This window comes from Triturus cristatus, chromosome 1_1 (assembly GCF_964204655.1).
Source record: "Triturus cristatus chromosome 1_1, aTriCri1.1, whole genome shotgun sequence".
Taxonomy (NCBI): Eukaryota; Metazoa; Chordata; class Amphibia; order Caudata; family Salamandridae; genus Triturus; species Triturus cristatus.
This window is the reverse complement of record NC_140579.1, coordinates 140,776,426-141,349,719: the sequence shown is the minus strand read 5'-3', so window position 1 is coordinate 141,349,719 and position 573,294 is coordinate 140,776,426. Positions and strand designations below refer to the sequence as shown.

Sequence of the window (573,294 nt, the reverse complement as noted above, 5' to 3'; positions counted from 1 at the left end):
CAGGGGGATGCAGAGGACACAAGAGGATGCAGAGGACACGGCGATGCAGAGGACACGGCGATGCAGAGGACACAGCCGCATGCAGAGGACACGGGGATGCAGAGGGTACAGGGGAATGCAGAGGACACGGGGGGGATGCAGAGGGAACAGGGGGATGCAGAGGACATGGAGGGATGCAGAGGACATGGGATGCAGAGGACACGGGGATGCAAAGAACACGGGTGATGCAGAGGACACGGGTATGCAGAGGACACAGGGGTATGCAGAGGACACAGGGGGATGTAGAGGATATAGGGTGATGCAGAGGGTACAGGGGGATGCAGAGGACATGGGAGATGCAGAAGGTACGGGGAATGCAGAAGACACGGGGGATGCAGAGGATACGGGGGATGCAGAGGATACAGGTGGATGCAGAGGATACAGGGGATGCAGAGGACACAGGGGGGAATGCAGAGGACACAGGGGGATGTAGAGGACACAGGGATGCAGAGGATATAGGGTGCTGCAGAGGGTACAGGGGGATGCCGGGGACACAGGAGATGCAGAGGGTATGGGGGGATGCAGAGGACACGGGGGATGCAGAGGATACGGGGGATGCAGAGGGCACAGGGGGATGCAGAGGATACAGGGGGATGCAGAGGACAGGGATGCAGAGGACACGAGGATGCAGAAGATACAGGCGGATGCAGCGGCTACAGGGGGATGCAGAGAACGCTGGAGGATGCAGAGAACACGGGGGATGCAGAGGATACAGGGTGATGCTGAGGACACGGGGATACAGAGGGTAGAGGAGGATGCAGAGGACACGGGGATGCAGAGGACACAAAAAGATGCAGAAGATACAGGCGGATGTAGAGGACACAAGGGGATGCAGAGGACACGGGGATGCAGAGGACACAATAGGATGCAGAAGATACAGGAAGATGCAGAGGACACACAGGATGCAGAAGATACGGGCGGATGCAGAGGACACAGGGATGCAGAGGACACGGGATGCAGAGGATATAGGGTGATGCAGAGGACACAGGGGGATGCAGAGGGTACAGGAGGATGCAGAGGACACATGAGGATGCAGAGGACACGGGGATGCAGAGGACACAAGAGGATGTAGAAGATACAGGCAGATGCAGAGAACACAGGGGGATGCAGAGGACATGGGGATGCAGAAGATACAGGCGGATGCAGAGGACACAGGAGGATGCAGAGGATATAGGGTGATGCAGAGGACACAGGGATGCAGAGGGTACAGGAGGATGCAGAGGACACAGAAGTATGCAGAGGACACAGGGGGATGCAGAGGACACAGGCGGGTGCAGGGGGTACAGGGGGATGCAGAGAACAAAGGGGGATGCAGAGGATAGTGGGTGATGCAGAGGACACGGGGGATGCAGAGGATATAGGGTGATGCAGAGGACACAGGGATGCAGAAGACACGGGGGGATGCAGAGGATATAGGGTGATGCAGAGGACACAGAGATGCAGAGGACACAGGGGGATGCAGAGTGTACAGGGGAATGCAGAGGACACGGGGATGCAGTGGACATGGGGATGCAGAGGACACAAGAGGATGCAGAATATACAGGCTGATGCAGAGGGCACAGGGGGATACCGAGGACACAGGGGGATGCAGAGGACACAGGGGATGTAGAGGCTACAGGGGGATGCAGAGGACACAGGGAGATGCAGAGGATATAGGGTGATGCAGAGGACACGGGGCTGCAGAGGGTACAGGGGGATGCAGAGGACACAGGAGATGCAGAGGGTACAGGGGGATGCAGAGGACATGGGGGATGCAGAGGACACGGGGGGATGCAGAGGACACAGGGGGATGCAGAGGATATAGGGTGATGCAGAGGACATGGGGGATGCAGAGGATATAGGGTGATGCAGAGGACACAGGGGGGATGCAGAGGGTACAGGGGGATGCAGAGGACACAGAGGATGCAGAAGATACAGGCAGATGCAGAGGACACAGGCGGATGCAGAGGACACAGGGGGATGCAGAGGACACAGGGGAATGCAGAGGATATAGGGTAATGCAGAGGACACGGGGATGCAGAGGGTACAGGGGATGCAGAGGACACTGGGGATGCAGAGGATATCGGGTGATGCAGAGGATATGGGGATACAGAGGCTACAGGGGAATGCAGAGGGCACGGGGATGAAGAGGGTTCAGGAGGATGCAGAGGACACAGGGGGATGCAGAGGGTACAGGAGGTTGCAGAGGACACAGGCGGATGCAGAGGCTACAGTGGGATGCAGAGGACACAGGGATGCAGAGGACAGGGGGATGCAGAGGGTACAGGGGGATGCAGAGGGTACAGGGGGAGGCAGAGGACACAGGGGATGCAGAGGACACAGGGGGACGCAGAGGATACAGGTAGATGCAGAGGATACAGGGGATGCTGAGGACACAGGGGGATGCAGAGGACACGGGGGATGCAGAGGACACGGGGATGCAGAGGACACAGGGGGACGCAGACGATACAGGTGGATGCAGAGGATACAGGGGATGCAGAGGGTATGGGGAGATGCAGAGGACACGGGGGATGCAGAGGACACGGGGGATGCAGAGGACACGGGGATGCAGATGACACGGGGGATGCAGAGGACACAGGGGGGATGCAGAGGATACAGGGGGATGCAGAGGACAAAGGGGGATGCAGACAATATAGGGTGATGCAGAGGACACGGGGGGATGCAGAGGTTATAGGGTGATGCAGAGGACATGGGGATGCCGGGGGTACAGGGGGATGCAGAGGACACAGGGGATGCAGAGGATATAGGGTGCTGCAGAGGACACGGGGATGCAGAGGACACAGGGGGATGCAGAGGGTACAGGGGGATGCAGAGGACACAGGGGGATGCAGAGGACACAAGAGGATGCAGAAGATACAGGCGGATGCAGAGGGCACAGGGGGTTGCAGAGGACACAGGGGATGCAGATGCTACAGGGGGATGCAGAGGACACAGGGGGATGCAGAGGATATAGGGTGATGCAGAGGACACAGGGGGATGCAGAGGGTACAGGGGGATGCAGAGGACACGGGATGCAGAGGGTACAGGGGGATGCAGGGGACACGGGGATGCAGAGGACACAGGGGGATGGAGAGGATACAGGTGAATGCAGAGGATACAGGGGGATGCAGAGGACAAAGGGGGATGCAGAGGACACGGGGGAATGCAGAGGACACGGGGGGATGCAGAGGACACGGGGATGCAGAGGACACAGGTGTATGCAGAGGGTACAGGGGGATTCAGAGGACACGGGGGATGCAGAGGACAAAGGCGGATGCAGAGGCTACAGGGGGATGCAGAAGACACAGGGGGATGCAGAGGATATAGGGTGATGCAGAGGACACAGGGGGATGCAGAAGGTACAGGGGGTTGCAGAGTACAGGGGGGATGCAGAGGATATAGGGTGATACAGAGGAGACAGGGATGCAGAGAACACGGAGATGCAGAGGACACAGGGGATGCAGAGGACACTGGGATGCATAGAACACGGGATGCAGAGGACACAGGTGTATGTAGAGGACACAGGTGTATACAGAGGACACAGGGGGATGCAAAGGACACAGGGGGATGCAAAGGACACAGCGGGATGCAGAGGACACAGCGGGATGCAGAGGACACAAGGATGCAGAGGGTACAGTGGGATGCAGAGGACACAGTGGGATGCAGAGGACACAGGGATGCAGAGGATGCAGAGGGTACAGGAAGATGCAGAGGACACGGGGATGCAGTGGACACAGGGGCATGCAGAGGACACAGGGGGATGCAGAGGACATGGGGATGCAGGGGACACAGGGGCATGCAGAGGACACGGAATGCAGAGAACACGGGGATGCAGAGGGTACAGGAGGATGCAGAGGATACGGGCGGATGCAGAGGACGCAGGTAGATGCAGAGGACGCAGGCGGATGCCGAGGATAGATTAGATTAGAATAGATTAGATTGAAGTTTATAGAGCGCTTGGTTACTCCAATGGAGTGTCCTCGCGCTAAGACATCTCGGCCTAACCACAAAGCCCTATCCCCCCCAGAAAGCCCCAGATCCTTAACATAGACAACCTATCCGCAGTTGAGCGCTTAACACCAATCCCTCGGTGATGACTGAAAGGACCAAGTTTTAGGTTTTCTGCGAAATATCGCTTCGAACGGATGCATTCTCAATTCCAAAGGCAATTTGTTCCAAGCTTTGGCTGCTAAGAAGCTAAATGATCTGCCTCCCAGATGTACTTTTTGTACTTTTGGCACCACCAATTTAGCAGTTCCCATAGCCCTGAGATTCCGGGTGGGACGGTAGGAGGTAAGTAAAGGGCGCAGAAACCTAGGCCCTTTCTCATTCTAAATCCTGTGGCCAAAACATAGGGCCTTAAAAGTGACTCTTGCCTGTACAAGTAGCCAGTGTAGCTCCCTTAAAGCAGCCACCACCAAGGCATGCCTCGGAATATTCAATCTCATGCAGGCCGCTGCATTTTGGTCCTTCTGCAGTATATTCAGGTTGCCTTTTGTAGCCCTTAAATAGAGGTTGTTACAGTAGTCTAGACGCGATGTAACCAGGGCCTTCACAATAGTCCTTTTGGCATCTGATGGGAGGATATCTAGGATTTTACGTAGCGTTCTTAGAATGCCAAAGCATGTACCTGCCAGAGCTGATATGTGACCTGTAAACGATAAGGTGTCCTCGAACCTGACTCCCAAGTTTTTAATCTTCGGTTTGGGAGTCGGGGTTGGCCCTAATTCTTCCGGCCACCACATGTACAGGAGGATGCAGAGGACACAGGCGGATGCAGAGGATGCAGGGGGATGCACAGGACGCAGGGGGATGCAGAGGATGCAGGGGGATGCAGAGGGTATAGGAGGATGCATAGGACGCAGGGGGATGCAGAGGGTACAGGAGGATGCAGAGGACACATGAGGATGCAGAGGATGCAGAGGATACAGGAGGATGCAGAGGACTCAGGGGGATGCAGAGGATGCAGGGGGATGCAGAGGGTAGGAGGATGCAGAGGACGCAGGGGGATGCAGAGGGTACAGGAGGATGCAGAGGACACATGAGGACGCAGGGGGATGCAGAGGATACAGGAGAATGCAGAGGACACAGAAGGATGCAGAGGACACAGGCTGATGCACACAGATGAATCAGCAGAATAAGGGGGTAAGGACTTGAAGCCCCAGAAGTTGTTTTCAAGAGAACACAGAGGCAGAGGACTCATGAAGGAGATCAAAGGCTGACACCAGACAGCAACTAACTATGACTCTAGTAACCATTGGTCGGGCAGAAGGGGTCTGGCAACCCTACAGCTGTTATGCACCAAGTGGAGGGTCACACATTTCATTCCCCATTGCTTAACGTTTCTTGACCAGATGACATCCATGTGCACCTTGAGGCAGAGGGCAGTTCAACGCCAAGGGCCAAAGATGGCATCCAGAAGTCTTGAGGCACGAAGGTGAGTCTCTCGGCCACCAGTCCCCTCCTCCTGATGAAGACTTGGTAAACCTGCGCCCTGGTTGAAACCTGTTTGGTCACATTAGACAGGGGCTAGGATGGCTACATGGAAGCTGTACGACACACCACTACAAGCTTGCTGTGTGTGCACCGCAACTCCCTGAGCACAGTCCGGGGTGATATGGTATTGTGATTGCACTGATACAGTGCTGCACACTCCGTTGTGGGGCACAGACTTACATTATTGCTGCTTAAGACTCTATACCAAATTTTTAAAAACATTTTTTACCCCCTTGCCTTTCAATCCGCGCAGCTATTGGCCTGGCAGGCATGTCTGGCCGATTTAGAAACATGCAAAAACAAGCCAATTTCTGTTTTTATCCACATTTAAAAATGAACACAAACAGGATTTCTGTCTGTATTTATCTGTAAAAAATCTGTAAAAACGGAAAACTGGGAGCCCGAATTATAAGTCAGGAGGGTGTGGGGAGAAGAGGGTTATGTCAGTGACAGGACAGAGGTCTGCCTGGGTGGTCTGCGCGGCACTCATCCCTTCATCCCTTATGTGAGTGGTTCTTAACTGTGTCTGACTGTAAAGGCGGCGAGGGCCATAGGTGCGACCTCAGGACTGGTTTATATTAAACCCTGCAGGGTGGCATCCTAATGATGCAGACCTCTCCAGGCAATGTATGCTTGTGTGTTTTGGTCATGGCTGACTTGCTTTGATGTGGCCTGACGGTAGGTCTCTGGCGGTGATTGCTTGCTCCATCTTCATTCCAGACTCTCCTGGTATTACCATGTTGGGCTAGAATAGTTTTATAAGGTTTGTTGGGAGCACAGCAGTCACCCAACCCACCCTGCTTACGGTTACCCATGGTACAGTCTTATTGTGGAAATCCCTGTGGCCTGTGGGTACCATCAACATATAATCAGCCCCAGCGGTTGAAGTGCATTAAAAATGTATGGGAACAGTGATGCTTCATGCAATGGGGGTGGGGTCAGTGAGCACAGGGTCAAAAACATGGAGAAAAAAGATATTCTGTAAGTTGTTTTGGTCTGTAACCCTTAGGTAGTTACACAAAAAATAATGTGCAGCTTAAATGAAAAATTAAATCTTTTTAAGTTGCGAATCAGTGGAAAATGCAATATAGTACAACATGAAACCTCAATTCGTTAATGCACTGCAGAGATCTGTGTCTGTAAACAGAGAGCCACAAAATGAAATCTTGGTTGTTGCAGTGGAGAATAGTGACTTGTGTATGTTTAGTACTACGAGGTCACAGCCTGTGACAGAAAGCACTGTGAATATCAACAGGCATGTGATCAATTAAAGCCAGTACCACTCCCAGGCACCCTAAGCATTTGCAGATTAACCAGTAGTGTACATTTATATTTATTTCAGGCAAGCACAGGAGACTCCCTGCCTTACACTGCAGCTGAAACATTTAAACTATCAGAATTAACCGTCCGGGGACGGTTGTCCTTTCACAAAAAGTAGGGTAACAGATTTTCATAAATTAATAAGGTATGGGCACATTGTGCCCCTCCAATCCCGCCCACTTTGACTTCTGGGCAGCCCTGATTAAAGTAATCAAAGGTAGAATCCAATTGTAATGTAACTGGTGCTCATCTAAAGCACTCCAATACCTTTGGGTCGAGTTGGCGCTATATAAAACTGCCCAAAATAAAATAACATATAAAAGCAAATGAAAAGCCAGGACTGGATGAACTATTCATCAGGGTAACTCGAGGACACTGCAAGAACTCAGTGGTCGGTCGAGAGATATGTGGTAATGGAAAAGGCTAGGACTTGCGGAGGTCGTGCTAATTCTGGTGGAGAATCTACCAGTCGATTTGCTTTCTCCTAGGCATAATATGTTATAAACAAGCATTGGCATAGCCAATAGGTCTCGCCTTTGGGACCTTATAAGTGTTTAGTTATGCAGCACAATATCCTTGGTGCAACAACATCAAGTGTTGCATGGCTAAACACTTACAAGGTCCCAAAGGCGAGACCTATTGGCTATGCCAAAACTTCACCGAAGCAGTGTTTTGCGGAAAGGCAATATGCAAATATGGGCCACTTTCTCTGGTTGAAATATACAGCATGCTCAATCTCAAAAGTACAACCAAGGGTCTAGGGAACGGGAAACATAATAAAAGATTATGGATTAAAATCAATCATAAATAAGGCACAAGTAGCTGGAGCCAAACACGTCAAAATGGAGTGTTGATATATCACCCATTTCGTGTATGATTGGAGAGAGAAAGAATGAAGTGTGCAGGTGATCATGCTATACCATAAAGGATAGGTATATAAAAAGAACATAAAGATGTGCACCATGGACAAGGAGATATAAGCTCAGTACTACAACACCAATACAGGAAAAAGAGAGAGACCCAAGTGCAATGAAATGACTGTGAAAAAATCACAAATAATGTTTAGGAAAGACAAAGATGTATATAGGTCACTAACTTGATAGAAATATGCTCCAAAAAGAATGGAAACAAAAACGTGGTGGTGGTTTTTCTTGCTGGGATGGGCCCAAAGCTGTAAAAGAGTCCCTAGTCCAGTATAGATTCTAAGGATAGAAGGAATAACATAAGACTGGTGCATGGGAGGACCCTGACCCGCATTAAAGCAATCTCAGATATGGTTATATGTTTAAAGTAAATAAAGTATAAGTGGCCCAGAACTTACGGTCCAAAGGACACAAGAAATGATAAATATATAAAATGGGCCCGCACCTAATTAAATAGCCTAAAAAGAGCAAAATATGGAGGTAAAATTGAGTAGTGAAAGAATGCCGGTCGAACACATAAGCATATCTCGACTGGAAAAGGCGCTTACCTTTAGGGAAAAGAAAGGTAGAGTACACTACAAGAGGATACATAGGGTCCCCAGGGAGCACCAAAATAGGTTCGGATTAGCGAGTCTGGAAGAACAGAAAATTAAATTAGACTGCAAATGTTACAGGGGAATAGCTGAAATGAAAAAGAAAAACACGTGGCGTGGTCTTACCCGAGCGTCTCAAAGAGACACAGTCTCTAGGAACTAACGTTAGGGAATACTGCGATTTTAACGTGCACTCTCGGGATCAAAAGGGTACTGCCCAATGAGAAATTAGTCTGGAAAAAATATAAACATAGGGAATCAGAAGAGGAGGGAAATAGCCTCAAAACTAATGATGGGAGTGACTACACGGTTTAAAAAGTACTTACTTATAAGTCTTGACAAAGTCACGAAGTCGGAGTCCAAGGAAACGGCCGAACGTCCAGCAAGTAGTCGGGAAACGAAACAAACCGAGGATACGCTATAAGTAAGCAAAAACGTGCAAACGATATACTGGAGATTAATCTCACCTGAGAACCGATAGAAGCTGAAACGTACAACTAGATGGAACCGACACACTATGGCCGCCATCTTAGAATTCCGTAGATTGAAAAGCGGCCGCCATATGTAAAAAGCAGACCTGTATGGGTAGACTAATCGGCGATGTAGTGGCTGGATAAATAAAGTCATCATACTGAAAGTGGTAATGACGCCCGTAAGTGGAATAAATCCCATACTAGGAAAAATAATCGGCTAGATACAACCGGAGTGAAACCACAGAAAGAAAGGGATGTTCACTACCGGAGTTGAAGCAGGCCCACTGTAGTACACCTTGTGGGGAGATTAAATGAAAAGTACAGGGATACAAATTGAGATAACTCTTCCCATGGCCAGGAATAAGTGGAAGGGTAAGAAAGCAGAAATAGATGAAGAAGGGACAGAAAATAGAAACAAGTGGTCTGCACTTCGCATCCACTTTGTGGGAGCAAGCAGCAGCGTGCCACTGCTTGCTCCCGCAAGGTGGATGCCGCCACAAGCACGAGTGCTTGAAAAGTGAAGACCCATTGCTAAAGGCCGTCTCCTTGAGCAACGCATGTGCGCTGCCTAGGCGAGACCTAAAAATTATAGGCGTATTTAGCTGTTCCCCAAGTTATCAAAGCTTTTTCTGTTACCACCCAGGCTCTAGGTCTATCGAATGTCAAAATACCTGGCCTCACATTACATTTTTTATGGCCAGGAGATGCTTAAGTATCGTTGTAACTGTGAAAAACTGCGTAATGCAACATGAATCTCCATTTTTAGGCATGTGAAAAAGTTGCTAGCCAAGATCACACAATTTGGCGTCTGAAAACCAAGGATTAGAACTGCGTACATCTTGCTCTCAAGTCAATCAATTAGCTACTAAACATCAGTTTAAGGTTCCTACATGTTGTATGAGTGACTAATGACGATCATTTTGAGTTGCTGATTTTAATGTTAAATGTGATGCCAGATGCACACAAGAGATCAGATAGGACATAGCGCCTTCAGGCTGCAGATTGTGGAGGCGTGCTTTGCTGTATTATGGAAGTAGTGTACACGCTCTGTCATAGCACATGCTATATGCTTGTGGTTGAACAGTGTAGGTGCATGCCATGGCTCTGTACTGGCAGTCCAAGCGGAGACAGTTCCAACAGCATTTACAGGGTCCTTTTACGGCCTCAATTGTGAAATAGCATTTGGCTGTGAGGAAAGCTAAACAAGCCATCAATAAAAAATAAAAACATTGCTTCTTCCTTCACTGTTTAATGGTTATTCCCCAAAAGGTTGTACCTTGCCGCGGCAGCAGAGAGCGAGGCCGAGCAGAAGGGATGGTACCAGGTTAGCACCAAGTGCAGCATCCATATTGGTCGTTCGGTCGTGTAAAGAAATTATTTTAAAAGTATCAAGCGCAGCGGCTCGCCGTGAAACATCATAGGCGGGAGTGCTGCGCTGTGCAAAAGGAAAGAAAGGCGCATGGTTGCTTAAAGAGAAGGCAACTAATGTAAAAGCCTCACCAAATATAAAGCGCTGCGGTGGGCAGTGAACGGGGCGGGGAGGGAGCAGCTTTCAAAGATAAAGTGTAGTGTCCATGATCGGGCGCCGCGCTGTGAGGGAAACAAGGTGGGTTGGGGAGAGCCTGTCGTGCCTGCAACAGCAGCTAGAAGAAAGAAATTTAAGTAAATTGTGCTCAAAAACCATAAATAAATCATACTGAGTAACAAAACATGTAACGGGGCGATCCTTATGGGAGGTTATAACGGGAGAAAAGGAAGTACTAAGTAGGGACTAGTAATCCTACTGATCAATGAAAACCCACCATTTCAAAGGACAGTAACAGGAGCCAATTAAAAAGATGGGAGGAAAGTGGGCGGAGCATCATGCCCATATCCTGAATACAGCATGTCTTGAAGAGACAGCACAAGCGCTGCCTAGGCGAGGCCTAAAAACCAGGGTACCAAATACACAGTGGGGCACTCATTGCGGGGGAAAACAGCCGTACACCATGTAGGGGACATTCCCGCCCCAGCATTGACCCAAGCAGTTCCCACTGCTTCGTAAGCAGTTTCGACAGCATTCGCAATACCAGGACGGCCGTCGAATAAAGCCTTCGATCAAGCTAAGAAAGCAGGAGGCGCTTCTCTTTTGTGTTGTTTACAATTATTCATTTTCGTCCGGTCAGGTTTGGTGAAGCAGACTTCAAGAATGGAATTCAGCAAAGCTTTTCTTGTAGCAATGAAAGTAACATCGCCCAAGGAGTTTGCTGGGCCAGTTGGCTTTGGCCACACCCGGCCTCGGTCTCTCCAGGCAGAAGAGGCAAATCTGGGCAAATCACTTCATCTCCCCTCGCCTACCAAAAATGAATGTGTCCTTGTGTCATGTAACTGGTGCTCTTGTAAAGCGCTCCTTCGGGTCAAGTTGGCGTTGTGTAAGCATCAATGGTGTGGGTCTGGAACAGGTGGAGGTTATGACTTATTTAGTAGTAACTCTAGACTCTCGGCTACGTTGGAAGCCCCAGGTTGATGTTCTTCGCTTAAAATTTGCACGCCTCACGGGCTGTTTGATCCAGGAGCAAAAAATGTCTCTTACCAAAAGGGTAATACCGGCACTTAAGATCTATGACGCAAAAATTAGTTCAGCTATACTGTATGGGGCTGACCTGTGGGTTTTTTTGGACCTATCCCCTTTGGTAACAGTCCAAAACAAATTTTTGTGTAATTTGGTAGGACTACCCCAATCCACCCCAATCAAACCTCTCTTGTTGGACATGGGTTGTAAGTCTATCAAAGAGATGGCACGATATCGGTTGGTTGCGTTGTGGAGACGGATTTGGATATCGCCGGATCTAAGTCTCTTTGCTACTGAACTTGCGGAAGTAAGATCTATCCTGGGTTCTAGCAACATCCCTTGGTTCCGTGAAGTGAAAAAAATCCTGGATGAAATGGGTCTTATCCAACTGTGGGATTCCCCGGGGAGTTCTGTTTTTCCTTCCAAGCAAGCCTTCAAGTCACTGTACTGGGCATCAGTTAGACGTCAATCCGTTGTGCGTTCTGATGGCGCTTCCCTTTCTGGCAGATTTCTGGTGCATAAATTAGATCCCTCTCTGGAGAATTACTGGGATGTTATCACCAAGAGTCTGGACAAAAAATTATACCACCAGTTTAGAGTAGGTTGTTTGCCAAGAAGGTCCTTTTCCAAAAAATGGGCTGGTAGTTCGAATGAGTACTGCCCCTGGTGTAACGATCAAAAGGAGAGTGTGGGCCACTTCTTCTTTGCTTGTCCCGCTTATCATGCCCCAAGGTACAAATGGATTAGGCCCATCTTCCAACGGATGAACATCAGTAGATGCATAGAGGCATTGCGGGCCCTAAGAACTAACACCTCAGAATTGGTTGTAATTGGGGTAGCAATGTACCTAGGGTGGGCTTGGGTTATTAGAGCCAGACACTCTTAATTATCCTGGTTTTTCAATTTTAACATTGGGTTTTACTCCACTTTATACTGCGTCTTTAAATACTGTTTAATTCTTTCTTAAATCATGCATTGCTATGCACTAATATGGTGTTTTAAATAATTTGCATGTATGATTGATTGATCTTAATATTTTTTTATGCAATTGTCTTTTATGATATAACAATCGAAATAAAGACGTATGAAACCTGAATCACATCAGACCAAGGAGGACTGTAGCATTCAAAAATAGTTTGCTGTTCTTCCCTGAACTTCTTGGGGTTCTCTAAGTCTGGAGAGCTGTTCCAGAGATCAGATAAGGGCCATGGGACATATGTGATGGCTCCAGCCTCGTCTCCGGAGCTGGATGCTGATGTAGGGGCACGTGGGCGTCAGCCTGACCCTGAGAAAGGACTGTCACCCAGGGACAGCACTGGACGACTAGGCTGGCTGAACATTCAGGGCCTCCACCCTGGGGCTCAGCGGTCGGTCGTAGATTGTGGTGTGTGACAGTAGGAGCTTGCACCTGTAGCAGGAGATTCCACCAGTAGCACCCTCTTGCACCAGCAGTAGGAGCATGCACCAATAGCAGGAGTTTGCACCAATAGTAGGGACATGCTCCAATAGTGGAGGAGTGCAACAATAGTAGTAACTTGCACCATTAGCAGGAGCGTGTACCAATAGTAGGTACTTGTACCACAAGCAGGTGCTTGCATCAATAGTAGGGGCTTGCATCAATAGTAGGGGCTTGCACCAATAGTAGGGAGTTGCAGTAATCGTTGGAGCTTGTACAAACAGTAGGAGCTTGCACCAATAGCAGCAGCTTGCACCAATAGTAGGGACTTGCACCAATAGTAGGAGCTTGTACCAATAGTAGGAGTTTGCACCACTAGTAGGAGCTTGCACCAAAAGTAGGGTCTTGCACCAATAGTAGGAGCTTGCACCAATAGTAGGAGCTTGTTTCAATAGTAGGAGTTTGCACCATTAGTAGGAACTTGCACCAATAGTAGGGACTTGCACCAATAGTAGGAGCGTGTTCCAATAATAGGATCTTGATGCATTAGTAGGAGCTTGCACTAGTAGTAGGCCTTTGCACTAGTAGGAGCTTGCACTAATAGGAGGAGCTTCCACCATTAGTGGGGGCTTGCACTAATAGTAGGAGCTGGCACCAGTGATAGGAGCGTGGTCCAATAGTAGGCCTTGCAGCAATAGTAGGATCTTGCAGCAATAGTAGGAGCTTGTTCCAATAGTAGTAACGTGCACCAACAGTAAGAGCTTGTTCCAATAGTAGGAGCTTGCACCAGTAGTAGGAGCTTGCACTAGTAGTAGGCCCTTGCACTAATAGGAGTTTGCAGTAATAAGAGGAGCTTGCAGCAATAGTAGGGGCTTGCAGCAATAGTAGGAGCTTGCACCAATAGTAGGGTTTGCACCAATAGTAGGTGCTTGCACCAATAGAAGGGGATTGCACCAATAGCAGGGGATTGCACCAATAGTAGGAGTTTGCACCAATAGTAGGGGCTTGCGCCAATAGTAGGAGCTTGCACCAATAGTAGGAGCTTGTTCCAATAGTAGGAGTTTGTACCATTAGTAGGAGCTTGCACCAATAGTAGGGACTTGCACCAATAGTAGTGGATTGCACCAATAATAGGAGCTTGCACCAATAGTAGGAGCTTGCATCAATAGTAGGGATTGCACCAATAGTAGTGGATTGCACCAATAGTAGGAGCTTGCACCAATAGTAGGAGCTTGCATCAATAGTAGGGGATTGCACCAATAGTAGGGGATTGCACCAATAGTAGGAGATTGCACCAATAGTAGGCGCTTGCACCAATAGTAGGCGCTTGCACCAACAGTAGGTGCTTGATCCAGGCTGCTCTGGGTTTGCAATTCAGAACAGCGTTCTCATCGTCACTGCGTCAGAGGTGGTGAGTGAGGTGTCGTCATGGCAGCCGCTCTTCTCGTCCTTGCACCTGTCAAGCTACTGTCACTCATACATCTGCTCTGACGCGCCTCATTCGACATCTCTGTTTCTCTTGGGTGTCCTTAAATGAGCCCCCCTCCCCCGCCCCCAGATTTCTGCTACCGTTTCATGGCTTCCTCATGTCAATTCATAAATGCCAACCATTGTTCTGGGGTGGATTTATTTTTAGGGTCCTTTAGCCTTCTCTTAAAGTTATATGGGGTCTCTATATGAAAGGTGCCTTTTTCACAAGCTTTTTGTTTTTATCCGTAGTGCCTAGCGTAGGACAGAGGGTTAACGTGCTTGCTGCTGAGCACACACAACGTGTACCATGCAGATCACAGATTTGTAATTTGTGGAGATAGCGCTGTGGGTTTCTGCTTTTTGTCACAGAAAACTTTTTTGTACTTCTAGTTCATAAGTTACAATCTTTATAATATATATCAGTGAACTATGATCCAGGATCAAAGCGCTGCATTCAAACAGCAAACTGACATATATTTAGAACCTTTCTGTTTTGAAGTTCTCAATCTTTAGTTATCCCACAATGCAACAGGTCTTGCACTTGCAAGATTTTGAGCTATTTGCATTGTAAATGGCAATGCCTTTTATAATATTAAAAGGCATTGTCATTTACAATAATAATAGGTCAAACTTCGGATAAATGAGACTTATTGTATTGCAGAGCGCTGTGTCCATGAAGCGGGCGCCGCACTCACCATTAAAGTTTAAAAAAGTAAACAGAGCACGGTGTCCCTGAAGCAGATGCCGTGTCCTTCTTAAAAGTAAATTTTTTTTAAAGCATTGCTATTGTACTCTGAGTGCTGTGGGGGTAGAGGACAGCTACTTTTAAAGTTAGAGCGCCTTAGCGCTCCGTGCGAGAAGCGGCCGCCTTTATCCTGTGTGGGTATGCTGAAAATACAAAAAGCAGCCGCCATTGTCCCTATTAGTCAATAAACAAAATAGTGTTCACCGACTTATAACGCAGACCGTGTAACAAGCCATGTAAAAGATCCAGTCGTTATGGGAGGTAAGAAATGCAGACAAGGTGGTGCCAAGGAGGGACTAACAAGGCTTTTTACGAATCAGAAGCCAGCATTTACGAAGAACAATGACACAAGCCAATTATAAATATGGGCGGAGAGTGGGCGGGGCTTCAAAGCCATATACCACTACCGCATGCCTCGCAGCAGTGCATGCACTGCCCAGGCTCGACCTAAAAAGGTTCCTGTGGTTATTCATAAATGCTTATTAGTATGGACATCACCAACCACTGAGTTACATTTTTAATCCTGAGATTGTGTTTCTCCAATCCATGCACTCCTAACATATAGTGCCTACCCGTATGGATGACAAGTGACTGCTACATCTTGCTACTCTAATTGTCCTATATAACATTTCCAATATATTAATTTACACTCTTTCCTTGTGTCTGCATAATGTGTGTGTGATATAAAGCGCACTGACATCCTACACCGTGATGAGTAGCACTACAAAACAAATGAAATAAATACGAGGGAGGGTCTATGCAGAGATGATCGCCAACATTGTAGGGTAGTAGCGAGGGAAACCATGGAGAAGGAGGTCAAAGAGGTAGGGGTCGCCAACAAAGATTGCTGCACCGGGCACTACTAACACCTGCCCAGGCCACTTATATGTAAATACAGTAATGAAAAGTACTTAGACCACATGTATCAACCCCTTGCGTTGCGCAAGGCGTCACGAGGCAATGCAACGGCCTAAGTCAGATTTACCAAGCGACACATGAACCTTCCTGAATAGTTTTTAGGAATTTGCATGGTGTATGTTCAGCGCTGTGTTGACCTGCATAAAGCAGGAATTAATGTATGCAAGGTAGGGGTTTCCAAGCAAAATCCAAAGCACAGCTAACGCAGTGGAATTTACTAACATATGACTGCGTGACGCAGCTCTCTGCCCTGCGTCATTCATTGTGCGCCGTTTAGTGAATACGGTGCATCAATGATGCAGGAGTATTTTCACACAGCGCTATGCAATGCAGCACTATGCAACGCGGTTCACTGACAAAATATCGATGTCAAACAAATAGAGGTAAAAGATATAGATGAAAAAATATAGAATGCAAAAACATTGACTCCCTATACTTAAACAGGTAAGTACAAAAATATCGATAGCAAAATCAATGTTAAAAATATAGTTGTACCAAATATCAATTTTGATATATATATAAAATAAAATAATAAATATTAAATATATTAAATAATAAAATGTATTAAAAAAAGGTAGATTTCATATGCAATTTAGCAAATGTATTAATTTTAATTTATTTTATAATTTTAAAATTATATAAAGATGTACAAATATATATGTATATATATATATATATATATATATGTAACTTTTTGGGATAAAGTGATCACTCAGAGTCTGTTCAACTGCCAGATGCTGGTTTATTCAGTAACGCGTTTCGCTTGTCAACGCAGCACTACGCAGCTTTCCACAGCACAGCGCTGTGTGAAACGTTTTATTTAACGTGTTTATTTTCAAGGTTTCAATGACGGGTGACATACAATACAACACAGTCAATAAAAGCACTGTGTCAATAAACGATGACTATGTGGGATAAAGTGCCAAACAAGCAAGCACTGCGGACACTGTTCCGTTCCCCGTCCTGTGTTCGAATGGCTTTCTCGCTGTTGAAAGCGGTCCACCATGCACACTTTGAGCCACATAACTCTCATTATAACAAAACACCACTCCGTTCCACCCTCACTCACCTCAGCCCCAGCTTCCGATCATATACAGAAATGGCGCGTTGGGATAAGCACTCAGTAAAAGACGTGTTGTACCACAAAGTCAAGCAATTGCCAGTAACCATGGCTAGTCGAGAAAGAGAGTCCTGGAGTATGCGAGTCCCTCACCCCTCCCCCTCCGTCTCAATAATCTTCAAGATGTCCGACTCATCTGAGGGTTTTAGCAGAGTTTGCGTCATAGCGCCCAAGGCCAACAAGGCTTCAGCAGCCTTCTCGTCTCTATGGGGTGTTGTCATGTGTGCCTCTTCGGCATGGGCCCATTCAATAAGGCCCATTTCCAAGCATCTATTTTGGGGGGCTGGGGGCTAATCCAATGCTTCGCTATTTTCCGCTTTGCTACAGTGAGCCCCAGCTGCGCATACTTCGTACTCAGAGTTTTGTTTAGGGCCACCGGGAAGGCGTCCTAGCAGGCAACTAAGAATCCATCTGGGGATATCCCAGCCAGTAACATGTTTAATGCAGGACAGAACCTACATCCAAAAGGGTGAGAGAGGCTTAAAATGCCATATTATGTGGAAAACATATGCTACCGTTGCAGCACAACAGGGACAACAGTGCCCTCTATCCGGGTAGATGGAGTGTACTCTCTTAGGGGACAGATACACCATATGTACTATAGTATTCTGGATTTGCTTGAATCTGGCACAGATTGATACCCTAAGTAGCCCCACATGAATCTTTGACCAGTCCTTATGGGTTATTGGATCGTCACTGACCGCCTGCTGGACCACCTCCACATGAAGCCACGGTAACCTCTGGTTGACATGTAGTTCCCTGTATATATGTGTGATGAGTCAACAGCCTCCTGCCATTGACAGCAACGCCACCAATGTGGCACAGTGGCTGCTATTTTAGCATATTGCAAAACTTGCCCCCCTCCTATGCTAAAAGATTCTGCCACCTCCTGCATAGTGATGAAGCGGCCTTCCGGATGAAGGTCGGACAGCATTGTGCAGCCACCTGCCTGCCATTGATCACCCGCCATGACATCAGCTATTTGGGAAAAAGGGTGCATTATCCAAACATCTAGCACGGGACCATGCGGCGTGGACTGGATTATTCATTTGACAGGTCTATCCCAAAGCCTACCCATCAGCTGAATCAAGTGAGGAAAAGAGTCCTAGATATCCCGGCCATGGAGTAGGAGCGCCCCGAGTTGAGGCCCATCGTGCGTGCCCTTTAGCAAGGATCTCTCTCAGTTCAGGTCGCCATCTAACCAATGCACAGCGTGCTATATCTGGGCCGCCAGGTAGTAAAGTTCTAGATCCAGAACCTCTACCCCTATCCCATTCCCTGCAGAGTGTGTTGAGGGTACCCTGCACCGCTTACCAGCGCAAAGGAGCTCCACCATCAGAGAGTCAAATTTCCGAAACTCATCTCTGGAGATCGTGGACATATCCCCCTGCAAGACACATAAACACCTATGTAGGAAGCTGATTTTGTATATACTATACCAAAGTAAGGTAAAGTGTGAGTGCAGGGAGGCCCCAGAGGTATAGCATGGGCTAAATTAGGTACGTACTAACCAGATCTTAATTTGAGCCAATGGTTTCCGGTGCTCGGCACCGGCACTTAATTGTCAACACCTGCACTTATGAAGCTGTCACATTTTGGTGCCGTCTATCTAATTTAGAGATTAGCAGATCAACAGTTTATTATTAATATAAATATATTTAAAAAATGACTAATAGCTGCCTCACAAGCCATTCTCATAGCTTTGGGGGCCTGAAATAATCTGAATTGTCATTGGCAGCACTGGCAGGGGCAATGGGTGGGGCCAGCTGAAGTGGCGTCCTGGTGAGGCTTGGCAGTTCGGGCTGGAGTGTTCCCATGAGGCACAGGGTCAGACTGATTTGCATATGGCCATGTCTGAACTGGGGTGGCAGAGTGGGCTAAAGAACGGTGATGGATTAAACCCAGATCAGTTGACTGGGGGTGAGTGCTTGCAATGTTCAACACTCCGTCCATCATTTCCTTTGGTTTTTGCTTTGTTCGCCATAAGTTGGCAGGGTATGCTCAGACGTGAGTCCCTTGCTCACTTTGCCACTGGATTCAAGCAAGCCTGGCTGAAGACGGCTGAAATGCCAGAAACCGGTCCTAGGATGCTTGATTCCGGTCCAGGGAAGACATGGCTTGGCAGTTCGGGCTGGACTGTTCCCATGAGGCACAGGGTCAGACTGATTTGCATATGGCCATGTCTGAACTGGGGTGGCAGAGTGGGCTAAAGAACGGTGATGGATTAAACCCAGATCAGTTGACTGGGGGTGAGTGCTTGCAATGTTCAACACTCCGTCCATCATTTCCTTTGGTTTTTGCTTTGTTCGCCATAAGTTGGCAGGGTATGCTCAGACGTGAGTCCCTTGCTCACTTTGCCACTGGATTCAAGCAAGCCTGGCTGAAGATGGCTGAAATGCCAGAAACCGGTCCTAGGATGCTTGATTCCGGTCCAGGGAAGACATGGCTTGGCAGTTCTGGCTGGACTGTTCCCATGAGGCACAGGGTCAGACTGATTTGCATATGGCCATGTCTGAACTGGGGTGGCAGAGTGGGCTAAAGAACGGTGATGGATTAAACCCAGATCAGTTGACTGGGGGTGAGTGCTTGCAATGTTCAACACTCCGTCCATCATTTCCTTTGGTTTTTGCTTTGTTCGCCATAAGTTGGCAGGGTATGCTCAGACGTGAGTCCCTTGCTCACTTTGCCACTGGATTCAAGCAAGCCTGGCTGAAGACGGCTGAAATGCCAGAAACCGGTCCTAGGATGCTTGATTCCGGTCCAGGGAAGACATGGCTTGGCAGTTCGGGCTGGACTGTTCCCATGAGGCACAGGGTCAGACTGATTTGCATATGGCCATGTCTGAACTGGGGTGGCAGAGTGGGCTAAAGAACGGTGATGGATTAAACCCAGATCAGTTGACTGGGGGTGAGTGCTTGCAATGTTCAACACTCCGTCCATCATTTCCTTTGGTTTTTGCTTTGTTCGCCATAAGTTGGCAGGGTATGCTCAGACGTGAGTCCCTTGCTCACTTTGCCACTGGATTCAAGCAAGCCTGGCTGAAGACGGCTGAAATGCCAGAAACCGGTCCTAGGATGCTTGATTCCGGTCCAGGGAAGACATGGCTTGGCAGTTCGGGCTGGACTGTTCCCATGAGGCACAGGGTCAGACTGATTTGCATATGGCCATGTCTGAACTGCGGTGGCGGAGTGAGCTAAAGAATGATGATGGATTAAACCCAGATCAGTTGACTGGGGGTGAGTGCTTGCAATGTTCAACACTCCGTCCATCATTTCCTTTGGTTTTTGCTTTGTTCGCCATAAGTTGGCAGGGTATGCTCAGACGTGAGTCCCTTGCTCACTTTGCCACTGGATTTAAGCAAGCCTGGCTGAAGACGGCTGATAGCCAGAAACCGGTCCTAGGAAGCTTGTTTCCGGTCCAGGGAAGACATGGCTTGGCAGTTCGGGCTGGACTGTTCCCATGAGGCACAGGGTCAGACTGATTTGCATATGGCCATGTCTGAACTGGGGTGGCAGAGTGGGCTAAAGAACAGTGATGGATTAAACCCAGATCAGTTGACTGGGGGTGAGTGCTTGCAATGTTCAACACTCCGTCCATCATTTCCTTTGGTTTTTGCTTTGTTCGCCATAAGTTGGCAGGGTATGCTCAGACGTGAGTCCCTTGCTCACTTTGCCACTGGATTCAAGCAAGCCTGGCTGAAGACGGCTGAAATGCCAGAAACCGGTCCTAGGAAGCTTGTTTCCGGTCCAGGGAAGTCATGGCTTGGCAGTTCTGGCTGGACTGTTCCCATGAGGCACAGGGTCAGACTGATATGCATATGGCCATGTCTGAACTGGGGTGGCAGAGTGGGCTAAAGAACGGTGATGGATTAAACCCAGATCAGTTGACTGGGGGTGAGTGCTTGCAATGTTCAACACTCCGTCCATCATTTCCTTTGGTTTTTGCTTTGTTCGCCATAAGTTGGCAGGGTATGCTCAGACGTGAGTCCCTTGCTCACTTTGCCACTGGATTTAAGCAAGCCTGGCTGAAGACGGCTGAAATGCCAGAAACCGGTCCTAGGAAGCTTGTTTCCGGTCCAGGGAAGACATGGCTTGGCAGTTCGGGCTGGACTGTTCCCATGAGGCACAGGGTCAGACTGATTTGCATATGGCCATGTCTGAACTGGGGTGGCAGAGTGGGCTAAAGAACGGTGATGGATTAAACCCAGATCAGTTGACTGGGGGTGAGTGCTTGCAATGTTCAACACTCCGTCCATCATTTCCTTTGGTTTTTGCTTTGTTCGCCATAAGTTGGCAGGGTATGCTCAGATGTGAGTCCCTTGCTCACTTTGCCACTGGATTCAAGCAAGCCTGGCTGAAGACGGCTGAAATGCCAGAAACCGGTCCTAGGAAGCTTGTTTCCGGTCCAGGGAAGACATGGCTTGGCAGTTCGGGCTGGACTGTTCCCATGAGGCACAGGGTCAGACTGATTTGCATATGGCCATGTCTGAACTGGGGTGGCAGAGTGGGCTAAAGAACGGTGATGGATTAAACCCAGATCAGTTGACTGGGGGTGAGTGCTTGCAATGTTCAACACTCCGTCCATCATTTCCTTTGGTTTTTGCTTTGTTCGCCATAAGTTGGCAGGGTATGCTCAGACGTGAGTCCCTTGCTCACTTTGCCACTGGATTCAAGCAAGCCTGCCTGAAGACGGCTGAAATGCCAGAAACCGGTCCTAGGAAGCTTGTTTCCGGTCCAGGGAAGACATGGCTTGGCAGTTCGGGCTGGACTGTTCCCATGAGGCACAGGGTCAGACTGATTTGCATATGGCCATGTCTGAACTGGGGTGGCAGAGTGGGCTAAAGAATGATAATGGATTAAACCCAGATCAGTTGACTGGGGGTGAGTGCTTGCAATGTTCAACACTCCGTCCATCATTTCCTTTGGTTTTTGCCCTGGTGAGGACCCTGGCACTTATATTTTTACATTGTCAGCCCTGGTACTTACAGCTCTCTTTGTGATAGTGTGGACGAGACGGTGGGCTTATCCAGAGGGTGTGTTAAGGGTGTGTTAAACATTTATTGTATTCACTCAATCAAGGACTGATACACACACTCAGATACTGAATCCAGACCAATCAGGTAAGTATAAAAAAGGTATACTTATGTTTTTTTTAGACCCTAGCAGAACTTGGCACAGGTAACTAACATTACTCTCAAAATGCAAGACTGTTCAAGGTAATGCAGTTGTGCTTGAAATTGCAATTTTTACAGGCTGGTAAATGCTTCGAAGACAGTCTCAAGTACACAGTAGTTACTTTTTTTTTTTTAACTTTTGGATTACTTTGAATTACTGTGAGTACTGGGGTTGATATGCCTGGACACCACACCTTAGGATGTCTACATACAAGGTAAGTATGACTTTTTATACTTTGCAATTGAGTTACCTTTTCCCCATACATTAACAGTTCTACACTTAGAACAATTTTATGCCCAAAATCTTATAACATGGGTTCCTATGGGAGAAAAATGGTTATCGGCTTTGAAGGCAAGTACTCGACTTACGAGGGTGAGTTTTGGGGTTTAGGACCAAGGTTTCCCAAGACATAGATGGGCACTCAAGTTGCACCACCAGCGCCATTGGGGTGGCCAGGTGCTGAGTGCAGGGGCCCAATGTTAGCCAATCGGGCTAAGGAGGCCTTCGCCTAGGGACTGCTGACAAGCAGGCTACTTGGGTATGGGAGCAAAGCTCTGAGGGTTAAGGTCAGCACTGCAGGGTCCAATGACCAGTACAAGAGCTGAACCATCAGCGGCACTGGGGCAGTTTCACAAAGTTGCTGCAGGCTTGGGCAGGGAGACTTCCTGAAGGCGGCCACCAGCTTGAGAGGTAAGTTGGGATCTTAAGGGATGCCCGGACACCGTCGGTTGGGCCACCCAAGGCCATGTGGCGTCAGGTGCAGGGGTGTCTTCTGATGTCTGGTTTTTTTTTACCAGTTCCGGTCGCGGGGACTCTTTGGGTTGAGTCTGCAGGCGTCGTCTTGAGGCTTGAAGGTGGTTGGTAGCAGCAGATTCCAGGTCAGGATTGCTGGGGAGACCTCCTTTGGGTGATGGGCCACTCAAACTCTGGCCATGGGTGTCGGGTGCAGAGTGGTGCAGAATCGCGGAGCTGCTAGGATCTGGATTCTGTGGGTGAGTCGTTGGTTGAGCAAATCCGGTAATAAAGGGAGGCAGAGTCTGAGGGAAAGTCGCAGGGCAGGACTCTGGGCTCTGGGGGTTGCAGGCTGCTGTACTCGCCGGGGTTCTTGCTTTAGGCAGGGCGCAGACGGGACAGGCCAGAAGGGCTGGTGCCAAGGCAGTTGGTGTTCTCTTCTCCTTCCTGGGTCAGCACAGCTCTTTGGTCCTTCTTCTTTCTTCCTCGAATCTGAGGAAGCAAGGTTCAGGTCGCCCCTAAATGCTAAATTTAGTGGAGTTAAAGGGGTGTGCAGGTCGGGAGCAATGGGTCCCTTCATGGGGTGGGTACACCCCCTAATATGCCACCCTCCAGGGGAGGGGACTGAGATATGTGCTTCACCTCGCTTCCCCCACCTGAGGGGTGGGGTTGGCAAAGGTTGGCACATCTCTCTTCCTAGCTTGGATTTCTAGCTGATTCTCACATCCAAAGTGGGGGCCAGGACCGGTGGCAGCCAGTTGCTGGGGGCAGCAAAAGGCAGGGACAGCGTCCAAAGGAGGCGAGCCTTTGAAGCTTCCCCTTTCATGTACCCAGCCCATCCTGGGGGAGGAGGCATGACACCTCTGCCCATGATGGCCTTTGTTTCTGGACCCAGAGAGAAGGGGCTCTCTACCCAGGAGTCCAGAAACCTGTCTGGTGGTGGCAAATGGCGGGTAGCCATTCAGGAACCCCACCAGGGCTGGTCCATTTTCAAGGGGCATCTCTAAGATGCTCTCTGCGTGCATTTTACATCAAATCCCAAACTGGCATGATTGTGAGTATAATGTGCTGAGATGGTTGCTACTAAACTTCCCAGTTTTTAGTAGAGCCAGTATGGAGTTGTGGAGTTTGTAATTACCAACTCCCAGACCATATACTCATTATGGCTTTACTACACTTACAATGTCTAAGAATGGACTTAGGCACTGTAGGGGTATAGTGCTCACACCTCTGTACCCTCACCTTAGGGCTAGTGCACCCTGCTAGAGGGGTGACTTATTTAGGCTGCAGGAAGTGGATTGCAGGCATGGCACACAGGGATGTGTGTCATGTCGACTCTTCACTTTTCTCTGCACCAGAACACTCAGCCCGAAGTGGTAGTGTGTGTGTGTTAAGGTGCAGGGCCTCTAAGGGTGACACAATAGGTGCTGCAGCCCTTAGAGGCCTTCCATGGTCACAGTCCCCTTGGTACCCATGCACCTTTTACAAGGGGCTTACCTGTGGCCAGGGATGTGCCAATTGTGGATACAAAGGTACAGTCTTGGGAAAGAACACAGGCCATGGGAACCTGAATGGCAGGGGCCCAGGGCACTTCAAGACAGGTTGCATCAGATGGCAGGCAACACGTGGGGGGGGGGGGGGTTAACCATGCATAAAAGGGGCACTTTCCTACAACCTAAGTAAGACCTCCATCTGATTCAGTGCACTTTTGTCCTATCTGGGGCAGTAAATGTCCTTTGCAGAGGGTTATAAAAATAACAGATTTCTATAATTATCACTCTTCTTTTTGTTATTGGTTCAAAGAGATAGGGAAACTGTTCCTTCCCCTTAGATCTCAACACAACATACACAAAGAACAGCGGCGGGGTATTTTTCAATCCTCGCTGTTGTTCCTTGCGGGGGTCTCTCTCCTTCGGAGTAAAATTTGTATATTTCCAGCTGCAGAAAACAAATAGGCCTGATGCAATGGCCTAATGTCTGCAGCTCAGTGAGGAGCTGGTCAGGACAGCCAACTGGCCCCAAAATGCAGGGCTGACTTCCTTTAGTTGTGCTTTTTAACAAACACCTTTTTGGTATTCTGGAATTTGCAGACTTACTTTTTGCGAGTTGCATATTGAAAAGTTTTGTTGGCTCTTAGGTGGTCTGGCTCAAGATGTCAATGGTGAAAGTTGACAGGTATTTGTGAGTAAGTGTGAAATAGATAGGCTATATTATTCCAGTGAGACAACTTCAATCCATGTGACAAACTGATCTCACAGAGTCCTCAGGTTTTACTTTTGAATTGTGCACTCTTGGTGTTATGTGTGAGTGGTCTTAGGTACCCCACCTACGTTCGAGAAAGTCAGAATGTTTAAAGGCATCCATTTGTTGCGATTGTGCTTCTACAATACTTTAAGTTTAAAATGTTTCCTCCTCTGCTTTGTGTTGTTTTCCACCCATGTGTATAGCATTATGTTCAAGTTAATGGGTTGTGTTCATACTCTGTAGCCCCTTGCTTCCTCCCTGCCTTATGCTGACTACCTCCACCTTAAGGGCTGCTCTCTTACTATCTCTATTGACCTTCAGGGGCAGTAGTTGAGCCTGCTGCAGACCAGCCCTTCCTTCCGCCCCCTGGTAAATATTGCTCAGCTCACTTATTTTATCTCTCCCTTCAACGTGTCCATCTCGGCATCCAACTAAAAGAAAGAAGGATAAAATTATCTGTCTGTGGTGTGTTCCCTGTTTGTGCCTGATAGGTGCGAGGGCTTCATCCAGGGCTTGGTTCCCTTCCATCTCTGTTCTCTTATTCCATTGACCTGCAGGTGAAGTAGTTGAGCCTGCTGCAAACCAGCCCTTCCTTCCGAATATAGCACGTTACAATGTGTGCTTTTACTACGTGGTATTTAACAACGCGGTCGTTACAACGACCTCTTTGTTATAACGCGATGCCATTACTACGCAAGTCATTACATCGACTTACAGTAGATGGCGCTGTAACATTAGGAATGTATAATTTACTATTCCAACTCCATCCTACACAACAGTAGGGAAGGTGTTGGAATAGTAAATTATACTATTCCTTATGTCAGAGCGCCATCTACTGCAAGTCGATGTTATGACTTGCGTAGTAATGGCATCGCATTGTAACAACGAGGTCATTGTAACAACCGCGTTGTAAAGGCATTGCAGTCTAATGGCCGCATTGTAAAGGTTGTTGCTCAGCTCACTTATTTGATCTCTCTCATAAACGTGTCCATCTCAGCATTCAACTAAAAGGAAGAAGGATAAAATTGGTCTGTGGTGTGTTCCCTGTTTGTGCCTGATAGATGCGAGGGTTTCAGCCAGGGTTTGGTGCCCTTCCATCTCTGTTCTCTTATTCTCCGAGTCCCTCCCCACTCCACCCTGGGTGAACTCCATACACTGCTGTTTTGGTGGTTGATTCCACGTCACACATGGATAGACTCCTTTGTAGTTTAACAATCCCGCCAATGGATTACTCCTTTATTCGCGCGAACATTACACATCAATATTTTGATCTTTTAGCAGCACCTCCAATTAATTGCTCTTCTGTTTCTCCCTGATGCTTCTAGACAGACTTCACATAATGCACTGAAACCTCCAATCCCTGTATAAATGCCCATGCCACATTTCTTTATAACCATTGAGTTGGGACACATCTAGTCATCTTTAATAAAGAAACAACATAGCTGCTCAACTATATGCATTACTACAGTTGAGCTCAGACCTCAGAATAAAAGGCAGTTTAACCAATAATAATGGAAGCTGGCTATTCCTTTTAGTATATTTTTCTAAAAAGAAAAGGTGAACAGCAATGAAGAGATATTCATGCAAAGGTGTTTATTTTTTTCCACACTGTAGGTCATTGCAAGAAAGTTAGAATCTCTACAAGTTTCTAGACATTCTGATCCACAGCCTTTTTAACTTGACTTGCATTAAACTGATTCTATTATATTTTTGAAAAAAAATAGTATGTGCATTTGGTGTGCTTAATTTTGCACTACAGATTCTGCTTTCATACATCTTATCTGTAATGAACATGAAAGAGCAAGACACCAAGGCACAGATAACCAAACATTTTGTGCTGCTTTTGTGTCACAAAATGTTTGGTTATCCTGTGCAATTAGTTTTTTTTTATTTACTTTCCAGCGCCAAACTTTAGTTCCCTCAAAGAAACGCATAGAGGCCCTTAGTTTTGCATTACTCTGCAAAGGGGGGGGGGGGGGGGTGGGGGGTGGGTGGTGTTGCATGGGTTGCATGGGTTGCAGGTATTAAAAATTAGCAATTCTTTTATTTCCCCTAACTGTTCCCACTTGGCGTGTGTTGCATGGGTTGTATATGTGCGTTCTCATGCAACCACCCATGTGTTTTTTATGGAAAACCCCTATTTACTTAAAATAGTAGGCAGGGTTTTGTGCCAAGAATAATGCCATTTTGAAACAGGCATTAAAAGGAGAAAGGCTTTTATTTCTCCTAACGTTTCCAACGTTTCCCACTTTGTACAGCATACATCCGAAGCGGGACAGGTTTAAAGTTAGTCTATGTATAGTATTTTGTACTAAAAAGGTGCTCTTCCTGTACAAAACATATGCAAGACTCATGCAAAACATATGCAAGACTCATGCAAAACATATGCAAGACTCATGCAAAACATATGCAAGACTCATGCAAAACATATGCAAGACTCATGCAAAACATATGCAAGACTCATGCAAAACATATGCAAGACTCATGCAAAACATATGCAAGACTCATGCAAAACATATGCAAGACTCATGCAAAACATATGCAAGACTCATGCAAAACATATGCAAGACTCATGCAAAACATATGCAAGACTCATGCAAAACATATGCAAGACTCATGCAGATGCCCTTGCAATATGATGCAAATGAGTGTGCATGGCACTCAGCAGCCTGACTGTGCGCTGCCACTAGGAAGAGAGGAGGGGAGTCCCGTAGCTCTGTAGATATGGTGCTTTTCTCCTCTCTGCTTGTCACGTGACACAGTGCAGCAAATGTGGTTGCTTTGCTGCATTTTGTAACATCTTTGATTCTCTAGGTCCAAGGTTTTAAGATGTTTGCAGGAAGGGGATGGTATACTTGTCCTTCGGCTTGGCTCCTCTATACAGTCCGGGAACTCCTTGGTGACTTGCAATATCTTTATAATGTACGGCAGGGGAAACTTTATCCTATTATTAATACTACTTGTGATTTAACAATGCCGCCAATGTACCTATGGTCTCCGGTTGGTAGTTTGTCAGCACTGTATCCATAGCCATTCTGATGGACATGAACAGTGGGCTCCACCTGGAGAGCATGCAGGTGCGGCTGAGTGTTTCTTACACCTTCTGCAACACTTATGTGCAGCTAAACTCCATGTGATGTGCCCACTATGTCATCATATTTGAATAAGGAAATGTATAGTCTTGAATTTTTACAGTTTTATATCTCACAAACTCAACCCGAAGTTATTGGAGTGCTTTACAAGAGCACCAGTTGCTTTAAACAATGTCACATTTACTTATTTATTTTAGGCACAGAGAGATTAAGTGATTTGCCCGGAATCACAGGATGGTGATGCGATGCCGAGACTTGCGTCTACAGCACATCCTCTACTATTATACCCCACACTCTTCGCCTAACATGTCCAATAAAGGTAAAACCACAAAACCACCCTTTCAACCACGCACCAAGCAGCTGATACAAATTGCGTGCTTCAATATCCTTGTCACTGGTATGGAGCAGTATATAAATAATGAAACCAGACTATCCAGAAAAGTGATTTAAACCATGCGAGGGACAGGCTCCTTGCTACGTAAAAAAAAATACAATTCAATACAATCGTTTTCCAAAGTCTAAATTACATTTTATGAATTCTAACATTGAGTCCCCAACTACGATTGTTTTCATGGTTTCATTTATCTTGTTTCTAGGTTCATTTACATTTAATGTAGCACTGCCTTGCGTTTTTAATTCTAATCTGCAGTGTATTCATTGCTGAAAGTGATTCCCAGCAACACACCTGCATTTTAATTTCCAGATGCAATACCAATATGAACTTCTTACTTTTACTCTAGTCCAGGTTGCATGTGTTATACTTGTGAATTGCACAGTTCCCAGCCACTTATTGGAACACAAATCATCACGTTCTGAAATTGGAGTGTTTAAATGGAAGAGGAAGTTGGATTCATCATTGTCATAACAAGAATGCTAAGTATTTTTCTTATGAAATATTTATTCTTAACCAGAGCACACTTTAGCTTACATTCTGTGTTTCATCCAAGACAAAAAATGCAGGGACGTTTGAGTGGCCCAAGCAACTAGATGGGGTGCCGGGCCCTACTGCCCCCCCCCCCCGTGGCTACGGCCCTGCCTCCAACGGGACCTTGTCATCGTCACTAATAGGCCATCGGGGACCGAACGGATCCTCTTTGCATGCGATGCCCTCTGAGAACAATTTAGGGGTCCAGAGACCGCAATGGCACTGGACAAGGCAGGATATTAACTGTCTAAAGTTGCGTCTAGGTGTCTATGCGCTATGTGAGTCCTGATGCGCAAAGTAACACAACGCAGCGCATTACACAGCTTTGCAGCTCCTTGGGTCACAGTGCAACACAAATTGTCATTTGCATTGGCTTGTAAATCCCAACACCGCACTTTGCGCTAAGTGTCCATTAAAAAAGTAATGCACCCCGAAGCTAAGGGTTTGAAAGTCTGGGCCTTTTGTTTCGTCTGTGTGGTGGTATTTTCTTGTATTTTTCTGTGGTTCATGCTTGCAGTCTCTCTTGGGTTCTTGTATTGGTTTGTGTTGTGAAAGTTATCTCTGTTGATACATTTGTGTCAGAAAAAAGAGGTATGTAGGGGTTTATTTACAAGCAACTGACGCATCTCTATAGATGTGTCAATTTCCCTACGCCTGCGTGAGAAACCCTTGCGCCACCATGGAGGTGCCGTATTCGCAATACGGCACACCATGGCGCAAGGCTTGACAGATGCGTCTGAAAATCAGACGCATCTGTCGGCACAAAAGTCATGCATTGCTGAAGTTGCGTCGCAAGCACAACGCAACTCCAGCAGTGCTGTGGTGAGGCCTATACTGAATACACTGCGTCACTCCTTATGCCTGCTTCAAGCAGGCATAGGGTTTTGATGCACTGGCGTCCTAGAAGTGGCGCAGTGATATCTTGTAGATTTCAATCTGTCACTTCTGCCAGGCTTCCCGCAAGGGAATGCCCACCCTGCATACATTATACCTGACGCAAAAAAGTGACGCAACATCGGCAACAAAGTGTTGCAAGGAGCAAGGATCCACTTGCCCCGCAGTGGGTTTTTTTGTGGGTCTTTTTCTTATTAGAAGTGATGATTCTTGTGTTCTAGATTCAAATGCAATATTATTTGTTTTTTCAAAGATCTCTTTACCCTTTGCTTTTTGCTGTTTTTATTATTCTGTACTTTACATGTATCAGGTCTGTGGTAAAATGTTTCATCTTCCTTTTATTTATTTTACTCAATGAGTCACCTTTAGTTTTCTTGCATTGTTTAGTTTTATTAACCAATCTCAGATCTAAAATCATATTCTTGACATCATTTGATGTTTTTTCTTGTCTTTCGCCGTGACACACTTTGAACTCTGCAGACAAAGATACAACGTATGTCTCTTCTCTGTGGATACAAAGTATCTCTCTACACTCAGAGGCCAGGCTGCTGTGGAAACAAAGTATCTCTCTTCACTAGAGGCCAGGCTGCTGTGGATACAAAGTATCTCTCTACACTCAGAGGCCAGGCTGCTGTGGATACAAAGTATCTCTCTTCATTAAGAGGCCAGGCTGCTGTGGATACAAAGTATCTCTCTTCATTAAGAGGCCAGTCTGCAAGCAGATACAAAGGGCCAGATTTACGAACATTTTGCATCATGGCTGCACCACTTTTGGGCTAGTAGATATTAACAAAGCCATGCAAGGGGCGATGCGCTCCGCCTTGCATGGCTCTGTAAAAACAAATGTAAAGCACTGCAGCGGCGTGCGCTGCATTGCATTTTATTCTGGGAGGCGCTATATAGGTGGAACATGCGCGTTCCATGCATCCACCCATGGACATCACACAGTCCCAGATGTACCAAGGTTTGTGTGACGCGGTGGAGAAGCAAGGAGTAGGAGAGCAATAGGGTCTCAGATAAGTCTTTTTATTGACGGCTCAAAAAGAAAGTGGAACAGATGTTTCTAAGAACAAAACCACAAAAAAAAGAACTGGGGCGACTCTCCGTCTAATTCCTCTTCAGGATAGGGTCCATGTCAGGCTTCCGTCTTCTGCCTTGCCACCCGGGAAAGGGGAAGAGAAGCGTCTCTTTGTTTTGGCGATCCGTCGGTGATTCCCCAAAAGAAAAAAAAAAGAAAACTCTGTGTAAAGGCCGTCGTTAGGAAGAAGACGTTTTATCAGGAAGGGGGAGTGAGGGAACACCAGTTTTCCTGTCCGGCACCGTGTGTGTGAGGGGCGTGGGGTAGGAGTGTCGGCGTGCTCGGGGTTCCCTTAATACTGGGTACTAGGACTCTCCCTTTTGGTTCCCCATCTCACCCCCTGGCTCCCCCCCGGGTAGGGGTGTTCCAGATAGCCCCTAGAGTTCCCCGTACCTTGTCAAGCCATGCCCCTCCAGGGACATGGCTCGTGTGCTGGCGATACCGGATGAGGTCCGGCTCCCTTCTTTCAGTTGGTCCCTCTGTCCTCAGCGGGATCGTCTGGTCGTCGTCATGGTCACTCTTAGCCTCGGGGTCAGTCTCCTCGTCCCAAGGGTGTGGCGGTATCCACGAGGTCTGGAGGTTCTCGTCCGAAGTCCCTCTCTCCGTCGCTGCCGGCGTCTTCCATCCTGCTCTGTCCTCTTCCGTGTTTTTAAGCTCCGCCTCCGGGTCAGGTGACCCGATCAGCTGGTGTGCGTCTTCCTGGCGCCGCGTCTCCGGGTTAAAGGGGAAGAGCCCCGGTGATTCCGGTCCCGGCTGTAAGAGGAGACAAGGAGAGAGGTAAGCGGGAAACGGGTCTTCCGGCGGTCCGCCTGGGGACGGCCCGTCATACATCCCAACCCCAGAATGTTCTCGGTCGGGGAACATAGGGACGCGGGAAAGAAAGTCAGTATTCCCGTTGTCCACCCCTTTCCGATGCCTGACCTCGAAGGAGAAGGGTTGCAGGGAAAGGAACCAGCGAAGGATGCGAGGGTTGTTTCCATTGTTGCGGCTCATCCACAGTAAGGGGGCATGGTCCGTAAACAGTAGGAAGTGGGAGCCTTCCAGATAATAGCACAGTTTATCAATAGCCCACTTCAGGGCCAAGCATTCTTTCTCCATGATAGGGTATTGTTGCTCTCTCTGGAATAGCTTGCGACTGATAAATACAATAGGATGTTCTACGTTATCTGCGGACATTTGGGACAAGACAGCTCCCAACCCATGCTCAGAAGCATCAGTGTGGAGAATGAAGGGTTTGTTGAAGTCCGGTGAATGGAGCACAGGACTTGAGGTTATGGCTTGTTTCAGGAGGTAAAAGGCGTTTAGGACAGCTGGGGAGGGGTGGGTGAGTGCTGCGGGGGATGTCCCTTTCTGGAGGAGGTTTGTGAGGGGTGATGCAATTTCCGAATACTGGGGTATAAACCTCCTATAATAACCAAGAAGGCCCAAAAATGCCCTCACTTCTTTTCGTGTCTGGGGAAAAGGAGTCGCTGCTATGGCCCTGACCTTCTCCTCCTGTGGTTCTATGAGGCCCTCCCCCAACCGATATCCCAAGTATCTGACCTTTTGGAAGCCTACAGTCAACTTCTTAGCGTTGACATGCAACCCTGCCAGTTCTAAGGCTTGTAGGACTTTTTCCAGGTGTAGGAGGTGTTCCTCCCAGGAGATACTGAAGACGACGATGTTGTCTAGGTATGCTGAGGAGTACTGTTGATGTCCTGCTAGGACCCTATTCATAAGACGCTGGAAGGTGGCAGGTGCCCCATGCAGACCGAAGGGCAAGACAGTGAATTCGTAGAGGCCCATGGGTGTAGAAAAGGCCGTTTTTTCACGATCCTCAGGTCTGAGGGGAACCTGCCAATATCCTTTGGTTAGGTCGATGGTGGTGATGTACTGTGTGGTCCCGAGCCTCTCTATCAGTTCGTCTATGCATGGGAGGGGGTAAGCGTCGCACTTAGAGATTGCATTGACCGCACGGAAGTCCATGCAAAACCTGACCGAGCCGTCTGGTTTCGGGACCAACACGATCGGGGATGACCAGTCGCTTTGTGAGGGCTGGATGATGTTTAGCTCTAGCATGTTCTCTACCTCTTTTCTTATAGCTTCCCGTCTGGCTGCAGGTATGCGATATGGCTTGAGTCTTACTCGTTTCCCGGGAACAGTGTCTATACTGTGCTCAGCCATGCTGGTTTTCCCAGGACGGTCAGAAAAGAGGTGTGAAAATTTTTGTAGGGTCCTCTGCAGGGAGACCCTCTGTTCTGCCGAGAGGTCAGGATTTACCACTAGGTGACATAGGGTGGAGGTATCGCCCGTAAGGGGTTCGATAGAGTGTATCTCTTTGGGGAGAGGACCCAGGCATTTCTTCAGTCAGGAGATTGACGTGGTATCGTTGGGTACGATGGGGTGTGAGTTGTATATGATGGGTGGTAAGCCCGACTTTCTCCAGTACTTTAAAGGGGCCTTGCCACTCGGACCGTACCTTAGCTAGGGAAGAAGGTAATATGACCAGGACCCAGTCCCCTATTTCTAGGACCCTCCACTTTTTCCCTTTATCATAGATGGTTTGTTGTTTTCGCTGAGCTCTTTCGAGGTTGGAGTCAGCAAACTCCCTGAGCTTTCCTAGTTTAGAGCGCAGACTCCGGGTATAGTCAAGGAAGGTCCGGGTCTCCTCTTCAGTTTCGTGTTCCCAACTCTCCTTGGTTATCTCCAGAAGACTGCGGAGTTCTCTCCCATATAGGAGTTGGAATGGGGAGCACCCTAGGCTGTCTTGTGGTTGGCTCCTGATCGCATACAGGGCCAGGGGAAGTAGAAGATCCCATTCTCTGCCCTCCACAGTCAAGAGTTTTTTTAAGGTCAATTTTAACGTGGCATTGTAGCGCTCACACAACCCGTCTGTCTGGGGGTGATAGACAGAAGTCTTCAAATGGGTGATGTCTAGGGTCTTGCAGATTTGTCTCATCAACCGAGACACAAAAGGCGTTCCTTGGTCCGTTAATATCTCCCTGGGGATCCCTACCCGAGAAAACAACTCTATCAGCTTCGTGCTGATGTTCTGGGTAGTAGGGGTCCTTAGAGGAAAAGCCTCGGGATACCTTGTAGCGTAGTCAACCACTACTAGGGCGTACAAACAACCGCTCTTGGTGCGTGGTAAGGGTCCTATGAGATCCATTGCTACCCTCTCAAAGGGTCTGCCTATGATTGGTAGGGGTTGTAAGGGAACACCCGGGGGCCTGTAAGGGTTTTTCCTTTGACATACCTCACACTCCCGACATAATGTAGTAATCTGAGAAAAAACGCCTGGCCAGTAGAAGTGTTGTAAAATCATCTGCGTGGTTTTCTGTGCTCCCCTATGTCCGGCTAATAAATGGGTGTGAGCGTAAAACAGTACTTGCTCTCGGAAGCTTTGGGGAACCAGTAGCTGAGGGGTTCCTCCTTCTTCTCCCTGCCTGTATAAGAGGTCTTTTTCTATGATGAACCTTGGGTACGTGACAGGGGGGGTGGTTTTTGTGTCTTTGGCCTGAGTCCATGCATTCTGTAGGGTAGGATCATTCAGCTGACAAAACCCGAAAACTACCGTCTTGAAGCCACGGACTCTGCGTTAGCAACGAGGAGGGTACCGGTCTCTGAGGACTAGGGGCTTGCACATGGCACCGTAAGAGAGAAAGAAACTCTGGGTTGTCCCGCCCAACTATCAGATCCTCAGGTAGAGAAGGAACTATTCCCAATTTAGTGTTCAGCACCCTCCCACTGGGTAGACCGATGGGGACTATTGCCATGGGATAGACTTTGACATTCCCGTGTACACACCTAATGGGCACAGTTTCTATAGGAGAGTGTTCTAATGTAGGTAGGATGGAACTGCGAACGACTGACTGGCGGCAACCGGAATCTAACAGGGCTTTTATAGGGATGCCGTTCACGGTCACACTTACATAAAAGGCAGGGCCCATTTCATCTGTATACAGGATGGGACGGGGAAGATAGCTCACATCCATCGGTTCGTCTGTTACTTTCCTCCGTGGGCACAGCCGCGCGATGTTACCCCACTCCCCACAATCAAAGCACTGGGGACCCCTTGATGAAACAGGCTTGGGCGGTAATGTCGAGGTTTGGGGGGGGCTCTGACCCGAGACGCGGTGTTTTTTTCTCGGCTTTAGCGAGAGGGGTAGGGGTCCGAGAGGGTTTCTCTACTTCCCAGGGGTAGGAGCGGGGCTGCGCCCGGTAATACGAGGTGGCCATATTGACTGCTTCTTCTGGAGACTACCCCGAATGTTGTTTTAGCCACCTTTGTATAGGATAGGGAAGGGCTTCAAAGAACTGTTCCAAATAGATCTGTTCCATTATCTCTTCTTTATTGTGTAAGTCCGGTCTAAGCCATTTGTCGGCAGTGGCTTTTAGTTTAAAGTAGAGCGTCTTGGGGTTATCGACAGCCGACCCGCGTTCCTTCCTAAACCAGACCCGATATGCCTCAGAGTCTAGGCCCAAGTGGTCTAACACGACCCGCTTTATTTCCATGTAAGGAGCGTTACCGTGGGGATTGGCCACTTGATAGGTGGCTTGGGCCTCTCCGGTGAGTAACGGGGCCAAAAAGAAGGGCCACTTGACTTCGGGCCATCCTGACGCCCGTGCGGCCCTCTCAAAATTCAACAAAAAGGAGTCAGGGTCTTCTCCAGACTGGTACTTCTGTAAGGACACGTGCGGCCCGGTGCTTGTTTTGTTTTGTAATTGCACGAACAATTCCTGACGGTCGTCAGCCACCTTCTGAAGGTGCTCTACTTGACCCGCTATACTGTCCTTGAACATGGCCCTGTCGGCCTGGGCGGAAGTCATCTGTTTTTCAACGGCCCCTCCAGCTTCTCCTGGCCACGGATCAGTTGTTGTATCAAGTTATCCCTTGTGGAGGCGTTATAGAGATCCCACTTCTGACACCACGTGTGACGCGGTGGAGAAGCAAGGAGTAGGAGAGCAATAGGGTCTCAGATAAGTCTTTTTATTGACGGCTCAAAAAGAAAGTGGAACAGATGTTTCTGAGAACAAAACCACAAAAAAGAGACCTGGGGCGACTCTCCGTCTAATTCCTCTTCAGGATAGGGTCCATGTCAGGCTTCCGTCTTCTGCCTTGCCACCCGGGAAAGGGGAAGAGAAGCGTCTCTTTGTCTTGGCGATCCGTCGGTGATTCCCCAAAAGAAAAAAAAAAGAAAACTCTGTGTAAAGGCCGTCGTTAGGAAGAAGACGTTTTATCAGGAAGGGGGAGTGAGGGAACACCAGGTTTCCTGTCCAGCACCGTGTGTGTGAGGGGCGTGGGGTAGGAGTGTCGGCGTGCTCGGGGTTCCCTTAATACTGGGTACTAGGACTCTCCCTTTTGGTTCCCCATCTCACCCCCTGGCTCCCGCCCCGGGTAGTGGTGTTCCAGATAGCCCCTAGAGTTCCCCGTATCTTGTCAAGCCATGCCCCTCCATGGACATGGCTCGTGTGATGGCGATACCGGATGAGGTCCAGCTCCCTTCTTTCAGTTGGTCCCTCTGTCCTCAGCGGGATCGTCTGGTCGTCGTTGTGGTCCCTCTTAGCCTCGGGGTCAGTCTCCTCGTCCCAAGAGTGTGGCGGTATCCACAAGGTCTGGAGGTTCTCGTCCGCAGTCCCTCTCGCCGTCGCTGCCGGCGTCTTCCATCCTGCTCTGTCCTCTTCCGTGTTTTTAAGCTCCGCCTCCGGGTCAGGTGACCCGATCAGCTGGTGTGCGTCTTCCTGACGCCGCGTCTCCGGGTTAAAGGGGAAGAGCCCCGGTGATTCCGGTCCCGGCTGTAAGAGGAGACAAGGAGAGAGGTAAGCGGGAAACGGGTCTTCCGGCGGTCCGCCTGGGGACGGCCCGTCACAGTTTGCAAACCAGGTGGTGGCATAACTAGAGACGTTTTAAGGCATGGGCAAAGAGAGCTCTGGCCCAGGGCCCCTGCCTTTCAGGGGCCCCTTATAGGGCCAGATCTGTTCTGCAGAGAGCCTTGCCCCGATGACATTTGATAATTCTTAAATAGGTTGTTTTAGATATCGTTTACCTTTCATTTATTTTGAATGTGGATGCTGTTCGAGAGTTTATAACAGGTATTTTACATAGTTTCATACAACATCAATACCAAGCATTTGTAATGCAATAGGTCTCTCATTTACGCTAGTTTAAGCTTTTGGCATTGTAAATGACAATGCCTTTTATTCATGTTTTAAAAACAAAAACAAAAATAAAAGGCATTGTTATTTGCAATGTCAATAGCTCAAACACGTGTAAATGCGAGACCTATTACATTGCAAATGCTTGCTAGATTAGTGAGTAGGAACGCTTCCTTTCGGCCACGCGTCAAATTAATTAAATAAACAAGCCCGGTCGCTAAAGTGACAGCGGACCGCGCTGCAAATAAAAAATAAAATAGTGCTTACTGACTTATGCAGGAGACCGTGTAAGGCCGCAAGTAAAAGATCCAGTCCTCATGGGAGGTAACAAATGGCGATAGGGCGGTAACAAGGAGGGACTAACAAGCCTAATTATCAATTGGAAGCCAGCATTAACCAAGGACAATGACAGCAGCCTATCAAAAATATGGGCGAAGAGAAGGCGAGGCTTCCACAGCATACTCGACTACTGCATGCCTCGCAGGGCGAGTAGCGAAAGCGCTGCCGCTAGGCTCGACCTCAAAAGGTTTCTTTTAGATCAAAACAGGATCTCAGATATGAGGAATGGGAGGGTGCCACAGAGATTACTAGCAATAATATTAGTGAGCAGCTGCTGTGCTAAAATGTTGAGAAAACACATCACTATCCCTGAAAATTTAATGTAAATACACTTAGAATTTGGAGGAGTGCGCCTGTGCACAGCCAGTGACATGACCGTCACCTAAAGAGGGCACAAAAGAGCTTAAAATGGATCATAAATTCAAAGCTGTTCTGAATAGGGACCCCCAAAATACGTTTGGCCCAGGGCCCCCAAAATTCATAAGATGTCCCTGGGTCTAACAATGATAACAATCTTTTTTTCACTTCCTTATTTCCTCTTTCTATGTGTGCTGCAATTTGTAAAAGAGGAAAACGCCTCGAGGGGTTGTTTTTGTGCAGGAAGGTGTCCCTTCTGCACAAAAACAATTCTCCCTGTTCTGCCGGCAGGGTGCCTGCGTTGGGGCTAGGCTGCCTAAAGTGTGCCAGTGCTACGAGAGAGCAGAAGAGTGCCATGTCATAGTAGATATGCCGCATTTCTCCTCTTTCCCTTTTACGCAACGCAGCACATCAAGTTGTCTTGCTACACTGCGTTGCGTGAAAGACTAGGAAATCTTGCCCAAGTTATACTTCTACACTAAGAGGTCAGGCTGCTGTGGATCCTCAGGGCCTGGTTCACAGAGGAACTCTGCAGTCGTGAAGGAGTCATTGCACTCGGGACGGGATCTCCGCAATGACTTCTCATTGAGGAGATTCCGCCCAAGTGCGAAGACACCACCATGACTGCGGGGTCTCTGCCATGAGTGCGGAGGCCCTTTGAAGATCAGGTCCAAAGTATCTTTCTCCACTAAGAGGCCATACTGCAGTAGATTCAAAGGGCCTCATTTACTACAAAATGACGCAGCGTGGCGCCGCAAGCCATTTTGCTGCACCTAGCTGCATCATTTTATTTTGTGTTGAAATTTTTTATTGAGTTTTATAAGACGAATACATCAGAGCATGAACATGAATAAATAAGTGGAAGATACATCCATATTGAAATAAACAGTGCAAAAAGGTACTGATGAATAAATATGATATAAATATGCATTTAAATAAATAAATAATAGTTGGAGCAACAATTAGATCAGAACACAGAATAATACATAATAAAAAGTAACCTATAAGAAAAAGAAAAGGGGGAAGACCTAAAAAATAAAAAGTGCAGAAAATATAAATGAATAGAACGAAGAGAAAGTAGTTAGATAGAGACAGAAGAACGCATCAATGGATGAAGCAAAGGATGAAAAAGGCAAAGAAGAGAGATAATCAAAGAACAAAAGAGGGTAAAAGCTGATTAATGTGCTTGGGTAAAAGTGGAAGCAGGGAGTTCAGCAGCATTTGATTTAAGAAATGGAGACCAAGTTTGAAGAAAAATATCAGCTTGGTCCTGAAGGTTATAAATTGTGCGTTCATGTGAGGCTGTTTGCATCATCGCCACCAACCAATCTTCCTGAGAGGGAGGTAAAGATGATTTCCAATGACGCAGTATACATATTTTGGCAGTAGCGAGTGAGGTATGAAAAAGGCGGAGTTGTGGTTTCGAGAGCTTTGGGGAGTGACGTAAATCATGCAAGAGAATGTTAGTTGGTGTGAGTGGTAATTTTAGGGGCATAGTGGAGTTCAAAGTAGCACCAATGTAAGTCCAATAAGATTGGATACTAGGACATTCACAAATGATATGAGTAATATCACAACCTGGGTTGGAACATCTCCAGCAGTTAGTATGGGAGAGAAGACCAGCTTTGTGTAATTTGACTGGAGACCAATGCCAATCATGCAGTATTTTAAAAAGACAAAATTTGAGCCTTGATTCCCTTATGTAAATTCTCTAGGAGTAAGTCCCATTCGGTATCTGAAAAGGAAATTGAGAGACGAGATTGCCATTTACGCTGAAGATCATGTGAAAGAGATTTAGAAAAAAGATGAGACGAAAAAGTTTTGTATAGACCAGAAGTAACACCTTTAAATTTCCCCCAAGTGTGCAAATAGGATAATATAGGGGAATCTTGCAGTAGCCACGGTGATGACCCCAGATGGGTCTTCAAACATTGCTGAAGCTGAAGGTATTTAGAAGAATGATGCAGGGGAAGATCAAATTCTACACTAAGCTGAGAAAATGGTTTAAATTCACCATCATGAAGAAGTTGATCCGGACAAAGGATACCTGCAGCTCACCATTCAGGCCAGGATAACATACGACCATTGATACGGATACCCGAATTATTCCATAGGAGAGCCTTGGTATGGATTCTTGGATTTGAACCTAGCAATCTATGACTTTTCTGCCAGGATTTATGCATGGCAGATAACATCGGGTTTTTCGGGTCAAGGCGACTAGTACCACTACCATACAAAGGGGTAAGATTCGATTCTAAGGATAGAAGATGTCGTTCTATTTGAACCCATTGTGGTAAGTCTTTGATACCAGGTAAAAAATATGAGAGTTGGGAAATATGTAACGCCAAAGAATAGTGTTCAATGGATTGAAGGCCAATTCCGCCAAATAACTGATGAGCCTTTAACTTTGTTATAGCAAGGCGAGGCTTAGCGGCACCCCAAATGAAAGTTTTAATCTGGGCATCTACTGATCGAAGTAAGGATAAGGGAATCTGTAGGGGAAGCATACCTAAAATGTAGATAAATCTCGGAAGAGTAACCATTTTAATAGCCTGGGTTCTACCCCAAAGAGAAAGACCCAAAGCCTTCCATTTATCAAAATCCCGTTGCATTTGGGAGATAAGAGGAGATAAATTATCTGCAACCATGTCTTGTAACCCTTTATTAACTAGGACACCCAAGTATTTGAGGCGTGAAGGCTGCCAGTGAAAAGGAAATCCATAAATAGCTGCTTTTGTGGTTCCGTTAGAAATGGGTAAAGCCTCACTCTTGTCCCAATAAATCTTGTAACCTGAGAAAGAAGAGAAATCATTAATAATTTGAAGAAGAGAAGGGAGCGACCGAGGAAGACGAGTAAGGGTGAGTAAAATGTCATCAGCATATAAGTATATTTTGGAATGTCCAATTGGGAGGGGGACACCTGAGACCTCATCAGATTGACGAATGGTAGCAGCCAAAGGCTCCATAGCCAGAAGAAACAGAAGGGGGGATAATGGGCAACCTTGGCGTGTCCCTCTCTTAATCGTAAAGGTGTCAGACAGAAACCCACCACAGTTCACCTGGGCAGAGGGGTGATTGTACAGTAAGCGTACCTTATCAATAAATTTCGTACCTAACCCAAATCTATCCATGACCGTGAAGAGATAATCCCATTCGATGCGATCGAACGCTTTTTCTGCGTCAAGTGAAAGGGCTAACGCGTCGTCTGTAAGATGTTGAGCTGACCATAGTGCATGGGCCAGAGAGCGCAGATGATTCCGGGAAGAACGTCCCGGTACAAAGCCTACTTGAGAATGGTGTATCAAAGAAGGCAAGACTTTACACAAACGAGATGCAAGAATACTAGCCAAGATTTTAATATCAGAGTTCAACAGAGAAATGGGACGATAACTGCTGCAAAGCTGGGGATCTTTACCTGGCTTCGGAAGCACAACAATAATAGCTTTGTTAGAAAGGGGGCCTAATGAAGATACACTATCCGCCTCCTGGAATGCGGCATGTAGAGTGTCAATAAAATTGTGACCTGCCCATCGATAAAATTCAGCAGGAAATCCATCCTCACCAGGGGCCTTGTGGTAGGGCACGGCAGCGACCGCACGAGAAACCTCATCCCTGGTTATTTCACCCTCGAGAATGGCTCTGCCATCCGCTGAGAGAGAAGGGAGATGCACCTTTGCAAGAAATGCTGACATCTTATCCGAATCCATACGATTATCAGAAGTATAAAGGGATTTGTAAAAGGAGGCGAACTCATTAACAATGTCTTGAGGCTTTGTGCACAAGTCTCCTTGCGCAGATTTGATGGCCGGAATGGCCATAGCCTCCTCTCTCTGACGCAACTGCGCAGCTAGTAACCTTCCCGCCTTTTCCCCTTGCTCGTAGTGTCGACCTTTCATTTTCTGTAAAGCGTATTCTGCTTTAGACGTAAAAAGACTGTTTAAAGCCATTCGGGCTCGTTCAAGTGATTTACGATTTTGTAAGGACGGAGAGGTGATATACAAGCGAGAGTAGGTTTGTATGTCATGTTCGAGCTCAACTTGTCTCCTTGCATTTTGCTTATTAGCGATTGCTGCATCACGCATTAATTGTCCCCTTAAAGTAGCCTTAGCTGCAGCCCAAAGAGTCCTGCTGGAGGCCACAGACCCCTGATTAGTGGAAAGATAAGTTTGAAGGTGTGATTGCAGTTGGGATTTACCAGTAGGAGTCCTGTGGCGTTGAATATTCATACGCCAGGGCTTACGTCCAGGCCTAGAAAGTCCCAGTTCAAGGGAAAGGAAAACCGGAGAGTGGTCAGACAAGGCCGCTTCTAGAATGCAGGAATCTGTGACCAATTGAACTGCGTTATGTGAGATGAGGAAATAATCAAGGCGAGAAAATGTACCATGGGCCGATGAAAAGAAAGTATATTCCTTATCCGTTGGATGGCTGAAACGCCAATGATCAACCAACCCAATATCTGATATGATGTCACCTAACAAAGCTCTATCTGACGCATTGCCCCTATCTAATGGGCCAGTTTTATCTAGAATGGAGTCTTGCGTCACATTCCAGTCTCCGCCAATCAAATATTGCGATGCATTAATTTCGAGCAGCAGGCGGGACAATTGAAGAAAGAATGTTTTTTTGGTACCTGTAGGGGCATAAACAGACCCTACACAAATGTGAGAATCTCCAATTTTAAGTTTAGCAAATACATAGCGGTCATTTACATCTGACCATGTTTTAGAGACAGTGACCGGAAGGGATTTGCGAAGGAGGATTGCAACTCCACATTTGCGGGAGGGACCTGCGTCAGTGGATTCATCTTGTTGGATGCTACTATGTATAACCTTGCCCACCCAATCTCTACAAAGTTCATCTGATTCTAGAGCATCCAAATGGGTCTCTTGAAGCAAGGCCACATCTACATGCTTAGTCTGAAGGTAAGAGAGTACTTTCTTCCGTTTTATGTAATGGGTGAGACCATGTACATTCCAAGTAATTGCATTTAGAGAATGTGTTTTTGCCATATTAGAATAATTCAAATATCAATAACAGGAGAATAAAGCACAAAACAACGTGTTGAACCAAACAAAGGAAAAAAGGAAAAGGAATGACAAAAAGAAGGGGAGACGGAAATAAAATAAATAAAAATGGAAACGATACTCTGATTTAAGTGAGAAACATGAAGGAAACAATAAAAAGAGTAATGAAGAAAAGAAGATGAGATTCAAATAAGTGATACAATAGTAAACAAAACTATAAAATATGAAATAGTAGCAAGTAGAGAACAAGAAACCGTAAACTGTTACCCGCGGGTCTGGGCGCACTAGAGCGCCGCCGCGGGAAAAAACCCCACAGAAAAAGAGAAAGGGTTAGGAAAGGTAATAATAATATAGAAGGAAAGCCCAGAAGAACATTGTGAAAAAGAACATAAGTACGATGGAGGGAAATAGAAGAGTAAGAAAGAGCAAAATAGAAAATGAGAAGCTGTGGAGCATTACTTAAAAAGAGAGATCTAGTAATAATTAGATATCATAAAATAACCTAAAAGCATAAAACATACAATGCGCATATAAATAAGCATAAACTAACATGCAAGCGGGCAAATAGAGTAGGAAAACTATAATCAAACAATTAGGTGCCAAGGCACCCAAGTAAATGCAGAACCAGTAAAAATATGCAGTAAATTGTAACATGGAGAGCAATGAATACATGAAGAAGAAAGAGTAACATTATAATGCAGAGAAATAGTAGAAAGCAGAGTGAAAGAAATAGAAAATAAGGCATAGAGCAAGTGAGAAAGAGATGAAAAAAGGCAAACAGACATTATAAGAACAGCAAAACATGCCAAAATGCGGTAGTTAATTAACAATAGAAACAAGACTCACAAGGAAATGGAGTCTACAATTAACTTCCAATAGGCCTGAAGATAACAACTTTCAGGGGCAAGAGAATTATTCAGTCCGCATCTGAAGGAGTTTTAAGAGGAGACCGGGACTTGTCTCTTTGCAAATCTTGCGGGAATGTAGCAGACGAAACCGATTGTAGTGCAGATTTCCTATCTTCTTGTGAACGATGAAGTCGTTCAAAATCCCTACCACGAGGTCGAGGGTTACTGGGAGGGCGCCTGCTGCGATCTGGCAATGGAGTAGAAGACTTAGAGGGTGATTGGGACTGATCTTGCTGTGAAGATGGAGTGAGAACCTCCATATCTTGAGGGTGAAGACAGTCCAAAAATTGCTGAAGATGCTCTGGGTCAAAAAAGTCCTTAGAGTCTCCATCCTTGGTAATGCGAAAACGTGCAGGTTCAAATAGGCCATACTTGATGCCTAATTGACGTAGTTGAGGTCGCATGGAGAGAAAGGCTTTCCGCCGCTCATTTGTTTCCTTAGAGAAATCAGCTGCCATATGAATACGATGGCCTTCAAAGGAGAAGGAGCCTTGAAACCGAGCAGCAGACAGTAATTGTCTTGTTTGTTCATGGCGAAGAAAACAGGCAATGATCGGCCGTGGGCGTGCAGCAGGATCACCACGTGGAGGGCCAATTCTATGAGCCCGCTGTATCTCCAGAGGTGGAGTGAAAGAAATGCCAGTCAGCTTTGGAAGTATACGACACAGAAATGCACTGGAACTCTGCCCTTCAATGCGCTCTGGAAAGCCAAAAAAACGGATGTTGTCCCTCCTACTTCGGTCTTCCAAATCAATGAGTTTGCTATGGAAGAATAAAAGGTCCCGGTCTTAATTTGGAAGGGAGTCCAATCGATTCTCCACTGCCAGAACTCTAGAGTCAAGGGATTCAATCTTCGCATGAAAGCTGGTGATTTCTGTTCTAATTGATTTAGTCTCCTCAGCTAATGATGTGATTGTAAGGTTCATGTCATCTAGTCGGCGACTAACCTCAGATATTTCATGCAGAATACGTTGCAAAGTTGCCGCCGACGCCTGCCCACCATTAGAGGGCGAAGCTTGAGGTGAAGCGGAAGGGGAAGAGGCATTGCCTTTTGTTGGCATATTGGTGGACTGTTTAAGAGCTTCTGCAAAAAGAAGTGGTTTAGAAGTCTTATTTCCTTGCTTAGGAGCAGACATTTGGGGAGTATGCTTGATAGAAACTTTGAAAATACGTGAGGACGTCTTGCCGTTAAGAGATGCTTATATGTAATCACAAAAATACAGTAGAGTACCGGGACATGCAAAAGCAATACAATTAATAACTGTATATGTATGATAATAATATACTAATCTCCCCAAAAAGAGCTTATGTCTCACTTCCAAACACTGAAATGCAAAAGTATATTGTATAGAGGAGAAATCACTGCTTAGTAACCCCCAAAAACCATGAGCACAGTATAATTACATTTATGGACAAAGTATCAGCTGCCGCTATGCTCAAAGGCGCGTAAATAGAACTGTGATAAAATGAAAACAGCATATGCGCGCTTATGGTGATGGTAAACACAATTGCAATTGCAGCGAAATTTAAATAAGCAAGACTTCAGAATGCAGAGTAGTCATGGCCCATGTCGGAGCAGAGAATACACAGCCTTACTGAAAAGGTTGACGGGGGCGCTATGATGACATTGGAAGAAGGCACACTCTTATGTGAGTCACACAGACTGCGCTAAAGAAAGCCATTTCCATGAAGCACCGGCTGTTATCATAGTCAAAGGGCGCGAAACTGCAGCTGTAACGAAGGTGAGGAGAAACAACTCATGGAAGAGCGAACGGTTCAGCTTGGAAGTTCAGTTTAGCGTGACGAATCATGAATTTCACTTGCCAGAGGGTCACTAACCTTGCAGAGGATGGGACGCACAACGACTGAGTGAAGTGGGTGACAAAGGCGCCACAACAAAATTGTAGGAGGAATTAACCCTACCAGTAACAGGTCAGCAGCGCGTCGAGAACCATGATTCCTGTCAGGTGATACTCCTGGAGGAGATATTGCAGCAGGCAAATTGAAGGAGGCGCGGCTTCATGAAGAGGCAGGTACTCAACAGCAGCAACGAAGGCGCGACTTCATGAGGAGGCAGGCGCTCGTCAACAGCAACGAAGGCGCGGCCTCATGAAGAGGCAGGCGCTCGTCAACAGCAACGAAGGCGCGGCCTTATGAGGAAGTAGGCGCTCTTCAGCAGCAACAAAGGCGCGGCCTCATGAGGAGGCAGGCGCTCGTCGTCAGCAGCAGAGGCGCGGCTTCAGGAGGAAGATGAGGCGGCCTGAGGGAGTACGTCAGGCAGAGTGCGCCGGAGATGCAGCGCCACACATCCCCGTCGAGACGGTCAGCAACAGGGAGACTCCGCCGTCATGTCGCCGAAACCCGCCCAAATCTTGCCCACCACCTTCCGGCTGCCGCAGGGCATGAGAAGAGGACTCCAAAGCTGATGGGAGGTGAGAAATTTCCGTTAGGAGCCCATCCCGCGGCGGAGCTCACTCGTCAGGCGGCCATCTTCCTGCGTGGCCAGACCACGCCCCCTAGCTGCATCATTTTAAAAGCACAGGAATGTGTTGTATTAGCAACAAAATGGCGCAACCATGTGCTTTCCCCTGCGCTGGCGCACAATCAGCTGCCATGCACCAGCGCCGGCACCCTTGCGTCATGTTGCAAGAGTGTCTGCATTGTGGGAATGATTGCTTTTGTGCAGAAAGGGTAATTGATATTCCTCTTTCTATGTGTGCTGCAGAATGCGACACGCGTAGAAAGTGGAAACAAATCGTATTTCTTCTTGTTGCGCCACGCCTCCCCTGGGGAGGTGTAGGATTCTGACGCATTTTCAGCTTTATAAAACATTGTAAATTTGGGAATGTGTCAGGTTCCATGGATTTTGCATGGAAACACCCCCAGCAGATCCCGTGGAATGCTACATTCACTTGGAGTTATGCTTGAAAGGAGCCCATATTTACAAGGCCATGAAAAGTCACACCTTCCTGCACAAAAACAATCAATGGAGGAGATTTCCTCTTTCTATGTATGCTGCAGTTTGCAGCACACATAGTAAGTGGAAAAACAGGGAGAAATAAAGTTTTTGTCCATCCTCATCACCACTCCGGGGCAGGCGTAGGCTTTTGACACATTCCCAGGTTCACGAAATCTCAGAAATATGGGAATGTGTCAAATGCCATGGGTGTTACGTTGGAACACCTACCGTAACGCCCATGGCACGCCGCCTCATCGCAGGGTGAGCCAATGCAGCGGCTTACGCTGCGTTGCCTCAGTCCATATCTACATGGCCATGAAAAGCTGCGCAGGAAGGATTTATGTGGCCTTGTAGATATGGCCCTGGAGTGTGCTGCACCAGAACGTCATGAAAAGTGACATTCTAGCAGCTCAGGGGCCGTGTAAATGAGTCCCAAAGTATCTTTCTTCACTGAGAGGCCAGGCTGCTGTGGATAAAAAGCATATCATTCACTGAGAGGCTGCTGTGGATACAAAGTATCTTTCCTCACTGAGAGGCCAGGCTGCTGTAAATAGAAAGTATCTTTCTTCACTGCCAGGCTGCTGTGGATACAAAGTAGCTTTCTTCACTGAGAGACCAGGCTGCTGTGGATACAAAGTATCTTTCGGCACTGAGAGGCCAGGCTGCTGTGGATACAAAGTATCTTACTTCGCTAAGAGGACAGACTGCTGTAGATACAGAGTATCTTTCTTCACTGGGGAGCCAGGCTGCTGTGGATACTGTAGGAGAGTAGGATCTGCTTCTTATGGTTACCCCCACTTTTTGCTGATGTTTCACTGTTTTCAGCTTAGATTGACTGGGAACCTGCTATCCAGGACCCCAGTTTAGCTGCTTTCTCCTCTAAATTGATTGCATGTACTTTAGGTACACTCCAGAATGGATTCTGGGGTACCCTTATCAATCCCTAGTATATGGTATACTATGTACCCAGGGCATAGGTACCCCTGAGGCCTCTCAGGGGCTGCAGCATGTATTATGCCACCCCTGGGAGACCATCCAAAATGACACCACAGGTCTGCTACAGCAGCCTGTGTAAGGTGGTGCATGCACCCCTTACTTAGATATAGGTTCACTATATCTATCCTTATCACTGCACATACAAACCTATCAGTCCCCCCTATGGCAGGCCTTATCAATCCTGAAGGCAGGGTGCTGGGTTATATGTGAGAGGGTGCACCCGCATGAGCAGAGAGCCTCGGCATCCTTCGGCACCTATTTTCCGGGGTTGTTTGTGATGCAGCCAACCATATATATTTAAGTGCATTATAAACCTCGCGGTAAATGCTAACTTTAAAACGGCTGCATGGAAACATGTCGTGTTTGGTGTCAAACACCTTGGAATCATACCTCCCCGCTAGTAACTGACGGGGAGGTATGATTCCACCCTCCTAGAGGGAGAAATAAGACAACACACCCGGTCCCAGCTTTACAGAACCTGGGCATCACAAAATGGATGCTGCCAGCCACAGACACAAGTCTGCCCTCCTGCTGCTGACCCAAGGTCGAGCAGGGGAAGGCTTGACAATAGGCATCCTGTCACAGGGAGGTGTGACCACTTCCCAGACAGGCTATAGTGTATTGGGGCTGGGTGGGTGCTTTGATGTCTGCACTTGGGGCACATTTGGTGTCCCTGTGCATAGTCCAGCTCAAACCGGTTGCAGGAGCCATTTGCTCCTGCTCTGGCGTGAAACTGGACAAAGGGCATGGGTGTAGCCACCCCTCTGTCCTGACCCTCCCATAGGTGGGTCCCCAGAGTTTGTCCCACCCCTTCCTTGGGTATAAAGTAGAAACCCTTGACTACAGTTGGCGATGACCATGACCGGATGTTCCCTGTGCCTGCGACGACGATGATCCGACGCTCCTCGAGGCCATCTTGCCAGCGCCAGCGCAGTGACGATCGGACCGCGGACCTTCCTGCATCGGTGGAATTGGTGGATCGGATCTCCGGTGATTTCTGCATCAGCGACGCTCCCAGCAGCAGAGAAGGCCTGAGGACTGACCCCCGTGATTCCTGCTTAGCAGCCAGCCAGCAAGTCGACCTGGTAAGCGCCATTTTCTACCCTTAGTGATAGATTGGCCCTGCTTTCTTGATTTACTTATCCTGTATGTCGTTTTTTGCTTAATTGCTTGCTTAAACTGCTGCAGCTTGATTTTCTTTTTTATAATCTGATTACAATGCATTATTGATGCTCTCTGTTTGACTTAGATTTATTCAGATTTTTTTTTCAGATTGCAAGTTCTCATTTATGCGCTCACATTGCAATTTACGTGCTCTGCCTGATTGATTTTTATTCAGATTGCAAGTTCTCATTTATGTGCTCTGCTTGACTGATTTTACTTTCAGACTGCAATTTATGTGCTCTGCCTGATTGATTTTTATTCAGATTGTATTTATCACCTACGCGCTCTGCTTGATTGATTTTTACCCTGATTGCATTTTATCATTTATGCGCTCTGCTGGACTGATTTTACATTCACATTGCAATTTACGTGCTCTGTTTAATTGATTCATATTCAGATTGCAATTTATCATCTATGTGCCCTGCTTGATTGATTTTTACTCAGATTGCATTTCACCAGCTATGCGCTCTGCTTGATTAATTAATTTTGTACTGAGACTCATCATTTATGTACCCTGCGTGATTGCTTGAAACTCTTTCGCGCCCCGATTCTCGGCGGGAGACTCGCGGTCTGACCCGCTCCGCCCTCTCTCCCAGGACTGAGAGCCCATACCCTGTGTGGCTGAACCCCAAAAGCTCGGCCCTTGCCCTCTACCTCCCCCCACCAAGCAGCACCAACCATGGAGTCCGACGTCACGGCTCAACCTGACAACACCGAAGACGACATGGAATGGAAGATCAAGGCAAAGAGAGGACGTGAATCGTGCCCTAACTCGCCAGAAAAAGCATCAAAGCTTGCCCGCGCACCCCCCACACACAACACGATTCCAACCTCAAACCGCTACCTGGTCCTCCAGAGCGCCCAGGACAATGACGCCCAGGACAACACGGCATCTGAACCCGGGACCTCTTCAGGCCCCACAAAGCGACAACGGATCCCTCCCATCATCCTGAAGAACTTGGCCACCCACAAGTACCTCGTGGAGCTACTGGACGAACACTGCATCTCGCCCTTCACAATCAAGCCCCGGCAGGACCACGCCAAGATCATGCTCACCACACCGGACGACTACGGGAGCGTGACCAGCATGCTTACAGACCAGAAAATGGAGTACCACACCTTCTCACTGACCACTGCAAAAGCTCAGCGCTTTGTAATACGCGGGCTCCCGGCAAACGCATCCCCTGGGCACATCACTGAGGACTTAGCGGAACTTGGACTCCCAGTCAAAAATATAACGCAGATCGTCTCTCCAGCGGACGAGAACAAGAAGTTCCCCCTCTTTGTGGTAACCCTGTCGGCAAGCAAGGATGGGAAGCCAGCAGACCTCTCATCAGTCACACGGCTCTGCAGTTGCACTGTCACCACAGAAGCACCTAGAGGGAAACGAGGACCGGTCATGTGCTACAACTGCCAGCGCTTGGGGCATACCTCTGCTTTCTGCCACCAGAAGCCAAAGTGCGTACGCTGTGGAGGCGAGCACACCTCTAACCAATGCACTAGGAACCGTGAAACCGAACCAGCAATATGTGCTAACTGCACAGGACCCCATCCAGCAAGCTACCGCGGCTGTCCCTACCTGCAGAAGGCAAAGAAGGATGGACCGCGCAAACCACCCCAACCACAAAAGACTTCCCCACACTCAACTGCGACAGACCAGGGACAAAGGAAGAGTTCCAAACCTGCATTGGCTCACAGGACCCCAACTGGCAATCCAACCAACAGCCATAGCGACGCGCGTGTGGATGGAAGAACATACGCAGAAGTAACAGGACCCAAAAAGAACAGCCCACCACCACCACCACCACCACCAACGCCACCACCACCACCTGCCCTAGCACCATCCTGTGAAATAGGCTCAGCCATCAACTGGCAGGAACTCATCACGAAGATTGCGAAAACAGTCGCAGACATGAACATCCACCCTTTGGTGACAATGGTGGCAAATCTCATCGCCGGACTTTTCCACGGTGAAGAAAACACACACAATGGCAGCAAAATCTAAAGGAAACTCCCTCTTCTTGATGTGGAATGCTAACAGCATTCACAAGAAAACTGCAGAACTCCTGCACCTGATGGAAACCATGGATGTGAGCATAGCGCTTATCTCCGAGACCCATCTCCAAGGAAGCCAGAAGCTCAACCTAGCAAACCACAGGGTGTACCGCACAGATCGCACCACCGGAGCCAAGGGCGGAGGAACAGCGGTGATTGTCAGCACAAAAGTGAAGCACCACGAGATCTCACTACCACCAGTTGGGAGTATTGAAGCAACTGGCATACAGATCCAGACATCTGCAGGCCCCCTACGGCTGATTGCCGCCTACTCACCCCCAGGCAAGCTAAGCCCGACGGACTTGGATGCTTTATTGGACCCCCGCATCCCAACATTAATTGGCGGAGACCTAAATGCCAAGCACCAGTGCTGGAACTCTCGCGTGGTAAACAGCAAAGGACACGCTCTACTTGCCCACTCAAAGAAGGAGGACTTTGTAGTGGCTGGCCCAACTCAACCAACACACTACCCAGGCTCTGCACTGCATAAACCGGACGTTCTGGACATCGTCGTCATGAAGAATCTCTCCCAGTCTATGGAGCTGGAAACCTTAACTGCACTGACGTCCGACCACAACCCAGTGTTGATCACAGTTGGCGATGTGCTTGAAGACCAACAACAGGGCACCAGACACAACTACAAGAAGGCAGACTGGAGCTTATACAAGAGAAGCCTGGAGGAGACACTGGCCCCTGGCCCTCTACGCTGCATTGAAGACATTGACCAGGCGGTCCACCACTTCACAGCTGCAGTCCACACTGCCATCGAGCGCAGCGTTCCTGAGCAGAAACTCCAACGCTGTTCTATCTACGACCTCCCGAAGGGCATCAAGCAGTCGATTGCTGACAAGAACAGAGCCCGGAGAGAGTGGCAAAGGAATCGCACCCCCGACCTGCTGAAGAAATACAACGAGCTGACAAGACAGCTGAAGATGCAAATAAGCCAGCACAGAGGTGAAAAGTGGGAAGCAGCTATGGCTAACTTAAAGGACTCGGACAACTCTCTCTGGAGAATGACCCGACGCTTGACTGGGAAGAAGGAACCAAACCCACCGATACAAGGGAAGACTCACTTGGCATGCAGCAACAGGGACAAGGCTGAGGTCTTTGCTGACACGTTGGAGGCATCCTTCAGGCCTAACCAGGCTAGCAAACTGGCAGCAGAAGTAGAGCAAGAGGTCGCTAAGCACCACCGGGAGCACCCACCAGAAACCGAAGCTACAAACATTGAGGAATGCTCCACAGGCGAGTTATCGGCCCTGGTAAAGACACTAAAAAACGGCAAGGCACCTGGAAAGGACAGAATAGTCAACCAAGCCATCAAGATGCTCCCAGACGCTGCAGTGGATCACCTTGCTGAGATATTCAACGCCTGTATGCAGCACCAGTATTTCCCTAATGCCTGGAAAGAAGCAAGAGTCATCGTATTCCCCAAGGCTGGGAAACCACTACGAGATCCTGCAAATTACCGCCCTATAAGTCTGCTATCTGGCCTATCAAAGCTCTTCGAAAAAGTTATCCTTGCCCGCCTTGTGGACTTTGCGACAAGTAAAAACCTACTCGCCAAAGAACAGTTTGGGTTCCGGAAAGACCACTCGACAAATCACCAACTCCTCAGAGTTGTGGACATCATCAGCCATGGATTCAACATCAACAAGTCCACTGGAATAGTCTTTCTGGATGTAGCCAAAGCATTCGACCGAGTATGGCATGAGGGACTGCTTTGCAAACTTATCAAGCTCAAGTTTCCAAGCTATCTGATTAAACTGCTGTCTAGCTACCTGTCAAAACGGACCTTTCACGTGGCGGTACGAGACGAATGCTCAACGCCACGCCCAATCCTTGCTGGAGTGCCCCAGGGATCAATCCTAGGACCATTCCTCTTCAACATATTCACAAACGACATCCCCACGGACCTAAAGAAGACTGACCTGGCTCTTTACGCCGATGATGCAGCAGTCATCTCCCAATCCTTCAGCGAACAGGAAGTGGCCAAGAACCTTGAGGCATCACTCAGCAGACTCTCCGAATGGTACAGCGACTGGCAGATCACCCTGAACACTAGCAAAACCACAGCAACACTATTCACCAGGAAGCTGAACAGAAAACACCCAGCGATCCTCCTCAACGGGGACGAGATCAAATGGGAAAACAGCAGCTCCTACCTGGGGGTGACTCTGGACTCTAAACTCACATGGACAAACCACATAGAGAAGACCTGCCAGAAAGCAGCAACAAAACTGACTGCATTATACCCACTCCTGAAGACCAAGTCGATGCCCTTGCAGAGCAAGGTGCGAGTAATCACCGCAATAATTCGACCAACCATGACGTACGCTGCACCAGTTTGGAGTGGCTGCCGCCCGCAACATCGGCAAGACCTGCAGAGACTACAGAGCAAGGCCTTACGGATTGCAGCAGGTGCTCCACTCTTCACAAGAACAGCAGACCTCCACAGAGACCTAGGCGTTGAGATGTTGGACGACCATCTCCGTAAACTCAACAGGACATTCTACAAAGGACTGGATCAAAAAGATAACCCACTGATCAGGAAACTTGCAGACATTTCTACGAACCCATTTGACCGCTACCCGAGGCCCATCGAAGCGCTAAACTTGTGAAACTGAAACAACAACACAGCATCCAAAAAACCCATCACTGCCTGAGGGCAAATCGCCCCGGCAGGTACCCAAAACTCATCACTGTCAGAAGGCAACCGCCGCGGCAGCCATCAAAAGCTCATCACCGCCAGAAGACATTTGGCAGACTAATACAAGACTCTGCGATAAAACTTGCTGACACTTCCGCAAACCATATTGACCGCAACCTGTGGCCTTTCACAGCGCTGACCTTGTGATCCAACCTCAACTGTGACAAAGCGTCACATCAATAAGACAACCGAAACAGCGACTAAAAAACTCAAAAATGAATGTGGAGTAATGAGGCTATCGCCTCGGTATCCAAAAACTCACTGCTGTCAGATGGAATCTGACAGGCGAAAACAAGACACACTGACAGGACTTTAGATTTTACCTGGACTAAACTCTGCTACAGAAACCAAGTACTTCAACGATCTGCATGATGCTGGATGACTGAAGAATCTCCCTTGGAGTAAAGGAGTTACTTCCCTGCAAGGCAGGCACCTGAAATGCATATCACCTGTTGGCATCTCCCGAGTTCCTGAGGACTCCGAAGATTTCTGCAACACAGGAGGTGGGTTCCCGAGGTCTCTGAGGTTGATCTGTGCTCTCAGCAATTCTGAGGCCCGTATCCCTCGTGGGTACCGTGCAACCCGAACCCCTGTGCACCACGTACATTTGCAGCAGCATATGCTTTTTGGCAATCCCTGAGGCTGTGCTTTGGGCTACTTGTAGTCGTGACCCCGAGCAGTGTTTAAATTGAAGATCTCTGGCCTACAATCCACGAGTGTTCCGTGGGCTGGTACTTTGTGATTCAGCTTGAGGTCCCTTCGCGGTCCCTGGTCCATCGATTTGTGGGTCCCTGTGAAGGTAACTTTGACTTTCAGTGGGCTTTCCTGGTTACTCCAGACGTGCCCTGACTCTCCATAGCTTTGAGAGTCCCCATGACCCAGCTGGTCCTCACCGAAGCATCTTTCCTCTGCCTGCGTGGGTTGCAGTTGCCAAGGCTTGTTGTTGTTCAATCCAGACAATGACCCCCCCAGCACTCGACATCCTTCGTGGGACAGCTCACCTCTGGATTTTGGTCATTGTCGATGTTTCCTGGTTCCCATGGCTGCAGAGTCAAGCTTCACCTCTTCGCACCTGAAGCACCCGACATCGGTGGCCGAATGTCTATCGTGCCCCTGGTCACTGTGAAGTGACCCAGACTCTGTCCCCTCTGCTTTCAGGTTCTTCTCACCTCTGATCCAGGCTTGGATCATACTGGACACTTTTCATCTGCCCGGCAGCAGCACTTCTTCGCATCACACCATTGAATTCAACGAGCGTTTCCGACACCACTTGACCCCTATGCACCCGGCTCCTCTGGGATAGGCAACACGGGTACCTCGGTATTCACAAGGGTGCTGGCCTTAGAACCTTTTATGTTCCAAAGGGTTTGCTTGAAGTCCTCTCCTAAGTGTCCTTAATCTTCCAATTGCGACTTTCCCATAGAGATGTACGGAGCTCGCGGCTGTGTTCTCACACTGCACCCGTCCTCCGTGGGTCCCCTCTGTCACTACCTTGGGTGGTTCCTCGGGGTCCCAGCGATTCTACGTGCTCTAGGCACTGTGTCTAGTCAAGTTGGGGTTGTTATACCACTTTCTTAGTATATGGTTTAGTCTCCCCTGGAGTCCACTGTGTATTGTGCTATTTACTGTTGTTCTAGTGATTTAATATTGTGTGCTTTGTTTTCTAATTTCAAGAGAGGTTAGTAGAGAGTGTTTAGTAATAAATACATATATTTTATATATTCCTTGTGTGGTTCTCCTTTCATTTGGTCATTCAGGAGGTTCTAATCTGGTAAAACTGCCTCCATAGCTACCACTTGGATAGCTTTCAATAAAGGTTGTCTTTAACTTAATCATCAATGAGGGTTGTTTTGACTGGTACAAGGTGCCCACTTGAATTAGTGGACAGCACATACCAGGCCAACTTCTCACAGATACAATGTATCTTTCTTCACTGCCAGGCTGCTGTGGATGCAAAGTATCTTTCTTCACTGAGAGGCCAGGCTCCTGTGGATAAGAAAGTATCCTTCTTCACTGCCAGGCTGCTGTGGATACAAAGTATCTTTTTGCACTGAGAGGCCAGGCTGCCGTGGATACAAAGTATCTTTCTTCACTGCCAGGCTGCTGTGGATACAAAGTATCTTTCTGCACTGAGAGGACAGACTGCTGTGGATACAAAGTATCTTTCTTCACTGCCAGGCTGCTGTGGATACAAAGTATCTTTATTCACTAAGAGGCCAGGCTGCTGTGGATGCAAAGTATCTTTCTTCACTGAGAGGACAGACTGCTGTGGATACAAAGTATCTTTCTTCACTGCCAGGCTGCTGTGGATACAAAGTATCTTTCTTCACTGCCAGGCTGCTGTGGATACAAAGTATCTTTCTGCACTGAGAGGACAGACTGCTGTGGATACAAAGTATCTTTCTTCACTGCCAGGCTGCTGTGGATACAAAGTATCTTTATTCACTAAGAGGCCAGGCTGCTGTGGATGCAAAGTATCTTTCTTCACTGAGAGGTTTGGCTGCGAGAAGACACAAAGGTGCCACTTGCTGCTGGAAACAGATGAGCTTGGCTGTTACCAGGTAACCTGACCAGTCCGACACCCTCACCCAGTCCAGATTATGCAGTGGAGAATGCAAGTGTTAGGGTTTAAACAGGCCAGGGGTAGGCGATGTAGTATGATATAGATTAAACAGTGACCTTACAGCCCACATCTGGGGATATTATAAATAAAACAGAGCTCTTTGTGCTGAAACATAAAAATCAGATGCCAGGTGCTGGTCCTGCTGCAGTGTTGTCAATGCAAATTGTCACATATATACAGATACCGCATCCACAGGAGCCAGCCCACGGACTAACCATGAGCATCATGGTGCCAGAGAACACAGCCATCAATGCCAGTGTAAACATTGCCAGTGCCACACAATACTGTTATCAATGCCAGTGTAAACATGGCTAGTGCCACACAATGCCGCCTTCAATGCCAATGTAAACATGGACAGTGCCACACAATACAATACTGCCATCGATGCCAGTGTGAACACGGCCAGTGCCGCACAATACTGCCATCGTTGCCAGTGTGAACACAGCCAGTGCCGCACAATACTGCCATCGATGCCAGTGTGAACACGGCCAGTGCGGCACAATACTGCCATCGATGCCAGTGTGAACACGGCCAGTGCCACACAATGCAGCCATCGATGCCAGTGTGAACACGGCCAGTGCCACACAATGCAGCCATCAAGGCCAGTGTAAACATGGCCAGTGCAACACAATACTGTTATCAATGCCAGTGTAGACATGGCCACTGGCACACAATACAACCATGAATGCCAGTGTAAACATGCCCAGTTCCACACAATGCAGCCATCAATGCCCGTGTAGACATACCAGTGCCACACAATACAACCATGAATGTCAGTGTAAATATGGACAGTGCCACACAATACTGCCATCGATGCCAGAGTAAACACGGCCAGTGCGGCACAATACTGCCATCGATGCCAGAGTAAACACGGCCAGTGCCGCACAATACTGCCATCGTTGCCAGTGTGAACACGGCCAGTGCGGCACAATACTGCCATCGATGCCAGAGTAAACACGGCCAGTGCCACACAATGCAGCCATCGTTGCCAGTGTGAACACAGCCAGTGCGGCACAATACTGCCATCGTTGCCAGTGTGAACACAGCCAGTGCGGCACAATACTGCCATCGATGCCAGAGTAAACACGGCCAGTGCCGCACAATACTGCCATCGATGCCAGAGTAAACACGGCCAGTGCCGCACAATACTGCCATCGATGCCAGTGTGAACACGGCCAGTGCCACACAATGCAGCCATCAAGGCCAGTGTAAACATGGCCAGTGCAACACAATACTGTTATCAATGCCAGTGTAGACATGGCCACTGGCACACAATACAACCATGAATGCCAGTGTAAACATGCCCAGTTCCACACAATGCAGCCATCAATGCCGTGTAGACATACCAGTGCCACACAATACAACCATGAATGTCAGTGTAAATATGGACAGTGCCACACAATACTGCCATCGATGCCAGAGTAAACACGGCCAGTGCCGCACAATACTGCCATCGATGCCAGTGTGAACACGGCCAGTGCCGCACAATACTGCCATCGTTGCCAGTGTGAACACGGCCAGTGCCGCACAATACTGCCATCGTTGCCAGTGTAAACACGGCCAGTGCCGCACAATACTGCCATCGATGCCAGTGTAAACACGGCCAGTGCGGCACAATACTGCCATCGATGCCAGTGTGAACACAGCCAGTGCCGCACAATACTGCCATCGTTGCCAGTGTGAACACAGCCAGTGCGGCACAATACTGCCATCGATGCCAGAGTAAACACGGCCAGTGCCGCACAATACTGCCATCGATGCCAGAGTAAACACGGCCAGTGCCGCACAATACTGCCATCGATGCCAGTGTGAACACGGCCAGTGCCACACAATGCAGCCATCAAGGCCAGTGTAAACATGGCCAGTGCAACACAATACTGTTATCAATGCCAGTGTAGACATGGCCACTGGCACACAATACAACCATGAATGCCAGTGTAAACATGCCCAGTTCCACACAATGCAGCCATCAATGCCGTGTAGACATACCAGTGCCACACAATACAACCATGAATGTCAGTGTAAATATGGACAGTGCCACACAATACTGCCATCGATGCCAGAGTAAACACGGCCAGTGCCGCACAATACTGCCATCGATGCCAGTGTGAACGCGGCCAGTGCCGCACAATACTGCCATCGTTGCCAGTGTGAACACGGCCAGTGCCGCACAATACTGCCATCGTTGCCAGTGTAAACACGGCCAGTGCCGCACAATACTGCCATCGATGCCAGTGTAAACACGGCCAGTGCGGCACAATACTGCCATCGATGCCAGTGTGAACACAGCCAGTGCCGCACAATACTGCCATCGTTGCCAGTGTGAACACAGCCAGTGCGGCACAATACTGCCATCGATGCCAGAGTAAACACGGCCAGTGCCGCACAATACTGCCATCGATGCCAGTGTGAACACGGCCAGTGCCGCACAATACTGCCATCGATGCCAGAGTAAACACGGCCAGTGCCGCACAATACTGCCATCGATGCCAGTGTGAACACGGCCAGTGCCACACAATGCAGCCATCAAGGCCAGTGTAAACATGGCCAGTGCAACACAATACTGTTATCAATGCCAGTGTAGACATGGCCACTGGCACACAATACAACCATGAATGCCAGTGTAAACATGCCCAGTTCCACACAATGCAGCCATCAATGCCCGTGTAGACATACCAGTGCCACACAATACAACCATGAATGTCAGTGTAAATATGGACAGTGCGGCACAATACTGCCATCGATGCCAGAGTAAACATGGCCAGTGCTGCACAATACTGCCATCGATGCCAGAGTAAACATGGCCAGTGCCGCACAATACTGCCATCGATGCCAGTGTGAACACGGCCAGTGCCACACAATGCAGCCATCAAGGCCAGTGTAAACATGGCCAGTGCAACACAATACTGTTATCAATGCCAGTGTAAACACGGCCAGTGCCGCACAATACTGCCATCGATGCCAGTGTGAACACGGCCAGTGCCGCACAATACTGCCATCGTTGCCAGTGTGAACACGGCCAGTGCCGCACAATACTGCCATCGTTGCCAGTGTGAACACAGCCAGTGCGGCACAATACTGCCATCGTTGCCAGTGTGAACACAGCCAGTGCGGCACAATACTGCCATCGATGCCAGAGTAAACACGGCCAGTGCCGCACAATACTGCCATCGATGCCAGTGTGAACACGGCCAGTGCCACACAATGCAGCCATCAAGGCCAGTGTAAACATGGCCAGTGCCACACAATGCAGCCATCAAGGCCAGTGTAAACATGGCCAGTGCAACACAATACTGTTATCAATGCCAGTGTAGACATGGCCACTGGCACACAATACAACCATGAATGCCAGTGTAAACATGCCCAGTTCCACACAATGCAGCCATCAATGCCCGTGTAGACATACCAGTGCCACACAATACAACCATGAATGTCAGTGTAAATATGGACAGTGCCACACAATACTGCCATCAAGGCCAGTGTAAACATACCAGTGCCACACAATACTGCCATTAAGGCCAGTGTAAACATGGCCAGTGCCACACAATGCAGCCATCAAGGCCAGTGTAGACATACCAGTGCCACACAATACAACCATGAATGTCAGTGTAAATATGGACAGTGCCACACAATACTGCCATCAAGGCCAGTGTAAACATGGCCAGTGCCACACAATACTGTCATCAAGGCCAGTGCCACACAATGCAGCCATCAGTGCCAGTGTGAACGTGGTCAAAGTGTACAACACTGTGCAACGCTGGGAAGAGATGGTCGCCTGCGTGAGTTGTGAGTGTGCACCCCTGCCCTGAGGCACCCCTTGACGGAACTCTGGTCTATTTTACTTTTTGGCCTCGGAGCACACAACAATCATGCCCACAGGGCACCGCTTGTTAGTGACATTGGGATCTAAAGCCCGGCTCTGTGGTCTGAAGGGCGCACAAAGCGTGTGCTCCTCGTCAAGCGTGCCTGCTCTCAGCTCGCCAGGTTACTGGGGATTGGCGGGCAGCAACGTGTAGCTGGGCATTCAATGCAGGGGTTTTTACCCCACCCGGACTTGGAACGCAGGCTTGTGTCCTGGCCAATCCCATCTGCCGCTGCCCACCGCTCATGGAGTTAAAGTCTTACGCTGGAGGGCTGGGGGGAGTGACATCACGACGTGTGACATCACCGCACGTGACATCGAATGTGGCATCTGAGAAAGTGACATCTGTGACATATTTTAAAAGAGGGGGATTTCATTGGCTGTTGGTGTAACTACTCACAGTCCATTGCGGCGGACAGTCTCTTACAATGGGTCTCTTTTATGTAAAGATTGAACAAAGTGAAAAGCTTGCTTCCAGCTCGGAGTTTCTCTTAAATGCTTTCCAAGTAATAACAAGCCGTGTGCCTTTGTTTCCCCTCCACTGCTCTAGCGCCTAGATGTGAGCTGCAGATAGCTCCCAGACAGGAGTGTGCTTCCACACAAGAGGAGCTGATGGCTTTAAATCGGCACTTCGTCTTAGGCCCAGCAGGAGGGGAAATAAAAGCCCCCCCCCCCCCCCACACCGCCCCCTGCACGTGCTGCTCTGCTGACAGCAGACAAGAGTGCAGGCGCTGCTGAGTCTGACCCGGGGACAAGCTGAGCTTACGTCACTCGGCCCGTCATCTGAGCAGGGGGGCGGCGTCCACCCTGGGAAAAGAGTGGGGAGGACGCCGCCTACCTGCGTGTACCCTCGAATGGTACCCTGGATATTTCACTATCGTTCTGTCAGGGGTGCTCGTGCAGGTGAACGCTAGAGGGCCTTTATCAGCGCTTAATTTGTCAAATATAAGTGCCAGGGCCCAAGGTATGGGTTAGGGGCCACTGCAGCTCGCACCACCCACTGTCCGCTTGCACCACCCACAGCCCGCTTGCACCACCCACTGCCCGCAAGCACCACCCACTGCCCGCTTGCACCACCCACTGACCCTCCCAGTGCTGACAAATGCCAGTACCAGTGGCCTGGGCGTGCTACTGTGAGAAGTTGGCCTGGTATATGCTGTCCACTAGTTATAGTGGGCACCTTGTACCAGTCCAAACAACCCCTTAGAGGTGATAGGTTAAAGACAACCTTTATAGAAAGCTATCCTAGTGGTAGCTATGGAGAGCAGCATTCAGGCTAAGTCTCAAAGGAACGTAAAGCTGCTTGGTTTACCAGATTATAACCTCGCTCCCCAGTGTCCCTGGCGCCATTTGGTATCGTTGTGCTTCGCTTGTATTCAAAACTGCCTCATTATTTTGCCTGCAGTCTGCCTAGGTTGCCGCTTTGCTTTGTATGCACTTTTAAATTGCCATTGTAACTTTCCCTCTGATTGCGCGTTTTCCCCAAGCGCTCTGCTGTGCTCACCCCTCCGCTGCCATTTTGTTTGTTGTTGTCGTCCTCTGTTGCCCGCCCCGCCTCCCAGCTGAGCCGCCCTCCCACAAACTACAAACAGCGCTCCCTTACCTAGAAGCGCTGTGACTCGCTCTTCGCTCTTGGGCTGAGTGGTCGCTCCCCAGTGTCCCTGGCGACATTTGGTATCGTTGTGCTTCGCTTGTATTCTAAACTGCCTCATTATTTTGCCTGCAGTCTGCCTAGGTTGCCGCTTTGCTTTGTATGCACTTTTAAATTGCCATTGTAACTTTCCCTCTGATTGCGCGTTTTCCACAAGCGCTCTGCTGTGCTCACCCCTCCGCTGCCATTTTGTTTGTTGTTGTCGTCCTCTGTTGCCCGCCCCGCCTCCCAGCTGAGCCGCCCTCCCACAAACTACAAACAGCGCTCCCTTACCTAGAAGCGCTGTGACTCGCTCTTCGCTCTTGGGCTGAGTGGTCGCTCCCCAGTGTCCCTGGCGACATTTGGTATCGTTGTGCTTCGCTTGTATTCTAAACTGCCTCATTATTTTGCCTGCAGTCTGCCTAGGTTGCCGCTTTGCTTTGTATGCACTTTTAAATTGCCATTGTAACTTTCCCTCTGATTGCGCGTTTTCCTCAAGCGCTCTGCTGTGCTCACCCCTCCGCTGCCATTTTGTTTGTTGTTGTCGTCCTCTGTTGCCCGCCCCGCCTCCCAGCTGAGCCGCCCTCGCCCCTCCCCCTCCACTATCCATATATGACAGTTGCTCCCGCGCGCAGCGTTCACGCGCAGCGACCGCGCCCAATCCGCGCCGAAGGTGCGCCAAAGGTAAGCCCGTCTACGCCCGTCCGCGCCTGGACCGCGCCCAGCGCCAGACCCCCTGGTCCCCGTATTGCCCACCCCTCCCGCATTACTTACGATGCCACCACCCTCCTAGCCCTCAACCCTGGCCGCTCCCCCAACTGCGTCCAAGCCGCACCTGGACACACCCATGGACCCTTTTCCTGCTACTCCTGCAAGTTCGACGGCACCAAGAACAACTCCGCATCCACGAACACACAACAGATATCCGATCCCAACCACCTACAATGCTTCCTGCTCAACACCCGCTCGGTCCACAGACACGCCACTGACCTCTGGAATCTACTCGACACCATCTCTCCGGACGTCGCCTTCCTAACAGAAACATGGATGAATGCCTCCTCAGCCCCAGACATCACCATCGCCATCCCGGAAGGCTATAAGATCATTCGCAAGGACCGTACCGGCCACACAGGAGGAGGCATCGCTATCGTCCATAAGAAATCCATCCGTATCTCAACCAACTCAGACGTCAACCTCGCCAACTCTGAACACCTTCACTTCCAGATCCACATCGACCCCAAGACCACACTCAGAGGCACCCTCCTTTACAGGCCACCAGGACCCCGCGCACAATTCAGTGAGGACATCACGGACTTCATCACTCCACACGCGCTCCCCTCCGAGAACTACATCCTTTTGGGAGACCTCAACTTTCACCTTGAAAAGAACAACGACCGCAACACCACCACCCTTTTGGACAACCTCGCAAACCTTGGACTTAAACAACTTGTCACTACCCCCACCCACATCGCAGGTCACACACTCGACCCTATCTTCACCTCCAGCAAGCATGTTTCCTTCAGCCACTCCACTGCTCTCCTTTGGACTGACCACAGCTGCGTTCACTTCACCTACAACAAGCCCACATCCAACAACCACCCCCAACCCACTCTGCAAAGAAACTGGAACAAAATCACCATCAACCAGATCTCCTCATCGCTTCTTCAAAAGCCCCCCGCCCACTCCTCAAACCCAGACCAAGCAGCCACCAACCTCACCCAATGGTTATCCAACAGCGCCGACATCCTAGCACCACTGAAAAAACGACAAATCAAACTAGGCAGCAAGAAGGCCTCCTGGTTCAACGATGATCTTAAGAAATCCAAGAAACTCTGTCGCTTCCTCGAGAAGGCCTGGAAAAAAGACCCAACCACCAGCACCAAGGACGCCTTCAAAAACAATCCCTCGACTCCTCACAGTCCGGCTTCCGAGCCAAGCACAGCACCGAAACCGCCCTCATCGCAGCAACAGACGACATTCGAACTCTACTGGACAATGGAGACACAGTCGCCCTCATCCTCCTCGACCTCTCCGCAGCCTTCGACACAGTCTGCCATAGCACCCTTCTACAGTGCCTCAAAAACATCGGAATCCAAGGAAAAGCACTGGAATGGATCACCTTGTTCCTCTCCGGAAGAACCCAGAGAGTCCGCCTCCCACCATTCAAGTCAGAGGCCACTGAAGTCATCTGCGGCGTACCTCAAGGGTCCTCACTCAGTCCCACCCTCTTCAACGTTTACATGAGCCCCCTCGCGGCCATTGTACGTCAACACAACCTCAACATCATCTCCTACGCCGACGACACTCAACTGATCCTATCACTCACCAGAGACCCTAACACGGCCAAAACCAACCTACACGAAGGAATGAAAGAAGTAGCCGAATGGATGAAGCACAGCCGTCTGAAACTGAACTCAGACAAAACAGAAGTCCTCATCTTAGGTACCTCCCCCTCCGCCTGGGACGACTCTTGGTGGCCAGAGGCCCTTGGAATAGCACCCATCCCGACGGACCACGCACGGAATCTGGGCGTCATCCTGGACTCCTCACTCTCGATGAACAGACAAGTCAACGCCGTTTCTTCATCTTGCTTCAACATTCTTCGCATGCTCAAAAAAACATTTCGCTGGATCCCTACCGAAACTAGAAAAACAGTCATCCACGCTCTGGTCACGAGCCGACTGGACTACGGAAACACCCTCTACGCCGGCACCACCGCAAAACTCCAGAAAAAACTACAACGCATCCAGAACGCCTCAGCCAGGCTCATACTAGACATCCAGCGTAAAGAACACATCTCTGATCACCTGAAAAACCTCCACTGGCTCCCCGTCAATAAGAGGATCACTTTCCGGCTCCTAACCCACGCACACAAAGCACTCTACGAAATCGGACCCGAATGCCTCAACACACGACTATCCTTCTACACCCCCTCCCGCCAGCTACGATCCTCCAACCAAGCCCTTGCTAATGTACCTCGCATCAACAAAACCACCATGGGAGGTAGATCCTTCTCCTACCTAGCAGCTAAAACTTGGAACTCACTTCCCACTCACCTTCGCCTTACTCAGAACCACCTAGCATTCAGAAAGCAACTCAAAACGTGGATATTCGACAAGTAACTCCCCACCCTTCTACAAGCGCCTTGAGACCCTCTGGGTATGTAGCGCGCTATACAAATCTTTTGACTTTGACTAAATGACCAAATGAAAGGAGAACCACACAAGGTATATATATAAAATATATGTATTTATTTCTAAACACTCTCTACTAACCTCTTTATGAGATTAGAGAGCAAGGCACACAATAATACAGTTATTAAATGACAGTAAATAGCACAATATACAATGGGCCCCAGGGGGAGACCAAACCATATATTAAGAAAGTGGTATAAGAACCACTACTTGACTAGACACGGTGCCTAGAGCATGTAGAATCACTGGGACCCCAAGGAACCACCCAAGGCAGTGACACAGGGGACCCATGGGGGACGTGTGCAGTGTGAAAACACAGCCGCAAGCTCCGTACAACTCTATGGGAAAGTCGCGGTTGGAATTTTAAAGAATAAGGACACTTAGGAGAGGACTTTGAGCAAACCCTTTCAGACTTAGAGGGTTCTAGGGCAGGCACCCACGGGAGCACCGTAGTACTCGTGTTACCTCACCCAGGGAAGCCGGGTGCATAGGTGTCAAATGATGTCGGGAATCGTCGTCGTTTTCAATGGTGATGTGCTGCAAAGTGCTGCTGCCGTGGAAAGGAGAAGTGTCCGGTGTGATCCAAGCCTGGATCGAAGATGTGAAGAACCTGAAAGCAGAGGGGACAGAGTCTGGGTCACTTGCCAGTGACCAGGGGCATGATAGATGAATGCCCACTGATGTCGGGTGTTTCAGGTACGAAGAGGTGAAGCTTGACTCCACTGCCACGGGGACCAGGAGGCGTCGACAATGACCATAGTCTGCAGGCGAGCTGTACCACAAAGGATGTCGAGTGTTGGGGGGTCGGTTTCCAGATTGGAGACCAACAAGCCTTGGCAACAGCAACCCACGCAGTGAGAGAAAAATGGCTTCGGTGTGGATCAGCAAGGTCCTGTGGACTCCCCAAGCAATGGAGAGTCAGGGCATGTCTGGAGCAACCAGGAAAGCCCACTGAAAGTTAAAGTACCCTTCTCAAGCACCCACAAGTCGACGGACAAGTGATCGCGAAGGGACCTCGAGAGGAATCACTCAATACCAGCCCACGGGTCACTCGAGGAGTGTAGGCCAGTAATCTTCAGTGGAATCACTGCTCGGGGTCTGGACTACAAGTAGCCCCAAAGCACAGCCTCAGGGGTCACCAAAAAAGTATATGCTGCTGCAAATGATCGTGGTGTCCAGGGGTTCGGGTTGCACGGTCCCCACAAGGGCTTTGGATCTCAGGTTTGCTGAGAGCATGGATCGGCCTCAGGGAAGCTTTCAAAACCCACCTCTTGTGTTGCAAAAACTTCAGAGTCCTTCAGGAGCTGCGTAGTTGCCAATCGGACAGTTGCGTCTTTGGTGCCTGCCTTGCAGGGGAGTAACTCCTTTACTCCAAGGGAGATTCTTCGGTCATCCAAAGTTGTGTAGACAGTAGAAGTTCTGGGATTCTGTTGCAGAGTTTCGTCCAGGTAAATCTAAAGTCCTGTAGTTAAGGGTTCCTACTTTATACCCAAGGAATGGGTGGGACAAACTCTGGGGACCCACCTATGGGAGGGTCTGGACAGAGGGAATTGAGGGCGAATGGCCTCAAGGGCGGGTAGGGCACGTTCCAATTACCGTTGACTAAGGATAAGCGGGTGCTGGGGCGAGCGGTTATCGTCCCATGCAAAGAGCCACAACCGTGTGCTCACTACTTGGAACGTGCCCTACCCGCCCTCAAGGCCATTCGTCCTCAATTCCTGGAACAGGCCATCGCCGTCCACACTTACGGGCAGCAACCGGTCTCGAACCATGTCATATTGACTGCAGACATTGTGATCACCCAACTGCCGGACGTAATCCCCCACTCCTCCGCGGTGGTTTACCCTGCAAGAACCCGCTACGACCTTTATCCAAGCACGTATTAACAGGCATGCATATCTAATGTCCTGAAGATGATGCTTGCATTGTTCTCTCGGATCCAAACGTCGTCAACACCCAAAACTTCTCATGCATACACTTTGATGTCACTATTTGTTTATGTAGAGTCGCTCCTTGCGATTTGTTTGTTTAATTGATGATTAGTCTTGAAAACAAACCGCAAGCTTAACCCCTTGAATGCTCATGACGAGCCCAGCTCGGCATGAGGGACAGTGGAGCTGTGCTCAGGACGAGCTGGGCTCGTCATAACCGTTGCGCCACTCCCACGCGTAATTGATTCCCCGCCGGTGCGGGAGAATCAATTAGTGAGCGGAGTCGTGACGAGCCCAGCTCATCATGAGCACAGTTCCACTGTGCCTCATGATGAGCTGGGCTCGTCACAAGCACAGCGCCACCGCCCCCGCACCGCGGGTTATTACCTCCACGGAGAAGGGGTTAAATGCTTCCCCAATTGTATGTCCTAATGTCTTTGTAGTAGGACACAGGCTTGTGTCCCACTTTCAGTATCCTTGTGTGCTGGATTCTTAATATTTTTTTCCTAATTACACATTGAACCTATGTCCGGCTGGATAAGTTTAACTAATACAGCACTGATTGGGTCTGTATTTATTGCTTCTTGATCATCTCTATTCTCCACTAGGGACCCCTGTTGTGTTAAATAATTGATTCTCCTACATCGCAGCCAAGTCCTGGAACGAGCTCCCAGTGAACATCAGACGCTCCCCTACCCTGCACATTTTCAAGAACCTCAAGACCTGGCTTTTCGACTGAACCAGAGCTGCACCCCTCCCCCTAGCGACTTGAAAGCCTCATGGGTGAGTAGCGTGCTTCAAAAACCCCTGATTGATTGATTGATACAGAGGTTTAGAGCCCGCCCACTGCTCACCGTTGGATAGCCAGATTGTCACTCTCATTTACCTGCTTCTTATTCAATGGCTTGCCTTGTCCATCTGGTGTTTGTAGCTCCCTGGAGCATTTCCTCTTTACCTGTGTGCTTTCACAGCTCAATTTAGGGAACTACTTTTTCCTTTTCATTTAGGCACTGTATTAGAGAGCATGTGTTTTCCAACTCTCTTCACCTTGTTTTTTTACCCACCCCTTTGCTTTCTCTCTTGAAGGCTGCCTGCTCCTTCTCGCGGCTTCTCTCCCCTCCACCCCATCCGCCCAGTGTTGTTCTCTCCACTGTGTGCTCCCCCTCCACCCCCATTCTGCTCTCTCCCTCAATATGGTGCTTCCCCTTTCCTCCCACACCCCCTGTTTTTTGAAGCCCCCGGTGGTTTCTCTTCAGTGATGCTGCTTGAACATTACTTTTCTTCCCTCACTTCACGTTATCCACATCATGGTTTGTTCCCTCGGCCCCCCCCACACCCTGCTTTATTGTCTCTTACTACCTCAGAGCCACAGTGTCCACCCCCCCCCCCCCTGAAGCTGCTGCCTTGGTATCTGTTGCCACGCCTCCGACAAGGGGTGCCCGTGGCACTACACAGGCATGTTTGAAAGATGTTGAAGGGGACTCTGGGTGAAGCCAGCCCTCTGCTAGCACGAAAGCCCTGTTTGGAACGGGGTGGGCTCCCCCCTCAATATCTAGGACCTCAACATCTGGGACAGCACCTCTCCAGAGAACATGGACCGCTCAGTGAAATGCTTCCCATGGCACTTGTCCCAGGACGTCACCTGCAAGGCTGTAAAACGCACTTTAGGTGAATGGTTGTCGTACACTATGGAAGATTGTTTACTCGGTCTTCCACTGCCCTCCTCAGCCCTGGACTAAATCTCAGACATCCTTTGGATTTGTATGTTTTATGTACACACATGCTTTCATCCCGTTGGTGCCATGTCATGTGATGCTATGGTATGTCATGTAATCTTATGTGATGATATGTTATCTAATGTCATGTGATGTAATGTTATCAGTGGCGTAAGGAAAGTTGAGGGGGCCCCCCTGCAAGGTACCTGGAGGACCCCCCGCTCCAGATTTAATCTGGAGCTCTCAGGCCTTAGTACTGTGCTGAGGGGGCCCCTTCAGTTGTGGCTCCCCCCGCACCGCGGGGGCTGCGGGGGCCTGTGTTACATCACTGAATGTTATGTGATGATATGTTATGTGATGGTATTTCATGTCATGTTATGTGATGCTATGTCATGACATGTTATGTGATGCTATGTTATGTGACGGTATTTGATGTCATGTCATTTTATTTACACCACAACAATTAGAATAAGCATTGGCATAGTCAATAGGTCTCACCTATGTACCTTATAAGTGTTTAGTTATCCAGCACAATATCCTTGGTGCAACTACATCAAGTGTTGCATGGCTAAACACTTATAAGATCCCAAAGGCGAGACCTATTGGCTATGCCAATGCTTGTTTTGAGTGAGTGGCTAGTGCAGGTATGCCACTGTGAGGTAGAGATGCTGCGAGTACTTTTACAGGAGCCCCTGTGACATTGCGCCTCTTCAAAATGTATCTTGGGTCTGGTGTAATACTTCTAGCCCCTATTCCCGTCTTCTCGTACCCAATGCATCCTTAAATGTCCCATGTACAGCTGGGGTTGACACTCCTATTACCCCTGCCCTCCAGTGACACTTTACCTGTCACGGGTGGTGGTGGTGGTGGTTGAAGTGGAGGATGTGGTGGTGGATGTGGTGGTGGTGGTTGTGGTGGTGGTGGATGTGGTGGTGGTTGACATGGTGGTGGACGACATGATGGTGGTGGTGTACATGGTGGTGGTGGATGTGGTGGACCTGGTGGTGGTGGACCTGGTGGTGGTGGACGTGGTGGTGGTGGTGGTGGACATCGTGGTGGTGGTGGACCTGGTGGTGGTGAACATGGTGGTGGTGGTGGTGGCAGACGTGGTGGTGGTGAACGTGGTGGTGGTAGACGTGGTGGTGGTGGTGGATGTGGTGGTGGTGGACGTGGACGTGGTGGTGGTGGATACGGTGGTGGTGGTGGACGTGGTGGTGTTGGCAGTGGTGGACGTGGTGGTGGTGGATGTGGTGGTGGTGGTGGAGTTGTTGGTGGTGGACGTGGTGGTGGTGGTGGACATGGTGGCGGTGGACGTGATGGTGGTGGTGGACGTGGTGATGGTGGTGGATGTGGTGGTGGTGGACGTGGTGGTGGTGCATGTGGTGGAGGATATGGTGGTTAACATGGTGGTGGTGGACGTGGTGGTGGTGGTGGTGGACGTGGTGTTGGTGGACATGGTGGTGGTGGACCTGGTGGTGGTGGTGGTGGATGTGGTGGTGGTGGACATGGTGGTGGTGGTGGACGTGGTGGTGGTGGAGGTGGTGGTTGTTGACATGGTGGTGGACGACGTCCATCTCTAAACAGGTCCCCCCAGATGTTTAATTTGGCTTCTCTGATTGATAGTGCCAATTTATCATTAAGACACTCAGGGGTCCCTGGGGAATCCCAGATCGGGGCAAAATAAGAATAATAATCCATTTTCAACGAGCGTCGTATATGATACCACATTGATGCCATTGAGTGCAGTACCTTCAATTTAACTTTTTTGAAGAATTTAGGATCTCCAAATTTAAAAAGAAAGCCATCAGGTTTAATTTTTTGCTCTTTTAGCATAGCTGTAAACATTGAACCTATTACAGATCTATCGGGGTCTTCAACAGCACTCTGGAGTTTTTTAATTGGAAGGCCCACGCATATAGTTGAATGTCGGGTAAAGTTAAACCCCCCTTCTCCCTTCTTCTACGTAGCTTCTTCCAAGAAATCCTAATCCCTTTATTAGCCCAAATAAAGGAGTTAATTGCTTGCTGGATACTGTGTATAGTAGCATTGTTAAAATGTAACGGTAATGAATTAAGTATGAAAGTAATTTTTGGCAGGATACACATTTTTACCAGGCTGACTCTCCCTAAAATAGTTAATGGGAGATATATCCAGTTTTTCATTAATTGTGCGATCTCTTTGGACACTCTTCTTAAATTTGTTTCAGCAATTTGATTAATATCCTGGACTATTCTAAGACCAAGATACCGTATCTCCTTTTTAACTAATGGATTAGAGCTAACCTGGTTCCATATCATAGCTTCGGTCTTAAGTTCGTTTACAGAGTACCCCGATATTGTTCCAAAGTCTGTCGCTATACGCATAATAATAGGCAGGGCGACATCGAAATTAGATGAGTATATCATGAGGTCATCAGCATAAAGAGCGACTTTTTTAACCCAGTTACCCTGACAAAATGGTGGAATGTCGGCTGAATGTCTAATTCTAAAGGCCAAGGGTTCCATATATAAATTAAATAGCAGAGGAGAGAGGGGGCATCCCTGTCTTGTGCCTCTGAAGATCTTGAAGGCAGAAGATAATCTGCCGTTAACTAATACTCTTGCCATCGGATCTTTGTATATGTGTTTTATAGCCCGACAGAAATTATCACCCAGATTATAACTTTTTAATACAGAAAACAGGTAAGACCATCGAACCTTATCGAATGCCTTAGAGGCATCCAAAGTTGTTATAGCTAACGGTGTATTAAGGCAAGTTGCAAAATCGATAGCCGCAACAAGCTCATAAGAAAGCTCATGTAGATATCTTCCTTTCACAAAACCTCTCTGGTCTTCATGGATGATATATCCTGCAATTTTGGCTAGTCTGTCAGCTAACATTTTAGTAAAAAGTTTATAATCTGAATTTAAGAGTGATATCGGCCTATAAGACTCACAAAATACAGGGTTTTTACCCGGTTTCAAGATAAGGGTAATCGTCGCCTCATTCCATGATTTTGGTAATTGAATTCCTTGATCTAGTATCTCATTTATCACTAATGTTAGGAGTGGGGATATCTCGTCGACTAAGATCTTATACATCTCTGTTGGAATGCCATCTGGCCCTGCCGCCTTGCCTCCTTTACTGGAATGAATTACTTTAATTACTTCTTCCTTATTAACTACTTGATTTAAAATATTCTGTTGACTAATATCTATAGGACTAGTAGATTCCTTGAGCCAATCCTCTACCTCAGTTCCTACAATATCCTCTTTTTCTTCTATGTATAGATCACTAAAGAAGTCTTTAAAAGTCTCTCTTATCTCCGTTTCCCTGTTAAGTATGGCTCCAGACCGTTCTTCTTTGATCTCCTTAATCCTATTCCTGCTCCGATCTGACTTGACTTTCCAAGCTAAAAGTTTTCCCGCCCCCTCACCATACTCAAAGTGTGCCAACTTACTGGTCTCCCACCTTTTTTTAACTCTTAACTGGAGAATCTCTAATAATTGATTTTTCTTAGATAGTAGCTGCTTCCCAAGCTCCTCTTGTTCTTCTGATTCAGATCCACTAATGTGTAGCTCTATGTTTTTCATCTCTTCCTCTAGTTGCGATATTTCACTTCTGTATTTTTTATTTGTATGGATCATTATACAAGAGATTTTACCCCTTAAAAAGGCCTTTAGACTGTCCCACACTATTCCATTTGATGCCGAGCCTATATTAATCTCTATGAATTCTCTTACGTCAGCTTTAAGCTTTTCCATTACTTCGGTATCCATTAATATAGTTCTATCCAATGTCCACCTAATCTCTTCACGCTCACTACTATTTTTTAGAGTTAAAAATACTGCCGAGTGGTCTGATAAATGAGCCGCCTTATAATTGATGTCTAGGATATCTTCTCTAACACCCCAGTCCACAAGAAAGTAGTCGATCCTTGACCTACTGCCATATTTTTTATTATGGAATGATATTCCCTGTTGAAACCCTGCTCTTTCTCTCCAAAGATCACATATTGTGTGTTGAGTCATCAAGTTTTTTAATAATGTGCGTGAATTTGGGGTTGGAATGGTTCTAGTTTTACTTGATTTATCCAGTTTTAAATCTAGCACCACATTGAAATCCCCTCCCATAATTATCGGACCACTGAAATCTAAGAGATTAGAGAATGGGTTCGTCAAAGGTTCACAATCATCATAATTTGGTCCATAATAGCCTACTAGCGTCAATGATCTGTCATCGATTTTGGCTTCTGCAATAATCCATCTACCCCCTTTATCTGTTTTTGTGCGTGCTACCCAGACTTTTGTCTGTTTTTTTACTATTATGGCCACCCCCCTGGCATTCCCGCTTTGATCCGTGCAAAACACTTGTTGTACCCATCTTAATTTTCCAAAGATGTCTAAACACTCCTTTTTCAATAGATGCGTTTCTTGTAGGATCAATATTTGTGCGGGGGAGTCTTTTAGATATTGGAGTAACTTAGCCCTTCGACCCTTCACCCGTAACCCATTTATATTCCAGGATAATATCTGTATGGACATATCTTTGATAATTTAATGCTAAATATAAGCACTAATACAGAGGTGTCTGAGGATTTTATTTTTATATTTTTACCCATATGCTCCCCACCCTGTGACCCCGTTCCCTCCCCCACCCTCCCCTGGAGAACCCACCCCTGCTTCTTCCTCTTGGACATGATGTTGGTCCAAGTTAGATTTTGCTCCATTGGCCCCCCAGTCTCGCCAAGTCTCATTAAGTCTCATTAAGTGTATAAAAATGCCTAAATTTTAGCAAAGGGAGAGGAAGAAAGAAAAAGAAAAAAAGAGGAAATCGCCTCCTATATGTGTACCTATAGTGTATATTCAATATAAATGCCTAAAAAAACCCAACTCTTTTTTCCTTCTCACTTCTCAGTTTCCTCCCTTACTCCCTCCGTCTCCATTCCCCCCCTTAATACTTCCTAGCAAGTCCTCAGCCTCTCTTATGCTCCTAACCATATACATTTTATTATTAAACATAACTCGTAGAGAGGCTGGGAATTTGAGCTGTACAGTTGCCCCCACTTTTCTAAAGTCATCCATGCGCCTCCCAAGTTCCCACTGTCTATCTAATGTGGCTCGTGCTAAATCCGATCGTATTTCAAAAGAAAAATCGGGACCCCTTAAGGTTTTGAGTTTTAGCGCGGCTATCAATATTTTTTATTTAAGAGCATACGTATGGAAGTTTATCAAGATCTTCCTCGCCTTTGTTCTCCCCGGGGTTCTTTTAAAAGGGTCCCTATGTATTCTTTGAATGTCTTTGGCAATCTCCATCTCGCTCTCCTCCACCTCAACTGCTGCTTTTATAAGAGCGACTACATACGTTTTTAGGTCCTCCCTCTCTTTTCCTTCTGGAACGTTAAGTAACCTCAGATTGTTTTTTCTTGAGTTATTCTCCAACTGTTCAACCTTCTCCAAAAGCCCCTGTTCCTCTTTGCGCAATGCTTGGAGTTCCATTTTATTGTTGACGAGGTCCTTTTTTAACTCTTCTACTGTGCTCTCCAGGATCTCGGTCCTGTCTGCTAATGTATCTAGTTTTTTCTCCAGAGATTCACAAAACCCGCGAATCTCACGCTGGTTTGCCTCTGACTTTGCAAATCCACTCCTTATTTCCACCGATAAGCTCCCCATCATTGTCTCTAGCGGGTTAACTAGAGGCATGCATGGCTGAGTATCCAGATCTCTACTGCTAGGAGCTATATTGATCGCTGAGTCTATGTCTGAGCTTGTAATGTGCACAATGTTGGTATCTTGCCCGTTTTCAACATTAACATTAACATGACCCCCATAGCTTATACTCGGGCTGTCAATAGCGTTAATCACCTCATGAGGAGGTTCGGGTATATCAGCATTTTTGAGATCCTTATTTACAACATCCTCCTTGGGGCTCCCCTGTCCTGAATTAATACCGTTCTCCACACCACTCTTCATAACACTCTTCATAGCAACGGGAGTAGAATTAGTAGCCATGCTAACTCTAGTCGCTGCAGTTGTACTAGACCTTAATTTTAAATCTACTGATGTAGGTTGTGAAGGTCTTTTTAGGGCAAGTACTGAAGGCTGGACTTTAAAAAAAGAGCGTAAAGATGGTGTGATCTTAATTTTAGGCTCTATATAATCCCCTCTCTTCTTTTGTTTTTTGCCCTTCTTTTTAGTGTCTTGCTTTGTACTACCCTTGGGTAGCCCCTTCTGAGGGTATTCAGAAGTCGCAGTAGTGAGGCTCGAGGAGGCTGAATCACACTCTAAGGTCTGCCCGCCTTTTTTCTCCGTACACTCACTTTGACTACTTTGATACTCCTCTCCTCCCTCTGCTAAGGGGCCCTTTCTAGCATTTTTGCAAAACACTCTCTCCTCATTATGTCGCCTACCTTCCGCATTCTGTAATTTTTCCACCTTGGTGCAGGAGATGGCCGATAATTGCCTCGAGGAAGCTCCGAATCCCAAGCAATTCAGATGTGTGACCGCCGGGTAAGTGCTGACGCTGCCACTGCTGGTCCCGGGATAGCCTCGCGCTGCTGCCCTGCAGCTCTTCCTGAGCTCCAGGGCGGCTGAAAAACAACGCGGACCGCTGTCCGTATTCCGGAGGATACCGGGCGAATCAGGGCTCAAGGGACTCAGGTAAAACCCCCGTTCAAGGCGCATAGGAGCGGAAGGGTATACAAATATACGATGATTAAATACGTTTTTTTTTTTTAGGCACAATGCATCGCTCGGCTCGACCGGGAGCTTCTGGAGCTACGACCTACGTGCTTACGTGGCCGCCATGTTCTCCCCTCTCCCCTCTGGGGGGACCTGTTTAGAGATGGACAATTGTTATCTTGGTATGACTTAAATGGATTGATGATGGGCTCCCTCTCAAAATTTAAGTATCTACAATTAAAAAGTTGGGCGCAAAGCAAGACATCGACATTGGGTACTAATAACACCCTGGAAGATCAACTAATAAGTAAGCCACCGGGAAGCAAAGAAATATCTCTTTGGTACTGGTACCTTCAAGACAGCATGGATGGAGAATTCACTTTGGCGGAGAAGCTGTGGGGAAAATACTTGCCTGGCGACCAGTTACAGAATATTTGGCAAGTATCTATGCGTACTCTTTATAACACAGTTAAACCCGCCTTTTTAAGAAGAAACCACCTCTTTTCACTTCATAGGGCTTATATATCACCAGAGAAACTTTCCAAGATGGGGAAAGGAACCCAATCCAGTTGTGCGAAATGTGGGTTGGAAAAGGCTGCCGATGTCCATATGTTCCTCTTATGTCCAGAAATCAGAGAGTTCTGGAGTAAAGTAGAAACAACCATGACAGGCATTTTGGGTCGGCTAATAAAGGTAAGCCTCTCTCTGGTTATTTTTGGAGTGGATGATGAGATAACAGGTACTTCTAGAGATCTGCTGTTTTATGCTGTATTATTGGCCAGAAGGGAAATCTGTCGTAAATGGGTAAGCAACATAAACCCACAGCATTCGGATTGGTTGGAATCCCTAACATATATGTCTCGAATGGATCTCTCTGGGAAAATGTCAAAAAAGAAGGCCTTCTGGAATCTATTAAATGTTTGGCTGGAAGGTGAATGAAGTAATGGTTGGGGCTATATTTTATGATATTAGTATGATTTCACGTCCAATGATTACACTGGCTAACACTCCTGCACTACTTCAGGGCCGGTAACGTTTGTTTTCTTGCAGTACCGGTATAATACCGGGTATGAGACACAGCCGCAGAAAGGTCGGTGTTTATTGGAGTATGCCCGTTAAGAGGCCGGTAACCCAAACAAACGATAAGGGCAGAAAAAATGGACATCTTTCTCTTTTACTGAGGTGAATGAGGACAAAAAAAAAAAAAATGGTGGTGGACGACGTGATGGTGGTGTACATGGTGGTGGTGGACGTGGTGGTGGTGGACATGGTGGTGGTGGTGGACCTAGTGGTGGTGGACCTGGTGGTGGTGGATGTGGTGGTGGTGGTGGACATGGTGGTGGATGTGGTGGTGGTGGACGTGGTGGTGGTGGTGGTGGTGGTGGACGTGGCGGTGGTGGTGGATGTGGTGGTGAACATGGTGGTGGTGGCAGACGTGGTGGTGGTGGACGTGGTGGTGGTGGTAGACATGGTGGTGGATGTGGTGGTGGTGGATACGGTGGTGGTGGTGGACGTGGTGGTGTTGGCAGTGGTGGATGTGGTGGTGGACGTGGTGGTGGTGGATGTGGTGGTGGTGGACTTGTTGATGGTGGATGTGGTGGTGGTGGTGGACATGGTGGTGGTGGACGTGATGGTGGTGGTGGACGTGGTGATGGTGGTGGATGTGGTGGTGATGGACGTGGTGGTGGTGGATGTGGTGGTTAACATGGTGGTGGTGGACGTGGTGGTGGTGGTGGTGGACGTGGTGTTGGTGGACATGGTGGTGGTGGACCTGGTGGTGGTGGTGGATGTGGTGGTGGTGGACATGGTGGTGGTGGATGTGGTGGTGGTGGATGTGGTGGTGGTGGATGTGGTGGTGGATGTGGTGGTGGATGTGGTGGTGGTGGTGGTGGATGTGGTGGACGTTGTGGACGTAGTGGTGGTGGTGGATGTGGTGGATATGGTGGTGATGTGGTGGACGTGGTGGTGGTGGACGTGGTGGTGGTGGAGGATGTAGTGGTGGTGGACATGGTGGTGGTGGATGTGGTGGTGGTGGACGTGTTGGATGTGGTAGTGGTGGATGTGGTGGTGGACGTGATAGTGGATGTGGTGGTGGACGTGGTGGTGGACGTGGTGGTGGTGGACGTGGTGGTGGTGGACATGGTGGTGGTGGATGTGGTGGTGGACGTGGTGGTGGGCGCGGGGGTGGATGTGGTTGTGGTGCTGGGGGTGGACGTGGTGGTGGATATGGTAGTGGTGGACGTGGTGATAGTGCTGGTTGTGGACTAGGCCTGGGCTAAATTTCCGTTCCCCTCGCGGAAATTGCGATAATTTGACATTTTCGCGGTCCGCGGACAGCGCGAAAATGTCAAATTTTCCACATTCCGCAGCTTAGCGATAATTTGTTTCTTGCTCGCTCTGTAAAATAATACATTCTCTCTCGCGCGCGATCGCCTTACTTGAATCCCCGCGTTCGCCGACAAGTTTTCCCGATCCGGTCGCATTCTCCACGAGATGTTGGATTGTTGGTAGCCATTTGCGCTGTCTCGCGACAGTTCGCGCCCGCAGTAATGTCATTGGTCGCACGATCACGTCTTTCTTCTCGCGATCATGCACCGCGAGAAGAGTGAAAACAAGATGGCCGCGCCCGCGAGCAACCGCATGGATAAGTTGGCGAGCCGCGACCACGCAGAAAATACCGCGAATGGGCGGGAAAAAAACTTCCGCATCTTCACGATATTTCCCCGTGTTTGCGGAGATTTTTTAACATTTTCGCGATAATTTGTGAAAGTCACTTTCGCAAATTCCACCCACCCCTATTGTGGACGTGGTGGTGGACGAAGTGGTGGTGGTGATGGATGTGGTGGTGGTGGACATGGTGGTGGATGTGGTGGTGGTGGACATGGTGGTGGTGGACATGGTGGTGGAGGTGGGGGTGGTGGACGCGGTGGTGGTGGTGGACATGGTGGTGGTAGACATGGTGGTGGACATGGTGGTGGACATGGCAGTGGACGTGGTGGTGGTGGATGTGGTGGTGGTGGATGTGGTGGTGAGCATGGTGGTGGTGGTGGACGTGGTGGTGGTGGTGGATATGGTGGTGATGGTGGACATGGTGTTCGATGCGGTGGTGGACTTGGTGGTGGTGGTGGACGTGGTGGTGGACGTGGTGGTGGTGGACATGGTGGTGGATGTGTTGGTGGACGTGGTGGACGTGATGGTGGTGGTAGATTGTTTACTCGGTCTTCCACTGCCCTCCTCAGCCCTGGACTAAATCTCAGACATCCTTTGGATTTGTATGTTTTATGTACAGACATGCTTTCATCCCGTCGGTGCCATGTCATGTGATGCTATGGTATGTCATGTAATCTTATGTGATGATATGTTATCTAATGTCATGTGATGTAATGTTATCAGTGGCGTAAGGAAAGTTGAGGGGGCCACCCTGCAAGGTACCTGGAGGACCCCCGCTCCAGATTTAATCCGGAGCTCTCAGGCCTTAGTACTGTGCTGAGGGGGCCCCTTCAGTTCTGGCTCCCCCCCGCACTGCGGGGCCTGAATGTTATGTGATGATATGTTATGTGATGGTATTTCATGTCATGTTATGTGATGCTATGTCATGACATGTTATGTGATGCTATGTTATGTGACGGTATTTGATGTCATGTCATTTTATTTACACCACAAAAATTAGAATAAGCATTGGCATAGTCAATAGGTCTCACCTATGGACCTTATAAGTGTTTAGTTATCCAGCACAATATCCTTGGTGCAACTACATCAAGTGTTGCATGGCTAAACACTTATAAGGTCCCAAAGGCGAGACCTATTGGCTATGCCAATGCTTGTTTTGAGTGAGTGGCTAGTGCAGGTATGCCACTGTGAGGTAGCTCAAGCTGCGAGTACTTTTACAGGAGCCCCTGTGACATAGTGCCACTTCAAAATGTATCTTGGGTCTGGTGTAATACTTCTAGCCCCTATTCCCGTCTACTCGTACCCAATGCATCCTTAAATGTCCCATGTACAGCTGGGGTTGACACTCCTATTACCCCTGCCCTCCAGTGACACTTTACCTGTCACGGGTGGTGGTGGTGGTGGTGGTGGTTGACGTGGAGGATGTGGTGGTGGATGCGGTGGTGGTGGTTGTGGTGGTTGTGGTGGTGGTGGATGTGGTGGTGGTTGACATGGTGGTGGACGACGTGATGGTGGTGGTGGACATGGTGGTGGTGGACGTGGTGGTGGACATGGTGGTGGTGGTGCATGTGGTGGTGGACATGGTGGTGGATGGGGTGGTGGTGGTGGTGGACGTGGTGGTAGTGGTGGTGGACGTGGCGGTGGTGGTGGATGTGGTGGTGAACATGGTGGTGGTGGCGGATGTGGTGGTGGTGGACGTGGTGGTGGTGGTAGACGTGGTGGTGGTGGTGGATGTGGTGGTGTTGGCAGTGGTGGTGGTGGTGGATGTGGTGGTGGTGGTGGACTTGTTGGTGGTGGACGTGGTGGTGGTGGTGGACATGGTGGTGGTGGATGTGATGGTGGTGTGGACGTGGTGATGGTGGTGGATGTGGTGGTGGTGGTGGATGTGGTGGTGGATGTGGTGGTTAACATGGTGGTGGTGGACGTGGTGGTGGTGGTGGTGGACGTGGTGTTGGTGGACATGGTGGTGGTGGACCTGGTGGTGATGGTGGTGGTGGTGGACGTGGTGGTGGTGGATGTGGTGGTGGTGGACATGGTGGTGGTGGACGTAGTGGTGGTGGACGTGTTGGATGTGGTGGATGTGGTGGTGGACGTGATAGTGGATGTGGTGGTGGACGTGGTGGTGGATGTGGTGGTGGTGGACGTGGTGGTGGTGGATGTGGTGGTGGTGGACATGGTGGTGGTGGATGTGGTGGTGGACGTGGTGGTGGACGCGGTGGTGGATGTGGTGGTGGTACTGGTGGTGGACGTGGTGGTGGATGTGGTGGTGGTGGTGGATATGGTGGTGGTGGATGTGGTGATAGTGCTGGTTGTGGACGTGGTGGTGGACGTAGTGGTGGTGGTGATGGATGTGGTGGTGGTGGATATGGTGGTGGATGTGGTGGTGGTGGACATGGTGGTGGACGTGGTGGTGGAGGTGAGGGTGGTGGACGCGGTGGTGGTGGTGGACATGGTGGTGGTGGACATGGTGGTGGTGGACATGGTGGTGGACATGGCGGTGGATGTGGTGGATGTGGTGGTGGTGGATGTGGTGGTGGACATGGTGGTGGTGGTGGATGTGGTGGTGGTGGTGGATGTGGTGGTGGTGGACATGGTGTTGGATGTGGTGATGGTGGTGGACTTGGTGGTGGATGTGGTGGTGGACGTGGTGGTGGTGGACATGGTGGTGGATGTGGTGGTGGACGTGGTGGACGTGATGGTGGTGGATGTGGTGGTGGTGGATGTGGTGGTGGACGTGGTGGTGGTGGACGTGGTGGTGGACGTGGTGGTGGTGGATGTAGTGGTGGTGGTGGTTGACTTGGTGTTGGTGGACGTGGTCGTGGTGGACCTGGTGGTGGTGGATGTGGTGGACGTGGTGGTGGTGGACATGGTGGTGGTGGTGGATGTGGTGGTGGACGTGGTGGTGGTGGTGGATGTGGTGGTGGTGGACATGGTGGTGGTGGTGGACGTGGTGGTGGACGTGTTGGATGTGGTGGTGGTGGATGTGGTGGTGGACGTGATAGTGGATGTGGTGGTGGACGTGGTGGTGGACGTGGTGGTGGTGGATGTGGTGGTGGTGGACGTGGTGGTGGTGGATGTGGTGGTGGTGGACATGGTGGTGGTGGACGTGGTGGTGGACGTGGTGGTGGACGTGGTGGTGGACGCGGTGGTGGATGTGGTGGTGGTACTGGTGGTGGACGTGGTGGTGGACGTGGTGGTGGTGGTGGATATGGTGGTGGTGGACGTGGTGATAGTGCTGGTTGTGGACGTGGTGGTGGACGTAGTGGTGGTGGTGATGAATGTGGTGGTGGTGGATATGGTGGTGGATGTGGTGGTGGTGGACATGGTGGTTGTGGACATGGTGGTGGAGGTGGGGGTGGTGGACGCAGTGGTGGTGGTGGACATGGTGGTGGTGGACATGGTGGTTGTGGACATGGTGGTGGACATGGCGGTGGACGTGGTGGATGTGGTGGATGTGGTGGTGGACATGGTGGTGGTGGTGGACTTGGTGGTGGTGGTGGACGTGGTGGTGGACGTGGTGGACGTGGTGGTCGTGGTGGTGGTGGACATGGTGGTGGATGTGGTGGTGGACGTGGTGGCTGTGATGGTGGTGGATGTGGTGGTGGTGGTGGATGTGGTGGTGGACGTGGTGGTGGTGGACGTGGTGGTGGATGTAGTGGTGGTGTTGGTGGACTTGGTGTTGGTGGAAGTGGTCGTGGTGGACCTGGTGGTGGTGGATGTGGTGGACGTGGTGGTGGTGGACATGGTGGTGGTGGTGGACGTGGTGGTGGTGGACATGGTGGTGGTGGTGGACGTGGTGGTGGATGTGGTGGTGGTGGATGTGGTGGTGGTGGACATGGTGGTGGTGGTGGATGTGGTGGTGGTGGACATGGTGGTGGTGGACATGGTGGTGGATGTGGTGGATGTGGTGGTGGATGCCAGCACAAGCACGAGTGTGCTTGAAAAGGAGCAGACCGATGGCTAAAGGCCAGACCTAAAAAGGAGTGCCCATTATATTGTTTTGTTTCCCGCCCAAATTCAGACAATCCAATGTTAACAACTATAACAATGACGAACAATAAATGAGATTCAGTTGGTAGGAGTCTTAAAAATGCATCCAGTATCCAACATTTTTGATTTTTCAATACATTAAATTTCCAGCCAACACATTTGGTCCATATGGACTTCATCAGGGCTGTAAATCAAAATAAAAGATACATATATCACTCGTATGTGATGCCTATTTGACATTATTACAAAAAACATTTATACATATCTATAAAATCACCCATAGTGCCTTCCACACCCAAACACTCCACACATATTAATGACATCTATCTTTTTAACAGAAAAACACATTTTCAATTTCCACTGTTTTCATCATTAATGCAATATGTACATAGACCTACACACCACGGTTCCCTGCATATTTACAAAACGTTTTTTTCCAAAAATTGTATTAATCCTTCCAATGACTTTGTTTTGCCTTTTTTCACATTTTAATTTAAATTACAAAAATACCCCACCTAAATTTGTCAAATTTCAATGTCAGTCAGTTATCAGAAGTTTCCCATTAAAAATCTTTTCTCAATAAAAAAATATTACACATAACCATTATTGAATTTCAACTCAGTTGTGCTTCCCAAACTTGTGTGACTTTCAAATAGCAAGAAGTTTAGCCTCCTGTTTCAGTGTCTTCATGGGTAATAAATCTCCTTTTGAGTGGTGTAGTACCCCCTAAATCATCTATAATTAAAACATGGCAATAATCAGCATTATATAAAATATATTCCTCCCAAAATCATATTTAATGTTCTGTCATGTTATGTTCTGTGTTACTATGTCATGTCATGTAATGTTATGTTATACTATGTTATGTGATGTTATGTTTTGTGATCGTATGTGATACTATGTTATGTCATGTCATGCAATGCTATGTGATGTGATGTCATGTTATGTGATGCTATTTTATTTGAAGCTATGTTATGTTATGTCATGTCACACTATGTCACGTTATGTGATGTTATGTTATGCTATGTTATGTCATGTCATGTGATGCCATGTGGTCATGTCATGTCATGTAATGCTATGTTATGTCATGTCATGTTAAGTGATGCTATGTTATGTCATGTAATGGAGTGTTGCGTGATGCTATGTTATGTTATGTCATGTAACATTATGCCACGTTATGTGATGTTATGTCACGTGATGTCATGTCATATTATGTGATGCTATGTTATGTCACGTTATGTGATGCTATGTTATGTGATGTTATGCTATGTCATGTCATGCGATGCCATGTGGTCATGTCATGTAATGCTATGTTATGTCATGTTATGTGATGCTATGTTATGTCATGTCATGCAATGCTATGAGATGCTATGTTATAATAATAATAATAATACAGAAATTTGTAAAGCGCGAACAGCTACCTCCAGAGAGGTGTCCCGGCGCTAGCGAGTCCTACAGCCAAAAAGCGAGTAGTCAGGGAGAAAAGGATTATTGCATAAAGAGCCAAGTTTTTAGGAGCTTCCTAAAGCTAGCTTCTGTAGTGGCAGATTGGATGGCAGGGGGCAAGGTATTCCATAATTTAGCCGTGCCGGCAGAGAAGGACCTGCCACCAAGTCTAGCTTTCCTCACACGCGGAGTAGTTAGCTTGAGCAAGGAATTTGAGCGCAGCTCTCGTCTTTGGTGGTAGCGAGGCAGTCGAAGTTTTAGATAATTGGGACACGTGCCTTTTAGTGCTCTAAAAGCCAAGGTAAGCACCTTGAACTTAATTCTGCTTGCCACTGGCAGCCAGTGCAGCTCGTGCAGATGCGGAGAGATGTGCTGCCTGAAAGGGACACGTTTTATCAATCTCGCAGCCGCATTCTGCACGATCTGTAAGCGTTGCACCGCATATTTGGGCAGACCAAGAAAAAGGCCATTAGAATAGTCAAGTCGAGATGTGATTGTTGCGTGAACAACCGTTTTACGACACTCGACTGGTAGCAGGGGCAGAAATTTTCGCAAACTTCTGAGTTTATGCAGACAGCCAGCGGTAAGCTGTTGTATATGCGGCAAGAAAGACAAATTCTCATCCCATCTTACTCCTAGATTTTTTGCATGGGTTCCGGGAGATGGAGCCGGGCCCATTTCTGTTGGCCACCACAGGTCCGAAGAGGGGTGTTTGAGATTGCCGAAGAATAATACCTCTGTTTTGCTCGCATTCATTTTGAGTTTATTGGTGTTCATCCATTTGGCCACGTCTCGAAGACAGCCCCTGATTTTACTAAAAGCTGCCTCAGACGTGTCTGTATAGGGGAAGACCAATTGAGTGTCATCCGCGTATGATATTGCCTTGACCCCCCATTTAGCAATCAAGGTGAAAAGCGGGGCAAGATAGACATTGAACAGCAAAGGGCTGAGTGCCGACCCTTGAGGGACACCACACCAGAGGCCTTTAGGTTCAGAAGAGAAGGGGCCTAGAGCCACTTTCTGGGACCGATCTGTAAGGTAGGAGTGTAGCCAGTCAAGAGCTTTGTCACCAAGGCCGATGTCCTTAAGTCGGATCAACAGTCTGCTGTGATCTACCGTGTCAAAAGCAGCGGATAGATCCAGGAGCACCAGCATAGCTGATGCCCCTGAATCCAAGGACCACCTGATTGACTCGGCAACCTCAATGAGGGCCGTCTCGGTGCTAAAGCCGGCCCTAAATCCAGACTGAGTTTCATGTAGGGCACCGCTTGCTTCAACAAAGCTGTTAAGCTGCCGTTGGATCAGTTTTTCGAGCATTTTGCCAGGGGCTGCTAGAAGGGAGATGGGTCGGAGATTGCTCAGATCATCCGGCGCGCCTTGGGGGTTTTTTTTTAGCGGGAGAAGAGTGGCCTGTTTCCAGCAATCCGGGAACATGCCTGTTGTAATAGACGTGTTCCATATGTGTAAGAGGGGAACTGTGATTGCGTCAGACATTAGTTTCCACAGTTTAGGTGGACATGGATCATCAGGTGCCCCAGATTTACATTTATTTATTTCTTTCAGTGCCTCGGAGAGGGTGATGGGCTGAAATTGGTTTAAGGAGAAAGCGGGTGGCTCGGAAGCTCCCAGCTCATCCATAGATGTTGGCTCGGGGTGCGTGAAAGTATCATACACTTTTAATATTTTAGTGTCGAAGAAATCTGAGATGGTTTCACAGAGACTTGCGGATGGGATAATATCCGTCTCGATGGCTCTGGGCTTGAAGAAAGATTTAACAATCTTAAAAACTTCCTTACTTGATTGTTCCGCCTGCTGGATGGAGGTTGCAAAGAAGATTTTTTTGGCTTTTTTTATGGATAAATGTAGGGCATGGAGGGCTTTTTTATAGCTGGTTTTGGCTAGTTCGCAGTAATTAGCTCGCCAAAGGCGCTCCAGCTTTTTGCATTTACTTTTTTCGGCCATCAGCTCAGGGGAGAACCATGGAGCAGAGGGAGATTCTCTGCATGACGTAGCGATTCTGGCCGGAGCGATAGAGTCCACTACATTGCTAATCCAAGAATTTAGAGATGCAGCATCGGAGTTTACATCCGAGGTAAGGGGTAGTGGGATTGCTCGAAGTGCCGGGCATAGGGTGTCCGTTGTTAAATTATCCCATTTTCTCCGCATATAAGAGCGTTTCCCCGTGATCTGAGACTGGGAGGAGATTGAGAAGGACAAGGTAATTAAGTAGTGGTCCGTCCAAAGCAGAGGTATCGGAGAATTAGCTTTAATGTTCGGTATGTTGGAAAAGAAAAGGTCCAGCATATGCCCCACCCGATGCGTGGGGCCTGCAACAGCTTGAGTTAGATTGGCCAATTGCAGGGTTGAGATGAGGTGAGTAGCCTGTGGACAGTCAGGATTATCGGCGTGAAGATTGAAATCGCCGGCTACGATATAATGCGGGTGGGCTAGAGAGTTCAGGACTATAAAGTCCATAAGCTCACTCAAAGATGATGCCGGGCAGTCCGGGGGTCTGTAAATAATTAAGCCTGTAAGAGACAGTTGGGGGGAAGTTTGGAGGCAGAAGTGTAAGCCCTCTGTGCCTGGGAATGTAGTAGGAGTGGAGGACAACAATGTGTATTTCTCGTTGTAGATGAAAGCCACTCCACCACCTCTCCGGCCTTCCTTTCTATTAGAGAAGCTCAGTTTAAAGCCTGGCGGGATTGCTATCGCAATGGATGACATGTTGTCCTCATTGAGCCATGTCTCCGTAAGGCACAAGGCGTCCCAATTTGAGTCCGCTATTAGTAAGCATAAGTCATCAGCATGTTTAGGAAGGGATCTGCAGTTCAGTAGACCGATCCTGAGTTGGGTAGCGGAGGAATTGCGAGGTGGTTTGCTTGCTTTATTGGGAGGTGATACTGTTTGGGGAGAGACGATGCCCAGAGACTTTTGGCAGCGTGGGCAGTGGGGCGGGAGATCCTGAGTCATCAGATTGAACTCAGGCGGCTGACAGGGAGTGGCGGCGTTCAGTGACCGTAACTCCGCACTGGACCAGACAATCCTTTGATTGTGTGAATGGACACAGGCAGCGTGGCTGGCGCTGGACGCGATCTGGTCGCGGACGGGCGCAGACGGGCTTGTCTTAAGCGGCGCCTTTGACGCGCAAACGGCGCGCCCGCTGCGCCCGTCCGCTGCGCTTCCGGGGGAAGCACATGTTTTTATGTTGGGGGGGGTGTGGCCTGAAGGGGGGTGGGCGTGGCCGCAGTCTTCCCCTCACCCAGCGCAGGTGTGTCAGGATCCCCCGTGAGCGTTCAGTCGGCTCGTTGGGAAAGTGCACGTGGTAGCAGCAAGGTGTTTGTTAAAAGCACAAGTTAATACACAACAAAGCTTAAAATGCAGTTTTTTAAAAAAACCTCCCGGCTATTCACCTCAGGAGCTTGCAGGACAGTGACCGCGCTTGTGAATCAGCGCGCTCTTTATAGCTACGTGAAAAGGGGGCGTGGCCTGAAGGGGGTGGGCGTGGCCGCAGTCTTCCCCTCACCCAGCGCAGGTGTGTCAGGATCCCTCGTGGGCGTTCAGTCGGCTCGTTGGGAAAGTGCACGTGGTAGCAGCAAGGTGTTTGTTAAAAGCACAAGTTAATACACAACAAAGCTTAAAATGCAGTTTTTTAAAAAAACCTCCCGGCTATTAGCCTCAGGAGCTTGCAGGACAGTGACCGCACTTGTGAATCAGCGCGCTCTTTATAGCTACGGGAAAAGGGGGTGTGGCCTGAAGGGGGTGGGCGTGGCCGCAGTCTTCCCCTCACCCAGCGCAGGTGTGTCAGGATCCCTCGTGAGCGTTCAGTCGGCTCGTTGGGAAAGTGCACGTGGTAGCAGCAAGGTGTTTGTTATGTCATGTCACATTATGCCACGTTATGTGATGTTATGTTATGTTGCTTGATGTCATGTCATGTTATGTGATGCTATGTTATGTCATGTTATGTGCTGGTTTGTCATGTCATGTGGTGCTATGTTATTTCATGCCGTGTCATGTGATGCTCTGTTATGTCATGTGCTGCTAAGTTATGTTATGCCATGTTATGTGATGCTATGTTATTTTATGTCATGTCGTGCCATGTTATGTGATGCTCTGTTAGCTCATGTCATGTGATGTCATGTTTTATGTGAGGCTATGTCATGTAATGTCATGTTGTGTGATGCTATGTCATGTTCATGTAATGTTATGTGATACTATGTAATGTGATGTTATGTGATATGTTATGTAATTTTATGCTATGTTACGTCATGTTATGTAATGTAATGTTATACTCTGTCGTGCCATTTTATGCTATGCTATGTCATTTTATGTGATGCTATGTCATGTAATGTTATGTGAAGCTATGCTATGTTATGTCATGTCATGTTATGTGATGCAATGTTATGCCATGTCATGTTATGTCATGTCATGTCATGTTATGTCATGTGATGTCATGTTATGTTATGTGATGCTATGTCATGTTATGTAATGTGATGCTATGGCATGTGATGCGATGTTATGTGATGTCATGTTATATTATGTGAGTCTATGTCATGTTATGTGACACTATATCATGTCATGCAATGTGATGCTGTGTTATGTCATGTGATGTAATGTTATGTTAAGTGATGCTATGTCATGTTATGTGATGCTATGTTATGTCATGTGATGTCATTTGATATCATGTGATGCTATGCTATGTCATGTTATGCAATCTTATGTCATGTTATGACATGTTATGTGATGCTATGTTATGTCATGGTATGTTATTTTATGCTATGTCATATCATGTTATATTATGTGATGCTATGGCATGTCATGTAATGTTATGTGATGCTATGTCATGTTATGTGCTGCTTTGTTATGTCATGTCATGCTATGTCATACGATGTTATGTGATGCTATGTTATGTCATGTCATGTTATGTCATGTCATGTCCATGTTATGTGATGCTATGTCGTGTCATGTTATGTGTATGCTATGTTATGTCATGTGATGCTATGTTATGTCAACTCCTGTTATGTGATGCTATCTTATGTCATGCAATGTCATGTTTTGTTATCTGATGCTATGTCATGTCATGTTATGTGATGCTATGTTATGTAATGTCTTGTTATGTGATGCTATCTTATGTCATGTCATGTTTTCTTATGGGACGCTATGTCATGTCATGTTATGTGATGCTATGTTATGTAATGTCATGTTATGTGATGTCACATTATGCTATGTCAAGCTATGTTATGTGATGCTATGTTATGTAATGTCATGTTCTGTGATGCAGATTTGTAGAGCGCATTATCACCCAGGAGGTTATCCTGGCGCTCAACAGGTGTGAGTCTAGCCACACCTAGGCCCCAGTGTGTCTTCTCGACAATCCAGGTCTTCAGTGTCTTGCAGAATTCAAGAAGTGAATTGTGTGTAGCAGTCGCCCATGCTGCAGTGAAAAACGACTGTCACGTGTGAAGTCACACATGCACGTATGTGTGTCTGTGTGACTGCACGTGCTGAATAAGTTGCTTCTGTTCGAATTATTGCCATGGTTCTCTGAAGCACATATCCTGAATCTCCTGAAATCCTGTGTCTCAAACGGCTGAACATGTTGTGAAGTGTGTATTTCTGGTGCTGTGGCATTTATACACAACACCGCCTGAGTGTCGCTTGTAGATGGGCTTCACATCTGTTGTTGAAGTGGGATAGATTGTGACATTGTAATGGACAGTATTTGCTTTGTGTTATGGGATACATGCAGGCTGCTATCCGTGTTTCCATTACACGTGTATCCATATAGGAACACTATATGCAGGCAAACCTGAGAGTATACGTAACTAGGCTTGACAACGTCACCAGGTCATCATCACCTCGCGACACGGGGCTGGCAGAGTAGAAGTAAATAAATACTCAAGTTGTTGTTATTTAGGTGATATACACAATAATGGACTGTGGTCATATGTGCAATGTCACATGCTCCTTTCACTGGCTAGGCTACATGTCTGCATAAACCAACTGGTCTTATTAGCCCACACAAAGGCTCACACAAGCTCTCTCACACATAATCTCTCACACAATCTCTATCAAGCATTTACTCTCACACACATACTCTCTCCCACACAATCTCTATCACACACATACTCTCACACAATCTCTCTCACGCATTCTCTCTCACAAACACAATCTGTCTCTCGCACACACTCTCTCACACACAGTCTCTCTTCCACATAATCTCTTTTACAAAATCTCTCTCACACACATACTTTCACACACAATCTATCTCACATACACTCTTTCACATAGACAATCTGTGTCTCACACACACTTACTCACACTCACACTCTCTATCACACACACAGTGTCTCACACACATACAATCTCTCACACATGCAGCCTCTCCCACAGTTTCTCTCTTACTCATAGTATCTCTCTCGCACACAATCTCTCTCACACACATACTCTCTCAATATGGTCAATCAATCATTCAATCAATCAGGGGTCTATAAAGCGTGCTACTCGCCCGTGATTGTCTCAAGTCGCGGGGGGAGGTAGGCAGCTCCGGCTCAGTTGAAGAGCAAGGTCTTGAGGTCCTTCCTGAAGATGTGCAGGTTAGGGGAGCGTCTGATGCTGACCAGGAGCTCATTCCAGGTTTTGGCTGAGATGTAGGAGAAATCCCTTCCTCCTGCTCTGCTTCTGCAGATGCGGGGGGTCTCTGCTAGGGAGAGGTCGGCGGATCCGAGAGATCTTTTGGGTGTGTGGAAACAGACTCTATCGTTGAGGTATTTGGGTCCGATGTTGTGGAGGCATTTGTAGGTGTGGGTGAGAAGTTTGTAGGTTATTCTCTTCTTGACCGGGAGCCAGTGTAGGTCTCGAAGGTGTTGCGTCATGCGTTCGTGCCGTAGGGTCCCGAGGACGAGTCTGGCCGCGGCATTCTGGATGGTTTGGAGCTTGTGTAGAAGGGTCCTGTTGATGCCGGCTTAGAGGGCGTTTCCGTAGTCCAGTCTGCTGGTTATGAGTGCGTGGGTGATGGTTTTTCTGTATTGGAGGGGGATCCATTTGAAGGTCTTTTGGGGGATGCAGAGGCAGTTGAAGCTGGTGGAGGTGACGGCGTTGACCTGGCGGTTCATGGAGAGGTAAGCGTCGAGGATGATGCCGAGGATGGTCTGCAGGGGTGGGAGGACTCCCGAGGGCTGAGGGCCACCATGTGTTGTCCCAGGCAGACGTCGAGGGTCCCAGGATGAGGACCTCTGTTTTCTCTGTGTTGAGCTTCAAGCAGCTGTCCTTCATCGAGGTTGCAACGTCCTGCATTCCTTCCTGGAAGCTGAGCCTGGTGTCTTCGGGATCCTTCGTGAAGGAGAGGATGAGTTGGGTGTCATCAGCGTAAGATACTATGCTGAGCCCATGCTCTCTGACGATGGCGGCGAAGGGGGCCCTGTAGATGTTGAAGATTGTGGGTCTGAGAGATGAGCCCTGTGGTACTCCGCAGTTGATCTCTGTGGGTTCGTAGATGAAAGGGGGGAGTCTGATCCTCTGGGTTCTACTGAGTAGAGAGAGGATCAGATCCAGTTGAGGGCGGTTCCTTGTATCCCGGCGTTGTGCAGTCTGGCTGCGAGGGTGTGGTGCGAGATGGTGTCGAAGGCCGCGGAGAGGTCTAGTAGGATGCAGGCTGCGGTATCTCCTTGGTCGAGTAGCATGTGGATGTCGTCAGTGGCGGCGAGGAGGGCGGTCTTGGTGCTGTAATATGGTCTCAGAATCTTGCTCTCTCTCCCTCATAGAGATACTCTTAGTGTCTGTCTCAAACACTGCCACACACACAGAAACTCTTGCTCACTCTCTCTCTCGCACAGACATCCACACACATTTTTAGAACCTGTATAGAGATTTAAGATACATTGGTAATAAAATGGTGTGGTGGGGCAGGTCTCTGCTCGTAAGGCTCCCCTCACATATATATGATCATCTTTCACTGTAAAGTGACAGAGCTCGGTTAAGTTGGAGATGGGGGTGATCCTAAAATCCAGCACCACTGAGATCTGAAAGCCCATCTGTATCAATATCCTGACATTAGCATAAAACTATCCTGTAGTTGGATGTTTTTCAATGGCATGTGTTTAACTGCAGTGTGGACTCAGCAGCTCTCAGGAGAGGGGTCAGGTGGGTGATTATCCCCCAGGTCAATTCATCAAAATGCCTGGGGTAGAGGAGGTGACATCACGCCCCTTTCTGGCCTTAATGACATTCCAGGAAGTGACATCCTATGACCTTTGACCCCAAACATTCCTAGGAGGTGATAGCAAATGACCATAACCCCTACAACACAATAACTGACATCACTAAAGTTCCTTAATAACTGCATGATAAATATAAAAACACAGCGAAGACAGGTGTCTGTTCTCGATGCCACCTCTATTTGCCGCTAATGCCCTCTATATGGAAGGGGTCACCTGTATGTTGGACATTGTAGCATTTCAGGGCCATCATGTGGCCTCAGTCGCACCCCTCCCATATGCCACAGTTGGCCTGCCTTATGCCTGGCATTATCTCCAGTGTGCCAGCACCCACATGTTTCCACGGGTGCCCCTTATGCCAGTAATAATCTCTCATATGCCAGAACCAGTATTATGCCACGGGCCTCACTATGCCAAGACTCGCCTCCAGTATTCCAGTCCAGTTAACAGCCCACAGCACCAGTAAACCCGCGATAACAGCCGCAAAAAACATCGCCACAGAGGCCCCCAGCAACTATCGCTAATGAGATGCAGAGTGGCCGTTCCCGTGCCAAAAGCCGCTCAACATTCACAACGACCAAACAGAACTGCGATAAAAACAGAAAACAGGTGATAAGGTGCGTTAGCACCAGGAAATCTACACCTGCTCTGACCTGGTGTAAAGTCGCACGGCAACCTGCACCACAAAAGGGAGCACAATCCAGGGCCACATCGGAAGAGCATCAGATGCCATGGAGCCACCCATCATGCGGCCCGGACACCCAAGAGGGCCACAACACCCACCGACACCACCCACAGGACCACCCCTCCCTGGCACCCCCCGACCAAAGACATGCCACATCAGCTACACCTAAACATGCACAAAATAATTCGCCTGACGTCGCACAATCACAACTTGTGACATGCATGTGTCGACACAAAAACAGCAGCACACATTCACTTTCGAATCAACAAATGAAACTTTATTAAAATGTACACTGAAATGAAATGAAGACACATGGCCGCTCCCCTCGGGACAATCCGTAGGTCCCAGCCTGCAAGACAAAAAACATGATGAGAAGGTGTGTCCTCCGCACATCAAAGGACAGAGAGAGAGCGAAGGGGAGAGAGAGGAAGAGAGGGGGAGAGAGAGAGAGAGAAGAAGAGAGGGGGAGAGAGAGAGAGAGAGAGAGAGAGAGAGAGAGAGAAGAAGAGAGGGGGAGAGAGAGAGAGTGCCGCCCCTGCGCACCCGGGCCACACTGCTCACCTGCTGCCAACGGTGTGTCTTCAACCACGTGTCGGTATGTATCGCAGTTCACCAGGTCACACATCTGAGTCAGAGCCGTCAGCTGAAACAGAGTCCAGATGCATGACTGGCACAGTACACAAACCTGCACAAGACAATATCGCCTGCCCGCCCATGCACACCCAGGCAGAGGCACCCCAACCCCTCCTGCCACCCATCTGAGCATGCCCGCCCATGCACACCCAGGCCTCAATGCACACCTTCCACCACCGGCGCGTAGACGGGAGGTCCCACCACATGCCGCTGCAAGCCACAAGCCCGGGGCCCATGGAAATGGCACCCTCAACACCATGCAGCCACGCTCCGCAGGCCAACATGTCTCACGTTTGGTGCTGGGTCTTGATTACTCCATGGCAAAGGACATACCAGTGTACCCGGCACCATCGCAGGCTGCACACCCTCTCAGCCCAATGGGTGCCACTAACTCTGGGATCCCGGAAGCGACGCCACGTGGCGGTAGGCCCGCGCTGCCCACTGGCTCTGGCCTACACTGCGGTCCAGCAGGGAACACTAAACCTGAGCTGTCCAGACCGCCAAGACGGGGCATCATCGCAGGCTGCACACCCGCTCAGCAGCTTAAGGTGCCACAGACTCAGTGCACCCAAGCCACCGTCCCGTGGTGGGGTGCCTGTGCCGGCCGCAATGCTCCGAGTGCCACTTACCCTGTGCAACCCCAGTCAGCGCCACGTGGTGGTAGGCTCGTGCCGGCCGCAAGGCCTCGGGTGCCACTAACCCTGTGCAAGCACAGTCAGCGGCACGTGGCGGTAGGTTCGTGTCGTGCGACAGGCCTCGGATGCCACCAACCCTGTGCGCAACAACTCATGGGCCCTTTATGAATGAGAAATGTGGAGCGGCCGTCATCCAGTCACCACCGGAAGAGGGGAATGTGACGCCGTCGGCCCCTTATGTTGGCGGAGTCACATGGCCAGTGATGCCTGTGCCGGATGGGTGTGGTGTGCGTGCAAACCTGCCCTCAGGGAGTGGCTGTGACATGCTGTCGACTAGACCAGGGACCTGCACGCCACCAGCGAGTACGCCTGCGATGGGTAGCAATGATCGCCCCCCCTCGGTGCATCATTGGAGTGGTCTGGCCTGCCGTACGCCAGACCAGCGCAGGGCTTGCCACAATGACTCGTGGGCTCGGGGCGTGCTCCAGTCCATGTCCGGACAAGGAAGTGAGTGATGCGTGTGTCCCTGTTGTAGTGTTCACGGGACCCGGTACACAATATGCAATGTGGCAACCTCTGACTGGCATCCCACAGGATGAGCATCATTGACGCAAGGGAAATCACTGTCCCTACATTCATCCACACATTCATACATGAATGATGAAAGACATGACACAAAGCTGCCTCACTGGATGTTTATGTGCACATCCAGTGCAGTTATGCAGCTGGAGCGGTACAGGGCAATGTCGAGCACACTACACAATGTGGGCCCGTGGAGGGCCAGCCAGAGTCCATCCGGGGATGACATGTACTGTGGAAGTGGAAGGGTACAGTCCACAGTCTGTCCGCCGTGTCATTGGGCGTCGAACAGGATGTGGCAGTCCATGTCGTTATCCAAGGTGAGTGCATCAGAGTGTATCGGGGGTCAGTGGAAGGTCATGAGGCCATGTGCGGCACCAAGCAGAAAAAGGCCAGGTAGTGGAAATGAATGCTAGTGCCTCCTGATCACAAACCCACCCACGTCCTCGTCCCCGGATTTGTGCCCTGCCCCCCCTGTGGGTGTTGCAGTACCGACTGTGGCAATGTGTGCCACTGACACATCTGGTGTCGGAGTGGATATGCCTGCCGTACTGTGAGGCACTGACACAACAGGGGCCGGGGATTTGGATGGTGTGGAGGCATTCATCAGCGCCACGCCTTGTGGTGGCAATGCCATGATGGAGGTCTGCAGGGCATGATAGATCCCAACTACATTTCAATGATGTGCAGCGGTGGCTGCCATCCTTTCCGCCTCCATACGCACCATGTCCTCCATGAGCCTCCGCATGTGTGCCAGCTCACGGCTGGTATCGCTGGAGCCACTCTGATCAGACAGCTGTTTACTCTCCATGTCATGACTCCAGCGATATCAGTCAGGGCTCATTGGGGACCATGGGTCGGACATAGACACCCAAGGATGGCGTCCAGTTTGGCAGCCATGAGTTCGAACTCCACCCGCACCTGCTCAGCCGTCTACCTCTGGCCCTCCAGCACACGGCATTGGAAGGCCATTTGTTGTTCCTAGGGGGACTTGGGAGGGTGCCAGGGCTGTGGGTGCCTCCTGCTGGGTGGTTTGGGTGGTGGGTGGGGTCTCCTCGATGTAGCTGGGCTGCCCTGATCCTGGAGGTGAGTCGCAGATGAGGTCAATGATGTCTTGGAGGGCTTGTGCATCGATGCTGGTGTTGTCATCCTGGTCATCAGTGAAGAGTGGCTGGGACTGCTCTGCAGGAGGTGTTGATGGTGCCCCTGCAATGTGAAGGGGAGATGGTGTATTACAATGTGCCCACATGTATGTAGCCGCGTGGTACAGGTTGACATTCTCACAGCTTGGCATTGTACATTGTGACAGTCTGTGGGTCTGTGCTAGGAGCCAGGGTCATTGTGAGTGTGTACTGTGCCCTGCTTGATTGTGCATGTGTGCCATTGTGCCCATCTCAACCCGTCTCCCCAGTACCTGGTGGTCACTCACCCTGTTGCGGATGTGTTGTGTCCTGTCGAGCAGTGTCCGGTCCCCCGACTCCGGCCACAGTATCCACACTGATCCGAAACAAGTCCTGCGCACACGTTTCTCAGGATGTAAGTTAATGGTGTAAAACCATCGTTTGAATAAGTTGTTTGTACAAATGTTTAAGGTCAACACCAGGAAATGTCTTTCAATTGAAATTTTATAGTGCGTTTCTTCAATAGATATAGAGGAAAAAACCAGCCAACACGTGTTTCGTCATGCGGGAAACATCCCGTGACTCGTCAGGGCTTTAGAAGAATAATCATGGCTGTAATATGGTGATCAAGGACTGGAAATGGCTGAGTTCAGTCGATGAGACAGGTAAAATAGACGGTGCGCGGTAATGCCACGCTCGTCCTCTGCGCCTGCTCCGGCTGCCTCCATGGTGCTTGGGTGTAGGTCAGTTTGTGTGTGGGTGTTTTTTCTACATTTATGATGATTTTTTCGGCCTGCCAGGTGTGTGTTGCAGGCCTGGCGCTGCTTATCGTTGATTTCCTCATCGCGCTTTGGCCCATCGTGTGTTTTTTGGTGTTGTGGTTTGTGGTTTTATCTCCGTCGTGGTGGTTGTTTCGCAGACTTTGTCTAAGGTGTCAGCGGATTATCGCATGGTACTGCCTTGTTGTGAATTCCACGTTGACACGGGGTTATTTTCCTGCGATGGGCTGCAATGTTGGAAGTTGCGTTACGCTTCTCTTGTGGTAGTTATCACACGTTCTTGTGAATATACCCCACAGTCTTATTATGGGTAAAATTTTTGTAACATGATTTTAATCATACACAATAAAATGTACTGACTGACCTGTACCACACTTGATATATCAGTCCTAACGCATTAAGGGGGCGCTCGTGAGGCACCCCAGCAGTGATCTGCGTTATGCCCTGGTACCCCAACAATGAAAACACGCCATACAGAAAACTGTGCAAACTCGGGTTTAACCCCAAAAGATTTGCATAGCGCCAAGAAGCCAGAGGCTCCAGTACAAACAAGGCAGTTTAGGAGGGGGGTGGGGGGGCTGAGACGGGGAAGGAAGTAAAGAGGGAATATGAGAAAACGAGCAGTGCCTCTCTGTCTCCTGCGAGTTATAGGCGCTAGTCCTGGTGGGGTGACATGTCAGGCTAATCCCGTTTTTTACCCCAAGGTCACACCTTTCAAAGCCAATAAATCAAGCACTGAGGTTAAATGCCCCCGCCCTTGAAACTCTCCCAGAAGAGCTGCACCCGTAAATCACCTGAAGCACGCGATGAGGGACATATACATTATATGTCATGCATGCTGACGCTGGACCGCCGGAATGGATGGAGAAAATAAACCAACCGGGCGGGCAGGTTCATGACTGAAGCGAGTAGACACAAGCAATGTGCGTGACCCGTACGCGGCTCGTTTACTTTCATTTTCGCTGCCGCCAGAATGACTTTCACTTTCGCTCCCGCCAGACGGACTTCAGGCACATTCCATAATTTATTTAACCCTGGCCTCGCAATTCCAGGCCTTGCTTTTATGTGTGCTAGGGTGACCAACTGGCATAGGTGCAAATTCAGGACAGTGAGAGCAAAAATTCAGGACAGGAATTCCAAAGGCCTGTGCCAGGGGTCGCCCCTGCCAGCCCTTCTACTTTTACGAGCCCTGTGTTTGCGCTGCCAGGGTTATTTATAGATGTCACAGCCGCGCCGCCCTGTAGTGTGTACTCATGGTGAGGCGCTCACACTCCTGAAGCCTGCAGACAGCGCCGTGTGCTGCACCTGCCACGGGTTCTTTCCCCTACAGGAAGTCTCCATAAAACTCTCAAGATGTCCGCGTCCGTAGAAGGGCCTCGCTTTAGATTGTTAACTCAGGTCCTGGAAATCAGACGGGCAGAGGGAAGGGGTGGAACCAACGGGGACCTGTGTCTAGAGCTCTTTGGGGCATATCTATGAAATAGGGGCGTAGTGCAGCGCAGCGCAGCGCAGCAAGACACCCCGCTGGGCTGCGCCACTAGGAACAGGCAAGAGTGCACCGTATTTAAGGCATACAGCGCATTCCTGATTTATCCCCCAGCACTGGTGCACAATGGGCAGCCTTACACCAACGCAGCCCCCTTGCCCCACGGCGCCTGCCTAGCATACGGGATTGTTCTTGTGCAGGAAGGCACACCATCCTGCACAAAACCAATCCCGAGCAGCATCTTCCTTATGTTTGTGCACTGCAGAAGGCAGCACGCATAGAGAGAGGAAGTAACCAGGAGAAATAAAGATGTTTGTAATCGTTATGCTTCCCTTGGGAAGGTGTTCGTTTTTGGCACATTCCCAAGTTTACACGGTCTTGTAAATCTGGGAATGCATTAAAAACCATGGGAGTTGCGTGGGAGCACCCACACAACGCCTTCCCAGGGCAGAGCAATGCAACACAGCAACATGTGCTGTGTTGCATCGCAGGGATTTGTGCTGCGTTGCGTTACTCAAGATTCTTGGAGCCCCGCAAAGTGGCTTTGCATGGCGTCAAAATTCTGACTTAAGGTTTACGTTGCACTTGCATGTATGTGGTGTATGACTGGACATGTATGTAGTGAGCATCTCTGTGGTGCTATCTGCATGCTGCTGTGCGTGAACAGTGTCACTCGTTGCAGAAAGGACCGGACAAACCGGGTCATAAATGTGTCCCTTACTGTTTAAACCTTTCAAAGACACCTCAGCTGGTTTCGTTGAGAACACCACGCCCAGATCTCAAGCAGGCCGGCAGAGTTCCGTTTCATGAGCAGAACTTACTCTTGGCCCATGCCTAGAGGAAGGGACACCAGCCCGTACAGATGATGAAACCCACTTCAGATGTACCCCACTGACCGAGAAAGGAACAACCCCAAAGTTTCAACCATCCTGCACAAGGCTTTTTGGGACCCAAACCTGGCCTTCTGGTGGCAAAGTCCATGGGTCTAGCTTGTAACCGAAAGAGCCTTTTCACTGGTCGGCGAGGTGGTTTCCTAACTCTGGTGCAAAAGTCCTGCTTTCATGCTTCTCTGCTCATCGCCGATTCACGCCATACTTTTTTATGTATTATCTTTTTTTCAATGTCACAACGGCTTTAAAACGCCTCTAGGCCACCCCCTTTTGATTTGCGCACTCCTGTGCTCTTTTTTATTTTTACTGCACCATTCTTAAATGGTTGTCAGCCATGTTGGAAGAGTAAAGTTGAAAAAAGACAAAATTGCTGGTGGTGTGCCACAATACATGTACACACATGCATCGTAATACATGCGCACCATTGGCAGCCATCATGGACTGTGTTTTTTACCATACCAAAATGGCCACAGAGTGCACGCATTTCTGTGCGTGCATTGAAAGGCATGCACGCTATGCTGAGAGGCACCAATGGGAAAATCAATAGATCAGTATTTGCAGTTTACATTTGACACCTGTTGGCTTTGCCAATGCTTGTTTGTGAGAAATGTGATCAGGCTCGATGGGGTGGAGGGATCTCCATGTTTCTTCTTCTGTGCTCATGCTACAGACAGGCGTGTTGTCTCCGACCCTCAAGGTACTGTCGCGATTACTCGACGAGGGCCTAGGAACTACAACACCCAGAACACTCAGGGGCAAGGAGGAGGAACCCGCGTTCTACCAGGAAGTAGAAAAGGCCGCCTCCCCCACTAGGAGGCGCTTGACAATCTTTTCCTTGTTGTTCAGAGCCTCGACCAGGAAGCTCGTTTCCCGGACGCCGCAGTATTCCCGTGCAGAATTACCAGGAGAACTCTTCAGGAAGACGTCCTTCCTCCTGGATTCTTTCCCCACTACAAGACGCAGGCGGAGGCAACGGACCAGTCGTCGGACTTCTCCTTCCCCCTGACTCCAAGTCTCACCCTGCGCAGAGGCGCATAACCTCGGAGCAGAGCCTTGCTCCTTTCACCGCTCCCGTTGTGAGGAAACAGCGGGCGAGCGATACGCATCAGTCGAGATGCGGAACGCGCCTCCCGTGTGAGGCGTGATGCTACCTTTTGGTTTACCGAAGTTCACCCTTTTGCACCCACGGTAGAGCTGTGACAGAACAGCTTGCTTAACTGTGGTTCATTCCGCTCGTCTGGACTCACTTATTTTACTCCTCAGAGGTGCGAGACAAGACGCTGGATTGTAGGGGGTTAAAGAACCCTCCCTTGTTCTCGCTCCTCGTCTACACCGCAGAGCCATACCCAATCAAAGGATACAGGAGCAGCGCAACTTCCTCGCCCTTGTGAACCCGTGTTTGGCAGAAGCGGAAGTCGCTAAATCCTAGCGGAATCACAGTGAGTCCATGGGCAGAGGGTTGGGGCTTGAGGAGGTTAGGCTGAGACTCTCCCCCCTTAACACCTTTCCCTTTCTCCTCCCTAGGGCCCTTCCTGGGACACCCGTGTAGGACCTGTTGAGTGCCCCCTGTCAATCCTCCCTCCGTCTCAACTTCCTTTTCCCCCTGTTTTCCCCCGTTGGTTCCCGTGCACTGCGTGGGCCTACTCGTCGCAGTGGGCGAGAGCTGAAGAGGGAAGGAAGGGATCAGCAACGATATATTCTCGTTCCTGCTGGCTGGCTCAGGTTAGTGGGTTGTGTAAATACTCCCTCTGACACTCGGACCTGTCGTGAAAGGTACCCCCTGCAACAAGTTGAAACAAGGGTGAAATGTTCGCCATGACAGGTTGGGACGCGTCATAAGTCTGTTAAAGTGGGCTGCGGCCTTCTATCCCACCGGGACCAGTGGTGAGCAAGTGCCAGCGTGCTGCTCTGACGCACGACGTGGATGCCAGCTGTTTGCTCATGTTTTGTTTTTCCTTTAGAAGTATTTTACCCGTGGAAACACCTGGCTGAACTCAGAGTCTGCTGAAATGTTTGCAGTCTTGTTAAAGACGATGTGCATTAAACCGAGCACTCTTGTGGTGCAAGCTGCACGCTGCTGTGCACAAACACTGTCACTCCCGGCCAAAAGGACCGGACATGTATGTGGAGAGCATCTCTGTGGTGCTATCTGCACACTGCTGTGCACGAAGAGTGTCACTCTTGGCAGAAAGGACCGGACATGTATGTAGTGAGCATCTCTGTGGTGCTATCTGCACGCAGCTGTGCACGAACACTGTTACTTGTGGCAGAAAGGACGGGACATGTATGTGGAGAGCATCTCTGTTGTGCGATCTGCACGCTGCTGCACACGAATAGTGTCACTCGTGGCAGAAACAACGGGACATGTATGTGGTGAGCATCTCTGTGGTGCTATCTGCATGCTAATGCACACGAACACTGTCACTCGTGGCAAAAAGGACCGGACATGTATGTGGTGAGCATCTCTGTGGTGCTATCTGCACGCTGCTGCACACAAACACTGTCACTCGTGGCAGAAAGGACCGGACATGTATGTGGAGAGCATCTCTGTGGTGCTATCGGCACGCTGCTGTGCACGAACACTGTCACGCGTGGCAGAAAGGACGGGACATGTATGTGGAGAGCATCTCTTTGGTGCTATCGGCACGCTGCTGTGCACAAACACTGTCACTCGTGGCAGAAAGGACGGGACATGTATGTGGAGAGCATCTCTTTGGTGCTATCTGCACACTGCTGTGCACAAACACTGTCACTCGTGGCAGAAAGGACCGGACATGTATGTGGAGAGCATCTCTGTGGTGCTATCTGCACGCTGCTGTGCACGAACACTGTCACTTGTGGCAGAAAGGACGGGACATGTATGTGGTGAGCATCTCTGTGGTGATATCTGCATGCTGCTGTGCATGAACACTGTCACTCGTGGCGGAAAAAACGGGACATGTATGTGGAGAGCATCTCTGTGATGCTATCTTTACACTGCTCTGCACCAACAGTGTGACTCGTGGCAGAAAGGACCGGACATATATGTGTGAGTGTCCCTTGTGGTGCAAACTGCATGCTGCTGTGCAGTAACAGTGTCACTCGTGGCAGAAAAGACTGGACATGTATGTGGTGAGCATCTCTGTGGTGCTATCTGCATGCGGCTGTGCGTGAACAGTGTCACTCGTGGCAGAAAGGACCGGACATGTATGTAGTGAGCATCTCTGTGGTGCTATCTGCACGCAGCTGTGCACGAACACTGTTACTTGTGGCAGAAAGGACGGGACATGTATGTGGAGAGCATCTCTGTTGTGCGATCTGCACGCTGCTGCACACGAATAGTGTCACTCGTGGCAGAAACAACGGGACATGTATGTGGTGAGCATCTCTGTGGTGCTATCTGCATGCTAATGCACACGAACACTGTCACTCGTGGCAAAAAGGACCGGACATGTATGTGGTGAGCATCTCTGTGGTGCTATCTGCACGCTGCTGCACACAAACACTGTCACTCGTGGCAGAAAGGACCGGACATGTATGTGGAGAGCATCTCTGTGGTGCTATCGGCACGCTGCTGTGCACGAACACTGTCACGCGTGGCAGAAAGGACGGGACATGTATGTGGAGAGCATCTCTTTGGTGCTATCGGCACGCTGCTGTGCACAAACACTGTCACTCGTGGCAGAAAGGACGGGACATGTATGTGGAGAGCATCTCTTTGGTGCTATCTGCACACTGCTGTGCACAAACACTGTCACTCGTGGCAGAAAGGACCGGACATGTATGTGGAGAGCATCTCTGTGGTGCTATCTGCACGCTGCTGTGCACGAACACTGTCACTTGTGGCAGAAAGGACGGGACATGTATGTGGTGAGCATCTCTGTGGTGATATCTGCATGCTGCTGTGCATGAACACTGTCACTCGTGGCGGAAAAAACGGGACATGTATGTGGAGAGCATCTCTGTGATGCTATCTTTACACTGCTCTGCACCAACAGTGTGACTCGTGGCAGAAAGGACCGGACATATATGTGTGAGTGTCCCTTGTGGTGCAAACTGCATGCTGCTGTGCAGTAACAGTGTCACTCGTGGCAGAAAAGACTGGACATGTATGTGGTGAGCATCTCTGTGGTGCTATCTGCATGCGGCTGTGCGTGAACAGTGTCACTCGTGGCAGAAAGGACCGGACATGTATGTGGTGAGCATCTCTGTTGTGCTTTCTACACTCTGCTGTGCGCGAACAGTGTCACTCGTGGCAGAAAGGACGGGACAAGTATGTGTGAGTGTCTCTTGTGCTGCAAAGTGCACGCTGCTGTGTGCAAACACTGTCCCTCGTGGCAGGAAGGATCGACCAAGTATGTGTGAGTGTCTCTTGTGGTGCAAAGTGCACGCTGCTGTGCGCAAACACTGTCACTCTTGGCAAAAAGGACCGGACATCTATGTGGTGAGCATCTCTGTGGTGCTATATGCACTCTGCTGTGCACGAACACTGTCACTCGTGGCAGAAAGGACGGGGCATGTATTTGGTGGGCATCTCTATGGTGCTATCTGCACGCTGCTGTGCACGAACACTGTCACTCGTGGCAGAAAGGACGGGACATGTATGTGGTGAGCCTCTTTGTGGTGCTATCTGCACGCTGCTGTGCACAAACACTGTCACTCGTGGCAGAAAGGACCGGACATGTATGTGGTGAGCATCTCTGTGGTGCTATCTGCACGCTGCCGTACACTAACTCTGTCACTCGTGACAGAAAGGATCGGACATGAATGTGGTGAGCATCTCTGTGGTGCTATCTGCAAGCTGCTGTGCACGAACATCTGTCACTGGTGGCAGAAAGGATGGGACATGTATGTGGTGAGCAGCTCTGTGGTGCTATCTGCACGCTGCTGCACACAAACACTGTCACTCGTGGCAGAAAGGACTGGACATGTATGTGGTGAGCATCTCTGTGGTGCTATCTGCACGCTGCTGCGCACCAACAGTGTCACTCTTGGCAGAAAGGACCAGACATGTATGTGGAGAGCATCTCTGTGGTGCTATCTGCATGCTGCTGTGCGTGAACAGTGTCACTCGTGGCAGAAAGGACCGGACATGTATGCGCAAGTGTCCCTTGTGGTGCAAACTGCACACTGCTGTGCACTAACACTGTCACTCGTGGCAGAAAGGACTGGACTTGTATGTGGAGAGCATCTCTGTGGTGCTATCTGCATGCTGCTGTGCACAAACACTGTGACTGGTGGCAGAAAGGACCGGACAGGTATGTGGTGAGCATCTCTGTGGTGCTGTCTGCACGCTGCTGTGCACAAACACTGTCACTTGTGGTAGAAAGATCCGGACAGGTATGTGGTGAGCATCTCTGTGGTGCTATCTGAACGCTGCTGAGCACGAACAGTCACTCGTGGCAGAAAGGACCGAACATGTATGAGGTGAGCATCTCTGTGGTGCTATCTGCACGCTGCTGTGCACGAAGACTGTCACTCGTGGCAGAAAGGATGGGACATGTATGTGGTGAGCATCTCTGTGGTGCTATCTGCAAGCTGCTGTGCAGGAACACTGTCACTCGTGGCAGAAAGGACGGGACATGTATGTGGTGAGCATCTCTGTGGTGCTATCTGCACGCTACTGTGCACTAACAGGGTCACTGGTGGCAGAAAGGACCGGACATGTATGTGGTGAGCATCTCTGTGGTGCTATCTGCATGCTGCTGTGCACGAACACTGTCACTGGTGGCAGAAAGGATGGGACATGTATGTGGTGAGCATCTCTGTGGTGCTTTCTGCACTCTGCTGTGCGCGAACAGTGTCACTTGTGTCAGAAAGGAACGGACATGTATGTGTGAGTGTCCCTTGTGGTGCAAACTGCACGCTGCTGTGCACGAACACTGTCACTCGTGGCAGAAAGGACTGGACATGTATGTGGTGAGCATCGCTGTGGTGCTATCTGCACGCTGCTGTGCACTAACACTGTCACTCGTGGCAGAAAGGACCGGACACGTATGTGGTGAGCATCTCTGTGGTGCTATCTGCACGCTGCTGTGCACGAACACTGTCACTGGTGGCAGAAAGGATGGGACATGTATGTGGTGAGCATCTCTGTGGTGCTATCTGCACGCTGCTGTGCACGAACACTGTCACTGGTGGCAGAAAGGATGGGACATGTATGTGGTGAGCATCTCTGTGGTGCTATCTGCACGCTGCTCTGCACTAACACTGTCACTCGTGGCAGAAAGGACCGGACATGTATGTGGTGAGCATCTCTGTGGTGCTATCTGCACGCTGCTGCACACAAACACTGTCACTCGTGGCAGAAAGGACCAGACATGTATGTGGTGAGCATCTCTGTGGTGCTATCTGCACGTTGCTGTGCATGAACAGTGTCATTCGTGGTAGAAAGGACCGGACATGTATGTGTGAGTGTCCCTTGTGGTGAAACTGCACACTGCTGTGCACTAACAGTGTCACTCGTGGCAGATAGGACCGACCATGTATGTGTGAGTGTCTATTGAGGTGCAAAGTGCACGCTGCTATGCATGACCAGTGTCACTCATGGTAGAAAGGACCAGACATGTATGTGCAGAGCGTCTCTTGTGGTGCAAAGTGCACGCTGCTGTGCACGAAGAGTGTCAGTCATGGCAGAACGGACCGGACATGTATGTAGGGAGCGTCTTGTGGTGCAAAGTGCACGCTGCTGTGCACGAAGAGTGTCACTCGAGGCAGAAAGGACTCACCATGTATGTGTGAGTGTCTATTGAGGTGCAAATTGCACGCTGCTGTGCACGAACAGTGTCACTCGTGGCAGGAAGGACCAGAAATGTATGTGGTGAGTGTATCTTGTGGTGCAAACTGTACGTTGCTGTGCACGAACAGTGTCACTCGTTGCAGAAAGGAGCATCTCTGTGGTGCTATCTGCACGCTGCTGTGCACCAACAGTGTCACTCGTGGCAGAAAGGACCGGACATGTATGTGGAGAGCATCTCTGTGGTATTATCTGCACTCTGCTGAGCGTGAACAGTGTCACTTGTGGTAGAAAGGACCGGACTTGTATGTGTGAGTGTCTCTTGTGGTGCAAAGTGCATGCTGCTATGCATGACCAGTGTCACTCATGGTAGAAAGGACCAGACATGTATGTGGGGAGCGTCTCTTGTGGTGCAAAGTGCACGCTGCTGTGCACGAAGATTGTCAGTTAAGGCAGAACGGACCGGACATGTATGTGGGGAGCATCTCTTGTGGTGCAAAGTGCATGCTGCTGTGCACGAAGAGTGTCACTCGAGGCAGAGAAGACTGACCATGTATGTGTGAGTGTCTGTTGAGGTGCAAACTGCACACTGCTGTGCATGAAGAATGTCACTCGTGGCAGGAAGGACCAGAAATATATGTGATGAGCATCTCTGTGGTGCAAACTGCATGTTGCTGTGCACGAACAGTGTCACTTGTGGAAGGAAGGACTGGACATGTATGTGGGGAGCATCGCGTGTGGTACGAACTGCACACTTCGAGACACGAAGACTGTCACTTGTGGCAGAAAGGACCGGCCATGCATGTGGTGAGCATCTCTGGTGCTGACTGCACACGTCTGTGCACGAAGAGTGTCACTCCTGGCAGAAAGGACCGGCTATGAATGGGGTGAGTGTCTCTTGTGGTGCTCACTGCACGCTGCTGTGCATGAACAGTGTCACTCGTGGCAGAAAGGACTGGCCGTGTATTTTGTAATTTCGTGGCCAGTTTGAAGTATTTAGCCAGAAATTGTGAATTTGGAGAGCCACAGACCCTCTCATTAGAGACCAGTTGGTAAAGAGAAAACACTGAGTTTGGACATACAAAGACAATCTTCGACTAAATTTAAATGTTATCGTTGTGCAGTGGTAACCATAAGGTTCAACAACTTGAGTTGTTATTATGCTAGTCAATCTATGAGAATCATTCAATTTCTCAATTAAGATTTCAGATCATTGAGAAAGTACAAACAAGGCCTGGAACAGACAATCATAAAAAATTGCTTCAACGTGAAGTATACTGGATAAAAACCCTAGAATTGATGATTCCCAAAGGACTAAATGACAGATTAGATATGTCATGTTACCTATAGGTTTAGAAGATGGCCATCATAGGTTTTACACAGAGCATATCACCAGTAACATGAGATTACATGACACGTTTTGACAATAGCTTGAAAGCAGTGGAAGTACATTTCGGGAGCTTAGGCTCACAAATATTGCATTTATAGATTTACTGACGGGTCTTAGAGTGAAAATAGCTTTGTCGTATGTATACTATGTGCTCACGTTGTTTTTTTCAACAACACACTAGGAAGAATTGGAACAGTGGGTAGTGAGATTAAAGCTTTTACTGTTTTTTTATTCAGCCATATTTTAGTAAGCCTTTCCAGCATGGAGATCGTAAACAATGATTAGCAAACCGGTTATATAACGGAAGTTTGTTTCGTAGGATTATGATTGCAATTCCAACTAGTAACAATGAGTATCACAGAAGAATGTGTACTTCGTATTTGATCATTAGAGATTTAATATTACGGTAGTAAGGCATAGCGCTACTTTAGTTTCGTTCTACACGTTTTATTTTGGTTATGTTGCGGGATATATTTCTAACATGGCGGCCGCAATTAGTCAGTAGGACATCGGTATTATCACAGGAGTTAGTTTTTTATGTCTGTGATCGATACGCTAGACGCTATCTTAAAACACGCGATAGTAACTGTGAGATCAGGTGAAAATACGGAAGTCGGTACATCATCATGGTTCTAAGGTAGGACTCATGCTCAGTAACTTGTTTGTACTTAGCGGCGTATATTAGTTTGGTTTGGCATTGAAGAGATCTCATTAGCACGCAAGTCTAAACAGCTATCCACCGGTTATTGTCTCGTTTCAATTATCACGCATCAGGGGTAAAAAAATGAGGTAAGATTATGTAATGGTCTTACTACGATATAAGCGGCAGATCGAAGCATGGACAGAGAGGTTCAGTCAGATCATGTTGGCATTAAAGCATGTTTATGGTGATTTTCTTCACAGATTTGGGTCTATGATTGTTGCGTTCGAGGTAAGAGTCTTGTGACTTAGTAGCAATGCAGTTAACAATGCATGGTTTTCATTGGATGAGTAGCAGTACTGATGTTTGGTTGTCTACAGTTTTTACTACAGGCCAACAAGTTTATGAATCATATGACAAGTGGAGGAAGGTAGGGCACTACAACATACCACATGAACACATTGGGTATTAAAATTTCACATTGGTTCATAATTGGAATAAATAGCACATTAGTTGTAAGTAAATCTTTATTCGGTTATAAAAATTAATAACCATAAAAGTACATAAAAGACATGAAAAAAGAGACAAATACATAAGAATTTTTCCAGAGCGCAAACTGAATCAGGTATGTTTCATTACATTTCATTGGATTACGTACAGTACTGCACTAAGCTGGATAAAAAAGAATTAAATTCATCCAAGATTTACTCTATGCTTAAAAATACACTTTAAAAGGGTGCTAACAGTTTTTGTAATTAAAACATTATTCAGAAATTGTAAGTGGAGCATGGCAGGGCGGCATCTTTTAATGCCAAGGGCTCTCAGCAAAGGTATTAACCATAACTTACGATGTGCAGTGTAATACTTGCAGAACAGAACTGTATGCATTGTTGATTGCTGTGATACTTCGTCACAAGGGCACATCGTTAGGGAGTCATCCCAATTGTTTCTTCTGGGGAAGGCTACGAGCCTATGAAAAGAGTTCAATCTGAAGCGTATCAGAAGAAAACACTCAAATTGAGGCTCAACATAGGTCAGATATGGTTCCATATCCAGGGTAGTCATTACTGCCAGGGAATGTTGGACAGAAGATTTATTTATCTCACTGCTTAACCGCAATTCTTCCATGTGGGACAAGGCCTTTTTTTTTAGATCTTTCTTTGAGATCTCGATAATTAATTCAGGGTTTGAATAATATTTGTCTAGTCCCAGGTCTGCCAGGAGATTTTTCACATACGTTAACCACTCAATTTTTTTCGCATGGTCCAGAGACATACAATCTGCTACTATCTCTTTCGTGAGTGAGTTTTTTGTTGCTGTCCAAATACGGCGCCACAGCAAAAGGGGTTGGATTTTTGCCAGGTCCTCAATGTGGGGCATTCCAAGCTCGGCATGACAGGCAAAAGTAGACATACCCTTGGGTGCCATCAGAAGGAATCTCAGAAACATATTTTTTGCTGTCTGTAATGGAGTTATATTTTTGTGGCCCCATAGCCCCGCCCCATAAAGTGCAGTGGAATGGCATTTAGCTCTATAAATACGGAGTAGCTCTACTGGTGGTCTCTTTCCCAGCTTTTGAGAGAATTTTATAAGAGCAATTATTGCTCGCAAAAGTTGGTGTTTGCGAGCATCAATCGCCGCTCCCCAGTTAAGTTTATCGTCTATCATTATCCCAAGATCGGAATATTGGGTGGTCAATTCTAGCTTCCCATTATCAAGGGATATGGATCCTCCCTTTTTCTGTCCCTTACCTGCCACCATTACATATGTTTTTTTTATGTTTATTTTGAGATCCAAGCTACCCATAAAGCTAGCATATCTTTTCAATGCTTTTTGTAACTCTCGCGGGGTATGTGCCAAAATCACTGAGTCATCCGCATAAAGGAGTGCGGGGATTTGGCGTTTTTTTACTCGAGGGAGGTCCTGGCACCCCCTCAGCATCTCTACCTCAAGACCATTGGTGTAGAGAGAAAACAAAAAGGGGGCCAGGACACAACCCTGCCTGACACCCCGCTCCACCTTAAAGGATTCTGAGAGTTCCCCCTCTGTTCCAAAGCGAACCCTGGAAGTAGCATCAGAGTATAACGCACGAAGGAGGTTTACAAGATTTAGGTCTATGCCTATGTCCATAAGGACTGTCCAGAGCTTTGAATGAGAAACACAATCGAATGCTGCAGACAAGTCGACATAGACCATGTAGAGCTTTCCTTGCTTTGCGGATACGTTTTTTCCCATTATTAATGCTAGGTTCAGTGCCTGCTCAGTGGTTCCAAAGCCCTCTCGGAAACCAAACTGGATGTCGGATAGTATCCTGTGATCATCCGCCCATTCCTGTAAACGCTGGAGGACCACTCTGCCCAGTACTTTTCCAAGCGAGTCCAGTAATGAAATTGGGCGGTAACAGGACACCTCCTCCCTGTTTCCCTTCTTAAAAATAGGGACCATAATCGATTGGGTCCAGGTTTCCACTAGTCTGCACTTCATTGCGGCGTCAAACACCCTCTTTAAAATCGGTGCCCACAAGTCTAAATTGAATTTAAAAAAATCGACTGGGACGCCATCGGGGCCTGGGGCTTTTCCACATTTACTCATTTTTAATGCGATTATAATTTCGGTAATTCCGAAGTTTATGGGTATAGGGAATGGGTTACCTTGTAAACTTCGATTGTTCCCCTCTGATATATCAGCATCTGATTGTTTACCAAAGACTTTGGAAAAATGATTTACCCATACTGGACCCTCAATTGCTACTTCTATTATGGGCTGATCACTAGCATCTACCAGAAAGGGGGTCTTTACCACCTTCCAGAACTGCTCGCAGTTTTTGTTCCGGGAACTTTCCAATAATTGGTCCCAGAGTGCCTTTTTTAATTCCTGTTTTCTTGTTTTACAGGCTAATCTATAGGACCTTCTTAGGTAACGAATCTCCTCTTTATTTCTTATGGGATTAGTCAGGGATTTTTTTAAGGCTTTATGAGCCGAGGTGCAATCCCGGTTAAACCATCCTTTTTTCCCTTCCTTGCTCCGTTTCTTGTTGCTTTTTAAAGAATCATTTACTTTCTCCAGAATTATGTTGAAGTTTTTCAAGACTTCCTCCTCATCTAACTCATCATCTAAGCAGTTCATTATTGCAAGGAGCACCGCCCGTACAACTTTATTTGTCAAATCTGCTGGGTCTATCTTAGCCCATCCTAAGGCATAGCCGTTCATTTTTGTTAAGGATAAATTGTTCTGAGCAAGTGCGGTCATCAGCAGATGAGGGGTTAGTTGGCCCAGATCCATCGCTAGATCGAAAGTCAGGGCAACATGATCACTTAAAGTATTAGGGATTAATCTGAATCTCTGCGCCTTATCAGCGAGGATCGATGAGACCAAAAAATAGTCAATCGTTGACTCCCAACCCCTGGCTACGTACGTTGGCTGTAATTGGCCGCAAGAACTATCAATTTTATTTAATATCAACAAACCCAATTGTGAAAGGAGTTCATTTAAGAAATCACCTACCCTAGTTGTGATTTTGAGCTAAACATGGTCACTGATTGTAATTATGATATGTTTTATTTACAGACTAGCCCTTGAAGAAGGAACTTTTTAAGTTCCGAAATGCATTGGGTGCCAACAATGAACAGAACATGATTTTGTAAAAGAAATTTTGTGTTATTGTACATGTATATGAAGGAAATACAATGATTTAATGATCTATTCATTTACACAAGTGCAATTTTATGTACATTGGTAATGATTTTTTTGAGTTAAAATTTTTTCAAAAACTGGAATAAAACTATTATAATTTGATAAAGTTGTATGTTTATATTGTGGTGAATTCACCAAGTGAATTGTGCGCAGCAAAGTCAAGTCCTAGTACTTGTTATAACCAAAATTGACATTATAGTGTGCAAGAACCAAGAGGAAAAAGGTCTGATCCTGTTCAACAAGTGCAGGACTTGCCGAATGGTCTTTGCACAGTGATACCTAAAATACCTGAAGAGAAGGTCAATATAGATGGGAAGGATATTGATGTACTAGCAGGTTCTGAGTCTCCATACACCTTGATAGGTGCCAAGAATTGGGATACCATGTTTGGTGCTGAGAAACTTGAATTGTTGCAGCCTGATATGAACCCTGTGGGTTATGGGGGAATTTAAGTGGATTCGATTGTGTATCTCCCCAAGAAGATCATTTTTAATGGCTGAGAAACTGTGGGAAAATATATGTTGCTAAGAGGGGTGACAACCTTTAAGTCTTGCGACATCAGTGTTATCGCAGAATCACTTTGAATCCAAACGCACCCAACCAGGTCATGTTGATTAATCGCATCAGTGATGACAATGATATTGTGGAACGCTATCCAGACTTTTTTCAGATAGACTGGGACTGTTGCGAGGGTTTGATAATAAGATCATATTGAAGAATGGAGCGAAAGCTGCTGTTCATAAAGTCTGTAGAATATCACCTATGCTGCTTGAACCACTTAAATTAGAACTAGAGGGATTGAAAGACCGGGGTGTCATTGAGGAGATTGAGTCTTCTGAAGTGGTTGGCACTTGTAGTGTTGGAACCCAAGGATGCGCGGAAGAAGATTTGGATGTGTGTTGATCTCTGTGATCTTAACAGGAATATCTAGGTGGATAGACAACCCTTACCTAACATTGCGGAGGAGTCAACCATGTTGGAGAGGGCACAGGTTTTTAGAGTTTTGCATAGGTCGTCAACTTATCACTACGTAATGCTAACTAAAGAGTCTAGGCATTTAACATCTATTGTCATGCCATCAGGTACTTTTCAGTTTATAAGGATGCCATTTGCGTTGCATCAGTGGCGGCCTGTTTCCAATGAGCGATGAAGAAGGTGTTTGAAGATGTAAGACAGATCATGTTTTTCCAAGATGATATTTTAGTTTATGGCAAAAGTAGGGGAAATCATGATGTAGTTCTCGAAGACAGATTGTTGGGACTGCAAAATGGAGGCTTAACAGAGAGGAGAAAAAAGTGCCAGGTTATAGTTGGTACAGTGACTTATCTGGGCCATATCATTTCTGGTGAGGGAATTAGCCGTAAGATGTATTTGGTATAATCAGTGTTCAAGACACCAGTAACAAAGGACAGAGAGCAGCTGAGGGAATTACTCCAAATACATTAAGAATTTTGCATCTCTAGTTCATCCATTGAGGCAACTTCTCAAGGGAGGTGACAAATTTGAGTGGTCGGATGATTGTGCAAGACCTTTTGTATTGGTTAAAGAACTCAATAAGTTGCCTACTTTAGGGCATTTTGATGTCCATAAGAAGACTCTTTTAACAACAAATGCAAGCTTTTATGGTTTAGGGATGATACTGGCACAAATTGTTTGATGGAGTAGAGAAAGTGGTGGCTTCTGCCTCTAGGACGTTAAACAGATTATTCGGTAATAGAAAAGGAAGCGCTTGCTTGTACATGGGCAATCCACCATTTGAAATTCAATTTGTGGGGATTTCCATCTGAGCTGCATGTCCCAAGGTACAATGTATGGCAGCTGCCTCGTTAATGTATGGAGAAACCTACATGCTTCTGCTGCCATTTCTAACATTCAGTGCAGGGCTGGTTGTGCTTCAAAACGAACGTCAGCATTGGGATCAATTCATTTCAATGCAGATGCATTAGTAATGTTCAATTTAACATTTTGGAAATCCTCTTCACATTGTGCAGACCAAACAAACTTATTTTTACCCTTGAGAAGCTGCCTCACGTGGAATGTTTTCTCCACGAACTTGCAAATGTACTTAGTACAATATTCTGCCATCCCAAGGATTGACCACACATCTTATTTACGTGTGGGTGCCAGTGCGTCGCTTATCGCACTCACAAGTGAGGCTTTAGGGTGTACACCTTCTACACTAATCATGTGCCCGCAATATGCCCCTACAGTGTCTAAGTCCATTCTTAGACATTGCAAGTGCAGTGAAGCCATACTGAGTACATGGGCTGAGAGTTTGTCATTATGAACTCCAGAGCTCCATGAAGGCTTTACTGAATGCTGAGAAATTTGGTATCAAACTTCTCAGCATAATAAAACCACACTGATGCCAGTGCTGACGTTATTACCAAATGCACTTAGAGGGCATCTTAGAGATGCCCCCTGAAAAACATCAAACTCCCTCGTGTCATCTGACTGGTCTGCACCAACCTGCCACACACTGACATGTTTCTGACCACCCTGAGGTGGGAGCCCTTGTGCTCTCGTAGGTCAGGGACAAAGGATGCTTGAGGTGGATTTGCTTCACACCTACCCCCAAGCAGGGACAGCATTCAGGGCGGTGAGCCTCAAAGGCTTCCTGTCCTTTGGTATGCTAGCCAAGGCCTCTAGATAGTGGAGGTGCCCGCCCCCTGACCAAGCCCAACTTTTGGCGGCAAGGTCGGTGGGAAAATTAGTCGGGAGAGGTGCGTCCCCTCCTGCCAGGACCACCCTTAAGGTGCCGTTGACCGAGGAGACAGCCTTCTTAGGAAATCCTCCATCTTGAATGGAAGGATTCTAGCCAATCAGGTTAGGGGAGGCCTCCTACCCAAAGGGGGGGACATACAAAGGGTGTGGTCTTTCTAAAGGCATGTAGCCCATTGACTACCTTCTGCCAGTACCTGTAACGTCCCTAAATTCACTATTTAGAGGCACCCCTGAACCTAGATTCTCAGATTTCTGCAATTTAAGAAGAAATGGATGAAGAAGGCGACGTGCAGACGAGCCTGGAAAAAGACTACTTATTTGGTCCAAGTCCTACCGGCCTCTCTCCTGCTCAAAGATCCTGCAAAAGAAGATAACGCCTGTCCTGTGGCCAGAGACTTTCAGAACCCAATGAAGACTGCCCAATCTTCAACAAAGACCAGATCTCCTGAGGACAGCGGCCCTGTCCAGAAACATCCAAATTCAAGGAATCCGGATGCAGACGGATCCGTGACCCCTGCCAACTATGCACCCGATGCCCACGGCCCGAGTCTGAGTGTCTCACCTGTCCAATAATGTCTCCGCAGCAATCCTGACCTCGAATCCAGCATTGGCTGACCTTTCCTGGATTCCACAAAGACATCTTCAGTCTCATTTTGGAGGGTCCACCTGACCGCGACCAGCTCCAGTAAAAGAAATCCAACACCAAAGGACACCCCTGCATCCTCAGCTCCCTGACCTTGGAGAGCCCAGCTAACAGTGCCTTGCCCTCCTTTGACATCTCAACTTACCTGCCTTGCCAGTGGTCACCTTCATTCAGCCTCCTGAACGGAGCCTGCAGCCTCTTTGAGCAACGGAGATCCCCATTGGACAGCATTGGGTGCCCAACTCTGATTTGCACCCAGCACTCTGCCGCCCCTGTGCTGGAGAATGTTTGCATTGTCAGCATTCCGTTCATCATTTGTTTGCTGTAGCCCCTGTGCTGCTGTCAGTGTAAGGATGGTGCTGCTTCATGCCCCTCCCCTATGCTTATTTCAACCCCAGGGGCCTGAGCCCAGAAACCACGGGCACCTACCTGCAAACCACAACTCTTGTGGGTGCCCCAGTCCCCATTGAGTAACATTGGGCTCAGTGACCTCTGCACCTGACTGCCCCAGTGTTGCTGGTGATGCAGTACCTACCTTAAACTGAACCTTGCCCAGTGTTGGTCCAAACCCCTGAAGACTGGAAGAGTAAGTCGTGTACATATCTGTTAATGCCAATCACTGTTTTCCACCCATAGGGTTGCATTGCATTTCTCCTATTGCATTTAACTGTCTATCTTTTAACTGCTAAGTTTGCTACTATTTTTCAGTGACAACACACAAGTATTTCTCATACTGTAAAGTATTCCCCCTGCATTCTGAAAAGTATTACTACTCTTGAAACTGTTACTTACCTGCAACTGAGTTCCTGTTGGTTCTCAAATAAAATAACAAAGTAATAACTTTTTATATAGAAGAATTGGTCTTGGATTCAGTCTGCTGAGTGTGTGACATCATTTATTGCCTGAGTGTGTACAACAAATGCTTAACACAGCCCTCTGATAAGCCTAACTGTTCACCACACTACCACAATCAGAGCGTTTAGTATTATCTATTGAAGCCTCTGGGGATCCACTGGACTCTATGCACACTATACCTTACTTTGGTATAGTATATAGACTCACACCAGACATTGACATTCTGCAAGGACCACCAGACTTCCATTCTGTGAAATGGACTCAGTGTGAGCGGTCATAGAAGATCGCTCCCTGTGCACACCGACTTCTGAGCAGTTGGCCTTACCTCCTAACATGCTTCCTGACAAGACAGCACAGTGTGTGATGTGTCTCTTATTACCAGGTACTTGGAAAGGATGGGCTGGGCCAGGGTGCTTCGTCATTAGCTCATTAGGGGAAACTGACCATTAATTATAGCAGGCTAATGCTAGATCAGCAGTCCCCTGCTAGCTTGGGGCAGCATCACTGCAGGGGCTCACATTCTTACATATTAGCATTTAAGGATGTGATGTGCAGAACATTCTCTCTTTTGCAACGCCTCCCACCCAGTCACAGATGTAAACAAATGCAGCCACTCACAGGCACTTCTGTGCATCTCTTGTTTGTTCACAGTGTGCAGGGTGCACAAGGGGTATCCTGCTCGGTACACACATGAGCTTGGTGCAAGGGTTTATACTTGAGCACCAACTCACAAGTGCATGTACTGTGCCAGCTACTGCTGCCGGGGGACCCAGGGGGTACATCTCAGAATGAAAGACGTTGACCCCTTGGAGGGCAGGAAGATGGACCCACAGCAGCAGTATCATACAACCTGCTCACACCGTTCTGCACATCTTGGGTAAATGCCACCTTAAACTCCTTCTTGTGTGTGAGGGAAGCTTGCATTGCTGACTGTACTGTCCCAATATTGTGTCCGAGGAAAGTGTGCCTTTGCCTTTTTAAGTCTCACCTGAGCCAGCGCATGCGCTGCACTGGCAAGACTTTTAGTAAGTGGGCTTCAAAAATCCGACCACACGTTTTTTTGTGTGACCTAAAGCGTGCGGTTACACGCACAGGCGCCATCTGGCTTTCCTCTCTCGTCATGGCTCATTAAGTGCATCGCTCGCGGGCACCCTTACACTCGCGGGACGCTGCAGCTGCTTTCACTTTTGCCGCCACGCATGCGCGCGCACACACATCTCCCGGGCTTGTCTTCCATGCCATCACTTGTCAGTCAGGCCCCGCACGCACAGGCCCGCCATTTCCGAAGGGCTTTGTGTGCCAAGTCCACTTGAGTTATCTTTAAATAGAATGACAATTATTCTTTGGTGGAATACATGAATGCTGATGAGGCGCAAGCCCCTTGCCCGGGGCGCTCTTGTGAATGAAGACTTATTGCCTGGCCCAGGGTGTTCTCCCCTCATTGTGTGCATTAAGCATAGCATATTATCTCGGGCGCGCTTTTATTTAGAGTTAAATTTGCACCTTTTAGCTTGGATGGGCAGCAGCTTGTGTTTATTCTAGCAGAAGGACCTCGAACGGGGCGCTGTAGAGAGCAGTAAGGTTGTTGTGGTATCCGAAACAAGGTGCGAAGCAGGGATTACAAAAACTCTGTCGTCTGGTTCCTATAGTCTGGCAGACATTTTCTCTATCACTCTCTCACTTTTAACCACTTCTTTTTTTCTCACTTCTCTCCCTCACACACACATCTCTCTTTCAGCCGGCTGGTTGTTTCTCGCTCACTCACTCCTTTCCATCTCTCGCACTTCTTTTTCTCACTTCTTTCTCTCACATGCACATCTCTCTTTCAGCAGGCTGGTTGTTTCTCGCTCACTCACTGCTTTCCATCTCTCTCACTTCTTTTTCTCACTTCTCTCTCTCACACACACATCTCTCTTTCAGCCGGCTGGTCGTTTCTTGCTCACTCTCTCCTTTCCATCTCTCTCAATTCTTTTTCTCACTTCTCTCTCTCTTCTCCCCTCAACCTCCTTTATCCCCTCTTTCTGTCTTTCTCCTTTCTTCCTTCCCCCTGATACTTATCCTTTCTTTCCTTAGTCTGTATCTCTCGAACTTAGGTCCATGTGTCTCTACCGCACTCCTATTTTTTCCCTTTCTTTTTCTACCCACTTCTCCCTCCTCTCTCTCCTCCCCTCTCACTGTCTTCTCTCCATCTCCGTCTATCGCTCATTCTCCTCATCCGCCTCTCTACTTGATTTGCTACTCTTTTTCTCTATCTCATTGGATTCTTACCCCCTTGATTCTTTCTCCCATTCTCTTTCTCTAGACTCTCTCTCATTCTTACGTTTCCTCTTTCTGTCTCTCCCGCACTCTTTCGTTGTCACCCCTCAATCTCTCAATGTCTGTGTGTTCCGCTTGCTCTCTTCCCGCATCTTTCGCTCTCAACTCTCTCGCACACACACCATAATTATCTTTCTTTTTCCTGTGACCCTTGCTTCCTCTCCTGGGTCCTTTCTGTGCCTCTCTGTCTATTACTCTTTCTCCCTTTCGTTGTCACTCACACTGTCTCTTCACCTCTCTCTGTCTCTCCCGCACCGCTCTCATTGACCTACTCACTCTCGTCTCTATTGCTCTCCCACCCTAAACAGTCCCCTTCCACTCACTCCCTCGCTTTCCTGCCCTCACCCCCTCCTTACCTCTCGATGTCGCGTGTTCGAGATAGACCAGAGGAACATTAAAATAATTCTATAATAATCTGTAAAAATAAAAAATAACTAGAAAAGTGAAACACGAACGAACTCAAAAGTAAAAGTAAAAAATCAATACGCGTGGTTTACTAGTTTTTGTCTTCGAAGTTTTAGCCTTTAATTGTATTCTATATTTGGGGGTCCACCGTTTCACTCGCAGTAAGAAATTGTCCACCCAAACCTCAATACTGCCCTTTTCCCACATATTAAAGCCAGGTTGCGATATTACTTATTACAGCTGTGATAGCTTTGAGGACAGCCTAAGACATACGGAGCGGTTCTGACACGGGCTATGGAGCCGCCCTCACCTGATCAAAGCGGGCAGCGTGTAGGGCTGCCCACATCCGGTTTTCTATCAGCACCGACGGTAGTTTAACGCCTTGAAAGGTACAAAAATAAGCAAAATAACCGAAAGCCGGTATTTTCCCCAATGCCTGTACAACAAACATGAGTAGAAAGCACTTTTTTTTTATGTGTTCGAGGGAGCCGCTAACGGTCCCGGGCTAATAATTAAAGAAAACAGAGACAGTAAAGTGATGCTATTAATGAATATATACGATTTTGTTTAAAGTCACATTTAGTATCATGCCCGGGCCTTTCACAGACTCTTAACACGACAACACCTGACCGGTATGTTTCCCTTGGGAAGGTGGCAACCTGGCAGTGTGGTACGTTTCAGATGCAGGAGAGAGGTCTGAGTTTTCTGAAGTTAACAATGGAACTCATTTAAATGACTTCAAGAGGTGTGGCCTTGAGGTTAAGTGCGGATTTCTGCAGCAGGTGCCATAGCCCACTGAGCTACAACCATTTGCAATGCAATAGGTCTCGCACTTACGCAAGTTTCAACTATTGACATTGCAAATAACAATGCCTTTTATTTTTGTTTTCGTTTTTAAAACATAAATAAAAGGCATTGTCATTAACAATACCAACAGCTTAAACTCACGTAAATGTGAGACCTATTGCATTGCAAATGTTTGTTTTCTATAGATATTCTGTATGTGCGAAGGGGGCAGCGATATGCACTTCAAAGGCGCAAAGAGGACACTGCATGGTATTTTATTGCAGAAAAACAACAAAAGCAATGTGTGGAATGCTTGAATTGATCTCAGCCACTGGTAGTCACTCATGGTGCATTCCAGACCATCCTTTTGCACCCACTTTGCCACTCCGGACAGAGACCAGCCATATGCCAATCTGCCTTGGTCCTGCTGTAATAGGAGCTATCCAACCTGAGTTGCCAGGCCAGGTCCCCCCTAGACGAGAACACAAGCAACACCAGACTTGTTCTGGGCTACTTGGGCATCACAAGGGAGGTGCGGTTTGGTTGGATAGTTTATATACCCCCCCTGGGGTGCATGTTTAACAGATGCAAGAGGAGTCCACCTTTGCCTCTGTCTCTCCCCTTTCATGTGGGTCCCAGGGACATTGTTTACAGTCACAGGCTGTGTCTTCAGCACACCTTGCCAGGGTGCACCATTTACAAAGTAGCTTTATTGTGATCTAAAAGGACTTGCTGGAACCAGACCACTCCCAATGATTGTGGAACTCTTAGATAACTCACTGGAATTTAAAGAGTATGGAAACTGGCATGGCAATGTGTGCTTTACATTGTAGAGAGAGATGTGGGTGTTGTTGGCGTATTGGTTTATTTTGGTGATGGTATCAGTGGCTGGAGCATGAGGGGTTCCATGTATAGACTGAAGATGCCTTAAGGGGGGGTAGAATCCTGGAACACTGGGCAGGAAAAGGGGAGCTTCTAGTATCTTGAGGTACCTATCTTTGGAACAAGCCAGTGCGGTTTGGAGAGGAAGGAGTACCAGTATTGAACACTGTTGGGGGGTCCTCTCCGTGATCACAGGGTGTAGATGATGGAGGTGAGTCGCCCATATCAGAGCCGGGGGAGAGGTCTAGTAGTACCAGGAGGCATCTGCCATTCTTCATGGTGATGAGGGTGTCGTCTATCACTTGCATGGTGACGGTCTCAGTTATGTTATGTTAAGTGGATTTATAAAGCGCAGCTACCCCCCTTGAGGGGAGCCAGGTGCTGTAGCAGGCATGTAGGTGTGTGTGGGACTAAGGTGTGCTTGTCCAGCCCGTGAGTTAGTCAAAGAGCCAGGTCTTCAGCTTTTTGCGTAATTCAAAAAGTGAGGAGGAGGCTCTGATGTTCTGTGGGAGGTTGTTCCAGGTCTTGGGTGCGATGTAGGAGAAAGCTCAACCTCCCGTTCTGCTTTTGTAGATTTGTGGGGTGTGTACGAGTGAGAGTGTGGCCGAGCTCAGGTGTCTGGTGGGTTGGTGGTAGTGCACGCGGTTGTTGAGGTAAGCGGGTCCAATGTTCTGCTGTGCTTTGTATGCATGCATGAGGAGTTTGAATTAGCAGAGTGTGTAAATTGGCAGTCAGTTGAATTCTCTGAGGTGTAGTAAGATGTGGGTGAGACGAGGGAGGTTGGGGATGAGTCTAGCTGCAGCGTTCTGGATGGTCTGTAGATGGGGTAGGAGATGGTTGGAGATACTGCCAAATCACACGTTGCCATAGTCCAGCCTGCCCGTGATGAGGGCTTGTGTGACGGTGCATCTTGTGTTCTGGGTAGCCATTTGAAAATCTTGTGGAGTATGCGAAGGATGAGGAAGCGGGATCATCTGACTGCATTGACCTGTACTGTCATGTTGAGCTTGTTGTCTAAGATTTTTTTCAGGTTTCTAATGAGGCTAGTTGGAGTGGGTATAAATCCAAGCTCAGAAGGCCGCCAAGCTGAGTCCCGTGGGGAGTTCTTCTTCCCAAAGATCAGCACTTCTTTCTTGTACAAGTTATGTTTTAGCCAGGTAACTCTCATCCAGTCAGTTACGTTGACCATGCATTTGGAGAAGTTGACTCTGGTGTTGGAGTATTTGTCGGTCAGGGAGAGGAGGAGTTGGGTATCGTCTGCGTAGGATATGATGGTGATGCCTTGGGATCTGATGATGTTGGCGAGTGGGTCGTGAAGATGTTGAAAAGGGTTGGGTTGAGCGATGAACACTGGGGGACTCCGCAGATCAGATCTCTGGGTTCCGATGTGTACGGCGGTATTCTCACTCGCTATGTTCTTCCTGTGAGGAAGGATCCTATCCAGTTGAGGGCTGGTCCTTGGATTCTTATGCCTTACAGTCTCCTGATGAGGGTGTGGTGGGAGACTGTATCGAAGGCTGCTGAGAGGTCAAGTAGGATGAGGGTCTACCCATGGTCTAAATAGGTGCAGATGTTGTCTGTGGCTGCGATGAGTGCTGTTTTGGTGCTGTGGTTGATTCAGAAACCAGACTCGGTGTACTCCAGTGTGTTGTGGTATTCGAGGTAGCTGGTCTTCTCCACCATCAATGGTTCAACATGATCAAAAACAAGATTGACTGTCATGGAAGAGATGGTTGGTGTTGATTGTTGTTGATGATGGATGTAAACTGCTTGTTCAATGGCTTTGCCTATGAAGGGAAAATAATAGAATACAGAAAGTCCCTTCTTTATTTTTATTGTAAACTCACTTTTTTTTAATACTGTGATGCAAGTGATACGAAATCACACTGATAGTCTCAACAAGGTTCGTAATGACACACATGGTGGTCAAACGATTTTAGACAAGATTTTTAACCCATAATAGGCACGTTCATCTATAAAAAAATCTATTTTTTTTATGTTTATTCGTGCCAATAAAATGTTGTTTCTATGGCACATGTTTATAGTTAACTATTTTATATAATGAAGAGTGCGCAAGTATAGATATAAGTTTGTAACATTGAATTACAATCATGTTACGACATAAACCTTAGTCCGCTTTCGATGTCCACTTATCCAAAAAATGAAGGATTCAAAAAGACGGCGCCTGCGTGTCAGAAGCGAGCTGCTGCCGTTTACGAGGAGCTGGGATTACCGAGACGAAGGTATTCATTTTCAGCCGGCAAATTTAGACAGTTAGGGCAAATACTTTAAGTAAATGCATAAGTTTACATAGTCATTACATGCCCAGGAGGCTAGAGGGTTAACATTTATTCCGATTTTTGTTTTGGCATGTGTATTACAGAGAGGACGTATCAAGGTCCCGAGTCTAGAATAGAGCAACAACGTCAAGCATATCTCTGAGAGGAGATGCATATATTTTAAAGAGAAGTCGTTACAACTGCTAGTCGGATTGATATTGCACCAAACAAATTCCTTTTGTTAAGGAACACTGTTGGTTATTTAAAAGAGCTCCAACTGAGGGCTTCATGCGAATACCATTTCTGTTCTTAAAGGAATGGCAAGAAGTGGATTAAGGGATAATTTACTCCTATTCTCCTCACTTGGTCATTTATTCTACTTTACTTCTTATCTCATCTAGGAAGGATTATGATTGAGGATATTTATTTACTATTATGCAATAGAAAATACGGAAATGAACTCAGTTTTCAAATCTGAGATGATATGCATCTTGTTTCGTATAAAAAACGGGCAATTCATTCAGAACTTTTATCTCAATGGATAAATTGTGAGTTTATAAAATATAATTTAAGGATTATGCAGGATGGAGATCATATACCTACTTTTAATAAAATGGGTAGTACCTCAATCATCAATTATACAATAATTTCAGAGAAACTTTTTAATTTAGTCCAAAGTTGTGAGATATTTCCCAGGATTGAGAGTGATCACAATCCCTAAATTGTCACTTTTAATTTTCTATTAGATTATCTGCCTGAATCCAGAATATTTAAAACTGTTTCTACCCCTTTTAATCTTAAAAGGATTATATGGAATGATAAAACTGAGAAGGAAATTTTAGAAGTTCTTTCTCGTTTAATTCTGGATGTTAAGGTTGCTAATGTTGAGGGAAAATCTATGGTTGCTCTTTGGCCTGGTTTATGTGATGCGCTTTTGGTTAAATTTTCTAACCAGAAACCTTCTGGAGGTTTAATTCTAAATCCTAATAATCCAGGGTGGTTTTCTGATCGCTTATTACATCTTAAAAGAAGCCTTAATAAAACACTAAGATTACTATATAGGAAAGCAAAAGGGTCATCATATTCTTTGATATCCTTACAAATTAGAGATCTGAAAAAGGGTTATAAGAACGAAATATGGAAGGCTAAACAGGCATATTATGAAGAAACTTGGTCTAAATTACATTGTGCATGCAAATCTAATGATGCGCGGCTATTTTGGGGTATTATTAATAACCTTGAAAATGGTAATTATAGACGTAATAGTGTCAATATTGATGAATTACGTTGGGTAAACTTTTTTAACTATTTGAAAACTGTTTCTCAATGCCCACAGTGTGATGAAGGTAAATGTAATCTACATCATTGCCAATCTGAGATAGTAGCTGGGGGGTCACATCCTAGTGCTTATGATTCATTAGGTTTTATTGATATTGAGCCATGGTCTGTTGATAAAGCAAAGAAAATAATAAATAACATTAGATCTAATGGAGCGCCTGGACCGAATGGTATTTCAAATGCCATTTTTAAGGCTAAGATAAAGAACTGGCCAGAGTTATTAACGCTCCTGTTTAATGAGGTGCTTAAAACAGGCCTTATTCCGGAATCATGGCAGGGAAGTATTATCCAACCAATTTATAAAAGTGGCCCCCGGTATAATCTCGCAAACTATCGCTTAATAACATTAACAGATTGTTGGACCTGTCAGCCCTAGGGTGGTCTCCCCTTCTATTTTTGTATCGTGCCTCATTTTTTCCACCCTCATTTTTATGTTGGACTAGGTCTCCGGGCGCCTTTTCATTGCCAATCAGTGTTAAGGTGCAGGTGCTCCCTTCTCCCAAGATGGCTGCCACCGACCCCTGCTACTGCAGGGTGGTCGTTTTTCATAGTAGCACCCTAGCTGCCAGGAGCTGGCTGGGACCCACAACAATGTTGCGACACCAGCCCGCCTTTTTGTCCCATAGGTAGAGTGGGGAAGCTCCTGGAATATGCTGGAACCTTCTAGAAGGGAGGTGGGGTTTTACTTTTGCCGCCTTGGCTAGAGGTCACCTGACCTAGGGCTACTTAAGAGTGGGAGGGAAACTTTTGTGGTGAGTTGGCCATTGGGGTGAAGCAGAGCTGGAAGAATCCACCAGGAGTGTAGGCGGTAGGGCCTAGCCAGGGACTTATGCCTCTGAGAGTGACAGGATTTAGGTACTGCCTCTTAAGTGAGTGAGGTGCCCTGTGAATCCCACTGATCTTGCCCAGTAGTAGGAGGACCCAGAGACTCTCTGCCAGCCTGACTAGGAAGGACCTAGTCGCCCTCTCCATCCCTACCCCTGTAACAGAACCCCTTAAGGGCGCCAGATACATCTGCGCCAAAAGACTTCATCTGTCAACTGAGAACTGAAACCTAACTTTAAGAACTGAGACTGCATGACAAGAGCGAGCTGTAAGCCTTGAATGCCAGAGCTGAGACTGCGTGTCCAAGCTACCCTATTGAACAAAATACTAAGCCGATTGCCAAGTCACCGGGGATCGACCAGGTACTAGCGCTGTGACCCCCGCGCTCCCTGCCCTGGTCTGGGACCCCCGGCAGCGTGCTCCGCTGAGCACTTTACCCCCATCCTTAATTTGAGCCCCCCCTGCGACGACGAAGCCAGCGCGCTCACCGCCGCGGCCTGGAGGCCTGGAGGAGTGCCCTGCTGTGTCGCAAGGCCCAGGTGAAGTCCGGGGCCCCGTCGCTGCCGTCGCAGCCGTGTGAGGAGGTGCGCAAGGTCGGGGCCGAGTTCCCCCAACGTCGTGAGGACGGACGCCTGCTGACGCTGAGACGGAGGTAAGCCCGGAGGCCGAGATCCCCCCTGGTGCGCCCCCTGCTGGTCTGGAAACCACACCGCACTTGGCCCGGGTTGTCCCCTCCGTGGGAGTCCCCTCCCCTGCCTGCGCGACGGAGAGACCCCGCCGAGGGATCCTGTCCGTGTCCCCCCTTCTGTAATACTGAGCGCGGTGCTCTGTGAACTGCACCGGAGCATAGGGACCCGCTCCTCAAGTCCGGTCACCCTCCCCGCTGGAAGCCGCCCAAAGAACTGACTGACATTACCCTCGTGTGGCGCTTCACGCCACCGACCCTGCTTCCCCAGCCGGAGAGACCGGGACTGCGAGTAGCGCACTGTGTTATATGCTCTGCTCGAAAGTAAATTACATGCCAGGAATGCGAGTAGCGCACTGTTATATGCCCTGCTCGAAAGTAATTACATGCCCAGGAACGCGAGTAGCGCACTGTGTTATATGCTCTGCTCGAAAGTAATTACATGCCCAGGAACGCGAGTAGCGCACTGTGTTATATGCTCTGCTCGAAGGTAATGATATGCAACTGATTACGAGTAACGTGTTGTGATAACTGTTCTACGCAAACGTTTCCACATGCAACTGATTGCGCGTAGCGCTGTGTTTTATATGCCTTGCTTCACAGTACTAGGGGCCAGTGGTCACGAGGAGCGCTCAGTTCGACAGGCGCCATGTTGATGAACCCAATGTTCCCCCTTACAAGTATTACGCTGTGTTAGACGGCCTGTTCAGGGACAGACTTTACATAAGCGCGCACCGCGCTAGAGTCTCCCGCATTTAACCAGCGGGCGTGGGTACATGAACGAGGTTAGGCACTGCATAGATATCACCAAGAGTGTCGCATGTACTGAACGATGGTATTATGATTCATGTATTACCTTGTTATTTCCTGAACTGCAACTGACCAGCTATACTTGGATAAACTTGAAGTATTTGCATAATTTAAACGGTGTGGCGTCCCTTATTGTGTGTGACTCTAGTCCATGAGAAGCGTGTGGTGTATGGTTGCTTAACACATAGCCCTCTGGTTGCCCGACCGGCTCGCGCCACGTTACCGCCCTTAGGGCCTGGTGAACCCAGGTTCCTACATTGTTGGCCAGCGGTGGGATCCTTGGGACTTGTGACCATACAGCACCCTTCCGTGAGGCGAAGGGCGCCACAATTAAACGCCTATCCTAAATTTTTTGTTCCACAGCTCAGAAACCATTGTTGCTGGATCATTAGTTCCACTGTCCAGGTAGAGAGTGCAAGAAACCTGGTTAGCCACTAACTGTTGCCTACACCCTAGGAATTTTCTCCTTAGAGTCTAGGTCCCCACCTGCCAGAATGGAATCCCGGTTAGCTGACCTCGAGGGGTACACAGTGAAGCAACTAAGGGAGTTCGCGCAGGAGTTGGGGGTGCCTGGGATGCGGAGGGCCAAAGCGCCGGAACTCCGTACCGCCATTAGGGCATGGGTAGAAGCCCACCCAGAAGGGAGAGGGGATGAGGGACAGGGGGCTCCAGATGCACCTCAGGAGGAGAGCGCCCAAGAAGTCCTAGACATCGTAAACATAGAGGAGTCTGAAAATGTGCCCCCAGGGAGACGTTCTGGGGCCAGTAGTAGGACAGGGTCTAGTAGGAGCGCGTCTCCAAAGGAGTATGAGGACAGAAGGGAAGAGAGGCAATTAAGATGGGAACTAGCCAGATTGGAACATGGAAGGGAGTAGGAACCCCACCCCCGTCCAATTCCACAAGACCCACTTACCCTGACAGGAGTCAGCAGCCAAGGATTGTGCGGTGCTACGAGTGTGGGGAGATTGGACACTACAGAGGAGATCCCAAGTGTCGCAAGCGACCACCAGCCCCATCGGGCGTGAAGAGTCCCGGGGTGAGTAGTATAGCGCTTGGGGTGGAGCTGCCCTTAGATAGGGAAGGGGAGTGGACAGGCCTGACACTGGTTTCACTCGGGGATAGAGAGGTGGTCCCCGTAGTGTCCCTGCCCCCGAACACTGCTAAATATCAGCAGAGGGTGAGAATTAATGGGGAGGAGGTGGAAGCTCTGAGGGACACAGGGGCCAGCATGACCACTGTCGTGCGGCGGCTGGTGTCCCCAGACCAAGTAGTCCCCGAGGAGTTCCATCCGGCCGTATTGGCTGACGGCAGTTTGAGTCACTATCCAGTGGCTCGTGTTCCATTCGAGTGGGGAGGAGTCAAAGGCCTACTGCGAGTTGCTGTGAGCCCTGCCTTGCCTGTGGGGTGTTTGCTAGGGAACGACCTGGAGCACACCAAATGGAAGGACGTCGAGTTTCACGCTCACACTGAGATACTGGGATTACCAGGGTGGACTTGCGTGAGCACGCGGTCCATGGCTGCCCGGCATGGAACTCACCCGAAGTTGGAGCCTGGAATCATGGCCCAACCCAAACCCAAACGTGGGAAGAAGAAGGTGGTAGAGGACATGCCCCGTGAGTCGGATGGGGAGGCCGCAGAGGTGCCCTCGGAGTCCGCGGAGGTAGATGTCGTTCCTGTGGAGGACTTGCCGACCCTTGCTGACTGGCAAGTGGAAGGAGGGCCTACCCGGGAGGAATTTTGTCAAGCACAAAGGACGTGCCCCACTCTTGAGGGTATGCGGCGGCAGGCCGAAGCTCAAGTGGCTAGTCAGGAACTGGGAGGTTATCATGTGTATTGGGAGGATGGTCTCCTATACAGTGAGCCCAGGGTGCCGGTACATGGATCTTCGAGGGCCATAGTGGTCCCCCAGTGTTACCGGGCCTTCCTGCTGGAGTTAGCGCACGAGATCCCCTTAGCTGGACACCTGGGCCAGGACAAAACCTTTGCACGGTTAGTCCCCCATTTTTATTGGCCCAGGATGAGGATTGCCTCAGACGCCTTTTGCAAGACCTGCAAGTCTTGTCAGGCTAGTGGCAAGACTGGGACAAAGTTGAAAGTCCCGTTGGAACCGCTCCCCGTGGTCGGGACCCCTTTTGAGAGGGTCGGTATCGATATTGTTGGGCCATTGGACCCTCCGACCGCAGCGGGACACCGGTTTATCTTGGTTTTGGGGGACCACGCCACAAGGTACCCAGAGGCTATTCCTCTGAGGACCATCACTGCACCGGTGGTGGCGCGGGCACTGTTGGGAATTTTTACCCGAGTGGGATTCCCGAAGGTCATGGTGTCGGACAGAGGCACCAATTTCATGTCGGCCTACATGCAGGCCATGTGGAAGGAGTGTGGAGTGACCTACCGGTTCTCCACCCCTTACTACCCCCAGACTAACGGACTTGTAGAGCGCTTCAATAAGACATTGAAGGGGATGATCCGAAGCCTTCCCGAAGGCTTGAGGCATAAGTGGGACGTCCTCCTCCCCTGCTTGTTATTCTCCTATCGGGAGGTACCGCAGAAGGGAGTCGGGTTCAGCCCGTTTGAATTGCTCTATGGCCATCCCGTTAGGGGTCCCCTCAGTTTAGTGAAAGAGGGGTGGGAGAAGACTTCGCAGAAGCTTCCCCGTGACATTGTCAGCTACATGCTGGCGTTCCGCAGCCAGATGGCCAAGCTGTGGAAGGCAGCCACAGAGAACCTGGAGGCTAGCCAGACCGTGATGAAGGAGTGGTATGACCGCAACGCTCGGACGGTCGAGTTGGACGTTGGACAGAAGGTGTGGGTTATGGAACCTGGGGAGCTGTGTGCCCTCCAGGACCGGTGGACTGGCCCGTTCGACATTGTGGAGCGGCGAGGCCAGACCACATACGTTGTGGATGTAAAAACCCCCGTCAGCCCCTCAGGGTGCTCCACGTCAACCGTCTGAAGCCGCACCATGAGCGATCGGAGCTTGCTCTCCTTATGGTGACGGATGGGAGCGAAGAGGAAGAGAGTGAAGCTCTTCCTGACCTTCTTGCGGTACAAGAGAAGGATGGTTCGGTGGAAGGTGTAGTCCTCTCCCCATCCTTGACCCCAGAGCAACAGAGGGACTGTCGCCATGTCCTGGGACAGTTCGCCTCGTTGTTCTCCCTCACGCCTGGAATCACTCATTGGTGTACCCATGATGTGGACACAGGGGATAGCCCCCCGGTAAAGAACAAGTCTTACCGGATTTCTGACCGAGTGAAGGATAGCATCCAGCGTGAGGTGGCAAAGATGCTGGAGCTGGGGGTGATAGAACCTTCCAGCAGCCCGTGGACTAGTCCAGTGGTGTTGGTGCCGAAAGCGGCCCCACCGGGTACGACGCCAGAACTTCGGTTCTGTGTGGACTACCGGGGGTTGAACTCTGTCACGAAGACAGATGCTCACCCCATCCCACGTGCAGATGAGCTGGTGGACCGGCTGGGAGCAGCCCGGTACCTCAGCACCATTGACCTGACATCCGGATATTGGCAGATTGCCATGGCCGACGGAGCACGGGAGAAGACAGCGTTCTCCACCCCAGAGGGCCACTACCAATTTCGAGTGTTGCCCTTTGGGCTCAAAAATGCTCCGGCCACATTCCAGCGGTTAGTGAATCAGGTACTATCTGGCCTGGAGTCCTTCTCAGCAGCCTACTTGGATGACATAGCTGTCTTCAGTAGCAGCTGGGAGGACCATCTGCAACACCTCCAGGAGGTATTGCAGGCGCTGCAACGCGCTGGCTTAACCATTAAAGCCAGCAAGTGCCAGATTGGACAGGGATCTGTCGTGTACCTGGGACACCTGGTGGGCGGAGGTAAGGTGCAACCCCTCCAGGCCAAAATTGAAACCATCTTGGCTTGGGAGCCCCCCAAGACCCAAACAGAGGTCCGAGCTTTCCTCGGCCTCACTGGGTATTACCGCCGGTTCGTCAAGGGATATGGTACCATCGTGACCCCCTTGACGGAGTTGACCTCAAAGAAACAACCTCGCAAGGTCATATGGACAGCTGCATGCCAAGAAGCCTTTGATACGCTGAAAAATGCGATGTGTACAGCTCCAGTACTAGCAACACCCGATTTCAGCAAGGAATTTATGGTACAGACCGACGCCTCAGAGCACGGCATAGGTGCGGTGCTCTCGCAACTCAACACCGAGGGCCAGGACCAACCTGTGGCCTTCATATCTCGAAGATTCCTCCCTCGGGAACGGCGATGGAGCACCATTGAGAGAGAAGCCTTCGCGGTGGTATGGGCTCTGAAGAAGTTGAGGCCATACCTCTTTGGCACTCACTTCCTTATCCAGACCGACCCCCGCCCCCTTCGCTGGCTCATGCAGATGAGAGGCGAAAACCCCAAGTTGTTGAGGTGGTCCATTTCCCTACAGGGGATGGACTTTCGGGTGGAACATCGGCCCGGAGTTGACCACGCCAATGCTGACGGTCTCTCCAGGTTTTTCCGCCTTAGTGAAGAGAACTCCCTAGAGGTTGGGTAGCTCTCCCCTCTTTCGGCTGGGGGGGACGCATGTTGGACCTGTCAGCCCTAGGGTGGTCTCCCCTTCTATTTTTGTATCGTGCCTCATTTTTTCCACCCTCATTTTTATGTTGGACTAGGTCTCCGGGCGCCTTTTCATTGCCAATCAGTGTTAAGGTGCAGGTGCTCCCTTCTCCCAAGATGGCTGCCACCGACCCCTGCTACTGCAGAGTGGTCGTTTTTCATAGTAGCACCCTAGCTGCCAGGAGCTGGCTGGGACCCACAACAATGTTGCGACACCAGCCCGCCTTTTTGTCCCATAGGTAGAGTGGGGAAGCTCCTGGAATATGCTGGAACCTTCTAGAAGGGAGGTGGGGTTTTACTTTTGCCTATGTATACAAAGGCTGTTGAGAAAAGTGACTTCTCGTGCCCAAAGGGTAGAGAGGATATAGGTCAGAGTAACACCTCCCAGTATAAATAGTTTCACAAATAATTTTACTCCAACTAACCATACAATGGTCATTAATGTTACGTCTAGATGGAATGTTATGATGAACAGGGGAACTTATAACTTCACCACTAGGTGAGCAAGGAAGCAATTCCTTTTAATTAAGGTACCCTCACACACCCTAGTGGTGTCATGCTTCATCATCGGGTCACCCCGACGCCTAAAAGTCGGGGTGGGCTCGACCACAGTGTTGGGAGCGCTTTGAAGAAGTTGCAGACCAGGGAGGCTATAAGATAAAAAACCTCAGGCAGATCCCCAGTTTCCCTTTATTTTTGGGTCTGTCTGGGTTGATTAAAAATAATAAGAGTAGGGGTATATATAGGAGTATTATGGTCCTATGACCCTAGTGCCAACATGTTTCAGTCCACAGTGGCCATAAAGGTCCAGGACTTTCTTCAGGGCCAATGAGGCCACCCTGGGACTCAGAAGGGGGAATACCCTATTCTGTTTTTTTAGACAAGGGTAGAGTAGCTACTCCTTGTGTAGAAGACTGATTAATTAATCTGTCCTGCGTTGTACATCCATCTGTAAAAGAAAACACAAAGAAACACATATCCAACTTATACAAATCGGTTTGCATCAAGGAGTTTCCAAAATGGCGTGTTTCAAAATCGTGTTTGGAATTCAGAGCCACACCTATATGTGCCAGGTGGTCATAGAGGCATAATAGTGTGCAGCTATATCCACATGTGTGTCACTCAGAAAATTGTATCTGTGTACAGTTAATCGGCGTGTCAGATATATTGTGCGGTGGCGATTATGCTCGCATTCTATCTGGAACCAGTCGCCAAAAAAGTGGATGCTATCAATGAAAGGAAACTATCGTAAAATCTTCCCACACATACATCATTCATACCGTATCTGTGATTCAACACAGCATTAAAAACATGCGTGACTGTTAACACCTATGGGTAATTGTGAAGGTGTCTCTCATTCCTGCATACTCGCTTACCCGGACTTCGAATGGTAGTTGTTTCTCAGGGGATGGAAGGGCTAATGGAGTAGCTCTGTAGTCAAACCCTGACGTGAAACCCAGGGGAAATATGGAGGGGTTGAGAATGATCAGGTTTAGGGCATTCAAGACCAAACATATTCACAGGTGATTACTTCTCAGGAGGGGGACCAAATGCTACGCTGATAGTTCTAATGTGACAGACTTACTTCGTCAAGAGTCCTGCTCCGCTTCACCACCTACTTGGACCCGATCCCCGGCGTTTCGCGCCGTGTTACGGTGATCGGGAAGTTTATACTTCCGTATTGTTTAAAGGGGACGTGTGGATAGGTCAGTGCAAGCATGTGCTTTGTGACGTCTCCCGAACGGGATAGGTCAGCCGCAACCTGTGACCCATGGTGTTGGCCAATAGGAAAGAGCGTAACCCGTGGCAACGCCGAAGTAAACGGATATAGATTTTGATCCGTATATACATATTAGCGTCCTTATTTCAATAGCCCACAGTAATGTAGTATTCATAGTTGGGGGCTCATATTCTCGATTGATGTACAATTACTAATGGACCCAGGATTACATAGTGTGTGTACTTGGTCCGTGGAGTATCGAGGGTGAACTTCGTACCCAATATAGATGGCTGATGGGGGATGTAGTTCATCTATCCACTGATTGTAATAAAACTAATACCTTATAAAATGCGTAGACAGCGCTATTCCTTAGTCTTGATTCATCAAGTGTTCAGTGTTCCTAAGTGTTTTAAAGGATATTTTTACACTGGGTGACAGAAATGTCACAAGAGACATCACATGGGTATAGTATATAGATATGGGCATTGCACCATGGGATGATGGTGGACGTTAAACGAAGTGTAGTAATTTTAAATACACGAAACTAAAGGTTTTCATGGAGACCAAACTCCACAAGGGGGGGGATAATGACAAATAGAGAAATCTCATAAGTTAATTGGTCACCCATATCAGAGGGAATGAGGGATGTGCTGTATCTATTTGTTCAGTTGGTTCCAGGGTATACAATCATTGAGCCCTTTCTCATGGGTCTTCAAACGGTAGACCCATCGTTGTTCATGCTCTAAGAGTTTTTGCTGCAGGTTGTTCCCCATAGTAGTGACCTTTTCTAGTACTGTCCACTTCAACTCTGTGTATTTATGTTGTTTCTCCTGGTAATGGGCAGTGAGCCTAGTTGCTGTGACTGATCTACGTATCGTGCTTCTATGTTCGCTAATGCGAACTTTGATCTTACGACTAGTCATGCCAATATATATCAATCCACAGGGGCATTTTATCATATAGATCACAGATTCCGAGTTACAATTTGTATGTGACCTCTGTTCCCATGGAGAATTTAAGCCCAAGTCCAATGTTTTGGTGTGCTCTGTAAAGGGGCAGGCCACACATGACCCACACGGGTAGTGTCCAACAACAGGTGTTAGACCCCACAAAGTCTGTTGATCAGTTTTTTTAGGAGTAAAGGAGTTAGTATGTACCAGGGCATTCCTCAAGTTAGAATTTTTTCTAAATGAGAACATGGGTTTCTCAAATGATAACGTGTTAGATGTCAAAATTGACCATTTTTTGTTAATTATTTTTTTCAGGTCATTGGATGAGGAATTATATGTGGTCACACATATGAGTTGGTCTGGTTGCTCTTTTGTGTATGTTTCTAACAGAGCCTCCCTTGGTGTATTGCGCGCTCTTTTATTTGCTCTTTGTATGATCTTATTAGGGTACATCTTCTGTTGAAGTTTGTTACTAAGAATAGCAGCCTCTTTTTTGTAGGTTTGTATGTTGGAACAGTTTCTTCGAATCCTCAAGAATTGGCCTACTGGCAAATTCTCTCTTAAGGATCGCGGGTGGGCACTATCAAATCTTAATAAACTGTTCCTGTCCGTAGGTTTTGTATATAACGAGCTTTCAAGAGTGCCATCTTTAGCTGTGAGAGTGACATCCAAAAATGAAATGCTTTCTTTATTCACATTCATGGTGAAGTGAAGGTGTGGGTTCAGTGAATTGATCCATGTTTTAAAACTCTCAAGACTAGTCAGATCACCTCTCCAGATCATCAGGACATCATCGATATACCTGTACCACTTGCAGATATTCATGCTAAAAGGATTTTGAGTCCATATATGTAGGTCTTCAAAGTAACTGACATACAGGCATGCCAGACTTGGGGCGAATGTACTCCCCATTGAAGTACCATGTACTTGTAGGTATAATTGGTCTTCAAAGGTAAAAAAGTTTTCTGTTGATGTCAAGTGTATAAGGGTGATCACCCACTCAATAGGAGCTGCCCATACCCAATCCTCTTGTCTAAGGATCTCATGGATTACTCTGATACTTTCCGCCTGAGGTATGTTGGTATATAAAGCTTCTACATCCAAACATACCAGAAAATTATCTACAGGATTGTATTCTACTTGTGTCAGGAGATTAAAGAGATGTTTAGTATCTTGAACATAGGATTTGATCTTCTTTACCAGGGGGCGTAAGAACCAGTCAGTATATTTTGACAGTGGTTCCAGAATAGAACCAATCCCTGAGACAATTGGTCTCCCAGGGGGAGGAATCTTGCCTTTGTGTATTTTAGGGATGGTGTAGAACAGAGGAATTCTGGGGTTCTCCTGATTCAGAAATTCATATTCTTTCTTCGTAATCCATTCTTTGGTCAGGGCATCTGTTGTTAATGTCATGATAGTTGTTTTTATCCGTTGTGTAGGATCCCTGTTAATCTTTTTATAGTATTTTGTGTCTGCCAATAGATTTAGACATGCTGTTCTGTAGGCGTTGGTACTTTGTATCACGGTCGCTCCCCCTTTATCCGCTGGTTTGATAATTATATCCGTTCTGGATTGTAGGGTGGTTAGAGCCGCACGCTCTTTCTTGCTTAAATTATTGAACCCGTTTCTCTTGGGTTGGAGAAGTTCAACTTCCTTGCTGACAGCTTCTTCGAAGGATAATACTTCTGGAGGCATCATGTTGGTTGGGGGGAGAAAAGAAGATTTTAGTCTCAACCCCGTGTAGGTATTATCTTCAGTGGGTCTCTCTTTGTCCTGAAAAAAAGTTTTCAATCGTATTTTTCTGAAAAATTCGCCTAATTCACATCGAAGGCGGAATTTGTCCAGGTAGGTTGTAGGGACGAATCCCAAACCTTTATCCAGAATTGTTTGTTCGTCTGTGGTAAGGATGACATCTGTAAGATTTACAATTAATCCCTCGTGTTGCTTGTGCTCGGCTGTTGTTCCCTGGTGTTGCTCCTGGTGTTCACTGAGCTCCGCTCTTCTTCCCACTGTATTCGTTTCCCCCTTCTTCCTCGTCTCCCTCTTCTTCCGCCCTGACCTAAAAAATGTTGGTTGAAGTCCGGCTGGTAGTAGGGTCCTGTTGGGAATTGAGGGGGGCCATGGTATTGGACTGGTCCAAAGGGGGCTGGCCAAGGGAACATCTGTTGGTGTCCGTATCTTTGATTGTAGTTCCCCCTACGTGGTCTCCTTGCCCTTTTTCATAGTAGCACCCTAGCTGCCAGGAGCTGGCTGGGACCCACAACAATGTTGCGACACCAGCCCGCCTTTTTGTCCCATAGGTAGAGTGGGGAAGCTCCTGGAATATGCTGGAACCTTCTAGAAGGGAGGTGGGGTTTTACTTTTGCCGCCTTGGCTAGAGGTCACCTGACCTAGGGCTACTTAAGAGTGGGAGGGAAACTTTTGTGGTGAGTTGGCCATTGGGGTGAAGCAGAGCTGGAAGAATCCACCAGGAGTGTAGGCGGTAGGGCCTAGCCAGGGACTTATGCCTCTGAGAGTGACAGGATTTAGGTACTGCCTCTTAAGTGAGTGAGGTGCCCTGTGAATCCCACTGATCTTGCCCAGTAGTAGGAGGACCCAGAGACTCTCTGCCAGCCTGACTAGGAAGGACCTAGTCGCCCTCTCCATCCCTACCCCTGTAACAGAACCCCTTAAGGGCACCAGATACATCTGCGCCAAAAGACTTCATCTGTCAACTGAGAACTGAAACCTAACTTTAAGAACTGAGACTGCATGACAAGAGCGAGCTGTAAGCCTTGAATGCCAGAGCTGAGACTGCGTGTCCAAGCTACCCTATTGAACAAAATACTAAGCCGATTGCCAAGTCACCGGGGATCGACCAGGTACTAGCGCTGTGACCCCCGCGCTCCCTGCCCTGGTCTGGGACCCCCGGCAGCGTGCTCCGCTGAGCACTTTACCCCATCCTTAATTTGAGCCCCCCCTGCGACGACGAAGCCAGCGCGCTCACCGCCGCGGCCTGGAGGCCTGGAGGAGTGCCCTGCTGTGTCGCGAGGCCCAGGTGAAGTCCGGGGCCCCGTCGCTGCCGTCGCAGCCGTGTGAGGAGGTGCGCAAGGTCGAGGCCGAGTTCCCCCAACGTCGTGAAGACGGACGCCTGCTGACGCCGAGACGGAGGTAAGCCCGGAGGCCGAGATCCCCCCTGGTGCGCCCCCTGCTGGTCTGGAAACCACACCGCATTTGGCCCGGGTTGTCCCCTCCGTGGGAGTCCCCTCCCCTGCCTGCGCAACGGAGAGACCCCGCCGAGGGATCCTGTCCGTGTCCCCCCTTCTGTAATACTGAGCGCGGTGCTCTGTGAACTGCACCGGAGCATAGGGACCCGCTCCTCAAGTCCGGTCACCCTCCCCGCTGGAAGCCGCCCAAAGAACTGACTGACATTACCCTCGTGTGGCGCTTCACGCCACCGACCCTGCTGCCCCAGCCGGAGAGACCGGGACTGCGAGTAGCGCACTGTGTTATATGCTCTGCTCGAAAGTAAATTACATGCCAGGAATGCGAGTAGCGCACTGTGTTATATGCCCTGCTCGGAAGTAATTACATGCCCAGGAACGCGAGTAGCGCACTGTGTTATATGCCCTGCTCGAAAGTAATTACATGCCCAGGAACGCGAGTAGCGCACTGTGTTATATGCTCTGCTCGAAGGTAATGATATGCAACTGATTACGAGTAACGTGTTGTGATAACTGTTCTACGCAAACGTTTCCACATGCAACTGATTGCGCGTAGCGCTGTGTTTTATATGCCTTGCTTCACAGTACTAGGGGCCAGTGGTCACGAGGAGCGCTCAGTTCGACAGGCGCCATGTTGATGAACCCAATGTTCCCCCTTACAAGTATTACGCTGTGTTAGACGGCCTGTTCAGGGACAGACTTTACATAAGCGCGCACCGCGCTAGAGTCTCCCGCATTTAACCAGCGGGCGTGGGTACATGAACGAAGTTAGGCACTGCATAGATATCACCAAGAGTGTCGCATGTACTGAACGATGGTATTATGATTCATGTATTACCTTGTTATTTCCTGAACTGCAACTGACCAGCTATACTTGGATAAACTTGAAGTATTTGCATAATTTAAACGGTGTGGCGTCCCTTATTGTGTGTGACTCTAGTCCATGAGAAGCGTGTGGTGTATGGTTGCTTAACACATAGCCCTCTGGTTGCCCGACCGGCTCGCGCCATGTTACCGCCCTTAGGGCCTGGTGAACCCAGGTTCCTACACAGATGTAGATGCGAAAATATTTGCTAGTTGTCTGCTGGAGGAATTGGAATCATGGGCTATAACAGAGGATTTGATTCCAAATCTACAAACTGGTTTCAGAAAGGGAGAATCAATTTATACTAATTTGATTTTATTGACATTATTAGGCAAAAAGATTTAAAAGCAGCCCCAAAATGTTCTTTGGTCGAAGTTAATTAATTGGGGTACATCTGAAACACTTTTAAAAATGATTAAATTATTATACTCCGATACTTGGGTACAGATCAAAGTTGGCGACGGAAGATATACGACCCGTCGCCTAGAAGCTAATGTAGGCTCAAAACAAGGATGTGGCTCCTTGCCTTTTTAATCTTTTTAGGTCTGATCTCCCAGCCCATTTTAATAATGTTAACTCTCATTCCCCTTTTGTGTCGGATAAAGAAATAAAAAAATATTTACAATATGCAGATGACACCATTTTATTAAGCCAAACAGATATAGGGTTGAAAAGATTAATCGATTCTTTTAATATATATGTTACACAAAACGGATTGTCAATAAATACAAAAAAAACTAAAATAATGACAGTGGGAAAAGGCAAATTGGGAGTAAAAGAATGGAATATTAATGGTTTGGTTATTGAAAGTGTAAAGTCATACAAATATTTGGGAATCACATTTTATGATGGTTTATCATTTAGGCAGCATTTTAATAATCTTGAAGCAAAGGGTACTTCGCTCGCATTTGCCTTTAGAAAACTGAAGGATAAGTTAGTATGCCCGAATTACGATCACTTGCTGAAGGTCATGAGAGCAAAGTTACTTCCATCTTTGGACTACGGTTCGACTATCTTTCGGGGCAAGGATGCGAAACTGCTCGATGACATACAAGTAAGGACGTATAAATCTTTTTCGGGTTCCCAGATATATTAGTCGTGCTAATTTAAGACTCCAATTTGGTATAAAAATAGTTATTGGCCCGACAATCTAAATATTTAAAGTCTTTACTGTCACTATCTCGAGCTGAAGAGGGCTCGCTAGCTAATTTGTGCTGGCTTGAGATTTCGAAAGGCGAATATTCGAGTAGCTGGCAAGTTCATTTAAATTAGTGTTTATGCAATTTTGAATGCCCAAACTTAGTAAATGAATTGAGGAACAAAATGGTTTATAAAAAATCAATTAACCAAACAGCAGCCTTACTGTCTTCTATAACAGACAAAGATGAATTAAGGCGAAAAAATTATTTATGGTCAATAGTTAATTCCTTTGGCAAATTGTCGCCACAACCGTATTTGCTCTTTCATTTAAAACCTTTGATTAAAAATGAATTCATGTTATTAAGATTTGGGATATATCCAACTAAAGATGGAACCCCAAAATGGGAGAATAAGTGGCAGTCGAGTATTTGTAGACTATGTGGGCTGTGTGACGAAACCTTACTGCACATAGTAACTCTATGTCCAAATTTGTTGGAAGAGCGGAAGATCGTTTTGAAGCCTATTTTTAAGGAATTGGGGGTTAGATCATGTAGGACTGTAATTCTTTTATGTCTAAGTGGTGTTAACATTCATATTACTTACCAATTTGTTAAGTTTGTTTTTATGGCTGAAAAGAAACTTTGTAAAGCAGACATTTTAAGTAAAAGAAATACTTGTTATGAAAGTTAATAGAAAAAGGGTAACGATATAATGCTCTTAAGTGTCGTTTAGGGAGTATGTGGGCTATTTTAATGTATTTTAGATTTATTTTGATTATGTGTAATTTTTGTTGTTTGTACATGTTATTTTAATGTTGTAGTTTACCCCTTGAAATGCTGCAACTTTTTGTTGTTAGCTTAAGGCACTTTAGTTTTGGAGTTGAAATTGTAATGCACGTTTTTTCTGTTGCTAATTGTTATTGGCATATTGTTAAAATTGTTTATATTTGCTGCTATTATAAGGCACTTTAGTTTTGGTGCTGTAAGTAAATCTCATTGTATTTGTATAGGCATATGTTTAGTTAAATGTTGCTGTGGATATTCACTATTTTTTATTTTATTTTTTCCCTTGTAATGATTTTAATTAATCAACAAATAAATAAATAAACCAGTTTTCAAATCTGAGATGAGGCTTCTATTATATGGTCGGATTCACAATCGAATTAGATGGCATAGCCCATGAGGATGTATATTTTCTCCTTTACAATCTTATGGCTGGCTATTTTATCACACTGATGGTGCTTGCACAGATAATACTAGACCTGTCTTTCCAAATCTTTCTAACTTTTCACATGCGTGAGTAAACAACATTAGACACGGTTTCAATGTTAATAGTTTTTATACCTGCGTCGCTTTTTAAATTCACGTTTGATCTCAATTCAACACGGGGTGTGTGTTGTTTTCTTGTTTCACTCTCTTTTCACATAAAGGCTGGAACTTGCCTTTGGAACCACTCTATGATTGAGAGGATTGGGGACATCATTAGGTATGTACTCGCACTTACACTCTGTGTTTTGGACAGAGACTAATGAATGCTCCTGTTGTTAGATGTGTCCACCTTACTAGACAAGGTGAATAACACAATAAAAGGGCATTTGTATGTATTTTATTTGTAATTATGCAATGTCATACTATATACAAATAGTTTATAGATATGTTTCTGCAGCCTTGAGAAAGCCCAGGGGTGCGAAACGTACATCGGCTGCTGCTGTCTTCCATGTATAAGGAGATGAAATAAAACAAGTGTAAGTACCCGATTCAAGATTCTTTGTGGATTTCTACAAAAAGACATTTGTTTACGACAGGTTGAACCACACGTGGAAATTTTTGGATAATAGTTACAACTACTTAGTGTGCTTTGGTATATTTTGGTTAAATATTGTTCTAGTCTGTCTTCAGTCCTAGTTGAAGCATACCCTGGTGGGTGGGTATTGTGACACCATGAGAGCACCCTAAAATATTGTTATTTTCAAGGATATGGCTGAAAGCAATTTAATATCATTGTTAATAGATCTGCAGGTCATAGAGCATACCCACAATCTTTGGAAATAGTCTAGGAGAACCAAGGTTCCTGGAGCTGGCCGAAGTCGGGCGCTGATGGGCTTGCCTTAGGCGTGCCCGCTGCGTGCACAGCGGTCGCCATATGAAGGGGAGGGGGGCGGCCGCAGCGGAAGGGTGGCGGGAACGGGGCTGAATTTGGGGGCGGGGCCGCATGGGCAGCAGCGGCGGGAAAGTCTGGAAAGGTGAGCAGGTGACACTGGTACCGCGAACACAGAATTTAAATGAAATTTAATTAAAACTAAATCAGCAATCAGCCCAAAAAACTAAACAGGAGAATAAAAACAGCAGGGGCAAGTTCCAGAATGCAAGGAGAACCTGCGGCACGGGGACGGGCTGCTGGCTCGAACCCTGCCCGGATGGGTCTCAAGTGCTGGGGCGGTCAGCTGAAACTGGTGGAGCTGCTGGGGAGAGTGCTGTCCTTGTGCCCAGAGGTCAAGGAATCCTCCAGTCCCTGTTTTCCTTTTTTCATGTTTGCATTCTACGACTTGTAGTTCTGACTGTATACTGTGACTAACGGCACTGCATATTACAGAATGCAAAGGAAAAACTTGAAAATTACGATCTACCCATAAACAGACCCTGGGAACTCGAGAGCTCTGAGAATATATTTTTTTAAACTATACCTAAACCAGAGCATATTCAAATAAGCCAGGGCAGAGAGCCAGAACAGGAAATTATCATGTGATGGCTCTTTTCTTTCAGTTATTTTGGGTCCCATATTTTGCAGGTTCCAATTGCTCAAATTGCAGACCACTTAAGTCCATGTTTCATTATAGTGAGCATTGAGGCTCTCCAAAAGACTGAGTACACTGCAAGGCCAAAACAAGTCAGGTCTGAGCAACATTTCATCAGGGTGCCTCAGTGAAGACCAGATGGGCCGCGTACCTATCATACTGCCAGAGTATCACATAAAATCAATTTACGTACAGTGTATTTTGATGGACATCATTAACAAGCCAGAAAATATGACACGCACGCACTCCCCTTGGCCCGAGGTTGGCATCAGACTGGTTTTATGGCCAGAACTATTTGGTGTCTCAGTTCATCAGTCAATAACTAAAAAAAATGTTTCATATGTTTAATACCTGTTTTATATGACTTGTACATGAAAGTCAAGGATCAAACACTTTATAACAGAATCAGAGTGGCAAAAAAACCTATGTCCCTCCGCAATCAACAATCAATGAGGCTTCAGTACACACAAAAATGCTACGTAAGGACCACACAGTCTGTGTATTTCCTGACTCTTTTGGTCATAACTTCCCCTTGTTTGGTCTTCAGTTTTACCCCAGTGTTTCTCAGCTCAGTTTGGGAAAAATAGATCAGACTAGGTTATATAGGGCTCGTCATGGCTGGGTGCCATGGGAGATTCTTGACATGGTTTGTTTTTAGCAAACAGTTACTCATTTTATTATGGGACCTGTAGTTTCTTGTTTTAACGTTGCAAATAAGTACTCCAAATCCTCGGCCCGCAAAGTACTGTTGGTTAAAAAGGGGCAACTTAAGAAAGCACATGCGACATTGGGTTACTCAGAAGCTATGGAGTTTTAATGATAAGCCTATGACTAATTTTCATGGTCGAATAAAGCTTAATTGATTGATTGATTGATTGATTGATTGATAAGCCAATGACCTTTGCAGTGCACGAAGAGACGCCGGCCGCTTCGCCACACCAGGAAAGTGGACGCTGGTGGCTACAGTGGCCGGCATTACTTCAGACCAGCATCCTGTGTGTTTGGATAGAACATGGTCATATAATCAGCCGCCTGCAGGGTGAGCACTGGATGCAAACAGCACATGATGCAAACAGATTCCTTCCTCTTGCATACTTGCTGCAGTATCTGATGTACTGTCAAATTACCCTTATTTATTGTCAGAAGACGGGTTTCCACATTACTGCCTTTGTCAAATCTAAGCACCCATCCACCTTAGAGACTTTTAAAAAACCTATTACGGAAAAAGAAATCAGACTCCATTACGCTCCCCCGTAAAGTTTTTTTCCCCAATCAGCGTAAGCAGTGCGTTTTAAATAAAGGGCAAACTGTAAGCATACTTTGTCATTCATTTTTACGTTGTTTTTCTTAATCTTATGCACAACAAATTGCTCATTGTAAGTAATTTATTTTTGCTGATTAATTAAAATCATTACAAATTCAAGACGGCACGTGAAGATAAAACAAGAACAAATTGCTAAAAACATTGTAAGCTAAAAAGGAGATCATCGTTAATAGCTTTGAGCTGCGCAAAAAAGGATGAGCGCGTTAATTACGACCGGCAGGCCATTAAAACGCTGCGAGCCCGGAAGCTATCAGAAATTGCAAGTGGGTATATGCCAAATTCAAATTGGGAGGTCTTAGCAAAACATTTTGCGGACCGACAAAGGTGGATTTGGGTTGGAAACGGCTGCAGCCCCTAGGTGGAGGGGGCTGTATATTTGATAGTAATAGACAATGCCACCTAAATCGGCTGGCATGTTCCTGTTACTTTGTCTGTAATATCCCTGCTTGTGGGAAGGAGTGGCGGGAGGGCAAATTCTTGTCTAGCGTGGCAGAGTGTACTGATAATAACTTGTAATAGAAACTTGGCGGACCTGCAGGAAAGCAGGATTGTTTTGCTATTCAAAAGTGTCATCACCGCACCGCGGCAGGGTCTTATCTTGCGTGCCCCAAGGGCGGGGCAAAGTAATTTCTGTCTAGGTTGATTAACAGTACACCAGGGCAAATGCACAGAACATGTAATAAGCTTTTGTTGAATTGGCCACATAAACAGCAAAGAGAGTTCGGCCATCTTTGTTTCCAGGGTGGAACCTGGTCTTTTGAAGTAAAAGGCTCCCCTTCGGATTATTAGAAAGAGATGCTGGATAGTTTGAGAGATGTGACAAGTAAGGTATGGTTGGGCACGCCAGTTGCTATAAGTTTGTACGACTGTCCAGCCGTGCTTTTTTCTAGCCATGTTCGCTTTGTCAAGTGACCAGGATTCTAGCTTGGCTGCTTTGTTGGCGATTTTTTTTTTAACGCAATAAAGCTGATGTTTGACTCCCAGGTCTCAGAGAGATTAAGGAAACCCAAGGCTTGGTGAAGCACTGACAGCCAGTCATTTTTGTTGGTATGCTGGCTTTCCATTTCGGACCAGCACAGAGCAGCCAATGAGCGGCTCTCATCTTCCAGCACAATTTGGTAATTGTAGCCATCCTCACCGGGAGCTGATGGAAGGGCCCAAATTTCAGACGCACTTGTGCTAGAGAGATGTGTTGTGGTAGATGAAAGAGGTGTTTGAATAAAGCAGACTTTAACTGATTAAGAGTAGGTGCGTCTTTGACCTTAAGGAGTTCTCAACCGTAGGTCAGTGAGGGTAGGAATGTTGCTTCAATGATTTACAGTAGATATGATTTAGAAGGGCTCCCCACCTTTTTTTTTTTATTAGATTGAAGGCAAAAATAGTTTATTAGCTAGGGCCCTTCATTGCGCGAGGTGATTTTTTTAATTTGATCTGGAGTCCATTTCCACCACTAAGTATTTATAGGTTCTGAGCAGGTCGATCCTGTTCCCAGCACATTGGTAGGCAACAATATCAACAAACCCACAATTCACCCATGCTGATTGCCTCATCTGTGTGTTCATTCAAATATTAATTTTACTAATTGGATAGTTATTACAGCTCCCCTCGTTGTATCGTCCTAATAGTCAGTCAACGCTCTTCAAATTACACAACCGAGATAATAATAGTATAAGCAAAGGAGAACTAGACGAATCGGCAGTATTCACCTAAATTATGGCTATGTGTCATTGCCAGTGTTGTTTTCTGGCAGTCACAGGTGCCTGCCCCTCAGTCTGGGAGGGAAGAGGCGGGAGGGGATTGGTCCCAGAACTCACACACAGTGTGAGGTCAGGGGTGTTGGGCAGAATCCTGTATGCGCTAAACAAGCATGGCCGGTCACACCAGACCGGGACTCGATCTGTGCAATGTTCAACACATAAGAGCACCACCTGGTCGCCCACAGCCAGACCTGATGACACCCTAGCTTTCTTCCTGGTAGTGAGTTACTGAGGCAGCACTTCAGCTGAGTTGTGCTGTGAATTGGATAAGAAGTGGCGAGGGATAGGCCAGTGCGACCACCACCTTTCCTAGTGATTAATACACCACTTTCTTCATGTTTGAAGACGCTGCAAGAGCCAAGACTTGATAAAAAGGACCTTATACAAATAGTCCGTATTCATTTTGAACACTTATTTTTTGCCTTTTACTACTTTACTTTATCAGTCACGGACCATCAAAGCAGCTCCGCAACACATTTTAAAGTGTTTTACTTGTATGTTTCCTGTCTTAAATGTAAACTGATAAGAGAAGAAAATGCCAGCTTTTGGTGATTTTTGTGCTGGGACCAGGGCCGGACTGGGAACCAAAACCGGCCCTGGCAAAGTGCTCGGCCGGGCTTGGGGGCGCTGCCGAGCTCTTTGCGGGGGCCAGTTTTCGGCCGACTTTGTTACAGGGCCGATTTTGCAGCTATGCTGCAAAAACAGGCTGCAACAAAACCGGCCCCCAGGTGCCCAAAACCGGCCCCCACCTGTGCGGCGCACCGGGGGATTGCCCGGTACCCGCTACGACCAGTCCAGTCCGGCCCTGGCTGGGACGTTGAAATACTAGTCAGGCAAACAAAAACAAAAAAGCTAGGTAGCAACGCTAGTAGCTGGTTCTTGTTGCTGTATTTGGGGCTGAAATCACTTGAACTGGCTAGGTTGCATGGATATGGTGTTTGCATGCACCGGGCACGGCTGACTAGATCATACCAGGAAGGGGCCCCTAGATGGGACTGGTCAGGGCCAGACTGGTTCTGTTGAGGGTTAAATGGCCTAGAATGGACTGGGCAGGGCCACACTGGTTCTGGTGTATACGAATGGATCTAGAATGGAAATCAGTTGGCTAGGCTAAAGGTAAGGGGGTTAGAGTGCATTGAGCAGGGGTAGATCTGCTAGAAGTGTGCAGGGTTCCAACACACTGGGTGGCCCTGGTTGTGTCTGATCCTGTCAATGGACTTAGAATGCACTAGGTGGGTCAACCTACTTCTTATGGTGTTAAAATTGACAATATTGTCAGGTTAGTGCTACTCATTGCCCAAAAGGAGGTAGTTTGTGAAATTTAGCTAGCAATATGGACTTCATTGCTTATTTCTACTGGTGAGAAAGTGTCACTCATTTTGACACACATTGGGCAGTAGAATGTCACTCATAAGTACATGAAACCATGGAAATCTCCCACATAAGCAGTCTGAAAACTTGGCAGCTATGTACATACCGCTTACAGGCTACCAGATTTCCTATATGGATAAAAGTTAAACTTTCCCGGACTTGTTCGCCTTGGATTGTGACTTGATTTTGCTTCTGAGAAAGTGTCGTTCATAGTCGTTGAAATGTCACTCATAATTACACTACAATTATGAAAATGTCACACTTAGCAATTTGAAACCTTGGCAGCTATGGTTATGTATTTGCAACGCCAATGGAACAATGGCAAAAAAACAGCACTTGGAGATGGGGTGCTGGAGGCTGCAGGTCCCCGGTACAGAAGGCGGAAGCGGTGGTTGCAGCCCCTGTGGGCATGATCACAGGAAACAATAAAAGCAAGAGAGGCATTGGGAACCTCCTGCAGTCTCCTATGTGAGGTATGAGTGCTCTCTGCTGCCCAGGTAGGAGTGAGCTCTAGAGTCAAACAAAAAACAAAATAGTGCCACAAAGGAACATACATTTTTTTTAAAAGCAAGAAAACATGTAACAGGGGAGTCTGCTGGGAGGGTCAGAAACCGCAAAAGGCGGGACGAAGTAACCATATTTACCAATCAGAAGCAGCCATTTAGAAAGGGTATTTACAGGAGCCAATAACAAACATGGGAGGTACTTCATGCTCATGCCCTAGCGACTGGCCTTTATTCAACTAAAACACAGTTATCAACATGCACACGAATACAGCACCGACGGGTTGAAGCACGAGGATCGGAGGAGGCATGCCAGTACCTGCAGTGGGTAAGCACATTTTTAGGCTACATTATGCATATTTCTTTTAATGCAGTCCCAAGTAGCCGCACACATCATAAAGGAAAAAGGTTCCAGAATAGAACGTTAACAGTATATAAAAGGCATGAGACCATAACAAACTGCCTCTTTTAAATGCTGCTCCAAGCAGAAAAGTTCATTTACTTTGTCTTCTTTCCAACCTTGTAATATTGACTAAGTGATCCCTTCTTACTAACTTTTCACAAATTTGTATAATCGCAGGGCTAGCCCCCCCCCCCCCTCTTTTCCCTCGTTGTCAAACTGATCTCCAATTTATGGAGGTTAGCCCCTGACCCACTTTCCTCTACCCGCTTCCCTTTCCTTATCACCGTATTTTACATTAGCTCATGTCTTTTACTGTTCGTTTCTGTGTTAGCTTTATTGTACTCACCCAATTCTAAATGGAGCCTCTCCTTCTGGCTCGACGGGGGAGAGATCTGCAACATATTGGCACCTCTCCCCCATACCTTTTCTAATTAATTTCACTCCCAAAACGCTTGCATGAGCCCACCCGCCTCGAGCGCTTCTCCTCCGTTTTTCGGAGCACTCAACCAAAATTAAAGGAAAATACCTTGGCAACAGGCACAACGCGCCGTCACGTTGCCAAGGTGCTTTCTTCCATTCCCAACAAATGAGATCTTGTATATTGGAAACACTATCTCAAGTCATGGCCTCAAAGAGATCACCACCCTCTGAGGAGGACCTTACTGAGAACCAACATACCTTAGCCACTGACGATCTCATTGAAGTAAGGGGAAAAAGACTAAAAAAGAATAAATATATCGAACAACCAACCCCCAAGAGCACTATGGGAGGTCCTAGCACTTCATCTTTCATGGGAGGTCTCGGCACCTCAAATACATCGGGTGTCCTTAGGGGCACAACTCATAATGGTGTCCTCAGCGGCACAAAATATCTGGGTGTCCCTAGCGGCACAAAATATCGAAGTGCTCAACTTAATGATCTCCAATTGGGAGACGATGATTTTCAAGATGATGATGCCTCTGATGTTCCTGATTAATATATCGTGGACTTAGATGAGGATGATCAGGAGTTTAATTCTCAACCTTTTGAGGAAGATCTCCCTTCCTCATCTAAAGACAGTACTGTAGATCCCTTAGGCAAAGAAATGTTTTCTCCCCTTAATATAAAACATCCTAGGAGTTCAGAATGGGTACCCCAAGAACACGTGAGCAAATTCATTAAAAAATGGTTGAGGAACCCCCTGAAGAGAGATGCACGCAATTTACTAAGAGCTGAATGCTCCAGACCCTCCATTGAGGATAAAGCTTGCCAGACCTCAAATCTTGATCCCGAACTTATCAAATTTCTCTTTAAGCTCGGTAGGGATCCCAGGAAAGGAATGGAGAGATCCCTTAAAGGTTGTCAAGATCGGGTTCTTGATATCCTGGGTCCTTTAGCCAGGATCATCGATACAGCTGAAGATAGCCACATCAACGGCACACCCCTGAACACTGAATTTATTAGAGGAGGCCTAAGCCAGAGGGCCTTAGTTTTATTAGGCATCGCCAATGCCAGCCTCAACTCAGAGAGGAGAAGAGTGGTTCTCCCCAAAATCAGCCCTAAATTGAGTGATCTGGCTGACAAGAAGCCCTCCCTCAACCTTAAGTGTTTACTTTTTGGTGAAGATCTGATTAAGACTCTAGGTAAATACGTATCTACCTTTACAGCTTTAGACAAGGCCCATCAAAATGTGAAAAGAGTCTTTAACACTAATAAACTTTTTGGCAGGGCCGGAAGAAGGGGCCTCTCTTCTGGCCGCTTCAACCGCAGGCCCTACTCTAGATCTAGAGGTTACGGCAGAAGGGGTTACCAACCCTCAAATACCCCTCAATTTTTTCCACAAAGAGGAAGAGGATTTCGCTCCAGAAGCTTCAGATCACGAGGAGCATCCAACGACAACAACCCTCAAAGTGAGTACAATATCTCCTTCTCCTCCCCCTTCTTCTTCCCCAAAAGTAGGAGGCAGACTCAAATTCTTTTATCACAACTGGAAATTAATCACTCAAGACCCGTGGGTTCTGAACATGGTGAAAGGATTTAAGATAGACTTTACAGAAACTCCCTCTCAATCTTCTTTCCCCAGAGACATCCCTCTCACCTTAGATCAAGAAAAAATAATAGAGGAAAAGATATCCTCCATGCTTCAGAAGGGTGCAATTATAGAAGTCCCCATGGAGACGTTAAGGTTTATAAGCACACTCTTTCTCGTAGAGAAAAAAGACAAGGGTTGGAGTCCCGTCATAAACTTAAGGGAACTCAACAAATATCTTTTTGACAGGCACTTCAAGATGGAGGGCATTTAACTTCTGAGAGATTTATTATTAGAAGGAGACTGGCTAGTCAAACTAGACCTAAAAGACGCTTATTTTACCATTCCTATGGCCAAGACTCATCAACCCTTTCTTCAATTCATGTGGAAAAATCATCTCTGCCAATTCCAAGCTCTCCCTTTTGGCCTCTCCTCGGCACCATGGTGTTTCACCAAAGTGATGAGATCAATCGCCTCTTCCCTAAGAGAAAAGGGTATTTGTATGATTATATATCTAGACAACATCCTTATTCTATCCCAAGACCATTCTCAGATCATTCAAGACCTGCAGACTGTAATAAACCTCTTAGAAAAACTGGGATTCATCATAAAGAGAGAAAAGTCGATACTATCCCCCTCCAGAACTCTGGAATTCTTGGGATTTACGGTAGATACCATGAAATGTTTTCTCCTACTCCCGTCAAAGAAAATATCCAAAATCAGGAAAGAGATAAGACATGTTCTGAAACAAGAGAATTTATCCTTGAGAGAACTAGCCAAGTTACTTGGTCTCATTTCATCTGCTATCCAAGCTATCTTTCCGGGTCCCTTAAACTATCGTGCTCTTCAGAGAGTAAAAGCGAGGGCACTTCGGTCGGGCCTTTGGTACGGGGAGCACATTTCCCTTGACCAAGAAGCAAGACTAGAACTGATCTGGTGGTTAGAGAATTTGGATGCTTGGAACGTAAAAGCAATTTTCGGCTCAATACCAGAATTTGTCTTAGAATCCGATGCGAGCCTTCATGGCTGGGGAGCCTGTTTCCTAGTATGTTATGTCTTGTGGTTAGGTTTAGAGTGTTAGCCTGCGTGGCAGGGTTTCATTAGGAATGTTCATGGGGTTGCTGGGTGATGGTGTCAGAGGATTCCAGGCTTTTCAAATGTATGCGGAGACGTTTATTGCTGAAGGTGGATGTCTTTTGTTGCCTCTGCTGTGTTGACCAGTAATAAACCTACTTAAAGGACCTGACTCCTGAGGTTATTACTACAATTTGACTGGCGACGATTTCCGGTCTTCACAGCTGTTCCTTTGAGCCTACGCGAGTATTTCAGCCTCGTCAAGACAAGCTAAAGAAAGACAACCCATTACAAATTGAGGTGGGTGCTAGCGGCTTCTACGCCTCGAGACAACCAGGATTCTCCGTTTCTCGAAAAAACACCCTTACGCAGCTGCAAGGTAAGGGTGTCTAATTTCGTTTTAAAAGCAGACTGGCAACCGTTTTTCGTGTAAACACGAACTTACCCGACCAGAGGAAGATCGATCTACTTTCCGCTGTTGTTGTACCGCGGTGTATCTTCGTTTGGCTTAATATCTGTTTCGGACGTTGTTGAGAATATTTCTCGTTTTTCCAGTTTTGCCGCGCATGCGCGAAGGTAGTTCTGATTTTATTCTCACTACGCAAGCGCGAACCGGCAACACGTCCAAGCCATCTGCTCACGTCAGTCCTACTGTTCTGGTTGCCAAGCAACAATCACCACACGAGTGATTAACCTTCTACACGCTGCAGTCGAGCGTACAGTGGTACAACTAATGAATACCTTTTCTTCAGTGGATTGCTTCTGTGATCCACACACACATACATATATTCATTGATTCATTGATTTTGCTTACGAAGACAGCAGATTCTTCCTGTGATCTGCACACAGTCATTTTTTTTAGTTTCAAAGAAAAAGAAGCAGATTCTTCCTGTGATCTGCACACAGACATTCTTTTTAGAAATTGTTTTTTTTTCTCCCAGATTCTCTCTTTCTTTTTCGTCATACACATTGTGCTTTTCCTCGAAGCAGATTTTTCCTGTTATCTTCATACAAACCCAGATTTGACGTTATTGTGAATAATTTCTTATGTTGGTTGTTACTTTTCTGTTTCTGCTCTTTTCATTTTTTTTATCAAAAGCGTTTGATCACCATTCTGTGCATATCGTTTGTTATTCACTACCAATATGCAATCGGTCAGTCCGCCTCCTGCCTTTCTGGAATCAGCGGGGGATCCACCAGTTAGGTGGGAACTGTGGTTTGATGCTTTCCAAACCTATTTGGGTGCTATTGGAGCATCCAGATTCGGCGATGAACGTAAAGGATTTTTACTTCTTCATTCTCTTGGTTTTGAAGGGAGGTCCATTTTCAAACATCTTCCTGAGATCGTTCATGCTCCAGGAGAAGACATAGATGTATTTCAAGATGCAGTGACGAAACTTAGGACAAGGTTTCACAAACAACCTAGCCTGATGGTTCTGCGACATAAATTTTTCAAGAGGCAACAAAAAGATGGAGAAGATGTTGACATGTATGTTTCTGCGCTAAGGAAACTTGCTTCTGAATGTCAGTTTGAGACATTTTTAGAGCAACTGATCAGAGATCAATTTGTCTGTCACTGCAGTGACAAACAAATAAGACAAAAACTTCTTTCTCTCTCGAATCCTGATTTAGATGAAACTATAAAGATAGCTAAAAGTATTGAAACTTCTCAAATATCTTTAAAAGAATTGGAAGACAAGCTTCCAGACCCGGTGAATGTGATCTTGTCAAGTTCAAAATTCAAGCGTATTGACTCCAAACCAGAGGTCAAAGATAATGAGTCTAAGAGATCCACTTCAAAGAAAAATATGTATCTCTCACATGATCCCAAAAATATGTGCAACAGATGTGGTAACAAACAACATCAGAAGGGGACTAGATGCCCAGGGATGAATGTTATATGCAGTTATTGCAAAAAAACAGGACATTTTGCCAAAGTTTGTTTTAAGAAGAAATTCAATGAGCAAAAAAGGTCTGTTGCATGTGTGCTAGAGTCAGACTGTGAGTCAGATTCAGAAACAATTGGTGTTGTTCTAGATAGTCCTGATCATGTTTTAAAGATTTCTGATGAGACAGACTGTATCGATCCAATCGTTGAGATTCTGGTGGGGGACAAAGTACTAAATTTACTTGTAGACTCTGGAGCTAGGATAACAATGATAACCAAGGAACTGTTTGAGGAAACTTGGGGAAATAGGAGTTTGCTACCCCCCGATCGCTCGCCAGTATCTTATGAGGGTCGTAGGATAGAACTGTTGGGGTATTTCGAGGATGAACTTCGATTTGATGGTAGGGTGATCAAGGGCAAGATTTATGTTGCTGTCAAAGGACTAAATATTTTAGGATGGTTTCACCAGGGGTTATTTGGAATGATCCTAAAACCAGGTTGTAGGGTGCAAGTTTTAACAGTTTCTGATGGTGGTTTTGATGGCAATGTCAAATGGGAACAACTTTTTCCTACTGTTTTTTCAAAGGAGTTAGGAACTATCCGGGGGTTCAAGCACCGAATTATTGTCAAAGAAGGGTCTCTACCGGTTAAACACAAATTAAGGGGTGTCCCGTTCAGTGTTAGGGAGGACCTTGAAGTAGAGATAAAGCGCTTGTGCCAGGAGGACATCATAGAAGCAACAGAGTCTTCTCTATGGCTTTCTCCTCTTGTCGTAGCACGTAAGAGGTGTGGTAAGTTGCGTGTCTGTGTGGACCTTAGGTCCCTGAATAAGGAGATCTGGGTGGATTCTCATCCTCTGCCAAAAATTGACGATCTGTTTGCATGCGTCAGGGGTTCGAGATATTTTTCTAAATTAGACTTGGCAAATGCTTACCACCAGATCGAATTGGAGGAGGAGTCTCGTCATTTTACATCATTTATTTCACCTCTGGGAACTTTCCGCTATAAACGCATGCCATTTGGTTTGGCTTCTGCCGCGTCGGTTTTCCAACGTGTGATGCAGAGTATGTTGGGTGAAATCAAAGGGGTGCTGGTATTCCAAGATGATGTGCTGGTTCATTTCCAAGATATTAGTTCGCACAATGTCTTGTTGAGGAAGGTTTTTGAAACGTTCAGAGAATATGGCGTAGTAGTAAAGCCTGAAAAATGTAAATTTTTATGTGATGAAGTTGAGTATTTGGGACATCACATTTCTGGCGAAGGTATTCGACCGAGGCAAGGTTTGTTGGATGCCATTATCAATGCGCCTATTCCCAAGGATAAAACAGGGGTTAAGTCTCTGTTGGGTTTATTGGAATATTATTCTAAATTTATTCCAAACTATGCCTCTGTGGTTAGGCCAATCAGCTATTTATTGAGGAAGGGTGTTATGTTCGGTTGGTCAAGCGAGTGCACTGCAGCTTTGGAGACTGTGAAAGTTCTACTTAAGAATAGTGAGGCACTTAAGCCTTATGATCCTTCCCTTTCTACTTGCATCACGGTGGATGCAAGTCAAGTGGGTTTGGGATGTGTGGTTACGCAAGATACTCGAGGTGGTGAAAATACTATTGCGTTTGCATCCAGAGTTTTAAGGGATGCGGAAACGCAATATTCAGTAATTGAGAAAGAGTTGTTGTCTTGTCTCTGGGCTGTGAGTAAGTTTCGTGCATATGTCTGGGGAAGACGGTTCACTTTGAGGACCGATCATAAACCTTTGGTGAATATTCTTAGTGCTGGTACTAGCAAGTGTTGTTCACCGAGGATTGTGAGAATGGTTTCAAGACTTATGCAGTATCAATTCGATGTGGTCCATGTTTCTGGTGGTAAGAATACAAGAGCGGATTTCTTGACTAGATTTCCTGTAGGTTTAAACCAAGGGGTCTGTTCAGATGAATACCGAGAGGACGAAGACGATTCGGATGATTGTTTCATAGCTGCAGTTGATATTGCTGTTGGAGACGAAGGAAGTTGGTTAGAAGCTATTGCTCAAGACGAGGTTCTTCAGCAAGTGAACCATTATGTGATGAATGGTTGGCCTAGAGAGAGTACTTTGGTGCATTATTTACAACCTTACTGGAAAGTACAGTCTGAGATTTCCATTGAAGGGGGGGTGTTGGTTCGAGGAGAACGACTTATCCCTCCTCTTGGTGTAAGAAAAGATATTATTCTCAGAGCTCATGAGGGTCATCTAGGTTCGACTCTCACCAAACGTAGAGTTCGAGATGGTTTCTGGTGGCCATCAATGGATGCGGATGTTACAGAAGTTGTTGACAGGTGTGTCATATGCAGCAAAGCGGACAAAGGGTTGAAAGTAAAGACTCCACCACTCTTGCCTGTTGACTGTCCACCAGCTCCCTGGAGTAAGTTGGGGTTGGACATCATGGGGCCGATAGAAGGTTTGCAGAATGGTGGACGTTTTGTTCTGGTTTTAATCGATTATGTTTCTAAATGGCCAGAGGTTAAGGTTGTTAAGGATATTTCTTCCTCTACGGTGATTATGTTTTTGAGAGAGGTGTTTATTCGAGAGGGGTTTCCTGAGACATTGGTGACAGACAATGGCACTCAATTTGTTAGTGTAGAATTTGAGTCATTTCTAAAGTCTTCCAACATTAAACATACAAAAAGTTCTCTGTATCACCCACAGTCTAATGGTCAAGTGGAGCGCATGAACAGAGTGGTGGGTGACTGTATCAGATGGGCTAAGAGTGAGAGAGTTAATATACAGGGTTCCTTAGATAGCATGCTTTGGTTCTATAGGACTACTCCTCATTCTACCACTAGAATTTCTCCTTTTGAGCTATTGAGAGGACGTAAAGCCAATACATGTTTCCGACCAGGTTGGATGAATAAGTGGATCAAATCGTTACATGATGTGAACAGTCTAATGGAGATTGTGAAAAGGAATGTTGGAAGTGCTCAAGCTAAGCAAAAGCGGTGGTTTGATAAGAAAAATTCCGCAAAGCTTGTTGAAGTGCATGTGGGGGATCTTGTTAGGATTAAATCCTCCATACACGTCAAGAAAGGGGAGAGTAAGTTTGGACTACCCATCCGTGTCATAGAAATAGGTAGGAATGCTGTAAAGGTTGAAGGGGGAAGTTGGTGGAATGTAGGTAAGATTGTTAAAGCTAGGGAAACGAGTGGGACAGGACAGGAGGTTAGCTATGGAGAGCCTTACTCTTCTGATGCTTTAGATGCTGGTCGTAGAACTTGTGATGTTCGTTCTACGGTGAGGAGGAGTAGTAGGACATGCAGAATTCCCATGCGTTTTCGTGAGTGAATCTATGTCATAGTGTTGATGTGAAAGTTGGGGTTGTTTTATATTTGTGTGTAATGTTTATTTTTGTTTTCTTTTTTTTTTTAAAAATGAGAAAGGGGGATATGTTATGCCTTGTGGTTAGGTTTAGAGTGTTAGCCTGCGTGGCAGGGTTTCATTAGGAATGTTCATGGGGTTGCTGGGTGATGGTGTCAGAGGATTCCAGGCTTTTCAAATGTATGCGGAGACGTTTATTGCTGAAGGTGGATGTCTTTTGTTGCCTCTGCTGTGTTGACCAGTAATAAACCTACTTAAAGGACCTGACTCCTGAGGTTATTACTACAATCTGGTGGTTAGAGAATTTGGATGCTTGGAACGTAAAAGCAATTTTCGGCTCAATACCAGAATTTGTCTTAGAATCCGATGCGAGCCTTCATGGCTGGGGAGCCTGTTTCCTAGATCAGAACACGGGCGGTGTTTGGTCTCAAGAAGAATCCTCTCACCACATAAACTACTTAGAACTGACCGCCGGTCTCTATGCTCTGATGAATTTCAAACACTCCCTTCAGGGCAGATCTGTCATTCTAAAAATGGACAATATGTCCGCGTTTGCATATATAAATCGCCCAGGTGGAACAAAGTCTGCAGACCTCTCGAACCTAGCCAGAAAACTTTGGATGTTCTGTCTGGAACACAAGATTTCCCTAAGAGCGGAATATTTTCCAGGGAAAACAAACATATCAGCGGTTTGGAACTCGAGGTTCCTCTTGGACCACAGCCATTGGAAGCTCAACATCTCTGTCTTCAATTCCCTCAACAATATTTGGGGTCCTCTGGAAATAGATCTCTTTGCCAGCAGACTGACCTTCCAATTGGAGAACTATTACAGCTGGATGCCAGACCCAGGTGCTCTAGCAGTAAACGCCTTTCTTCAGTGCTAGAAAGGGACCAACGCTTATGCCTCCCCCCCCTTTTGCAATGATCCAGAGAGTTCTTCAGAAAGTGAGACATCAACGTTGTTCAATTGTCCTAGTCACTCCCTTCTGGCCATCTCAGGCTTGGTTCCCCTTCACCCTAGAACTAGCTTACGACCTTTCCTTCCCTAGTGGATCTTCTTACAGACGTAGACGGACGAATTCACCCATTATTTGTAGATTCCTCAAAAGTATTAGATTCAGGAAACGTCCTAAACCTAAATATCAGTCTCTATGGGATGTTAATTTGATTTGTGACCTTTTTTCCAGCTGGCCTGATAATATTCATTTGAATAGGAATAATCTATCCATCAAACTTGCTACTTTACTTTGCCTTGTTTCTTGCCGTAGGGTCTCTGATGTTAAAGCTATCGAAATCTCGAGTCAAATTTGACCTGTTTACTATGTCTGAGTCTATATTTTATCCATATTTTGATCTTTGCAAGAAACTTTGTGTTGTAGATTGCATGAAAGAATATGATTGCAGAATGAATGCTCTTCGTCCTTTAGGTGTGAATCAATTACTTATTTCCTTTGTCAAACCTCACAAAGCTATTACGTCTGCTTCTATTGCTAGGTGGGTTAAAATTGTTATGAATTTAGCAGGTATTGATTTAAAAATCTTCAAAGCTCATTCTATCAGAGGTGCTATGGCCAGTAAGTCCTTCTGGTCTGGAGGTAAGTTGGATGGTATTCTTAAGGCTGCTGATTGGTCTAATACTAGGACCTTCGCCCAGCATTATTTTAAACCAATTTCTCATATGTCTGATGTAGTCTTACAATGCTACCAACATGCATAATGTAGCCTCCGGTCTTGTAATGAAATTGCGATTCTCCTATTACCATGACTAGAGAATCTGGATTTCATTAAAGACTCTGAGGCTAACATTATCCCTCCCTTCCTTTCCTTTGGATTTTTTAAAGCCTACAGTATATATATTTACTCTTACATAACTAATGAAACTGTGATTCTTCTTGTTTTACTTGAAATCTTTTCAATTTATAAATGCTTGATTATTTTTCTTTATACTTTGTTTAATTACATTGTTTGCCTCCTCTTTTTGCATTTTTTTATTCTGGAGTTACTTGTTTCTTTCTCTTCTTTTTCAGATAATCTCTCATAACTTCTGGATTTTTACTTTTGGTTCATCCATCGTTCTTCCTTTCCTTCGTTTGGTTTAAAGAAATCATTTGATGTCTAGACTAAATTCTTTGGGACTTATCCTGTTCTACACTGCATTTAAAAGAGGCAGATTGTTATGGTCTCATGCCTTTTATCTACTGTTAACGTTCTATTCTGGAACCTTTTACCTTTATGATGTATACGGCTGCTTGGGACTGCATTAAAAGAAATATGCATCATGCTAGCCTCCGAGTCTTTAATGAAATCCATATTCTCTAGTCATGGTAATAGGAGAATCGCAATTTCCTACTTTGTAACATGCATGTAATATGCAAGTGTACGCTAGTCCTTTATTTATCATATTGTGTGGGAATTTCATGCGTAATACAGATTTATTCTCAGATATACAGCCAGAGCTGCCAACTTTGGTGCCGAGGAACAGGGCCGGACTGGGCGTAGCGGGCACCAGGCATTTCTCCAGTAGGCCGGAGGGTGGAGGCCAGTTTTGTACTCGCCGGGCCGGTTTTGTTACGGGGGGCTGGTTTTGCAGCAGTGCTGCAATATCAGCCCCCTGTAACATAAGCAGGAGCGGTGCTTCTCAATAGCACCCTGCCCCCCGCTCCCGGGGCTGGTCCGAGCGGCAATCTGCCAGGGTTGGTTGCTGCTCCTAGTCCAGCCCAGCTGGGGAACCAGGTTCGAGCCTTGGCATCAGCTTAGCATCCTGTGATTATGGGCAAATCACTTAATCTCCCTGTGCCTACCAAAAATGATTGTATCCTTGTGTAACGTAACTATTGCTCACGTAAAGTGTGCTGATACCTTCAGGTCGAGTTCGCTCTATAGAAATCTGCCACAAAAAAAAAGTGGGAGAGAGAGCACTTCATTTTGCAGTCTTTCCGTTTCCAAGCAGTTTAATTAACAGGTCGTTGGCGAAAAGAACGGATGCGTACTTCTACTGTTTCAAACACCATGCCCCCACCTCAGCTCACTCTGGGTAATACAGGTCAGTAGTTGCAGCACCAAATATTTAGGGTACCAGCCGCCACTGTACTAACCTAGAAATGTTACACAAATGAACAGCGCGAGCCTCGGTGAGCGTGCCCTTAGGGCCCGGACCCCCAGGCCCCAAGCCACACCCCCCCTTTGTCCGCGCAAGTAGCCCGATGGGCTACTGGCTGGAGGAAGTACTTCCGGGTCAGGCCGTGATGTATGTCCGGCGGGTGGCTGGCCCAGAAGGGGTGGAGCCGGGGTGGGGGCTATTTAGGCCCCGGGCTCCCCTTAGAGCCCTTTCTTGCACCTGCAACCTTTGGGACCACGGACGCCTTTTTATCTCGTCAGCAGCGACGTCGTCTTTGATCTGTTCAGCAGCGACGTCAGACATATTTTCTGCGGCCTGAACTCGTGGGCGGTCGGCGGTCGTGGAGCTGTGGGCGCGAGAGCAGCGTTTCCATCGATAGAGTATCGGAGTATCGTGGTCGGTCGGGTGTCGGGTATCCGGATCCGGAGGTGAGGTGTCGGGGGCGTTGGGGAGTGCTTGGTGGCTGACGGTAGCTGGCGGGGGAGAGACGTTGTGAATTGTAATTGCCTTTCTCACCGCTGGATGCCGGTGGCTGCCTACAGTCTCCCCGTAATCTTTGTTGGACGCCTCCCTCGGGGGATCCGGGCCCGCAAGCGGGGTGGTAGCGTGTACGCGAAGTTTAGCCGGGCTTCGGGCGAGGGCTGGGGGCCAGAGCGTAACAGCGCTTTAAGTGAGGGCGCTTCCTGGGCTCGGTTCGAGTAGCGAGTGATCAAGTGTTGAGTGAGTGGTGGCGGGTAATTCAAAACGCTCGCTTATGCAGGAGTCCCGGCCTTCGAACACGGCAATATTTACATACGCGCATTAATCGGGCATCGGACAGCGAGTGCACAATTTGAAAGCATTTTTTGGCGCGCATTTGCGGGTGCGTTATTCTCCTGTTACAGAGCGGTTGGGGGCGCGTCGGTAGGACACACAGGTGGGCCGATTTTCAAGGGTGCGCATGCTCGTTTTTAAGCGACGCTTCCGGCATTGTGAGCAGTACTGTTTGGTTTGCTGTGTGCAGGGCATACGGTGGGGGGTAGCTGTGATTGTTTGCATTGAATCTTCCCTCACAGTCGAGCATTGATTGTTCTCCCCCTCCCACAGGATAGTGAGCCATACCCTCTTTCTAACTGGGGATCGGTGTCCAGCTAAGAGAGCATCACTGTAGTTGGGTTAACATGCAGGACCCCCCTCCCCCTTTTTCAGTAATTTCTGCAGATTGATTGGTTTTATTAAAGGATAAAGATGCCTCCTAAGCGCAATCAAAAGAGGAAAGGGGGCGAGTCCGAAATAGCACAGCTTTTGAAGCTGGTGTTGGAAAAGTTGGGCCGAAATGAAGAGGATAGTGAGGAAGAGCAAGGGGGTGAGGCTCCGGTGTCCGACAGTGAGGAGATCACAGAGCCTGCAGAAAGGGTCCGCCCCCGGAGAGCCATAGTCCCACCCAAGGCGGCATTTCCGCCTTTGGTGAAGAAGCCTAAGGTGAGCAAGAAAGGGAGGGGGGGCAGGGGACAAGAGGAGCAACCTCTTATACCAGCTTCTCCTGTAATGCCTCAGCAGCTGGTACTCCCGCTGTCTAGTGGGCTCCCAACGCCAGTTCCCAACCCTCCTGAACCTGCTCTTCCTATGCCGGTGGAGCCACGCGCGCCGAGGCTTACTATCCCCGGGCCCACCACCCCGGTACCCGGTGTACCCGCATTACCATTTCCCAGCGTGGCCCAGCCAATTACGCAGGAGGTACCCCCACAGGCAGGAAGTGTTCCACCAGTAGAGGGGCGGGATGATGTAAGCACAATCTTAGCGGAGATTAGAGGGGCTTTGAAGGCCTTGGTACCAACACCTGCTCCCCCAATCATCGCAGTGCCAGAGGTAGCGTCAGTGGTAGCCCCAAGCCAGCAAGGAGTGACTAGTGGGATAGTGCCCCCTGCCTCAGGGCAAACGGGGACAGTAGCAGAGGGGGGGCAAACGAATACAGCGGCTATATTGGCAATGGTGGCAACACTTTTAGCGCAATTAGGCGCACCCGCAGTAGGGAGCCCAAGTTGCAACAGCGCGACTGTAGCGCCGTGGGCGCCAACAATGGGCACACCGAATGTGCTTGGCGAGTTGAACAAACAGGTGGCCCTTTTGGGCAAAGCGCAGGAGAAGGATGCCAGCACGCCCCCTCAGGCGGTGGGTCAAGCGGCCCCCGCTCTATGCATGACAACAGGGGTTGCTGCAGGTAAGGCGGGGGAGTGTTCAACCAAGTGGTAGTCATGATTTAGTGTTGTCTAAACGGGGGAAATTGGCAGCACACATTACTCAGGACACGAGAGAGAAGATCTGGAAGGGGGATTTTATTGATATATTCTCCTTAATTAGACCAAAGAGGAGGGAAGCAGAGCCTAGAGAGAAGGATGGGAAAGACGGTTCCTTCAGAGAGAGGAAACCGAGAGTAGAGGAGTCAATCACTAACTGGTTGTTCGGTTTTAATGTTTTTTCCATAGTAGTGCTGAAAAAGAAGCCAGAGTTGGCAATACCCTTGATTTGCTATTCGAATAAGATTTTAAAGGCACAAGCAATGTATGGGGGTGTAGCTTGGCTAGATTATGATAGGGACTTCAGATGGGCCAAGGTAGATGACCCTGACATGGGCTGGGATCAAACAGAGGTAAATGTGTGGTTAGAGAGCGTCAATAACAAAGCGCCCATGAAGCAGCCCTTTCGGACTTCCCAGGGGGGCACGGGGAAGAAAAAGGGAACATCTTGGGCTTTTAATCGGAAGACGTGTACCTGGCCCCCCGGGGCATGTAAGTTCAAACACGCTTGTGCCTACTGCGGCCACCCTTCCCATCCCGAGTTTAAATGTATTAAGAAGTCCAAAGAAAAGGGAAGAGAGTCTAAACCTCCACAACAGTGACCTGCCAATGCCAGTTGATCTAGGGAAGCTGATTTTCTGGCTGAATCAGTACCCGAACAGGAAGGCAGCCAAGACATTGTATGAGGGTGCCCCCAGTGGGATATTGCAATAATCAATTGTCTGCGCGCATGCACCCTGCAGTGGTTAGTCAGAAGGTTGATAAGGTAAGGGTGCTCTGGCGGGTGGCTGGCCCGTTCTCGGCTCCTCCATTGCCAGGGTATGTGTGTTCACCGCTGGGCGTGATTCCCAAGAAGGAGCCAGGCCAGTTCACGATGATTCACAACTTATCAGTGCCAAGGGGGGCATCGGTGAACAGTGTCATAGATCCGTCCCTTTGCTCTGTGACATATTCTTCCTTTGACGCGGCACTGCAGAGGCTGCGCGATCTAGGGCCCAGCGCCTTCATGGCAAAAACAGACATTGAGTCCCCTTTCTGGCTATTACCCGTTCACCCCGAGGATTATCATTTGCTGGGCTTCCAGCTGAATTACCAATTTTACTATGACAGATGTATGCCAATGGGTTGCGCAGTGTCATGCAAGTACTTTGAGATGTTCAGTTCTATGCTTGAGTGGTTGTTTGTCTTCTGCACAGGGCATAGGGACGTAGTACACTACTTAGATGACTTTATGATCATGGGCCCCCCAGCATCAGGAGTGTGTGGTCAGGCCTTGAACAAGCTAGTGGACATGATGGTGGAGCTGGGTGTGCCATTGGCTCCCGGGAAGATGGTGGGCCCTGCCACTTGCATGTCTTTTTGGGGGATTGAGATAGACACTGTGGTGGGGGAATGCAGGTTGCCTTGGGACAAAGTACAAGCCTTTTTGCAAGCAATAGATTCTGCGCTGGTTGGGCCCAAAGTCACGCTGCATCAGCTTCAAGTGTTAGTGGGCCAATTGAATTTTGCCCTAATGATCATCCCGATGGGACGCCCTTTCTCAAGGTCGATTGCCCGGGCAATGGTGGGCTGACGCAGAGACATCCCCCCGCCCCGCCCTAGGCCCCGCACCCAAACCGACGGACCACGCACGCAACCTGGGTTTCATCCTGGACTCCTCCCTCTCCATGACCAGGCAAGTCAACGCCGTCTCCTCGTCGTGCTTCAACATCCTGCGCATGCTTCGGAAGATCTTCTGGTGGATCCCCGCAGAGACCAGGAAGACCGTCACCCAGGCCCTCGTCACCAGCCGACTGGACTACGGCAGCGCACTCTACGCCGGAACCACCGCCAAGATCCAGAAGAGACTCCAGCGCATCCAGAACGCCTCAGCCAGACTCATCCTCGACATCCCACGACACAGCCACATCTCCGGACACCTAAGAGACCTGCACTGGCTCCCGGTCAACAAGAGAATCACCTTCCGCCTCCTTACCCACGCACACAAAGCTCTCCACGATCAAGGGCCGAGCTACCTCAACAACCGCATCAACTTCTACGCTCCCAAACGCCACCTCCGTTCTGCCAGCCACGCCCTCGCCGCCGTCCCACGCATCCGCAGAGCCACTACAGGAGGAAGGTCCTTCTCCTACCTGGCCGCCAAGACCTGGAACTCCCTCCCGGCCGACCTGCGCCTGACCCAAGACCACCCCTCCTTCAGGAAGAAGCTTAAGACCTGGCTGTTCGAGCAGTAGCGGCACCCCCCCCCCAGCGCCTTGAGACCCTACGGGTAGGTAGTGCGCTCTATAAATGTCTTGATTGATTGATTGATTGATCACGTGCGATTGCAGGCAGATGTGAGGGAGGACCTGAGGGTATGGCGTAGTTTCCTGGGTGACTTCAATGGTAAGGTAATATGGCCAGAACCCCCGGTATCCAGCGCAGACATGGGTTTGCTCACTGACTCAGCTGGTAACATTGGTTTTGGAGCAGTCTTGGGGCCTCATTGGTGCAGGGGCGATCAGCCGGCTTCCTGGCATGAGAGCGGCTGGACCAGGAACATAGCCTTTTTGGAACTTTTTCTCATCATAGTGGCGGTGGACATCTGGGCAGGGTTCATTAGGAACAAATCTGTAATTTTTTGGTCAGACAACATGGCAGTGGTCGAGGCAATCAATAGGCAGGGAGCTACTTGGAAACACGTTTTGAGGCTGTTGAAACATTTAGTGTTGGCTTGCTTAAAGCTCAATCTGCTTTTGAAAGCAGCTCATATCCCTGATGTGGAGAATCAGGCTGCTGACGCTTTGTCTCGCTCCAAGTTGCAGGATTTCCGGAGGCATCACCCTCAGGCAGAAGAGCAGATGACTGGGTTCCCAACATCTCTGTGGAGGATTGGAGCCCCGCCCTAGCCCCGCCCGGTGAGGCGCCTCAAAGGGGAATTGGCCAAGTTGTGTCCAGGATCGGGCCGCTTGTGTCACATTCCACATAGACTGATCACAGGGAACATAATGTTTCATCAAGACGGCATACGTTTGTCGGACTTTGGCACGGATGCATGGATCAAAGTGATTTGGTCTTTTGTCGAGAGCTTGTTTGCAGGTGGTGAGGGTGAAGGACCTGTGGGCCCTGGTCACACTAGTGGTGGAAAAGAGACCACACAACATTGATTTCCAGGGTTAACAGGAGGACTGCTTACGTACTCCGGAGGCCAGCACTGAGGGGAGAGACGGTAAGCTCCTCACAGAGAGAATGGGGACACCGGATGGGAAGGCAAGGGCGCCAGGTCACAAGAGCCTCCTTGGCAGCCTGGTGGTAGAGGGGTGGGCCCCGGAAAGGATGGACAAGGACCGAGGGCTGGGGGCTCACTGCTCAAGGACACAGGTGGGTTGCGCCTTGCATGGTTCTCAGATAGGAGGGGCAAGCCAGAGGGCCCCTTGGTGCTGGAGTAAGTAGATAGTTCATAACCGGTGGTTATGATCAACGATAACACTTGTAAATATTAAAATGTAAAGATTGAACTTATAAATGTGAATTTAAAATGTTTTGTCATGTTTATGAATGTGTTAGTTATTAAACATGGCCAATTTTTCTACCCAAACTCATGGACTGGCAATTTTGATAGTGGGAGTACAGGGGTTGGGGCGGGGGACTACTTGGGGGGTCCGGGCTCTATGAACAGCACGAGCCTCGGTGAGCGCGCCCTTAGTGCCCTGCCCCAAGCCACCCTCCCCCCCCTTGTCCGCGCCAGTAGCCCAATGGGCTACTGGCCGGATGAAGTATTTCCGGGTCAGGCCGTGACATATGTCCGGCGGGTGGCTGGCCCAGAAGGGGTGGTGCCGGGGTGGGGGCTATTTAGACCCGGGCTCACCTTAGAGCCCTCTCTTGCACCTGCAACCTTTGGGACCACGGACGTCTTTTTATCTCCCACCCACTCGTTCCTAAGATTAGTGGTTTAGGGGCAGGATAGGGGTACGGCTTGGCGGAAAGAGACCACATAACATTGATTTCCAGGGTTAACAGGAGGCCTGCTTACATACTCCCGAGGCCAGCACTGAGGGGAGAGACGGTAAGCTCCTCACAGTGAGAATGGGGACACCGGCTGGGGAGGCAAGGGCGGCAAGTCACAAGCGCCTCCTTGGCAGCCTGGTGGTAGAGGGGTGGGCCCCGTAAAGGACGGAATAGGACCGAGGGCTCACTGCTCAAGGACGCAGGTGGGTTGCGCCTTGCGTGGTTCTCAGATAGGAGGGGCAAGCCAGAGGGCCCCTTGGTGCTGGAGTAAGTAGATAGTTCATAACCGGTGGTTATGATCAACGATAACACTTGTAAATATTAAAATGTAAAGATTGAACTTATAAATGTGAATCTAAAATGTTTTGTCATGTTTATGAATATGTGTTAGTTATTACACATGGCCAATTTTTCTACCCACACTCATGGACTGGCAATTTTGATTGTGGGAGTACAGGGGTTGGGGAGGGGGACTACTTGGGGGGGGGGGGGGATCCGGGCTCTATAGGTGAAAACGTGCCAGCTATGCTGAACCTGAAGAACTTGGCAGGGCCGACGGGCCTCCACATTACACTAATTCTGCATTAAAACACATGAAACCTTGCCTTCTTCTACATTCAGTCGACCCTCTACATTTACTGAAATTTGCCTGGTCTGATTGTGAAAAATACTGTCTGTCCGGGATATACATTACTGACGCCTGCTCACAACAGAGGAGTGAAGTTGTGTGTGTAATCGCTGCTCTCTTGCCGGGTACAATTTCTAAACCGACCTGAGGTGGCGCTCTAGCTGCTTGCGCCCGCTCTCTGGTTGTTATGCTGTGACACTCAAGGTCCTGCATCGGATCTCTATGGTCTAGAGATGCGTAACCGGGTCAGGGTTCACGGACATTCGGAAAGATGGAGCAGAAGCCGGCTGGAGGGGAGAAGACAGCCAAGTTCGCGCAGAGGATAGATCCCAATCGGGCCGATCTTGAGCCGGAGCAGAGAGCATCGATGAGGAGAGCGGAGCTGGCGCACTGGCAGAGGAATGTGCATAAGCTTCGGGGGAGAAACATGGCTACCGGGCTGGGCATTGGGGCCATAGTTCTGGGCATCTGTATCCTTCACTGAACCTATGCGTGAGAAACCTGAGACAGCGGGAGCAACAGTGTAACTGTAGTGCAAGTGCTTCCGTGTGCGAGGCGCGAGGGGAAACAATGGTGGTGGCGCACCAGGGGTGCTAACTAGCGATCCCCTTCAGCAAGACTTGGCTTTTGACTCAGCACTTTGTACAGTGGTACTTTTCAGTTTCACATTTCACGTTATAAGTACAAACCATAACTGCCAATTTGTTTCAGAATCCTTATATTTGACATTTCCATGTCTTCAGTGTGCTTATGTGTGACACTTCTGTGCCACACTCTGGTTGTCACTTTATTATGTCCACGTAATGAGATATACAGAATTGCGGGTGTTCCGGGTGCTTTACAGTGTCTGTAATGTGGGAGAACCTCTTCTGCTCCTGTTGAGACATGCGATCTTCTTCTGGCACTATATTAGAAGGAGCTGGCTTCTGCTCTCTGGTACCTACATCATGGCATGATAAGGCATAAAGTGAACTGTGACAAGTGGCTCTCTTCGGCCTAATGCAGCTTCTGTCGTTGTTAAAGTGTGATACTTTCAGCCATTAGTGGCTTTTTAAGAAACATCCCATTGAATTCTGGGATTTGTGGTTTTGCATTTTTATCAAGGTTGTAGATATAAAGCCGGAGCTGAAATTGTTACATGCCAGTAGTATTATTTTATCATGGGCTCTAGGATGGTGAGTTCTGACTTATTTTTTTATAATGGTATATCCAGTGCTGGACAGAAAGTCCAACAAAAGTTGATTATGGAGCAGAACAGCTGCTAGCTGCTTTGATTCATTTGGAGAATTGGAGGGGTACTAAAACTAAACAAATGATTGTATTGTGGAGAAGGGGAGACTGTAGATTGTTGGCTTGTTAGCATATTATGCAGCTGGAGTACAGCCTCGAAAAGGTGGCATATTTTTGAGACTTTTATAAATGGGGTGTGTACGCAAAACAAAGTATCTTGTAATCCAGTGTCTGTATACTTAAACTGCAAACTTTCAGAAAGTTTGCCACACACTACTGGCGGTCTGTGATCTGCAGGCCTTGAGTACCAGGACAGAGAATTACCAGAAATCCCATTAATAGTGGCATGCTAGGACTGTGAATGTTGGGAGATCACATAGAGCAGGTTTTTCACGCACTCAGCTGCTGTGTAATGTAATTTATAGCTGCCGGCCGGGGCGAGGACACTTACCTCGTACTTGAATTGTGCTGAGGCTGATTTGCTGCGAGTCTAGTGTCTGTCATGAAAATTCACCCTGATGACCGAATCACTGTTTGAGAGGACAGTTCGCTCCGGTACTTGGACATCTCCCGCATGGGACTGTCGGAATAATCACGGACTAATCAGCGGGGTGAGGAGCACCATGTGTATGTATGGCAGTAAGGAAGACGACTTCTAATGGGCCTAGGAAGTAGGCTGAACAGAACCATATGTAACGCTTTAGAGTACAGATTTGGGCAGTTATGTGGTTCAAACACCGCAAGGCAGTGTAAAATTGAATTTGCTGCTGCCTCCAATTGCGTGATAATCGCGGGTCCTCGCAGTAATGCGGGAAAACCCACCAAAATGCGTTATTCTAACCCAAGATACATGGCAAGGCTGTTAAATTAAGTATCTGTTGGTTAAAATGCAGGACTAGCTGACGGTGTTGAACTTGGACATGGCATGGGAACTCTTGGCAGAGTGTGAGTGGTTAACCCTTGGCAAGAAGATTGACATTGGATAGAAGGACCGGGTCTGGCTCTGGCTCTGTAGAGGAAGGAGAAACTGCTTGGCAATGCAGATTAGGGAAGAAGTGTTCTGCTTCATGTAAGGGGTTTATGTTAGACGGAATACCTTGGCACTAATGCGAGTTTGCTCTGTCTTCCTGGGTATTCTGTGGTTCAGGGGTTGCTTCTTGTATAAATGCTCTATTTGTATAAAACGAACCAAGTCAAATGCAGTGGAGCACTGTACAGGGTCTCCTTCTGGATTCACCAAGAGGGAGTAATGACCAGTGTCTTACACAGAGCAGTCTGCCTTGGTATATTGTAACTGAATTTATATGCCACTTTACTACTGAAGAGTCGCTCAGCACATTGTCGGACTGCTAGCATGCCGCACAGTGTGGGTTTGTTTGGTTGAAAGTTTGTTGAACTCTAGGGTGTCTTGTGTGGAAAAAAATGTTGGTATGCTGCGGGAGCCGCCATAGATGTGCTATTGTCTTATGTTGCTGCTTCTAGACTTGTGAAGGCTACCATAGATAGAACACATCCAATGTACATAAATTAAGTATTGTTCCTAATTGAGTGGGTGTGTATGAAATCCACTCGCGAGCAAAAAAAAGCAGCCCATGGTATGTAGTTAATAAGGCAGCAATAGCAGATCCTCTACATGTTCTCCAGGAGTGACTCCTGAGAGTCTCCCAGAGATGCAGTGTTTACAGTCAGCTATAGTGCATTTTTGAGGCCATCTAGGGGCAACACATTAATCCATAGGCATGTATGTTAGAAAAACAGGTTTGGTAATGCTCTTTATCGGCTAACCAGGGATGGCAGCTGGGCTGCTCATAGTAGTGCAGCGTTCCAAGCAGCCAGGTTAATGTTCTATCCATGTGTATGAATGGTATAGCCCATAGCCTGCATTAGTTGCAGTCATCCAGGATAAATGCCCCGTAGGCTTCCTCTGCCTGGTGCGCCAACAGAGGACCACGCACAGGAGGACCCTAGTTACAGGCAACCAAATGCTCTGTAGTGTCCACCAAATAGTGGCAGGAGGGCGACTATTGGGGTTACTCTGGATGCAGTCAGGCATTGAAGAGGAGGAAAATGGTGAGAAGAGTAACCCTACAGGTATACAGCCATGATGAGTGCACCCAGGAGTGATTGATTTATGTTTTGTAGGAATCAGCACTTACCCATCCAGCATCTGACTCTAAATTAAGTCTATACAGTTAGCAATAATCCTGGCAAAGAGCAAAATGTGTGTTTTTAGAAGCTCACGAAATTAAAGAAGAAAAGTTATGGGTTTGAGTCATTGTGGTATAGAGTTCCATGCCTTAGCATTAAGCAGATGAAAGGTGCAGCCAATAAGGTAGACTTGTCTTGTCAGTGTGATGATGCAAGGAGTCCTCATTCATCCAGAACACAACCGTTCCAAAACAATTTTTAAGTCAGTTATATTCATCATCAGTAGTGCAATCTAGACGCATTACCGAGTGTCACCTGCATGTTGGTTAAATATACTCGGAACGTAGATATTATGGCAGCTAAGGGGTGCTGCATCGATCTTTAAGAGTTGAGCTGGATTCCGATCCTACTAGGAACCTGATCATGACGAGTCTTTGAATTCTGAGATAAAATGTGCCGATGACCTCTTGATAGCGTAAAAAAAAAAGAACCAGTTAAGGACCATGACACTGTGGAGTCTACAATAGAGCAGTGGGTGGTGAGGACTGGAATACCACGGGTATCAGTTGTAGGTTTATGGAGTCTTCGCAAATGCATTGGAAGGACGACACAAGAATCGCCTTAAGCACCTCCGTGAAGGATCTGTTCGATCCACCAGCATGCAGTGATGGTGCTACCTATGACAAATTGCAGACATTGTTGGAAAACCCAAATAGAACCACATAAACCTCAGTGGGGAGTCTTCGATTAATTGGAAAGGGAGGGCACACAAGGAGCGGGGGGGGGGGGGGGGTGCTGCAATAGCTTGAGGCTGGCCCTTGCCTCTCGAGCCCACTGGTGAGTCCTTTGCAAGGAGGTCGGAAGATAACTATTGGCTGCATGGTATTGCACTGTGCAATAAGCAAGATTTGGTCACAGAACAAACATGTGATACACAAAGGTAAACGAGAGAGAGGACATTCTCGATACCAGAAGGGCCGAGAGGAACTCTCAAGAGGGAGTACACCCTCCCGTGTTAGAACACTTAATGACACAAGTACTCCCCTGATACCTTAGTCGTATTTCACGATTATTGTTCCAAATGGATCCTAATCAAACAGTGATGGGAAATCCCTATGTGAAGCTACGAGTAGTACGCCACTAGGATGTGGGAAAGGAGGCAAGTCCTTTTGTTTTATATACCTTCACACACCCTAGTGGCGTCATGCTTCATCATCGGGTCACCCTGACGCCTAGAAGTCAGGGTGGGCTCAACCGTATTTCAGGGAGTTCTTAGAAAAGTGTTTGGCCAGGGGGAATAAAGATTAAAAACCCACAGACAGATCCCAGTTTCCCTTTATTCTTGGATCTGACCGGGATATTAAAATTGATAAAAATTTATAGGGCGTTTGGGATATTATGGTCCTAAGACCCTAGTGCCTGCATGTTTCAGTCCGCTTAAGCCACTAAAGGGTGCTGGACTTTCTTCAGGGCGATGACACAGTACCTCCTGGAATAAACAGTATTGATGGAATTTCTCTACGCTATTTACAATAAGGGCAGATAGCTGCTTCTTTTTCTATCCGCAAAGATTTTTATTTTTGATCACTCTCTCCCATTGTGGGAGAGGTTGTGCTCCACGTGGGACCTCACGTTATATCGGAGTAGCCCTGTAGTCACACTGCCTCCAAGGGTCCTGCCCCGTAGTGAATCCTATTTGGTGTGGGTCCCGCCAGCACTTCGGAACAAACATGCCATAGCCAGCCTGTATGTATGCCCTTGATGTTGTATAGTGTTGAGTCTGCCTGTGCTCCTGTTCTGGCATTGGAAAGTCCCACCCATGTTCCTTAAAGACTACCCCCTGCGGAGCTTCCTTAGTGGTACAGTTCAGTGGACTTCTGGCATGCACAGTGAACTTTTTATAAACATCCTTCTACCATTCTCCTCCCTCTATAGCGTGGCATTACCCAGGCATCCCACCATTTTGACCTTGTAGCACACATGGTATGGGTGCTACAGCTGTGCCCATTCCTAAGTTGCTAGGCATATTAGCGCATGCTTTTTATTGGGTGTCCCACAATATACACGCTGCCCAGCCTCTTTATCGGATCTTGCCACATTCATTTCAGAGGTCGGTGGCTCCTTGTGTTCTTAGATCTTTGCTTATGGTTTTGTCTCTTGTGCGTTTGACCTATTACACATATTATCTCCTCTGGTGTTTCTTGTTTCAAAGTTGGTGTGTTTGAGCCAGTGTCTTCCTGTTATTAACACCAACACTTGCCACAGTTTCCCCCCACGAAATCCCCCCCCCCCCAATTGTTTATTTGCTGAAGAATATAAACCACTTTGTAAAGAACACGCTTCGTCTACGAGTGAGATACCCTACAGTATGGATATGAGATCCGATATTGTTCGCTTTGGATTAAAATGTATCTCAAACGATTGACGGCTTCAAAAAATGCTACTCACTACTAATGTAAACTGTTTAGTTGGCATATTGTATATATTATGTATATTTGTGTAAATAAATATTTCAACAAAACTCATATTTGATGTATGTCAACGTCTGCAAGATTAAAAAAAAAAGAGGATTCAGTGGACATCCATGATAGCATATAGAAATCTTAACATGTTCCCTCTGCCGAGACTTTGGAAAGTTCATAAATGTGTAAAACGTACATGCTCCGCTCATAAAGTTCGTGCCCACAACTTTGGTAAACAAATGAACTGAGTCTCAGGGAGGTGAAGTGATTTGCGCAAGACGGTGTTGTTCAGTGCAGAACATCAATCTGGAAGTTTTCTCTTTACTCTTCACTAGGCTTTAAGCACTGACCCGCAAATATCTTCTAGGTGTATTTACAGTTCTGTTGTAAACTCTGCGTGAGCATTTAAAACCAGTATTGCATCGACAGAGTCTTGGAATATGCATCGACCTTACCTAGTTGTATGGTATAGTCTATCAGAACGATTGCAAACTTACTTTATTTTGAAGTGCGGGTCAGCGCAGTGGTAGGTGTCTATACTTAAGCTAGTGTCTCAGTTGAATGACTGGGCAATCTTATAAACCTTTGCTTTGCCCAGGCACCTAGGCTGGATAAGCAGCTTAATATGAATGTAGATTTGGTATTCAACTTTCTCCTTCCTGCCTAGTGATCTATGTGCATGCTGCATGTGCTGTCTGTTTAGCGTTTACTTGTCATTTATTATATATTAACTTGCCCCTGCATATGGTTTCTGTCGTATTCAGATTGAAATGCTTTCATTTCCAGTTCATCAAGTGGATGTTCCTTCATGCTGAACCTAGTTGGGGAAGCAGTGTTGCACTTTTCTTACGTTACCAATCACAAGTGATTCCTTAACTATGTACTCTAGATGGGTACACCTTCTATTCTGTTTCCCAAGAGAAATTTCTAGATGAACTTGAAGAGGAAGCCAAGATTGCCCGCGCCAGATTCCCAAAAACATCCGCAAACTGAGCACAACGCAGAACTGAAGTGGAGAGGAGACCCCAGGCTACACTGGGCTTTACTGAGGACTTGTTACTGTTCTTCTGCATCGCTTGTCCCTGTTGCCGCCTGCTTTGGAAAATAAGTTGATGCTCTTGACAGCATTTCCAGAAAACGTCCAGAAATTCTTAATTCCCCAGTTTTGTTTTTCTTACACTGCTGTTCAGTGGCTGCTTTAATAATTTTTGAACATTCAGCGGGTGAAGGACTTTATCTAACATTTAATCAATTTCCAAGTTAATTCCGACCCCCTTGTTTTATTTCATTAGGGTCGTCTATCATGGAGTCAAAAGTCTGTGTTTTATGTTGATGACCATAACACATTTTCACTGTTGTGTCCATTAAATTGCTATAGCGATTCATAAAGTAGACAAATGATTATTTTTTTTAAATAAATGTGGAAGGAAAAAGGACTGCTGTGTGTATTGAGCTGCCCCCTCTGTTCTCAACTTTAGCAACGGTAATCCAGGTTGCTTTCAGTCTTGAAGGATTTTCTTTGCAGAAGCACATTTATTGGAAATTCTCATGTTAAGGTTAGTTGTGCCCAAGTTTTTGCAGTTTTGTGCTTTGCCGAGCAGAGTGTTGATTTAATTAGCGATGGTATTTAGGAACTGGGGGAAATGGGGAATGTATGTAGTGTTTTCTTTGTTTTTAAGATGGGAGTTTATGGGTATGGTCTCACTAAAGTAAAAGCGGTGTGGTGGGATGGATGGAAAATGTGTAGAGGAAGTGCAGTGGATAGCATCTTGAATACATCATGCCTGTCCCCTTTGCTGTTTGGAGTGCAGCATAGTTTTAAGTCATTTTGTGGCTTTGCTGACAAAAACAAATCCCTACCCGTTAAGATCTCGTCAACATTGCTGTTCATGCTTATCTGTCCATTCATTATGATGACGACTGAGCTTTGCCTCATTAACACATTCGGTATGAGGGTCGCCCCTAATGCTATATGGTACAATTAGCATGCATTGCAGCTGCTCATGCAGTGTGGTGTATTACCCTCTTCAAGCAAATACCACCACAGTTCTGTGTATTTGTGAAGCGCACTGTTACCCACATGGGTATCTTGGCACTGAGCAGGTGTGTGCCTAGCCCTGCCTATGGTAGGGTGTTAATTGAAAAGCCAGGTCTTCAGCTTCTTGTGGAAGTCAAGAAGAGATGATGGAGGATCTGATGTGGAGTGTGAGGGTGTTTCACACTTTAGAAGAAATGTAAGAGAACACACTTTCCTGATCTTGTTTCGTGTAGGCGTGGGATGTGTGCAAGCTGGAATCCTGTGGACTGGGGTTTCGGATCCCAGTTATAGTAACTTGAAAGACTTTTGTGTCCAGAACGCTCTATGTGCAGAGCCTGCTTATGGGGTGTAAATGAGAAAACACATGCATCTTTAATTTTTAAGGCAAACACTTATGTTTATTTTTCGAAAAATGAATTTACACCTGTTGACGTGCCACGTCTGCCTGTCTATTAGAGCAGCTGCTAGTGTGAGCAGGAACAGTTAGCTGCACTAAACTCTGTATATGAAATCAATATTTTTATCACGTTGCAAGCGAATTAACCTTGCCCACTCTGTCAACAGTAAGAACATCTCATTCGGAAATTATTTCTAGAAACACAGCTCATGCACTCATCCATTGTGTAGCCGGCACTCAGCCAGGCACTATGCATAAATCCTTGATATAACTTTTTGTTGTGTGCCCATATCTGTAAACATGATATGTATGCCCTGTTCTGCTTTGTAACAATCGGCATCTTGTTAATGGAACTCAAGTGCAAACGCTTCACTATGCACCAAGTTCCATGTTGGCTGTTCGTAAACTACCAGATAAATAAATCGTCCCAGCCTGGTCCATCACACACCTTCTAGAGATTGTCAGTTTAGAGAGTCATGATACCATTAAGAGGTTTTCTTCTGGACAAGGAGACAAATTTCCTTCTGATATTTCCCCAAAATGCATGAAATCTTGACCCAGTGGAAGTCACAAGTGAACCCTTTGTGCACATTTTTAATATTCACTCCATTTGTATGGCCTCCTCTTAGCAGCACAGCTCAGAGACCCCTGCCAGGCAGTCTCAGATACCTAAAGAGATCCTTAAAGATGCATTTTTGCGAGACCAGTCCTTTCCTAATGTTTTAGTCCTGATTTTTATTTTCATTCATAATTCTTTTATTTATTTTTCTGAAAATGTAGACCATTAAATGCCGCCCATCCTACTCTACCGACATCAGTAGGTCTACAATGTGCTCACATCATAGGCCTCTTTGTTCAGTAGAAGGGGATGGTGTTTCATTCCTCCCTTCCATTTCTGAACCTGAGCACTTAGTTCCTGAAATACTTGGAGTTTCATTGGAAGAAGGTCGGCGATATGTATTCGCGTTCGTAGTCAGTGGTTCATAAAGGATTGAGGTAACGTTTTGTCAGAAAAAAGAACTGTAGTGTGGATCCAGTAACAATTCTCTAGGTGCCAACATAAATAAAGTTGGCAAAAAAATGTCATTAGACTCCTGATCGACTCCATTTCTATAGACCACTTTAGCTTATGTCCAGCAATTTTTCATAGCTGATTCAGTGATCCTAGATGAATACTTTAAGCATTTGTCTCTTTATCTGCTGTTGCATTTGTTAATGGGCTTGGAGACCATTTTCCGTTAAGCAAGAAGAAGCATTAAGGCTCTTTGATGGCTGGTGTCTTTTACAAACATTCATTGTAGACTCTGCTCCCTAGTGCAATCAGTTTGATTATTGGCTGAGACAAACCATTGCACCCCAGCGCATTGAGACCCTCGCGGGTATGTAGTGCGCTTTACAAAAGATTGATTGATTATCATCATCATACCTTTTAACGTGGAAAGCAATTGCATCTGCAGGGAGGATTGTAGAGTTTCAGGCCCTCTCGGCAACAACGGATCCCAACTTAGTTTGCAGTAGAGGAATGATTTTGCATGATTTGATATTTTGGCTTCTCTGGTATACTCTAGATAAATAATCCCCAACAATGGGGTGGTTCTGCAAACTAGGCACCTGAACCATGCACGCCAGCTAAAATAACCCTGGAGCAGACTTCAATTTCATATTAACATATGTATGAGCCATAGAGGTAAATTATGATTGACTGAGGTGAGGAACACAACATTTATTGAACTGTCTACTAAAAATTCCTGTTGCAGAAAGCTGGTCCCCCACTCACTGCCACCAAACTCCCAATGTTACAGCACAACATTCTACAGGAGTGTGCAGAGACTGTGCATGGGCTGTCTCACGAGAAAGGGAAGGAGACAGGATGTCAAGGAAGAATTCACAATGCAAACAACCGATTAATGCACCTCATCCCGTCTTTTGAAAAGATTAGCCCATTAGACAGTCTCTGAATCTGACCATTCATCTCACAAGGTTTATAACCATGTGTATTTTGCCAAAAGCTCCTGCGGGTTTCAAGTCTAAAGAAGTTTTGACATCCATATTCTCACTCGCAGCAGGAAGACTGATTGCCAGATGAGCCAGAATCACAAGCAGCAACATGCCCATTCACTTCTCTTCCACACTCGAGCAATTGAATTTTATGACTGACCTGGGGTGATGTGAGTACAGCACAGAAGCCATTCCACCACTGGCCATTCTCCAATAACACAACGGAACCATTTTTCTTCACCACATACAAAGGTTGGCTAAATTAATTACTCCTATGCTTTTGTAAGCGAACGTTTCATTCTTACCAATTTGCCCACAGTATTCTTATTCTTGATCCCAGCTCTCCATTTAACACCATAAAATGTCATACTATTGTGCTTCGCATTGTCATTCATATACAGCATCTCACTTGTGTCACTCACATGGTTAAGTCACTCTCCCCTTTTTTTAACCAGCTGGGATGGAGATTGGTGACGGCTACTGTGCCGCGTAAGAGTTCAAAGTGAGCTTTACTAGTTACCCTAATGGGGTGTAGTGCAGTACACCCACAGGGAAGTTCTTAATGCGTTAGTCACCACAGGCCTCCATTAAGGGCCAGTGGCATGGCTTCCTTGATCACCCAACTGGCATGTTCAACCTGCTCAATATTCTGTGGGTGCTACAATGGCCTTACTATGTGGAAGACCATTAGAAGTTCAAGAGGTGGCAACTTAGGCAGATACAATCTGCGTTGGAAAGATTCAGTTCCCATGAAAATTATTACTTAAAGTACTCGAGACTTACCCAGCAGTTAGGTGTTACAGAAATGTAATTTCTATGCACTTGCTAAAGTAGTCTATTATGACTATAGATTAGTGAATGGAGATGGATAACTTTTTTTATGGACCCAAACACATCTACATCTTTCCATAGTCCACTGGGTGGGTCTCTGGGCATGAGTTGGTTAGATCTAATCTTGTAAATGTTGTTGGATTCCCTACATATTTGGCACTTAAGATCATACATATCTCAACGTATGGGTTTAAGCTCCACACGTACACTCGCCGGTTGTATGACAGAACCACGCATGCGTTTACATCTCATGCCTTTACGTGGCCTTTACAATGACCGCGTCTTTACCACGCATGTCTTTACCACGCATGTCTTTACCACAAACTTCATTGTGAAGGCATGATTGGTGAAGGCATATGTGTGGTAAAGATCACACCCCAGCCCCCTCCAGCCCTGAGCTCTAAAACCCAGCCCTGTAATCGACCCCCAGCCTTAAAAACTACCCCGACACCCCCCACCCTTAGCCCTAAAACCCGGCCCTTAGCCCTAAAAACGACCTGACCCCAGCCCCCTGTCCTGAGCCCTAAAACTTTCCCCAAAGCCCAAAAGAGAGCGCCCTCCACCCTGAGCCCTAAAACCCGACTTATGGGCCTGAAAACTGCCCCGACCCCACCCTGAGCTTTAATACCGGACCCCAGCCCTAAAAACTACCACGGCCCCGGACCACCCCCACCCTGAGGCCGAAAACATGGCACCAGCCCTACTTACCAAGCTGTGTCCAGATCGTTCCTGTCCCGATCTTTCCCGTTCCTCCACACAATCTACCCGCCCATCCACTCCAAATCTAGAGCGCGGACTGCTGTACCACTCATATGCTTGGTTGAGGCATATGCGTGGTAAAGGCAAGCATGGTACGGAACGTGTGGTTCTGCCTGCGTTGTAAATGCCGTTTCCCACACTCTGCACATCTTGCCTAACAATGACATCGTTTTCTAGGGATGGGTGGAGATATCTGTCAAAACACTTCTTACACTCCTTCACAATATATTCAATATCCTGGTATACTCAAAATCCCACTGTCTAAGGTTCACAACATGCTTTGGCTAACTATCAAATATGCAACAGCAACAACTTTACCTTCTTCATCCTACTCATCATCAAAAACTACTGAATCACTCAGCATGCGTAATAAAGTCAGCAGTAACATTGGGGTTTCCTGACATGAATTTTTTTAAACTTGTTTTTATTGCAATTTTTCAAAGAAGAACAAAATACATAAGGCCACAATGCAAAATATGTAGACACATGATTGACATGCAGAAAAGCATGAATGAGTGTCAATGATAGATATGATATCAAATGGAGACACTTTTTCAAACTCTTGGACTTTGTAACGGCCCACATGCATCCTAAAAGCTCATGTTCAATCACAAAATATCTAGCCTTTGGTTTCCTCACCTTTTGTGAAGCCAAGTCAATCATTCATCACCACGTCCCATTTAACTGAGAACTGTGCCACATATTTTAGTGTGTTTTCAAACGATTTCAAAGATGGAGCTGGCTGTAGTTTATACTTAAGTTCTTGCATGCTTTGTCACAGTCTTCTCACAAGAAGCCAACATCCTTCATAATCGGCTTTCTCGTTCGCTCCACTAACTCTGCCTAGTTCCTTGTAAATATGATATAGAACACTTATAAGCCTAGGAAGGATACAAGTTCTTCCTTGTTACTATATCTCTGGACTTCTTTGATGGTAGTCACCAAGGAGGCTTTAGGCACCACACCTTGGGCTCTGATGATGTGACCCAAGTATTCTACATAAACGTGCCTTTTCTGTGAGACCACTACCTTGAACTAACTTCAGTGCTTCATGTAGCTTGGCCGTGTGTTCTTCCTCAGTGCTAGAGTTAATTGATGCTAGAGTTAATTGAGACATCATCTTGTAATGCACAGGCACTGTCCATGCTTTCGAATTATTAGTTCATAATCTTTTGGAAATCAGTAGAGGCAGTGGTGAGGCCGAAGGGCTTGTTGCAGAATTGGAATGCTATATGTAGTGTATCAAATGCTGTCAGTATTTTTTAGGTCTCGCTTGGCGAAAGCAGCGCATGCACTGCTCTAGCCAGGAGAGCACCGTTTGTAATCAATTCCGCGAGGGCTTCATGCACGCGTCTGCAATGGACAAAGATTGCTGCTCTCACCATTTGTCCATTGCAAACAGCGTGCGCGTGTCCCTGGGACTGTGGACAGTCCCATGCCATTTTGTTGCTATGCCGCTTAGCGTGTTTTTTTATGTCGGTCCTCCCGGGGCACATGCAGGCATCCACTTCTGTCTTTTTGCTGAGATCAGCTGTCCTCACAGAAGTGGATGCCTGTTTGTGCCCCGGGGGAACTGCAGGGCAGCCGTTAGCATTTGCAATGCAATAGGTCTCGCATTTAGGCGAGTTGAGCTATTGGCATTGCAAATGACCATGACTTTTATTTATGTTTCAAAAACGAAAACAAGAATAAAAGCCATTGCCATTTGCAATGTCAATAGCTCAAACTCGCGTAAATGCGAGACCTATTGCATTGCAAATGCTTGTTTATTCTTGGTGCAGGCTTATTTGATGATATGCGACTGTAACAAGTAATGAAGATTTTTAGCTTCATCTAGTGTTACAATTATATGGATTAGTGGCAATGATCATCTTTCCACTACTATTTAGCTGTTAATTCACCACTTTTTTATTTGCAACAACCACGTAGACAACCATTAGGATGCAGAAATAGGGTTAATGACCAGCCAACCAATGGTCCAAGACCTCTTACATTTCTTTTCAAATGGTATTAAAATATTTCGAACCTGCAAAGACCTTGTTTCACTGACCAGCCCAAAATGTAAACACCATGGTCCACAACATAGACTTTGGCAGTGATGTACCTCCTTTCAAAGCTTAATTCGACTTGGAGTAGACCTTCTAACTTGATTATGTGTCCACAATATGTTCCTGGTATTGTATGGCTGTGGTATAGTTTATCCCTGACAGCAGGTTATTGTACATCTCCATGAAAATTATGGTATTCCTGGAACCAGCTGGAAGGAGTGAAATTCCTGAGTAGGTTAGGAGAGACCATTAATAAATGAGTGACTAAAAGGCTCCACTAGTTAACTCCTTCAGGTGTCCTCTTGACCTATGGCAAGAGATCTTGTGAACCTTGCATAATCCGCAAACCTCTGTTCTCCTTCAATAAATATTACTGGTATGGAATGTATGTATACTGGTGATGTATGAATTTAGTCAGGGGGTCAACTTTGTGAGACTTGGGGGAATCCCTGCCCTGATGAAAGCCTGGGACCCTCTGAAGGGGTCCCAGGCTTTCATCAGGCATCGGGCTGAAACGTGTTGACCTGCTGGATGTAGGAGCAATAATCTCTCAGATACATCAAATCTATTTTTAACAAACTCACTGCCATCCTACCATTACAAGGGGAAGTCCCCAGGGTAAGAAGTCTTATGTTTTTACCTTGTTCTTGTCTGGATCCTTTTTTGCACTTCCTTGCTAAGTACCCTCTATATCTCAGAGGACACACCCACCAGTAGAGGATTCTTTGGCGCGCTTGTGATGACTAATGATAAGAATGCCCCTAGGTATCAGGATCCTGGTTTTTGAGGTTGGGACTTTCTCTGGTTCTCATCAATACGGTATTTCCATGCAAAGAAGATACTGAGGTTCTCTTAGCTTCATTCAGTCACATTTGGCATGTGTGGGTATGGTTCATTTGGAAGAATGCAAACATAGACCGCCCACTTCCTCCTCTCATTACCCTGATCCCCTCAAGTATGGAGTTCATGTGCGCTGAGACTCCTGTAACCAGTGCCAGCTGGAACTTTCATATAGGTCTTGTTCCCTTGCATCCTGCATTGGATTGGCTTTTGTCATGTTTCTTTCCCAGGATTGCCACCAGTAAAACAAGATCTTCCATGTTTTCTTCTAGACTGTCGCCTTCATGCTTCCCATCAACCTTCAAAACCCTTTTAGATTGACTTAACGCCTTGCAAATATTGAAATATGTGCCTTTTACTCCACATTTAAAACAGTCCTTGCAAAGGGTGAGGCAATCTTCCCAATGACACCATATGAGTGTCCGCACCACATCGATAGCCTACATTCTTGTCAAAAACGTCATTTTTGAAATTGTGTGACGCCAATTTCCTTAAGGCACTATGAGTTTATTCTTGTTTCACACCAGGTAGACTTCAGTGGCTTGTGAGTCAGGTTTTTCCCTTAGCCGAACGCTTTGCCCTCTTGAACGTACGTATGACTTTGGCCAAACTTGGGTTCGTGTGACAAAGTAACTTCTTTTGCACCTTTGCACAGGTTGTTCTCTTAACCATCTACTTGCAGATCCTTTCATCCATGTCCTAGAAAGCACAAGTCGAAGCCAGCATTCGTACAGTTGCACTGTATGCCTCCACCAACTCACCTGACGCGTGTTATCTGTAGTAAAAATTGTGTCTCTCAGTAATAATACTGTTCCATTAGCTCGTGCCTCCCAGTTTACTTCATCTTCTGGTGTTTCTGTTGGCATATCATTTTCCAAAAGGTGTCTGCTCCTACATAATTGTACAAGAATCTCTCTTCACTAAACCCTGTGCCCATGGCTGTGTTGCAGGGATTCTGTTTGGAAACAAAACTATGCCTGGGACCACAGGATGTAAGAATGTAGGGATTGAGCCACCATACCACACCAGCACCTATAGGCCCAAATCTGACAAGGTCATAGTGCCTTACCTGGCCTCCTAACCTTCCCAGAGTAACAGGTAAATTGGCACCCCAGAACACCATTCTCTAGCCCCCAGGGGAACCGTAGAAACAAATTGTCACCTTTCGTTTTCTCACTCATGAATGTCCAAAATAAATAAAAGAAAGACATGCGGAAAGTTTACAATATTTATTGAAACGGTCGTCCTCTATTATGAAGCAACTGTGCTGCAATTAGAAAACATATGCAACTGAGCAGAGTAATCGGCATTACGAGTAAACTGTATACAATAAAAAGCCCTTCCATGGCGAATACTATATCTGCCTGAGCCTATCCTCACTACATGAGCACAGTGATACATCTGAGATCTCTCGGATTAAAAGAGGCCCCCATACCTGGCATTTGTAATTTGATGGTCTGAATCTCCGGTTGTGATTAGCCAGCACGTGCGTCCCGGGACCTTTCCCCTCTGCAAGAATCTTCCTCTCTGTTTTCAAAAGGCAGGTCTCTGTGTATATGATGAGCTGCCTCACTTGAAAAGGGCAGCTGTTCCTCTGTGTTGTGTCTAAATTCCAAGCAATGTTTCTAACCGATCACAGAAAAAACAGGGCACGGTGTTCGACCTAATACAAAATGTTCAGACTTAGTCCCAGAAAGGAGAACTTAATAATAAAAACCTGTGCAGTGTATTTCTAAAATAATATCTTGGCACAAAAACAAATGTGCTGTGTTTAATGTGTGCAAGGCAAAGCAGCCTACAGCGGGCAGTTAGGTTAAAATAAAGGAGTACTAAGTGGGCCCCAAAGGGAACTCACCACAATGGATCTTAAGGAACGAGTTAATTGCATGGAAAATCAACTCAATAAAGCAACACCGGGCATTAACAATATCCTAATATTCTCAAATAGTATCCTGAATTGGCCCAAACCCCTCCCCTCCTCAAGACAAGAATGTCCAAGATCCAGCCTCCCAGCTGGAGCACAACTACTCTCGACAGACAAGTACACAGGCCTAAAAAATTGACTCCCTGGAAGTCTCTAAGAGAAGTACGTTTTGGCCAAAACCTATAACCTGACTTAAACCCACCTCCAAATACAGGTAGGTACTGGAATCAGGAGACACATCAACCCTCAAAAAGTTGCCAGGCCACCAACCCACCAAATCATAATCTGCTTGGCCCCCTCTCAGAAGCCCAACAGCAATATCATCTGTATGCTTGTAAACTGCAGATCAGCAACTAAACATGCAACAGATCTGGCTGAAGCCCCCCTGAACCATGTAATTGACATCACATTCATCACAGAAACCTGGCCAAATGAGTCCTCCTATCTGTTCCTTGTCCTAGTCCCTCCTGGTTTCTCCATCATCAAGGAAGACACAGAGAATCGCTCCGGAGGTGGCATAGCCATTACCCACAAGAGCAACATCCTTATGGCATAAACAGACCCCTTTATCTACCTCACATTTAAACACACCAGCACAAACATAACGATAAAAAACAAGAAAATGCCACCCTCTTTATCACGCTCCAGGCAACATGTTTGCATTCGGAGAACACCTATCGGAACTGATAATGCACTGCCCACTCTCCAACAACAACAACGTATTCCGAGATTCCTTCAATCTATATTAGAATGATCATTACAACAACGACATATTTCTAGATGCCTTCAATCTATTTTGGAATGATCAGTCCAACAACAACGTATTCCTAAATGCCTTCAACCTATTTTGGAATGATCAGAAAGACACCTGTATCTAATCTTTAAATGATCTCCTACTCAGTAAAAACCTTATACATCACTGCAAAAGTCAAATGCATACCAGAGGCACGCAACGCTGGATGCCATTTTAGCCACAAAAAAGCGGTGTTGACAACATCCTTCCAGTTGACTGGTCGAACCACCACATCATTTTTTTCCATACAACTAAATTGATTTACCCCCTCCCCCCCCCCCTCGCATTCAGACCATACAATGGTCCTGCAACATAAGTCAGATTACCCTGGATGATCTGGAAGATAGAATGATTTCTCTACTTCCCCGACCCCCAAAGACAACTTCTCAACAAACTATCTTATATTCCACTGTAACTCAACAATTCATCCATCCTAGACCAACCAGCGCCCTGGAAACGTAAAAAAATTAATTGGACACTCCCTTGAGACCTTGGTTCAACAAAGACCTCTGCAGAAAAAAGACTACCGAGAGTGGCAGAAAGACTCTGGAGAACAAAACCCACCTCAACCCCCCTTCTATAGCTCAGAATGGAGTGCAGAAAATATAAAAACCACATCATAAAAGCTGCATTCTTCTTCAGAACACTAGATAAAGCACAACACGCCCAGAAGAACTTTTCGATATCCCTAAACAGCAAACTTTGAGCCCAGCAAAACAAAATCCCCATGTCACCTAAGAACACTGACAAATTCCCATATTCTTCAATAATAAAATCACAAAGATCAAACTCTTTTTAGACCACCACACTTGGCCATCCACTGAAAACCTTTCCTTCAGAACGGAGGGGAGCAACTCGACTTCCCTCTTGCGGAACTCCCAAGGGTTGGACACTCACCCTGAGCCCTCTGGATGCAATATACACCTAGGATCTCCTCAACTCACAGAAGCTGGGGGACATTCAACTTGCTCAATGGGAGGACATCTCAGAGATGATTGCGAATTCCAAGCCTGCCTTCCATTTAGCAGATACTCCTCCAGCCTTCCTGGGGAAGAGCCTCTTCCATGCCCTAGCACCTCTCTGGACCGTGATAATAAACAGCGCCCTGAGCAATGGGCTGATACCAGAGTGCCTCAAACTAGGAAAAAGACTCTCCTTTGCTGAAGACACTAACTGCTGACCCAACAACCTCTACAACTTCAGGCCCATCTCCAAACTTCCCTTCCTGGCTAAAAAACATGAGAAATGAGTTCTCTCCTAACTGAACCAACACATTGACTCACTCCAATCTGGTTTTAGAAAAGGATGCAGCACAGAAACAGCCCTACTGAACATAGCATATGAAGTACACCAGTCGCTGGACACTGATAAATGGTGCCTACTCATCCTACTAGTCCTAGCAGCGACCTTCGACGCGGCCGATCTCAAGATGCTTCTAGAATCCCTCCAAAAGGGGATTGGAGCAAACAGCCTTGTCTTGAAATTGTTCACCTCATACCTTCATAACTACTCCCGACACATAAAAATAAACAACTCAACCTCAGACATGTCCACCATAACCAGGTGTGCCCCCCAAGGCTCAGTCCTCTCACCTACATTCTTCAAGGCATACTTGGTATCCCTCGCCACCATACTTAAACAAGCAAACATCTTCTACCACCTCTAAGCTGACGACATCCAGTTTTACCTAGAAGTAGCCTAACTAGAAGATTTACAACGATTAAACCCCACTCTCATAAAGGTCCAAAACTGGCTCTCACACAACCACCTGAAACTCAACCAAGATAAGATGGAAATCCTGCTCCTATCCAAAAATGGACAGACCACCCAGTTCCAAGAGTGCACGCTTTGAAATGCAAATTGACGCTATCCGAATCCGTCCAATCTTTGGGGATCACCCTGGACCCAAATCTGAGCATGAAACAACACATAAAGAATACAGCTAAGAGTGCATTATGCCTCCTAAAACTCCTAAACAAAATCAAGTCCTACCTCCCCACAAATTATCTAAATAATGCCACACAAGCGATGGTCCTGTCTAGGCTGGACTACAGGAATGCCATCCTCACTGGCAACGGAAAATTGCAGCTAGCCTCCTTAAAATTCGTACTAAATGCATCAGCAAGGATGGTCACCGGATTAAAAAGACAAAATCACATCTCCTCTGTCCTGAAAAATCTTTTGTGGTGCCCAGTTGAAGCCCGCTGCTGCTTCATAATGGCCTGCCTCAATCACAAAGTCCTTCACACGGGAAGCCACCCAACCTTGCATCCAAACTCTCAACGGCAGGCTAGACAAGAAATCTAAGAGGCACCAACACACCTCATCTCATAAAAAAAACACAAACAAAAAGCCCTTACGTGTACCTTTTTGGGCAATTCCCCCAAATTCTGAAACTCCCTCCCAGTACATATCAGGATGGACTCTTCCTTTTATGAGCTTCAAAAGACAATTAAAAGATCTCATCGATTGCCACCTCTACCCTCCAGACTCCTACACCTAGTTCACAACTGGACTCTCTTCCTCATATTAATTCTTGCAGGTTTGCTCCTCTCCACATACTACAGTGACCTGACCTTTGTTATTTTGTAACTTTTGTTCTTTCACACTTTTGACTGTCTGTAAAGCACTCTGATAACTCCATGTCTTGCCATCGCTATATAAAACTCTTTAAAGAAAAAAAAGAAAATAAGGTTAGTAAATTGGAAGTAGCTGTAGCCTCTCTCTTTCTTCCCACACACATAAATGATACATTTTCTACTAAATTGAACTGTATTGGTTCTTCAGAACAATTTTCCGGAACCATTTCTTCAGTGCACATGACACTTCTTGTATGACGCTACTGCTCATCTAATCTTTATCCACCCAATAGTGAGCTGGATAAGGAGATTATTAACGTTGAGAATGTGGTTCTATCTGAGGTTGACCATATTTTAACCAACAAAGATTCACTAAATTTAACATGTCATTGAAAACGCTACAGTCACTCACCAGTCTAGTTATTAAACCGGCTGCTAAAGTGGTGGAATTATTCTGCAAGACAAGAATGACTATAATATTGGAATCTATAGACAACTTAACAAAGTACATTACATGCAACCACAATGTGACCATACAGCTTCAATAAGTGCATGTATATCAAATATTACTAAAGTTGGTTTTGACGAGAACTGGCTTAGTAATAAAGTGTTTGCTTACTTGAACACACCTAATTATAGCGTCAGAGATCTGCTCTTCCCCAGCAGCTCCGCCGTGTCGTGCTCTGCCTCTGGTCCCTCCCAGGCGGGGTTTGAGACCGCACTTTGCTGGTGTCCGTTGCCGCGCTGCCTCTTGCTTGTGCCGTTATTGTTTGACTTTTTATTGTGCCCTTACTGTAGTCATATTTAACTCTGCTTTCCCCCTGTTATTTTAATTTCCTTCTGTTCTGTTGGTAATTCTGTAAGCTCTGTTTTTAATTTCTGATTCCCCGCTGTGCCTGTGCCCTCCTGTTTTTCCGGTCGTGTTTCCCGCCAAACCTCTCCTCACCCCCCACCCGCCCTGCCTCCCTGCTGCACGTCCCTCCCCTACTTAATGGTGCCCGCAGTGCGGTCGTGCCGCTGACGCGCCTAAGGCAAGCATGCCCATCCGTGACCCGACCAGCGCCAGGAACCCTGGACCTCCGACCATCCGCCACTACGAAACTATCACCCTCCTTGCACTCAACTACGGGAACTCCGGAACTGCCAACAGGCCGCACAGAACATGACCCACGGCCAGTTCGCCTGCCTCCACTGCTGCCAGACCTTCGCCACCACCCCTGCCTCCAACACCCCTGAGGCCAGCTCCAGAGACTCCCTGAGATGCATCCTCAACGTGCGCTCTATGCAGAAACACGCCATAGAATCTGAAACCTACTCCACTCTCTCTCGCCCGTCATCGTCTTCTTCACAGAAACCTGGCCCTCTGCCCCCGACATCATCAACACAATCCCGGACAGATACAAGATCCAGAGGAAGGATCGCCAAAACCACCCAGGAGGGGGCCTCGCCATCGCCCCCAAGAGCACCCTCTGCCTCACCACCACCAGCGAAACCTTCCTCACCACTGAACACCTGTACTTCAAGATCCAGACCATCCCCAACGCCACACTCCGAGGGACCCTCGTCTACAGGCCACCCGGACACTCTTTGCCACCACTGTTACACTGACTTCATCGAACCTCACGCCATCGCCTCACTGAACTACATACTCATTGGAGACCTGAACTTCCACCTCGACAACCCCAACGACCACCACTCCACCACCCTCCTAGACAACCTCGCCGACATCGGACTCAACAACTCGTCACGTCACCTCACAAACCCACAGAGCAGGACACACCCTCAACCCCATCTTCGGCGCCGGAAACAACGTTCACTTCAGCCACACAACACCACCGCCATGGACCGACTACCACTGCGTACACTTCACCGTCGACAAACCCAAAGCACCCACACCTGCTCCTCGCTCACCGCAGAGGAACTGGAGCAAGGTTACAGAGGATCAACTTAACTCCACCCTTGCCCGATGCAACCACACCTGGGCACCCGACACTAACAGCGCAGCGAAAGGACTCCACACCTTGAGACCCTCACGGGTGAGTAGCGCGCTTACAATTGATCGATTAACTTTGCGCTGGAAATGTTGACGTAACTTTTGCATCTTCTCAGAACATCAAAAAGTGCCAAACCTTCAGCTATTTGTGCTATTTCGAGTATATGTGGAGACTTTATCAAGTAAGTGCAAAATTGCACTTATGCTTATTGTATTGTAATATTTGTTCTGCCTGCTTGACATACATGTGTAAATACTGCAATATGAAAGCCTTGATTGTAATTGTATTTATGTAGCACTTACTACCCCTGATGAGTTGTTGAAGCGCTTTATGGTGAGTAACACTCTACTCCGGAACCCTAGATTGTTGGTTATTGCGAATAATCATTTGTAAGAAAAAATCTGCAAGCATTTACTCCAGTTACTTTGTTATATAATATATTAATACCAGTTAGGTGTGATCCTTAGTGGAGGCTATGTGATTTCAGGTGAAAGGTTGGTGAGATAATTAGGCTGGTGGAAATTAGATAATATTAGTTTACTAGTATAGAATTTTAAAGAAGCGAGGTTGTGATCTATGAAATGAAGTATCAGTGAATTGTACAATTGCAATAAGGATTAAGGCAGGCATAAGACAGAGGATATGGAAGGCATACAGAGGATGAAAGATAAGAAGAGGTTCACTGAAGAAATTAGATGAATCAAGCCTAGTACCTCAAGGTAAATTTTTCTTATAGGGTTAAAGTGTATAACAGGGCAAGTCTTTCTGAGATAGCAAACAAGGAGGATGTAAGCTGTAGAAAGAATCATTTATACATAGTGCTCCATATCCAGGGCATACATCTTAAACATGTGATTCCGAGTGCAACCATCATTCAAACATTAAGAACCATAGCATGTTGTGTGCAAAGTTAGGGCAGCCCTTTTAAACACATTCTAAAGTATCCCGGCCTTGGTACAGGTTCTGGACACTGCACCAGGGGAGATCAAACCGAAAAAAGAAAAGGTCTAATTTAAAAATCTTTTCTCACTATTTAATTAAAGGGTTTTCGCTCACTCACTAAACATGAGTTATTTGGCACTGGCTGATAGTGTCTCGCAAATGCACAGTCACATTTATACTGTTTGGACACCTAATCCTATCCAGGTTTAGGTTGTGCATGTGTCCAGGGATGGCTAATGCGACACTTATTTTCTTCGAATACTTTTGGCACAGGCGTAATCGCCGTCGCCACTACATGGACCATAGTTCCTTGGGGTAACATGCTGGTAGGACGTGCAGAGTGCGGCCAATTGGATTTTTAGGTTGTGCATGTGTCTATTGTAATATATTATATTAATTGAACTTATGAGCGAAGCAGAGTGATGAAGGCCTCTGGGTTCAATTGTGAAAGTCCAGAGCCAGTGCACAAGATAGGGGTGATATTTCCCCCGGGCAGTGGAAGTGTATCACAAGAGATGCAGGAGTCAGGAGACACAGAAAGTGAAGTGAGGACAAAGGAGACAAGGCTCCAATAGGAATTTGACTAGGTCCTTCCAGTAGCACTGCCACGTGGTAGATGGTGGTGGTGAAGGGGGCTGCAGTCTGTTCATAGTGAAAATTATATTTTAGTTAAAACCACCCTTTTATCTCGTTCCCGAAAACCATCTTGCAAAGGGTAGGCCTGACCTAGAAGCTTCCTCGCCTTGCACAACAGAAACTCCAGTGCCAGCCTCCACTCCTATCATCTACCAAATGGCAGTGCTCAGAAAGAACTAATCGGCAGCCCCTTGGCAACTAAGTCTTCGTAGGATTAATAAAGGGAACCCTCTCTCCACCCTCTTCACTATAGAGCCTGGGTCTCCATGCTCCCGCACAGGAATGAAGGCAAATCACTTCCACTCTCTTTCTGCATCGTGTGCCGTGGCGAACCATGGATCCCACTGATTTCAGTACTTTGACTCATGCACACAAGCCTACTACTGATGTCACGTGCATTCTTAACATGCATTCGACATACAGGCAGGACATCAGCACAAGGTTCTGTGTTTTCACATAAAAGTGGAACTTTATGTGACAGAGGCCAGTGACCACACTATTAGTGACAGAAAAAAAGGTCTGGCCAGCTATATGAGATCACGAAACACAATAAGCTACCACCACCGCCTCATATTTTAAACCCACAATAGGGACAGTAGTCCTCTCTTCACTCAGTGTCCTTGGGCCTCTCAGTGATAGAGAGTGGCCTAATCCTCTGTGCGCACACTAGATTAGTGTAATGCCAGGGCTTAAAATAAAAGTCAGGGTATCAGATACACACACACACACGGGGCATTCCTGCCCCAACAGCTACCCAAATCAATGCGTTTGCTTGATGGCACCGTGTCAAGCCCAATTACAACAATCAACTATTACAATACAGATACCTCAGAAACTCTAGGGAGGACCAGTAAAATTGCGTATTCGCCCATCAGAAAATCTTCAAACCACCTGAATGACATGCGCATAGACAATTCAAGCATGCAATCTCTAGAACTGTTTGATCATCCTATGACAAGTGACCCTATTAGGGCAAATCGGCGATATTCTACAAACCATCAGTTCCACTTTTTAAGACCGCAGCCCCCAATATATGCTTTTGCCTAACAGCATCCATGCTCCCTTAGGTGACTTTAAATCCATAACAGGACACTTTCAAATATATGGATCCACGCCAACTCTGTCTTCCATCGACACACACTCATTGTTTCGTATTATTACACAAGCGGACCAAGTTTTAACGACAATATGGCACCCCGACTATGTTTCACAAGGCAACTCTGAATTGAGGTAACATAATAAAACTTCTAGCATCACATTCAAAGCGTTGTCATCTGAAATCTAATGTCATCACAGCCATCCAATTCGTCCCCTCGGATACTTTGGCTAAGATAAAGGCAAATGCAGTAACACGGTCCTCTCGTGCCGCAGTGAATATTATCTGTGAAAAACGCAAGATTCTTGAAGAATGGGAAATTCTAATTACTCTCCCAAACAAGCATTTGCAATGCAATAGGTCTCGCATTTACGCAAGTTTAAGCTATTGGCATTGGAAATGGCAATGCCTTTTATTTATGTTTTAAAAACGAAAACAAAAATAAATGGCATTGTCGTTTGCAATGTCAATAGCTCAAACTTGAGTAAATGCGAGACCTGTTGCATTGTAAGTGGAAGCTTTTTCAATATTATATACAAGCCATAGTAGCTGCTTATTTATCTTATGCAACTAACAACCATTAACAAAGCCAATAGTCCTGACTTGTTGAAGGTATGATGTTACTTGTATCATTTATCGGGTGCAATGACAGAAACAGCAAAATACAAGTCGGGTGGCACACTAAGCTAAGCACTGATTTTTAGCTTAGGTTTTTTTTTAAAGCCACGCCCTTAATTACATTGGCCACACCCCTTTGAGAGACCCCCCAGTTTTTTCATCCCACTTAAAGCCCTGCCCATGGCATTGACCGTGTACAAGAGGTGGCAAAATGCATTTATTACTAGATCCTGCAGAACTACAACCCACGTTCCTTTGCTGCAGAATATAGAAACCACAAACAGAAGCTGTGCTCCTTCCCGACGTCCCCGGTAAACTGCTGCATGTCTTCAGTCATTATGAGCAGAAGTATAAATACATGATCTGCTCTTTCAAGTGTCAATGTCCATCAGTTGGAGTACCCTAACCATCAATAATGTATATAAAAAAAATATAAAATGCAACAGAGAGCATGCATGGGCCTCGAAACCAAGATAACATTTTGCTAATTTATATAAAGGCAAGGACAGATTGTATTGATATAGTTCAAGGAGCCATTCATCGCGAAACGTTACTGGACTGTGTCCCTCCAGGGCGTACTATTCTCAAGACAAAACGGGTGCATTCGAAGCCCACTGTACACCATCGCCTTCTGTAACACGGGCTGCGTTTGCATCCCGCCCTTACTGCTGTTTCCGCATCTGGGCCTTGGTTCTGTGCAGAGTAATGCACACACACAACGCAGCCATGCCAAGGCCATGCGTGACGAGGCATGTGCAAATAGACTCGACCTGCACCGAAACGTGTATCAGCTCACAAGCCCAACGGACGCTAGCCGTGTTTTGCGTTTGCCATCTTTATTCTCCCATTCCAGATGCCCTCTCGTGCGCTCGTGTTTCCCGAGGGCCTGGAAACCCACATCCAACCATTCTCAAGCAACCCCCTCCTCCTCGCATGCATAAGGGCAGGAAGTGTGGTGTATTTCTGCTCCCACGATAGAAGGACAACCGGCTGTAAGAGAGCAAGCATCATTGTGTATGCAATGAAAACTGAAAGGTACTAACAGACACAGCAGCACCACTCAGTCAGTCAGTCAAAAAAGTCTTTATTATGATTATTCATCTTAAAAGACATACAAATAACACAATATGGAATACAGCGACCAAAATTGGATATCACAGGTATATAATTTATGTACAGCACACAATTCATTTCAATTTTTTTTTTTTAAATCCATAAAATTCCTTATAAAAAGATAAAATTTACTAAATGCTATAGTCCACCATTTCTTTCGCGAATAGCCCAAGACCAGCTTAAAAATTTGGCTACCCCTATGATGATAGTTTCTTTGTCTCCGATTTTCAGGAGCCTTTTAGCAATCATGGCTGAAGTTGTACCGAGAGATCTACTCAGAGGTTTGAGCCACATACTCCTAGCTAAATGATAGGCTGGACAAACATAGAGAAAGTGGCTTACATTTTCGATACAGTCAGGGCAAAAAGGACATCTGTCTCCTACTCCCTATTCAGAGCGGATGGCTCGAAAACGCCCTCTCTGAGGCGTACCCAAAGTGCCGCGCACAGGGATATGTGCAAAAAAAACCTGCACACATCCCTTACTTTACGACCCTGCTCTGCCCAGGCGTTTACACAAGAGCCAGTGCCCACAAGCAGGCCCGGCTACTGTGTGCCCCGCCTCCGTCGAGGACTGTGAGGCGACAGACTCCGGAATCTGGGGATCACGGTTCGATCCCAGCACCGGAGGCAGATTAGCCCAGCACCATGTGACTCTGGGCAATAGCTTGCTTAATCTTCCCGACGGCCCCCAGCGCCTAGAAACCCTTACGGGTGATTGTTCGCGCTTTACAAATGTGGATTATTACAAATGTGGATTACTGTGCCAGCCGCGCCCCATCCCCTCCCACTGGCTAAGACAGCAAGGCAGTATTGTGAAAGAAACACATAAATCACTAGTCCTCAAGTGTGACGTTTGAGCATTTTTACTACCCTGGTTTAAAATCCAGCGAAGGGAGCGGGGCTAGGGAATTGAGAGGTGGCCGGCAGGGCTGAAGAATGGTCTAGTGCACAAAACATGTTGGATCTGGGGCTAGGCGGAGCTGGCACTTACCCAGCAGCACCAGCTTCAGCTCCCGGCGTGCGTCCCGCTTGCACCTGCGGAGCTGGCGTTTGATTTCGTTGTTTCTCCGTCAGGTTTGTGCAGGCTCTGGTCTCAACCAGCCCCCTCACCACTCCAGGGTCACAACTTAACTTAAATACTTAAACATATACACGCGTGTGTGTGCGTGCGTGTGTCTCAGTCTAATCTGAAATTCATCTGAAAGATTGGTTCTTCATCAGACCAGTTGCCTTTAAAAAATCAAATGCCTGATCTGTGTCGGACTCTGCCCCAACTCTACTGGCCTAGCACCTGCACCATTAGCCTCGCAGATGGTGAATAAGCGTGTCCCACCACTAATACCCTTAAGCAGCCGTTTGGGCTCAAGTGTGAAGCTCTCTGGCCTAGTTTGTATGTCTTTTCACTGCCGCTGGCCCAAAATGTCACTGACTCTAGCCTAGCGCTGCCAGCCCCTAAGATGCGCTGTCCTGGTGACGTATATCCAACCCTGTCCCAGCCGACCAACCTTGCATTGACAATCATCTGGTTTGTGACCCAGTCACACGTGCGGCTTCACCAGCCCCCAGATGTATCCAGCGGGTGTTCCACCAGCTAGAAGCTACCTCTTTCAACACCTCTTAGCAATATATCAGAGGCACTGGCCTCGCATCTGACTGACTCTACCCCATCCCTGCCAACCTTCACAGAACGGACATTTATAGGTGACCGGCTGCACGCCCTCATCCTATCCAGTTCTTTTTTTGCTATTCTACTCGCCAGGAATGTCATTATGTCTCGCCTGACCCAGCGAATGCGCTGGTCTGGCGAGACTTTTTGAGAGGGTTCCAAGCCTAGAGCTACAGTGCATGTACGCGGGCGTTTGACCGCGATTACTTTCACTTTCGCGGCCGTTTGATGTTTGATCGCGATCACTTTCGCGGCCGCTTGGCATAGCCAATAGGTCTCACTTTTGGGACCTTATAAGTATTTAGTTATGCAACTGTTGCATGGCTAAACACTTATAAGGTCCCAAAGGCGAGACCTATTGGCTATGCCAATGCTTGTTTTTAAATGCAAATATAACCTATTTGGTGTTTGAATAAATGAGGTCATGTCTGCTTGCGATCACGCTAGAATTGCTTTCACTCTGGGACAAACACACGTTTAGGCCTATCATTTCGGAGATCTAACACCATCTTATATGTTTGATAAAGCCTCCCTCTTTACAAATAATAGTGTTTCTACTCCCGTCGTAAACACAAGTTTTTTGTAACCAGAGGGTGTTCCTCGGGCTAAAAAGAGCCTCTCTCAGCTCCAGACCAACAAGAGGCGCCTTATAACATTCGCACCGGGACGGGCACGCCTAGGCGCCTCACAGCTCTGACTTCGGCACAGGGCGCCCGTTGTTATTATTGGGAAGAGGGTGCGGTCCGTCGGCTACGCTGCCGACTTTGGTGCTGGAAACCAGGGTTCGAGCCTCGAGGTCGCGTCCACATCCTGTGATTCTGGGCAAATCACTTAATCTCCCCATGCCTGAATGTGTAATGTAAATACGGTGCTCGTGTAAAGCGCTCCAATACCTTCGGGTCGAGTTCGCGCTATATAAATATGCAAACAAAAAAAAATTCAAATGGAAGCAGACAGTTTACCTCAGTCTGCGAGAGGAACAGTCCTGTCTTTTCCGGCGCAGCCTCTTGTACTCCAGGGACACAACGTAATCCCCTTTTGAGCAGTGTGAGCTGAAACTACGCTTAGAGCCTGATGCACGTCACCAATGGCCGATGCCACGTAGGCAACCACATTATTAACCCCCTGGAGACATGATTACCTGTGGCCTTAAAATCAGTTTATTGACGTGAATTATGTAGTGTTATTCTCTAGTCCTCGCACGCTACGTGGCTACGTAGCGCACGAGGACAGCGCGAATGAAGCGATTGCGCAAGTCGGGAATAAGACCGCGAGGTCGCGTCTTGTCCGGCGCTCTCCCGCTGTAGCCAATAAAGTATATGATTGGTATCAACACATCAGGCTTCGGTGGTATTCATTCAGGCATATGCATGCAACATTACAGTGGTGACGAGTGATGGGATTTTGGGAGAAATAGGTGGTGAGGAAGATTGAGAGAACATAGCCACCACCCCTGTTAGCACAGGCCAGCCTGGAAGCCACCACCTGGGATCACAGGAAGGAAGACCACCACCAAGGTGCACAACACGGCGGGAGAGCGCGGCAGAGGCAACAAGAAGGGACAGAAGCCAACCACAGGGTGAGGAACCAGTAGTGGGGTAGAAGGCAAGATAAGGACGGAGAATCTCCAACCCAAAGAGACCCTGGCGGAAGCAGCAGCACACAGAGACAGGGGAGCAGGAGAAACCCGACAGTATCAGGCGCAAAGTGAAAGCGCGGACGCGCCAGGCAGTCCGAGAGGCCCAGGGGCGGAACCAGAAAGACGCGCCACGATGAGCACGCAGGCATCTTCACTAATGACGCCAATCCCGTTTCTGCTGAGACTGGGAGAAACTCAAATGAAGTGGGAGGATTGGAGAGAGTACTTCAAGAACTACATTGCAGCTCTAGAAGACGAAAAAGGAGAAGCCTTCCCCAGCGCGAGGAAGAAAAGGATTCTCCTGCACAACTTAGGCCCGGAAGGCATAAGGGTCTTTCAGAACCTGGTCCCCACACCCAGACAGAATGCCGCCGACGACGTATTCAGGCACGCCATTGAAGATCTCTACAACCACTACCGCCCCGCGGTGTGTGTTTCCATTGGCCGGTACAATTTCCAGCAAAGGAAACAAGAAACCGGTGAATCCATAGACGATTGTGTGGCAGCGTTGAGAAAGTTGGCGGTGACATGCAAGTATGGAGTCCTACATGACGAATTCATAAAAGATCAAATAGTCATGCATACCACCAACAAAACAGTGCAAGACAAGTTGTGGGCAAACAGTGAGGCATCGCTTAAAGAAGTAATTGCCATGGTAAAAAAGGCGGAATTGTCAAAAAGGTGTGCTGATGCAGCGAAAAGGGAGACCCTCCAGAAGACCATGGTGAACAAAGTGGACAACGCTGAACCACAGGGAAGGAGCAAAACCATGCTGCCTGAAGGGAAAGGACCAGATAAATGGAAAGGGAAACAGGGACAAACTTGGAAGCAGAATAGAGACAACAACGGGACGTGCTACAGGTGCGGAAGTCAAGCACATGCAGCCCAGGACAAACGTTGCCCAGCGTTTCGAGCGAAATGTATGTTCTGCGGCATAATGGGGCACTACGAAAAGGTTTGTCGCCGGAAAACGAAGAGACAAATGGTGAAGTACGTTATGCAAGATCAACAGGAGGAAGAAGAAGAACAAGAGGAGGACGATGTTGTACTATGCGTGGAGGAACAAGTGCTTCGAATTGAAGGCAAGCGCTCCCGCAAACCGCAATGTGACATGGTGATAGGAGGAGTGAGAATCAAGATAGTAGTAGACTCGGGATCCCCATACACCATCGTCCAAAGAGCAGTGTGGAAGGAAGAATTCGAGCCCAGGTTGGGATCAAGGCTAGAACCATCGGATATACGACCAGTATCGTACACAGGTGAACCCATTCCCATGGTGGGATACAGGAAGTTGAACTTCGAATTTAGAGGAAGAAGCGCGGAGTGCAAATTATATGTAGCAGAGAAGGGCCCATCCGCCCTAGGGTGGATGGATCAAGGTGACCTAGGGATCAAGTTATACCCAGGAGGGGACACGCAAGTGCTTATGACAGCGCCCGGGAGCTGGCCGGAACTGGAAGAGATGAAAAGGAAATTCCCGAAGGTATTTGGCAGAAAGGTTGGAAAACTGGAGAAATTCACACACAAGATTGTACTCAAAGAGAACTCCAGGCCGGTATCCCACAAAGTCCGCAATGTGCCTCTAGCCATAAAAGAAGCAGTGCAACTGGAACTTCGCAGACTGGAGGAAAATGGAATAATAGATCCTATAGACAGCTCAGAATGGCTCGCCCCCTTGGTAGTGGCAATGAAACCCAATGGCAAAGTCCACCTATGTGTAGACCTTCGAGAACTGAACAAATGCCTAATGGTGGAAAAATTCCCATTGCCGCGCATTGAAGAAATGTTGTCCAAGACTAAGGGGGTAAAGTGGTTCTCCACTATTGACCTTACTTCTGCCTATCACCAGATAGATTTACATCCAACAAGCCGGAAACTAACATCCTTTATAACACCCTTCGGATGCTACCAACTCCGCAGTATGCCGTTTGGCCTCGCCTCAGCAGCGGCAGTGTTCCAGAAATTGATGCATCATCTATTCCAGGCCATCGAGGGTATTCAGTACTTCCAAGATGACATACTGGTGATGGGGACAGACAGGAAAGACCATGATAAGAAGTTAGATAAAGTACTCCGTGTGCTAGAAAACAACAGTCTAACCGCGGAATGGGAAAAGTGCCGACTGAAAATGACGTCTGTCACCTACTTGGGACATGAAATAGGAGGACAGGGCATCACGCCTAAACGCGCAAATGTGAAAGCGATTTGCAATGCTATGGCTCTATCCAACAAAGAAGAGGTGAGATCCTTCCTAGCGATGGCAGAATATTATAGCAAGTTTGTGCAACACTTTGCCACCAAGACACACCATCTACGACAATTGACAAGGGACAAAACAGCATTCAAGTGGACAGAAGAAACACAAAAAGAATTTGAAGCCTTGAAGAGGGACATTAGCCAAGCCGTGCCACTGCAGGGATATGACCCGCTAGGACGGTCGGTATTGACGACGGATGCCAGTGAGAAAGGACTGGGGGCAGTCCTCATGCAGGAGAGGAGAGAAGGAACGACGGAGACCCTCAGTTTCGCATCAAGAGCGTTATCACCCACAGAACAGAAATATAGCGTAATCGAGAAGGAGATGCTAGCGGTGGTGTGGGCCATGGGGAAGTTCCGCCAATTCCTATGGGGCACGAGGTTCAAACTCAAAACTGATCACAAGCCATTAGTCAGTGCTCACCTCGAGTGGGCATGCCAGTGCCACGCCACGCATCGCCAAGATGACACTAAAATTACTAGAGTACAGGTATGATGTGGAGTACATACCAGGGACACGAAACAAAGTAGCAGATTACCTCAGTAGAGCGGCAGCCATGGAAGAAGCCCCGAACCCAGCAACAGAAGAGGAAGAAATGGTAGCGGTGATGGAAGATCCAGAAAGAGTGATAAGTAATCAAGAGTGGACCCAAGCGTACGAAGAAGATAAGGAGATAAGTGAGGTCAAAGAGAACATAATACATGGATGGCCCGAGAAAAGACGGTTGCGAGAGGCGCTCAGGAAATTTTATGAAGTCAGAGAGGAACTGTCAGTGGGGGACAAAGGCATATTCCTGTACAGAGGTGATAAAGTTATCCCCCCGGCAGCGTTAGTTTCTCGACTGGTCGCGCTATTGCATGAAGGACATCTAGGAATAGTGAAAACCAAGATGAGAGCGAAGCACATGTACTGGTGGCCAGGAATGGACGTCCAGGTGGAGAGACACGTAAGAGAATGCGATCAATGCCAAAGAGCGGACAAAACACTGAATCCCTTACGACCAGCATTGGGGAAGTTCACACTACCAAGTGGCCCGTGGGAAAAAGTGGCAGTGGACGTTCTGGGACCTGTGCTGGACACCCAAGGAACGCCCAAATATCTATGCGTTCTGGTCGACAAGTACTCGAAATGGCTGGAGATGCACATTCAAGAAGTAATGGATGCGGAGACAGTGATTACGTTTCTAACTTCAGTTTTCCTCAGGGAAGGTATCCTGAGAACCATCCTGAGTGACAATGGACCTCAATTCACATCCGAAAAGTTGTACAAGTATGCAGAGAGGAACGGAATCAAGATATAACACACCTCCGTGTATCATCCGTCGAGTAATGGACAGGTGGAACGATTCAATAGAGTCATAATGGGGTCCATTCAAGCAGCCATCATGATGGGCAAGGATTGGGAGAAAGAGATACAGAACATGATATGGGCATACCGCATCACCCCCACCGGCACGGGGTATAGCCCTTTCCAAATCTTAAGAGGAAGACACCCCTTCACCAAGGACAACGTAACATGGAGAGAGAAGACGATCACTAGCAAATGGTCTCCTGCAGTGGTACAGCACAATCTAGAGAAGGCCCAGAGGATATATACGGAGTACTACAATCAGAGGAGAAAAGTGAAGGGAACAACCCTGGAGAGAGGAGAATGGGTGAGAGTCAGATTAGCTATACGGAAAAGGAAAGGAGACAGCAAGTACAGTCCACCTCTACAAGTGAAAGAAGTGTACGATATGGCAGCATTGCTCAGTGATGGGAACGTGTGGTCCCAAGACCGCATGTCCAAATGCAACAAGATCCTAAGATGGCCCCTAGAAGAGAATGAAAAGACACAACAAGAACCAAAGCCAAGAGAAAATGAAGGAAGTAACCCAGCCAAAGAAAGGGACACGAAGGCAGAAGGGAGCTGTGAGGAGCATGGAGATCAAGTGACAACTGAGATGGAGGAACAGCTTGGAGAGGAGAGCGGGACCCCGAGGAGAGAAGACGGGGTACTCCAAGAGACAAGGTGGGGAGTCCCGCAGAGGATGGTACCCCAGACGCTTCCTCCACTCCGGTAAGGCGTACTAGAGCAGGCAGAGTGGTGGTAAGACCTAACCACTTCCGAGACTTTGAACTAGAGGGAAGCTAAGCTACCTGTAGGACTGTATGGACTACATAATCGTTGTGTAACAAAAGAAGGGAGATATGTAGTGTTGCGCTCTAGTCCTCGCGCACTATGTGGCTACGTAGCGCGCGAGGACAGCGCGAATGAAGCGATTGCGAATGAAGCGATTGCGAATGCGCGAGTCGGGAATAAGACCGCAAGGTCGCGTCTTGTCCGGCGCTCTCCCGCTGTAGCCAATAAAGTATATAATTGGTATCAACACATCAGGCTTCGGTGGTATTCATTCAGGCATATGCTTGCAACATTACAAATTAGTGAGGGTTTTAATGTGAGAGGAATGGCTACCCCCACCGCGACCCTTGTTGGATAAAGGCGCCATAATTGGAATTGGGTAGCCCTCCTCCGTCCCTTGAGCCTGGTGCCACTACACCTGCTGCATTAATGACAGCAACAACACTACATAATTATCGACGTCATGCCAATTGCATCCATGCATAATACAAGTAAGACAGCTTTGGACTAGAAAATAAACCTATACCGTAGCACGCCGTAATGTAATGCAAGACAAGATAATGCAACAAAGCATAACGGAGCTTATTTACAAGCCCCTTGAGCCGTCGGTGCGTCACTTTTGCCCACGCTAAAAGTGACGTACCGTGCCGGTGGCGCAAGGGGCTTGTAAATAAGCCCCAACATGTCTAGGGCCCCGGGACTGTTGCAATCGGAGCCGGGGTTAAAAATGATTTTCACATTGCCGCTCCCCATCCGGACTTCCGAAATGAGCAGAAAACGAAGGAATGGAATGCAGATATCTATGGATCTATAGCAGTTGCAGGCGGCTGAGGCGTGTGATTGCACGCCACCCATTACCTATTAGTGTTTTAATGCAGCTCCTTCGGATGACGTATTTTAGTCAATGTGGCATAGTCCGCCCGTGAATATTTGTGAGCCAATGGAAACTTAGAGGGGCCCCCTCACCACATTCTGCAGGGGGCGTCTATCAATTTGCGTCACGCCACTGGTGCGAGTGTCCTAAATAAAACAAGCAAGGTTTCAATTTGCTTACGTGTGACATTTCATAATTTCCATTAAATATTAGTGAGATTCATCGAGTATAAGTGACACTTTATCGCGAGCAAACGCAAGCAATTAGCAGGACGGAAACAAAAATATCAGAAATCACACGTATTGGAACAACAACACACTCTAAGAACTTGGAGCCGCAAAGCGGCAGGGAAAGTGATCACGAAAGCAAAAGCGATCGCTATTGGAAAATTTAGAAGCCCGCGAGTGGTGCGTGCGCGTGCGCCACAGCAAGCCATGTGGTTTCAATTATCGCGCCCGCGTAATAGACACCAATAGGCCATGGGCAGAGCAATGCGCCCGCCTTTGGCCAATTGCATGCTGTCTTTGATAAAAAGACGCACGCAAAGGCCAATAACGTGGGCCAAAAGGAAAGCACACACGTGAGCGTGTGCAATTCCTGGCTCCGTTTTGAAACCCCATACAATAAAAAGATTTTTAATCTCGATGAATAACAGAATTTCTGTTATACAGATTCATATATTTTGTAAAGCGCTTAGACACTCAGGAGAGAGTACTTCACGCTATAAATTACAGCTATTAAAATAACTTTCAGCTGTTCTGTCACTCCATGTTTCTGATAAACCACAGTCCTGTTTTGGGGGTGTTGACTATAACAGAGGCCCCAACCGGCTTCAATGGGATCAGTGTTCCATTACAATGGATTCCAATTATTGGGGCCGAATCACCAACCGAGGGTTGGAAAACTGGAAACCCTCCTGTTCAGGGTAGGTGTCCAAATTCTTTTGGGTTAACAAAGGGGCTGATTCACAAACTTCATTCTCTGACAAACTTCATTCTCTGAGTCGCTGGTCTGTCTTAGGTGTGACTAACTCCTGGATTTCAAGGCCTAACTCCGAAAGCATTTTCTGTGAGTAGACAAGTTTCCTCCTGCCTCAGATGTGAATTACGCGTGACCACCCATGCTGAATCAAAAACCATTTGTATGTGGAGCTGTGTTCCACCGCAGCCTGGGGTGTGACGTGCTCAAGGCCGCTGACTCACAAAGCTGTTTTCTGTGAATAATTCTGTTTTACTCCTGGAAATGTATGAGTATGGCACATCTATGCATGGTATAAGCCACAACTCACAGAAAAAGATTTGTGAATTGTACTCCAGGACTGCCAGAGTACTCCCGAAAACCTATATCAGCCGCAGATTTCCAAGAGAACTCTAGAAACGCAAAAGTAGCTGTGTGTATTGCCCACCAGGAGGACAATCTATAGGTGTATATTATGCATCACTGTGCATTTGCCTCCACAGTGGAATGTTTCCCTATTAAGAACCCCATTCTCCCACTCTCCTGTGAACTATGGCACACCCTTCAGCTGTTCACACGAGTGTGTGCTTGTGTTTCACTGGTGGGAGACAACCTGTAAAATGCTTGTGAACATTGTCAACTCACCTGGCTGTCCCCTACACCTTTCAGAATCCATTCTAATGTCACTTCTGCTATGTTGCAAACAAAGGAAAATCTGCCTGTGTGTGCACTGGTTTCTGTATAGCGCAAACCAGCTCAGAAATAACGGAGCGCTATACATTACATGGGGGCATTGAAAGTACTTAATTTGTAAAAGATTGCCTGCCAGGGCTCAAAGTTTTGCTCAGAAACCACGACCTGGCGCTATTGAATGTCAGGGGTGCTGAATATCGAGGCTGCAGAGTCTGGATTCCACCTCATCCCTCTGTCACCCCCCCCCCCCCCACTAGGCACTCACTTCCCCTGTAACTTACTCTTTCTGGTTCATTTTCACCCCTGCTTTCTTTCTTTGTCACTGTTTTTCTGTCATTCTCTTCTTCCCCGCCTTTTATGTTTTTCTCTCTTTTGTTCTGGGTAAAAGTAGGATGAGGGAAAAAAGTTGGGTCCCCAAAATTGACTGCGGGTGGGTCCCACCAGCAGCCACCGGCACAAATTAAGCACTGGTAACTTTTTTTTGTGTGAACACTTTCTAAAAGTTTGTTTGGTTTTCTGCAGGCTTAAATTAAACAAGATGTGTAACAAAATTCAAAATTATTACTAACAGGGGCGCCAACAACTTCTCATCTTGCCCAGAGCTTCAAAAATACTTAGGCGGAGACTGCATTACTGGGGGTTGGGAGACTAGATTGTGTACCTCAAGTGGGGATCACACAGATACAACTCATACATTAAATTACTTGTTTTGAGGTACAGGGAGATGAAGTGATTTGCCTAGAATCACACGATGTTGAAGCAGGTGCCGAATCAGGGATTCCAGCCTGGGGCCTTTGGTTCTGAAATCGGCTACTGCTAGGCCACACTTACTGCCGCAGAGTGACATTTCAGATTTTTAGAATTCCACAAATCCAGAGTCTATGAATTAGATATCAGATGTGAAGTTATCAAAGAAAATTGCATTATTTGCTTGTAAACAACCATTTGGTGCACTAATGTTTGTGAAGGCCGCTCATGGCCTGGATAGAGGGGAGGCGTAAGAAGTGTATTCCACATGCACAATTACTGCAGCTACCACGAAGAGCATGCCTGTGGGATATATTGTTCCATATGCTCCGGAACTTGGGAGGACGCTACGCATACTATCGTAACAAGCATTGGCATAGGCAATAGGTCCCGCCTTTGGGACCTTATATGTTTTTAGCCATGCAACAGTTGATGTTGTTGCACCAAGGATATTGTGCTGCGTAACTACTTATAAGGTCCCAAAAGCGAGACCTATTGGCTATGCCAATGCTTGTTTTTTCTTTGACCGTCTATTGACGTTTCTGTATTTGCTCTTTCAGTATTGCATAGTTCTCTGTTGGGTTAGTGGGCTAATGTGTCCTCTGCACGGGCCTGTGTTCAACCTCATAGTCACAGGTTCAAATCCCGGCAGGTCCACACAGCCTTTCATCCATCTGAGGTCGATAAAATGAGTACCTTTGAGTTGGGTAACAATAAACCTCTGTTATTCAGCGCCAAGATGCCTCTGGGTGAACGTGCGCTTTACAAATACACGTGGTGTTATGTTGCTTCTTTCAGATCTAACTCCTTAACCTCCCCCTCCAAAGCCTTGATGTTTTCTCTGAGTTTGTCACATTTTCTATCAGCATGATGTACTAAAATTCTCATCATAGTAAATGACGAATTCTGTACATTTTCTTCCCCATTCCACCAATAGATGCGGGTCGAGAGCATCGAAATTTGGGAAAGTGAGGATCCTCAGGCCTCTTGGGACCTTCTTATTATCCAAATTACTTTAAAGAGTCACCCCGTCCTACCACTTGTATAATTCATTTTTCTTTAGTCTCTCTAGCCTTACAAACTCCGATTTGAGGCGACTGTTCTTAGTCATCATTAAGGACATGCTAAATTTAAAAGGACGTATGTATGTATAGATATTTATAGATTTTTGACTTTGGATTCTAACTGACAACAAGGCCACACCGTGGACGTTGACCAAGATGGAAGAAACTATGGATTTTTAGAAACTACGTATTTTGTTTGTTTCCGGGTAAGTGAGATAACGCGTTGATTTTTTGTACAATGTGTATGTTTTTTGTATCTACTTCTCTCCCCTAATTTCTGAATACGATAATAGCAATTTGTTGTGAGGTACATGCGAATTACTTAACAATATTGAACCATGGGAAGAAAAATATTGGTATGTGTGTGGGGCTTGTTTTTGTCAAATAATTCATAGTAACATCTGTTTTTAATACAAAGCATGTGTACTATTTAGGAAATGCAGAAAAACTGTTTCCATCAATCGTTTTAAGAAACAATTGAATATTTGGATTTTGAATATTTGTGTCACTTGATGTGTATCTGTATATATGTTTTTTGTACATTATATATGTGTTAGTAATTTTAATCTTCAGTCTTATTTGTTATATCTGCAGCCCTGAGGAAGCCCAAATGTTGGGCGAAACGCGTTGGCTGTACTGAACTGTTGAACATTGATAAGAAGATGTGGCATAAATAAATCATTATAAGCAAAGAAAGGACCTCTCATGCCATATATTTGCTATGAATTCAACAATTCGTTGAACTATGTTTTTCTGCTGTGCGTTGCCTCTCTATATGTTTGTATTTTGTAATATGAAAAGCAATTTTTGGTCGCAAGCTTTTTTGAGGTGGGCAATTTATAGTAGTTCATTTGAATATTTATGTCTGTTAAAGGTAACAAACACACGTAGTGGTGTGGTATTCAGGACCCCTTGCTGGCAGTGTCTCTTCTTTTCACCACTGTCCACTTCCTGTCTCTTTATCTCATCAATACCGAGGCTGTCTAGTCTTGATTCCACCTCATGTCTCTTTCTTCCGCCACCGTACACTTCCTGTCTCTTTATCTCATGAATACCGAGGCTGTCTGGACTTGATTTCACCTCCTGTCTCTTTCTTCCACCACCCTACAATTCCTGCCTCTTTATGTCATGAATACCGATGCTGCCTCCTCTTGATTCCATCTCATGTCTGTTAGATTTGAAATGTTATTTCCGTGATACCCAGAACTGAAATGCTTCCTTTGCTATGTTCGAACTCTATTCTGTGTTAAGTTAGCATTTGTGGCGACATCTTTATTGACGCCATCTTGTTCTGTAACCAAGATCGAGCTACTTTCTTATGCTTGCCTCAGCAGAAAGGCCGCTCCTGCGCCTCCAGCTTGTACTTCTCAAGGTTGCAGCTTCGCTGCACTAATGAATGTACTATCTATTGTTGCATACCTTTGCTGTTAGTTAGATTCATTCCCACATCTTATAATGGTAGACACCGGCCGAGTGGCCTTGGGGTCGAGATAGCATGTACCCAACTCTGTGCCGTCTCTCAGATATGTTTGCCTTCTTTGTTCACCATGGCCTGAGCTAGAAAATTCCAGTTTGGGCGGGACTTTAGAGGTGTTGGAAATTCTCCATTTTGTGTTACTATACAGACGAGAGTCAGTCCCATGGTAGCGTCTAAGGAGGCGGGTCAGACTGGACTCCGCTGCAGCGTATTTCTAATACATCAGTTTGGTTTGTATTCTCTACTGTTTTCTCCACTCTTCATTTGTTGAAAGGCGAAGAGGTGGTCGTCAGTGACCCGGGTGACCCTAAACGGGTCACTTCCTTCATTTCTTCTTCTTCCATCACCCTACACTTCCTGTCTCTTTATTTCATAAATACTGAGGCTGCCTCGTCTTCATTCCACCTCATGTCTCTTTCTTCCGCCTCCCTACACTTCCTGTCTCTTTATCTCATGAATACTGAGGCTGTCTAGTCTTGATACCACCTCATGCCTCTTTCTTATGTTACCCTACACTTCTTGTTGCTATATCTTCATGAATACTGAGTCTGTCTGGTCTTGATTCAACCTCATGTGTCTTTCTTCCTCCTCCCTAGACTTCCTGTCACTTTATCTCATGAATACGGAGTCTGTCTGGTCTTGATTCCATCTCATGCCTCTTTCTTCCACATTTCCTGTCTCCTTATCTCATGAATACGGAGCCTATCTAGTCTTGATTCCATCTCATGCCTCTTTCTTCCATATTTCCTGTCTTTTTATCTCATGAATACCGAGTCTTTCTAGTCTTGATTCAATCTCATGCCTCTTTGATTCAACACCAGCCACACTCGGTCTATATTCTCACTTATGCAGTTTCTTTTTCACCCCTAGCTTTCCCTTTGTTACCTTTTGTTTCGACCTTTCCCCTACAACCACCGCTCAAATTAAGCACTGCTCTTTGCCTTTCCCTTGCGTGCTGTGTCCCGGTGTTTATTTTGTGTCAGACATCATTTCCTCTTTGGCACCTGCAGGATGTGCTGCCATGAATAAATAAACCTGCTCCATGGCGCTGCTTGTATATTTCATTACTTCCTCGTCAGAACTGTCTGCAGCGTCGTGGGTTTGATTCCAATATATTTGAAAAGTTATTCAGTGAGATGCACCGCATTAGATTTCCCAAACCTCGCCCCCATTTCCCCCCACCTCTCTGAAGATGGCGTGGCTCTCTCTTTCCATGAAGCTGATGTACGGTCGGTCTGGCCATGGCTAGAGGCTTCAGCAGCGCTTTCCGACTAACCAACTGCGTATAAGCGCTATAAAACAGCACATACCCAACCCAGCAGAAGCAGCCGGTTCTCTAAGGGCCTCTCGGCTCGTGAATGCCTCCCTGGCTATATTTGTCTTAAGGGAAGGTGAGCTGCGACATGTCCCGGCGAGGTGGGGGTATCATGTCACGTGATTATGTGTGTGTGTGTGGGGGGGGGGGGGAGGGGAGGGGTGGAAGGAAAGAAGTGAGAGAGGGGGAGAGGGTATCTCTGACTCCTGCTCCCTCCATGGCTCCTCTGCGCATTGCACTGACGGAGGCGCAAACTTCATGTGCTAGAGGGGCCTTAGGGGTCCTTTATACACGGGCTACAGAGAGGGTCTCGTACACCGCCTGGGGCGAGGGGGGGCTTTTATAAACCGGCTAGAGAGAGGGGTCTTTGCACAGCCTAGAGGGGCCCTTTATATACTGGTTACAAAGAGGTTCTCGTGCACAACCTGGAGGGGTTTGTATACACTAGGTATAAAGAGGGTCTTGGCACAGCCTAGAGGGGCCCTTTATTCCGGCTACAGAGAGTCTTGGCACAGTCTAGAGGGGCCCTTTATACACTGGTATATAGAGGGTCTTGGCACAGCCTAGAGGGGCCCTTTATACACTGGTACATAGAGGGTCTTGGCACAGCCTAGAGGGGCCCTTTATACACTGGTACAGAGAGGGTCTTGGCACAGCCTAGAGGGGCCCTTTTTACACTGGTGCAGAGAGGGTCTTGGGCACAGCCTAGAGGGGCCCTTTATATACCGGTTACAAAGAGGTTCTCGTACACAGCCTGGAGGGGCCCTTTATACACTGGCTATAAAGAGGGTCTAGTGCACAGCCTAGAGGGGCCCTTTATACACTGGTACAGAGAGGGTCTTGGCACAGCCTAGAGGGGCCCTTTTTACACTGGTACAGAGAGGGTCTTGGGCAAAGCCTAGAGGGGCCCTTTATATACCGGTTACAAAGAGGTTCTCCTGCACAGCCTGGAGGGGCCCTTTATACACTGGCTATAAAGAGGGTCTTGTGCACAGCCTAGAGGGGCCCTTTATACACTGGTACAAAGAGGGTCTTGGCACAGCCTAGAGGGGCCCTTTTTACACTGGTACAGAGCCGGTCTTGGCACAGCCTAGAGGGGCCCTTTATACACTGGATACAGTAAGGGTCTTGGGCACAGCCTAGAGGGGCCCTTTATACACTGGTACAGAGCGGGTCTTGTGCACAGCCTTGGGGGAGGGGGGCTATATACACTGGCTACGGTGAGGATCTTGTGCACAGCCTAGAGGGGCCCGTTATACACTGGTACAGAGAGGGTCTTGGCACAGCCTAGAGGGGCCCTTTTTACACTGGTACAGAGCCGGTCTTGGCACAGCCTAGAGGGGCCCTTTATACATTGGCTACAGAGAGTGTCTTGGCACAGCCTAGAGGGGCCCTTTATACACTGGCTACAGAGAGGGTCTTGGCACAGCCTAGAGGGGCCCTTTATACACCGGCTGCAGTGAGGGTCTTGGCACAGCCTAGAAGGGCCCTTTATACACTGCTACAGCGAGCATCTTGGCACAGCCTAGAGGGGCCCTTTATACATGGCTGCAGACAGGGTCTTGGCACAGCCTAAAGGGGCCCTTTATTCCGGCTACAGAGAGAGTCTTAGCACAGCCTAGAGGGGCCCTTTATACACTAGTACAGAGAGGGTCTTGGCACAGCCTAGAAGGGCCCTTTATACACTGGTACAGAGAGGGTCTTGGCACAGCCTAGAGGGGCCCTTTTTACACTGGTACAGAGCGGGTCTTGGGCACAGCCTAGAGGGGCCCTTTATACACTGGTACAGAGCGGGTCTTGTGCACAGCCTTGGGGGGGGGGGGGGGCTATATACACTGGCTACAGTGAGGATCTTGGGCACAGCCTAGAGGGGCCCTTTATACACTGGTACAGAGAGGGTCTTGGCACAGCCTAGAGGGTCCTTTATATACCAGCTAGACAAAGTTCCTGGTACAGCCTAGAGGGGCCCTTTGTACACTGGCTACAGAGAGACGGTCTTGCACAGCCTTGAGGGGTCCTTTATATACCGGCTAAAGAGAGGATCTCATACACAGTCTATAGAGGCCCTTTATACCCTGGCTACAGAGAGGGTCTCGGGCACAGTCTATAGGGGCCCTTTATACAATGGTGACACAGAGGGGCTTGTGCACAACCAAGAGGGGCCATTTATACAACTGCTGCAGAGAGGGTCTTGGCACAGCCTATAGGGGCCCTTTATACACTGGCTACAGAGAGGGTCTTGGCACAGCCTAGAGGGACCCTTTATACACTGGTACATACAGAGAGGGTCTTGACAGAGCCTAGAGGGGCCATTTATACACTGGTACAGAGAGGGTTTTGGCACAACCTAGAGGGACCCTTTATACACTGGCTACAGAGAGGGTCTTGGCACAGCCTAGAGGGACCCTTTATACACTGGTACATACAGAGAGGGTCTTGGCAGAGCCTAGAGGGGCCATTTATACACTGGTACAGAGAGGGTGTTGGCACAACCTAGAGGGACCCTTTATACACTGGTACAGAGAGGGTCTTGGCACAGCCTAGAGGGGCCCTTTATACACTGGTACAGAGAGGGTCTTGGCACAGCCTAGAGGGGCCCTTTATACACTGGCTACAGAGAGGGTCTTGGCACAGCCTAGAGGGACCCTTTATACACTGGTACATACAGAGAGGGTCTTGGCAGAGCCTAGAGGGGCCATTTATACACTGGTACAGAGAGGGTTTTGGCACAACCTAGAGGGACCCTTCATACACTGGCTACAGAGAGGGTCTTGGCACAGCCTAGAGGGGCCCTTTATACACTGCCACATACAGAGAGGGTCTTGGCACAGCCTAGAGGGGCCCTTTATACACTGGCTAGAGAGAGGGTCTTGGCACAGCCAAGAGGGGCCCTTTATACAGTAGCTGCAGAGAGGGTCTTGGCACAGCCAGGGGGGCCCTTTATACACTGGCTAGAGAGAGGGTCTTGGCACAGCCTAGAGGGGCCCTTTATACATTGGCTACAGAGTGTCTTGGCACAGCCTAGAGGGGCCCTTTATACACTGGCTACAGAGAGGGTCTTGGCACAGCCTAGAGGGGCCCTTTATACACCGGCTGCAGTGAGGGTCTTGGCACAGCCTAGAAGGGCCTTTTATACACTGCTACAGAGAGCATCTTGGCACAGCCTAGAGGGGCCCTTTATACACGGCTGCAGACAGGGTCTTGGCACAGCCTAAAGGGGCCCTTTATACACTGGTACAGAGAGGGTCTTGGCACAGCCTAGAGGGGCCCTTTATACACTGGCTACAGAGAGGGTCTTGGCACGGCCTAGAGGGGCCCTTTATACACCGGCTGCAGAGAGGGTCTTGGCACAGCCTAGAGGGCCCTTTATACACTGACCAGAGAGAGGGCCTTGGCACAGCCGAGAGGGGCCCTCTATACACCGGCTAGAAAGAGGGTATTCTTGGCACACCCTAGAGGGGCCCTTTATACACTGATGCAAAGAGTGTCTTGGCACAGCCTAGAGGGGCCCTTTATACACTGGTACAGAGAGGGTCTTGGCACAGCCTAGAGGGGCCCTTTATACACTGGCTACAGAAAGGGTCTTGGCACAGCCTAAAGGGGCCCTTTATACACTGGTACATACAGAGAGGGTCTTGGCACAGCCTAGAGGGGCCCTTTATACACTGGTACAGAGAGGGTCTTGACACAGCCTAGATGGGCCCTTTATACACTGGTTTTAGAGAGGGTCTTGGCACAGCCTAGAGGGGCCCTTTATACACTGGTACATTCAGTGAGGGTCTTGGCACAGCCTAGAGGGGCCCTTTATACACTGGTACAGAGAGGGTCTTGGCACAGCCTAGAGGGGGCCTTTATACACTGGCTACAGAGAGGGTCTTGGCACAGCCAAGAGGGGCTCTTTATACACCAGCTGCAGAGAGGGTCTTGGCACAGCGAAGGGGGGCCTTTTATACACTGGTACAGAGAGGGTCTTGGCACAGCCAAGAGGGGCTCTTTATACACCAGCTGCAGAGAGGGTCTTGGCACAGCGAAGGGGGGCCTTTTATACACTGGTACAGAGAGGGTCTTGGCACAGCCAAGAGGGGCTCTTTATACACCAGCTGCAGAGAGGGTCTTAGCACAGCGAAGGGGGGCCTTTAATACACTGGCTGGAGAGAGAGACTTGGCACAGCCTGGAGGGGCCCTTTATACACCGGCTACAGAGAGGGTCTTGGCACAGTCTGGGGGCCCTACATACACTGGCTACAGTGAGGGTCTTGGCACAGCTTAGAGGGGCCCTTTATACACTGGGTACAGAGAGGGTCTTGGCACAGTCTAGAGGGGCCCTTTGTACAATGGGTATAGATAGGCTCTCGTTCACAGCCTAGAGGTGCCCTTTATACACTGACCCCAGGGAGGGTCTTCTGCACAGACTTGATACACTGGCTACAGAGATCTTCTTGTACACAACCCTGGGGGTGGGCTTTATACCCTGGCTACAGAGAGGGACTTGGCACAGCCTAGAGGGGCCCTTTATACACTGGCTACAGAGAGGTTATTGTACACAACCCTGGGGGGCCTTTATACACTGGCTACAGAGAGGATCTTGTACACAGCCTAAAGGGGCCCTATATACACCAGGTAGAGAGGGTCTTGCCTCAGCCTAGAGGGGCCCTTAATACACCGGCTAGAGAGGGTCTTGGCACAGCCTAGAGGGGCCCTTCATACACCGGGTACAGAGAGAGGGTCTGGGAATAGCCTAGAGGGGCCCATTAGACACTGGCCACAGAGCGGGTCTTGTGCACAGCCTGGGGTCCCTTTACAAACTGGCTACAGAGAGGGTCTCAATCACACCCTAGAGGGGCCCTTTATACACCGGCTGGAGAGAGGGTCTTGGCGCAGCCTAGAGGGACCCTTTATACACTGGGTACAGAGAGGGTCTTGGCACAGCCTAGAGGGGCCCTTTATACACTGACCCCAGGGAGGGTCTTCTGCACAGACTTGATACACTGGCTACAGAGATCTTCTTGTACATAACCCTGGGGGTGGGCTTTATACCCTGGCTACAAAGAGGGACTTGGCACAGCCTAGAGGGGCCCTTTATACAATGGCTACAGAGAGGTTCTTGTACACAACCCTGGGAGGCCTTTATACACTGGCTACAGAGAGGATCTTGTACACAGCCTAAAGGGGCCCTATATACACCAGGTAGAGAGGGTCTTGCCTCAGCCTAGAGGGGCCCTTAATACACCGGCTAGAGAGAGGGTCTTGGCACAGCCTAGAGGGGCCCTTTGTACACTGGTACAGAGAAGGTCTTGGCACAGCCAAGAGGGGCCCTTTATACACTGGCTACAGTGAGTGTCTTGTACATAGCCTAGAGGGGCCCTTTACACAGCAGCTACAGAGAGGGTCTTGGCCCAGCCTAGAGGGGCCCTTCATACACCGGGTACAGAAAGAGGGTCTGGGAATAGCCTAGAGGGGCCCATTAGACACTGGCCACAGAGCGGGTCTTGTGCACAGCCTAGGGGGCCCTTTATAAACTGGCTGCAGTGAGGATCTTGGCACAGCCTAGAAGGGCCCTTTATACACTGCTACAGCGAGCATCTTGGCACAGCCTAGAGGGGCCCTTTATACACGGCTGCAGACAGGGTCTTGGCACAGCCTAAAGGGGCCCTTTATTCCGTCTACAGAGAGAGTCTTAGCACAGCCTAGAGGGGCCCTTTATACACTAGTACAGAGAGGGTCTTGGCACAGCCTAGAAGGGCCCTTTATACACTGGTACAGAGAGGGTCTTGGCACAGCCTAGAGGGGCCCTTTTTACACTGGTACAGAAAGGGTCTTGGGCACAGCCTAGAGGGGCCCTTTATACACTGGTACAGAGCGGGTCTTGTGCACAGCCTTGGGGGTGGGGGGGGGGGCTATATACACTGGCTACAGTGAGGATCTTGGGCACAGCCTAGAGGGGCCCTTTATACACTGGTACAGAGAGGGTCTTGGCACAGCCTAGAGGGTCCTTTATATACCAGCTAGACAAAGTTCCTGGTACAGCCTAGAGGGGCCCTTTGTACACTGGCTACAGAGAGACGGTCTTGCACAGCCTTGAGGGGTCCTTTATATACCGGCTAAAGAGAGGATCTCATACACAGTCTATAGAGGCCCTTTATACCCTGGCTACAGAGAGGGTCTCGGGCACACACTCTATAGGGGCCCTTTATACAATGGTGACACAGAGGGGCTTGTGCACAACCAAGAGGGGCCATTTATACAACTGCTGCAGAGAGGGTCTTGGCACAGCCTATAGGGGCCCTTTATACACTGGTACAGTGAGGGTCTTGGCACAGCCTAGAGGGGCCCTTTATACACTGGTACAGAGAGGGTCTTGGCACAGCCTAGAGGGGCCCTTTATACACTGGCTACAGAGAGGGTCTTGGCACAGCCTAGAGGGACCCTTTATACACTGGTACATACAGAGAGGGTCTTGGTAGAGCCTAGAGGGGCCATTTATACACTGGTACAGAGAGGGTTTTGGCACAACCTAGAGGGACCCTTTATACACTGGCTACAGAGAGGGTCTTGGCACAGCCTAGAGGGGCCCTTTATACACTGCCACATACAGAGAGGGTCTTGGCACAGCCTAGAGGGGCCCTTTATACACTGGCTAGAGAGAGGGTCTTGGCACAGCCAAGAGGGGCCCTTTATACAGTAGCTGCAGAGAGGGTCTTGGCACAGCCAGGGGGGCCCTTTATACACTGGCTAGAGAGAGGGTCTTGGCACAGCCTAGAGGGGCCCTTTATACATTGGCTACAGAGAGTGTCTTGGCACAGCCTAGAGGGGCCCTTTATACACTGGCTACAGAGAGGGTCTTGGCACAGCCTAGAGGGGCCCTTTATACACCGGCTGAAGTGAGGGTCTTGGCACAGCCTAGAAGGGCCTTTTATACACTGGTACAGAGAGGGTCTTGGCACAGCCTAGAGGGGCCCTTTATACACTGGCTACAGAGAGGGTCTTGGCACGGCCTAGAGGGGCCCTTTATACACCGGCTGCAGAGAGGGTCTTGGCACAGCCTAGAGGGCCCTTTATACACTGACCAGAGAGAGGGCCTTGGCACAGCCGAGAGGGGCCCTCTATACACCGGCTAGAAAGAGGGTATTCTTGGCACACCCTAGAGGGGCCCTTTATACACTGATGCAAAGAGTGTCTTGGCACAGCCTAGAGGGGCCCTTTATACACTGGTACAGAGAGGGTCTTGGCACAGCCTAGAGGGGCCCTTTATACACTGGCTACAGAAAGGGTCTTGGCACAGCCTAGAGGGGCCCTTTATACACTGGTACATACAGAGAGGGTCTTGGCACAGCCTAGAGGGGCCCTTTATACACTGGTACAGAGAGGGTCTTGACACAGCCTAGATGGGCCCTTTATACACTGGTTTTAGAGAGGGTCTTGGCACAGCCTAGAGGGGCCCTTTATACACTGGTACATTCAGTGAGGGTCTTGGCACAGCCTAGAGGGGCCCTTTATACACTGGTACAGGAGGGTCTTGGCACAGCCTAGAGGGGCCCTTTATACACTGGCTACAGAGAGGGTCTTGGCACAGCCAAGAGGGGCTCTTTATACACCAGCTGCAGAGAGGGTCTTGGCACAGCGAAGGGGGGCCTTTTATACACTGGTACAGAGAGGGTCTTGGCACAGCCAAGAGGGGCTCTTTATACACCAGCTGCAGAGAGGGTCTTGGCACAGCGAAGGGGGGCCTTTAATACACTGGCTGGAGAGAGAGACTTGGCACAGCCTGGAGGGGCCCTTTATACACCGGCTACAGAGAGGGTCTTGGCACAGTCTGGGGGCCCTACTTACACTGGCTACAGTGAGGGTCTTGGCACAGCTTAGAGGGGCCCTTTATACACTGGGTACAGAGAGGGTCTTGGCACAGTCTAGAGGGGCCCTTTGTACAATGGGTACAGATAGGCTCTCGTTCACAGCCTAGAGGTGCCCTTTATACACTGACCCCAGGGAGGGTCTTCTGCACAGACTTGATACACTGGCTACAGAGATCTTCTTGTACACAACCCTGGGGGTGGGCTTTATCCCCTGGCTACAAAGAGGGACTTGGCACAGCCTAGAGGGGCCCTTTATACACTGGCTACAGAGAGGTTATTGTACACAACCCTGGGGGGCCTTTATACACTGGCTACAGAGAGGATCTTGTACACAGCCTAAAGGGGCCCTATATACACCAGGTAGAGAGGGTCTTGCCTCAGCCTAGAGGGGCCCTTAATACACCGGCTAGAAAGAGGGTCTTGGCACAGCCTAGAGGGGCCCTTCATACACCGGGTACAGAGAGAGGGTCTGGGAATAGCCTAGAGGGGCCCATTAGACACTGGCCACAGAGCGGGTCTTGTGCACAGCCTGGGGTCCCTTTACAAACTGGCTACAGAGAGGGTCTCAATCACACCCTAGAGGGGCCCTTTATACACCGGCTGGAGAGAGGGTCTTGGTGCAGCCTAGAGGGGCCCTTTATACACTGGGTACAGAGAGGGTCTTGGCACAGCCTAGAGGGGCCCTTCATACACTGACCCCAGGGAGGGTCTTCTGCACAGACTTGATACACTGGCTACAGAGATCTTCTTGTACATAACCCTGGGGGTGGGCTTTATACCCTGGCTACAAAGAGGGACTTGGCACAGCCTAGAGGGGCCCTTTATACACTGGCTACAAAGAGGTTCTTGTACACAACCCTGGGAGGCCTTTATACACTGGCTACAGAGAGGATCTTGTACACAGCCTAAAGGGGCCCTATATACACCAGGTAGAGAGGGTCTTGCCTCAGCCTAGAGGGGCCCTTAATACACCGGCTAGAGAGAGGGTCTTGGCACGGCCTAGAGGGGCCCTTTGTACACTGGTACAGAGAAGGTCTTGGCACAGCCAAGAGGGGCCCTTTATACACTGGCTACAGTGAGTGTCTTGTACATAGCCTAGAGGGGCCCTTTACACAGCAGCTACAGAGAGGGTCTTGGCCCAGCCTAGAGGGGCCCTTCATACACCGGGTACAGAAAGAGGGTCTGGGAATAGCCTAGAGGGGCCCATTAGACACTGGCCACAGAGCGGGTTTTGTGCACAGCCTAGGGGGCCCTTTATAAACTGGCTACAGAGAGAGGGACTTGGTGCAGCCTAGAGGGGCCCTTTATACACTGGGTACAGAGAGGGTCTTGGCACAGCCTAGAGGGGCCCTTTGTACACTGGGTACAGAGAGGGTCTTGGCACAGCCTAGAGGTGCCCTTTATACACCGGCTGCAGACAGGGTCTTGGCACAGCCTAGAGGGGCCCTTTATACACTGGTACAGAGACGGTCTTGGCACAGCCTAGAGGGGCCCTTTTCACACTGGTACAGAGCCGGTCTTGGCACAGCCTAGAGGGGCCCTTTATACATTGGCTACAGAGAGTGTCTTGGCACAGCCTAGAGGGGCCCTTTATACACTGGCTACAGAGAGGGACTTGGCGCAGCCTAGAGGGGCCCTTTATACACCGGCTGCAGAGAGGGTCTTGGCACAGCCTAGAGGGCCCTTTATACACTGGCTAGAGAGAGGGCCTTGGCACAGCCGAGAGGGGCCCTCTATACACCGGCTAGAGAGAGGGTCTTGGCACAGCCTAGAGGGGCCCTTTATACACTGGTACATACAGAGAGGGTCTTGGCACAGCCTAGAGGGGCCCTTTATACACTGGTACAGAGAGGGTCTTGGCACAGCCTAGAGGGGCCCTTTATACACTGGTTTTAGAGAGGGTCTTGGCACAGCTTAGAGGGGCCCTTTATACACTGGTACAGAGAGGGTCTTGGCACAGCCTAGAGGGGCCCTTTATACACTGGCTACAGAGAGGGTCTTGGCACAGCCAAGAGGGCCCCTTTATACACCAGCTGCAGAGAGGGTCTTGGCACAGCGAAGGGGTGCCTTTTATACACTGGTACAGAGAGGGTCTTGGCAGAGCCTAGAGGTGCCCTTTATACCCTGGCTGGAGAGAGGGTCTTGGCACAGCCTAGAGGGGCACTTAATACACTGGCTACAGAGAGGGTCTTGGCACAGTCTAGAGGGGCCCTTTATACACCGGCTGCAGAGAGGTTCTTGGCACAGCCTAGAGGAACCCTTTATACATTGGCTAGAGAGAGGGTCTTGGCACAGCCTAGAGGGGCCCTTTATACACCAGCTAGAGAGAGGGTCTTAGCACAGCCTAGAGGTGCCCTTTATACACCGGTACAGAGAGTGTCTTGGCACAGCCTAGAGGGGCCCTTTATACACTGGTACAGAGAGGGTCTTGGCACAGCCTAGAGGGGCCCTTTATACACCAGCTGCGGAGAGGGTCTTGGCACAGCCTAGAGGGGCCCTTTATGCTCTGGCTGCAAAGAGAGACTTGGCACAGCCTGAAGGGGCCCTTTATACACCGGCTACAGAGATAGTCTTGGCACCGCCTAGAGGGGCCCTATATACACTGGCTACAGTGAGGGTCTTCGCACAGCCAAGAGGGGCCCTTTAAACTCTGGTACAGAGAGGGTCTTGTGCACAGCCTAGGGGGCCCTACATACACTGGCTACAGTGAGGGTCTTGGCACAGCCTTGAGGGGCCCTTTATACACCGGCTTCAGAGAGAATCTTGGCACAGCTTAGAGGGGCCCTTTATACACTGGGTACAGAGAGGGTCTTGGTACAGCCAAGAGGGGCCCTTTGGGCCCTTTGTACACTGGGTACAGAGAGGGTCTTTGCACAGTCTAGAGGGGCCCTTTGTACACTGGGTACAGATAGGCTCTCGTGCACAGCCTAGAGGTGCCCTTTATACACTGACCCCAGGAAGGGTCTTATGCACAGACTTGAGGGGTCCTTTATACACTGGCTACAGATAGCTTCTTGTACACAACCCTGGGGTTGGGCTTTATACCCTGGCTACAGAGAGGGTCTTGGCACAGCCTAGAGGGGCCCTTTATACACTGGCTACAGAGAGGTTCTTGTACACAACCCTGGGGGGCCTTTATACACTGGCTACAGAGAGGGTCTTGTACACAGCCTAAAGGGACCCTATATACACCGGGTAGAGAGGGTCTTGGCTCAGCCTAGAGGGGCCCTTAATACAACGGCTGGAGAGAGGGTCTTGGCACAGCCTAAAGGGGCCCTTTATACACTGGTACAGAGAAGGTCTTGGCACAGCCTAGAGGGGCCCTTTATACACTGGCTACAGTGAGTGTCTTGTACATAGCCTAGAGGGGCCCTTTACACAGCTGCTACAGAGAGGGTCTTGGCCCAGCCTAGAGGGGCCCTTCATACACCAGGTACAGAGAGAGGGTCTGGGAATAGCCTAGAGGGGCCCATTAGACACTGGCCACAGAGCGGGTCTTGTGCACAGCCTAGGGGGCCCTTTATAAACTGGCTACAGAGAGGGTCTCAATCACAGCCTAGAGGGGCCCTTAATACACCGGCTGGAGAGAGGGTCTTGGCACAGCCTAGAGGGGCCCTGTATTCCAGCTACAGAGAGGGTCTTGGCACAGCTTAGAGGGGTCCTTAATACACTGGGTACAGAGAGGGTCTTAATCACAGCCAAGAGGGGCCCTTTATACACTGCTACAGAGAGCATCTTGGCACAGCCTAGAGGGGCCCTTTATACACGGCTGCAGACAGGGTCTTGGCACAGCCTAAAGGGGCCCTTTATTCCGGCTACAGAGAGAGTCTCAGCACAGCCTAGAGGAGCCCTTTATACACTAGTACAGAGAGGGTCTTGGCACAGCCTAGAGGGGTCCTTTATACACTGGGTACAGAGAGGGTCTGGCACAGCCTAGAGGGGCCCTTTGTACACTAGGTACAGAGAGGGTCTCGTGCACAGCCTAGAGGGGCCCTTTATACACTGGATACAGAGAGGGTCTTGTACACATCCCTGGGGGGCCTTTATACACTGGCTACAGAGAGGGTCTTGTACACAGCCTAAAGGGGTCCTATATACACCGGGTAGAGAGGGTCTTGGCTCAGCCTAGAGGGGCCCTTTAAACACTTGCTAGAGAGGGTCTTAGCACAGCCTAGAGGGGCCCTTCATACACTGGGTACAGAGAGGTTCTTGGCACAGCCTAGAGGGGCCGTATATACACAGGCTAGAGAGAGGGTCTCGGTACAACCTAGAGGGGCCCTTATACACTGGCTACAGAGGGGGTCTCGTGTACAGCCTTGAGGGGCCCTTTATGCACTGGGTACAGAGAGGGTCTTGGTATAACCTAGAGGGGCCCTTATACATTGGGTACACAGAGGGTCTTGGTACATCCTAGAGGTGCCCTTTATACACTTGTTACAGAGATGGTCGCGTACACAGCCTTGAGGGGCCCTTTATAGACTAGCTGCAGAGAGGGTCTTGTGCACAGCCTAGGGGGCCCTTTATACACTGACTACAGAGAGGGTTTTGTGCACAAACCTGGGGGCCCTTTATACACTGGCTACAGAGAGGTCTTGGCACAGCCTAGAGGGGTCCTTTGTACACTAGGTACAGAGAGGGTCTCGTGCACAGCCTAGAGGGGCCCTTTATACACTGGATACAGAGAGGGTCTTGTACACATCCCTGGGGGGCCTTTATACACTGGCTACAGAGAGGGTCTTGTACACAGCCTAAAGGGGTCCTATATACACCGGGTAGAGAGGGTCTTGGCTCAGCCTAGAGGGGCCCTTTAAACACTTGCTAGAGAGGGTCTTAGCACATCCTAGAGGGGCCCTTCATACACTGGGTACAGAGAGGTTCTTGGCACAGCCTAGAGGGGCCGTATATACACAGGCTAGAGAGAGGGTCTCGGTACAACCTAGAGGGGCCCTTATACACTGGCTACAGAGGGGGTCTCGTGTACAGCCTTGAGGGGCCCTTTATGCACTGGGTACAGAGAGGGTCTTGGTATAACCTAGAGGGGCCCTTATACATTGGGTACACAGAGGGTCTTGGTACATCCTAGAGGTGCCCTTTATACACTTGTTACAGAGATGGTCGCGTACACAGCCTTGAGGGGCCCTTTATACACTAGCTGCAGAGAGGGTCTTGTGCACAGCCTAGGGGGCCCTTTATACACTGACTACAGAGAGGGTTTTGTGCACAAACCTGGGGGCCCTTTATACACTGGCTACAGAGAGGTCTTGGCACAGCCTAGAGGGGTCCTTTATACACTGGCTACAGAGAGGTCTTGGACCACTCAGACAGAGAGGGCCCTTTAAACAGAATATAGGTAGAGAACAACAGGGGAAATAAACAAAATACTCAAGCGAGAAATTCCCTACCTGTATGAATCATAATGCGCAATTTGTCATAAATTTATAAACACCGAAGAAGCTGGCCTATTGACAAAAACATACCAAAATTTGAGTATCAATACATATGGATATAAAATGGATCAGAAGGCCATGAAGGGGCTTAAATAGTTAGTGATGCAAAGGTATAGTCAGTAGGCACAACTTCAGAAACGGTTGCAAGGATGAATACCCGGGTAGCTAGTGCATCACTAACTATTTAAGCCCATTCATGGCCTTCTGATCCCTTTTATATCCACTCAACATATATATTGTGCCCAATTGTTGTTTGTTTATCCTAGGCACGTCCCATGGCCATTGCCTTTGATAGATGCGCCCTGAGGAAGGTGAGACCCGTATTGGGGTCGAACACCGAAATGAGCGTCGGCGCTGAAATATCTTCATGGACCACAAATGCCTATGATTAATCTCCTAGCCTTAATTTTGAATATTTTGATCTGAACCCTATGTATTATTTGATCATATATGGTTGTTTTTTCACTTTTTCATCTGTTCTATTCACTATTTATGTTGTTCCTGTTTAAAATGTTCCCTGCTTTCTAATGTATCATTATTGATGACAATTTTGTGTGGGGAAATCGGTCCACTGGTTATTATGTTCTTTTTTAGGTCTCACTGAGTCAGCGCGCATGCGCTGCATGGAGAGACTTTAGTAGGTGAGTTTTCAAAGTGCTACCTACATGGTTTTGCTGGCTACAAGCTTGAGTGCACGATGGCGTGCACATGCACAGCTGCTCCCCGCATTCCCCCCTCCCTTCTCGCCCAACCCTTTGATGCTCTGCTCGCATCACCCTCCCCCCTTTTCGTCAGTTTCATTGTGGCTTCTCTGCTCCTAGCATTCACCCCTCCCTTTTCGTCACTTTCATTCTGGCTCCTTTTTGTCAGTTTCAATCTGGCTCCCTGCATTCCCCTCTGCTCCTCGCATTCCACCCCTCCCTTCTCGCCCAGCCCTTTGATGCTCTGCTCGCATCTCCCTCCTCCCTTTTCGTCACTTTCATTCTGGCTCCTCTGCACCTCGCATTCCCCTCGGCTCCTCGCATTCCCCTCTGCTCCTCGCATTCCCCCACCTTCTTGGCCAGCCCTTTGATGCTTATAACATTGTGTTTCATTTAGGGCATTAAACATAAAGGAGCACAGGCAACACTGATAAAATGGATTTCATTTTGAGTAGTTACTAAAACTTTAACCACACACACACAACCACACCCACACAACCACACACACACACACACAACCACATACACAACCACACACACACACAACCACACACAATAACACACACACACACACACACAACCACACACAATAACACACACACACACACAACTACACACAAAACCACAATTACACACACAACCACAGCAACCCACAACCACAGGCACACACACAACCACAACCACTCAGAACCACACACACACACACAAAACCACAGCCACAACCACACACACACAACCACACACACAAACAACCACACACAACCACACACACACCCACACACCCACACACCCACAACCACACACACAACCACACACAATAACACACACACACACACAACTACACACACAACCACAACTACTCACACAACCACAGCAACCCACAACCACAGGCACACACACAACCACACACACAACCACAACCACTCAGAACCACACACACACAACCACACACACACACACACACAACCACACAAGCACACACAAGCACACACACAACACACACAACCACAATCCCACAGACACAACCACGACCACACACACACAACCACAACCACACACACACAACCACACACACACCCAAAACCACACACACCCACAACCACACACACAACCACACCCACAACCACACCCACACAACCACACACACAACCACAGTAGTGACTACAACTTTAACCACACACACACAACTACACACACACAACCACAAGCGCACACACACAACCACACACACACACACACACACATACACATAAACAACCACACACACACACACACAATAACACACACAACTACACACACAACCACAACTACACACACAACCACAACAACCCACAACCACAGACACACACACAACCACAACCACACACACCCAACCACAACCACTCAGAACCACACACTCACAACCACAACTACACACACAACCACAACAACCCACAACCACAGGCACCCACACAACCACACCCACCCAACCAACCACAACCACTCAGAACCACACACACACAACCACAACTACACACACAACCACAACAACCCAAAACCACAGGCACAAACACAACCACACACACACAACCACTCAGAACCACACACACACACAACCACACACACACCCACAACCACACACCCACACACAACACACACAACCACAAGCGCACACACACAACCACAACCACACACACACAACCACAACCACACACCCACAACCACACACCCACAACCACACACACACCCACACCCACACACACACCCACACAACCACACACACAACCACACACACACAACCACACAGGCACACAACCACACACTCACACAATAACACACAACCACACACCCAACCACACACACAACCACAACTACACACAACCACAACCACACACAACCACACACACACACACAACCACACACACACAACCACACACACACAACCACAATCACACACACAACCACACACACAATTACAACCACACACAAACAACCCCACACAACCACACACACACACAACCACACACAGAACCACACACCCACAAGCACACACACAACCACAAGCACACACACCCACAAGCACCCACACCCACACACACACACCCACACACACACAACCACACACACATAACTACAATCACACACAACCAGAACCACACCCCCACAACAACACACACAACCACACCCCCACACACACATCCACACACACACACCCCACACACACACCCCACACACACACCCACACACACACAACCACACACACACAACCACACACACAACCACACACAACCACAACTCCATACACACAACCACACACTCACACAACCACACACAACCACAAACACACAAAACCACACACAACCACACACAACCACAGCCAAACACAATCACAGCCACACACACACACAACCACACCCACGCACAACCACAACCACACACACAAACACACACACACAATAACACACACACAACTACAACTACACACACAACCACAACTACACACACAACCACACACACAACCACCCATACACCCACAACCACACACAACCACACCCACACACAACCACACACACCACACACACAGCCACACACACACACACAACCACAACTACACACACAACCACAAACACAAACACCACCCCCACATCCCACCCCCCACACACACACCCCCACCCCCACCCCCACCCCACACCACCCCACACACACCCCCACACACACAAGCACAACCACACACACAACCACAATCACACACAACCACACATACACACACAACCACAACTACACACAACCACAAACACACACACACAACCACAAACACACACACACAACCACACAGAACCACAACCATACACACACAACCACACACACAACCACAAACACACACACAAAACCACACACAACCACAGCCACACACACACACACACACAACTACACAACCATACACACACAACCACACAACTACACAACCACACACACACAACCACACAACTACACAACCACACACACACAACCACACACACACACACACACAACCACACACACACACAACACACACACACACAACCACAACTACACACACAACCACAACACACAACCACAACAACACAACCACACACACAACCACACACACACAACCACACACACAACCACACACACACAACCACACACACACCCACAACCACACCCACACAAGCACACACACACATACACAACAACACACACACACAACCACAACTACACACACAACCACAACAACACACCACACACTCACAGCCCGACTACACAACGCCGGCATACACTGCACTGCCCTTGACTGGATCGGATCGTTCCTCACTGGCAGAAGCCAAAGGATCAGACTGCCTGCCTTCCTCTCCGAACCCACGGAAATCAACTGCGGAGTCCCACAGGGATCATCACTCAGCCCCACCCTCTTCAACATTTACATTGCCCCCGTCACAGCCAACACGGCCTCAGTATAGTCTCCTACGCCGACGAAACCCAGCTCATCCTCTCCCTCACTAAGGACCCTACCACCACCAGACTCAACTTCCAGGAAGAAATACAGGACGTCGCAGCCTGGATGAGCAACAGTTGCCTGAAACTCAACTCAGAAAAGACAGAAGTCCTCGTCCTTGGACCCACCCCATCGGCATGGAAAGACACCTGGTGGCCCACCACCCATGGCACCCCCCAACCCCTGCAGACCACGCTCGGAACCTCGGCATCATTCTCGACTCCTCCTCCTCCATGAACAGACAAGTCAACGCCGTTACCTCCAGCTGTTTCAACGCCCTTCCCCCCGTGGCAAGGAAGACGGTCACCCACGCACTCATCACCAGCAGGCTGGATTACAGAAATTCCCTCTATGCCGGCATCAACAAGTCTCTACTCCGCAAGCTCCAGACGATACTGACACTGCCGCAAGACTCGTCCTCGGTAACCCCCGACAAGAACACATCAGCCAACACGTGCGCAAGCTCCACTGGCTCCCCGTCAAGAAAAGAGTCACTTTCAAGATACTCACCCACACCTACAAATGCCTACACAACACCGGACCTTAATACCGCAACGAAAGAGTCACCCTCCACATACCCAAAAGAAACCTCCGTTCTGCCAATTTACACCTTGCCCAAACCCCGCGCATCCGCAGAAACAGAACAGGAGGAAGATCCTTCTCCCACATCGCGGCCCGGACCTAAAACGACCTCCCGACTGACATCAGACGTGCCCCATCCTTGAGCACCTTCAGGAAGGCTCTGAAGACCTGGCTTTTCGACTGATACAGAACTGCTGACCCCACCTCACACCCCCCCGGCGCCCTGAGACCCCCACGGGTGAGTAGTGCACTTATAATCCCTCTGATTGGTTGATTGATTGATACCCTGCCAGCGCTGCCAATGGCAATATCTACATAACACCTAACCATCACACTCTTACAATTCAGACTATTCAGGCCACACACACAGGCTAGTATTATTCATTATTGACTTAATAAACAGTTGTTGTGCTCATCTCAAAATTAAAAAAAGACAGCGCCACCATGTGGTGGACTGTCACAAGAGCCAGTGCTGACAATCATGTGCAGGAGCTGAACACTGGAAACTACCGGCATAAATTAAGCACTGGATGTCAACATACTGTGTGTTTGGCCCTTTAGACGCACAGCTGGGCAGGGACTGTAAACATACTACAGGGCCGGCCCTTTACACCCAGAGATGGCCCTTTATACTCACAGCTGGACAGAGGCTGTATCCATACCGCATGTTTCGGTCCTTTATACGCACAGCTGGACAGGGGCTGTAAACATACTGCATGTTCTGTCCCTTAGGCGCACAGCTGGATAGGGGTTGTAAACATACAGCAGGGCCGAACCTTACAACCAGGGATGGCCCTTTAGACGCACAGCTGGACAGGGGCTGTAAACATACGACAGGGTTGGCCCTTACATCCTGGACTGCACAGGTACTGTAAACATACTGTGCGTTCGGCACTTTAAATGCACATCTGGACTGGGGCAGTAAACATATGGCATGGCCGGCCCTTACACCCAGGGATTGCCCTTTAGACGCACAGATGGACAGGGGCTGTAAACATCCTGCAAGGTCGGTCCCTAAGACGCACAGCTGGCAGGGGCTGTAAACATACGGCGGGGCTGGCGCTTTACATCCAGGGATGGCCCTTTAGATGCACAGATGCACAGCTAGACACGGGCTGTATACATCCTGCATGTTCGGAACTTTATACGCACAGCTGGACAGGGGCTGTATACCTCCTGCAGGGCCGGTCCCTAAGACTCACAGCTGGACAGTGGTTGTATACATTCTGCAGGGCCAGTCCCTAAGACTCACAGCTGGAGAGGGGCTGTATACATCCTGCAGGGCCGGTCCCTTAGACGCACAGCTAGGCAGGGGCTGTATACATCATGCAGGGTCGGCCCTTTAGACGAACAGCTGGGCAGGGGCTGTGTACATCCTGCAGGGTCGGCCCTTTAGACGCACAGCTGGGCAGAGGCTGAACACATCGTGCAGGGTCAGTCCTTTAGACGCGCAGCTGGCAGGGGCTGTAAACATACCGCAAGTCGGCCCTTTATACGCACAGCTGGACAGGGGCTGTATACAGCCTGCAAGGCCGGTCCCTTAGACACACAGCTGGACAGGGGCTGCATGCATCCTGCATGTTCTGACCTTTATACGCACAGCTGGACAGGGGCTGTATACATACCACATGTTCGGCCCTTTATAGGCACAGCTGGGCAGGGGCTGTATACAGCCTGCAGTGTCGGCCCTTTATGCACACAGCTGGAATGCACACAGCTGGACAGGGGCTGTATACATTCTGCAGGGTCAGTCCTTTAGACGCACAGCTGTACAGGGGCTGTATACATCCTACAGGGCCGGTCCCTTAGACGCTCAGCTGGACAGGGGCACTGTACATCCTGCAGGGTCGGCCCTTTATACGCACAGCTGAACAGGGGCTGTATACATTCTACAGGGATGGTCCCTTAGAAGCACAGCTGGACAGGGGCTGTATATATCCTGCAGGGTCGGTCCTTTATATGCACAGCTGGACAGGGGCTGTATTCATCCTGCAGGGTCGGCCCTTTATACGCACAGCTGGACAGGGGCTGCATGCATCCTGCAGGGATGGTCCCTTAGAAGCACAGCTGGACAGGGGCTGTATACATCCTGCAGGGTCGGTCCTTTATACGCACAGCTGGACAGAGGCTGTATGCATCCTGCAGGGTCGGCCCTTTATAGGCACAGCTGGACAGGGGCTGTATACATCCTGCAAGGTCGGTCCTTAATACGCACAGCTGGACAGGGGCTGTATACATCCTATAGGGCCAGTCCTTTATACACACAGCTGGAAAGGGGCTGTATACATCATGCAGGGTCGGCCCTTTATAGGCACAGCTGGACAGGGGCTGTATTCATCCTGCAAGGTCGGTCCTTAATACGCACAGCTGGACAGGGGCTGTATACATCCTATAGGGCCAGTCCTTTATAGCACAGCTGGACAGGGGCTGTATACATCCTGCAAGGCCGGTCCCTTAGAAGCACAGCTGGATAGAGGCTGTATACATCCTGCAGGGCCGGTCCCTTAGAAGCACAGCTGGACAGGGGCTGTATAAATCCTGCAGGGCCGGTCCCTTAGAAGCACAGCTGGACAGGGGCTGTAAACATCCTGCAGGGCTGGTCCCTTAGACGCTCAGCTGGACAGGGGGTGTATACATCCTGCAGGGTCGGTGCATGAGACGCACAGCTGGACAGGGGCTGTATACATCCTGCAGGGCCGGTCCTTTATACGCACAGCTGGACAGGGGCTGTATACATTCTGCAGGGCTGGTTCCTTAGACGCTCAGCTGGACAGGGGGTGTATACATCCTGCAGGGTCGGTCCTTTAGACACACAGCTGGACAGGGAAGGGGCTGTATACATTCTGCAGGGCCGGTTCCTCAGAATCACAGCTGGACAGGGGCTGTATAAATCCTGCAGGGCCGGTCCCTTAGAAGCACAGCTGGACAGGGGCTGTATACATCCTGCAGGGTCGGTGCATTAGACGCACAGCTGGACAGGGGCTGTATACATCCTGCAGGGCCGGTCCTTTATACGCACAGCTGGACAGGGGCTGTATACATTCTGCAGGGTCGGCCCTTTATCAGCACAGCTGGACAGGGGCTGTATATATCCTGCAGGGACAGTCCCTTAGACGCACAGCTGGACAGGGGCTGTATACATCCTGCAGGGTCGGCCCTTTATACGCACAGCTGGACAGGGGCTGTATACATCCTGCAGGGTCGGTCCTTATACACACAGCTGGACAAGGGCTGTATACATCCTGCAGGGCCGGTCCTTTAAATGCACAGCTGCGCAGGGGCTGTATACATCCTGCAGGGTTAGTCCTTTATAGGCATAGCTAGGCAGGGGCTGTATACATCCTGCAGGGCTGGGCCTTTATACGCACAGCTGGACAGGGGCTGTATACATCCTGCAGGGTCGGTCCTTTAGACGCACAGCTGGACAGGGGCTGTATACATCCTGCAGGGTTGGTCCTTTACGTGCACAGCTGGACAGGGCCTCTATACATCCTGCAGGATCAGTTCTTTAGACCCACAGCTGGACAGGGGCTGTATACATACCGCATGTTCGGTCCATTATACACACAGCTGGACAGGGGATGTATACATCCTGCAAGGCCGGTCCCTTAGACGCACAGCTGGACAGGGGCTGTATTCATCCTGCAGGTTCGGTCCTTTAGACGCACAGCTGGACAGGGGCTGTATACATCCTGCAGGATCGGTCCTTTAGACGCACAGCTGGACAGGGGCTGTATACATACCGCATGTTCGGTCCGTTATACACACAGCTGGACAGGGGCTGTATACATCCTGCAGGGCCGGTCCCTTAAACGCTCAGCTGGACAGGGGCTGTATACATCCTGCAGGGTCGGCCCTTTAGACGCACAGCTGGACATGGTCTGTATACATCCTGAACTTTCAGGCCTTTAGACGCACAGCTGGACCGGTGTTGTATACATGCCACATGTTCGGTCCTTTATACGCACAGCTAGACAGGGGATGTATACATCCTGCAAAGCCGGTCCCTTAGACGCACAGCTGGACAGGGGCTGTATACATCCTGCAGGGCCGGGCCTTTATACGCAAAGCTGGACAGGGGCTGTATACATCCTGCAGGGTCGGTCCTTTAGATGCACAGCTGGACAGGGGCTGTATACATCCTGCAGGGTCGGTCCTTTATCAGCACAGCTGGACAGGGGCTGTATATATCCTGCAGGGACAGTCCCTTAGACGCACAGCTGGACAGGGGCTGTATACATCCTGCAGGGTCGGCCCTTTATACGCACAGCTGGACAGGGGCTGTATACATCCTGCAGGGTCGGTCCTTATACACACAGCTGGACAAGGGCTGTATACATCCTGCAGGGCCGGTCCTTTAAATGCACAGCTGCGCAGGGGCTGTATACATCCTGCAGGGTTAGTCCTTTATAGGCATAGCTAGGCAGGAGCTGTATACATCCTGCAGGGCTGGGCCTTTATACGCACAGCTGGACTGGGGCTGTATACATCCTGCAGGGTCGGTCCTTTAGACGCACAGCTGGACAGGGGCTGTATACATCCTGCAGGGTTGGTCCTTTACATGCACAGCTGGACAGGGCCTCTATACATCCTGCAGGATCAGTTCTTTAGACCCACAGCTGGACAGGGGCTGTATACATACCGCATGTTCGGTCCATTATACACACAGCTGGACAGGGGATGTATACATCCTGCAAGGCCGGTCCCTTAGACGCACAGCTGGACAGGGGCTGTATTCATCCTGCAGGTTCGGTCCTTTAGACGCACAGCTGGACAGGGGCTGTATACATCCTGCAGGATCGGTCCTTTAGACGCACAGCTGGACAGGGGCTGTATACATACCGCATGTTCGGTCCGTTATACACACAGCTGGACAGGGGCTGTATACATCCTGCAGGGCCGGTCCCTTAAACGCTCAGCTGGACAGGGGCTGTATACATCCTGCAGGGTCGGCCCTTTAGACGCACAGCTGGACATGGTCTGTATACATCCTGAACTTTCAGGCCTTTAGACGCACAGCTGGACCGGTGTTGTATACATGCCACATGTTCGGTCCTTTATACGCACAGCTAGACAGGGGATGTATACATCCTGCAAAGCCGGTCCCTTAGACGCACAGCTGGACAGGGGCTGTATACATCCTGCAGGGCCGGGCCTTTATACGCAAAGCTGGACAGGGGCTGTATACATCCTGCAGGGTCGGTCCTTTAGATGCACAGCTGGACAGGGGCTGTATACATCCTGCAGGGTCGGTCCTTTACACGCACAGCTGGACAGGGGCTGTATACATCCTGCAGGGTCGGTCCTTTATACACACAGCTGGACAGGGGTTGTATACATCCTGCAGGGCCGGTCCTTTAAATGCACAGCTGCTCGGGGCTGTATACATCCTGCAGGGTTGGTCCTTAATAGGCATAGCTAGGCAGGGGCTGTATACATCCTGCAGGGCTGGGCCTTTATACGCACAGCTGGACAGGGGCTGTATACATTCTGCAGGGTCAGTCCTTTAGACGCACAGCTGCACAGGGGCTGTATACATCCTGCAGGGTCAGTCCTTTACATGCACAGCTGGACAGGGGCTGTATACATCCTGCAGGATCAGTTCTTTAGATGCACAGCTGGACAGGGGCTGTATACATACCGCATGTTCGGTCCGTTATACACACAGCTGGACAGGGGCTGTATGCATCCTGCAGGGCCGGTCCCTTAGACGCTCAGCTGGACAGGGGCTGTATACATCCTGCAGGGTCGGCCCTTTAGACGCACAGCTGGACATGGTCTGTATACATCCTGCACGTTCAGGCCTTTAGACGCACAGCTGGACCGGTGTTCTATATATGCCACATATTCGGTCCTTTAGACGCACAGCTAGACAGGGGATGTATACATCCTGCAAGGCCGGTCCCTTAGACGCACAGCTGGACAGGGGCTGTATACATCCTGCAGGGCCGGGCCTTTATACGCACAGCTGGACAAGGGCTGTATACATCCTGCAGCGTCGGACCTTTAGACGCACAGCTGGACAGGGGCTGTATACATCCTGCAGGGTCGGTCCTTTACACGCACAGCTGGACAGGGGCTGTATACATCCTGCAGGATTGGTTCTTTAGACGCACAGCTGGACAGGGGCTGTATACATACCGCATGTTCGGTCCGTTATACACACAGCTGGACAGGGGATGTATACATCCTGCAAGGCCGGTCCCTTAGACGCACAGCTGGACAGGGGCTGTATTCATCCTGCAGGGCCGGTCGTTTAGACGCACAGCTGGACAGGGGCTTTATACATCCTGCAGGATCAGTCCTTTAGACGCACAGCTGGACAGGGGCTGTATACATACCGCATGTTCGGTCCGTTATACACACAGCTGGACAGGGGCTGTATACATCCTGCAGGATCGGTTCTTTAGACGCACAGCTGGACAGGGGCTGTATACATCCTGCAGGATCGGTTCTTTAGACGCACAGCTGGACAGGGTCTGTATACATCCTGCAGGGCCGGTGCTTTATACGCACAGCTGGGCATGGGCTTTTATACATCCTGCAGGGTTGGCCCTTTAGACGCACAGCTGGACAGGAGCTGTATACATCCTGCAAGGTCGGTCCTTAATACGCACAGCTGGACAGAGGCTGTATACATCCTATAGGGTCAGTCCTTTATACGCACAGCTGGACAGGGGCTGTATACATCATGCAGGGTTGGCCCTTTATAGCACAGCTGGACAGGGGCTGTATACATCCTGCAAGGCCGGTCCCTTAGAAGCACAGCTGGATAGGGGCTGTATACATTCTGCAGGGCCGGTCCCTTAGAAGCACAGCTGGACAGGGGCTGTATAAATCCTGCAGGGCCGGTCCCTTGGAAGCACAGCTGGACAGGGGCTGTATACATCCTGCAGGGCTCGTCCCTTAGACGCTCAGCTGGACAGGGGGTGTATACATCCTGCAGGGTCTGTCCTTTAGACACACAGCTGGACAGGGAAGAGGCTGTATACATTCTGCAGGGCCGGTTCCTTAGAATCACAGCTGGACAGGGGCTGTATAAATCCTGCAGGGCCGGTCCCTTAGAAGCACAGCTGGACAGGGGCTGTATACATCCTGCAGGGCCGGTCCCTTAGACGCTCAGCTGGACAGGGGCTGTATACATCCTGCAGAGTCGGTGCATTAGACGCACAGCTGAACAGGGGCTGTATACATCCTGCAGGGCCGGTCCTTTATACGCACAGCTGGACAGGGGCTGTATACATTCTGCAGGGTCGGCCCTTTATCAGCACAGCTGGACAGGGGCTGTATATATCCTGCAGGGACAGTCCCTTAGACGCACAGCTGGACAGGGGCTGTATATATCCTGCAGGGTCGGCCCTTTATACGCACAGCTGGACAGGGGCTCTATACATCCTGCAGGGTCGGTCCTTTATACACACAGCTGGACAAGGGTTGTATACATCCTGCAGGGCCGGTCCTTTAAATGCACAGCTGGGCGGGGCTGTATACATCCTGCAGGGTCGGTCCTTTACATGCACAGCTGGACAGGGGCTGTATACATCCTGCAGGATCAGTTATTTAGACGCACAGCTGGACAGGGGCTGTATACATACCGCATGTTCGGTCCGTTATATACACAGCTGGACAGGGGATGTATGCATCCTGCAGGGCCGGTCCCTTAGATGCTCAGCTGGACAGGGGCTGTATACACCCTGCAGGGTCAGCCCTTTAGACGCACAGCTGGACATGGTCTGTATACATCCTGCACGTTCAGGCCTTTAGACGCACAGCTGGACCGGTGTTGTATACATGCCACATGTTCGGTCCTTTAGACGCACAGCTAGACAGGGGATGTATACATCCTGCAAGGCCGGTCCCTTAGACGCACAGCTGGACAGGGGCTGTATACATCCTGCAGGGCCGGGCCTTTATACGCACAGCTGGCCAAGGGCTGTATACATCCTGCAGGGTCGGTCCTTTAGACGCACAGCTGGACAGGGGCTGTATACATCCTGCAGGGTCGGTCCTTTACAGGCACAGCTGGGCAGGGGCTGTATACATCCTGCAGGATCGGTTCTTTAGACACACAGCTGGACAGGGGCTGTATACATACCGCATGTTCGGTCTGTTATACACACAGCTGGACAGGGGATGTATACATCCTGCAAGGCCGGTCCCTTAGACGCACAGCTGGACAGGGGCTGTATTCATCCTGCAGGGCCGGTCCTTTAGACGCACAGCTGGACAGGGGCTTTATACATCCTGCAGGATCAGTCCTTTAGACGCACAGCTGGACAGGGGCTGGATACATACTGCATGTTCGGTCCGTTATACACACAGCTGGACAGGGGCTGTATACATCCTGCAGGGCCGGTCCCTTAGACGCTCAGCTGAACAGGGGCTGTATGCATCCTGCAGGGTCGGCCATTTAGACGCACAGCTGGACATGGTCTGTATACATCCTGCACGTTCAGGCCTTCAGACGCACAGCTGGACCAGTGTTGTATACATGCCACATGTCCGGTCCTTTATACGCACAGCTGGACAGGGGATGTATACATCCTGCAAGGCCGGTCCCTTAGACGCACAGCTGGACAGGGGCTGTATACATCCTGCAGGGCCGGGCCTTTATACGCACAGCTGGACAGGGGCTGTATACATCCTGCAGGGTCGGTCCTTTAGACGCACAGCTGGACAGGGGCTGTATACATCCTGCAGGATCGGTTCTTTAGACGCACAGCTGGACAGGGGCTGTATACATACCGCATGTTCGGTCCCTTAGACGCACAGCTGGACAGGGGATGTATACATCCTGCAAGGCCGGTCCCTTAGACGGACAGCTGGACAGGGGCTGTATACATCCTGCAGGGCCGGTGCTTTATACTAACAGCTGGACAGGGGCTGTATACATCCTGCAGGGCCGGTCCTTTATACGCACAGCTGGACAGGGGCTGTATACATCCTCAGGGTTGGCCCTCACACCCTGGGGTTGGACAGGGTCTGTAATATACATCCTGCAGGGTCGGCCCTTACACCCAGAGACGGCTACGCCCTTTACACACGTGGCCGAGGAGGCGCTATATATACACACGTCTGCATATCTCCTCTGTACACAGTGGTTCTCCGAGGCCTTTCCTCCAAGTTCAGCCCCGCTCCCTGGTGTCCGTCCGTCCAGCGCCTCTCCCTCCTCGCCCCCTTCCTTCCCTCCCTCCGCCCCCAGGCCATGGTAGCGCCACCTCCTCCCGCCTGGGTGTGAGCGCCTCGAGCTGCTGCTGTGGGGAGGGAGGGGGGGGGGGAGGTGACGGGGCGTGCTAGGAAGGAGGGAGGGAGAAAGGCAGGGTGTGGGGAGAGGGAACTGTACTCTCTCTCACCACAAACAGGCGGCTTCCCCTCTCCAGGAAACTGTGCAGCAGCAGAGAAGTTCGAGGTGAGACCTTGGGGGCAATCTGAGGGGCGGGAGGGGGCGCCCTAGTGGTGCGTCCTGGGGTATCACCTAGGCGGTGGCCAAATTATACTCTGCCCCAGGATGAAACTTTTTGTGGGGGGGGCATTAGCGAGAGAGAAGAATGTAGGTGCGATGGAGGTAAGTGACCCTGGGGTATTTTAGGAAGGGAGGGTGGAAAGGGGGTGCTGAGGGGTGAGACTCTGGGGTACCAGGAAGGAAATGGCAGGAAACGGTGTGCAGCAGGATAAAGGTTTGGGGTACAGTGTTGGGAACAGAAAAAGGGGATGCGGAAGAGTGGGACTTTTGGGTGCCCCGCAGGGGCGTGGCTTCCGTCAGTACAGCAGGTGCAGTGGCACCGGGGCCCTGAGCCCTCATGGGGACCATTGGGTCCTGAAAATGCTGTATTTTACTACGCCAGCGGCAGTCAACGGGACCATTTCGTTTTCCCTGCGTGCACCAGGGCCCATGGCGTCCCTGCCCAAATAGTGGTGCCCGGGGGGGATGGGCAGATAACGTGTGTTGAAGGGGTGAACCTTTGGGGGCCAGAGAGGGAGTGGTAGCTGGAACATTGCGTGATGAAGCCTTGTTGGGGAAACATCCTTTACCACGATGGCGTTGCAGCCGGAGGGGCTGGGGCAAGTCATTAATGTCGGATGGAGGCAGTAGGGTCCCATCTGAGAGAGAGGGCGGGGGTCGTCCAGGGCCGAGTATGTGAGGGTTCACGGTTTGAGAGAGACGAGGGCTACCTTAGGGTGAGATTTTCGAGACTTGCTGCAGGAGTGGTTATTTGGGGTCACAGAGGAAGGGAGTCGGGGACTGGGTGGACATACACCCCTAAAGATGAAGGAATTTTAAGACCTCTGCAAACAGCTAGTGTGTATTTTTGGGGTCTAGCTGCCCATGAGAAGGTTCTAGATCCTTGGTGTGACATCACAGGGTCTGTGGCTATCTCCCCTCTCGGGTTTACATCCATAGTTTAAGATTGGTGATGTCAGTGAGAAGGTTCTAGATCCTTAGTGTGACATCACAGGGTCTGTGGCTATCTCCCCTCTCTGGTTTACATCCATAGTTTGAGATCGGTGACGTCAGTGAGAAGGTTCTAGATCCTTGGTGTGACATCACATGGTCTGTGGCTTCCGTGAGAAGCTTCTAGGTCTGACTGTGAGGGTCTCGCGTCTGTGCCTCGAGAGCGCTCTCAGCTCATCATAACATCGCGTGTATTTGTAAAGCAGCTGGACAACAGATGTTTAATGTTAGCCAACTCAACGGTACTCATTTTATCGACCATAGAAGGATGAAAGGCTGAGTGGACCTGGCTGCCAGGATTTGAACCTGTGACCATGAGGTCAAACACAGGGGGCCTACTGTGGAGGCATTAGCCCACAAGGCCACCAGACCCGGTCTGTCCTTAGGAACTGTCTCGAGCGGCGTCTCAGAGGGTTTAGAGGCTGTGTACGTCACTGATGAATGCTCTCGATGCTTGACATGACACCCCAAAGGAGTGAGGTTTGTTATACTTGAGGACACGAGGCTCAGCGTCTGACGCATGTATCTTTATCTGCCCTGGGACATCTCAGAGTTTCAGGAGGCCTAATTCTGCCTCTGAGGTTTACATCGCGAACTAGAAACGTGTCTTACTTTGATATGTCACCCCCATGTCTCTAATTTGTGCATTTATTTTTATCTGCGTCTAGAACCTGCAGTTGGAGAACCGAAGCCAGGCTGCTGATTCTCAGCTATTGGATGGACTCTTGCTCCAGCAGCGCCTGAAGATTGCGCCTTGAAGTCATCTGCAAGGATCTCTTGGCGCAGGCCAGCCTCGGCGTTCCCTGGGGAGAACCCTGCGGCCTGGACAGCGCCGCTGCTGGCAGAGACCTCTCGCCAGGCCAGGAACAGGGACGTCTGTCTGGGGTCCTTTGTGCTGAGGAAGAGGAAGAGAAGGCGGGGAAGGCGCGCTCCCAGACCACTTCCCGATCCAGGAAAAGATAAGACCCTCTGCGACCTTAAATCTAAGCCACAGCTGCCGGAAAAGGTGCTGGACAGGAAGCCGAGGGGCATGGACTGGTGGTGGCCACGCGCCAGGGCTCCGGGTCCCGCGTCATTACGAGAGTTCTTTTTTTAGGGCCCTCTCTTATAGCGGTAGGCCGCCGAAGCTTGAAGGTTGGGTGGAGTCTCGCAGCCCACCCGGATAGGGCTTTGCGTGGACGTAGCTGGCGCGCATTGGGCGTGGGGTGGACAGGAGGTCCCTGCTGGGACTGGACCCTTTGGCTCCGAGGTGACCCAGAGACCACTCCCACCCTTGGAGATGCAGGAAGGCTAACATTGCTGGTCTCATAGGACTGATGTGTCAGGAGGCGTCCGAGGCAGGAACCATTCAGCCAACGACCTAGGAAGTAGAAAGACTCTGACAGGAAGTGACCAGAACATGCCCTGCCGCGCCTGCTCCCTTGCATGAGGTCACGCTGTCCAAGGATACTCACGTGTGGTAGCACCCAGCAGTTCTAGAAGACACTGGCGAACCATTTCACACCTTCTACAATCCAAGATGGCCGACCACTGTGATATTTCCGCTCTCCTAGCAGAACCATCTCAGCGGAGGTCGGCCGTCACTCTGGCGGGGTCCATTGTGCTTCCGCCATGCTCACCAAAGCAATGGTGGTGAGAAGGCATTGTATATACCACCTCGAGGCCTTCTTTGACCAATGTTGGAATGACGCAACCCTTATGCTGCATTTTCTATCGCTAGAGGTGGGAAGTATTGCCTGACCTGCCCGCTGCCATGCTGCCTCGAACAATGCGCCACATGTTGGATGGCGTGAAGACCGAGCTGTCCGGAGAGCACGGAGTGGTCTTGAGCGGGTTCCGGGTGCGCCATCCCACTAGCCCTGAACCCGAGCCGGTAAGTGTAAAAGAGGCCCTCGTGCTCTCGTGAAATTGTTGCCTGTGGTGTTATTTTCAGCTTTGTCTCTGGTTAAACCCTTACCGAAACCTCTCTGGGTGGGGTTTTGGAGGTTCCCAGCAGTAAGACAGAAGGTGCAAGCGGTTAGCGAGCACGGACCACTTCCTCCTGATAGACCACTCAGCCGTGCTCCAACTGTCTGTGGGGCCCGTCCCTTGAATCTCTGTTAGCCGCCTGTGGCAGAAGGCCAATCACAGTTTCTCCATCCAGCGCTCACCTTCATGGTGCACTCCAGTCCCCACCACCAGCACGGACACAATTTGGTTCTCAAGCCACATGAGAGTTTTATCGGCTGGTTCCAAGAAAATTCCTTCTTTTTCATTGCCTCGTTCTGAATTTGGTGGGATTGGGTCTTCTTCTCCGTTACATTTGGTCATTCTTAGATCCTGGCCTACCTCGGATTGTATTTTGGTTGTACTCTGCTCATATGTATTGGTGTTTTCCAGGTTTGTAATGAATCTCTGCCATTGGCCTCTTTGCCTGAAGCTTGGAAACAGGCTGGTACTGGGCCTCTTCCAAAGGAAACCCCTCTTCAGAACCATGTAAAATGATGCAATTACTGCCCGATGCCCTTACTGCCTCTTCCACACGTCACATCCAGAAGAGATCTATGTCCATGTTCCCGTTCAGTCTGGATTTAGGCCAAGCTATAGTACAAGTCCGGTTCTTCCTAATGTTGCAGATGAGGTTAGAATGGCGCTGAATCAGGGTGGTATTGTCGCCCTTATCCTGTTGGCTCTTTCTGAAGCTTGGCACGCGGTGTCACTCTGTATTTTGGTTACATGCCTCTTGGCGTTTGGTATATGTGGCGATGCTGTAGTCTGGCTTAGCTCTTTCTTTCTTAGCTCTTTCTTGTTGGTCATAAGAGGTTCATATTCTACCTATGGTGTTCCACAGGGAGCATCACTTAGTTCTGCCCTGTTTTATATCTAGGTTGATCCAACTTACTCGTCACATACATTTGATCGGGCTATCCATCGTGGCCTATGCTGATGTCACTTAGATCTTCCTTAGGGTTGACCCTAAGCTCACCTCAACCTGATTCCCGCTCGTGTTCTCCACATGAACGTCTTGGCTGATGGAGCGTGCCCTAAATTTCAACTTCAATAAACTGTAGCGTTGATCTTCACTGGTTCTTCTACCATCTGGACATCACTCTGGTGACCTCCCAGGCTAGGGTCCACCCTGCCCATTGCTCACCAGCCACAACTTTTATTGTATGTTTGATCAGACGTTGGGTCCAATTCACAAAGGTAAACTTAGACCAAAATCTAAGTTTAGACCTGAAGTCTAACCTTAGACCTAAAGTCTAACTTTACTACTAGTAAAGTTAGACTTTAGGTCTAAACTTAGACTTTTAGTCTAAACTTAGACTAAAAGTCTAACTTTACTACTAGCAAAGTTGGTCTAAACTTAGACTTTCAGTCTAAACTTAGACCGAAAGTTTAACTTTACTGCTAGCAAAGTTAGACTTCAAGTCTCAACTTAGACTTTTAGTCTAAACTTAGACCAAAAGTCTAACTTTACTAGCGGCAAAGTTACACTTCAGGTCTAAACTTAGACTTTTAGTCTAACTTTACCTTTGCCAATCGGGCCCAAAGTCTCTTTCCATTCAGAAGCATAAGATCCCTGCCACCCGTATCTGTTCTGTCCAGATGCTCTGCAAGATCAGCCCTCTACTTCTCTTGATTGCTGGGAAACCTTTGCTGGGTCCATAATTCACTCATGACTGAATTGCAGGAAGTCACTCTAGCCACCTTTCTCAATACATAACCTCGAGGCTCCAAGTACCTTGGCATTCTGCGGCCACGTTTATCTCAGCATTGTACAACCTGACGATCACTCCCAAACACAGGCGCTCATTTTTATTTGTTCATAAAGAAAACTAATTAAAAACGCATTTATCTGCAAACTCATTTGGTTTCTCACAAACTCACAGGGTCTGTAAGTCCCAGCACTGCAAACAGAGTCTTGATCCACTAAGGTCTGCAGATCGTGGCTAGGAGAGAGGACGGCCCTTCTCTGATCCAGAGCCCACATTCTGGAATCATCAGTGGATCTGAGTTCAGCCTTCTTCCTTCTGTAAAAGGATCAAAGCTAGGCTATCTTCTGGATAGTTTACGGGCAAAGCTTTTTGATTTAAGGTAATTTAGTGGTAAGATTTGGTTACTTTGGTGAGCATGGGTGTTCTTGGTAAGCTTGGACTACTGGGTGAGCACGGATATTCTCAATAATCCTGGGTTACCGAGGGGAGCATGGATATTCTTGTGAGCTTGGGTTACTGTGGTGAGCATGGATATTCTCCGTGAGCTTGGGTTACTGTGGTTAGCATGGCTGTTCTTGGTAAGCTTGGGTCACTGAGGTGAGCATGAGTATTCTTGGTAAGCTTGGGTCACTGTGGTGAGCATGGGTATTCTTCGTAAGCTTGGGTCACTGAGGTGAGCATGAGTATTCTTGGTAAGCTTGGGTCACTGTGGTGAGCATGGATATTCTTCGTAAGCTTGGGTTACTGTGGTGAGCATGGGTGTTCTTGGTAAGCTTGGGTCACTGTGGTGAGCATGGGTATTCTTGGTAAGCTTGGGTCACTGTGGTGAGCATGAGTATTCTTGGTAAGCTTGGGTCACTGTGGTGAGCATGAGTATTCTTCGTAAGCTTGGGTTACTGTGGTTAGCATGGCTGTTCTTGGTAAGCTTGGGTTACTGTGGTGAGCATGGATATTCTTCGTAAGCTTGGGTCACTGTGGTGAGCATGGCTGTTCTTGGTAAGCTTGGGTTACTGTGGTTAGCATGGCTGTTCTTGGTAAGCTTGGGTTACTGTGGTGAGCATGGATATTCTTCGTAAGCTTGGGTTACTGTGGTGAGCATGGCTGTTCTTGGTAAGCTTGGGTCACTGAGGTGAGCATGAGTATTCTTGTGAGCTTGGGTTACTGTGGTGAGCATGGCTGTTCTTGGTAAGCTTGGGTCACTGTGGTGAGCATGGCTGGTCTTGGTAAGCTTGGGTCACTGTGGTGAGCATGGATATTCTCCGTGAGCTTGGGTTACTGTGGTTAGCATGGCTGTTCTTGGTAAGCTTGGGTCACTGTGGTGAGCATGAGTATTCTTGGTAAGCTTGGGTCACTGTGGTGAGCATGGATATTCTCCGTGAGCTTGGGTTACTGTGGTTAGCATGGCTGTTCTTGGGAAGCTTGGGTCACTGTGGTGAGCATGAGTATTCTTCGTAAGCTTGGGTTACTGTGGTTAGCATGGCTGTTCTTGGTAAGCTTGGGTCACTGTGGTGAGCATGGATATTCTCCGTGAGCTTGGGTCACTGTGGTGAGAATGAGTATTCTTGGTAAGCTTGGGTCACTGTGGTGAGCATGGATATTCTTCGTAAGCTTGGGTTACTGTGGTTAGCATGGCTGTTCTTGGTAAGCTTGGGTTACAGAGGTGAGCATGGATATTCTCCGTGAGCTTGGGTTACGGTGGTGAGCACGGCTGTCCTTGGTAAGCTTGGATCACTGTGGTTAGCATGGCTGTTCTTGGTAAGCTTGGGTTACTGTGGTTTGCATGGATATTCTTGGTAAGCTTGGGTTACAGAGGTGAGCATGGATATTCTCGTGAGCTTGGGTTACTGTGGTGAGCATGAGTATTCTTGGTAAGCTTGGGTCACTGTGGTGAGCATGAGTATTCTTCGTAAGCTTGGGTCACTGAGGTGAGCATGAGTATTCTTGGTAAGCTTGGGTCACTGTGGTGAGCATGGATATTCTTCGTAAGCTTGGGTCACTGTGGTGAGCATGAGTATTCTTGGTAAGCTTGGGTCACTGTGGTGAGCATGGATATTCTTGGTAAGCTTGGGTCACTGTGGTGAGCATGGGTATTCTTCGTAAGCTTGGGTCACTGAGGTGAGCATGAGCATTCTTGGTAAGCTTGGGTAACTGTGGTGAGCACGGCTGTTCTTGGTAAGCTTTGGTCACTGTGGTGAGCATGGCTATTCTTCGTAAGCTTGGGTTACTGTGGTGAGCACGGCTATTCTTCGTAAGCTTGGGTTACTGTGGTTAGCATGGCTGTTCTTGGTAAGCTTGGGTTACTGTGGTGAGCATGGATATTCTTGTGAGCTTGGGTTACTGTGGTGAGCATGGCTGTTCTTGGTAAGCTTGGGTCACTGTGGTGAGCATGGATATTCTTGGTAAGCTTGGGTTACAGAGGTGAGCATGGCTGTTCTTGGTAAGCTTGGGTCACTGTGGTGAGCATGGATATTCTTGTGAGCTTGGGTTACTGTGGTTAGCATGGCTGTTCTTGGTAAGCTTGGGTCACTGTGGTGAGCATGGATATTCTTCGTAAGCTTGGGCCACTGAGGTGAGCATGAGTATTCTTGGTAAGCTTGGGTCACTGTGGTTAGCATGAGTATTCTTCGTAAGCTTGGGTCACTGTGGTGAGCATGAGTATTCTTGGTAAGCTTGGGTCACTGTGGTGAGCATGGATATTCTTCGTAAGCTTGGGTTACTGTGGTTAGCATGGCTGTTCTTGGTAAGCTTGGGTCACTGTGGTGAGCATGGATATTCTTCGTAAGCTTGGGTCACTGAGGTGAGCATGAGTATTCTTGGTAAGCTTGGGTCACTGTGGTGAGCATGGATATTCTTCGTAAGCTTGGGTTACTGTGGTGAGCATGGCTGTTCTTGGTAAGCTTGGGTCACTGTGGTGAGCATGGATATTCTTCGTAAGCTTGGGTTACTGTGGTGAGCATGGCTGTTCTTGGTAAGCTTGGGTCACTGTGGTGAGCATGGCTGTTCTTGGTAAGCTTGGGTTACTGTGGTTAGCATGGCTGTTCTTGGTAAGCTTGGGTTACTGTGGTGAGCATGGATATTCTTCGTAAGCTTGGGTTACTGTGGTGAGCATGGCTGTTCTTGGTAAGCTTGGGTTACTGTGGTTAGCATGGATATTCTTGGTAAGCTTGGGTCACTGAGGTGAGCATGAGTATTCTTGTGAGCTTGGGTTACTGTGGTGAGCATGGCTGTTCTTGGTAAGCTTGGGTCACTGTGGTGAGCATGGATATTCTCCGTGAGCTTGGGTTACTGTGGTTAGCATGGCTGTTCTTGGTAAGCTTGGGTCACTGTGGTGAGCATGAGTATTCTTGGTAAGCTTGGGTCACTGTGGTGAGCATGGATATTCTCCGTGAGCTTGGGTTACTGTGGTTAGCATGGCTGTTCTTGGGAAGCTTGGGTCACTGTGGTGAGCATGAGTATTCTTCATAAGCTTGGGTTACTGTGGTTAGCATGGCTGTTCTTGGTAAGCTTGGGTCACTGTGGTGAGCATGGATATTCTCCGTGAGCTTGGGTCACTGCGGTGAGCATGAGTATTCTTGGTAAGCTTGGGTCACTGTGGTGAGCATGGATATTCTTCGTAAGCTTGGGTTACTGTGGTTAGCATGGCTGTTCTTGGTAAGCTTGGGTTACAGAGGTGAGCATGGATATTCTCCGTGAGCTTGGGTTACTGTGGTGAGCACGGCTGTCCTTGGTAAGCTTGGATCACTGTGGTTAGCATGGCTGTTCTTGGTAAGCTTGGGTTACTGTGGTTTGCATGGATATTCTTGGTAAGCTTGGGTTACAGAGGTGAGCATGGATATTCTCGTGAGCTTGGGTTACTGTGGTGAGCATGAGTATTCTTGGTAAGCTTGGGTCACTGTGGTGAGCATGAGTATTCTTCGTAAGCTTGGGTCACTGAGGTGAGCATGAGTATTCTTGGTAAGCTTGGGTCACTGTGGTGAGCATGGATATTCTTCGTAAGCTTGGGTCACTGTGGTGAGCATGAGTATTCTTGGTAAGCTTGGGTCACTGTGGTGAGCATGGATATTCTTCGTAAGCTTGGGTCACTGTGGTGAGCATGAGTATTCTTGGTAAGCTTGGGTCACTGAGGTGAGCATGAGTATTCTTGGTAAGCTTGGGTTACTGTGGTGAGCATGGATATTCTTGTGAGCTTGGGTTACTGTGGTGAGCATGGCTGTTCTTGGTAAGCTTGGGTCACTGTGGTGAGCATGGATATTCTTGGTAAGCTTGGGTTACAGAGGTGAGCATGGCTGTTCTTGGTAAGCTTGGGTCACTGTGGTGAGCATGGATATTCTTGTGAGCTTGGGTTACTGTGGTTAGCATGGCTGTTCTTGGTAAGCTTGGGTCACCGTGGTGAGCATGGATATTCTTCGTAAGCTTGGGTCACTGAGGTGAGCATGAGTATTCTTGGTAAGCTTGGGTCACTGTGGTTAGCATGAGTATTCCTCGTAAGCTTGGGTCACTGTGGTGAGCATGAGTATTCTTGGTAAGCTTGGGTCACTGTGGTGAGCATGGATATTCTTCGTAAGCTTGGGTTACTGTGGTTAGCATGGCTGTTCTTGGTAAGCTTGGGTCACTGTGGTGAGCATGGATATTCTTCGTGAGCTTGGGTCACTGTGGTGAGCATGGATATTCTTCGTAAGCTTGGGTCACTGAGGTGAGCATGAGTATTCTTGGTAAGCTTGGGTCACTGTGGTGAGCATGGATATTCTTCGTAAGCTTGGGTTACTGTGGTGAGCATGGCTGTTCTTGGTAAGCTTGGGTCACTGTGGTGAGCATGGATATTCTTGGTAAGCTTGGGTCACTGTGGTGAGCATGGCTGTTCTTGGTAAGCTTGGGTCACTGTGGTGAGCATGGATATTCTTCGTAAGCTTGGGTTACTGTGGTGAGCATGAGTATTCTTGGTAAGCTTGGGTCACTGTGGTGAGCATGGCTGTTCTTGGTAAGCTTGGGTCACTGTGGTGAGCATGAGTATTCTTGGTAAGCTTGGGTCACTGTGGTGAGCATGAATATTCTTGGTAAGCTTGGGTCACTGTGGTGAGCATGGATATTCTTCGTAAGCTTGGGTTACTGTGGTTAGCATGGCTGTTCTTGGTAAGCTTGGGTCACTGTGGTGAGCATGGATATTCTTCGTAAGCTTGGGTTACTGTGGTTAGCATGGCTGTTCTCGGTGAGCTTGGGTCACTGTGGTGAGCATGGATATTCTTTGTAAACTCGGGTTACAGAGGTGAGCATGGATATTCTTCGTAAGCTTGGGTTACTGTAGTGATGTTGGTTATTTTCGTGTGGTGTGTTTTGGTGCTCTTGAGAGTCCATGGTGAGTTTGATTAACCATGCTGATTTTGTGTATCCGTGATCTCCTTGGTCAATGCCGCTAGCCCTCTCTGTCCGAACTAGCCATAGACATCCTTGGGGTGCCCATGGAAACCTCAAGTTGCCATGTGAAGACACTCTCTCTGATGAGTTAGACTTACTGTGGTGATCTAGGTTTTGTTTGGGGGATCACGCCTTACGGTGCTAGTTTAATTGATGTATCCTGACAAGCCTTTCAGTGTCCCTCTCTTGATTAGAATTAAACATTCTGTCTTTGTGCACTGTCTGCTTCCTTTCATTGCTGCTTCATGCTTGATTGCTGTAGCCTAGCCCTCTTTGTCGCAGTGTATAATTCTCTCTAACATTGCACCGGCGCCCGGTCCTCCTGTATGCAGCGATCTGGCTTTCATTTAGGGCTTGTTTCACAATTTACAAAATCCTATAAAAATAGGAAGAAATCTTGAACATCCAAGGTAAAATTGGTCATCGGTGGTGCCAGGGGTCATAGTTGTCTTTGGTACCTTTGGGTTCCATGGTGCCACTGGATATGCAAGACCTCTGCTTCCCAAACCTTTAAGAACCATGACCCATTTTTAGATCGACAATCTTTCACTACCCGCCTTGATTTAATGGACATGAGGCGGGCCGGTCTTTTAATGTAACTATAGCATGGTGTTGTGGCACACGGTCATTTACAGACAGCACACTTTCCATTGAAATGTCAACTAAATTTGCACATACAATACAGTTTGACTGATAAAATTATGCTGCTCGGAAATGAAAATGTTTGGAAATCAGGTTTCAGTGAAAACTTATCATTTGTGCATCACAAGGTGAAGTGTGTTGATTTTTTTTATTCTAAAAAATCTCTGTTTTCAGCACACATCAGAAGCACAAACAAGAGTGCTTCTTCTTTGCTTTCCTAAACTGCTGAACGTCTACAGTTCATTTACATCTTGTTGTGTGTTACAAAAATGACACCCTACAGCCCTTCCTTACACACTCTCTGTACCCCAGCAAGATTGTCACATAATCCACTTTACTTTTCTTTCACTGAGTGCAAAGCAAGAGGAGTTTGTAGACAACAATCCCCATGTTAAAAACATAAGCAGCAATTTGTCAGAAGACATAGCCTGACACTTGCCCTCTGTCTTTAAAGAAGAGCAAATGCGCTTTAAAGATAAATACAGAATTTAAGGACATCCTAATTTAATGCGGCTCCCGACCCACTGTCTTAGACACCTTTGCTTGTGTTATGCAGTGGAAGGATACACCCTACCAATAAAAAGCAGGAATTCACAGAAGAACAAACACAGAATAGGGAGGAAAGCCAATTATAGAAACCCGGAAGTGAGATCGACAATAAAGCCATCTAACCACGAGCAAGGGCGGATGTCACTGTATAAACCCTGAGTGTGATGGACGGCCTGAGCTCTCTGCAGCCCAATGACAAAACAGAGGTCATGGGAGATGTTTGATGTCCTATAGATAAATGACCGTCACTTTTATCGCCTATGCGTTCCAAGGATTTCACTGGGCTGGGGAGGGCGCCAGGACTTCTGGGGGAGGGCGCCAGGACTTCTGGGGGATGGGGAGGGTGCCAGGACTTCTGGGCTGGGGAGGGCGCCAGGACTTCTGGGTTGGGGAGGGCACCAGGACTTCTGGGCTGGGGAGGGCACCAGCACTTCTGGGCTGGGGAGGGCACCAGGACTTCTGGGCTGAGGAGGGCGCCAGGACATCTGGGCTGGGGAGGACACAAGGACTTCTGGGCTTGGGAGGGCGCTAGGACTTCTGGGCTGGAGAGGGCGCCAGGACTTCTGGGCTGGGGAGGGCGCCAGGACTTCTGGGATGGGGAGGGCGCCAGGACTTCTGGGCTAGGGAGGACGCCAGGACTTCTGGGCTGGGGAGGGCGCCAGGACTTATGGGCTGGGGAGGGTGCCAGGACTTCTGGGATGGGGAGGGCGCCAGGACTTCTGGGGAATGGGGAGGGCGCCAGGACTTCTGGGGAATGGGGAGGGCGCCAGGACTTCTGGGCTGGGGAGGGCGCCAGGACTTCTGGGCTGGGGAGGGCGCCAGGACTTCTGGGCTAGGGAGGGTGCCAGGACTTCTGGGGGATGGGGAGGGCGCCAGGACTTCTGGGGGATGGGGAGGGCGCCAGGACTTCTGGGGGATGGGGAGGGCGCCAGGACTTCTGGGCTGGGGAGGGCACCAGGACTTCTGGGCTGGGGAGGGCGCCATGACTTCTGGGCTGGGGAGGGCGCCAGGACTTCTGGGCTGGGGAGGGCGCCCGTCTGGGCTGGGGAGGGCGCCAGGACTTCTGGGCTGGGGAGGGCGCCAGGACTTCTGGGCTGGGGAGGGCGCCAGGACTTCTGGGCTAGGGAGGGCGCCAGGACTTCTGGGCTGGGGAGGGCGCCAGGACTTCTGGGCTGGGGAGGGCGCCAGGACTTCTGGGGGATGGGGAGTGCACCAGGACTTCTGGGCTGGGGAGGGCAAAAGGACTTTGCTTTACATTTAGTACCAATATCTCTGTTTATAGTGAATTAACCCCCAGGCTCTTACATAATTTAACCAGGGAGCAAACGTACATATTAGCAAGCATTGGCAAAGGCAATAGGCTTCGTCTATGTGGGATCTGTTGGCTTGCTCAAATGTTTTAGCCATGTTTTACAGCAGCGCAGCTTTTCTGCTGATTGGCTGAAAGTCAGAATAAAACACTGCTACGTGGTCCACGCTGACCGCCTCCTACTACCTTTTATTTTTACTTTCAGCCGTGCTGCACAGCAACCGCGCTGCTGTTTAACATAACTTAAAATACAATAGAAAAGGTAAATGGTTCTGTTGTGTGACTTTGTCAATGTTTTTGAAGCAACTAAACAACTTGATCTTACGTCCGTCCACGTCAGATATATCAATGCTCTCAAATTAAGAAACGGGGCAGGCACTGTAGGGGAGACCTAAATCCAGTTATCTGATTGAGATCTACGGTGGGGGCGAATGTGCGGGAGACTCCACGGCTGCTGCTCAACATGGCCAAAAGTTAGTGGCGTAGAGGAGAGTAGAGTGGGGTGGCATAGAGTGGTGTGGAGTGGAGTAGCACCGAGTAGCATAGAGTGGAGTTGAGTGGCATAGAGTAGACTGGAGTGGAGAAGGATAAAGTGGCATAGAGTGGAGTGGCGTAGAATAGAGTGCCATAGAGTGGAGTGGCATAGAGTAGACTGGAGTGGAGAAGGATAAAGTGGCATAGAGTGGCGTGGCGTAGAATAGAGTGCCATAGAGTGGAGTGGCGTGGAGTAGAAGGGGTAGAGTTGTGTAGAGTGAGTAGAGTGGCACAGAGTAGAGTGGTGTAAAGTTGAAAGGCATAGAGTGGGTTGGAATGGCATACGGTTTGGTTGAGCAGTGTACAGTGGAGTAGAGTAGTGTGGGGTGGCGTAAAGTAGAGTGGGGTGGCGTAGAGTAGAGGCTGAAGGATTTTGGGAAGGGATAACTTCCTGAACAATCTAAGTTGCATCTGATGCTCTTTCAAAATTTAAAATGCCACTTTTTGAGACTGAGAGCGGGTTATAATCATGCCTGTCTATAAGGTTTGTTTAGCTCATGTGATGAATTATTTGTGTTTATGGCTTCAACGCCTTCCTCCTTCAGCATACCCTGCTACGGAATGATAAAAGGCAAGCAACATATGCAGAAATAATGTACATATTTTTCTAGGATCTTCATATATGATTCAAATCAAATCAAATCAAATCAAGCTTTATTCGGTTGCTGAGAAAACATCCATAAAAGCACAATATATTTACATCTAGATTAAAAAAAAAAAAAAATAAGAAATAGACAACCAATTCAGAATTTTCTCAATAAACCGTACCTCCAGTAGGGTAACAGTCTAAACTCCAAATTTGCAAGCTACGACAATAGGAGTATAGTATGTTGTGTCAAAACATTTCAAAAAAACGTTTACGGGGCATCAGATTCTAAGACATCAGTAATAGAAAGGCCATCGTTCATGTCGAGAGAGATGGGTCCCATTCTTACTCTAAGTTCTGCCTATGCTTAACAACCAATTTCAAGAAAATTGATATTGATTTAGCAAAAGGTTCCGCATCTAAACACAGAAGAGCAAGAAATGCTGGTCGGCACCTGCGTAGGCCCAAGACTTTCAAAATTGGAACAAGCCACTGTTTCCTCAGGTCTTGGTAAAATTTGCAAAACAAGATTGTATGAATCGTTGTTTGGGGGGAGCTATCATCACAAGAACAAGGTTGAGGACATTTTTCCCAAGTATTCATCTTGGGGAAAGTGACCAGATGGTGAAAGATATTTAATCTAAGCCTAGTTAGCAAAAATCTTTCATAGCCCGAAAGATTAAAAGTTAAATAGGGCTGGACCATCATCGATGTTTGAATTTGTAATGAGTGTTGAGCTGTAGGTTTAGAGACCTCGCTAGACAGTCGGAGAGATTCTAGATGGACCAGGCATGCCTTTTTAAAGCGCTTCCTCGGTATTGTTGCAATTGAGGGAGGGAAAGAATAGTACTGTGGCATGCCAAGGTCACTAAAGAATTTGCTTACATACGCTATCCAGCTGATCTTTCGGGCTTTATCAAGAGATATACAATCCTCAATGAATTCCCGACAAAGTGTTGTTTCATTGGTCGACCATATGCGGTGCCACAAGAGAAGGGGTTGAATCTTTATCAAATCTGTTATGGATGTCAAACCCGTTTCCAAGTGGCATGCGTAGGTCGAAGTCCCCTGCGGGACTGTGAGAAGAAATCTTAAAAAACTGTTCTCCACCCTTTGCAGTTCCTCAACCTTGGTAAAACCCCATACCCCAGCCCCGTATATTGCACTAGAGACACATTTTGCTCTATATATCTCAAGGAGTTCAACAATGGAACGACTACCTAACTTGTTTGCGAAGTTAACCACAGCAGCTGTTGTCCTCTTGAAGGTAAGTTGCCTAGATTCAATAGCAGGCTTCCAAGAAGATTTGTGGTCAAAAACTACGCCCAAGTAGGGATAGGTGGTAGTGCGCTCTAATTTCTGAGTTTCAATGTACATGGGCTTCATATTCTTCGCCCTTAGCCCTGCAGACATGACAAACGTATTTTTGATGTTTATCTTTAGGCCAAGATTGGCCATAAAAGTGTGGTACTTTGCTAGGGCGCGCTGCAACTCCATGGGGGTACGAGCTAGAATTACAGCGTCGTCCGCGTAGAGTAGAATCGGTATTGGGCGCTTATTTATAGTGGGGAGGTCCTGGGACCCCGAAACCATGACTTTTTCTAGGCCATTGGTATACAGGTTAAATAAAAAAGGTGCCAGGACACAACCCTGCCTTACCCAACGTTCCACTCTAAACGACTTTGTTAACTCACCCCCCACACCAAATCTGACTCTAGCTGTGGCATCTTAGTATAATTCACGCAGAAATGTTAAAAGAGAGCTCTCAATACCCATGTCTTCTAAAATGGCCCACAAGTTAGTGTGATTAACGCAATCAAATGCCGCTGAGAGGTCAACGTATGCCATATAGAGTGCCCCCCCTTTGCGTTTACATATTTACCAATTAGTAGCGATAGATCAAGCGCTTGCTCTATAGTGCCCAAACCCTCGCGAAACCCACCCTGTAGGTCAGACAGAACTTTATTGTCTGATGCCCACTGCTGAAGTCGATCCAAGATAACGCGACCGGCCACTTTCCCCAACGAGTCCAGCAAGGAGATAGGCCGGTAGCAGGATGGTGACTCGCGGTCCCCTTTTTTGAATATAGGAACAAGAATAGATTGGGACCATGAGTCAATAAGACCCACATCACATGATGCCTTAAGGACCCTAGTTACGATTGGGGACCAGAGTTCCATATTCGATTTCAAGAAGTCAATTGGAACCCCGTCAGGGCCTGGGGCCTTACCAGTTTTACTGGCCTTCAAAGCCAGTTCCACTTCCTTGTGTGTTATGTAGATCGGCAAGGGAAAGGGAGTTAGGTTTGGCTCAGATAAAGGCGATTGAGTTGCGGATGGAGGGAGGCTGAATATCCGCTCAAAATAGTCCACCCACACCTGTTCATCAATCGCAACATCAAGGCTAGGATTCACCGTAGAATCTGCTAGAAAGGTTGATTTCACAACCTTCCAAAAAACAGCACTATCCCCAATGGAACATGAAATATGTAATTGAGTCCAGAGATCTTTTTTCAACGTTGTTTTCCTAGTTTTTTGTACCTGTTTGTACTTCTTCCTAAGAGCTGCAATTTCCGTGGGAGTTCTATCCTTTTTATTTAGTGCTACTTTTAAGTTCTTATAGGCTTTTGTACAAGCACTATCGAACCATCTTTTCCTTCTAAAATTACCTGTTTTTGTGTGGACAAAGAGGATTTCACTAATTAATGTATTCAGTAACAGAAAATTGGCCATAATTTCCTCGCTAGTAGCGTCTAAGTCAAGACATTTATCAAGAGCTGGTCTTAAGTTCGTAAGCAGTCTAGTAGTGATGGCCTGGGGATCCACCTTTTCCCACCTTAACGAATAACCATTAAGTCTATCTAATGTGAGGTTATTTTGGGTTAGATTCGTCGTGTTTATACGACTCTCTCGGCCCTTGGTAAGTGTTAAAGTAACGCTAATTGGGTGGTGATCACTGATGATAATGTCATGGGTTTTACAATTTAGTATGTCCTTCCCAGCTGTTACTGAAATGAAGATGAAATCAATTGCGTTTGACTTCCCTCTACCATTAAAGATAGGTTTGACCGGAATGGGAGGGTTCGCCAGATCGTTAACAAGGCCAAGTTCTAGGCCACATAAGGTTTCGTTCAAACAGTGCCCGAATGGAGTGTGGGAAAAATGGGTTATTGGGTCACCATTTTCATCCACAATGACGCAAACTATGTTAGTACTATGCTTGCAAAGGGTCTGATTAAAATCCCCGCCCCAAATTATGGTCAAATCCTTCCGTACCTTGACTATTAATGCTTCAAGGGAGGAGTGTATTAATTTTATAGTTTTTATCAGCTCATCCATAGGAAGGTTATTATAGAAGTTGACAAGTACAATGGCATTGGTATTACTCTGATGTAGAACGAGGATTTGGAAATTGACATCCAGCATTATAGGAACTATACTTGTAAATTGGAGGATGTTTGATACAAAAATAATTAATCCACCCTTAGCTCTACCAGAGGAGGATGATAAGGCTGGGGAGAAGAATGTTTTGTAACCCTCGATATGTAGTTCTAATGGCGCCCAAGTTTCTTGTAGGCATAAAAGGCCAAAGTCGTGGACAAAGTCTAACCAGGCGCCGTTTACAACCTTTGCACGAAGCCCTGCCATGTTCTAAAATAAAATCTTCAATAGTGGGTCGTCCTTAGTTGACACGGGATCGACAGACGATCCCGTGGTTTCCTCCTGCAGCCTCACTTTCCCAGTATTTGCAGGGAACTCTTTGTTGATTGCGTCATCATATGGCATGGGAAATGTTTTCCTTGGGGAGATTAGTAAATTAGTGGTACTACTTGTACAAGAGTCACCAACAGTGACCACAGCGCCTTCGGCCTGGTCACCCCCACGCTCCTGTGCCTGCTGCCGCTCCCGCTGCACCAGCCTCCCGAGGGCCGCCGAGACCACACCTGCTTTCCCGCTGCACCAGCCTCCCGAGGGCCGCCGAGCCCACACCTGCTTTTCCCGCCGCCCCAGCCTCCCGAGGGCCGCCGAGCCCACACCTGCTTTTCCCGCCGCCCCAGCCTCCCAAGGGCCGCCGAGCCCACACCTGCTTTTCCCGCCGCCCCAGCCTCTCGAGGGCCGCCGAGCCCACACCTGCTTTTCCCGCCGCCCCAGCCACCCGAGGGCCGCCAAGCCGGCTCCAGCGTTTCCCGCCGCCCCAGCCCGTGGCCCCGCCCCCCGACAGCCGATTGGATCGCGCTCCCGCCTCCCCGCAGACCCTCCCGACCGGCTCCCTTCTTAAGGGGAGCCAGACCAAGATCTAGGGAGTGACCACAGCGCCTTCGGCCTGGTCACCCCCACGCTCCTGTGCCTGCTGCCGCTCCCGCTGCACCAGCCTCCCGAGGGCCGCCGAGCCCACACCTGCTTTCCCGCTGCACCAGCCTCCCGAGGGCCGCCGAGCCCACACCTGCTTTTCCCGCCACCCCAGCCTCCCGAGGGCCGCCGAGCCCACACCTGCTTTTCCCGCCGCCCCAGCCTCCCGAGGGCCGCCGAGCCCACACCTGCTTTTCCCGCCGCCCCAGCCTCTCGAGGGCCGCCGAGCCCACACCTGCTTTTCCCACCGCCCCAGCCACCCGAGGGCCGCCAAGCCGGCTCCAGCGTTTCCCGCCGCCCCAGTCCGTGGCCCCGCCCCCGACAGCCGATTGGATCGCGCTCCCGCCTCCCCGCAGACCCTCCCGACCGGCTCCCTTCTTTAGACGTCCCCAGAGCGACCGCGCAGCGGACGCGCGCAGCGGGAGCACCGATTGAGCGCCGAAGGTGCGCCAAAGGTAAGCCCGTCTGCGCCCGTCCGCGACCGGATCGCGCCCAGCGCCAGGACCCCTGGCCCACGAGGACCCCGACCGACCCGCCTGACGTACACCGCCGCCACCCTCATCGCACTCAACACCGGCCGATTCCCAGGATGCTACCGAGCCACACCACGACGCACCCACGGACCCTTCAGCTGCCACGCCTGCAAGTTCACCTGCATCCGGACCTGCCTCGCACCAGCACCCGCCAAGTCGAACACTAGCAGCACCCACCTCAAGTGCATCCTGCTCAACACCCGCTCCGTCCACAGACACGCCATCGAACTCTGGAACCTCCTAGACGCCACAGCCCCGGACGTTGCCTTCCTCACGGAGACTTGGATGAACGCCTCTTCAGCTCCCGACATCGCCATCGCCATCCCAGAGGGCTACAAGATCACCCGGAGGGATCGCACCGCCAACCAGATGGGAGGAGGCATCGCCATCATCCACAGGAACACCATCCGTCTCACGACCAGCACCGACAACACCCTGACCACTGCCGAACACCTGCATTTCCAGATCCACACCGACCCGAAGACCACCCTCAGAGGCACCCTGATCTACCGACCTCCGGGACCACGCACCCAATTCAGCGAGGACATCGCCGACTTCGTCAGCCCGCATGCCCTCCCCTCCGCTGACTACATCCTCCTGGGGGACCTCAACTTCCACCTGGAGAACAACAACGACCGCAACACCAGCACCCTGCTCGACAACCTCGCCAATCTTGGACTCAGGCAGCTGGTGTCCACCCCCACCCACCTCGCCGGACACACACTCGACGCAGTCTTCTCTTCCTGCACAGACATCGACTTCAGCCACGCCACAGAGCTTCAATGGACGGACCACAGCTGCGTCCACTTCACCTTCAAAAGAACGACGACCCACCACCACCAGCAACAGGCTGCCCGCAGAAGCTGGAACAAGATCACAGCCGACCAGCTCGCCACCTCCCTGAGCCAGCACCCTCCTGCCAGCTCAGCGAACCCCAGCCAGGCCGCCGACAACCTCACGAAGTGGATCAGCAACTGCGCGGACGAGCTCGCCCCGCTGAGGACCCCGCCCAGCAGACCCGGCAGCAAGAAAGCCCCATGGTTCACCGACGAACTCAAGAGCTCCAAGAAGAACTGCCGAGCCCTCGAGAAAGTCTGGAGAAGGGAACCTACACCGGACAACAGGACCTCCTTCAAGCTTGCCACCCGGAAGCACCACCAGCTGATCCGCGCCGCCAAGAAAACTGCATTCAAGGACCGGCTGGACAACAACGCACACAACTGCAAGGAACTCTTCAACATCGTGAAAGAGCTATCCAACCCCAGCGCAGGAAACAACGACATCACCCCATCGCAAGACCTCTGCAACTCCCTCGCCTCATACTTCCACAACAAGATCGCGGACATACACAACAGCTTCAACAACCAACCAACGCACACCACGACCGAACAACCACCCCCCACCACCACCCTCCACGCCTGGACCCCGATCAGCACCGAAGACACCATCCGCACGATGAACTCCATCCACTCCGGATCACCGACCGACCCCTGCCCTCACCACGTCTTCAACAAGGCCGACGCTGTCATCGCACCCCACCTGCGAGACATCATCAACACATCCTTCGACACCGCCACCTTCCCCGAGAGCTGGAAGCACGCCGAACTCAGCGCTCTACTCAAGAAACCCACAGCGGACCCCACCGAACTCAAGAACTACCGCCCCATCTCGCTCCTCCCGTTTCCAGCCAAAGTCATCGAGAAGACCGTCAACAAGCAGCTGGCCGCCTTCCTCGAGACGAATGGATCCCTCGACCCCTCACAGTCTGGCTTCCGAGCCAACCACAGCACCGAGACCGCCCTCATCGCCGTCACCGATGACATCCGAGCCCTGATGGACAACGGAGAAACAGCGGCCCTCATCCTCCTAGACCTCTCCGCGGCATTCGACACTGTCTGCCACCGCACCCTAGTACAGCGCCTCAGCAACGTCGGAATCCAGGACAAGGCTCTGGAATGGATCATCTCCTTCCTCGACGGAAGAACACAGAGAGTCCGCCTACCACCGTACAAGTCAGAGGCCACCGAAGTCATCTGCGGCGTCCCCCAAGGATCCTCGCTGAGCCCCACCCTCTTCAACGTCTACATGAGCCCCCTCGCGGCCATCGCACGCCAACACAACCTCAGCATAATCTCCTACGCCGACGACACCCAGCTGATCCTCTCCCTGACCAACGACCCCGCCGCCGCAAGAGCCAACCTGCACGAAGGGATGAAAGAGGTAGCCGAGTGGATGACGACCAGCCGCCTGAAACTGAACTCAGACAAGACGGAGGTCCTCATCCTGGGCTCTTCACCCTCCGCCTGGGACGACTCCTGGTGGCCTCCCGCCCTGGGCACCGCACCCAAATCGACAGACCATGCACGCAACCTGGGCTTCATCCTGGACTCCTCCCTCTCCATGACCAGACAAGTCAACAACGTCTCCTCGGCGTGCTTCAACATCCTACGCATGCTACGGAAGATCTTCTGGTGGATCCCCACCGAGACCAGGAAGACCGTCACCCAGGCCCTCGTCACTAGCCGACTGGACTACGGCAACGCCCTCTACGCCGGTACCACCGCCAAGCTCCAGAAGAGACTCCAGCGGATCCAGAACGCCTCAGCCAGACTCATCCTCGACATCCCACGAACCAGCCACATCTCCGGACATCTGAGAGACCTACACTGGCTCCCCGTCAACAAAAGAATCACCTTCCGCCTCCTCACCCACGCACACAAAGCCCTACACGACCAAGGCCCGAGCTACCTCAACAGCCGAATCAACTTCTACGCTCCCAAACGCCACCTCCGTTCAGCCAACCACGCCCTCGCCGCGGTCCCCCGCATCCGAAGAGCGACTACAGGAGGAAGGTCCTTCTCCTACCTGGCCGCCAAGACCTGGAACTCCCTCCCGACCGACCTGCGCCTGACCCAAGACCACCTCTCCTTCAGGAAGAAGCTGAAGACCTGGCTGTTCGAGCAGTAGCGGCACCCCCCCTACCCCCAGCGCCTTGAGACCCTACGGGTATGTAGTGCGCTCTAGAAATGTCTTTGATTGATTGATTGATTGATTGATACTGAAGTCAGTCCACCCTTTCCAAATCGGAGAGTGCGTCGAAGTGATTAGAGATTAGAATATTGTATCTGATACCCCTTCTCTCTTCCGGATCCAAGTATACGGGATCCCTTTGACTCATAAAAGATTGGCAAGAGAAATATTGAGGATAGAAAAAGCTCAGATCCTTGGTAAGAATTTTACTCTCGCCAAACATAAAGGGCCGATTACATATGTGATGGACTACCCGCCTGTCCCTGAAGTTGACAACGATACAGTCCCCTGGGAAATCCTTTCTCCTATGCCCCAGCCAGTTTATCCTTCTGGCAAATAATATTTGTCCTGATAAATCTGGCGGAAGTGGTCTGTTGTTATTCAACCAATAAATGACTTTATTTCTTAATTCAAGAAAGGACTCTACTTTTCCTTGGGGCAGTTCCGGAACGCCAACTAGAACTACTGTATAAGGCAAAGATTGTGGAGGTAGATCAATGTGTGTGTACTGCCTCTTTGATCTAGATGGCGGGAAAAAAGCCCTAGCTGCACAAGAGTTATTATCCACCCGACCTGTGTATTCAGCATGTTCTACAGCCATTCCTAAAATACCCCCCCTCTGGTGATCTTACTAACTACTTCTGGATTCCTCGAGGCCTTCTGCGCAAGGCTACCCGTGGTTTCTTTGAACTTCGATGTTTGAGAATCTTGAGACCTAAGATTGGATGGTGGCTGAGTAGTAGTACTGGGGCCGATTTGTTGTGATATATCGGGAAGTTGCTGACCAGCAGACTTTGTGGTCGAGCTGTTCTTCAATAATTGCTCCAAATTGTCTAATTTTTCCCCTAGACTCTTTACCCTTTCCACAAGGGGAGCTATTAAAGATTTCATGAGGGTTTCTATTTTATCAAGAAGTCCCTCATTAGACGGGGGAGTAGATGAAAGAAGCGGAAAGCTGTTAGGCTTTTCGTTGTTTACTGCGTGAGACCCAGCGTCATTGGTTACTGTAGCCAATGTTATGGGCACGCTGTTATTGAGATTTTTCCCTTTCGGTGCAATGACTTTCGCAACAGTCTTCTTTTTTCTGGAGCCCCCTGAAGGCCCCTTAGATTTTTTAACCTCTGGACCATGGGTATTAAAATGTTTTGTCTTATTCCTAGCCTTCTGCCCTCTAGTATTTACTCGCGAGCCAACATTGTTAGCACTCTGGGAAGTAGGAGAGATCAGGATTGGGCTTGGTGGTGCTTCATGTGTCCCGCTTGTTATTGAGTCCTCTGGCTGGGGGTCAGGGATGGGCTCGTTAAGGAAAGAATTGGGGGAGATAGATAGCCTAGTTGATAGAGACAATGACCCATCAGGTGCATTGCTCATTCTTAAGGGAATATCTTGAGTTGTTGGGAGATTATATACCCCGGGAAGTGCAACAAAAGAAGGTGTCATTATTGAATCTTGGGAGTTTATAGTAAACATTGATATATTGGTGGAGGGCAAAAGGGGAAGAGAACCAGCTGGAAGCGAGAGGCATCGTTCAGTGTGCTCTATAGCATTTGCCACCACCAGTATTGTTTTCTGCTGCATTCGATCTATTGCTGTCAAGGTGGGTAGTGGAGGATTTGGGGGTGGCTTATGTTTTGGGGCTGGTATAGATAAGGGAGGATTATTCTTCCCCATAATTTGCCAATATCAGCGCAGTTTGGGCAGTAGGCACTACAGAACACAGGAGGGAATGAATATCAGTTTTTGTGAAACCAAGGGGGGCGGCCCAGCCCAGCCTCTGCCGGCCACTAATGGCCACAAACGGTCCCGCCCTTGTCCCGGGCTTCTCCCGGCGCCACCCACGCGCGTCCCGCGATGCGGGGGCTCCGCTCTGATTTATGCGCCTCCGGGCGCGGTGAGGGCAGGGGCGGCTTCCGCCGCTAAGGATCCTGGGTCTTGTGGTCCTCTACCCCACGCTGGCCGCGCTGTGTTGTTGTGGGCTGTGGCGGCATGAGGGAACCAGGGCAGTTACCGGCAAGGCGAGGTAAAAGGAAACAGCAAGAAAAATATCCCCACAGGCAGGTTTTCTGTGCTCCCGTTCCACCGGGGTTCCGCTCTGATTTATGCGCCTCTGGGCGCGGTGAGGGCGGGGGCAGCTTTCGCCGCTAAGGATCCTGGGTCTTGTGGTCCTCTACCCCACTCTGGCCGCGCTGGGTTGTTGTGGGCTGCGGCGGCGTGAGGGAACCAGGGCAGTTACCGGCAAGGTGAGGTAAAAGGAAACAGCAAGAAATATATCCCCACAGGCAGGTTTTCTGTGCTCCCGTTCCACCGGGGTTCCGCTCTGATTTATGCGCCTCCGGGCGCGGTGAGGGCGGGGGCAGCTTTCGCCGCTAAGGATCATGGGTCTTGTGGTCCTCTACCCCACGCTGGCCGTGCTGTGTTGTTGTGGGCTGCGGCGGCGTGGGGGAACCAGGGCAGTTACCGGCAAGGCGAGGTAAAAGGAAACAGCAAGAAAAATATCCCCACAGGCAGGTTTTCTGTGCTCCCCTGTGATTCATATAGTTCATAAAGACAATGCCACTAGTAGATATATGTTGCTTTATTCATTAATCTATGCAAGAATTGTCAGTCCAAAACGTTTCGTCATCAATTATTCAAGCCTTTAATGTGTGACCATCAAGGCTCTGTCCGGATGAGTCGATGCGTTTCAAACATATGCCCTTCTTGCGTGGTCCATAACAAGGGCAGCAACAGCATGATGTTACTCCAGTTCGACCGCTTCCGCCTGTAGCACGCAGGAGCTTTCCTCATTCTTATCCTGTGCTCTCTGTACCCTAGGACTCAAGCCCCTCCCTGTTAATGAGGCCCAGGTGGGCGATAACTGTTCTGTGGGGCTTATGGTATCATTTATAGGTACCTGGGCTGACCTATTCCTAGCAGGACTAAGGCTTGTTTACATATCGCTGAGTCTGTATGAGGTGGCATTGTGGGCAAAAATGCAAAGGACTGGAATGCCTTCTAGGGCAATTACCAGTGGCTGACATGGTTTCAAGCATCCATCCATCGCTTTTTAGGTCTCGCCTGGCGAACGCAGCGCGAAGCGCTGTCGCCAGCGAGATCTATTGTTGCTGACTTGCCTCGGAAGTGGGACAGGAGATGGGCACGCGCATGGTCTCGGCGGATTTGAGTTGGTGTACGCGCTTGCTTGGTGTACGCGTTGCTCGCTTGCTCGCGCTTGCTTGGTGTACGCGTTGCTTGCATGTCGCGGATTTCAGTTGGTGTACGCGCTTGCTCGTGCTGGTGTATGCGTTGCTTTTAGGCATATTATAAACGTCTGCATTTAAAAATCACGTCGTGTGGCGCTGGTGTACGCGTTGCTTTTAGGCATATTATAAACATCTGCATTTAAAATTCAGGTTGCGTTTGTCGCTTGAGCAATTGCACTTTTCCTGTTCCTATAAAGCGTTTTAGCGATTGCGTATTATTTCATTGGTAAACTGCTTTTGTGAGGAAAATATATTTTTGCTCTTCGTGTTTGCCGCTAACACAGGTAATGTTTACTTGTATGTAAAGTACATTTTACCGAAGACTTTCAGGTTAATGCCTATTAGTTTCTATTACTTTAAAAACTTACCACAATGCACTTGCCTGTATTTATTTGCCGCTTTATGAACGTTGTTTACACGTACTTTGTTTAGCTTATGTGCGCATTATCTTTACCTAACTTATTGATAGCGTTTAATTTACTTGTTATGGTTGATTTTTTATTTTTTGCCAGGTTGCTAAACATTAATATACGTTCTTCGTTTGTCTTGCGCGCATAATTTGATTAACTAGCTTATTTATAGCATGTTGTTTACTTATGTGCTTGCTTTGTAATTAATTGTTGGTTTGAGGAGCATGGTTTAAACGTACTTGCTTTAGCTTGCGCATATGATATTTTTACCTGGCTTAATGATGGCGTGTTATGTACTTGTTGTGCAAAACCTATTAATAAGCACATATTTATTCAGTTCTATGCTAAAGCTTAGTTTGCAATATACATATTATTGCTTACAACACGTTTCGTTTCAATGTGTAATGCTTTTTAAAATACAAGATAGATAAGGTTGCTTTTATATTCAGAAGCATCTATTTTTACGCCAATATATATACAGCGCTATTAGCTTTGAAGATAATAAAATAACAATGCGCCTGTAACCAATATGTTTTACTATTTATCGTACAATATACTAAGAACATTTAATTTGTACATACATAGTTTAGCTTATGCTGTTATACCACCAAAGCGTAATACTCATGACTGAAAACCTGCATGTTGTGTCTTTAGAAATATTTAGTAATTTTGTATTACACCTCCCTCTGTTGTGTTATGCGCATGCTGTAGTCTATGCTACGTTAATAAGCATCTGTTACTGTTGCATTCAAAAACATTTTCCAAACCGAGTACCTCAGATTTAGTAGATATTATAAGCAGGATGCATTTCATTTTCCAAATTTCCTCTATATTTTTGCTCTCCGCTTTTCTTTCACCTTTCGGTTTTCCCATATGTTTTTGTCGCTCTGTCTTCTGCCGTATATTAGTTCTTAATTAACTATATTTAGGTGCCCACATGTACCTTTCTTTTACTACTACATATACCTATACTCCGTTTTACCAGTCCACCTTGTTTTATATTATAGCAACGAAACCATATACAATTAGAACTCTCCATCATGCTGCAATTCCTAACATGCTACACACCTACTACCCAGCATTCCCCCGGCATTCCCCAAATTGCTTACTATACAACCAGGCGCGTAGCTAGGGGGGGGCGGTGGGGGCGGTCCGCCCCAGGCGGCACTATTTTTAGGGCGGCAGCCGCACGGCACTGGTGGCCCGTTGCGGCGGCCTTTATAATTTATTTGGGGACACTGACACTACTGTTACAGTAGTGTCAGTCAGTGTCCCCAAATAAATTATAAAGGCCGCCGCAACGGGCCACCAGTGCCGCGCGCGCGGCCCTGTTTAAAATGTAAGCGCATGCGCACCGCCCACCACCACCTAGCATAGGCCCGTGACGTCGCAGAACACGAGCTTCTGCAAGGTTGACAGCGATCCGGGCGGAGGTGGTGGCAGGCCGACGGAGCTGCAGGCAGAGAGAAGATAGATACAAAACAAATCTGCGAGTCAAGAAGCGATGTACCGCCCTAGGCTCGAAGCAGTTAATTGTTCGGGGAAGTGGACTACAGGCAGGGCAGAGACCAGAGGACCATCCACGGCACTTTCTGAGAACGCCGGGCGCAAGTAAGTGATTTTAGATGAAGGGGAGAGGATGTGGTCCCTCGGCCGGCCTAAACTATCGCCTTTGGTGCTGGAAACCAGAGTTCGAGCCTCGAGGTCACCACACCAGGTGCTGGCTTCCTGGCAGCGCCGTGTTTTAAAGTTTTATTATGCTTTTGAAGCACCTGCTGCAGCGTTTCTCCCCCCCCCCCCCCCTCCCCATTCCCCCCAATTACCAGGCCTTACATAAATGTCAAGATAACTCGTGTGATTAATTACCTTCCTGGAGAGAGATCAGCGTTTTGTGAAGTTAAGGTTTTGACTTATGTGAAGTTAGTGCAGAGGGTTAATATTCCTGCTGCAAAGAACGTGTACCAAGTAGATTACAGAGTGCGTATGATGCAAACAGATCAGCAGGTTACTGCTATCAAAAGAGACATCCTTTTGTTACTTGCAATTTATAACTTAAAGTCCTAATATAGTATAGTGAGCTATTAACTTTCATCCTGGAACTGCATACAGACTGCAGAGTATACATTATTAGAACATTAATTAATGTTGCAAAAAGGGTTAATTTGGCTTGAAATCGATTCTTATTATTAAAGAAAACTCCCAACTACGCGGTTTCATTTTCGCCTCGGAGTTTGTGCTTTTCCACACCAAGCACTCTTAAACTATACTGCCTATCAGTATGGATGACATGTGACTCCTACACTTTTAGTCCTTTGGCTTATGTAACATTTCCTATGTCTCTGTGTAATGTGTGTGTGATGCAAAGTGCTCGGACACCCTACACTGGTATGAGTGGCGCTATAACTAATTCAGTGCATCTGAGAGAGTGTGGTTATGGAGACTTGGTCACTGTTAAAGGGTGCTAGCGAGAGATACCTGTGGTGGTGGAGGTGGTCATTGGGGGGCGCCAACAAACGTCGCACAGGGCGCCACCAAAACTTAAGCCGGCCCTGGCTCTAATACCTTCGGGTCGAGTTTGCGCTATATAAATATGCAAAAAAAAAAAAATGTCAAAGTACACAAGTTTTGTGAGTTCTGCTATAAGCACAGTTGCTCCAATGTGCTTCCGTGTTCACACTCCACTGAGTGGGGGTGAAGGAGGGTGTGTTTGTGATATGTTTATAGCTTCTTTAGTTTCTTGAATTAAACTTGCCATGGGTTTATGGTGAGCCTGTGTGTCAGTGTTCAGCTGTGATATCTAGCAAACATATGCATGACGTTACACATTCTGCAGTAAACATGTGGTAGGTGCATAACATCTTGAAATAGTTTTTCACGTGTGATGCACTGGACAGTCCATGAACTGATTGGCTACAGACCGCCACTGTTTCACAGCCTAGCTAATGCATGCAGTAGATGACCCGAGGCCTGGTGATTGCGTGCGAGTGAGCAGGTGATTGTGTGCGAGCAGGTGATTGCTTGGAAGTGAGATCACAGAGAGCCATCACTGGGTCTGATCTGTGGAAGTTCTGCATGCTTTCACAGATACACAGCACCAAGTGACAATGGCTGTCTCTTCAAAGCACTAGCCATAGTCTGTGCCTACCTGCTCCACAGGGTTGTACGTGATTTCATAGAAAAACGGTTAAATGCCACATAAACTGACTGTTGGAAACTTTCGGGATGAACTGCATTTACCATTTCATAGAAACCGATGAATAGATTTAGCATGCTTATTGTTTAAGGTGTAAATCAAACCCTTCAGGATTCATGATTGCAAAAAAAATCACAATATCAACACTTTTGTAAAAATGCCTCGCATTTTACAAAAGTGCCTGTGAAATTTTGATAATGCTTAAACTTTTGCCCTCCCCACCGCCCGCTCGTGAGGTTGGATCACTGCATTTGTAAAATGTTTTAGTGGCGCAGGCCCTGCGTCTTCTGCAGCAAAGCAACTCTTTCTCTCCTCTTCAGCGCGAATATCCAAAATCAGCCTTGCCCCAGCTAATTTAGCAGCAGAAGTAGGCTCCAGCCCCTGAAGGTGGGGCTAATATGTGCGTTCTCTCTCTTTAGTAATATAAAACCTGCGGGACTGTGAAACTGAATAGCTCCTCCGCACTTCTTTCTGGACTGATTAGTTATGTTTCAAAATGTGCACACACTGCACTACGATGCCGAAGGAGTGGGTGGAGGAGTGGTAATACGTCAGCAGCCAGCAAGAAGGCCCAGCAAGTTAAGACCTCTAGTTTTACCTGCAGGTCAGAAGTTTGAATCGCAGTAAAGTGGATCTTAGCCTTTCATCCTTTCAAGGTTGATAACCAGAGCACTCTGTGAGTAATTATAGAATATGTTATTTAATTTGGAAAAAAAATCCAATTTACTTTTATTGTAGTAATGCTTCAGGTACCAATAACTCTTATTTATTTGAAGTTTTTGAAAAGTGCTCTTACAATTGTCCTTTCTCACATTCTCCATGTATCCAAGGCTGACATTCAGTTCTCCAGTGTGCAGCATTGAAGTAACAATTACCATGCAGCACTGTACCCTGCCTTCTCATCACACCTCATTCCACCCTGGCCCACTCCTTCCTGTCCCACCCTATACCACAACTCTACCCTGTCCCATCAAACCAAACCCCCACCATGCCCATCTCACCCCTTTCCTTCACATCTCATTTCTTCCCTCACATCTCACCCCACCCCATCCCATTTGCATCAAATCCTACCTCACCATCTTCTCAATCCATCCCATCTGAACGCTACAAGATCAAACCCCAACGCCACCTACCCTCTCCTCATCTCATCACATCACCTCGCATCATAGCCCATCCCAAAGACCACCCCATCCCTTTTACTTTCCCATCCCCTTTCCCATTGCATTCCATCCCACCATTCTCCCATCTCTTTCCATCCACTTACATTCCATCCATTACACTTCAGTCACCATTGCATCTCCCTTCCCCACCCTCCCTTTTCCCATTTCATCCCATCTTCTCACGCCCCATCTCACTCGCCTGATTCCAGGGGCGTAGCTAAGATGGGGGCGGTCTGCCCCAGGCGGCACTATTTTTGGGGTGGCGGTCGCGCAGCACTGGTGGCCCGTTGCGGCGGCCTTTATAATTTATTTGGGGAATCTGACACTACTGTTACAGTAGTGTCAGTGTCCCCAAATAAATTATAAAGGCCACTGCAATGGGCCACCAGTGCCACGCGCGCGGTCCTGTTTGAAGTACGAGCGCGTGCGCACCGCCACCTGCTGCTTGCAACTGCTGCCTGCAGCGTACGCACGCCGCCGCCACCACCTAGCATAGGCCCGTGACGTCGTACGAGCTTCTGCGAGGTTGACTGCACGCTGGGCGGAGGCGTCCGGGTTCATTGTGCGCGCCGCCTGGGGTCTGGTCCGGGTCGGGACACAAAATAGTGCTTTCGCTTCCTGTGGACGGCGCTGTGCAGCGGAGCTTGGGGTGCCTAGGCTTGGGGTCTCCTGGTGCTTGCGAGGACGAGACATTTAAACCTGGAGCACTGTTTGTGGAATGTAGCGTGAGGGGAGCTTCATTCAAACAGGTAAGCCCCGGCGCAGTTCTTGTCTATTAGGTTCCTCTTGTGAGAGAACTGGGGACAGAGACAGGAAACGTTTATCCTTGCACACTTCGTTACTTTTTAATATAATTATGTGAAATGGTGACAGGCTGTGCCCTTACAGCCCTAGATGATGCAGACTTGATACATACAACAGTGTATTCCTGGTGTACCTACATAGAAGTTTGATTCAAACTGTTTGAACGTCAATATTCAAGCTTAATTTGGGAAATTTTATAAAAAAATAATGGAAACACAATTGTAAGCAGCTAAATATAAAAAAAATTGACAAGGACAGTCATTTTGATTTCTTTTGTTTTTTTAAGTGGAACGGTCTCTTAAAGCTTCGCTAATTCACACACAGCATAGGGACAGTATGGACAGCTGGTATGCAACGTTTCCAAACACACAGAGCATTGTTTAGCATGTGTAGCAGCAGTTCTGTTATGTTGACCTGCCAGATATGGTTCAGAGATAGCCAATTACTTGGCCTCGGCACTTTATGCAGACATTGTGATTCATCCATCAGAGGTTTTCCAGTAGAGGAACTGAATCACATTAATGTGGGTGGCTGGCTTGGAAGACATTGGTTATCCTCATAGAGCTGTTCTATAAAGGGAGTTGGGGGGGGGAGGAGAGACTCTTGACACTTTCCAGCCTAACCTGTGTTAATGTTGAGTGTGTTTGGGGGTTCTGCATGGTGGTTCACAGTGGAGGTTAGGGCCTTGAATCCTTCCCCCTAATTAGTGTCAGCTATGGTAGTGTTGTTTGAAAGTAATGCCATGTGCCCTTCTACATGACACAGGTGGTTGATGAAAGAGTCATTCTAGTGCAATATTTGAGGATTTTATGTTTCTCCTTTGGTATGCATTGTTCCTCATCTAGGTTCAAATTCAAACATTCCACCCTAGGTTCTTATTTGCCTGCATCCTTGTAGTTGGAACTGGCCTGTCTCTTGCTTTCAATGTCTCTGTTGTCTTGTTCTAGCCTTCCATTTCTACTCTGCCTGATGTTTCCCAGCCTAAAGCTGCTCAATATTAAGGTCTCTCTGTCTCCAAGGCCTATCTATTGCGTCTCCCGGTTCCTTTGTTTTACCTGTCCCACTAAAGTATGAGAGGCTCTCTTTCTCCAAACGCCATCCTGAAAGCATTAGTTCCCGAACCCCTCTTGTTCACTGGTTCTCTGTTCCCTAGTTGCTTAGACACCGTGCAGACAGATTGTCAGAAGGACAATCACCTATTCAGGGATAGCTCAGCTGCTATTAAGGCATAGCTTTGCTCCCTGTAACTTGTTTGGGAATGCTCTGTTGTCTGGTGAGAGTAGCTCTGCTGACAAAAAACTTAAAGGATAGATTTGCTGTTTGTACTGAGTAAGAAATTAACCAGAAGAGCAAGGGATTGATCAGATGAATGGTACTAATCAGCTGCCTTTGACATGTGATGATAGCTGTGGTCACTGTGGCACGTAAGTAGTACTTTTGCTATCTGTGACATATGAGTGATACTTGTACTATAAGCGCTGAGTGTGGAATAAGTCTTCATCTGAGCTAGTGGTGGCTGTGCTGTTAGCGCCAGTTAGACATGTGGGCTATTGCACCTGTCTCTGGGTAAATGTCAGTCTGTACCCTGCCCTTATGTTGATGTCTTCTTGTAATTCTCCTCAGGAAACAGCAGGGATAAACTGACCTCTCTGCTTCCATTCTCTCATTGATACATTTACCTGCGAGCACAGGCAAGCCTTTCTACTCTCTCTTCCTAAATAATGCATTCATCTGTAGAGCCTAGAGTTCTAGAGAGAGTTGAATGTTGTGTGAGCTATTTACCTTAAGCATTTTGGCTTGTGAGAGGAAAGGAACACAAAAGATTGAGATACAAGAGAAGAACCTGGTATTCTCTGATCCCAGGGCACCAGGGCCTAGGTTACGAGAGCTCCAGTTGTGATCGCAGGTTGCCAGTGTGATTGCTCCAGTTAGTCAGCAGTTGTCTAGGCGCATCCAGGTCTGTGTCCACTAAGGTTATGAACCTTTTGAAATGCGTAAGGGATCTGATGAAGGGCTTTATTCCTGGATGTCTGTGAGTAGAGCGATACCAGTAGTAGCAAGCTACTACTGTCCAATGATTGAGCCGTGGACATTTTGAAACACACATGCGTAAAAGCACACATAACTTACTTCATATCCGGACTTCTTTTAAGTGGTTATTTTTCTCCAGACCTTGGTTCTGCCATGCCTACATTCGGGTCTGGGAGGCAGCTGAAGACGTGTGTTACAGGGACGTGTGTTACACAGCCTTGGCGTTCCATACTAGACACGTTATTATGATTTTACTGTTTTTGCAGACTTTTAACAATGTTGGTTACCATGAAAGTAATGTGAAAACAAAATTGCAGAAAAATGTAATGTTTCTTGTTTCTTCTGATTATTCACGGAGTCCCTGGATAGGGTTGAACATATTCCCATGGCCCCTACAGCTGTGTTTAAGGATTGTGATGACAATGTGTCTCCACTCCCTATATTTTAGCTTTGGGCCCCCTGGGTAGGCTGTGCACCATGTGTGTGCTGAGGTTGCTCTTAAGGAGAGATGCACTATTACAAGCTGGCTTTGGGTCCCAGGGAGTTGGTTGCTGCTTCTTAGAAGTAATGACAGGGCGTGATCCCTGGTTGTTGCCATTGGGCCACCAGAGCGGGCTTTGTATCTGGTCTGTGTTGGCAAGGTTGTGGAGCTGACTGACCCCTTTGTGCTGAGTTTAGTTCTAAGGGCACACAGTGAGTCATTCCCTGTGAATAATTAATTTGCTGTTTTTGAAAGATAAAGAATTACAGGCTTCGACACTGTTAAGTTGGCTCTGGGTCCTCAGAGCACATCACGTTTGTGCACGTCCCCACTGCTTTAATGGGGGGGACCATGATGTTTGGTCATTTATTGTCAGCTGTAAATGACGGATCCCCGAACAGTGTCATGTATGTGCATGTTTACATTGTGCTGAGGTGATTACCAGGTAATCGTTCACGCAGCTTTCTGATAGATGTCGCATGTGGTTTTTCTGAGTCCCCAGATAGATCATGCAGTCTGTGTGTCCTCCTTTGTACTGCCGGTCACTGGTGTATTCAGCTGTGTAGCCCTGGACCGTGTCATGTATGTGCATGTAACTTGCATGATCGAGGTAACTATTAGCGGCGATGCTACGTGTCTCTCGGACCTCTTTCAAGTGCGTGCTGTCCTTTCTCCCCCCCCACCCCCCCCCCTCCCCCACCGGGGCGGCAATCTGAGGGATAGCCCCGGGCGCCACAAGCTCTAGCTACGCCACTGGCTATCTTACTGCTACTTTCGATTACATTTGCTACTGTCCTCACCGCGCCTTTATTAAACTGCATTCTCCACTACTTTCCCAAAATTTCGGCCAAAACTCTATTTGCATTTCGTATTTATCCCTTTGCACTCTCCTACCAACACTACTATTTAAGTATAATCCTTACCCCCTTGCGACCTAGCTCTTACTCTGTCTGCAGTACATAAACACTGCACCACGAACGCCGTAACTACGCCATATCTTTTGTCTTCCTGCAACATTAACTACCTTTACTTTATCCTTACTACAACTGTTTCGTCATGCTAAAACTGCACGCTTCTCTCAACGTAATAATATATTAAGCTACTTACAGTTCGCAGCATTTAAAATAGCATCCGTACGAAGTTTCCATGTGCGCATCCAGCTAACGTTCGCATTGTGCTTGTGTATGGCATCGAAAGCAAAACGCTCTCAGCAGCAATGTGCACGAGCACGCCAGCGAGGTCTTATCACGTGATATTTTTTTTTTCTCTAGCATACGTTCAACGGTGACGAATAGTTTTCAGATAAATGCTCGTTGTTATCAAAAATAGTCTACAAATAAAGATACGTTTTAAATTTTTGCTTTTACAATGTTGCTCTTTCGGCAACGCACTAATTAGATGCATGTTTGAACACATAACGAAAACACGTGTAAACGTGTATAAAGTCTTTGCTTAAAAGCGGAGAAACATAACAACAAAAGCATTGAAAGCATGCAGAGTATATCATTTTACAAAACTATATAATGCCCACAGGAACGAATCTGATGTGAGACATCGAATCAGCCACCATTATAACCATCACTTACCATGAATGTTTGCATGCTTGTTAAAATAAATAATTTTAATATCTTTACAAAATGTTGCTACATTGCCCACAAACTTGCATATTAGCTTGCTATACACTATAACTATTGCCATGCAGCATTATCGACATTTTGCCAGCAGTGTATTATAAAGCTGTACATACTATACGCTATATTTACTATATGTTCTAACAATACTTGCAAATTTCAGCATCCATGTCAACTTAGCATCTGTTCTTATGTCCAACGTTGAATCAGCCACAATTCTAAGCATGCCTTATCCTTTGTTTTACCATACTAGTACCAATTGCTGCTTCGAATATAGATGCATGATGTTGCTCATTACTATACTTGCCTGCAAAACTCCTATTTCAATGTCTTTCCTGCAGTGGACATGCACTAAATGCAATCCGGCTGTCAGGCACCAAGTAGCATGCAGCGCATAACAACTTGTAACTCTTCTTTGCAAACCTTACAATCTCTGCTGCCTCATTTTCATTATGCTGCTTATAGCATCAAACGTGCATCAGCAGGCACATCTCTATGTCCACAATATCAATCCTTTTGAAATTGCTTGTTATTTTTGAACAACAAATTGTTACTTTACCAAACTATTGTATGCATGGTCTATCGGCTTTAGAAAAATATACCTAAATCGAAGCTTTACTATATAGCAATGTTTACTAATACTTTATTGTTTGTTGACCTTTTATATAACAAAAACTACTTGTATTGCAAAGTACTTTCTAAATATTTTTTAAATATGGTGCATTAAAATATATAAAAAAAAGCAGTTTAGCCTTAAAAAACAATGTATATACATATCTATCAACAGTAGTCTGTTCATTAGAAAAATACAATATGTCTAGTATTTACCTTATTATTAAAATGTTTTCAACAAGAACGATTATTGTACAAAAACTGATTGGAAAAATGCAAAAAAAAAAAATTAAAATTGTTTACTTTTTTACAACTAGTTACACATAATATTCGTTTAAAAAATATACTTAAATTACAATGTGTATTAATATAACAAAATAATTATTAATGTTATTACAAAATAATGCGTGTTTACAAAATAAAGTTTACAAAACCAAATTCCTAAGATATGCATTATTAATAAACCAAACACTAACATTTTACAGGTACACACATTGAGAAAGCTGAAACTATTATACTTGCATTCTTATTTACAATACCAATAGCTCCAACTTTCATAATGCGAGACCTATTGCATTGCAAATGCTTGTTTTGGTTTTGCTCCGTACAATGTCCTAAGTTCGGAGCATATGGCCAAATGTTGATCCTATGTCACTGTGTTACAGGACTCATGCTACACCCCACTGATGAAGCCTGCTAGGTCGAAACTGGTCTGCGATTATCTCTGTTCCTGCTCAGAGAGGACCTGGCCTGCAGCTTGAGTTGGACTGTTCTTATTAGAGCTGGACCAAGGTTGATTTGAATATGGCTGGTTCTTGTTTGAGATGGTATGGTGGACAAAAAACAAGTGCAGCCCGAGTAATTACCTGTGGTTGAGTTTAATTCAAGAATCCTACCCATCACTGTTTTGTTTCCTCATTGTGATACCCAAAGTGCGGAGTGTATGCACAATCGAGGGCCTTGTGCTTACAGTACAATGGGGTTCAAGCTGAACTTTACTGGTGATGCTCAAATAGTCTGAAACTGCTCTGAAGTTGGTTGTGTTCCTGCTCAGAGGGAACCTGGCTTGACAGTTCAGCAGGACTGTTCCAAATGGAGTTGATTTGCATATGGCTGGTTCCTGTCTGAGGTTGAGGTGGCATTGTGAACAAGCATTTGCAATGCAAGAGGACTCGCATTTACGCGAGACCTCTTGAATTGCAAACAGGAGTGCGGGAGAGCGGGTAGGCGGGCGTGATTAAGGCACGAACAACGGGAGTGGGAGGGGCGGGAGAGAAGGCACGGACAGGGGGAGGGGTGGCACCGACACAAGGTAGTGCTCAGGAAATATGCAGTAAAGGGGCCAATAGCAATGGAAGGAGACATGGCTGTCATAAGGAGGGACTAGCAGCCTCCAAACCAATCAGAAGGCAGCATTTAGAAAGGCCAAAGCCACAAGCCAATGAAAAAGTGGGCGGGAGAGGGTGGGGCTTCCCTCACCCATAGTGTATACTGCATGTCTCGCAAAGCGAGCAGCGCATGCGCAGCACCGCCAGGCAAGACCTAATAAAACAAGCATTTTCAATGCAATAGGTCTCGCATTTACTAGAGTTTGAGCTATTGGCATTGTAAATGACAATGCCTTTTATTTACTTGTTGATTTTTAACACATAAATAAAATGCATTGTTATTTACAATGCCATTAGCTCAAACTCTAGTAAATGCGAGACCTATTGCATTGAAAATGCTTGTTGTTGTAAGGCGGGGGAAAGGGGGCAAAAAAAGGACGTGAGTGGGGGTGGGAGGGACAACAACTATGAAGAAGGAGGAGGGAAGAATAGGGAAAACAACAAGGATGGGAGAGGGGGTGGGAGGGATTAACAGAAGTAGCTGGAGCCTGCAAACACATACACCCTTAAGGAGTGCCTGATTTAAAGAGAATAACAAGATGACGCAACATTACGCACAAAGCTGTCCACTTTGTAACTGGGGGACCAGGTTCTAGTCTCGGTGAAGGCGCTATATCCTGTGATTCTGGGTACATCACCTCATCTTCCTGTGCGTAAAAAAATAGGGGGAAAATGTATGTGACCTTGTGTAATGTAACCAGCGCTCAAGTAAAGCATTCCAATACATTATGGTCGAGCTTATGGTATTAAAAAAAATGCAAAAGAGGCAGGCGAAAAGACCCCTTGGGCGATGACAGCCATACCTACATTCAATCTAAAATGAAAGTTACATAATCACTGGTTATCCCGAAAATCTTGAATGGATTCAGAAACTAAGAACCCTTGTGATTATATTCAGTGGTGTTCCTTTCGTGCTCTCTGTGCACTGTGAGGTTGGTGCGCGAGCTGGAAATTGAAAATGACTCCTCTGGCTCGCCCTCAGCCGAGTCTGAATAAACAGTGTGGGTGGTAACCATTCTGTGAGGCCCTGTTAAGGATGCAATCACTTTCTTACCCTGTGCAGAGCAGTAAATCATGCGATGCACGCCTGATTGCTGCGCGCGGAGCCCATCTGTAATGGCAGCTCGCGCTGCGCCGAAGAAATCACTTTCTGGGCTTTCTCAAGCGAGAAGAGAAATCATCCATTTACCCTGCCCCTGAGTGTTTAATTAATGTAGCAAGTTCGGTGATTCCCGGGGCTCTTGTCAGATGATCTTGGGAAGGCCTGTGAAAAGTATGCGAGGAATGCAGTGATGTGGGAAGAAAAGATGTGAGTTCACGCTACAAAAAACTTTCAGCAGAGCACAATCATCGACTGTTGCAGAAAGCGCCAGAAAAAACACAAGCGGGATATTGACTACCAGATTGAATTACAAACCATGCGCATTTTGTAAGCTAACTGTTCATTTCTCATTGCTGCTGCCAGTAGAATGTAAACAGCCAAGCCAGCAGCACGCTTGGCAACATTATCCAGCCCAGCAGAAACAAAACGAAAGCATTTAGCCATTCCTCAAAAAGTAAAAAAACAAGCCCGGCGGAGCGTGGCGCGTGCGCGCTTGGGGGCGGGGGAGCGCATTCCAGGCGGGGGAGCGAACCCTTTGAAGTGCTCCCAAAAAGCGGAGTGCATGGCGGCACCAAGCGCGTGATTGTGCGCGTACTAGCAATGCAATCCGCTTTTTGGGAGCACTTTGAAATGCCCTTTTACATATCCAGCCCAGCAGAAACAAAACGAAAGCATTTAGCCATTCCTCAAAAAGCAAAAAAACAAGCCCGGCGGAGCGTGGCGCGCGTGCGCTTGGGGGCGGGGGAGCGCATTCCAGGCGGGGGAGCGAACCCTTTGAAGTGCTCCCACAAAGCGTAGTGCATGGCGGCACCAAGCGCGTGATTGTGCGCGTGCTAGCAATGCAATCCGCTTTTTGGGAGCACTTTATAATGCCCTTTTACAATAGTCTCGCCTGCGATCGCTTACGCGATAGCAAGGCGAGACCTAAAAACAATGGATTGGAATCTGATACAGAGTAATTACCAGAGGCTGAGAACAGTTCAAGCAGTACATGCATCGCTGACTCAAGTATTGTGTTAGCAGTGTGAGCTAGGTTACGCCTAGTGAACGTTTGATAGTATGTTTCGCTTGTTTGTGATCTTGGCGTAGCATAGCAAACCTGTTTGTGGTCTTGGGGTAGCATGGCAAACTCGTTTGTGATCTTGGGGTAGCATGGCAAACTTGTTTGTGATCTTGGGTTAGCATGGCAAGCTTGTTACTGATCTTGGGGTAGCACGGCAGGCTTGGTTGTGAATTTGGGTTAGCTTGGCAAGCTTGTTTGTGATCATGGGTTAGCATGGAGAACGTGTTAGTGATCTTGGTCGCATGGAAAGCTTGCTACTGATCTTGGGGTAGCATGGCAAGCTTGTTTCTGATCTTGGGGTAGCATGGCAAGCTGGTTTGTGATCTTGGGTTAGCATGGAAAGCTTCTTAGTGATCTTGGGGTAGCATGGCAAACTTGGTACTGATTTTGGGGTAGCATGGCAAGCTTGTTTGTGATATTAGGTTAGCATGGCAAGCTTGTTTGTGAGCATGGGTTAGCATGGAAAGCTTATTAGTGATCTTGTGGTAGCATGTCAAACTTGTTACCGATCTTGGGGTAGCATGGCAAGCTTGTTTGTGATTTTGGGGTAGCATGGCAAGCTTGTTTGTGATCTTGGGTTAGCATGGAAAGCTTGTTAGTGATCTTGTGGTAGCATGTCAAACTTGTTACCGATCTTGGGGTAGCATGGCAAGCTTTTTACTAATCTTGGGGTAGCATGGCAGGCTTGTTTGTGATATTAGGTTAGCATGGCAAGCTTGTTTGTGATCATGGGTTAGCATAGAAAGCTGGTTAGGGATCTTGGGGTAGCATGGCAAGCCTGTTACTGATCTTGGGGTAGCATGGCAAGCTTGTTTGTGATATTAGGTTAGCATGGCAAGCTGGTTTGTGATCATGGGTTAGCATGGAAAGCTTGTTAGTGATCTTGAGTTAGCATGGCAAGCCTGTTACTGATCTTGGGGTAGCATGGCAAGCTTGTTTGTGATCATGGGTTAGCATAGAAAGCTTGTTAGGGATCTTGGGGTAGCATGGCAAGCCTGTTACTGATCTTGGGGTAGCATGGCAAACTTGGTACTGATTTTGGGGTAGCATGGCAAGCTTGTTACTGATCTTGGGGTATCATGGCAAGCTTGTTTGTGATATTAGGTTAGCATGGCAAGCTGGTTTGTGATCATGGGTTAGCATGGAAAGCTTGTTAGTGATCTTGGGGTAGCATGGCAACCCTGTTACTGATCTTGGGGTAGCATGGCAAGCTTGTTACCGATCTTGGGGTAGCATGGCAAGCTTGTTTGTGATATTAGGTCAACATGGCAAGCTTGTTTGTGATCATGGGTTAGCATGGAAAGCTTGTTTGTGATCATGGGTTAGCATGGAAAGCTTGTTTGTGATCTTAATGTAGCATGGCAAGCTTGTTTGTGATCTTTGGTTAGCACGGCAAGCTTGTTACTGATCTTGGGGTAGCATGGCAAGCTTGTTACCGATCTTGGGGTAGCATGGCAAGCTGGTTTGTGATCTTGGGTTAGCATAGCAAGCTTGGTTGTGATCTTGGGTTAGCATGGCAAGCTTGTTTGTAATCTTGGGGTAGCATGGCAAGCTTGTTTGTGATCTTGGGTTAGCATGGCAAGCTTGTTTGTAATCTTGGGGTAGCATGGCAAGCTTGTTTGTGATCTTGGGGTAGCATGGCAAGGTGGTTTGTGATCTTGGGTTAGCATGGCAAGCTTGTAATTGATCTTGGGGTAGCATGGCAAGCTTGTTTGTGATCTTGGGTTAGCATGGCAAGCTTGTAATTGATCTTGGGGTAGCATGGCAAGCTTGTTACTGATCTTGTGATAGCATGGCAAGCTTGTTACTGATCGTGGGGTAGCATGGCAAGCTTGTTACTGATCTTGGGGTAGCATGGCAAGCTTGTTTGTGATCTTGGTTAGCATGGCACGCTTGGTTGTGATCTTGGTAAGCATGGCAAGCTTGTTTGTGATCTTGGGTTAGCATGGCAAACTTGGTTGTGATCTTGGGTTAGCATGGCAAGCTGTTACTTATCTAGGGGTAGCAAGGCAAGCTTGTTAGTGATCTTGGGGCAGCATGGCAAGCTTGTTTGTGATCTTGGGTTAGCATGGCAAGCTTGGTTGTGATCTTGGGTTAACATGGCAAGCTTGTTACTGATCTTGGGGTATCATGGCAAGCTTGTTAGTGATCTTGAGTTAGCATGGCAAGCTTGGTTGTGATCTTGGGTTAACATGGCAAGCTTGTTAGTGATCTTGGGGTAGCATGGCAAGCTTGTCAGTGATCTTGGGGTAGCATGGCAAGCTTGTTAGTGATCTTGGGGTAGCATTGCCAGCTTGTTACTGATCTTGGGGTAGCATGGCAAGCTTGGTTGTGATCTTGGGTTAGCATGGCAAACTTGTTACTGATCTTGTGGTAGCATGGCAAGCTTGGTTGTGATCTTGGGTTAGCATGGCAAACTTGGTTGTGATCTTGGGTTAGCACGGCCAGCTTGTAACTGATCTTGGGGTATCATGGCAAGCTTGTTAGTGATCTTGGGGTAGCATGGCAAGCTTGTTAGTGATCTTGGGGTAGCATGGCAAGCTTGTTAGTGATCTTGGGGTAGCATGGCCAGCTTGTTACTGATCTTGGGGTAGCATGGCAAGCTTGGTTGTGATCTTGGGTTAGCATGGCAAACTTGTTACTGATCTTGTGGTAGCATGGCAAGCTTGGTTGTGATCTTGGGTTAGCATGGCAAACTTGGTTGTGATCTTGGGTTAGCATGGCCAGCTTGTAACTGATCTTGGGGTAGCATGGCAAGCTTGTTTGTGATCTTGTGGTAGCATGGCAAGCTTGTTTGTGATCATAGGTTAGCATGGCAAGCTTGTTACTGATCTTGGGATAGCATGGCAAGCTTGTTTGTGATCTTGGTTAGCATGGCAAACTACTTTATGATCTTTGGTTAGCACTGCAAGCTTGGTTGTGATCTTGGGTTAGCATGGAAAGCTTGTTACTGATCTTAGGGCAGCATGGCAAGCTTGTTTGTGATCTTGGAGTAGCATGGCCAGCTTGTTTGTGATCATGGGTTAGCATGGCAAGCTTGTTACTGATCTTGGGGTAGCATAGCAAGCTTGTTTGTGATCTTGGTTAGCATGGCACGCTTGGTTGTGATCGTGGTTAGCATGGCAAGCTTGTTAGTGATCTTGGGGTAGCATGGCAAGCTTGTTAGTGATCTTGGGGTAGCATGGCCAGCTTGTTACTGATCTTGGGGTAGCATGGCAAGCTTGGTTGTGATCTTGGGTTAGCATGGCAAACTTGTTACTGATCTTGTGGTAGCATGGCAAGCTTGGTTGTGATCTTGGGTTAGCATGGCAAACTTGGTTGTGATCTTGGGTTAGCATGGCCAGCTTGTAACTGATCTTGGGGTAGCATGGCAAGCTTGTTTGTGATCTTGTGGTAGCATGGCAAGCTTGTTTGTGATCATAGGTTAGCATGGCAAGCTTGTTACTGATCTTGGGATAGCATGGCAAGCTTGTTTGTGATCTTGGTTAGCATGGCAAACTACTTTATGATCTTTGGTTAGCACTGCAAGCTTGGTTGTGATCTTGGGTTAGCATGGAAAGCTTGTTACTGATCTTAGGGCAGCATGGCAAGCTTGTTTGTGATCTTGGAGTAGCATGGCCAGCTTGTTTGTGATCATGGGTTAGCATGGCAAGCTTGTTACTGATCTTGGGGTAGCATAGCAAGCTTGTTTGTGATCTTGGTTAGCATGGCAAACTACTTTGTGATCTTTGGTTAGCACTGCAAGCTTGGTTGTGATCTTGTGGTAGCATGGCAAGCTTGTTACTGATCTTGGGGTAGCATGGCAAGCTTGTTTGTGATCTTGGTTAGCATGGCACGCTTGGTTGTGATCGTGGTTAGCATGGCAAGCTTGTTTGTGATCTTGGGTTAGCATGGCAAACTTGGTTGTGATCTTGGGTTAGCATGGCAAGCTGTTACTTATCTAGGGGTAGCAAGGCAAACTTGTTAGGGATCTTGGGGCAGCATGGCAAGCTTTTTTGTGATCTTGAGTTAGCACGGCAAGCTTGGTTGTGATCTTGGGTTAACATGGCAAGCTTGTTAGTGATCTTGGGGTATCATGGCAAGCTTGTTAGTGATCTTGGGGTAGCATGGCAAGCTTGTTAGTGATCTTGGGGTAGCATGGCCAGCTTGTTACTGATCTTGGGGTAGCATGGTATTCTTTTTATTGATCTTTGGGTAGCCTGGCAAACATGGTTGTGATCTTGGGTTAGCATGGCAAACTTGTTACTGATCTTGTGGTAGCATGGCAAGCTTGGTTGTGATCTTGGGTTAGCATGGCAAACTTGGTTGTGATCTTGGGTTAGCATGGCCAGCTTGTAACTGATCTTGGGGTAGCATGGCAAGCTTGTTTGTGATTTTGGGGTAGCATGGCAAGCTTGTTTGTGATCATGGGTTAGCATGGCAAGCTTGTTACTGATCTTGGGGTAGCATGGCAAGCTTGTTTGTGATCTTGGTTAGCATAGCAAACTACTTTGTGATCTTTGGTTAGCACTGCAAGCTTGGTTGTGATCTTGGGTTAGCATGGAAAGCTTGTTACTGATCTTAGGGCAGCATGGCAAGCTTGTTTGTGATCTTGGGGTAGCATGGCAAGCTTGTTTGTGATCTTGGGGTAGCATGGCAAGCTTGTTTGTGATCATGGGTTAGCATGGCAAGCTTGTTACTGATCTTGGGGTAGCATGGCAAGCTTGTTTGTGATCTTGGTTAGCATGGCAAACTACTTTGTGATCTTTGGTTAACACTGCAAGCTTGGTTGTGATCTTGGGTTACCATGGCAAGCTTGTTAGTGATCTTGGGGTAGCATGGCAAGCTTGTTACTGATCTTGGGATAGCATGGCCAGCTTGTTACTGATCTTGGGGTATCATGGCAAGCTTTTTTGTGATCTTTGGTTAGCACGGCAAGCTTTGTTGTGATCTTGGGGTAGCATGGGAAGCTTGTTAGTGATCTTGGGGAAGCATGGCAAGCTTGTTTGTGATCTTTGGTTAGCACGGCAAGCTTGGTTTTGATCTTGGGTTAACATGTCAAGCGTGTTAGTGATCTTGGGGTAGCATGGCAGGCTTGTAACTGATCTTGGGGTAGCATGTCAAGCTTGTTTGTGATTTTGGGGTAGCATGGTAAGCTTGTTACTGATGTTGGGGTAGCATGGCAAACTTATTTGTGATCTTTGGTTAGCACTGCAAGCTTGTTAGTGATCTTGGGTTAGCATGGCAAGCTTGTTAGTGATCTTGGGGTAGCATGGCAAGCTTTTTACTGATCTTGGGGTAGCATGGCAAGCTTGTTTGTGATCTTGGGGTAGCATGGCAAGCTTGGTTGTGATCTTGGGTTAACATGGAAAGCTTTTTACTGATCTTGGGTAGCATGGATATCTTCTTTGTGATCTTTGGTTAGCACTGCAAGCTTGTTTGTGATCTTGGGTTAACATGGCAAGCTTGTTTGTGATCTTGGGGTAGCATGGCCAGCTTGTTACTGATCTTGGGGTAGCATGGCAAGCTTGTTTGTGATCTTGGGGTAGCATGGCAAGCTTGTTTGTGATCTTGGGGTAGCATGGCAAGCTTGTTTGTGATCTTGGGATAGCATGGCCAGCTTGTTACTGATCTTGGGGTAGCATGGCAAACTCGTTTGTGATCTTGGGATAGCATGGCCAGCTTGTTACTGATCTTGGGGTAGCATGGCAAGCTTGTTTGTGATCTTGGGGTAGCATGGCAAGCTTGTTTGTGATTTTGGGGTAGCATGGCAAGCTTGTTTGTGATCTTGGGATAGCATGGCCAGCTTATTACTAATCTTGGGGTAGCATGGCAAGCTTGTTCGTGATCTTGGGGTAGCATGGCCAGCTTGTTACTAATCTTGGGGTAGCACGGCAAGCTTGTTTGTGATCTTGGGGTAGCATGGCCAGCTTGTTACTGATCTTGGGGTAGCATGGCAGGCTTGTTTGTGATCTTGGGATAGCATGGCCAGCTTGTTACTGATCTTGGGGTAGCATGGTATTCTTTTTACTGATCTTTGGGTAGCCTGGCAAACTTGGTTGTGATGTTGGGTTACCATGGCAAACTTGGCTGGGATCTTGGGTTAGCATGGCAAACTTGTTACTGATCTTGTGGTAGCATGGCAAGCTTGTTTGTGATTTTGGGGTAACATGGCAAGCTTGTCTGCTATTCATGATCCTGGAATACCCATTAAGCTTGTTTGTTATTGGCGAACTTATACTATCACGACAGGCTTGGCTGTCCTTGCTCTACCAATATGAGCTGGGTTATAACTAAGGCTCCCTGTTTTCCGTTTTTACTGATTTGTACAGATAAATACAGACACAAAACATTTATTTTTTTGTCTGTATTTATTTTTAAATGTAGATAAAAACGGAAATTGGGTTTCTTAATGAGTAATTCTAAATACTGTCTGCCATGACTGCCAGGCCAATAGCTGTGTGGTTTAATCTGTAAGTGGGCTAAAAAAGAAAGGAATTTTAGTAAAGAGGCTTTAACAGCAGTAGATATGCACAATGTTGATACTGACATTTTCATGTCTTCTTATAAGTGCATTGATTTATCTTCTGTGGATGTTTAAAGCAATGAAACCTAGTAGGCATATATACCAGTTAAATAAATGCAGAAATATACTCATTTCAGCTTCATTTTTCCACAAAACCCAAAATAAATATGGATAAATAAAAATAAAATTAGCAAAAAAGTAAATATCGATAAATACAGACGGAAATGACAAAAACATAAATACCATAAAACCGGGAGCCCTAGTTATAACCAAGGCTTCCGTTTTCCATTTGTATTGATTTTTACAGATAAATACAGACAGAAAACAATGTGTTTCCTGTCTGTATTTATTTTTAAAAGTGGAAAAATACTGAAAATGGTGCTTCGTGTGAGAAAATCTCCATGCTGTCTTTCATAAATTCTAGGCAACAGCTGACGAGGCAGACAGCATAAAGGGTTAAAATACAGGGTGAGATTCCCTTAAATACAAGCACATGTTAACATATATTTATAGTACGACGCTAATATGTACCTGTGAGTGTAGTCTTTTGTTATATGTGGCTGTTTAGTTTGCTAAAACGTGACAGGCATCCATGTTTGAGTGCATGTTCAAGAGTTAAATAGACGTGGAAATATTCAATTTTACAGCTACATTTATTCTTGAAACACAAAATAAATATGAATAAATACTAATAAGATGGCCAAAAATTCAATATGGATAAATACAGACAGAAATGTTAAAAAAAAGAAATACCATAAAACCGGGAGCCCTAGTTATAACTGGCGCTCTTTGGGTACCATGGCGGGCTTCTTTGTTATTGCTGATGTTGGATGCCCAGGTGAGCTTGGTCCTTTTCTGTATGTTGAGTGACGATGCTGAGTTGGGTATCCATGGCGATCTTGGGTATACGTTGCCCTAGCTTCCACAGTGGTTAACATTTCCTAAAATTATACATAACCTCTGCAGCTTTAACCCAGTTTAAGGCTACTCAGTTTTCCATCCTTGGAGGAAGGGCAAGCTTAGGTTTCTCTATGAGTGTGGGTCCCTGCGGGGTTTGGGAACGTACAGTAGGTTTGTGTTCCTAGGCGGTTCTGGATCCCTGATGGGGGCTTGGACCCTTTGGGTTGATGTGTGTTTCTGGGTGGTTTTGAGTCCCAGAGGGGTTGGATTTCTCTGGCAGGCTTGAATCCCAGTATTCTTGTGGCCCTGGTCTTGGGGATACTTTGGGTAAGTTTGGGTCTCCTGCGTGAGCATAGGTTTCCTTGTGATATTGGGTCCTTGACACGCTTGGGTGTTGGAACTGGGCTTCTGTACCGGGGATGGGCCTGGCTGGCTTTGGTTTCTGTGTGAACTTAGATCCCCATTGAGCAGCAGGAGGTGGGCTTGAGTGTAGGTGGGGGGATATGTCCCGTATAGGGGAGGGCTTGGCCTCAGAGAGCGGGCTTGGTTCGGGGACAGTCTCTGTGGGCTTGGTGTCCTAGGAGATGACCTCCAATCCTGGGGGTTGGGTGGGGCCGTGGAGTGGGCTGCAGCGAGGGGATGAGTTTGGGATCCTGGTGTCCTGTGGTGCTGAGGAGGGCTTGTAAGCTCTGGACAGCTGTGTGATCCTGAGGTAGGCGGGGATCCTGAGATGGGCTTGGAGATCTTGAGTGACATTGGCTCACAGGAATGGCTTTAGTGTAGGGCGGGCGTAGGTCACTGAGGAGGACTCAGGACTTTTGTGTGGCCTTCACATGGGCTTGGTTCAAGGGGACGTGCTTGGGCCCCCCGGAGAGAGCTGGCCTCCCAGTAGTGAGCTGGGGGTCTAGCGGTGGGTGGATATGGTGCCTGCAATGGCTTGTGTCTGGGTGGGCACGCGTCCCAGGGGTGGACACAGGTCTCTGAGGGGTGCTTGGAAGCTTGGGGGGGCTGGCCTCCCAGTAGTGAGCTGGGGGTCTAGCGGTGGGTAGGTATGGTGCCTGCAATGGTTTGTGTCTAGGGTGGGCACACATCCCAGGGGTGGACACAGATGCCTGAGGGGTGCCTGGAAACTTGGGGGGCTGGCCTCCCAGTAGTGAGCTGGGGGTGCAGCTGTGGGTGGGTATGGTGCCTGCAATGGCTTGTGTCTGGGTGGGTACACGTCCCAGGGGTGGACACAGGTCTCTGAGGAGTGCTTGAAAGCTTGGAGGGGCTGGCATCCCAGTAGTGAGCTGGGGGGTCTAGCGTTGGGTGGGTATGGTGCCTGCAATGGCTTGTGTCTAGGGTGGGCACGCATCCCAGGGGTGGACACAGGTCTCTGAGGGGTGCCTGGGAGCTTGGGGGGCTGGCCTCCCAGTAGTGAGCTGGGGTTGCAGCGGTGGGTGAGTATGGTGCCTGCAATGGCTTGTGTCTGGGAGGGCATGCGTCCCCGGGGTGGACACAGGTCTCTGAGGGGTGCTTGGAAGCTTGGGGGGGCTGTCCTCCCAGTAGTGAGCTGGGGGTCCAGCGTTGGGTGGGTATGGTGCCTGCAATGGCTTGTGTCTCGGGTGGGCACGCGTCCCAGGGGTGGACACAGGTCTCTGAGGGGTGCCTGGGAGCTTGGGGGGCTGGCCTCCCAGTAGTGAGCTGGGGGTCTAGTGGTGGGTGGGTATGGTGCCTGCAATGGCTTGTGTCTGGGTGGGTACATGTCCCAGGGGTGGACACAGGTCTCTGAGGAGTGCCTGGGAGCTTGGGGGCTGGCCTCCCAGTAGTGAGCTGGGGGTCTAGCGGTGGGTGGGTATGGTGCCTGCAATGGCTTGTGTCTGGGTAGGTACACGTCCCAGGGGTGGACACAGGTCTCTGAAGAGTGCTTGGAAGCTTAGGGGGGCTGGCCTCCCAGTAGTGAGCTGGGGGTCTATCGGTGGGTGGGTATGGTGCCTGCAATGTCTAGTGTCTGGGTGGGTACACGTCCCAGGGGTGGACACAGGTCTCCGAGGAGTGCATGGAAGCTTGGGGGAGCTGGCATCCCAGTAGTGAGCTGGGGGGTCTAGCGTTGGGTGGGTATGGTGCCTGCAATGGCTTGTGTCTAGGGTGGGCACGCATCCCAGGGGTGGACACAGGTCTCTGAGGGGTGCTTGGAAGCTTGGGGGGGCTGTCCTCCCAGTAGTGAGCTGGGGGTCCAGCGTTGGGTGGGTATGGTGCCTGCAATGGCTTGTGTCTCGGGTGGGCACGCGTCCCAGGGGTGGACACAGGTCTCTGAGGGGTGCCTGGGAGCTTGGGGGGCTGGCCTCCCAGTAGTGAGCTGGGGGTCTAGTGGTGGGTGGGTATGGTGCCTGCAATGGCTTGTGTCTCGGGTGGGCACGCGTCCCAGGGGTGGACACAGGTCTCTGAGGGGTGCCTGGGAGCTTGGGGGGCTGGCCTCCCAGTAGTGAGCTGGGGGTCTAGCGGTGGGTGGGTATGGTGCCTGCAATGGCTTGTGTCTGGGTGGGTACATGTCCCAGGGGTGGACACAGGTCTCTGAGGAGTGCCTGGGAGCTTGGGGGCTGGCCTCCCAGTAGTGAGCTGGGGGTCTAGCGGTGGGTGGGTATGGTGCCTGCAATGGCTTGTGTCTGGGTAGGTACACGTCCCAGGGGTGGACACAGGTCTCTGAAGAGTGCTTGGAAGCTTAGGGGGGCTGGCCTCCCAGTAGTGAGCTGGGGGTCTATCGGTGGGTGGGTATGGTGCCTGCAATGTCTAGTGTCTGGGTGGGTACACGTCCCAGGGGTGGACACAGGTCTCCGAGGAGTGCATGGAAGCTTGGGGGAGCTGGCCTCCCAGTAGTGAGCTGGGGGTCTAGCGGTGGGTGGGTATGGTGCCTGCAATGTCTAGTGTCTGGGTGGGTACACGTCCCAGGGGTGGACACAGGTCTCTGAGGGGTGCTTGAAAGCTTGGGGGAGCTGGCCTCCCAGTAGTGAGCTGGGGGTCTAGTGGTGGGTGGGTATGGTGCCTGCAATGGCTTGTGTCTGGGTGGGCACGCCACCCAGGGGTGGACACAGGTCTCTGAGGGGTGCTTGGAAGCTTGGGGGGGCTGGCCTCCCAGTAGTGAGCTGGGGGTCTAGCGGTGGGTGGGTATGGTGCCTGCAATGGCTTGTGTCTGGGTGGGTACACGTCCCAGGGGTGGACACAGGTCTCTGAGGGGTGCCTGGGAGCTTGGGGGGCTGGCCTCCCAGTAGTGAGCTGGGGGTCTAGCGGTGGGTAGGTATGGTGCCTGCAATGTCTTGTGTCTGGGTGGGTACACGTCCCAGGGGTGGACACAGATGCCTGAGGGGTGCTTGGAAGCTTGGGGGGGGCTGGCCTCCCAGTAGTGAGCTGGGGGTCTAGTGGTGGGTGGGTATGGTGCCTGCAATGGCTTGTGTCTGGGTGGGTACACGTCCCAGGGGTGGACACAGGTCTCTGAGGAGCGCTTGGAAGCTTGTGGGGGGGGGGCTGGCCTCCCAGTAGTGAGCTGGGGTTCTAGCGGTGGGTGGGTATGGTGCCTGCAATGGCTTGTGTCTGGGTGGGTACACGTCCCAGGGGTGGACACAGGTCTCTGAGGAGCGCTTGGAAGCTTGGGGGGGGGGGGGGCTGGCCTCCCAGTAGTGAGCTGGGGGTCTAGCGGTGGGTGGGTATGGTGCCTGCAATGGCTTGTGTCTAGGGTGGGCACGCATCCCAGGGGTGGACACAGGTCTCTGAGGAGTGCCTGGGAGCTTGGGGGGCTGGCCTCCCAGTAGTGAGCTGGGGGTCTAGCAGTGGGTGGGTATGGTGCCTGCAATGTCTTGTGTCTGGGTGGGTACACGTCCCAAGGGTGGACACAGGTCTCTGAGGAGTGCTTGGAAGCTTGGGGGAGCTGGCCTCCCAGTAGTGAGCTGGGGGTCTAGCGGTGGGTGGGTATGGTGCCTGCAATGTCTAGTGTCTGGGTGGGTACACATCCCAGGGGTGGACACAGGTCTCTGAGGGGTGCTTGAAAGCTTGGGGGAGCTGGCCTCCCAGTAGTGAGCTGGGGGTCCAGCGTTGGGTGGGTATGGTGCCTGCAATGGCTTGTGTCTCGGGTGGGCACGCGTCCCAGGGGTGGACACAGGTCTCTGAGGGGTGCCTGGGAGCTTGGGGGGGGCTGGCCTCCCAGTAGTGAGCTGGGGTTGCAGTGGTGGGTGGGTATGGTGCCTGCAATGGCTTGTGTCTCGGGTGGGCACGCGTCCCAGGGGTGGACACAGGTCTCTGAGGGGTGCCTGGGAGCTTGGGGGGCTGGCCTCCCAGTAGTGAGCTGGGGGTCTAGTGGTGGGTGGGTATGGTGCCTGCAATGGCTTGTGTCTCGGGTGGGCACGCGTCCCAGGGGTGGACACAGGTCTCTGAGGGGTGCCTGGGAGCTTGGGGGGCTGGCCTCCCAGTAGTGAGCTGGGGGTCTAGCGGTGGGTGGGTATGGTGCCTGCAATGGCTTGTGTCTGGGTGGGTACATGTCCCAGGGGTGGACACAGGTCTCTGAGGAGTGCCTGGGAGCTTGGGGGCTGGCCTCCCAGTAGTGAGCTGGGGGTCTAGCGGTGGGTGGGTATGGTGCCTGCAATGTCTTGTGTCTGGGTAGGTACACGTCCCAGGGGTGGACACAGGTCTCTGAGGAGTGCCTGGGAGCTTGGGGGGCTGGCCTCCCAGTAGTAATCTGGGGGTCTAGCGGTGGGTGGGTATGGTGCCTGCAATGGCTTGTGTCTGGGTGGGTACACGTCCCAGGGGTGGACACAGATGCCTGAGGGGTGCTTGGAAGCTTGGGGGGGGCTGGCCTCCCAGTAGTGAGCTGGGGGTCTAGCGGTGGGTGGGTATGGTGCCTGCAATGGCTTGTGTCTAGGGTGGGCACGCATCCCAGGGGTGGACACAGGTCTCTGAGGAGTGCCTGGGAGCTTGGGGGGCTGGCCTCCCAGTAGTGAGCTGGGGTTCTAGCGGTGGGTGGGTATGGTGCCTGCAATGGCTTGTGTCTGGGTGGGTACATGTCCCAGGGGTGGACACAGGTCTCTGAGGGGTGCTTGGAAGCTTGGGGGGGCTGGCCTCCCAGTAGTGAGCTGGGGGTCTAGCGGTGGGTGGGTATGGTGCCTGCAATGGCTTGTGTCTGGGTGGGTACACGTCCCAAGGGTGGACACAGGTCTCTGAGGGGTGCCTGGGAGCTTGGGGGGCTGGCCTCCCAGTAGTGAGCTGGGGGTCTAGCGGTGGGTGGGTATGGTGCCTGCAATGGCTTGTGTCTGGGTGGGTACACGTCCCAAGGGTGGACACAGGTCTCTGAGGAGTGCTTGGAAGCTTGGGGGGGCTGGCCTCCCAGTAGTGAGCTGGGGGTCTAGCGGTGGGTAGGTATGGTGCCTGCAATGTCTTGTGTCTGGGTGGGTACACGTCCCAGGGGTGGACACAGATGCCTGAGGGGTGCTTGGAAGCTTGGGGGGGGCTGGCCTCCCAGTAGTGAGCTGGGGTTGCAGCGGTGGGTGAGTATGGTGCCTGCAATGTCTTGTGTCTGGGTGGGTACATGTCCCAGGGGTGGACACAGGTCTCTGAGGGGTGCCTGGGAGCTTGGGGGCTGGCCTCCCAGTAGTGAGCTGGGGGTCTAGCGGTGGGTGGGTATGGTGCCTGCAATGGCTTGTGTCTGGGTGGGTACACGTCCCAGGGGTGGACACAGGTCTCTGAGGAGTGCTTGGAAGCTTGGGGGGGCTGGCCTCCCAGTAGTGAGCTGGGGGTCTAGCGGTGGGTAGGTATGGTGCCTGCAATGTCTTGTGTCTGGGTAGGTACACGTCCCAGGGGTGGACACAGATGCCTGAGGGGTGCTTGGAAGCTTGGGGGGGGGCTGGCCTCCCAGTAGTGAGCTGGGGTTGCAGCGGTGGGTGAGTATGGTGCCTGCAATGTCTTGTGTCTGGGTGGGCATGCGTCCCAGGGGTGGACACAGGTCTCTGAAGAGTGCTTGGAAGCTTAGGGGGGTTGGCCTCCCAGTAGTGAGCTGGGGGTCTAGCGGTGGGTGGGTATGGTGCCTGCAATGTCTTGTGTCTGGGTGGGTACACGTCCCAGGGGTGGACACAGGTCTCTGAGGGGTGCCTGGGAGCTTGGGGGCTGGCCTCCCAGTAGTGAGCTGGGGGTCTAGCGGTGGGTGGGTATGGTGCCTGCAATGGCTTGTGTCTGGGTGGGTACACGTCCCAGGGGTGGACACAGGTCTCTGAGGAGTGCCTGGGAGCTTGGGGGCTGGCCTTCCAGTAGTGAGCTGGGGGTCTAGCGGTGGGTGGGTATGGTGCCTGCAATGTCTTGTGTCTGGGTGGGTACACGTCCCAAGGGTGGACACAGGTCTCTGAGGAGTGCTTGGAAGCTTGGGGGGGCTGGCCTCCCAGTAGTGAGCTGGGGGTCTAGCGGTGGGTAGGTATGGTGCCTGCAATGTCTTGTGTCTGGGTGGGTACACGTCCCAGGGGTGGACACAGATGCCTGAGGGGTGCTTGGAAGCTTGGGGGGGGCTGGCCTCCCAGTAGTGAGCTGGGGTTGCAGCGGTGGGTGAGTATGGTGCCTGCAATGTCTTGTGTCTGGGTGGGCATGCGTCCCAGGGGTGGACACAGGTCTCTGAAGAGTGCTTGGAAGCTTAGGGGGGTTGGCCTCCCAGTAGTGAGCTGGGGGTCTAGCGGTGGGTGGGTATGGTGCCTGCAATGGCTTGTGTCTGGGTGGGTACACGTCCCAGGGGTGGACACAGGTGTTTTAGGAATGCTTGGAAGCTTTGGGGGCGGGGGATGGTGGTCTCCAGGGGTGACTTGGACCCCTGCGGTGGGAACAGACTGAGGGAATGGCCGCATTTATTGTTGCTGCACAGAACGAGAGCTCTTCGACAGCTGCTGAGCAGAGCTGCTCAGATGTGACTCCTGGAGGAAACCACATGGATAGAAATATCTGACGAGAGGGAGTTGGCCGCTCGCCCAGTGGTCGAAGCGGCAGATCCAGTTTACTCGCCTGCGGCACCAATGTTTTGTCTGTGAAGTAAGCTGAGATGAACCGTTCATGCTTAAAATAGAATATTAAGTGTCTCCAGGCTCGAACCATTGCAAAGTTACAGTGAAAGGTGCCGAGATTTATACAGAGGAGGAAGAACTCTGACGCAGCGAACGGTGCGCCTGCGCTCTGAGACCCAGGATAACTCGTTTAGTAGTTCCTGGGCCGTCCGAGGAAGAGAGATAGAAAGATATTCAAGCGAACCTCCTGTGATAATTACTCCGCGTTACGGCAGGTATGATTTCTTCCAGCTACCAACTCCTCCTGTCCATCGGATGCGATGGGGGCCATGAGGGAGGCTTGAAAGTGTGCCGTGGTAACCAGGGTTGTGTGTCTGGGGTTGGTTTGAGACCTTCCATGAGCCAGGGTTGTGTGTCTGGGGTTACCTTGGGACCGTAAGTGAGCCGGGGTCCCCAGAGTTATGTTTCTGTGGTTACCATGGGACCTTCGGTGAGCCAGGGTCACCAGGGTTGTGTGTCTGTGGTTGGCTTGGGACCTTTGGTGACCCGCAGTCCACAGGTTTGTGTGTCTACGGTAGGCTTGGGACCTTCGGTCAGCTGGGGGCCCCAGGGTTGTGTGTCTGTGGTTGGCTTGGGACCTTTGGTGACCCGCAGTCCACAGGTTTGTGTGTCTGAGGTAGGCTTAGGTCCTTCAGTTAGCTGGAGTCCCCAAGGGTTGTGAGTCTGTAGTTGGCTTAGGACGTTCAGTGAGCCAGGGTACTTGGGGCTCTGTGTCTTGTATTGGCTTCTTACCTTCTGTGAGTCAGGGCCTCCGAGGTTCTGTGTCTGGGTTTGGCTTGTGACCTTTGGTGAACTAGGGTCCCAGGGGGGTGTGTCTGGGTTTGACTTGAGATCTTTGGTGAGCCGGGGTCCCCACTGTTGTGTGTCTGGGCTTGACTTGGGACCTTTGGTGAGCCAGGGTCTCCAGGGTTGTGTGTCTTGAGTTGTTCTGGGAACTTCTGTGACTCGCGATCCCGAGGGTTGTGTGTCTGGGATTGACTCTCTGGGGATCCCCAGAGGTGTGTGTCTGGGGTTGGCGTTGTACCTTTGGTGAGCAGATGACCGCAGGGGTTGTGTGTCTGGGGTTTGCTTTGGGAACTTCGGAGAGCTGGAGTCTCCAGGGTTGTCCGTCTGGGTTTAGCTTGGGATCTTCAGTGATGTAGGGTCCCTAGGGTGGTGTGTCTGGGGTTGGCTTTAGACCTTGTGTAAGCAGGGGACACCAGGGTTATGTGTCTGGGGTTGGCTTGAGAACTTCAGTAAGCAGGGGATACCAGGATTGTGTGTCTGGGGTCAGCTTGAGACCTCTGGTGAGCCAGGGTCCCCAGGGTTGCGTGTCTTGGTTTACCGCGGGACCTTAGGTGAGCCAGGGTCCCAGGGTTGTGTGTCTGGAATTGGCGTGGGTCCTTCAGTGAGCCGGAGTTCCCAAGGGTTGTGAGTCTGTAGTTGGCTTAGGACGTTCGGTGAGCCAGGGTCCTTGGGTTCTGTCTCTTGGATTGACTTCTTACCTTCTGTGAGTCAGGGCCCCCGAGGCTCTGTGTCTGGAGTTGGCTTATGATCCTCGGTGAACCAGGGTCCCAGGGTGGTGTTTCTGGGTTTGACTTCAGACCTTTGGTGAGCCGGGGTCCCCAGGGCTGTGTGTCTGGGGTTGGCTTGGGACCTTTGGTGAGCCGGAGTCCCCAGGGTTGTGTGTCTTGAATTGTTTGGGAACTTCTGTAACCCGCGATTCCCAGGGTTGTGTATCTAAGGTTGGCTTGCGACCTTCAGTGAGCTGGGGTCCCCAGAGGTGTGTGTCGTGCGTTGGACCTTTGGTGAACAGATGACCGCAGGGTTGTGTGTCTGGGGTTTGCTTGGAAAATTCAGTGATCTAGGGTCCCCAGGGTTGTGTGTCTGGGGTTGGCTTGAGACCTTCAGTAAGCAGGGGACACCAGGGTTGTGTGTCTGGGGTTGGCTTGAGACCTTCGGTAAGCAGGGGACACCGGGGCTGTGTGTCTGGGGTCATCTTAGGACCTTCGGTGAGCCGGGGTCCCGAGGGTTGCATCTCTATAGTTGGCTTAGGACGTTTGGTGAGCCAGGGTTCTTGGGTTCTGTGTCTTGGATTGGCTTCTTACCTTCTGTGAGTCAGGGCCCCCGAGTCTCTGTGTCTGGGTTTGCCTTGTGATCTTTGGTGAGCCATAGTCCCAAGGGTTGTGTGTCTGGGGTTGACTTGGGACCTTTGGTGAGCTGGGGTCCCCAGGGTTGTGTGTCTGGAGTTGTTTTGGAAACTTCGGTGACCCTCGATCCCCAGGGTTGTGGATCTGGGGTTGGCTTAGGACCTCCAGTGAGCTGAGGTCCCCAAAGGTGTGTGTCTGGGGTTGGCATTGGACCTTTGGTGAGCAGATGACTGCAGGGTTGTGTGTCTGGGGTTTGCTTCAGAACTTCGGATAGCTGGAGTCTCCAGGGCTGTGTGCCTGGGTTTGACTTGGAATCTTCAATGATCCAGGGTCCCTAGAGTTGTGTGTCTGGGGTTGGCTTGAAACCTTCGGTAAGCAGGGGACACCAGGGTTATGTGTCTGGGGTTGGCTTGAGACGTTCAGTAAGCAGGGGACACCAGGATTGTGTTTCTGGGGTCAGCTTGGGACCTTTGGTGAGCCTCGATCCCCAGGATTGCGTGTCTGGGGTTACCGTGGGAACTTCAGTGACCCAGGTTTGTGTGTTTGGGGTTGGCTTGAGACCCTCAGCGAGCTAGTTTTCCTAGGTTTGTGTGTCGGGGTTGGTTTGCGACGTTCAGTGAGCTGGGGTCCCCAGTGTTGTGTGTCTGAAGTTGGGTTAGGATCTTTGGTGAGCCATGGTCGCCAGGGTTGTGTGTCTGGGATTGGCTTGTAACCTTTGGTGACCCGCAGTCCACAGGTTTGTGTGTCTGTGGTAGGCTTGGATCCTTTGGTGAGCTGGGGGGCCCCAGGGTTGTGTGTCTGGGGTTGGCTTGAGTCCTTCCGTGAGCCGGAGTTCCCAAGGGTTGTGAGTCTGTAGTTGGCTTAGGACGTTCGGTGAGCCAGGGTCCTTGGGTTCTGTGTTTTGAATTGGCTTCTTACCTTCTGTGAGTCAGGGCCCCCGGGGCTCTGTGTCTTGGTTTGCCTTGTGATCTTTGGTGAGCCATGGTCCCAAGGGTTGTGTGTCTGGGGTTGACTTGGGACCTTCAGTAAGCCACGGGTCCAAGAGTTGTTTGACTGGGGTTGGCTTGTGACCTTCGATGAGCCATGGTTCCAAGGGTTGTGTGTCTGGGGTTGGCTTGTGTCCTTCAGTTAGCCATGGTTCCAAGGGTTGTGTGTCTGGAGTTGACTTAGGATGTTCGGTGAGCCAGGGTCGCCGGGGCTCTGTATCTGGGGTTGGCTTGTGACCATCAGTGAGTCATGGTTCAAAGGTTAGTGTGTCTGGGGTTGGCCCTGGATTTTCCATGATCCAGGGTCCTCATTGTTGTGTGTCTGTGGTTGGCTTGGGTCCTTCAGTGAACCAGGATCCCCAGGGTTGTGTGTCTGCAGGTTGGCTTGTGACCTTTGGTGAGCCATGGTCCCCATGGTTGTGTGTCTGGAGTTGGCTTGTAACCTTCGGTGAGCCATGGTCCCCATGGTTGTGTGTCTGGAGTTGGCTTGAGACCTTTTGTGAGCCAGGGTCCTCAGGGTTGCGTGTCAGGAGTTGGCTCCTGACCCGAGGGTGAGCAGGGGACACCAGGGTTCTGTGTCTGTGGTTGTCTCAGGACCTTCAGTGAGCAAGGGTCCCCAGGGTTGTGTGTCTGGGGTTGGCTTGGGTCCTTTAGTGAGCCAGGGTCCCCATGGTTGTGTGTCTAGAGTTGGCTTGAGACCTTCTGTGAGCCAGTGTCCCCAGGGCTGCGTGTCTGGAGTTGGCTTCTGACCCTCGGTGAGCAGGGGACACCACCAGGGTTGTGTGTCTGCGGTTGGCTTGGGACCTAAACAATAATAATCACGGAAAAGAGAGAAGGCGTTACGTGGGCCTCATGAAAAGAGAAGGGTATGATCCGAAAACGTACAAACTAATTGACAACAATATGTAGAATTACAGCACGAGCCGAAGGGAAAACAGGAAGAGAGATGAAAGGGATGGGAGCATTCAATAAGAAATGAACTGAATAAAAAGAGAAGAGAGAATTATCGAAAATGAAAGCGGCCATATCTGCATTGTAGGGAGTTCCGAAACCGAAACCAGAAGAATCCAGAGGATGCATCAGAGGGACCCGTCGGGTCCGGACCGGGATCGATCGTTTTACCTTTCGCTTTATTTGTGGATGAATATTCAAAGGAGCCGTGGAGTGTGTTCCTACGATAATGAAAGATGAAGGTTCCCGCTGCAGAGACGTCACGTGGTCCTTAAACACCTCTAGATTCATTTAGAAAAGCCTTTCTACCGAAAAACTGTGTTTGTGGCAGCGGGAGGCAGCGAGGCTCCGCGTATGGGACTAGATGTATGCGTAACATGAGACAGAATGAATACCGGAAACAATTCATGTTCCATTGACTGGGTCACACTGACTGTAGATTGTGTGTCTGGAAAGACACAGAGGGCCACCGCTCAGATAATCTCAGGAAGTCTGGAAGGAATTCCTTCTTAGAGTTAAATGTACCCTAAAGAGATTCAGCCCTGGAGCACGCCTGCTAGATTCAGAGGTCAGGGATGGGAGATTTAATATGGACGCCCTGGAGCACGCCTGCTAGATTCAGACGTCAGGGATGGGAGATTTATTATGGACGCCCTGGAGCACGCCTGCTAGATTCAGACGTCAGGGATGGGAGATTTATTATGCACGCCCTGGAGCACGCACGCCTGCTAGATTCAGACGTCAGGCATGGGAGATTTATTGTGGACGCCCTGGAGCACGCCTGCTAGATTCAGACGTCAGGGATGGGAGATTTATTATGGACGCCCTGGAGCACGCCTGCTAGATTCAGACGTCAGGCACGGGAGATTTATTATGGGCGCTCTAGAGCATGCCTGCTAGATTCAGACGTCAGGGATGGGAGATTTATTATGGACGCCCTGGAGCACGCCTGCTAGATTCAGACGTCAGGGATGGGAGATTTATTATGGACGTCCTGGAGCACGCCTGCTAGATTCAGACGTCAGGGATGGGAGATTTATTATGCACGCCCTGGAGCACGCCTGCTAGATTCAGACGTCAGGCATGGGAGATTTATTATGGACGCCCTGGAGCACGCCTGCTAGATTCAGACGTCAGGGATGGGAGATTTATTATGGACGCCCTGGAGCACGCCTGCTAGATTCAGACGTCAGGGATGGGAGATTTATTATGGACGCCGTGGAGCACGCCTGCTAGATTCAGACGTCAGGGATGGGAGATTTATTATGGACGCCGTGGAGCACGCCTGCTAGATTCAGACGTCAGGGATGGGAGATTTATCATGGACGCCCTGGAGCACGCCTGCTAGATTCAGACGTCATGGATGGGAGATTTATCATGGACGCCCTGGAGCACGCCTGCTAGATTCAGACGTCAGGGATGGGAGATTTATTATGGACGCCCTGGAGCACGCCTGCTAGATTCAGACGTCAGGGATGGGAGATTTATTATGGAAGCCCTGGAGCACGCCTGCTACTTCAGATGTCAGGGATGGGAGATTTATTATGGACGCCCTGGAGCACGCCTGCTACATTCAGGCGTCCGGAATGGGAGATTTATTATGGACGCTCTGGAGCAGGGGTGCTAGATTCAGACGTCAGGGATGGGAGCACGCCTGCTAGATTCAGACGTCAGGGATCGGAGATTTATTATGGACGCCCTGGAGCACGCCTGCTAGATTCAGACGTCAGGGATGGGAGATTTATCATGGATGCTCTGGACCACGCCTGCTACTTCAGACGTCAGGGATGGGAGATTTATCATGGACGCCCTGGAGCACGCCTGCTAGATTCAGACATCGGGGATGGGAGATTTATTATGGACGCCCTGGAGCACGCCTGCTAGATTCAGACGTCGGGGATGGGAGATTTATTATGGACGCCCTGGAGCAAGCCTGCTAGATTCAGACGTCAGGGATGGGAGATTTATTATGGACACCCTGGAGCACGCCTACTAGATTCAGACGTCAGGCACGGGAGATTTATTATGGACGCTCTAGAGCACGCCTGCTAGATTCAGACGTCAGGGATGGGAGATTTATTATGGACGCCCTGGAACACGCCTGCTAGATTCAGACGTCAGGGATGGGAGATTTATTATGGACGCCCTGGAGCACGCCTGCTAGATTCAGACGTCAGGGATGGGAGATTTATTATGCACGCACTGGAGCACGCCTGCTAGATTCAGACGTCAGGCATGGGAGATTTATTATGGACGCCCTGGAGCACGCCTGCTAGATTCAGACGTCAGGGATGGGAGATTTATTATGGACGCCCTGGAGCACGCCTGCTAGATTCAGACGTCAGGGATGGGAGATTTATTATGGACGCCGTGGAGCACGCCTGCTAGATTCAGACGTCAGGGATGGGAGACTTATTATGGACGCCGTGGAGCACGCCTGCTAGATTCAGACGTCAGGGATGGCAGATTTATCATGGACGCCCTGGAGCATGCCTGCTAGATTCAGACGTCATGGATGGGAGATTTATCATGGACGCCCTGGAGCACGCCTGCTAGATTCAGACGTCAGGGATGGGAGATTTATTATGGACGCCCTGGAGCACGCCTGCTAGATTCAGACGTCAGGGATGGGAGATTTATTATGGACGCCCTGGAGCACGCCTGCTACTTCAGATGTCAGGGATGGGAGATTTATTATGGACGCCCTGGAGCACGCCTGCTACATTCAGGTGTCAGGAATGGGAGATTTATTATGGACGCTCTGGAGCAGGGGTGCTAGATTCAGACGTCAGGGATGGGAGCACGCCTGCTAGATTCAGACGTCAGGGATCGGAGATTTATTATGGACGCCCTGAAGCACGCCTGCTAGATTCAGACGTCAGGGATGGGAGATTTATCATGGACGCTCAGGAGCACGCCTGCTACTTCAGACGTCAGGGATGGGAGATTTATCATGGACGCCCTGGAGCACGCCTGCTAGATTCAGACATCGGGGATGGGAGATTTATTATGGACGCCCTGGAGCAGGCCTGCTAGATTCAGACGTCGGGGATGGGAGATTTATTATGGACGCCCTGGAGAAAGCCTGCTAGATTCAGACGTCAGGGATGGGAGATTTATTATGGACACCCTGGAGCACGCCTACTAGATTCAGACGTCAGGGATGGGAGATTTATTATGGACGCCCTGGAGCACGCCTACTAGATTCAGACGTCGGGGATGGGAGATTTATTATGGACGCCCTGGAGCACGCCTGCTAGATTCAGACGTCGGGGATGGGAGATTTATTATGGACGCCCTGGAGCACGCCTACTAGATTCAGACGTCAGGGATGGGAGATTTATTATGGACGCCCTGGAGCACGCCTGCTACATTCAGGCGTCAGGAATGGGAGATTTATTATGGACGCTCTGGAGCAGGGGTGGTAGATTCAGACGTCAGGGATGGGAGCACGCCTGCTAGATTCAGACGTCAGGGAGGGGAGATTTATTATGGACGCCCTGGAGCACGCCTGCTAGATTCAGACGTCAGGGATGGGAGATTTATTATGGACGCCCTGGAGCACGCCTGCTAGATTCAGACGTCGGGGATGGGAGATTTATTATGGATGCCCTGGAGCACGCCTGCTAGATTCAGACGTCAGGGATGGGAGATTTATTATGGACGCCCTGGAGCACGCCTGCTACATTCAGGCGTCATGAATGGGAGATTTATTATGGACGCTCAGGAGCAGGGGTGCTAGATTCAGACGTCAGGGATGGGAGCACGCCTGCTAGATTCAGACGTCAGGGATCAGAGATTTATTATGGACGCTCTGGAGCACGCCTGCTAGATTCAGACGTCGGGGATGGGAGATTTATTATGGACGCCCTGGAGCACGCCTGCTAGATTCAGACTTCAGGGATGGAAGCACGCCTGCTAGATTCAGACGTCAGGGATGGGAGATTTATTATGGACGCCCTGGAGCACTCCTGCTAGATTCAGACATCGGGGATGGGAGATTTATTATGGACGCCCTGGAGCAGGCCTGCTAGATTCAGACGTCAGGGATGGGAGATTTATTATGGACGCCCTGGAGCATGCCTGCTACATTCAGGCGTCATGAATGGGAGATTTATTATGGACGCTCTGGAGCAGGGGTGCTAGATTCAGACGTCAGGGATGGGAGCACGCCTGCTAGATTCAGACGTCAGGGCTCGGAGACTTATTATGGACGCTCTGAAGCACGCCTGCTAGATTCAGACGTCAGGGATAAGAGATTTATTATGGATGCCCTGGAGCATGCCTGCTAGATTTAGACGTCGGGGATGGGAGACTTATTATGGACGCCCTGGAGCACGCCTGCTAGATTCAGACGTCAGACATGGGAGATTTATTATGGACGCCCTGGAGCACGCCTGCTAGATTCAGACGTCAGGGATTGGACATTTATTATGGACGCCCTGGAGCACGCCTGCTACTTCAGACGTCAGGGATGGGAGATTTATTATGGACGCTCTGGAGCACGGGTGCTAGAGTCAGACGTCAGGGATGGAAGCACGCCTTCTAGATTCAGACGTCAGGGATGGGAGATTTATTATGGACGCCCTGGAGCACGCCTGCTACATTCAGACGTCAGGAATGGGAGATTTATTATGGACGCTCTGGAGCATGGGTGCTAGATTCAGACGTCAGGGATGGGAGCACGCCTGCTAGATACAGACGTCAGGCATCGGAGATTTATTATGGACGCTCTGGAACACACCTGCTAGATTCAGACGTCAGGGATCGGAGATTTATTATGGACGCTCTGGAGCATGGGTGCTAGATTCAGACGTCAGGGATGGGAGCACGCCTGCTTGATTCAGACATCCGCGTATGGGACTAGATGTATGCGTAACATGAGACAGAATGAATACCGGAAACAATTCATGTTCCATTGACTGGGTCACACTGACTGTAGATTGTGTGTCTGGAAAGACACAGAGGGCCACCGCTCAGATAATCTCAGGAAGTCTGGAAGGAATTCCTTCTTAGAGTTAAATGTACCCTAAAGAGATTCAGCCCTGGAGCACGCCTGCTAGATTCAGAGGTCAGGGATGGGAAATTTATTATGGACGCCCTGGAGCATGGGAGCTAGATTCAGACGTCAGGGATGGGAGATTTATTATGGACGCCCTGGAGCACGCCTGCTAGATTCAGACGTCAGGCACGGGAGATTTATTATGGACGCTCTAGAGCACGCCTGCTAGATTCAGACGTCAGGCATGGGAGATTTATTATGGACGCCCTGGAGCACGCCTGCTAGATTCAGACGTCAGGGATGGGAGATTTATTATGGACGCCCTGGAGCACGCCTGCTAGATTCAGACGTCAGGGATGGGAGATTTATTATGGACGCCGTGGAGCACGCCTGCTAGATTCAGACGTCAGGGATGGGAGACTTATTATGGACGCCGTGGAGCACGCCTGCTAGATTCAGACGTCAGGGATGGCAGATTTATCATGGACGCCCTGGAGCATGCCTGCTAGATTCAGACGTCATGGATGGGAGATTTATCATGGACGCCCTGGAGCACGCCTGCTAGATTCAGACGTCAGGGATGGGAGATTTATTATGGACGCCCTGGAGCACGCCTGCTAGATTCAGACGTCAGGGATGGGAGATTTATTATGGACGCCCTGGAGCACGCCTGCTACTTCAGATGTCAGGGATGGGAGATTTATTATGGACGCCCTGGAGCACGCCTGCTACATTCAGGTGTCAGGAATGGGAGATTTATTATGGACGCTCTGGAGCAGGGGTGCTAGATTCAGACGTCAGGGATGGGAGCACGCCTGCTAGATTCAGACGTCAGGGATCGGAGATTTATTATGGACGCACTGAAGCACGCCTGCTAGATTCAGACGTCAGGGATGGGAGATTTATCATGGACGCTCAGGAGCACGCCTGCTACTTCAGACGTCAGGGATGGGAGATTTATCATGGACGCCCTGGAGCACGCCTGCTAGATTCAGACATCGGGGATGGGAGATTTATTATGGACGCCCTGGAGCAGGCCTGCTAGATTCAGACGTCGGGGATGGGAGATTTATTATGGACGCCCTGGAGAAAGCCTGCTAGATTCAGACGTCAGGGATGGGAGATTTATTATGGACACCCTGGAGCACGCCTACTAGATTCAGACGTCAGGGATGGGAGATTTATTATGGACGCCCTGGAGCACGCCTACTAGATTCAGACGTCGGGGATGGGAGATTTATTATGGACGCCCTGGAGCACGCCTGCTAGATTCAGACGTCGGGGATGGGAGATTTATTATGGACGCCCTGGAGCACGCCTACTAGATTCAGACGTCAGGGATGGGAGATTTATTATGGACGCCCTGGAGCACGCCTGCTACATTCAGGCGTCAGGAATGGGAGATTTATTATGGACGCTCTGGAGCAGGGGTGGTAGATTCAGACGTCAGGGATGGGAGCACGCCTGCTAGATTCAGACGTCAGGGAGGGGAGATTTATTATGGACGCCCTGGAGCACGCCTGCTAGATTCAGACGTCAGGGATGGGAGATTTATTATGGACGCCCTGGAGCACGCCTGCTAGATTCAGACGTCGGGGATGGGAGATTTATTATGGACGCCCTGGAGCACGCCTGCTAGATTCAGACGTCAGGGATGGGAGATTTATTATGGACGCCCTGGAGCACGCCTGCTACATTCAGGCGTCATGAATGGGAGATTTATTATGGACGCTCAGGAGCAGGGGTGCTAGATTCAGACGTCAGGGATGGGAGCACGCCTGCTAGATTCAGACGTCAGGGATCAGAGATTTATTATGGACGCTCTGGAGCACGCCTGCTAGATTCAGACGTCGGGGATGGGAGATTTATTATGGACGCCCTGGAGCACGCCTGCTAGATTCAGACTTCAGGGATGGAAGCACGCCTGCTAGATTCAGACGTCAGGGATGGGAGATTTATTATGGACGCCCTGGAGCACTCCTGCTAGATTCAGACATCGGGGATGGGAGATTTATTATGGACGCCCTGGAGCAGGCCTGCTAGATTCAGACGTCAGGGATGGGAGATTTATTATGGACGCCCTGGAGCATGCCTGCTACATTCAGGCGTCATGAATGGGAGATTTATTATGGACGCTCTGGAGCAGGGGTGCTAGATTCAGACGTCAGGGATGGGAGCACGCCTGCTAGATTCAGACGTCAGGGCTCGGAGACTTATTATGGACGCTCTGAAGCACGCCTGCTAGATTCAGACGTCAGGGATAAGAGATTTATTATGGATGCCCTGGAGCATGCCTGCTAGATTTAGACGTCGGGGATGGGAGACTTATTATGGACGCCCTGGAGCACGCCTGCTAGATTCAGACGTCAGACATGGGAGATTTATTATGGACGCCCTGGAGCACGCCTGCTAGATTCAGACGTCAGGGATTGGACATTTATTATGGACGCCCTGGAGCACGCCTGCTACTTCAGACGTCAGGGATGGGAGATTTATTATGGACGCTCTGGAGCACGGGTGCTAGAGTCAGACGTCAGGGATGGAAGCACGCCTTCTAGATTCAGACGTCAGGGATGGGAGATTTATTATGGACGCCCTGGAGCACGCCTGCTACATTCAGACGTCAGGAATGGGAGATTTATTATGGACGCTCTGGAGCATGGGTGCTAGATTCAGACGTCAGGGATGGGAGCACGCCTGCTAAATACAGACGTCAGGCATCGGAGATTTATTATGGACGCTCTGGAACACACCTGCTAGATTCAGACGTCAGGGATCGGAGATTTATTATGGACGCTCTGGAGCATGGGTGCTAGATTCAGACGTCAGGGATGGGAGCACGCCTGCTTGATTCAGACATCCGCGTATGGGACTAGATGTATGCGTAACATGAGACAGAATGAATACCGGAAACAATTCATGTTCCATTGACTGGGTCACACTGACTGTAGATTGTGTGTCTGGAAAGACACAGAGGGCCACCGCTCAGATAATCTCAGGAAGTCTGGAAGGAATTCCTTCTTAGAGTTAAATGTACCCTAAAGAGATTCAGCCCTGGAGCACGCCTGCTAGATTCAGAGGTCAGGGATGGGAAATTTATTATGGACGCCCTGGAGCATGGGAGCTAGATTCAGACGTCAGGGATGGGAGATTTATTATGGACGCCCTGGAGCACGCCTGCTAGATTCAGACGTCAGGCACGGGAGATTTATTATGGACGCTCTAGAGCACGCCTGCTAGATTCAGACGTCAGGAATGGGAGATTTATTATGGACGCCCTGGAGCATGCCTGCTAGATTCAGACGTCAGGGATGGGAGATTTATTATGGACGCCCTGGAGCACGCCTGCTAGATTCAGACGTCAGGGATGGCAGATTTATTATGCACGCCCTGGAGCACGCCTGCTAGATTCGGACGTCAGGCATGGGAGATTTATTATGGACGCCCTGGAGCACGCCTGCTAGATTCAGACGTCAGGGATGGGAGATTTATTATGGACGCCCTGGAGCACGCCTGCTAGATTCAGACGTCAGGGATGGGAGATTTATTATGGACGCCGTGGAGCACGCCTGCTAGATTCAGACGTCAGGGATGGAAGATTTATTATGGACGCCGTGGAGCACGCCTGCTAGATTCAGACATCAGGGATGGGAGATTTATCATGGACGCCCTGGAGCACGCCTGCTAGATTCAGACGTCATGGATGGGAGATTTATCATGGACGCCCTGGAGAACGCCTGCTAGATTCAGACGTCAGGGATGGGAGATTTAATATGGACGCCCTGGAGCACGCCCGCTAGATTCAGACGTCAGGGATGGGAGATTTATTATGGACGCCCTGGAGCACGCCTGCTACTTCAGATGTCAGGGATGGGAGATTTATTATGGACGCCCTGGAGCACGCCTGCTACTTTCAGGCGTCAGGAATGGGAGATTTATTATGGACGCTCTGGAGCAGGGGTGCTAGATTCAGACGTCAGGGATGGGAGCACGCCTGCTAGATTCAGACGTCAGGGATCGGAGATTTATTATGGACGCCCTGGAGCACGCCTGCTAGATTCAGACTTCAGGGATGGGAGATTTATCATGGACGCTCTGGAGCACGTCTGCTAGATTCAGACATCGGGGATGGGAGATTTATTATGGACGCCCTGGAGCACGCCTACTAGATTCAGACGTCAGGGATGGGAGATTTATTATGGACGCCCTGGAGCACGCCTACTAGATTCAGACGTCAGGGATGGGAGATTTATTATGGACGCCCTGGAGCACGCCTACTAGATTCAGACGTCAGGGATGGGAGATTTATTATGGACGCCCTGGAGCACGCCTGCTAGATTCAGACATCGGGGATGGGAGATTTATTATGGACGCCCTGGAGCACGCCTACTAGATTCAGACGTCAGGGATGGGAGATTTATTATGGACGCCCTGGAGCACGCCTGCTACATTCAGGCATCAGGAATGGAAGATTTATTATGGACGCTCTGGAGCAGGGGTGGTAGATTCAGACGTCAGGGATGGGAGCACGCCTGCTAGATTCAGACGTCAGGGAGGGGAGATTTATTATGGACGCCCTGGAGCACGCCTGCTAGATTCAGACGTCGGGGATGGGAGATTTATTATGGACGCCCTGGAGCACGCCTGCTAGATTCAGAGGTCAGGGATGGGAGATTTATTATGGACGCCTTGGAGCTCGCCTGCTAGATTCAGACGTAGGGATGGGAGATTTATTATGGACGCCCTGGAGCACGCCTGCTACTTCAGACGTCAGGGATGGGAGATTTATTATGGACGCTCTGGAGCACGGGTGCTAGATTCAGACGTCAGGGATGGAAGCATGCCTGCTAAATTCAGACGTCAGGGGTGGGAGATTTATTATGGACGCCCTGGAGCACGCCTGCTATATTCAGACGTCAGGGATGGGAGATTTATTATGGACGCTCTGGAGCATGGGTGCTAGATTCAGATGTCAGGGATCGGAGATTTATTATGGACGCTCTGGAACACGCCTGCTAGATTCAGATATCAGGGATGGGAGATTTATTATGGACGCCCTGGAGCACGCCTGCTAGACTCCGACGTCAGGGATGGGAGATTTATTATGGACGCCCTGGAGCACGCCTGCTAGATTCAGATGTCACGGATGGGAGATTTATTATGGACGCTCTGGAGCACGGGTGCTAGATTCAGACGTCAGGGATGGAAGCATGCCTGCTAGATTCAGACGTCAGGGATGGGAGATTTATTATGGACGCCCTGGAGCACGCCTGCTATATTCAGACATCAGGGATGGGAGATTTATTATGGACGCTCTGGAGCATGGGTGCTAGATTCAGATGTCAGAGATTGGAGATGTATTATGGACGCTCTGGAACACGCCTGCTAGATTCAGATGTCAGGGATGGGAGTTTTATTATGGACGCCCTGGAGCACGCCTGCTAGACTCAGACGTCAGGGATGGGAGATTTATTATGGACGCCCTGGAGCACACCTGCTAGATTCAGACGTCACGGATGGGAGATTTATTATGGACGCCCTGGAGCATGTCTGCTAGATTCATATGTCAGGGATGGGAGATTTATTATGGACGCCCTGGAGCACGCCTGCTAGATTCAGACATCAGGGATGGAAGCACGCCGGATAGATTCAGACTTCCGGGATGGGAGATTTATTAAGGACGCTCTGGAACACGCCTGCTAGATTCAGACGTTCGGGATGGGAGATTTATTATGGATGACCTGGAGCACGCCTGCTAGATTCAGACGTCAGGGATGGGAGATTTATTATGGACGCCCTGGAGCACGCATGCTACATTCAGACGTCAGGAATGGGAGATTTATTATGGACGCTCAGGAGCATGGGTGCTAGATTCAGACATCAGGGATGGGAGCACGCCTGCTAGATTCAGACGTCAGGGATCGGAGATTTATTATGGACGCTCTGGAACACACCTGCTAGATTCAGATGTCAGGGATGGGAGATTTATTATGGACGCCCTGGAGCACGCCTGCTAGATTAAGGCGTCAGGGATGGGAGATTTATTATGGACGCCCTGGAGCACGCCTGCTAGAGTCAGACGTCAGGGATGGGAGATTTATTATGGACGCCCTGGAGCACGCCTGCTAGATTCAGACGTCAGGGCTCAGAGATTTATTATGGACGCTCTGGAGCACGCCTGCTAGATTCAGACGTCACGGATAAGAGATTTATTATGGACGCCCTGGAGCACGCCTGCTAGATTCAGACGTCGGGGATGAGAGATTTATTATGGACGCCCTGGAGCACGCCTGCTAGATTCAGACGTCAGAGATGGGAGATTTATTATGGACGCCCTGGAGCACGCCTGCTAGATTCAGACGTCAGGGATGGGAGATTTATTATGGACGCCCTGGAGCACGCCTGCTACTTCAGACGTCAGGGATGGGAGATTTATTATGGACGCTTTGGAGTACGGGTGCTAGATTCAGACGTCAGCGATGGAAGCACGCCTGCTAGATTCAGATGTCAGGGATGGGAGATTTATTATGGACGCCCTGGAGCACGCCTGCTACATTCAGACGGCAGGGATGGGAGATTTATTATGGACGCCCTGGAGCACGCCTGCTAGATTCAGACGTCAGGGATAAGAGATTTATTATGGACGCCCTGGAGCACGCCTGCTAGATTCAGACGTCGGGGATGAGAGATTTATTATGGACACCCTGGAGCACGCCTGCTAGATTCAGACGTCAGAGATGGGAGATTTATTATGGACGCCCTGGAGCACGCCTGCTAGATTCAGACGTCAGGGATGGGAGATTTATTATGGACGCCCTGGAGCACGCCTGCTACTTCAGACGTCAGGGATGGGAGATTTATTATGGACGCTTTGGAGCACGGGTGCTAGATTCAGACGTCAGCGATGGAAGCACGCCTGCTAGATTCAGATGTCAGGGATGGGAGATTTATTATGGACGCCCTGGAGCACGCCTGCTACATTCAGACGGCAGGGATGGGAGATTTATTATGGACGCTCTGGAGCATGGGTGCTAGATTCAGACGTCAGGGATGGGAGCACGCCTGCTAGATTCAGACGTCAGGGATCGGAGATTTATTATGGACGCTCTGGAACACGACTGCTAGATTCAGACGTCAGGGATGGGAGATTTATTATGGACGCCCTGGAGCACACCTGCTAGATTCAGACGTCAGGGATGGGAGATTTATTATGGACGCCCTGGAGCACGCCTGCTAGATTCATACGTCAGGGATGGGAGATTTATTATGGACGCCCTGGAGCACGCCTGCTAGATTCAGACGTCAGGGATAAGAGATTTATTATGGACGCCCTGGAGCATGCCTACTACATTCAGACGTCAGGGATGGGAGATTTATTATGGACGCCCTGGAGCACGCCTGCTAGATTCAGACGTCAGGGATGGGAGATTTATTATGGACGCCCTGGAGCACGCCTGCTACTTCAGACGTCAGGGATGGGAGATTTATTATGGACGCTTTGGAGCACGGGTGCTAGATTCAGACGTCAGCGATGGAAGCACGCCTGCTAGATTCAGATGTCAGGGATGGGAGATTTATTATGGACGCCCTGGAGCACGCCTGCTACATTCAGACGGCAGGGATGGGAGATTTATTATGGACGCTCTGGAGCATGGGTGCTAGATTCAGACGTCAGGGATGGGAGCACGCCTGCTAGATTCAGACGTCAGGGATCGGAGATTTATTATGGACGCTCTGGAACACGACTGCTAGATTCAGACGTCAGGGATGGGAGATTTATTATGGACGCCCTGGAGCACACCTGCTAGATTCAGACGTCAGGGATGGGAGATTTATTATGGACGCCCTGGAGCACGCCTGCTAGATTCATACGTCAGGGATGGGAGATTTATTATGGACGCCCTGGAGCACGCCTGCTAGATTCAGACGTCAGGGATAAGAGATTTATTATGGACGCCCTGGAGCATGCCTACTACATTCAGGCGTCATGAATGGGAGATTTATTATGGACGCTCTGGAGCAGGGGTGCTAGATTCAGACGTCAGGGATGGGAGCACGCCTGCTAGATTCAGACGTCAAGGCTCGGAGACTTAATATGGACGCTCTGAAGCACGCCTGCTAGATTCAGAGTCAGGGATAAGAGATTTATTATGGACGCCCTGGAGCATGCCTGCTAGATTCAGACGTCGGGATGGGAGACTTATTATGGACGCCCTGGAGCACGCCTGCTAGATTCAGACGTCAGAGATGGGAGATTTATTATGGACGCCCTGGAGCACGCCTGCTAGATTCAGACGTCAGGGATTGGAGATTTATTATGGACGCCCTGGAGCACGCCTGCTACTTCAGACGTCAGGGATGGGAGATTTATTATGGACGCTCTGGAGCACGGGTGCTAGATTCAGACGTCAGGGATGGCAGCACGCCTGCTAGATTCAGACGTCAGGGATGGGAGATTTATTATGGACGCCCTGGAGCACGCCTGCTACATTCAGACGTCAGGAATGGGAGATTTATTATGGAAGCTCAGGAGCATGGGTGCTAGATTCAGACGTCAGGGATGGGAGCACGCCTGCTAGATTCAGACGTCAGGGATCGGAGATTTATTATGGATGCTCTGGAACACACCTGCTAGATTCAGATGTCAGGGATGGGAGATTTATTATGGACGCCCTGGAGCACGCCTGCTAGATTCAGACGTCAGGGCTCGGAGATTTATTATGGACGCTCTGGAGCACGCCTGCTAGATTCAGACGTCAGGGATAAGAGATTTATTATGGACGCCCTGGAGCACGCCTGCTAGATTCAGACGTCGGGGATGAGAGATTTATTATGGACGCCCTGGAGCACGCCTGCTAGATTCAGACGTCAGAGATGGGAGATTTATTATGGACGCCCTGGAGCACGCCTGCTAGATTCAGACGTCAGGGATGGGAGATTTATTATGGACGCCCTGGAGCACGCCTGCTACTTCAGACGTCAGGGATGGGAGATTTATTATGGACGCTTTGGAGCACGGGTGCTAGATTCAGACGTCAGGGATGGAAGCACGCCTGCTAGATTCAGATGTCAGGGATGGGAGATTTATTATGGACGCCCTGGAGCACGCCTGCTACATTCAGACGGCAGGGATGGGAGATTTATTATGGACGCTCTGGAGCATGGGTGCTAGATTCAGACGTCAGGGATGGGAGCACGCCTGCTAGATTCAGACGTCAGGGATCGGAGATTTATTATGGACGCTCTGGAACACGACTGCTAGATTCAGACGTCAGGGATGGGAGATTTATTATGGACGCCCTGGAGCACGCCTGTTAGATTCAGACGTCAGGGATGGGAGATTTATTATGGACGCCCTGGAGCACACCTGCTAGATTCAGACGTCAGGGATGGGAGATTTATTATGGACGCCCTGGAGCACGCCTGCTAGATTCAGACGTCAGGGATGGGAGATTTATTATGGACGCCCTGGAGCACGCCTGCTAGATTCAGACATCAGGGATGGAAGCACGCCTGCTAGATTCAGACGTTCGGGATGGGAGATTTATTATGGACGCTCTGGAACACGCCTGCTAGATTCAGATGTTCGGGATGGGAGATTTATTATGGATGCCCTGGAGCATGCCTGCTAGATTCAGACGTCAGGGATGGGAGATTTATTATGGACGCTCTGGAGCACGCCTGCTAGATTCAGACGTCAGGGATGGAAGCACGTCTGCTAGATTCAGACGTCAGGGATGGGAGATTTATAATGGACGCCCTGGAGCACGCCTGTTAGATTCAGACATCAGGGATGAGAGATTTACTTTGGACGCTCTGGAGCGCGCCTGCTAGATTCAGACATCAGGGATGGGAGATTTATTATGGATGCTCTGGAGCATGGGTGCTAGACTCAGACGTCAGGGATGGGAGCACGCCTGGTAGAATCAGACGTCAGGATGGGAGATTTATTATGGACGCTCTGGAGCACGCCTGCTAGATTCAGACGTCAGGGATGGGAGATCTATTATGGACGCTCTAGAGCACGCCTGCTAGATTCAGATGTCAGGGATGGGAGATTTACTTTGGACGCTCTGGAGCGCGCCTGCTAGATTCAGACGTCAGGGATGGGAGATTTAATATGGGCCCTCTGGAGCACGCCTGCTAGAGTCAGGCGTCAGGGATGGGAGATTTATTATGGACGCCTTGGAGCACGCCTGCTAGCTTCAGAGGTCAGGGATGGGACATGTATCAAAGACGCCCTGGAGCACGCCTGCTAGATTCAGACGTCAGGGATGGGAGATTTACTATAGACGCCCTGGAGCACGCCTGCTAGATTCAGACATCAGGGATGGGAGATTTATTATGGACGCTCTAGAGCATGGGTGCTAGACTCAGACGTCAGGGATGGGAGCACGCCTGGTAGAATCAGACGTCAGGGATGGGAGATTAATTATGGACGCTCTGGAGCACGCCTGCTAGATTCAGACGTCAGGGATCGGAGATTTATTATGGACGCACTGGAGCACGCCTGCTAGATTCAGACGTCAGGGATGGGAGATTTATCATGGACGCTCTGGAACAGGGTAGATTCAGACGTCAGGGATGGGAGATTTATTATGGACGCCCTGGAGCACGCCTGCTAGATTCAGACATCAGGGATGGGAGCACGCCTGCTTGATTCAGACATCAGGGTTAGAAGATTTATTATGGACTCTCTGGAGCACGCCTGCTAGATTCAGACGTCAGGGATGGGAGATTCATTATTGACGCCCTGGAGCACGCCTGCTAGATTCAGACGTCAGGGTTGGGAGATTTATTATGGACGCCCTGGAGCACGCCTGCTAGATTCAGACGACAGAGATGGGAGATTTATTATGGATGCTCTGGAGCAGGGTAGATTCAGACGTCAGGGATGGGAGATTTATTATGGACGCCCTGGAGCATGGTAGATTCAGACGTCAGGGATGGGAGATTTATTATGGACGCCCTGGAGCACGCCTCTTAGATTCAGACGTCAGGGATGGGAGCACGCCTGCTAGATTCAGATGTCAGAGATGGGAGATTTATTATGGATGCTCTGGAGCAGGGTAGATTCAAACGTCAGGGATGGGAGATTTATTATGGACGCCCTGGGGCACGCCTGCTAGATTCAGACGTCAGGGATGGGAGATTTATTATGGACGCCCTGGAACACGCCTGCTAGATTCAGACGTCTGGGATGGGAGATTTATTATGGACGCCGTGGAGCACGCCTGCTACTTCAGACGTCAGGGATGGGAGATTTATTATGGACGCCCTGGAGCACGCCTACTAGACTCAGACGTCAGGGATGGGAGATTTATTATGGACGCTCTGGAGCACGGGTGCTAGATTCAGACGTCCGGGATGGGAGATTTATTATGGACGCACTGGTGCACGCCTGCTAGATTCAGAGGTCAGGAATGGGAGATATATCAAAGACGCCCTGGAGCACGCCTGCTAGATTCAGACGTCAGGGATGGGAGATTTATTATGGACGCCCTGGAGCATGGGTGCTAGATGCAGACGTCAGGGTTTGGAGATTTATCATGGACGCCCTGGAGCACGGATGCTAGATTCAGACGTCAGGGATGGGAGATTTATTATGGACGCCCTGGAGCACGCCTGCTAGATTCAGACGTCAGGGATGGGAGATTTATTATGGACGACCTGGAGCACGCCTGCTAGATTCAGACGTCAGGGATGGGAGATTTATTATGGACGCCCTGGAGCACGCCTGCTAGATTCAGAGGTCAGGGATGGGACATATATCAAAGACGCCCTGGAGCACGCCTGGTAGATTCAGACATCAGGGATGGGAGATTCACTATAGACGCCCTGGAGCACGCCTGCTAGATTCAGACATCAGGGATGGGAGATTTATTATGGACGCTCTAGAGCATGGGTGCTAGACTCAGGCGTCAGGGATGGGAGCACGCCTGGTAGAATCAGACGTCAGGGATGGGAGATTTATTATGGACGCCCTGGAGCACGCCTACTAGATTCAGACGTCAGGGATGGGAGATTTATTATGGACGCCCTGGAGCACGCCTGCTACATTCAGGCATCAGGAATGGGAGATTTATTATGGACGCTCTGGAGCACGCCTACTAGATTCAGACGTCAGGGATGGGAGATTTATTATGGACGCCCTGGAGCACGCCTGCTACATTCAGGCATCAGGAATGGGAGATTTATTATGGACGCTCTGGAGCAGGGGTGGTAGATTCAGACGTCAGGGATGGGAGCACGCCTGCTAGATTCAGACGTCAGGGAGGGGAGATTTATTATGGACGCCCTGGAGCACGCCTGCTAGATTCAGACGTCGGGGATGGGAGATTTATTATGGACGCCCTGGAGCACGCCTGCTAGATTCAGAGGTCAGGGATGGGAGATTTATTATGGACGCCTTGGAGCTCGCCTGCTAGATTCAGACGTAGGGATGGGAGATTTATTATGGACGCCCTGGAGCACGCCTGCTACTTCAGACGTCAGGGATGGGAGATTTATTATGGACGCTCTGGAGCACGGGTGCTAGATTCAGACGTCAGGGATGGAAGCATGCCTGCTAAATTCAGACGTCAGGGGTGGGAGATTTATTATGGACGCCCTGGAGCACGCCTGCTATATTCAGACGTCAGGGATGGGAGATTTATTATGGACGCTCTGGAGCATGGGTGCTAGATTCAGATGTCAGGGATCGGAGATTTATTATGGACGCTCTGGAACACGCCTGCTAGATTCAGATATCAGGGATGGGAGATTTATTATGGACGCCCTGGAGCACGCCTGCTAGACTCCGACGTCAGGGATGGGAGATTTATTATGGACGCCCTGGAGCACGCCTGCTAGATTCAGATGTCACGGATGGGAGATTTATTATGGACGCTCTGGAGCACGGGTGCTAGATTCAGACGTCAGGGATGGAAGCATGCCTGCTAGATTCAGACGTCAGGGATGGGAGATTTATTAAGGACGCCCTAGAGCACGCCTGCTATATTCAGACATCAGGGATGGGAGATTTATTATGGACGCTCTGGAGCATGGGTGCTAGATTCAGATGTCAGAGATTGGAGATGTATTATGGACGCTCTGGAACACGCCTGCTAGATTCAGATGTCAGGGATGGGAGTTTTATTATGGACGCCCTGGAGCACGCCTGCTAGACTCAGACGTCAGGGATGGGAGATTTATTATGGACGCCCTGGAGCACACCTGCTAGATTCAGACGTCACGGATGGGAGATTTATTATGGACGCCCTGGAGCATGTCTGCTAGATTCATATGTCAGGGATGGGAGATTTATTATGGACGCCCTGGAGCACGCCTGCTAGATTCAGACATCAGGGATGGAAGCACGCCGGATAGATTCAGACTTCCGGGATGGGAGATTTATTAAGGACGCTCTGGAACACGCCTGCTAGATTCAGACGTTCGGGATGGGAGATTTATTATGGATGCCCTGGAGCACGCCTGCTAGATTCAGACGTCAGGGATGGGAGATTTATTATGGACGCCCTGGAGCACGCCTGCTACATTCAGACGTCAGGAATGGGAGATTTATTATGGACGCTCAGGAGCATGGGTGCTAGATTCAGACATCAGGGATGGGAGCACGCCTGCTAGATTCAGACGTCAGGGATCGGAGATTTATTATGGACGCTCTGGAACACACCTGCTAGATTCAGATGTCAGGGATGGGAGATTTATTATGGACGCCCTGGAGCACGCCTGCTAGATTAAGGCGTCAGGGATGGGAGATTTATTATGGACGCCCTGGAGCACGCCTGCTAGAGTCAGACGTCAGGGATGGGAGATTTATTATGGACGCCCTGGAGCACGCCTGCTAGATTCAGACGTCAGGGCTCAGAGATTTATTATGGACGCTCTGGAGCACGCCTGCTAGATTCAGACGTCACGGATAAGAGATTTATTATGGACGCCCTGGAGCACGCCTGCTAGATTCAGACGTCGGGGATGAGAGATTTATTATGGACGCCCTGGAGCACGCCTGCTAGATTCAGACGTCAGAGATGGGAGATTTATTATGGACGCCCTGGAGCACGCCTGCTAGATTCAGACGTCAGGGATGGGAGATTTATTATGGACGCCCTGGAGCACGCCTGCTACTTCAGACGTCAGGGATGGGAGATTTATTATGGACGCTTTGGAGTACGGGTGCTAGATTCAGACGTCAGCGATGGAAGCACGCCTGCTAGATTCAGATGTCAGGGATGGGAGATTTATTATGGACGCCCTGGAGCACGCCTGCTACATTCAGAAGGCAGGGATGGGAGATTTATTATGGACGCCCTGGAGCACGCCTGCTAGATTCAGACGTCAGGGATAAGAGATTTATTATGGACGCCCTGGAGCACGCCTGCTAGATTCAGACGTCGGGGATGAGAGATTTATTATGGACGCCCTGGAGCACGCCTGCTAGATTCAGACGTCAGAGATGGGAGATTTATTATGGACGCCCTGGAGCACGCCTGCTAGATTCAGACGTCAGGGATGGGAGATTTATTATGGACGCCCTGGAGCACGCCTGCTACTTCAGACGTCAGGGATGGGAGATTTATTATGGACGCTTTGGAGCACGGGTGCTAGATTCAGACGTCAGCGATGGAAGCACGCCTGCTAGATTCAGATGTCAGGGATGGGAGATTTATTATGGACGCCCTGGAGCACGCCTGCTACATTCAGACGGCAGGGATGGGAGATTTATTATGGACGCTCTGGAGCATGGGTGCTAGATTCAGACGTCAGGGATGGGAACACGACTGCTAGATTCAGACGTCAGGGATGGGAGATTTATTATGGACGCCCTGGAGCACGCCTGTTAGATTCAGACGTCAGGGATGGGAGATTTATTATGGACGCCCTGGAGCACACCTGCTAGATTCAGACGTCAGGGATGGGAGATTTATTATGGACGCCCTGGAGCACGCCTGCTAGATTCATACGTCAGGGATGGGAGATTTATTATGGACGCCCTGGAGCACGCCTGCTAGATTCAGACGTCAGGGATAAGAGATTTATTATGGACGCCCTGGAGCATGCCTGCTACATTCAGGCGTCATGAATGGGAGATTTATTATGGACGCTCTGGAGCAGGGGTGCTAGATTCAGACGTCAGGGATGGGAGCACGCCTGCTAGATTCAGACGTCAAGGCTCGGAGACTTAATATGGACGCTCTGAAGCACGCCTGCTAGATTCAGAGTCAGGGATAAGAGATTTATTATGGACGCCCTGGAGCATGCCTGCTAGATTCAGACGTCGGGGATGGGAGACTTATTATGGACGCCCTGGAGCACGCCTGCTAGATTCAGACGTCAGAGATGGGAGATTTATTATGGACGCCCTGGAGCACGCCTGCTAGATTCAGACGTCAGGGATTGGAGATTTATTATGGACGCCCTGGAGCACGCCTGCTACTTCAGACGTCAGGGATGGGAGATTTATTATGGACGCTCTGGAGCACGGGTGCTAGATTCAGACGTCAGGGATGGCAGCACGCCTGCTAGATTCAGACGTCAGGGATGGGAGATTTATTATGGACGCCCTGGAGCACGCCTGCTACATTCAGACGTCAGGAATGGGAGATTTATTATGGAAGCTCAGGAGCATGGGTGCTAGATTCAGACATCAGGGATGGGAGCACGCCTGCTAGATTCAGACGTCAGGGATCGGAGATTTATTATGGATGCTCTGGAACACACCTGCTAGATTCAGATGTCAGGGATGGGAGATTTATTATGGACGCCCTGGAGCACGCCTGCTAGATTCAGACGTCAGGGCTCGGAGATTTATTATGGATGCTCTGGAGCACGCCTGCTAGATTCAGACGTCAGGGATAAGAGATTTATTATGGACGCCCTGGAGCACGCCTGCTAGATTCAGACGTCGGGGATGAGAGATTTATTATGGACGCCCTGGAGCACGCCTGCTAGATTCAGACGTCAGAGATGGGAGATTTATTATGGACGCCCTGGAGCACGCCTGCTAGATTCAGACGTCGGGGATGAGAGATTTATTATGGACGCCCTGGAACACGCCTGCTAGATTCAGACGTCAGAGATGGGAGATTTATTATGGACGCCCTGGAGCACGCCTGCTAGATTCAGACGTCAGGGATGGGAGATTTATTATGGACGCCCTGGAGCACGCCTGCTACTTCAGACGTCAGGGATGGGAGATTTATTATGGACGCTTTGGAGCACGGGTGCTAGATTCAGACGTCAGCGATGGAAGCACGCCTGCTAGATTCAGATGTCAGGGATGGGAGATTTATTATGGACGCCCTGGAGCACGCCTGCTACATTCAGACGGCAGGGATGGGAGATTTATTATGGACGCTCTGGAGCATGGGTGCTAGATTCAGACGTCAGGGATGGGAACACGACTGCTAGATTCAGACGTCAGGGATGGGAGATTTATTATGGACGCCCTGGAGCACGCCTGTTAGATTCAGACGTCAGGGATGGGAGATTTATTATGGACGCCCTGGAGCACACCTGCTAGATTCAGACGTCAGGGATGGGAGATTTATTATGGACGCCCTGGAGCACGCCTGCTAGATTCATACGTCAGGGATGGGAGATTTATTATGGACGCCCTGGAGCACGCCTGCTAGATTCAGACGTCAGGGATAAGAGATTTATTATGGACGCCCTGGAGCATGCCTGCTACATTCAGGCGTCATGAATGGGAGATTTATTATGGACGCTCTGGAGCAGGGGTGCTAGATTCAGACGTCAGGGATGGGAGCACGCCTGCTAGATTCAGACGTCAAGGCTCGGAGACTTAATATGGACGCTCTGAAGCACGCCTGCTAGATTCAGAGTCAGGGATAAGAGATTTATTATGGACGCCCTGGAGCATGCCTGCTAGATTCAGACGTCGGGGATGGGAGACTTATTATGGACGCCCTGGAGCACGCCTGCTAGATTCAGACGTCAGAGATGGGAGATTTATTATGGACGCCCTGGAGCACGCCTGCTAGATTCAGACGTCAGGGATTGGAGATTTATTATGGACGCCCTGGAGCACGCCTGCTACTTCAGACGTCAGGGATGGGAGATTTATTATGGACGCTCTGGAGCACGGGTGCTAGATTCAGACGTCAGGGATGGCAGCACGCCTGCTAGATTCAGACGTCAGGGATGGGAGATTTATTATGGACGCCCTGGAGCACGCCTGCTACATTCAGACGTCAGGAATGGGAGATTTATTATGGAAGCTCAGGAGCATGGGTGCTAGATTCAGACATCAGGGATGGGAGCACGCCTGCTAGATTCAGACGTCAGGGATCGGAGATTTATTATGGATGCTCTGGAACACACCTGCTAGATTCAGATGTCAGGGATGGGAGATTTATTATGGACGCCCTGGAGCACGCCTGCTAGATTCAGACGTCAGGGCTCGGAGATTTATTATGGATGCTCTGGAGCACGCCTGCTAGATTCAGACGTCAGGGATAAGAGATTTATTATGGACGCCCTGGAGCACGCCTGCTAGATTCAGACGTCGGGGATGAGAGATTTATTATGGACGCCCTGGAGCACGCCTGCTAGATTCAGACGTCAGAGATGGGAGATTTATTATGGACGCCCTGGAGCACGCCTGCTAGATTCAGACGTCAGGGATGGGAGATTTATTATGGACGCCCTGGAGCACGCCTGCTACTTCAGACGTCAGGGATGGGAGATTTATTATGGACGCTTTGGAGCACGGGTGCTAGATTCAGACGTCAGGGATGGAAGCACGCCTGCTAGATTCAGATGTCAGGGATGGGAGATTTATTATGGACGCCCTGGAGCACGCCTGCTACATTCAGACGGCAGGGATGGGAGATTTATTATGGACGCTCTGGAGCATGGGTGCTAGATTCAGACGTCAGGGATGGGAGCACGCCTGCTAGATTCAGACGTCAGGGATCGGAGATTTATTATGGACGCTCTGGAACACGACTGCTAGATTCAGATGTCAGGGATGGGAGATTTATTATGGACGCCCTGGAGCACGCCTGTTAGATTCAGACGTCAGGGATGGGAGATTTATTATGGACGCCCTGGAGCACACCTGCTAGATTCAGACGTCAGGGATGGGAGATTTATTATGGACGCCCTGGAGCACGCCTGCTAGATTCAGACGTCAGGGATGGGAGATTTATTATGGACGCCCTGGAGCACGCCTGCTAGATTCAGACATCAGGGATGGAAGCACGCCTGCTAGATTCAGACGTTCGGGATGGGAGATTTATTATGGACGCTCTGGAACACGCCTGCTAGATTCAGATGTTCGGAATGGGAGATTTATTATGGATGCCCTGGAGCATGCCTGCTAGATTCAGACGTCAGGGATGGGAGATTTATTATGGACGCTCTGGAGCACGCCTGCTAGATTCAGACGTCAGGGATGGAAGCACGTCTGCTAGATTCAGACGTCAGGGATGGGAGATTTATAATGGACGCCCTGGAGCACGCCTGTTAGATTCAGACATCAGGGATGAGAGATTTACTTTGGACGCTCTGGAGCGCGCCTGCTAGATTCAGACATCAGGGATGGGAGATTTATTATGGATGCTCTGGAGCATGGGTGCTAGACTCAGACGTCAGGGATGGGAGCACGCCTGGTAGAATCAGACGTCAGGATGGGAGATCTATTATGGACGCTCTAGAGCACGCCTGCTAGATTCAGACGTCAGGGATGGGAGATCTATTATGGACGCTCTAGAGCACGCCTGCTAGATTCAGATGTCAGGGATGGGAGATTTACTTTGGACGCTCTGGAGCGCGCCTGCTAGATTCAGACGTCAGGGATGGGAGATTTAATATGGGCCCTCTGGAGCACGCCTGCTAGAGTCAGACGTCAGGGATGGGAGATTTATTATGGACGCCTTGGAGCACGCCTGCTAGCTTCAGAGGTCAGGGATGGGACATGTATCAAAGACGCCCTGGAGCACGCCTGCTAGATTCAGACGTCAGGGATGGGAGATTTACTATAGACGCCCTGGAGCACGCCTGCTAGATTCAGACATCAGGGATGGGAGATTTATTATGGACGCTCTAGAGCATGGGTGCTAGACTCAGACGTCAGGGATGGGAGCACGCCTGGTAGAATCAGACGTCAGGGATGGGAGATTAATTATGGACGCTCTGGAGCACGCCTGCTAGATTCAGACGTCAGGGATCGGAGATTTATTATGGACGCACTGGAGCACGCCTGCTAGATTCAGACGTCAGGGATGGGAGATTTATCATGGACGCTCTGGAACAGGGTAGATTCAGACGTCAGGGATGGGAGATTTATTATGGACGCCCTGGAGCACGCCTGCTAGATTCAGACATCAGGGATGGGAGCACGCCTGCTTGATTCAGACATCAGGGTTAGAAGATTTATTATGGACTCTCTGGAGCACGCCTGCTAGATTCAGACGTCAGGGATGGGAGATTCATTATTGACGCCCTGGAGCACGCCTGCTTGATTCCGACGTCAGGGTTGGGAGATTTATTATGGACGCCCTGGAGCACGCCTGCTAGATTCAGACGACAGAGATGGGAGATTTATTATGGATGCTCTGGAGCAGGGTAGATTCAGACGTCAGGGATGGGAGATTTATTATGGACGCCCTGGAGCATGGTAGATTCAGACGTCAGGGATGGGAGATTTATTATGGACGCCCTGGAGCACGCCTCTTAGATTCAGACGTCAGGGATGGGAGCACGCCTGCTAGATTCAGATGTCAGAGATGGGAGATTTATTATGGATGCTCTGGAGCAGGGTAGATTCAAACGTCAGGGATGGGAGATTTATTATGGACGCCCTGGGGCACGCCTGCTAGATTCAGACGTCAGGGATGGGAGATTTATTATGGACGCCCTGGAACACGCCTGCTAGATTCAGACGTCTGGGATGGGAGATTTATTATGGACGCCGTGGAGCACGCCTGCTACTTCAGACGTCAGGGATGGGAGATTTATTATGGACGCCCTGGAGCACGCCTACTAGACTCAGACGTCAGGGATGGGAGATTTATTATGGACGCTCTGGAGCACGGGTGCTAGATTCAGACGTCCGGGATGGGAGATTTATTATGGACGCACTGGTGCACGCCTGCTAGATTCAGAGGTCAGGAATGGGAGATATATCAAAGACGCCCTGGAGCACGCCTGCTAGATTCAGACGTCAGGGATGGGAGATTTATTATGGACGCCCTGGAGCATGGGTGCTAGATGCAGACGTCAGGGTTTGGAGATTTATCATGGACGCCCTGGAGCACGGATGCTAGATTCAGACGTCAGGGATGGGAGATTTATTATGGACGCCCTGGAGCACGCCTGCTAGATTCAGACGTCAGGGATGGGAGATTTATTATGGACGACCTGGAGCACGCCTGCTAGATTCAGACGTCAGGGATGGGAGATTTATTATGGACGCCCTGGAGCACGCCTGCTAGATTCAGAGGTCAGGGATGGGACATATATCAAAGACGCCCTGGAGCACGCCTGCTAGATTCAGACATCAGGGATGGGAGATTCACTATAGACGCCCTGGAGCACGCCTGCTAGATTCAGACATCAGGGATGGGAGATTTATTATGGACGCTCTAGAGCATGGGTGCTAGACTCAGGCGTCAGGGATGGGAGCACGCCTGGTAGAATCAGACGTCAGGGATGGGAGATTTATTATGGACGCTCTGGAGCACGCCTGCTAGATTCAGACGTCAGGGATCGGAGATTTATTATGGACGCACTGGAGCACGCCTGCTAGATTCAGACGTCAGGGATGGGAGATTTATCATGGACGCTCTGGAGCACGTCTGCTACTTCAGACGTCAGGGATGGGAGATTTATCATGGACGCCCTGGAGCACGCCTGCTAGATTCAGACGTCAGGGATGGGAGATTTATTATGGACGCACTGGTGCACGCCTGCTAGATTCAGACGTCAGGGATGGGAGATTTATTATGGACGCCCTGGAGCACGCCTGCTAGATTCAGACGTCAGGGATGGGAGATTTATCATGGACACCCTGGAGCACGACTGCTAGATTCAGACGTCAGGGATGGGAGATTTATTATGGACGCCCTGGAGCACGCCTGCTAGATTCAGACGTCAGGGATGGGAGATATATCAAAGACGCCCTGGAGCACGCCTGCTAGATTCAGACGTCAGGGATGGGAGATTTATTATGGACGCACTGGTGCACGCCTGCTAGATTCAGACGTCAGGGATGGGAGATATATCAAAGACGCCCTGGAGCACGCCTGCTAGATTCAGACGTCAGGGATGGGAGATTTATTATGGATGCACTGGTGCACGCCTGCTAGATTCAGACGTCAGGGATGGGAGATATATCAAAGACGCCCTGGAGCACGCCTGCTAGATTCAGACGTCAGGGATGGGAGATTTATTATGGATGCCCCGGAGCATGGGTGCTAGATGCAGACGTCAGGGTTTGGAGATTTATCATGGACGCCCTGGAGCACGGATGCTAGATTCAGACGTCAGGGATGGGAGATTTATTATGGACGCCCTGGAGCACGCCTGCTAGATTCAGACGTCAGGGATGGGAGATTTATTATGGACGCCCTGGAGCACGCCTGCTAGATTCAGACGTCAGGGATGGGAGATTTATTATGGACGCCCTGGAGCACGCCTGCTAGATTCAGACGTCAGGGATGGGAGATTTATTATGGACGCCCTGGAGCACGCCTGCTAGATTCAGAGGTCAGGGATGGGACATATATCAAAGACGCCCTAGAGCACGCCTGCTAGATTCAGACATCAGGGATGGGAGATTTACTATGGACGCCCTGGAGCATGGGTGCTAGATGCAGACGTCAGGGTTTGGAGATTTATCATGGACGCCCTGGAGCACGGATGCTAGATTCAGACGTCAGGGATGGGAGATTTATTATGGACGCCCTGGAGCACGCCTGCTAGATTCAGACGTCAGGGATGGGAGATTTATTATGGACGCCCTGGAGCACGCCTGCTAGATTCAGACGTCAGGGATGGGAGATTTATTATGGACGCACTGGTGCACGCCTGCTAGATTCAGACGTCAGGGATGGGAGATTTATTATGGACGCCCTGGAGCACGGCTGCTAGATTCAGACGTCAGGGATGGGAGATTTATTATGGCCGCTCTGAAGCATGGGTGCTAGATTCAGACGTCAGGGATGGGAGCACGCCTGCTTGATTCAGACATCAGGGTTAGAAGATTTATTATGGACTCTCTTGAGCACGCCTGCTTGATTCAGACGTCAGGGATGGGAGATTTATTATGGACGCCCTGGAGCAGGGTAGATTCAGACGTCAGGGATGGGAGATTTATTATGGACGCCCTGGAGCACGCCTGCTAGATTCAGACATCAGGGATGGGAGCACGCCTGCTTGATTCACACATCAGGTTTAGAAGATTTATTATGGACTCTCTGGAGCACGCCTGCTAGATTCAGACGTCAGGGATGGGAGATTCATTATTGACGCCCTGGAGCACGCCTGCTAGATTCAGACGTCAGGGTTGGGAGATTTATTATGGACGCCCTGGAGCACGCCTGCTAGATTCAGACGACAGAGATGGGAGATTTATTATGGATGCTCTGGAGCAGGGTAGATTCAGACGTCAGGGATGGGAGATTTATTATGGACGCCCTGGAGCATGGTAGATTCAGACGTCAGGGATGGGAGATTTATTATGGACGCCCTGGAGCACGCCTGCTAGATTCAGACGTCAGGGATGGGAGATTTATTATGGACGCCGTGGAGCACGCCTGCTACTTCAGACGTCAGGGATGGAAGATTTATTATGGGCGCCCTGGAGCACGCCTCTTAGATTCAGACGTCAGGGATGGGAGCACGAGTGCTAGATTCAGATGTCAGAGATGGGAGATTTATTATGGATGCTCTGGAGCAGGGTAGATTCAGACGTCAGGGATGGGAGATTTATTATGGACGCCCTGGAGCACGCCTGCTAGATTCAGACGTCAGGGATGGGAGATTTATTATGGACGCCCTGGAGCACGCCTGCTAGATTCAGACGTCAGGGATGGGAGATTTATTATGGACGCCCTGGAGCACGCCTGCTAGATTCAGACGTCAGGGATGGGAGATTTATTATGGACGCCCTGGAGCACGCCTGCTAGATTCAGAGGTCAGGGATGGGACATATATCAAAGACGCCCTAGAGCACGCCTGCTAGATTCAGACATCAGGGATGGGAGATTTACTATGGACGCCCTGGAGCATGGGTGCTAGATGCAGACGTCAGGGTTTGGAGATTTATCATGGACGCCCTGGAGCACGGATGCTAGATTCAGACGTCAGGGATGGGAGATTTATTATGGACGCCCTGGAGCACGCCTGCTAGATTCAGACGTCAGGGATGGGAGATTTATTATGGACGCCCTGGAGCACGCCTGCTAGATTCAGACGTCAGGGATGGGAGATTTATTATGGACGCACTGGTGCACGCCTGCTAGATTCAGACGTCAGGGATGGGAGATTTATTATGGACGCCCTGGAGCACGGCTGCTAGATTCAGACGTCAGGGATGGGAGATTTATTATGGCCGCTCTGAAGCATGGGTGCTAGATTCAGACGTCAGGGATGGGAGCACGCCTGCTTGATTCAGACATCAGGGTTAGAAGATTTATTATGGACTCTCTTGAGCACGCCTGCTTGATTCAGACGTCAGGGATGGGAGATTTATTATGGACGCCCTGGAGCAGGGTAGATTCAGACGTCAGGGATGGGAGATTTATTATGGACGCCCTGGAGCACGCCTGCTAGATTCAGACATCAGGGATGGGAGCACGCCTGCTTGATTCACACATCAGGTTTAGAAGATTTATTATGGACTCTCTGGAGCACGCCTGCTAGATTCAGACGTCAGGGATGGGAGATTCATTATTGACGCCCTGGAGCACGCCTGCTAGATTCAGACGTCAGGGTTGGGAGATTTATTATGGACGCCCTGGAGCACGCCTGCTAGATTCAGACGACAGAGATGGGAGATTTATTATGGATGCTCTGGAGCAGGGTAGATTCAGACGTCAGGGATGGGAGATTTATTATGGACGCCCTGGAGCATGGTAGATTCAGACGTCAGGGATGGGAGATTTATTATGGACGCCCTGGAGCACGCCTGCTAGATTCAGACGTCAGGGATGGGAGATTTATTATGGACGCCGTGGAGCACGCCTGCTACTTCAGACGTCAGGGATGGGAGATTTATTATGGGCGCCCTGGAGCACGCCTCTTAGATTCAGACGTCAGGGATGGGAGCACGAGTGCTAGATTCAGATGTCAGAGATGGGAGATTTATTATGGATGCTCTGGAGCAGGGTAGATTCAGACGTCAGGGATGGGAGATTTATTATGGACGCCCTGGGGCACGCCTGCTAGATTCAGATGTCAGGGATGGGAGATTTATTATGGACGCCCTGGAATACGCCTGCTAGATTCAGACGTCAGGGATGGGAGATTTATTATGGACGCCGTGGAGCACGCCTGCTACTTCAGACGTCAGGGATGGGAGATTTATTATGGACGCCCTGGAGCACTCCTGCTAGACTCAGACGTCAGGGATGGGAGATTTATTATGGACGCTCTGGAGCACGGGTGCTAGATTCAGACGTCCGGGATGGGAGATTTATTATGGACGCACTGGTGCACGCCTGCTAGATTCAGAGGTCAGGAATGGGAGATATATCAAAGACGCCCTGGAGCACGCCTGCTAGATTCAGACGTCAGGGATGGGAGATTTATTATGGACGCCCTGGAGCACGCCTGCTAGATTCGGACGTCAGGGATGGGAGATTTATTATGGACTCCCTGGAGCACGCCTGCTAGATTCAGACGTCAGGGATGGGAGATTTATTATGGACGCCCTGGAGCACGCCTGCTAGATTCAGACGTCAGGGATGGGAGATTTATTATAGACGCCCTGGAGCACGCCTGCTAGATTCAGACGTCAGGGTTGGGAGATTTATTATGGACGCCCTGGAGCACGCCTGCTAGATTCAGACGACAGAGATGGGAGATTTATTATGGACGCCCTGGAGCACGCCTGCTAGATTCAGACGTCAGGGTTGGGAGATTTATTATGGACGCCCTGGAGCACGCCTGCTAGATTCAGACGACAGAGACTGGAGATTTATTATGGATGCTCTGGAGCAGGGTAGATTCAGATGTCAGGGATGGGAGATTTATTATGGGCGCCCTGGAGCACGCCTCTTAGATTCAGACGTCAGGGATGGGAGCACGCCTGCTAGATTCAGATGTCAGAGATGGGAGATTTATTATGGATGCTCTGGAGCAGGGTAGATTCAGACGTCAGGGATGGGAGATTTATTATGGACGCCCTGGGGCACGCCTGCTAGATTCAGACGTCAGGGATGGGAGATTTATTATGGACGCCGTGGAGCATGCCTGCTACTTCAGACGTCAGGGATGGGAGATTTATTATGGACGCCCTGGAGCACGCCTGCTAGACTCAGACGTCAGGGATGGGAGATTTATTATGGACGCCCTGGAGCATGGGTGCTAGATGCAGACGTCAGGGTTTGGAGATTTATCATGGACGCCCTGGAGCACGGATGCTAGATTCAGACGTCAGGGATGGGAGATTTATTATCGACGCCCTGGAGCACGCCTGCTAGATTCAGACGTCAGGGATGGGAGATTTATTATGGACGCCCTGGAGCACGCCTGCTAGATTCAGACGTCAGGGATGGGAGATTTATTATGGACGCCCTGGAGCACGCCTGCTAGATTCAGACGTCAGGGATGGGAGATTTATTATGGACGCCCTGGAGCACGCCTGCTAGACTCAGACGTCAGGGATGGGAGATTTATTATGGACGCCCTGGAGCATGGGTGCTAGATGCAGACGTCAGGGTTTGGAGATTTATCATGGACGCCCTGGAGCACGGATGCTAGATTCAGACGTCAGGGATGGGAGATTTATTATGGACGCCCTGGAGCACGCCTGCTAGATTCAGACGTCAGGGATGGGAGATTTATTATGGACGCCCTGGAGCACGCCTGCTAGATTCAGACGTCAGGGATGGGAGATTTATTATGGACGCCCTGGAGCACGCCTGCTAGATTCAGACGTCAGGGATGGGAGATTTATTATGGACGCTCTGGAGCAGGGGTGCTAGATTTAGACGTTAGGGATGGGAGATTTATTATGGACCCGCTCGTGACATGCACTGAGGAACGCAGCTTCTCACAGGCAACCAGCAATGCATAAAAAGAGAAGGTAAAATCATTAGAATAACTCGAATAATAAATCAATTGGACGGTTTGGAGGATTAATAGAAAGGAAGCATTGTAAAAATCCCTAACGTCAACAAAGTTCAAACTAATTAATTTTCCCATTCTCACGACAAAGTTATCTAATCATGAGAAAGATATGACAATATTGCCCTATATGAGAATGTGATGGCAGCGCCCTGAACACTGGTCACTTCAGTGCCGATGCCAGTGTCTGCTTTCATTTCATCTTTTATTTGCATTTATTTTTGTGATGGGTTATTACTTACTTTTTTTTGTACGCAGTTAAGCATTTTACTTTCAGACTGCGGTATTTTTTTTTAAAACGTTTACTGCCTATTGCATATTTTTGTAAAAAAACATTTTAAAATGAAACAATGCCCTCTTTGCCAAGGCGGGGGTTGCTTAAACTTCTCTGACCTTGTCTCCAATCTGTTCTCTTTAAACTGTTCTGCCTTCTCTGCCTCTCTTCACTGTCCCCCCTTCTCTACCTCTCGTCACTGTCCTCGCTTCTCTGCCTCTCTTCACTGTCCTCGCTTCTCTGCCTCTCTTCACTGCCCCCCATCTCTGCCTCGCTTCACTGTCCTCGCTACGCTGCCTCTCTTCACTGTCCTCGCTTCTCTGCCTCTCGTCACTGTCCCCCCTTCTCTACCTCTCGTCACTGTCCTCGCTTCTCTACCTCTCTTCACTGCCCCCCATCTCTGCCTCGCTTCACTGTCTTCGCTTCTCTGCCTCTCGTCACTGTCCCCCCTTCTCTACCTCTCGTCACTGTCCTCGCTTCTCTACCTCTCTTCACTGCCCCCCATCTCTGCCTCGCTTCACTGTCCTCGCTTCTCTGCCTCTCGTCACTGTCCTCGCTTCCTCTTTCTCTGCCTCTCTTCACTGTCCCACCTTCTCTACCTCTCGTCACTGTCCTCGCTTCTCTGCCTCTCTTCACTGTCCCCGCTTCTCTGCCTCTCTTCACTGTCCTCGCTTCTCTGCCTCTCTGCCCCCCATCTCTGCCTCGCTTCACTGTCCTCGCTTCTCTGCCTCTCGTCACTGTCCTCGCTTCCTCTTTCTCTGCCTCTCGTCACTGTCCCCCCTTCTCTACCTCTCGTCACTGTCCTCGCTTCTCTACCTCTCTTCACTGCCCCCCCATCTCTGCCTCGCTTCACTGTCATCGCTTCTCTGCCTCTCGTCACTGTGCCCCCTTCTCTACCTCTCGTCACTGTCCTCGCTTCTCTACCTCTCTTCACTGCCCCCCCATCTCTGCCTCGCTTCACTGTCCTCGCTTCTCTGCCTCTCGTCACTGTCCTCGCTTCCTCTTTCTCTGCCTCTCTTCACTGTCCCACCTTCTCTACCTCTCGTCACTGTCCTCGCTTCTCTGCCTCTCTTCACTGTCCCCGCTTCTCTGCCTCTCTTCACTGTCCTCGCTTCTCTGCCTCTCTGTCCCCCTTCTGTGCCTCGCTTCACTGTCCTCGCTTCTCCGCCTCTCTTCACTGTCCCCCCTTCTCTACCTCTCTTCACTGTCCCCCTTCTCTACCTCTCTTCACTGTCCACCCTTCTGTGCCTCTCTTCACTGTCCTCGCTTCTCTGCCTCTCTTCACCACTGTCCCCTTCTCTACCTCTCTTCACTGTCCCCCCTTCTCTACCTCTCTTCACTGTCTCCCCTTCTGTGCCTCTCTTAACTGTCCTCGCTTCTCTGCCTCTCTTCACTGTCCCCCCTTTTCTGCCTCTCTTCACTGTCCTCGCTTCTCTGCCTCTCTTTACTGTCCCCCTTCTCTACCTCTCTTCACTGTCCCCCTTCTGTGCCTCTCTTCACTGTCCTCGCTTCTCTACCTCTCTTCACTGTCCTCGCTTCTCTGCCTCTCTTCACTGTACCCCCTTCTCTACCTCTCTTCACTGTCCTTGCTTCTCTGCCTCTCTTGACTGTCCTCGCTTCTCCGCCTCTCTTCACTGTCCCCCCTTCTCTACCTCTCTTCACTGTCCTTGCTTCTCTGCCTCTCTTCACTGTCCCTCCTTCTCTTCCTCTCTACACTGTCCCCCCTTCTCTACCTCTCTTCACCGTCCCCCTTCTGTACCTCTCTTCACTGTCCTTGCTTCTCTAGCTCTCTTCACTGTCCCCCTTCTCTACCTCTCTTTACTGTCCCCGCTTCCCTGCCTCTCTTCACTCTCCTCGCTACGCTGCCTCTCTTCACTGTCCTCGCTTCTCTGCCTCTCTTCACTGTCCCGCTTCTCTGCTTCTCTTCACTGTCCCGCTTCTCTACCTCTCTTCACTGTCCCCGCTTCCCTGCCTCTCTTCACTGTCCTCCCTTCTCTGCCTCTCTTCACTGTCCCCCCTTCTCTAGCTCTCTTCACAGTCCTGGCTTCTCAGCCTCTTTTCACTGCCCCCCCTTCTCTGCCTCTCTTCACTGTCCCGCTTCTCTACCTCTCTTCACTGTCCCCGCTTCTCTGCCTCTCTTCACTGTCCCGCTTCTCTACCTCTCTTCACTGTCCCAGCTTCCCTGCCTCTCTTCACTGTCCTCCCTTCTCTGCCTCTCTTCACTGTCCCCCCTTCTCTATCTCTCTTCACTGTCCTGGCTTCCTAGCCTCTTTTCACTGTCCCCCCTTCTCTGCCTCTCTTCACTGTCCTCGCTACGCTGCCTCTCTTCACTGTCCTCGCTTCTCTGCCTCTCTTCACTGTCCCGCTTCTCTGCCTCTCTTCACTGTCCCTCTTCTCTACCTCTCTTCACTGTCCTCCCTTCTCTGCCTCTCTTCACTGTCCCCCCTTCTCTATCTCTCTTCACTGTCCTCGCTTCTCTATCTCTTTTCACTGTCCCCCCTTCTCTGCCTCTCTTCACTGTCCCCCCTTCTCTATCTCTCTTCACTGTCCTCGCTTCGCTGCCTCTCTTCACTGTCCCTGCTTCTCTGCCTCTCGTCACTGTCCCCCCTTCTCTACCTCTCGTCACTGTCCTCGCTTCTCTACCTCTCTTCACTGCCCCCCCATCTCTGCCTCGCTTCACTGTCTTCGCTTCTCTGCCTCTCGTCACTGTCCTCGCTTCCTCTTTCTCTGCCTCTCTTCACTGTCCCACCTTCTCTACCTCTCGTCACTGTCCTCGCTTCTCTGCCTCTCTTCACTGTCCCCGCTTCTCTGCCTCTCTTCACTGTCCTCGCTTCTCTATCTCTTTTCACTGTCCCCCCTTCTCTGCCTCTCTTCACTGTCCCCCCTTCTCTATCTCTCTTCACTGTCCTCGCTTCGCTGCCTCTCTTCACTGTCCCTGCTTCTCTGCCTCTCGTCACTGTCCCCCCTTCTCTACCTCTCGTCACTGTCCTCGCTTCTCTACCTCTCTTCACTGCCCCCCCATCTCTGCCTCGCTTCACTGTCTTCGCTTCTCTGCCTCTCGTCACTGTCCTCGCTTCCTCTTTCTCTGCCTCTCTTCACTGTCCCACCTTCTCTACCTCTCGTCACTGTCCTCGCTTCTCTGCCTCTCTTCACTGTCCCCGCTTCTCTGCCTCTCTTCACTGTCCTCGCTTCTCTGCCTCTCTGTCCCCCTTCTGTGCGTCGCTTCACTGTCCTCGCTTCTCCGCCTCTCTTCACTGTCTCCCCTTCTCTACCTCTCTTCACTGTCCCCCTTCTCTACCTCTCTTCACTGTCCCCCCTTCTGTGCCTCTCTTCACTGTCCTCGCTTCTCTGCCTCTCTTCACCACTGTCCCCTTCTCTACCTCTCTTCACTGTCCCCCCTTCTGTGCCTCACTTCACTGTCCTCGCTTCTCTGCCTCTCTTCACTGTCCTCGCTTCTCTGCCTCTCGTCACTGTCCCCCCTTCTCTGCCTCTCTTCACTGTCCTCGCTTCTCTGCCTCTCTTTACTGTCCACCTTCTCTACCTCTCTTCACTGTCCCCCCTTCTCTACCTCTCTTCACTGTCCCCCTTCTCTACCTCTCTTCACTGTCCCCCCTTCTGTGCCTCTCTTCACTGTCCTCGCTTCTCTGCCTCTCTTCACTGTCCTTGCTTCTCTGCCTCTCTTCACTGTCCCCCCTTTTCTGCCTCTCTTCACTGTCCTCGCTTCTCTGCCTCTCTTTACTGTCCCCCTTCTCTACCTCTCTTCACTGTCCCCCTTCTGTGCCTCTCTTCACTATCCTCGCTTCTCTACCTCTCTTCACTGTCCTCGATTCTCTGCCTCTCTTCACTGTCCCCCCTTCTCTACCTCTCTTCACTGTCCTTGCTTCTCTGCCTCTCTTGACTGTCCTCACTTCTCTGCCTCTCTTCACTGTCCCCCCTTTTCTGCCTCTCTTCACTGTCCTCGCTTCTCTGCCTCTCTTTACTGTCCCCCTTCTCTACCTCTCTTCACTGTCCCCCTTCTGTGCCTCTCTTCACTGTCCCCCCTTCTCTACCTCTCTTCACTGTCCCTCCTTCTCTTCCTCTCTACACTGTCCCCCCTTCTCTACCTCTCTTCACTGTCCCCCTTCTGTACCTCTCTTCACTGTCCTTGCTTCTCTAGCTCTCTTCACTGTCCCCCTTCTCTACCTCTCTTTACTGTCCCCGCTTCCCTGCCTCTCTTCACTCTCCTCGCTACGCTGCCTCTCTTCACTGTCCTCGCTTCTCTGCCTCTCTTCACTGTCCCGCTTCTCTGCCTCTCTTCACTGTCCCGCTTCTCTACCTCTCTTCACTGTCCCCCTTTTGTGCCTCTCTTCACTGTCCTCGCTTCTCTACCTCTCTTCACTGTCCTCGCTTCTCTGCCTCTCTTCACTGTCCCCCCTTCTCTACCTCTCTTCACTGTCCTTGCTTCTCTGCCTCTCTTGACTGTCCTCGCTTCCCCGCCTCTCTTCACTGTCCCCCCTTCTCTACCTCTCTTCACTGTCCTTACTTCTCTGCCTCTCTTCACTGTCCCTCCTTCTCTTCCTCTCTACACTGTCCCCCCTTCTCTGCCTCTCTTCACTGTCCTGGCTTCTCAGCCTCTTTTCACTGTCCCCTCTTCTCTGCCTCTCTTCACTGTCCTCGCTACGCTGCCTCTCTTCACTGTCCTCGATTCTCTGCCTCTCTTCACTGTCCTGCTTCTCTACCTCTCTTCACTGTCCCGCTTCTCTGCCTCTCTTCACTGTCCTCGCTTCTCTGCCTCTCTTCACTGTCCCCCCTTCTCTACCTCTCGTCACTGTCCTCACTTCTCTGCCTCTCTTTACTGTCCTCGCTTCTCTGCCTCTCTTCACTGCCCCCCCATCTCTGCCTCGCTTCACTGTCCTCCCTTCTCTGCCTCTCTTCACTGTCCCTGCTTCTCTGCCTCTCGTCACTGTCCACCCTTCTCTACCTCTCGTCACTGTCTTCGCTTCTCTACCTCTCTTCACTGCCCCCCCATCTCTGCCTCGCTTCACTGTCTACGCTTCTCTGCCTCTCGTCACTGTCCTCGCTTCTCTGCCTCTCGTCACTGTCCTCGCTTCCTCTTTCTCTGCCTCTCTTCACTGTCCCACCTTCTCTACCTCTCGTCACTGTCCTCGCTTCTCTGCCTCTCTTCACTGTCCCCGCTTCTCTGGCTCTCTTCACTGTCCTCGCTTCTCTGCCTCTCTGTCCCCCTTCTGTGCCTCGCTTCACTGTCCTCGCTTCTCCGCCTCTCTTCACTGTCCCTCCTTCTCTACCTCTCTTCACTGTCCCCCTTCTCTACCTCTCTTCACTGTCCCCCCTTCTGTGCCTCTCTTCACTGTCCTCGCTTCTCTGCCTCTCTTCACCACTGTCCCCTTCTCTACCTCTCTTCACTGTCCCTCCTTCTGTGCCTCACTTTACTGTCCTCGCTTCTCTGCCTCTCTTCACTGTCCTCGCTTCTCTGCCTCTCGTCACTGTCCCCCTTCTCTGCCTCTCTTCACTGTCCTCGCTTCTCTGCCTCTCTTTACTGTCCACCTTCTCTACCTCTCTTCACTGTCCCCCCTTCTCTACCTCTCTTCACTGACCCCCTTCTCTACCTCTCTTCACTGTCCCCCCTTCTGTGCCTCTCTTCACTGTCCTCGCTTCTCTGCCTCTCTTCACTGTCCTCGCTTCTCTGCCTCTCTTCACTGTCCCCCCTTTTCTGCCTCTCTTCACTGTCCTCGCTTCTCTGCCTCTCTTCACTGTCCCCCCTTTTCTGCCTCTCTTCACTGTCCTCGCTTCTCTGCCTCTCTTTACTGTCCCCCTTCTCTACCTCTCTTCACTGTCCCCCTTCTGTGCCTCTCTTCACTGTCCTCGCTTCTCTACCTCTCTTCACTGTCCTCGCTTCTCTGCCTCTCTTCACTGCCCCCCCATCTCTGCCTCGCTTCACTGTCCTCGCTACGCTGCCTCTCTTCACTGTCCTCGCTTCTCTGCCTCTCGTCACTGTCCCCCCTTCTCTACCTCTCGTCACTGTCCTCGCTTCTCTACCTCTCTTCACTGCCCCCCCATCTCTGCCTCGCTTCACTGTCTTCGCTTCTCTGCCTCTCGTCACTGTCCCCCCTTCTCTACCTCTCGTCACTGTCCTCGCTTCTCTACCTCTCTTCACTGCCCCCATCTCTGCCTCGCTTCACTGTCCTCGCTTCTCTGCCTCTCGTCACTGTCCTCGCTTCCTCTTTCTCTGCCTCTCTTCACTGTCCCACCTTCTCTACCTCTCGTCACTGTCCTCGCTTCTCTGCCTCTCTTCACTGTCCCCGCTTCTCTGCCTCTCTTCACTGTCCTCGCTTCTCTGCCTCTCTGTCCCCCTTCTGTGCCTCGCTTCACTGTCCTCGCTTCTCCGCCTCTCTTCACTGTCCCCCCTTCTCTACCTCTCTTCACTGTCCCCCTTCTCTACCTCTCTTCACTGTCCCCCCTTCTGTGCCTCTCTTTACTGTCCTCGCTTCTCTGCCTCTCTTCACCACTGTCCCCTTCTCTACCTCTCTTCACTGTCCCCCCTTCTGTGCCTCACTTCACTGTCCTCGCTTCTCTGCCTCTCTTCACTGTCCTCGCTTCTCTGCCTCTCGTCACTGTCCCCCCTTCTCTGCTTCTCTTCACTGTCCTCGCTTCTCTGCCTCTCTTTACTGCCCACCTTCTCTACCTCTCTTCACTGTCCCCCCTTCTCTACCTCTCTTCACTGTCTCCCCTTCTGTGCCTCTCTTAACTGTCCTCGCTTCTCTGCCTCTCTTCACTGCCCCCCCTTTTCTGCCTCTCTTCACTGTCCTCGCTTCTCTGCCACTCTTTACTGTCCCCCTTCTCTACCTCTCTTCACTGTCCCCCTTCTGTGCCTCTCTTCACTGTCCTCGCTTCTCTACCTCTCTTCACTGTCCTCGCTTCTCTGCCTCTCTTCACTGTCCCCCCTTCTCTACCTCTCTTCACTGTCCTTGCTTCTCTGCCTCTCTTGACTGTCCTCGCTTCTCCGCCTCTCTTCACTGTCCCCCCTTCTGTACCTCTCTTCACTGTCCTTGCTTCTCTGCCTCTCTTCACTGTCCCTCCTTCTCTTCCTCTCTACACTGTCCCCCCTTCTCTACCTCTCTTCACTGTCCCCCTTCTGTACCTCTCTTCACTGTCCTTGCTTCTCTAGCTCTCTTCACTGTCCCCCTTCTCTACCTCTCTTTACTGTCCCCGCTTCCCTGCCTGTCTTCACTCTCCTCGCTACGCTGCCTCTCTTCACTGTCCTCGCTTCTCTGCCTCTCTTCACTGTCCCGCTTCTCTGCTTATCTTCACTGTCCCGCTTCTCTACCTCTCTTCACTGTCCCCGCTTCCCTGCCTCTCTTCACTGTCCTCCCTTCTCTGCCTCTCTTCACTGTCCCCCCTTCTCTAGCTCTCTTCACAGTCCCGGCTTCTCAGCCTCTTTTCACTGCCCCCCCTTCTCTGCCACTCTTCACTGTCCCGCTTCTCTACCTCTCTTCACTGTCCCCGCTTCTCTGCCTCTCTTCACTGTCCCGCTTCTCTACCTCTCTTCACTGTCCAAGCTTCCCTGCCTCTCTTCACTGTCCTCCCTTCTCTGCCTCTCTTCACTGTCCCCCCTTCTCTATCTCTCTTCACTGTCCTGACTTCCTAGCCTCTTTTCACTGTCCCCCCTTCCCTGCCTCTCTTCACTGTCCTCGCTACGCTGCCTCTCTTCACTGTCCTCGCTTCTCTGCCTCTCTTCACTGTCCCGCTTCTCTGCCTCTTTTCACTGTCCCACTTCTCTACCTCTCTTCACTGTCCTCCCTTCTCTGCCTCTCTTCACTGTCCCCCCTTCTCTATCTCTCTTCACTGTCCTCGCTTCTCTATCTATTTTCACTGTCCCCCCTTCTCTGCCTCTCTTCACTGTCCCCCCTTCTCTATCTCTCTTCACTGTCCTCGCTTCGCTGCCTCTCTTCACTGTCCCTGCTTCTCTGCCTCTCGTCACTGTCCCCCCTTCTCTACCTCTCGTCACTGTCCTCGCTTCTCTACCTCTCTTCACTGCCCCCCCATCTCTGCCTCGCTTCACTGTCTTCGCTTCTCTGCCTCTCGTCACTGTCCTCGCTTCTCTGCCTCTCGTCACTGTCCTCGCTTCCTCTTTCTTTGCCTCTCTTCACTGTCCCACCTTCTCTACCTCTCGTCACTGTCCTCGCTTCTCTGCCTCTCTTCACTGTCCCCGCTTCTCTGCCTCTCTTCACTGTCCTCGCTTCTCTGCCTCTCTGTCCCCCTTCTGTGCGTCGCTTCACTGTCCTCGCTTCTCCGCCTCTCTTCACTGTCTCCCCTTCTCTACCTCTCTTCACTGTCCCCCTTCTCTACCTCTCTTCACTGTCCCCCCTTCTGTGCCTCTCTTCACTGTCCTCGCTTCTCTGCCTCTCTTCACCACTGTCCCCTTCTCTACCTCTCTTCACTGTCCCCCCTTCTGTGCCTCACTTCACTGTCCTCGCTTCTCTGCCTCTCTTCACTGTCCTCGCTTCTCTGCCTCTCGTCACTGTTCCCCCTTCTCTGCCTCTCTTCACTGTCCTCGCTTCTCTGCCTCTCTTTACTGTCCACCTTCTCTACCTCTCTTCACTGTCCCCCTTCTCTACCTCTCTTCACTGTCCCCCCTTCTGTGCCTCTCTTCACTGTCCTCGCTTCTCTGCCTCTCTTCACTGTCCTCGCTTCTCTGCCTCTCTTCACTGTCCCCCCTTTTCTGCCTCTCTTCACTGTCCTCGCTTCTCTGCCTCTCTTTACTGTCCCCCTTCTCTACCTCTCTTCACTGTCCCCCTTCTGTGCCTCTCTTCACTGTCCTCGCTACGCTGCCTCTCTTCACTGTCCTCGATTCTCTGCCTCTCTTCACTGTCCTGCTTCTCTACCTCTCTTCACTGTCCCGCTTCTCTGCCTCTCTTCACTGTCCTCGCTTCTCTGCCTCTCTTCACTGTCCCCCCTTCTCTACCTCTCGTCACTGTCCTCACTTCTCTGCCTCTCTTTACTGTCCTCGCTTCTCTGCCTCTCTTCACTGCCCCCCCATCTCTGCCTCGCTTCACTGTCCTCCCTTCTCTGCCTCTCTTCACTGTCCCTGCTTCTCTGCCTCTCGTCACTGTCCACCCTTCTCTACCTCTCGTCACTGTCTTCGCTTCTCTACCTCTCTTCACTGCCCCCCCATCTCTGCCTCGCTTCACTGTCTTCGCTTCTCTGCCTCTCGTCACTGTCCTCGCTTCTCTGCCTCTCGTCACTGTCCTCGCTTCCTCTTTCTCTGCCTCTCTTCACTGTCCCACCTTCTCTACCTCTCGTCACTGTCCTCGCTTCTCTGCCTCTCTTCACTGTCCCCGCTTCTCTGGCTCTCTTCACTGTCCTCGCTTCTCTGCCTCTCTGTCCCCCTTCTGTGCCTCGCTTCACTGTCCTCGCTTCTCCGCCTCTCTTCACTGTCCCTCCTTCTCTACCTCTCTTCACTGTCCCCCTTCTCTACCTCTCTTCACTGTCCCCCCTTCTGTGCCTCTCTTCACTGTCCTCGCTTCTCTGCCTCTCTTCACCACTGTCCCCTTCTCTACCTCTCTTCACTGTCCCTCCTTCTGTGCCTCACTTTACTGTCCTCGCTTCTCTGCCTCTCTTCACTGTCCTCGCTTCTCTGCCTCTCGTCACTGTCCCCCTTCTCTGCCTCTCTTCACTGTCCTCGCTTCTCTGCCTCTCTTTACTGTCCACCTTCTCTACCTCTCTTCACTGTCCCCCCTTCTCTACCTCTCTTCACTGACCCCCTTCTCTACCTCTCTTCACTGTCCCCCCTTCTGTGCCTCTCTTCACTGTCCTCGCTTCTCTGCCTCTCTTCACTGTCCTCGCTTCTCTGCCTCTCTTCACTGTCCCCCCTTTTCTGCCTCTCTTCACTGTCCTCGCTTCTCTGCCTCTCTTCACTGTCCCCCCTTTTCTGCCTCTCTTCACTGTCCTCGCTTCTCTGCCTCTCTTTACTGTCCCCCTTCTCTACCTCTCTTCACTGTCCCCCTTCTGTGCCTCTCTTCACTGTCCTCGCTTCTCTACCTCTCTTCACTGTCCTCGCTTCTCTGCCTCTCTTCACTGCCCCCCCATCTCTGCCTCGCTTCACTGTCCTCGCTACGCTGCCTCTCTTCACTGTCCTCGCTTCTCTGCCTCTCGTCACTGTCCCCCCTTCTCTACCTCTCGTCACTGTCCTCGCTTCTCTACCTCTCTTCACTGCCCCCCCATCTCTGCCTCGCTTCACTGTCTTCGCTTCTCTGCCTCTCGTCACTGTCCCCCCTTCTCTACCTCTCGTCACTGTCCTCGCTTCTCTACCTCTCTTCACTGCCCCCATCTCTGCCTCGCTTCACTGTCCTCGCTTCTCTGCCTCTCGTCACTGTCCTCGCTTCCTCTTTCTCTGCCTCTCTTCACTGTCCCACCTTCTCTACCTCTCGTCACTGTCCTCGCTTCTCTGCCTCTCTTCACTGTCCCCGCTTCTCTGCCTCTCTTCACTGTCCTCGCTTCTCTGCCTCTCTGTCCCCCTTCTGTGCCTCGCTTCACTGTCCTCGCTTCTCCGCCTCTCTTCACTGTCCCCCCTTCTCTACCTCTCTTCACTGTCCCCCTTCTCTACCTCTCTTCACTGTCCCCCCTTCTGTGCCTCTCTTTACTGTCCTCGCTTCTCTGCCTCTCTTCACCACTGTCCCCTTCTCTACCTCTCTTCACTGTCCCCCCTTCTGTGCCTCACTTCACTGTCCTCGCTTCTCTGCCTCTCTTCACTGTCCTCGCTTCTCTGCCTCTCGTCACTGTCCCCCCTTCTCTGCCTCTCTTCACTGTCCTCGCTTCTCTGCCTCTCTTTACTGTCCACCTTCTCTACCTCTCTTCACTGTCCCCCCTTCTCTACCTCTCTTCACTGTCTCCCCTTCTGTGCCTCTCTTAACTGTCCTCGCTTCTCTGCCTCTCTTCACTGCCCCCCCTTTTCTGCCTCTCTTCACTGTCCTCGCTTCTCTGCCTCTCTTTACTGTCCCCCTTCTCTACCTCTCTTCACTGTCCCCCTTCTGTGCCTCTCTTCACTGTCCTCGCTTCTCTACCTCTCTTCACTGTCCTCGCTTCTCTGCCTCTCTTCACTGTCCCCCCTTCTCTACCTCTCTTCACTGTCCTTGCTTCTCTGCCTCTCTTGACTGTCCTCGCTTCTCCGCCTCTCTTCACTGTCTCCCCTTCTGTACCTCTCTTCACTGTCCTTGCTTCTCTGCCTCTCTTCACTGTCCCTCCTTCTCTTCCTCTCTACACTGTCCCCCCTTCTCTACCTCTCTTCACTGTCCCCCTTCTGTACCTCTCTTCACTGTCCTTGCTTCTCTAGCTCTCTTCACTGTCCCCCTTCTCTACCTCTCTTTACTGTCCCCGCTTCCCTGCCTGTCTTCACTCTCCTCGCTACGCTGCCTCTCTTCACTGTCCTCGCTTCTCTGCCTCTCTTCACTGTCCCGCTTCTCTGCTTATCTTCACTGTCCCGCTTCTCTACCTCTCTTCACTGTCCCCGCTTCCCTGCCTCTCTTCACTGTCCTCCCTTCTCTGCCTCTCTTCACTGTCCCCCCTTCTCTAGCTCTCTTCACAGTCCCGGCTTCTCAGCCTCTTTTCACTGCCCCCCCTTCTCTGCCACTCTTCACTGTCCCGCTTCTCTACCTCTCTTCACTGTCCCCGCTTCTCTGCCTCTCTTCACTGTCCCGCTTCTCTACCTCTCTTCACTGTCCAAGCTTCCCTGCCTCTCTTCACTGTCCTCCCTTCTCTGCCTCTCTTCACTGTCCCCCCTTCTCTATCTCTCTTCACTGTCCTGACTTCCTAGCCTCTTTTCACTGTCCCCCCTTCTCTGCCTCTCTTCACTGTCCTCGCTACGCTGCCTCTCTTCACTGTCCTCGCTTCTCTGCCTCTCTTCACTGTCCCGCTTCTCTGCCTCTTTTCACTGTCCCACTTCTCTACCTCTCTTCACTGTCCTCCCTTCTCTGCCTCTCTTCACTGTCCCCCCTTCTCTATCTCTCTTCACTGTCCTCGCTTCTCTATCTCTTTTCACTGTCCCCCCTTCTCTGCCTCTCTTCACTGTCCCCCCTTCTCTATCTCTCTTCACTGTCCTCGCTTCGCTGCCTCTCTTCACTGTCCCTGCTTCTCTGCCTCTCGTCACTGTCCCCCCTTCTCTACCTCTCGTCACTGTCCTCGCTTCTCTACCTCTCTTCACTGCCCCCCCATCTCTGCCTCGCTTCACTGTCTTCGCTTCTCTGCCTCTCGTCACTGTCCTCGCTTCTCTGCCTCTCGTCACTGTCCTCGCTTCCTCTTTCTCTGCCTCTCTTCACTGTCCCACCTTCTCTACCTCTCGTCACTGTCCTCGCTTCTCTGCCTCTCTTCACTGTCCCCGCTTCTCTGCCTCTCTTCACTGTCCTCGCTTCTCTGCCTCTCTGTCCCCCTTCTGTGCGTCGCTTCACTGTCCTCGCTTCTCCGCCTCTCTTCACTGTCTCCCCTTCTCTACCTCTCTTCACTGTCCCCCTTCTCTACCTCTCTTCACTGTCCCCCCTTCTGTGCCTCTCTTCACTGTCCTCGCTTCTCTGCCTCTCTTCACCACTGTCCCCTTCTCTACCTCTCTTCACTGTCCCCCCTTCTGTGCCTCACTTCACTGTCCTCGCTTCTCTGCCTCTCTTCACTGTCCTCGCTTCTCTGCCTCTCGTCACTGTCCCCCCTTCTCTGCCTCTCTTCACTGTCCTCGCTTCTCTGCCTCTCTTTACTGTCCACCTTCTCTACCTCTCTTCACTGTCCCCCCTTCTCTACCTCTCTTCACTGTCCCCCCTTCTCTACCTCTCTTCACTGTCCCCCTTCTCTACCTCTCTTCACTGTCCCCCCTTCTGTGCCTCTCTTCACTGTCCTCGCTTCTCTGCCTCTCTTCACTGTCCTCGCTTCTCTGCCTCTCTTCACTGTCCCCCCTTTTCTGCCTCTCTTCACTGTCCTCGCTTCTCTGCCTCTCTTTACTGTCCCCCTTCTCTACCTCTCTTCACTGTCCCCCTTCTGTGCCTCTCTTCACTGTCCTCGCTTCTCTACCTCTCTTCACTGTCCTCGATTCTCAGCCTCTCTTCACTGTCCCCCCTTCTCTACCTCTCTTCACTGTCCTTGCTTCTCTGCCTCTCTTGACTGTCCTCACTTCTCCGCCTCTCTTCACTGTCCCCCCTTCTCTACCTCTCTTCACTGTCCTTGCTTCTCTGCCTCTCTTCACTGTCCCTCCTTCTCTTCCTCTCTACACTGTCCCCCCTTCTCTACCTCTCTTCACTGTCCGCCTTCTCTACCTCTCTTCACTGTCCTTGCTTCTCTAGCTCTCTTCACTGTCCCCCTTCTCTACCTCTCTTTACTGTCCCCGCTTCCCTGCCTCTCTTCACTCTCCTCGCTACGCTGCCTCTCTTCACTGTCCTCGCTTCTCTGCCTCTCTTCACTGTCCCGCTTCTCTACCTCTCTTCACTGTCCCCCTTCTGTGCCTCTCTTCACTGTCCTCGCTTCTCTGCCTCTTTTCACAGTCCCCCCTTCTCTACCTCTCTTCACTGTCCTTGCTTCTCTGCCTCTCTTGACTGTCCTCGCTTCTCCGCCTCTCTTCACTGTCCCCCCTTCTCTACCTCTCTTCACTGTCCTTACTTCTCTGCCTCTCTTCACTGTCCCTCCTTCTCTTCCTCTCTACACTGTCCCCCCTTCTCTGCCTCTCTTCACTGTCCTGGCTTCTCAGCCTCTTTTCACTGTCCCCTCTTCTCTGCCTCTCTTCACTGTCCTCGCTATGCTGCCTCTCTTCACTGTCCTCGCTTCTCTGCCTCTCTTCACTGTCCTGCTTCTCTACCTCTCTTCACTGTCCCGCTTCTCTGCCTCTCTTCACTGTCCTCGCTTCTCTGCCTCTCTTCACTGTCCCCTCTTCTCTACCTCTCGTCACTGTCCTCGCTTCTCTGCCTCTCTTCACTGTCCTCGCTTCTCTGCCTCTCTTCACTGCCCCCCCATCTCTGCCTCGCTTCACTGTCCTCCCTTCTCTGCCTCTCTTCACTGTCCCTGCTTCTCTGCCTCTCGTCACTGTCCACCCTTCTCTACCTCTCGTCACTGTCTTCGCTACTCTACCTCTCTTCACTGCCCCCCCATCTCTGCCTCGCTTCACTGTCTTCGCTTCTCTGCCTCTCGTCACTGTCCTCGCTTCTCTGCCTCTCGTCACTGTCCTCGCTTCCTCTTTCTCTGCCTCTCTTCACTGTCCCACCTTCTCTACCTCTCGTCACTGTCCTCGCTTCTCTGCCTCTCTTCACTGTCCCCGCTTCTCTGGCTCTCTTCACTGTCCTCACTTCTCTGCCTCTCTGTCCCCCTTCTGTGCCTCGCTTCACTGTCCTCGCTTCTCCGCCTCTCTTCACTGTCCCCCCTTCTCTACCTCTCTTCACTGTCCCCCTTCTCTACCTCTCTTCACTGTCCCCCCTTCTGTGCCTCTCTTCACTGTCCTCGCTTCTCTGCCTCTCTTCACCACTGTCCCCTTCTCTACCTCTCTTCACTGTCCCTCCTTCTGTGCCTCACTTCACTGTCCTCGCTTCTCTGCCTCTCTTCACTGTCCTCGCTTCTCTGCCTCTCGTCACTGTCCCCCTTCTCTGCCTCTCTTCACTGTCCTCGCTTCTCTGCCTCTCTTTACTGTCCACCTTCTCTACCTCTCTTCACTGTCCCCCCTTCTCTACCTCTCTTCACTGACCCCCTTCTCTACCTCTCTTCACTGTCCCCCCTTCTGTGCCTCTCTTCACTGTCCTCGCTTCTCTGCCTCTCTTCACTGTCCTCGCTTCTCTGCCTCTCTTCACTGTCCCCCCTTTTCTGCCTCTCTTCACTGTCCTCGCTTCTCTGCCTCTCTTCACTGTCCCCCCTTTTCTGCCTCTCTTCACTGTCCTCGCTTCTCTGCCTCTCTTTACTGTCCCCCTTCTCTACCTCTCTTCACTGTCCCCCTTCTGTGCCTCTCTTCACTGTCCTCGCTTCTCTACCTCTCTTCACTGTCCTCGCTTCTCTGCCTCTCTTCACTGTCCCCCCTTCTCTACCTCTCTTCACTGTCCTTGCTTCTCTGCCTCTCTTGACTGTCCTCGCTTCTCCGCCTCTCTTCACTGTCCCCCCTTCTCTACCTCTCTTCACTGTCCTTGCTTCTCTGCCTCTCTTCACTGTCCCTCCTTCTCTTCCTCTCTACACTTTCCCCACTTCTCTACCTCTCTTCACTGTCCCCCTTCTGTACCTCTCTTCACTGTCCTTGCTTCTCTAGCTCTCTTCACTGTCCCCCTTCTCTACCTCTCTTTACTGTCCCTGCTTCCCTGCCTCTCTTCACTCTCCTCGCTACGCTGCCTCTCTTCACTGTCCTTGCTTCTCTGCCTCTCTTCACTGTCCCGCTTCTCTGCCTCTCTTCACTGTCCCGCTTCTCTACCTCTCTTCACTGTCCCCGCTTCCCTGCCTCTCTTCACTGTCCTCCCTTCTCTGCCTCTCTTCACTGTCCCCCCTTCTCTATCTCTCTTCACTTTCCTGGCTTCTCAGCCTCTTTTCACTGTCCTCCCTTCTCTGCCTCTCTTCACTGTCCCGCTTCTCTACCTCTCTTCACTGTCCCCGCTTCTCTGCCTCTCTTCACTGTCCCGCTTCTCTACCTCTCTTCACTGTCCCCGCTTCCCTGCCTCTCTTCACTGTCCTCCCTTCTCTGCCTCTCTTCACTGTCCCCCCTTCTCTATCTCTCTTCACTGTCCTGGCTTCTCAGCCTCTTTTCACTGTCCCCCCTTCTCTGCCTCTCTTCACTGTCCTCGCTACGCTGCCTCTCTTCACTGTCCTCGCTTCTCTGCCTCTCTTCACTGTCCCGCTTCTCTGCCTCTCTTCACTGTCCCACTTCTCTACCTCTCTTTACTGTCCTCCCTTCTCTGCCTCTCTTCACTGTCCCCCCTTCTCTATCTCTCTTCACTGTCCTCGCTTCTCTATCTCTTTTCACTGTCCCCCCTTCTCTGCCTCTCTTCACTGTCCCCCCTTCTCTATCTCTCTTCACTGTCCTCGCTTCGCTGCCTCTCTTCACTGTCCCTGCTTCTCTGCCTCTCGTCACTGTCCCCCCTTCTCTACCTCTCGTCACTGTCCTCGCTTCTCTACCTCTCTTCACTGCCCCCCCCATCTCTGCCTCGCTTCACTGTCTTCGCTTCTCTGCCTCTCGTCATTGTCCTCGCTTCTCTGCCTCTCGTCACTGTCCTCGCTTCCTCTTTCTCTGCCTCTCTTCACTGTCCCACCTTCTCTACCTCTCGTCACTGTCCTCGCTTCTCTGCCTCTCTTCACTGTCCCCGCTTCTCTGCCTCTCTTCACTGTCCTCGCTTCTCTGCCTCTCTGTCCCCCTTCTGTGCCTCGCTTCACTGTCCTCGCTTCTCCGCCTCTCTTCACTGTCCCCCACTTCTCTACCTCTCTTCACTGTCCCCCTTCTCTACCTCTCTTCACTGTCCCCCATTGTGTGCCTCTCTTCACTGTCCTCGCTTCTCTGCCTCTCTTCACCACTGTCCCCTTTTCTACCTCTCTTCACTGTCCCCCCTTCTGTGCCTCACTTCACTGTCCTCGCTTCTCTGCCTCTCTTCACTGTCCTCGCTTCTCTACCTCTCTTCACTGTCCCCCCTTCTGTGCCTCTCTTCACTGTCCTCGCTTCTCTGCCTCTCTTCACTGTCCTCGCTTCTCTGCCTATCTTCACTGTCCCCCCTTTTCTGCCTCTCTTCACTGTCCTCGCTTCTCTGCCTCTCTTTACTGTCCCCCTTCTCTACCTCTCTTCACTGTCCCCCTTCTGTGCCTCTCTTCACTGTCCTCGCTTCTCTACCTCTCTTCACTGTCCTCGCTTCTCTGCCTCTCTTCACTGTCCCCCCTTCTCTACCTCTCTTCACTGTCCTTGCTTCTCTGTCTCTCTTGACTGTCCTCGCTTCTCCGCCTCTCTTCACTGTCCCCCCTTCTCTACCTCTCTTCACTGTCCTTGCTTCTCTGCCTCTCTTCACTGTCCCTCCTTCTCTTCCTCTCTACACTGTCCCCCCTTCTCTACCTCTCTTCACTGTCCCCCTTCTGTACCTCTCTTCACTGTCCTTGCTTCTCTAGCTCTCTTCACTGTCCCCCTTCTCTACCTCTCTTTACTGTCCCCGCTTCCCTGCCTCTCTTCACTCTCCTCGCTACGCTGCCTCTCTTCACTGTCCTCGCTTCTCTGCCTCTCTTCACTGTCCCGCTTCTCTGCCTCTCTTCACTGTCCCGCTTCTCTACCTCTCTTCACTGTCCCTGCTTCTCTGGCTCTCTTCACTGTCTCCCCTTCTCTACTTCTCTTCACTGTCCTCGCTACGCTGCCTCTCTTCACTGTCCTCGCTTCTCTGCCTCTCTTCACTGTCCCGCTTCTCTGCCTCTCTTCACTGTCCCGCTTCTCTACCTCTCTTCACTGTCCCCGCTTCTCTGCCTCTCTTCACTGTCCCGCTTCTCTACCTCTCTTCACTGTCCCCGCTTCCCTGCCTCTCTTCACTGTCCTCCCTTCTCTGCCTCTCTTCACTGTCCCCCCTTCTCTATCTCTCTTCACTGTCCTGGCTTCTCAGCCTCTTTTCACTGTCCCCCCTTCTCTGCCTCTCTTCACTGTCCTCGCTACACTGCCTCTCTTCACTGTCCTCGCTTCTCTGCCTCTCTTCACTGTCCCGCTTCTCTGCCTCTCTTCACTGTCCTCCCTTCTCTGCCTCTCTTCACTGTCCCCCTTCTCTATCTCTCTTCACTGTCCTCGCTTCTCTATCTCTTTTCACTGTCCCCCCTTCTCTGCCTCTCTTCACTGCCCCCCTTCTCTATCTCTCTTCACTGTCCTCGCTTCGCTGCCTCTCTTCACTGTCCTCGCTTCTCTGCCTCTCTTCACTGTCCCACTTCTCTACCTCTCTTCACTGTCCCCCCTTCTCTGCCTCTCTTCACTGTCCTCCCTTCTCTGCCTCTCTTCACTGTCCTTCCTTCTCTGCCTCTCTTTACTGTCCCTCCTTCTCTGCCTCTCTTCACTGTCCTCGCTTCTCTGCCTCTCTTCACTGCCCCCCCTTGTCTACCTCTCTTCACTGTCCTCGCTTCTGTGGCTCTCTTCACTGTCCCCCCTTCTCTGCCTCTCTTCACTGTCCTCGCTTCTCTGCCTCTCTTCACTGTCCCCCCTTCTCTACCTCTCTTCACTGTCCTCGTTTCTCCGCCTCTCTTCACTGTCCCCCCTTCTCTACCTCTCTTCACTGTCCTCACTTCACTGCCTCTCTTCACTGTCCCCCCTTCTCTACCTCTCTTCACTGTCCTCGCTTCTCTGTCTCTCTTCACTGTCCTCGCTTCTCTGCCTCTCTTCACTGTCCCCCTTCTCTACCTCTCTTCACTGTCCCGCTTCTCTACCTCTCTTCACTGTCCCCGCTTCCCTGCCTCTCTTCACTGTCCTCCCTTCTCTGCCTCTCTTCACTGTCCCCCCTTCTCTATCTCTCTTCACTGTCCTGGCTTCTCAGCCTCTTTTCACTGTCCCCCCTTCTCTGCCTCTCTTCACTGTCCTCGCTACACTGCCTCTCTTCACTGTCCTCGCTTCTCTGCCTCTCTTCACTGTCCCGCTTCTCTGCCTCTCTTCACTGTCCTCCCTTCTCTGCCTCTCTTCACAGTCCCCCTTCTCTATCTCTCTTCACTGTCCTCGCTTCTCTATCTCTTTTCACTGTCCCCCCTTCTCTGCCTCTCTTCACTGCCCCCCTTCTCTATCTCTCTTCACTGTCCTCGCTTCGCTGCCTCTCTTCACTGTCCTCGCTTCTCTGCCTCTCTTCACTGTCCCACTTCTCTACCTCTCTTCACTGTCCCCCCTTCTCTGCCTCTCTTCACTGTCCTCCCTTCTCTGCCTCTCTTCACTGTCCTTCCTTCTCTGCCTCTCTTTACTGCCCCTCCTTCTCTGCCTCTCTTCACTGTCCTCGCTTCTCTGCCTCTCTTCACTGCCCCCCCTTCTCTACCTCTCTTCACTGTCCTCGCTTCTGTGGCTCTCTTCACTGTCCCCCCTTCTCTGCCTCTCTTCACTGTCCTCGGTTCTCTGCCTCTCTTCACTGTCCCCCCTTCTCTACCTCTCTTCACTGTCCTCGTTTCTCCGCCTCTCTTCACTGTCCCCCCTTCTCTACCTCTCTTCACTGTCCTCACTTCACTGCCTCTCTTCACTGTCCCCCCTTCTCTACCTCTCTTCACTGTCCTCGCTTCTCTGTCTCTCTTCACTGTCCTCGCTTCTCTGCCTCTCTTCACTGTCCCCCCTTCTCTACCTCTCTTCACTGTCCTCGCTTCTCTGCCTCTCTTCACTTTCCCCCCATCTCTGCCTCTCTTCACTGTCCTCACTTCTCTGCCTCACTTCACTGTCCTCATTTCTCTGCCTGTCTTCACTGTCCTCCCTTCTCTGCCTCTCTTCACTGTCCCCTTCTCTACTTCACTTCACTTTCCTCACTTCTCTACCTCTCTTCACAGTCCTCACTTCTCTGCCTCTCTTCACTGTCCTCGCTTCTCTGCCTCTCTTCACTGTCCTCCCTTCTCTGCCTCTCTTCACTGTCCCCCCTTCTCTGCCTGACTTCACTGTCCTCACTTCTCTGCCTCTCTTCACTGCCCCCCTTCTCTGCCTGTCTTCACTGTCCTCACTCCTCTGCCTCTCTTCACTGTCCTCGCTTCTCTACTTCTCTTCGTTCTCTACTTCTCTTCACTGTCCTCGCTTCTCTGCCTCTCTTCACTGTCCCCCCTCTCTGCCTCTCTTCACTGTCCCCCTTCTCTGCCTCTCTTCACTTTCCCCCATCTCTGCCTCTCTTCTCTGTCCTCACTTCTCTGCCTCTCTTCACTGTCCTTCCTTTTCTGCCTCTCTTTACTGTCCTCCCTTCTCTGCCTCTCTTCACTGTCTTCACTTCTCTGCCTCTCTTCACTGTCCCCCCTTCTCTACCTCTCTTCACTGTCCTCGCTTCTCTGCCTCTCTTCACTGTCCCCCTTCTCTGCCTCTCTTCACTTTCCCCCATCTCTGCCTCTCTTCTCTGTCCTCACTTCTCTGCCTCTCTTCACTGTCCTCCCTTCTCTGCCTCTCTTCACTGTCCCCGCTTCTCTGTCTCTCTTCACTGTCCTCACTTCTTTACCTCTCTTCACTGTCCTCGCTACTCTGCCTCTCTTCACTGTCCTCGCTTCTCTGCTTCTCTTCACTGTCTCTCTACACTGTCCACCCTTCTCTGCCCCTCTTCTCTGTCCTCCCTTTTCTGCCTCTCTTCACTGTCCTCGCTTCTTACTATTTCTATTTTTCTCTCCTCTCCCTGCCTCTCCTCCTGTTCTCTCAGGCTTTTCCATCATTTTCTTCCTCTCTCGTCTTCTGATTTCTGTTTCCTTCTACTTTTCATTTCCTTACCTCCCTGCACACTCTCTCCTCTCTTGTTTTCTTCCTTTCTCATCTCCTCCCCTCCTTCTTTTCTTTGGTTCCCTGTTTTCTTCCTTGTCTTCTCCCATATTGGCTCTCTCCATCATTCTCACTCTCTCCTCTCAACTCCTAACTCCTCTCCATAATCTCCTCTCTTTCGATTGTCTTCATCTCTTTCATTTTCTCCCTCCCTCTTTTCTCTCCATTCCTGCCTGTCTCTCCTTTCTCTCTTCTCCCACAATTTTCTCCTCTCATTTCTTCTAATCACCACCCTTTCTTCTTTCAAACCCTCAATTCCTTGTTCCTCTTTCTACTCTCTTTCTTGTGGAAGGTTTACTGATGCAACTGGATTGGCCTGTCCCTCCAGCACCCACCCCACGCACCCATAGCAGCACATTCACAACTCCACACTATTACACACTACCATTCACAACTCCACACTATTACACACTACGGGCATATTATCAACCCTTGCACCGCCGGATCGTCACTTTTTTGGATGAACCGGTGGTGCACCATATGTACAGGGCAATGTAACGTCAACCTGCTTGGCTTTTCATGGCCCTATAAATATGGGCCCCTTTTCCTGCAGCACTTTGCGTGAAAGGGATTTGCCATGGACGTTGCTGTGCGTGTGCCCACGCAACACCCAATGATTCTGCAGTATTCCCAGATTTACAACAATTTGTACACCTGGGAATGCGTCAGAATCCTACACCTCCCCAGGGGAGGCGTAAGGAGGCGCAACGAGGAGAAATACCTATATTTCTCCTCGGTTTTTCCTCTTTCAATAGGTGCTGCATTCTGCAGCACACATAGAAAGCGGAAAAAGCCTCTTGTGATCGTTTTTGTGCAGGAAGATTTTCCTTCCTGCACAAAACAATCTCCCCTAAAACGCAAACATCCTTGCACCATGGAGCAAGGCAGCCAATTGTGTGCCAGGGCAGGGGAGAGCTCGGGGTAGGTCATATTGTTGTAAATATGATGCAGCCCTGTGCTTTGAAAGTGATGCGGCATGGCCAAATGACCTGTGCGGCGTCCCTTTCATGTAAATATGCCCCTATGAGACTCAAGGCCTTGTGTATTGTTACAACTTAGGCCGATCCTTACCAATGTAGATATTGTGACACCAACAGCAGATATCGGATCACTTAGAGGGGTGGATGACTTTAAAAAACAGGACTCACTATTCACCCGCTTCTGCAGGGGGGGGGAGTTAGCCCAGTAATGGTATACATTTTAGTAAAATCAAAAAGTATTTGCAAATGGCAGACTGAAAAAATAAACAAATAATCCCTAAAGCCGGATGAAAAGAAGCACATTGGCTTGCACTCGTTTTGCTTTGCCAAGGTATTTACAAAATGTCCTTGTTGTGAAAGCTGCTGCGCCCTTGTCAAGTAAGAAAAAAAAAATAAGGTAACAAAAGAAAAACATTTTTTGGTCTCAAACTAGTGGTGATGGATATGCCCAGACCTGGGTCCCGTGCTCTCCATGCCACTGGAGTCAAGCTATCCTGGCTGATGAGGGGTGAAACCCCGAAACCGGTCCTAGGATGCTTGTTCCAATCCAGGGAGGACCTGGCTTTGCAGTTCGGGCTGGACTGTTCCCATTGAGCGCAGGGTCAGGACTGATTTGCATATGTCTGGGTCCAAACTGGAATGGCATGATGAGCAAAAAAACTATGGATTTAGGCCCAGATCTCTTTACTTTGGTGAATGTCTGACATTGTTCTGCATTCTGCCCATCAATTGTTCTTTTTGCATTCATTACCCCGAGTGGGACATGCCCAGATGTGGAACATGCCCAGATGTGGGACATGCCCAGTTGTGGGTCCCATGCTGTCCGTGCCACTGGAGTCAAGCTATCCTGGCTGATGATGGCTGAAACCCATTAACTGGTCCTAGGATGCTTGTTTCCAGTCCAAGGAGGGCCTGGCCTGGCAGTTCAGGCAGGGCTGTTCTCTTTGGGTGCAGGGTCAAAACTGATTTGCATATGGCTGGGTCCAAACTGGAATGGCATGATGAGCAAAAAAACTATGGATTAAAGCCCAGACTTCTGTACTGGGGCGAATGTATGGCATCGTTCTGCATTCTGTCCATCAATTGTTATTTTTGCATTTGTCACCCCGAGTAGGTCTTGTATGCCCAGACGTGGGTCCCTTGCTCTCCATGTCACTGGAGTCAAGCTATCCTTGCAGATGAGGAGTGAAACCCCGAAGCCGGTCCTAGGATGCTTGTTTCCAGTCCAGGGAGGACCTGGCTTGGCAGTTCGGGCTGGACTGTTCCCATGAGGCACAGGGTCAAGACTGATTTGCATATGGCTGGGTCCAAACTGGAATGGCATGATGAGCAACAAACGATGGATTCAGGCCCAGATCTCTGTACTGGGATGAATGTATTTCATTGTTCTGTATTCTGTCCATCAATTGTTCTTTTTACATTCATCACCCCGAGTGGGACGTGGGACGGGTATGCCCAGACGTGGGTCTCGTGCTCTCCATGCCACTGGAGTCAAGCTATCCTGGCTGATGCGGGGTGAAACCCAAAACCGGTCCTAGGACTGGCCGTTGCAGTTCGGGCTGGACTGTTCCCATTGGGTGCAGGGTCAAGACTGATTTGCATATGGCTGGGTCCAAACTGGAAAGGCATGATGAGCAAAAAAGCGATGGATTTGGGCCCAGATATCTGTACTGGGGTGAATGTATGACATTGTTCTGTATTCTGTCCATCAATTGTTCTTTTTGCATTCATCACCCCGAGTGGGACGTGGGACGGGTATGCCCAGACGTGGGACCCGTGCTCTCCCTGCCACTGGAGTCAAGCTATCCTGGCTGATGAGGGGTGAAACCCAAAACCCGTCCTAGGACTGCTGTTGCAGTTCGGACTGGACTGTTCCCGTTGGGTGCAGGGTCAAGACTGATTTGCATATGTCTAGATCCATACTGGAATGGCATGGTGAGCAAAACAACTATGGATTTAGGCCCAGATCTCTATACTGGGCTGAATGTATGACATTGTTCTGCATTCTGTCCATCAATTGTTCTTTCTGCATATTAGTAGCTGGCGCTGAAGGGAACTACCTTATGTGTGAGCTTGCTCCTTGTAAAAGGGCAGAATGTTGTCGCTTATAATGAAGTTAGCCCATGGCTGAAGGAGAGCTGACCCAGTGCCTCGTGCTGTGAGCTGCAATGAGCGGAAGAAAATGTTCATGACACTACAAGATGCCAATGTATGAAAAGGGCTGGGTGAAAGGCCCTGTAAGTATGTTATACATATAATTTTAGGTAAATCAAAAAGTCTTGGCTAAAGTCAAACTTAAACAAGCATTGGCAAAACTAAAAGTTCTAGCTCTGGCTGCCAGCCTTTTGACTTTGTCAGTGCTTGTTTTATTATGTCATGGTTTTTGTAAACCTTCATTGTTTGGGTCGGTTGGGCATTCTCCAATGTAATTTAAGCAAGCATTGGCATAGCCAATAGGTTTTGCCTTTGGGACCTTATAAGTGTTTAGCCATGCAACAGTTGCATAACTAAATACTTATAAGGTCCCAAAAGCAAGCTATGCCAAGCGGCCATGCGGCCACGAAAGTAATCGCGGTCAAGCACGGCGTGCGCACCCGCGCACATGCCCTGTAGCTCTAGGCTGGCCTGGTAGCACTTTTTGGAGCCCTCTCAAAAAGTCTTGCCAGACCAGCGCATGCGCTGGGTCAGGCGAGACCTAAAAATGGCTTCAAGCATAGCAATATATTTTAGCTTCAAAAAGCAAACATTTGCTCTAGTACTACCTGGCACTAAAAATACCTACTTGTGTGAGGATGTGCAGCTTGTGAAAGAGCAGGATGTGGCCAATCACAGTGCAGTTAGCGAGTGGCTGAAGCGGGCTGACCCTCTGGCCTATGCGCTCTATGCTGTAGGAAATAAAAGAACAAGCATTTGCAATGCAATAGGTCTCGCATTTACGCGAGATGGAGCTATTGGCATTGTAAATGACAATGCCTTTTATTTATGTTTTGTTTTTTAAAAGATAAATAAAAGGCATTGTCATTTACAATTCCAATAGCTCAAACTCGCGTAAATGCGAGACCTATTGCATTGCAAATGCTTGATTACACTGGTTATGTGGTTTGCACTTCTGATATTGTGAGCTTTGTGTAAAAATTACATTTGTTTTGCATTTTGGGTGGAGCAAAAAGGGACATACATACCTTCAAACCACTGAAAACTTTTCAAACAAAATTAGTCATGAAATTTTTTTAATAATGCATATGCCGCAATCCAATAAAATACATACAAATGAAATGTAGACAGAACTATGAGCATGGGGAAATCAATCGTGGCGAAAAAGTGGTGCAATTACTCACTTTAAATCAGTGACTTGAATGTGCTATGCAATAGCTCTTTAAAATAGCTATACTGCTGCTTAAAAGTGTGATGCTCTATTTAGTTATGTTTATTTGTGATATAGAAACAATTGTGTTCACAATTGTGGTCATTGTTCTTGCAAAAGTGGCAACAGAAGATATTGGTACAGCGCGACTATGATTCGTCAGGCTGCTGCTATCAGCAACGGAGCGTGGTGTAAGTGACAGCCATTCAATGATAAACGTGAAGGAGCCAGGCAGGCTCTTGTTGCATTGTAGGACAGTAAGACACCACCAGAAAACTGACCAGAAACACATGCTTCACAACATGCCCTCAAATTTAGACAAAGTTACAAGGCGAGAAAACATATTTGTGGTCGGCGAGAAAAATATTTATGGCTAAAATATTGAACACAGTCCTGATTTTAGAAGCTGCACTGTCGTCTTCACTGACCTTGGCATCAAGCCAATACTCCCACCAGAGTGCCCGGGCATGTACCCCACCTTCCGGTGCTGCTCCTAGCAGGCAGGGCTGGACGTCACTGGGGTTCATCCAACTGAGCTCTGCCCTTCCTGTAGCGAGTGGTGGAGGGCAGCATTTGACTGTGTTCGTGGCCAGGTGTGGTTGGCGACATTGGTTATTCCAACCCATGGCACTGACACTGGTACCCCTGGTGGTTTCCCCTTGGTGGTGGAGCCAGGTGAGAAAGAAAATACCACAGCGTTGACACTCGCTTCATAATTAGCATATCTGAGGCCTGCAGAGTAGTGTTGCAGAGACCAGCAGGACTACTAATGTGATGTCAGTCGCAGGGTCTGAGAAACTTGTCGCTGCCACTGCTTACAACCATTGTGTACCAAACAGCAGACTTTAAAAGTTGTATACAGCAATCGGACCCAGTCCCAAAAACTGTTGTAACTGAGTTCTGAGGATACATTGGCTTTCTGTAGAAAGATCATACAGAGTGTCAGCGAGGGAGAGCGAGATCCGATCGCAAGCCAGCCTGGCCTCGTCCCTCATTAAAAATCATGCCTAACACAGCCCTTATCTGCACTGTAGTTTTGTCTCTGATTTTTGTTTAAAAAAACAACCTTTCCTTCATTCATCGCAGAATGAATGTGACATTGTTCTGCGCCACGGTTTTAATAGCTTGGTGTCCGCCAGTAAAGTTCCTTCGGAGTGACGAATGTTAAACGCTGCAGTCTGCCAGTTTTATAGCCCAGAGCTCTTGCCATCTTCAGTGTTCATTGTAATAAAAAATAGTACTCACCAGGGCCGGACTGGCAGTAGCAGGCACCGGGCAATGCCCCGGTGCGCTGCAGGGGTGGGGGCCGGTTTTGGGCCCCTGAGGGCCGTTTTTGTTACAGGGCCGTTTTTGCAGCAAAATCGGCCCTGTAACATAATCGGCTGCACTCGGCGGCACCCCCCCCCCCGCGAAGGAGGGGGGGGGGGGCGGCCGAGCACTTTGCCAGGGCCGGTTTTGGTTCCCAGTCCGGCCCTGGTACTCACCCACCAGATGGAGCCCACCATGTTACGCCGAGAGTGAAAAATACAGTCCGGATGGGCGAGCCGAAAAGGAGACAGGGAGGGAACAAACAAGCCTCACTTCAAATCGAAAGCGAGCGTTTAGCATAACGTGTGACGCGCACCAATCAAAACCATGGGCGGAGCTTCTACTCCACTTCCGAAATCACCTCAACGACAGTAGATCTTGCTGAGCGGGCAGCGCATGCGCTGCAACGCTAGGCGAGACCTAAAAATGTGGATGATACAACAGATCAGTGGATGAAGAGGGATGGCTGAAAACCCTATCAAGAATTATATCATACATATAATTTTACATAAATAAAAAGGTATTGCCTACATCAGATGTAAAAAAATATATATAGCCACAGCTGCTGTGTTCCCTTGCTGGATCCAGAAAATGGGGGTCGCATTTGAGGCAGGCACGTGTCATGACTTGCACAGCTTGACCTCGTCCCTAGTGGGCTGCCCTACTTTGTCATCTGCACGTACATTGCTATAGGAGTTCATCTGTCTACATCTGTAGAGACGTGTCTAGCAGTCCCATAGGACGAACTCTGAGGGCGTGGTCTGCGTAGGAGGAAACTGGCCGCCAGTGTTTGTTTTATTGATTCCTGTGATATTAAGACCTGTAAGGAATTTGTCAAGCAGGTGATTCTAGTTCTAGTTCATATGTGTTCGGCCACGCCCGTAGGTAAATAGGCCACGCCCGTAGGCACATAGGCCACGCCCTTAGGTACATAGGCCACGCCCTTAGGTACTACACCACACCCATAGGCACATAGGCCACACCTCTTGTAAAGGGTTTTTATTTCTCTTTAGTTGGTCACACCCTTTTGAGCGATTCTCCACCCTTTTTCATCCTTAAGACTTTCACCAGCAGAGTTGGAAAGTAGGGGGAATCCCGCCGGGATCTTGCCCAGGGAAGCAGCTATATCTGACCCAGTGAAATATGCAGAATGTATTTGTCCTGGTGACATTTTCTAACACCAGGACATAATTCATCAGCTTTAACCTGCAGGCAATGAGGGGGCTCTTTTTTTAACATTCATTCGGGCACAAACAAAAGGCTGATTTAAAGGGCCATCAGGTCCTCTTTTAGTTAAAGTATCTTCCTGGCTGGGAGCCATCTGGAGCCTGACACCTACTCGCCGATGCAATGCAATGTAATGGACAAAGATGGGCAACTTATTAGTTATTACCACATTACTAGTACTTAAGCGAAACTACTGGAGGCAGGTTTTGAACTTTGTTCAGCTCCCTGCCTTAGAGATGTGTACCCTGTAAGAAAGCGAGCTGTATATGTCTGTTTGAGTAATTACACAAATATTGATGTATACGGCACCTTCTAGTTTTATTTAATTCTCTTATAGTGCTACTCATCCCAGTGTAAGGTGTCAGAGCGCTTTTCATCACACACAGGCATAATAAATCATACACATGTGTAAATCAATGTACAGGAAATGTTACCTAAGACGATGAGGGTTCTAAGGATCACATATCAGCCATACTTGTAGACATTGGATTTGAGAGTAAACACTAACTCAGCAGTTGTGGTTGTCTGTAGCAACAAGACTTTATGACTTCCCAAAGGGCCCTCTCTTTGCTATCTTAGAATAAGAACAGATCGAGAAACACGCACTGAGGATCTAAACCCATGACTTACAGCCTGCATGCAGCGCCTTGATGCCGGCAAATAGATCACTGTGCTATAATCGAAGGCTTGCAGCTCAAGAACTGGAAGGAACAAAACGATCTGAGAGTCAAAAGCAGTGGCCCACTTACCTCTCTATTTACATAAAAAAACAAATCTGTGATCTGCATGTTTCATGATGTGCTTTGCAGCAGGCACATTAACCCTCTGTGCTACTTTGAGTCAAAACTGTGACTGGACGAAGCACAGAAGTCTCCCAGAACTGCATCAACCACCAAAGTTATCCTATGGCTATTATAATCCCCTCAAAATTGATGGACACACGATGATCTCCGCAGCAGGTGCCTTAACCCTGTAAGATATTTAAAAATGCAGCCTCTTTGTGACCAATTAAATAGCCAATGTAGAACAGATTTACTGTTATATATGTCCTTGTGGCTAATTTCTTTGCAGGAGATTTTTGTATTAATACATATATGTCGACTGTCAGACCCTGCTTTTCAAGCTCCACCCCTCCCCTCTGCCACACCTTGACCCCCAGTGTACGGGTTCCCAGAGTAAATGTTTTCTAATTCCAACATTGGTCACCAAGTAATGAGCGGGTACACCTGCTGCTGGCAGGGGGCAGTCAATGCCCACCCCTGGACCCCTGCGGCCACTTACCCCCTGGAGGGAGGTGGGTACCACAACAAACACACAGTAACTACTGGGAGGCGAGAAAGTGCCTAAGTACAGCAGTGTGTGGGCAAAATCTACACACACCCTAACCAATGCATAGCGCTTTGCTTAAGCGGTGGCTTCAAGCCACATAGTGAAGGCTCCCCAACCCCTCTGTCCTGTCGAGCACTATCCTCCCCCACTTTCTTTCTCCACTCTCCTCCTCTCTGATTTTCTCTCTCTTTTCTGTCACACCTCTTCTCCCTCGTTGCTCGACCCCCTCCTCTGTTCCTCCCGTACCCCTCCAGGGCCGGCCTTTTGACATGGGCGAGCTGGGCCCAGGGCGCCAGTCTTCGGAGGGCAGGGTCGGATTAGTAAGGTGGGCACTCGGGCGTGGGCGATGGGCCGGTATCGTGTGGACCACTGCTGTGGCGAGCGTGGTGGCCGATGTGGGCTCTCTGGGCTTGTTCAGATGCCGCTGGCGTCCCGGTGGGCGGATAAGCAGTAGTGGCCTCGCTTATATTTTTATATATCAGTGTAAACAAATCCGGGCACGAAGAGTCCTGACAACATTTTCATTTCTTTTTTAAATCTCAGTGAAGGTAAGAAAACACGCCTCTTTCATAGAACCTTCTTTTCATAATGCTTACAACACTGAAGCAGTGTTTTCCGAAAAGGCGCAATCCGCAGATGTGGGTCACTTTCTTTTTAGGGTGCCCGGGCCTACTTTTGATCTTAATCCTTCCCTGAGGGGTGCACGGAGTTGTGTGCTTTTAGGTGATGCCTGCAGCCGCCCCTTCTCATCTTGCTCCAGCCCAGCCTCGTCCTGGCCCCGCCTCTTCGCTTCTGTCTGATTTACCAGTTTAAAGTGGTCTTAGTCTTTAATTATCATATGGCGGGGGATGTTTCTAACACCCCACTGACCCCTTCCTTACCCTCTCTTCACCCTCTGACCCCTGCTGACATATCAACAAATCTCTCCTCTGCTGAGGCGGCCAAGCTGTCGGTGCTTGAGGTGAGCAGCTGGGGGGATTGTGGGGGGTTGGGGGTGCCCGGGCTGTTTGTGTTCAGGGGCCTGGCCCTGCTCGTCCAGGTACTGACCCATGGACACAAAAGTGACCCCCTGCTGTCTCATTGAATGCACCACCATCAGCCAGGGCGCCACATGTCTCCGCCCACGCCCACCTCAGCAAAGGCCGGCTCTGTCTATGTTTTCTCGCTTCCTTATCCCCCCTCGTTTCCCTGTCCCCTCCTGGCACGCACAACTTCCCCCTTCTTCTGTCTTCGTCTTGTCCCTCCTTTCTCCACTCTCCACTTCCCTCTCTCGCCTTCTCCCCACCCTCTCTCTCTCCTCCTTTCTTCTGTGCCGTCTCTCCTTGTTTCCTTCTTCCCTCCCTCGCCCTCTCCTCCTTTCCTTCTTTCTTCTGTGCTGTCTCTCCTTGTTTCCTTCTTCCCTCCCTCGCCCTCTCCTCCCCTCCTCCAGCCCCGCTCTCCCTGCCCTTGTCGCGGGTGTGGTAACCCGTCTCCCCAAGGGGCGCGCTCCGTCCTCCCGCTCATGTGATGACTTCCCTTTTCACTTCAGTTCTCGTTTCCTCGGACGCACAGGTCACTTCACTCTGTCCTTGGAAGGCGAGACGCCGGGGCTCGTGAGGGAAGCGGCCGGGCCCGTGGGCACAGACGAGGGGTCTGTGAGGACCCTTGCGGGCAGAGGGCCCCTAACCCGTGGAACTGGGCCTGTGGGGGCAGACATAGGCTTGTGAGGGCAGACCGAGGATCTGTTAGGCCAGACGGGACCCCAACCTGTGGACCTGGCCTGTGGAGGCAGACATAGGCTAGTAATGGCAGACCGAGGGTTTGTGAGAGCAGACAGGACCTTAACCTGTCTACATGGCCTGTGGGGGCAGTCATAGGCTCGTGGGGGCAGAAGGAGGGTCTGTGAGGCCAGGCGGGACCCCAACCTGTGGAGCCTGTGGAGGCAGACATAGGCTCGTGAGGTCAGACTGAGGGTCTGTGAGAGCAGACAGGACCCTAACCTGTGGATGTTGAGACAGACGTGGACTTGTGAGGACAGACGGACCCCAGCCTGTGGAGGCAGACATACGATTGTGAAGGTCGCTGGGGTCGTGTTAAACTGTGGACGTGGGCCTGTGGAGGCAGGCGGAGGCTGGTGAGAGAGAGGGTGGCCTGAGGGGAGGGTACTGGTAGGCCGTGGTAGACCCCTCAGGGTGAGCTACGGCCTGTGGGCGCGCGCCTGGTGAGGCAGACCGAGGCCTGTGGGAGTCAACATGGACCAGTGGAACCAGACCTGGCCCTATAGGGTGAGAAGCAGCCTATGAGCGCCCCCTCTGGCCTCGGGTGGCAGCCCTGAGCCTGTGAGCAACCTTGACGCCGTGGCACCCGTAGCAGGGTCAGTTGTAGGTCTGTTAGGCCAGACACGGACCTGAGGTGTGTCCATGGACCCGTGAGGGACAGACAGACATGGCCGTTTTAGGGTTGGGGTGTGAGGGCGTCGCTGCCGTGGATCTGAGGGGACAGACATGGACCTATGAGAGGGAGAACCGTGGCCTCGCCTCAGTGCGACTCTCTGCCAGCTCTTGACCCGGGCAGTCCTGTATGGCGACCCCTGGAGCGCCCACCGGCCTCACCCCTTCTGGAAGACTGTCCCGGGGAGGGCCGTCTCCCGCTGGAGTGAGAGGGCGTGGAGGGGACAGAGGGACAGGCCATGAAGAACAGGACCACCTGGTACTACCTCCCGCCTGAGGTAAGTGAGGGGAAGACGGAATGGGGTGGGAGGGGGTAGTTCTGCTGTCTTTCCCTTCTAGAACTGCGTAATCCGAGAAATAGCTCTGCTGTCTGAGTCTTGAGTTTAAACAATTTTAGCCTGAGAGGTACCTCTGTTGTCTATGGCCTCAATTGCTAATGCACCCGAATGAAAGCGCTGCTGTCAGAACTACGCTTGAGAGAGCTGTGTCTCCAGGAGACAGCGTTTGCTGTATGACAACTAAACTTGTGGGAGCTGTCACCTGGGAAATAGCGCTGTACCATGGGAACTAGGCTTGTGGGAGCTGTGTCCCCAGGGGGATAGCGCTGCTGTGTGAAAACTAGACTTGTGGGAGCTGTGTCACCTGGGGGATAGCGCTGCTGTATGAGAACTAGGCTTGTGGGAGCTGTGTCCCCAGGGGGATAGCGCTGCTGTGTGAAAACTAGACTTGTGGGAGCTGTGTCACCTGGGGGATAGCGCTGCTGTATGAGAACTAGGCTTGTGGGAGCTGTGTCACCTGGGGGATATCGCTGCTGTATGAGAACTACTCTTTTGGGAGCTGTGTCACCTGAAGATAGCGCAGCTGTATGAGAACTAGGCTTGTAGGAGCTGTGTCACCTGGGGAATAGCTCTGTAGTATGGGAACTAGGCTTGTGGGAGCTGTGTTCCCTGGGGGACAGCGCTGCTGTATGAAAACTAGACTTATGGGAGCTGTGTCACCTGGGGATAGCGCTGCTGTATGAGAACTAGACTTTTGGGAGCTGAGTCAACTGAAGATAGCGCAGCTGTATGAGAACTAGGCTTGAGAGAGCTGTGTCACCTGTAGATAGGGCAGCTGTATGAGAACTAGGCTTGTAGGAGCTGTGTCACCTGGGGGATAGCGCTGCTGTAGGACAACTAGACTTGTGGGAGCTGTGTCACCTGGGGGATAGCGCCGCTGTATGAGAACTAGGCTTGTGGGGCTGTGTCCCCTGGGGGATAGCGCTGCTGTATGAGAACTAGGCTTGTGGGAGCTGTGTCACTTGGGGATAGCGCTGCTGTGTGAGAACTAGGCTTGTGGGAGCTGTGTCACTTGGGGATAGCGCTGCTGTATGAGAACTTTTTTTTTGGAGCTGTGTCACCTGAAGATAGCGCAGCTGTATGAGAACTAGGCTTGTAGGAGCTGTGTCACCTGGGGAATAGCGCTGTAGTATGGAAAATATGGTTGTGGAAGCTGTGTCCCCTGGGGTACAGCGCTGCTGTATGAAAACTAGACTTGTGGGAGCTGTGTCACCCGGGGATAGCGCTGCTGTATGAGAACTAGACTTTTGGGAGCTGTGTCACCTGAAGATAGCACAGCTGTATGAGAACTAGGCTTGAGAGAGCTGTGTCACCTGAAGATAGGGCAGCTGTATGAGAACTAGGCTTGTGGGAGCTGTGTCACCTGAAGATAGCGCAGCTGTATGAGAACTATGCTTGTAGGAGCTGTGTCACCTGGGGAATAGCGCTGTACTATGGGAACTAGGCTAGTGGGAGCTGTGTCACCTGAAGATAGGGCAGCTGTATGAGAACTAGGCTTGTGGGAGCTGTGTCACCTGGGGGATAGCGCTGCTGTATGAGAACTACTCTTTTGGGAGCTGTGTCACCTAAAGATAGCGCAACTGTATGAGAACTAGGCTTGTAGGAGCTGTGTCCCCTGGGGGATAGCGCTGCTGTATGAGAGCTAGGCTTTTGGGAGCTGTGTCCCCTGGGGGATAGTGCTGTAGTATGGGAACTAGGCTGTGGGAGCTGTGCCCCCTGGGGGATAGTGCTGTAGTATGGGAACTAGGCTTGTGGGAGCTGTGTCACTTGGGGATAGCGATGCTGTATGAGAACTAGGCTTGTGGGAGCTGTGGCCCCTGGGGGATAGCGCTGCATTGGAGGGTTAATGGTGTGTGGTGGACTTTGAATGGATGCTCTTCCTCCACCTTTGGCATAGAGGGAGAAGGGCTGGTTTCTGAAGTGGAGGGTTGACGGTGTGTGGTGGACTTATACCAGAGGATCTTTCATCGTCTCTTGGCGTAGAGGGAGAAGGGCTGGTTTCTGAAGTGGAGGGTTCACGGTGTGTGGTGGACTTATACCAGAGGATCTTTCATCGTCTCTTGGCGTAGAGGGAGAAGGGCTGGTTTCTGAAGTGGAGGGTTCACGGTGTGTGGTGGACTTATACCAGAGGATCTTTCATCGTCTCTTGGCGTAGATGGAGAAGGGCTGGTTTCTGAAGTGGAGGGTTCACGGTGTGTGGTGGACTTCTACCAGAGGATCTTTCATCGCCTCTTGGCGTAGAGGGAGAAGGGCTGGTTTCTGAAGTGGAGGGTTGACGGTGTGTGGTGGACTTATACCAGAAGATCTTTCATCGTCTCTTGGCGTAGAGGGAGAAGGGCTGGTTTCTGAAGTGGAGGGTTGACGGTGTGTGGTGGACTTATACCAGAAGATCTTTCATCGCCTCTTGGCGTAGAGGGAGAAGGGCTGGTTTCTGAAGTGGAGGGTTGACGGTGTGTGGTGGACTTATACCAGAAGATCTTTCATCGTCTCTTGGCGTAGAGGGAGAAGGGCTGGTTTCTGAAGTGGAGGGTTGACGGTGTGTGGTGGACTTATACCAGAAGATCTTTCATCGCCTCTTGGCGTAGAGGGAGAAGGGCTGGTTTCTGAAGTGGAGGGTTGACGGAGTGTGGTGGACTTATACCAGAAGATCTTTCATCGTCTCTTGGCGTAGAGGGAGAAGGGCTGGTTTCTGAAGTGGAGGGTTGACGGTGTGTGGTGGACTTATACCAGAAGATCTTTCATCGTCTCTTGGCGTAGAGGGAGAAGGGCTGGTTTCTGAAGTGGAGGGTTCACGGTGTGTGGTGGACTTCTACCAGAGGATCTTTCATCGCCTCTTGGCGTAGAGGGAGAAGGGCTGGTGCCTGGTCGTTACTTTCCTGCTCTTCCGGCCTAAAGTATAGGCGGGTGATGCTGTTGCTAGGGGTCCTATCAAGTCTTGTAGCTGGCTTGGTATTGGATGCTAGTGAAGTCAATATTTACTGCCTTATAGGAGATGAAGTAGGTCGTGGAATAGTCGTGGGCGGGCCTTGAACAGTCACGGGCAGACGGTGGGCAGTCCCTGAACAGTCTGGGCAGACAGCGGACAGTCCTTGAACAGTCATGGGCAGATGGCGGGCGGTTCTTGCACAATCATGGGCAGACAGTGGGCAGTCCTTGAACAGTCATGGGCAGATGGTGGGCAGTCCTTGAACAGTCACGGGCAGACGGTGGGCAGTCCTTGAACAGTCACGGGCAGACGGTGGGCAGTCCTTGAACTGTGTGGGCAGACGGCGGGTATTCCGTTGTCCTTTCAGTGCCTTTGGGGTGAGGTATCACAGAATGTAGGATAGTCTTCAAAGGGTGAGGATCTCATGAGAGAGGAAAATGTGTTTGTACCACTCTTCTTAAGTCATTATTTTTATACCGTTTCTTGTAAAGGGGCGTGGCTACCCAGGTATGGCTTCCCAGCGCTGACAGAGACCGCAAGCAGTACAGGGGGCAGTAAGTTATGTAAACAAGTGGGATTTTAATTGTTTTCTAAAATTGAGCAGGTTGCCATTTCCCTTGAGAAGGATCGGGAGGGAATTCTAGAGCTTAGAAACCCGATAGGCAAAAGAACGCTCTCCTCTCCTGGCCCTTTTACTTCTGGGAATGACCAGAAGAGAACGGTTGTTCGATCTCCGCTCGCGTGCATTGCTGTGTGGGACTATAAAGATGACGCAGGATAGGAGAACCCTGAACATGCTATTGCGAGTTGCAAATTGCATGCCTCATTAATATTCATGAGGGTGTCACAATTTGCGACCCCATTGGGAATGGCGCGCACTCCCAGGGAAGGTGGTCTGCTGGGGTCAGCAGACCACCATGTCTGGGACTGCTTTTAAATAAAGCAGTTTTTTTAGGTCGAGCCTAGAGGCCGCGCACATGCACTGCTCGCTTTGCGAGGCATGCTGTAGTAGAGTATGTGTAGAGTATACACCGCGCTCTGTTTGTTTATTTTATTTTTTTACTTTAATTCAGAGCGCGGCACCCGCTTCAGGGACACCGGGCTCTTCTTTTTTATACAATGCCAGAGGTAAAAAATTCGCAATTGCGAGACCTATAGCATTGTAAATGCTTTTTTAAATGCAGCCGATTTTCTTTGAAGGAAAACGGATGCATTTAAAAAAGAAAAATGAAACTTTTCAGTTTCATTTTTTAAGGGCAGGCAGTGGTCCCTGGGAACATTGCCTGCTCTTAAAAATATTTTCGCACCCATTCACAGAGGGAAAGGGTTCCCCTGGGGACCACTTCCCGTTTGCGAGTGCCTTACCACCCTTTTGAAAAGGGTGGTAAACTGCAAGTGTTTTGCGACCGCATATGCAGTTGCAAAACAATCATACATAAGTGTGAGACTTGCTATTAGGAAGGGACGCCCTTGAAACGCCCCTTCCTAATAGCGAGTCACAAACCCTATTTTGCGAGTCGCTAATGGGTTAGCGACTCACAAATATGGTTTGTTCATAGGGCTGGCCTATTTTGCAGTTGCATATGGGCCAAATTCTTGTTTGTGACCGCAAAAAACGGTCGTACATCTGCTCTTTAGTTTCGTGTTTGAGGTTAGGACTGAGGCACCTATAAGGAGCAGGGATAGTTGGTGGTCTTGGCTTTGTTTGTGATTTGAGATTTGCACTTCCTAGGAGGCGAAGGGATAGTAGTTGGTTTTGGTGTCTTATGTGATCTGAGCACTAAACTCCCTCTGAGGAGCAGGGTTAGTTGGTGGTGTTGAATCCTGACACAAATTGAGTTTTGATCTCCCACTGAGGGGCAGGGATAGTTGGTGGTCCTGGTTTTGTTTGTTATGTGGGGTTGTGAGTACGGTTGACAGGTCGATCATGGTTAGAAGGACGGAGTCATTTTTGTCTGCGGGACATCTCCAAGCACTTGGATGCCCCCAGCCGCTATGGTGCATCATGTTCTGAAGTGAGGCTCGTGGGTCTGTAAGAGGGAGAAGCATTCAGTCTTTGGACTCAGGGTGGGTCTGTAAGAGGGTGATGCAGTCTGTCTTTGGACTCGTGGGTGCGTAAGAGGGCGATGCAGTCAGTCTTTGGACTCGTGGGTGCGTAAGAGGGCGATGCAGTCAGTCTTTGGACTCAGGGTGGGTCTGTAAGAGGAAGAAGCAGTCAATCTGTAAGGGTGGGTCTGTAAGAGGAAGATGCAGCCTGTCTTTAAACTCGCGGGCCTGTAAGAGGAAGACGCAGCCTGTCTTTGAACTCGTGGGTCTGTAAGAGGAAGACGCAGCCTGTCTTTGAACTCGTGGGTCTGTATGAGGAAGATGCAGCTTGTCTTTAAACTCGTGGGTCTGTAAGAGGAAGATGCACTTCGTCTTTGAACTCGTGGGTCTGTAAGTGGGTGAAGCAGTCAGTCTTTGATCTCGTGGGTCTGTAAGAGGAAGATGCAGTTAGTCTTTGGACTCGTGGGTCTGTAAGAAGAAGATGCAGCCTGTCTTTGAACTCCTAGGTCTGTAAGAGAAAGACGCAGCCTGTCTTTGAACTCGTGGGTCTGTATGAGGAAGATGCAGCTTGTCTTTGAACTCGTGGGTCTGTATGAGGAAGATGCAGCTTGTCTTTAAACTCGTGGGTCTGTAAGAGGAAGATGCACCTCGTCTTTGAACTCGTGGGTCTGTAAGAGGGTGAAGCAGTCAGTCTTTGATCTTGTGGGTCTGTAAGAGGAAGATGCAGCCTGTCTTTGAACTCGTGGGTCTGTAAGAGGGTGATGCAGCTTGTCTTTGAACTCGGGGGTCTGTAAGAGGAAGATGCAGCCTGTCTTTGAACTCGTGGGTCTGTAAGAGGAAGATGCAGTCAGTCTTTGAACTCGTGGGACTGTAAGAGGGTGAAGCAGTCAGTCTTTGAACTCGTGGGTCTGTAAGAGGGTGATGCAGCCAGTCTTTGAACTTGTGTGTCTGTAAGAGGAAGATGCAGCCTGTCTTTGAACTCGTGGGTCTGTAAGAGGGTGATGCAGCTTGTCTTTCGATTCGTGGGTCTGTAAGAGGAAGATGCAGTTAGTCTTTGGACTCGTGGGTCTGTAAGAGGAAGATGTAGTTAGTCTTTCGACTCGTGGGTCTGTAAGAGGAAGATGTAGTTAGTCTTTCGACTCGTGGGTCTGTAAGAGGAAGATGCAGCCTGTCTTCGAATTAGTGGGTCTGTAAGAGGAAGATGCAGCCTGTCTTTGAACTCAGTCAGTCATAAAGTCTTTATTCGGTTTAAGTGCAAACCATAAAAGCATACTACAATAAATACATATTAAAAAGACAAAGTTCATTTTGGTAGATTACCGTACCTAAAAAAACACATCGACACAGATAAATTTAACAGGGCAACGTGTCCAATTAAAAACATTAAAAGGGTACAGTTCATTTCTTCAAGGAGCGAATTACCACAGTTAAAAAATTCGCAATATTAAAAGTTTCCCATACATTGTTTAACAACTGGAGATACAAGAAAGCAGGTCTCACTTGAACAAAGCCTTTGTCTCTTAATATAGGGATTAAAAAACGTTTCCTAATATCAATAAAGTGCTCACAGAAGAAGAAAAAGTGTATCATATCCTGGGGGGAAAAATTATCACAAGAACAAGGGCCAAGGTCCAGCGCCCTTTTCCAACCTTTCTTAGCTCCAATCAGTAGATGTAATTGGTTCAATCTAAATCTGGTTAAAAGAAAACGGTGATTTGCATTTGTAACAAATCCAAGATAAGGTTCCATGGAGGATGTTGTTTTACAGAGCTGGTGGGCCCTAACGGTGCCCTTAACCAGCTCCTTCTCTTCCCTTACCGAGGTAGATATGTACATATGAGTTTCTTTACACCATTTAATGTCACCTTTTACCAGGGTCTCAGGAGAATGAAACAATTCTGGTCTACCAAGCTTAATAGCCAGGTTCCGAATATATTTCAACCAGGGTATATGTAGCCCATGATCTAGCGACATACAGTCTCTCAAAATTATGTGATTCAGGTGTAAATCCGGGTTAAGCCAAATGCTGATCCATTTCAGCATCGGGGCCAGGGCAATACTGTCTTCTAGAAAACCGATACCAAGTTACTGATGAACATTATAGTTAGCAGTTGAGATCGGGACTGAGAGGAGGTTTTTTAAAAATCTATCCTCAACAATCTGAATGCTTTTGGCATTGTTAATGCCCCAAATCTCAGCTCCGTACAAAGCTATGGAGAGACACTTAGCTTTATAAACCTGGATAAGGGCCTTCATTGGTCTGGCACCTAGCTTTCTGGCGAAACCCAGAACACCCACAGTTGCTCTTGAAAACACAATCTTTTTTGCCGTAATTTGGGTTACCCAAGAATCTCGATCATCAAAAAGAACACCCAAATAAGGAAAAGAAGAAACCCTGGATAATTGATGACCCCCACAGGACGATCGGGGCCACAAAGCATAGGCCCTTCTTCCCCTATCGGACCAGCATCTCAGTCAACCTCCATCCTTGATGTTAGTGTTCATCCGAACTCAATGGCCAGTCCCGTTTTGGTTGATTCCAATGATACCATAAGTGAGACAATTGTCACTACCATGCCCATCAATGAAGTAGAATCGGATGTTGAAATTTTTCCAGACCCAATAGCCCCAAATGTGCAGGCCCCAAGGCCACAAAGATCAATACGTTCTTGTAGGATTAATAGCAAAACCAATCAGCCCAAACGAGGGGGGAATCGCCCTGTTAAAAGAATTGACCCCTTATTGCCCAATACTCAGCATGACCAAATCAAGTTACTGGATGGTCCCACGATCAGTTTGGACAATGAGCAACTAGATATTTTGCTTAATGCTATCGAGGCCAAGCTTGATCTCCTTGTTAAACCCCTACTGACCAAACTTGCTACAATCTCTGATGAAGTAGTCAGACTGGGTGGTTTAGTGGATACCCTCTTAAATACCGCAAAGGTAGTAGCCGCCGTCGAAAAAGATCTTGTATCTGCTGTGGTGTCTTCTAATCTCCACATATCTGATCCGACGACGGTTGAGAGCAGTAACTTTAGCTCTGTGAATGATCGTGTTGCAACTCCTGCCGTACCTAACTCCCTCCCGCAGTTGCCGGCCCAAGCTAAACCTTCCTTTAGCTCAGTACTAAGGAAGCAGATGGGTCCCAATGTAAATCATAACAGTTTTAGTAGCCCCCAGCCGGATCTACCTCCGTCCTGTGCACCATTTGTAGCAGTGTTAACAAATGTCCCCCCTTTAAACATGTCTGGAAGCAACCACGGCTTTGTTGAATCACACTCCTCTTTAAAGAATAAAACCGTGGATTGGCTTCATAGGCAGTGCGGTTTTCCAGTTGCACTTTCAGGGGATATTTTAAGCACTAGAAGAACCAATTGGGTGGGGAAATCACACAAGACTTGTGGAGGGGATTGCATAGTTATCAACTTTCGAAATCCGCAACTTACCTCCACGGCGTTGATTAAAGCTGCTTCTCTTCCCACACGAGATGAAGGAATATCCCTACGTCCCCTGGGGTTCTTCTATAGAGACTTTGATATTCAACCGGATGCTGAGCGTTATCAAGGGAGGTCCGGAGGTTCGAATATGTGTGATGGCCCTACCATTCCCACGTTCAATAGATTTCAGCCCCTGAGTGGCCTTGATTGCAATGATTGACTGGGGCTACCTTTGGTGGTCCCTGGGACTGTGATTGCCCCTATGGGAAAGGGAAGTTGTAGTATGACCAGGGGGGCTTATGAATTAGTAGAGACCACTGGTCTAAAAGACCCCAATGTTAATCTTATTGATGTTTCAGTGGACAGCAGAACTGTAAGACCGATTACTGGTGTTGGGGACAGGATTGATCCAACTACACCCACCATATTAGACAATAGAGGCCGGTGCTCTATTGCATGTTGGAATGTTGCTGGCCTCTTACATAAGGATACTTGTCTAGGATGGTTTGATTTTATCAATAATTTTAACATTATTTGTTTTCAGGAAACCTGGAGTCTGGTACCCATTAACTATTTGGGTTTTGTTTCTTACCATTTGCCATTTGCCGGCTGTGGCTTCCACTTCGGGCAGAGCTAAGGGTGGGCTTTTGACTCTGATCTCTGTGGATGTGCCACTTATCGTCAAGAAACATGTAACCATTGGGGCCCATTCCCAGATTTTATGGCTTTCTCAGGAGCTGGGTAGAAATATCCTTTTAATCAACTTTTATAATAATGTATTTGACAACTCTAGGCACGAGGTAGTTTTTGCTTTAGAATCCGCTTTGGCAGATATAGTTACGGGTAACAATGTTATGTTTGATTTCATTTGGCTAGGGGATTTTAACACTGTTGTATGCCCATCCCCTGTCCATAGGGCCTGTGGTTTCGTTAATTGCTGGGGGGAAGGCGTCTGCCACTTTCCCCACAATTCCTATGGAGAGTCATTAAATAAAATCCTGATGACTTATGATTTGGAATTGTTGGAGAACTTGAAGGGTGCCTCTGGTGAAATCATCCCTACATTCACGGGCCGGAATGCAAATACTGTGATAGATTTCATTTGCATCTCATCTAGCCTCAACCAGTGGTGCCCCTCTGATAGTAGATAACCTAATCAGCGACCATAATTGTCTAACTATGGAGGCCGTACTATGGAAGGCGAAATGGGGTCCCAAACCTAACATAATAGCTAATATCGAACCCCATCGTTCCAACGGTACTAGAATTAGGTGGAAAGGGGATAAAGCAGATATCTTGTCCAACTCCATTATTAATATTTGTCTTAACGATATTTCCGTTATTTTAGAGAGTAAAGAACTGACGGATGTAACTATCCCTAAGTTTATTAATATTAATACCATTATTGATGCAAAATTTACAGTGTTCCTAAAGGGCAAATCGTGCAGGCAAAGGGGATGGTTCGACCATGCTAGCACTATTGCACTTAAGGGTCTCAAAGAGGCACTTGTTGCTAAACCTAGAGACATAAATTTGGTTAGGGAGCTTAGAGCCACCTATCAGGCAGCAATTGACAACAGGAAGGCCGAATTAAGGCAAGACGCCTGGGACAAGTTAGACCAGGCGGCTGAAACCTCAGACTCCTCCCTTTTCTGGGCAACAGTTAATTGTCCATTTCTTAAAAATGAGGAGATGCCTGAGCTGACTGCTAACGTTAGCGCAGAAAGTTGGGTCTCCCACTTTTCCATGATTTTCGAGTCTGACAAATCCCTGGATGTAGATCGAGGTGACCGGCCTGCCATTCCTTTAGATATATCCATTTCTGAGGTTCAGGATAGTATTTCTGCCAGTAAGGGAGGTAAGGCCCAGGGGCCAGACGGGGTGCCCATTGATGTCTATAAAAAAGAACCTGAGATTTGGGGCCCGTTATTAACAAACGTGTTTAATGCAGCAGTCTGCCTCGGTGTCCCACCCTCATGGGAGGAATTATAGTACCAATCTACAAGAAGGGAGAGAGGAGGGATGCCAAGAACTATCGGCCAATCTCCCTTCTAGATTCCTCCGTGAAAATCATGAGTAGGGTGCTCCTGGTCAGACTCGAAGAATGGGCCGATTCTAATAACATACTGGCAAACTCTCAATATGGTTTCAGGAAGGGACGGGGGACAGTAGAACAGTGCCTCAACCTTGAACTTCTAATAGGGAAATATACGAAGGCCAAGAAAGGATCTCTTTTTCTCTGCTTTGCAGATCTGAGCAGTGCCTTCGATATGGTGAACCACAAGATTTTATGGGAGAAACTTCTGGAAATGGGAGCTCCGGAGGGCATTGTTTACTTCTTGGCCCGGCTATACGCCAACCTCAGATCTAGCGTCCGTTACGGCCCGGGAGGGGAGTGCACTCCTAAGTTCCCTATTAGACGTGGTATCAGGCAGGGGTGTGTACTCGCCCCCCTACTTTTTACACTCTTTATTAATGAGGTTGACTCGGTCTTAAAGACTGTAGCGGCTGATACCCCTAAAACCCCTGATTTTCATATTCCTGTTCTACTTTATGCAGACAATGCCGTTATTTTATCTAGGACCCCTATCGGCCTCCAACGTCTAATGGACAGATTTTCTCTGTTCATTAAGGACAGGAAGTTGAAGATTAATATATCAAAAACCTTTGTCATGGAGTGTGGAAATAGTTGTAAAAAACCACATTCTTTTTTCATCGAAGGGCAAAAGGTCCAAACGGTGGACTCTTTCAACTACCTAGGTATCACCTTTTCCAAACCAGGTAGTTGGTCCAGTGAGATCAACTATGTAAGGGGTAGAATGGCGAAAAGTGCCCATGGGGTGTTTCAGTTTGCTTCTAAACTAGGGGATAAACGGCTCATGGACATGCTGAAAATTTACCAAATGAGGTGTCTTTCTGTTACTCTCTATGGTGCTGGTATTTGGGGGCACGCCCCGAGCGGAAGTCTACAAGTGGAGGAAAATATCTTCCTTAAAAGACTTTTAAGTCTACCCACTTCGGCTTCTACCGACCTGGTGCATAGGGAGTTTGGAATCCAACATCTCTCAGACTCCGTAGCCCATAGACCACTTATGCTTTGGCGTGCAATCTGGGTAAAGGAAGAGACCTCTTTAAATAGAGCTATTATTGAAGACTGTCTCTCTACCGATAATCATTTAAAGATTCCATGGGTTAAATTTGTTTCTGATAGTTTTTCTGAAATCTATGATCTTAATGTAATAGAGGATCACTATGCCGCCTCTTGTTTGACCAAAAACGAGTTGAAATCTGCTTTTATGAATCATAGGAACGAGAAGCGAGGGAGGATCAGTGGTAATTTAACAACCTGTCGGTTTTATGGAAGTTTTAGCGAAACAACAGGGTTTCAACCGTACTTGAGTTTTGTTTCCAGACCCTCCCATAGATTCGTTCTGACAAGACTCCGTTTTGGTATTGTTCATCATTTGGTGGCATTTCCAAGCATTAGAAAACACCCGATTGGTCCTTGCCCATGTGATAATATTACCGTACAAAGTACTATGCACTTTTTACTGTTTTGTTCATTTTATGGGAATATTCGTTCAGCTTTTTTAAAACCCGTTTTTAAGAAGTATGGAGTTAGGACTGTAAAAGATACTATGAAATTGTTATTTAACCCATCACCTGATGTCTGTTTTTTCACTGCCACTTTTCTTCTACGGGCCATTAAAGCAAGGCCAAGTCTGTCATTTTAAAACTGTTTTAAAGTATTTTTAAATGTTCGATTGATTGTCAAAATGATGATGTTGTTTTATATGTATGTATGTGCTTTTATGGACTTTGTCTTTAAGCTCCGAATAAAGCCTTATGAACTGAACTGAACTGAACTGATGACCCCCACATAAAAAGGTTTTAGATTTAGCGGATTTAGGGCCGGTAACCATGACATGTGATTTAACAAAGTTAACAGATAAGTCCAAAGCCTTCATAAAATCAGCAAATGAATTAAGCAGTAACTGAAGGCCCACTCCCGTTCTAGCAATTAGGGCGGCGTCGTCAGCATATAAAAGAGCAGGAATTAAACATTTCCCTGCATGAGGGATATCATTACATGAGGCGATTAGGGTATTGTCTAATTCATTTATATACAGTGTAAAAAGGAGAGGTGCCAAAATGCACCCCTGCCTAACCCCATTTGATATGGGTATATCTTTTGTGCAATTACCCCTTTGATCGTAACGAACTGTTGCTATTAACTCTCTGTGTAGATCCGCTAAGAAATGGACAATGTCTTTGTCTACTCCAAGTGCTAGGAGCAGGGGCCACAGTTTTGATCTATTTACACGGTCGAAGGCCGATGACAAATCCATGAAGGCAACCAACAAGGTTCCCTTCTTGGCCACCGTGTATTTACCAATTAATAGTTGTAGATTTAAACATTGGTCTGTGGTACCCATCCCTTTTCTAAATCCATACTGGACCTTAGAGAGTTTTCCTGATTCCTCTAACCAGCCATTCAGTTGGGCAAGGACCACCCTCCCCAAAACTTTCACAGAAGAATCTATGAGGGAGATTGGGCGGTAGCAGCTCGGGTCGCCTCTATCCCCCTTTTTAAAAATAGGAATGATGACAGATTTCGCCCACGTCGATGGAAGGCCCAGTTGACAAGCATTTGTGAAAACATTAAATAGGATTTTGGACCAGAGTTTTATATCTGATTTAAAAAGATCAGCCGGGACTCCATCAGGTCCCGGCGCCTTATTACTTGTCATTTGCAAGATTGCATTTGTGACCTCTAGTTCTGTGAAAGACAAGGTATAACTCTCAGGGTTAAATGAGGACCCCACCCTCGGACCATCTCCATCATACACCTGTTTAAAATGGGTATACCATTTGTCCTCTTGGATACCGCATTCAAGCTCATTATTACTTTTACCATTAAAAAAAGGCTTGTTTACGATAAACCAAAATTTAGCACTGTTTTTGATAACATCAATGGACAGGAGTTCATTCCATGCCTCATCCCTGATTTCATTTTTGCGCTTATTCTGAGCCATTTTATAGGCCTTCCTACAAATGGCAATTTCTGCTCTATCTAGTGGGACCGCTTTCAGAGCTGTCATTAGCTTCCGTTGGGCAGATGAGCAGCTGTGATCAAACCATTTCTCCCCAATTATGGGTTTAACCTTACATACTTTTTTAAGATCACTATTTACCTGACAGCCAATTTTATCATAAGCTGTCAGAACTACATCACTACAGATTCCGTCTTGCAAACACAAATGTAATTCATCCCCAACCGTTCCCCACAAGTTTTCAATAAAATCCTTTGGGACCAGCTGACACCATTTCAGGCGGCGTGTTTGGTCAGTTGGCCTTATGTCCAGTGTTCTGACAGTGGGATTATCAGATTCTCTTTTCTTAAGATCATCAGTGAGAATTAACTGGACAGGGTTATGATCACTATAAACAGACCATTTTACCTTGTATTGACTTACATTATCTGCTAAATTAGAGGTGACAAAAATGTAGTCAATGGTGGAACCTAAGCCACTTCCTTTGTAGGTCGGGATGTCATTAATGTAATTGACGGGATGGACCAGGGAAATCCCAACAAGGAGCTCATCTAGAAACATCCCCTGTGGTGTGTGATCAAAATGTATATTTCCTTGATTAGGTGGACCTAAACTGTCCCATATAAAACAATCGTTAAAACAACAATGAACATTAAAATCACCAAGCACAATAACCGAATAAGGATTTTTGCAAGATTCATTATACATTTGCAGAAAATCATATAGACTGAGTAAGTGTTCATTTGGCGTGCTCTTAATAAATGAATTATAAAAATTTACGATGAGCCAAATCCCATTTGAGTTGGATAGAATTTCTACTGCTAAACAATAAGGCGAGCCTGTCTCCACTTTACTGTATTTACCCTCAATAGTCAATGAGATAAGAGTTAGAAGTCCGCCTTTAGCCCTCCCCCTACAAGAGGCCACGGCAGGTGACCAAAAAGCAGAAAACCCATCCAGCAAAAAAGTATTTTCAGTGTCCCAAGTTTCTTGTAAACCAATAATTTCGTGGCCTGATAAACAGTCCCTCCATGTGGGATCATGAGCTTTGCTGTTTAGGCCAGCTATATTCCAACTAAGGACACTTGCACCTGAGGGCATCCGAGGGGCAACGACAATATCATCCACTCTTTCATCAATGACATTCCCCATCGCAATCATAGCATTTTGGGTGCCCTCTATACTTGTACCTGGCACAATTCCACTAGAAACCATGTCCTCTTCCCCTGTAGAGGATAAACTTTCCCTAGTAAGTCTAGAAGTAGCCCCAACATGGTGCAGTCAGTCATTAGAATCTAAGTTACTCAAAGCCTGAAAACGATTGGAAGTAACAAGACCTTGAAGAAACTGACCTTCAGGATAACGTACTCTACCCTCCAACGGAGCACTATGGGGTAAATTTGTCTGTTTGTAGAAATAACCCAGTGAGCGAAGGGTAATACCCTCATCAATGTGAGGGAGCAAAGTAGCTTTTGATAAGATGTTATTCACTATGAAGGGATTTCTAAAATTTATTGCAACACAGTCCCCCTTTATGGTCTTACGAGAGCGCCCAACCCAGGAAACTCTTCTCGTTGTTAATATCAGGTGGGCTAAATGTACTGGAAAACCATAATGCTTATTTAACCACGAGACTGATTTATTTTTAAGGGATTCGTGAGTTTCTGGGTTAATTTTCTGGGCAACATCCTTCAAGGGGGGTACGTTTGTTAACACTACAACAAATGGGGCACAATCAGGGGGTAAATCTGGTTTTGCTCCTCCTGAATGTGTGCTTGCCGTTGCATTATTACTACTTGAACAACTTTCGGGGGGTAAAATGTTGTTCACATTTGTCGTGGGTTCAACAACCAGTAGATCTGCACAGTTTGAAGTAACCTTTGGGGACTTAGAGGTATCGGCAGATACCGATAGACCCTCAGCTACTCTGCACATATTCCCAGAGGAATTATTGTTACGTGCCAAAAGATTACGTAAGCCTTCGATCTCAGCAGATAGTTCGTCAATCTTGGTTACTAAGGGTTCAACAATTTTCATGATTTTGGACTCTAAAAGACCTACCAAGGAATCAAATTGATGAGAATCTATCTTGGCCATAGGGTTATTAGCAATGGCTAAGTCCTTGGTAACCCGATTTGATGAAGCAGGACCCGTCTTTTTGTGAGTACTTCGTGCGCAACCCTGTTTCAATTGCGTGCGTTTGCGAGATCTTAGCACTCTCTGGGTAGACAGGTCCGGAGAGTCTTCTAAGGCCTCATTGACATCAGTTACTAAATCCCTATTAACTTCAGGTGATTCTTGTTCAATAGGGAGTTGATCACCCAAGGTTACCAAATCATTATTCTCATTTAAACAGTTCATAGCATGAGATGGGGGAGAGGATATGGTGACTGTGTTATTTAAGAGAGGGCTAGTAGTCGTTGAGTTTGAGCCCTGTCCTAAGGATTTACGCCTATCGCTGTTAATTTTGGTGACTACTTTGACTAAGTAGTTATCTAATGTTGACGTAGTCAAGGATTTACTGCTTGCTAAAGCTTTGGCCATATTAGGCAAACCCCTGGGAAATCGTAAAACTTGAATTTAACTATCGCACAATGTGGCAGCACCAACACATATGATGATACCTAATAGCCAAAAATGAACAGGTTAAAACCAATACAACATAAACGATATACCATGGGAAGGGCAGATCGCCCCCACCGTGTGATTACTTATATAGTTTTATAAAGTCTTACACGTTAGTGAGGTGGCCCGTCCCGGCCTCAATCGGTCCTCTGAGGGCCACAGAGGGCCCGCCCTTTGCCCGGGCTTAGCCCGGCGCCGCCCGCGCGCGTCCCGCGACGCGGAGGGAGCCTCTCAGCTTTAAGCGCCTCCGGGCGCGCAGGAATGCGGAAGCAGGAGGTGCCGCTAGGGACTCTGGGGGCTGTAGTCCTCCTTCGAAGCGTCCAGCAAGTGCGAGGGAGACCACAGCGTCTCCGACCCCCTGGAGATGCAGAAATGCGCAGCGGAGCGTCCGGGCGTCAGGTGAGTACCTCAGTTGCCCACACAATGCCCCCGCTCCACCGAGGGAGCCTCTCAGCTTTAAGCGGCTCCGGGCGCGCAGGAAAGCGGAAGCAGGAGGTGCCGCTAGGGACTCTGGGGGCTGTAGTCCTCCTTCGAAGCGTCCAGCAAGTGCGAGGGAGACCGCAGCGTCTCCGACCCCCTGGAGATGCAGAAATGCGCAGCGGAGCGTCCGGGCGTCAGGTGAGTACCTCAGTTGCCCACACAATGCCCCCGCTCCACCGAGGGAGCCTCTCAGCTTTAAGCGCCTCCGGGCGCGCAGGAAAGCGGAAGCAGGAGGTGCCGCTAGGGACTCTGGGGGCTGTAGTCCTCCTTCGAAGCGTCCAGCAAGTGCGAGGGAGACCGCAGCGTCTCCGACCCCCTGGAGATGCAGAGATGCGCAGCGGAGCGTCCGGGCGTCAGGTGAGTACCTCAGTTGCCCACACAATGCCCCCTTTCTTTGAACTCGTGGGTCTGTAAAAGGAAGATGCAGCCTGTGTTTGAACTCGTGGGTCTGTAAAAGGAAGATGCAGCCTGTCTTTGAACTCGTGGGTCTGTAAAAGGAAGATGCAGCCTGTGTTTGAACTCGTGAGTTGTAAGAGTAAGATGCAGCCTGTCTTCGAACTAGTGGGTCTGTAAGAGGATGATGCAGTTAGTCTTTGGACTCGTGGGTCTGTAAGAGGAAGATGCAGCCTGTCTTTGAACTCGTGGGTCTGTAAGAGGGTGATGCTGCTTGTCTTTGAACTCGTGGGTCTGTAAGAGGGTGAAGCAGTCAGTCTTTGGACTCGTAGGTCTGTAAGAGGAAGATGCAGTTAGTCTTTCGACTCGTGGGTCTGTAAGAGGAAGATGCAGCCTGTCTTCGAATTAGTGGGTCTGTAAGAGGAAGATGCAGCCTGTCTTTGAACTCGTGGGTCTGTAAAAGGAAGATGCAGCCTGTGTTTGAACTCGTGAGTTGTAAGAGGAAGATGCAGCCTGTCTTCGAACTAGTGGGTCTGTAAGAGGGTGATGCTGCTTGTCTTTGGACTCGTGGGTCTCTAAGAGGAAGATGCAGCCTGTCTTTGGACACGGGGGTCTGTAAGAGGAAGATGCAGTTAGTCTTTGGACTCGTGGGTCTGTAAGAGGAATACGCAGCCTGTCTTTGGACTCGGGGGGTCTGTAAGAGGAAGATGCAGTTAGTCTTTGGACTCCTGGGTCTGTAAGAGGAATACGCAGCCTGTCTTTGGACTCGGGGGGTCTGTAAGAGGAAGATGCAGTTAGTCTTTGGACTCGTGGGTCTGTAAGAAGAAGATGCATCCTGTCTTCGAACTAGTGGGTCTGTAAGAGTAAGATGCAGCCTGTCTTTGAACTCGTGGGTCTGTAAGAGTAAGATGCAGCCTGTCTTTGAACTTGTGTGTCTGTAAGAGGAAGATGCAGCCTGTCTTTGAACTCGTGGGTCTGTAAGAGGAAGATGCAGCCTGTCTTCGAACTAGTGGGTCTGTAAGAGGAAGATGCAGTTAGTTTTTGGACTCGTGGGTCTGTAAGAGGAAGACGCAGCCTGTCTTTAAACTCGTGGGTCTGTAAGAGGAAGATGCAGTTAGTCTTTGGACTCGTGGGGCTGTAAGAGGAATATGCAGTTAGTCTTGGGACTCGTGGGTCTCTAAGAGGAAGATGCAGCTTGTCTTTGGTCTCGTGGGTCTGTAAGAGGGTGATGAAGTCCAACTTAGGACTCGTGGGTGTGTAAGAGGGTGATGAATTCCATCTTAGGACTTGTGGGTCTGTAAAAGGGTGATGCAGTCCATCTTAGGGCTCGTGGGTGTGTAAGAGGGTGATGCAGTCCGTTTCTGGACTGGTGGGTCTGTAAGAGGGTGATGCAGCATGTTGTTGGACTTGTGGGTCTGTATGAGGGTGATGTAGTCCATCTTAGGACTCGTGGTTGCGTAAGAGGGTGATGAAATGAAATGAAAATGAAAATGAAATGAAATGAAATGAAAAGTGAATTTATAAAGCGCGAATTGCTGCCCAGGGGCGTCCAAGCGCTAGTGTAGACTAGTGGTAACTGAGCACTGAGGGGGGATCAGCCAGAAGAATTAAAGGGGGATAGTGAACAGGAAGGTTTTTAATTGTTTCCGGAATGACAGCAGATTGGGATTGGACCAAAGTTGAAGAGGGAGAGAGTTCCACAACTTGGCAGCATTTAGTGCGAACATCCTGCCACCAGCTCTCGCTCTTTTTACTTTGGGTATTGAGGCTAGAAGGGCCTGGGCGGAGCGGAGATTTCTGGTCGGGTGGTAGTGAGCTATTAAATTGCGGCTAATTGCTGGTCCCGTCTGCCAAAAAGCCTGATGAGAGATGCACATTGCCTTAAAGGCAATTCTCTGTCGTACCGGTAGCCAATGCAACTTGCTAAGTCCGGGCTTGACTGATTGTCTGCGAGGCAGCTGCAGCAGGGTGCGGGCTGCGCAGTTCTGGACTACCTGGAGCTTTCGCAGTGTGAATTCCGGGGCACCAAGGTAGAGGACATTACTAAAGTCCAACCGGGACTGGATCACACCCTGAACTGCTACCTGTTTGGCCTCCATCGGTAGAAGGGGAAGAACTTTCCTCAACATTCTGAGGAGGCCAAAACAGGTCGCAGACAGTTTGGTGGCCTGGGTGTTGAAGGAAAGGGTCTTTTCAAGCCATACCCCTAAGCTCTTTATGTTGTCTTTGGGTGCTGGGGGGGTGCCCAGGCATGGGGGCCAGAGGGAATTAATGGTACTGGAGATGTTGGTCCTAGGAGCATCAGCTCTGTTTTATCCCCATTGAGCTTTAGGGAGGACGATGTCATCCATTCCTTGACTTCCTCCAGGCATTTCATAAGACCTGATGAAAGAGGTCTGTTGCCCTCCTGTGCCAAGGAAACCACTAGCTGAGTGTCGTCAGCATATGAAATGATCTTAATACCAAACGGCTGGACGACCTCCGCCAGTGGTTTCATATAGATGTTAAATAGCGCAGGGCTTAAGGAGGAGCCCTGCGGTACCCCACAGCTCAGTGATCTGCTGGCAGACACCGTATCCCCGTCAAAAATCTGGAATGATCTATTGCTCAGAAATGATTCGAGCCATCTAAGTGCATTGCCTGTTACTCCGATGTTAAATAGGCGGTTCAGCAGGGTGGCGTGACTGACCGTATCAAAGGCGGCACTTAGGTCAAGGAGGACCACTGATCCGCCTTGATCCAGAATCCTTCGGGTTTCTTCGGTGACCGCCAGTAATGCGGTTTCGGTTCCATGCCTGGGTCTGAAGCCTGTCTGGGTAGCATCCAGTAGCAAGTTATTCTCGAGGAACTTCATCAGATGGACATTGATGTGCTTCTCGAGAATTTTGCTAACCCAAGGGAGCAGCGAAATTGGGCGGTAGCTGCTAGGATCCTCTGGGTCGAGATTTGGCTTCTTAAGCAGGGTCTGAACCATGGCTTTCTTCCATGCAATGGGCACGGTGCAGGATGAGATGGAAGCGTTTAAGAGGTTCAGTACTACAGGCAGGGTAGCCTGGCTCGCCTGTATCATGGCCTCTGGTGGAGCTGGGTCCCGTGGGGATCCTGATTTTACATGGTGGGCTAGTTGGTCAAGAGCTTCAAGATCTAGAAGGGGGAATTGATCTAGTGATACCCAATCCGGGGGGGGGCCTGCTTCAGTGGTACCTGGTCATGTACTCTTAGATCTGTGACTGCCGTTGGAAAAGAGGAGTAGATCTGAGTGACTTTTTTATGAAAAAATTCTGCTAGATAATTACATTGGGCTCGGGTCTTAACAGGAGGTGCGGTTGAGCTAGCCACTTTGGTTAAATTTTTCACTAAGTGGAAAATTTCCTTGGGTTTAGATTTAGCTGCCATGATTTTATCGGCGAAGTGAGCTGATTGAGCGACCATTATCTCGCCTTTGTAGGCCTTGATTGCTTCTCTATTTTGAGACTTTTTTTCTGGTAAATAATCCAGACGCCACGATCTCTCTAATTTCCTACAGAGATGTTTTTTGTCTCTGAGGGTGTCTGAGAACCAGGGGGCCGATTTATGTGCCCTTTTAGGTGTAAGCTTGCGAAGTGGAAGGGAGGTTTTATAATCCAGTCTTCGTATTCCTGGTGTGCTACGCTAGGGTCTGCGTTGTGAGACGGGTAGGTGGATTCTAAATTGTGAATCCAGGACTCGATGGGTAATCTGGCCCAATTCCTCGTGTTCTTAACTAGAGGTATAGGAGGTGTAGATTTGCAGGTGGACCAGGTAAAAGGGATAAGAGAATGGTCGGTCCAGGGAAGGCCGATCGGTTGGCCGACTACTAACTCTGTGCAATTGCTAAAAACTGGGTCCAGTAGGTGACCTTTTGAGTGTGTGGGGGCTGTGACCCGCTGATCTAACTGTAATGCCGCTAGGTCATCCACCAGTTCCATAGCAATATGATCTAGGGTGGTGTCAAAGTGTAGGTTAAGGTCGCCTAATAGTGTAAAGTTAGAAGTGGCTATAATTTGTTCGGCTAAAATGGTGGGGAGTGATCTGTGAAATAGTTTGGGTGGACCTGGGGGGCGATAGACCAGAGTGCCAGAAAAGGAGCTGTTAGGAGAGAAGTCTATATTGAATGCTAGACTCTCGCACTCCGGGATTGATTCGGGAGTGGTGCGGCAGCGATACTGATCTTTGAGTATGATTGCCAGACCTCCCCCTCTCCCCTCCATCCGGTCTAATCTGTTAATGTGAAAACCGGGGGGCAGGGCTGTGACTATGTGTGGCTCAGAGTAGGGTGTAAGCCAGGTTTCCGTCAGGAAGACTGCATCGGGCTTGCGTTCTTCTAACAGGAGGGCGATTTCTGTCCTGTGTTTTGGTAAAGACCTACAGTTTAGCAGGAACATACTATATTCCTGTCTGGTATCTGATAACTTGTTGGTTCTGAATGTATGTCCGCAACCGAAGCAGTATGGAGGAAGTTCAGTGGGCGTGTAAGTGTGCATACAACATACCGGACCTATTGTCCTCGCGTTATAGCTGTAGGTCCTGGAGTGTGGGGAGCGGGATATAGGGGGTATGGCCCCTAGTCCCGTCCGGGCGCAGACGGGCTTGCCTTTGGCGCGCCTTCGGCGCACCGCCGGGGTGACCGCTGCGCGTCCGGGGGAGGCACATTGTAATACAGGCCAGGGGAAGGGGCGTGGCCTGTGCTCCGTGGGTGACGGGGATCCTCCTGCGACCCGCTGCAGCGCCTTGCTCGGCTGCGCGGGGAGGAAGGATCAGGGAAGTGCTTCAGGTGAGGTTAAAACACACAGAGTATTTCACAAGTAATTAAAAAAGATTCGTAGCTCCCGGCTTAAACGCCTCAGGAGATGGTTACCGTAGCGGTACCGTAGATGCAGTTTGTCTTTGGACCCGTGGGTCTGTAAGAGGGAGATGTAGCCTGTTGTTGGACTTGTGGGTCTGTATGAGGGTGATGCAGTAGATCTTAGGACTTGTGGTTGCGTAAGAGGGTGATGCAGTTTGTCTTTGGACCCGTGGGTCTGTAAGAGGGAGATGTAGCCTGTCGTTGGACTCGTGGGTCTGTACGAGGGTGATGCAGTCAGTCTTTGGACTCAGGGTGGGTCTATAAGAGGGAGAAGCAGTCTGTCTTTAGTTTTTGGACTCGTGGGTCTGTAAGAGGGAGATGCAGTTAGTCTTTGGACTCGTGGTTCTGCAAGAGGAAGATGCAGCCTGTCTTTGAACTCGTGGGTCTGTAAGAGGAAGATGCAGCTTGTTTTTGGACTCGTGGCTCTGTAAGAGGGTGATGAATTCCATCTTAGGACTTGTGGGTGTGTAAGAGGGTGATGAATTCCAACTTAGGACTCGTGGGTGTGTAAGAGGGTGATGCAGTCCATCTTAGGACTGGTGGGTCTGTAAGAGGGTGATGCAGCCTGTCGTTGGACTCGTGGGTCTGTATGAGGGTGATGCAGTCAGTCTTTGGACTCAAGGTCTGTAAGAGGGTGATAATGCCAATCGAATCCTGTAGTTTGTTTGCGACAGTTTCTTCAGTCTCCTTAGTGGAATGGTGGGTGACAGGGTTGGCCACAGCTGGTGAGGTCGGTGGGATTGTTGGTTCTTTACCGTGTGGTGCTAGAGTTTGCCAGTCATCCCTAAAGTTGCTGTGACCCAGATCCAGGATGGCTTCCACATGGACTCCTGCTGTAGTTATTGGGAGTCCACAAACACGGGGACAAGATGCCGCCAATACCGACCGAATGATTGACTGGCTTTAAAAGAATGTGAAAAGAAACTAAATCTATTGCTTTAATGCCCACAGGTTCTTTCTAGCATTTTCTTAATCTGCCATTTGAAGAACACGCTGTTCTCCAAGCAGCAGATCAGCTTGGGAGAGGTCAGAGGTCCAGGGGTGACGCTTCTTTCTGAAGGACAAGGATTGGGAGCGCTTCAAAGCACAGGTGGGAGGGGATTCCAGCGCTTAGAAGTCAGGAAGAAGACTGAACATCCTGCATGGCGTGCCAAGCGGTATGAGGGATGGGAGTCATGGGTATGAGGGATGCGAGTCATGGGTTATGAGGGAAGTGAGTCATGGGTATGAGGGATGCGAGACAAGTCATGGGTATGAGGGATGCGAGTCATGGGTATGAGGGATGCGAGTCATGGGTATGAGGGATGCGAATCATGGGTATGAGGGATGCGAGTCATGGGGATGAGGGATGCGAGTCATGGGTATGAGGGATGCAAGCCATGGGTATGAGGGATGTGAGCCATGGGTATGAGGGATGTGAGCCATGGATATGAGGGATGTGAGTCATGGGTATGAGGGATGCGAGTCATGGGTATGAGGGATGTGAGTCATGGGTATGAGGGATGTGAGTCATGGGTATGAGGGATGTGAGCCATGGATATGAGGGATGCGAGTCATGGGGATGAGGGATGCGAGTCATGGGGATGAGGGTTGAGATACGAGTCATGGGTATGAGGGATGCGAGTCATGGGTATGAGGGATGCGAGTCATGGGTATGAGGGATGTGAGTCATGGGTATGTGGGATGCGAGTCATGGGTATGAGGGATGCGAGTCATGGGTATGAGGGATGGAAGTCATGGCCCGTTAAGGGAACATTCACACCCTCGAGTCCCCCGGAAGCTCCGCATTTCAACCATAGACAGCCCTGCAGACCAGTACTATGATTTACGGGTCCCTTACACATGCGTAATATAAGGCACTTTAGGATTTAGGACATAAGATTCAAGAACAACAAATGCAAAGTGTTATGGGTTCCGTTAAACTCAGAGCACCCTCCTGGGGTGCCCTCCTCTCTCGGGAGAGTGTCATAATAATGCACACAACACTTCTGGGTATGAGGGATGTGAGCCATGGATATGAGGGATATGAGCCATGGATGTGAGTCATGGGTATGAGGGATGTGAGTCATGGGTATGAGGATTGCGAGTCATGGGTATGAGGGATGCGAGTCATGGGTATGCGAGTCATGGATATGAGGGATGTGAGTCATGGGGATGAGGGATGCGAGTCATGGGTATGAGGGATGCGAGTCATGGGTATGAGGGAAGTGAGCCATGGATATGAGGTATGTGAGCCAAGGATATGAGGGATGTGAGTCATACATGAGACATGTGAGTCATACATGATGGATCTGAGTCATACATGATGGATGTGTGTCATGCTGAGCGAGGCAGAGCGTTGAGTCGTAGAAGGAATGGGCTTTGTCCTGATTCAAGAGAGAACCATTTTGGAACCACCATCCCTCATGGAAGAGGCAAAGATCCATGAATACAAGCCTTCCTGATTGGAGGCAAGAAAGGGGTTTTAAGATGGTAAGTCCCAGATCAATAAGCAGGGAGGAGGAGAATCATATGGGCGGTGGTATTTTGTGCCACCTGGGGATGGGCGATCAGATATTCCAGAAGCCCCAAGTGAAGGGAATCGCCATAATCCAGACGGGAAGTAAGGAATACCTGGACAGTGAATGACGACTCCTGGTGAGAGTGGAAGAATCTTCCTAAGTGATTGCAGGAGGAGTCAGCAAAAAAAGATCCCATTGGGTAATCCAGGCTGAGGCCAAGATTTATGGCCTTGGAGGCTGGGGAGGGGTCCAGACCAGCAGACCACCTTAGATCAGACCATATGGAACGTTGTTGCCAAAGGTCATGCCCTCAGTCTTGTCACTGTCAGTTTGAGGCAGGTGTTTACACCCATTCTGCTACAGAGATCAGGCAGCCACAGATTCTCACTTGTGGGGATCTAAAATAAATCAGATATCTGTACTACAATTTGGGTGTCGTTTGCATAAGATAGAATTTGAAAAGCATGAGTTCTGACCTAAGGTGCAAGAGGTGTAATGTAGACATTAAGAAGTGTGGGACTGAAAGCGGATGGCTGTGGTTCCCCACAAGGAGTCGGCTGAGGAGAAGAGGTAAGAGGAGGGAGGTGGAAGATACGAGCCTTTTTAGGGCAAGATTAGGAATTCCAATGTTATGAAGGCTGAAATGAGAGTATTTGTGGCACCATGTCAAAGGCAGCCCACAGACCTAAAAGGATCAGGGCAGAAGCACCACCAGTGCTTTATTTGAGTCAGCGGTATCTGGTGCTCGGCACCAGCACTGAATTGCCAGCACCAGAGCTTGCGACAGGTGGCGCTGTCTGGCTAATTTAGTGATGACCACAATAGTCAGTCAGTCAGTCAAAATTACTTTATTCAGTTATTTAAAACCATAAACGCATTCTACATAATAAAAATAGTTAAAAACAGTTAATTCAGTATACATTACAAATGACTATTACATGCCCGTCAAGCCATTCTTATAGCTTTGGGGTGCTGAAAAAGTCCGAGGTGTCACACTTGTAGGACTGTGATGGTTAGTAGTCGTGTTGATAATATCATTGGCAGCACGGCAGGGGCAATGTGTGGTGCAAGCTCTTGTGACCTCCTTATGAGAGCCCTGGCACTTATTGTTTTACAAACTAAGCACTGAGCACCACCCTGATCTAAGGTGGTCTCTGATGTTCTTGGTTACCACCAAGAAGGCGGATTCTGTGGTGTGCACTGGTCTAAAGCCTGATTGAGCACGTATCAATAAGATATCGGATGCAAGGTACATAGGGCCCGATTTACAAAGGTAAACTTTGACCAAAAGTCTAAGGGCCCGATTCACAAACGTAAACTTAGACCAAAGTCTAAGGGTCCGATTCACAAAGTAAACTTAGACCAAAAGTCTAAGGGCTCGAGTCACAAAGGTAAACTTAGACCAAAGTCTAAAGGCCCAGTTCATAAAGGTAAACTTTGACCAAAGGTCTAAAGGCCTGATTCACAAAGGTATACTTAGACCAAAAGTCTAAGAGCCCGATTCACAAAATAAACTTAGACCGAAGTCTAAGGGCCTGATTCACAAAGTAAACTTAGACCAAAAGTCTAAGGGCCCGATTCACAAAGTAAACTTAGACCAAAAGTCTAAGGGCCCGATTCACAAAGGTAAACATAGACCAAAAGTCTAAGGGCCCGATTCACAAAGGTAAACATAGACCAAAAGTCTAAGGGCTCGATTCACAAAAGTAAACTTAGACCAAAAGTCTAATGGCCCAAGTCACAAAGGTAAACTTAGACCAAAAGTCTAAGGGTCCGATTCACAAAGTAAACATATACCAAAAGTCTAAGGGCCCGGTTCCCACAGGTAAACTTAAACCAAAAGTCTAAGGGCCCGATTCACGAAGGTAAACTTAGACCAAAAGTCTAGGAGCCTGATTCTCAAAGGTAAACTTAGACCAAAAGTCTAAGGGCCCGATTCACAAAGATAAACTTAGACCAAAAGTCTAAGGGCCCGATTCACAAAGGTAAACTTAAACCAAAAGTCTAAGGGCCCGATTCACAAAGGTAAACTTAGACCAAAAGTCTAAGGGCCCGATTCACAAAGGTAAACTTAGACCTAAAGTCTAAGGGCCGATTCACAAAGGTAAACTTAAATCTGAAGTCTAAGGGCCCGATTCACAAAGGTAAACTTAGACCTGAAGTCCAAGGGCTCGATTCACAAAGGTAAACTTAGACCTGAAGTCCAAGGGCTGGATTCACAAAGGTAAACTTAGACCTGAAGTCCAAGGGCCGGATTCACAAAGGTAAACTTAGACTAAAAGTCTAGGAGCCTGATTCTCAAAGGTAAACTTAGACCAAAAGTCCAAGGGCCAGATTCACAAAGGTAAACTTATACCAAAAGTATAAGGGCCCGATTCACAAAGGTTATGTTATGTTATGTTATGTTACAGCGTTCTTTTATAGCGCACGGCTACTCGAAAAGAGTGTCCCGGCGCTTTCCACCTGCATCTCAGAATAAAAATAACACAACACAGCAAAAAAATGAGAAAAAGAACAGAACTGAAACTGAAGCAATAAGAACAGCCTAAAGATTAAAAAGCCAGGTCTTCAGGCTCTTCCTGAACTGGAACAAATTGACAGTGCTGCGCAGCGAAAGAGGAAGCGAGTTCCACAGCTGTGGGGCTTTGCAGCTGAAAGAGCGCCCTCCCGTGCGGGCCTTCCTCACCCGAGGGACCACCGCTTTGTAAAGGGATTCCGAGCGCAAGGAGCGGACTGGTCGATAGAAGGCTAGTCTCCGCCGCAGGTATCCAGCCCCTGATCCCCCTCAAAGGTAAACTTAGACCTGAAGTCCAAGGGCCCAATTCACAAAGGTAAACTTAAACCTGAAGTCTAAGGGCCCGTTTCACAAAGGTAAACTTAGACCAAAAGTCTAGGAGCCTGATTCTCAAAGGTAAACTTAGACCAAAAGTCCAAGGGCCCGATTCACAAAGGTAAACTTAGACCAAAAGTATAAGGGCCCGATTCACAAAGGTAAACTTAGACCTGAAGTCCAAGGGCCCGATTCACAAAGGTAAACTTAAACCTGAAGTCTAAGGGCCTGATTCACAAAGGTAAACTTAGACCTGAAGTCCAAGGGCCCGATTCACAAAGGTAAACTTAAACCTGAAGTCTAAGGGCCCGATTCACAAAGGTAAACTTAGACCTGAAGTCCAAGGGCCCGATTCACAAAGGGAAACTTAGACCTGAAGTCCAAGGGCTGGATTCACAAAGGTAAACTTAGACCTGAAGTCCAAGGGCCGGATTCACAAAGGTAAACTTAGACCAAAAGTCTAGGAGTCTGATTCTCAAAGGTAAACTTAGACCAAAAGTCTAAGGGCCCGATTCACAAAGGTAAATTTATACCAAAAGTCCAAGGGCCTGATTCAGAAAGGTTACCTTAGACCTGAAGTCCAAGGGCCCGATTCACAAAGGTAAATTTAAACCTGAAGTCTAAGGGCCCAATTCACAAAGGTAAACTTAGACCTGAAGTCCAAGGCCCGATTCACAAAGGTAAACTTAGACCTGAAGTCCAAGGACCCTATTCACAAAGGTAAACTTAGACCAAAAGTCTAAGGGCCCGATTCACAAAGGTAAACTTAGACCAAAAGTCTAAGGGCCCGATTCAGAAAGGTGAATTTAGACCATTAGTCTAAGTTAAGACCTGAAGTCTAGGTTTAGACCTAAAGTCTAACTTAGATCAAAGTCTAACTTTACTAGCAGTAAAGTTAGACTCTTGGTCTAAGTTTACCTTTGTGAATTGGGTCCAGAGTGTTGAAGATTAATATGGCTTTCAAGGATTTTGGACGGGGATAGCAATAGTTAGAGAATTAATAAGGACAGGGCTTGCAGTGGGCCTCCTTAGTAGTGGTATTACTAAGGTGTGCTTCCCAGACTGTGGTACTTTTCCTTGTCCTAGAAAGATGTCACAGATACCTAGAAGGGTAGTGGAATGTGTCACATCCCAGTTTAAATATCTGAGGAGCACCGGGGTCAGAGGGCAATCCAGAAATAACAAGAGAGACAGGGGGTTGGTGTCCTCTGTAGAGAGAGGAGTCCAGGGTGAAAGAGATGGCTCAGAGCAGAGGGGTGGGATCGGGAGAGGGGTAGGGAGGAGTTTTGGGCCACATCCAATTGCATGCTTGTGTACTTTCAGAAAGGGGAGAGCTTCCATAGAATCTGACTTTCATACAATCAGATGTAGGAAAACTTTCACAGATTTTGGTAATTTTGTCCTGTAATGATTTAAAGAGATTTCTGCAAAATTCTAGCGAGATGTGTTTTTTTGCCTGGGCCCATATTTTAAAAAGATTTTACAATAAATAAAATTTCCCGTGATGAGTTGTTGAGCGTTTCCATAGAGTTAGTATTAAAGGTGGAGCGCGTCTTGTGGTTACACTAGGTTTAGGGGTCTTTTGGTCTCCTGATGAGGAGGTGAGTGGATTCGGATCTCAGGCCTTGGTCTACACCAGGGCCTCTAGAGGCTAGGGTAAAGAAAGGGTCATCTCTAGCCATGGTCAGAAATCCAGGGCTTTGCAGTCTGGGTACAAACCAGGACCAGTTATGGCAGCCCCACCATTCACATTTAGAAAAAAACCCTGCTTTATTTTGAAAAATGACACACTTGTTCTGATTGGCCATGGCTATCCGTCATTCCATCAAGCATGAGCACAGAAAGGCGAGTTCTCCCGCCCACCTTGCTTTGCTATAGTCAATAAGAATGGCTAAGGAAACATGTCAGGACCAATCCTTTCAAATATGTTTCCGGAGCGCTCTCATTGGCTCAGGGGTACAAATAGCCAGTGGTTACTGGTGTTTCTGTCCACGGTGGAGTGCAGGGGTGGAAAGATTATGCTGTGGGCTCTTCACAGGGCCCCTGGGAGGATATGATTATGTGGGGTCTAAACAGGACCCAGGGGTAGAAAGGTGATGATGTGGGCTATAAGCAGGGCCATGGAAGTAAAGATGATGATGTGGGCTATAAACAGGATCTAGGGGAGGAAAGGTGAGGATGTGGGCTATAAAAAGGATCTAGGGGAGGACAGATGATGATGTGGGCTATAAACAGGATCTAGGGGAGGAAAGGTGAGGATGTGGGCTATAAGCAGGGCCATGGAAGTAAAGATGATGATGTGGGCTATAAACAGGATCTAGGGGAGGAAAGGTGAGGATGTGGGCTATAAAAAGGATCTAGGGGAGGACAGATGATGATGTGGGCTATAAACAGGGCCTGGGGAGGAAAGGTGATGATGTGGGCTCTAAAGGGGCCATGTTGATGAAAGATGATGATATGGGCTATAGACAGAGCCTGGGTAGGAAAGGTGATGATGTGGACTATAAACGGGGCCCAGGGGAGGACAGGTGATGATGTGGGCTCTAAAGGCTGCCCATGGAAAGTAAGATGATGATATAGGCTATAAACGGGGCCCAGGGGAGGAAATATGTGATATGGGCTATAAACAGGACCTGGAGAGGAAAGGTGATGATGTGGGCTATAAAGGAGCCATGTTGATGAAAGATGATGATGTGGGCTATATAGGAGCCATGTTGATGGAAGATGATGATGTGGGCTATAGATAGGGCCTGGGGAGGAAAGGTGATGATGTGGGCTATAGAGGAGCCATGTTGATGAAAGATGATGATGTGGGCTATAAAGGAGCCATGTTGATGAAAGATGATGATGTGGGCTATAAAGGAGCCATGTTGATGAAAGATGATGATGTGGGCTATAAAGGGGCCATGTTGATGGAAGATGATGATGTGGGCTATAGATAGGGCCTGGGGAGGAAAGGTGATGATGTGGGCTATAGATAGGGCCTGGGGAGGAAAGGTGATGATGTGGGCTATAGAGGGGCCATGTCGAGGAAAGATGATGATGTGGGCTATAGATAGGGCCTGGGGAGGAAAGGTGATGATGTGGGCTATAGAGGGGCCATGTCGAGGAAAGATGATGATGTGGGCTATAGATAGGGCCTGGGGAGGAAAGGTGATGATGTGGGCTATAGAGGAGCCATGTTGATGAAAGATGATGATGTGGGCTATAGATAGGGCCAGGGGAGGTTCAGTTGATGATGTGGGCTATAGACAGGGCCCAGGGGGAGGACAGAGGATGATGTGGGATGTAGACAGGAAACAGGGTAGAAAGATGATGATATGTGCTTGTTTGCGTTCCTTCAATGTGGGCTATAAACAGGATCTTAGGGAGGAAAGATGATGATGTGGACTATAAACGGGGCCATGGGGATGTAAGTTGATGATGAGGGCTAGTCACCCGGTCCAGGGGAGGTTAAGTTGATGATGTGGGCTATAGACAGGTCCTGGGGAGGAAAGGGGATGATGTGGGCTTGGGGTAAGCGATTCTGCAGCAGCTTTCAACGAATTTCTGGATTTGTTCCCTGGCCACATGATCCTTCAGCTGCTGCTCACAGTGTGCAGAGCTCCAGAAAACAAATGGGCGGAGCTGACGCAAAGTTACTGAAGCGCTGCACGAGTGGTGCGCAGCGGTGGACACGTTTCAGCTGCTCACTGCTGTGTTCAAGCAGTAAAGAGTTCGCATTCAGCCCAGACGGTGTAATAGTCTTGGACTTCAGTCTGCAGCAAGAGACACCTCCCTGCTTCATAAATGTAACTCACACAGGGTGGGATCAGTAACCTGTCTTGGTCATAGAAGCAGGCGGTGCGTCCCGGGTGCTGACTTCGCATGGGGGCGCCTGGTTGCGAGTTTATATCATGCTTAGGAGCACCTGCTGCCCCTTTCCTGGCCTCCAAAAGACACACGATTGATGGACGGAATGCAGAACAAATCAAAACATTCACCCCCAGTCAAGAGATCTGGGTTAAATCCATCATTCTTTTGCTCACCCCGCCACCCCAGTTTAGACCTGGCCATATGCAAATCAGTCTTGACCCTGTGCCTCATGGGAACAGTCCAGCCCGAACTGCCAAGCCATGTCCTCCCTGGACCGGAAACAAGCATCCTAGGACCGGTTTCGGGGTTTCACCACTCATCAGCCAGGATAGCTTGATTCCAGTGGCACAGTGGGCCCGGGACCCACGTCTGGGCATACCCGGCACACTTAGGGTGAGGAAGCAAAAGACACACGATTGATGGACGGAATGCAGAACAAATCAAAACATTCACCCCCAGTCAAGAGATCTGGGTTAAATCCATCATTCTTTTGCTCACCCCGCCACCCCAGTTTAGACCTGGCCATATGCAAATCAGTCTTGACCCTGTACCTCATGGGAACAGTCCAGCCCGAACTGCCAAGCCAGGTCCTCCCTGGACCGGAAACAAGCATCCTAGGACCGGTTTCGGGGTTTCACCACTCATCAGCCAGGATAGCTTGATTCCAGTGGCACAGTGGGCCCGGGACCCACGTCTGGGCATACCCGGCACACTTAGGGTGAGGAAGCAAAAGACACACAATTGATGGACGGAATGCCGAACAAATCAAAACATTCACCCCCAGTCAAGAGATCTGAGTTAAATCCATCATTCTTTTGCTGTCTATGGTTGAAATGCGGAGCTTCCGGAGCTCTCGAGAGTGTGAATGTTCTCTTAACTCGACACTGAATACAAGTTCTGGAGGTCTCTGGGATGGCAGAAAAAAGAGATACACCTTTTGTTACTATCCGTGTTCACTTGTAGGCCTGTGTTCTGCAATATTTACATATTTCATATAAACTCATTTGCTCTGGCATGTAAATAGGGCAGTGTAAATAACACGGTGTTCCGTGCTACAATGCAAAACGGAAGCAGAAAATAAATAGTGCCTGGGATCCGGTGAGTGTGTCCAACGCTCTCTTCTAGAGACCTGTGTGTTTGAGATCCCTTTCACGTCATTGTGTGTTCATATGGATATAAAGTGATGCCACTGAAAGGGATGCGTATTTCACAGTTAATCAGATATTGTGTGACTTCATGTGCACACTTGGCCCTTAGAGGGTTCACTCCGGGGCACAAGCGGGCGCACTCAGCAGTTGTGGGGTGCACTCAGCAGTTGTGGGGCACACTCAGCAGTTGTGGGTCACACTCAGCAGTTGTGGGTCACACTCAGCAGTTGTGGCACGCACTCAGCGGTTGTGGGGCGCACTCAGCGGTTGTGGGGCGCACTCAGCGGTTGTGGCACGCACTCAGCGGTTGTGCGGCGCACTCAGCGGTTGTGGCACGCACTCAGCGGTTGTGGCACGCACTCAGCGGTTGTGCGGCGCACTCAGCAGTTGTGGGGGGCTGGAAAGAAACTTTGCTAATCAGCGATTCTTCACTTCTGGTCCGAGGACCCCTCTGTGTCAGTGAAGCCTCCGTCAGCGGGACTGTGACTGTTTTAGCAATTAAAATAAATACATACAAATTAATTAGGTATATACAAATAAAGAAGCAACATTGAAAATGTGAAAACTTTTTGTAAATTTAACTGGGAATTAAACAAAATATTTCAATATTTTAGCATTTGTTTGGTCTGTACCTGTTTTTGTATTTTTGTGTTTTGATCTTTAAATCATGGAAATTGCTTAGACCAGGGGTCCCTGGCTTCCAGTAATGACTTAGTGGGAGTCCCTGGATTCCAGTAATGACTTAGTGGGAGTAATGACTTATTGGGAGTCCCTGGATTCCTGTAATGATGTAGTGGGAGACCCTGGATTTCAGTAATGACTTAGTGGGAGTCCCCGGATTTCAGTAATGACTTAGTCGGAATCCCCGGATTCCAGTAATGACTTAGTAGGAGTCCCCAAATTCCAGTAATGACTTAGTGGGAGTCCCTGGATTTCAGTAATGACTTAGTGGGAGTCCCTGGATTTCAGTAATGACTTAGTGGGAGTCCCTGGATTCCAGTAATGACTTAATGGGAGTCCCTTTAGTGGGAGTCTCTGGATTTCAGTAATGACTTAGTGGGAGTCCTTGGATTTCCGTAATGACTTAGTGGGAGTCCCTGGATTCCAGTAATGACTTAGTGGGAGTCCCTGGATTCCAGTAATGACTTAGTGGGAGTAATGACTTATTGGGAGTCCCTGGATTCCTGTAATGATGTAGTGGGAGACCCTGGCTTCCAGTAATGACTTAGTGGGAGTCCCTGGATTCCAGTAATGACTTAGTGGGAGTAATGACTTATTGGGAGTCCCTGGATTCCTGTAATGATGTAGTGGGAGACCCTGGATTTCAGTAATGACTTAGTGGGAGTCCCCGGATTTCAGTAATGACTTAGTCGGAATCCCCGGATTCCAGTAATGACTTAGTAGGAGTCCCCAAATTCCAGTAATGACTTAGTGGGAGTCCCTGGATTTCAGTAATGACTTAGTGGGAGTCCCTGGATTTCAGTAATGACTTAGTGGGAGTCCCTGGATTCCAGTAATGACTTAATGGGAGTCCCTTTAGTGGGAGTCTCTGGATTTCAGTAATGACTTAGTGGGAGTCCTTGGATTTCCGTAATGACTTAGTGGGAGTCCCTGGATTCCAGTAATGACTTAGTGGGAGTCCCTGGATTTCAGTAATGACTTGGTGGGAGTCCCTGGATTTCAGTAATGACTTAGTGGGAGTCCCTGGATTCCAGTAATGACTTAGTGGGAGCCCCTGGATTCCAGTAATGACTTAGTGGGAGTCCCTGGATTTCAGTAATGATTTAGTGGGGGCCCCCGGATTCCAGTGATTTAGTGGGGGTCCCTGGGTTCCAGTAATGATTCAGTGGGGGTCCCTGGGCTCCAGTAATGATTCAGTGAGGGTCCCCGGATTCCAGTAATGATTCAGTGGGGTCTCCGGATTCCAGTAATGATTCAGGGGGGTCCCTGGGCTCCAGTGATGATTCTGGGGGGTCTCCAGATTTCAGTAATGATTCAGTGGGGTCCCCGGAAATTTCAGTAATGATTCAGTGGGGTCCCCGGATTCCAGTAATAATTCAGTGGGGGTCCCTGGGCTCCAGCGATAATTCAGGGGGTCCCCGGATTCCAGTAATGATTCAGTAGGGGTCCCTGGCCTCCTGCGATGATTCAGGGCGTTCCCCGGTTTCCAGTAATGATTCAGGGGGGGGTCCCTGGGCTCCAGTGATGATTCTGGGGGGTCCCTGGATTCCAGTAATGATTCAGTGGGGGTCCCAGGATTCCAGTAATGATTCCAGGAGGTCCATAGCAGTCAAAAGGTTAAGAACTGCTGGCCCAGGTGACCTGCTTTTGTCAGACTTCTGAATCCTTCTAAAACAGTAAACCCTGGTCCCAAGAGGGTAGATCTGTAAAGTGAGATCAGCTCCGAGGGTTCAAAAGTGCCTGTTTGTGGTGACCGTGGCCCTGCCTTTAAGCACTAATCCTTTAAGCCTCTTAAGCACAAATCACAGGTTGCCGATGTAGCCCCCCCTTCCACCCCTTGCACAATGTCACTTGTGAGTACGCTGCAGGGCTTCCCTCTCACCCAACTCTCCCGAATCTGCCCACCTGGGAACTCAAGGCCCACAGGAGGAGCCTGGAAAGGCTGGTCCTGGCTCACTGTGGCCACCTGAGATCCTACAGGACACAACCTGCTGTCTAACATTCCCTCTCGGTAGGAGTGAGCGTATGTTCCTGACTCACTCTATCCGTATGAGATCCTACAGGACGCAACCTGTAGTCTAACATTTCCTCGTTGTAGAGAGGAGCGTGTGTTCATGGCTCCCTTCAAAGCAGTGCTTAATTTGTAAAGGAAAAAAGTGCCAGGGCTCACGTCAGGGGCTTACTGCAGCTTGCACGAAACATTGCCATGCTGCTGGTAATAGTGACAACACAACTACTAACCATCACACTCCTACAAGTGTGACAATTCAGACTATTCCAGGCCTCCAAGGCTATAAGAAAGGTAATTGTCATTTTTAGGTCTCGCCTGACCCAGCGCTTGCGCGGGTCTGGCGAGAGTTTAAGTAAGGGCTTCAAAAAATGGTACCGCCGACCACAGCTTGCAGTGCATGTGCGCGGGCGCGCGCAGGCGCGCGCTTGAGCAGAGGCGCCATATGGCGTGATTACTGCTGCGCCCGCACTACTCGTGCACATGCACTGCAAGCTGTGGCCGGCGGTAGCATTTTTCCCCCGCGATCACTTCGCGGTTAACTTCCTTGTTGTTTCTTGTTTCATCTTATTTAAGAAAAGGCTGAAGATTCTTGCCATCTGATGCTGTCGGACCTCACATTCTTCAGGGGCAGTATTCGTACCCATTGGTAAATATCACACTTGTTCAAACAGACGCAACAGGTGCACACTTGTACACAAGCTCACAAACAGAAACATGCACAAACACATCCACCGACAATCATGAGCACAATAAAGTACAATCCAAAACTTACACAGGCACACACTACCACACATACCAGTCCATATCCAGTTCCAGAGTTCCCGGAGAAACTCGCCAGGCTCTTTAGAGCAGCTGGGGAAGCTAACACACGTGTGTGTGTGTGTGTGTGTGTGTGTGTGTGTGTGTGTGTATAGAGGCCCCCTCGTGCTGTTCAATGGATTAACCTATGCTCTATAGTGCCGAAAGAGGGTACATTTACATCAGCGTTGACTCTTTCTATTACATCCAGAAGCAGGCGCGCACAGGGCTTCAGCATCATGCCACCCAACCTCACTCGCCCCAACCCCCCCCCCCCCCCCCCTCCTCCCGCCGTCGTTTGTGTCAGCCCGGCTGAGTCCGCTTCCCGGGCACACACGCAGCCGCACCCGAGTACTTCACCCCCCGAAATTTGGCTCCGGTTGCGCCTCTGTCCAGAAGGGCTTTGTGTGTCTGTGCGTGCATATCCAGAGTTCATCGAGTGCCCGCTCGTCTGCGTCTTGTCCTGCAAAGCTTGTGGGAGGGAAGTCAGGGAACCGTACTACAGCTATGCCTGCTTGTCTTTGACCTGGAGGCCCCTTGTCACGCGTGTCTCGTTATCTGTCCTGCTCATGATGGTGCCTGCCTCAAATTGTACTGCTTGTGAGGTACACCAGGAGGGCTCCCCATGGCTAAGACTGAGCCTGGTGTGTCCATGAATTACTTCCCTTTGTGGGTAACCGTTTCTGCTGTGCTTCGAGGGCGATCATGGGATAGATTGATGTGTGACGCGGCCAGCACTGCCAACTTTCCCAGGTCTGTGTGTGATGCGCTTCTCCAGGCCAGGTTTTTCCTTTTAATTCTGGGACGTGTAGTCTTGTTTATTCTATTATACAAGAGACTACAAGCCCCAGAATTCAAAGCGAAAACCTGCACCGGTGCAGCACACCACGCATGGACTTAGGAAACTTGCCAGCTGTCCACACCTTGTAAGCCTATCGCATGGCGGGGAAAGGACCGGAGTGGAGTGGAGTGCTGTGTGACTGGAGTGAGTGGAAAGAATGCTGCACCCTGCTCCGCACGGCCACGCCCGGGAGAAATGTATGCCTTCCCGGGTGAGTCTTTCCGGTTCACATCTCAAGGTTCGACGTATGTGTGAGACCGTACTAAAGAGCACGAACAGGGTGTATGGACACAGGGATACCATTGCGAGGCCCCCAAAACGTTGAATTGTTGGGTCAAAATTCAGTTTGGTTTGAATTAATATATGTTAAATCTTTGGCGAGTTCACAGCAGAAAACCCACCAACACTGAAGTAAGGGCCAACAATACACAACTTGTGTTTACACAGCAATGCGTGTCACAGCCACGCACGCGCTCACACACAAAGGTGCTTGCATGCCACGCACACAATTTCCAGTTTATGTTTTTTACTACCGTCATATTTCAGACAGGAGGCGAAAGAATTTCTTTGCCTCCCTCTTAGTGTTAAAGACGTGAGGGTTCACTGAGCCAGCCATTCACCGGTCATTAATGTATGATAGTAACCGGTGTCGAATGTATTATTCCCATGCATCCCGATATTCAGAGCCTGCCCGGGATGCAATTTAACCCCTTCCTGGCATGCTCTACTTAGGAAGGGATTCAGTAAATGGCATTTTAATGGGCGTGTGCAAGAGAGTGTGAGGGGATTTTGCACTTTAGGTTAATAAGTTTGACTGATTCCTATGTGTTTTGTTTTGGCCCATTAGAAAGGTTGCCCTTTTACTGAATATATTTTCCGCCGAGCAGAATATTCTCGAGAAATAGAATTTCTTTAAAAATGCATTTATTTAATATACAAGGGTAAAAAGGAATGCGCAGAAACTTTGTTGACAGATGCAGCTTGCCCTTCGTGAGTACGTGGCGTACTTTGCAAGTCAATAGCCTCCCCTCAGTGGCGCAATAAATGATGCTTTAATACACGTTCACTACCTTTTGGTGGGGTTGTATTGGGTGGGCCCCACAACACTTCTCCTTATACATGGTGTAGATATCCGAAGTTCACTCACATATGTCACATCCATGTTATTGATCATTCCGATAATTGCATGGTACAATTATGGGACTAAGTATGGTGATTTGTGGGCTTGGGGGTGAGATGGGGCCTCCAACAGAGCAGCCGGAAGGAAAAGTGATCTTTCCACAACCCTTCATTCTTTTTACTGAGTGCCAGCGTCAAGAGCCTATGTCTATCTGTCTCATGTAGAGCAAAAATCTAAATATTATTTTGGCATTTTCTCTACCCCAAAAAAAGTTAGAGGCCTTTATATGGACTCTGGCACCCCCTTATGTCGGTACCCTAAGGCGCCTGCCTAGTATCACCTTCACATAGTACCAACCCTGCTATTTGTTAGTGTGACACAGCTGAATCCCAGAGGTGGGAAGTCGTGAGATTGTAATGTGCAAAACAATTTTAGGATTGTAATCAATAAGCCCTGTGCGTCACTTTTGCGCCGCCGTTGCGTCACTTTTGTGACGCAACGGCGGCGCAAAGCCAGCGCCATGCTGCGGCAGATTTACAACGTGACGCATCTAGGGAGATGCGTCACATTGTAAAGCTTGCGCCACATGAGGGCGTACCTTCACAGGAGGGGGCGTTCCGGCGCAGGAACGCCTCCAAAAAGTGGCTGAGTGAAATCTACAAGATTTCACTCAGTCACTTTTCTGGCAGAGCTGCGTCAAATCCCTGCGCCTGCTTGAAGCAGGCGTAAGGATTGACGCAGCATTGTACCGATAGGGCACCCCCGAGCCTTGCTGGAGCTGCGTCGCGCTTGCGATGCAACTCCAGCAATGCGCCGCCCTTCCGCCATCAGATGCGTCAGGCATCTGTTTATCCTTGCGCCACGATGAGCTGCATTGTAAATGCGGCACATCTATTGTGGCACAAGGGTAAACTTGCGTGACGCATCTTCCCTGGCGCATCCATGATGATTTGCAGGGATGCGCCAGGGAACATAAATCTGCCCCAAAGTGTTTAACAAAATCACGCATTTGCAACTGAAAAAGTGTATTTTGATGCACAAAACCCCTTTTGCAAGTCAGAAAATGGTTTATGCGACTCGTTTCGAGTCCCAATTAGGAGGGCAGCTGAAGGCGCCATTCGCTGCTGGTTACAAGCTGCTCTTGCAGATATCAGTGGGTTCAATTGCGGTCACAAACCATTGATGAGACACCAAGACCTTAGACTGGGTGGTTTCTGGTTCTCAAAGGGAAAACTACCTCCGAGTGAAGGTTTCTCCTTTCATGAATTGTGTTGGGTGACCTCAAGGGAGTAGGCTGTCGTCCAAGGAACCACTGCATATTTCCACCCCTCTTTCCCAGATATCCTTCAAATCAAAAACTTTTTTGAACAAGCATTGGCATAGCCAATAGGTCTCACCTTTGGGACCTTATAAGTGTTTAGCCATGCAACAGTTGAAGTTGTGGCACCAAGGATATTGTGCTGCATAACTATTTACTTATAAGGCCCTAAAAGCGAGACCTCTTGGCTATGCCAATGCTTTTTAACATATATTGCCTTAATAATCAACTGTTGTAGTCATCTCTAATTTAGCCAGACAGTACCACCTTGTGGCAGACTGTCACAAGCACCGGTGTTCACAATTAAGTTCTGGTGCTGAGCACCGGAAACCACTAGCTCAAATTAAGCACCTGACCCAGGAAATGGCAAGGTGAAGCTCCCTAGCTTCAAAGGGGCCCAGTGTCTCCTCTAGCTGACACCCAAAAGTCTGGCACACTACAAGGGATTCTTGAATGTCCATTAGGGGCCCTGAAATTCACATCTGCTGTCTGTACTCTCTCCAACTCTCCATCTGAGGCTCTACTTGGACATAGCAAATCCATGTGGCTGTGGCTTCATGCATCAACACAAAAAGTGGCTCTAATAAACTGGATTATTATTTGGGCTTGGTGACTCAGCCACTCCAAGAAATAAATACAGCCCTTATCAGTGTGACTAAATTAACCCGACCACAACTTCCTGGCAGCCATGGCCTAGAGCAAAGAGGGCAATGTGTAAAGTATTTATGCAGTACTGAAACTGTAAAAAAGTCAAAAAGCAAAACAATAAAAAATCCCAAACTGAATTACAAAAAGACAGTAAAATATATCAAAGAAAATCACACCCCAGTGACAAAAACATACTAAAATAAACCGGAGATTCAAATTTTTAAAGCTAAAGTAGAAATAGCGCCCAGAAGGACAAAGCACCACTGATGATCAATGATCGCAGTAGAATGGGACTTAGGCTTGATGTCAGGCTGGCCAAAATGGAGTGCGGGATGGATTTATTAAACAGGTTTGTCCTGGTCAAAGATTTGACCTTCTGACTAAGGGCCAGATGGACATAAATCTAGAATTCCGATTCCCTAATTGCGATAAATCGCAATTCCTAATGTAAGAAATCTCACATATTTGAAATAGCAATTCTAGTGGGTCACACATCGACCTACCTCATGAATATTAAAGAGGCAGGTCACGATTTGCGAACTATTAGGAATCGCAGTCATCAGATTGGCGGTGGCCTGCTGAGGTTAGCATAACACCATGTCTGTGATTGCTTTTTAGGTCAAAGCATACCAGACAGCGCACCTTTCTGGCTTGCTAACAACATCTTGGGGACATTGGAAAAGGCTTCCCCGGGAATGCATTCCACCCATTGCTTACCTTTGTCTTAGTGGTTTATAACTCACATTTGCTTGCTTTCTATTTGCTGGCTCTGTATGTTTTAGGCTGTTCAGCTTGAGTTTGTCCCTTTTGTTGCCTAAACCCTATTTACTATATTCTTCCACCACTTCTAGATTTCTTCCAACAGGCCTTTAAATTTTGTTATTACCTTGTCACATTTGCTGTGCATTCAGAGACAGAGGTCAAATGTCAGGCTCCATCTTCCAGGGAGCTTGGTGTTTACTTTTCTTTCTCTGACTTCAAATTGAGAGTTTTTATGTGACAATCATGCTGGCTACTGGGGTTGTGCTTGACAAAGGCCGTAAGATGATGTTATTAGGTCCAGCCTAGGCAGCGCCTGCGCTGTCTCTTCGAGACATGCTGTATTCACTCTGAGCTTACAGCCCGCTCACTGGCTTTTTATTTGTTACTTGGACAGTTCTTGAAAAAGGCTTGCCTGCTAGTGGGTAATCTTTCTTCTTTGTCCCTCCTTGTGTTCATTTGTTTTGGAGCAGGAAATAACTACTGGGTTTGTTCAAATTTAGTCCTTATCTGTTCATTTTGTGCACTATTTGTTTGGTTAGTTTCCTGCTCGTGTTCCAAACACCGCTTGTTTTGGTTTGTTTCCTGCTTGTGTTCTGAACTTCGCTTGCTCTCTAATTGCCTGATGACAGCTTTCTTTTCCTACCGGTGCTATATTTTTTAAAAATACCTTCCTGCTTGTTTTCTAAGTTGGGCTCCATATTTTGTACTCCATCAGTGTACGCTTTTTCCGTCAAGAGCATTCTGACTCCGACATCTGGTCCATATTTGTAAAAGGCCCTGCTCTGGATCTGCCTGCCGTCCCCCTTAAAATCGCACAGAGGCACTGATAAATGGCTGTGTGTCTATTTTGTAAATAGCTGTGTTGCCATTGAACTTGCATATACCTTGATGTAATAACGCAGGGTTACTATTAACGTAGATACGGTTGAGACACCGAAGCTGAGCTAGCTTTTACAATCGCTCCCCTATTTCGCACATTGCAGTTCAAACCTGCTCTTGGGGCTTACATTCTTATGTAAACTTGCAGCCAGATCTCGTGAATAGCAAATCCTTGAGAGGGCAGTATTAACAAAGGGACGCACACAGGACTCGGACCCCTTCCCCCGTTTTGCTCACCCCCCCACCCATTGAATGCTTGGTAAGCAACCATATTATTAAACTTTATTGCAAGTAAATCAAGTACTAGCTCTAACAAAAGTCACATGTTTGTTTAATAGCGCCAAAGGATATATATTCCTGCGAATGTTTTTAGAATTGCCCTGTCCTGTTTGTGTTATACTGTATGCGTGGAACACCAAATTTATTTGACATTTTTAAGATACCACTTACTAAATGAATCCATATTTCAAATGTAGCCTTCATCAGTGAAAACATTCTTGCAAAGTTGTTGCTATGCACTGGAGTGTGCAGGTAGATATCGTACTTTAGTAGTGAACAGAATACAAGATGGATACCCAAAGGTTTTCGAAGGGTGGGCAGGTTAGCGTGCCGCTTTCCATTCATAGCCGTCCCTCCGAGGCAGGACCGCCTTCTCTTCGGGCTTTACAGTCATTTGAAGAATATTCCTGGCTGTGAGTGGGTGCTATGGCGAAGAGTGGCCAGGTGTTAAGGAAGATGATCACCGGCTGCGGTGTGTCCTTGCCCTGACATAGGCCCCTTACAGCCACCTCGCGGTGCGGCGTTGGTGTTGTGTGTTGTCTGTGGATAGGAGGTATGTTCCGTTTTGAAGAACGAAGTACTCTTGTGTGCTTACTACATTTCTTTAGAGTTTCCGATTGATTCCTTGTGATTCAGTATCTGAGTTGGGTATGGAATCAGTGTTGTGTCTAATGTGCTTTATGGCTGCTATTTGCGCTCTAATGGAACAGTTGTGTGCACCTCAGCTTCAAAGTCACAACGACTTCCTCACGGCTTGTACACACAAATGCAGCTGCAGTAATCGTGCATACCATTGTACTCTGTTGTCAGTTTGTGGAAACCCAGTTATATGGAATAGCGGAGCTGTGTTGGATGGGTGTGGAGGGTGGTGTTTATCGCTAGTAGGGGAGTGCTGTTGTGAACCAGGTGATACCTAGCTATAAAGGGATATCTGCACAGTGTTGAATGGTCTGTGGGTGTTCAGTCTGTGTTCCTTCCTTCTGCTCATCTTTAGGGTTGAGTGTGCGAGTGCATGCGCTAGCGAAACACTGTTGTATACAGTAAAGGGCTTGGAGCCCGCCCATGCGTACCATTTGTCTGCTTCTGCCTCAATCTTCTCTGAAGCCATTTTAATTTGTCAGTGCACCTGAAAGATCACTTCCGCCGCTTGCTATGGAGCAGAGAACAAGCACAGATTGATTCAATGTAATCAGTGCCCGTCCGCTGCTCCCGACGCAATTCAGGTGCTATTTTTGTTTTGTGGCCAGCTGAATCGCCACTTCCGACACTTGTTTGTTATGTTCAGTTGTAGTTGTAGCATCCCATTACAGTGCCCTCTAGTACCTGTTTTGCTTGTCTCAAGCTTTGAGAAGTATAAAAAAATGTAAAAACATGTAAATAATTTTTTACTGCTGTCAATAAACGTTTGACCGTAAATTATGATACTATATATGTATGCAATAAAACTACAAGGCGAAATAAAAACCTGAGTCACATATAAAAAAAGAGTCTATTTTATCTGCATGGATTTACTCACACACAATGCAATCAACTGCCCTGCAATGGACGCCAACATACTTCTCTGCACAACTGTGCTTTATACAACTTCACCCAACATCACTGTACATACAAGAGGCGGTTTCTTTATGGGGCGCGGGGGCGTTGCCCCCCCCCCTGTTTGTTTGCCATGATATTAATATTTAATAATAAAAGAAGATTCCATTTTTCTTTTTAATGCCTCAGTAGGCGACATGACCTGGGTAAAGAAGTTACATGCGTGCGTGGGGGAGGGGGAGCCTCCGCTCCGCTCCGAGCCTGCCTGCTTGATTGGTAGGTGCCGAGCCTCCTTGGGGTGAAGTGCACGTGTCGCTCTGGATGAGTGCCTAGCTCCGATAAGCCTGACATGCGCACTTAAGCCGTGGCCAGGCTCTGCAATGTAGGAGCCTGGGGGATTGTTGCCACAGCCCCCAAGGCTCCAAATGAGCGTTGGTAGCCCTTGACCCAGCCAATCCTCATGCTGCTGAAGTCGTAGGGGTGGGACCGGGCCAGGGACGGAGGTGAGTTAATTGATAACTTAACTTGCTTGTACCGCGCAAGCACGACTGGAGTGGAGCCTAATCGGTGCTGAGGGTGGGACTGGACTGACGGTGACGAGCCCGGAGACCAGGCAGGTAGGACAGTAGGACGATGTACCTTGTTGCTATGTGAATAATTGTAGCAGTTCTAAGTAGATAGGCTTCAGTGTGCTTTTTCTGGGGCTGGAGGACAGGCCTGTGATGGTGTAGTAGGCATTGTGTGGGCCGATTGTTACCCTGTCTATTCTCTTTACGGGAGTGCGGTAGCCCGGACCAAATTGTGTGAGTACTGCCCCAAACTGCGCGCACAACCAATAGTTCCTGCGTGAGTGTTATGTGTGACAAGGCAATCTCCCCCCTCCAACACCGATTTGTAGCCACAGCACTTTGCATGGGGGATTTTTGAGCCCATGCCTATAGTGTTAGAAGCGAAACTACCTGTCCCAGAATGCAAGAGTCTGCCGGTTAAAAAGCGAGGACAGGGAAAAGGTGTCTTTGTGATACCAGTCTCCTTGGCAGCTATGACAGCATCATTCTTTCAGGGAAACTGAAAGAATTATGGACAGGGCAATTCTGTGGCCTGCTCCAGCTGGTCATCCTTAGAAGTCGATACTGTATGTAGGCTAGAGGTGCGATTCCCAACAGACTGGGTGGTGGTCTGTGGCAGAGCCTGTCAAATGGAAATAGAAGTGAGCCTCCGGTAACAGCTCTGCCAAAAGAGAATTTCACTAACAAATGAATTCCCAAAATGTCTTCCTCGTTTTAATCCAATGTATTGCTTCCAGATCTCAATTCTTAATCAATTTATGTCCATGTGTGATTCGAATATTTAAATCCATGTTTATCGAATGCCTATCCAGGCCTTTCAGGACAACACGTGGGGATTCACCCCTTAGTTGTTGAACCCCATGTATTTCGGGGCGCATGTGCCCTTCCTCAGGGGTAGCTGTTCCCTTGAATCTGCTGGCATGTCTCTAGTTAGGCTCTGTCTCTAGCGCTGGGAGGCCTTTGGTAGCTATGCGCTTTACAAGTGTATATTCATTCATTCATTCATTCAAATGAAGAGCTAGAAATAAAAGTACAAACTTGTATGTATTTCTCCTGCCCCGTTGGCAGTGCATCGGAAGAAAGCTGACACAGCAGGTCTGTAAGGGGCCTGTGCCTGCTGCCTTGAGCATGCATTTCATAACCACAACACATCATAACTCTTTCTTGGCACACCAGCGCAGTGTTTTACTCTGAATCAGCAACTCATATATGGTGCGTAGAGCTCGGTACACATCGGCTGCTGGCTTCATGCACACAGGAGTAACCGTCAGTTGTTGTAACAGTGTGTTTCCCTCTATAGTTATGTCAATACCAATACCCAGTAGCAAAATGAATTTTATACGATTTGAGTGACTCACTTGCTTAGTTTGTTTACAGAGTGTTAAGCAAGTTAAGGTAAGTAATGTTTATTGACATGCGGGATGATCAAATGTCCTCTGCGAGAAACGCTTCCTGGCTACCGTGGCAACTGGATGAGACGTACAGAGCCTTGTCGGGTGCCCTGCAGCCTTTTAATGTTTGTCCCTGCTGTACAGAGCCTTGTCGGGCGCCCTGCAGCCTTTAATGTTTGTCCCTGCTGTACAGAGCCTTGTTGGGCGCCCTGCAGCCTTTTAATGTTTGTCCCCTGCTGTACAGTGGCTTGTCGGGTGCCCTGCAGCCTGTTAATGTTTGTCCCCTGCTGTACACAGCCTTGTCCGGTGCCCTGCAGCCTTTTAATGTTTGTCCCCTGCTGTACAGTGCCTTGTCGGGCGCCCTGCAGCCTGTTCATGTTTGTCCCCTGCTGTACAGTGCCTTGTCGGGTGCCCTGCAGCCTGTTAATGTTTGTCCCCTGCTGTACAGTGCCTTGTCGGGCGCCCTGCAGCCTGTTAATGTTTGTCCCTGCTGTACAGTGCCTTGTCGGGTGCCCTGCAGCCTTTTAATGTTTGTCCCCTGCTGTACAGTGCCTTGTCGGGTGCCCTGCAGCCTGTTAATGTTTGTCCCTGCTGTACAGTGCCTTGTCGGGTGCCCTGCAGCCTGTTAATGTTTGTCCCTGCTGTACAGTGCCTTGTCGGGTGCCCTGCAGCCTTTTAATGTTTGTCCCCTGCTGTACAGTGCCTTGTCGGGTGCCCTGCAGCCTTTTAATGTTTGTCCCTGCTGTACAGTGCCTTGTCGGGTGCCCTGCAGCCTGTTAATGTTTGTCCCCTGCTGTACAGAGCCTTGTCGGGCGCCCTGCAGCCTTTTAATGTTTGTCCCCTGCTGTACAGTGCCTTGTCGGGTGCCCTGCAGCCTTTTAATGTTTGTCCCTGCTGTACAGTGCCTTGTCGGGTGCCCTGCAGCCTGTTAATGTTTGTCCCTGCTGTACAGTGCCTTGTCGGGTGCCCTGCAGCCTTTTAATGTTTGTCCTGCTGTACAGTGCCTTGTCGGATGCCCTGCAGCCTGTTAATGTTTGTCCCTGCTGTACAGAGCCTTGTCGGGTGCCCTGCAGCCTGTTAATGTTTGTCCCCTGCTGTACAGAGCCTTGTCGGGCGCCCTGCAGCCTTTTAATGTTTGTCCCCTGCTGTACACAGCCTTGTCCGGTGCCCTGCAGCCTGTTAATGTTTGTCCCCTGCTGTACACAGCCTTGTCCGGTGCCCTGCAGCCTTTTAATGTTTGTCCCCTGCTGTACAGTGCCTTGTCGGGTGCCCTGCAGCCTTTTAATGTTTGTCCCCTGCTGTACAGTGCCTTGTCGGGTGCCCTGCAGCCTGTTAATGTTTGTCCCTGCTGTACAGTGCCTTGTCGGGTGCCCTGCAGCCTGTTCATGTTTGTCCCTGCTGTACAGTGCCTTGTCGGGTGCCCTACAGCCTGTTAATGTTTGTCCCCTGCTGTACAGTGCCTTGTCGGGTGCCCTGCAGCCTGTTAATGTTTGTCCCTGCTGTACAGTGCCTTGTCGGGTGCCCTGCAGCCTGTTCATGTTTGTCCCTGCTGTACAGTGCCTTGTCGGGTGCCCTGCAGCCTGTTCATGTTTGTCCCCTGCTGTACAGAGCCTTGTCGGGCGCCCTGCAGCCTGTTAATGTTTGTCCCTGCTGTACAGTGCCTTGTCGGGTGCCCTGCAGCCTTTTAATGTTTGTCCCCTGCTGTACAGTGCCTTGTCGGGCGCCCTGCAGCCTGTTAATGTTTGTCCCTGCTGTACAGAGCCTTGTCGGGCGCCCTGCAGCCTTTTAATGTTTGTCCCCTGCTGTACAGTGCCTTGTCGGATGCCCTGCAGCCTTTTAATGTTTGTCCCCTGCTGTACAGTGCCTTGTCGGGTGCCCTGCAGCCTGTTAATGTTTGTCCCTGCTGTACAGAGCCTTGTCGGGTGCCCTGCAGCCTTTTAATGTTTGTCCCCTGCTGTACAGTGCCTTGTCGGATGCCCTGCAGCCTGTTAATGTTTGTCCCTGCTGTACAGTGCCTTGTCGGGTGCCCTGCAGCCTGTTCATGTTTGTCCCTGCTGTACAGTGCCTTGTCGGGTGCCCTGCAGCCTGTTCATGTTTGTCCCCTGCTGTACAGAGCCTTGTCGGGCGCCCTGCAGCCTGTTAATGTTTGTCCCCTGCTGTACAGTGCCTTGTCGGGCGCCCTGCAGCCTTTTAATGTTTGTTCCCTGCTGTACAGTGCCTTGTCGGGCGCCCTGCAGCCTTTTAATGTTTGTCCCCTGCTGTACAGTGCCTTGTCGGATGCCCTGCAGCCTGTTAATGTTTGTCCCTGCTGTACAGAGCCTTGTCGGGTGCCCTGCAGCCTTTTAATGTTTGTCCCTGCTGTACAGAGCCTTGTCGGGCGCCCTGCAGCCTTTTAATGTTTGTCCCCTGCTGTACAGAGCCTTGTCGGGCGCCCTGCAGCCTTTTAATGTTTATCCCTGCTGTACAGTGCCTTGTCGGGTGCCCTGCAGCCTGTTAATGTTTGTCCCCTGCTGTACACAGCCTTGTCCGGTGCCCTGCAGCCTTTTAATGTTTGTCCCCTGCTGTACACAGCCTTGTCGGGTGCCCTGCAGCCTTTTAATGTTTGTCCCCTGCTGTACAGTGCCTTGTCGGGTGCCCTACAGCCTGTTAATGTTTGTCCCTGCTGTACAGAGCCTTGTCGGGTGCCCTGCAGCCTGTTAATGTTTGTCCCTGCTGTACAGAGCCTTGTCGGGCGCCCTGCAGCCTTTTAATGTTTGTCCCCTGCTGTACAGTGCCTTGTCGGGTGCCCTGCAGCCTTTTAATGTTTGTCCCTGCTGTACAGTGCCTTGTCGGATGCCCTGCAGCCTTTTCATGTTTGTCCCCTGCTGTACAGTGCCTTGTCGGATGCCCTGCAGCCTGTTAATGTTTGTCCCTGCTGTACAGAGCCTTGTCGGGTGCCCTGCAGCCTTTTAATGTTTGTCCCCTGCTGTACAGTGCCTTGTCGGATGCCCTGCAGCCTGTTAATGTTTGTCCCTGCTGTACAGTGCCTTGTCGGGTGCCCTGCAGCCTGTTCATGTTTGTCCCTGCTGTACAGTGCCTTGTCGGGTGCCCTGCAGCCTGTTCATGTTTGTCCCCTGCTGTACAGAGCCTTGTCGGGCGCCCTGCAGCCTGTTAATGTTTGTCCCCTGCTGTACAGTGCCTTGTCGGGCGCCCTGCAGCCTTTTAATGTTTGTCCCCTGCTGTACAGTGCCTTGTCGGGCGCCCTGCAGCCTTTTAATGTTTGTCCCCTGCTGTACAGTGCCTTGTCGGATGCCCTGCAGCCTGATAATGTTTGTCCCTGCTGTACAGTGCCTTGTCGGGTGCCCTGCAGCCTGTTCATGTTTGTCCCTGCTGTACAGTGCCTTGTCGGGTGCCCTACAGCCTGTTAATGTTTGTCCCCTGCTGTACAGTGCCTTGTCGGATGCCCTGCAGCCTGTTAATGTTTGTCCCCTGCTGTACAGTGCCTTGTCGGATGCCCTGCAGCCTGTTAATGTTTGTCCCTGCTGTACAGTGCCTTGTCGGATGCCCTGCAGCCTGTTAATGTTTGTCCCTGCTGTACAGTCCCTTGTCGGGTGCCCTGCAGCCTGTTAATGTTTGTCCCTGCTGTACAGTGCCTTGTCGGGTGCCCTGCAGCCTTTTAATGTTTGTCCCCTGCTGTACACAGCCTTGTCCGGTGCCCTGCAGCCTGTTAATGTTTGTCCCCTGCTGTACACAGCCTTGTCCGGTGCCCTGCAGCCTTTTAATGTTTGTCCCCTGCTGTACACAACCTTGTCGGGTGCCCTGCAGCCTTTTAATGTTTGTTCCCTGCTGTACAGTGCCTTGTCGGGTGCCCTACAGCCTGTTAATGTTTGTCCCTGCTGTACAGAGCCTTGTCGGGTGCCCTGCAGCCTGTTAATGTTTGTCCCTGCTGTACAGAGCCTTGTCGGGCGCCCTGCAGCCTTTTAATGTTTGTCCCTGCTGTACAGTGCCTTGTCGGGTGCCCTGCAGCCTTTTAATGTTTGTCCCCTGCTGTACACAGCCTTGTCGGGTGCCCTGCAGCCTTTTAATGTTTGTCCCCTGCTGTACAGTGCCTTGTCGGGTGCCCTACAGCCTGTTAATGTTTGTCCCTGCTGTACAGAGCCTTGTCGGGTGCCCTGCAGCCTGTTAATGTTTGTCCCTGCTGTACAGAGCCTTGTCGGGCGCCCTGCAGCCTTTTAATGTTTGTCCCCTGCTGTACAGTGCCTTGTCGGGTGCCCTGCAGCCTTTTAATGTTTGTCCCCTGCTGTACACAGCCTTGTCCGGTGCCCTGCAGCCTGTTAATGTTTGTCCCCTGCTGTACACAGCCTTGTCCGGTGCCCTGCAGCCTTTTAATGTTTGTCCCCTGCTGTACACAGCCTTGTCGGGTGCCCTGCAGCCTGTTAATGTTTGTCCCCTGCTGTACAGTGCCTTGTCGGGTGCCCTACAGCCTGTTAATGTTTGTCCCTGCTGTACAGTGCCTTGTCGGGCGCCCTGCAGCCTTTTAATGTTTGTCCCCTGCTGTACAGTGCCTTGTCGGGTGCCCTGCAGCCTTTTAATGTTTGTCCCCTGCTGTACACAGCCTTGTCCGGTGCCCTGCAGCCTGTTAATGTTTGTCCCCTGCTGTACACAGCCTTGTCCGGTGCCCTGCAGCCTTTTAATGTTTGTCCCCTGCTGTACACAGCCTTGTCGGGTGCCCTGCAGCCTTTTAATGTTTGTCCCCTGCTGTACAGTGCCTTGTCGGGTGCCCTGCAGCCTTTTATTGTTTATTCCTTGCTGTCCCACTGTGCCAAGTCCGACAAATCAAAATCACTTGTATTTCCTCAGTAGGTTTCATTTGTAAAGATATATGAATAAAAACTGAAATCTGTGAGGTTCTCAGCATTGTTATCTCAGTCTGTAAGAAGTTCTCTGGTTATACTGAATAAGCAGCTACCTACCTCATTATCATAAGAAATCTCTTTATTGGTGTCATACCTACACTTTTGCCTTATTAACCATCTTATTTTCTCAAATTTGCTTGAAAATGCACCATTTGCCCACTCTTTTGTCAAAATTTTCTAGGGGGGAGAACGCCCCAAAACCCACTTATACCACTGCGCCACAGGTCACTCATCCTGAACATTTACGCCCACCACTTTCAAATGCCACCAGCCGCCACTGTCTACAACACTCCACTCTACCTCCAGTAAACACAACACAAATCTACAATATTCCACTAAAAAAAGCAGAAAGTCTATTAAACTAATCTTCAAAATCACTCTCTAATCCAATCTATATCAATCCGCTCAACAAAACTCCACATTGCTATACAAATCAATTAAGGGGCTTAGCACCACCTTATAAATATGGAGAATGGCGCAACGCCACCGGAGCGTCAAAAAAGTGACGCTCCAGTGGAGTTAGGGGCTTGTAAATATGCCCCATGAAGTCTAAGTTTAGACCTAAAATGTGACTTTACTAGTAGTAAAGTTAAACTTTTGGTCTAAAGCTAGACTTCAGGTCCAAGCTTAGACTTTTGGTCTAAGTTTACCTTTGTGAATCGGGCCCAAGCCACTAAACTTTACACCACTAGCCTCTACCCTATAACATTACACTCTCCTACTATACTACACTCTACACCACTACACCCTACACCACTCCACACTCACAATCTACTCTACTCTAACCACTCTACTCTACAACACTCTACTCCAATCCATACAACAACCTTTACAGCACACACATCTACTCTACACCACTCCACAACACTCTATACAACTTAGCAACACTCTATCCACTCAAAAACGAAACTCCACTCTAAGAATCGACTCCACTCAACACTACACCCTTCCACTATACTCCCTATATTACACAACCCTGCATGCAACTCCATAACACACCATGCCACACCACTCTACACCACTAAGCTACACACCACTCCATAACACTATACTATACTTCTCTACTATTCACCACTACACTCTTTGCTAATGCACTCTACTTTATACCACTTCACTCTGCGCCAGTGCACTCTATGCAAATCCACTCTATGCCCCTCTAATTTACTCCGCACTCTACGCCACTCTGCTCTACACCACTGTACTCTACCATGACCTACTCACGCTACTCTGGAACAATCTACACTATGCCACTGCACTCAGCGCATCTCCACTCTACTCTGCATCATTGCACTCTACTCCAATGCACTCTACGCCACTTGATTCAATACCAATGCACTCTTCGCCAATCTATTCTGCTTCATTGAACTCTATGCCACTATACTCTGCTGTGCAAAACTTTACACCACTGCACTCTACAACATTGTACTCTACGTCACTGCACTCTACGCCACTCTATTCTACTCTGCACCACTTTACTCTATGCCACTCTACTCTGCACAACTCTATGCCACTGTATTCCATGCCAATACACTGTACACTACTCTACACCACTCAACTCTTGATAGTCTACCCTGCAACACTGCACGCTACACCACGTCACTCTATGCCACTGCACTCTACTCTGCACCACCACACTCTGCATCACTCCACTCTATTGCACTCTACCCTGCACCACTCCACGCCACTCCACGCCGTTCTACTGTGCAATACTGCACTCTATGCCACTTCACTCTACTCCACTCTGCACCACTGCACTCTACTCTGGACCATTCTACTCTGTGCCACTCTACTACACTCTATGCCAGTAAGCAGTGTGCACACACCCCTCCCGGTGCTTTAAGCAGTGTGTGTGCACTGCATGCACCCCTCCCCATGCTGTAAGCCCTGTGTGCACTGAATACACACCTCCCCGTGCTGTAAGCTGTGTTGCACTGAATACACACCTCCCCGTGCTGTAAGCAGTGGTTGTGCACTGCATGCACCCCTCCCCGTGCTGTAACCTTTGTGTTGCACTGAATACACACCTCCCCGTGCTGTAAGCTCTGTGTTGCACTGACTACATACCTCCCCGTGCTGTAAGCAGTGTGTGTGTGCACTGCATGCACCCCTCCCCGTGCTGTAAGCTCTGTGTTGCACTGAATGCACACCTCTCCGTGCTGTAAACCCTGTATGTTGAACTGCACGCACCCCACCTCGTGCTGTAAGTTCTCTGCCTGCACCCCTCGCATTTGTCTGCGTACTGGACGTACCCCTCCATTCGCTGTAAGCACTGTGTGTGCACTGCAGGCACCCCTCCTCGTGCTGGTAGCACTGTGTGTGCACTGCCGGCACCCCTCCTCGTGCTGGTAGCACTGGGTGTATGCAGTGTGGGTGCACTGCATGCTCCCCTCCTTGCACTGTAAGCAATATGTGTGCACTGCATGCAACCCATTCTCGCGCGGTGTTCACTGCACACACTCCTCCTCACTCTGGAAGCGCTGTTTGTGCATTACATTCACCCCTTCTCGCGCTGTGTGTGCACTGAACGCACCCCTCCAGGTGATGAAAGTCCGGTGTGTGCACTGCACGCACCCCTCGCATTGTGTGCACACGGGACGTACCCCTCCACGTGCTGTAAGCACTGTGTGTGTACACTGCACGCACACCTCCTCGCGCTGTGTGCACAGCACGCACCCCTCCTCGCGCTATAAGCGCTGTGTGTGCACTGCACGCACCCCGCTGTAAGCACTGTGTGTACACTGGACGCACCTCGTCCTCGCGCTCTGTACGCACTCCGCCTCGCGCTGTATGCACTGCATGCACTCCTCGCGCTGTAAGCAGTGTGGGTGCACTGCACGTTCCCCTCCTCGCGCTGTGTGCAATACACGCTCCCCTCCTCGCGCGGTGTGTGCACTGAACGTACGCCACCTCGCGCTGTAAGCACTGTGTGCACTGCACACACCCCTCCCCTCGCTGCAGTCACGCCGTGCAGTGTTTGCAGGCAGGAAGCCGTCGCTCACTCACTGGACCGGTTTGTTGTGAGCGGGTTTTCCGGTTCCTGTTACTGTCTCTTGAGGCTCCCTTGAGGCTCCTGTCTCCGGTGAGGGCTCCGCCTCCAAGGACCCGGCGCACTCTTCCCCTCCATCCTTCCGGGAGAGACTCCACTGTGGGGGGTACAGCATCGCCGGGGGTGAGAGGTACAGGAAGAGGAGACTGCTCATGAGAGAGGAGGGCACCTGTGGAGCCTGAGAGGAGAGGGGGGCAGTAGAGGAGAGAGGAGGGTGAGAGAGAGCCTCTCCAAGGGGGACTCGGGGCCTTAGGGTGAGAGGGACAGAGTGAGTGTGAGGGGGCGTCTGACAGGTGGGGGCACACGTGTGAGAGGAGAGAGCAGCAGAGAGGGTACCAGGGATCCTGGGGAGAGAGGGGCACAGGGGCAGGTGGGGATACACCTGTGAGAGAGGGCAGCAGAGCTCAGAGAGGGCACCATGGCCCCTGGCGAGAGAGGTGCAGAGTGACAGGTGGGGGCACACGTGTGAGATGAGAGGGCAGCAGAGCCTCCGAGAGGGCACCACTAGGGAAGGGAGGAGGGAGTGGGGTCCCTCTACATAGGGAGGGGACACCTAGATAGGGGAGAGTGAGGACCACCCCGAGAGAGGACCACCCCGAGAGAGGAAGAAAGAGGAGAAAAGGACCACAAGAGACAAAACTGAAGCCCGTGGAACCCAAAGCAGAGAAGGGGAGGGAGTACGGTGAGGTGAGTGATTGACAGGACAGGTAAGGGTGGTCACCTCCACGGTAAGGTGTGGTGAGTGAGTTACGGGACAGGTAAGGGTGGTCTCCTCCACGGTAAGGTGCGCTGAGTGACGGGAAAGGTAAGGGTGGTCGCCTCCACGGTAAGGTTGGGTGAGTGACAGGACAGGTAAGAGTGGTCACCTCCATGGTAAGGTGTGGTGAGTGACAGGACAGGTAAGGGTGGTCACCTCCACGGTAAGGTGAGGTGAGTGAGTGACGGGACAGGTAAGGGTGGTCACCTCCACGGTAAGGTGTGGTGAGTGACAGGACAGGTAAGGGTGGTCACCTCCACGGTAAGGTGAGGTGAGTGAGTGACGGGGCAGGTAAGGGTGGTCACCTCCACGGTAAGATGTGGTGAGTGAGGGATCAGGTAAGGGTGGTCACCTCCACGGTAAGGTGTGGTGAGTGACAGGGCAGGTAAGGGTGGTCACCTCCATGGTAAGGTGTGATGGGGCGAGCTAAGGGTGGTCACCTCCACAGTAAGGTGTAGTGAGGGAGGACAGGGGAGCACGGTCACCTCCTCAGTAAGGTGCAGCGAGTGAGGGTCCTAGAGAGTAAATAGTAGGAAAGTTTTAGTGGGTGACTCAGCAGGTATCTGAGATTCCTCACTTTTACTGAACGAGAACTCAAACTTGCTGCTTTTATCTGGGGAGAGGATATCTCCTTGGGTAACACCCCTACATGTCCACCCCCACAGCTGGGCACCCCTGCACATGAGTGCCTTCCTCCGTTTGGGCAGCTGCCTGTACCCAGGGTCGGAGACAGAGCTCTCCCGGAGCACATGGTACCGCCAACCTGTCAAGGTGAGTGAGTGGTTGTATGTGGACAGTGCACTCCCCCGACTTGTCCCCAAGTAGCGGGCAGCCCCTCCGTTTCTCTGTATGGTAGTACTTCATTTCTTTTTGTGGTGCACAATATTTTATTGATGTATCCAAGTAACCTGACAAATAAACATTGAAATAGAAATTCAACAATTAATAGAGAATATCAACAAGAGCTAATATCATTTGTGATACAGGAACCAGTTAGGAGTACAACACAAGGTATAAAATAACCAGTGCTTAATTTGGTGGTTTCCGTTGCTCAGCATCCACACTTAATTGTCAACACCAGCATCTATGACAGTCTGCCACATGGTGGTGCTGTTTGTCTAATTTAGAGATTAGCACAACACCAGTTATTTGATAATTCAATATGTATTAAAAATGACCAATACCTGTCGTCCAAGCCATTCGTATAGCTTTGCGGCCCTGGAATCATCGGAATTGTCACAATTGTAAGGTGTGATGGTTGGGAGTTGTATTGGTGCTGTCTTTGGCAGTGCTGGAAGGGGCAATGGGTGATGCGAGCTGCAGTGGCCCCTTGACCCAGGCCCTGGCACTTCAATTGAGCAGTGAAAATAACACATAGAATATGACAAAGCATTGTTAATAAATTCATCTAAAGGATGTCACCAAGACAGACTTCTCAAACCTAAATTAGAAGGAGGCGGCCAGATTAATTCCTCTTTTTGTAAATTAACCCGCCCCACATCTATGATAGGATAACCCACACCAAGGCGGCCAACCAGAAGTGATGGATTGAACCCAGACAGCTGACAGAGTTTAATATAATTTGAATTGCTCTTTGTTTAAAAATATTTCAAACCTTTAGATTTACACATGAGATATGAATATGATAAACCCTCTTTTAGTGTCCATCGCATCTCAAACCAAACTCCAAAAAGTAGTGACCGCTTTGCACTGAAACATCCTATGGCCAATGAGCCAACGTTTTTGTTACTTTTTCGACATATGATTTAATGAGTTTAGCTTTAAACTTTTGCTAGGAGTGTACAACGAATGTATGATGTTACAACGCATACATTTACAACGCATGCCTTTACAACGCAGTTTTTACATCGCAACATTCTTTACAACGCATTCTTTTACATCGCATGCCATTACATCACATTTTCAGAAACTACCTGTACAACGGATTCCATTACATCACATCACATTATACCTTTACAATGCATACCATTACATCGCATTTAAGGTAAGTGTTGGATAGTGTAGGGGTAAAAATTACTATTCTAACTCCAGTGAGTGCAACAGTAGGGTAAGTGTTGGATAGTGTAGGGGTAAAAATTACTATTCTAACTCCAGTGAGTGCAACAGTAGGGTAAGTGTTGGATAGTGTAGGGGTAAACATTACTATTCCAACTCCTGTGAGTGCAACAGTAGGGTAAGTGTTGGATAGCGTAAGGGTACTATGCGTTGTAATAGTATGCATTGTAATGACTTGCGATGTAATGCCTGCGTTGTAGTGACATGCGTTGTAATGACATGTGTTGTAGTGGCTGCGTTGTAATGAAATGCGATGTAAAGGATGTTGCGATGTAATGACTGCTATGTAAAGGTAGTGCGATGTAATAACTGCGCTGTAAAGGTTGTTTCCCGTGCACAACACACTATGAATTAAAATAAGTAGTTTGCAAAGTAAAGTCTGCAATAACCCTCTGAGTCTAAGTTCCCAAACGACACTCAAATCTTCACCAGGAATCAAAATATTAGGTTCTACCCAATTATTTTTGTTACAAACCTGGTTGTGAGATGTTGGATGTATTGAATCTCTGGGCTGAATTGCGACTTATTGCGCTTTGAAATCATTCATGAGATATTTTGCACCAATTTATGTGCCAGGCAGGTTTTACTTGTAGGAGTTGTGGCTACCCAGTTCTGGTGTCAAACATTGAACATGAATCCTTTCATACTGTTTCGGTGACATATGGCCTTTACAGAAGAAATTACGATTGTAGATTTATTTTTTCAGAAATCTAAGTTTGGCCTTATGACAACAGTTTTTAGACGTAAATAATCTGAACATTTATCTGATGGAAGATGAAACAAATATTTTAGTTATGCACATGCAAGGATTACATTTTAAACATGAAATCACCTAGATGGGAAATACCTCTCAAGGGACAGCCTTGCCAATGGATTCATTTCCTGAATATTTAATTACAGGGTTATGCTGAATCGAACTGTGATGAGACTTCTTAATACTATGAGGAAGAGAAGTGTCTAATTGTAGTTCCTCTGTCCCTGTTATTCAACACATGGCAGTGTCTGTTCCCTGTTGTAGCCACGTCCACACCCAGAAAGAAAGTCCAAGGCGTCTTGGGGAGGATTATTTGAGTCTCAAGAGTGTTCTGTGACACTTCTTTTGGGAATCTTGGCAAGAAAGGGAAGAAACTAGAAGGTTTTGAATTGGCATTAACTTTTCTAATACATCAGTGGAAGTAGTGAAGACGTTCTGGTGACCGGTCCATGTTTCTTGGTGCAACTTATGCCCACTGTATCACACAGCACAATGTGTGTTTGGCTGAGTCAACCATAATTGGCATGCTCTTGTTGCAGAAGTCCAAGGCCATGTCAATAACTTCAGATTCCATGGGGTGACGTGGCGCACGGTCTGTGGATTAGCGCTGTATCAGTGGCATCTGATCTTAATGAGTTCTCCCAGGTGCATGTGATCTGAATGAGTTCTCTCAGGTGCATGTGATCTGGAGGAGTTCTCTCAGGTGCAGGAGATCTGGATCTGTTCTCCCACATGCTTATGATCTGGATGAGTTCTCTCAGGTGTATGTGATCTGGAGGAGTTCTTTCAGGTGCAGGAGATCTGCATGTGTTCTCTCAGGTGTTTGTGATCTGGATGAGTTCTCTCTGGAGCATGTGATCAGGATGAGTTCTCTCAGGTGCATGTGATCTGGATGAGTTCTCTTAGCTGCTGTGTGATCTGGATGACTTCTCTTAGCTGCATGTGATCTAGATGAGTTCTCTCAGGTGCATGTGATCTGGATCTGTTCTCCCACATGCTTATGATCTGGATGAGTTCTCTCAGGTGTATGTGATCTGGAGGAGTTCTTTCAGGTGCAGGAGATCTGCATGTGTTCTCTCAGGTGTTTGTGATCTGGATGAGTTCTCTCTGGAGCATGTGATCAGGATGAGTTCTCTCAGGTGCATGTGATCTGGAAGAGTTCTCTTAGCTGCTGTGTGATCTGGATGACTTCTCTTAGCTGCATGTGATCTAGATGAGTTCTCTCAGGTGCATGTGATCTGGATGAGTTCTCTCAGGTGCATGTGATCTGGATGAGTTCTCTCAAGTTCATGTGATCTGGGTGAGTTCTCTGTGTTCTCTCAGGTTCCCGTGATCTGGATGAGCTCTCTTAGCTTCATGTGATCTAGATGAGTTCTTGCAGGTGCATGTGATCTGGATGAGTTCTCGCAGGTTCATGTGATCTAGATGAATTCTCAGGTGCATGTGATCTGGATGAGTTCTCTCCGCTGCATGTGATCTAGATGAGTTCTCACAGGTGCATGTGATCTGGATGAGTTCTCTCAAGTTCATGTGATCTGGGTGAGTTCTCTGTGTTCTCTCAGGTTCCCGTGATCTGGATGAGCTCTCTTAGCTTCATGTGAGCTAGATGAGTTCTTGCAGGTGCATGTGATCTGGATGAGTTCTCACAGGTGCATGTGATCTGGATGAGTTCTCTCAAGTTCATGTGATCTGGGTGAGTTCTCTGTGTTCGCTCAGGTTCCTGTGATCTGGATGAGCTCTCTTAGCTTCATGTGATCTGGATGAGTTCTCTCAGGTTCATGTGATCTGGATGAGTTCTGACAGGTGCATGTGATCTGGATGAGTTCTCTTAGCTGCTGTGTGATCTGGATGACTTCTCTTAGCTGCATGTGATCTAGATGAGTTCTCTCTGGCGCATGTGATCTGGATCTGTTCTCCCACATGCTTATGATCTGGATGAGTTCTCTCTCTCAGGTGTATGTGATCTGGAGGAGTTCTTTCAGGTGCAGGAGATCTGCATGTGTTCTCTCAGGTGCATGTGATCTGGATGAGTTCTCTTAGCTGCTGTGTGATCTGGATGACTTCTCTTAGCTGCATGTGATCTAGATGAGTTCTCTCAGGTGCATGTGATCTGGATGAGTTCTCTCAGGTGCATGTGATCTGGATGAGTTCTCTTAGCTGCATGTGATCTGGATGAGTTCTCTCAGGTGCATGTGATCTGGATGAGTTCTCTTAGCTGCATGTGATCTAGATGAGTTCTCACAGGTGCATGTGATCTGGATGAGTTCTCTCAAGTTCATATGATCTGGGTGAGTTCTCTGTGTTCTCTCAGGTTCCCGTGATCTGGATGAGCTCTCTTAGCTTCATGTGATCTAGATGAGTTCTTGCAGGTGCATGTGATCTGGATGAGTTCTCGCAGGTTCATGTGATCTAGATGAATTCTCAGGTGCATGTGATCTGGATGAGTTCTCTCCGCTGCATGTGATCTAGATGAGTTCTCACAGGTGCATGTGATCTGGATGAGTTCTCTCAAGTTCATGTGATCTGGGTGAGTTCTCTGTGTTCTCTCAGGTTCCCGTGATCTGGATGAGCTCTCTTAGCTTCATGTGATCTAGATGAGTTCTTGCAGGTGCATGTGATCTGGATGAGTTCTCACAGGTGCATGTGATCTGGATGAGTTCTCTTAGCTGCATGTGATCTGGATGAGTTCTCTCAGGTGCATGTGATCTGGGTGAGTTCTCTGTGTTCGCTCAGGTTCCCGTGATCTGGATGAGCTCTCTTAGCTTCATGTGATCTGGATGAGTTCTCTCAGGTTCATGTGATCTGGATGAGTTCTCACAGGTGCATGTGATCTGGATGAGTTCTCGCAGGTGTATGTGATCTGGATAATTTCTCTCAGGTGCTTGTGTTGTGGATGAGTTCTCTCAGGTGCATGTGGTCTAGATGAGTTCTCTCAGGTGCATGTGATCTGAATGAGCTCTCAGGTGCATGTGAGGTGTGTGTGATCTGGATGAGTTCTCTCGGGTGCATGTGGTCTAGATGAGTTCTCTCAGGTGCGTGTGTTCTGGATAAGTTCTCTCAGGTGCATGTGATCTGGATGAGTTCTCTCAGGTGCATGTGATCAGGATGAGTTCTCTCAGGTGCATGTGATCTGGATGAGTTCTCTCAGGTGCGTGTGTTCTAGATGAGTTCTCTCTGGTGCATGTGATCTAGATACGTTCTCTCAGGCGCATGTGATCTGGAGGAGTACCAGGGGCAGATTCTCTATTAGGGCTCTGGGGCTGCGCCCCCCTGAATGTATTTCCTTCACATTCCTGTACAAATATTAAATAGATCAATTTATTTAGAGATACAATCTTATCTCTAAACAAATCAATGTATTTAAGTCTGGGTTGTCTGTCCCAGGCTGCCTGCTCCACTTCGCTCTGAAGCAGGAGACAGAAGACAGGCAGTAAATCAGCTTCCTGCACTGTGACGCACGACGCAGGGCTTACTGTTCTAAAGCCCTTCCTAATGAATCATTGTTTGTTGTAGTCTTTGGTAGTATCCACTGTAGGCCATTGACGCTGTCAGTGTCATGGCTTGGGGCGTTAGATGTCTCCCTCCCTGTGTGAGAGCAGCCGTCCGTCATTCACAGGCATAGATGCCACCCTTTCCAATTCAAAAGCAAGGATCTCACCCTTTCCGATTCACATGCATGGATCCCACCCTTTCCCATTCACAGGCATGGATCCCACCCTTTCCCATTCACAGGCATGGATACCACCCTTTCCCTTTAACAAGCATGGATCCCACCCTTTCCCATTCAAACGCATGGATCCCACCTTTTCCCATTCAAACGCATGGATCCCACCTTTTTCCATTCAAACGCATGGATCCCACCTTTTCCCATTCACAAGCATGGATCCCACCCTTTCCCATTCGTCACAGTAGGAGTGGATGCATGCACATGTGTTTTGGTGCCTTGTTCTCGGTAATGGTAAGTGTTAGAATGCTAATCTTCTGATATGTATATTGTTCTGAAACCCCTCAACACCCTAACCTCCCCCACTGTAACACCTCAGGCCCTGGCTGCACATCACTGGCTCCCTTAGAAGTGGAGCTGCTGCATTTGTTCCCCTGCGTGAAATGGATCCAAAAGGCAAGCAGGCCAGGGTTCTTGTTCCCTTGCGAAGTTGATGCAAATATCTGAGTCAAGCGCAAAGTGAGAGAGATGTGCTTACAGTAGACAGTTATCTGCTGTGTGACATTAAAACTGGCCCGATCTTCATGCCCTTAACAACCTTAATGCCAAACGCATGGATTGATTTGCGAACAATGAGTGTTAAAAACATTGAGGCAATGCATGTCAGCGATTTAGTTCCTCTCTTATTTCAAGTTTTACTTAATCTTGCCTGCCTCAAGAGTTAGCTATTTAATCAGGTTGTGTTTCTTTCTGTATTTTTTTCTGTGCATACTTTGAGCTGTTCAGGTGTTTATGGGACAATAAGGAATTGGTACTTTTATCCATTAGTGTTCAGCTACTAGCATGGCAAATTGAGGGGTAGCGTGGAGGGGTTTTGCTCTTGGACCTCTTAGCGGCTTTCGATACTGTCAGCCATGACGTCATGTTGGATTATCTATGAGCTGCTGGGTTATTTGGAGAATACAAAATAGTGATTGGTGGCAACTTGAATCAATCTCAGCCACTGGTAGTTACTCTGGGCTTCATCTCAGCCCTTCTTTTTTTGCCCACCATGCCACCTTAGATTTTACCCAGCCATATGCAAATCAGTCTTGACCGTGGTCCAATAGGAAAAGTCCAGCTGCCCTGCCAGGCCAGGTCCTCTCTGAACGTGAACACAAGCAACCCAGGACTGTTTTCTCCCTAGTTAGGGCCCGTCAGGCGGGTGCAGCTGGGTTATTTGGAAAGGCCTTAGTTTGGTTTGCTTCTTTCTCAAGAACAGATCTCACTCAGTAGGTCATCTGTCTTTTCGTTCTAGCGGTACCTCTCTCCCTACAGGTTTCCTCAAGGATTGGCTCTATTACCAATTTTGTTTAATGTATATGCATATCCTGCCTCTATCTGGTGGGATTTGCTAATTTGAGTTTTCAATACTTTCTCATGCCGATGACAGCAGTTGTTGACCAGAGATGACCAGCACGCCTCAAATTCAAATTGGCCAAGTTCAAGATGGGTGCCAACTAATTTTTTAAAGCTCAGTGGAGACAAGACAGAGTTGCTAATAACAGGTGGGGACACCCTGTCCAGGTTTATTGACCTATGACCCAACCTACTTGGCCTCCTTTCCATTCCTGTTGGTCAGGTGATGAACCTGTGAGTTGTCTTTGACAAGGAGTCAGCCTTTACACCCCAAGTTCAGAAAGCCTGGGCTGCAGGGTTTGCCCATATAAAGAGGGGTGTGGGGTGTTGCACCCAATCCCACCTAGATTATTGTAATGCCCTTTACCTCAGGTTTCCTGATCAGTCCATCTCAAAGCCGCCAGGGCTCCAGAATATGGCTGTAAGACTAGTGAAAGGGTTCAAGATATGTGTTCATGTTTCCCAGGAAAGACAACATTTCACTAAAGTTCTTGGTCTAACCTGTCAGGTGTTTACTAGTATGGCCTGGCTTCTCTAACCTGCCTTGTGAGCCCCCACCACTTGCCTGATCACTAGAATCTAGCGCTGCTTGCCTTATGTGTGCCCCAGTTTAGACTATCCCCGTGCGGCGGTGGAGAGTGTCATGTGTTGGACCCCAGATCTAGTCCTTCGAACCTATATGGCATTCCCAACGTTGAAACTTTCAGTATGCCTTGAAGGCCTGTCTACTTTCACTAACCTCTCCCTACCCCTCTTCGGTTGGGCTTGTTGTCTCGTCCACCTTGAGTAGCAGCCTCTGGCCTAGCAGATTCTGACATCACCAGGACTCCTCAATCGCGTATTGGACCATATTACACAGTTATCCATTATGCATTCGCTATATATATACATTTAATATCATGCTTGAATGTGGAGTGTACTTGTCTGGCCCAGAAGATCCGCTGGGTGTCAGCAATTCACTCACTGCCAGAATAAAGATGTGTGTGTCTTACTTACTGACGTAGTTGAAGTGCCCTTATTGCAAGAGTATTTCATTTGCACTGCCTTACATGTGGAGTTGTAATGTCATTGTTCTACTAGTAGCCCATTGTTTGTAGTATCTGTGGTGTTGTAATGTTAATGCAGTGCTAGAAATGTATAGGTTGTATTGTTAGTGTAGCAAATGTTTGTGTTGCAGTGCTAGTGTAGGAGTTGGAGTGTATGTTTATTATGCATAGTGTATGAGCTGTAGTTTCAGTGTAGTATATGTAGTGTATACATTGGGAGTTGTAGTGGTAGTGTAGTATTTATAGTGTATTCACTATAGTGTTAGTGTAGTATATGCAGTGTATGAATTGGAGTGTTACTGCATCATAAAAATAGTGTATGAGTTGTAGTGTTAGAGTACTATTAGTAGTGTATGAGTTGCTGTGTTGGTGTAGTATTTCTAGTGTATCAGCTGTAGTGTTAATGTTGTATGTATAGTGTATACGTTGTAGTGTTACTGTAGTATGTGTAGCATATGAGTTGCAGTGTTAGTGTCATATAAGTAGTGTATGAATTCTGGTGTTAGTGTAGTATTTTTAATGTATGAACTGCAGCTTTAACGCACTGTATAAAGTGTAGTATTTATAGTGTGTGAGCTGTAGTGTTAGTGTAGTATATGTAGTGTATGAATTTGTGTTAATACAGCATGTGTGGTGTATGAGCTGTAGTGTTAGTGTAGTATATGAGGTGTACAAGTTGTAGTGTTATTTTAGTGCATGTAATGTATGGATTGTAGTGTTAGTATAGTGTTTAAAATGTGGGAATTGGAGGGTTAGTGCAGCCTGTGTAGTATCTGAGCTGTAGTGTTAGTGTATGAATTGTAACATTTACAGTGTAAGAGCTGTGCTGTTAGTGTAGGAGATATAGTATATCAGTTACGGTGTTATTGTGCACATGTAGTGTATGAACTGTAGTGTTAGTGTAGTATTTATAGTGTGTGAGCTGTAGTGTTAGTGTAGTATATGTAGTGTTTGAATTGGAGTGTTAACACAGCTTATGTATTGAATGAGTTGCAGTGTTACATGCATAGTTCATGAGTTGCGGTATTAGTAGTGTATGAGTTGCAGTGACAGTGATAGTGTAGTATTTCTAGTGTATGAGCTGTAGTGTATGTAGTGTACAAATTGGCCTGGTGATGCAGCAGTTGTGAATGAGTTGCAGTGTTAGTGTAGTATTAGTAGTGTATGAGTTGCAGTGTTAATGTAGTATTTGTAGTGTATGAGTTGTAGTGTTTGTGTAGTATTTATACTGCATGAGTTGTATTGTTAGTGTAGTGTATGAATTGGAGTGTTAGTGCGGCATGTGTAGTGTATGAGCTTTAGTGTAGAGAATGAATTGCAGTGTGTGTTGTAAATGTAGAGTATGAGCTGTAGTGTTAATTTACTACATGTAGTGTATGAATTGCAGTATTAGTGTAGTGTATATGTAGTATACGAGTTGTAGTGTTATTGCGGTACTTCTAGTGTATGAATTGCAGTATTAGTATAGTATATGTAGTGTATGAGTTGCAATGTTATTTTACTATTTATAGTGAATGAGCTGTAGTGTTAGTGTAGTATATACAGTGTATAAGTTGTAGTGTTATAGTATGTGTTGTATATGAATTGTAGTGTTAGTGTACTTTTTATAGTGTATCAGCTGTAGTGTTAGTGTAGGATATGCAGTGTATAATTTGTATTGCTATTGTATGTGTAGTGATTGAATTGTAGTGTTAGTGCAACACATGTGGTGTATAAGCTGTAGTGTTAGTGCAGTGTATTTGCTGTGGTAGTGCAGCTTTTGTAGTGTTGAGTTGCAGTGTTAGTGTAGTTTTAGTAGTGTATGAGTTGAAGTGTTAGTGTAGTATTTATAGTGTATGAGCTGTAGTGTTAGTGTAGGATATGTAGTGTTTGAATTGGAATGTTAATGCTGAATTTGTGGTGTATGAGCTGCAGTGTTAGTGTATTGTATGAGCTCTGGTGTTAGTGCAACATTGTAGTGTATGAGCTGTAGTATTGGTATAGCGTATGAGCTAGGGTGTTAGTGTAGCTTATGCAGTGTATGAGCTGCAGTGTTAGTACAGTATAGTAGTGCATATGTTTTAGTGTTTATGTGTAGTATATGAATTGAAGTGTTAGTGTAGTATATGCAGTGTATGAGTTGGAATGTTAGTGTAGTATTTGCAGTGTATACGTTGTAGTGTTATTGTAGTATGTGCAGTGTGTGAATTTTAGTGTTAGAGTAGTATATATAGTGCATGAGCTGTAGTGTTAATGTTGTATATGTAGTGTATGAGCTGTAGTGTTAGTACAGCATATGCAGCGTATGCACTGCAGTTTTAGTATAGTATGTGTAGTGTATGAGTTGTAGTAGTAATGCAGCATGTATAGAGTATGAATTGTAGTGTTAATGTAGTATTCATAGTGCATGGCCTGTAGTGATAATGTAATTTATGTAGTGTGTAAGTTGTAGTGTTAATGCAGCATGTGTAGTGTGTGAGCTGTGGTGTTAATGTAGTGTATGAATTGTAGTGTTAGTGTAGCATATGCAGTGTATGAGATTGTGTTATTGTAGTATGTGTAGTGTATGAACTGTAGTGTTAGTGTAGTATATGCAGTGTATGAGTTTTAGTGTTAATACAGCATGTGCAGTGTATGAGTTGTAGTGCTAGTGTATGAACTGTAGTGTTAGTGTAGTGTATGAATTGTACTGTAAGTGTAGTGTATATAGTGTATGAGTTGCAGTGTTAGTTCAGCTTGTGTAGTGTATGAGCTTGTGTTAGTGCAGTGTATGAGCTGTAGTGTTAGTGCAGTGTATGAGCTGTAGTGTTAGTGTAGTATATATAGTGTATGAGTTGCAGGGTTAGTACAGCATGTGTCGTGTATGAGCTGTAGTGCAGGTGTATGAGCTGTAGTGTTAGTGTAGTGTATGAATTGTACTGTAAGTGTAGTGTATATAGTGTATGAGTTGCAGTGTTAGTTCAGCTTGTGTAGTGTATGAGCTTGTGTTAGTGCAGTGTATGAGCTGTAGTGTTAGTGCAGTGTATGAGCTGTAGTGTTAGTGTAGTATATATAGTGTATGAGTTGCAGGGTTAGTACAGCATGTGTCGTGTATGAGCTGTAGTGCAGGTGTATGAGCTGTAGTGTTAGTTTAGTGTATATAGTGTATGAGTTGCAGTGTTAGTTCAGCTTGTGTAGTGTATGAGCTACAGTGTTAGTGACGTGTATGAGCTGCAGTATCAGTGGTGTATGGGCTGTAGTATTAGTGCAGTATATGAGCTGCAGTGTTAGTGAAGTGTAGGAGCTGTAGTGTTAGTGCAGTGTGTGAGCTGCAGTGCTAGTGCAGAGTATGAGCTGCAGTGTTAGTGCAGCGCACGAGCTGCAGTGTTAGTACAGCGCACGAGCTGCAGTGCTAGTGCAGAGTATTAGCTGCAGTGTTAGTGCAGCGCACGAGCTGCAGTTAGTGCAGCTTATGAGCTGCAGTGTTAGTGCAGCGCATGAGCTGCAGTGTTAGTGCAGCGCACGAGCTGCAGTTAGTGCAGCTGATGAGCTGCAGTCTTAGTACAGCTGATGAGCTGCAGTGTTAGTGCAGTGTATGAGCTGCAGTGTTAGTGCACTATTGCAGGTGCTTGTGGTGCTCACTGCAGACCCTAGGCAGCTGCCCAGTAGGCCAGTGCCTAAAGGCAGATGATTCCTCCATGAATCACACCGATGCTACTGGAGATGGCACTGGATGGGCGACTAGTGAGTCCTTGAACATAACACCAAGTCATGGGAGCCCCAGGGGTCCTCAAGCATTACCCTTCTGCAGATTGACCCCAGAAAGGGGCCACAGATCTTCATTTCGAGGGGTCTGGAGCATGTTACTCTGTTCTGAAGCTCCAGGCACAGACTGAGTACTTGTACAGCTGAAAGATTGAAAGCATGTCTTCAAGTGCCTTTTCACCATAGCAGCCCTTGTCCAGAAGGGGCCCCTGTGCTGTAAGGGCGGAGAGGAGAGGGTCAGTAAAACAGTAGCCAGACAGTGTCCTGTTGTGGTCATTACAGCAAAACTGAAGCACACTCTGCGTGTTATTCCAATGCCTATAACCACCCTGATGGTTCCAGCATTAGCAGACAGTGCTCAGGGACTGAATGTGCATAAAAAACGTGTTTATCTTATGAACTGAAGGTCATTCGCACTGATATACGGTGGGCATAATTGCAGAAAATGTTAATCTCTGGACAAATATGCTGAACAGTATTACCGGCACCATTGGAACCCTTTCTAGGAGCAGAGGTTATGGGTATGTATTTACTTATGTATATTGTACGTATGTATGTATGGATGTATGTATATATGTACGTATGTATGTACATATGTATGTGTGTAAGCGTGTATGTGTGTAAGCGTGTATGTGTGTAAGCGTGTATGTATGTATATATGTACATATGCATGTTTGTATGTATGTGTGTATGTCTATGGTATTTCTATAGCACAAACCATGCCAAGAGGCAGTGTAGCGCCTTACACGGTCAAAGACGAGCATAAAGTCAGGGAGTTAGAGGGCTGTGGACGGCTAATGTATCTGACGCCGACACATTAATCTTTTCTCTTGGTCACAATGTTCTCTTTGTCATGGTTACATTTGTGCTTAATTTGACCCAGTGGTACCGGTGCTCGGCACCAGCACTTATTCGTCAACACCGGCACTTATGACAGTCTGCCACATGGTGGTGCTGTCTGTCTAATTTTGAGATGAGCACGACAATAGTGTTCTATTAATTCAGTGTACCTTAAAAAATACTAATGCCTGCTGCCCAAGCTATTCTTATAGCTTTGGGTTGCATGGAATAGTCTGAATTGTAATACCCACACAATACATAAGGTAGCACTGTTGAAGAAGAAATGTGAGAAAAGAAAAACAGAACGGGGACACAACGGAGTTGTGGACGAAAACCTCACCCGAGGGTGACATGCTTCATCATTGGGATACTCCAACACACGGGGACCGCAAGGTACCCCGTGTGGGCTACAACTTACCCAAGGGGGAAGGAGCAGGAGTGCAAAGCACGTGTTGGATCTACCAACTCAATAGGGCAAGGAGGGGCAGAGTGCAAATAATAAGTAAAAAGTGTATTAAAGCCACCTACGTAGGGGCAACAACTTTATTCTTCCATCCTACGTGATAGAGGATAAAAAGCAAGTGAAAGTAGGGTTATGGATGTATACCCTATCTAGTGATCAACATGTTTCTGCCATAACGACAATCCAGTTCAGGGCATTCATCAGGACCTGTCACTCTGCTAAATCAAGTGCATAAATGATAATGTAAAGGCGGTACTTAGGCCTCTGTTCTTGACCATCAAACGCGTGTGTCAGTCAATATGATTGGTCAGAAGGCTCTGCAAAACAATGATAAAACCACATCTTGTCAATTAAATTGAACTAACACCAATGTGTACCACCACCCTTCACTCAGTGCCCAGTAAGGTTAAAAACTCTTACCTAAAGGACAATATGTATATTCCAACTCAACCATCTACAGAGTCTCTCACCATGTCGGTTCTTCTAGTAGGGGTTACAAATTGGATTGCATAGACTTAGTTGAACTGTCAGGTCCAGCACAAATTACAAACACCATCAAAACAAAGGAACAAAGAGAACACACAGGACTATGGTATATGTGTTATAGATATCTAAAGTCTGTTATAAGACCATTTAGGTAGTACAATGACTCGTACTGAACAACAACATTTGAGTATTGTGCAAAAGACATGGCATATGAAAAAATAGCTCAATCGGCAAGCAGTTTTAACGTGCCCGATGCATAAGAGCGTATGGCTGAGCAGAACTGCGTAATTGGGAGCAAGCGAAATTGAACGGCTAGAAACTTGACCCTGACAGGATCGTTCCGATCGTGATGTATCTAATAGCGCTCACCTCAAATACCGCACCGGTGCTGCATGTAGACTCTGGAGGGAGTACTGTACAGTGTGTGTGAACTCCTAAATACACGGAAGTTAATACAGAGCAAGCGCAACGCACAGCGTGTACGTGTCGCATCATGACGGTCATACGTCAGGTTACCATGGAAACAGAGTAAACAAAGTTACCAAAAACTCCGTTGTGTCTATTTATTTGGAGCGACTTTCTATGCCGCATGCTCCCATAGGGCATATTCATATCGGCCTGATATGGCAGTGTACAATAGTATGGTTATTAAAATAGAAAAAATCTGTAGAGTAGATATCTAATGATTTTAAAAGAACCCTGACACTCTCAGTCTGAATTGTCACATTTGTAGGAATGTGATGGTTAGTAGTTGTGTTGGTACTGTCACTGGCAGGGTTGGCAGTGGCAATGGGTGTTTCAAACTGCAGCAGCCTCCTAACAACTGCCCTGGCACATATGTTTTTACAGATTAAGCACTGGTAATGCCTCCGGTATTGATACTAAAAAAAGAGTTGGGTGTGATCACAATAGCATCCTGGGTGTGGCTACAACGCTGTCTGGTGTGGGTACAGTATTGTCCAATGTTGGCATATGACCGGGTGGTGGCGCATTAATGCCTCTGGTGTCAGTAAAAGAATGTTTGTAGTGATCACAGTAGAGGCCTATGTGTGGATAGAATACTGTCTGTTGTGGGCACAATATTGCACAAGGTGGGCATAAGGCCTGGTGGTGCCACATTCAAGCCTCTGGTATGAAAAAAGTAATGTATGGTGAGATAACAATAGTGTGTCTGCTGTGGACACATTTTTGCTGTACAGTACTTGAGATGAACAAACCTCAAAGCATATATGTCTTATGTGAATTTCTTAGGTATACGTTATAATTTGTTGCTCACCGGTGCGTACTATGGTTTTAGTATTACTGTGGGCCATAACTGTTCTATAGACAGGTGCCTAATTATATAATGCCACAGCAAACCACATCTTTTCAAACAACAAGGGGACCCAAGTAAAGTCAGCCAGGGACCTCTGGAATCAATTATTTTGTGCTACAATGGTCCCTAGGGAGGTAGGGATAGGAAGTAACAAATGAATACAGACCCAATCAGTGCTGTATTGGTTAACTTATCCAGCCGGACAGAGGTTCAATATTTAATTTATCTGCAAGTTTTTTGGATATAAACAAACACAAATACTGAAAAGTGGGACACAGGCCTGCATCCTACTACACAAACATAAAATAGGAAGAACATTTAAGCGAGGCTCAGGCAACGCTTGCGGTTTGTTTAGACAAGTAGTATGAATTTTAAGAAACAAATCGCAAAATATTGAACCTCTGTCCTGCTGGATAAGTTAACCAATACAGCACTGATTGGGTCTGTATTCATTTGTTACTTCCTATCCCTACCTCCCTAGGGACCATTGTATCACAAAATAACAGCAAACCACATGTCAGCCCTTCTAAGCATACCTGCATGTTGAAAGCAGTTTGCTGGTTGAGTTATTTCTAGTTTGTGGGCTATAAGCTGTGGATTGTGCTTGAGGGTGCAGCTGTTTTCTGGGCTCTCTTGCCGGAATGTCGGTGGTGCAGCTATCTCGGAAGTAGCCACATTCTCACCAGTCTCTGGAAGTGTATATGCTCCTGTGAGCTTCTAATGTTGGCTGGTAGTGAATTCCAGAGCTTGGTGGCTTGTAGTGAGGAAGCAGTGTCTCTTACGGATTTCTTATGGCAAGGTGGTATGATGATAAGTGGTGCAAGCTTGGAGCGCAGTGTTCCGTTTGGTTTGTATTGCCCGAGCAGCTAGCAGCAGGCAGCTTTCCTTCGGAGGCTTTGTAGAGAGTGCTTAGAACACACTCCTAGCTCTAGGACACCCCCGCGCCGCACGGCACACACTGCTTGCCATCAAGCCCCCCGATGTGCTACGTACTTCCTGGCAATCACCAATGTTGAAACACTTGCAGGATACAGTAAACTGGTTTATAGAGATTAGAAATGGCAGAAGCGCGGTGTGCAGGAAAGTCCGCTACGTGCAACCCCCCTCCCCCCCTCCCCCCGTACTGTACAGGACAGTAAAAAGGGGGCGTGGGTTACATAGCGACAGTGATTTGAACAGAGGCGACCCGGTCACATATCTGCAATGAAGCTCTCCAAAAGTCTTCCGAGTGAAAAACTGCCAAAAGTTGTGCCGCTCAAGCACCTGAGCTGGCGTCACAAGGGGGTTTCTAGCCACACTGCTTGGCTGGCCCCATCCTTCAGTAAAACAACATGGCGGGCGTTTCACCGCGTCATTTCAAAGAGCTCGTGAAGGAGACTCCTAGCATTACAAGGAATTGACATGGGAGTGTGGCGATCAGTTTATCGCTGGACAGACGCAGAAAAAGCCCCACAACACAGCTAATAGAAAATGTGTACACCTCTTTATATACGAGCTCTGAACCCACTGCAGACTTTCATTCAGTTGTATAAGCAAATTCAACATCTCCCTTTGCAGACTTCATAAAGACGATGATGCGAATGCGCACGGAAGCAGCTTGCTATATAGTTACACAATAAAATGTCCATAGTATAGGGGCCAACGCGAGCATCCAGGCCCTGTTCCTTAGATTGACAGCTCAGATTGGCCTGATGTCTTGCATACAATGAACAATTACCGCAAAGCTGTCATTAACGCGCGCAGCAAACCAAACAATGGGGACTAGCTTATCCTAGTGACCCCAGCACAAGCACATGGGATGTTACACTCACAAGCCGGCTGAGGGAGCGCAGATGGCTGTGTGTGTGTGTGTGTGTGTGTGGCTCTGTGTGTGTGTGTGTGTGTGTGGCTGTTTGCGTGTGGGAGGCTCTGTGTGGGTGGCTTTTTTTGTAGGTGGCTCTATGCGTGGTGGCTTTGTCTGTGTGTGGGTAACTCTGTGTGTGTGTAGGTGGCTATGTGAGTGGCTCTGTGTGTGTGGGTGGCTTTGTGTGTGTGGCTCTGTGTGTGGGTGCAAATGCAATATGTCTCGCATTTGAGAGTGATTAAGCTATTGACATTGTAAATAACAATGCCGTTTCTTTAAATGCTTTAAAAACAAAAACAAAAATAATGTCATGAGCAATGCCAGTAGCTCTAACTTTAACAATGCCGAGACCATTGCATTGTAAATTCTTGTTTTAAATGTAATCAAATGCCGTGCACAGTTTTGTCATATTATTTTATTATATTCATTTTGCACTCCATAAGAGTTTGGGTCTGAAATCGCTCTCCCCCACTCCGCATTCTTGCTTGTCCCGTCCCCAATCACCCTTCTCCACTGACGCTTGCTACCTTCCGTGCCCCCATTGCTGCTTGCCCCATCTCCTTCTCACCGTCAAGGGGTGTTGCTTCCTACTCCCCCACACCCCGGGTGCCTGTCGTCTTGCTTGCCCTCTCCTCGTTTGTTTATTTTATTTTGCCCTCTGCACTACAATAGTGCTGCTTTCCCCTGTGGGTATCTCCAACGCTACAATTTAGCCAGGGGCATCGGAGGGCCTCTACCCTGCTCGCGCTGTGATTGAGGCTTTCTCTCTCATTTGTTTTGCACCCCGCATTGCAATAGGGCCGCTTTCCCCAGGGGCATTTCCGACTCTTTAATTTAGCTGCAGACATTTTTGGGCTGCGCAGCGGTCAGTTTTGCAGGCGAAAGCCATATGGATTGGGGGGTATTATTGAATTGGCTGTTTAACTGGGTGGATAACGTTTGTGCCTCAAGACCCTGAGAGAGAAAATGCAACATTCTTCTTTTCTTGAGGCTTTTCATTCTCCCAACACCCCCAATATAAAATGTTTGTCCGCTGATGATAAACGGCTGCATGCCTTTGCAAAGATATTTACTTCGGATCCGGCAAAAACGAAATACTTTATATAATTATTCAAAAGACTCGTGGAATACAGTCTCACCGACTAAAGTTGGCGTGACACATGCAGATGTGTTTATTCCTTCAATGAAGCTGATAGCTGATCAGACTTTTAGGCCAAATACGTATATATTGTCCATTTTTTACCGGAACATAGACACTTTATTTCTAACAGACCTGCCCAGAGAATTTGTGTCTCAACGCTGCTTGCCTGTACCCTCTTCCCCCTCCCCGTCACGCCCAAAAAAGCGCTACGACTCAGCTCTAGTGACCAACGCAAATCAATCAATCAAGTAGTATTTATAGAGCGCAGCTTGTGACCCGCGAGGGTATCCAGGTGCTTGCTGTGGGTCTCATTCATAGAGCCAGGTCTTGAGCCCCTTCCTGGAGTTGACCAGCGAGGTTGAGGGGCGCAGGTGGAGGGTGAGGGTGTTCCAGGCTTTGGCGGCGAGATGGGAGAAGTTGCGTCCTCTGGTGTGGCTGTGGCTGATGCAAGGGATCTGCGCAAGGTGTGCAGAGTGGAGGTTCCTGGGGGGACGGTGGAAGTGTAGCCGGTGGTTCAAGTAGGCGGGAGACATGGGTCAGTACCAGGAAGTGACATCTCTTCTGGACCGGGAGCTAGTTGAGGTCTTTTAGGTGCTGGGTGATGTGTGTTCTCGTGGTCAGGTTGATGATCAGACTGGTGGCTGCTTTCTGGATCATCTGAGTCTTTGCATGAGTTTGGTGGGGGTGCCTGCATAGAGTGCATTGCCGTAGTCCAGTCAGCTGATGATGAGGGGCTGGGTCATCGTCTTCCAGGTGCTGATGGGGAGGCACTAGAAAATCTTGCGGTGCATGTATAAGCAGGATGAGGAGATGGCATTGACCTGACGTTTCATGGAGAGTTTGCTGTGTAGGATGATGCCAAGTTTGTGGGCGTGGCCTTTTAGCATGAGGGTAGGACAGAGCTCCGATGGCCACCAGGAGCCGTTCCAGAGCGCAGTGTGTTTGCCGAAGATGAGAACTTCGGTCTTGTCCGTGTTAAATTTTAGGCAGTTGTCCTTCATCCATGCTGAGACATCCTTCATGCAGTTGTGGAAGTTGGTCTTTGTTGCGGAGGGGTTGGCAGAGAGCGATAGGATGAGCTGCGTGTGTCAGCATAAGAGATAATGTTGATGTTGTGCGATCTGGTGATGTCTGTGAGTGGAGTCATGTAGACGTTGAAGAATGTTGGGCTGAGGGATGAGCCTTGGGGAACGCCACAGATGTTGTGCTTAGCTTACGATGTGAAGGGAGGGAGATGGACTTTCTGGGTGTGTCCTGTGAGAAAGGATTCCATTCATCTGAGCGAGCTGTCTTTTATACCAATCTGGTGTAGGCGATCGATGAGTGTGTGGTGGAAGACCGTGTCGAAGGTGGCGGAAAGATCGAGCAGGATCAGGATGGCTCATTCTCCTTTGTTGAGTAGGGTGCGGATGTCATCTATTGCGGTAATCGGAGCTGTCTCGTGCTGTGATTGGTTCGGAATACTGTTTAGGAGGAGTCTAGCAAGTTGTTTCCTTCAAGGTGTTTGGTGGGTTGTAAGTTGATGGCCTTCTCCATCAACCTACAATGGAGGCTGGCCCCCCCCGAATCAACCTTTTATTCACAGTGCTGATCCTTAGGCTAGTGCTGCCTGCACCAAAAAATTGTTGCCGATCATATTTAAGCGAATATATTCCAAGTTTACAAAGTAGCAGCACAAAAACACAAAAGTGAACACTCTTCATAGGCAAGAGGGTGCTTCCCCTCTAAATATTATTAAAAAATTCTTCATGTGTACATTTTTGTTGCTGAAACAAAGAAACAAACATTGGCAAAAATCTCACCTATGCAAGAGCTGTTGGCTTTGTCAATGAAATTTTGCCATGTTGCACAGTAGCGAGACTGCTATGCAGCATGGCTGAAAGTTATAAAGAAAAGTGTTATCGCGTAGCGCTATGAAAGATGTGCTAAAGTGCACCCAGCGGTGGCCCCGTTATACTGCTTTTTTCTGACTTACAGTATGCTATACAGCTGCAGTACAACATGGCTACAAGACATTGACAAAGCCAATTGCTTTCCCTTTGTTGAGACATATTGGCTTTGCCAATGCTTGCTTCCAGTGTCTGTACCAGCATTTGCTATTGTTGGTTTTTGGTGTATTTGAAGTGTTATCATGGAAGTGGACCTTGAAGGTGATGATGTTGTGGTCGCTCCCACCTCCAGGGGAATTGTCTGTGAATGTGGCTTGTCCGAAGGATGTAAATATGACGTGCAGAGTGTGTCCTGTGCAGGGAGTTCGGCCAGAAACCATTTGTCAGAGGTGGAAGGCTTCAAGGTTGGTTGTGATAGCTGTGGTTGTGGTTCGATTCGTCTTGTCAAGGCAGTTGTCGAGGGCTCATAGAACGTATAGATTTGTGTGGTCCAGATGGGTGTTGATTACTGTGTCAAGTAGGACTTCTTTAAAGTTGGCATTGCGGCATGGTGCCTGGTGGTCAATGTCTGGTGTGATGTATTGAACTTAGAGTAAAGACTGGCAGCGACTGCACAGTTAACTATTATTGTATGCCAGTAGTTATAATAACAGGGCAATTAATGCGTGGACTTGTGTGACTTCTCTTCTTCTTACTACCCTGCTCCCACACCTACCTCGTCCAACCCACCTTCCCATTCCCATCCTGTCCTCTAGTGTGCCAGTCCCTAGGCCCACCAGTGGTTTGGACTTCAGTTTAATGGTAGACAAGCCTACATCGTTCTGTTGTTCTAGTCAGTCGAACATTGGCAGTTTATTCTTGCCTCAACCTAATATCTCCATCGCCCCCCCTCAAACACAACTGATAATTGATTTACTAAACCTAGTCAAGAGAAACAAAGATACTGCTTTATCTACACACAATGATATCTGGGATGTCCTTCATATAGAAGTCCCACTTGTCTGACCAGGAATCTGCAAGCCAGAAACTGGACTGGGCTAGCACCGTGCCTAGCAGTACTCGCAAATGGGACACAGTCATTACTTCTTCAAACTAATTCAAGAAGTAACTACTTCCTAATAGAGTCCGTAACCTCCACTGCCCGGCACCTTTAGCTGCGATGGATGAGACGATGGTTGTCAACCCACACATGAAGCCATCTCACTCTTGACCTAAGTCATCTTCTACCCCATGGGTAAAGCGACCAATAAACACAGGCACCTACAGAAGAGAAAGTCTGACTATACAGAGATGAAAAAGAGGACCTGGTGAATTCAGTGCTATGTGGAGAGGCGAGACTCCACCATCATGAAGCAAAAAGGGAGTAGAAAGTGTAATTATGGACTTGACGGCCCTTTATGCTTCACATCGATCCCCTACTATACAACGCCGTCGATCTCCTACTATACAACGCCGCCTGGAATCGACAAAGGTTTTTTTCAACACATCCTGCACCACTAAATCAGGATGTGCCCATGTCAAGTAGAACTGGACCTGCCTGTGAGGCATAGGGTCTCATTTGAAGCCCGGTGCTATTTTCAAAAGACAATTGCAAGAAAAGGACTATGGTACCTTCAATCTCAGGTCAGACCATATACACCAGTTAGAAATCTAAGAGCGGCTGGGGAGGGGTTGGTGCCTACTCCAAACATAACAAGCATTTGCAATGCAATCGGTTTCGCCTTTGGGACCTTATATGTATTTAGCTATGCAGCACATTAGCCTGGGTGCTGAAACCTCTACTGTTCTTTAACATGGAGGGAAAGTAAGCACCAAACTGCCTGTCACGCCAAGTATGGGAACACATGGAGATAAATATTGCCTTTCAGCGGGAAATGGTGTAGTCCAAAGCTCTGTTTTTAATATAAAATAAGGGCCTTTGGTGGTCATATCACTGAAAATACAAGATTTGAAAAAAATATTATTGTCTGGGGGTGCTCGTGGAAGACAATTTCTATGGACTAGAATCTAGAGAATGCTAAAGTGATTCTGGTATTTTACTGACCTCTGCTGGTCGTTTCCTATCAAGAAAGTTCAATAGAGGCAGTTGAACAGAAAAACAAGTCCCTAAGCGGATGCAGACAAGTCCTAGGGCTGATCTCCAGAGCCCACAAAGTACATACACATATTATATAATAAGTGTATACTAAAGTATATACAAGAGGCCTTGAATGCGTGACTTAAAAAGGCCAAGCTCGGGTGGCAGTTCTTGCAGTCACCATGTACCAAAGTTCTGGAACTCTTTGCCACTGATGGGTCGTCAGATTCAGAGAGTATGTTTTTAGAAATAAACGTAAAACTCGATTGTGGGAGCGAGGGGAGTTTAATCGCTGCATTTGGGGCTACGAGAACTTGTACCTGGCGCTGGGAAACATCTTTCGAGGTAGCTTCATGCTCTATAAACTGCGTTATTATTATTAGTAAAAGGCAGGAAGGCTGCTGGCATTACAACTCCAGCCAAGGAAAGCACAGGCTTCCTATGCAGCTGTGAGGGATAGAGAGGCGAGTCGGCTAACACATCCAGTAGTCCCAGCCGAGGCACTCACTTCATATGAGGACACCCTCTCGGATTCCAACCATCCAGACACAACAATGCCGAGGAGGGAGTTATCACACACATGGGACAAGGGCACTCTAGGAGGCACAGTCACTAGAGATGATATAACAGAAGCTGTAGCAGGCCCTTCCTGCCTGCAGATGTCCCATAAAAGATGGCTTCCCTGGAGAATCCTGCAGGTCAAGTAAGACGCATACTGCACCGCGTTCAAAGAAGCTGAGCCCACTGGCTCCTGCGGCCAGGCTTCCAAGGTGATCACTTCTTTCATACCTAAAGAAGGAAGAGACGCGCTTAGCTATTCTCCTAAATCTTTCATTAATGTGTGTCACAATTGTAGACTTCGCAAGGTGATTCCGTCGGTGGTGGGTTAACCTCAGGTTGGCTTCTTTCCCAGCCCTTCATCTAGGAACCACCGAGGACTGTGGTGTCCTCCTCTGGGGCACTTGGGACCTACAGACTCCAATCCTCGCGCTCCCGCTCGATGTGGAGAAAGCTTTTGACCGGGTAGAGTGGGCTTACCTCTAGAAGACTTATCACTAGGCAGAGCTTTACCTTCCAAGGTCAGTATATGATGACGTGGCTGCTGAAGTCAGCCTTGGGGGCTTTCTTCCGAGTCCTTGTGCTGTAAAGAGTGAATATGCTCTCTTATTCTGCCGGCCTTGGAACCATCAGCACCATCACGGATCTCCAGCGCCCATACACCGACTGGACTCACTACATCCTTCTCATGTGCAGATGACATTCTGCTCACACCTACAACCTCTGAGCTCCTTTCTCATGCTGGTAGTGTTGACCTGTTCTTGCTCTCATATCTACGGCTACAAGATCAAATGGAATAAAGGTGAGCCACTCCCTGTACAAATGTGATATGAGGCGGGTTCCGTAGGGCATGGACTATCTTGATGTCCTTATCATTGGGGACCTAACGTGAACCTAAATTCCCTGGTAAGACGAGTGCCAGATGAGTTTGCGCAAGCTACACATTTGAGTCTCTCCATGTGGAGCAAGATACAGGTTGGGAAAGTGACTGCAAGACCCAGATAGAATCACCTCTTTGGAATGCTGCGCTGATTGATTAATGCGTCTATACTGACACAAATCAACAGTGACATTAGGTCAACCATATGGGGGAATGCCAGAGGGTTTAAAACCAAGCTACGTCTGGTGGTCTGCACCTACCCCACATTCACACTTGTGACCTCGCACACCATCTCACAACTGGTCTGTTTCTTACATCAGTTAAGCTCACCTGGGTTATGGGTGAAAGTGGAACACCATGCTTTGGAGGGTACATGTCTAGATCCACCGACGTCCCTGGACAACCCTGTGATGTAGGGTGGTGAATTGGAAACATGACCTGTATGGATAACCCTGTGATGTAGGGTGGAGAATTGGAAACATGGCCTGTATGGATAACCCTGTGATGTAGGGTGGTGAATTGCAAACATGGCCTGTATGGATAACCCTGTGATGTAGGATGGTGAATTGGAAACATGATATGTATGGATAACCCTGTGATGTAGGGTGGTGAATTGGAAACATGACCTGTATGGATAACCCTGTGATGTAGGATGGTGAATTGGAAACATGACCTGTATGGATAACCCTGTGATGTAGGGTGGTGAATTGTAAACATGACCTTTATGGATAACCCTGTGATGGAGGGTGGTGGATTGGAAACAATGGCCTGTATGGATAACCCTGTGATGTAGGGTAGTGAATTGGAAACAATGGCCTGTATAGATAACCCTGTGATGTAGGGTGGTGAATTGGAAACATGGCCTGTATGGATAACCCTGTGATGTAGGGTGGTGAATTGGAAATAAGACCTGTAGGCATAACCCTGTGATGTAGGTTGGTGAATTGGAAACATGGACTCTATGGATAAACCTGTGATGTAGGTTGGTGAATTGGAAACATGGCCTGTATGGATAACCCTGTGATGTAGGGTGGTGAATTGGAAACAGTGGCCTGTATGGATAACCCTGTGATGTAGGGTGGTGAATTGTAAACATAACCTGTATGGATAACCCTGTGATCTAGGGTGGTGAATTGGAAACATGGCCTGTGTGGATAACCCTGTTATGTAGGGTGGTGAATTGGAAACCTGGCCTGTGTGGATAACCCTGTGATGTAGGGCGGTGAATTGGAAATAAGACCTTGGGAAGTGGAGTCCTCATTCCACACTAGGCGCGTCCACCCCTTCTCGTGGAATGTGGAGATCCCAACTGGTGGTGCCATAATCTACTGGAATGTGATAAAGGAATGATTTGAATCAAATAATTATTAAACAGTACAGCAATGGTAAAGAGAAACACTTACAACACCTTTCCAAGGAGTGCTTAGGGATTTTAAAGGAACCCACGTCACTTCTGTGGGTTTTGCTGAGAGGTGCTTGGGGGTTTTAAAGGAAGCCACGTCACTTCTGTGGGTTTTGCTGAGGGGTGCTTAGGGATTTTAAAGGAACCCACGTCACTTCTGTGGGTTTTGCTGAGAGGTGCTTGGGGGTTTTAAAGGAAGCCACGTCACTTCTGTGGGTTTTGCTGAGGGGTGCTTAGGAGTCTTATGGGATGCCGGTGTCACCTCTACGGGGTTCAGTAAGGGGTGCCTAGGGTTTTTAAGGGAAGCCGGCTAACCTCTGTGGGGTTTGGTGAGGGCCTCTTAGGGGTTTTAAGGGAAGCTGGGTGACTTCTGCAGGCTATGGTGAGGGGTGCTTAGGGGTTTAAGGGAAGCCGGGGGACCTCTGTGGGGTTTGGTTAGGAGTGCTTAGGGGTTTTAAGGGATGCTGGGTCACCTCTGCGGGGTTTGGTGAGGGGCTGAGGGGTGCTTAGGGGTTTTAAGGGAATCCACGTCACTCCTGTGGGTTTTGCTGAGGGGTGCTTAGGGGTTTCAAGGGAAGCTGGGTGACCTCTGCAGGGTTTGGGGAGGGGTGCTTAGGGGTTTTAAGGGAAGCCGGGTTACCTGTGTGGGGTTTTGGTGAGGGGTGCCTAGCGGTTTAAGGGAAGCCGGGGACCTCTGTGGGGTTTGTTTAGGAGTGCTTAGGGGGTTTAAGGGATGCTGGGTCACCTCTGCAGGGTATGGTGAGGAATGCTTAGGAAGTTTAAGGTAAGCCGGGTCACCTCTGCGGGTATTAGTGAGGGGTACCTAGGGGTTTTAAGGGAAGCCTGGTCACCTCTGCAGGTTTTGGTGAGGGGTGCTTTGGGATTTTTAGGGATGTGGGGGTCACCTCTGTGGGGTTTGGTGAAGAAGCCTACGTCCCTCAATGAGGTGTGGGAATCGAAGCTCCTAATGAGATATTCAAAGCATAAGAAACTTCCAATTCTATGCAAAAAATACTCAAGGCAGCAGGACATTAATATCTTATGTGTGCCCAGTGTCTTTACTGAAGCTCCCTTCACAAGGGGTGTGGGCACAAAGTGTCTAGGAAGGGCACACATATGTCTCTCTTGGGTGTTAACAAGTCGTCTAGTAAGGGCTCAGCAATGTCTTTGGAGCAGCGGTGTCTTATTACAATGTAAGTAACAGTTGTGGGGAAAACCTTTCATTAGGTCTCAACACATTACATAGGAGGACAGTGTGTGCCCCCTCTCTCTACCTGTCGTCGTGCCCATTGGCGAGGGTGGGTAGATGGCGCCTGGACACCTTCACGGGTGACAAGATGCGCTGTACAAATATACTGATTGGTGGTTCCCTCCTGTTGACTTCGCTCTGTGTGTCTAGTGACCAGTTAGGCCCTGGTGTGGAGGTGGGGGTGGAGCATTTCACTAGGAGCTGTACGTCCGGGTCAAATGTCGCAACTGGCAGATCCAAGTGTCTCTGCCCAGAATTATCGACTGTCCCAGCCCAACCACGTGCAGAAGACAGTGGGGAGCAGAAAGTACTTACCCCTCATGGGCAGGTCCAAAACCGGTCCTGTATCCCCCTCAAACACACACTCTCCGTCGGCTCTCCGGCTGTCATTATCGGCTTTTCGGCCTGCTCAGAGCAGATGGAAAATGTCTTTCTTCCCTGAATCTTGGAAAACCACACGGTGAAAGGTTGTAATGAGGGCATTAGTCTGTGTCTGAAGCAGCTGGTGTCTGACTTGGAGCTGGCTGGTGTCTGCCTTTGAATCAGCTGGCATCAGTCTATCTTTCTGTGAGCCGTCTCTCAATAGACTGTTGTCCAAGGTGGCCGTCTCTTTCCGTTTCTCCGCTACCTGGGCCCATATTACCGATAGGGCGTATTGTCCTTGCTTACGCCATGGTGCACCTTTAAACAGGTGCACCGGCGCAAACAGGGAAAGTGCCCCCTATTGTGATGAACGCACTGCCCCCACTTTCAGTGCGCCTCCTAAGAGCATGTTGCCACCGAGTAATTCCCTCGCCCCCATGCAAATGAGGCAACACCCTCTGAAGATAGCACTGGCACTACATGTGCACCAGCACTATCAGCATTATAGAAGGGGCACAAAAAGCGGGTGCACGCGCCCGTTGTGACCCTAGAGCACTATCTGAAATACGGCCCCTGGTGTCTTTGAATCTGTTTCTGAGCCAGTTGATGTCTGTGTATTTTTCTGTGGTAAGTTGGCGTATGTTTCTTTACTGAATGTCTGGTGTCTGTCAGTAAATCAGCTGCTATTTGTTTTCCAGGCACCGGTTCTCCAAGTGGAAGAGGTGGTGGAAGGCGCTATATACAGTGTGGCAGTGAGGCAGGCCTTTGGGCACGCTGGACCTTCTCCTGGGCACACTGGCCTCTCGGTGAGTACCCATCACTAGTCATTTATTTAAACAATGCTTTGCTAACTAAAATGGCCTGAAGATGGCGCTCTAAAAACCTCAAGCAATACTACTGTCACTCTCTGCTGTCCTTTCATCTGGGTCTTTCCATATCCTCCCCTCTGTCTTTCCTCTCTGTCCAGGTCATATCTCTGCCTCCTCTGTCTATGTTCTCGCCTAGTCTCTTTCCTCTGTTCGGGTGATGTGCCTACCTCTCCACTTTGCCCATCCTCCAGACATCCCTCTTCTCTAAAAGAATTTGTAATTCCTCCAACATTTCTAAAGAACTCTTTTGCCTTGTCTCTGAACACAGCCATATATGTAGAAACACCACCATCACAAGTCCTTTGTGAGAACAGTGTCCTCTTTCTAGCAGAGAAAACTTCTACTATCCTGGACTCCATCATTAATGCCAAATACCTATTCTGCATCACCATTTACATCTCTTTTGGAAACAGAGAGCCGTCTAGACTCCTTCATACAAATAACAGAAGAAGAACTCTTGCAAACCATACCTAACAGCCTCCCATCAGGGTCAACACATGATCCTGTCCCAGCCCGACATCTCAGGCCACTTGTTTTGCCCACAAGTGACATCTTGAAGACTACCTCCAACAGCTGCTCAAGCTTGGCTTGTTTTCAGGTCTCTGGAAGGAGGCTGCAGTGAGACCCCTGCTGAAGAAGCTTACCCTGGGGTTCTACAACATCATCAATCTTAGGTCCTGAGTTAGTGACGAATATCCCCTCAGCCAAAATATAAATCCCATAGGATATAATGGAGTTTGTATTTCTGTGGACGGGATATCTATCACCGTTGTGACGGAGTAACCCATCCACCAAGATCTAACTCGGGTCCTTCGACTCTTCTCATTGGTCTCTTACAGGAGCAAACTTGTGGAAATGTTGCCAGGCTTCAGCTTCAGGACTTTGTAGAAGCTGACAACCCAATGGACAGGCAACAAGTGGGCTGTCGTCCCGGGGACAGCACGGAGCTAATGATCATATCAGCCCTTTGTTATCTTCGTGAGCTCATTGATAAAGGCGAAACTGGCACGCTAGTCCTCTTAGACTTGTCGGCAGCATTTGATACAACTGACCACAACATCCTGCTTACGGCGCTGGAAGCAGTGGTTATCACTGGTGCGGGTACGGTTCGGAAGTGCATAGATTCTTTCATTTCAGGGAGATCACAAGTGGTCACTCTTCCTCTGTACTCTTTCAAGGCATACAACATTAACTGCGGAATCCCACAAAGATTAAGCCTCTCACCCTTTCTGTTTAGCATGCACGTGTGGCCCCTTGCCCAATTCTTCCACCAAACAGTGGTACACCTTTACATGTAAGGTGGTGATATTCGCCATTTAATGAAGTGATGGCCATATGTACGAAGCATTTTTCTGGTCACAAACGGACTAATTTGCAGAATCAGCCTGTTTGCGACCAGAAAAATGCATGTGGGAATGTACAAAGCCCAAATTGTGATTCAGTAACTTGTTATTGAATCGCAATTTGGGTTTTGCGATTTGGTATTTGGAAGAGGCGTATTTAGGGCGTCTTTTTCAAATACCGAATCGCAATGGTATGTACAAATGTTTTGTGGCTGAAATGCGGTTGTGAAACATTTACACTTTACCACCAACTCAAAGTTGGCGGTAATGCATTCGCAAATTGGAAAAGGACCCCATGGACCCCATGGGCGGGACCCCTTCCCCTTAGTGAATGTTGGGAAAACTTTTTCCTAGAGCAGGCAGTGGTCCAGGGGACAACTGGCAGCTTTTAAAAAATGAAAACAATACGTTTCATTTTATTTTTGAAATGCATCCTATTTTCCTTTAATGAAAACGGGTTGCATTTCAACAACAAAAAAAACCTTTATTAAAATGCAATCACAGACATGGAGGCCTGCTGACCTCAGCAGGCCACCATCCTTGTGATGGCTGCAATTCCCAATAGGTCTCAAACTGTGACCTACCTCATTAATATTCATGAGGTACGTCGATTTGTGACCAACTAAGAATCGCAAGAATGAAACAAAAAGTTTAATTCAGAAGGAATAGCCATTTCCAAATAGTGATTCAGATTAAATCGGTATTTGGAAATCTCTGTTCTTATGGTTTGTACATATGAACCCTAGTGCGTTAGAGTCTTTCAGTCGAAAGACGAGACCTTTAGTGAGGTCCTCACCATTCTCAGGGGAGGGATGGGCAACAAGTTCCTCGAGGTGAACCGGGCCAAAGCCGAGATCTACATCACCTTCACTTTATCGGCTGTGGAGTGGGACGCACCCTTCGGTCAACACACTGTCCCTGGAAGCCCAGCCCATGGATGTGGCCCACACTGTTGCATTCATCTTTGTCTTCTGAGAAGATTCTCCTCTCCTTTGTTGAGTCCCCTTTACATACGCCAGCAGTGACCGCTAGCATTCAGGCTTGTCTTGACTAAACTCATTCATTGCACCTTGAATCTCCAGACAAAATCTTATGATGCGGAAGCTTGCTCAGAATTCTGAGTGAGCACCTACGAAACTGACAGAAGGTTGCATATGCCACCAGTACTTCAGTCTTTACACTGATTACCAATTTGACCCTGGTCAGCCTTTAAGGCCCTATCAATTGTACATGAAGACCTCAGATCACCCTACTTCTGGTCAGTACATGTACATGTTCCTTCTATCACCGTCACGCACCATCAGAATGGTAAAATGCTCCTTGCTCGCCACTACCAGCACAAGGACAGTCACTTGTGGGGACCCTGCTGTTTCTGCAGCAGTGGCCGAACTTTGGAACTCTTTTTGTTTTAGACACCAGATGAAAACCTGTTTTTTAATAATTAAGCATCGTCCGGCCTTTTACACCTCACTGTTAAGTTTTGAGAATGAGTCTTCTGAAAGCGCCAAGAAGCATCTGCGAATGAGTGCTCTACAGATGACTTATAATCCAACACACTCCATCCTTGCCTCTCCCCACTTTCCATGTTGTCTCCACTCCCTTCATGTCTTTGTTTACATCCTCGCTGTGCATCTGCTCTCCCTGCCTCCCTTCTCTGTCCATGCTCTCCCTCTCACTCTCCAACCTTCTTTTAGGGGCATGACTACTCTATCCACATACTCTCCTTGTATGTCTGTCTGTCCCTCATTCTTTCTTAGAGTTATTTGATACTTCCATTTTCTCTTTTTCTCTTTTTTATTTCTCTCTGTTTTTGCATATCCTGGTTTTCGTTGTAGATATTCCTGCCTGCATACTTTAAATTAATGAGAGCGGCCCCCTGCAGCCGGAATACTTCAGCCTCTATCACTGGTCCACTCTTTCTAGCCTTTACTATGATGATAGTTTTTATAGTACAGGTGTCCAGGCATTGTCAGGGGTGGGTCTGCACCATGTCCTTGGCACTGGGCTCTGTGTCGGTCACACTGACGCTCACATGTGTTTTGTGGGAGTTCACCCCAGGAAGGTTCCACTTTACCACCCTACAGTTAGCATAAAAACTACCCTCTGTAGCTGGATAGTAAATAACCTCAGAGGACCAGTCACTCGAAAAACCTCTAAAGATACTCCATGCACAACTTCAAGATGACAGAGCAGAGCAGTGGAATAGTCCTCAGAAGACTGTGTGAGGCCTTCTTCCAGATGGAGGAGGATAGCTCTGAGAAGAACCTCAGAAGATACTCTGAGCTCTGCTTCCAAATAAAGCAGCAGCGCATTCAGCCGGACCACATAAGATAAGCTGAGGAGTGCAGCTTTCAGGAGTGTCTCACAAGTTGTTCTGAGATGTTCTTCGGACAAAGAAGCACAGCTTTAAGAACGATCTCAGGATATACTCCAGGTTCTTCTTTCTGGAAGAGGAGCACAGCATCGAGAAGGACCCCAAGGGATACTCTGATTTCTTTTTCCAAGTAGAAGAGCGGAGCATCGAGAAGAACCTCATAATATGTGTTGAGTTATTCTTCCAGGCAGAAGAACACAGCATCCATACTTCATAACGTAAGCTGAGACCTTCTTCCAGATGGAGGAACACAGCATCATGGTGGATCTCGGAAGATACTCTTGGATGTTCTTCCAAATGAAGGAGCACAGCTTTGGACTGCTTTTCCAGAAGCAGGAGCACTGCTTTAAAGAGGGCCCAGAAGATACTTTTGGTTATTTCAGACCCAGTAGTGCAGCATCAAGAAAGTTCTTAGAAGAAACGCCATCTATTCTTCCCATCAGGGGAGCACAGCACAGTTTTGAGCCCAACCTCTGAAGATACTCTTAAGCTCTACTTCCAGATGGAAGAGCTCAGGGTTGAGAAGAACCTCAGAAGTTACTCCAAACTCTTCTTCCAAAGAGAGCAGTGTAACATTGAAAGGGTACACTGAGCTCTTCTTCCTAAAGGAAAAGCATTGGAAGGTATTCAGGTCTCCTCTTAAGGTGAAGGAGCACAGATTTGGGCTGATCTTCAGAACATACTCCTAAGCTCTGCTTCCAGGAACCTCAGACATTACTCCAAACTCTCCTTCCGGGCAGAGAACTGTAACATCAAAAGGATACACTGCGCTCTTCTTCCAAAAGGAAAAGCATTGAAAAGGAATTTAGATGGGACGAAGGAGCACAGCTTTGAGGACAACCATGGAAAATGCGCTGAGCAATTCTTCCAGATGGAGTAGCACAGAAGATAATCCAAGTTCTTCTAATAGAGTGAGGAACAGAACTTTAAGGTGGACCTTTGAGGATAGTCTGAGTTTTATTTACAGACAGGGTGGCCCAGCATGGATAAGTGCTTCAGAAGACACTCTGATCTCTTTTTGCATGGAAGCACAGCATTGAGAAGTACTTCAGAAATTACTCCAAACTCTTCTTCCGGGCCGAGGAGTGTAACAAAGAAAGGGTGCATTGAGCTTTTCTTCCTAAAGGAAAAGCATTTAAAAGGACCTTGGAAGGTATTCAGGACTCCTTTTGAGACAAAGGAGCACAACTTCGAGAGGGCCACTGACTAAACTCTGAGCACTTCTTCCAGATGGAGAAGCACAGCATTGAGAAGGACCTCAGCAGTTACTCCAAACTCTTCTTCTGGGCAGAGGAGTGTAATATCGAAAGGATACACTGAGCTGTTCTTCCTAAAGGAAGAGCACTGAAAAGGACCTTGGAAGGTACTCAGGGCTTCTCTTGAGATGAAGGAGCACAGCTTTGAGAAGGACCACGGAATATGTTGTGAGCACTGCATCGAGATGGAGGAGGACAACATTGAGAAGACCTCAGAAGATACTCCAGGCTCTCTTTACAGAGTGAGGAACTCTGAGTTCTACTTGCAGACAGGGTGGCCCAGCATAGAGAAGTACTTCAGAAGACACTCTGATCTTCTTTTACAGAGTACCACAGCATGGAGAAGTACCTCAGATCCTGCTACAAGGCCTTCTTCTAGATGAAGCCGCGCAGTGTCGGAAAGTACTTTAGAAGATACATCAAGCACTTCTTACCTATAAAATACCACAGTCTGTGACAAGTGGGCCATCTGGTGTGCCCAGGTTTTAAAGGCAGTAGGTCCGGCTCACAGAAGGCCTTCTGGGTCAGGGACAAGTGATCCATCTGTGCATCACAGATTAAAAGGTGAACTGTTTTGCTCCCAGAGACCTCTTAAGGTGTTTCAGGTGGTACCTGGGTAACAATTCAAGGTTGAGGTAAGAGCAGTAGTTGGCAGCGGTCATGAACACTTGTGTGTTTTTTGGCGACGTGGACTTACCACATTCAGTAATATATGTCAATGTGCACCAGCACACTGAAGTAAGTTCCCCGGGGTATCCTGGTCAGCACAAGCATCAGTAGCGCTAGGGAGAGGAAATATCCACCTTCCTACAGAAAAAATCACAAGCAACCTTTTTTTATGAGGGAGAACTAACATGGGAAGTTCTTGTTTCCGGCACTGGACAAGGGCATTGTGTGCTCATTTGGCACTATCTTCCCTACACAAGCAGATCCTTGCAAAGCTTCAGCATCCTTCCAGTCAACACTAGTCGGCATAAAGTAAGTTTTCAGCCAATCCCTGGGGGCTAGAGAGAGTAAGCTTCCAACTGACAATGGCAAACCTAAAGGAAGCTTACAGTCAATCCCTGTGGGGTCAGAGCATGTTTCCAGCCAAATATCATGAGACTTAAAGCAGCCTTACAACCAACCCGCATCACATGAAGCAGCCTTACAGCCAACCCGCGTCACATAAAGCAGCCTTCCAGCCAATCCGCGTCACATAAACACCCTTTCAGTCAACCCGCGTCACATAAAGCAGCCTTGCAGGCAAATCGGGTCACATAAAGGAGCCTTCCAGCCAAGTCGCATCACATGAAGCAGCCTTCCAGCCAACATGTGTCACTTAAAGCAGCCGTCCAGGCTACCTGCGTCACTTAAAGCAGCCTTGCAGCCAACCTGCATCACATAAAGCAGCCTTCCAGCCAACCTGCATCCCATAAAGCAGCCTTCCAGCCATCCCACGTCATATAAAGGAGCCTTACAGCCAACCTGCATCACATAAAGCAGCCTTCCAGGCTACCCTCGTCACTTAAAGCAGCCTTCCAGGCTACCTGCGGCACTTAAAGCAGCCTTCTAGGCAACCCGTGTCACATTAAGTAGCCTTCCAGGCAACCCGCGTCACATAACGCAGCCTTCCAGCCAATCCGCATCACATAAAGCAGTCTTCCAGCCAATATGCGTCACATAAAGCAGCCTTCCAGCCAACCCACGTCACCTAAAGCAGCCTTCCAGCCAACCAGCGTCACATAAAGCAGCCTTCCAGCCAACCAGCGTCACATAAAGCAGCCAACCAGCGTCACATAAAGCAGCCTTCCAGCCAACTCGCATCACATGAAGCAGCCTTCCAGCCAACATGTGTCACATAAAGCAGCCTTCCAGCCAATCCACGTCACATAACTCAGCCTTCCAGTCAACCCGCATCACATAAAGGAGCCTTCCAGCCAACCTGCATCACATAAACCATCCTTCCAGCCTATCCACGTCACATAACTCAGTCTTCCAGTCAACCCGCATCACATAAAGCAGCCTTGCAGGCAACCCGGGTCACATAATGCAGCCTTCCAGCCAACCAGCGTCACATAAAGCAGCCTTCCAGCCAACCCTCATCACATAACGCAGCCTTCCAGCCAATCCGCATCACATAAAGCAGTCTTCCAGCCAACATGCTTCACATAAAGCAGCCTTCCAGCCAACCCACGTCACATAAAGGAGCCTTCCAGCCAACCTGCATCACATAAACCAGCCTTCCAGCCAATCCACGTCACATAACTCAGCCTTCCAGTCAACCCGCATCACATAAAGCAGCCTTGCAGGCAACCCGGGTCACATAATGCAGCCTTCCAGCCAACTCGCATCACATGAAGCAGCCTTCCAGCCAACCCGCTTCACATATAGCAGCCTTCCAGGCTACCCGCGTCACTTAAAGCAGCCTTCCAGCCAACCCGCGTCACATATAGCAGCCTTCCAGGCTACCCGCATCACTTAAAGCAGCCTTCCAGCCAACCCGAGTCACGTAAAGCAGCATTCCAGCCAACCTGCATCACATAAAGCAGCCTTGCAGGCAACCCGGGTCACATAAATCACCTTCCAGCCGACCCACATCACATACAGCAGCCTTCCAGCCAACTTGCATCACATAAAGCAGCCTTCCAGTCAACCTGCGTTACATAAACAGGCCTTCCAGTCAACCCGCATCACATAAAGCAGCCTTGCAGGCAACCCGGGTCACATAAAGCAGCCTTCCAGCCAACCTGCATCACATAAAGCAGCCTTCCAGCCAACCCGCGTCACATAAAGCAGCCTTCCAGGCTACCCTTATCACTTAAAGCAACCTTCCAGGCAACCCGCGTCACTTAAAGCTGCCTTCCAGCCAACCCGCACCACATAAAGCAGGCTTTCATGCAACCTGTGTCACATAAAGTAGCCTTCCAGCCAACCCGCATCACATGAAGCAGCCTTCCAGCCAACACGCGTCACATAAAGCATCCGTCCAGTCAACCCGTGTCACATAAAGCAGCCTTCCAGCCAACCTGCATCACATAAAGCAGCCTTCCAGCCGACCCGCATCACATAAAGCAGCCTTCCTGCCAACCCACCTCACATAAAGCAGCCTTCCAGGCAACCCACGTAGCATAAAGCAGCCTTCCAGGCAACCCGCGTCACATAAAGCAGCCTTCCAGCCAAACCATGTCACATAAAGCAGCCTTTCAGCAAATCCGCGTCACATAAAGCAGCCTTCCACCAACCTGGGTAACATAAAGCCGCCTTCCAGCCAAACCATGTCATTTATAGCAGCCTTCCAGCCAACCCGCATCACATAACGCAGCATTTCAACCTCCCTGTGTCAAATAAAGCAGTCTTCCATCCAACCAGCACTTTGTGTCACAGTTTTGTGCTTTGTGTACTGCCACAAAGAAGGAGCCTTAGCTTTTGTTAATATCTGTTGTGGAATATTTGTGCCTCCTCAGTCCCAGAGCCTGCCTGCCAAGGCGCTCACTTATTGGCTATTTCTTCTCTGCCCGCAACCACAGTCAAAGTCCAGCTAGATGTTCATGAGAACCCCTGACTATGTAGGTACCACTGAGGCACATCGTAAAGTGCTCTTGTGTGGATATTCCTAATTCTGGTCCTGGGCCAGCCTTTCTCGGTCAACATTGCCCTCCCGGATTCTAAACTGAGAAAATTGAGAATAATGAGTATTTACTCTCCTAAAACATTGCATGGCTATTGAAGGTTCTGGATAAAGCAGCTACTAGTCGGCTGCAGAACTTCAGTGAGTCCGACTGTATTTGAGAGATAAACAGTCTGGCTTCCATCCTAACAGAGGAACAGAAACAGTTTTGTTAGATGTTCAGTTTTCAGGACTTGAGGAATCTGACCCTTTTGATGTTTGGAGACCTCTGCAGTTTTTTGACAGCCTCGATCACTCCACACCTTTGAAGAGACGAGAGGGTGTGCCTGAGACTTCCATGAAATGGACGGAGTCATTCTTGGGCTCAGCTAGAACTTTAATGTCGAAGGGCCTGTTTTGATTTCGGTGGACGAGTTACTCCATCACAAAGGTGACGAATATCTCGTCCGCCGAATATAAATCCTATAATCCCATAGGATATAATGGGATTTATATTTCGCAGGCTGGGATATCTGTCATCGTGGTGATGGAGTAACCCGTCCGCCGAGATCTAAATCAGGCCCTTTGTCCTCCCGCCACTCAACTCTTAGCTAATGTGGTATTACCTATCACAACTATGCATACGACATGCAGATGGTGTATCTCGCGATGCTGTGACAGATCATCTAAAAGTTACTGAGGAATCCACGGTTATCTAAAAATGGATGAATGAGAGCTGGCTGGTGCCGAAAGCAGCCAAAGTTGAGTTTCTACTCATAGGAACAAATTACTGGCTGGGCCTCAAGAGCTCCAGACACTGTTCCTTCCAGGTAGGTGAGGTTGAAATCCACGTAAAATTTAGGTTAAGACTTTGGCTCTAACTTTCAACAAAAGGTTAACCCTGGAAGGAGGTGAACCAGGTTATAATCCTCCAGTTATCTTCTGATTAAAACTAGGTCTTTCTGTTCTTGCAGTGTAGTACAGAATGAAAAGCCGGGGCTGAGATAGAAGCTTAACTGCATTACAGGAAAGTTTTACTTGCAGGGACTTTGAAATCTAAATAAAACAAACTTCAAGTGTTGCCGAACACGCCTGCAGGAGCATTTCTCAATTAGCTTAGGAAGCCGCAAGAGATGCACTAGCTCCTAGTAGCAGCTAGAATTAAACATAAAGCGATTACTTTAACCAATAAGACCCTTTGTAGCAATGTACTGTGCTATCTGAAGCAATACATTTCCTTCTATCCCTTCTGAGAACATTGGGGTCAGGTGATCAAAAGCTTCAGGTTTGGCCATAGAGCGTAAGGAGAAAGGCTGGAGGTAAAGCCCTCCACGGTAATGCCTCTGCATTGTGAAATTTTCTCCCCACAAGATTAAATGAAATGAAATGGCATTTATATAGTGCATGGCTACCCGGGAGCATCCCAGTGCTGAAGCAGAAACTAGAGCGGACAGAGACCCTAAGGGAAGAGCCAGGTCTTTAGCTGTCTTCGGAAGGTAAGATGGTTGGGTTCCCTATGAAGATACAGGGGTAGGGTATTCCAGAGCCTGGCGGCATTATACGAAAAAAGATACACCAGCTCCTTTCATTTCTGAGTTCCCTGTTCTCTGTTCTGGTGCTCATAGCACCTAGGTGCCTTTTTGCGTATCTAGTGCTTAATAAGACTGTGCTGTGAGAACACTGACTCTTTGCATGGTTCCTTTACTGGTCCTGAAGCCTGACTGCAAGCTCTGTAAATGTTTTGTTCCCTTTTCAAGGACTTGTTTAATTTTAGCCATTTTTTGACAGATGAGCGCCCAGCTGCGTGAGACCAGACGCTACTGGAGTGGGCGGGTCTAGGCTACAGGCAGCTCGCGCACAAGGCCAGTCCCAGTCAAGGACAGGTAGTGCAGACTGTCAGTCAAGGACAGTGACAGAATGACGCGCTGTGCTTGGATGGACCAAGGTCTCCTCTCGCCTACGAGAGATTACTCGTAGCCAAGGCTGGGACTCCCCGAGCCTTTTTCTGCGTGAACCACAGAGGCCTAAACTCAGTCACAAAGTCGCCCATCTCATACCGTGAGCTTATTGCGAAACAAGGCGCTACTAAGGGCCATATGTACGAAATTTCCATTTTTTATTTCCTAAATAGCGAATCCCAAGAAATTGCTATTAGGAAAATGCTAAATGGAATGTACTAAAATAGAGATTTCCTAATAGTGATTCCTACAGAGTTAGAATCGCAATTAGGAAATTGGTATTTAGGAAATGTTAACCCATTCGTTCCTCTAGGCCTAAGGGCCCATAGGTACGAATGGTTTTGCATTTCCAAATAGGAAATCGCAAATTTGGAAATGCAAAACCAGGGGTGCCTCTGGGCCTAAGGCCCCCCTTGATGCACCTTCAAAAAAGGTGGTGCACATGTAAAGCGCACAAATGCCCTAGGAGCATGTGTGTGCCTTATGTCACTTTAAAAAAAGCAATTATGGGGTGCTTTTATTAAATTGCGCATGGCTACCATAGACTTGGAGTCGATGGTAATAACATTTCCTAAATGCCCTTTTTTCACATTTAGGAAATGTTTTGTACATGTGCTTAGGGAATTGCTAAATTTGATTTCTTCTGGGTAGAAATCGCATTTTGCGATTCCCAACTCTCTTTGTTTTGCATTTCTTACCAGGCCGAAATTGAAATTCGGCCCGTTAAGAAATGCAAAAAGCTTTTGTACATATGGCCCTAGGTGTCTAAAGATACTATTGAGGGGATCACCTCGAAAGAGGGACGAATTGGGGGGGGGGGGATGCGTGTTTAACACCCCCAGGCGTGAGCTACCAGCTTACTGACAGAACGAGCTCAGCTTTAAGTTTTTTTGCTTTTGACTTTTATTCATGGTTTTGTAGCCATAACAATGAAAACAAACAACAATAAATGAACAATGCAAAGAGGAAGTAAATATATAAATCCAAGGAACCCTCGATGACGGATGCAAATATTTTTAATAAAATACAAATAGAGTAGTGAAAAAAAGGTTCGTTACTCGAACACCGGCAGTGCATGCGACAAAGTTGGATGCACATGTGATAATTTTGACTTGGACAACACATTTCTCATCATAGCAACCACTATAGTATGCTACCATGTACCTTCCATGGCGGCTTCTCTACGCTATATAGAGTCAGATCGGTGCAGCGTGATGCAGTTTATCGATTTTGTGGAGCGAGTTGAATGGGAGGGATAGTATTCATCGTCCTTGGTCCTTTCTCGATCTCTATGTGGCTCCAGTGGGCCAATCCCTGCTGAAGGTTTTCCAGATCAGGAACCAGTCCTTCGTGATCCCCTTTCAAGAATTGAGCCTGAATTCTGAGTTCATTCAATCCTTGCATTGCACGTGACAGCCCTCCATGTAGTGTATTGAATTGTCGATGCTTCTGTCCTACCAAGAAGGGTCGATACGCAGGATCAGTGGGAGGCAAAGTAGGCTCAGAAACATCGCTGCGAATTCCACCCACGGACCTGACTCGGGGCTTGATTTAGATCTGGACGGACAGGTTACTCTGTCACAATGGTGAAGAATATCCCGTCTGCCGAAATATAAATCCCATTATATCTTACGATGTTTTTTACGAGGCCTGTTGAGAGAGTATTGTCATAGGCTAGACTGGAGATGATCAGGGTCTGTTCCGCTGAGAGCAGATATGATTCTGCAAGACGGCCTCCTATTTTCCATTGCAAAAGGTGTTTTAGTTGAGTGCCTTCATCTTCTGTTTTCGTGTGTAGGTCCAGTAGCTGCTTCCAGTTCAGAGTAAAATCCAGAACATTAGAACTGGTGACCAGAGGTTGGGATTTCTGAATGGGGGGGAAAGTTGGGTGATGAAGAGAGTAAGGAGTACTTAGGCCCTCATTTAGAGGTTTCGGGCGGGTCACCCCCGCGATGGTGGCTGAGGTCATTGCCACCTGCCGTATTTAGAGATCTCACCGGCCTGGAGGAGGTCTCTGTGCCTTCCTGCTTCTCTGAAGGCACTAGGGCCTGACTAAGATCTTGGTGTACATGGTTACTCCATCACAAATGAGACGTCCGCCAAATTACTATTCCATTATATCCTATGGAAATTGTAATTTGGAGGACGGGACATTCGTCACATTTGTGTCGGAGTATCCCATCCGCCAAGATAGTAATCAGGCCCTAAAACTTTGCTAAGCAACCAACATGTATCCTGTGGTCGCCAAGCAAACTTTTTTTTTCATAAATTCAAACTCCGAAAGCATGCGTTGTTTTTCCAAGCCATTGTCTAATGACCCTGTCACAATGGGAGTTTTCTCCAAGGGCGTAGAGGTAAGTTTTCTTTTTTTTCTGTTCAGGACTGCCAGGATTTCCAGGGCAGGCAGTTTAATGTACTTACACTGACTGCCGCAAATCCATCGGGCCATCGGTGTAAGACGTTCGCTGGCAGAAACATGAAAGTTGACCCAAATCTAAATAGAGGGGGAACGCCGAATACTTCGCCATGCTTGTGGAGGACCTGTCCACCAAACTCTAAATCACCCCTTCTCTTTTTGCGGTTGAATTTCAGGTAGGGATGAGATATCCAGCTCTGTTTTAGAGTCTACAGAAAAGGGTGTGTTTCGCCCAGCTCAATTGCGGCTTTCACTGGGTGTCGTTTCCAATATTTTGGGAGTAGTAGGCAGAGAACAGTGACCACGCTCTTTGAATCTTTTCAGCAAATAAATCCTTGAATATAGAAACTTTTTTGTTGAGTGGAAGGTTAATGTCTGGGGAAGCAAGGGTGGTCATAACTTGCCAAATCAAAGAGGTTTCTGAGTTTTTCAATGGGTCAGTTTGGGCTTTGAGATGCTCGGCTCTATATTTCTTTTTAAAGTTTATTCCTGGCTGCTTGTTGATCTCTAAAGCTGTTTTTGGATGCGATTTATTAATAAGCAAAAGTATACAAAAATATGATGGCTGGAATTCCTGCATTAATCTCAGCCATTGGTAATTACTTTAGGCCGCATCCAAGTCCATCATTATTTTGCACACCATGCCACCGCAGTTTGGACGCAGCTATATGTAAATCAGCCTTGACCCTTCTCCATTGAGAACCGTCCAGCCCGAACTGGCAGGCCAAGTCCTCCATGAGCCGGAATACAAGCAACCCAGGTCCAGGTTTACCATAGTTTGGGCTCAACCTCCAGGAATAGGTTGGTTCCAGTGGCACGGGACCCACGTCCTCTAATCACCTTTTGTGTGTTTGATGTCACTCCCTAAGTGGCCAAGGGTATGTCCAGATGAAGGTCCCTTCCTCAGTGTGCTACTGGAACCAGGCTACACCCAACTGAACCAGTCAGAGCGAAACCTGTCTTGGGCTGCCTTGGCGATTTGCATATCTGAGGTGGTGTGGTGGGTTGGACTGCTACCTCGAGCGATTGGCAGTGGTTAGACTTGTTGCAAGCATCCTTTCGTCACCTGTTGTGTGTTTGATTCGAAAACACCATCAACACATCTTCATTGTGAGAGATGCACATCTGAAATGTGAGGTGTGAACACACACAGGCATCATATCTCACCTTTGTATCCCATCTCTTTTCACAGGTGGACAGCGAGGTGCTGAAGGACACTCCTGAGACTCCCAAGGTGCGCATCCTGAAGGGCGGCACGCTGCCGAAACTTGTTCATCATCTCCTTCAGGCCTTCACCATGGGGGACACGTCCTACGTCCCGGCTTTTCTGGCCACCTTCAGGGTCTTCACAAGTGTGGAGACTGTCCTGAAGCTCCTCTTGGACAAGTGAGTGTATGCAAGACCTTTGCATTCTTGACTACCGAACTCTGGAAGGCCCTTCCCATTGCGCTGCGTTCCGTCCCCCTCTGAATCAACTTTTCGTAATCATCTGAAGACTTTCCTCTTTGCTGTCTAGGCTCTGAGATTCTGTAGGGTTTGGGCCATTCTGATTATTCTGCCACTAGCACCGGGATGCTTCCTGGGAAGCAGCTGTGGGCATTAGCAGGTGTCTCTCAATCTGCCCCTGCAGAGTTAGGCTCTAGCAGAAGGGTGTGTGAGAAGTTGGATAAACCCGTTAGTTCACATAGAGCCCAGACCCTGAAACGAGTATGCACTTACAGTGATTGTAGTTCACATAGAGCCCAGACCCTGAAACGAGTATGCACTTACAGTGATTGTTTTTGTTGTGCTATATCATATATTATACAGTATTTGTGTACAACTCATGTGCATTAGAATGATGCTATGAATTATAAACATCTCAGACATAATTACACAAATGAGGGCTAAGGTTAAATATGCCTCAATGGGGGCCTCGGGGGGAGCAGAGCGGAGCGGTCTCCCCCCGGGGTCATTCGCCCAGATGGAACGGCCACAGGGATGAGGTAGGCGCGTAGGTGTAGCGGGCGGCGCGAGGCGTAGGATAGATAATGACGTCAGGTGCGCGAGCGTTCAGTGGCGCAGCGCTGTTAGAGGCGTTTAGGTGAGGGACCTTCGTTTTCTCCCACCCACCCACCCTATATATATAAAAAAAAAAATATATATATATATATATATATATATATATAGTTATAGCTACATGAGGGGAGGTGTGTTTCGCCACAGTTGGACAGGTACTCGCTCAGGCAAATATAGTTGTGTAGGCAAGATGGGGAGGGTAAATTTGGAGCGGATTTTACCCAACCCTCGTTATTGGTAAGTCGTTAAAGAAAAGGGAAGAAAAAGGATTGAAAACAAAATATGGAAATGCAAAAAGTAAACATTGGTTTTACTTGAAAAATGTACAGTTTGTTAGGCATAGTGATAATAAAATGGTTTTGGCCCAAATTGTGAAATTGTTCTAGGAAATTAAGTTGCCTGAAGTAATATGAGTTACCTCGTCCAATAAAGTGGCCTTTTCTGCTATTGAGTTACATGTGTTGTGTCCGTTATTTTGGGCGATCATATTTCATCGCATATGCATATCCTGCTAGTTTCATCTAGGTGGGTTAAGTTCTAGACGACATGCCAAATCAGGCAGTGCCTCCCAGAGTACTTAATTATGCCTTCAGGCCTGAAGGCTGAACTTCGCGGTTCAGCATCCCCTCCAGCTACCGATCCATTTGTCTAACCCCACCAAAAACTTAAGGGGCCTATTTATCAAAAAGTCATGCAGCGCAGCAAGCCACCTTGCTGCCCTGTAGTGTGTGACAGGGGACGGACAGAAATGTGCCTTATTTAACATAATACGGCACAATTCCTGTCCACTCCCTGTGCTGGCGCACAATGTGCTGCCTAGCGCCAACGCAGGCACTCTTGCACCATGGTGTAGGTTTGCCTGCATTGTAAGCAGGAATGTTTTGTGCAGGGAGGAACACCTTCCTGCACAAAAACAGTCCCATAGGGAATTTTCCTCAATACAGCACACTTAGAAAGAGGAAAACAGGTGAAGAAATAAAGCTATTTCTCCCCATTGCCCCATGGTGTGAGGGTGCCTGCGTTGTAAGCAGGACTGCTTTTGTGCAGGAAGGGACACCTTCCTGCACAAACACAGTCCCCTGAGGCATTTTCCTCAATGCAACGCACATAGAAAGAGGAAAAACTAGTAGAAATAAAGATATTTCTCCTCGTTACACTTCACTTGGGGAGTGTAGTAAGCTGGCTCTGTATATACTACACAAAAAGAGGTATAGTGTGCACAAAGTCCAGCGAGTCCCCACAGGTATGGCAGAAGTTAAAGTAGATGATACCTTACCCTCAATATAGTGGTAGCTGGGCTGAGCAGTTAAGCTTATCAGAGGGCAGTGTGAATGCATGCGGTGTACAGACTCATACAAGACAGGAACACACACTCAATGAGTAACTCCAGGCCAGTGTTTTGTACAAAAATATTAATTTAGTTACTTTTATTTGTAGGGACCAAGTTGAACTCATTTACAGGTAAGTACTTTTATTCAGTACTTTCAAATTACTGGCAAGAGGTTTGTATTGTATCAAACAATACTTTGCATGTGCATGAAATGCTTTTCAATACAGAAGGAGATACTTTGAATGCAGGATAACACTTAGTACAATATAGTGAGAGACCAATACAGTGAGAGACCAATGCAATCCTTTGGGAGGAAAGACAGGTGAGTAAATTACAGGTAAGTAAAAGGTTTTGAGATTCAGTCTCCAGGGGTTTTGGTCAACACTGGGCAAGGGTCGGACCAAGATAGGTACTGCGCCACCACCAGTGGCGCTGGGGCGGCCGGGTGCAGAGGTCACTGGGTCCAATGTTAGTCAATGTAAACTAGGCCACCCACAAGAGGTTCTGTTTGCAGGTAGGTACCCGCGGATTCAGGGCAGAGGCCCCAGGGGTTAAAGCAAGCACAAGGGGGGGGGGTACAAGGCAGCACCAACTTTTCACCACCAGTGGTGCTGGGGCGGCCGGGTGCAGAGGTCACTGGGCTCCATGTTATCCTACGGAGACTGGGGGCACCTCGAAGAGGCGCCAGTTACAGGTAAGTAACTGAGGGTCAGGGACACAGGCTCTGGGGGTTAAGATCAGCTCTGGACAGGTGAATGTATGTAAGTACTCTGGACCTGGACAGGTGAATGGCAACAAGCACAGGACAGGTGAATGTATGCAAGCCCTCTGCTCCTGGACAGGCAGGCGTGATGTGGCCTCTCACACGGTAGGTAAGTGTGAGACAGCCTTCCACAGGGTAGGCGAGTGTAAGGCGGCCTTCTAAGCACCAGTGAGGCAGATTTATGATGATGGAGTGTTAAGTGTGCAGGTGAGTATGAGATAGCTTATAGAAGGAGGAGTGTGAAAGGGCATACTATAGGGTATGTAACAGAGAGACGGATACCAGCAGGACAGCCAAGACGGGGACACCTCCCAAGCAGCAGGTGAGAGTAGAACAGATCTCTGGTGATGGGCAGGTGAGTATAAAGCACCCTCCAACGGGGCAGGTGAGTGTGAGATGACCTTTCTCAAGGTGGGCAAGTGTGTCTCCTGCAAGGCAGGTGAGACTGAGATAGGCCTTCGCGATGAAACTGGAACGTTATAATACAGCTTTTTTGGTGTGGCCCGATATGAGTATTGATATAGTTCTACTTCCCCTAATGAGGGGGGCTGACGCGCTTTGCAGACCGGTAGTACGCTTCTTTGTGGGAGCCCAATGTTATGTTAGTGCAGTATAAGGGATGTCGTTTTTCAGGTTGTTTACATTCAGTGCAATGCCAGCCTTTGCATGTTCCACATGTGATGTTCATTTCATATACTGCAGTTAACAGGGTGCTTCACACAATTAGTAACATTATCGCCCCTATGGATATATATTGTCATGCTGGTTGTAGTTATGCAAGTGGATGGGACACTGTCACGACATTCGTGCACACACTGTTATTTTGAGCTAGAAATATGTTATGGAGGATAACAGAAGGAGCCATGTAGTTGGATGGGCATGAACTCTTCAAGCTGTGGTACACAGTTGTGTTTGATTGCAAAGCAAACCCATAATTTAGAAAGAAATAAGTGCACATTCTGTAGTTCGAGCATACACTGACGTGCAGGGGTGATGCCGGGTAGAGTAACTTTCAGGGCCTTCACGGGTATGGATGCACTCTTGTGGTTCCTCCTGGATGTAACCCCTTGTCTCCAGGGACAGGTGAGTGTGAGCCAGGCTCCCACGGGAAAAGGATGGGCTGGGCATGACTGGCAGTTGAGTATGGGATAGTGTCCTACATGCAGGTGAATGAAATAAAGCATCCTGGGGGCAGACGAGAGTGAGTCGGACCCGTGTGTCCAGGTGAGGGTGAGAAAGGCTCTTAGGGAAGACTCAAGGACAGCTAGACTAGCGCTTGGTGAGACCAGGCAAGTGAGAGTCTATTTTTTGCTGTGGGACAGAAGGAAGACAAAAAACTGCCCTAGTGCGCTGGGCTTGCAAATACCCTCCAGGGGGACTGGGTGTGTGAGAGGGACCTCGCTTGCAGCACAGTGGGTTAAGATTGCTGATTCTGGGGGACAAGCAGCACCCCACACTACAACTGGGCATGGGAGCGCCATCATGCATACTGGAGCGTGAGGAGCAGGTGAGTCGAAGACAGTCTTCTTGCAGGGTAGGTGATGCTGGCCTTTGATTGGACACCCGTTGGACTATGGGACTGCTTGTCCATTGTTTGTTTTTACTATTCCCAGTGTTCCATGGGAAATGTGGTTTTGTTCATTAAATTAAAAGGACTGCTGTAAAATAAAGTGAAGAAATCTAAAGAGATTTGCAGGGTGACATCAATTGGAGAATACTGACCCCGCTCATCTTTGCAGGTTGGAAGCCTTCGAAGCGACCAGGAGCATGAAGTCCAAAGGGCGAGAGAGTCCCCTAGAACTGCATACGTGAGTGCATGGGTACAGGGTTGAGGGTATAGTGAGTGGAGGGAGTTGGGTGAGCACCCTGGAGCTGCACACAAGGTTTGAGTGAGAAGGAGTTTACACACAAGGAGTGCAGAGTGTGCATGAACTGCACACGTATTCCGTGTTTCTGCTCTGACCCAAGCGCTTCCATAGTTCTCTTCTCCACTTACCCCCACATGCCCCTCAAAGACCCCAGATATCAGTCTTTCTTAGATGCTGCCATCTCCTGCTTTTCTGAAGCTCTTGATCATACTAGACCACCTCTCGTCTGTCTGTCCCATTGTCTCTACCCTATGCTAAGGTTGCTCCTCACATACGTTTGTGCTGTCTGTCCCACCTGCTGCAGTCTCCTTCTGATACAGTCCTCCACAGACCCCATCTTATATATTGTTCCCGTTTGGTCTGTCTCCAGCTCGTGCTGAAGGTACCCCTTCCTAGACCTCTGTTCTGTGTGGCCCAAACTCCCGCTTGTGCTGCTATCTTTTGCTGGTAGTTGTAGTATGCTGCATATTGTTATACGCTCTCGTGCTGGAAGCGTGAGAGCGTGTCTCGCAGCTCATGTGTTTATTTGCTTTTAGTTCCACAGTCGGGCACAGAACGATGCGTGCCAGGATTCTGCCAACGTTAATCAGTTGGTGGAGATCCTGGTACGCAGCGGGGGCGCCTGGCTGTGGGTGCCGTGATACCAGAATAAATCTTCTTACCTTACCGGATTGCCTTCTCGTATTCCCTTACTTCATTTGGCGACAAGGATGGGATAATAGTAGATGTAGTGCTGACGTCTTGTTGATCTCTGCCATGTGCTGGTGTTTCTTGCTTGTGCTGACGCTGCCCTTCATAGATGCATCTTGTTCCTCTTTCTCAGGGCTGCATCCTCTGTCTTCTGCTCCTGGATGGACTGGTACCCTGAGGACTTTTGCGGCTCCCTGGACCCTGCTCTTCTGGAACGCTTCTCTGCCTACCTTACCAGGGAGTTTGGAGAGGGATCTGGCCCTGGCCGGCGACGGGACTCCCTCTTGCAGATGTTGGAGAAGATACGGAGCACAAATGGTGGTAAGAGTGTTCGGCCAGGCGTAGGCAGCTTTAAACACGGTTATTTTGCTTGTATAATGCAAGCCTATTTCTAGGTGCTCACCCAACAAACATTCAAGGGGACGTTTAAACTCTAATGCACCATCTACTGGGTGCTCAACAGTTTGCACAGTTTGCACTCTGCATCTTCTGGTTATAATGATGAGAAGAAGTAAGGGCAGTGATTTAGATCTTGGTGGACGGGTTATCCCGTCTGCCGAAATATAAATCCCATTATACCCTATGAGATTGTTACTCCGTCACAATGGTAACAGATATCCCGTCCGCCGAAATATAAATCCCAATATATCCTATGGGATTTATATTTCGGCAGAGGGGATATCCGTCACCGATGTGACAGAGTAACCCGTCCACTGAGATCTAAATCAGGCCCTAAGTCTTTAATGGTTTCTGTAATTCTCTTTATCGGAGCAGCCCTTGAATTCCAAACCTTAGCTGGCGGAACGGAAAGGAAGGCTGCTACGGTCTGTGTCTTTTTGACAGGAGGTACAGGCACCTGCGGCGTCTGCATTCAGCACAGAGGTTTTCTTTGACAGTAGATGAGATGTATTGCTAGAGAAAGAGTGATTTACTCAGTCATTTGCATTGTTCAGTGAGCTATATATACTGCTCTAAATGTAATCCACCTATCAGCTGGGAGCCAGTCAAGGGAAATGAAACTAGGTGTGATTAGGGTCAGCATTAGGCAGGTTGGGAAGCTGTCTGGGAGCCACATTTTGGATTATCTAGTTTCTGAACCAATAGCAAGGGAGCTGCAAGATAGAACCAATTGGTACAGTCATGATGGCAAAGCACCGAATGCAAGTGTGCCTCAGACTTTTTGCAGGGATCAAAGTATGTGAACATTTGTAAAGACCTCTCATCACATGGAAGCCTCGGTTGGCACTTGATGTTCTGTGGTATAAGCGACTGATTGGAGTCTATGGTCATCCTTAGACTCTCCTCGTCCTGCGAGTCGGGGTCCTATTCCTGGAATCGAATGGGTGAAGGGTAGTGGGTCATCCAGTTATCCCAGATATAACTCGAGTTTTTTGGGGCATTAGGTTGGAGATGGTTGGCATGTACCCACTGATGATATGCCTGTAGTCATTTTCCCATGGCTCCGGACTCATCAGATTCATTTTCGTGCTTTAGATCACATCAGCGTAGTTGTAGGAGTTGAGACTATATGAGAAGATATGGTCAGGTGATGGTCAGAGGAAGATGTTGGGCTTGGAAGGGAGCAGTGGTTGAGCATTGAGGTTCGCCTGCTGAGGAATTGAATGGTTCAGAGGCGAAGAGGACAACTTACCAGCCAATGTCGGTCACCCTTCCATGGATAAACTGTGAGAGAGCTGTTTTTGTCCAGTTGTCCAATTTTTTTTACAAAGTCCAGTTAGCTTGTTCATTCTGTCCAGACGGCCTTCCACCCTGGACGCCTTACTGAGCTGACAGTCCTGTTGGTCTTCGATGATTTGTGTCGCTATGTAGATTCCAATATCTCAACTGACCTGATTTTATTAGATCTTTCTGCAGCTTTCGACACAGTGAACTATCAAATCTTGCTGAAGAGACTATCCAAGCTAGGGTTTTTTTTCTTGCAATTATGTTTTATCTGAGCTAGGGTTGAAAGACTTAGCATTGTCATGGTTTTCAGAACCAAAGTGGAGTGTTAGAAGAGTCACAACCATCGAAAACTCAACAGTGACAAGACAGAAATCCTGTGCCCAGTGAGACCGTTGCCCACCTTCCAGCACCGGGTGTCAAAAGTCTAGTTTAGGAATAAGAAAGACCAGATTTCAGGGGTTGTCCAGGCTGCCTTTCCAACATTTTTCAATAAAGCGTGTTCTTTCTCTTTTCTCCACATCTCTGTGTCGACACAACTGGATTTTTGATACTCAGTCTACCTTTGTTCCTAATCCGCAAGTCACATGTATTCAAGAACTGTGGCGCTAGGCTAGCCCGGAGACTGGGCCCAACTAGGGTAAAACTGGTCTTGAGTTGCCTGTGTTCCAGTCCACGGAGGACATGTCCTGGCAGCTCGGGCTGGACTGCTCCCATTGGCGCAGGGTCGAGACTGATTTGCATATTGCGGGGTACAAACTGGGGTGGCGTGGTGAGCGAAAGAACGATGGACTGGGATGCGGCCCATGAGCAACTGCCAGTGGCTGAGATTAATTCAAGCATTCATCCATCACCCTGCTTTGGAAGCCCTGGCCCAGAGGTGAGCTAATGCTCGGTGAAAGGGATAATGTCATTTTGAGTGAAGCAACAGAAGGGGTTCAAAGAATCTGCTGTTGTAAGCACGGAACTGAGGCATGTCTACAAGCAGTAGTCTGAAAGCATCTCCCTTCACAAGAAATGCAGCAGCCACAGCTGCAGGGAGGTCGAGAAACTATAGTGTACGGTGTGGGAGGAGCCAAGACCTTGAGAAGGGATGGTACCGCCAGAAGGGATGGTACCGGCAGAAGGGATGGTACCGGTAGAAGAGATGGTACTGCCAGAAGGGATGGTACCTCATGAAAAGATGGTACCGCCAGAAGGGATGGTACTTCCAGAAGTGATAGTACCACCAGAAGGGATGGTACCTCCTGAAGGGATGGTACCTCCTGAAGGGATGGTACCGCCAGAAGGGATGGTACTTCCAGAAGTGATAGTACCACCAGAAGGGATGGTACCTCCTGAAGGGATGATACCTCCTCAAGGGATGGTACCACCAGAAGGAATAGTACCACCAGAAGGGATGGTACCTCCTGAAGCAGCCTGAAGCGAGTTTCTTAACATAACACGCGTGGGGCACCTGGACATTTACAGCTCTAAGAGGAGGTAAAGGGTTGACTTTTGGTGGACATGGTTCAAGAAGGAGGCGGAGAGGTTAACGAGTTCCTCTATCCAGTGTGAGAGGAATGATGAGGTTTAATAATTAGCCACCTCCTGCTGTGGCTATCTAGGGGTTACCACAAAGTGGGACTGGAGAAACACTTTGTGCATTTGGCGTGATGCGGTGAACACTGCGGTACATCATGGTGTTAATGACTCGCAATTCTACGTGGCCAGGAGTCAAGGTAACTGCTGTTACCACGGATAGTGCCTTGAGGTTCATGGAAGAGGTATATAGGAGAGAAGGTTTTCTTAACAAGAGACCGGGTTTATATCATCCTGAGTCCTACAGACCAGCTGAATGATTCAACTGGAAGCTGATGCGGTGCTTAATGTGTAATAAATAAATAAATAAATAAAAAAACATAAGTGCCAGGGCCCAAAGACTTTCACAAGACGCCACTCCAGCACTGCCAAGTGCCAGAACCAATCTTGCATCCCAAAAACGGTGACAATTTGGATTCATCCACGTCACTAAAGCCGTAAAAACAATGTGGACAACGTATGGTTATTTTAATAGTTATTGAATTTTAAACGGCTCTGTTGAACTGTTTTTTTTTAAAAAAATGTACAGACAGCGCCACGATGTGGTGGTCTGTCAGAAAGCAGTGCCGGTGATGAGAAAAGTGCTGGTGCCGAACGCTGGCAAACACTTACGACTGAGCTGAAGGAATGTAAGCACTTGGAAGGGAGAACGGAAAAGGACTTCAAAGAAATAATCAAAGAAAGGATGAGGGTGTCTCCCTATCCCTCCACAGGAAGGATACAGTTCTGGCTGTTGGGCTGAAGGACATTTAAACTTGGCCAGGCTGGAGGGAGAAATCAAAGGAGATGGAAGTTAATGAGGGAAGAGCGGAAAGGTGGTACATCCTCATGGAGGATGGCATACAGCGAAAATTGTGTTAGTCACGAAGAAACTGTAGAATGTGTGAAAATGAAGATCTTGAGACTTGCGAAGGAGGGGCTGCCTCATTTCACAAAACCCACCACAGCTCTAGAAAGCTTGTGTAATGGAGTTCATCAGAGTTTTGGAAGAGTTTGACATAGTATGGAAGAGAATTGATACTAAAATTGTCTTCCAGCCTAATGTCAAAGTCTTCGCATGTCAACTCAAATTCTACATTGGCCTCAAAAGGTAGAAGGGGTCTTAAGAATGGGGTTCTGTTCCCATGGCTGGCACTCCGGTCTTGTCTCCCTTGAGGCACAGACCTTAGGATCCCCGATGCCCACAAGGGCCTTCGATACGGTAACAAGCTGTTCCTCCAGCCTGGCCATATGTACTCCCCACACAGCGAAGGCGCTCCTTCGGTTAAAGCAGAACACTATGTTTTTGAGGTTGTAGAGTTGCCTGCGGCCTCTGAGTAGAAACAGTGGAGTTGACCTGTTCTTCAGTCAGTCAGGGACCGCTCCCTCCTGCAGAGAAGGACTGATGTATTTGGAGTCTAAGCCCAGACCCTCAGCTTGCCTAGGAATAAATACGACAGAAACTAGAACATAGACGCGTTAGAGGGTCTAGGTGGCATTAATAATGGTGGCGCCCCCTTCTGTGTACACCTTTCATAACTCCAGTTCAGATCACACCCACTGACCATCAGGTCTGGGTGAAGGATTACGCCCAGACGTGGGACCCTTGCTCACTTTGCCACTGGAATCAAGCTAGCCTGGCTGATGAGGGCTGTTAGCCCGAAACCGGTCCCAGGATGCTTGTTTCCGGTCCAGGGAAGACATGGCTTGGCAGTTCGGGCTGGACTGTTCCCATGAGGCACAAGGTCAGGACTGATTTGCATATAGCTGTGTCTGAACTGGGGTGGCGAAGTGAGCTAAAGAACAATGAAGGATTCAACCCATATCTGTGACTGGGGGTGAGTGTCTGAAAAGTTTCAGCGCTCCGTCCATCATCTCCTACTAGCAGCAGGATTCTTACCCAACCCAGCCTGGTGATACGAACAGCAGGATTCAAATCCAAATTAGCCTGGCGGTACTAGCAGCAGGATTCTTCCCTAACCCAGCTTGGCAGTACTAGCAGCAGGATTCATTCCCAAATTAGCCTGGAGGTACTAGCAGCGGGATTAATTCCCAAACCAGCTTGGCACTACTAGCACCAGAATTCTTACTCAACCCAGCCTGGCGGTACTAGCAGCAGGATTAATTCCCAAACTAGCCTTGCAGTACTAGCAGCAGGATTCATTATCCAAACCAGCCTAGCAGTACTAGTAGCAGGAGTCATACACTAACTAGCTTGGCAGTACTACCATCAGGATTAATTCCCAAACTAGCCTGGCAGTACTAGCAGCAGAATACTTACTTAACCCAGCCTGGCGGTACTAGCAGCAGGATTCATTCCCAAACCAGCCTGGCAGTACTAGCAGCAGGATTCATACCTAAACCAGCCTAGCAGGACTAGCAGCAGGATTCATACCATAACTAGCCTGGCAGTACTAGCAGCAGGATTCATTTCCAAACCGGCCTGGCAGTACGAGCAGTAGGATTCATACCCAAACCAGCCTAGCAGGACTAGCACCCAGCAGAATTCATACCCTAACTAGCCTGGCAGTAGTAGCAGCAGGGTTTATTTCTAAACCAGCCTGGCAATACTAGCAGCAGGATTCATACCCAAACAAGCCTGGCAGTACAAGCAGCAGGATTCATACCCAAACCAGCCTGGCAGTACTAGTAGCAGGATCCTTACCTAATCCAGCCTGGCAGTACTAGCAGCAAGAGTATTAACTAACCCAGCCTGGCAGTACGAGCAGCAGGATTCATACACAAACCAGCGTGGCAGTACTAGCAGCAGGATTCACCCCTAAACCAGCCTAGCAGGACTAGCAGCAGGATTCATACCCTAACTAGCCTGGCAGTACTAGCAGCAGGATTAATTTCCAAACCAGCCTGACAGTACGAGCAGCAGGATTCATACCCAAACCAGCCTGGCAGTACTAGCAGCGGGATTCTTACCTAACCCAGCCTGGCAGTACTAGCAGCGGGATTCTTACCTAAACCAGCCTGGCAGTACTAGCAGCAGGATTCATACCCAATCCAGCCTGGCAGTACTAGCAGCAGGGTTCTTCCCTAACCCAGCCTGGCAGTACTAGCAGCAGGATTCATACCCAAACCAGCCTGGCAGTACTAGCAGCAGGGTTCTTCCCTAACCCAGCCTGGCAGTAGTAGCAGCAGGATTCATATCCAAACCAGCCTGGCAGTACTAGCAGCAGGATTCATACCCAATCCAGCCTGGCAGTACTAGCAGCAGGGTTCTTCCCTAACCCAGCCTGGCAGTACTAGCAGCAGGATTCATACCCAAACCAGCCTGGCAGTACTAGCAGCAGGGTTCTTCCCTAACCCAGCCTGGCAGTAGTAGCAGCAGGATTCATACCCAAACCAGCCTGGCAGTACTAGCAGCAGGGTTCTTCCCTAACCCAGCCTGGCAGTACTAGCAGCGGGATTCTTACCTAAACCAGCCTGGCAGTACTAGCAGCAGGATTCATACCCAATCCAGCCTGGCAGTACTAGCAGCAGGGTTCTTCCCTAACCCAGCCTGGCAGTACTAGCAGCAGGATTCATACCCAAACCAGCCTGGCAGTACTAGCAGCAGGGTTCTTCCCTAACCCAGCCTGGCAGTAGTAGCAGCAGGATTCATACCCAAACCAGCCTGGCAGTACTAGCAGCAGGGTTCTTCCCTAACCCAGCCTGGCAGTACTAGTTGCAGGATACTTACCAAACCCAGCCTGGCAGTACAAGCAGCAGGATTCTTACTTAACCCAGCCTGGCACTACTAGCAGCAGGATACTAGCAGCAGGGTTCTTCCCTAACCCAGCCTGGCAGTACTAGCAGCAGGATTCATAGCCAGAAGCTAGGAGATCACATCAAAGAAAGAGAATGAGGGCAGCCCACTAACGGGGAAGTCAGGACCATTAAAATTCTACAAGACAAGAGCTTCCAAAGGAAGATTGTAGTATTCAACAAGTATGTTTCTAAAACAATCACATCCACATGAAACAATTTTCAGAGGGAAGGATTGAAACCAGGAATCAAATATACAAATATATACATTTATATGATTTTAATTTAAATGGAAAAGGGAATAAATTCAAATGCAAAAAATTGAATTTAAAATTTCAATGTAAGTGCAAAAAAGTATGACTTCATTCGTGTTTGCATTTACATTTAATTCATATATATTAAAATATTTGTACATTTGCGGCTCTCGGGTCTTCAGAAGAGGTCCCCTGTTGGCTTGAGAGATGGTTTGGCTCATTGTCTCATGTCACCGCGGGCATGAGCCAGTGCCTGCAGTGGTGGTGCTGGGTTGGATGCTCCATTGCTTGCAGGTGAGGTCTCTCACGCTATTGGCAGTTTACAGTGTTTCCCAAAGTGTGGACTAATATAACCTGGAGCTCGGGGCAAGAGGAAACACTAAAAGAAACAGGTCCTAGGGCGAAGCTCAGACGCCACCGGCGGGCTGTCAGAGAGGACGTGTGACTAACGCCGACATACCGTTGACCTGTTTTTCTGTTTTCCAGCAACAACTGAAGACCAACTGAGTCCTACGTCTCCTGAGGCAAGCGACGCTGCCCCCGGGGAGGTCCTGGATATCCTGATCTTCCTGGCAGACCACGTGGCGGCTCAGCTGACCCTGTTAGATGCAGTAAGTAGCGTCCGTTTGGCTGTCCTCGGGGAGAAGGCCATAGGGCGGAGCCCCAACAATCACTCTCCAGCAGGGAGAAGCAGACTTTTCTAGATACAAATTCTGTCTGTGCCTCTTGGAAGCCCCTTTCTTAGTCCATGTGCCTGCAGGTTTGAGCCGAGCCAGGTTTTCAACCTTTTATTTTGGGTTTCAACAGCTGCACTGGCCTAAACACAGTGTAATCTTGAGCAAATACCTATTTCAGATGGCTGTTCCAGGACAATAACAATGTTAAAACCTTTAGCCTGATCTACTGTATCTACGGAAAGGGGGCCTGGCAACTTGATCACGACATTGCGGCTGGAGCCCTCAACGGGGCTGGTCCAGTAGTTAGGAAGTGTGAGACAGACTTAGGACGAGTGTTAATGACACTCTGTCCCACACATCCAGTAACACTCGAGCCATTTAATAACATTAAAATTGGGGCAGAATTTATGGGCCACTAGTAAGAAGTGTTGGGATCCTGGGGCTGGGAAGGGAGGTCTCCTTCACAAAGACCCTCTCTAGCTTGTCTTACGGGACCTGAAACTAGACATTTATTGGAATCAGCAGTCTGTTGGTGCTGATGGCAATGCTGTCAAACGCAATAACGCCTTACCACTTGCTCATGTTTGAGGGCAGAATCAGGGTGGGGGAACGCTTGACCTTCAGCATCGCATAGAAAAGTGGCTCTGGATGTCAAGAAAGATGGCGGCCTTCTGACGCCACACTCACACGACCAGCGTCCCTCACTCTCTCGCCTTATGTCTCTTTCAGGATCTTTTTCGAAAGGTTGTGCCATACCACTGCTTAGGCTGTGTCTGGTCTGCACGTGACAAGAAGGGAAGCGAGCCCCGCTGCCCCAGCGTCCGCGCCACCGTGTCCCAGTTTAATAAGTTGGCCAATGTGGTCATCAGCTCCTGCCTCAGCAACACCCAGCTGCGGCCCCAGCAGAGGGCGCGGATCCTGGAGAAGTGGATAAAGGTGGCGGAGGTGAGGAGCCTCGTGGCCGGCACTGTCCTCTTCATTCCCCTCTCTTCACTGTCACCTGGCCCCCTACCTCGCGCTCTATGCTGCTCTGCCTTACTCTCCACTGTCACCTGGCCCACTACCTCGCGCTCTATGCTGCTCTGCCCTACTCTCCACTGTCACCTGGCCCCTACCTCGCGCTCTATGCTGCTCTGCCTTACTCTCCACTGTCACCTGGCCCACTACCTCGCGCTCTATGCTGCTCTGCCCTACTCTCCACTGTCACCTGGCCCCTACCTCGCGCTCTATGCTGCTCTGCCTTACTCTCCACTGTCACCTGGCCCCTACCTCGCGCTCTATGCTGCTCTGCCTTACTCTCCACTGTCACCTGGCCCACTACCTCGCGCTCTATGCTGCTCTGCCCTACTCTCCACTGTCACCTGGCCCCTACCTCGCGCTCTATGCTGCTCTGCCTTACTCTCCACTGTCACCTGGCCCACTACCTCGCGCTCTATGCTGCTCTGCCTTACTCTCCTCTGTCACCTGGCCCCTACCTCGCGCTCTATGCTGCTCTGCCCTACTCTCCACTGTCACCTGGCCCACTACCTCGCACTCTATGCTGCTCTGCCTTAATCTCCACTGTCACCTGGCCCCTTCCTCGAGCTCTATGCTGCTCTGCCTTGCTCTCCACTGTCACCTGGCCCCTTCCTCGAGCTCTATGCTGCTCTGCCCTACTCTCCACTGTCACCTGGCCCCTACCTCGCGCTCTATGCTGCTCTGCCCTACTCTCCACTGTCACCTGGCCCCTACCTCGCGCTCTATGCTGCTCTGCCTTACTCTCCACTGTCACCTGGCCCCTACCTCGAGCTCTATGCTGCTCTGCCCTACTCTCCACTGTCACCTGGCCACTACCTTGCGCTCTATGCTGCTCTGCCTTACCTCCTCTGTCACCTGGCACAATACCTCGCACTCTATGCTGCTCTGCCCTACTCTCCACTGTCACCTGGCCCCTACCTCGCGCTCTATGCTGCTCTGCCTTACTCTCCACTGTCACCTGGCACAATACCTCGCACTCTATGCTGCTCTGCCTTACTCTCCACTGTCACCTGGCCCCTACCTCGCGCTCTATGCTGCTCTGCCCTACTCTCCACTGTCACCTGGCCCCTACCTCGTGCTCTATGCTGCTCTGCCTTACTCTCCACTGTCACCTGGCCCCTTCCTCGAGCTCTATGCTGCTCTGCCCTACTCTCCACTGTCACCTGGCACAATACCTCGCACTCTATGCTGCTCTGCCTTACTCTCCACTGTCACCTGGCCCCTACCTCGCGCTCTATGCTGCTCTGCCTTACTCTCCACTGTCACCTGGCCCCTACCTCGCGCTCTATGCTGCTCTGCCCTACTCTCCACTGTCACCTGGCCCCTACCTCGCGCTCTATGCAGCTCTGCCTTACTCTCCACTGTCACCTGGCCCCTTCCTCGAGCTCTATGCTGCTCTGCCTTGCTCTCCACTGTCACCTGGCCCCCTACCTCGCGCTCTATGCTGCTCTGCCTTACTCTCCACTGTCACCTGGCACAATACCTCGCACTCTATGCTGCTCTGCCTTACTCTCCACTGTCACCTGGCCCCTACCTCGCGCTCTATGCTGCTCTGCCTTACTCTCCACTGTCACCTGGCCCACTACCTCGCGCTCTATGCTGCTCTGCCCTACTCTCCACTGTCACCTGGCCCCTACCTCGCGCTCTATGCTGCTCTGCCTTACTCTCCACTGTCACCTGGCCCCTTTCTCGAGCTCTATGCTGCTCTGCCCTACTCTCCACTGTCACCTGGCACAATACCTCGCACTCTATGCTGCTCTGCCTTACTCTCCACTGTCACCTGGCCCCTACCTCGCGCTCTATGCTGCTCTGCCTTACTCTCCACTGTCACCTGGCCCCTACCTCGCGCTCTATGCTGCTCTGCCCTACTCTCCACTGTCACCTGGCCCCTACCTCGCGCTCTATGCAGCTCTGCCTTACTCTCCACTGTCACCTGGCCCACTACCTCGCGCTCTATGCTGCTCTGCCCTACTCTCCACTGTCACCTGGCCCCTACCTCGCGCTCTATGCTGCTCTGCCTTACTCTCCACTGTCACCTGTCCCCTACCTCGCGCTCTGTGCTGCTCTGCCCTACTCTCCACTGTCACCTGGCCCCTACCTCGCGCTCTATGCTGCTCTGCCTTACTCTCCACTGTCACCTGGCCCCTACCTCGCGCTCTATGCTACTCTGCCTTACTCTCCTCTGTCACCTGGCCCTTACCTCGTGCTCTATGCTGCTCTGCCTTACTCTCCACTGTCACCTGGCACAATACCTCGCGCTCTATGCTGCTCTGCCTTACCTCCTCTGTCACCTGGCCCCCTACCCCACGCTGTATGCTGCTCTGCCCTACTCTCCACTGTCACCTGGCCTACTACCTTGCGCTCTATGCTGCTCTCCCTTACTCTACTTTCAGTCTCTTTTTTTCTTTGCCTCTCTTTGCCCTGCTACCTCCCTTCTTATCTTGCCGGATCTCTTTATAACTACAACGCTTTTTACCTCTCCAGGAGTGCCGTGCCTTGAAGAATTTTTCATCCCTGTATGCCATCATATCTGCGCTTCAGTCCAACGCAGTGCACCGCCTAAAGAAGACTTGGGAGGAGACGTCCAGGTGAAGGGGGGACAGAGGGGGATCTTGGGTGGAACACAGTAAGACCATAGACGAGGGCGGTCTAGAGACATCCAGGTGAAGGGGGAACAGACCGGGATCTGGGGTGTAACACAGTGAGACCACAGACAAGGGCGGTCTAGAGACATCCAGGTGAAGGGAGAACAGACCGGGATCTGGGGTGGAACACAGTGAGACCGTGGCCAAGGGTGGTCTAGAGACGTCCAGGTGAAAGGGGAACAGACCGGGATCTGAGGTGGAACACAGTGAAACCATAGACAAGGGCGGTCTAGAGACATCCAGCTGAAGGGGAAACAGACCGGGATCTGGGGTGGAACACAGTGAGACTGTAGTCAAGGGTGGTTTAGAGACATCCATGTGAAGGGGGACAGACCGGGATCTGGGGTGGAACACAGCGAGACCGTGGCCAAGGGTGGTCTAGAAACATCCAGGTGAAGGGGGACAGACCGGGATCTGGGGTGGAACACAGCGAGACCGTGGCCAAGGGTGGTCTAGAGACATCCAGGTCAAGGGGGGACAGACCGGGATCTGGGGTGGAACACAGTGAGACCATAGACAAGGGTGGTCTAGAGACGTCCAGGTGAAGGGGTGACAGACCGGGATCTGGGGTGGAACACAGTGAGACCATTGACATGGGAGGTCTAGAGACATCCAGGTGAAGGGGGACAGACCTGGATCTGGGATGGAACACAGCAAGACCGTGGCCAAGGGTGATCTAGAGACATCCAGGTCAAGGGGGGACAGACCGGGATCTGGGGTGGAACACAGTGAGACCATTGACAAGGGTGGTCTAGAAACGCCCAGGGGAAGGGGGAACAGACCGGGATGTGGGGTGGAACACAGTGAGACCGTAGTCAAGGGTGGTCTAGAGACATCCACGTGAAGGGTGACAGACCAGGATCTGGGGTGGAGCACATTGAGACCATTGACAAAGGTGGTCTAGAGACATCCACGTGAAGGGGGACAGATGGGATCTATGGTGGAAGACAGTGAGACCGTAGTCAAGAGTGGTCTAGAGACGTCCAGGTGAAGGGGGGGACAGACCGGGATCTCTGGTGAAACAATGCGAGGCTGTGGTCTATGTTAGGGTAGCGATGTCCAGATGAAGGAGGGACCAACTGTAATATGGGTTGAAACACAGCAAGCTTGTGGGCAAGGGTGAACTGGAGCCATCTAGATGAAAGGGGACATACCGGGATCTAGGGTGGAACACAGGGAGACTGGGGTCAAACGTGGTCTAGAGATGTCCAGGTGAAAGGGGAAGGACCGGGATCTGGGATGAAACACAGAGATGCCCAGGTGAAGGGGGAAGGACTGGGATCTGGGGTGGAACACAGTGAAACTGAAGCCAAATGTGATCTAGAGATGCCCCAGTGAAGGGGGAAGGAGCTCGATCTGGGGTGGAACACAGTGAAACTGGGGCCAAACGTAGTTTAGAGATGTCCAGGTGAAAGGGGAAGGACTGGGATCTGGGGTGGAACACAGTGAAACTGAGACCAAATGTGGTCTAGGGATGTCCAGGTGAAGGGGCAAGGACCGGAATCTGGGCTGGAACACAGTGAAACTGGGGTCAAATATGGCCTAGAAAGGTCCAGGCTGTAGTGTTTTGTAAATAAAAGAATGCTAGAACTTTTTGGCCCCCACTGTACACCGTACGCCTATGATGTAAGTGTTGGAGTGACGAGCTTGAGCATGCTTAGAATGTTGACTTCTGATTTACACGCAGCCGAATAAAGAAGTGTAAAGCGATGTGGTTACTGGTGAGTACCTGGGCTGGCAGGAGGCTACACAGGTGAAGGGGGTGGACTGGGATCTGGGCTGGAACACCAGGATACTCTGGTCTAAAGCGGGCTAGAAAGTATGCAGCAGAGCCTATACTCTTTCCTGCGCTGTGTTTCGTAATCCATCTCCGCTGGATTGTGCGTGTAATATATGACTGTTCTTCCTGTGTGTTTACTGTGTGTTTCATAGCATCTCCTTCGCTCCAAGTGAACGTTTCTTGAATGTTTCGTTGCCTGACCTATGGTCTCTACGTTCCCCCTCCAATGGACTTTTTGTATTAAATGTGGATATTCTTTGTGTGTTTTATTCCTCCCACTGTTCCCATGTACATTATTTGTACGTTTTGAATTAGTTCCTCCCCCTCCTCAAGGTGTCTAACTTTATTACGGATTAGCTTTCTATGACTATTCAATGGCTTCCTCTCTGATCTCCGTGGGATTTACTGGTGTGCCTCTCCTGCAGGTGAATGTGTATTCCATGTCTGTATGTATTCCATGTACGTCTCATGGCTGTTGCTGGTCTCACTGTGCGTTACACATGTATATTGCATTTGTGGTTCATTGCTCTTCCTGTGATCTTTGTGTGTCTTACATCTGTTGTTATGTGTGTGTACTCCACTTTACCTTTCATAGTTCACTTTTGTGGTATCTCTGGGCAGTTCAGGTGTACAGTTCTATTTCACAGCTTCCCATGTGGTTTGTACTTGTATTACAGAAATAAATTCCTTATGTGTTGCTTTGCTTGCCCTGTGGTCTGGATGTGTATTACAGTATACATAAGTCATGTATTTCACAGGTTCTCTTGTTGTCTATGTGTGTACTGCAGAAATAAATCCTTTAAGTGGTCCATGGCGCCCCCTGAGGTGGGTATGTGTATTACAGTATACACACATCATGTGTTTCACAGCTTCCCCTGTGGTCTGTGTGTACTGCAGAAATGAATCGTTTAAGTGGTCCATGGCTCCCCCTGAGGTTTGTATGTTTATTGCAGTATACATACATCATGTGTTTCACAGCTCCCCCTGTAGTCTGAGGGTATATTATAGGTATACATTCTTGAGTTTCACAACTTCCCCTGTGGTCTGTGTGTATTCAATAAATCTGTTATGTGGTCCGTGACTTCTCCTGAGAGGTGCATGTCTATTACAATAGACGTACGTCATGGTTTTCACGACTTCCCTGTAGTCTAAGGGCCCGATTCACAGAGGTAAAGTTAGACCAAAAGTCTAACTTAGAACAAAAGTTTTACTTTACTACTTTTCAGTAGTCACAACGGTAAGCTCCGACGAGTAAAGTCAGACTTTTGGTCTAAGTTAGACTTTTGGTTGTGAATACCTGAAAAGCAGTAAAGTTAGGGCCAAATTCACAAAGGTAAAGTTAGACCAAAAGTTTAGCAGTAACTTATCTTTATGAAGAACCAAAAAGTAGTAAAGTTACATTTTTGGTACAAGGGTAGACTTTGTGTCAGAGAAGCAGGTGCCTGGCGCTGATTTTGTTGCTTTGACTTTGCTTTTCACGCGAGGGGCCACTTTGTCTAGAGCACCAGTCGCCACTTCTCTGATGTGAAAGCGGAGAGATGAGACGAGGGCAGTGTAACCTGTAGGATGCTCTGGGGCAGGCCTCTGCCGCCAAGAGGCTGTTTACGTTTAAGGACCATGACTCTCTGCAGTTCATGGTCATCAGTTGACTTTGGGCTGAACTCACCTTCGATACTGAAGTGGACTTGAGCATCGACTGACCAGACGAGAGTTTGGAAGTTTTTATGCTGGCGTTTGATAACTGAGAAGACGCTGTAGAGGGGCCCCATGGGTAGAGGTATCCAGGACAGGTGCCTTCCTGTTGGGAGTATCCACCTATTGCGGGAACTTGACAAGGTCCACATCTTTATTTATACTTTGAGCATTTGAATGAAGCGCTTCATCATCACAGATGTCAACGCCCGTTAGCGGGTACCCTGGCTGACGGAGGACGCTACAACTTAGTCTTCGAGAATTCGTTTTAGTGCGGAACGGAAGAAGAAGAGGTAGAAAGATGGAGGGTGATGGCTTCAATGATGTTTGATGGCTGCTGATCTGGTGTTATTGGATAGTGGGTATTTTTACACATTTGTAATTGTCGCTCTCTTTCCTTCTACAGGGAAGCTCTGAAGAGTTACCAGGAACTATCTGAAGTCTTCTCAGAAAAGGACAATTATCATCAGAGCCGGGAGCTGCTCTTCAAGGTACAAGCATCAAAGCTCTTCCTCCCTGAGCCCTTGTAATTGTAATTGTAATTGTAATTGTAATCAGTCTTATATAGCGCGTAGTTACCCTCGGGCATCCCAGCGCTTGATCAGACACACCCTGGCCAAACCTAATCAAACACATCACAGAGGGAATAAGTGGGATTTCAGCAGCTTCCGGAAGCGGAGAGTGCCAATTTCTGAACGCAATTCCAATGGGAGCGCGTTCCAAAGGGTGGCTGTGTGGACCGCAAATCTTCTGCCGCCCGTACGGGCCTTAGACACCCTAGGAACCTGGAGAAGGAATTTCTGGTCGGAGCGTAAGGCTCTTGAGGCTTTATAGGGCACCACTAGCTTTCTTAAAATAGGGGGGCCTTTACCTTGCAGGATTTTATGTGCTATGCAGAGGGACTTAAACTTGCCCCTCTCCCGCACAGGGAGCCAATGCAGAGTCTTCAAGGCTGGTGTAGCCGACTGTCTCCTAGGCGCATTGGTCAATAACCTGGCCGCGGCGTTTTGTACTTGTTGGAGCTTCCTCAGCATTGCCTCTGGGGCGCCAAGGAAGATCGCATTACAGTAATCTAGCCTTGATATAATCAACCCCTGAATGAGTAACTTCCTTGAGGTGGGAGGAAGAAGGGGCAGGACTTTGCGAGCAGAGCGAAGAAGCCCAAAGCAGATCCCTGCCGTTTTCTTCGCCTGGGTCTTAAAGGAGAGATCCTGCTCCAACCAAACTCCCAAGCTTTCAATCTCCTGCTTAGGGCAGGGGAGGTCCCCCAGACAACTAGGCCAGCTAGACAAAGGGAGTGGGGGGGCCTTATGCCCTAGCAACATGATTTCGGTTTTAGAGCCGTTCAGTTTCAGTGCTGATTCGCACATCCAGGTATACACCTGGGACATGCATTGATGCAGTACATCAGGGTTCTTCACCAATTGGGAAAGAGCCACCACCAACTGGGTATCATCGGCGTAGCTAACGATTTTTATCCCAAATGGCGACACCACATCCTCCAGGGGGGCCATGTACACATTAAATAATGTGGGGCTCAAAGAGGAGCCCTGTGGCACCCCACACTGGAGGGGGATTGGTGAAGACCGCTCGCTGCCCTCCCAGACCTGATAAGTCCGGCCGGTAAGGAAAGAGCGAAGCCACTGCAGCGCAACGCCTCTCACTCCCGCATTAGACAGCCGATGGATCAGCACTTGGTGGTTAACAGTGTCGAAAGCTGCACTGAGGTCCAGGAGGATCACTGCCACTGACCCTCCTGAATCCAGAATGCTTCTAGCTTCGTCCACAACTGCCAATAGGGCGGTGTCGGTGCCATGACCCGGTCGGAAGCCGGTTTGAGTCTCTCGAAGCAGACCGTTGGACTCCAGAAAGCTGGACAGTTGATGATTAACCAGCCTTTCTGCGATCTTGCCAAGCCCCGGCAGCAGAGAGATGGGCCTGAAGTTAGCCAGGTCCGAAGGATCCAGACTAGGCTTTTTCAGGAGTGCCTTCACAACAGCTCTTTTCCAGCCCGATGGTACCACACCTTGAGTAAGGGACATATTAATGAGGTTCATGACCGGGGCCGCGATGACAGAAGCCACTTGTTTCAGGAACCTCATTGGGGCAGGGTCCCCTGGAGAGCCGCTCTTCATAGAGCTAAGCTCATTTATCACTTCCAACTCAGATATCGGGTCAAACGAATCGAGTAGAGCAAGTACTCCTCTTCCTTGGCTCACTGCGTCAGAGCTCTGTGAAGCCCAAGTTAACAGAGACAGAATATTCTCGATTTTCAGATGGAAATAGTCCGCGAGTTCTCTGCACTTCTCAGCGGGATTATAATGGATAACTGGTGGCTCAGGGACTTTGAGGAGCTCCTTAACCACTTTAAAGGTCTCTCTAGAAGAGTTGGACCCGTTTTTTATTTTTTCCTCGAAAAATTGGGCCTTAGCCCCGCGTAGGGCATTCTTATACATCCTAATAGCTGCGCGATATTCCTCCCGACTGGCCTCCCCCCAGTCCCTTCTCCAGGTCCTCTCCAGCTTCTTGCATCCTCTCCTCAGGGTTCGCAATTCTGGAGTATACCATAGGGCCGAGCCCGTTCTGATCCCACTCTTAGCCACTCTCTTTTTCGACAAAATAGCATCTAAGGAGTTGGTCACCCACTAATCAAAGGCCACATCGGCCATTGCCGGGTCAGCGGCCAAGGGAGGGCATGAGCTCTGAAGCTGCGCGGTCCAACTTTCCACTGAGAGTTTAGACCAAGCTCTTTCCAGAGAATAGACTCTGGGGGACAGAACGGACCTTGGGTCACATTGCAGAGTCATAGGTATCAAGAAATGGTCTGACCATGGTAAAGGACAGGCGGACAGAACCTCTAAGTGTGGAATATTTGCAAAGATAGGATCGAGAAGGTGACCCTTAATATGAGAGGCGCCGCGGTTGCTTAAATTCAGGTTGTATGCTTTCAGGTCACAGCACAGATCTGCAGCTATTAAATCTGAAGGCTCATTGAAATGAAGATTTAAGTCCCCCAGCACCATAAAATTGGTAGTAGAAGCGGCCAGCAGCGTGACAGTTTCCATGAGGGAGCTGATAAAGCTCCCCAAGGCCCCTGGAGGACGATATATCAGGACGCCTGAAACTGTGACGGTGGGGGAGGTCGCCCCTATCCCATGACCTTCCCTCTCTGCACTTGTCTTCACAACATTGCTCAGGCAGTATTACTGACCTGAACAAAGCCCATGATGCAAGGAAATAACCTGGACTAGATGAACTTCTCATAAAGAGAGGCAAACTGACCTGTAAAAACTGGGTGAAAAAAACGTAAACAAAATATTTGCCTTTATTTTATAGCTCTTTGAAATATAAATGTACCGCAACAAATAGGCCCCGGTGCATCTGCACACGGGTGGGTAGACCCCTGCTCTTTAAGCCATGGTTCAGTCTAAGCTTGGGTTAGTGCAGTGATGACGTCCAGTTCCTGGAGTGATGTCACAGACTGGCCTCAAGTTCCTGGAGTGAAGTCACAGTCTAACCACAGGTTTTTCAAGTGATCTCTGTCTGGTGTCAGTTGGTGTGATGTCACAGACTGGTCTCAAGTTTCTGGAGTGATGTCACAGTCTAACCACAGGTTCGTGGAGTGATCTCTCACTCTGATGTCAGTTGGTTTGATGTCACAGACTGGCCTCAAGTTCCTGAAGTGATGTCACAGTCACAGACTGTACGCAAGTTCCATGAGTGAAGTCACAGACTGGCCTCAAGATCCTAGAGTGATGTCACAGACTGCCCTCAAGGGCCTGGAGTGATGTCAGTCTGACCTCCAGTTACAGGAGTGATGAAACAGTCTGATGTTCATTTCCTTAAGTTGTGTCACAACCTGACCTGCAGTTACAGGAGCAATATTCGGGCCAAGTGTTAAACTCTTGTGTCGTATCACAGTCTGACCTCAGGTCAGTGCAGTCATGTCAGTGTGACATCACATTCCTGCAGAGATGTCACAGTCTGATACTAGGCTCTTACAATGTCACGCCTCTCTCTCTCTCCTCTCACACTGATACTAACACCTGCACTGGGCGTGGCTGAAGCTAAAATTGAAGTGATGTTTTAATTCAATTTTCTAGTCTCAAGAGGAGACATCAAAACCGGTCCACATGGAGCTGAACACAAGAAAACAAGCGAGGCGCCCCAGGGAGCACAAAACAGTGGTAAGAGTGATATGAAGGGAGGAGGGAGGGATGCTAGTGAGGAGGGAGAGGAGGGAGTGAGAAATATGTTGATGAAGGGAAATGAGGCTAAGCAGAATGAAGGTGAACCCAAAGAGGTGGCAAGAGCAGGCTCGAGAGAGGAGGAGATGTTAGTGTGAGAGAGGGAGAGAGGTGGAGGAGAGAAAAGAAGGGTGGGGCTGCTGGAGGGATTGTGGGGAGGGAGGTGAAGCAGGGAGAGGGTGGCATGGTGTAATGGTGTAATGGTGTAAGGAGGTACAGCTATTCCCTGGTGGGGAGGGAGGTGAAGCAGGGAGAGGGTGGCATGTGTGAGGAGGTACAGAAATTCCCTGTTGGAGAGGGAGGTGAAGCAGGGAGAGGGTGGCATGGTTCGAGGATGTACCGCTATTCCCTGGTGGTATGAGGGTGAAGGAGGGAGAGGGTGGCATGTGTGAGGAGGTACAGCTATTCCCTGGTGGTAAGGGGGGGTGAAGCCGGGAGAGGGTGGGATGGTTTGAGTAGGGACAGCTATTCCCTGGTGGGGAGGGAGGTGAAGCAGGGAGAGGGTGCCATGGTGTGAGGAGGTACAGCTATTCCCTGCTGGTGGAGGGAGGTGAAGCAGGGAGAGGTTGGCATGGTGTGAGGAGGCACAGCTATTCCCGGGTGGGGAGGGAGATGAAGCAGGGAGAGGGTGGCGTGGTTTGAGGAGGTACAGCTATTCCCTGGCAGTAAGGGGGTGAAGCAGGGAGAGGGTGGTGTGGTTTGAGGAGGTACAGCTATTCCCTGGTGGTACGGGGGTGAAGGAGGGAGAGGGTGGCATGTGTGAAGACGTACAGCTATTCCCTGGTGGTGGAGGGGGGTGAAGCAGGGAGAGGGTGGGATGGTTTGAGGAGGTACAGCTATTCCCTGGTGGTGGAGGGGGGTGAAGCAGGGAGAGGGTGGGATGGTTTGAGGAGGTACAGCTATTCCCTGGTGGGGAGGGAGGTGAAGCAGGGAGAGGGTGGCATGTGTGAGGAGGTACAGCTATTCCCTGGTGTTAAGGGGGGATGTGAAGCAGGGAGAGGGTGGGATGCCTTGAGGGACAGCTATTCCCTGGCAGTAAGGGGGTGAAGCAGGGAGAGGGTGGCTTGGTTTGAGGAGGTACAGCTATTCCCTGGCAGTAAGGGGGTGAAGCAGGGAGAGGGTGGCATGGTTTGAGGAGGTACAGATATTCCCTGGTGGGGAGGGAGGTGAAGCAGGGTGAGGGTGGCAAGGTGTGAAGAGGTACAGCTATTACCTGGTGGGAAGGGAGGTGAAGCAGGGAGAGGGTGGCATGATGGTGTGAGGAGGTACAGCTGTTCTCTGCTGGGGAGGGGGTGAAGCAAGGAGAGGGTGGCGTGGTTTGAGGAGGTAAAGCTATTCCCTGGTGGGGAGGGAGGTGATGCAGGGAGGGGGTGGCATTATAGTGTGAGGAGGTACAGCTGTTCCCTGGTGAGGAGGGAGGTGAAGCAGGGAGAGGGTGGCATGGTTTGAGGAGGTACAGCTATTCCCTGGTGGGGAGGGAGGAGAAGCAGGGAGAGGGTGGCATGGTTTGAGGAGGTACAGCTATTCCCTGGTGGGTAGGGAGGGAAGCAGGGAGAGGGTGGCATGGTTTGAGGAGGTACAGCTATTCCCTGGTGGGAAGGGAGGTGAAGCAGGGAGGGGGTGGCATGATGATGTGAGGAGGTACAGCTGTTCCCTGGTGGGGAGGGAGGTGAACCAGGGAGAGGGTGGCATGATGGTGTGAGGAGGTACAGCTGTTCCTTGGTGGGGAGGGAGGTGAAGCAGGGAGGGGGTGGCATGATGGTGTGAGGAGGTACAGCTGTTCCCTGGTGAGGAGGGAGGTGAAGCAAGAAGAGGGAGGCGTGGTTTGAGGAGGTCAGCTATTCCCTGGTGGGGAGGGTGGTGAAGCAGGGAGAGGGTGGCATGGTTTGAGGAGCTACAGCTATTCCCTGGTGGGGAGGGAGGTGAAGCAGGGAGAGGGTGGCGTGGTTTGAGGAGGTACAGCTATTCCCTGGTGGTGGAGGGGGTGAAGCAGGGAGAGGGTAGGATGGTTTGAGGAGGTACAGCTATTCCCTGGTGGGGAGGGTGGTGAAGCAGGGAGAGGGTGGCGTGCTTTGAGGAGGTACAGCTATTCCCTGGTGGGAGGGAGGTGAAGCAGGGAGAGGGTGCCATGGTTTGAGGAGGTACAGTTATTTCCTGGTGGGGAGGGAGGTGAAGCAGTTGAAGGGGTGGCATGATGGTGTGAGGAGGTACAGCTGTTCCCTGGTGGGGGGGGAGATGAAGCAGGGAGGGGATGGCATGATGGTGTGAGGTGGTACAGCTGTTCCCTGGTGAGGAGGGAGGTGAAGCGGGAAGAGGGAGGCATGGTTTGAGGAGGTACAGCTATTCCCTGGTGGGGAGGGAGGTGAAGTAGGGAGTTGGTGGCATGGTGTGAGGAGGTGCAGCTATTCCCTGGTGGGAAGGGAGGTGAAGCAGGGAGTTGGTGGCATGGTGTGAGGAGGTACAGCTGTTCCCTGCTGGGGATGGGTGAAGCAAGGAGAGGGTGGCGTGGTTTGAGGAGGTACAGCTATTCTCTGGTGGGGAGGGAGGAGAAGCAGAGAGATGGTGGCATAGTGTGAGGTGGTACAGCTGTTCCCTGGTGGGGAGGGAGGTGAAGCAGGGAGAGGGTGGCATGGTTTGAGGAGGTACAGCTGCAGTGATTGCAGTCAAGCAGCAGGGGGCGCTGCCGAGTATCTGCTGACCTCCTCCATCCGACCTCTAACCCATCCTCTTCTGCTCCCACCAGGGTGTGGTCCCCTACCTTGGGACATTCCTGAAGGATCTAGTCATGTTGGATACTGCGGCCAAGGATCAGCTCGAGGTGAGTCTGTGGAAGCATCAAAGACCCTCCAACGTGACGCAGGGAGGGCTGGGGTAGAGTCAGTCACATGCCAGATGAAAAGCAATTCAGACACGTGAGGTCGGACCTGTGGCGGATGTCAACAGCTGTCATGGCAGCTTCCACACACGTTAAAATAGCACTTCCACACAGAGCCACAAAGCCTGTCGGAGTTATCACACAGATGAGGGTGTCTGAGGAGTGTCAAACATGTGAACAGGGGAGGTGAGATCTGGTCAAAGTCTGACAAGCACATTGGACAGCTGCACAACAGACCAGAAACCCCAACTGCTGTCAAACAACTTGGTAAATGTTAATATATCTGACAGTGTTTTATTCAGAGAGCTGACGTGCACCTAAGAGAGTTAGGAGGCCCGCCTGTCAAACTGCAGCTATTACAGGCTCTTGCTTCCATGTGCTGCGGTGGCTGAGAAGACTCTTTCCTTTACTACCACTCTCCTCAAGGAAAACACTTGTCCAGGCGCTGGTCATCAGCCGTCTGTTTTAAGTCAGGTCACTTTTGGCCTCCATAAATGGAGGCCAAAAGTGACGCACGTCAGAGCATCGCCACACGTCTTGTTTGTAACCCCTCCCCTGGCACGGCCACTGCCCCTCTTCTTCAGACCCTACACTGGGTCCCGTTGACAAACAGAATTATTTTAAAGATCTGCTATTTAACCCACAATGCCCTCCAGGGACAAGGTCCCACATATTTAACGTTTGCTTTACACCCCTCCCAGACTTTTAAGATCTTGCGACAAGGCCTGGCTTAAAGTCCCTAGGTTGAGGAAGGCCAGGGCCGGCTGCAGTCCATTCTCCTTCCGGCCCCTCATCTTTGGAATAAACTGACATTGCAACTACGCACCTGTGAAAACTATTTGCATTTCAGAAAAGCGCTTATGACCTACCTATTTTAAGAGTGCCTTTTTCTTTTGCCTGCTATCCGTCGTCTTGGTCCCGTGCCGAGATACCCCTTTGGGGGTGATTCAAGCACGTAGTAAATTAAAATAACATAACATAACATAGGCCAAGCACATGCAGGGAGTGCTCCCAAGATGTGCACATATACACTGACTTTCCCTGGCATCCACACTGCGTCACACTTGCATTCAGCAGCTCCCGGAGAAGGAGGCGAGAGGTTCGGCTAGTTGCTATAACTGAAGCACCTCTTTACTGTTCCTCTTTCAGAATGGCTACCTCAACTTCGACAAGCGCCGGAAGGTATGTCCTGTCTGCTCTGAGGAGCTTTCCCGCTTCTTTTCTTGTCTCAGTTTGCTTCACCCTTGCTTTAGACGAGCGGCTTTTCTGAAAGGCCTCCTGTCTTCATGGCTTCTTTGTCTCCTCAGGAGTTTGAGATCTTGGCCCAGATTCGTCTGCTTCAGTCCATCTGTAAAAACTATGACTTGGAGCCGGACCCGTCCTTCGTGCGATGGTTCCACAGCATCAAGGCGCTGAGCGAGGCAGACAGGTGGGTGCCTGATCTCTAGCGCTTAGATTGCAATGAATGAGTGAATAGCTGCTGATAAGCGCTGGGTCCAGAGGTTTACCTAGGAGGCTGCCGCACGATCCGGAGAATGCCAGAGTGGCCAAGTAGCAAGGCTGCCTAGTCTTTATAGTTTTAATTCCACCTTATGCTTCTTTCCTCCACCCCACACACACTTCCTATCCAATGTATCTTACTCTTGCAGGTTCCCTTTCATCTATGCTTTCTCTCGTTGTCATTATTTTCATACAATTCTTCTACTTTCTCTATTTTTCACTTCTCTTATTTACGCTGGGTCAAAGTCGATGATGAAAAATAAGTCTTAGTCCACAAAAATGCTGGCGCCCAACACCTGCAACCACCGGCACGAATTAAGCTCTGCTGCTCTCCCTGCGCGAAGTCTATTCGTACCCTCGGCATGGCAGGTCTCTCCAGTCGCAGGTCTCGGCAGGGTTTTTGCGGTGAAGCAGGCTCTGTACCCATTGTCTGCATGTTGTCTTTGCTTTTCAGCTACCGCCTCTCATGTGAGATCGAACCTCCCCTGGAGCTGGCACCGGCCCCTCCTCGACCCATCAAACCCACCCTGGTGATCACACACTGCATGGAGTAAGTGAAGGAGTGCTGTCAAAAAAGTGTAGATTGCGCCTAATAACAAGTTGTGTCCTAGGAGGGTGATCTGCGGGTCCGCTCTGTGGGTGAATATCATATGGTGCTGTTGGAGTCAGGATGGTGTTTGTTATTCCTGCTTCAGTGGTTTGGTAGCTGGTCTCTTTTCACCCCATGCTCCTCTTCTCCCTCTCCCTTGTCCACTTCTGACCATCCATCTCTCTTCCTCTCAGTCTTCTTACCTCAGTTGCGGCTCCATTCGGACCTGGCACCTGCACCTGGGATCGGCCGAGCTCTCCCAAGCGACCCTCTGACTGCTCTTTTGAGTTTTTGGGGGGGGACACTCACGAGAATCAGCTGAGTCCAGACACATCACTACTGACCCGCATGACAAAGGTAAGAAGTGTGTGCCTGCCGCTAGAGAACAAATCTTTCATGTTGTCAAACACCACTGGATATAAACTAGAAAAGCCTGTGATATCATTAACATCGAACTCTGCTGGTGGACCAAACCCACCAGTGCTCCTAACCTGATCCATGCGTTAACACCCCTGGAATCTTTTCCTGACTGAATACCTCTCTGAAGAATTCGGTAATCTCAAGAGTTGTCGATACCGGGACTGACTTTGCCACCGTTGCCCTTGGCATAATCTTCCAACCGTAGCATGAGAATGATCAAGTCAGCATTACTGCTTTGGGTCTCAAAGTGAGAAACAACTCCACAATGTCAAGCACTCATTTCTCTCAAGGTCTGTTCAGTACAGTTATATTTCACATTGAGTACAACCATGACTTTGTCACTTGCCCACATGGCACACACTTGTCGCTACTGTGCAGAAAACAATCCCCACTTAGAAACAATCCTGCCAGAGTGCTGTTTATGAACCATCTTGATCAATAGCATCACGCTGCACCTCTCTGTACCCTACCTGTTCCTATCCTCATCAGTAGCATCACTCATAACCACTCTCTAGTATGCCTGTACCTTTCCTGATCAACAGTATCTGTCTGCACTGCTCCCTACCATACCTGTATCCTTCCTGATCAATAGTATCTGTCTGCACCGCTCTGTACCCTGCCTGTACCCGTCTTGGCCAACAGCATCAATCTTAACCACTCTCTACACTTCCTGTACCCTACTGATCAATAGCATCGCCCTGCACCACTCTGTACCCGTCATGATCAATAGCATCACTCTGCACCACTTTGTAGCCTGACAGTACCAGTCCTGATCAATAGCATCGCTCTGGAGCACTCTGCACCCTGCCTGTACCCGTCCTGATCAACAGCATCGGTCTGGAGCCCTCTGTACCCTGCCTGTACCCGTCCTGATCAACAGCATCACTCTGCACCACTCTGTACCCTGCCTGTCCCCGTCCTGACCAATAGCATCACTCTGCACCACTCTGTAGCCTGACTGTACCCGTCCTGATCAATAGCATCACTCTGCACTACTCTGTAGCCTGACAGTACCAGTCCTGATCAATAGCATCGCTCTGGAGCACCCTGCCTGTACCCGTCCTGATCAACAGCATCGGTCTGGAGCCCTCTGTACCCTGCCTGTACCCGTCCTGATCAACAGCATCACTCTGCACCACTCTGTACCCTGCCTGTCCCCGTCCTGACCAATAGCATCACTCTGCACCACTCTGTAGCCTGACTGTACCCGTCCTGATCAATAGCATCACTCTGCACTACTCTGTAGCCTGCCTGTACCCGTCCTGATCAATAGCATCTCTCTGCACCGCTCTGTAGCCTGATTGTACCCTTCCTGATCAATAGCATCACTCTGGACCGCTCTGTAAAGCCTGTGCACATCCAGATCAATAGCATCACTGCACTGCTCTCTACCATGCCTGTCCCCGTCCCGATCAATAGCATCACTGTGCACCGCTCTGTTGCTTGACTTTTACCCTCCTGATTAATAGCATCACTCTGCATCATTCTGTAACCAGACAGTACTCATACTGATCAATAGCATAACTCTGTACCGGCCTGTACCTACCTGTACCCATCCTGATCAATAGCATCGCTCCGCATCACTCTGCAGCGCCTGTACTGATCAGTAGTGTCATTGCCTGTAACCGTCCTGATCGGTAGCATCACTCTGCACCACTAGCAGAGGCTTGTGCTCAGCCATGCTGTTAGTCTCTTGGCAAAGGTGCAATGTAGGCCAACAATCAGCATCTTTAATGACCTCAGTCAAAAGTGTTACATCCTTTTCACTATCCTCAGTATATATTTTGGAAAGCTCTCTTGACAACCTTTGTAAAGAGAAAAACTTTAGAGCTTTTCAAATGTTTCAATTTTCTCTATCACCTGGGCACGAAAATCATGTATTTCGCGACAACTTATGTTGCACATATCCTCCTAGCCTACTTTTAAGACTAACAAAATAGTTCTGCACACTATATACCTTACAGTGCAGGTTTCTACGCAATACCTTTGACAATAGGAAAGCAAAATAAGTAGATTTGCAGACAAAAGTTCTACAAACATTTTTTCACTATACATAGAAAAACTTTTAATGAAAATGCAGTGAAATTATCTTGTAATACAGAAAAATCTATCCTTTAGCAAAGGTAAACCGAAAACCTTTAGAAATATTAAAATAGCCAACTATACAAATGTTTGCTGGTGAAAAACAACTTTGTAAATGCCTAATAAAGTAGTAAAAATACCAAACTGGGTACCATATTGCAGTTTTACAAAACAAAATACTGTTATGGAAGTTGAATATTTAGATATAACCTCAGATACTTTATTTATAGATTGCTCTAAGAGAACAGTTGAAAAGTCTAACCAAAGGGTATCCTACAGAAATGTAGGTATCCCAACAGTGTCCTAAATTATTGAAGTGACCTGGAATTTGGGTATAAATTAATTAGCATTCCCCATAGGGACTAATGGCTCTCAGATGTTCACCACAGGATATCATCTATTTATACAATATAATTTATGTCTCTCAGATCAATGCAAATGCACAGGCCTCCTTCTAATTTTCTGCCCAACACAACAGGGAAAAGCTATCGGAGAAGTTAATTCCTTCCATAATTCTTACTCTGGCAAGGTGTGTTAATGCTTCCTTTAGTCGATCACTTATTGGTTGTGGGACCAGACCACACCTAATGCTCCTCCAACACTGCCTAGTTCTCCTGCACAAAGAGATACCCATTTCACATCTACTATCCTTATTTAGCATAGAGATCACCTTTCAAATACCTCTCTATTAGCATTACTGCCTCTGGTATAACTTAATGCCATTCTTTTTCTAGTGTCCCATGTATAATAGACAAGACCCCTTATTTGCTATGTAAACCTTCTCAACCATGCACCAATCCTTTAAACAAATTCTCATTTGGGATATATCGATATGTTTAATATGAATGTTCCTATATTTTCTTTGCTCAGCTAGAACTGTGCCATAATCTTACAACTTACTTGACAAACCTCTTCTTCTCCATCAGCATGTAGGAGAGACTGTGTCAACCAATTAACTATTTTACTTAAACATCCATCATAACCTCACAATGTTGTATATCAAAGGCTTAACTTCCACTTGCAGCACAGGCTTGTAGATGTCCAGATGTACCCTTCTATCCTGCATTGTATGATTCTATTACATACCACCATCCATGCACACATTGGTTAAAAATGCTTTTCTGACCCCACTTATGTTAAAACGTGCCCCCACATTCACACTTGCATCATACACCGTTGCACCCATTGATCTCCTTGATAGAGAATGCATTGCACTCGCTCTCTCAGCACAGTGTATACTGTTGGTAAGGTGAGGGGGTACTTGCGGCTGAACGCCATAATTTCTTCCTGGAACCTTAGGTTGTTGGTGAACTGCAGCATCTGAATAAAGGCTTCATAACCTCCCCAAAAGTCAAACGTCGTAGTTATTTCCCTCTATGTCAAAACATTATACATGTCCTTTACGTTGTTGCCGTGCAACCAGGTACAAAATCTTTTTAATTCAATGTTTGTTTCCATGCCAAAGGTTTCTTAAAGCATCCTTGAGGACATTACAAACCCAGCTCTAGCACCAGCCGTACATCACCCTTTTTCCACATTAAGTAGGTTGGACTTTCCTCATCTCTGCATTGAGCGTGTTTAAATCATGAAGAAAGGCAATCTCAAACAGCCCCCACCAATATGTGCAAAACAACCTGGGCCAAACATTGACAAATGTGATTCCCCCCACCAAAAAATGTGAGCAAAATCCTCCTTTCACTTGTCATCCCAGCAACAAATGGTTCCCAAGGGGAATAGGAAAGGAGACACATTGAGAAGCTACACCCACCAGCCCACCGGTGCACATTATACACACCAATTCGAGCCTAGCAGGAACAGGTACACAGACCGAGTGGGTGCAAACCTGTAGCTAAGCACCAGCAAAAATACACCATGACACGTAAGTAGATGGAGCAACGCACAGGAACCCAGGACAACACACACAGTGCACACTAAGAGATGGAGAATTGGGGCCATTATACAGTCCACAATGGCTGCTGGGGTCCAGTTCAAGGATGAGGAGATAATTCAGGCTGAGTCAAATGTTACTTGTTGCTTGTGAAACAATGAGGGGGCAAAAGGCAGATTATTAGTAAATTGTATAGAGGAACACCATCAATTGAGCACCAACATTACGACGAGGGCTGCTTCCTTGAATCTTAACTTTTAAGTTACATTCCTCATCACACATTTGGTCCACGTCTAGGCATGAGAGAGCAGGAGAATCAGACAATCACTCATCCCCAAGGGTTCAAGCAGATACTGGCCCCTCCAGCTTCTCTCTCAGACACAATGCCGCTCTAGTGTTGGCCCTTTGACCGCTCCATGTCAGACTTCCTTTTATCCTAATCTTGTCACTGAAGTCCCACTCTGGCTTACAAAGGAGCAAAGTGTTTCTACTTGTGTTGGCCACCAAGTGACTGTCTCTCGCTTGGATTTCAGCACATGAAGTCCACGTCGGTATCGTCCCTGGATGCGGTGGGGCTGCCATCTCCAGGCCCGGTGCCCCCTGCACCTCTCCCCGCCATGCTAAGCCCACCTGTATCAACCTTCATGAAGGGCCACAGACGTTCAGCTTCCTGCGGCTCTGCTTTCACCACACCCTCCACGTCTGAGGTAACTCCGAAGGATGAAAACTCGGAGTGTCGCATCATCCGAGTACAGATGGCACTGGAGAATGGGAACATGTACAAGAGCATCCTGGTAAGTGACCTAATGGCAGGTGGCCCACCATCCTGTCCTGTGACCTCATAACATCCTTTGCCACAAAACTCTTAGAGTAACCTCTGCATGACTGGTTCCTACATCCTTCATTGCAACTCTAGAAGGCCACGCCCCAAGGGCCACAGAATCTCTGTAGAAACCTGCAGGGGGTACTCCTCGATATTCAGGCCCCATAAGACTCTGTGCTGTGTCCCTAAAATTAGCATCTCAACGTTCCATGGAGTGCCTCAATGAAACATTACTCCACAGTAACATATACCTACATATCTAAGTGAAAGGAGTGACTCAAATAGATGGACTCACCAAAGAACAATGTTTCAGCTTCACCTTGCGCAGGGAGTGCAAAATTGTCAGTTTGCATCATGATTGCATTTGGTATGTGAGATGTGTTTTTATTTTGCAAAACCAGCACTGTCAGCTGAACAGTTGGTAAAGAAGAGGTTAACCCAACAGCGGGCTCTCCTTAAGGGCAGAGGGGCCCGCCTCTTACCTTTAGCCAACATAAAGAGTGTCTGTCAGGCTAAGCAAAGGTCAGCCTGACAGACACTCTTTATTCTCAGGTCAGGCAGCCACGAGCTAAACATGCACTAAATGCGCAGGCACCTGGCTGCCTGAGCTGAACTTTTCCAGGCTGAAGATGTCACAGCTCCTGTGGGCATGACCTCCTCAGCCTGACAAAGAACCTCAAGGCCCTCCCCCTCCCCCTTACTGATAGCCTCGGACCTGGCTGCTTCAGTTTAAGCCCTGAAGTGCCCTGGGCAGAGGGTCCATCAGGAACGCCTCATCACAAAATGGGGTGGGATCCACAGGTGTCACTGACCCCATGCCGCAATGTGATGAGGTAGTGACTGCCGCCTCCTCTCGCAGGCTGACCTACGGTCAGCCAGTGAGAAGAGGCCTTCTGGAACCACCAAGGCTTCTGTACCCAGGATGCTGCAGATGGTAAGTGTTATGTTTTTTTAATGTTTGGTGCATATGTGTATGTATGTGTATATGTGAGTTTGTGGTGTGAATGGGTGTGTAAGTGCTTGTGAAATTGTAGGTGTAGGTATGCATGTATGGGGGTGTCAGCATGTAGGTGTGTGTCTGTGTGTCATGTCCCCTCCCTGAATAATCAGCAGCCACTGGGTAAACCACTGAAGAACGTGCCCTTGATGCCCACACTGTTTGCAGGAGTATCTAGGGGAACTGTATGGTTGACCATGTCAAAGATGGCAAGTAGATCATGTAGGACGCCATTGCCCACAATGAGTAAGAGATTGTGGATTATTTGAAGCACAGCCATGTCTGTGCTGCAGCCTGCTCTAAACCCACCTGTAAGTCATCAAGGACCTCTCAAGTAACTGCCCATTGACTTGGTCACTAAGGGTCAGTCAGGGTTTGGTCAGAAACTTTTTTAGAGATGTGAACTATTGCAGACTCACACACACACAAAAACCTCCATCAGATAAGAGTACGCAGAGGCTTTCTAGCAAGACCCTGTGCCGGATTGTGTGTCTTCAGCATTAGATGGACATCAAATGTGGGGCTCTAGTACCTTCTACAGTATAGGTCAACTAAACTCACAGTGAAGGTGCTTGTGTCAAGTCCAGTTAAGCATAAGTGAGCTGCAACTGCTGAGGCTTCCGGCCTCTGGTCTTCACTTCACACTGGAGTGCATAAAGATTGGATAAACAAGATGTTTGTACAGAAATTTTGTTAGAGCATCTTGCAAGGCCAGCAAAAGAGAGGAACGAACACTGAAAGACTTGGCGGGCAGGGTCTTTTGTGGAATGTTTGACGATACAACGTGATCATTTAGATCGCGGTACATTACATTTCGGTTTTTACAACGCAAGTCGTTACAACGACTTGCGCTGGACTTAGAAATAGTATGATTTACTATCCCAACTCTAGCCTATGTAACAGATGGGTAGGTGTTGGAATAGTAAATCACACTATTCCCTAGTCTAGAGCCCCATCCAGCGCAAGTCATTGTAACTACTTGCATTGTAATGGCAGTGAATTGACTGTATTGCGGTGTTTTGAGCGTTGTAAAGGTCGTGTTCGAGGCATATGAGCTGAAGATTACACACTATGCATAGATCGCCTTCTGGTGTTGGGTCTGGATGTTTGCACTTGTTTTTGTCCTGGAAAGTCTTTGGAAGTCACGAGGTATGTGACTCCTGCTTAGGATCATAGTGCGCATGGGCATCGACTCCATCCTCAGATTGTTTTTTCCGCCATCGGGTTCGGATGTGTTGCTCGTGCTCCAGTTCAGAACAGTAACCGATTCCTGATTCGATGCGCAATCCTTGACCCTTTCGACGGTATTGTCTCGAACGCGAACCCTATTCGGCGCCCATCTCTACAAGTCTTCGATTCCGGTCGTCGAAGAAGGCCTTTGGGCCGACCCGAGCCTTGGCTTCTGGCTCATGGAAAGGATGCCTTTAAAAAAGTGTCCTCGATGTGGGTCTTAGTTTCCCCACACCGATCTGCATGAGGTGTGTAACCTCTGCCTCTCTCCCGAGCACGAGGCCAGAGACTGTCCCGCTTGTGCTTCCTTCCGCTCGAAGAAGACCATCCGGGATCGATGAGCTCGAAGGACCATGGCTCGCTTGTCGAGTTCGATCCCCGATGACATCTTCCAGGAGGGCATCGATGTGCCAGAGGAGCGGGTCAAAGAAGAGCTCATCAGCGCCTCCGAAGCCGATGACTCCGACGTCGAAGTAGTGAATCCAGCTCAACGGGTCATAAGCAAAGACGTCGAGCCCGACCCACTTCCTACAACAACAAAGGCTTCGGTCACACCTTCACCCTCGGGTTCAGGTGCACACCGACACACTGCTTCCCATGCCCCGCCCTCGGGCCCGGCAAAGAAGCCTACCAAGCCTTCCGGCGACTCAGGCTTGAGTCTGCCTGCCACCGGTGCCCAAACCCAATCATCGGCACCGAAAAAGAAGCCGCACCCACCTCGGGGCCGACCGCTACTTCCACCCTGAAGCCCTCGGCTCCGAAGACTCCAACCAGTGACTCCCCGGCACCGAAAAAACACTCAGAGCCGGCGAAGAAGCCACATCCCAAAAGTTCAGACTCACACTCTTCGGAACCGAAAAAAGCATCGACACCGAAGAAGCACACAGAGACTGACAAATCACATGGCTCGGAGCCCAAAACCGCTCCGCAACCAGCGCCCAAAAAGCCCTCGATGCCGACACCGTCGACACCGAACACCCAACCTTCTTCAGAAGAGCTTTTTCAACCAGACCCCCAACAAAAAACTTTAACTAAAGACCTTAAAACGGGTTAATTGACTCTCAGTTCCAGAAAAAGACCACTGGACATGCCTGCACCAGCTCCACCACCTAAAAAGAGGGATATAGCCACATCACCTCTTAGGATACCTTCTCCACCTCCTCCACCACCTCCCCAACCTCGTTCTCCTATGCCATCCCCTACACCGGTAGATGACGATTGTGAGAAAGTGCCATCTTTCTTGCATGGTATGCCCCCACTTTTTGCTGAATTGCTGAATGTACTTTGACTGAGTGTGCCCTGGACTCCTGCCAATCAGGTGCCCAGGGCCTATGTTCCTTCCCTAAAACACACAAAACCCAAATTGGCAAACCCTGGCCACATGTCAGCCCCTGGTAAATGGTACCCTAGGTACCCAGGGCCTTGTGAACAGGGAAGGCCTCTAAGGGCTGCACCACTCATTGTGCCACCCTTAGGGGCCCTGTACCCTTACACACACACACTGCCTTTGCAGGCTGGGTGTCTGGGTGCAAGACAAAACAAAGTCGACATGGCACACATCCCTGTGTGCCATGCCCATCACCTACACTGCCATGGCATACATCAGCCACCACTCTAGCTGGGTGCCTTATGCCAATGGTGTGGGCACAGGAGCAGGAGCCCTGTGCCCCTACAGTACCCAGGTCCATTCCTGAGCACTGTAAGTGCAGTGCTGCCATTTCAGAGTACATGGTGCTGAGAGCTCGTCAAACACGAACTCCACAGCACCATAATGGCAACACTGAAGACTGAGAAGTTTGGTATCAAACTTCTCAGCACATTAAACCCACACTGATGCCAGTGTGGGATTTAATGTACCAAACACACCAGAGGGCATCTTAGAGATGCCCCCTTAAACCTAACCTACAATCCACGTCTGCTCTGAGGCTGCCACACAGCAGACATGTTGCTGGACCCCTGGGTGGAAGAGCCCCTGCTCTCCTGGGCCTGCAACAATGCACATCCTGGGCGAGGTGCTAAATCTCCTCCCCCAGGATGGGCAGGGGGAAGCTTCAAAGGCATGCCGCCTCTGTGAGCTTCCCCAGGCCACTGCAACCCCCCACTCTGGCGGGAAGCTTGGCCGGAAACCCCAAATAAGGACAGGGGATGTGCCAGCCTGCCAACCCCACCCCTCAGGTGGGGGAGGCGAAGTAAAGCACATCTACGGGCTCTCGCCATCTTGAAGATGGGAAGCCCTACCCTATCAGGACTAGGCTACTGCCCCCCTCCCACAGGAGAGAGGCAGGATAGGAGGTGTACCCACCCCAGGACAGGGACCCATTAGTCCCTTCCCTTCATCTACCTGTAACGCCACTAAATCTAGTATTTAGGGGCACCCTGAACCTTCCTTCCCCAGATTCCGAAATACAAAGAAGAGCAAGAAGAAAGAAGACCTGCCCTGCAGCTGCTAAGAAGAGGAAGACACCAACTGCCTTGGCCCCAGCCCTACCGGCCTGCCGACCCTCGAACCTGCTCCTGCTCCAACCCGGCAACTCTTGTGGCCAGCAACCTCACAAACCCTGGAGGACCTGGCTACCTTTTGGCTCTAAGCCCCTGGGACTCCCATGAGTAGAGGCTCTACTCAAAACCTACCTCTAATCCCTGGCAGCAGCCCGGAACCGCGAACCCAGCACACTCTGCACCAGCCAAGCCTGGCCAGTGCCGGAGTGAACAAAGACCACGAGGACGACCCCACGGCGACTGTGACCCCGAGTCCGGCACCCAAGGACCTCCCTCAACACTCCTGAAGAAGCCTGCAGCCTCAGAACAAGGTGCCCCCCCTACCGCGATCAACAGAGGGTAAGATTTCCCGACACCAAAAGGCAAGGCACCCCTGCACGCGGCGCCCCGCGGCCCCCTGTGCCCAATCCTGGGGTACCTACCTATCCTTCAACTACCCAACTTACCTCTCGAAGTGGTGGTGGCACCTGAAGAATCCTCGTCCCCGAGCTTGCAGTCTTTTTCTAAACCGGAGATTTCCCATTGAAATCAATTGAGCGCCCGAAAGCTCAAAAGCACCCTGCACCCAGCCGCCCGAGTGGCCCTGGCAGTGCAACCTCTACACCTACCTACTTCCCCACTTGCCCTGAGTAAGTGACCAGGAGCCCAGCTCCCACAGCCGCGTGGCTTGCTAGTCAGCAGCCACCAACCAAGGCCCCCTATCCCTCATAGGATAACATTGGGCCTAACTCTCTCTGCACCCGGCCGCCCTAGAGTCGCTGAGGGTGAACCAACTGTACCTACCTGACCCTGGGGGACCCCTGAGTCTATGCCCAGAACCTCAACTCTGCCAGTCGAGTACTTACCTTTAAACCGATAACTCTATTTTCTTCATAGGGTAACATTGACTGGCTTTTTCCTGAAATTTCTTCTAAGTGTGGACTTTTCAAATCTTTAAATATTCATCAAAAATCAGCCGAGTAACGAAAACGAAAATACTCACCTGCTCTTAGGTGAGCTCCCAGTGCTGGATCTTGGTGCCCAGCACTGACTCTGAAAAGTACTTACAACTGTACTTACCAGTAACCCAATATTCTCCCATAGGAAATCATTGACTGTTTTTCTGTGAAATTTCTTCTAAGTGTCAATTTCTGCAATCTTTAAATATTCTTTAAAAATCGTATAATATCTGAAAACGTAATTACTTACCTGTTTTGGATAAAAGTCCCAGTACTGAGTCTAGGCACCCAGTACTGGATTACAAAAGTAACGAGAACATACTGTACCTGCAACTTGAATTTTCTTCCATAGGGAATCATTGACTGTTTTCTTTGAAATATTTTTTAAGTGTCAACTTTTAAAATAGCTAAATATTGTTTCAAAATCATCACAGTAATTAAGTCGACTTTCATCACTTGATTCTAAGTACTGACCCATGACTGAATCTGGGCTGCAGTCCTGGAATTCCAAAAGTAATCCTAAAAGTAATCTGTTGCAAATAACTTGAAATTTCCATTGAGCTCAATGTATTGTTGTGTTTAAAATAGAGTTGCCTATTGCAACCACTTGTAACTGTTTACAAAAGTCAATTGCATATTGCAAAAGTATTTATATAAAGCATCTCATTCTGAGAAAGTATATTTTAAATCCAATTGTTGGTTCTAAAATGAAACAAGCATATATTTTTATATATAAACCATTGGCCTAGAGTTCAGTTATTGAGTGTGTGACCATTTGCTGACTGAGTGTGTACAACAAATGCTTTACACTGTCCTCTAATACTGCCTTACTGCTCGACCAAGCTACCACTTTAGAGAGTAAGGTTATATCTAACTTTAGCCTCTGTCAACCCTGGGGGACTGTGGACTCTGTACACCCTGTACCTATTAAGGAACAGTATATACAGAGCCACTTTCTCACAACGATGACACATATGATGACACAGGGGACGGTGACAACAACATGCCACTAGATTACCCCAGTCCACCAGGTTCCCCTGACCCCTGGGGTGACTATAATACACCTGATGTCCCTAATGTCCCACAAGAGAACATCTACCCCTCTAGGCCTTCCCCACCAGAAGATACCATGGGTTTTAATCAGCTAATACACCGGGCTGCCCAGTACCACGGGGTCGACCTACATACAGAACCGGTCGAAGACGATTTTTTAATGGACACTTTCGACACCACCCAAAGGTCCACTTCCACTTTACCCATGCTCCAAGGGGTGATTAAACACGCTACAGAAGTATTTAAAGACCCTGTCAGGACTAGAATCATCAATCCTAGAATTGAGCAAAAATACAAAGCTGCCCCTACAGACCCAGTTTACATTAAGGGCCCTGTTCCATTAGACTCCATGGTGGTCTCAAATGCTAGGAAAAGGGCTAATTCGCAGACATCAGGCGATGCAGCTCCGCCCGACAAGGAGTCTAAAGTCCTGGACGCCTCTGGCAAAAGACCAGCATCCCAGGCAGCTAATATTTGGCGCATCGCAAATACTAAAGCCCTGTTAGCCAGATACAATAGGGCTCACTATGATGAGTTAGAGTCCCTACTCCAACACCTCTCGGACAAATACAAACATAAGGCCAACGACCTAATACAAGAGGGTAAAATTATCACCAACACCTCTATCCGGTGTGCTCTTGATGTAGTAGATACAGCATCCAGAGCAGTAAACACAAGCGTCCTTCTTCGTAGGCATGCATGGCTACGCATTTCCGGGTTTAAACCTGAGGTGCAAAGCTCTATCCTCAATCAACCATTCGACCAACAACACCTTTTATGGCCCTAATGTTGATGAGTCCCTTGAGAAGATGAAAAAGGACACAGACACAGCCAAATCAATGGGAGCCTTGCAATCGCAAGCTCCCAGACTTTCTTTTCGTCGCTCATCCTACAGGGGCAACTCCAGGGCCTACTCGTCTGATACCCCATCCACCTCCTTCCTACAAGGCTCCCACCCAATCCACCTTCACCAGAGGTTACCACATAGGAGGATACAGAGGCAACAATAACAGCAAAACTAACAGCACCCGCTCTGCCTCCACCCCTGTCCAATGACTTCCCTCCGCTTCCCCCGGACCATTCCACTCCTGTCGGGAGAAGACTACAGCAGTTCCTTCCTGTCTAGACCAACTTCACCACAGACAGGTGGGTGCGACAAATAGTGCAATCAGGTTACTGTCTCGAACTTACCTCTACCCCCCCAAACATTTCACCCAAACAGCTTCCAATGCCTGCAGAGCATTTGTCACTCCTCAAACAAGAGGTAATTTCCTTACTACAAAAAAGTGCAATAGAACTAGTTCCCCTGCACCAACAAAACACAGGAGTTTACTCCCTGTATTTTCTCATACCAAAGAAGGATGGCTCTCTGAGACCTATTCTAGACCTCAGGCCACTAAACCTGTACATACAATCAGACCACTTCCACATGGTCACACTTCAGCAAGTCCTCCCTCTACTTTGCAAGGCGACTTCCTAGCCACCTTAGATCTCAAGGACACCTATTTCCATATTCCCATACACGCTGCTCACAGAAAATATCTCAGGTTTGTAGTAGACGGGCAGCACTATCAATTCAAAGTACTCCCTTTCGGAGTCACAACAGCACCACGGGTATTCACAAAGTGCCTAGCAGTAGTCGCAGCCCATCTAAGAAGACAACACATTCATGTCTTCCCATACCTCGATGACTGGCTCATAAAAGCCAGCTCGTACAACCAGTGTGTTCATCACACTCACGCGACTATCCAATTACTCCACGACCTGGGGTTCACAGTAAACCACACCAAGTCTCATCTGCAACCCTCTCACACACAACAGTACCTCGGCGCCACAATAGATGCCTCAGAAGCACTAGCCTATTCCAGTCCAGCAAGGATAGCAAGCATTCTCGCTCTCCTACTCAAATTTCAGCCGCATCACTCTCTCCCAGCTCAAGTGTTCATGCAGCTCATAGGGATGATGGCCTCTTGCATATTCATAGTGCGTCACGCAAGACTCCAGATGCGTCCCATACAAGAGTGCTTAGCACGCCAATGGAACCAGGCTCAAGGTCAGCTAACAGATCTGGTGTTGGTAGACGGTCGCACTCATCGCTCTTTGCAGTTGTGGAACACCAAAAACCTTTCCAAAGAGCGACCGTTCCTAGAGCCAGTTCCTCAGATTGTCATGACAGCGGACGCATCGCTTTCGGGCTGGGTAGCTCACCTATTACATCACACCATGCAAGGCAGGTGGACACAACAACAGAAGTTATTCCACATCAATTACCTGGAATTACTTGCCATATTCCTAGCCTTAAAAGCATTTCAAAAACAAATATCGGGCAAGGCTGTCTTAGTCCACACGGACAACATAACAGCCATGTACTACATCCAAAAACAAGGCGGGTCACACTCTGCAGCTCTCCCAGCTAGCACAAAACATATGGAGGTGGGCTATACCTCAGAACATATTTCTCCTAGCCCAACATGTCCCAGGAGTCCAAAACACCATAGCCGATCTGTTAAGTCGTCAAACACAACAGATCCACGAGTGAGAACTCCATCCACAAGTTCTTCAACCATACTTTCAAATGTGGGGGCAACCACAGATAGACCTCTTCGCCACCCACAAAAACACCAAATGCCCAAGCTTCGCCGCCAGATACCCACACCCATTGTCCAAAGGCAATGCGATATGGATGAACTGGTCAGGCAGATTTGCGTACGCCTTTCCACCTCTCCCACTCATACCACTGGTGGCGCGCAAACTACGGCAACACTCACTGAATCTCATTCTAGTTGCTCCAACTTGGGCCAGACAACTGTGGTACACCACATTACTTGGAACTGTCCGTAGTCCCGCACCAAAGATTACACCTCTCACCACGCCTCTTAACCCAGAACCGTGGAGACATCAGACACCCGGACCTAGCTCAGCTCAACCTTGCGATTTGGCTCCTGAAATCTTAGAATTCGGTTAGCTTAACCTTCCTCCTGACTGTATGAACGTCATTAAGGAGGCTAGACGCCCTACCACTAGAGCCTGCTATGCTGCCAAGTGGAAATGATTTGTGATATATTGCCATAACAATACCATCAATCCCCTAGATGTGTCTATCCAACACATCAAAACCTACCTGCTACACCTACAAAGGTGCAACTTAGCCTACACGTCTATTCGGCTACACCTTGCTGCTATAGCAGCATACCTACAAAGTAGACAACATTTATCACTATTTGGAGTACCCACCATCAAAGCCTTTATGGAAGGACTCAAAAGGATAATTCCTCCCAGAGTTCCGCCCTCACCTGTGTGGAATTTAAATATCGTTCTCACACGACTAATGGGACCTCCTTTTGAACCTCTACATAAATGTGAGCTACAATTCTAAACATGGATGGTTGCTTTCCTAGTGGCCATTACTTCTCTAAGAAGAGTTAGTGAGATACAAGCCCTAAGTATTCAGGAACCATTCTTACAAATCCATCACAATAAGGTGGTTCTCCGCACTAATCCTAAATTCCTCCCTAAAGTAATTTCCCCCTTCCACCTTAATCAATCTGTGGAGTTGCCCGTATTCTTCTCACAACCACACACAGTCACAGAAAGATTTCTTTATACTTTAGATGTTAAAAGAGCATTTCTCTATTACATTGAAACAACACAACCTTTTCGAAAAGCCAAACAACTTTTTGTTTCTTTCTCACCACCACACAAAGGCAATCCCATATCCAAGTCTGGGATAGCCAGATGGATTGTTAAATGCATACAAATTTGCTACCACAAAGCAAAACGCACTTTAACTGTTCCTCCTAGAGCCCACTCTACAAGAAAAATAGGGGCTTCTATGGCAATCTTAGGGACCATTCCATTAGATGACATCTGCAAAGCAGCTACATGGTCTACACCTCATACGTTCACAAAACACTATTGTGTAGATGTGCAGTCAAAACAACAAGCCAGTGTGGGCCAAGCTGTACTCAAAACCCTATTTCAGACTACTGCAACAGATAATGGTGGCCGCCGCTAGACGTGGGACTGCTATACAATCTACGCAAAAGTGTGGAATCTGCAGCTCATATGCCTCGAACGGAATATGCTACTTATCAGTATGCATCTGTTCTTGGCATGTAAAGCTGCAGATCTACACACGCCCACCCACCTCCCCGGCCTCCTTTATCTGTTCCAGTATTATCTTATTTAGATACGGTATACAAGGGCATCTTCCTGTTTCTTACAAAGCTACATCATTTCCCTGCTGACGAAAAACAATCTGAGGATGGAGCCGATGCCCATGCGCGCTATGATCCTAAGGAGGAGTCACATACCTCGTGACTTCCAAAGACTTTCCAGGACAAAAACAAGTGCAAACATGCAGACCCAACACCAAATGGCGATCTATGCATAGTGTGTAGATCTGCAGCTCTACATGCCAAGAACAGATGCATACTGGTTAGTAGCATATTCCTTTCCTCTTTTGTGGCTTGTCCCTTAACATAATAGAGCTTCAGCAGAAAGGGCTGCAGGGTCCCACCTTTCAGGATCTGATGTTTCAGTTTAATATTCCTGTGTGCGAGGAGCTCGTCAATCACAGGGCTTTTGTCAATTTGCTATTGTTTGCAGTTACCGCTAGTACCAGTTAGACACCAAAGGGACTAGGAGTTCTGGATCTATCTGTGCAATAACCTTCTAGGTCCTGTCTCAGCTTTGTCGATCTGAACGCGATCCCCCACTAGTGAAGTCAGCTTGTTCCTGAGGGCCATGTGAAGACACAGGACGCTGTTACTAATATCTCAAGACTTGTGCTTCATTAAGAAAGCTCTCGCACCTGGATCATATCCCAAGGCACAGGTTTCTAGGGGGTCTCCTGAGAATACGGCCCACGGTTCTAGTGCCTCTTCAAAAAGGGGAGTTTCGATGTCACAAATCAGTGTGTATGCTCTGATTGACATATGCAGTCATGGAGTTAATCATGGTTTTATACTAATTTCTCTGTTCAATATGATCACCGTATTGAAACATGTACTGGAGTTACGCGACCCTTGCACATCCCGATCATGACCTAATTTGAGGGTCTCCTTTGTTCACTTTGCTCTTTATTTCTTTTGTTTGTTTTTTTGTTGGTTGGGGTGTTGGTGGTAAGTTCAGTTAATTTATTAGGTTTTTATGTGTTCTGGTTTGAGCGAGCATGGATGCACCAATTGGATGTTTGGGTTCTCACTGTTCATTTCCGGATGACCCTCTCGCAGTAATAGCTATGGTACTATGTTACTGGGTACTTATAGAGCGCGCGGCTACTCCTAAGAGTGTCCCGGCGCTAAGAAAAGAGAACCAGTGACAGAACCAAACAGATATGGAAACGCCTTGAGTTGGTTTTAATCCTATTTTGGGGATTCACAAGGTGACTACCATAAAAACAGAAAGATATGTTCGAGGCATATGAGCTGTTGATCATATGCTATACATAGATCGCCATCTAGTGTTGGGTCCAGATGTTTGCACTTTGTTTTTCTTCGAAGAAGTCTTTCCAGTCATGAGGTAGGTGACTCCTCCTTTCGGTGATAGTGCGCATGGGCATCGACTCCATTGTTAGATTGTTTTTTTCTGACATTGGATTTGGATGTGTATGGCTGCGCTCCAGTTCGGCACCGTTTCTCGGTTCCCTTTGACGCGCAATCAACTACCCTCGATGGTATTGTTATCGAACGCGGTTCTCAATTCGTCACGTATTGTCTCACCTCGAAAAAAACTTCGATTGGAAAACTCGTGGCGGGCCGTCGGGCCTACCCACGCCAACCGCACTAGCAGTCGATGTAACGGACGCCCTCCAAGTTCTGTCCTGGGTGTCCTGCTAAATTTCCACGCACCAACTTGCACGAAGTGTGCAACCTCTGCCTGTCCCCGGAACACAATGAGAATGACTGCGATGCATGTCGATCGTTTAGATCGTAAAAGACACTTTGTGACCGTCGGGCTCGACGCCATGAAATGCAACACCAGAGCGGCTCCGCACCGGACATCTTCAGGGAAGATTCCGACACAGAACAGCAAGCTCAAGGCGCCGAAGAGGAAGAACATTTCTCTGTGTCCGAAATCGACTCCGACATGGAAGAAGAGGAGCAAGTTACTCCAGGTCAACATTCCGTGAGTAAAGACACCCCTTTGACCCCTCAACAACCAAAGACAAAGGCTCCGGTCCCTCCTCTGCCTTCGGGCCAAGGTCGGCACCGACAAAAGGTTTCTGATGTCCCGCCCTCGGGCCCGGTTCAGAAACATAAAGAGAAGCCTTGCAGCTCGGGCTCAAGCCGGCTCCCCTCCGGTGCCGAAAAAACCCCTGTGGCACCGAAACACAAAACTAAACATGTGACGGTCACAATTCCACCATTGCCAAAGACTCTACCTTCGACACCGAGAGGCTCAAAGCCGAAACCTCCGACGCCAAAAGGCTCAGAGCTGAAACCTTCGACCCCGAAACAAACAACTAAAGATAAAGATACTCTGTATAAAGAGCCTCGACCCGATTCCCCGCCTTCGGATCCGAAGCAGAAAAAACTTGTGATCAGCCCTGATACAGGACTTATCTATGCCACTCTTCCAAAAAAACAGAAGATAGACCAGCCAGTGGACTAGCTAGAGCACTATATTTAGAAATGGTATGCAGTTCCTCAAGGGGATGGTTTGTTAGTGAGGTCAATTCTCAAATCCGTCGATATTGATTGGACTCAAAGAACCTATAGGTAGGGAAGGGGAGTTCCCATATTCGGAACTAATGCCCTCACACACCCAGCAAGCTAGGTGTCATGCTTCATCATCTGGGCCTGCTCCTCGTCGGGCCAGCGGTGCAATGCCCGACGGGCACCCGTGAAGGGGCTCTTTAGCGGAGATCTTTTGTTCCTTGCCGTTGAGTGCGTGGATGTGAGGGGCCTGAAGGAGTGTAGATGAGTAGAGTGAGTTAAAAAAGGTTGGATAGTCTGTTGAATGTGTTTATTTAGGACAGCTGTCCACCTCATTAAAAAGTTAGAGGAAGATGGACAGTTAGTGTGACTTGTATTTGTCTCTAACTGTCTCCTACTCTAGTGGTCGACATGTTTCATGCCCTAATGGCATTTGGTCAGGACTTGTGTGTGTTTCTATCTACAGTGTGCAGAGGGTGATACTATCACTATCTGGGTCTGGCACCCCTAAGGTGTGCCAATCTTCGCAGTGGAGCAACCTGCGGAGAAGGGAGTATCAAAATTCATATCAGAATCATATTTGCTTATGTTCAAGGTTGCAACCGTGCATACCTCAAGCCAACCAAACCATCGTGAGGTATATGACATCAGTCTAGTTCTGTGCCCGTTATTGTTTATGTCAGAGTGCAGGTGAACACCTGAGTGGGTGATCAAGACTAGGGGTGGAGTCATTCATTAGACCCTTAAGTGGTAGACATATCATCACCAATTTAATTAATCGCATAGGAGAATAAGTAGCAAATGATTTTGTTAAGGTGAAACTCACCTAGAGTGACAGGTATTAGTGCTTCAATCAACTCTTGGCGGTAACACAGGCTAGCCCATTAGCTATCTGTGAAGTGAAATACATGACTATAACACCTGGCATTACCAATCAGGCTACCTTGGGACATGCAACCACTGTACCGTAGTATAGCTCAGACAAGGCATCTTAAAGCTATAATAACCGCTTTTTAGGTCTCGCCTGAGCCAGCGCTTTAGCGCTGCTCTCGCGAGAGCTTTTGTAAACGGGGCATCTGGAAGTGCAAACTAGTGCTTTTCAGGCCTCCAAATACAGTGCATGTGCGCCGGGCGCGCGCACCATTTGGCAGCCTGCCTGATCACTTTCGCGGCCGCTTTGATGTCCTCAGTGAGCCGCGCGGCCACTGAGCACATCAAAGCGGCCGCGAAAGTGCACACCATTTGCCAGCCTGCGTGTCTCTCTCCCCTTAGAGGGCGCGACGTGCCCTACCCCCTCCCATATCCCACATCCTGCATGTTTCTTTTACTATTGCATGCTTCTTTCTATTGTTCAAGTTAACTCTTTTACTATTTCATGCATTTTTGTATTGTTCACGTTAACTTTCGTTTACATTTTTTGTATGCATTTCGAGGCACGTAGGTTGTGTGGCGAATTTTAAAAGTTTGCATTAGTAGGCTTGCATTTTTGTATTGTGTACTTTAACTTTGGTTTACATTTTTCAAGAGCGCTGTGCTTTTCAAAAGCGCTACTTTCTACTTGGACTTCATTGCTTGCTACTAAGGGGGCGTCGATTCCTTTTAGCCCGAGCCTGGCGGAGGCTTGTAGGTGTCCGTGTTGTCGCCTCCGGCCTCGACAGCCGGCAGGGCTCAGCAGACGGTGAACTGCATCACCTAGTCGTGCAGAGCAACTTTGGGGCGTTTAAAACCTTCAGCCTACAGAAAACATACCCAGTCTTAGCTGCAGTGTGATCCCACTCTCATGCTCCCTCCCCCCACGTACTTCAGGAGGGTAAAGGATGCCGGGAACTGTACGGGGTTCACCCGTGCACTGTGTACATGGTCTATACCAGCTTGCAGAACCTACACATATTGCACTCTGGGGGGTTAATTACAGGAAACACATTCAGCATACATGTGAGCCTTAAACTAGTGGGGCTATCAGTGGCTAGCAGCATCGTTTTGGGATCTCCATCTTGCTTCGCTATATTTTCTATGTTCTTTGTGCGATTTGTTTTACTGTCACCAACGTGTACAGAGATTTGAGTTTCACGTTGTACATATACCTCTGTACCTCCAAGCTTGTCATTCTCCAGCAATCTCTGGAAGTTGGTCGAAGTGTAACGTTTTCACTGCACTCCCCCAAAAATGTGATATCAATTATTATTTCTCACCGACCTGAAAAGAACGTCCATTAAGTTTTATTTTGTTTTCAATATATTTGTGTTTTTTTTGCTAATTATTATTGTAGCACTAGTGAAGTTTTGAGGTTGGATGTAGGCAGTATGCACCTATGTTCCGTACATTGAAAAAGAAGCAGCATGAAGAACACATGTTAATGGGGATGAGTTTTTTGGGGGGCGGCCACTAAGAAAGGTTGAAATTACAATGGCTTCAACCATGAGTTTCAAATCTCAGAGTGGTAGGATGTTTTATCTGGATTTTATGAGGGTGGAATCTGGTAGACTGTAAGTCATAGTGACAGCTTGGGAGGGCCTTTTAGATTTTAGATGTATTCAGTAGGACACTTTTTCTTTTAATCTTCTGTGAGCCAACACTTATTGAGTACATGGGTGCTTTGTGATGCAAGCCCCTTTTGAATTAATCTTGTCCTGATTCCAAGATGACTATGGCCTCAAATCTCTTACTAAAGTTCTTCCTGCAATATATAGCGGCCGCGCTCCTTTCCTTTGACATGGCGGTCCACTTTAACTATACCAGCTGTCATCTTTCTTTCTTTATTTTTATTGAGTACTGAATGCCGTGCCCAACAGCCTCTCACCCCTCCAACTTGCCCGCCCCCACTACCTCTCCGAGATTGAGAGTTGAAGCTATTGCCATTGTAAATAACAATGCCTTTTATTTATGTGCAACATTTCTAAACAGATGAATAAAAGGCATTGTCAGTTACAATGCCAATAGCTTAAACTCTCAAAAATGCGAGACCTAATGCATTGCAAATGCTTGTTAATTTTCTTCTTTATTAACTAAGAGAACGTTTGGATGCCTAGTACTCCTTGTTCCATACACAACCGCACACTACAACAAGATATTCCATGTGAGGAACAGCATCCTATACCTGAATAGCCAAATCCTTTGCCGTTTAACACGTGGATTTACGTTTATTTCACTTCACAGATAGCTAATGGGCTAGCCTGTGATACCACCAAGAGCTGATTGAAGCACTAATACCTGTTGCTCTAGATGAGTTTCACCTTAACAAAATCATTTGCTACTTATTCTCCTATGCGATGAATTAAATTGGTGATGAGATGTCTACCACTTAAGGGTCTAATGAATGACTCCACCCCTAGTCTTGATCACCCACTCAGGTGTTCATCTGCACTCTGACGTAAACAATAACGGGCACAGAACTAGACTGATGTCATATACCTCACGATGGTTTGGTTGGCTTGAGGTATGCACGGTTGCAACCTTGAACATAAGCAAATATGATTCTGATATGAATTTTGATATTCCCTTCTCCGCAGGTTGCTCCACTGCGACGATTGGCACACCTTAATGGTGCCAGACCCAGACCCAGACCCAGATAGTGATAGTATCACCCTCTGCACACTGTAGATAGAAACACACACAGGTCCTGACGAAATGCCATGAGGGCATGAAACATGTTAACCACTAGAGTAGGAGACAGTTAGAGACAAATACAAGTCACACTAACTGTCCATCTTCCTCTAACTTTTTAATGAGGTGGACAGCTGTCCTAAATAAACACATTCAACAGACTATCCAACCTTTTTTAACTCACTCTACTCATCTACACCCCCTTTAGGCCCCTCACACCCACACACTCAACAGCAAGGAACAAAAGATCTCCGCTAAAGAGCCCCTTCACAGGTGCCCGTCGGGCATTGAACCGCCGGCCCGACGAGGAGCAGGCCCAGATGATGAAGCATGACACCTAGCTTGCTGGGTGTGTGAGGGCATTAGTTCCGAATATGGGAACTCCCCTTCCCTACCTATAGGTTCTTTGAGTCCAATCAATATCGACGGATTTGAGAATTAACCTCACTAACAAACCATCCCCTTAAGGAACTGCATACCCTTTCTAAATATAGTCTATCCGGGGCATGTATGCTGGACCTCTTGTAAAAGCCCTTCTGTCCTCCCCCTTTTGTTAATAGATTCCCAGCCAGAGCACTACCACTTCCTCTCAAAAGCCAAAGTGTGGGTACTAACCCATCTCCACCTTACATTCCACCTCCTGCCCCCACTGATCCCAATTTGCTTATTACTGCATCAAATTCACCAACACCACCACCACCACTTACACCTGACCCACAGGATGACCGGGATGAGGATGAAGATGAGGATAGGCCGCAGGACATTGACCCCTGGGAGGATTATCATACTGACCCAAGCCCAGATACTGACCCTGATTTGTATCCATCTAGACCCTCCCCACCTGACGATAACATTGAGTACATTGAACTCCTTAACAGGGCTGCTCAATATCACGTGGGTGGAGTTGCATAAAGAGCCTTTAGAAGAGTATTTCCTCTTTGAGACACTTAGTTCCTCTCAGAGGGCCACTCATCCCTTACCTATTCTAAAAGGTATGTTGAAACACAGACGAGATATTTAAAGATCCTGTGAGGGCAAGAATAATTACACCTGGAGTGGAGAAAAAATAAAAACCTTCACCCACCGACCCTGTTTACATCAGAGGTCAGTTGCCTTTAGACTCTATGGTGGTATTGAACGCTCGCAAGAGAGCTAACTCACAAACCACAGGCGAGGCTCCTCCTCCTGATAAGGAGTCTAAGCTTATTGATGCCAAAGAGAGGCTTCACAAGCAGCAAATCACTGGTGCATTGCCAACGCTCAAGCTCTGTTGGCTCGCTATGATAGGGCTCATTATGATAAGTTAGAAAAACTCATGCAATTTTTATCTGACGAACACAAAACTAAGGCTAATGACCTAATCCAAGAAGGTAAACTTATCACTAATACCTCAATCAGGTGTGCCCTGGACGCAGCAGATACAGCAGCTCGTACAGTAAACACAGATGAAACAAGCCTTATATCTGTCACCTCCAGTGTAGTCCGCAGACATGCTTGGTTGAGAATCTCAGAATTCAAGCCTGAGGTGCAAACCTACATCCTCAACCAACCATTCGACAAAGAACATCTCTTTGGCCCAATGGTTGATACCTCGCTGGAGAAGATTAAAAAAGACACGGAGGTCGCAAAGTCCATGAGGGCTTTGCAATTCCCTGCCACTAGGGGTTACTTTCGCCCCTCCTTTTATAGGGGTGGTTCAAAAAATGTATCCACCGAAAACCCCTCCTCCTCTTAGAAGGGCAACAACCAATCCCCCTCTTCAAGAGGTTATTTTAGAGATAGTTTCAGAGGAAACAACGGTAAGGGAAGAGGCAGAGGCAACGCCACACGCACTTCCCCCGCAAACAAACAGTGACTTTCTTCCGTTACCCCCCGATCATTCACTCCTGTCGGGGGATGTCTCTCTCAATTCCTACCTGTCTGGAATTCAATCATCTCAGACAAGTGGGTACTACAAATTATCCAATATGGTTACTGCATGGAGCTTACACACACTCCACCAGATATTCTTCCATGCAATGTCACCAGAGCATCTTACCCTTCTAAAGCAAGAGGTTCTCTCTCTCTCTCTTGGAAAAAAAACACGCTATAGAGCCAGTTCCATTACAATACCAGGGGAACGGAGTATACTCCCTGTACTTTTTAATTCCCAAAAAAGACGGCCCTCTCAAGCCCATACTAGACCTCAGAGAACTAAATCTATACATTCAGTCGGACCACTTTCACATGATCACACTCCAACAAGTGCTCCTACTCCTTCAGCAAGGCGACTTTCTGTCCACTCTGGGCTTAAAAGATGCCTATTCCTTTATTCCCATTCACCCTGCTCACCGGAAATACCTCAGGTTTCTGGTCAACATTAACAATTCAAGTTCCTCTCATTTGGAGTAACTACCGCACCCAGGGTTTTCACCAAATGCCTGGCAGTGGTTGCAGCTCATCTAAGAAGACAGCACATGCACGTCTTCCCTTACCTAGACGACTGGCTCATAAAGGCCAGCTCGCAGTGAAGCTGCCTATGCCACACTCTAAAAACAGTCCAACTGCTTCACGACCTTGGGTTTAGTGTGAATCTCACAAAGTCTCATCTCCAACCATCCAATTCACAACTGTATCTAGGAGCCACAATAGACACTCAAAAAGCTCTAGCGTGCCCCAAACTAGTAAGAATCCGCAACATGCAGACTCTAATTTCTCAGTTTCAGCCTCAATACTCATTACCAGCTCGAGTGTTCATGCAATTGCTGGGAATGATGGCATTTTGCATTTTAACCCCTTTGGCGCTGCCCGAATTCTCCCGCTGTGCGGGAGAATTAATAAGTGGGCGGGATTCGGATGGCCCTGGCTGTCCTCAGCACACGCCCACCCTGACGTCGGGCACCCTCCAAGAATGCTTAGCACGTCAGTGGAACCAGGCTCAGGGTCAGTTATCAGATCTAGTGTTGGTGGATGGCCGCACCCATTGCTCTCTGCAGTTGTGGAACACACAAAACCTTTTAACCCCTTCAGCGCGGCGCGGATTACCGTGCCGTAGGTTCGTTGCGCGGGCGGGGCCGTGACGGAGCGGTTCCGTCATACGTACAGCGTGACCGATGCGCATGACGGAACCGCTCCGTCATGCACATCGAAAGGGTTAAAAGGGGCGGCCATTCGTCGACCCGGTTCCACAGATACTGCTAACAGCAGATGCATCGCTCACTGGTTGAGGTGCTCATCTTCAAAAACATACCATTCAGGGCATATGGACTCTTCAACAAAAGCAACTTCACATAAACCATCTAGTACTGATAGCAATTTATCTAGCATTGAAAGCTTTTCAACTTCATCTAGTAGGCAAAGCTATCCTGATTCGCCCAGACAACATGACAACAATGTACTATAAACAAAAACTGTGGGGGGGGGGGACACACTCTCTCCAGCTCAGAGCATCTGGAGATGGGCCATACCTCACAAAATATATCTCCTCGCGGAACACCTTCCAGGAGTAAACAACCACATTGCAGATCTGCTCAGTCGTCAACGACAACAGATCAACGAATGGGAACTCTACCCTCAGGTTCTCCTCCCATTCTTTCAAATGTGGGGCTTCCCAGACATAGATCTGTTCGCCACCCACCTAAATGCAAAATGCCCAAACTTCACATCCAGGTATCCATACCCATTGTCCAAAGGCAATGCACTATGGATGAACTCTTGGAGTTGTCAGTAGTTCCCCACCAAAAGCTCCATCTCACCCGAGCTCCTCATTCAGAACCATGGAGGGATAAGGCATCCAGATCCCAGTGATCTCAACCTTGAGATCTGGCACCTGAAATCTTAGAGTTTGGCTACCTTAATCTTCCCCCAGATTGCATGAATATCATCAAAGAGGCTAGACGCCCTACCACAAGAGCATGCAATGCAGCAAAATGGAAGCGGTTTGTGATTTACTATAATAACAATCAAATCATTCCGCTTGACGCTTCAATCCAAAACATTATTCGTTCTCTATTACATCTACAGTGTTCCAATTTAGCGTATACATCCATACACTTACATCTTGCTGCGATAGCTGCATAACTGCAGAACAGACAACATTTGTCTCTTTTTAGAGTGCCTGCTATTAAGGCTTTCATGGAAGGACTCAAAAGAGTCATTCCCCCCAGACTTCCACCTGCTCCAGTGTAGAATTTCAACATCATTCTTACTAGACTCATGGGTCCGCCTTTTGAGCCATTGCATAGATGTGAACTGCAATTTCCCACTTGGAAGGTAGCTTTCCTCATAGATATCACATCTCTAAGGAGAGTGGGTGAGTGTCAGGCACTAACCATAGAAGAACCATTTTTACAAATACATCAAAACAAAGTGGTTCTTAGGACTAACTCCACATTTCTACCTAAAGTCATTTCTACCTTTCATATCAACCAATCTGTTGAGTTGCCTGTGTTCTTCCCTGTGGCAGAACGTGCTCTTCACACTTTAGATGTAAAAAGAGTGTTACTATATTACATTGACAGAACAAAACCTTTTAGAAAGACTAGACAACTTTTAGTTGGTTTTGCTCCACCACATAAAGGCAATCTAATATAAAAATCAGGTATTGCAAGGTGGATAGTTAAGTGCATTCAAATATGCTATGCAAAAGCAAAACAAACGTTAACAGTTCCCCCTAGAGCACATTCTACATGCAATCTAGGAGCTTCTATGGCATTCTTAGGAAATATACCCATAGATGACATATGCAAAGCTGCAACATGGTCTACACCTCACACATTCACAAAGCACTATTGTGTAGATGTGTTAGCAAGACAACAAGCTAGAGTGGGCCAGGCAGTTTTACGTACACTATCTCCAACCACTGCAACGTATACAGGTTAGCCACCACTGCTATTTAGTGAATGCATAGCATATGATCTACAGCTCATATGCCTTGAACGGAAAATGCTACTTACCCAGTATGCATCTGTTCTTGGCAAATAGAGCTGTAAAGCCATATGCGCCCACCCACCTCCCCGGGTACCTGTACCTGTTGCAGTAACATCTTACTTAGATACATGCATTCATGGACATCTCCTTTTACTACTCTTACTAACTCCATTATCACCCTCTGCGGCAAACAATCTAATAATGGAGTCGATTCCTATGTGCACTATCACCGAAAGGAGGAGTCACCTTACCTCGTGACTGGAAAGACTTCTTCGAAGAAAAACAAAGTGCAAACATCCGGACCCAAAACTAGATGGCGATCTATGCATGAGCATATGACTACAGCTCTATATGCCAAGAACAGATGTATAATGGGTTAGTAGCATTTTCCTTACAGTTTTGTTTGATGTGTTGAATAATAATTTGGCAATGATTAATAATTTGCCCTCAGTGAGCGTTTTGGTTACTTCACTTGAGTTGTATGTTTTTGGTGATGTGCACTCGGGTTGTCGTCGTTAGGGGCACCAGTGAGGTTTATGATGTATTTATAGATGTATTGGAAGGTTTATAAGAGATTATGTGGTGTGTGGTGAAAACGTTGGGTTTTGATGTGTTCGTATCTCAGTTGCACCATGATTCATCATAGTTGCATTTATACGATTTTGCACGTGTTTCACAAAATGGCTTTTTTTTTATATGTTGAAGCATGCCCCCGATAAAGGGTCTGTGACCCGAAATCCATTGGGTTGTTGTAATGAATATGAAGAACAATACAACCATAGTATCACCGATGGAGTATACCAAGAATGAATATACATTTATCATTTGATTGAAAATAAATGGACGATGACGATTTTTTTCAATAACTCATCTTCAAAACAGTGACACACAATCTGGTGTGGAACTGATTTACTAGTGATCCAGCCTGCGGGCTGTACGAAATGCACTGCGTCTTGGGACTGATATGCATGTTTGTTGCTGCCACTAAAATTGTCACCTTTTCTAAACTGCGACATTCTGGACATGGTGAGGTGGTCAATGCAGAGTATAAAGAGCTTTGTAAATAAAGCTTCCTTGGCTGATAACCGGTGGAACTACAAACAGAGTTCTTCCAGTGATACCATAACGTCTATTCATTAATCGCACATATAAGGAAATGCCTCTTTTTGTATGGTCACCCCCTAGTTCTTGTACTGAAGCTGCGGGTTTTTCGACTCTGAGAGGGAACTGAGACCTGATAACCAGACCTCAGTGCCAGTACCCTGACCCTAAAATGTATGCTGAATTAGCTGTACCCAATTGGAAATGTCTAACTTACCTGTAAGCCCCTAGTAACTGGTACCCTACTACCCACAGCATGTAAGTTAGAGGGGTACCCCAGGGCGTGCAGCACTGATTTTACCACCCTGGAAGTACCCAAGTAAAACAAGTCCCCCAGTCAGCCACTGCAGACTGGTAGCGCAGTTGTGCACTGATGGCCCAACTTTGCAGTTGAAAGCAATGGCAAGCCACCACTTCCCCAAGACATGTGTAAGTCACCCCTCTGGCAGGCCTATCGAGCCCTAAAGGCAGGGTGCAACATATGAACCAAGCAAGACATGTGCTTTACATGCCCTGACAGTAAAACAAAGGGAACCACCATTTTTACTGTGGAAAGACTTGGACGCCCAATTGGCGAGTACAGGCTAAAGATCAACACCACTAAATCCCATGTTATGGTTACAGGCTCACGGAGGAAAAACATGAAGATTAGGGCCTTTAGCTGTAACAATTCCCCAATTTCGAGGGTACCCTTTTTTTGTTACTTAGGAGTCACTTTTGATGAGAAAGGAACTTGGGGTGCCCAACTAAAGTTAAAGGAGAATGGTGTAAGTAGATCTACCACAGCTCTTATGCATTTTGCTAAAAGATTGGGTTCGAGACCCATGGAAGCCATGACTTGTATTTATAGAGCCAAATGTGTGGCAATTGCATCCTATGGGGCAGATATATGGGGCTACGTTTCAGCCCCAGGCATTCAAATCGTAGAAAACAATTTTATACGAGCCTTGTTATCACTCCCGAAATCATCCCCCACATATTCAATACATAACGAAATAGGTTTGGGTTATGTCACCGATCTCCTAAAAATGTCCCCACTGTTATGTTGGATTAAAACCTGGACAAACGAGGAGATCACATTGAACCACTGCATTCTTAAAGACTGCATGTCTTTGGACAAAGCAGATAGTATACCTTGGCTAGCGTATGTTAGAGCGGCATGCGCTAGGCTAGGTCGCCCGGATATGTATTCTTCTCCACAGAACCTTAAAAAAGAAGATGTAAAGTGGGTCAAGCAGCACTTTCGAAATATGTTGGAAGCTGAGAGGGAAACGGTTGAGCTTTGTAAACCAATGGTAAGATCACTTTACCAACTTTCGTCGTCTTTGGCCATGGAACCTTATTTAAAATATGTTACTAAACCATATCATCGTTTTCTACTTATAAGGTTCAGGTTCAATCTGATACATCTTGTGCTTGGCTCGTATACAAAGTGGGGTATCCCAGAAGAATCCCCACCCTGCTCCTGCGATTTTTTCTCTACACAGGATACCCTGCACCTAGTGATGCTTTGTGATCATTATCTGGTGGCCCGCAAAAAATTTCTTTTTCCTATTCTGAAAGACTTAAATTTTGCGCAGGTACGGCCGGCTCTATTATATTTACAGATGTTGAACTCGGTACAGGTTACATATGGTGTAGCGTGTTTTTTGGTAGCAGCCGCTAGACAAAAGAAAATTAGTCTGGCCACAAAGATCAATCACCAAACCTGACATTTGTAAATTTGGCACTCCTCATTTTTATTGATATGTTCCTTTTATTTTAGGATTTGCAATCACTTTTTAAATCCGTTTTACTGAATTTTTAATGTTATTTTATGTATTTTGTATTGCTTTTATGGTTTTTAGTAACCGAATAAAGTTCTTTGACTGACTGACTGACTGACAAAGTCCCCCAGTCAGCCACTGCAGACTGGTAGCGCAGTTGTGCACTGATGGCCCAACTTTGCAGTTGAAAGCAATGGCAAGCCACCACTTCCCCAAGACATGTGTAAGTCACCCCTCTGGCAGGCCTATCGAGCCCTAAAGGCAGGGTGCAACATATGAACCAAGCAAGACATGTGCTTTACATGCCCTGACAGTAAAACAAAGGGAACCACCATTTTTACTGTGGAAAGACTTGGACGCCCAATTGGCGAGTACAGGCTTCCTGCTGACCCCTCAGCTGCGCCAACTACTGAACGGTGTGACCAATGTGGGCACTCTAAGGTATAAAACAACTCATAACATTAAGCAAGACTTATGTCTCAAGTCGAAATTAATGTAAATTGTTGTTGTGTGTAGCTTTAGCAAAGCTGTCACTTTGTTGCCTTTAAAACTCCTGTGCCATCCCGGGCACACATGGTGCCTGCTCCACAAGACAGCTTTCTGTTCTCCTTGAGAGACGTGCCAACGACTCTCAGGAATGAAAACAATGAGAGACTGCAGGCCAGGGAGGTGTCCCCTCCCTACCGCAGGAAGCCCCTTAGGTTTTAGCCCCAAAAGGTTAGCTTCAAACGTGAAACTGCCTTTGAGAGAGGCAGATGTGTAACACCAGGGGGGAAGGCTGCCCCATTGTTGAGGTAGACAGTTTGGCACAGGAAGCAGAGAGGGGAAACCAGCTGCCAAACCGGCTTTCCCAAGGGCGTGTAAAATAAAAAATTTAAATCCAGTTTTTGTAAAGCGCAAACAGTTACCCGAAGGCATCCCGGCACTGGGGGTCGTCGGGAAGATTAAGCAATCTATTGCCCAGAGTCACATGGTGCTGGGCTGACCTGCCGCCGGTGCTGGGGATCGAACCGTGAGCCCCAGATTGCAGCATCAGTCGCCCTGGCCGTGGCGCCACACCTCTTCCCCTGAGGTGACCACAATCCGAGGGTGGGCTAAGGAGGAACACAGAGAGACGGGACTCACCATCTTGGGAGTGGGCAGAATGGTGCACCCTGGGATAGCCAGAAGCCACACTCCACAGCAAGTGGGAGAGAACCTGGCCATTGACTACCAGCTGCATACTGCCCTTAGGGCACTTTGTGAACATAAAGGGGGGCAACCTTGGCACCCAGGCCTCAGATCTCGACTGACTAAGAAGAAGGACCGTAGACTTCCCTGCTGCACCGAGGAACCAGCAAAGAGAGGACGCACCGTCAAAGACTGCACATGCTGCACCTGGTGACTAGCAAAGAGACAGACTATTCCTGCTATGTCCTGCTTCAGGAGAAGCTGTCTCCTGAGCCCAGTCAAGCCAAGAGACTCCAAGGGCCAGCTGACTGTCCTCCTGTTTACAGCACATGGACACAGCAGCTGAAGAAGCCTGCTGGGTTAAGTTTGTAGCCCAAAGTCTTCAAGCCGCTATCACTGCCCTCGTGCAACACCGAGGACCAAGACACTACATACAGAGTTGCACCCAAGTTTGCTGAGCCTGGGAGTGCTGTCGGAAGAGTTGCTGGGACTCTCACGACCCAGGAAAGATTGGCCTGTGACCGCGACAACGTGCGACTGGTAGTCCAGTGACTACTGGACTTCGGCCAGACCATAGAGGACTTCGTAGGACGTCAACTCTGCAACCAGAACCCCCTCACCATCTCCGTGGACCGAGGAATCCCTGCAGGAAGACCAAGTCAACCGCATCAAATCTAAAGCATCCTTAGAGCATCTTCAGCATCCTTCATCCCTTGCATCAGAACCACTCCATAGGAATCCATTGCAATGTAAATAAAGTGCCTAGAACTGCTGAAGGACTGCTTCTTCAGTGAAGGTAACTGTTCCTGAGGACCTTAATGGTCTCCTTGACTAGCTCCCTGTTGGAGTTAGGCACCCCAAGTACTTCTAACCGACTGCATTGACACTTACCTAAATCTCCTTTGAAAAAGATTCCAAGTGTCCAATTTGTTGATTTTGCAAAGGCTTGTTCGATGTTGAGTAAAATTGCTTTGATACTTTATTGCTTGTAAAATCTATATCTCCGGAACCTTTTGGTGGATCTTTTTTGTTCTAGTGTCTAAATTATTATAAGAATACAGTCTGTTTTTATAAATATTTATTGTTACCGAACTCAAAGATACTCATTTTATCGATCTCAGACAGAGGAAAGGTAGAGTGGGCCCATCGAGATTCAAACTTGTGGTCATGGCGTTGCATAAATAGGGACTCATTAGTCAATTGAGCCGACAGGCCCAGCTTTGCAGACACCTCACGTCATGATGAAATGTGGTTTGACCACATGACAACTCAGTTGTAAACAGAGACTCCAGATCTTTCAAATGTATAATTGGTAAGTTTGTTTACTAAGAACTTCCAGTGCATCAGCCAATGAAGAAGAGGTGTATAGTACAATACACGACTACGCATTTACAAACAAGTTTCTTAGTTCCAGAATTTATTGAAAGGGGTCTGCAGCCATCTTCTCTCTGTACAGAGAAGATGCCGAAAGCAGTTTGCTGACAGCCAGGGTCCCACCGGTTGGTGACTAACGGCATGATTTTGCTGTAGGTACAACACATAGTTGACTTTTAAGTGGTGATTTTTGGGAGGCTGAACTAGTTTTGACATTTATGATATTTTGGCTGTTCCTACGCAACCTGATCTTAAAACCATTGAGTGGTCCCTCGTAGCACGCAGGGCGCCAGAGAAACTATAACAAAGAGCCGGCATACTATTGCATTACATAGCGTTTTGGTGGTCACTATTGTTCCATCGACTGAATACTCAAAACAAAATCATAGTAAGAGACCAAGACCAGAGAGTTTCAGAGGATCGCTGAGAATTCTGGATCTTGTCCCAATGGTGTAAGACTTCCCATCACAAGTGTGCTACTGCATCACCATTTCAACCAAACTACATTGCTAATTTGTAAATATGAGAAATGTATATTGCATGGCTTTAGGCTTATTGTGTGTTCTTAGAGTTCCAAAATTACTACCATGTCCAGCAGTAAGTCTTGACTGCTAGTCCTCCAGACTCCAGTGCCTTAATGGGGAGCTTCGGTATCCACAGAGTGCAGGAGTACTTGAGACCCTGCTCGCGAGAGGTAAACAGCAGTAATGGACACATATTGTGAAGTATGCAATGACTGCCCTAGACCCAGAGAAGACGCCTCATGAAAGCTACCACTAACTCTCTTAGGTGGGACAGATCTTAAGAGACATGTGGGCTTGTCAACAAGGTTTCCGCTTAGGCTAGGAGCCACACAGGCTGTTTTGGCCGAGTTCTGTATTTACTACTGAAATTTCATCTGGGTGTCATTCAGTGAATAGGGAAGAAGTGGCTGCATCGTTTGTTTGTGTGATTTTGTCCTTTTGGTTGTGTTTTTTCTGCTTGCTTTATGTGCGTGGGCCACTGCTTCCATGTCTCAGTGACACATAATGTTTGTTACCTTCTATGTTTTATTTATCTCTTTCCTCCTCTCCTCAACAGATCACCAGTCAGGATAAGACACCGGCAGTGATCACCAAGGTGTTGGAGAAGCACAACCATGACCGCCTCGGAGCCGCCAACTACCAGCTGGTGCAACTGCTGCCAGAAGAGAAGGGTGAGGGACGGGCGGAGCTGAAATGGCAAAGTGAGAAATGAGGGTCATGAGAGGTTGAGGGGGGTGAGAGATGAAGGGGGAGGAAATGAGATGGGAATGAGAGACATGAGGTGGTGGTAATGGGGATAAGAGGTGAGTTGTGTGGAAGGTACAGAGAGACACAAAAGACACATCATGTGGTGAGAGAAGAAGTGTTGCAGAAGACGACAGACATGAAGTGAGGAGTAAAATAAGAGAGATGAAGCAGTGAGGATGACAGACATGATGAAGGAACTTAGAGAGGTAACAAAAGGGAGGACAGACACAGGAGAGAGAAGTTGTGAAGGGTGAGTGATGAAGTTAGAACGAGGAGGGGGACAAGCTGGTGAAAACAATAAGAGACGCTACAATGCCAAGGATGAAAGGAATGAGGTGCTGAAGAGGATGAGATACGCTAGCGTGTGAGGGAAGGGGGACATGAGGTGGTAAAAGGAGTCCGTAGTATGACCCAGTACTGGGGAGCAGATGAGCTGAGCTAGATGTGAGGGGAGAATGATGAAGAGGTTGAGGCATGTGGATGGAGGAGAACCGGATGAGGGGTATGAGGTGAGGAGGGCGAGAGTTGAGGTGATGAAGGATTGAGGTGTGTGAGAGATCAGTGAAGTGGACCATCTTCTGATAAAAGGATTAAGAGCAGGTTTCGTGGAGGACAAGGCGCTGCGGAGGGTGACGGGATCTTCTCTGCCTGAGCCCCTAGCCATGAGAACCCGTCGGCGATGCATCTGTAAGCGCTTCGATCAGTGGGTGAAGCCTCGGAGGGAAGGTGGAAGGCTGAAGACCATACAGCAGGCTGTGAGTGTCATTAAGAATAATCAGAGGGATAATTGCACAAGGAACAAGTCCATCCCTCCTGCTGACAGACTGAAGGGCTGGGATTCCTGCACTTTAAAACGCCACCACTGCTGGGGGCAACTTTCAATGTTGGATCCTCTGTGTGAACAACCTTCCTGTCACCTATGTGTGGAAGAGAATTTACACATTTTTAGAGAAAATTGAAGAATACTGTTTCTGTCTGCATACATTCCACTCTGCAGTGCCAGGAAACCTAATGACAGCAGTGTGCATCAGAGGAAGCAAAACATTATATAACAGCAATATATTGTAGTAGTGGATATTACGGTGTAAACAGGACAAACAAGGATGGCTATGGTGTGTCTTTGTCAATCTGCAACAACGTAGGAAAGTTTTCTCCTACAGTACTACTCATTAACCATGAGAGGAACAAAGATTATAAAAGGACTGTCTGTCTGGAGACAGAGGAACGGTCACTGTTTCTCTCCCTTGTCACACTGACCTCAACCCCCCTCCCCTCAATGGAAGATGGCGCTTTATATCACAGAGTCCTTCTCTGCGTATCCCTGATCAGGAAGCTACATTAATTTCTAGTGATACCCCAACCAAGATAACAGCGTCTGTTTTGAGTGCAACAGTACTGCACACGTGCTGAAAATGCCCATCCTTGGCTGGTGCCAGGTGTTGAGGGTGTCTTGCTGGAATATGCAGTGCTTCCTCTTGATATCACAAGCAGATGGCTACACTCACACTGTTGCTATACAAAATATGATAGAGACTTCTAGCCACAGATTCCTTACCTTAGAATTAGCATCGTCATCATCCGCGCCAGAAGTGATGCGCACACTGCCTATGTAGGACCCACCCCAGCATTCTGACGTCAGTTATTTTTCTTTCCACGCCAGTCAGCGCAGATCCGGGAAGAGTTACCCCATGTTTTTTTTACTATCTGTTTTCAACATTTTGTGGAAGTGTTTTGAGGTATTTTACTCATGGTGTGGCAGAATAAGTCATTTAAGATGGCGGGCTTCAAGCTCTGCAGCACATGTCACCCCTCGATGTTGGTGACGCTCCCTCACCTTGTATGCCTTAGGCGCCTCAAACACAACCACAACCCGAAGTTCTACTCCGATTCCCGTGCCATGCACCGAAAGGTTTTAAGGAAGCGATCCAGATCCTGGTCGAGAAGAAGGTCCCGAGAGCGGACGCAGAGTCTGAGAAGCTCATTGCACTCGAAGTCGTTGGGTTATTCAGGTAAGTCCTGCTAAATTAAGAAGTGAAGTCAGTGGACTGGACACTTCTCCAGATACTGACAAGTTTTCTCCCCCTTTCGGGCTACGGAGGAGGGAGCTTCATTTGCCATGGTGGTGCGAAGGACGGCTGAGGTCCTGGACCTTAGCTTTCCCTCGGTGGCAGTCAAGACTGATTTCTTGACGAAGTGCTTCGGTCGGGAGAGTCCCCTTCAGAACTGCTTCTCCCATTTAACAAAGCACTTACTGATTTCCTGCTTGGGACTCGGTCCAAGCCCAACACAGGGTCTCCTGTGAACAGGACAATTGCCCACACCACTGCCCCGCTCCAGGGAATGCCAAATTCCTCACGGAACACTCTAGCAGGGAGAGCTTTGTGTCGAAGCCTCCACCCCACGCATAAATCCTACTGTATTCCCAACCGCACCGCTGGATCGCGAATCCAAGAGGCTGGACAATTTAGGCAAGAAAATGTTTTCTTCCATCAGCCTGGCATTATGGTCTGTGAACACTGCATGCCTGTTGGGCTGCTATTCTCACACTCTTAGGATAAGTTACACATATGCTGCATACAGTCCCGGAGGAGGCACGCGACGTGCTCTTCTAGGCTGTTGCAGATGGGAGGGATACAGCTAAGTTAACTATTACATGATGACTCGACACCACCGACACACTAGGCAGATTGGTTTAGTCAACAGCAGCCTTGGGCATCATGCCTGGTTGAGGACTACTGGACATGCCCTTTGTCTTCGGATAAAAAGTGGATTGGGCGCTGGAGTGTTTTAAAGTCAACAAGGCTACGGCCTTGTCCTTGGGCATTTCCGTGGCCTCTCATCATCCTCAACCTGCCTTTTTCTTCTTTAGTGGCCACGGAAGGCGCATACAGCCCTGTCCTTACCCACCCAGGCACCACGGCACACAAACATCCCAGCCTCTGCATGGCTGTGGACGCGGTACCTACCGGTCGGGTAGCCGGTTTAGTCCACCCACTCCCAGCAGCTGCAGCCTCCTAACCTTCCTAGTCTGCCCGTTTATCATCATGAGCAGGAATCGCCATCATCTACCCCACTGCCAGTCCATAACATTGGACAGGTGGGGTATGCAGATTGTCTGAAGGGGCTACTTCCTCCCCTTCGAGACTTACCTTCCTGCCATGCCACCTACTTAAGACAGGCTGATGGAGGACCACCTACCCCTTCTGCACTCTTTTGGCCAAAGGAGCCATAGAGATAGTGCCAATGCCAGAGGTGGCACATGATTGCTGTTCCCGCTACTATCTGGTGCCCAAGAAGGATGGAAGCCTTCGTCCTATCCTTGACCTGCACTCTCTCAAATTCTTCCTCAAGAAGAAAAAGTTCATAATGCTCACACTTGCCCAAGTCCTATCTGCCCTGCACCCAGGAGACTGGATGGTAGCGTTGGACTTGCAAGACCCATATTTCCACATTCTCGTCCTACCTGCCCACAGGCGTTATCTGTGGCTCACGGTGGGCCATGGACACTTTCAGTTCACTGTGCTCCCCTTTAGCCTTACCAACGCCCCTCGGGAGTTCACCAAGATGATGGCGGAGGTTACAGCTGATCTGCAGAGGTGCCAGCCTTCCCCTATCTGGATGACTGGCTATTGAAGGTGTCGCCTCCCACCTCCAGAATTGAATATGCTACTTACCAGTATGCATCTGTTCTTGGCATGTAGGGCTGCTGACATTCATATCTGTGCATAGATCGCCGCCTAGTGTTGGGTCCGGATGTTTGCACGTTGTTGTCCTGGAAGAGTCTTCGAAGTATCCTGGGATAGGTGACTCCTCCCCTGGACTACAGTGCGCATGGGCATCCTCTCCATCCTCAGATTGTTTTTCGCCATTGTGGCAGTGATGGAGTAGATACAGAAAGTGATGACCATGCTTACAGTAATTCTGAGAGCTGCAGCTGCTACAGGCGCCGGGGAGGAGGGAGGGCGATATGAATGTCAGCAGCCCTACATGCCAAGAACAGATGCATACTGGTAAGTAGCATATTCAGTTCGAGGCATGTGGGCTGCTGAATTCATATCTGTGCATAGAATATATAGCAGTGCCCTCTTATTAGCGGCGGCTACCAGTGCCAGCTGCAGCGGTCTGAAAAAGAGTTTTGAGAACAGCCTGTCCTACAGCTGCCTGCTGTTTTGATTGCACATCTACACAATAGTGTTTGGTAAATGTATGTGTAGTGGACCAGGTGGCTGCTCTACATATGTCATGCAAAGGAATGTTTCCTAGGAAAGCCATTGAGGCCCCTAACTTACGTGTTGAGTGGGCTCGTGGGGGAATCGTTAAAGTACGTTTAGCCTTTTGATAGCAAATTAGGATACATTTAACGATCCATCTGGCTATTCCTGCTTTGGAGATAGCGTTACCTTTGTGGTGTGGGGCAAAGGCAACGAAAAGTTGTTGTGTTTTCCTAAAGGGTTTGGTCCTGTCGATATAATACATGAGGGCTCTTTTGACATCTAGTGTGTGGAGTGCCCTTTCTGCGACAGTTTGTGGGTTTTGGAAGAAAACGGGCAGTTCAATGGTTTGATTCATGTGGAACTGCGATACCACCTTTGGCATGAATTTGGGGTTGGTACATAGTACGACCCTGTTGGCGTGGACCTGTATAAATGGCTCTTGAACGGTTAGTGCCTGGAGTTCACTAACTCTCCTCAAAGAAGTGATTGCTACTAGGAAAGCTACTTTCCAGGTAAGGAATTGAATCTCGCATGAGTGTAGAGGTTCAAAGGGTGGACCCATCAGGCGTGTGAGGACCAAATTGAGGTTCCACATCGGAGCCGGTGGGTGGCTTGGAGGAATGACTCGTTTGAGTCCTTCCAAGAATGCTTTGATGGCAGGCACTCTGAATAGAGAGAGGTGCTGCCTGGTCTGCAGATAGGCTGATATTGCGGTCAAATGGACACGTATAGAGGTGTACGCCAGATTGCATCGGTATAGGTGTAATAGGTAACAAATAATGTTTTGGATGGATGCGTCTAGCGGGTTAATGTCATTATTATTGCAATAAATGACGAACCTCTTCCATTTGGCTGCATAGCAAGCTCTGGTAGTGGCTCGCCTGGCCTCCTTAATGATGTCCATACAGTCAGGTGGCAGGTTGAGGTAGCCAAACTCTAGGACTTCAGGAGCCAGATTGCCAGGTTCAGCTGTTGCGGATCTGGGTGCTGAATCTCTCCATGGTTCAGCGTCAAATGTTCGGGTTTGATCCGTAGCCTTTGATGCGGCACCACGGAAAGTTCGAGAAAGGTGGTGTACCACGGTTGGCGCGCCCACGTTGGAGCAACCAGGACGAGCGTCAGTGAGTGTTGACGCAGTTTGCGTGCCACCAGCGGTATCAGTGGTGCTGGGGGAAAAGCGTACGCAAATCTGCCGGACCAGTTCATCCATATCGCATTGCCCTGCGACTGTGGATGTGGGAACCTGGCGGCAAAGCTTTGGCATTTTGCGTTTTCGCTTGTCGCGAATAGGTCTATCTCTGGATGACCCCACTGCTGGAAGTACGGTTGGAGTACTGATGGGTGTAACTCCCACTCGTGCATCTGGTGGCTGTGTCTGCTGAGCAGATCGGCCATCTGGTTGTCTTTGCCGGGGAGGTGTTCTGCCATGAGGAACATGTTCCTCTGAATGGCCCACTTCCACATGCTCTGAGCCAGATGAGACAACTGTGGAGAGTGTGTTCCTTCCTGCTTCTGTATGTAGTACATGGCGGTCATGTTGTCCGTCCGGATCAACACGACTTTGTTGCACAAGTGTACTTTGAATGCTTTCATAGCGAGGAAGATTGCCATCAGTTCTAGGAGGTTGATGTGCATCTTCTTTTGTTGTTGTGTCCATAGTCCCTGCACTGTGTAATGGAGTACATGAGCTCCCCATCCCTGGAGAGACGCGTCCGCCGTCAGTATTATCTGTGGGACAGGCTCTTGGAACGGTCGGCCCTTGCAAAGGTTTTGTGGATTCCACCAATGCAGAGAGTTGTATGCCCGACCGCTCACCAACACTAGGTCTTTCAACTGTCCTTGAGCCTGATTCCACTGACGTGCTAAGCACTCCTGAAGCGGGCGCATATGCAGTCTCGCGTGTGGGACTATGAAGATGCAGGAGGCCATCATGCCTATCAACTGCATGAACACTCGCGCGGGCAGGGAGTGTTGTGGTTTGAACTTGGAAATTAGCATTTGCATGCTGCTGATTCTCACTAAATTTGGCTGAGCTGTGGCTGCCAGAGTGTCTATAGTTGCACCAAGGTACTGTTGTACGTGTGCGGGCTGGAGATGGGATTTTGGGTAATTCAGTGAGAACCCTAGACTGTGAAGGAGGTGAATGGTGCGGGACATGTGGCTGGCACATTGCTGGGCTGACTTCGCTTGAACGAGCCAGTCGTCCAGGTAAGGGTAGCCGTGTATGTGCTGCCTCCGTAGATGTGCCGCCACAGTAGCTAGGCACTTTGTAAACACCCTTGGTGCCGTTGTCACGCCGAAGGGAAGGACTCTGAATTGGTAATGCTGTCCTTGAACAGTGAACCTGAGGTATTTTTTTGTGTGATGGGTGAATGGGTATGTGGAAATACGCATCCTTGAGGTCCAGTGTGGCTAGAAAGTCTCCCTGCTTGAGCAGCGGGAGGACTTGCTGGAGAGTGAGCATGTGAAAATGCTCGGAAAGAATGTATCTGTTTAGGGGTCTCAGGTCTAATATAGGTCTGAGTGACCCGTCCTTCTTCGGTATTAAAAAGTACAGGGAGTACACCCCCGTACCTTGCTCGTGGACGGGTACGACCTCTATTGCACCTTTTAGAAGCATACTTTGCACCTCTTGCTGTAAGAGCGTTAAGTGCTCTGAGGACATAGGACGGTTTTTTGGAGGTATTGTGGGTGGAGTGGAGGTTAGTTCTAGACAGTAACCGTATTTGATAATATCTTTGACCCACCTGTCCGTGGTGATGGAGTTCCACGTGGACAGGAACCATTGTAGCCTTCCCCCGACAGGTGTTATGTGGTCGGGAGGAAGGGAGAGGGCGTCACTGCTTGTTCTTGGGGGAGGACCTGGTGTTGCCGTAGCCGCGTCCTCTGCCCTTTGTACTGGAGCCACGATATCCACCCCGGGTGTTTTTATCGTAGGTGGTTTGTGTATTGCTCTTGTTGTATGTTTGCTGTGACCCCTGTCCTCTACCTGCTCCTCTATTTCCGGGGCGACGAAAGGAGCCGCTCCGAAAGGACTGAGTTTGGAGAGCCCCCATGGACTTTGCAGTGTCCGTGTCCTTCTTTATTTTCTCTAGGGTGGTGTCAACCTCCGGCCCGAATAAATAGTCGGGGTTGACAGGCTGGTTGAGTATGTTGTTTTGCACTTCAGGTTTGAATCCGGAGATTCGTAACCAGGCATGTCGTCGCAGCATGACGCTAGTGTTTATGGCCCTGGCGGCTGTGTCTGCGGCATCCAGCGCGCACTTGATGGATGCGTTTGTGAGGAGCTGTCCCTCCCTGATGAGGATCTCTGCACCTTCTCTGAATTGGTCAGGGAGATGTTGGATTAGTTGCTCTAATGTGTCATAGTGCGCTCTATCGTAGCGAGGGAGGAGTGCTTGAGTATTGGCAATACGCCATATGTTGGCTGCCTGGGCGGCAATCCGTTTGCCAGAGGTCTCTAACACCTTGGACTCCTTGTCCGGGGGAGGAGCGTCACCTGTTGTTTGTGAGTGTGCCCTCTTGCGAGCATTCGCAACGACAATGGAATCCAGAGGTAATTGGCCTCTGATGTAAGTAGGGTCCCCAGGCGCTGATCTGTATTTTTTGTCTATCCTGGGGTTTATCACTCTTGCCCTGGTGGGTTCCTTGAAGATGTCCTTTGCTGGTTTGAGGACACCCTTCAACATGGGTAGAGTTTTTATATTTCTTTCTGAGGAAGCAAAAGTGTCCATAAGAAAGTCGTCCTCGACGGTGTCCGAGTGAAGTTGCACCCCATGATTGGCCGCAGCACGTTCAATCAGAGCGTTGAATGCTGCCGTGTCCTCTGTGGGAGATGTTTTTGCTCCATAGAGTTGCGGGTCTTGTGCATCCATAGGTGCACCTGGGTCCACAGGGTCATCCCAAGTTTGATCAGGGTCTTGCTGGGCGTCAGGGTCCATGTCTCCGGGGTAGGGGACCTGGTCACCCATGTAGTCCCCCAACGCATCCGTGTCGGAGTGTGTGGGAGAGAAGGATTGTGGATCCTGGTAGGGTGAGTGGAAAGGTTCGTAAAGAACTGGTTCTGAAGCCACAGGCAGCTTTCTTTTTAGTGGAATCCTGAAGGAGTCCAAAGCCGGCTCCGAAGTTATTTTCCGTTTGTGGATAATCATCCTGCCGGTGTCGGCGTCGATTATATGCGATGGAGACGTCTCCCCAAAGTGTTCGGCAGGCGTGATTGTGGTATGGGTCACCCGTGTCCTGATTTGGAACATTTTCGGGGCCGTGGATGGTGGCAGGCCAAAAGTAATGTTGGCCGGTGTCGAAGAGGCTGCTGGAGCTTTAATTGGCTTGGAGCCCGACGTGTCCTGGAGGACCATTTTCTTTTTGGTGCTTTGCGCAGCAATGGGTCGAGTTTGGAGCGCCCTCGAGTCTTTCGCACCGACCGGTTCAGTGGAGGCGGTCGTGGATTTTTTCGACGCCGGTGGGTCATCGAGTCGAGGTGCGGGAGTGGCCGTCGACTTCTTCGATGATTGTGGCGTAGATGTCGCCATGGAAGCGGCGTGAGACGCAGCAGGCTGTTTGACCTTTGGGGTCGGAGTCGATTGCGTCGGTGCCGGGAGCCGAGCAGGTTTGGTGGTACCGACGGCCTTCTTCCTTATGTCGACTCCGACGTCGGCCGCTTCGAGTTCGGCACCGAAGTCTCGTTTGGTGCGCTCGGTGCCGATGTGTTTTGCTGGCGTCGAAGGTGTGGAGGGCCTCGATCCGACCAGCGCCACTTTCGGTTTTGGTTTCAAGTGAACCAATACTGCTTTCGGTTTCGGTTTTAGAGAAGGGAAACCAGCCACTTTTGGCATTAATGGCTGCCGCTGAATGTCCGAGGCCGGGCCCGAGGGCGGGGCCGAAGAACTGCGGGATAAGTCTTGGGTAAGGCCCGAAGGCGATCCCTCGACCGGAGCCATAGACTGTTGCACTGGGCTTTCTTCAGTCTGAACGGGTAGGCCTTGCTCGTCACCGGAGCTACTCTCTTCGGCCCCTAAGGCCTCATCGTAGTCTCCTACCTCGGTGTCGTCTTCATCTCTGCGAAAGAGTGTTTCATCGACATCCCCCGATCCGGAGTCATGTTCGGAAACGGGACTGGAGGGTAGGTTCTCCACTTCTTCGACATCTTCGGTCTCGGCGTTGAAGATGTCGGCCGGGGCCGGTGCCGCTTGCTGCGCCTCGAGTCTCGCCGCTCGTCGATTCCGTAGAGTCTTCTTGGATCGAAATCTGGCACAGGCCATGCATGTAGATTCGTCGTGATCCGGTGAGAGGCATTTGTTGCACACCGGATGGACGTCGACGTGGGGGTATTTCGCATTGCATACCGGACACCTCTTGAATGGTGTTCTCGATTCCATCGCTGATGTCGAATCGACGGTCGGGTAAGATGCGAAAGTTTGTTCTAGAAGTTAGTAAACTAACAGAGATACTATCGATACTGATCGATAACAGTACCGACGCGAGCTAAAGGCCTTTTGGCCTTGAAAACAGGTTTTCCTAACTTGAGTCAAGATAACACATCCGAACCCAATGGCGGAAAAAAACAATCTGAGGATGGAGAGGATGCCCATGCGCACTGTAGTCCAGGGGAGGAGTCACCTATCCCAGGATACTTCGAAGACTCTTCCAGGACAACAACGTGCAAACATCCGGACCCAACACTAGGCGGCGATCTATGCACAGATATGAATTCAGCAGCCCACATGCCTCGAACACAGCGTACCTCCTGCTTTCGCTGGGGTTCACTATCAACGTGCCAAAGTCACACCTGACTCCTTCTCAGACACTTCCCTATTCTGGACACAGTGCAGTTTCGGGCCTTTCCTCCAGAACTGCGAGTCCAGGATATTCAGGCTATACCGATGCTTCATCCTCTATACTGGATTTCGGTGAGACTGACTCTGTGGTTACTGGGCCTCATGGCTTCCTGCATCCTACTGGTGACACTTACCTGTTAGCATATGCAGGCTCTGCAATGGGGCCTGAAGTTCCAGTGGGTGCAGCATCAGGAGAATCTCTCTGACGTGGTCCGGGTCTCAGAGGGAAGAGCAAAGGACCAGGAGTGGTGGCTTACAAACCGCTATTGGATCAGAGGCAGACCCTCTCCCTTCCCCACCCAGATTTGACAGCAGTGACAGATGCGTCACTCCTGGGATGGGGCAGCCATCTGGGAGAGGTGGAGATCATAGGACTCTGGTCTTCAGGGGAATCTGGACTCCACATCAACCTGTTGGAGCTCTGTGCGATTCAATTGGCATTGAAAGCCTTTCTACCCTCCTTCCTGGGAAGGCTAGTGCAAGTGTTCACTGATAACACCACCGCCATGTGGTACTGCAACAAGCATGCCGGGTTGAGCTTGTGGACCCTTTGTCATGATAACTGCATCTCTAGCCATGGTTGAAACAGCAGGGGATATCCCTGGTGGTTCAACATCTGGGGGGCTTTCTGAATGCCAGAGTGGACAAACTCAGCCACACATGCCTCGTGGATCACAAGTGGCGTCTCCATCCGGAGGTGGTGTACGGTCTCTTTCAGCAGTGTTTAGATCTGTTCGCTACTGACGAGAACGCACTGTCAGCAGTTCTGCATGCTGGAGTTTCCAAGGCGGCTGCCATTTGGAGACACTTTTCTCTCGGGTGAAGCTCTGGCCTCCTGTACACCTTTCTGCTCATACCGCACCTACCCAAAGTCCTCAAGAAGATCAGGAACGACCGGGCTCAAGTCATTTGTGTGGCTCCGGACTAGCCTCGGAGAGTTCGGTATTCCGAACTGCTAATAATGGCCATCGATCCTCTGATCAGGCTGCCCCTTCAGGAGGATCTTCTGTTGCAGTAGAAGGTTCTCCACCCAAACCCGCACACTCTCCGCCTTCTCGCGTCGAGATTGAGCAGCAACAGTTGACAGCTTTTGACCTTCCTCCCAAAGCCTGTAACGTTATTTTGGCAGCTAGGCGTCCCTCCACCAAGATAGTTTACACCTGCAGTAGAATACTTGTGGCTTTGTGTACAGAAAGACAAATCGATCCCCTTTCTCGGGTTCTGCTTTTGGCTCCGCATGGCATCATCCGCGCTGGAAGTGACGTGTGCAGTGCTTCTATAGGTGCCATGGTGGAGAGATAGCCCTTCAGAGTGCCCAAACCAGAGCCCTTAACCTAACGCCTTAACCAAAAAAACTCTTTGTGGGGTATGTCGGAGCAAAGAAAGAACAGGCCATATCACAATGGATTGGGCTCTGTATCAAAATATGCTGCACTTTGGATAAGAAGCAACCCCCTGAGGGTTTGAATGTTCATTCCACCAGAGCTAAAGCTGCAACCACTGTGTCAGCATGCGGACGTCTGGTCCTGGACATCTGCCAGGCGGCAACGTGGGCTTCTCTGCATACGTTTACCAAGCAGTAATGCCTAGACAGCCACGTCCGTAGGAATGGGCCTATTACCCGTTTGGTCCTGCAGGACTTCCTCGTGTGAAATTGGTCCACAGACCCACCTCCAAGGTGGTATTACTTGGGTATCTATTCTAAGGTAAGGAATCTGTGGATAGAAGTCTATCAGATGAGCAAGTTACTTACCTTTGGTAACTCCTTATCTGGTAGAGACCATCTAGCTGCAGATCTCTTACCAACCCACCCATCCTCCCCACTCGGCGAACTGATTTCTCGCGATAGGGTTTTCCCTTTCAGGGCCCTAGTGATTCACACCAGTGGTCAGTGTACTTTGTGGCTCTGTGCTTCTGGTGTTGAAAGTCTAGAAAAGTAACTGACGTCAGCGCACTGTGTTGGCACCTATAGAAGCACTGTGCACGTCACTTCCAGCGCAGATGATGCCATGCGGAGCCAAATGACGCCACCTACTGGTGCGCAGAGGGACTGTTCAATAAAAATTTCCAGATCCAGTCTGGCGCCTGGGACTAATTAAAGGTAAGGAATCTGCAGCGAGAGTTTCTACCAGGTAGGGTGTTACCGAAGATTAGTAACTTGTTCTACAGGGACATGTACATATTACATGTAGGAGTGCCCTAGTGATTGCCCTGCACCCATTTCATACCTAATACCTCCTAAAGAGTATACCAATGATGAGCGCTACCACACACACTGGACGAGGTGAGTGATGAGCTGGTAAGGAGCATGTCATGACAAAGCTAACGCATTAAAGAGAGAGCAGTGGCAAGTACCAATGGAAGTTAAGGGACTGTGTGTAGGGGAAGTGTGTCTGTGTGAGCAGAGGCCGGTAAGGATGCTATGTGATGACAGATAGGCGCGGAGTGTGACCTCACACCATTCACCCTTCTCGTTTCTTCTTCCCAGAGCTGTCCTTCCCCAGCACGGCCAACGTCTTCTATGCCATGAACTCTACCAGCAGAGACTTCCTACTACGCCGCAAAGGTCAGACGGCTCCCACTGAGGTACCTCCTCGCCACCGGAACGAACACAGCGCCACGTTCCCCAAAATAAAATCTAAGGGGATGCGCATTGCCCGGGCACTGTTCTGATCGGATGATGTGGAGTCAACATGTAGCGATGTCGCTCTAGGGCTTGAGCATCAAAGAAAGTGGAGGACATCTCCGAGTCCTAACTCGGCATCCAGGTGTCAGGCAACAACACCTTGCAGCGTCTTGGTGCAACACCGGAGAAATCGGATGACATCTCAATCTGTTCTAAAGAGCATCTGAGACACTTGAGAGCATCTTGCTGCAGCCTGGGTCGCGAATCAGGGACCTCTGTGCCTCTGAAAAGCATCTGGGCAACCACAGAAGGCATCTCCACGACCAATGAAGGTATTTCACTCCTTCCAAACAGAGAGTTTAGAAACCAGTGGACAATCTAAGGGCAGCTTACAGTGGAAATATAACCCATTCAGGATGTCTTGTGATGCGAGTGTCACCCAAGGTCTACTTGTGAGGACATCTTATTACAGAGAGATCAGGTATCTCTAAAGCCAGGATCTCCTGCAGGAGCAAATTTACCGCCCGAGAACCAGGTCTACCAAACACTACAGACAAGTATGTTGTAGGACATTGTACATAACCTCTGCTTTGGGATTCATGCGGCAATGTAGTGAGCTGCTAACTAAGTGTCATCACCAGGACAACCTTTCAATCTCAGGAGCACTAGAAATGACTGGTTAGAAACTCTTTTGTTGATGTCTGACTGATTGACATGTCTGTCATGACTGTGAGGAGATCTCACTTGGGAGCATCCTATCCAGGTCTGCCAAGCTGGATCTTTGGAAGGAGCGGCACAACCGTCTTTGCTTGGTGAGGCAGGGTCTACACCCTAACCTGGGGTTTGGTTACACTCTTAAAAGACTAGATTTGGTTTGCACTAAGTTCTGAACTGTGGTTAAATTCATATCTTTAGATTGATGCTTTTGCAAACATGCTGGACTGCCTTGCGGAGGAGAAGACAGGTTCCCAGAAGAGGATCTACTCCATATTCCTGTGCAGTGGGAAATCTGTGAGTGCACAGGCCCAGACTTAGAGTGCCAAGATATTTGATTAAAGGCAATCAAAGAGTGTCCCCTTGGAGCAACATATGAGAGAGGTCAGACTGAGACTTTCAGTAATCTTAAATGCATCCTGTGAGGAGCAGAGGTGGACAGACTGGAACGCGAGACAACAGATTGCACAAGTCTGACTCGCTGGGGGTAGAATGGACAGGACTGACCGAATATCTGTAGAGGTCTGACAGCCAAGGCAGTCACTAACCCTGCGTCATACCCTGATCAATGAATCTCACCTCAGAGATGATGGTCACTCGCCCGCCTAACCCGTTATACATTCCATGAGCAGTCATCTCTCTCTTGAAAGACCGCTATGGGACACATAATTCACAGTGGTATAGCTTAGTCAGTAAGATTGGGGTGAGCTTCAAATTTACTGACAACCATGCTGGAACTTAATGTTAAAATACATTATACAACAAACTGGGCCCATGAGAGGAGCTTAAGAGGCAGTGAAAAGGGGGAGGAATGCAGATTGGTAGGAGTACTAAGTGGGAGAAACTCAATATTTTGTAAAATAATGAAAATTTTTAGGGTTTTCAAAACAGAAATGAGACTTAGTTTTTGTCAGTGTGTGCGTTCAAAAATACCAGCCGAAATCCGACATACTGTGGACCCGCGCCAGGATACCCTTCCCGGTGATAATGCACTCTACAAATCAACATAATAAAACCTGCATGGAACGGAGTCAGAATCGATGAAACTCCATGGATGTCTGTGTTCGTATAACAGCTGCAAGACTTGAGGCTGGTTCAGGGCCTATCTAACCTAGTAACTAGGCTACATTAAGCTCATCTCATAGGGGACAAACTGGTAATTGAGCTAACCCATTCATGGCCCATATCTATGCCTTGATAAGTCACCTAGCTGGTGTCAAGTTGGCGAATAGTACTGTACGTACACTGTCATCTCACTTGGCAGACAGAAGGAGTATGTATGAAAAGTTCATCTCATAGCTAACCGCCCTATACCTAAAAAAGAGCTGTCACAACTCTATATTTACATCACGATGAACTCCTCTAACAGGTGACTGGCTGGAGACTGGAGATGTCACAATAAATTCATCGGAGTGGTGGCAGTCCGGAGAGTAAGTCATGACTCTGCTTTCCATCTACACCGCACTGCATTCATGACAGACAGACTCCGGGCATGTAGTGGAGCCGCAGAAACGTTTACAAATGCAATGCGGAGTCCTTCATCTTGGGACGGACTTGGGACTGGGTAGTGGCTCTTTTTACCCTCTGCCTCCTGTTGGACGTCGACCAGAAGAGCAGCAGCAATTCTTGGTTTTTGAGAACCAGCTTAGCATCCTGGAGTCAGATATGGGATGTGCAGCTGCTGAACCAGCTTGGCATCCTGGAGTCTGATATGGGATGTGCAGCTGCTGAACCAGCTGGGCATCCTGGAGTCAGATATGGGATGTGCAGCTGCTGAACCAGCTTAGCATCCTGGTGTCAGATATGGGATGTGCAGCTGCTGAAACAGCTTAGCATCCTGGAGTCACATATGGGATGTGCAGCTGCTGAAACAGCTTAGCATCCTGGAGTCACATATGGGATGTGCAGCTGCTGAAACTCTGGACAACTGGAACAACCTAGAGTGTTGCAAGTAATGGCTAGGATTAAGGTGCTGTTTTTTGCACAGTAGTGCCTTGAACAGATGTTCAAGTAAATATCAGGTATTGGAAATTGCATTTTTTATTCATTTGTTTTTTTACTTTTTTAACTTCAATATTATGTACAGACTGTTGGGTGAAAGAGAATTTGAAGCTTCTAAGTGCCTTGCCACCCATTGTTTCTGATTGCTGTGAGGTCAGGGGAAGGGAGCACATTCTTCCAGGTCAGATGTAATTTGCAGTTGCTATGGAAACATGGTGTTCAATTAAGCAAAGCCTAAATTGTCACAGGAGGAATGATAAAGTCTTTAAATGTGACTAATATAGCATTAGAGCCTGCCGCAATCTGTTGGCTATAACAGTTGTTAAAAGGACTCTCCTTAAGTTACCGACCTGAGTCATAGAGCAAGGACCTATAACTACCAGTAGAGCCAGAGACAGAAGGGCCATAGAACATTTCAACCTCGGAGGATGCAGGCGTCTAAAATATACAGGAAGAAAAATAAAGCCAATCATTGTAGTGTTTAACTAGAAGGTCAATGCAAGGTATTGTTGGCCTTCCGCCACTTTACCTTCAGTGGAGCTACCTACAATCCAATGCTCTATTACACAAACACAAAGATGGTTATTATGGCAATGTAAAGCAAGCCCTTAGTAGTCATCTGCACTCGAATGAGGTAAGCCCAAACAAAGGCCTACGTGAGTAACAAAATGGGAGCGGTAAATACAAACAACCGAGTTCTGACCGAATGAGCCTGAAACAAGCATTTACACAAGCTCTGATAAAAAAAAGGTTCATAGCATGTGTGCTGTAGATTCACAGGGGCTGCATACTCCTGCCATCTAGTGTTGGGCTCAGACATATGCAAGTTGTTTTTCTTCGAAGAACTCTGCCCCCAGGGAGGCGTTCCATGGGTGGAGAGTGGGTCTTTGCTAAATCCCACAAGGTCGAGTCGATTTCTAAAGCTGGTACTGCCAGATAGTCAAGTGCATCCCGTCTTGCTATCATAAAGCCAAAAGAGCCCCAGAGTGCACTCAATACGAAAACAAAGCTGCACCCAAGACCTTCTTGCCAATGCCCCCATAGCTGACATATGTAAAGAGGATACATGGTCAACTCCACAGAGGTTCACCAAGCACTACTACGAGGATATCGTAGCCCGCCAACAAGCAATCATTGACCAAACAGTTCCAATTACTTTATTGCAGAGTTCTGCTTCATCCACATGCTAGACACCGCTTATAGGGGAGTAGTCCTTTAAACTCCATGCAGAGCATGTGTATCTACAGCAGCACATGCTACGAGCGGAAAATGTTACTTACTCTGTGAGCATCTGTTCATAGCATGTAGTGGTGTAGATTCACATGCACTCATCCTCCTCCCTGGAAGAGTATGGCTCTGCTTTCAGATCTCTTCTTTACTAATCGGCTTCCTTTCACAAAACACATTTGCACCATGCTCTGTTCAATCGCTGCTCCATGCTGCACACTTACTCTCAGCCTATGCGCAGTGCCTACTAAGGGTGGAATCACAGTCACTCTTGTGACTCAAAAGACTTTCTTAAAAAAAATGCAAATGTCCAAACCCAAAACTAGATGGCAGGAGTATGCAGAGCATTTGTATCTAAAGCAATACACGCTACAAACAGATGCTTATGGGTAGGTTACATTTTCCAGATCATGTTTCTGGAGGAAAACAGTTTTGAAGATTGGCCACTATGTAGCATTGTCTACTAACTCCATGCCAGTCTAAAACTTTACTTGGGGTTTTATAAGCTGTAAGCATGCTCGAGAGCAGGTTTTCAGCCGAGTAAGGGCTATGGTAGGTTGTGTTTGTTTTATTACATTTTATTTAAGAGACCTATGCACCAATTAATGCTTAATGATTATATGTAATTACGATTTATGTGGCAGACACATTAAGTGCACATTATACATCTTTCTCAGCAGTTCAGAGCTAAATGTAAAAATGCAGAATGTGTATATTTATTTAAAAGCGGAAACTACTCTTGACTTTGATACTCCTTGGGCGCTTTTGACTATGCTTAGAGAAGACTTCCCACAGTATCTCTCCAGAGAGCAGGATCTGTGATTGGATGGCAGATCATCAAGCTGAACAAAGATGCAAAAAATATTGCCCCTTGCAGGAGAAAAGAGCTGGATGGGCATTCAAATCGTCTCGGGTTTCTTTAACGTCATGTTAAGATACTTTGAGGGTTCCAGTCCAAAAGCCATCATTAGGGGGGCATATTTTCCAGATTAGATAATCACCTTCTCATTAGGGGAAGAGTCCTTCCTCCAAAATTTTGTGAACTTTTCTGAAATCTTCTAACTTTATGCAGGTTGTAAATGGAAGGTTATAGCAACTGAAGAAGGAAAAGATGGTTTCTCAGGGGAAGAAAACACAAAAGTAGTAATACTTCAAGGAGGGTGGGGTGCAGGGAGAGTGATGAAATGGCTCTAGAAGGATGTGTGTTCATGACACGGGAGGTCCTCTGAGCTTTAAGCTCACGCCCCTGAATGCCGTGTAACTTTTGAAGGGAAACAGCCTTTACCACGCAGTGCCTGTAGAACACAGGTACTAACTACAATGAACGCGTCATTCCCACGCATTCCTCTACCACGTAAGTCGTTACATTGCTTTAGGGAACCCCTGGTTGGGCTGGTGTTGAATTTTAAGTCCAACACTTTCCCTTGTGTTGCACAGACTGGAGTTGGAATAGTAAATTACACTATTCCAAAGTCCAGCGCTTCCCTTAGGCAAGTCGTTGTAGCAACTTGCATGGTGAAGGAATGAATAGTAGCGATCCGTTTGTTGCATTGCCTGCGGTGTAAAGGCGTGCCAGGTAAATTCATACGTGGTTCCGTCATCCCACCAACTCTTCTCCCTTGAATAAGTAACACTCGATTTGAAATCCTATTGAGACCTCATAGCTCCTTGTTCAGGGAGGAAGTACATTCCCACCTGTATGTTGGTCGAATGATTGCGCTGAACACTTCTGGACAGGCCATGTATGATTTAAATATGTACAGTTGTGGGATTGAGGCCACCGTGCCAAAGAATGGTAGTGACTCATCACCTTGACCCCCCCCATTCCAGGGCACAGATGTGTTTATGCTTGAACAGCCCCCTTCGCCGCACTCACATGGTAAACCCTGCACTGTAATTTCCTCTGATAACACTATAAATAAAGACACTACAAACAACCTGTGTGCATTTGTGTGAGGGAGCATTTTGATGAGATGAGAGAATGAAGTGTAGTAAAGATTTTGTGTCGATGTCATCATTTCCACCCACAGAACCAGACTCCCAACCTAGTGGTGCCCCCGGTCATCAAAGAGGGTAGAGAAGGAGCTTACTCCTGAGGCATCACTAAACCTCCCATGTAAGCTGTGTTGTGGTGGCACATCAATTACTCACATCATAAAAGTGGTGGGTTTCCATTTACCCAAGGAGCACAAGACGACAGAAACCCATGTGGCTTGGGAATCCTCACTTCTACGCAGGATCCGGCACTCTCGACATTGACAGAGCACATGTTCAATAAAGCATATCGGTTCATCAGTGACCCTCTTTTTTACAGGTGTACTATCAAAAGGTCTGTGAGCTCGACTCCGCGTGAAGCAAGAATATCGTAAGGATTGACCAATCCAAGTAAATTATTTGTAGATCAGAATAATCAAAATGAGATTATCACAACCCAGAGGAGACTCTGACATATGTTTTGCTTTTGTTTGAGTTAATTCTGGGTGTACAGCTTAGTCCAGAAATCAGCAAGACACGTAGAAGAAAAGGAATCTGATGATTTTAGAGCTTAGTTTGACAAAAACAATGCTTCTGCAAGACCCAAAGACTTGGTCTCCTTTCCCACCAACACCCTGCTTGGACCTCTCCAGTGTGATGCTTGTATTCTTCACTCCAGCAAGAACACAGATCCATCAAGTCAGAACTTCTTAAACTGGCCACGCTTATCCTCCCCGGCCTACCCTTCTAAACTTTTCTAAAATGAGAGCTATTGGCTACAGTAGTGACCACATCAGACTAAACTACAATAGAGACTAAGCCACTTATCAGGCGAGGTAACCAACGGTAACATCATAAAAAGCTATCAGTACAAAATGCCTCCACGTGAGTAATGAAGTAACATGGACAGCAGCAAGTGCTCACTGTTACAAAGTAAATAACATCAGCGATAAGCGTATCCAACTATGCCCGATTATCAATATCAGTTTTTAATATATTTAGAAACTTAAATAATTCTGTACCCAAATATCAGATTATCAGTTTTATGAAAATACACTCCTTTATCATAACAAGATTTTCATTCAGGACTTTTCATTTTCCTGCAATACACTATACTACTTCCCCAAACAAAAATGTGTCAATTTCTTAAATAGTAATAATTGTTCCTCAAAATACCAGTGTTTATTTTTAGGGTGGAAATAGTTCCCAAAATCAGCTTGTTACTATCTGAAAGAATTAATTTCTGAATCATATGGACATATTCTGCCTGATGGATTACCATCCCATGAGAACCTAATGACAAAGATATCTGCAATATGCTAGGAATCCCACCGCCCCCATTATGCCAAGGGATGCCACAGATATGCCGTGAATGGCCACCAATATGCCAAGACAACTAGTGGTGCACACCACGATGCCTACAATATTTCAAGAAAGGTTTTTGTTAACTCAGAATTGGCCACAACTAGGCAGAGGATGCCCTCAACATCAAGTATGGCAACGCCAGGGGTGGTCATGATAATATCCTCCACAATGTAGCGGATGCTCATCTCATGCCAAGAATGCCCAACATTGTGTCAAGCATGGTCACAAATCAGCAAGGATTGCTTCAAATATGTGAAGGACAGCCGTTCTAGATGTTGCCAGGAGGGATGCATCAAATATGTCCATAACCATCAGTAGGATACCAGTGGTGGACACGTTTATGCCAGCAATGGCCACTAACGTGGCAGAGATTAACCTCGTATGTTGGAGGAGTCATCAGCTACCAATGATGGTCCTAGACGCCAGGGACAGACGACAAACCAGGAACACTCACTCCCATAATGCACCTGCAATCAATAAATCGCTTTTAAGCAACTGAAGTTCACACTTGTCTGTGATCTTGATGCAGGTGCTCTACTCCTCAGCTATGGCCTTCACACATGCATCCGCGCGCACACTTACACTTTTACTCTGACTGTGCTGCCATCGAGCTGATCTGTTGCTGCGACAGTGTCTCTTTCCCCACCGGTACACTATGGAAGGCATATTTTTTAAATGTGTGCAAAGGGTTTGAATACACGATGCAGAGAATAGCTTTGGGTGGAATCCTTCTAGGTGGAGAGCTTTTAAACTCGGGTACATAAATCCAACGCGTTTTCTGGCAACCTTTAACCACAGTATTAGTGGGATTTCTTCCATGCCAAGCAAACCGCACATGCAGGTATCATTGCCTGGCATCTGCAGTATCCTTTTATTTTATATTGTATTACAGGGGTAACTCTAAAGCAAGGACCTAGCTCCAGAGGGCTGGGGAGCATTGTACATCACAGGATCCACATCACATGTGGAGACAGACTAATGTAGGTGTGTTTATAATGAGAAACCAAGGCAACATCAATCGAACAATAATATATAATCATCAATACCCCTACCCAAGTCCAAGGCTACGTACCCCCTTCCAATGGTGCAGCCAGGCATCATTACACTGCTCGAGAGAATGTTACACACTAGTGTGTGTCTGGGCTGGCAGCGAAGGATATTGAATGTCAGATCCTTCAAAGTCTCTCGGACTTCGAATGACTACAGCCACCTTGGATCAGGTAAGGGGGTCTGTACCTACTTGTTAAGAACATGTCATCATTACATTTGTTGATCAGTTTAATTGAATATGGAACTGGGATCAAAAGAAAGGGAAACTACTGAAGGGAGCTGGGATCAAGAGAAAAGGAAACTACGGAAGGGATCTGGGATCAAGGGAGACAGAAACTAAAGAACAGAGCTGGGATCAAGAGAAAGAGAAACTACTGAAGAGAGCTGGGATCAAGGGAAAGAGAAACTGCTGAAGGGAGCTAGGACCAAGAGAAAGAAACTACTGAAGGGAGTTGGGATCAAAGGAAAAAGAAAATACTGAAGGGAGATAGGATCAAAGGAAAGAAACTACTGAAGGGAACTGGGATCAAGAGAAAGGGAAACTACTGAAGGGAGCTGGGATCAAGGGAAAGAGAAACTACAGAAGGGAGATGGGATCAAGTGAAAGAGAAACTGCGGAAGGAAGATGGGATCAAGAGAAAGGGAAACTACTGAAGGGAACTGGGATTAAAGAAAGGGAAACTACTGAAGGGAGCTGGGATCAAGAGAAAAGGAAACTACGGAAGGGATCTGGGATCAAGGGAGACAGAAACTAAAGAACAGAGCTGGGATCAAGAGAAAGAGAAACTACTGAAGAGAGCTGGGATCAAGGGAAAGAGAAACTGCTGAAGGGAACTAGGACCAAGAGAAAGAAACTACTGAAGGGAGTTGGGATCAAAGGAAAGAGAAACTACTGAAGGGAGATGGGATCAAAGGAAAGAAACTACTGAAGGGAACTGGGATCAAGTGAAAGGGAAAGGGAGCTGGGATCAAGGGAAAGAGAAACTACTGAAGGGAGCTGAGATCAAGAGAAAGAAACTACTGAAGGGAGTTGGGATCAAGAGAAAGAGAAACTACAGAACGGAGCTGGGATCAAGGGAAAGGGAAACTACAGAACGGAGCTGGGATCAAGGGAAAGGGAAACTACAAAACGGAGGTTGGATCAAGAGAAAGGGAAACTACTGCAGGGAGCCTAGATCAAGAGAAAGGGAAACTACTGAAGGGAGCTGAAATCAAGGGAAAGACAAACTACTGCAGGGAGCTGGGATCAAGAGAAAGGGAAACTCCTGAAGGGAGCTGGGATCAAGGGAAAGAGAAACTTCTGAAGGGAACTGGGATCAAGAGAACCAACTGAAGGGAGCTGGGATCAAGAGAAAGAGAAACCACTGAAGGGAGCTGGGATCAAGAGAAAGGGAAACTACTGAAGGGAGCTGGGAAACTACTGAAGGGAGCTGGGATCAAGAGAAAGAGAAACCACTGAAGGGAGCTGAGATCCAGAGAAAGAGAAACTGTTGAAGGAAGATGGGATCAAGAGAAAGGGAAACTACTAAAGGGAGCTGGGATCAAGAGTAATAAACTACAGGGGCGTGGCCGAGGCATCTACCAGCATGGCCTCACGCCTTTGAAGCTCCGGCCGCCGATGCTCTCCGACGGCGTCTAATGGCGTGATTGAGCCCACCACCTTTCTACAAAATATGTTCGCCCTTTGAAGTTGCGGAGCACGATTTAGGCGCTTCAAGCTGCAGGAAACGCCGCTGTGCCGACTCCTTTTCGCCGCCGATCGGGCAGATGGGCGGTGCGGCCTGCTTTGCTCTCGAGGCCTACCTGGCGTGATTGTGTGGGAGAGTCCGCGGCCGCCCACCGGAGCCCGCGGCATGGCCTATGCAAGGCGCCACTGCTGAGCCCGTCGTTTCCAGGATTGGCGCCTGGGAGTCTCCTATACCAGCTGCCTACACATGCCCGGTGAGAAGGGGGGGGTGGAAATCGAGAGTTGGACCTGCATCGGCAGCCCCTTCTCTGCCTCAGCCTTTCGTTTGCGGGACACGCTCTTGCCTGGAGGTGTCCTGGGTGGCTCCCCCTGCCTCCCTCCTGGGCTCCTCTCCTTGCTGGCTGCCGGCGGTTTTTGTGCCCCAACTCCCGAGTGCTGCCCACTTGCATTGTCTACAGCGGCCAAAAATGGTGGGGGTGATGAGCCGCGGGGACCCCAGACAGCGGCGCCTCACATTCGACAATCTGGCTGAATCGGGCCGCTCCTCACACTCCTTAGACCGCGACAGTGCCTCGAGCGCGATGGACCGCCAGCCAGCGGGGGAGGGGATGTCGGCCATTCTGGCGGACCTCAGCGCAGGGTTCCGCGGCCTCGATGATCGGCTGGACTCTCTTACCTCCAGGCTGGATAGGATGGGGGAGCGCATTGATGGCCACCACACTCGGCTCGGTGAGGTCGAGCAACGCCTTTCAGATCAGGAGGACCGGCACAAAGATATGGCGTGCAGACTGGAGTGCACAGAGCGCCTACTGAAATCCATTGCATTAACAAACGAAGATTTGGAGGCCCGCTCCTACAGGAACAACGTTCACATAGCGGCATTGGCGGAGACCACCAACATGGGCCGGCCGGAGCTCTTTATAGAGGGCCTACTAAAAGAACTGTTTGGCGTTGAAGGCCTACTAAAAGAACTGTTTGGCGTTGAACACTTCGCCGCGACTTTTATTGTGGTACGGGCACATTGGTCCCTGGGGCCCCATTCACCATCTGGCCACCCTCCGCATCCCATTGTCGCATGCTTGCTTAACTATAGGGACAGGGACACAGTCCTCCGTCTGGCGCGAGAGGCCTCCCCGGTGAAGTATCAAGGGTCAATCCTCTCCTTCTACCCCGACCATACTCTGGTGGTCCAAGAGGCTCGCAAGAAGTTTGTGGAGGCGAAAAATCAGCTCCGTACCCTTGAACTAAAATATGCAATATTGTACCCAGCACGGCTTAGGGTGATGGTGGACGGTAAGCCACGTTTCTTTGACAACGCCCCTTTCTGCAAGCACCGTGTGGGACAGACACGTCGCAGACCTGCTCGCTCCTCACGACACTCCTCCTCGGACAATCATTTGGCCCCCAGCGCTGAACTATTCACTTCAGACTGAACCCTCTCTCATGACTATAGTGGTTGGTTGCTCCCTTCTATGGTGTCACCTCTGGTGGCTCTTCCTTGTGTTTGGCGTTTCCCTAATGTTTTTTTTTTATCCCCAAAGTTCTTTCCACGCTGTGGCATGTTTGATTCATATTGTGATGTCCTGCGGTTCTCTTTTTGATCAGAATACTATACCTTAGCTGTGGACAAACTGCTCCTCTGGCTCATTGTTCAGCTTGTTCTTAAAGACCTCACTGCAAGGGTCGTTTGCTGCGGCCTTTGTCGTGACTTCTATTTCATACTATGTTTCACTGGTTTGGGCATCGGCGGTTCGAGGCGTTGCCTCCCCCCTCGGATGACTCCGACTAAGTTTGCTACAGGTTTTTTTTTTTTTTGTGTGTTTTGGGTATTTGGAGGGTGGGATCCAATTCTCGGGGCCCGTAGGCTCAGGTGAGGGTGGGGCAGGGTGAAACAAAAACCGGGACATTTCAGGAAAATAGAAGGAGGACTACAATTTTACATCAACAGAATGGTGCAGAATGACAGTTCTCATCAACATAAGATCACAGAAAAGGCATTAAGAAAATAAATAAAATGTCATTTCTACAACCAACATCATACATATTAATTAAACTGCTTACTTATAACAGCTGCTCACTAGCACAGCTTTATAACATCCAAAAAAGTGCCTCTCAATGTTTTCAGTCGACCCTCTCTAAAAACGGGGACATGTGCCAAAATTACCAAAATCTGCCGGGACAGCCGGTGAAAACCCGGGACTGTCCGGGCAAATCCGGGACGTCTGGTCACCCTAGGGTGGGAGATTAGGGATGGCGGGTTTTGTTGACATTGATGTGTATTTTTTGTATGTTTTTTGTGCTTATTTTTCACTTTGTTGTATTAACAAGTGGGTTCTCCATTCTACTTGTCTGCGTGAGGCTGTTGGTATACCGGTTGTACGCACATCACTTGGATTTCTCTATGGAATGGCGGTGGCCCCATCGGTAAAAGCGAATTTGCTTACATGGAACGTTAGGGGGAATAATAACCAGAGGAAATGCAAATTGGTTCTAACATATTTGAGACGGCATGAGGTGAAGATAGCCTTTTTGCAAGAGACCCACCTCCCCCCTCAGGGTTCACCTTCCTTTGCTTCCTCTTAGGGGTCCAATAGGTTTTTCTCCAGTTTTAGTACTTATTCCCGTGGGGTATGCACGTTAATCCATAGCTCCCTCCCCTTCACCCTCCTAGACAAGGCAGGAGATCCCCAGGGGCGTTACTTGCTACTCAGAGGCATACTCATGGATTCAAACAGTCCTCCTCTCCAATGTCTATGCCCCTAACACGGATGACCCGTATTTTTTTGGTAACTTGCACGCCCTCCTAAATCAGTACGATTACGATGTTCTCTTTCTGGGTGGGGACCTCAATCTCTGGCTAAACCCTGCTCTCGACTCTTCCAATCCACAAGCGGCAACTAAGGTCAGCTCCCTTGCGGTGCTTCATGACCTACTCAGCTCTTTGGCTTTACGTGACACATGGCGGAGGCATCACCCATCGACCCCTGGCTATACCTTCTATTCGGCACCTCACTCCACACACACTCGAATTGATTATATCTTTGCCACGGCCGCGGGATGCCGCTGAGTGACGGGGCAGATGTGCATCCTCGCACTCGCTCCGAACACTCCCCACTTGTCTTACACTTAAACATCCCTCAGCAGGCTGGGAACGGAGGTGGTCCTTCCCGGCCTCTGCTCTCCTGGACGAGGTGTTCCGATCAGAGGTTCAGGAGGCCATTACGGAATACTTCACCTGAAACACCGGTTCGGTGACCCATTACTCCACTCTGTGGGACGCCTTTAAGGTGTTCATACGGGAAGTCGTCATCTCTAAACAAGCCGAGGTGTTACGGGTGCTCCGTGGCAGCCTCGTTAAGGTGGTAGCTGAGTTGACCTTGCTGGACGAGTCATCTCCTGACCCACAAGTGCAAGCCAAGCGCAATGCACTTCTATTAGATTTTAATGACCATGCCGACAGGGAGGCTTCTCTGCTCGGCAAATATCAATTGGCGCGGCGCTATTGCGAGGGTGAGCACCCCGGCAAGACGCTAGCTTGTCTGGTGAATCCACCGAAAGGGGCTGGACATATCACATCTACTGAGCGTGCGGACGGGACATCTGCCACATCTGACTCGTTTAGAACAAATGAAAGCGCCAATGCTGACAGATGATTTAACCTTAAAAGGTTAAATCATCTGTCAGCATTGGCGCTTTCATTTGTTCTAATTGTTACAGGCTCAGCCTTGCTGACTGGAGCCACACCCATTTTTGTTCTTAAACATCTGACTCGTGGCAGACCTGGTGGCTTATTATCGTTCCCTTTACTCCACCACACTACCTGACACTTTTACGCAGCACCTGTTCTATTTGGAGGAAGTGGCCATGGTCTGGCTCACTAAAGGCTAGGCGGAGTTTTTGGCGGATCCCTTTACGGTCGAGGAAATCTCGTTAGCCATAGGCGATCTCTCTGGGTCCAAGGCGCCGGGCCTTGATGGCCTCACTGGGGTGTTTTATAAGGCGTACAAGGACAGCCTGGCACCCCAGTTCCTGGAGGTGTTTGCTGAGGCACTGGAGTCGGGTGTTCTCCCCCATACCATGCGCGAAGCAGCCATTTCCCTGCTGCTCAAACCGGGAAAGGATCCTGCACAGTGTTCATCTTACCGCCCCATATCCCTCATTAACTTTTGACAATAAAATCATTGCCAAAACGCTTTCCTCGCGCCTCTCTTTTAATGGATCTAATCTTATCTCCAGTGCAATCTGGTTTTATACCTCACCGTTCCACTGCCCTTAATCTCTGCACGGTATTCTCCGTCATCAACCATATTGAACCTACCACACTGGCTGCGGTTGCGCTTTTAGATGCCGAGAGGGCCTTCGATTCTCTTGAATGGCCCTTCCATATGGCAGCGCTTCGTAATCTTGGCCTCCCCTCCAACTTTATAGCTTTGATTGCCCTTTTAAATTCATCTCCTACGGCCCGCCTTCGGGTCAACGACTCTCTATCTCCTCCCATCCCTATTACCCATGGCACACGCCAAGGGTGTCCCTTATCCCCACTCCTATTTATTATAGCGATAGACCCCCTGGTCAGTCATCTCCAGGAAAAACATCTGTTCCGCGGCCTGCAATTTCCTGCCGGCCCGCTCCTAATGTTTCTGTACGCCGATGACGTCCTGCTTTCCGTTCGCCACCCTCAAACCAATCTCCAGCCGTTAATCGAGGAGGTTGAACGCTTTGGAACTATGTCTGGCCTTAAGATCAACTGGGGGAAGTCGGTTCTTTTCCCCATCACTGACGTGGCGGCGATGGGCGGGGCTCAGTACCCCCTACAGGTGGCCCGTGAGACCACGAAGTATCTTGGGGGGCAACTTCACAGGGACAAAAGCCAGGTTATACAACTAAATTATGGGCCTGCGATTGACCAGCTAACTTCTCAAATAGAAAGATGGATACAATTGCCACTCTATGGCTGGCCGTATTGCCCTTATCAAAATGAAGGTACTACCCCGTTTTCTCCATCTATTCTGCACCATTCCCATCCCACTTACCAACGCATTTTTTTACTCAGTTGCGTGGCCCCCTTATTCGGCTAATCTGGGCTGGTCGCAGACCTAGGGTCGCTTGGGATTCTCTTACTCTTCCATATGCACGGGGGTGGTTTACGGTTCCAGACCCTCACTTATACTTTGTGGTGGCACAGGCCCAATTTGCTCACCACTGTTTTCAACCCGATGCCTGAATACCCTGCACCAAAACGGACAAGGAGTTGGCTGCCCCGACCCCTTTGGCGTCACTGCTTCCGAGGGGGATCTTCCTCGATGCTCTGTACATCCAACCTTTGGGCACTACATGCTGGGCCTGGCGTAAATTAAATTGACTATAAGGATCCGGTCCCCTTTATTCGCCCGCTCTCCCACTTGCCCATAACCCTTTTTTACCACTCACCACTGACAGGGGGGTTCTGGCCACTCTCTCGAAGCTTGGGTTGGATACTTTCGGGTCTCTATTCTCGGACAGCCGAGCACGTAAATTATCTGAATTGACACAGCTTCCGGGGCTCACCGGCGTAGACACTCTTAAAATGGCCTGACTGCAGGGGACGCTCCGTGCCACCTTTTCCTCTTTCCCCGCCCCATTTGTCGACTTACCCCCACTCACTCTTCTTATCACCGATGACACCCGGTCCCTCTTGGTTACCAAGCTGCATACGGCATGTTTGGCACGGCGGGACAGGGAGATCCGACGCCGTTGGGAGACCGACATTGGCCATCCCCTGACTGACAAAGACTGGGCCTTCTGTCTTGCACAAACACACAGAGTATCCCCTAACCATAGGCCCAAACTGTTCCATTTTAAATTCATACATAGGATCTACATAACCCCTAGTCAATTAGCTAAGTTTGACCCCTCTAAACAACCAACTTGTCCCAAGTGTAACGCCCTGGATGCCGATCTTGCCCACATGACTTGGTCCTGTCCCCCTATTTTAGCTTATTGGCAGGAAGTATTTGCTACGCTGATACAAATAATAGAGACACCCCTTGTACCGTCTCCGGAACTGGGCCTGTTGGGACTGGTCCGGCGTATTAAACTATGTTACCGACGCTTTGCAGCGATAGCTCTACTGTGGGCTAAATGTGAAAATGCTGTACTCTGGGGAGCAAAGACTCGTCCTACCAAATCCCCTGGCTTCGGAGTCTGGCATACTGTAGCGTGCAATTTGAGATTTATGCTTCACTCCAACACTCAAACTCTAGGCCCCGATACATTTGGTGCATTTATCGCACACACCTGCAACGCACACTCCTTACACTACAGACTGCCCCTTCGCCCCCGGCCTCCTTAACTGCTGAATAGATTGTAATCTGGCTCCTCTGCCAACCCCTCAGACAGATGCTTCCCCTTCTGCATCCCCGCTGTCTGTGTTACTGTTATCATATGTGCCTCTTAATCGCCGCCCGTAACCAATGGGTGCTTCATTCCACAGCTTCAACGCCTGAACCCATGCTTTCTTTCTGTATTTTTGTTTTGATTATTTATTGTGTAGTATTGATTTTGTGATTTGATGTTGTAGTATTGTTTTTTTTCTCCCTTTCTCACACCTGCTGATTTATTGAATCATATTATCTCCTGCAGATTTTGGGGTAGGAGTCCCTGTGGTTTGTCCTTCTGTTTTTGATTGTCATTGATGTTTTTGGTGTATTCGCTCTTAATTTCAATAAAAACCTTTAAATGTATATATATATATAAAAAATAGAGTAATAAACTACTGAAGGGAGCTGGGATAAAGAGAAAGGGAAACTAGTGAAGGGAGCTGGGATCAAGGGAAAGAGAAACTACAGAAGGGAGCTGGGATCAAAAGAAAGGGAAACTATTGAAAGGAGCTGGGATCAAGAGAAATAAACTACTGAAGGGAGCTGGGATCAAGGGAAAGAGAAACTAGTGAAGGGAGCTGAGGGAAAGGGAAACTACAGAAGGAAGCTGGGATCAAGGGACCTAAACTAGTGAATGGAGCTGGGATCAAGACAAAAACTACTAAAGGGAGCTGGGATCAAGAGAAAGGGAAACTACTGAAGGGAGCTGGGATCAAGGGAAAGAGAAACTACAGAAGGGAGCTGGGATCAAGGGAAAAGGAAATTCATGAAGGGAGCTGGGATCAAGGGAAAGAGAAACTACTAAAGGGATCTGGGATCAAGAGAAAGGGAAACTACATAAGGGAGCTGGGATCAAGGAAAAGGGAACCTACTGAAGGGTGCTGAGGTCAAGAGACAGAGAAACTAAAGAAGGGAGCTGGGATCAAGGAAAAGAGAAACTACAGAAGGGAGCTGGAATCGAGAGAAAGGGAAACTACTGAAGGGAGCTGGGATCGAGAGAAAGGGAAACTACTGAAGGGAGCTGAGATCAAGGGCAAGAGAAACTACAGCAGGGAGCTGGGATCAAGAGAAAGGGAAACTAATGAAAGGAGCTGGGATCAAGGGAAAGAGAAACTACAGAAGAGAGATGGGATCAAGTGAAAGAAAAACTGCTGAAGGAAGATGGGATCAAGAGAAAGGGAAACTACTGAAGGGAGCTGGGATCAAGAGTAAGAAACTACTGAAGGGAGCTGGGATCAAGAGAAAGGGAAACTACTGAAGGAAGCTGGGATCAAGGGAAAGAGATACTACAGAAGGGAGCTGAGATCAGGGGAAAGGGAAACTACAGAAGGGAGCTAGAATCAAGAGAAAGGGAAACTACTGAAGGGAGCTGGGATCAAGAGAAAGGGAAACTACTGAAGGAAGCTGGGATCAAGGGAAAGAGAAACTACTGAAGGGAGCTGAGATCAAGGGAAAGGGAAACTACAGAAGGGAGCTGAGATCAAGGGAAAGGGAAACTACAGAAGGGAGCTAGAATCAAGAGAAAGGGAAACTACTGAAGGGAGCTGGGATCAAGAGTAAGAAACTACTGAAGGGAGCTGGGATCAAGAGAAAGGGAAACTACTGAAGGAAGGTGGGATCAAGAGAAAGGGAAACTACTGAAGGAAGGTGGGATCAAGACAAAGAGGAACTACTGAAGGGAGCTGGGATCAAGAGAAAGGGAAACTACTGAAGGGAGCTGAGATCAAGAGAAAGAGAAACTACAGAAGGGAGATGGGATCAAGTGAAATAGAAACTGCTGAAGGAAGATGGGATCAAGAGTAAGAAATTACTGAAGGGAGCTGGGATCAAGAGAAAGGGAAACTACTGAAGGAAGCTGGGATCAAGGGAAAGAAAAACTACAGAAGGGAGCTGGGATCAAGGGAAAGAGAAACTACAGAAGGGAGCTGAGATCAAGGGAAAGGGAAACTACAGAAGGGAGCTGGAATGAAGAGAAAGGGAAACTACAGAAGGGAGTTGGGATCAAGAGAAAGGGAAACTGCTGAAGGAAGCTGGGATCAAGAGAAAGAGAAACTGACTTAGGAAGCTGGGATCAAGAGAAAGGGAAACTACTGAAGGGAACTGGGATCAAGGGAAAGAGAAACTACTGAAGGGAACTGGGATCAAGAGAAAGGGAAACTACTGAAGTGAGCTGAGATCAAGAGAGAGAAACTACAGAACGGAGCTGGGATCAAGGGAAAGAGAAACTACTAAAGGGAGCTGGGATCAAGAGAAAGAGAAACCGCTGAAGGAAGATGAGATCAAGAGAAAGAGAAACCGCTGAAGGAAGATGAGATCAAGAGAGAGAAACTACAGAACCGAGCTGGGATCAAGGGAAAGGGAAACTACTGAAGGGACCTGGGATCAAGAGAAAGAGAAACTACTGCTGGGATCAAGGGAAAGAGAAACTACTGAAGGGAGCTGGAATCGAGAGAAAGGGAAACTACTGAAGGGAGCTGGGATCGAGAGAAAGGGAAACTACTGAAGGGAGCTGAGATCAAGGGCAAGAGAAACTACAGCAGGGAGCTGGGATCAAGGGAAAGAGAAACTGCTGAAGGGAGCTGGGACCAAGAGATAGAGAAACTGCTAAGGGGAGTTGGGATCAAGGGAAACAAACTACTGAAGGGAGCTGGGATCAAGAGAAAGAGAAACTGCTGAAGGAAGGTGGGACCAAGAGAAAGAGAAACTGCTGAAGGAAGCAGGAATCAAGAGAAAGGGAAACTATTGAAGGGAGGTGGGATCAAGAGAAAGGGAAACTACTGAAGGGAACTGGGATCAAGAGAGAGAAACTACTGAAGGGAGATGGGATCAATCGAAAGAGAAACTGCTGAAGGAAGCTGGGATCAAGAGAAAGAAACTGCTGAAGGAAGCTGGAATCAAGAGAAAGGGAAACTACTGAAGGGAGCTGGGATCAGGAGAAAGGGAAACTACTGAAGGGAGCGGGGATCAAGAGAAAGGGAAACTGCTGAAGGGAGCTGGGATCAAGAGAGAGAAACTACTGAAGGAAGATGGGCTCAATGGAAAGGGAAACTACTGAAGGGAGCTGGGATCAAGGGACATAGCCACTCACATTGACATTCAGAGGACTAACAGTACAAAAAGACAGATTACTGTACGATTCCACAGATTAAAGGTCAAAAGCCTCTGAAGCCCAAAGCCAACTGCGATAATAAGGGTATTCCATCACAATTACAATGTTAGAGAGCAACAGAAATGGGTCATTCTACATTGAACATTTCTGTTATTATGGTGGTTATACCAGACGAGCCGTACTGTACTGCAGGAATTTGAACTCGCACAGGCACCCATATAGAATCCTTATAGTACTGAACTCCCAGCGATTCGCAATAGCAAAAAAAATTCTGTCACAATATTACACCCAAGCTACAAACCATGACTGCTTTTGCATTCAAAGGCATATTTACAAACCCTGTTGCATTCCTCTTGTACCACGCAATGTGGTGGAAGTGAGAAGCAACTTAAAAGTGAGAATTATGAAGCCACACAAGGCTCCTTGAATGGCCCAGAGTGGCTCAATAAATCTGGGGTAGGGCACCAGGGAGGCATTCCATGGGTGGAGTGTGGGTGTTTCCATGCAACTCCCATGTTTTTTTAAGGATTTCCAGATTTACCAAAACTGGTAAATCTGAGATTGCGCCAAAATGCTAGGCCTCCCCAGGAGAGGAATAACAAGAAGAAATCATTTTCACTCATTAGTACGCGGACATTTGTTCGCGTACCATTACTACGCAAGCGTTAGTACGCATGCGATGTAACAACGCGTTGCCTTTAGTACGCATGCTGTTACATCGCATGCTTTGTACAACGCATGCGTAGGAATTGTATGCGCTATCGCCATCGTTATGTTTAAGGCGCATCCGTTTGTAGACGAGGAAGGAAGCCGGAGCAGAGAGGAACCACGTGAGACGAGAGGGACAACGAGGAGAGAGAGGTAAGTGGGGCTGTGTAGTTTTAAGGGTTGTGTTGTGTTTTTGTAGTGTAGTGGAGTGGTGTTAGGGGCAGGGTCGTCCTTGGGGTAGTGTTTTAGGGTTAGGGTAGTGTTGTAGTGTAGGTGTAGTGTAGGGTAGTACGTTAGGGTTTAGGGTTGTCTTAGGGGGTTGTGTAGGGTAGTGTTTAGGTGTAGGGGAAGGACTGGGGGTAGGGTCGTGCTGGGGGTAGTGTTTGTGTAGTGTAAAGTAGTGTATAAGGGTTTAGAGTAGTGTCAGGGGGTCGTGTAGGGAAGTGTTTGCATGTAGTGGCAGGACAGGGGCACAGGTTAGTGTCGTTCTGGGGTAGTGTTGAAGGGATTAGAGTATTGTTGTGAAGTTTGTCGTGTGTAGTGTAGTGTTTTTACATTTAGAATTTTGTGTAGTGTAGGGGTGTTTATTTATTTAATTTAATGTACGAAAAGAAAGAAAAAGGTCACAATCTGATTTACAAGCAGATGCAAAGTAAAAGCATACGAAGTAGAAAAATGCGTAGAAATGCCATATGCGAAGTAAAATCCGCGCACTAATGGTATGCGCACTAATGGTATGCGAACTAACAACACCTATTCAGAAGAAATATCTCCATGTTACTTCCTTTTTCCATGTGTGCTGCATTCTGCAGCACACACAGAAAGATGAATTTGCCTCTCAGGATTGTGTTTGTGCAGGAATTGGTCCCTTCCTACACAAACACAATTCTACTTGCAACACAGTTACCCTTACACCATGGTGCAAGGGTGCCTGGGATGGCGCAAGGCAGCCAAAACGGCACCAGCGCACGGACAAGGACAGGAAGGCATCGTATTGTTTTAAATATGGCGCATCCCTGTCCTTTCCCTGGCACACAGCGCAGCAAGGTGACTACCTGCTCTGCGCCACATTCTCATAAATATGCCCTTCAGTATGCCTACATGCGTCTGCTGCAGGTCCGCAAAAAAAGACCAATATTAGCCTAAAATCATTTAAATCACACAGAATCATTGCCAAGTAATTCCATACATTGACATGTATTTTGCTTAGAACCTGCTTCCAGAATAATCACCACTTTTGCAGGAAATTACTATAAAATAAACTTTTGAAAGGGAAAGTCTAAAATTGCTTTTCCTTGTGTAATTTTTCTAGGTTACAAGTTATCTAGTGAGGTTAGAGGGCTACTAAAAGCCTACGTAGGTTTCCTAAACTTTGGATGGGTGCACCACACTACGCAGAACAGACAAAGATGATCTATAACTTATTGTATTCTCATCTTTTCAGAAAAAGACTGGACCAACATCCAAACCAACCTTGTGCTTAGCTTACAGATGGGTAGGTTAACATCAATGTACTACAAAGACAGCCATGCATAGCCTACAGTAGAAATAGAAACTCAAGTAATCCGCTCCATGGGCCGCCATAAAAGAGATTGCAGGCTCATACTGCAATGGGGAACTGAATCGCTCAGGATGCAGCAATACAAGCATAGTTATTAGCTCTACAGAAAACAGACCAGTCAGTTTCCACACTAATTGTGTTCAGCGCTGCTTACTGTGTGCAAGACCTGCCTCACTAGTGACTAAACAGAACAAGCATTGGCAAAGTCAATAGGTCTCGGCAATCCGAGAGCTATTGCCTTTGGCAATGTCAATGTAATTTATCCATAGTTTAATTAATTGGATCAAAACATCTTATGTGTTGCACATTGCTACAAAGAATATTGAATCAAGCTCAATGCAAACACACATTTTGTGAAAATAAATCAATTGGGAAATTAGACAAAAAGGCAACTCACAAAAGGAAAACACTCCAATAGTATGTATATGAAAAGCTGTATTGAAGGTCACCTAAAGTAAAATAAAGAACGAAAGAAAATGGATCCTGCATATTGAATAAACAGTGTGTTAATGTAAATATCCATGCAATATAATGGACTTGTTGCAAATTAATATGTTAACAAGTAGAAACGCGTTACTTACCTGTAACAGCAGTTATCCAGTATTGGTGTCTTTCATAGATTCACATGCCTGAATCATTCCCCGTCGTCGAGACGGGAGCCTCCGGTACATAAAAAAGTAATGTCCTATAGACATACATAGAGAAAAAATAGGCCTAAGGGCCTCCCCTTAGCCGCCTATCATAGTCCTTATGTAAAAAGGACCAAACTCCTAGAGCCAGCCAATCAGCTATCACCTCCCTCTAGAACCTTCCTGGCAGGAGCCTCAGTCCCTCAGATTTTCGTACGCACCCAGCTAGGTAGGCGTAATATAGTTAGAGAGAGGTGTGAGTCCTTCCAGGGGAGGCGGGAGGGTTGCATGTGAATCTATGAAAGACACCAATACTGGATAACTGCTGTTACAGGTAAGTAACGCGTTTCTTATCCAGTATTAGGGGTGTCTTTCATAGATTCACATGCCTGAATCAGAGTAGTTAGCAATACATTATGCACATTTCTGATGTAACATGCCATAAAGGTATTTGAGATAATACAGCATTATCATAACAGTTCGAAACATTGGCATACATCAAAATAGTAAAACAGTAAAGAATGTGCATACCAGGATGGCGGGATGTTGGAAGGCTCACCTCACTGGAATAGATGGCGAAGCACCGCCTGGCCCACTGCCGCATCCCTCGTAAGCTCGGCATCCAGGCAGTAGTGTCTGGAGAAGGTATGCGGTGACTTCCACGTCGCCGCTCTACAGATGTCCAAAATCGGCACTCCAGCGAACAGCGCTGCTGATGTGGACATCGCTCTGGTGGAGTGTGCTCCCACCCTGTCTCGCAACGGCCGTCCGGCCCCTTCATGGCAGAACGCTATTGCAGAAGAAATCCACCTTGAAATGCTCTGTTTCGTGAGGGGCATACCCAGCCTTGGTCTGCTGTAGGCCACGAATAGCTGCGAAGACTTCCTGAAGGTTTTTGTCTTGTCTATATAAAACTTAAGACACCGTTTGAGATCCAGAGAATGGAGCGTCCTCTCTGCTGCCGTGGTAGGGTTGGCAAAGAAGGAGCGCAGGACCACCGGCTCGTTGAGGTGAAAGTCTGAAGGCACTTTCGGTATGAACTTGGGATTTGTCCTCAGCACCACCCTGTCCTGTTTGAACTGCATGAAGGGCTCCTGAATGGAGAGAGCTTGCAACTCGCTGACTCTCCTGGCAGATGTGAGCGCAAGTAATAGAGCCGTTTTCCATGAGATGTACTTGATGGAGGCTCGGTGAATGGGCTCAAAGGGGTGCTTCATGAGTTGATTAAGGACCAAGTTGAGATGCCATGTCGGTGGGACCCGTCGGGGCCTTGGAAAGGACCTATAAAGACCCTTAAGGAACTGTTTAACAAGTCTGCTGGACCAGAGGGACGGGCCTTGAAAAGTCCTGGTAAAACGCGAAATCGCCGCTAGATGCACCTTTATGGATGCATGCGCTAATCCGGACTGTGCCAAGTGCAGGAGATACGGCAATATCTGCTCAGGTGTGATATGAAGTGGTCTCAGGCCCTTCTCCGAGCACCAGACGCAGAAGCGCTTCCATTTGAGGGAGTAGGTTTTGTTGGTACTGTCCGCCCTCGCTTTTGCTAGCACATCCCTGCAGTCCTGCGGGATGTTCAAATGGCAGAACTCTCTGTGCTCAGGAGCCAGGCCGATAACCTGAGCGATTGGAGGTTCGGGTATTGCACCTGCACGTTGGACATCGTCAGTAGGTTCGGGTGCTGTGTTAGACGAATCGGCGTCCTGATGGAGAGGCGATGAAGGTCCGAGAACCAGTGCTGCCTCGGCCAGTACGGGGCGATCAGAATTAGTGTACAGGGCTCCGCCTTCATTTTCCTGAGGACCCTGGGAATCATCGGGAACGGTGGAAAAGCGTACGCAAATACGCTGAACCAGCCTATGGAAAAGGCATTTCCGAGCGACTCCGGTTGGGGATGCCAGCTTGCGTAGCTTGGGCATTTGGCGTTCTCCCTGGTGGCAAACAGGTCGATTCTTGGGGCTCCCCATTCCGAGAATACGTGTGTTAGTGCACTCTCGTCGAGCTCCCATTCGTGGGAGAGAGATTTCTGCCTGCTTAGGGCGTCCGCAATGGTGTTGTCCTTTCCCGGGACGTAGTCCGCCCTGAGCGTGATCCCCTGGAGAACAAGCCAGTTCCAGATCTTCTGCGATTCGCGCGATAGCGTGAGCGAACGCGTTCCTCCCTGTTTGTTCAGGTAATGCATCGTCGTGGTGTTGTCCGTTCTGACGAGCACCTGAGAGTTCTGGATGCGTGGTAAAAAGGCCTGCAGAGCTAGATGCACAGCCCTCAACTCCAGCAGATTTATATGGAGGCGTTGCTCCTGATCCGACCATTTGCCGCTGACTCTGAGGTCCTGAAGGACAGCTCCCCAACCCGCTAGAGATGCATCTGTGGTGACTACCAGTGGTGCTGCTGGCAGCAGGAACGGTAGTCCTCTCGAGAGGTTTCTGGTATCCTTCCACCACTCGAGACTCCTGGATATTTGCGGTGTTATGCTTATAATGTCCTCGAACGAACCTGCACTCTGAGTCCACTGGTTCGAAAGAGCCTCCTGCAGAGGGCGCATCCGCAGCCTGCAGTGAGGGATGAGTAGTATACAGGAAGACATCATCCCCAGGAGTGACTTGAAGGTGCGAACTCTCAGGGATTTCCTTGATTGCACCGTTTTGGCCAGGGATATGATCCTGTGTTTTCTCTCGTCTGAGGGAAATGCCCTTGCGCATTCCGTATTCAAGGTAGCCCCGAGGAAGGTAATGCTTCTCGTTGGGGACATATGTGATTTCTGAAGGTTGAGCGTCAATCCTAGATGTTGGAAAAGATTGGTACAAGCGTTGAAGGATTTGGTTGCGCCTACGGCCGTAGGCGCCTTGACCAGCCAGTCGTCTAGGTAGGGGAAAACTTGGTGACCCATTTGACGTAGGAAAGCCGCCACAGGAGAAAGGCACTTGGTGAAAATCCGCGGAGCGGATTTGAGGCCAAACGGAAGGACCTTGAACTGGTAGTGTTGTCCTGCCACTTCGAAGCGTAGAAACTTTCTGTGCCCCTTGAGTATCGGGATGTGATAGTAAGCATCCTGAAGATCCAAGGATGTCATGAAGTCTCCTTCCTCCAGAATGCCTAGGATTTCTTGGAGCGTCACCATCCTGAACGACTGACTCTTTAGGAAGGAGTTGAGTGCTCTGAGGTCCAGGATGGGCCTCCACTTCTTTTCTTTCTTGCGTATCAGAAAGAAACGGGAGTAGAAACCCTTCTCCCTCTGAGCTGATGGAACTCGCTCTATTGCTCCCTTCCTTAACATCTCCGATATCTCCCGGAGCAGCAGCCTCAGATGTCTGTGTGGAGACTTGCGGGGAGGGGTTGCAGGCGGGATGGCGGTAAATTCTAGGGAATGGCCGAATCTGAGGAGTTGGAGTACCCAACGATCTGAGGTGATGATGCGCCAATTTTTTAGGAAATGGGTCAATTTTCCTCCAATTTGTGAAGAAGAAGATGGTAGCTGGACTGGCTGGAGTAAGCGGTCACTGACGTCCGCCGGTGCCCCTTTTCTGGTTCTTACCCCTGAAATTGGATCTTCCGTAAGATGATTGTCGGCCCTGTTGTTGCTTTTGCTGGTACTGGGTCTTATTCTGGAACGAATATGAGGACTTATTCTGGAATGATCCTCTGTAGGAAGACTGACCTCTAGACTTGTTGCCCCGAAAGGACTGGTTCCGTGCCTGTAAGGTTCCAAGCGCTCTAGCCGTGTCCGTGTCCTTTTTAATGGCCTGGAGCGCCTCGTCAATTTTATCTCCGAATAGATGCTGCCCATCGAAGGGCATATCTAGCACCTTCGTTTGCACTTCCTGCCTGAACGATGTTGCTTTGAGCCATCCTTGGCGGCGCAGGACTGCAGCCCCAGCCAGTTGACGGAAGCCTGTCATGGCTACATCTATGGCGCAGTCGATGATCTCTGCCGCAGAAGACTGGCCTTCGGAAAGGAGTGCCCTCACCTCATCCTGTACGGCACTCGGAAGTTCTGCTAAGTATGGGGCAATATCCTCCCAAAGTTGGCGGTTATAACGCCCTAAAAGGGCTATGGAATTGGCCACCTTGATGGTCATTGCCGAAGTGGTTGAAAACCTTTTGCCTATTGTGTCTAACTTTCTGCCCTCCTTGTCTGGTGGTGCTGACAGAGGCGAGGATGGATTTCGAGAATTTTTCTGGGCTGCTTGGGTCACGACAGAATCTGGTTTCGGGTGGCCAGTCAGGCAAGCTGGCGCCGTGGACGGTGCTTTATACTTCTTATCCAGGCGCGGAACGACCGCAGGAACTGAAGCTGGCGTCAGCATCAACTTCTTTCCCTGGTCCCAGAGGAAGTCAATGATAGGGATGGATTTGGCCGTCTTCTTCGTCTGCTCCTTAAAGTCATGGAGGAAGCATTCGGTTTCCGTTGACTCCATGACCATATGGAACCGCGTCACAGCCCGTTCCACTAACTTATGAAAACCCCCGATATCCACAGGTGGTGAATCCGCCTGGCGCGGTTGTGGGGAAGGTGGTGAAGATGCTACATAGTCCTCCTGCTCATCGTCATCCTGGTCCGTCAGGTCTCCCTGGACCTCACCTTCCTCCATCTCCTCCGCCTCCTCATCCGTTGAGTCTATCACCTGAGGTGGCGGCTCGTGGCCGACCTGCGTTACCGGCCGTGATTGCCTTGGGGCTGTCGCTGGGGTGTTTGTAGCTGGCACTGGGACCCCTGTATCCTGTCTTGGTGGTTCCGGGAAACGTTGTTTGTAATCCCTGATAAGGAACTTGAGGTCCTTAACTATTGCCAGAGGGAGGCAGACCATTGGGGTGACCTCCGTGCGGACTTGTTCCTGGACGGGGCGCTCCTGCGCGCCTGAATCTTCCTGCTCCTCGTCCGTGCTTTGGCATTTGACAAACAGCTCGGAAGGGGAAGTAGCCTGTTGGAAGAACTCTTCTTCGGACTCTTCACTCTGCAGTATCTCCAGAGGTAAATTGGTTTGGACCTTGCTTGGAGATGTTGTTTCCGGGGTAATCTGTGGTCTGGAAGCAGATCCTTGGACAGAAATCGCCGTGGTTTTCCGTCCCACGGACGACGACGACGACGTTCCCGTCGACGGCTCGGCTGACACCAACGGCGTCCCCATTGACGATATTTTCCTCGTCGACGAAGTCCTCGTCGACGATGTGGTCGTAGACCATTCAGTCGTCGTCGATGCCTTCGTCGTCGATGCCTTAGTCGTCGACGCCTTAGTCGTCGACGCCTTCGTCGTCGACGCTTCCGTCGTCGACGCTTCCGTCGTCGACGCTTCCGTCGTCGACGCTTCCGTCGTCGACGCTTTCGTCGTCGCTTTCGTCGTCGCTTTCGTCGACGATGCCTTGGTCGTCGACATCTTCGTCAACATCTTCGTTGACGATGCCTTAGTCGTCGACGCGCTCGTCATCAATATCCTCGTCGTCGACTCTTCCGTCGACGGAGGGCTCCTCGTCGACGAGGTCCTCGACGGGACTATCTTCGTCGTCGACGATGATTTAGACGACGGTTTCAGAAGTATAATAGACGAGATAGGGGTACCTGCAGACGATGATGATGGGGTCGTCGTCGTCGACGAGCGGGCCGACGCCGCTGTGGACGTGGACACCGTCGTCGTTGCTGTGGAGACGTGTCCTGATGGCCTTTTTTGCGCAGAGGATGGTGTCGCCGACAGAGTAGGCTTCTTGAAAGTGAGAGAGACTTTATCAGACGCTGAGGATCTCGAAGATCTTGCCTCTGAAGACTTTTTGTGCGTCTTCTTAGGAGGAGCGTCTGAGGGGCCAGGAGATGTCACCCTCGGCCTCTTCAGGGAGAGTTCAGAAGCTCCGGAAAAGCTCGCCTCTGAGGACACCACACTGTCTTTGTCCTTGAGCCTGTCCAGCCAGATAAGCAGGCGGCCCTCCCTGTCTCTCAAGGTCTTATGTGGAAAAGACCTACATATCTTGCAGTCCTTAGGGACGTGGTCCGGGTAAAGGCAATACAAGCATAGTTCATGCTTGTCGTCCACATGAAGCCTCTTCTTCCCACATGAAGAACAAGCCCTGAAAAGGGCTTTCTTCTGGGAGTCAGACATGCCAGGAGTAGTAGATGAAATAAACACTCACTGCAGCAAAAAGAGGCCTGAAGTAGTCAGTGCTGAAATCCTGAAGAAGAAAGTCACCAAAAATCGTGAATAATCTGGTTTGAAAGAAATCCTGAGGAGAACTCAGGCTGGAGACTCCCTAGCACAACGTGCGGTAGAAAATCTGAGGGACTGAGGCTCCTGCCAGGAAGGTTCTAGAGGGAGGTGATAGCTGATTGGCTGGCTCTAGGAGTTTGGTCCTTTTTACATAAGGACTATGATAGGCGGCTAAGGGGAGGCCCTTAGGCCTATTTTTTCTCTATGTATGTCTATAGGACATTACTTTTTTATGTACCGGAGGCTCCCGTCTCGACGACGGGGAATGATTCAGGCATGTGAATCTATGAAAGACACCCCTAATACTGGATAATAAATGCTTACAAAATGTCCATGAACGGAGCGAGTAGCTTGATGGGACGATTTTATAGTCTCAAGTAAACAGATTGTCATGCCGGGCCATAAACGAGACTTAACTAAGAAAGGAGTAGCCTCACGTAATACAGTCACTATAGTGGATGAATATAGCATTAAGATGAACTACAGGTAAGAGAAAGCATGGGACAAACAACCCTATACGAATTGATTGCAGCGCCAGCTTACTTTGAATCCTTTTATGACAGCCAAATGTGCTGCCTTGAGAACAGAGGAGATTCCAGCAGAGCACAAAGTGGAATTGAACATGTAAGGTGGCCAGGAAGAGAAAAGTATGCGAGCGTGACACCTCATCACATCATAGAGTAGCTAGTCTATAGAGCAACTAAAGTCTCATGGGAACTGTAGTTTCTACCGGGGAAGATGTGATCGAGTGTGTGCATATCAATGTAGTTCATCATAGCACCGAGAGACGCATACACGCATGGGATTTAAATCTTAAATGTTATAATTATTGCCTAGGAGGACGACATGATCCCCTCTTAAAACAAGAAGGTGCTGTGCTGAAAAATGAAAGGAGCACGGCTGCCATGCTGAAATATGAAGCGCGGCGCTGTAAAGCAAGCGCCTCAGTTATCAAGAGAAACACTACAACCTTATTTGGCCACCATTCCGGTAACCAGAGACCTGCGCTGCATTGTAGAGATGGTGCCGCGCTGGAGCAGGAACAATGTACCACAACAGAGCTCAGAGTGAGTGAAAAAATGAGCGCTCGTATAAAGTGCTCCAAATCCCCCCAAGAAGTCATTCCAAAAACATTTTCTAAAATGGGAGCTGGGAAGGCATAGTAGTAATTGGTCCATGCTCTCGGGGAGGACTAAACACAGGAAGAGGCAAGACGCATGTAAGTCATGCACAAATGAGGAGAAGGAATATAAGAGCAAAGATGGAGCCAGGAAATAGGAAGCCTATGGGCGGGCTTAAGCCCACAAAGTATATACAACATGTCTCTAAGTGATAGCGCATGCGCTGTCTACAACAGAGACCTAATGAGAAATTCAAAAGCTATCTCTCTTATAAGTAACACGCTTTGTGTACAAATGGCTGCTCCACAAGACAATATGCTATTGGTCCATGTAGAACATCGAACAATCCACAGAAGTAAAAGCGCTCAAACTGGGCAGAGGGGAACTATGCAGCAGTTCAGACGGCAAGGTTTTTGCTATAACGATCAAAATCCAAGACTGATACAGCTATCACAAGTGACACTCCAAGAGGACATGCCAACAGAGGGTCTCCCAGACAAGTACTCGTACAGCTTAATGTCAGATGACACAATGGTCTCTACGATGCACCCCCACAGGGCATGTGTGGTATGCTTGTGCCTGGGTCAAAGGATCTTTCAGATATGCTGACCTCCTGTAGAGGTGTGGGAGGAACAGCACGTAGACCAGGTCGTTTAACATAAGGTTTTATTGAGGATGTTACACGTCTTAATCTGCTATGCAGTCTCTCCTCCTGCTTTGCGGGCTCCGTGGTGACAGCGGGGTGTTTGGTCTTCTCTCCAGCTATGGGACGTCCTCTGCGGGTACTCCGAGGGAACCCCAGGATCCACAGGGCGTATGAAAAAGAAGGAAAAGGGGACCGTTAGGAACTCACGGTGTGGCGTTCGCAGACCCTATAACCGGGACCAGGGGTGAGGAAACACACCTTCGGTTGTGCTTTCAAACTAGTGCTCTTGTATCGGCTCTTCAGTGCGGCGTGTGAGTGGTATTAGTGAAGGGGTAGGTAAGAAGGGGAATACGGCGTTCTAATGACCCTTTCGCCACCCCATCCAGCCCTTGACCCGTTCCCGTACCTGGGGTAGCCACACCCCTACGGGAGTGTGGCTCGGCGCTGCGTGGGTACGTTGGCCTCCTGGCTTCACTCCTAGCTCCGTCGTGGAGTCTCCCTCCCGAAACTCCGCTGGTACGTTTTCTCCGCTCGCCGTCCTCAGCTCCTCGTCTTCTCCGCTCGCCGTCCTCGTTCTCAGCTCCTCGTCTTCTCTGCTCCACTCTTTGGTGATGTCACACGCCTCCGTCTGGTCTTCCGCCCCGATATCCAATCCGGTGTGTTCACGTGACGAAGGGGGCGTGGCAACCGCGAACAGGCAGTGCTGCTTAAAGGGCTCGTTCTCAAAGAATGCGTCGGCAGTCTCGAAAGTACCCCAATCGTCCTGCGGGTGGGTAAAAGAACAAGGTAGTGGGGGTGCAGGTATCCACCAGTCCTGGTCATCTCGTACATCGTCCTGAGGAGCTATGACCCTTTTACATACCTCCCCCCTAGACTCTCCCGATGGGGGAAAGGGGGAACACGGGAGAGAAAGTCAGCGTTAGAATGGTCTTTACCCTTACGGTGCTTGATGGTGAAGGAGTAGGGCTGCAACGACAGAAACCATCTTAGGACTCTGGGATTCTGTGATTTGGACTTGTTCAACCATTGGAGTGAGGCATGATCAGTGTACAAGAGGAAATGCCGGCCGTCCAGGTAATAGTGTAGTTTATCTATTGCCCATTTTATCGCCAAACATTCCCTCTCAATGGTTGAATATTTTACTTCACGTGGAAACAGTTTCCTACTTATGTACGAGATAGGGTGTTCTATCCCATCCTCTCCTAGTTGGGACAAAACTACCCCTAGCCCGCTATTGGACGCGTCTGTGGCCAGTATAAACTCCTTGCGGAAATCAGGCAAGACCAATACAGGTTCGGTTGTTATGGCGTTCTTCAATGCGACGAACACATCTAGCATCCTTTTTGAGGGGTGTGCTAAGACGGTTTGTTTTACGTCTTTCCTCAGTACATCAGTCAGGGGACTGGCTGTGTCCGCGAATCGAGGGATGAACCTCCTATAATAGCCAATAAGACCAAGGAATGCTCTGAGGTCCCGTTTGGTTGAAGGGAAAGGGACAGCTTTGATGACTTTCACCTTTTCGTGTTGTGGTGCTATCACCCCATCCCCCAGGACATATCCGAGATACTTCACATGCGAATACCCTGCACATGACTTCTTCGCATTAATGTGCAACCCTGCTCTGCTTAAGGCTGTAAGGATGGTGGTTAGATGTTCCAAATGCTCGGCCCAAGAGCTACTGAACACTACTATATCATCTAAATATGCCGAGCTGAAGGTGGTATAGGGTTGCAACACTGTATTCATTAATCTTTGAAAAGTGGCCGGGGCCCCGTGCAGGCCAAACGGTAACACATTAAATTCATACAGTCCCTCATCGGTGACAAAGGCAGTTTTCTGTTTGTCCTGTTCTCGTAATGGCACCTGCCAGTATCCCTTTGTCAGATCGAATGTTGTGATGTACTTTGCCTCCCCTAATTTCTCTATAAGATCGTCTACTCTTGGTAGCGGATAGGCATCCAGGGAGGAAATGGCGTTTAACGCTCTATAGTCCATACAGAAACGGGTTGTGCCGTCAGGTTTAGGGACCAAGACGATGGGTGATGCCCAAGCGCTCTTGGAGTGTTGAATGACGCCTAGCTGTAGCATGTCTTCTACTTCCTTTTTTACCACACCTTTTCGGGCTTCGGGTATGCGTTACGGCCTCTGTTTGACAGTCATTCCCTCCTTTGTGTTAATCCTATGTTCGGCCAGGGTGGTTCTGCCAGGAAGATCGGAGAACAAGTCCGAAAAGGGGCTTAAGGCTTGTAGCAGGGTAGACCGCTGGTCGTTGGAGTTCCGGATTTATGGGCATGTGTGGTAGAGTGGATTCTGTTCTCAATGCAGGCCAGACTCCGTGAGCATTTTTGGGAGGGGGACCTAGCCATTTTTTTAATAGGTTTATATGATAACACTGCCTCCGTTTGGGCGTCACTTGTAGCCGGTATGTGGTGTTTCCCAGAATTTCTATCACTTTAAAGGGACCTGTCCACTCGCTCTGGAACTTCTTCGTAGAAGAGGGCAGAAGAACCAGGGCCCAGTCACCTAGTTGTAGGGTTCTAAGTTATTTTCCCTTATCATATTGCACCTTTTGAGATGTTTGATGTTTTTCTAAGTTGAGGTGTGCTAGTTCTCAAATTTTACCAATTCGGGAACGCAATTGGGTTGTGTACTCTAGGAAGGTTTTATGATCCTCAGTGGTTTCTTTTTCCCACGCTTCTCTGGTGATTTCTAGCAGCGATCTAGGCTGTCGACCATACAACATTTCAAATGCTGAGCAGCCCAAGCTGCTTTGCACTTGGCCTCGAATTACGTAAAGGGCAAGGGGAAGCAAGCGATCCCAATTCGTAGTTTCGAGGGATAGCATTTTTTTCGAAGTGGAATTGAGGGTACGGTTATATCTTTCGACCAACCCGTCAGTTTATGGGTGGTACACAGATGTCTTTAGGTGATGTAAGTTGAGCGTACTGCACACTTCTTTCATCAGTTTCGACACGAAGGGTGTCCCTTGATCAGTTAATATTTCTCTAGGGAAACCCACCCTGGAGAATAGTTCGATCAGTTTCTCCGATATGTTCTTGGTTGTTGGAGACTTTAGGGGGAAGGCTTCCGGAAAGCGCGTTAGGTAGTCCACAATAACTAATGCATACGCGTAACCCCTAGGTGTCTTAGGCAGGGGACCTATAAGGTCCATACCTACCCTTTCAAAGGGTTTTCCAATTACCGGTAATGGCTGCAAGGGAACGGCGGGGGGCCGCTGATGGTTCTTTAATTGGCATATGTCGCAGGACTGACAATATCTCTGGATCTCTTTATAAATACCGGGCCAAAAAAAATGTCGCAAGACATTCTGGGTGGATTTCTCGGCGCCGGTATGTCCGGCTGTAAGATGTGTGTGGGAATAAAACAAGATTTGTTCTCTGAAGGGCCTAGGTACCACGAGCTGGGGGTGTTCGCCTTCCCTCCCTTCCCTGTATAGCAACTCGTTTTTGATTACAAAACGAGGATAGACCTGGCGGGGGAAATCGGTATTAGCCTGTCCGTTCTCCCACGCGTTAAATAGTGTTGGATCGTTTGCCTGGGCAAACTTAAAACTCCGGTCCAAGAGCCATGGTTCCCGGACGTTATAGGCGGCACAAGGAGGAGACAACACTGGCTTTTGGGGGTGCAATTGCATTTGAAATATCTCTATAAAGTGAGGATTGTCTACCCCTATAATCAGATCTTCTGGTAGGGAGTCCACCACCCCAACCCTTACAGTATAGGGGCTTTGACCGTCTACTTCTATTGTCAAGAATGCCACAGGGTAAGGCTTCACGTCCCCGTGGACACACCTAATCTGTACTAGGGTGTTCAGAAGGGTGCTTTTGGGGGTCACCAACCCTTTTTGAGCGACAGACTGCTTGCACCCAGATTCCAACAGTGCTTTTACCGTTTTGCCATTGACCTTGGCTCTTACATGGAAGGAGGGTCCCATTTCGGCGGAATACAGGACCGCTTTGGGTAGGTATCCAACTTCCATGGGTTCTTTTGATGGTTTTTTCCGGGGGCACATTCTTGCTACATGGCCCCACTCCCCACACTCAAAACACTGGGGTCCTTTTATCGCTGGTGTTTCGATCCGTAGAGGCATCGTCTTTCTGTGGTCTAGTTGGCCTCTCGTTTTCCTTTCTACTTTTGTGTTTTGTCCGGTCTTGGTATATCTCTCTGTGTCCCACGGGAGGGTCTTTGGTTGCGCCCTCGTATAGGTGCTAGCCATTTCAATGGCTTGTTCGGGGGTCAAATGGGTATGCTGCCGTAACCATCTCTAAGTCCCATAGGGAAGAGCCTCCAAGAATTGTTCTAAATAAATGCGGTCCATGATCTCCTCTTTAGTAATGGTTACCGGCTTTAGCCACTTATCAGCTGCCAACTTCAGGCGAAAAAGGAATATGCTACTTACCAGTATGCATCTGTTCTTGGCATGTAGAGCTGCAGAGTTGTACACTTTGCATAGATCGCCATCTGGTGTTGGGCCCGGATATTTGCAGTTTGTTTTTGTTCTTTGGACAATCTTTGGAAGTGACGAGTTCGGTGACTCCTCCTTCGGTCCGTACTGCGCATGGGCTTCGGCTCCATCCTCAGATTGTTTTTCGCCAGTAGAGAAATGATGGAGCGTAGTAATAACAGTGAGAAACCCATGTGTGTTGTATCTAAATAAGATAGACTGGAACGGATACAGGTAGCCGGGGAGGCGGGTGGGCGTGTGTAGGAGAGTAGGGTCTGCTATCCTATGGTCACCCCAAATTTTTGCTTTTGCTTCACTGGTTTTTGACATATTGAGGCTGTGGGCCTGCTAATCAGACCCCCAGCCTGCTGTTCTCTCTAACTAAAATGACACTATGCACCCCAGGTGCATAACCAATTGGAAGTGGATCACCCTGTGAGCCCCTGTACCAGTGTACACTAGGTACGCAGGGCATTGGTGTATCTAAGGCCTACCAGGGGCTGAAGCATGTATTGTGCCACCCCTGGCCTGGCCTAACAAATTTGACACAACTGGCTGATCACTCAGCTGGGGTAAGTTGGTGTAACCACCTCTTACTTAGGTGTAGTATACCTATACATAACCTTAAATGGGACACATGTTAACCTATAAGTCACTCCTATGGCAGGCCTTGACAATCCTGAAGGCAGAGTGCTTGGTTCCATGTGAGATGGTGCTCTGGCATGAGCTGAGCCTGTCTGCAGTGGTCGGAACAACTTCCTTCTACCGTTTCCAGATATCGTCATACCATATACTCTTAAGTGCATTATGAACCTCGCGGTTAAATGCTATCTTTGGTCTGGCTTTATCAAAACATGTCGAGTAAGGTGTCATACGAATTGGAATACTAACCCCTCGCCAATTCTGGCGACGGGGTTAGCATTCCACCCTTCTAGAGGGACACGACATGTACAGTACCTGAAACCCGGGTAAAATCAGACATAGCCTCAGCTCCACAAAATGGATGCTGCCACCACAGACACAAGTCTGCCCTCCTGCTGCTGGGAGTCCTTCCAGCTTGGGAGACATGGACAAAGGGTTTCCTGCCAGGGGAGGTGTATGCACCACCCCAGACAGGATTTTGTGTATTGGTCAGGTAGGGCTTCAATAGAATCAGACATGCCTGAGGCTCACAAGGAGCCTCGGTGCATATGCCAGTTCAATCCGGTCCTGGGGCACACCAGCCCTGGACCTGGGGCGAGCTGGACAAAGGATTGGGGGTGTAACCACCCCCCTTCCTGGTCCCACCCTTAGGGAGGGACCTAGCAGGTAGTCCGGCCCCTAGAATCCGCTTAAAGGTAGGAGCTGTGTCCTAAGATTTCAGACATCCTGGAATCAACTTAACCACAAGAAGACGACGGGAACTTCGACGCTCTGCTGCACAGAGGACTGAAGGAAATCTCCCCTATGGTCAGGGAGTGACCATCTTGCTAACGCAAGCACCAACCAGCTATTGAACGTCTGCTTTGCCGCCGCCTCCTGCCGGAGCCCGAGCCCAGAGCCCGACAAGAACTGGACCTTCAGACCTCTCACCGCCCGATCCACAGTCCCTGAAAAGAAGGAACCCGTGGAGGCACCGAGACACGTGGAGCCAGCCATCTTGGAAGACCGACGACAAGCTGCAAGCGCAACGACAGAGGCTCCCTCCAAGTTGTGCTTTGGGTCCTGAGAAGCCCAATCATCGAGCAGCATCTGCACCAAAGGTGAGCCCTCCAGCATCTCCACGATCTGCGTGGGGCCCCTCTGCACTTTGCATCTCGACGCGCCTGCCCGGTCCCTGGCCCGTTGGCTAGTGGCCATTTTGGTGACGAAACCTAAAATCAACAACGCTGGTCTGGTTGCTCCAGACTGGCCCTAGCTGCTCTCCAAAAGAGCAGCCCCTCTGACCTTGCTGGTCAGAACAATCAGCTTTCCTCTCTTCCCGTGACTCCTGCCTTTGCCAAGGCTTGTTTGCTTCTTTTGAGTCGCCGACACCGCCGACAGCGAGAGTCTGCGTGGGACAGCTCGTGAACCGACTCCTGGACGTCGTCGACCTTCAGGGACCACGTGGCTGCGGAGACAAGCTACCCTTCACCACCTGTTTGCACCCGACAATGCCTGGTACCTACCGGGTGCCACGCCGGTCACTGGCTAGTGACTGTGAACACTGTCCCCTCTGCTTTCAGGTCTTCTACAACTCCGATCCACTCTTGGATCCACCGCATCTCTTCTGGACCGACCGCCTGCAGCATCTTTGTCGACAGGCTCCATTGAATCGATAGAAGAAACCCGACGCACTTCGAGACCTATGCACCCGCTTCCTGTGGGTGAGGTAAAGCTGGCACTCCGGTGCCCAAGTGTAGAGAATCGTCTCTAGTGTCTGTGTTTCAAATCTTAAGATCGTAGTCCATTCAGAAGACCCTTTCTGCAGTAACTTTGTAACTTTTACGCACCCATTGAAAACCTATGGGAGCCCGCGTGTAACTTTCCTCACTGCACACGCGACCCGTGGACCTCCTGGTCACTAACTGAAGTTAGCTCCTTGTAGGCCCAGCGATTCTAGAGGCCCTAGGCCTTTTCCCTTTCCTGTTCGTGGTACTTATACCACTATTTTAGTATATGGTTTGAGTGGCCACCAGGGCCCATCCATATAAAGTGCAACTTCTGTATATAATCGCATTGTCTTGTTTAACGATTTGTGCTCCCGTGCTCATAAAGAGTCTAGGGGATACTTTGAGAAATAAATACATATATATTTTCAATATATATCTGCGTGGTGTCCTTTCATTGGTATAAAGGGGGGTTGCATTTGGTAAAACAGCCTGCTTAACACGCTTTAACGAGTTTAGCCTCAAAGACTGCTTAGCCTACGCTACCACTAGGGCAGCTAGTCCGAAAAGGTTGACTTACAACCACACCATAAGGGTTGATTGGCATGGTACAAGGTGGTCACTTTAACTAGTGAACATCATATACCAGGCCAACTTCTCACAGCGTGTACAACTCTGCAGCTCTACATGCCAAGAACAGATGCATACTGGTAAGTAGCATATTCCGTTCGAGGCATATGAGCTGCAGATTGTACACTTCGCATAGATTATATAGCAGTACCCAACCTTAGCGGCGACCACCGGTATCCGTTGCAGCGGTTTGAAATAGTGTCTTTAGTACAGCCTGGCCCACACTAGCTTGTTGCTTGGAATGCACGTCTACACAGTAATGTTTTGTGAAGGTGTGCGGTGTTGACCATGTGGCTGCTTTGCAGAGGTCATCTAAGGGTATGTTCCCTAGAAAAGCCATAGAAGCCCCTAACTTTCTTGTAGAGTGGGCTTTAGGTGGAACAGATAATGTTCTTTTTGCCTTTTGATAGCAAATTTGTATGCACTTTACAATCCACCTAGCTATCCCTGATTTAGAGATGGGGTTGCCTTTATGAGGTGGAGAGAAGGAGACGAACAATTGTTTAGTCTTCCTGAAAGGTTGCGTTCTTTGTATGTAGTACAGTAAAGTCCTCTTAACATCAAATGTATGTAGAGCCCTTTCCGCAACAGATTGAGGTTGTGAGAAAAAAACAGGTAATTCCACCGATTGATTGAGATGGAAGGGGGAAATGACCTTGGGCAGAAATTTTGGATTCGTACGAAGTATCACTTTGCTGTGATGTATTTGTAAGAAGGGTTCCTGTATAGTGAACGCTTGTATTTCACTAACCCTTCTAAGGGAAGTGATGGCTACTAGAAAAGCTGTTTTCCAGGTGAGGAACTGTAGCTCACATTTATGCAGTGGTTCGAAGGGCGGACCCATTAGCCTTGTAAGAACTACATTTAGATTCCATACAGGAGAAGGTGGTGCTCTGGGAGGAATTATGCGTTTAAGGCCTTCCATAAAGGCTTTGATAGCGAGCACCCTGAACAGTGATAAATGCTGTCTGTTTTGCAGGTAAGCAGCAATCGCTGCTAGGTGTAGGCGTATGGAAGAATATGCCAGGTTACACCTTTGAAGATGGAGCAGATAGCATATAATGTGTTGTATGGATGCATCTAAAGGGTTGATTGTATTGTTACGGCAGTAAACAACAAATCTCTTCCACTTTGCGGCATAGCATGCTCGAGTGGTAGGACGTCTGGCTTCCTTGATAATATTCATGTAGTCAGGGGGAAGGTTAAGGTACCCAAATTCTAAGATTTCAGGAGCCAGATCGCAAGGTTGAGCTGCGCTGGGTCCGGGTGTCTGATTTCTCCATGGTTCTGAGTTAGGAGGCATGGGGACAGGTGCAGTTTTTGATGTGGTACCACTGATAGTTGTAGTAGTGTGGTGTACCACGGCTGTCTGGCCCATGTTGGGGCTACCAGAATGAGCGTGAGGGAGTGCTGTTGCAGTTTCCTGACCACTAATGGAATTAGTGGGAGAGGTGGAAAGGCGTATGCAAATCTGCCTGACCAGTTCATCCATATCGCATTGCCTTTGGACAATGGGTGTGGGTATCTGGCGGCGAAGCTTGGACATTTTTTGTTTTCGTGGGTGGCGAAGAGGTCTATCTGAGGATGCCCCCATTTTTGGAAGAATGGTCGAAGAACTTGTGGATGCAGTTCCCATTCGTGTATTTGTTGCGTTTGTCTGCTGAGCAGATCTGCCATGGTGTTTTGTATGCCTGGGACGTGCTGTGCCAGGAGAAAGATGTTTTGTGGAATTGCCCATCTCCATATGCTCTGGGCTAAGCGGGAGAGCTGGGGAGAGTGTGTCCCCCCCCTGTTTTTGAACATAATACATTGCAGTCATATTGTCTGTGCGAATGAGGACTGCTTTGGCTGAAATCTGTTTTTGAAAGGATTTTAGGGCTAGAAAGATCGCCAGGAGCTCCAGATGGTTGATGTGGAGCGATTTTTGCTGTGGCGTCCATAGACCTTACATTGTGAGGTGTAGGAGGTGCGCTCCCCAGCCGGAGAGCGATGCGTCCGCTGTGAGAATCACCTGAGGAACCGGGTCCAGGAACGGCCGCCCTTTGGAAAGGTTTGTGGTGTTCCACCACTGCAGAGAGTGATGGGTGCGGCCGTCCACCAACACCAGATCCGTCAGCTGTCCCTGGGCTTGGTTCCACTGTCGTGCTAGGCACTCTTGGAGTGGACGCATGTGGAGTCTTGCATGGGGCACTATGAAAATGCAAGATGCCATCATCCCCATTAGCTTCATGAACACTCTTGCTGGGAGAGAGTGCTGAGCAATGAACGTTTGGCGCAAGGCTTGTATGCTTGCGATCCTGGCTGAATTGGGATAGGCTACACCCTTGGAGGTGTCTATAGTGGCCCCGAGATATTGCTTTGTGTGAGATGGTATGAGGTGGGACTTTTGGTAGTTCACCGTGAAGCCTAGCTGGTGGAGCAGTTGGATGGTGCTGTTTGTATGTTGCACACATTGGTCGTAGGACGCGGCTTTTATCAGCCAGTCGTCTAAGTAAGGGAAGACGTGAATATGTTGACGTCTGAGGTGTGCTGCTACTACGTGGTGCGGTGGTGACCCCGAAGGGGAGAACCGTGAATTGGTAATGCTGTCCGTCCACCACAAACCTGAGGTACTTCCTGTGAGAAGGGTGTATTGGAATATGAAAGTATGCGTCTTTCAGATCCAAGGTAGTGAGAAAGTCTTCCTGACAGAGGAGTGGGAGGACTTGTTGTAGGGTGACCATGTGGAAATGGTCCGAATGTATGTATGCATTTAGAGGCCGGAGGTCCAGAATGGGCCGCAGGGTCCCGTCTTTTTTCGGTATTAGAAAATACAGAGAGTAGACCCCTACATTTTGCTGATTGACGGGGACTTGCTCTATAGCGTGTTTTTGGAGGAGGGAGATCACCTCCTGTTTGAGCAGTGTGGAATGTTCCTGTGACATTGGACGGTGCCTTGGTGGGATATTGGGTGGGGTAGATGTTCGCTCGAGACAGTATCCTGACCGAATAATTTGGGTCACCCATTTGTCCGATGTTATGGACTCCCAGGCGTGAGTAAAGTTTTGAGGTCTGCCCCCGACCGGAGTGGGATGGTCTGGGGGGAGCGAGGGAAAGTCATTGTGTGGGCGGTGTGGCAGAACGGGTGGTGTTGGTTTTGCCCCTGCCCTTATTGTTGTTGCCCCTGTATCCACCTCTTTGGTAGCCCTTTGAGAAGGTATTTTGAGGAGGGGACTTGTAGGAGGTAGAGGCACTAATCGGTGGAGTAACCTCTGCCTGTGCTACGAAAGGACGAACGTCGAAAGGAGCGTCTAGGGGTTTGGGATTGTAATGCCCCCATAGACTTTGCTGTGTCCGTGTCCTTTTTCATTTTTTCTAATGCTTCGTCCACCTTTGGCCCAAATAGGTGTTGTTGGTCAAAGGGGTGATTTAGTATGGATGCCTGGACTTCTGGCTTAAACCCTGAGATCCTGAGCCAGGTATGACGGCGAAGCAGGACACTAGTATTTATAGCTCTAGAAGCAGTGTCCGCTGCATCGAGGGCATATTTAATGGAGGTGTTAGTAATGAGCTTTCCCTCTTGTATTAGGTCATGAGCTTTACGTTTCTGTTTCTCCAGGAGGTGTTGCATAAGAGCCTCAAGCTCATCGTAGTGTGCTCTGTCATAACGCGCAAGTAGCGCCTGTGTATTCGCAATGCGCCAGATGTTTGCGGCTTGCGAGGCAGTGCGTTTACCAGACGCATCTAAGAGTTTTGATTCCTTATCTGGCGGTGGAGCCTCACCTGAGGACTGGGAGTTGGACCGCTTTCTAGCCGTGGACACAACCAAGGAATCTAAAGGAGCAGGGCCTTTAATGTATGTAGGATCTGTGGGCGCTGCTTTGTACTTTTTTTCTATTCTGGGGTTTAAGACCCTGGCCCTGACAGGGTCTTTGAACACCTCTGCAGCATGTTTGGTAACACCCTTAAGCATGGGCAAGATGGCTGTGGACTTATCCTGAATATTAAATGTATCCAGTAAGAAGTCGTCTTCCACTGGTTCGCTATGTAGTTCCACCCCATGATAGTGTGCTGCTCTCTGCACTAAGTGGTGAAACCCTAGTGAGTCCTCTGGGGGAGATGGCCTGGATGGGTAGTGGTCATCTTGAGGCACATCTGGTATGTCAGGGTTTTGGTAATCCTCCCATGGGTCTGGGGTCCCCGGTGGTGTGGGGTCCACTGGGGCGTCCGCTGGATCATAATCTGGATCCCCGTAATCCGGTTCTGGGGACGGGGTTGGGGAGTGATGAGGCAAGGGTGGCGGAGACCTGGGAGGGAGAGGAGTTGGAAGAGGTGGAGGAGGAGGAGGTGGAGGAGGTGGTGGGGAGGGCACTCTGAGAGGAGATGTGGCAGAGTCCTTCCGTTTGGGCAGTGGAGGAGGAGCTGGTGTGTCAAGACGTCTTTTCTTGACAGACAAAGTCAATAGCCCAGTCTTTGGATCCTTTGATAAGGTTTTTTGAGAAGGATCAGGTGTAAAAAGGTCCGTTGGCGCCAAATCGTTCGCTGGCGCCGATGTTTTCGGAGCCGAGGACTTGGGTGGTTTCTCTGCGTCATGCTTTTTTGGAACCTCCGGTTTTTTCGGCGTCGAGGTAGGCTTCGACGCAGGAGCGTCGGTGCCGAGGGATTTAGGTTTGTGTTTCGTCGGCACCGAGAGTCCAGGCTTCGGCACCGGTGGCTTTGGAGTCGAGCTGGGCGTCACTTTCTTCGGTGCCGAACGGTGTTTATCGGCACCAGGAGTAGGCTGGCTCGAGCCCGAGCTGCCGTGAGACTTGTGATGCTTCGACACTGGGCCCGAAGGTGGGGTGATAGAAGCTGCATGTTTGGTTTTCCCTAGGCCCGAAGGCGAAGGTGTAACCTGAGTCTCTTTGGATATGGGCGCGGGGGTGGGAGGGGGTAGAGTACTCACGACCCTCTGCGCCGGTGTGATGTCCTCCAGGTCGGAGTCGTCGGCCTCGGAAGCGCTGACGATGTCTTCCTCCTGCTCGGTGTGTTGTTGCCCCGAAGCCCCGGTGTCGTCTCCGAAGATGTCCGGTGGAGCCGCGGTCGATGAGTGCGCCATGGTGCGTCGAGCTCTTCGATCCCGGATGGTCTTTTTTGATCGAAAAGACTTGCAGGCGGGGCAGTCTCTGGCCTCGTGTTCTGGAGAGAGGCAAAGGTTACACACCTGATGGAGTTCAGTGTGGGGAAATTTAGACCCACATTTTGGGCACTTTTTGAATGGAGTCCTTTCCATCGGCCGGGACCGGAGTCGAGGAGGGCCCGAAGGCCGGTGCCGATGTGTGGAATCGAGAAAAGTGCCTCTACGAGAGATGAAGATGAAGAAACTCGATGAACGAGGATTTTCCGTCGAGGATGGAACCGTAAAAGTTCGAAGCCAGAGCACGAAGTATCACATCCGAGCCCGATGGCGGAAAAAAACAATCTGAGGATGGAGCCGAAGCCCATGCGCAGTACGGACCGATGGAGGAGTCACCGAACTCGTGACTTCCAAAGACTGTCCAAAGAACAAAAACAAACTGCAAACATCCGGGCCCAACACCAAATGGCGATCTATGCAAAGTGTACAATCTGCAGCTCATATGCCTCGAACACAGTGTTTTTGGATTTTCGCCTGGTGTTCCCTTCTCCTTACGAAATCGCACCCGGTAAGCCTCTTCATCTAGCCCCAAGTGATCTAGAATAATCGCCTTCACCTCGTTATACGGGGTTGTCCCCGTGGCGTTGGCAACCTGGTACGCGGACTGTGCGTCCCCCGAGAGCAGGGGGCCAAGAAAAAGGGCCCTTTGTCCTCGGGCCACCCATAGGCCCTTGCTGCTCTCTCAAAATTAGAGAAAAAAGCGTCAGGATCTTCTCCTCCTACGTATTTTTGTAGCGTCACTCCAGTTGGGTGTGGTACATGGGACCTTCGGTCCGGGGCTGCAGGGAACTCAGGGGTTGATGGAGCCGTACGTAGTCCCTCCATTTGGGCGGTGATCAGCTTTTGGAGTACTTCCCTGTCTTGTTGGGCTGTGGCCATTTGCTGCCCTACTGCTCATTCCAGCTTCTCCTGGCCTTTTATGAGGTGCTGAATGATGTTTTCCATCACAGGGGTACTGACGGAAGGGGGATCCCACTTCTGACACCAGTTGTAGAGGTGTGGGAGGAACAGCACGTAGACCAGGTAGTTTAACGTAAGGTTTTATTGAGGATGTTACACGTCTTAATCTGCTATGCAGTCTCTCCTCCTGCTTTGCGGGCTCCGTGGTGACAGCGGTGTGTTTGGTCTTCTCTCCAGCTATGGGACGTCCTCTGTGGGTACTCAGAGGGAACTCCAGGATCCACAGGGCGTATGAAAAAGAAGGAAAAGGGGACCGTTAGGAACTCACGGTGTGGCGTTCGCAGACCCTATAACCGGGACCAGGGGTGAGGAAACCCCTTCGGTTGTGCTTTCAAACTAGTGCTCTTGTATCGGCTCTTCAGTGCGGCGTGTGAGTGGTATTAGTGAAGGGGTAGGTAAGAAGGGGAATACGGTGTTCTAATGACCCTTTCGCCACCCCATCCAGCCCTTGACCCGTTCCCGTACCTGGGGTAGCCACACCCCTCCGGGAGTGTGGCTCGGCGCTGCGTGGGTACGTTGGCCTCCTGGCTTCACTCCTAGCTCTGTCGTGGAGTCTCCCTCCCGAAACTCCGCTGGTACGTTTTCTCCGCTCGCCGTCCTCGTTCTCAGCTCCTCGTCTTCTCCGCTCGCCGTCCTCGTTCTCAGCTCCTCGTCTTCTCCGCTCCACTCTTTGGTGATGTCACACACCTCAGTCTGGTCTTCCGCCCCAATATCCAATCCGGTGTGTTCACGTGACGAAGGGGGCGTGGCAACCGCGAACAGGCAGTGCTGCTTAAAGGGCTCGTTCTCAAAGAATGCGTCGCAGTCTCGAAAGTACCCCAATCGTCCTGCGGGTGGGTAAAAGAACAAGGTAGTGGGGGTGCAGGTATCCACCAGTCCTGGTCATCTCGTACATCGTCCTGAGGAGCTATGACCCTTTTACACCTCCTAAATCCCCCGGTAAGCTACACACATTGGAACTCTAGGGCTATTTACGCGTTGACTCAGGGTATCAGCCTTTTAATGTTAGTGGGGGTTAGTTGTGTCAACAATGGTTGTAAACATTGAACTCTGCTTCAGTTACGTTACGTTACACATGAAACTGCTTGGAGATGCTGAACATAACTGTATTACGTCTAGGCCCAGCTTCTGTAGGACACTTAAGAGCTTCTTTCTTGGTTATAAAATATGCTCCAACACAGCCAAAAACAGAATCGGGGAGCTTGAGAGCGAAAATCTCATCATACTATTCAAGTTATAGATTTAAAAAAAATGCCCATATATGGCCTAAACAGCTAGATTCAGTTTTCAAGCCTAAATGTTTTTAAGAATTGCCTCTTATCTCTTATACTCCAACAAATTTAAAGTTGAGCACTCGCCCAGGTATAATGGGCCTTACATACCCTCAAAGTCCCTCTGGGTACTTTGGGCTCTTCAGTAAAGCAGAGATCTTTCGTCCATATTATCCACGGCAGACCGAGAGCAGCCTGGCACAGAAAGACACAATGTAGTCTTTGCTTTCTTTCCAAATGTATGGAGAACACAACCCCATCTCAAGTAATGATCCACACACTACATAGGTAGCACATCTGACAATTTTCTTGCACATTGCAACAGTTAGGGTTCATCTCCATGGCTCTGTACAAGCCGGTGCTTGCCACCTCTCTTTTAAATAAGTGATCCCATCCTTACCAATATCATTGCCTGTTTGATGAGACGCATGTCCTTATTGGCACATCTTCAGGACACACACTTTAGGCCATTCCTTACTGCTCAATTTATTTTCAGTGCACGGCCCTTGCAGTTGGACTTGCTTGTTGACACCAAAAGCTTCTAACACACTTTTTGTGGTGGGGTAAAAGGGATCCCGAGGACCACTGGGGGACTAACAAGCTGCACCTGCCATTTGGGGGGAAAGGGCCCAGTTCTATCTTCAAAATCAGGCATGTATCTCTGTAATGAAAGACAGATATGCAGTTTATAGCTGGCAGTGTGCCTGCCTATGCTGTGCAGTTCTCAGCGCAGGAGCGAGTTTGCACTGGTGATGGGGCCAGCAAAGATTTTTTTGTAATTAGACAGATGGCTTTGGCCTGGCTGCACCCAATGAGGATGTACCTCTGACCAAAAATAGTTGAGTGCCTTCCATCACAGGACAGGTGGCAGACAGTTCAGAGACTTTTGAAATTCTCGGCTCCTCTTCATCACACCCTGACCAAGTTCTCAGAGAAACATCGGTCCTTGCTGTCCTGGATGTACACAAGAATACCTGTAAGCAGGTACTGAAAACAGCCTCTAAGCAGTCTTTGAGAAGCCTTACAGCACCAAATAAATGTCACTGGGACCTGGGTATAGGACAGTACAATGCAGAGTGGTCTCAGTAAATATTCATTCAACAGTACACCTAATAAAAACAGAGATTAAGAAACATACTCAGAAAAAAACATGTTGTATGATTAGTGAGACAGTGTTATTTTATCACACTGAGCATACACTATTATATAAAACAATAATGCAAAAACACTTTAAAAGCTGCTAGTGCCCAGGGGGAAATGGGAGAGTGTTGGGATAGTTTGGTGATTTGAGTGAGGGTAACCGGATACATGGAAACGGTATTTGTGCAAGTCACATTCTTATTTACATGAAACAGTGGCTCATCATTTAGCCAGAAACTTCATAACATTATCCAAGGATTAATATGTAGCCACGATTGAAAAAAATATATATATATCACAGTGAAACAATCAATGTTGATTATACTGGCAAGATATAAAGTGTTGACGTTTCGACCCCCGAAAGAATGCAGGTTCTTGAATTCCTTGCGGAGGGGTCTTCCTCAGGACTGAAGTGAAAGGGGAGGGGGCACCTAGGGATTAATTATGAAAAACTAACTTAGTTCGCAAAAGGACCAAAACAATTATAAAATAACGAATAAGTAAAGGGCATTAACCCCTTAAATTACCCTACAGGGGAGGCCGGTAGGAAAATGTAGGGCGCGTAGGCTCCAAACACAAGAGAGCAGAAAAACGGCACCTGTAAGAGTAAGGTGCATATAAATGCTACCACCCAACACTGTAGGGTCGGTGGCCGGCTAGGGGATAACTAAGTTATTCTTTCATAATTAATCCCCAGGTGCCCCCTCCCCTTTCACTACAGTCCTGAGGAAGACCCCTCCGTAAGGAATTCAAGAACCTACATTCTTTCGGGGGTCGAAACGTCAACACTTTATATCTTGCCAGTATAATCAACATTGATTGTTTCACAGTGATATATTTTTTTCAATCATGGCTACATATTAATCCTTGGATAATGATATGAAGTTTCTGGCTAAATGATGAGCCACTGTTTCATGTAAATAAGAATATGTGATTTGCACAAATACTGTTTCCTTGTATCCTGTTACCCTCACTCAAATCACCAAACTTTCCCAACACTTTCTCCCATTTCGTTCTGGGCACTTGCAGCTTTTAAAGTGTTTTTGCATTATTAGGTCTCGCCTGACCCAGTGCATGCGCTGGTCTGGCAAGACTTATTGAGGGGGCTCCAAAAAGAGCTACCAGGCCAGCCTAGAGCTATAGTGCATGTGCATGGGCGCACGGGCCGCGCTTTACCGGGATTACTTTCACTTTCGCGGCCGCATGGCCGCTTTGATGGTTGATCGCTATCACTTTCACTTTCGCGACTGCTTGGCATAGCCAATAGGTCTCGCTTTTGGGACCTTATAAGTATTTAGTTATGCAACTGTTGCATGGCTAAATACTTAAAAGGTCCCAAA

At 48.8% G+C, this 573,294-nt stretch overlaps 3 protein-coding genes across 8 annotated transcripts; all 3 read left to right on the top strand.

Annotated features, from left to right (window-relative positions):
• Positions 1 to 164,707: 164,707 nt before the first annotated feature.
• LOC146869847 (cytochrome c oxidase assembly factor 3 homolog, mitochondrial-like) lies at positions 164,708 to 171,756 on the top strand. The gene is made up of 2 exons (XM_085622019.1): positions 164,708 to 164,950; positions 171,210 to 171,756. Exons 1-2 carry the CDS (start codon positions 164,752 to 164,754, stop codon positions 171,311 to 171,313), a joined length of 303 nt encoding a protein of 100 aa, XP_085478145.1. The 5' UTR covers positions 164,708 to 164,751; the 3' UTR covers positions 171,314 to 171,756.
• Positions 171,757 to 233,111: 61,355 nt separating this feature from the next.
• On the top strand, positions 233,112 to 531,519 carry RGL2 (ral guanine nucleotide dissociation stimulator like 2). 6 transcript variants are annotated; one of them, XM_085621611.1, is made up of 19 exons: positions 233,112 to 233,223; positions 234,936 to 236,140; positions 435,091 to 435,198; positions 449,390 to 449,583; positions 454,088 to 454,156; positions 455,040 to 455,227; positions 462,646 to 462,770; positions 463,566 to 463,781; positions 466,338 to 466,441; positions 470,377 to 470,461; positions 474,074 to 474,157; positions 476,961 to 477,035; positions 478,242 to 478,274; positions 478,400 to 478,521; positions 479,047 to 479,142; positions 479,376 to 479,538; positions 484,105 to 484,365; positions 512,773 to 512,887; positions 525,503 to 531,519. In XM_085621611.1, exons 2-19 carry the CDS (start codon positions 236,021 to 236,023, stop codon positions 525,685 to 525,687), a joined length of 2,343 nt encoding a protein of 780 aa, XP_085477737.1. In that variant the 5' UTR covers positions 233,112 to 233,223; positions 234,936 to 236,020; the 3' UTR covers positions 525,688 to 531,519. The 6 variants fall into 6 exon arrangements, with proteins under 6 accessions (XP_085477737.1, XP_085477661.1, XP_085477960.1 ...); XM_085621535.1 differs by having other exon boundaries at positions 512,773 to 512,917; XM_085621834.1 differs by lacking the exons at positions 233,112 to 233,223; positions 234,936 to 236,140 and adding an exon at positions 352,092 to 353,475 and having other exon boundaries at positions 512,773 to 512,917.
• On the top strand, positions 491,317 to 503,108 carry LOC146869846 (uncharacterized). Its single transcript, XM_085599679.1, has 2 exons — positions 491,317 to 491,841; positions 502,899 to 503,108. Exons 1-2 carry the CDS (start codon positions 491,317 to 491,319, stop codon positions 503,106 to 503,108), a joined length of 735 nt encoding a protein of 244 aa, XP_085455805.1.
• Positions 531,520 to 573,294: the final 41,775 nt, after the last annotated feature.

Excerpts from the sequence above, each read along its gene's own strand:
- LOC146869847 (XM_085622019.1), top strand. The coding sequence starts at position 164,752 with ATGGAGCAGAAGCCGGCTGGAGGGGAGAAGACAGCCAAGTTCGCGCAG. Across the intron at positions 164,951-171,209 it reads GGCCATAGTTCTGGGCATCT|ATGGGTACACCTTCTATTCT; the intron begins GTATCCTTCACT and ends TATGTACTCTAG.
- RGL2 (XM_085621535.1), top strand. The coding sequence starts at position 236,021 with ATGCTGCCTCGAACAATGCGCCACATGTTGGATGGCGTGAAGACCGAG. Across the intron at positions 474,158-476,960 it reads CCAGGGAGCACAAAACAGTG|GGTGTGGTCCCCTACCTTGG; the intron begins GTAAGAGTGATA and ends TGCTCCCACCAG. Across the intron at positions 479,143-479,375 it reads GTGATCACACACTGCATGGA|TCTTCTTACCTCAGTTGCGG; the intron begins GTAAGTGAAGGA and ends TCTTCCTCTCAG.
- LOC146869846 (XM_085599679.1), top strand. The coding sequence starts at position 491,317 with ATGCTCCAAGGGGTGATTAAACACGCTACAGAAGTATTTAAAGACCCT. Across the intron at positions 491,842-502,898 it reads TTTCCGGGTTTAAACCTGAG|GTGCAAACCTACATCCTCAA; the intron begins GTGCAAAGCTCT and ends TTCAAGCCTGAG.